At 43.0% G+C, this 576,716-nt stretch overlaps 7 protein-coding genes, 1 long non-coding RNA gene, 2 other non-coding genes and 1 pseudogene across 25 annotated transcripts in view; 5 read left to right on the top strand and 6 right to left on the bottom strand.

The window, feature by feature from the left end:
* Positions 1-320, bottom strand: part of RELT (RELT TNF receptor) — an 18,027-nt gene extending 17,707 nt beyond the window's left edge. The window contains exon 1 of one of the 2 annotated variants that reach the window (XM_055320800.1): positions 240-320. The gene's annotated coding sequence lies outside the window, so the exon portion shown is untranslated. Of the gene's footprint in view, positions 64-239 lie in introns of those variants that run through there. The other variant, XM_055320804.1, reaches the window with a different exon arrangement.
* A 6,701-nt stretch (positions 321-7,021) lies between these two features.
* ARHGEF17 (Rho guanine nucleotide exchange factor 17) lies at positions 7,022-67,541 on the bottom strand. 2 transcript variants are annotated; one of them, XM_055320392.1, is made up of 21 exons: positions 63,399-67,541; positions 26,634-26,711; positions 20,914-21,096; positions 18,438-18,554; positions 18,153-18,245; positions 17,743-17,919; positions 17,363-17,413; positions 17,008-17,117; positions 16,838-16,923; positions 15,174-15,292; positions 14,559-14,772; positions 13,974-14,047; positions 13,231-13,430; positions 12,798-13,096; positions 12,057-12,306; positions 11,728-11,814; positions 11,368-11,435; positions 10,971-11,119; positions 10,348-10,522; positions 9,963-10,232; positions 7,022-8,600 (listed from the first exon to the last, which is right to left on the bottom strand). In XM_055320392.1, the coding sequence occupies exons 1-21, from the start codon at positions 66,612-66,614 to the stop codon at positions 8,404-8,406; spliced, it is 6,213 nt and encodes a 2,070-aa protein (XP_055176367.1). In that variant the 5' UTR covers positions 66,615-67,541; the 3' UTR covers positions 7,022-8,403. The 2 variants fall into 2 exon arrangements, with proteins under 2 accessions (XP_055176367.1, XP_055176368.1); XM_055320393.1 differs by lacking the exon at positions 26,634-26,711.
* Positions 67,542-67,647: 106 nt separating this feature from the next.
* LOC129506627 (uncharacterized) lies at positions 67,648-70,371 on the top strand. The gene is made up of 2 exons (XR_008663842.1): positions 67,648-67,916; positions 67,985-70,371. It is a non-coding gene; the product is annotated as an uncharacterized LOC129506627 (long non-coding RNA).
* A 5,183-nt stretch (positions 70,372-75,554) lies between these two features.
* P2RY6 (pyrimidinergic receptor P2Y6) lies at positions 75,555-113,189 on the bottom strand. Of its 5 annotated transcripts, XM_055320394.1 has the most exons (5): positions 103,110-103,135; positions 94,883-94,926; positions 79,424-79,488; positions 78,626-78,687; positions 75,555-77,608 (listed from the first exon to the last, which is right to left on the bottom strand). In XM_055320394.1, exons 2-5 carry the CDS (start codon positions 94,917-94,919, stop codon positions 76,597-76,599), a joined length of 1,176 nt encoding a protein of 391 aa, XP_055176369.1. In that variant the 5' UTR covers positions 94,920-94,926; positions 103,110-103,135; the 3' UTR covers positions 75,555-76,596. The 5 variants fall into 5 exon arrangements, with proteins under 5 accessions (XP_055176369.1, XP_055176372.1, XP_055176373.1 ...); XM_055320397.1 differs by lacking the exons at positions 94,883-94,926; positions 103,110-103,135 and adding an exon at positions 112,931-113,189; XM_055320398.1 differs by lacking the exons at positions 94,883-94,926; positions 103,110-103,135 and adding an exon at positions 113,025-113,189.
* A 21,609-nt stretch (positions 113,190-134,798) lies between these two features.
* On the bottom strand, positions 134,799-156,976 carry P2RY2 (purinergic receptor P2Y2). 3 transcript variants are annotated; one of them, XM_055320752.1, is made up of 2 exons: positions 156,964-156,976; positions 134,799-142,321 (listed from the first exon to the last, which is right to left on the bottom strand). In XM_055320752.1, exon 2 carries the CDS (start codon positions 142,315-142,317, stop codon positions 141,184-141,186), a length of 1,134 nt encoding a protein of 377 aa, XP_055176727.1. In that variant the 5' UTR covers positions 142,318-142,321; positions 156,964-156,976; the 3' UTR covers positions 134,799-141,183. The 3 variants fall into 3 exon arrangements, with proteins under 3 accessions (XP_055176727.1, XP_055176725.1, XP_055176726.1); XM_055320750.1 differs by lacking the exon at positions 156,964-156,976 and adding an exon at positions 156,377-156,600; XM_055320751.1 differs by lacking the exon at positions 156,964-156,976 and adding an exon at positions 154,906-155,087.
* A 73,767-nt stretch (positions 156,977-230,743) lies between these two features.
* FCHSD2 (FCH and double SH3 domains 2) lies at positions 230,744-549,147 on the top strand. Its single transcript, XM_055320838.1, has 20 exons — positions 230,744-231,097; positions 232,850-232,947; positions 282,634-282,679; positions 370,757-370,833; positions 382,685-382,829; positions 400,013-400,146; positions 403,838-403,892; positions 404,721-404,849; positions 469,477-469,599; positions 479,313-479,408; positions 492,725-492,841; positions 508,376-508,480; positions 521,401-521,562; positions 536,571-536,705; positions 542,177-542,260; positions 542,381-542,558; positions 542,859-543,079; positions 544,060-544,189; positions 544,542-544,624; positions 547,055-549,147. Exons 1-20 carry the CDS (start codon positions 231,077-231,079, stop codon positions 547,136-547,138), a joined length of 2,223 nt encoding a protein of 740 aa, XP_055176813.1. The 5' UTR covers positions 230,744-231,076; the 3' UTR covers positions 547,139-549,147.
* LOC129506824 (NHP2-like protein 1) lies at positions 310,706-312,117 on the bottom strand. Its single transcript, XM_055320848.1, has one exon. It carries the CDS (start codon positions 312,048-312,050, stop codon positions 311,664-311,666), a length of 387 nt encoding a protein of 128 aa, XP_055176823.1. The 5' UTR covers positions 312,051-312,117; the 3' UTR covers positions 310,706-311,663.
* Positions 399,581-399,686, top strand: LOC129506845 (U6 spliceosomal RNA). Its single transcript, XR_008663877.1, has one exon. It is a non-coding gene; the product is annotated as a U6 spliceosomal RNA (small nuclear RNA).
* Positions 420,776-421,196, top strand: LOC129506561 (FAU ubiquitin-like and ribosomal protein S30; annotated as a pseudogene).
* On the top strand, positions 484,659-484,764 carry LOC129506843 (U6 spliceosomal RNA). The gene has a single exon (XR_008663876.1). It is a non-coding gene; the product is annotated as a U6 spliceosomal RNA (small nuclear RNA).
* Positions 549,148-550,787: 1,640 nt separating the features above from the next.
* On the bottom strand, positions 550,788-569,284 carry ATG16L2 (autophagy related 16 like 2). 8 transcript variants are annotated; one of them, XM_055320843.1, is made up of 18 exons: positions 568,860-569,284; positions 566,969-567,068; positions 566,266-566,368; positions 562,598-562,671; positions 562,107-562,358; positions 561,893-561,958; positions 561,487-561,600; positions 560,403-560,465; positions 559,729-559,837; positions 559,290-559,395; positions 558,554-558,624; positions 558,189-558,260; positions 557,947-558,067; positions 557,506-557,611; positions 556,728-556,877; positions 556,449-556,496; positions 556,228-556,329; positions 550,788-551,041 (listed from the first exon to the last, which is right to left on the bottom strand). In XM_055320843.1, the coding sequence occupies exons 1-18, from the start codon at positions 568,957-568,959 to the stop codon at positions 550,873-550,875; spliced, it is 1,926 nt and encodes a 641-aa protein (XP_055176818.1). In that variant the 5' UTR covers positions 568,960-569,284; the 3' UTR covers positions 550,788-550,872. The 8 variants fall into 8 exon arrangements, with proteins under 8 accessions (XP_055176818.1, XP_055176814.1, XP_055176816.1 ...); XM_055320847.1 differs by lacking the exon at positions 550,788-551,041 and adding an exon at positions 555,365-555,884 and having other exon boundaries at positions 568,860-569,283; XM_055320839.1 differs by lacking the exon at positions 568,860-569,284 and having other exon boundaries at positions 566,969-568,153.
* Between the last annotated feature and the right edge of the window lie 7,432 nt (positions 569,285-576,716).

The following is a 576,716-nucleotide window of genomic DNA, read 5'->3' as shown; positions in this document are numbered from 1 at the left end:
GGCCCGAGAACGCGCAGGTCCCGGGGCCGGGGGCTCCGAGGCTGCGGGGAGCGGGGCGCGGACGACGCCGGGCCAGGGCGCAGGGGCTGGGGGCTGGGGGCTCGGGAGCGGGGGAGGGCCGGGGGGAAGGGCTGGGGCCGCGGCACGCGCCGCGCCGCCAACTTCCTCAGAGACGCGGGGGGGCAGGGGCGCCCCTCGGGTCCGCACCCCTCCGCCGCGGCCCCGCGCGCCCCGCTTACCTGGCCGCCCCGCGGCAGCTCCAGCAGGGCCCCGGGTGGCAGCGCGGCCCGGCCCGGCTCGGCGAGGGCGCAGGCGGCCGCGCAGGCTGCGCGCCTTTTGAATGAATCGCGGCCGGGCCGGGAGGCGCGCGGCCCCGCCCCCGCGCGTCACGGCCGCCGGCCCCGCCCCCGACGTCAGGCCCCGCTCGCGACCCCAGGCCCCGGCCCCGCCGCGCTGCTCGGTGTCGCCGTCTCTCGCGCCCCGCGGGCACTGCAGGGGCTGCGCCGGGAGGAGGCCTCTCGGATCAGCCTCGTGGGGCAGCGAACCGAGAACGAGGGGGTTGCGCGGCGCAAGACAGCCCGCACCTCGGGTGCTACTCCGCGTCCCGTCACCGCTGCCGGCCCAGGCGGGGCCGCCGCTGCCCCTTCCTGGGTCCAGGTTTCCCCCCTGAACCGGCCTCGCGCAGAACCACCTCAGTTTGCCGACGAGGCCGAGGCCTGTCCCTGGAAGCCCCCGCCTGGTTGGTGAGGAAAGCCCAGGTGAAAGTGGATCTATAATGGACGTCCACTCGGTCATCTGCACATTCCTCCGCGCCCAGCCCAGATCCTTCTCCGGAGGCCTTTCCTATCTCCACTCCCCCCTCACCCCATCCTCTGACAGGATAGCAAGTCCCTCCTTCCGGCAGGACAGAGGACACACCGCTCTCCCTTCCCCACCGCCAGCTGTCCACTCCGCCAGTTCCCATCGCCAGCCATCAGGGGGCCCAGCGAGGCAGTGACCTGGACCCCAGGACGCTATTCACCTTGTATCCCCCGACCCTCTGTGAACTGGGCCCCCTGGGGTCGTGCAATATGGTGGCGGGGACCGGAGGTGGCCCTGCCTCGTACTGAGGAGATCCCAGGTGGCCCTCCCAGGCCAGCAGGGAGGGCCTCTTGCTGGGGGCAGAGGCCTGACTGGGCAAGGGATAATTACAGCCCAGCCCGTGACTGAGGTAAAGGAAGGTAAATAAGTCTGCTGGGGATAGGTTGTGGGGAGAGGTGGAGAATTCTAAACAAACCGAGTCATAGAACCTGAGCTGCGGGATGAGGGGGCGGGGTAGGTCAGATCCCCAGGGTCCAGGAGATTCCAGGAAGAGAACCGGACACCTGCAGAGAGAGGGGGGCAGGGGAAGAGTTTCTGTTTCCCTGGGCCATGCCCAGGTTGTAGGGAAAGAGCAGAAAGAGCTCCAGGTGACTGGTGTCCGGATCAGAGCCCCATCCCCTTCATATCCCAATGGAGACCCCCCCCCCCCAGAACTAGGGCAAGGATGGCCCCAGGGTCGAATATCTCAAATCCAAGTCCATGGGGGATGACAGGGGGAAAGCCCAGAGAGGGTCAGGTGGGGACCTGGTGATGGGGTGAGAGCAGCCCAAGAGACCCTCTGTTCCTGCAAATGTTTCCTTTGTAAGGGGACCTTCTATACCCCAGCTCCAAGTTCCAGAGTTCAAATGGTGGCATGTCATGTGCCCCTTAATAGATCAGATGGAGAAATGCTTTTTGGTCAAGGAGCCCTGGCTATTCATCAGGCATCCTACAGAAAAGGTCTATACCCACTGCCAGCTTTCTGTGAGGCTTTGGTCAAATCCATCCCCAGATTCAGTTTCCTCACCTGAGAATTAGGGTGCCAAACTTGTTACCCGAAGGTCGTTCTAGTTCTCTGTGGGCTGAGGTGATCTGCCTCACCTGCCTGAGAGATAAGGGTGGGCAGCAGCCACCTGAGCCAGGAGAAAAGATCAATGATGGTGGGGCTGATGTGTCCTGCGTGTGGCTCTGGGGACTTTGGGCTCTCAGGCTGCAGCTCCATAGAGTCGGGCCTCCCGGAGCCACAGACCACACACATCTCACCCTCGCACCCTCAGGTTATGAGGGAGCCTAATTGTTATTTACGGCCAGCTCTGACTCCTGAACCACAATGAGCTACAGATGGGACCTTGCCTAAGAATCTAGAATCTAGGAGCATCTAGTGAGGAGACAGGGAAGGAGTTGTGGAGGCCACGGAGATTTAGATTGGCTTTTTATGGAGCTTGGAGAGCCTCGGGCTCCAGAACAAAGGACACTCACAATCACAGGCTTTTAAAAATCCTGGCATCTCAGATAAACTCTTGAAATCCTAGCATTACAATCCCTGCCCTTAGGGACCTCAGAGACCATCTCATTTGAACTTCTCATAGTGCGGCTGAGGGCTGAAGTGAGCCCAGAGAAAGCCTGCACCTGATCCTAGGTGGCACAGCAATGCCCCAATAAGCAGGGATAAGCTGTGATGGTGCTCCAGAGTCAGGGACATGGGCTCCAGGTCCCACTGAGGCCCTGTCTGCTGTGGGGACCCTGTCCCACAGGATCAGAGGCATGGATGGGGTCCAGTTGTATGCAAGGGATCTGAACAAGATGTCAGTCTCTGGGGTTGTGGACCAGAAATCGTGGCGCCCTCTGCTGGCCGCACTGGATTTTAACAAAGAGGCACAAAGCTGGAGGAATGCACTAGGGGCGCCTGGCTCGCTCAGTCAGTGGAGCGTGGGACTCTTTAATCTGTGGGTTGTAAGTTTGAACCCCACATTGGATATAGAGAGTACTTTAAAAATCTTCAGAAAAGTTTTTCAGTTTTTTGAAATTGCACTGCACTTGGCCCACCCCTAACTGGCCAAGTCGTACCCCTCTAAATGTGGGCTGCCCCCCTGTGTGTGTGCCTTAGCTCCAAGGGGAGGGTGGACTTTGGTCTAAGAAGGAACTTGGGCTAGGAGGCCAGGGCAGGGCTCAGCCTTGGGGCAAGGCAGGAACTCAGCTGAGGCTGCTGAGCCTGAGAGCTAGCTTCAGTCCAAATTTAGGTCCAGACCCTGAGCTGGGTCTGGAATCCCACTGGGGTTGGGTTTTGGGGCCCCATAGATAGGGATCAAGTCCTAGTTCTGCGATTGCGGGGCTGTGTGGCCTGTGTGTGTGGCTTAAGCAAGTGGCTTTACTGCTGTGAGTGCAAGCTCACCAGCCCAGGGTGGTGTGAGGATCCACTGAGACCCCATGTCGGGGGGGCTTCTTCCAGGACACTGGCCTCAGAACCCCTATCTGCTCCCTCTCATCCTGCTTGCTCTGTGTCCTCCCCACAGCCTGGCATCGGGGCTCTGCCCCCTGTTTGTCCCTGCTACCTGCTCAGTGTCCCCCTCCTCGGTTCGGCCCCGCAATCTATCCCTGATCCAGCTTGCGATGCCTGTTCACTTGCCTTTGCAGGCGGGGCTCCTCATTGGCCATAATGGGCCCAAAATAGCACTTCCCCTTGCTGCTTCCTGCAACCTGGCCTGTGGCTTAAAGTCTGCGAGGACAGAAGGGAGAATTGGTGTTTGGCAAGCATGCCAAAGATGTGAAGGGCTCACAGAGGTCATTTGGTTCCAGAGAGGGGAGACACTTGCCTAGGGTCACACAGTGAGGGGAGGCTAGGGCTGAGGCTTGAGTTGAAACGTCTAGGTCCCCCCATCTCCTCCCCCGGCTCTGCCTAGAAGGTCTAAGCCAAGGCCTAAGCCAGACTTGGCCTCCCTTCACCAAGACTTCTGAACCTGCAGACTACTGCTGACCCCAGTTAGAGATGTACAGTGGGGCCGCTGGAGGCTAGCTAATCTAGTCCTGTGCTTCGTAGGCTCTAACGGTCATTCTCTGACTATTCTGACCACATGAAACCTTCCGGCCCGCCGGGGCTGTCCTCTACACCCACCTCACCCCGATCGCACGCCGCCCTCCCGCCCCGGCCTCAATGCCGCCTTGCTGTGTGACCTGAGGTTAAGTGTCTCTCCTCTGTGCCTCATCTTCTCCATGAAGCTGATGTCTAGTTAAATCCGTCCCTAGCCCAGGAGACCACCTGGAGAACCCCTTGGAGAAGAGATCGCTCTCTCCCGGCCTCTGAGAGCAGGACACCCTGCCCAGGGCTGGTCTACAGAACATGAGCCAGACACCTCATGAGCGGCTGGATGTGGCTCTGGCTGTTCAGACACTGTCTCTCCTGTGGCTGCCCCTCCTCTCTTCCCTGAGCTGCAAAGACCTGAGCAGACATCACATGTGAATCCAGGCCATACCACTTAGACTGGTGACCTTGAGGAAGGCAATTTACCTCCCTGAGTCTCAAGTTTCCTTATCTGAAAAAGAATAAGGATTAAGTGAGAGGGTCCACACTCCTGACTTGCAGCAAACAACTGGGAGCTGGGGTTATTATCCTGTAACATTTAAGACCTGGGGAGGATGGCGAGGGTGGTGCCTGGGTGGCTTAGTCCGTTGAGCGTCTGCCTTCAGCTCAGGTCAAGATCCCAGGGTCCTTGGATCGAGTCCCACATCAGAGTGGAGAGCCAGTTTCTCCCTCTCCCTGCCACTCTGCCTACTTGTGCTCTCTCTCTCTGTCATATAAATAAATTTTAAAAAAGATTTTATTTATTTATTCATGAGAGACACACAGAGAGAGAGGCAGAGACACAGGCAGAGGGAGAAGCAGGCTCCATGCAGGGAGCCCGATGTGGGACTCGACCCCAGGTCCCCAGGATCACGCCCCAGGCCAGGTGCTAAATTCCTGATCCACTCAGGGATCCCCGTAAATAAAATCTTAAAAAAAAAAAAAAAAGACCCAGAGGAGGACCCCAGCTGAAGTCTCTAGATTTAATTCCACATCTACTGTTAGTGTCAGGCACTACAGGCAACCTGGGGATGGAGCAAAGAACGAAATGAAGTTGCCTCTCCCAGAGCCCACATTCTGGCTTCCCTGCCTGCCTTTTCCTCTGCTCCAGCTGGGCCTACACCATGGACTCCTCAATCCTCTGACTGCCTTGGCTCAAGCTATCCTGCTTTCATCCCCAACCCAAGCCCCACTTCCTCTAACCCCAATGGCCAGCCATGGCCAGACCCTGGTTCTCCACCTCTGCTGGCAAAATGAAAACATGGTGCCATAAGGCAGGGTGGTGGTTACCCTTGAAGGGTAGACACGGAGGGGGCTCATGAGGAGCTTTCAGAGCAATGGAATATTTGGTTTTTTGATCTGGAGGTGTCCACCTCATGAAAATTCATCAAGCCCCACGCAAATAATTTGTGCATTTCTCCAAACATCATACTTCCACATAGTTCCTTTGAAAAATAGTGACACCTGGGTCCTACCCTCCAAATTCTGATTTAATTGGTCTGGGATGTGGACTGGGCCCCTCAGGTGATTATAATGTGCAGCCAAGGTTGACAACTACTGCTTTAGAGGAGCAAATTCTTCCAGGACTCTCCCCTGGGCCTCTGGCCTGATAGCTGTTCATCCCAGGACCTCCCTGCCCACAGCTGCCTGGCTCAGGGCTGAGCACCCACCCACAGGCCGGCCATTGCTCTGGGATGTGACCTCCTAAGTAACACTTGGCTGGGCCAGGCCCAATCCTGCTAGGCACTCGAGCTTGTACAATGCTGGGGACCCGGCCTTGAGCGTCAAGTGCTGAAACTGAAGTCTGGCCAGGTTCCTATGTTGAGGGCAAAGAGGCCCCGAGGCCACAGAAGCTGTGAAGCAGTGAGAACAGCAGCCATTTGGCAGCAAGCGAGGAAGCAGAGTCTCAAGGTGGAGAGGTCAAGTGTCCTGAGATGGAGCTCCAGTATCTGGGCCATGGTGCTGACAACTATTTAATAAGTGGTTCCACTAATTAGCCCCCCTTTTATTTCAGAGCTAATCTTTTTTTTTTTTTTTCAGAGCTAATCTTTGTGGAGGAAAGGACTGGCCCCATTTTACAGATGGGAAAATGAAGGCTTATAGGGGATGCAATTCATCCAAGGCCACGTAGCTAGTTAGTGGCAAAGTCAAGATTTCTGTTCAGCTTCAAAGCCTGTGTTCTTTCTGCTTTGTTTCACCACAAATTCCACACGAACATTGCCTTCTACTCTGGAATATACACGTTTAATATAATCCCCTCCTCCTCAGATCTTCCAAGTGAAGTGGTGCTGCAGGGAGATGCTCCATGCACGTCCTATGGCCCTGAGGGCCCAGCAGACCCGAGATGTGTGTACACCAGCTTGCCAAGCATGAACCTGCACTCCTCCTTCAGCAACCGATTTGTGTAAAGTGTTAATCACTTAGGCTGAAGAATGTTCCAGAGTGTTCAGAGCAGAGGCATGCTCTGTCCTCTACGGGTGGTTGCCGTCTTGAGCTCTGTGGGTATACTTGGTGGGAAGAGACCTGCCTGTGTGGACCGGCCGGTGCCCTGGGGTTGGCTTTTCCATTCTCATGTCTGATTTAATGACACATCACTTTGGACCAGAAATCAGACAGACTTGGATTCTCCCCTTGCTCCAAAACCTGACGTCACCTTGGCTTTTGTCAGATTCCCCAGCCTCATATGAGGCTTTGCTGCAGAACATCATTTCCTGGAAGAGCCGTACCGCTGGTCGCCTCGTTTTTCACTTGCTTCCTCATTTTGACTTGTGTCACCTTCGGATTCCCAAGCCCCATCCGAGGTCCAGTGACTGAGAAGCTGTGGGGAGCCTGGGAATGTCTACTTACACGGATGTATGATTATGTCTCATGCTTTCTATTCACACATGTCTGTAAGGGATTCTAACATGTAGCCTTGGTTACAAAGCAGTGAACTGGAGAGAACTACAGCCCAGACAGGGGCAGCAACCTGCCCAGAATAACACAGCAAGTGTCAGCCTTGCCATCCCAGCACCCTCCTGGGTCCCTAAGCCCTCCCATCTGGGCAGGTGAGTGGGTGCCAGGAGGCCCATCAGTTGGGGAGCCCTGAGACTACTGGCTGGAGGCCACTGTGCCACTGATGGGGAGCAGTCATTTGGTGTTTCTATTTATTGACTCTTTAAAATTCATCATCCAAGGAAAGTTAATACATGACTGGTAGCAACAGAAACATAATCTAAGACCGCAATGACCCACGCACCCCAAACAAAAACAGAGCCAAACAAACCCCATCTGAAACCAGACCTTTGGAGCTGTAGCTGAAGCGAGGGGGCTGGGAGTCAGACTGGCTCCTGCAGCCTCAGGAGCAGGGAAGAGGCTGCCCTCAAGTGGGTCCCAGGTGACCAGGCCATGTCCAGCCCCTCGGCGTTGGGCATTCTTCCTGGAGGGACTGCCCTGGCAGGAAGGGTGTGGAGAGAGGGTCTCCATGGTCAGAGTGAGGGGGCTCCCGGGCCCACCCTTCCAAGATGACCATACATGCCAGTGCATGAGACATAAGGGGCTGGGGGCCAACTCTGAGGAGGACATGGGCCCTTTCCTCTTTCCTGCTCAGGCCAGGAGAGACCCCTGGCCAGGTCCCTATCAGTGTTAGCAAATTTGGAAACGACTAAAGGCACTGCCAGCAAGTTAGGAAATGCCAAGGCCTGGGGAGGCCCCCAGATGGGAGTCGCTGCCCACTCCAGTCCTTGTCTTGTTCTGGATGACTGAGGGTGCTTGTTCCTGGTCTCCGGATACTGGAGGGCAGCCCTATCAGGACAAGGCTGTGGAAAGTATATGTTAAGAGGCAATCTTTTAGTGCCCTGAACATGCAGTGTGTGTGTGTGTGTGTGTGTGTGTGTGTGTGTGCGTGGGCACGCACATGCGAACCCATGTGTATGCGCACACATGTGCGCAAATACAATGAGGGGGACTGGTCCTTCCGGGAAGGCTTGCCTAGGGTCCCAGGTGGCCCCCAGAGCAGGATTAGGGTTTTTTTCCCTTCTGTTACTTCCTCAGATCACCCCCTGCCCAGGTCATTGCATAAATAAGTGCTTGGGAAGGTACACATCTAAAAAGGAACATAAATACTGTACATGGGAAAGGGTTCATCCTCAGCCCTCCCACTGCCCCCAGAAAACCCTCCAAATATTGCACATGGCCCTCCCCAGCCCTGTGGGGTCAAGGCCCGGCCGTGTCTTTGGTAGAAGCTCCAGGGACAGAGGTCCTGGGCAGCCCACACGCCCCCTACTGCACCCCCATCATGAATGGGAGCACCGAAGCATCCAGAAGGTTGGGAAAGGCCTTGGCCCACCGGCCAGCAGGTGTTCCATCAGGAATACTTCTGTGGGGATGGGAGGGAGCCCACGCAGGCATGGACGTGCCCCTGGTGGGACGCTCCTGGTCAGAGTCTGCTAGGAAGTGTGGGCTAGGAAGAGGCAAGCGGGCTGAGGGCAGGTGGGCGGGCAAGTCCTGCGCCATGGTGGACAGGGTCACACCCTCCATAGGAGGAGGTGGTTTGTGCTGTCGTCCCGGCCCACAGTCTCGCTGCTGCCACCACCCCCACTGCTGAGTCGGAAGTCCTCATAGCCGTCACCTCCACTGATAACCAGCATTTTTGGCCTGGCTGAGGCAGATCCTCGGTTCCGAGGGGAGTCCCGGTGCTCCAGGGATGGCAGCTTCTCAGGGCCTGGGGGGTGAAGGGAGAGGATCCATTAGCCTGGGGGTGGCTGTGCTGTCTCCTAAGGGCCACACCCCACAAGACAGGAAGAAAGACAGGCACAGTTTCTGTGGGGGATCCTACTTTCTGTTAGCGAAGAACTTATTTGGAAGGAAATACCCACTTCCTGGCAGTCACACAACTTCTTACCTCTTATCTGTACTTTCTTGCTCTTTTTTTTTTTTTTAAGATTTTATTTATTTATTCGTGAGAGACACAGAGAGGCAGAGACATAGTAAGAGAGAGAAGCAGGCTCCCCACAGTGAGCCTGATGCAGGACTCAATCCCACGACCTGGGGATCACGCCCTGAGTCAAAAGCCCAGCCCAAGGTCTCGCTACTGCCACCACCCCTACTGCTGAGTCGGAAGTCCTCATAGGACTGAGCCACCCAGGCGTCCCTCTGATTTGTATTTTCTAGTCAAGAGTGATGTAAGTTCCCAGGGCCGCCACATCACTTTCTCTCTCTCTCTCTCTCTCTCTCTCTCAGTTACTGGTTACTGCACATGTACTGTCCTCCTCAAACCGCTTCCTGCTTCCAACAGCCCCTTCCCAGCTAGGGAGCTTAGGTCTTTTCTGGGCACAGACCCCTCCTGCCCAAGGCTTCCTTGTTCCCTGATTCCCACAGCCACTTCCTCTTGGGAATCTGGTTTCCTGCCCAAAGCAAGACTTGGCTAACTTGATGGATGCCATCTCCTAACATGTTTCACTTTCTAATCCTCATAGTCCACTTCTGTCCTCCCTGCCATTCTGTGTTCTCCCTGCTGGTGCTACTTCTGTTTCCACCCTGCACATCACTTCCTGACTTCCGGACGTCTTGCCCTAGACATCATTTCTGGTTCTCTTTTAATTCTTTTTTTTTTTTTTTAAAGATTTTATTTATCCATTCATAGAGACACAGAGAGAGAGGAGCAGAGGCACAGGCATGAGGGAGAAGCAGGCTCCACATAGGGAGCCTGACGTGGGACTCGATCCGGGGTCCCCAGGATCAAACCCCAAGCTGCAGACGGCGCCAAACCGCTGCGCCACCGGGGCTGCCCTCTCTTTTAATTCTTGCTGTATACATCCCTTGCTGTGCCAGAGTCTAATTCCTGGGTGACAGTTCTTATACTTCACTCCTTGTCTACTGTGACACTTCTGGATAGAGTCTTACACACACACCCTATCCTAAAAGGTTTTGTTTTGGCATCTTTAGAGCCTATTTCCTGTCACACATGCCACGTCCAGCTCTGTATTATACTCCTCTTCCCTCTTAAAATCTCTCCTGGCAGGACAGGGAGGATTCTTAAATAGAGTCCAGGATCCCTGGGTGAGGGTAGGATGCACAAACCCACCGGTGTCTGGGGGAGGTGGTGGAGTTGGACAAAGCAGGTTGAAGCCATCTGGCAGTTGGACTGCAGCCAAGAAGCGGACGTGGCCAGTATGTCCCTGGCCTAGGCCAGCAGGGCTAAGGGGTGCTCGTGGGCAGCTAACGGTACTGGGTGAGGTGGGCATGGTGAGCACGACGCCAGCACTGGTGCCCACCCACAGCAGCTCTTCGCACACCAGCAGCGCTGTGATCCTCAGGCAGGCGGCCTTGTGCTGCCGGATGATGGCGTCCGAGCCTAGGGCGCGAGAGACAGACCAGAGCTGAGGCCAAATCCTCGCCTTGGCTCGACCTCCTCAACGAGGGCGCAGAAAGGCTGGAAGGAATGGGCAGTGATGGACTGAGGTCAGTACCTGCCAGCATCCTGTGCACAGGAGGTGTGACATCCACCTCAGCCAGCTGCTCAAAGGTGTCTGGATGGTAGAGACACACGTGGGCACTGCCTTTCAATGTCACCCATACACCCAGGCTGGAGTCTACCATACAAGCCACGCTGCGGCTGGAATCCTGGCCCACGTAGAACGTGTGCTGGTAGCGGGGGCAGGGAGAGACCAGATGGGTGACTGACAGGCCTGCCTTCCCTGGCTCTCCCTGCGCATGCTCCACCAGTGCCTACCTCCCCCACCTACAACTCACTCCAAACCTCTCTAGAAAGCCCACCTGGACTAATAGCACAGGCAGCCTTGTTCCTTGATCAAGGTGACCAACCTGTGGAAGCTTGAATTTCACGGAAGCCCCCCACCCCCACCCCACTTAATCCTCAGGAATTAAAATGAGGCTTCCTTTTCCCCGGAAACTCAATGATTCTGTGATCAGAGAATTTTAGAGCTTGAAGGGTTTTTGGATCAATCACTGACCTCTCCCTGGACAGAGAGATGCTTTTTTATGGCCCCCATGGTCTCATCTCCCTCTCTCATGGGCCAGGCTTACACCAAATCAATTCTGTCCCCTTCCCCCCACCCCCTGCCACTGCTACCTCCAGCTGCAGCGTGTCAGGGCTCAAGACAAGGACTCGGTTTTGGCAGCCACACCACAGCCGCCCACCAACAGACACCATCTTGGTGATCGGGCTCCCCTGAGAACCCAGGGTCACTGACTTGAAGTTCTGGGGGTCCCAGAAATGGCCTGGAGTGAGAGTGGGATAAAGAAAAACAGAGTAAATTCAGTCTATTATTGCACTGGAGCCTCACTCCCACACCCTGAAATGAAATGCTAAACACCCCATTTATACATGAGGACACCAAAGCCCAGAGAGGGCCTGAGAAGTGCCCAAAGCCACGTCTCCAGACTCATGGCCCCAGAGCCCCACCCTTGCTCAGAAGAGAGTGCCAACACTAGCAACATTAGCTGGGTGGGGTGGGGTAGGCACTCACCTGCTTCTCTTTGGTAGACCACAAGTTCTCCATTGGCCAGAGACACAAACACCTGGTTATTCAGATACCTAAGCAGGGAAAAGAAGGAGGAGTCAGGGGTTTCAGGAGGCCAGAGGAGGTCACCTGGGGCCAAGGCAATCATAGAATGGCTATGGCTCCTGAGAGACCACCACTGCAGGCAAGGGGTAGACACTTGCCCACAGTCACATAGCGTGTGGGAGGCACAGCTAGCCTAGGACGAGGCTTCTGGCCTCCAGCCTCCATAGAGAGAAGGGGCCAGCAAAGCAGGGAGACCTGAACAAAAGGAGGCCTGCGTGTGTACAAGGGTCTGGAGCCAGGAGGACTACCCAGGGGTCTTACAGGATGCAGGTCACAGAGGCTGCGTGCTGGAGCTTCATGCTGTTCCTGCGGTCGCGGATGCTGTCGGAGGACTGGTATACGTGGACACTGTGGATCGGAGGTGGGCACCTGTGACAAATGCTTGCGTATGCCAGTCCCTCAAGTTATCCCTCCGCCTCTGTCTCCACCACCATCTCCTCCCTGCCGGGTACTGCGCGAGGTACTGAAATCCCAGAGCCTCCCCGTGGGTTTCAGGCCCACTGGCAGCCCAGGCTGGCAGTGCTCCTGAGGTCTGACCCAAAGCCTTCCTACTTCTGGCACCGTGTCCCCAGCCCCTCTCCTGTCCCTACCAGCCATCCTCAGTGCCCAGCCACACAGAGCTCTGGTAGGCCTCGGGGTCAACGCTCAGCAGGTCCTCAAGGCTGCCCCGGGTGAAGGAGCCATGGCTGGAGCGGCGAAGGGCTCTCCCATCCATCGGGCTGGTGCTGCAGGGACCGCTAGGCCCGAAGGAGCCAGACAGTGGCAGGAAGCCGGGCTCCTGCTCCTCCTCTGAACTGGTCGTCTCTGCCGTGGCCTCCTTGGAGCTCGGGGTCTCCTCATCTGAGGGAGACAAAGGTCTCTCCCTCCATTCCCCTCTGCCAGGCCCAAGATAACTTTCAAGGTCCCTATCTCCCCTCCATGTATCCCTCCTGGCCACGTCCCTCCTGAGAGCCTCCCACTGCTGTTCTCCCTTCCCCGAGGCCTCTGTGGGGCTCAGGCCTAGTTATTCTGCTCGCTGACAGGTCAATGCTACGGGCTCCTACTCCTGACCTGGCCCACTCCAGACCACCACCACATCATGGATGGGGGGTCAACCACCCCACCCCCTACTCCATCTCACCTACTCAACTGGGCTTTCTGACATCTTCAGGATCTGGCCCGACTGGCCCACTACCCGCTGCCCGCCTTGCCCACTGCTCTGTGTGCTGACATCCTGAGACTTGATTCCACGCCTTTGCCTATGCTGGTCCCTCCTCACCCACCAGTACCTATTGGGCTGCCCCTCCTCTGTGTAGTCCATCCTGCCTGACAGCCCCAAGCTGGGCACTCACTGCCAAAGCTGGAGGAGATGGTGGACCGGCTGGCTTGGCTCTGCAGGGTTCCCGAGGGGCTGGGCGAAGACTCATCATCAGAGTCACTGTCAAAGGGCACCAATTCCGGGCGGGGATCCCCTCCGGCGGGGCCTGGTGTCATCTCCAGCCCCGAGCCAGCAATGGAGATGTGCAGGCAGGGCTGGGGCCCAGGCTCTGCCAGTGTCACTGCTTCTTCGTCTGTGGCTTCAACGTCCAGTTCTGGACCGGGGGTCTCCATTGCTGTCTCTGGGGGATTCCTCAGCGAGGCAGGCTGCTCCCTGTGAGACACAGGAGTCGGGAGGAAGGCCGCCAGGACCCAGGGCTCTTCCCACCTCGTCCGCAAGCCCACTAGGCCCCGCGTCACCCACCAGACAAGACTGCCACCACATCGGGGTTAGGGTCAGGGCCTCACCTGTGGCCGCGGCGCTGCAGACCTGGCACTGCGCCAATGCAGAGGATGCGGGCAGAGCAGACGGCAATGCAGGCCTCCACGTCCGGCTCAGCACGCAGGCTCAGCAGGCACACCTGGCCCACGTAGCCATCGCTGTTGCACACCCACACTTCAGGCATGGGCTCGGGGCAGCTACTCTGGGTCGGGGCCGCACAAGAGAACTGCAGAAGGCACCAGTGGACAGGGGAAGATAAATGAGGAACTGCTGGTGGCTCCCCACTGCTCTCCAGGCTGACTCGCAGAATGGACGGGTGTGCATGAATTCCCAATATACATGTACACACACACACACAGCACATGTGACACTCTACAGATCACATGCATATGTGTCCATGTGATGTAGGTATCATCCATTCACACACATATGTGCACCCACACCCACACATATAAACCCTAATGTGACCACATATATGTATGGGTAACAAATGTGAAAAGTGTCCAGATGTATGCAGACTCATAAAAGCACATAACTTAGACATCTCATGTTAATCAGACAACCTTTGTTCACATGCACACATGGGCGTGGCCATACCCACATGTGTGACACGTGTAGTATCCATGTGCATGTGCACAGTTTTACACTCAAAGGCAGAGGGGGTGACTGTAATGTTCAAGACATATACCTGATGTGCACAAAACAAAAAATGTGAACACATGCTGGCTGTGAATACACGTACTCGCGTGACCCAGGCACCCACACGCACCTGCATGCCACTGCGGGTTTTCATGATGGGGATGGCCTTCAGGAATTCAGGGTCTAGACAGTTTTTGCTGGATGCTGTAGCAGAGGAGGACAAGCAGACATACTTAGTTAGCATCCACCTCACCCGTGACCATCTCCTTTCCTCCCCTGCTCTTCAGGGTCTCTCAAGGAAAAAGGAGGTGCCTGTAGGTTATGCCCTGCATGTCCCTGGCCTCAATCCTCCCGGCTGTACAATGCAGGAGGCAGACTCAGAGGTCCCGAAGGATCTTCTAAGCCCTGGACCCTGATGAGTAGCTTTCCAGGGCCTGCTCACACTGTATGTGCTTGGCAGGGGCAGGAAGGGGGGGTCCTGGCATCCTCTCCCACAGTAGCACCCCTGCCCTGAGCTCACTCACCCTATCCACTGAGTCCCCTCCCTGCCAGTGAGGCCCTGGCAGAGTCCCCAGCTTCTCTGTCGGAGTCTCAGTCCACCCTCCCAGCAGCAGGGACCAAAGCACAGGACTCAGGATTTCTGACAGATCACTACATGGTACGGCGCACTGCCTGGAGGTGCTAGAAGGAGGACACCAGCATGGGCCTGGCTTACCCAGCTTCCTCTTGGCCTCATCAAAGGCCTGCTCGAAGCCGAGGCGGGCATCAGGGTGAGGGAACTCAAAGATGAAGGAGTCAGTGCCCTCAGGCCTCGTGGCGCACAGCTCCAGCTTGGTAGGGGGGAAGGACAGTGCATAGCACAGTGCCTGCTTCTCCGACAGGTCCCGGTGCATGGCGGCTGAGAGGTCCCGCAGCGCTTCATCCAGGCTCTGCCGGGAGGAGGACCCAGGCCTTAGGCCCTGACATCTCCCCATAGTCTGCTCCTGCCCTGAGAATGCAAGCGGGGCCCTGCCTCTCCCCTCAGACAGAAAATGGGACTCTGTCTCCCCACTGGAGGAGGTAGGCTGGCCTCCAGCCCACCCCTCACCCCCACCGACACCATGGGCCCTCTCTCCTCCCTCAGCTGGGGACAGAGCTGTGTCTCCACCCTCAGGCCTGGAACACGTCACTTCCCTCAGCTGCAGTGAGGCTGTATTTTCCCCTTGCAGTAAGTGACAGAGGTGAGTGACTTCTTCCTTGGGCAAATGAAAAGGCTATTCTCTCTCCCTCAGAGAGGGTCTGGTGGACCCCACCACCCACATTGCCCCAGCCTCAGGCAGAGGGCACTGACCTGGTGAGGGAAACCAAGGCTCTCGGAGAGCTTGCTCATTTGGCCTAGGGTGGTCAGGTCCTCATCTAGGCGGTTGATAGCTTTCTGGATGTTCTCCCGATTGGTGGCCTGGGATGCCCCTGGTGGGGACAGAGGAAGGCCATTGGTAGATACAGAGGCAGACAAGGTCAGGCTTGGACAGACATTCTTCCCCTCCCTCACAGTCTGCAGTTCAGTGTGGGGAGTGGCCTGACAAGCTGAGAGCTTGTAAACCCTGAGATCCAAGGAACAAAGTGACAGGCAACTTGCAAAGAAACACCAGGCCTGGGAACAGGGGACTGCCTGATGCAGAGCCACTTGGCACAGGGTGCTGGTCCCTTGGAGAACTCCCTGGAAGAGCATAAAGCATAAACAGCAGACAGCTCTACAACTTATGCAGGCTCCAGCTGACACTGGAAGCTGCAGTGGTGCGGCCTCCACAGGGGAGTCAGCCGGGCAGCCAGAGCCTCAGGCGGTCAAATCTGCTGACCAAGGGACTCAATTCCCCCACAAAGGAGGGAGAATGAGCTGATGCTCTGGATTTCTCTAGTCCCATCCCATACCTGACCATAGCCAAGTAGCTGGCCCCATAGGCCAGCTCAACATCCCCACACCCAGCACTGCCTGGCTGGGGGTGTACACCCTGGGCCAGTAACCCACAAATGGGCAGAGTAGACAGCAGTGGAATGTACTAGACAAGCTAAGGCTTGGGTTGTCTCCTACTCCTTCTGAAGGAAACTGTTCCCCCCACAACCCTCACTGCCTGGGCAGCCATGTGTTCTTCCGTATGACCCTGTCTCACTCTCACCATACTTGACTGGACAGGAGTAGACACCTGACCTAAAGGTAATCATTTTATCAACTGGCCTGTGCTCCAGTGAGAAAAGACAAATTAGACCAATAATCAACTTGTATTCCTACATACAGGCCCATGTGAGGCAGGCCTGGTTTTACCCTGGGGGCCACCAGGGAGCCTAGGGACAGAGTCTGGACCTAAACTGCCTGCTGGCCCAGAGGTGCCCACACCACCATTCCAGACCAATCGCCCCACTCAGAAAGGCAAACTTCAGACCCTGGAGTGGCTAGAGAGAAATACCACGATGCAGAACAGGCCATGACGGATCACAGGAGTTGGGGGGAAGGAAGAAGCAAAGAAAGCGGAGTAGTGAAAACAAGCAGACACACAGAAGGAGACACAGACACATGTACACAGCAGGAGGAGCAGCTCTTTGAAACCACCTTAGCTCCTAACAGCCTCAGCCCCAAACAACATGGATCTTTCCAACCAGCCTCGTGCTTGGACTGACTTGAGTGCATCTCTGCTCCCTATGAGCAAAACTGCTGGACCAGAGCAGCATGTTGTGGTCTAACAGGATGCTTATACAGTGGTCAGTGGCAAGCAGCGGGTGTCTGCACCCCTGCACCACCCCAGCCTAGGTTAGGGTCCTGCCGGGTCAGAAGGTGGTCCTGGTGTGGCTCTGTGGTAGGCAAACTGATCCTGCAAGCCACCTCCCCCTCCCTTGTCCTGGATGGGAAAATGAGGCCCCAAAGCGGAAAAGAGGATGGGTAGGCAGCCAGCCTGGTCACAGTTCTTAGAGGAGGGCCCGGATACCCAGAACCCTGGGGTGGGCCCGGGGCAGCCCCACCTTTGATGATGTCCGCATCTTCCAGAGGCAGCTTCCATAGCAGCTTGTACTTGCTGGCTGTGTCAATGACGCTGGCTGCCGTGTACCTGTGGGGAGCCAAGGGGGTGTTGTGGCCAAGGCAAGACAGCTGCTCACCCCTGCCCAAGGCCAGCCCCACCCCAGTCACTCACAGGCTCATGGAGCTGCGCCGCAGGGAGCCCGACTTCCGCTTCAGGGTGGTGCAGACAATGAGATCCGTGAATAGGAAGAGGGACCGGTCCTTCTTGCCACCGACTGCCTTCTGTGGAGCCCGAGGCAGGACTCATGTCCAGAGGCCCACCCTCCTGCCCACCGTGCCCAAGGGGAGAGCCAGGCCCAGAGAGGGGTGAGGGCTCTCCCCCAGATGCCCAGAGGCAGAGTTGGGACTCCACCTGGGACTCCTGTTGTGGGGAAGAGCAGGGAGGCCCAAGGGCAGCAGGTGTAAGCAGAAATGTGAACAAAGTGGGGTGATGGGAACAGGTGGGTAGACAATGGGACACTTCTTACCACTTCAATGACCATCTCCTGCCTTAGGAACCGCCGCAGAGGGGCTTGGAGCTGTGGGGCAGGACAGATAAAACATCTTGAAGCCCAATTATTAATCCCACCTCCTCCCCAGACCCTGGCGACCCCTCGGCCCCACCCCATGGGCGAGGCCAATAGAAGCAACACCCCATCTATCCTCCTAATAGTGTGCTTGTCAGGTGGTGGGACATGTGGCCAGACACAGACAGGGAAGAGGACATGGATATGGCCAGAGATGGGTGGGGATGCTGGCAGACATGGATGTGAACACACTGAAGACACGACTGTGGATGTGGTCGTGACTGTGATTCCAAGTGACCACAGATGCAAACACAGCCATGGGTGGAGTGGGGGGCACTCACATCCTCCATGCCCTCGATGTGAGCCTCAATTTCCTGCAGCACACGGGCATGTCGCTCTGCCTCCTCAGCACTCCGCACACCCTTGTTGATGCGTTCAGCCACCTGTTTGATGTTCCGCTGAGCATCCAGCAGGAGTGGGTGGTCTGGGTGGTCCTCAGGTGTGTGCTTCAGGAGGTCCTGGGTTAGGAATGGGGACAAGACCTCTGCTTTGCTGCCCCTTCCAGGCCCTGGGTGCCCACACTGACTGCTGGAACAGGAGTGACTATAGGTGGACTGCAGAGAGAATTTCTTTTCCAACCCAACCCCCGAAGACTCTGATATCAGGCCCAACCAGGTAGGGGCCTCCCAGCCCGCTGCATCCTCACATGCCTCCTGGCTTTGCCCCCTTGCCCACCCAACCCCATGCCCACCTTCACCAGAAGTTCATAGCGTGGGATCCGCTGCACAGGCTTGATCATGAGGTCAGACAGCGCCTGCTTCTCCTTGTTCTCACGCATGCTTTGCTGAAACCAGAAACAAGGTGGACAGGCACCCGTGTGAGGAATGTCATGGAAAGAAGGGAATGTCCAGGGGCAAACCCCAAGCTAGTCCCTCCAGCCCAGCCTGGGAGCTCTTGCCACCCCACTCCCCCCCGCCCAGCCAAAATTGGCCCACGGTGAGGGTCATGGTCATCCCCCTGAGCTAGCACACCATACCTCCAAGAACTTGAGAAAGGCGGGCCTTGCCTCCTTAGCCACACGCACGGCATCCTTTGCATTGAGAAAGTTATCAATGTAGGCAGAATAGATGTTGACCAGGACGTCCTTGGAGAACTGTGGATGAAGAGGCAGGTTGGGGATCTTCAAGGTGTCCCTTACTCCACCTCATCCTGTCCTGGTTTCCAGTGACTCACAAGCCAATAGCCTTTCCCTCCAACTGGACATGATATGGTCTCTAAGGGATCGAGCATGTGCTCCTGTCGTGTATACATGTGGTATGTGTGACCATGTGAGTAGGTGTGTGCATGGGTGCACACACATCCACATATATTACCTATGGTTTGTGTATACACAGACATATGCCTAGATGTGTCCTGTGGACAGGCTCTCCCATTTCCAGCTGGGTATTTCCATTCCTTGGTCTCCAACCCCGCTAAATCCAGCCAGGCAGGTCTCTCTCCTCACTGTCCTCTGAGAGATACTCATTCCAGTCACTTGGCCTTTGCTCATGTAATTCCACCAGAATGCCCTTAGACATCAAATCTCACCTACTCTCAGGGCTAAGCTCCACCTGTGCCTCCTCCAGAAAGCACTCCCTGCCCTGACTAGGGCTCTTCCTGGAACCACACCTGGCCTCTGGCCTCTGGCCTCCCTTGATCCCCCCAGGACAGATCTCCTCTCTGCAAGATAGGTACGAGATACAGACACCCACCCTGTCCAGTAAAATCTTGCTCTGTGGGGGCACACAGCTGGTGGCTAACCCCTGATGGCCAGCAGACAGCTGGGCTAAATGTGAAAGGCCCTGGCTAGGAGTTGGGACACCCTGGTTCCTGTCTTGGCTGTAACATGGACGGGTTAGGTGACCTGTGGTGGTTTTTGTTTCTGGCCCCTCTGGACCAACAAGCGTCTCTGTCTCAAAGGCACTAACTGTCCTCCTCCCCAGGCCTGGGGTGTGCTGCAGGGCAGAGGCTGCAGCAATTTGAAGAGGAAGACAGCCCTTACCCCCCAGCCCACCCTGCGGTAGAGCATTCTTTGTTGTGCCTTCCCTGGGGTCGGGGCTTCTGCTCCAGTCAGACCACGATCAGCATCAAAGTCCAGACAGGGGATAAGCCTGGTGACACTAAGGGTGGTGATGGCCTGGAGATGTCAGCACTCAACCGGGGTCCCATCAAGATTCTTGTCACATCAGTTCTAGGTCAGCAGGCACCTTCTAAAATCTTCTTAGGCCCAAGGCCCACCCCCATCATCACAAACACATGAAAAGACATCCACATCTCACAAAAATAGATAAGGTTTTTGTTTTTTGGTTTTTTTTTTTTTTTTGCTAGTACAATTTTTGGAAGGAGTTTTATAATTTTGCTTTTGAAATTATTTGGCTCTGAGTAACCATTTAGTTTGTATTCGCCTATGATTTATCAGTCATCACCATGCATTCTTGGGAATTCTGGCCAAATGACAAAATGTCACTTAAGTTTTTTCAAATGTAATTAAGTTCATATAAATGAATACTAAGTTTAACAATTAAAGAAAATGGTATGCTACGTTTTTTACAGCCATTTAGTTAAACGTTTAATAGTTTTGCTTTTACAGTTCTTTTTGAATTTTGAAGCCAATGCCTTTTCTAATTTCCCATTCACTACTGTAGGATCCTGAAGAGCTCACAGGCGGGGGTCTGCTTGTGGTGAAAGGGGGCAAAGAGTAGGGCAGAGTGTGGGCACTGGAGCCGCATTTCCTGGAGTTGAACCCTCTATCACTCACTAACCATGATTTTAATCTGGTTACTTTCTCTCTATGCTACAGACCCATCCACTTTAAATATAGAGATGTAACTTAACTGCACCTTTCTCCTAGACTTGTGGATATATATAATGTATTTAGAATGATGGCTAAGTACCAAATAGTCAGCTATCTTATTAAAATGCTGGATGGAGGGGTGCCTGGGAGGCTCAGTCAGTTAAGGGTCTGCCTTCTGCTCAGGTCATGATCCCGGGGTCCTGGGATTGAGCCTTGCATTGGGCTCCCTGCTCAGTGGGGAGTCTGATTCTTCCTCTCCCTGTGCCTTCTCCCCCCTGCTCATGCTCTCTCTCAAATAAATAAAATATTTAAAATGCCAGATGGAGATAAGGGCTAGTCAAGGTGAGGGCTGAGGTCAGTATCAGCACCAGCTCAAGGTCAGGACTAGTGTCAAGTGCCAGTGACCAGAGTTGGGTCCAGGATCGGGGTCAGTGTCTGGTTGGGATTGGGGTCCATGCCAGCTCCAGCCAACTCTGGGGTTTGGCAGTGTTCAGGTTCAGGTCAACCCAAGGGCTGGAGTTAGTGCCAGTGTTTGCTCAAGTTCTAGGGTTGGATTCGGGACTAGAGGCAGCGTCCAGGTGGAGTGGGTGTGGGTGAGGGGTCCTCAGTAGGAGCCATCCCCTTCCAGGAGGCACCCCAGTTTGTGGGGGCTGTGGCAGTAGGCAGCTGGGCCACTCACCGACTGGACAAGCAGGTCTCCCACCTTCTGCTGGGCATGCCAGGTCTGCACACAGTGCCGCACCTGCTCTAGGAATTGTTCATGATGCTCCAGGAGCTCAGGGATCTGGTCGAAGATTTCGTCCACCAGCGACGGGTCGCACAGCAAGGAGTTCTCTGGCTGCTTCAGTGGCTGCATGTAGCCCTGGGGGACCCACAGGGTCAGTGTGGGTACCCTCAGAGGGATGGACCCCAACCTACTGGCACAGGTGCACACAAAATCACCTGGGCCTGTAACTCAGTGGCTGTGCCTCCCGGATCTCCCGCATGAAACTCCAAGCTCTAGGAGGGAGATGGAAGACCTATCCCTACACCCCTCGCTGTGCAGCCCAGGGCCTAGCCCAAGATGGGGGTTCAGGAAAGGTTTGTTAGATGCATGAACAAGCAGAGCTTGGAGTGAGGAAAGCAAGAAGATTGGGCTCCTGGGAGACCCACACACACAAACTTAGCAAACATTTTATTGAGCACTCACTCTGTTCAGCAGTGAACAAGGAAGACCAAACTCCCTGCCCTAGTAGAGCTTACAGTCTGGTAGGAAGAAACACACAAATACAGAAAGAAACAAAAATAAGCCACATTTCATCAAATCTTTAAGAAAAAAACTGCTGCCAGGACACCCAGGTGGCTCAGCAGTTGAGCATCTGCCTTCGGCTCAGGGTGTGATCCTGGAGTCCCGGAATCGAGTCCCACACCAGGCTCCCTGCATGGAGCTTGCTTCTCCCTCTGCCTAATCTCTGCCTTTCTCTCTCTGTGTCTCTCATGAATAAATAAATAAAATCTTAAAAAGAAAAAGAAAAAGAAAAAAAATGCTGCCAATTCAGTTATTATTATATGCCATCAGTTATAGGATGAACCTGGATTTCAGAGCTGTTAAATTGCGAAGGAGGTATCTTAGAAGCAGTTACACATGGAGAGTTAAAAGATGAGAAATGCTGTAGGGAAAACAGAGCAAGGAGGGGCATGGGAGGCCTTCAGTGCCACTATCTGAGCACTGTTTTCAGTTTTCAGATCTACTGGTCAGTCTGATTAAAACTGTTCTTTTTCACCTCAAATCTGCATTCACCTCTGTTTCCTGAGAATGGAGAGAACCTGCTTAGCAGCAGGCGGGCTCACAGAGCGGTCGCCCACTACTGGCTTTAACTGTAACTACAAGCCCAAGAACTGGTATTTGAAAAAGTAATGCAACATTGGGGTAAAATTTAAATTAAACATATTTTAAAATTGGCGTATTTTATAAAGCAGCCTCAAGAAAGTGAAGCTCAACAGAATCCTCTTGCCCAGTTGGGGATTCTTAAAAGGCCACGAGGGTGACGGTGAGGAGACAGGCAGGGAGCCTCCTCTTTTACTGCATCTAGGCTAAGGCCTTCTCTGTGCGGGGTGAGGCGGGGCGGGGGGTGCTCTCCCACAGAGAGGAGCTAAACTGCACCACACACAGAAGCAGGCCCACAGTGGGAGGAAAGAATGAGCTGAGAACCCGATATGGAACTTCCTAGGAGCCAACACCTGCACCCACTCACCACATACTTGCTGAGCAACTACTGAGTGCCTCACCTTCTAAGCTCCTGGCAGACACAAGTCCCCTGTGCGTGTGGAGCTGACACTTCAGTGCAGGGAGGCAGAAAATAAGCACCGTAAATAATGACATTATCACACAAGTATTAGAAGGCAGTAAATACTGTGGGAAGAAAGACAAGGTCAGGAGTGCTAGAAGAAGGGTGCTGGGTCAGGGAAGAGGGAGGTTGTTAGCTGGGAATTCAGGGGTCGAAGAAAGACTCAAAGGGTGAGGGGGACACTGAGGAAAGGTGTAGCCTTAGGATGTGGGTTCAAATCCCATCACCTCTGGCTGTTAACCTTGTTATTTATTTATTTATTCTATTTCTTCATTTTAAACTCCTGGCCTACACCTGAAACTACTGTAACGTCGTGTGTCAACTATACCTCAATTTAAAAAAAGAGAAAGAAACTCCTGGCCAGCAGGAACAATATCAATTGATGCGGGGGGGCAGTGGTCACTGCGAGAGAACACTAGGGCTGTGGAGTCCAGTCTCAGCTTGAATACCACCTTTGCTCGGGCAGTGTAGACTAGCTGATGAGAGGGAGCACCAGAGAGTCACAATGACAGGGATTCAACCCAAAGTGTGGCATTTCCTGGCTCTGTGACCTTGAACAGAGGCTTTACGCCTCCATGTCTCAGGTTCATCATCTGTAAAATGAGGGTGACAATGAGACTTATATGATGTAACTTTATGTAAAGTGCACATAGTCAGCACTCAATAAATGTCAGCACTTAGTATTATCACTTGTATTCCCCCAGAATCCTTATGCTCAAACCTGATCCCCAACGTGTTGGCATTTGGAGACAGGGCCTTTGGGCCATGTGTGTAGGGCCCTCATGAATGGGATTTCTGCCTTTATAAAGTAGCCCTGCCTACTGTGAAAGTCGGGGTGAGATGGCAAGGTCTGGGTCAGATGTGGAAAAACCCTGGAGTCAGGATGCACATGCGGGCCTGGGGCCTGGGACAGAGAATGTGGATCCGAGCTGACGTGGGGCCTGGCAGGCACAGTGGAGGACGAATTTACTCAAGCCATCTAGGCTGAGTGAGAGCAAAGAATAGAAGGTAGAGCTCTGGAAACATCCAGAGTGTTCATTCGTTTACTTCACAAATCTGCCCCGAGCATCTTCTGGGAGCAGACTGCATTCTCTGTGAAGGTTCAGCAGTGAGCATGAGTGATGAGATCCTGTGTCCTGGACTACAATACCACTTAAAAGTTTGACCCTGGGCAGTTTCTTTAACCTCTCTGAGCCTTCATCTCCTCATCTGAAGAGGGAGTTAGAACATCTACCTCACAACCTTAATGCAAGGATTAGATGTGATTTTATACACATGCATGCAGATCTGCCAGGCAGGATGCTAAATGATACGTGCGTCTCTCTTGTAATCTGCACTCGAGGTAGGTACTCTTATTATTCCCAGTCTGCAGACAAGGAAGCTGAAGCAGAGACTGGTTATGTAACTCGCTCCAGGTGACATGGCCGCTCAAGACGTAGTGCCAAGTTTGAACACTGGTGGTCAGGCTTGGACCTTGGTCCTTCTGGCTGCCTTGTGTGACAGTCCTTGGGGTCAGCTGACACTCTCTTGCTCATCTCCACCCCTTGCCACCAACACTGTCAACCTGGCCTCCTGAGAACTGTTCTCCCTTAGCTCTTCCACATGCAGGTCCTGCAAGCCTCCGCACCTGCAGCCCTGAACTGGCCAGGAGATTTGAAGGTAGAGAGACACGCCCAGGTCCTGCCAGCCTCCTATACGTGAGCAAGTTGTGAGCAGCCTCATTACCTGTTCATCTTCACGATGGGACATGGGTACGATTCATCACATTTTACACACAGAAACAGAAACACCGAGACTCAGAGAAGAGGAGTAGGCTAGCATCACCCAGCAGGGAGGCAAGTGACTCAAACCTTGGACAGCCCCGACCCCAATGCCTTCCACTCCCACCTAGGGGATGACAAAGGACCCCACGCACTGGCAGACCCCCACATAACCACTGCCGCCTGGCAGCCAGGGGCATCTCTTAAAGATGGCATTCTAGTCATGTCCCTTCTATGCCTTCCTTGTGCTTTCAACAGAGGCCAGCACCTAAGGCAGCAGCCACCTTGGCCACCCCTCCAGGGCTAACTGCTTCATGTTTCCTCCCACCTCCCGGCCTTTGTTCCTACTGCACCCCCAGCCAGAACCATTCCCTGCTGGGCTCTCCCCCTGCCTAATTCCTACCCATCCTCCAGGTCAGCTAAACATCCCAACCTCAGAGAAACTCTCCCTGGCCTGTGACCCCAGGGCAGGCCCCCCATCCTGTGTTCTCATCTTTCTGTGCCCTTACTTTTAATACATAAAAGCAGTGTATTTCCTGTGTGGCAAAATATACATCATAAAATTTGCCATTTTAATCATTTTTAAGCATACTGTTCAGCAGACTTACATTAAATACATTCATGTTGTTGTGGAACCGACAACACCATCCATCTCCAGAACCTTCTCAGCTTCCCAAACCATTAAACACTAACTCCCCCTTCCCTTCCCCCAGCCCCTGGCAACCATGGTTCTACTTTTCTGCTTCTGTGAATTTGGCTACCCCAGGTACCTCGTGGGAGTGCAATCATACAGTATTTGTCCTTTTGTGACTAGCTTATTTCATTTAGCATAATGTCCTCGAGGTTCATCCATGTTGTGGCATGGGTCAGAATTTCTTCCCTTTGCTGGCTGAACGAGTCAGGTGTTACAGGTACACTCTCCATGCACTCTTGTACCCTATCTGTCCACACATATGGTCTGTCTGGCTGGTTACTGTCAGTGTCTGCCATAAACTATGGGCTCCAGGACACAGGATCTCATCACTCATGCTCACTGCTGAACCTTCACAGAGAATGCAGTCTGCTCCCAGAAGATGCTCGGGGCAGATTTGTGAAGTAAACGAATGAACACTCTGGATGTTTCCAGAGCTCTACCTTCTATTCTTTGCTCTCACTCAGCCTAGATGGCTTGAGTAAATCCGTCCTCCACTGTGCCTGCCAGGCCCCACATCAGCTTGGACCCACATTCTCTGTCCTAGGCCCCAGGCCCGCATGTGCATCCTGACTCCAGGGTTTTTCCACATCTGACCCAGACCTTGCCATCTCACCCCAACTTTCACAGTAGGCGGGGCTCCTACTGTGCTTCCGGTCACCCAGACCAGGAGTCCGGGACTCAACCCACAGCCGACCTGGCCTGACCAGTTCGCTTCCTAAATACCTGTCCCTACTCCCCTCCCCGGTGCTTCTGCCCTCACTGGCCTTTGACCATCTTGTCTGCTGCCCACTTTCCCCCCAGTCAGACAGACTTTGTAAAGCATGAATCACATGACATGCTGCCCCTGCTCAAAGCCCTTCACAGACTCTTCAGGGCCCCTGGCAGGGTCCAAACCTTCTTGCTGGTATTTGAGACCCCTACCACATGGCTCCTTACCACATGGCTCCTGCTGGCTCCCCCAGCATCCCCATAGGACCAACCCTTTGTGCTCTGTGCTGCCTCTCCTTACTGGACTTTGCACATGCTGTTCCTGCTGCTGAGAAGACAGATGGGGTGGGAGCCAGCACCTCCTCCAGGGAAAATCCCTGACCCCATTCCTCATAGGTGCCCCCTCAATGTTTTGAGAGTGACCACATACTCAACTATGTCCACCACAGGACTATGAGGTCCTGTGGCAGTGGCTCGTCTCTCTTCTCATTCTTGTGCTTCCTATACCCGGCACAGGGCCTGGCACACAGCAGGGGCTCAACATTTTATTTTATTCAACAAATATTTTCCCAGTCAATGAGTAAGATGGAAGGAGGGGGACAGCGGGCGGGGGCACAGATCTAAGCTCAGGCACAAGGCTGCTAGGGGAGGTGGCAGGACAGTAAAAGGAGGGAGTGCCTGCCCTGGGGTAGCCTATCTGGCCTTAAGTCCCCTCTATGTTCTCTCCTGCCCTGGAGGGGGCTTCCTCCTCTGGGGTAGTCATATGATGGGGCACTCTCCATGGGTGGTGATGTATCCCATCTCTCCTCTCTAGTCTCAATCCACAAAATGGGTTTGTTCCCACATGTCTGACAGCCTCCTAGACTCAGAATGGCTGCTCTCGGGGGCCTGGTCCAGCCTCGAACCTCACCTGCATCAAGGTACGCAGCGACTCCACATACGACTGCTCTGTGTCCAGCAGGGTCATGGTCACGTGTTTCCGCATGTCCTTGGGGGACAGAAGGCAGAGGGTGAGCAGTGCCTTGTTCCCCTCAGACCCCGCCACCTACAGTCATATGGACCCAGAGAGCCCATCCACACCCAATCCCTGGCCTTCGAGGCCTGTACTCCCACCCTCCAGGGCTGCTGGCTGTTACCTCAAAGCACCACAGACCTCCACTCTGCCAGATGCTTACTCACATGCTCCCTGTGCAGGGAGCACCCTCCCCCTACATCTGAAATGCCCTCCATTCCAGAGTGTGCCCCTTACTCCTCCACCACCGCCCCATGGCTGCTGGCAGACCTGAGGATCTCCTGTTTACTCCGTGGTTACCCACTGGGCTCCTGAAAAGGACTCAATCAATAACCTCTCACATTTGCAAAGGAAGATGCCTCCAGCCCAGCCCTCCCACCCCCCCCACCCCGCCCCACCCCAGCTGCCAACTGTGAAAACCCCTCCTTCAGGCTCAGAGCTATGGGGTCAGACCCTACCAGACTGGGCTGCACACCACCCCTGAGAGTGGAAACTGTGACCTCCCACCACAGATGACGATAGGGTGGCTCAGAAAGGTGAAGTTAGTGCCAAAGGTCACACAGCAGGTGGGGGCAGGTTTCACCCATTCTCAGACAAGGCTGGATCCCAGTTCCCCCAGTAAAGAAGGTTAATTGAGCCCTACTCCACACCAAGCACTGTTCTAAGCATATATTATTTCATCCTTCTGACCATGCTGTGAGGTAGACATTCTTCTTCTTCCCATTTTAAGGATGGGAAAAGGACACCCAGGAACTAATGCCTCCATTCTTTTTTTTTTTTTTAATTTTTAATTTTTTATTTATTTATGATAGTCACACACACAGAGAGAGAGAGAGAGAGAGGCAGAGACATAGGCAGAGGGAGAAGCAGGCTCCATGCACTGGGAGCCTGATGTGGGATTCGATCCCGGGTCTCCAGGATCGCGCCCTGGGCCAAAGGCAGGCGCCAAACCGCTGCGCCACCCAGGGATCCCTAATGCCTCCATTCTATGAATCTGACGGTCTGCAGTATAGAGTCCCTGAGGGGTCACCCAGACTCTGCACCCACACCTCCAGGGATAGGGTGTACACCCCTTACAGGGCAGCCCCATTCCATGGGAAGGCTTTGCTAGAAGCCAGCCACAGGATGCCTTCTCTGTGTTTGACTCCCTGAGACTCAGTTTACCTACTTCCCCTTGCCACTAGTTCCTATGCCTCTGGCCCACTCATCCAGGAAGCCTTCGCCAGATGGCACCAGCTGCAACAAGCTCCCTTCCGGGTGAGGGATTCCACTCTGGGTATCCTCTAAGTCCTTGTAGAGGTCCTGAACAAGGCCTCCTCAGAGTCCAGATCTCTGGGGCTTATTCTCCCCTCTCCACTCTTCTTCCCAGGCCTCAGCTTGGCCGGGGCACTTGTCTGGACCTTGTCTCAGGCTCCAGCCATCAAGGCCTGCTGATCGAGTGTCTGTTCTTTGCATGTGGCAATGGAAGTGTGGGTGTCCATGTCTGCGGCATCCTGCCTGTCCCTATCCCTGGAGGCCTTCAGGGGAGGGACTCAACCAGTGGAGCTGAGCTGCCTTGGTCACCTCGGTGCCCAGGGTCAATGTCTGCTGAGCAGATAGGAGTCCAAGGCCTGTTCAGCTTGCCTGATCCAACTCTTGCTCACCCCTCTGCTCACAGTATGCTCACCTCCCTGTGATCCCTTTCCTCTGATTCAGGGACTTGGGGCTAGGTCTGTCCCCAAACCTGTCAACAGTGAGACACACTCATGAAAGTAAGCTCCTGTGCTAGGAACTCAGGGGTGGAGGGGGTGCGAATGACTTTCCCTTGAGGGAGGGGAGGAGACTAGCTTTGCCCCACTCCCACCAGCTGTGTTTCCTGATAAGTGAGAAGACACTGGGCTCTGCCTCAGAGCCCCAGCTACAGTCAGATCAGCTATCCTCAGTGATTCAAAGGCCTTTAAAACAGCAGGGCAGCTTCCATTAGGAGGGAACACCAGTTGGGCCGACCCTAGGATGGAGAGTTTGGGAGAGTACCAAGGGCCAGAAGGGCCTCCCAAGGAAAGGCCCAGATGCCCAATCCTCCCCTTGTCCTCCAGGGTCCTCTAAGCACAGATATGGCCTCATTTCTGCCTCACAATCACAGCTCTATGATGATGGTATCATTATCTCCATTTTACAGATGAAGTGGTCAAGTCCAAGAGGTGACTTTGACTTGCCCAAGGTCACACAGCCAGAAACCGGCAGAGTGGGGACCAAGTATCTTTATTTTTTTTTAAAGATTTATTTGAGAGAGAGAAAGACAGAGGATGAGCAAGGATGGGAGCAGGGGGAGTGGCAGAGTGAGAGGGCGAGAGAGAATCTCAAGTAGACTTCCCACTGAGCACAGTCTGATGTGGGGATCAAGCTCACAACCCTGAGATCATGACCAGAGCTGAAACCAAGAGTCAGACGCAACAGATTGCGCCACCCAGGTGCCCCAACCCCAGTCTCTTTAGCCACCTCATGCTGAGTCTTAGGACCCAAGCATCCAGAGTTCTTGCCCAGACTAACCATCCAGCCATGGGCCACACGGTCCCCGGCTATGCCCCTTCCTAGCCGTGTGAGCTGGGGTAGTCACCTAACTGCCCTAGGGTTCTACATTCTCCTCTATGAAATGGAATGAATTATGCAGCCCTCCCAGTACTGTGAAAGCAGGGAGCTGGGAAGCAGGGTAACTCTCTACTCACGCTGGATCTTCAATGTCCATTCTTACTCTAACTCAGCAAAACGGTTCATCTATATCCATCTCCCTGCTTGGACAGGGAGCTCCCTGAGAGTAGAACCAGGCCGGGCTCAGCCCTGGGCGGCACAAACCCCCTCCCCACTCCACTGCCTGGACCTGGCCCTGCCAGGCCCAGTGGTGAGGGTCATGGGCAGGGAGGCCTTCTGAGGGAGGCAGGGCTGGGGCTGGGGCTGAGCCTGGCGGCCCAGCGGGCTGGGGTAACTCACACAGGGAGGCTGACGCTGCAACACCCGCCTTTCCCAGCCTCCTCTGGCTTGAAAGCACAGTGTGCTGTCACTCAGCTGTCAGGTAGAGGCATGGAAAATAAGGCCAGCTCCCTGTCACTGCATGGAGTGCCCTTCTGCACGTGCCCAGACACGGGTGTGAGTGCATGTGGGGGTGGGGGAGCGAGGGGGAGCAAGGGGAAGCAGGAGCCGGGCAATGCAGCTGTCAGGCAGATCAGCAGGCCCACCTGTTCTGGGCGGGACAGCCCTGTAGGCCTAGCCTCCCCCAGGGAGCCTGTCACCTCTCAACAGCCCCATCCCCAGACCTCTACTACAGGGGGCACTGAAGTGGGAGAGGGATGGGGCCTGAGGGCATACAGCAGGAAGACAGAGGGCGGCCTCTCCTACGAGTATGATTGGACATCATGACCCAAAGCTTAAGACCCTATGTACACAGCATGAAGACAGAGACACATGCACACAGAAGAAGCTGTGGAGGCCAGACACCCCGCAAAGAGACCAAAAAGAAATGCAGCCAAGTCACTTAGCTGAGAACCAGGGCCTTCAGCCCAGAGATGTAAGGTGGTGGGGAGAAGCACACATTCCACAGCACGGGGGGAAAAAGACAGAACCAGAGCCCCAGGAGCCCAGGAGAGCAGGACAATCAGAGTCCCGGCCCACAGAAACATACAAAGGCATGGATACAGCCCCTGGAAACCTCCCCCTCCTCTTCCCCCAGAAGGGAAGAGCACAGAGCCAGGAATGGGGACGCCACCATTGCCACCACAGCACGAGACCTCCAAGGCCCAGCGGGTCCAGTGGCGTGGAGAGAATGGCAAGGGGGGGAGCAAATAAGCCAGTGCCATGGTCCCATCCCCCCAGCACATACATACACCTGCGGACTGCCGCAGGCCTGCCAGAGAAAGGCTGATAAAACCTCCCCTTCCTGAGCCGGTGAACCCAGGATTCCTCAGGAGACAGCCTCTGCCTGCACGCTGACCCGTATCACGCACTACTACGTATCACCAGGCCTTGCCAAGGCTCAGTCTCAGGGTACCGGCCCCCCAGGGTACTTGCCAGCCCTTCTCCCTGCCCCCATCACCAGTCTCTGAGCCCCCAGGCCCATCGCTAGGCCGAGTTGCTGGTCCTGCATCCCAGCATCTACCCACGCCTCCCCAGGCCCGCGTCCGCTGGGTTCTGGGTCTTGGCCCCGGCTCCCTGGCTGTGTCTCCCCCTCCCGTACCTGGGCGTCCCCAGGTTCCTCAGCGTCAGCACCGCTGCTCCCGGCGGGCTCCCCGGAGGCGGTGGCCGGGCCCAGGTCGCGCATGTCTTCCAGCGCGATGGTGAACTGGGCCAGGGTCTTCACCATCTGAAGCATGCGGCCGGGCCGCCGCCAGGGCGGGGGTGCCGGGGCGGCGGGGCACGGCGGGCCCCTCTCTCCCACCGTCGCTCCCTCCCTGGGGCTCAGCGGGGCCGCGGCGGCGGGCGCGGGGTCCGTTCCAGCGTCGGTCCGACCGCGAGGGCCCGGGCGGCGGCGCTGTTGCCTCCTCCGCTCGGCGAGTGCGCGGGGCGAGCCGGGCGCGCAGGGCGCCGCCGGGCGGGGGAGGGGAGCAGAGACGAGTCCCCGCCCCGCCCCGCGCCTCGCCGCCGGGTCCCCCCTCCGCGCGGAGGGCGGCCAGACCTCGCCCCCGCCCCCGCCCCCGCCGCGCCCCACGCAGCGGCTTCCCCTGCGGACTCATCCCCCTCTGAGGACAGAAGTCGGCGCACACCCGTGGACAAAGGCAAGTACGCCGGGAGGCATGACCTTTTGTCCACACCTGCGCCCACGCAGGCACACACAGGGGCACGCACGGATCTACACAGGACAGGCCCAGATACAGGGAAACCTGCCCCCTGGCCTTGATTTGTATATATGTGTGCGTGAGGGCCAAGTGCACACACATGGATGTAGCCCAGACAGACCTGAACCCTGACACACAGGACGCCGATCCAGTGCTTCAAAGTGGCACAGGCTCCCGTGTTCACACGACTATAACCGGGCACAAACAGGCACACATATTTAGGGATGAGAATACGAGTTCTCCCGACCCGGGACAGAGCATTAGGGCCTGAGAGAGGAGAGGGCCCTCCCCGAGTCCTGCCTACTCCCAGCCCACCCAGTTGACCTGTGCCCTATACTTGAGACAGTCCTAGTGGATTCCAGTCCTATCCCTCTCCACCCCACCCCCCACCATGGGGAGGGGCTCAGGCATTTGCAACCCCACCACCATCACCAGATGATACTCCAGAATGTTTCCAAGCATGATCCCCAGGAGCTGGTCCTCAAATCGCAGGTGACGCCAGAACTCACTTAATCAGGAGTGGGGGCAGGGTAAGCTTTGTTTTTGTACCAGCTCCCCTCCCACCAGAGGGTCGTGATGCACCCTGCAGCTGACTGGGGAGCCCTCTGTGCTGGCTGGCTTTGTGCTTCTTTAGTGTACCGAGGGCGGAACTCCCGATGCTTTCCCGCAAACCTATTTTCCCCTGGTTTTCTTGCACAGTGGAAACCTTCTGACCCATTCCCCAAGCCAGTCCCTGCCATCCCCTGCCGGCCCCAACCACTTGTTTTAACTCTTTAGAAGCAGACCAGACTCTCTCCTAGCTCAGGGCCCTTGCCTTTTCCCTCTCCTTGCAGTGTTTTTGCTTTCCCTTTAAGACTAATTTTGGTGCAAATGTCACCTCCTCAGGGAAGCCCTCCCTGATCCTCAGATCAGGCCAGGTGCACCTGCTCTGTGCTCTCAAAGATCTTAGTTTTTCTTAACCAGATATCATAGTTTGTAATTACACATTTGAACAATTGCTAGATTGATGGCCATCTCCTCCCAGGAGACTGTAGGTTCCCTGAGGGCAAGGTCCATGGCCCTTTGTAAACCTCAGCACTCTGCACATAGGTGTTGGCTGATAAAACTTCAATAACTCTTCCCCTTCTCTTCTCCCCACACACTGAGCAGTCATCATGGGGAGGCAAATCTTGTAATTCCCTGCTCACGAACCTCCCCTGGCAGCCCCGTGGCACGGGATCAACCCCTCCTACTGGCCCTTGCAGCCTTCTGTGTTCTGCTCACCCTGCTACCTTCTCCTGTTCAGCCCTCAGCCAGGTGAATCGATACCCCACAGTCCCATCCAAGGGAATTAATTATTCCTTACCCTCTCCTGAGAAGGCAGGACAGGAGCCCAGTAGCACTAGAGGAGGCTAAACGTCCAACACTAAAATGTCCAACACTAAAATTTCAACTTCCCAACAGACAATCCCAGGGTGGTCAACAATGAAAACAGGCATTGAATTCCAAGAAAGTAGCAAGACAAAACAGCTGTGACCCCCACCTGGCAGCGGCTCCCAGAGCAGTGAGGCCCGCACTCACTGGGGAGTGGGGGGTGGGGAGGATGGGGGGAGTGGGCAGGGCCTGACGCCTGATAGGTGCTTGCTGAGTTTGTGCTGCCCTAAACAATTGGTGAGCCCATCTGTCTCTCCTGTGTCCCAACAGGGCCTGGCCTAGAGTAACTCCTGAGCCAGCTCGTTGAATAAAAATGAATGAAACCATGAGTATGTGCTGATCCCTCTGTGACAGTGGTTGTGACAGTGGTTCTCAAAGTGCAGGCCCTGTGTACCCGTAGGGAATGTGTTAGAAATGCACATTCTTACCTCCCCCCCCACACACACACTACCTTACAGACCTGAAACTCTGGGTGGGGCCTAGCAATCTGTCTACTGGCAGTCTTCAAGGCCTAGAGCCTGCCTGGCCACAGCATCCCATCCCTTCTGTCCCTGGGAGGCAGAATAAGGGCTCCCCAGGAAGGCCCCAAGCCCTCCTCTACCTTTAGTTTGAACCAAGAATCAGTGAGTCCATCTGCCTCTTATCCTCCCAGTGGGATAGATTATGGACTTCCCTAGGGGAATTGGTGTGGGGCCTCCACCTCCTCCTCCTCTCAGGGCTGGGCATGTTGGGGGAGGGTTTGGAAAAGCCAGAACAGTTTGCTGAGTGATGATTTAAGCATAGAGAATGGACACACCCGTGGACAAATCTAAATAGCCAGGTCCCAAAGATAATCCCACACTCGCACAAGGGCTGTGGTTTGAACGCCCCACCTCTGCCCCATTGCTTGATCACTGTCACTACTTAACTCACATTTGGTTTTTCTCTCAGCACCTCCTCCCCCATCTGACTCTCTCTCTCCTGCAGTATGACCTGGGGCCTCATTTCCTCTGAGCACTTGCGAGGCCATGCCTAGTGCTAGGGCTTGTTAGTAAGGTGGATCTATTCCCTCACTCATTTCAGCAGGACCAGGCCCTGCACAGATGAATCCACTCTGGCTGGCATCCAGGAACTCCCAAGCAATATACAGGGCCCTGCAGAAGGAGTCAACTCTGCCTGGGGGGTCAGGGGTATTCAGGGAGGGCTTCCTGGAGGAGGCAGAGTTTGAACAACATCCTGAGGTCAAGAAATCCAGAGGCACCTGGGTGCCCAGATGGCAGAGTTCACTGGAGTTGCCCTGGAGAAGGGGGCAGGGCTTGGTGCTAAGGCACTGCTTGCTGCTGCTGCTGCTGCTTCATTAAAGATGGCTAATTACATCCAAGCCCGTTGTCATGGCAACTGGGGAGCTGGTGGGGTGGGGAAATGAGAGGAAGCTGAGAGAAGGAGCAGGAGCACACAGCTGCTGAATCAGGGTGTCCAGGGATCACCCCCACAACAGCAAGGCATAGGAGCCCCTGAAGGGGAGGTCAGCTTGGATGGGGGGGTTGGGGACACCATGTATACCACGGAGCACCCCTATGTAGGTCTGTTTTTTTTGTTGCTTGGCTGAACTGAACTCCCTTTTTAAGCACTGATGTCTTCTTTCCTTTTGGGTATCTACAGTTGTCTGGAGTGGGTCTGGCTCAGAATAGTTTTTATAAGTGTATGAGGTGGCTGGTAAGGGCCCTCCTCTCCATATTCCACACCCCACCACAACACATATACCACCCTCATCCCACCAAGCAGCTCCCTCCTCCTTAGGGGAAGAGGAGAGGCAGGGAGGGGAACAGGGCTTTGCTCCACAAAGCCACCACCCCACTGTAGGAGAAGCAGAGTGGGTATGCCAGTTGGGTGGAACCATGCTTCTGCCGGTCTTGGGGAACACCTAACTCTCCCTGTCTAGCCCTGTCAGCTGACAGCTCCCCATTTCTCAAGCCTACTATCTTGTTTACCTGCCTCTGGAAAAGCCTCTCACTATGAGCCCCACCAAGATCTCCTACAAGACTTCTTGCCCACTTGGGGCCACTTGGTCCTGCAGCTAGTGCGGACCAACTGATGCCCAGTGATGAGAAAGGACAGACAGAAGGGTAACGAATAAGGGCTGACCAGGATGAGACAATGACAGGTGAGTAAATAAATGGATGAGTGAGCAGAACGATGTATCCGTAACAAATCAACACATGGATGGATGTGCATACACGTGGTTGGGGATGAGTAATTAATGGAGTTTTTATTTTCTTCATTTGTTGATTAGCTCAGCAAATATTTACTGAATACCTATCAGGTATCAAACACTGTGATGGGGATATAAAGGTAAGAAAAGAGGGCTGTGCCTTGCTGGGCACCACAGTCTAAATGGGAAGACAGGAATTAAAAAAGAAATGACAAAATGAAACAAACAAAGAAATGACAAACAACAAAAAAGAAATGACAAAGACAGTTCAGGTTCTGGGCAGTGGGTCTCACCGAGCTCCTGTGGGGAGGGGAGAGGTCTCCAGCCTTTCATATCTGCACAGCTCTGTGTAAGTATCCGCCACAGAGGGTCTGGCCCCCAGAGCTGCCCAAACCAGACCGGGACCACCATAATCTTAGAATCCTCACCATCACTAATGCTGTTTGAGTTCTTTCCAAGGTGTCAAGCCTCCCACCCATTGCTTTCCAAGCTCTGGCTCCTTTAATCCCCACAGTAACCCTACATCAAGGGCTCTGTTATTGTTTCTTTTTTTCTTTTTTTTTTTTAAGATTTATTTATTTATTTATTCATGAGAGACACACAGAGAGAGAGGCAGAGACACAGGCAGAGAGAGGCAGGCTCCATGCAGGGAGCCCGATGCAGGACTTGATCCCAGGTCCCCAGGATCACGCCCTGGGCTGAAGGTGGCACTAAGCCACTGGGACACCAGGGCTGCCCCTCTGTTATTGTTTCTCCTCCATTTTACAAACAAGGAAACTGAGGCTCAGGGCAGTCAACTAACTGATAAGGGGTGAAGCTGAGGCGGTTGCCTGCAGGGCCCACCTCCTCTGAGGGGAGAGCCCCGCTCCACCTCCTCTCTGTAGTCTCATGCACTCAGCTTGGCCTCCCCCTGCCTCCCTGGTGCACTGGTTGTCCGAATTGCCTTTTCCCAGCCTTTCTCATTGCTACCGAGATAATGACATAAAGAGGTTGTCCTGACCCAGGGTGGCTTTGGTGGAAAACAAAATGCCGTCCACAGGCAATGCTGGGATCAAGGAGAACCCTCTTCCCCCAGGGAACCAAGCCCTGGCCAGTGGCCCAGAAGGACTGTCTTCCTGACCTCACCGGCACCACCGGCATGGAGTTAGTCCCTAGCCTGATGGGCTGTGCACGTCATTGATGGTGCTGCCACCCCCCAGGGGCTTCAGGTTCATCAGTGAGACCAAAGTTCTAAAAGAGGGACTTCCCAGGATAGGAATGAAGAGGGCAGGCTCTGAAGCCAGACTGCTTGGGCTCACATCCTGGCTCTACCACTGGCTAGCGATGTGACCTTCAACGAGCCACTTCCCCTCCTGGGGCCTTAGTCTCTTCATCTCTTCTTGTCTGAGACCCCTTCCCTCTTCTTCCCATAGTCTGTCCCTTTGTTGTTGTTTTTTTTTTCCCTTTCTTTTTTTTTAGATTTTATTTATTTATGAGAATACACAGAGAGGAGAGAGAGAGAAGCAGAGACACAGGCAGAGGGAGAAGCAGGCTCCATGCAAAGAGCCCGAGGTGGGACTCGATCCCGGGGCCCCAGGATCACACCCTGGACTGAAGGTGGTGCTAAACCGCTGAGCCACCCAGGCTGCCCTAGTCTGTCCCTTTGTCCGGCCTTCCCAGGACATGGCCTGTCCCCTACAGACCCTCTCTTCCGGAAGGAGTAGTCTCTCAAGGCTCCACGGAGTTCCCAGGCACCATCCAGACCACAGGGCTCCCTTGGGACTGGCTGCTCAGGGTGGGCCCCAGAATTCTGGGGAATGTGCTGGGGAATGGGAAAGAGAGACTGAGGGCCAAAGGAGCCTCCGGTTCTTCCTGCCACAGGAAGGCTGCTGCCCTGCTTAGGTGGAACTGTGTGTAAGTGACACGATGTGTGTCCCATCTGTGTGGACCCACCCGCATTGTCTGTGTATACCTGTCAGTGGTCCGTGACCACACCATGGCACAGCCCATCGGTGGGTGATGGTCCGTGTAGTTCCTTGGCAGAAGTGAATGGTGAAGGCCACTTCAGTAATCATCAAAAGCAGCCATAGCTGTTATTTTCTGAGTGCTCACTGTGTGCCAGGCATGAGCCTCGCACTTTACACCGCTGTTTCATCCACAGAACCACCCAGCTAGATGTGGCGGCTTGTGCTTTTCAAAGAGAGCCACCACAACACCTTCCACACCACGTGCTCTTCTTATAGGGTGGCACTGACACTTTTCCACAGTATGATTAGGTTTATGTCCCCTTCCCCTCGAGACTGGGTGACCTCTGTGACTGCCTCGTTTCACGGAATACAGCAAAAAGGATACTATGTGACATCCAAAGCTAGGCTGTAAAAATGCCATGTACTTCCACCTTGCTCTCTTGGGTCACTCGTTCCTGAAGCCTAGCTGCCGCAGGTCACATGCAGAGGCCATGTGTCGGATCTTCCAGCTGACCACCCAGATAAGGTCCCACCCACGTGCTGGCACACACTGCCAGATCAATGAGGGAGGATGCCTTCAGGGTGACTCCAGCCCAGACGCTATCTGGCTGCAACTGCATGAAAGACTGCATGACAACTACCTAGCTGGGGAAACTCAGGCTTAGAGAGGGAATGAAGCCATAGTCATGGAGTCAGGAAGTAGCAGAACTGGGCTAAGAACCCAGGGTTCCTAATGTCCTAAAGAGAGAAGCGAAGCAAGGGGATGATTTCTGCACAGACCTAGAATTCATCTATTGGCCCAGAGAGGTCCAGCTGGGACCCCCACCTCAGCAGCACTAAAAAAAATCTCACCTTCTAGAAACTGACCCTCATGGCTGACAGGAGGTTCAAGGTGGCAGCTCTCACTCCCTGTGCTGGGAGCTCAGGCCCAATTTCTGGCCGAGGAGCCACACTGGCCACCTCTCAACCCAGAAGAAGCACCTCCACCCATGGCACTCCTGACCCCCTCCTAGACCTCCAGGAAGGCATGCGCCCCCCATACCTTCGGTGGAATCTGACTTTTACTACCAGCTCATGTCAAGTGAGGTGCTGTTTCTCATGTATTATTTCATTTAATCCTCTAAGTTATATATAACTCTTACCCCGATTTTACAGAGTCTCCAAAAACTGAAGCAATATGCCTGCGGTCAAGAAATTGTGGACATTGCAAAACTAGGATTGGCAAAGCTGGGCTTTAACCCCACATAATCATCATATCAGGGAGGCGAGTGACTTCCCCAGGGTCACAGAGCACATAAATGAATCAAGCCAAGTCCAGGACACCTTGACATAGATGGTAATGGGCTGTATTCTCTTCCTTGGATGACTGGCACTAATAGAGATGGAAACAGGAGGAAGGTCCATGTCCACAGCATTCCCCTTCCCCTGCCATAAGGTACACAAAGACAGAGACCAGGACTCTAGGAGGATGGTCAGGCTGGGTCCCTGACTTATACCAAGTGCACAATACATATGTGTCAAATGACTGACTTGCTTCATGACAGCAGAGTCACTCCCCACTCTGGGATTGTTTCTTCCTCTGTAGACAAATGGGGAAGGAAGGAGGGTTCAGGTGGACTCTAAATTCCTCACCATGCTCCCTAAAGGAGGCGTGTAAGTAAGGTCACGGCTGAGATGGCCAGTGGACAGCCTGATCATCCTCCTAGATTTCGGGGGCCAGGATCCAGCCTTCTGGCTAAAGCCAGAACTGCACTTCCACCAGACACCCACAGATGGCAGCAGAGGCCTGCATGGCAGGGCCTGCGGTGCATGTGGTTTGAATTTAACTGGTCTTTTTTCATGTGTTTTTTTTTTTTCCTTTCTTCTCTCTGCCCTCCCCCATCCCTGCTTAATTTCAAGAAGATACAGCTGGACCTTCCATCTTGGGAAGGAAGAGTTTCTTAACATCAAGGATAATGGCCGAAAGCAGGAGGTGGGGGGTAGGGGATGATAGGTGGATAGACCCCAACAGATGTGAAAAATACCTCCTGACCAGCTAATAAGCTCTGAATTTCCTCATCTCTAGGGCCCAAGAGGCTGGGACTGTCATCTCTACCTTTCAGGCAGAGAAACTGAAACCCAGATCTTCTGGGTCCCACTTCTGAGTCTGAGGGGCCAGGTTGGCCCACCCTTGGAGGCCAGGGGTGTGTGGGACAAGGACTCCGTTGGGAATCTGATGAAGCCTTAGAGTAGAATTTGTTCCATCTGGCAACTGTAGCTCCCAGGAAATGCACCCATCCAACCCTGTGCACATTTCTGCCCACAACAGTGGTCTGGCCTGCAGTCCCAGTCCTAGCTCAGAACCTGTGTATGGTCACTTCCCAGAGCCCTCCCGTCCCAACCCTAGAAACTGTCTCATTCAAAATGTCTTAACTGTGCTCGGCATAGAACACTGCCTAGAGATCTGGGCCTATATGGTCTGGGCCCAGCACGGCCACCTTCTAGCTGTTGCAAACATGCCTTCCCTTCAGCCTCGGTTTCCCTGCTTGGAAAATGAGGGTGAACACCTGCTGCACAGTAGATGCTCTGCAAAGGAGGGCTCCCTCCCCTCGCCTCCACCCAGTTCTCCAGCATGCAGGGAGGCTGGGGTGAGGGATCGTGGGAAAGGAAGTTATCCAGTGTCTGTTTCCAGACCCTCCTGCTCCCTCCCTCTCTCGGACCCAGGCACAAGCTGGGGGAGGGGGGGTGGGCTCCATTTGTGTGTGCCTTCGGGGTGGGATGGGGTGTCCTGCCTCTAGAGCGGAAGATGACTCACTGGGCTGTGGGCCAGGCACCCTGGGAAAGGCCAGGCCAGCCTCAGGCCAGAGCCCCAGGGAGCTGAGAGGCAGGGAGGAGGGGGCAGGGCCTGCCAGAGCTGTAGATATAATCCTGGGGGTTCTCAAAGCCTAGCAGACAAAAGAGGCAATCTTCCCCACTTACAATGGTGCCAGAAATTATACTCAAGCCACCAAAGGCCAAGGGAGGCTTGAGGCTTTATCAGCTCCTACCAACCTACTGATACGACCTCTGTTCTAGGTGTGGATGCTGCTGGAACAAGGCAGAGGTGATCCCTCCCCTTTGGAACTTGCAGACTTCAGTATCCATGCCTAGAACAGTCTGGCCCACATAGTAAGTGCTCAGTACATATCTTTGAATCAATGAATGAATGAAAGTAAGTTTCAGTGTTATGACTGTGCACAGCAAGCTTAGAATGCCCATGTTCAGCCTTCCTTATAAAGGAGGGAGCCAGAGAAAGGTGCATTGCTTCTCATTTTATGTATAGGCACCAAGGCTCAAGGCTCGGAGAGGGAAGTGTCTCGAGACTCCCAGGGCAGCAGGCAGTCAGCTGAGGCTAGAACTGGGCCCTTGGGGCTCTTCCACTAAATCTTGTCTAAAGGGGCCTAATCTGCTGGGAGGCATTGTGGCCCCTACCTCCCGTACCCCTACCCTATTCCAAGACCCAGGGGTCACCCCAGGAGAGAGCAAGTTCAATCCATAATTAAGTCATTCTGGACCTTTTTTTTTTATTTTTATTTTATTTTATTTATTTATGATAGGCACACAGTGAGAGAGAGAGAGAGAGGCAGAGACACAGGCAGAGGGAGAAGCAGGCTCCATGCACCGGGAGCCTGACGTGGGATTCGATCCCGGGTCTCCAGGATCGCGCCCTGGGCCAAAGGCAGGCGCTAAACCGCTGCGCCACCCAGGGATCCCAGTCATTCTGGACCTTAAGTGAGCTCTGAGTACCCTGGCCCAACCCATAGCTCCGGGAAGCCCCTCTCATCATGCCAGATAAGCCTAGGGTGGTAGAGAAGCCCAGTGACCGTGAATAAGCACTGCTCAACAATCCTTCCACCCCAGCCTCCAGGGGGCTGGCACTGGGTCTGGGTCATGCTGGTAGAAGTGGTCTCTTCCAATGGCTGACCAGAGGCAGCCTCGACTTCCAAGCCTCACTATTCTGCATCGACAACTAGTGACCAGAACTCATGCCTGGGCAGCCACAGTTGCCTGTGTGCCTGCGCACGCACACACACACGCACACACACACACACACACACACTCACACGCAACAGGATTCACAGCTGCAAGTCAGCCTGAGACAGGCCTAGGCTCCACTGTCCAAAAGCCCCAAGACAAGGACTATCACTTCCAGGAAGCTGTTCTAATATCCCAGATCTGATGACTCCCCTCCTGCTCTGAGCACCTTGGGTTTCTGGAGTTGCAGCCTTGCTCTCCTGATACTGACAGTAAGTGGCATCATCCAGCACTTCAGTTTACAAAATGCTTGTCGAGCCTAATCTCATCAGATTCTCATAGCCATGCGGCGGGGAAACCAAGGCTCAGTGAGGAGTCAAAACTTACTCAGGCTGTCAAGATGAAGGTGGTGAGGCTGGGGCTCGATACCCAACCCCCCACCCCACCTCCGCCTGGCAGTGCAGCAATGGCACAATGATCAGAGTTAATCTCTCAAGGGGTTCCTAAGTGCTGCTTACAGGTTTTTTGTTTGTTTTTTGTTTTTAAATATTTGACTTATTTATTCATGAGAGACACACACAGAGAGAGGCAGAGACACAGGCAAAGGGATAAGCAGGCTCCATGCAGGGAGCCCGATATAGGACTCTATCCCGGGACCCCAGGATCACGCCCTGGGCCAAAGGCAGGAGCTAAACTGCTGAGCCACCCAGGCGTCCCTAATAACAGGTTTTTATTTTAACCTGGAGATGGGCCTCCTTGTTGGGCCCTATTATTACCCTGCTTTACTCAAGAGGAGATGGGCACTGAAGAAGTTAAGGACTGTGCTCAAGGTCTCAGGGTGGCAGGATCTGTGCCCACAGGGTGCCCCAGGGTCAGCATATCGATCTACGTCTATTCCACTGTGCAGGAGAGGGGGGTGCCTTCCCATCCAGGGAACAGCAGCACAGGAGGACAAGGACACTCACACGGCCTTCTTCACAACAGTGGGAAGCGGCCACGAGGCTGTGTGAATCACACACTTACAGAGCTCTTGAAAATGCCATGGAGAAATGTTCAGTTCATATTTACTGAAAAGCAAGAAGCATACATGTGGCACCACCATTATGTCATGAAATATACATACATATATATGCAAGGAGAAAAGCCTGGAAACAAATACACTGCACACCTGAAAGTTAACAGTGGGTCGGGGCCCTGGAAAAAGGAGGGCAAAGCCAGAGAATACATTGCACTAACGGCTGCCCCAACCTCCAGGAGGCCCATATCTGTGCCAGTTTCCTCTATATAATATGGAATATGAAGGGCTTACTTAGCTTAGTGCTTGGAACAGAGCTCTCAATAAACACTGGCTGGTAATGAATAAGCAGAGAACCTCAGAAGGCAGGTGATCTCAGGTTGCCTGGGTGGCACAGTTACTTGGATGTCCGACTCTTGGTTTTGGCTCTGTCATGATCTCAGGGTTGTGGGATCCCTGCCCCGGGTTGGGTTCCCTGCTCTGCTCAGAGTCTGCTTAGGATTCTCTCTCCCTTGCTTTCTGCCCCCCCTCCACTCCCATGCGGGCGTGCGTGCACGCATGCACGCATGCACTCTCTCTAAATAAGTAAATAGGTAGGTCTTAAAAAAAAAAAAAGAAGGCAGGTCATCTCAGAGGCTGAGTGCACTACCCCTCTTCCAGGATAGGCATCCTCTGGCAGTCATTTTTTATAACCCCAGGAACAAGGAGCTCACCCCCTCCAAAGGTATCATGGTAACTCCTTCCACAATGGGGGATGTCTGCTTGGGAGAAAGCCCAAGATGGGCTGGGCCCCTCAGTCCCTAGGCAGCTTTAGCATTGCTCGGTGGTGACCTTAGGAAGGCTCTTCCAACTCCCATTCCAAATCCTCAGTCTTAGACCCTTTCATGGGACGATTCTCCAGGTGTAAGCCTAAATGAGGCTTTCTGGGTGGCTCTCTTGTCCCCAGCCCAGGTGACCACCTTGGTCCCTCCCACTGTGTCTGGGACAACAGAGTAGCAGTTTCTGGCAGCATTTTGTGCCTTTTCCATTTTCTCCTTTGGAAAACAAATGAGAAACCAGCTGGGTCTGATCTCCTCCCTACCCCACCCCCAGCCCCCCTAGTCCCTGAGGGGCGGGAGGCCCTCTCTGCCTCCTCCCTGGACAACAGCCCTGGTGGAGAACCCTGAGAGGAGGGGCCCTGCGAGCTGGCTGTTACCACGGCAATGGCAGCCCTGGAATTTGACCACTGGGGCCTAGGAGTGGGGGTGGGGAGTTGGTACAGGCTGCGTGGGGGCAGGGAGGAGGGTCTGGGCCCAGGAAAGCCAAGAGGAGCAAAAGCAGAGCAGGGGTAGAAGTCCCTCCATGGCCTCAGTTTCCCCATCTGTATAGAGGGAAGAAGCAAGGACCTCAAGCTCTTTCTTCCCATCTCCAATCCATACTCGAATCTGGGTGAGAGCCAGGGATAGCAGAAGCATGCAAGTCCAGTTGTCTCTTTTGATGGATAGTGACCCCAGTGGACAGAGACTGGCCCCAGGTCACACAGCAAGTCCAGGACAGCACCAGGACTAGACCCTGGGAGGGTGGTCTTTCCCTATTTTGCCACTGGAGAGGACAACAATGCCTGCTTCATGGTAGAGGGAAGAGGAGCTCCAGGAATGGCTATGGTTGGGCTGGGCCAGGTCCACTCCTCAGACAACTGACAGTGTGCCTGACCCAGCAACCCTCAGCATTCCTGGACCCAGAGGGCTGGCAAAGGGCCTGCCCCCCACCTCTGCCCACAGTTCCAGGCTGCAGTGGGTATTTTTATTTATTTACTTATTTTTAAATTTTTATTTATTCAATCATAAGAGACAGAGAGAGAGAGAAAGAGAGAGAGAGGCAGAGAGGCAGAGACACAGAGGGAAAAGCAGGCTCCATGCAGGGAGCCGGACGTGGGACTTGATCCCGGGTCCCAGAATCATACCCTGGGCCGAAGGCCGCACCAAACCGCTGAACCACCTGGGCCATCCATGCAGTGGGTATTTTTATTTTATTTTATTTTATTTTATTTTATTTTATTTTATTTTATTTTTTTATTTATTTATTTATTTATTTATTTATTTATTTATTTATCTATTCATGAGAGACAGAGAGAGAGAGAGAGAGAGAGAGAGGCAGAGACACAGGCATTGAGAGAAGTAGGCTCCATGCAGGGAGCCCGGTGTGGGACTTGATCCCGGTACCCCAGTATCATGCCCTGGGCTGAAGGTAGCGCTAAACTGCTGAGCCACCCAGGGATCCCCTGCAGTGGGTATTTTTAAATGGGTGCCTGTCAATTTCTGCCTTCCTGCCTGCCTACTCCAAGAACACAGTGAATTCTGCTGCCAGCCCCAAAACTCCCTCCACTTCAGCCCAGCCTGAATGGGTACTGGACCTATAGCCATCCTCTGTGTCCCCGCCTTCAGAATGGCCCCTGCTTGCCGGCCACCACCTCCCTCACAGTCAGCCCTGGGGTCAGGGTGATATCCAGGGCCCCTTCAGCTATACTCTAGGTATACTTTAGGCCCAGAGAAGGGATAGGACTTGTCCAATGTCACACAGCACAGATGAGTATTTGGGAATGCTATGCCACCAGCCCAGGTCCCCTCTCCGACTCCCCTCACATTTTTTTTTTAATTTTTATTTATTTATGATAGTTACACAGAGAGAGAGAGAGAGGCAGAGACACAGGCAGAGGGAGAAGCAGGCTCCATGCACCGGGAGCCCGACATGGGATTCGATCCCGGGTCTCCAGGATCGTGCCCTGGGCCAAAGGCAGGCGCCAAACCGCTATGCCACCCAGGGATCCCTCCCCTCACATTATACTGGTGTTGCCCCAAGCCCTTCTCACCACCATTGACCTTCAATAGTTATAGCCTCTGGCCTTCATACCCACCCCCAAGATACTCTAGTTCTGGGAAAAAATAGAGTGGGAGCCATAACTCACACTACACACCAGGATAAATTCCAAATGGGTCAAAGCTTTAAATGTAAAACAAAACAAGAAAACATAAAACACCAGAAGAAAACATGGGGAAACGGCTTTATAACCTTGGAGTGGGAAAGGCCTTTCTAACCGTGACTCCAAACATAGAAGTCATAAAATAATAGCTTGATAAATCAGACCACATAAAAACAAAATCTTCTGCATGGCAAAAGTATACCATAAACAAAGTCAAAAATCAAGTGACAAACCCGGAAAAAATATCTACAACTCATAACCCAGACAATAATAAACTCCTTAATATTTGGCATTGATAGGCATTGATAAAACAAAAGGCCAAGAATCCAACAGAAAAAATGGGCAAAGGATACGAACAGTTCATTGAAAAGAGAATCCAAACATCTCTCGGACATGTGGAAAGATGCTCAGTCTTACTCATTGTAAGATAATTACAAATAAAAATACACTGAGATACCATTTCACCTCTCAGATTGGGAAAATATCGCAGGTCCAACTTGGTGAGGCTACAGGGAAACAGGCTCCTTACTATGGTGGTAGACCCCTCGGTAGAGCATCCAAATCAGAATCACATATACTTTACATCTTAGCAATTCGACTCCTAAGAAATTGCTCTAAACATATACCAGCCTCCCATACAAAACAGCCTCGGAACAAGCTTGTTCACTGCAGCACTATTTGTAACAGCAAAAAGCTGAAAATAACCTAAACATCCTTTAATGTGTGGTTAAACACAGACTTGGTAATCAGTGTGATGGGACACCACACAGCACAAGAAAGAAGCTCTTAAAGCACTGATAAGCGAAGATCTTGGAAAAGATCTCACTGAGCAACCCCCTCCACAGTGGACAGCAGGGTGCCCTGGTCTGTGTGGAAAGGGGAGGAAAGATAGTGCATTTGTTGGTATTTGCACATAGAAGGATTCACAAGAATTCACAAGACCTAATAACGGGGTATCCTGGGTGGGCCAGGATAGGTGCTAGGCAGCTTAGTGGGAAGGAGACTTTTTACCCTTTTTGATTTTTCTTTTTCCCCTTTCTTATGCATTTGTTTTAGAGACAGTGTGCACAAAGAGAACAGGGGGAGGGAGAGAGGGAGGGAGAGAGAATCTCAAGCAGACTTCCCACTGAGCATGATCCCACAACCCTGAGATCATGGCCTGAGCTGAAGCCAAGAGTTGGCTGCTTAACCAGCCGAGCTGCCCAGGAGCCCCCGCTTTTTTTATTTTTCTTAACCCCATAAGTATATATTCAAAATACTAAATACATAGTTTGGATTTTTAAAAACTTCACCTCACAACCTGGTATCTGCTGCCTGCTTCAGGCTCCCGTCTCAGCCTTTGCAACCCTCTTCATCCTTCTTCTCATCCATCAAAGGCTTAGCTTGACTCTCTTCTTCAGGAACTGTCCCGTCTATACACTGACTTTCTGGGCTCCCTCAGCCTCTGGGGATCTCCACAGCAGCCCCTGATTAGTCCTGGGCACTGCCCTGTGTTTGCCAGCCAACACACAGAACCAAGTCCCAAGGGGGTTCCTGATGAATGAAAACCAGAAGAAAGGAGGAGGTTGCTCTGGGACCCTGAGTTGGGAGCTTTAGTCTGCTTTCTCCCTTCAGTTACCACTTGGCTTCTCTTGCACAATTCCAGTGCCATCTGTGGTCCCCTCCAGGATACTTTCCCTGAGCCAGAGAAGAAGCTCCTAGCCCTTTCTGCAGAGAACTATCAAATTCCTCCTTTATAGCCCCCATGCCTCCATGCCTCAGGTCAGGCAACCTTGGGGCTACGCTGGGGGTCAAAACTCAGCCAAAGCTTGGAAATGAGTCCCCAGCCTGGATGAGGGACCTGGGGCTGGAACTCACTGGGCTACCCTGGCAGTCCTGCCTCTCTCTGGGCCATAGATAGCGACTACAAAGGGAGGTCAGCCACAGGCAACTTATAGCAGGGTGGGAATTTCTGCCAGTGAGACTCCAACAGGCCCCCAAGCCCATAGAATGCCACCCCACCTCTGCAAAGCCCCTCAGCTCTTTTCCTATGGTAGCTGCCTGGCAGGGGGAGAGGGGATGTTTTGAGCCTCCCTCAGGGAACTCGGCATATCCCTCTCCCTCAAAGATGACTCTAGGGTATTCTTGGTGACCCTATTCACTTCTCTCCATCCTTGGGACCCCTCCTCAGCCAGGCCAGGTCACTACCCTCCCCTTCCAACTTTATGATTTCCCAGTGATCCCCTGTGGTCAGTGGTCCAGCCCAGCCACTGCAGGCATTATCACATTTAAGGTTGACAAAAACCCTATAATAAGTGTCATCATCATCATCATCATAGCCATTTTACAGGTGCATAAACTGAGGCACAGAGGGATTAAGTACTTGCTCATGGTCATACAGTTAAGAGGAAGAGCAGGATTTGAACCTAAGTCATTTGGCTCCAAACTACTCTAACCATTATACCAATGCAGCTGGATGTAGTAGGGTTGAGTGTGAGCACTCAGGCTGACCCCCAACACTCTGGGTGACCCATCTCTTGCTGACACATAAGCATCAAGTCAAATCTCCCCACCTGTATCACACTCTGGCTGCATGATGCTCTGGCCATAGCGATTCCTCCAAACCAACACATTCTTACATACTAGGCCTCAGCACATGCCGGTCCCTGCAAGGTACATCATCCTGTCTTTATGCTTGGAGACTTCTGACTCAACCAATGTTTCCGATGACCAAAGAAGTGGAAGTCTAAGCTGTGTGGCAGGCCAGGAAGGCTGGTGCCTGAGGTGGGCAAAGCTTAGGTCCTAAAGAGCCTTGGACTTGCCAGGTTCAGAGCTCAGGTTTTCTCCTGCCAATATGTGTTCATACTTCCCTTCACTCTGAGCTCTGGGAGAGTCTTCCCAATTCTAACCTAAACCACCTCTCCTCAGTCAGTGATGGAGCTGGGCCAGACATCATGCCCATGCTGGGACTATGGCTAGCTGCTAGCTCCTGCCTCCCTCTGAGCACCTACTGTACCTTCCTGGGCAGCAGCAGTCAGCATCAGGGTCTTCCCACCCTGAAAGGTCATCTTCCTAATTAAGTAGGGCTCAGCCCAGCTCTAAGGGCCCCTGGTAGGCGACATCATCTGCTCACTGGAACCCTAAGGTGGGGTGCTCCATCATCCTGACTCTTTCTGGAGACATAGTCCCAACAGGGTTTGTCCCTGCCCAGGGGTCCCACCTTGGCTGAACTTCTGAGCCTGTTAAGAAGCTGAAAGAGGCCTGTCCTGCTCTCACCCTCTCCACCAGGGCACTTCTGCCCCAAACAGGGATTCTCTCTCTGAGTCCTAGGGGGCTTCATGGAAGTACATGGGGGGAGACAGGATCAACAGGGCAGGTATGTCCCCACTTTCATTTAAGTCAACAAGGTTCCACGCTGACCTGTTTTACATCAGTGTCAAGATTTCTCTAGAAGAAAGGGTTCCACTATTTTTAAGAGTTTGGAAATTACTGCCCTGGGGCCTTCCAGACTTCCCAGAACCCACCTGACTTCTCCAGAACCAGGGAGCTTTCTTTTTTCTTTTCTTTTTTTTTTTTTTTTTAATATTTTATTTATTTATTTAAGAGAGAGACAGAGAGAGAGAGAGTGTGTGTGTGTGTGTGTGTGTGTGTGTGTGTGAAAGAGAGCATGAGCAGGGGGAAGAGGGAGAAGCAGGCTCCCCACTGAGCAGGAAGTGTCATGCGGGGCTCCATCCCAGGACCTTGGAATCAGGACCTGAGCTGAAGGCAGACGGGCTGAGCCACCCAGGTGAGCTGAACCAGGGAGCTTTCATGGCACCCCAGACACACTGGGGCTTTTCCATCACAGGTCTCTACTTTCCTGGTTCTCTCTGATTGAAAGGCCTGGCCCCATTTCTGCCAGTCAATCCCGCTTGTTCTTCAAGGCTCCAGCCATACGAGCGAGCCTCCTTCACCCTCACCCACTTTGGCCTCCTTCTGATCCCCAGTTCTCAGATGGGGCTCCCACCTCGTCCTGGGGCAGAAACCTCTGTTTGTCGTATAGCCCATGTACTAACCCTGCACAGAAGGTACCAGTGGGCGACAGCGGAGCTCAATTTTAAAGGTTACTCTTGAAAAAATAAATAAATAAATAAATAAAATAAAGGTTACTCTTGGCACTCCAAACCCATTACCCAGGCTGATTCCAGAGTTAATTACTCAGGGCTAATTAGAAAAGCTAGGAGCAGCTGTGTAGGCAGCTCAGCTACCCCACCAGTGATGGTGAGCATCTGGGTCCTCCCCCTGGGAACGAGGTCCTGCTCCAGGCAGAAAGTGACCTGAGGCCCTCTCCCCATTCACCTGGCTCTAGCATCCACTGCACAACCCAGGCCCACACGTTGGGCACTTGGAGGTTTCAGTGCAGGGATGAGCTGCTCTGTCTGCATATCCCCAGATGGATAATGACTATTTAGAGTGCTTGTTAAGGTGACATCTGGCTGTTCCTATCTTTTCCAACTTTGCCGTCATCAAAGCTTGCTCCAGGGAAGGTGTGAGAGGTTCTCAGGCTGGGTCCTCACTTCTGGTAACTGCACAGATGTCTCTGTGACTACAGAAGTCTGCTGGGGATTGAAAAGAAATGTGTGTGTGTGTGTGTGTGTGTGTACATGCCTGCATGTTATGTACCTCAGGCTTTGCCACGCTGGGTTTATACTATAGTCAACATACCCCATGACATGTGAATTGTTGGTGTGTGTAACTCCCTTCCAACCTGCCAGACTTCCAACCTTCTGGGTTTTGCCAAGACTCCTCTCTGCACTTCCACCCCCAGCTTGTGGCCCAATGCTGGGGGTTTCTTTGCCACCCATGGCCCAGGTGGGCCACATGCAAGGTGGCCTGATGACTGAGGGGAGGAGGCCACAGTGCTGCCTGAGTTCCAAGAGTTAAATTCGTGGGACAGGGCTCAGGGCTAGGGGCCCAGAGGGAGACTGGGGGTGGTGGGGAGGCGGCCTGGGCTGGCTGTGGGTCCGGGCCTCTCTGGGCTCTTTGTCCAAATATGGAAGGTTTTTTTGTCTCCATTTGAGTCACGCCGCCGGCCATGGCCCAAGAGATCTGCTTTCCAGATACTGCAGGCGGGACGCGCCAGCGCTGCCTGGCCTGCCCCTACCCACCCCTCCTTCCCTTGCCTGTGGTTCATCTCAGCACCCTTCCAACATAGAGCTTTCTCTCAAGCAAGGAGCCCAGCACCCACTTCAGCTGTACTCCAGCACCAAGAGAAACATCTCTGGGCAATGGTAGGGGGAAATACTCATTCCCTCTGCCTGCCCATCACCACCTCTTGCACCTCAACGGCCCCTCATATTCAAGTGAGCCATTCAACTAGGATTTACTGAGCAGCCACTGTGTGCTAGTTCCTGGGACTGGGACTGTGGACCACAAATCCAGTGGGTTTCCTATGTCCAAACAGGAATCTACTCTCTCCTCCCTCGTACCTCCTTGGTGATGGCACTACCACCCATCCAGGCAGTCTTGAAAGCCAGGAGCCTGAGTGATGTTTATAGATCCTGGGACTAGAGTGCCTGGATTTCAACTCCAATTCCCCACTTAGGTTCCCTAACCCAGGCGAACTACTTTATCATGCTTTTCCTCAGGCTCCTCATCCAGAAACAGGTATGACTATACCTCCCCACAACTGGTTGTGAGATTAAATGAGTGAATGCACGGAAAGTGCTTAGACCAGTGCCTGGCATACAGGGAGAGCTTGACAAGCTTTGCTATCACTACTTGTGAGGCCCCCACCCCTCACACCATATTCAGTTAAGCACTATGGGCCAGACCTCCTAAGACTTTCTGTCTACTTCCTCCTTGAAAGAGCTGGAACTGTGCTCTTCTCTTGACTTCTCTGCTACATTAGGACCAAATTCACCCCTACAGCCTTGGAGTGAGGCCAGCCTAGGTTCTAATACCACCCCCCCCCCCTTCTGAGCTCTGCGATCTAAGCTTGGAACCTCACCTTCACTGGGCCTCAGTGTCTAGTTCCCACCCCACCCCCAATTGGTACTGGCTTGGGACAGTATCCTTTGCCCATCTGCCAGCTCTCACCTGCCTGGGTACTCAGGCCTGTGATCTCCAGGACAGAGCCCACACAGGGCTGGACACGGGTGGTGGGAAGAGCTCCGAGTAGCCTGGGAACTCCCCAAGGACAGGGCCCAGCTCTCCTCCTCCTGCCTTCCCCACTCCCTCCACGTTATTTATTTAATAAATGTGTTTTGATGCCCTGTGTGCCAGGAACAGGAGGGCTTGGCAAGGGTGGAGCCACCTGACAAGAACCATGCACCAGGTCATGGGGTGAAACAGGGGCCCCATTCACATCTCCACACCTCAGGACCTTGAGGTCTCTCATACCCCTCCCCTGCTCCCACCCCCCTCCTACCCCAGAGAGGGGCTGGGATCAGCTGCCAGTGGTTGGGGGGGTGGTTCCTGACACTCAGGCTAGGATGCCAAGGAGACACCTCCCTATACAAGGCCCTTTTCTGAAGGCCTGGTCCTGGCCACGAGCCTCTGTCTGGCTCTGCCAGAGGCAGGGAGATACAGAGAAATGAGACGGCCAGAAGGAGCGAGGCTGGGGGAGGAGGGCAAGGAGGACAGAGGAGGGAGAAGAAAGCACAGAGCCCCAGTGAGGTAAAGGCCTGGTGTGAGTGAGGAGACCAGAAGTGGAGGAGGAGGGGGCTATCCTAAGCCCAGGCCCTGGGTCCAGGTGAAGAGGTGCGACGGTCAGGATAAGGGCTTGCCTCACCCCCCTCCTCCTCCAGCTCCTCCTCCCCTTCTAGCCTTGGGGCCGGGCCCAGGACTATTTTTAGCCAGAGCTGAATTTAGCTGTTCCCTCGGAAATTCCTCACCCGCCCCAGGCAACGCCCCCGCTGGCCTTGGGGAGAAGCCTGAAAGCTCTGGTCCAGGAGGAGGAGAGAAGAAGAGGACCGGGGTGCAGCAAGGAGCTGGAAGGGAACTTAGACAACTGATGAGGAAAGAGGTTCAGATCAGGCCCCAAATCTGAGTTACTCCTTCCCTACAGCCTGCCCTATTCTCCTCCAGGAAGGCCTCCAGGACTGCCACATAACAGCACTTGTCTTAGGGTCTATGGCACAAATATTACAAGGATATTTTGTCTCTGACTATAGGACCCACTGCAAGCACTGCTAGCAAGATGGCCTGCCTGTCCACCTACCAGTCACTCTACCCCCAGCTCCTAAGGGTCTGCACAAGTCCAGAGCTTTCCTGGACTCTGCATATCTGGGATTCCCACTTCACAGATGGGGAGACTGAGGCTGAGTAACTGGTCTCGGGTCACAGCTAGCAAGGCAGCACAGGCCTGCTCCTTCCATACTCCCCATGCTCCCTACCCAGGTGCCTCCCAGAAGGAGTGGAATTGGGGGTATAGCCTGGAGCTCTGCTCTTCTCTGATGACCCCACTGAGAAGCAGGCACTTCTGCTAGAGCAGGAGGCACTAAAGTTAGACAGGAAGCATATGAGGCACAAAGGTAGGGACCTGAGCTTCCTCAGAGGCCCCTTCCCCTTTTAGAAATGCAGTGGAAGGGACGCCTGTGTGGCTCAGTGGTTGGGCATCTGCCTTCAGCTCAGGGCATGATCCCAGAGTCCTGGCATGGAGTCCCACATCAGGCTCTGTGCAGGGAGCCTGCTTCTCCCTCTGCCTGTGTCTCTGCCTCTTTCTCTGTGTCTCTCATGAATAAATGAAAGGAAGAAAGGAAGGAAGGAAGGAAGAAAGGGAGAAAGAAAGAAAGAAAGAAAGAAAGAAAGAAAGAAAGAAAGAAAAGAAAAGAAAGAAGAAAGAAAGAAAGAAAGAAAGAAAGAAAGAAAGAAAGAAGAAAGAACAAAAGAAGAAAGAAAGAAAGAAAGAAAGAAAGAAAGAAAGAAAGAAAGAAAGAAAGGAAGGAAGGAACATTCTGCCCTGAGGCAGGGGAATGACTCAGATGACCCTGCATTCTGTCCTAATGCCATACTGTCCAAGTGAAATAAGGGAGGTGGGTCCCACTCCCCTTGTTCTAGCTTCTGATAGGGCCATGAGCCAAAATTTAAATTGTCAGACTTTACATCCAAATTATCTCCCTAGTAAGTCCTTTTTTCTCCATCCCTGCATCACCAGTACCCTTTAGCTCAGGCTTCTCCTTGCTTGCTTTCTCCAGTCAACAACCAGAGGATGTTTTCTAATGTGTCCATCTGGCACTGGCACTGTTCCTCCTCACCTTCTAACCTTCCATGGCTCCTCACTGCCCACAGGACAAAGCTCAGGCCATTTAATTTGGCAGTTTAGGCCTTCAACCTGGTTTCTGCACACAGCCTTGCCCTGTGTGCTCTGGTCAAACAGACACTTCTCTGCAGACATACATCAAAGCTTCATTTTCCTGCTTGGTTCAGTCCAATTCCCTCAAAGGCCAAGTGACCCATGCCATCTCCCCTCTCAGGAATTCCCCGTGGACCCTGATATGCAGCAGTCCACATGTGGGGCTGGAACAGCAGTGAGGAGCACAGGGCAGATTTCTGGGCCTAGGCCTTGGGCAAGACCCCTCCCCTTGCCGGTCCTCAGTTTCCCCTCTGAAAAATGCCAGGGTAAGGGATGGTTAGAAGACACAGCTGGTTTCTAAAGATCTTTCCAGGTGGACCTCCTGGATTGAGGGCACTATCCCTTTTCTTCCTCCTCCTGCCTCCTGGGCTGCCAAGAAGTTGGACATCTCACCTCATCTGCCCCATGCTGGGGAGACAGGGAGAGACAGAGGGGGGACAGTGAGGAACCAGGAGTGAGACTTCAGTGACACAGGCAGCCAAAAAAGATGGAGTCAGTAGGACTTTTTTGGGGGAAGGGTCCTTTCCTGTCTTTCCATCTGTTCCCTTCCACATCTGCTCCTTGACCTCCAGTGCCCTGTCCTGGGAAAGGACTGGATGTTTGTCTAAGGGGGCTCAGGGGGAGGGGTCTCAGCAGTCCCAGGAGGCCGCGCTGTGGGGCTGGCTGGCAGCCAGGACACCCCGCCTCCCTCCCTCCCTCCCTCCCTCCGGCGCCTCCCTCCCTCCTGCTCTGTGCTGCTCTGGGGCAGGGCCTGCTCACCCCCTGGGAACCAATAAACAGGAAACAGACACCAACCTGGCGCTAGCTCCCTCAGCCTGGCCCCCTCCAACGCAGTCCCCCTACTGGCCCAGGACCTGCCCCGCCTCTCCTTGGCCCCGGCGTCTCAGAACCAAGAAGTAACCATCTCAAATGCCCGAGCAGAATCAAGCTAAGAGGTATGGACTCCTGGAAAAAAACAGAATCCTTCTTCCTGAAACCACAAGATTCTACACTCTGAACTGGCAATCTCAAATGTACATGCTCTTAAAGTAGCCACCGTTCTGAGAGCTTCTAAACCTGGGGTCCTGGGCTGATGGGGCAGGACACTGAGGCTCAAAGCGAAGATGAAATGACTTGTTAGTTTTCACCCAGCGAGTGAGTCAGAGTCAGCTCTGAGATGAGAACCCTTATTGGTCTGACCCCAAAGCCCACAAGGCACACAGACCCTCAGACTCCCCAGCTTGGGGGGCCTGTGAACCCTGCTCCAGAGGCTGGTTCCAATGGGTCTGGGGCTTTGACCAGAGAGGGGTCTGGCTCTGCTCAGCCTCCCAGATTGGGGCTGATGGTAATAAAGCAAGAGGGAGAGCTGGAGAGAAGAGCAAGGACTTGACTCCACCCAAATGCCCAGCCCTCTCCTCTGCCCACCTCTCATCTCCAAAAACCCAGGCTACTGGGCCACCTACCTTACCCAGTCAGTACCCCAGCTGCCCTCCCATCCCAAGCTCTGTCCTCTGCCTTAAGCTGGAAAGAGATGCTGAGAATCTGAGCATCCTGGATTCAATGTTTATTAGAATCTTAGCATTCTAATGTCTCACCTCTCAATCATGATGGAAGGAACTAACACTTTTTTAGCATGTACCATGTGCCAAGCCCTCTTAGCATGATTCCATTTCATCTTTTTTTTTAAAATAGATTTTATTTATTTATTCATGAAAGACACAGAGAGAGGGGCAGAGACATAGGCAGAGGGAGAAGCAGGCTCCCTGAGGGCTCCTCAGGGACATAGGCAGAGGGAGGAGCAGGCTCCCTCAGGGAGCCTGATGTGGGCCTCAATCCCAGGACCCCAGGATCATGACCTGAGCCAAAGGCAGATGCTCAACCACTGAGCCACCCTGGTGCTCAGATTCCATTTAATCTTAACAAAAATCCTTGGTGGAGTGAGGGGGCAATGCAGAGGAGTCTGTAAATGCTTGCCCTGGATCCCCCACAGCCTCAGAGGAGAAAGGATCTGGGCCATGCTTGTTCCCTCCACATGCCACCTCCTGGGAAGTGTCTCGGCCTCTCAGGGCATGAAAGACCTGACAGGTCCTCTGATCCAACAGCATCAGAGGCACCGATCCCCAGCATGGTGCTCCTGGTGCATGCTGCTAGGGAGCTCTTCCCCATCTGCCCCTGAGCTCCCCCTAGGGCAGCCCAACAGAGATGTGATTCCCACTCCCTCCTAGACCCTCACCTTCCCTCTTAGTCCTGGCTCTGAAGTCCATAGCCAATGGCCCTTCCTAGAAGCTGCTTCATCCCAATTTTTAGTCTGCAAGCTCAGGGCCAGCCACCCTAAAAGCCAAGCCCATCCATAAGAGACCCATTGGCACTCTGGTCCCTCTGCTGCTAGGCCAGTGCTCAGCCACCTGCTGGACTCCACCCACCTCAGGGGACTGGGACCCTTGTTGAAAAGCACTGGCAGGCAGGGACAGTGTGCAGGCTTTCCCTCTGCATCCCCACTGCCCATTAGGGGGCTCAACAACTGAATGCTGAATGAATGAATGACAAATGACCATAGAAAGAAACAAATGCAGCAGGCCTATGTTAACTGGCCGTGCCTCGTGCCCAGCACCTCCCAGGGACGCTGGATCTTGAGAGCTGACAGCCTGTGAATACCTGTGGTGGGCAGAACAATGGCTCCCAAAGATGTCCACATCCTGATCCCTGAAACCTGTGAATGTCACCTTCCATGGCACAAGGGACTTTGCAGATGTGAGAAAGGATTTTCAGAGGAGGAAATGATCCTGGATGATCTTGGCCTGAAGTAATCACCCAGGTCCTTACAAAAGGGAGGCAGGATGTACAGGGTGAGAGAAATATTTGAAGGTGTGATGCTGCTGGCTTTGAAGATGGAGGAAGGGGGCACAAAGCAAGAAGTGCCAGCAGATGCCATAAGCTGTAAAAGGCAAGCAAACAGGTTTTCCTCCTAAAGTTTTCAGAAGAAACACAGCCCTATTAGCACCTTAATTTTTTTGCCCAGTGAAACCCTTTTCTTCTGACCTCTGGAACTGTAAGATAATATTTGCATTGTTTTAAGTCCTACACGTGCAGTAATTTGCCACAGCAGCAAAAGGAAATGAATAGGCCACCCAGCTGCTGGCCTAGACTAGAATCAACTCATGTCCCTCTGACCTCGCTCTGCCGGTTCAGACTGCCCCTCAGTCTCTCCCTGCCTTGGGAGAGTCTCAGAGCCCCGTGACGGCCCCATGCCCTGGACAAAGTTTAAAAATTCTGGCAGCAACAGCATCACCACTTCTGAGGCTAGGCCCCATACTGAGCCTCACAGCTGCCGCAAGTGCGGGGAGAGGCCTCATCTGTGTGTGCGTGGTAGAGGCTAGAAAAGCAGCTGGTTGGCAAGAAAGAGGCGGGGGGGGGGGGCAGACCGGGTGGGGTGCAGCCCACTCAGCCTCAGTCTCCTCAGCAGCCTAATGGGGCCATGAGTCTCCACCTGCCAGTTCTTCAGTCTACAAACTGGGGCCTACTCAGGAAAGCCATTGCCTCTCCCAGCAGCCCTGGGCGGAGTGTTTCTCCTGGTGTCCAAGAGCATCGAGGAATCTGTGGCTCTGAGGGAAAGGGGTTTACCGAAGACCACACACCAGGAAAATGGGAGGCTAAGGTTGGAACCCATCTCCTGACTCCTAGGGCAGATCTCCAGGTGCTACACCAAGTCATCCCTGGTGGCCCTGGCTACTAGAGTGGGTGGTTGTGGAGTTCACCCTACCCTGGCTGGGGCCCCAGGCCCCCGGATGTCATAGGATGGGGCTTGCTCATGGCCCAGGGCCGGGCAGCCTGGCAGTTTTTCTCTGCCTTGGTCCATGCCTGGAATGCCCCAGGGTTGGGGTGGCAGTGGGTGGAGGGGATCTACTGCCATGGTGGGGACATGGGCTCCAATAGACTCCTGCTTCCCAAGGGATCCAGAGCCCCCGTTTTAGGGCCTGCCAGCAAGGCGCCAGGCTGCCTGGGCACATTTCCCAATAAGTACGCCAGGGCTTCAAGCCTTTCTGGGAAACATGGGCTCCCCCTTCCCCCACCCTACCACCACCAATCCAGCCAACTCTGCTCAGTGAGAACTCTGTGGGGCCAGTGTATGGCCTGGGTGGCAGGACACCTGGGGCCAAATCCCATACTTGAGCCACAGGGCATTGGGCAAACCTCCATCTAATCTGGACCTGTGTCTTCATCCATATATTGGGACCATGGCAATGCCCACCTAGCTGGAGGACCAGATGGGAGGGACAGAGGTACCTTAGGGTGGCATGAGCTCCGTGTCCCAGGAGATAGGCAGGCTGGAGCTGACGGGTCTCATGGTGGGTGTAGAGGAGACACCAGTGGGCCATGGCTCCATCACTATCCTCACTAAGGCCCTATGATGGTTCCACCCTCCTTCTCTTAGAGCAAAGACAGTATAGGACCGCAGGGGGCAGTCAGTGTATCCTCCTGCCCCATTATACCCTGGGGACTTTATCAACTCCTCCCCAGCCCCCATCAACCCCTCACACACTGCCCAGCTCCGAGAGCCCAGCTATGAGAGCTGCAGTGCTGTGTTCACCTTGAATGCTGGGGTCCCAGTCCTCACAAAACCCTCTGGGTTGCAGCAGAAAGCCACTACTCCACCTCTGTACCAGCCTAAGCCACCATCAGCTCTCCCCCAGATTATTCCAGTGGCTTCCTTACTGGCATCCCTGCTTCCACCATGGTCCCCTGCAATCTCCCCTGCCAGAGCAGCTACAGCACACCTAGGAAAGTCTAAGTCAGATCAGGTCACTGCTCTACTCAGAACCTTCCGAAAGTGCCTACCCCATCTCACTTCAAGTAAATGCTGAAGTCCTCCTATGGGTCTCTGAGATCTGCCTCCACCCTGATCCACTCCCACCCTCCCTTACGTCTCTGTCCTCATTCCTACTCTGCTCCATCCACACAGTCCTCTGGATAATTTCTCAAACACACTCTACCTTGGGGCTTTTACTGTTGCTTTTCTTCTCTGCCCCGAGAATGTCCTTTCCCCGAGACCCAGACCGAGACCGAGACCCAGACCGCTACCTGGTTTCCTCCCTCACTTGCTCCAGGCCTATCCCCTCCCTGTCATTCTCTACTCCCTTAACCTGCTTTCTTTCGCTCCCTAGCGCCTACCTCTCCCTGACACATAATAGATCCATTTACACACAGGTCTCCTCACTAGTCTGAAAACTCCATGAGGCCAGATCTTTGTTTTGTTTGTTACCGTATCCCCAGGACCTGGGAGAGTGCCTGGAGTGTCTAGGAGCTCAGGAGGTATTTGTTAAATGGATGAATGCATTGCTCTATCAAGGGTCACCCAAGTCTCTGATAGAAACTCCTACCACACACAACCTGCCATGTCTTTCCTATTTCCTAGCCTTTGTTCATGTAATGCCTTCCTCCTAGAACCCCTCCCTCTCTTCTCTGGCTATACAAACTCTTCCTATTTTCAAGGCCAGGCTCCAGGCATAGCCTCCTCCACGAAGTCCCCCCTGCCAGCCCCCAGGCCAATTCCTCAACATCCTATAGTCCCTTCAGTCTGCTGCTAGATCCTGAACCCCCAGAGTATCTGGTTCCCCAGGCCTGGGGGTGCCTCTAACCTATGCAGGGCAGCATGTGTAGCCTCAGATCACAGATGAGGGGAAGGAAGCAGGAGAGGCAAATCTCTACACTGGGAGAGTGCTGGGGACAGGATTAGCAGCAGCCTAGAGCATTCCAAACCCAGTGGTCCCAGAAATGTACGGCTGAAAAATGTCAGCGTCAACTCTGGTCCATCCAGAGTTGCTTCCATGACTGGAGGGGTGGGGGGGGGCATTCCTGGACTGTACTCCTTCCAATAGTCCAGAGGAGCCCTTAGGAAGGAGTAGGGAGGCAGGGAATAAACAAAAGAAAGGGACAGCCCTCTGCCTGTCCTCCCCATCCCACCCTCCTACTGGGTGACAAGATGTTTAATTATAGATATTTGGTACCGCTCAGAACTCCAAATGTCCTAATTGCCTCCCCACCCAGAACCAGTTTCCATGGAAAAATCACAGCAAAGAGCCAAGTAAGGAAAGGAGAGAACCCCTGCCCCCATGAGTTCCCAGCCAAGGGGACACAGAGAGAAGAAAGGTGAGGAAGAGCTACAGTCCAGGCCTTCCTCAGCAAGGCAGGGAGATGGCTGGGCAAGCTGCCGGGCAGGGGGTGGGCATGTCTGCTGGGGCAGGGGCAGAGGCTGGTGCTTGGGCTTGGCTGTGCCTTGCCTTGCTGTGTGACCTTAGACCCAGCATTCTCCTTTCTGAGTCTCAAAGTCCTTTCCACCCTACCCTCAGGTCCCAGTGAACTAACTAACCACCAGGAAGGTGTTCAAGCTGTAAGGGGTATACAGGTGACACCTCCTCGGCTCCCCCTTGACCCTGTCCCCCTTACTTAGATGGCAGGCCAATCCCAAGAAACAAGGATCCCTTGGGCTCCTTCACCTCTAAGACACTGACATTCTAGGACTCAGTGGGAATCTACCAGCCTGCAATTCTAAGAATCCAGCCCTGGAAGATTCTCACAGCTTTCACATTTGAAGAATGAAACATTCAGGGTGTCTGGCAACAGTAGTTATTTAATAAATATTAGCCACTGTTACTGCTATGCCAGTATGCTAAAATTCTGAGTCGATCCATCTATGATTCTGAGACACAAGTCATTTCCTGTTTCTGGGCTATAGTTGTGACATCTGTTAAATGGGTATCAGCACCTGAGGGCAGAAGGTTGAGCTATAAGATTCTGTACTTTATGGGGATCCCTGGGTGGCTCAGCGATTTAGCGCCTGCCTTTGGCCCAGGGCGTGATCCTGGGGCCCCGGGATCGAGTCCCACATCGGGCTCCCTGCATGGAGCCTGCTTCTCCCTCTGCCTGTGTCTCTGCTCCTCTCTCTCTCTCTCTCTTTCTAGGTCTATCATGAATAAATAAATAAAAATCTTAACAAAAAAAAAAAAAAGATTCTGTACTTTAAGGCCGGGGTAGGGGAAGCCCTGGAAAGAAGAGTTTGATCATCCAGGCTATTGTGGGTCTAAGTGGAAATGACAAGGGGCATGGCAGGGGTAGGGCATGGAGGCTCTAACAGCTCTGCTGCTCCCAGAGGAAACACAAGCAGGTGTTCAGAGAATAAAATGACCACAAGTTACTCCTCATTCCCTGGGCTCCTAGGTTCTCACAGCTGTTGCACAAGCTGCCTTTCTCTTCCAGCAACACTCCAAAGCTTCCTGTTTCTCTTGACCACTCTGCAGGCTGTCCTCCCTCAGAGCTTCAAGGACCAGGATGTCTGACATCCCACTGTACAGATGGGGAAATTGAGGCCCAAGATGACTCTGTCCAGGTCTCAGAGCGAGTCAGAGGCTGAGCCAGGCCCAGTACCCAGGCCACCTGCTCACAATGGGGATACACCATGCAGAGGGCAAATACAGATTCTGGGCTGGGGGAGACCTGAGTTTGAGGGACTCCCCAAAGCCTGGGGTCAGGGGTCATTTCTGCCCCACCAGGGCCTCTCTTGTGAGTCCCTGGCTGGGTTCAGCCTGGTTTCTGCCTCATCAGCAAAGCGTGAAAGCCTCTTCTCTTCCCTTCTTATTCTGGAGCTCACACCATACCATCTCCACCCACAGCCCAGGGAGCGTGACTGGAGCCCCAGGCCCGAAACAAGGGAACATTGTCTCTTCCATGGAGGCCATAAGGAGGGGGTGAACAGCTGCTCCCCATCTTCCTGATTTTCCTGGAGGCGGAAGGAAGGGGGTAGCAGAAGGGACTTGGGCTAGCAGATGGGAGAACTTCCAGGCTTTCTGAGGGCATTGGGAAGTTAGGGGATAGGTGAGCCAATTCAAGTCCACCAAGTTACTGAGGCTCAGAGTGCCCAGCCCTGTGCTCAGGAACCAGTAGAGGACGGGGAGGAGGGGCCAAGGCTGGTCACTGAGAAGCAGCTGGGGCAGTGGAGCCTGTTTTTTTCCCCTCTCTCCTGCCCCCAGGGAGGGAGGGAGTGATTGCACCACCCACTCACAAGAGCCTGCCAGGCAGAAACCATTACCCCATTTTACAGAAGGGGAAAGTGAGGTATAGAGCAGGGATGTGATGGATCCTAGGCCACACAGGGATCTGGATGGATCCTGGGCTTAAATCCTGCTGTTCCAAATATAGACTTATTGGTTCTTTCCTCTATGAGGCAAGAAGGAACATCAAGTTGGGCCTAGAAAGGTGGGAGGACTAGAGTGGACTAAGCTTGAGACTGGAGAGAGGCTCCGTTGAGGACAGGGAGAAACCTGTATTATGGGTAGATATGCCCCCACCTCATAGCCCTCTGGGGGTAGCGGGGGCTAAAGAGCAGGAGACCAAAAGCCACTTCTGCAAAAACTCCCACCTCCTCTCTGGGTCTCAATGCTGCCTCTTAGGAGCACACACCCACCCCCCAACCCCTGCCCCCGGCCAGTTTCCCTGAGTCCCTTGATTCATTCCTGCCTTCTTCCCTAATTTAGCCTTCAAGGCTCCCCAGGAGATAATTATATGGGGAAGACAATTGGGGAGGGGGCCCCTGGCAGGAGCTCCCCTTGCTCTTGGCCTCCCCCCCCCCCCCCCCCGCCTCTCTGTGTTCCAAAGACAACTGGCACTGGAGTTAGGGGCATCAGAGCTGTCTTCTCAGGCTCTCAGAAGGAAGGACAGGTCCAACATTTCCCCTCTCCCCACTCCCTGCCTCCTGGCTGTCTCTGTGGCCTCTGTGAGAGACACCAGAGCCAGGACTAGGGGGAAACAGAGACAAGGAAAGAGAAACAAAGAAAGAGTTCAGAGGGGCCGTGAGAGTGCTGGGAACTGGGAGTGACCAAATTAGTCCAGGGTTTAGGGTTTCCAGACACTTCACACAGGCAGGGAACACAGTGGGAGTGCAGGCCTACGTTGAAATAAGCCTGAGCCATCTCCATACTAGGCCCGGAACCCAAAACCTAGAATCTAGCTTCCAATTCAGGTGCCAAGGCATCATGGCACCTAGAACCTACCCGAACCCACAGCCCAAACTCCAGGGACATCTGAAGGCAGAAGGGGGTGGTGCTCAGGAAGATTGAGTCCCCAGGGCTTGGGGTCTGGCAGAGGAAGGGGGGAGGCATTTCAGAGTCATCAGGAAGGGGGTAGGGTGAGAAAGATGAAAACTGGCAGGATGGGGGACCGGTGCCCCACCCTGCTCCACAGAAGCAGCCCCCCCAACCGCTGAGCTTTGGAGGCCTCTTCTCTGTCCCTGCTCTCCCCTACAAGTCCCTGCTCTCCCCTACAAGCCCCTGTTCTAATTAGAAGAGGTGCTGGCAGACCTCAAGAATCAAGAGTGCTTCAACTCCAACTGGGAACTCCCAAATCTGTGCAGCACCAGCTGGATGGAGTCATAGGTACCTTGTCCACAACCCCCTGCTTTTCCAGATTGGGAGGTTGAGGCACAGGGAAAGGCCAGGGCCACCAGAGTACTCCATGGGGTCTTTGCTGCTCCTCCATAAAGTAATGCCTGTAACCTCTCCAAGTCTCCCAGGCCCAGGGACAAACCCACATTTTGATCTGCCATAGGAAAGCCACATGAGGAAGTACAAACCTATGTCACCTGTGGGCTGCAGGCCCTAACTTCCTGTGAGGGTCTGGCCAATAGGGCAGCTCACCTTAAGGAAGACCTTCACGCCTCCTCGTGTATTTATACAAAAGAACCAGATAGAAATCTCTAAAACCAGTCCCTGAGAAACAGCTAAAGGACTAGATTAGAGCCTTTTGTAATTATCACCCAGAATACCTCGAAGCAGGCAAGAACCTTTGGCATCGGCACCATCAGCCTTTGGGCCCTGAGTCATTAACAGGAACCCTGTGTCATTAACACTCTTAAAACCACCTGGGCTTCCAGTACCAGAAAAGCACCCTCAGATCTGGGCAGCTACCCAATGAGCACACTCAAAAGGCTCCTCTGGAAGTCAGCGCTCGTGGCCCTTCTTTGCACCACCACCCCCAGAACCCCCCAAAAAGCACTCACCACCTGTGGCTTGCTGCAGCACTTGCTGGCCTGGGCAGGCTCATCTGGAGCCCGGGCTGTCTCGGGGGGCTTGGCCTCAGCAGAGGGCGGTGCAACAGGAGTCAAGCAGGGCATATCCACTGGTACTGGGGCAGGAACCTCGCCAGAGTGGAGGGTCAGCATATACTGCTTAGAGACATCCTCGAGTGATGGGGCCTGCAGTGTGGAGTGGGCTCTGGCAGGGAAGCCCACAGGCTCTGGCACAGCCACGGGGGGGCCAATGGAAGTTGGTGGCTCAGGCACCACAATAGGTGTGAAGGTGGCGGGCACACTCGCATGGCGAACGTGTTTGGAGGATGGTCGGGCACGAGACAGACGGCTAGTCTGGTCCTCATCGGCTTCCTCTCTCTGTAGTTCCTGATGACTGCTCCGGGCTGGGCGCTTCTTGGAACCCCGTCGGATGAGCCGTGGGGACAGGACATCAGCCAGTTTTGGGTCAAGGTGGAAGTCACGGTGGGCAGTGGAGGAGGTGGCTCGGGTCTTGGGTAGGGCCCTCTCAGACTGTGCCCGGCCCCTCGCAGCACTGGGCTCTTCTGGTTCTGCCCGCCGCTCTGCAAGAATGGGCTCACTGCTAGATGGAGGCAGCATGGGCTCGACTTCTCGGATGGGCTCCCCACCAGGGCCTTCAAATCCAGGCCCAGCCAGCTCCCCACGACGGCTGGGATCACTCAGAGATTTCTTCTTGGGGGCTTTGCCAGCAACCCTGTCGTCCACCACGCGCCCCAAAGCTCCAGGCCCCTGAACAATACTCTGAATAACCTCCTGGTAACCCTTGCTCTCTTCACTGCCCACTGACCAGTCACTGTGGCCACTGGTCAAGCCCTCATCCACAGCTGGGGCCACTGGAAGCCCTGCCTTGGGGCTCAGCGAGCCTAAAAGGTTGCTATCCACGGAGAACCCAGAGGGCTCCTCAGAGGTGGCGGCCCGGTGGCGCTGTGGAATTGGGTCACTCAGAGACCGGTAGGCCTCACCCGCCTCCCCATTGCTCAATTCAGTCCCACCAGGGCCTGAAGGAGGGACTTTGCGTCTCCGTCGGAGGGCACCTGGTGTGGGAGGGGTGTCAGGGGACACCAGGGCCCATCCTCCCAGACTATCTTCTGCCCCAGGGCCATGGTGGTTGGTCTGGGCTGAGGATGAGGAAAGGGGTCGCCACACCCCTGTGGTACCCAGGCTGCAAAAGGCTGAAACCAGAGGCTCAGGGTCTGCCCCAATGCCCTCATCTGTCAGGCTAGACTCAGGGCCAGAGAGCTCCTCCTGGGACCGCTGCCCTTGGGTCACGTCTCCTGCCCAGTCAGGGCTTCCAGGGGGCACATCACTGCCGTCATCCTGCTGGGCACCCATCCGCTGGATCTTCTCAAAAACCTGACGGGCCTCCTGTACATACTGATCCTGGACAACGAGGGGCAGTGGGTCCTCCTCGGCACTGGGGCCTGCCAGCAGGAGCTCAGAGGAGCTGGGCTTCAGGGTACTGGTGCGGCATAGGCGTCGGGCCATGGGCTTCTCAGAGCAAGTAAAAGACTTTGCCCTCCGCAGGGTGGCCGTCAAGTCTTTGAGTGTGGGGCGGGTGCCAGGTGATGCAGGAGCTGGAGCAGGCACAGGTCCAAGTTGTGCCCCAGGGCCACCTGCTGATGGTGAGTCTCTGCCATCTAAGGGGCTGCTCCCAAGGTCACTGGGGCGCCCACCGGGCTTTCGGACCCGCAGCTCTGAGAGATCTGAGCGAAGGAAACTGAGCAGTGTCAGGGTCTCCGACGCAATATCTGGATTCGACAGGGACTTGCGCTGCCGGCTCTGGTCCAACTCCAGTCCTCCATCTCTCAATGCCCTCGTAGTGCCCACAGCCCCCTTGGTGCGGATTCGAGGCTGGGGCCTTAGGAGAAGCCCTTCTCCAGCTCCAAAGCTAGGGGAGCGATACATGCCCCAGCCCCCAGAACCCCGACTCGCCCATGGGTCTTCGTCCTTGAGGGTCTCTGTGCTGGAATAACGGCTGCTGCCGCGGGAGCCTGCCGGACTGGCTAGGTATGCAGGAAAGCTCACCTTGGCCACACGGAAAGCTCCCCCCACAGTGTCAGACATGGGCCGGAGTCCCTCCTGAGGACCTGGTACACAGGGAGGTGAGCCAGTACCCCACTCCGGGGGTCCTTCCTCACTAGCGGCTCTTGGAGACTTGGGGGGCTCCGGACTCCTGGCTCCCCCTGCTGAGTCCATGCTGCCCAGATTTAACCCATAACTGTCTGGCCTACAGTTCTTATCCGAGAGGGAGCTTCCAGGCCTGGGTCCCGGCTTCCCTCCCCAGCGGTGGCCGCCCTCACCGTCTCGGTCCTCGTCACTGCCCGAGGAGTGGCCTCCGTGGTAGGCCGGACTCTGAGCCCCGGGCGGCGGCGGCGGCGGGCCCTCCTCTTCCTCCTCGCTGGAGCTGGCAGCCCGGCCGCGGCTGACAGGATAGGAGGAGGCGATGGAGGAGGAGCAGGAGCAGGAGGCCCGGGCCCCGGCCTGCGGTTGGGAGAAGCTATGCCAAGAATGTAAACCATCCGCCGGACGCTGCGCCCGCTCCTGTTGCTGCTGCTGCTGCTGCTGCTGCTGCCGCCGCCTCCTCCCCTCGGTCCCCGGGCCGGGCAGCGGCCGCGCGGAACGCAGCCCCGCCAGGGGGAAGCACGTCCGAGGAGGTGGCGTCGGTGGCTGCCGGGGTTCGCGAGCCGGGGGCTCCCACCCTGCGCCGTCGGGGCTGGGCGTCCCCGAGGCCTCGGAGTCGGCGCTGGCCCGCCTGGAGCCGGGGCCCCCAAAGAGCTTGCGCATCTCGGTGACGCTGGGCCAGGCCCCGCGCGCCGCGCCCTCCGCCGCTTCTTCCGCGGCCCCGGGGGAGACGCCCCCGTCTCGGGCCCCCGCGTGGTCGTCGTCCGGGCGCGGCGCGTCGAAGCGCCGGGAGAGCTGCCGCACCGACGGCGAGAGGCTGCGGAGCGGGCGCGGCTGCGCGGGGGCGGCCGGGGGCCCCGACGCCAGTTTGGACACGCGCCGGGAGGGCTGGCCCGGGACCGACGCGGCTGGCCGGCACGAGGCGCGGCGCCGCAGCCCGGGGGTGTCCGAGGCCTCCTCCTTCGGCCCGGGCCCGCCGCTCCAGCGTTCCAGCAGCTTGAAGGAGACGCTGCGGTAGAGCGGGGAGCGGGGCGCCCCGTCCGCCATGGTGCAGCGCCCACTCTGGGGGGGCCGGCCTCGGGGAGCCGCGGCCAACCCCCCCTGCGCGCCCTCGCCCCGGAGGAGCGCAGCAGCCGGGTTCCGACGGCCGGGCTCCCGCAGCCGCAGTGTGAAGGGGTTTGCGGGGAGAGAGAGGACGCAGAGACTCCGAGCAGAGGTTTATCGGCCGCGGCTCAAGTTTCCGAGGCCGCGGGCCGCATCCGCTGCATCCAGCGCCGGCCCTCCCGCCTCAGCGCCGACCCCCGGGACCGGCCCCCTCTTCGGCGGCTGCGACTCGGAGCATCGCGGCCCGGCCCGGGCCGGGCAGGATCCCAGGGCTCCGCTCGTCGGCTCGGTGCCCGCCAGCCGGCCCGCCTGCCTCCCCTCGCGCTCCCGCTCCCGCTCCCGCTCCCGCTCCGGCCCCCGCTCCCTCCCTCTCGGCTGCTCGCTCCGCGCTCCCTTTTGTTGCAAATAAACTTTGTGGCTGAGGAAAGGGGGCGGGAGGCGGGGCCTCGCGCCCAAAAGAGGGGGTGGGCTCCGGGCGCGCGCGAGGAAGGGAATCGGGATTTGGGGCGGGGGAGGGAATCGGGGTGGAGTCGAAGGAGAGAAACAAGACTGCGGGAGCACACGCGGACCGGAGCGACCCTCTGGAGGTCCCCTCTGGAGCCGAGCGGCGGAGCTGCCCCCCCGCGGGACTCGCTCCGACGCACGAAACCTCTGCGTGTGGTCAGCTCTGCCGACGTACAGCCGAGGCTGCGCCCCCACCGCGGGTCAGACGCTTTTGTGCGGCAACACCTTCTGTCCAAGGAACCCCAACATGGCAACCTCCGACCCGTAAACTGGTACACACCGACAGTCAGGTACGCCCAGAAGCACTCTTCCCGCGGGAAGGGGGCGGGACTCGCCGCCAGGGGGAGCCGTGGGGGCCACAGGCGGACCTGGGCTCCACCCCTCCGCCCCGCCCAGGCCCCGCCCCAGCCACGCCCCAGCCACGCCCCCACCCCGCCCTCCGCGGTGAAGCCCACAGCCCCCCGGACCGCGTCCAGCCTCTCGCGCCCCCAAGGCCCCGCCCCTCTTACCTCGGCGGCAGGTCCAGCTCTGACCCTCCCACGGCGCTCCAGGTGCTCCACCCTTCGTGGCCACGCCCCCGCCCGCCCGCAAGTTTCCAGCTGCCCACCCTAGGCTCGCCCCTCCACCTGCCCCCGCCACCTCCGAGGCCCCTCCTCGATGCCCCGCCTCCTGAGCTCCTTGATACGCGGCTCTTACGCCCTCTACCGGCCGGATTCGCCCATCCCATGGAGTCCAGGACAGGTAAAGCAATACCCCTCGCCAAAAAACGGGAGGGTTGGGAAGACTTCGTTTCCTTTACTTCCTTTCAGTCCTTTCCTAATCCCTTCAAGAGCCGTTTCTAGCCTACTCCCTTCGCAAAGTCCCTTCAGCCTCACACACAAAAGGAGCTCCAACTGAAACGACTTGCCGCTGCCAAACCGACACACCTACCTGTGGCCCTCCACCCTCCTAACAAAACGAATGGGTCGCCTCTCCTACTGCAAGCTGATCCTGCCGCTGAGCTGGCCTTCACCTCTGCCCCAGTCTGGCAAGTCTCCCATTGTACCGGGTACTGGGGCCTTCCCCACCTCCACCTGCCTCTGGGAGGTCCCATTCATCCTCAGTCCCAGCTTAAGTGCAAGGTGGCTCCTTGACATCTGAATGAGCCAATGGGAATTTATGGAGTGCGTTGGATATATGCGTAATATTATTTCATTCATTTTATTTAATCCTAGAACCACCCTGTAGGTAAATAATATTGCCTCTTCTCTATGGGTCATGAAGGAGATGTAACTTTGACCATTGCCAAAGTCAGGAAATGGCAGTGCCTTCTATGACTCAAATTCAGATTTGAGGACCTTCAAACACCATGCTCCTCCAGTCTTCACTGGCCCCAGATCCCTGATGAAGAAGGGGTTCTCTCTCCTTGAGCCCCCAGCAGCCTCTTCGTTCTCCTTGGGGCTAAGCTCGCCTTCCCCAGAAAGAGAATAGCGTGGTCTGACTCACACTCCCCTCGGCCCAAGAGGACTGTGGCTAGACCTGACTAGTCTGGCAGGCTCTGGGAGCAGGAGGCCCTGGTCCAGATCAGAGGGACAGGGATGGGCCTAGGGCAAGATGGTAGACACTATGGGATTGATTGACCATGGGCCTTGCCTTTTGCTTCCCCTGGGTTGTGGCAAATCACTGTAGGGAGAAAATTCTTTCTCTTTGAGTTGAGACCAGCCTCCTCTAAGTCCCTCACCTCAACTTTGTCTCAGCTCTGCCTCAAAAGTACATCTCTCCTTCACTGGGGAATTGATGGCAAGAAAGAGAACCCTCCTGGCCTATTGCTCTCTACCTTTGCCTTGCTGTGTGACCTTGTGTGTATCCTTACACTTCCCCGGGCCTCGGGTGCCTCATCTGAAAAGTGAGGAGTGGGTCTAGATTTACCCAAAGGTGCCTCTCTGACTCTATTTGAAGTCAGACTCTTGTTTCCTCTGAAGTGTTTTTCTACTCTTTTGGGGGAAGTTTTGGTATTGTGGGGGGACCCTCATTCTGTGAATCACTGCTTTCCTCCATTAACAATGGTCCCTACCACCTGAAATTTGTACTTGTTCAAACTCTTTCGTATCCTATTTTGTCTTCATATCACTTCTGGAATAGAGGTTTTTATACCCATGTCACAGATGGGTAAACTGATGGAGAGGAGCAGGGACTCAGGTCACCTCAGCATCCTGCAGCTTGGCCTTGAGTGGGGCTGACTGAGGACTTTGGATCAGGAATTCCCCTTGGTGGGGAGGGAGAGTGTCTAACGATCTAGGCTGGACCTCCACCCAATGCAACACTCACCCAATCAGAGAGTGGCTTGGCTGCTTCCAGCACCTCCTGAGTCCTCCCAGCCTCGGTTGCTTCTGATTCATGATGAGACAAAGTCATCTCCCAGGTACCGAGGGGGCCTGGTTGTGTTTAGCCCTTCAAAGACTTATCTAGGAGGTAGCTGGAAACATGGGGCATCAAGATGGAGAGGAGGACACTGTGCTGGGAGTCTAGAGCTGGGCCCAATGCAGGCACCCTCACAGACACGCCAGGTGACCCTCAGCAGGTCGCTCTCTTCCTTTGGGACTTAGGCTCCTCGCCTATGAAAGGGACATGAAAACAACCCCATCTACCCAGTGACTCACGGTGACCCAGCAAGATCAGGGCTGTAGGTCCCTTAGAGAAATCAAGATAGTAAGGTCGTGATGATCACAGTCATGGCCAATGATGGACCTTGGGTACTTAAGAGGGAGAAAGATGAGGAATAGAGGACTCCCAAGAAGTAGTAAGCCCCAGGAAGGAACTGTCTTAGGGGGGAATTGGGCTCTTGACTCCATTCCCAAGTCAATTAGAAATGACCTGAGAGTGTCCCCTTTCCTGTATAATTAGCCCTCAAACGCACAGAATTGAATTATTTATGACTTTTTGTTCATGGCATATTCTCACCACTTATTTAATTGGCTCCCACCACAAAACAAAACAATTAGGACTTTGACGATCTCCTACATCTCATTATCTAGCTTCCCTAACCCCTTCTCCTGCTGCCGTACCACCCAGGATAACTATTTTCTCCTGTGCTCAGCATGCCCTTGCTTCCTTTTTGTATAGTTTTGTTGCATCTGTGTATTCCTCCAAAGTATGTATTTTCATTTTTGTTGTCTTTTTAACTTTATAAAAAGGGCATCTTGCTGTGTACAGTTTACTTGAGATTTGTTTTGTTTTTAAAGATTTTATTTATTCATGAGAGACACACAGAGAGAGGCAGAGACATAGGCAGAGGGAGAAGCAGGCTGTCTGCTGGGGGCCAAATGCAGGACTTGATCCCAGGACCCCAGGATCACACCCTGAGCCGAAGGCAGACACTCAACCACTGAGCCACCCAGGTGCCCCTCTTGAGATTTCTTTGTACTTAATATTATACTGCTAGATTTATCCATATTGTCACATGTCGGTAAAGGGCATTCTGGCTGCGTGGGAGATAATATTCCAATGTGGGAATATAGCACAGTGTATTCATCCAGTCTGTCATGGACGGGCATTTGGGTGTTTCCAGGTGTTTGCTTTTGTGAATGGTGCTGCTCTGAGCACGGTGCCTGACTCCCACAGGCGCAGGAGTGCTCAAGGTAACGGGCCATGTGACTACTCAACATCCAGGAGGCATTATCAAGCTAGGATCAAATCTCTTTCTCTGTTTTTGTTTTTGTTGTTTTTTAATTATTTGTGCTTCCTTTTATGTAAAGTGCCTGTTTGTGCCTCTTCTATTGCATTATCATACTTTTTGTGCTTAATGATAATTCTGCCCTAATTTTTCCATGCTCGATACCGTTGGTGGCTTAGGGAGGGGGCTGGTTAGTATTATTGCTGTTTTGTAGGTAAGGAAGCAGAGGCTTAGAGAAGTAAACAGTCTTGTTCAAAGTCATGGAGTCAGTAACAGCCCTTCTGCACTGAGCTAATTAGCTTACCTTCAGTTAAGAAGGCTCCTCTGCCCCTCAAGCTGAGGCAAAGCCCCCCTGGTCCCGAGCATCTCTCAGCCCCTGACCATTACATGAGCTTATAGTCTCCCTAGTCAGGCCTTCCTTGCCCCCAGCCCTCTTTCCTTTTTAAAAGATTTATTTATTCATTTATTTTTTTGGAGAATAGGGGGTAGACAGAGGGTGAGGGAGAGAATCTCCAGGAGACTCCCCACTGAACATGGAGCCTGAAGTTGGACTCGATCCGATGACCCTGAGATCATGACTCTAGCTGAAACCAAGAGTCATATGCTCAACCCCAAGAGTCTGAAGCTCAATGGACTGAGCCACCCAGGTGCCCCATCCCCTACCCCTCTTTATAGTTCTTCTGAGCTCTCCTCCCCAATGGGCATGATCCAGGGTGTTTGTTTATTTCATTATTGCCATTCTCCTCCATCAGACTAGGAGCTCCCTGAGGACAGGAACCCACTTCTCAGCACAATGCCTGGCATGTAATAGGTGCTCAATTAATGTTGTTTACTGGATGAACTGTTTCCTTGTCTGTACCCCTACCCTCACCCCAGATTCTTTCTGAGAGTAGGGTCTGGGTCTGAGCTGCTACTGTGTTGCCATCGCCATCTTGGAGGAGCCTAGAGGATGTGTGTTGAACAAATGAATGAGGGAGGGAGGAGAAGGCTGCATCTCTTGTTAGGACAGATCCAGTGCCCCTGGGCTTTTCCAAATTGGAAAGGTCAAACCCTGGTTCCTGACTCTCTGGCTACTCCATCTTTGGCCCTGCCCCTGTCCTCAACCTACAACAGCCAACAATCACAGGTCTCCTGTCATAGAAACACCTTCCCTGTGCCTAGCCTCCCTGGGAATGTTCTTCTCTCTTCTACCCATCACCTCCACTTCCTCCCCTCCTGCTACGCCCTCACTCACCCACCTCCACTGCCACCATCATTCAGAAACTTCCAGGCTTTGACCTTCCACCTCTACAGCTCCTCCTCCTGCCCAGCCCCTTAATGGAGTTCCCAGGTTCTCTCCAGCCCTTCTTTCTCTCTCCGGAAACCCATCCACCCCCTCAGCCTCCAGCAAAAGCAGCATGACCACTCCCCAAGCTTTTCAACTTTTCTAAGCCTTTCCAGGTATTTCCAGCTCACACCAGGCTAGACCCTGGCCCCCACTCCAGTCCAGGACAGTGCCTGGCCTCCGCCTATGTCCATCATCTCAGGATAGTACCCAAGTAAAGGGATTCCTTTGGCTGTGGGTAACAAAGGCCTGAAAAACTAGTGACTTAAAAAAGATAGACATTTATTTCTCTCTTGTGCAGAAGTCCAGATTTAGGTGGTCCCAGACCAGAACAGTCAGAAACCTGAGCTGCTTCTCATGGTCCAAGATGGTGCTTCAGCTGTGATGTCCCCATTGTAAGCAGTAAGAAGGATGGGGAGGCAAAGGACAGACACTACCTATCTTTTTTTTTTTAATTTTTTAAAGGCATTTTTTATTTATTTATTTATGATAGTCACAGAGAGAGAGAGGCAGAGACATAGGCAGAGGGAGAAGCAGGCTCCATGCACCGGGAGCCCGACGTGGGATTCGATCCTGGGCCTCCAGGATCGCGCCCTGGGCCAAAGGCAGGTGCCAAACCGTTGCGCCACCCAGAGATCCTGACACTACCTATCTTTTAAAGACATTCACCCCCTCCCTGTATTAAACTGCCTTAGGGTACTTTGCTTATCTCCCATTGCCCAGGATTAAATTACCTGGTCATACTTAGCTGCCAGTAAGCCTGGGAAATGAAGTTTTCATCCTAGGAGACCTTGTGCCCAATTAAAAAAGAGTTGATATTGCGGTTGGCATTTAGCTGTCTCTGTCAGAACTTCCTAGGGGGTCTCCAGTTACTGGGACTGGCTGAGGCAGGTGGTCACTTGGAAGGCAAGTGAATAAAGGAAAGGGAAGAGAAGGGAGGGCGGGTGGAGGGGGATGTCTAGTATTTGTTAGAGAAAGGCTGTGTGACCTTGACATGTCAATTCCCACATCCAGGCCTCAGTTTCCCCATCTGTAATTGGGGGTGTTGTAAGGACTCCGTGAGAAATGGTGCCTAGAACCTGCAGAGCCCAGCAAATGGCCACTGCTGTCATTGTTGTGGCTCCCCAGTGCTTCCCTGGACTGGCACCAAGCCTTTGACCACCAGCTCTCCAGCCTGATCTCAGGCCACAATTCTTATCAGTCCTCCAACACCCTCCCCGCTTCGGGCTGTGCTGTTCCCTGCACCAGAACGACCTGGCCCTCTCTTCTTCCATCTGATTACAAATCCATCCTTCAAGCCCCAGCTGCACTGCTCCACTCCCCAAGAAGTCTTCCCCAAGCCATAGTGAATCACCTTGGACCCCTATGAACCCATATGCTTTCCCAACCCCTCACCACACGCTACCCCCATGCCTCAGTCTATGTCCCCTCTGCACCCCAGTAAGTAGACATCCCCAGTGTGATCCCCCATCACTGAGTTCGCTCTGAGTTAAAGTGAGGAGAGTGAGGGGTGGGGACAAAAGGAGGGAAAAGGAAGGGAGCATTCAGAGTCCCTCATACTGGCATGTAATAGATGATTTTTCCTCCTTATAGGAACAGATGGGGCTCATGGATTACTGCCCTTGTTCTGTAAAAAGTGTGCTTGAGGTTTTTTTTTGTTTTGTTTTGTTTTTCTTAAAAGATCAGCTGCCTACCAGGTGAAGGAAAAGGAGAAACCCCCTGCTCAAAGCCCCTTGTTTAGAAACCTCCTAGGCCAATTGCTAGAGAGAGATGCTGGAGGAACTTGTGTGCACAAAAGGCAAGATCATTGTAATAGTAACATGCCTTGCATGCTTACTATATTCCAGGCATTATTCTAAGTGTTTTGCACACATTAATCCTCACAACCACTTTACAAGATAGATATCATTACTATTACCATTTTACAGCTGGGGAAGTTAAAGTACAAAGAGGCTAAATAATGTGCCCAGAGTAACACAGCTACAAAGGGGGTAGAGCCAAGATAAACACCAAGATGACCTGACTGGAGTCTCTACCCTTTATCCTATTACGCCTCACAAAGAGAAGCTGGGAATGAAATTTACCTGTGGCCCACAGTTTTCACTCTTGGAAAAGTAACCAAAGGGTCACAGTTCTTGGCAGTCTGCTAGGACTCTGCAGGGCTCAGCAGGCACTGTGGGCAGAAACCCTCTGCCTTCTGCTCTCCTACTCCCCAGCACCTCCGGGACAGGCAACTGATGACGAGTCTGGTCTCAGACTCGGAACAAGACACAAGGTAGCTGATATTTGTACTACTTGGCAAGGCATTGCATCCCATAGGGAATAGACGTCTTCTGACATTTCCGTACATCTTTTCACTGCGACTTAAAGAATCAAAGCTCCTTCTGTCCAAATTATCAGCCTCTTCTGGAGAACACTTCTGATGGATTCCCAAGATGGGTTGGGTCTGGTTTTCCCACTTCCTCAGCCAGCTGTAAGCATGCCTCCAACATGACTATGGAGTTTAACTCTAGCAGAGTCTGTCTCTCAATGGCTTCATGGCCCAACAGCCTGGGGGATTAGAGAGAGCTAAAAGAAAAATACTAAGTTATGCAGTCCTTGCCTTTCCTGCTCTGTCTCTCTGCCCTGCCCTCTCTCCCCTCTACCTTCTAGGTTGGTTCCCATACAGGGTCGGCATGGTACACCAGCAGCCAAGGGCAACCTAGATTGTTCTACAGGAGAAAGCTAAGAGGGGAGGGAACGAGGACCAGAGAAGAAGTGAGGGGGAATGGGGTGGGTGGGGTGATGGAGATATGAAGGAAAGGAGCCAAGAGGACAAGGAGCTGTATGGGTGGGGCTGGAAGGAGGGGTGGGCGGGAAGAGCAGATAGAGAGGCCTTGTGTAGTAGAATCTCCTTCATTGCCTCCTCAGAGATCTTCAGTGAAGATGTCTTTCCAGAGCTTTTGAAGGCTCAGCTCTGTGTTTGCCTCCATGAGATGGCCTCCAGCAGCTTCCAGGCACCAATGGGCCAGAATGATGGAGCTGAGAGGGCAGGAGCAGAACCCATGAAACAGTCTGTCTTGAGACTGATTGGCAGGCTCCCGGCTACAGAACCTCTGCACCTCCATGTTGCAGCCTTCTGGTGGCCCTGAGTCTCTTCAAGCTTTTGACTTCTTCTAAAATGAAGCAATGTTGAAGGGCTATTTCCCCTCACTTGGGGGGCCTAGTGGAGGGGTCCTCAGGCACCCAGGATACCCTGAGGCTGAAAGAGGCATATTTGAAGAGGTGGGTGGAGGAAAAGTGGGATCTGGAGCTCTTACTGGCATTTAGTGCTCTGGTTACACCCCCCCACTCCCCCCCTCCCCCGCCCCACCCCTGGCTTAATTGAAACTCACTATTGATTTATAGCCAGATTCAGTACATCTCTACCTCTGGGTTTTGTATACATACAGGGCTTTCCACCAGGAGCAGCCTTCCCTCTGCCTTTTGGATTCCTCCCCAGCTCAACCTCCACTTCTTTGAAGAAGCTCTCCCTAATTCCTCCCTCTGCTGAGCCCCCCCCAGCCTGGAGCATCTGGACCACTCTTGTCACTGTCTAGAGGAAGGTGGCCATGGGACAGTTCTTGTTTTCTCAGTTTTCACACATAGGAGGTCATATTGCCTGCCCCTCACTCCAGCTCTCTCTACTCATCTGCCTCAGGGCAGAGTCTTGCATATAGCTGGCCCAGGCTGTAGGAACATGCTCCCCAATGCTATTTGCTGACCATCCACTCAGCCTTCAATATCTGGTTCAGATGCCCCCTATCCCCACCCCAAGAGATCGTTCCTGACTCCCTGGACTGCATCATGGGCATTCTCCATCCTCTGTTTACCCTGTCCCTCAGCCATACTTCCCTCTGTCACAGCCTTGGCATCACTGTGTCAAGGGTCTGTATGTCCAGTAGTTGGGAACCTATATGGGACAGGGCTGGGTTTAGTTCTCCTGGGACCACAAAATCAACCCAGACCCAAGGACAAGGTATAGGTAAAGGTTTGCTGAATGAAAGGAACATCACACACTTCCAGGGAATTCAATATTCATCCCCTCAAAATCCAGCTCAAATGCTCCTTCCCAGAAACTTCACTCCCCTTCCCATCTTCCCTCACTCCCCGTATTGGTGACTCCAAAGCATACGGCATACTCCTCAGTTATAGTACACGCCACACTATATTTTTGTGAGCAGCTTAACATGGCTTTCCTGATTCTCGGGGCCTTGCTGGGACATTCTGGAGAGCTTGTCTCTATGTCCACAGGGCCTGGCCCAGAGCAAGGGCTCAATAAATAGTCATTGGTGAGATTTTGGAGCCTGTAGGGGACCGCACTCTATGCCCAGCTGAGTTAAGCTTTAATTCTGTGCACGGTTTGGGGTTGGTAGGGCTTTCAGTGCCCCGGCCCCAGGTGTCCTGCCCCAGTGGACTCAGTGACCCTATCGCTGCCACTTGGCTGTGAGTTTCTGGAGCAGCTCATGTGGCCGCCGGCGGAACTTCTTCTGAGTGAAGTAGAAGAGAATGGGATCCAGCACACTGTTGGCACTGGCAAAGGGCCGCGTGCCTTTGTAGGCAGCTGCAAAGGCCTCCAGCACGGGGCAGGGGACACCGGGTGTAGAGCGCACTGCCAGGTAGGCTGTCTTGGTAACATGGAAGGGCAGGAAGCTGATGGCAAAGGCGGCTGCCACCACCATAGCCATGCGGGCTGCCTTGCCACGTCGTTCCTGGGCCACGGGCCCTGCTGGGCCGTCCTGGCGGCACAGACGATGGGCCAGGCGGCAGTAGCAAGCCAGTAGGGCGATAAAGGGCAGCAGAAAGCCGATGACGGTGAGGGCCATGCCATAGGGCATATAGCGAGTGGCCAGGGCAGGTGCGCTCAGGTCGTAGCAGACGGTGCGATTACGCTGGATGCCTGTGGAGGCAAAGAGCGCTGTGGGCAGGCACTGGGTCGTCACAGCCAGCCACACGGCCCCACATACTAGCCAGGCAGCGCGGCGGCCCCCACGCTTGTGCCAGGGGGCCAGTGGGTAGCAGATGCCCAGGTAACGCTGGAAACTGATGCAGGTGAGGAAGAGAATGCTGCCATGTAGGTTGGCGTAAAAGAGGAAGCGGACCAGGCGGCAGGCGAGGTCGCCAAAGGGCCAGTGGTCACCTTGGGCATAGTTGTAGATGAGCAGGGGCAGGGAGCAGGCATAGAGCAGGTCAGCCAGGGCCAGGTTCAGGGTGTACACGGCTGTGCGGGTCAGGGCCCGGCGGGATGTGCAAATCTGGGCAATGACGCAGGCATTCAGTGGCAGGCCAGCTGCCAGCACCACTGAGTACACAGGTGGCAGTAGTAGTCTCTTGAAGTTTTCTCGGTAGACGCAGGTAGTGGGCGGGGAGCCCAAGGCCTGGCCTGTACCATTGTCCCACTCCATGGCTGCCCGATTATGCTTCCTACATCCAGAGAGGCTGGGGAAGCAACACACAGCTTGTCAGTAACCACACCCACTATCATCCAGTAGGCCCCTGTCCCTCTCTGGGCCCTGATCTCCACCTGAACCATCTCTGATACTCACCACCCCATGGAGGCCCCACACAACCCTCACTTTAAGGAAACCTGGGATACAATAAAGCTCAAGCTTGGGAAAAATCCAATTCACTTTCTATAATATTCATTTCCCACCAAGCTTCCTGGTAAACTTCTGTTATCCTTCAAAACCCTAGTCAAATGTCTACTCTTAAGTGGAGATTGACAGACTTTAGATTTTTTGTTTTTTTTTTAATATATATATTTTAAGATTTTATTTATTTTTTCATGAGGGACAGAGAGAGAGGGAGAGGCAGAGACACAGGCAGAGGGAGAAGCTGCATGCAGGGAGCCTGACGAGGGACTCCATCCCGGGTCTCCGGGATCCCACCCTGGGCAGAAGGTGGTGCTAAACCGCTGAGCCACCTGGGCTGCCCTTAAATATTTTTTTTAAAGAAGTTTTATATTTCAAGTAATCTTCATACCCAGCATGGGTGTAGATACACTTGACTCTAAGATCAAGAGTCACATACTCTTCTGACTAAGCCAGCCAGGTATCTAGACAGACTTTAGTTTGAGTCTCACCTATGCTACTTACGAGCTATGTGACCTTGGGCTAGTGATATACCTTATCTGAGTCTCAGTTTTCCTATCTAAAAAAATGGGGGAATGATACACCCATGTCTTAGGATGATATGAGATTAGAGGTACTAAATCAAGCTATGCAGGGCTTCCCCCTGAACTTTTTAGGGTTTGGAGATTATGGTCATGATGAGCCTGCCTGTCTGTCTCTCCTACACTGACAGGGAACCTCCTGAAAGGAAGTGCCAGGTCTGATGCCCCTCTGTGTCTAAGAGCCCAGGCTGGGGCCTAGGGAAGAAAAGGCCCTGGTAATTCTGAATTAAGCAACATGAGCAGAATGTCCACACACCGTGAACTGACAAAAAGACAGCGCCCACCTCCTCAGCCTGAACTCCACCTTCCAAAGCCATGGTCCTTCTTTTGGCTGCGATCTTCTTATCTGTAAAATGGGGTAAGAAAGTGATTCAGGAGTTTCCTAAGCCTCCCTCCACTTGACTTGAGGCTACAAATGCCTGTCTGGTGGAGCCAATGGGCCACAGCACCCCCTGGTGGCTAGAGTGAAAACCGCTTCCCTGAAGGCAAATGGCTGAGGACTAGCCAAATCTACTGCTTTTTTTTTTTTTTTTTTTAAGATTTTCTTTTTAAATAATCTCCACACCCAACCTAGGGCTCAAACTCACAACCTTGAGACCAAGAGTCCTGCGCTCCACCGACTCAGCTGGGAAGGCACCCCAACTGCTTGCTTTTTATAGAGAGGAAAATACACCACAGTGAGTGGCAGTGATGGTTCAATCTTACTGAGTTAGAAGCAGAACCAGGACCAGAACCCAGCCATCTGACTGTGTGGGTGCAACTTAGTGTACCTCATGGACATAGAATGTAGAGGTTATAAACCCAACTTCAGAGCTAGGCAAGCCTCATTCAAATCCTGGATCCCCTACTTCTATGCTGTTCAATCCAAGGGCTGTCACTTGCCGTTTCTGGGTCTGTGTTTTTATCAGTAAAACATGTGATAGGCCTGATATACAATAGGTGCTTAATAAATGCCATGCTATGCTGTTGTATTCAATGCCTCATCCTGCCATGCATCCCTCAGGCTAGGTTTTGAGGGAGTCATTAGCACAAGTGCCTTAAGGGGTTCCCTGGTGAGGTAAGTCTGACCTCTTGATACTTACCTCCCAACTGGCATGTCCATATTTACTGGTGTCCAGAGAGAATTCACAACTTAAATCCAGTGGACCTGTAAGACAAAGCCTTTGAAATAGTTGGATCATCCCCCTCTGTATTCTTTTTTTTTAGAAGATTTTATTTATTTATTCATGAGAGACACAGAGAGAGAGGCAGAGACACAGGCAGAGGGAGAAGCAGGCTCCCTGTGGGGAGCCTGATGTGGGACTCAATCCCAGGGCCCTGGGATCACACCCTGAGCTGAAGGCAAGTGCCCAACTACTGAGCCACCGAGGCATTCCCCCCACCACCCCGGCCTATTTTTAGATGGGAAAAACTGAAGCTAAGGAAAAAATATGAAGTCCTGCAAATGCACACAGAGGGTGATAGAGGGTTGAGGCCAAGACATGGGCTCTGGTCCAGATGCCCAGGTTCAAATCCCAGCTCCATTACATGTAAACTGGGGGCCTTATGCTCATTACTGAATGACCGTGCTTTGGTTTCCCCATCTATAAAATGGGATCATATAACACCTGCTTCATAGGGTTGTTTTGAAGATCAGTGCCTGGCACAGGGCAAGTGTTAGCAAGAGGGTCACATTCTTAATGTGAATACACCCTGCTAAGTCAAGTTATGAGAGTTTTAAAAGTTATGTTAGAACAAAACATAACTATTCAAACCAATTTCTTCCAACTTAAAATTTGATTTTGATATATTTTTCCCAGATTCGGGGCAACTGCAAAATGAGGTTTGGAGTCTGTATCCCACATGGCATATTACCTTTAATTATGAAAAATCCTCTGTGGGGCTTCAGCCCATGTGCTAGGAGTGCTGGGTGCCCAGCTAGTCAGTTAGGCCTGGGAAGAAGCCAGAGGCAGAAGCATTGCAGGCCCCCCATTGTAGCCAAGAAGCTAAGATTACCACAGGCAGAGAAAGTTCATTTACTCATCTCCTCATTGGATTCAGTCTCCTGTTTTCACCTGGTAGGCTTTTATTTATTTATTTTTATTTTATTTATTTATTTGACAGAGAGAGAGCACAAGCAGGGGGAACAGGAGAGGGAAAGAGAGAAGCAGACTCCCCACCAAGCAGGGAGCCCAGTGTAGGATTCGATCCCAGGATCCAGGGATCATGACCCAAGCTGAAGGCAGAGGCCCAACCAACTGAGCCACCCAGGCGCCCCTACCTGCCAGGCATTTATTATTTTATTTTTATTTTTTTAAAGATTTTATTTATTTATTTATAAGAGAGAGAGAGAGAGAGAGAGGCAGAGACACAGGCAGAGGGAGAAGCAGGCTCCATGCAGGGAGCCCGATGTGGGACTTGATCCTGGGACTCCAGAATCATGCCCTGGGCCGGAGGCAGGCGCTAAACTGCTGAGACACCCAGGGATCCCCTTGCCAGGCATTTAAATGCATACTTACTGCCTGCTGGACACGTGAAGGCACAGTATATAAACACAGATGTAGGTAAATAGATGGAAATATAGAAATTATACATATACTAATCTGAATAGAGACCAGTGTGAACCACAGGATAGAAGAGATTTTCAGAGGAGGATGAAGGATGGAGCATGACCCAACTGGTTGAGGAGGAAATCCCTGGGTGGAGAGGGGTGTTCTCAAATAGGCAGGGCTTGAGAGGAGAGCAGCCTGCTAGGGCAGAGGGTCATGGTGAGGAGGAAGAAGCAGGTAGAAGGAGCAGTGCTGTGCCTCTGAACTCTCTCTTGGGAGGCCTGCTGTCCACACATACCACCCCAGGAGAGAGCCCTCTGCCTCAGGTGATTGGTGGCTCCAGATACTTTTTGGTCTCTACTCCCTCATAAGACTAGTCCACTTGGAAGGAAACAGAGGCTGCATGAGGAGAAAAGGAGGCCCGGCTGTCATCCTGGCTCCCTCCTGCATTCTTGCCTTCTGAGGACCTAGGAGAGGCAGGGGCCGGTCCTGAGGGAGGGTTTTTCCTTTGGTCCCTGCCTCTCAGCAGCAGCTGGGTCCTCTAGTTTCTCTAGCTGTCGCTCATTTTTGGGCCTTGAGTCCTGGGCTTTGGCTACTCTACGGTGGGGGGCTTTCTAGCAAGTGGCACTAACCATCCTTCCCTGCATCCCTCTGCCATCTTTTAAAAATTAATTAGTTAATTTGACAGTGAGCGAGAGCGTGAGCACAAGCAGGGGGAAGGGCAGAGGGACAGGGAGAAGCAGGCTCCTCACTGAGCAAGGAGCAATGCAGGACTCAATTCCAGGACCCCGAGATCATGACCCAAGCCTAAGGCAGACACCTAACCAACTGAGCCATCCAGGCACCCCTCTTTGCCCTTTGAAGAAAAATTAAAACTCCTACATTCCATCTCCCTGCCAAGCCCCCCAGCCTCATCCAAAGCACCCCTGTTGTGCCCCTCTGCCCCTTCCTATCCTGCCACACTGTTCCTGAGACACCACCACTGTCACACAATCATTCAAAGCCAGAGATCTAGACTTCCTCTCCAGCCTCCCCATCTTTGCTGTTCCCTCCACACAAAGCACCATTCACCCCATGTTTTTTTTGTCAAGACACTAAGTGGCCATTCAGCTCCAGATCCAATCTTGCTTCTTCCCTTCTGGTCCTCCAGCTGGGTGGAGTCCCTTCTTCTGCCTCCCTTCCCCCAACCCTGTGGACCTCCTTTAGGTCAGCGCTGGGCCCAGCCTGCCTGCCCAAAGTCACAGTTCCTTGTGTCTAGCCCCTATGCCCACCTTGTGCTGGCCCATGGCGTCAAGATGCACCAACATTCACAAGCAGCCTCCTGTCCCCGAAGAACTTTGGTGGCCTCAAATGCGTTGGCCCTAGAGGAGGCCCGACGTGAGGCTCTCCACTCTCCTGACCTCAGCTCAAGCTGCAACACCTCTTATGGGGCGGGTGGCTTCCTCTGTTTCCTGGCAGAGCTGTCTCTGACTGAAATAGCCCCTGCGGGGGCCACCCCCTCCCTGCCACCCCCAACACTAAGGCCTGGCGGAAACTAGGAGCAAGAAGGCGGAGAAAAGGTCTCCTTCCTGGAACCCTCCCCATCCCAGCAGAGGAAAGAGGGTGGTGAGGGGGTAGAAAGAGAGGTGAGGGAGAACCAGAGGCTGCTGCTCAAAGGCCACCCCCACGGACCCAGCACCTTCCTCGCTCCTCAGCCATCTCAGTCTTCTCATCTGCCAAATGGGCACATTGGTGATTAAAGAGCTTTGTGCTCCGCCTTTAGCTGTAATACCCAGAGCCACCTTCCAGTCACTCACTCCCCCATCCATACCTCCTTTCTCTATTCATTCAATAGTTCATTCACTGACATGTTCATCCCTCCACCTGGCAATGCACTTACACACTCATTTATTTGGTCACCTTCTCTGTCTCTCCTTCCCTTTCTTCCTTTTCTCCAAAACCATTTATTGAACACCTACTGTATGCCCTCAGATCCTCCCACATACCTTCATTTAGCACTCAGTGTCTCCTTCCACCTGGCAGGTTCAGAGCCACTGGGAGTGATTGTGAGGATAGAGGTGATGCCTCTGAAAACTCACCTGAGTGACATTCTCCCTGCTGGTGCCAAATTCTCTTCCAACCCCTCCTCACTCCCAAACCAAGACTCAACAGCTGTTAGGATCGCCAGAGAAAGTAAGGTGGCTTCTCCTTGTCCCAGAGAGGCCAGCTCCAGTAGAGAGGCAGTAATGGGGGGGAGGGGTGACCCGGAGGAGGTAGGCTTCAATTGGGAGCAGCTAAGGTAACTGAGGGAGGGAGAACTGGCTCGAGCTGGGGAAGAACACTGCCCTGGGCATGTGAGACCCAGGTTCTGGTTCTTCCTTGCCCCTGCTCACTGTGTGGCCCCTACTCACAAACCCCTTTTCCTCTCTGAGCCTGCTCAGTAGAACGTGGTCATACTTGCCACCAGCTTGTGAGGACAAATGGCCAGAGTGAGGAAGGACCCTTTGCACCCTGGAAGGTGTGAGCACTGACCTCCCACCCAAACCCATTATACAGGTGAGGGGAGTGGCAAACTGAGTTGGGGCCAAAAGTCTGTGTCAGACTGAGAAAATTTAGGTTTGAACCGCTGGTTAACACAGGGTCAGCGGTGCAAAGATTGAGCACCAACTGCTTATTCAGGTCTGTGCTAGGGGGTTGCTCGTGCCAGTTGCAGAGGGGGACGTTCTGATCTGATTTTAGTGGTGCTGGAGCCCAGGATGGCAAAGAGACCTGGCCTTCAACCCAGCAGCCAGTCTTTTGCCGGGTTCCTAGGACAACCCCCAATGGTCACCCCTATCCCGGTGTCTGTCCCAAGCATGGGAGCAGCCCTGAGGGCTTCCTGGGGGTTTCAGTCTCAGGGCAGGGCTGAAGTCTGAGTTCCTGCTATCTGGATGGGGCCCAGATGGGAGAGCTCAGATCTTGGGGGTTTTGGGGACACCTAGGAAGGAGTGACCTGGAGTGGCTCCTGGAGAAGGCACGTCTGTTGCTGGGCCTTAAAGGGCCAGGGGGACTTGGACATATCAAGAGTGAAGGGCGTGTCCGTGTCCTAGGCAAGAAGCACACCGCCCGGGTATGAGCCGACCCCATGTGAGAGAGGAAGAACAGTGCAACATGGGATGCATCTTGTGAAGAGGGGCCCAGGTAGAGGCTCGAGGGTGCTGGCTCATTTAAAATTTCCAACATAGGGACACCTGGATGGCTCAGTGGTTGAGCATCTATCTTTGGCTCAGGTCCTGATCCTGGGGTCCTGGGATCAAGTCCCCCACTGGGCTCCCCACGGGGAGCCTGATTCTCCCTCTGCCTATGTCTCGGTCCCTCTTTCTGTGTCTCTCATGAATAAATAATTAAAATCTTTAAAAAAAAAAAAAAGGCCTCCAACACAAAGCCCAAATACCCCTGCCCTGCCCCCAAGCCTGTCAGGGCTCCTAAGTCCAGCTTCAGACTTTCCCCACCAGCCTTTCCAGCCCCCAGGCCTACATGTGTGCTGTTCCCTCTGCTTGGGATGCTTTCTTCCCACTTTCTCCAGATAATCCCTACATATCCTTCCTGTAGTTCTCACATCTCATTCTCAAGTGAGAGTGAGTAGTGGTACCTGCCATCTTGGCTGCTGTAAGGTATAAATGAAACTGTGCAGGTGACGTGTCCTGGCACACAGTACAGACTCAATACACTCTTGTTAATTGAATGAATCCATTCCAGACCCAGACTAAATGCCCCTACTTTGGACTCCCTCAGCCCATAGCAGTCCACACTAATTTCTGGGTCCTCTGCAACCCAGTGTCATTTCTTAACAGCCCAGCCCCTGCCAGATAATATTTCATCTGCAGTTCCAGGCGGGTGGTGAGGGAGAGTGTTTTCTTCATTCTACAGATGAAGGAAGTAAGACTCAGGAAGGGTCGGTGAGTTTCCCAAGGTGTCCCAGCCAGGTGACATTTCACTACTGTTTTTCTGGCTTTACAAGCCCCTTATCCATGGTTCCCCTGAAATCCAGGCTTAGATGTTGGAGCTGGGAAATTCCCAGAGGATTGTCTTCCCTGCACTGAGGGCCTCTGGCCATGAGATGGTGCCAGCAGACTGCCTGGGATGGCTAGTCTCAAGCCTTTTGACTGCCGCCCTGGGGTGGGGGCAGGTCTGCACACAGCCAGGGCCTCCCCTTTCGGGCTGGCACTGAACAACCTCAGGACTGGGCTCCCAGCTTCAGTTCCTCTTAATCCATTCCCCAGCCTTTCTGCTATTTATTATTCCCAAATCAGCTCAAGCCCTGTTCTCAGAGCCTCCCCTGGTCAGTGGGGCTCACAGGAGCCACTGGCAGGGGGACAGGGCCAGTGTTGAGCACCATTCATCTGAGGCAGAGTCCCTGGGAGTGTTGCTCGAACACCAGGCATCCACTACCCATCTCTGTTCTACCCTTGGCAGAAACATTGAAGGCCCTCACTCCATAGAAGGGCCAGTTCCCTTTTTTCAATTCAGGCAACACCTGGGATTGGTTTGTGCCTGTAGCAGAAGCAATTCAGAATAGATGCAAAGAAGAGCTGGCAAGGGTTGAAGCTCCTTGGGCTGCTTGGATCCCCTTTAGATGACTCTGCAGCTCCCTCCCCATCCCTGCTCCTATCTGGAAGGGATGAGGAGGCCAGAGGCAGGAGCTGGAAGCCTGAGTCACTGTCTGCCAGCCAGCCAGGAACCAGCTCAGACCAGGCTGGATATGGGAAGAGGCCTCCCAACCTTGGCCTGCCTGCCTGCTGGGAAACAAGGCCTGGAAACCCCCTTGCTTGGCCTCTGGCTTGTGAGCTTAGCAGCAAGGGCACAGGATGACGGGGGTCAAGACCCAGCTTCCTTCCCCTGAGGAGTCAGCCAGGCTGGGATCCATCACCAACCTTCTGAGCGACCCAGGGCAAGCCACCTACTCTCTCTGAGCCTAAGTATCCACATGATAAACAGGGCTAATGTATGCCTTACAGGGTCACTATGCCCTTGGGTACAGTCACCAACCCAACCCTGACCCAGCAGCAGGCAGCCTGGGGCAGGAGTGTCCATGGAGCCCGCCTCAAGCCCCAGGCCAGGTCCCTGATGTCAGTGCCTAGAGGGCAGTGGGCAGTGCCCACCACTCGTGGAGGAGTTCTGATCCCACCCGTGGTATGAGGCTGGCGACAAAAGCAGGCAAATCTGGCAGGAGAAGAGCACAGAGAAGACTGAAAACTTTGATTTCTCTTCTCTTTTTCTACTTCCCCTTTTTACCTCCTACTCAACAGGAATTCAAGCTGGAACTGAAACAGCCATTTTGAGTGCAAGGAAGGGGAAGCTGTAGCTCTGGGGAATTTGGGAGTCGAGGCTGCTTCCTTTCTCTCTAGTACCTACAGGCTGAGCACAGAGGGAACTTGCATCCCCTGCACCACAGCTGTGCGCCAGGCGCATCGGCGAGCTCATGTAAGCCCCACCACAACCTGGACAGATGTTTTTATTGGGCGCCAACTCTACATCACCACTGTGCAAATTGCCGCATCTCATTTACTCTTCACAATTTCCACCTCTGCTTTACAGATGAGGAAGCTGAGGCTTGGCAAAGTTAGAAAGAGGTTCTTTCTTGAATGAAAAAGTCAGTGACCACGGTGGCCCAGGTGGGGCCTCCCTCAAGTCTGACAGGGCCTGGGGCAGCCTCGGGGCTGGGGAACTGTGGGAGAGAGAGAGAACAGGGGCCCAGAGTGTCCCAGGGAGGGGGCAGCCCCTGATGTAGAAGGAGAGGCCATGGTGCTAGCTCTCCGAGTCTATGACCATGGGCCACAGCACCTGCCACCCAGGGACCTGGAGGATCCAAGCCCCTTCCAATACCCCCTCTTCACTGGAGCTAGTGTGAGAGGGTCTCTGTTCCTTGCCTGGACCCCTCATTTTCGTCTTTTTTGCTTTGTTTTGTTTTGAATCTCTTTTCAATCTCTTTGAAGCTCTCTGTAGAGCTATGCCTGTTTGATTCCCCTTCAAGCAAGAACCTGCTGTTTACCTGAAAGTAGTGCAGTTGGCTGACAGCCTCTATTGGTGACCTAAGGACCCACCCATCCTCCCAGAGAACCAGGCTCCAGTCCTCTGGGGGAAGAGGTGGCCCAGGTCCAGCTATCCGGCCTGTCCTGCAAGCAGTCATTGTTCTCCTCCACAATTCCTCCCACCCAATTCCCAGACCCTCTCTCATGATGATGGGCTGCCTCCTGTTCTTCCGTTGGGAGATCCCCTCCTTCCCCTCCTCAAGTCTTGACAATCTGGGAGTGATGGACCTGTGACCTAGGCCGGCCAGTGAGAGAAAAGTGGGCTCAGGCCCTGCAACTGGCTCAGGGTTAGGTGACCTTCGCCAGGTGCCTCAATTTTGGAGATTTTGCTGGAATACTGAGAAGGAGGCAGGTTTTCCATTAGGTTTGCGAAGCTGGTAGGAAGTGAGCCTGGAGCTTCTAGAGCCAGGTGAACTCTATGCCAGAAGCTGTCCTATTCACTGATGATACTATCACCAGGAAGGAAACTGGGCAAAATAAAGCCAAGGGAAGGGACACCAGGGTGGCTCAGCAGTTGAGCATCAGCCTTTGGCTCAGGGCGTGATCCCATTGTCCTAGGATCGAGTCCCATATCGGGCTGTTTGCGTGGAGCCTGCTTCTCCCTCTGCCTTTCTCTCTCTCTCTGTCATAAATAAATAAATAAATAAATAAATAAATAAAATATTAAAAAAATAAAGCCAAGGGATGGCTGAGTTGAGAAATGAGAATATACGGGTCCCCAAGAACGCCACTGAGTACCTGGTTCCACTTACGCTTGAAGCTTTATCTTCCACTGGACGTTTTGATGGCATGAGCTGATAAATTCCCTTTTTGCCACAGTCCATTTGACCTAGGATTCTGTCAAAGTCAAGAGTTCTGCCTATAGACCTACACGCACCCCCCTCCCACATACCATGTGCCTCCTCTCCCCTTTCCATATCACATGTTCACAGGGTCAGTCCTGGAACCCTAACATCTCAGGGGAGACTGGAACTGTCCACATACCTGACAGCCACCATCAGAGTGGCAGGTGGGGACTGAGGGATGTTCAGGTCAAGCCTGATCCCCACAGGGGCTGCTAGGATGCCCCCCAATTCCTTTCCCATAAGGGGGGCCCCTCCTCCAGCAGCACCCAGAGTAACCACTGTATCATCTCCATAGCTCCTGGGCAGGAGCCTGGAATGCTGGAAATCCAGCTTCCGGTCTTGGATCCATCATCCACCTGCTGTGTGACCCTGAGAAGGTCCCTGCACCTCCCCAAGCCTCACTTTCTGAGCTCCTTAACTATAGCCATATAGTTTCTTGGCCACGAAGCTAAGTGTTTTTGCTGCAAGATCTCATTTGCTTTTACAATGGCCCTGCATGGTGGAGTGTGTACCCCCATTTGCAGATGAAGAAATAGGCTTAAAGAATGCTGGCAGCCTTCCTGAGGTGACACAGTGAGTCGTGGCAAGCCAGGACTAGGGCATAGATCTGAATGTTGATAAACATCTGTGCTCAGGAAGAGAAGCAATATTCCCCTGTGTGAACACTGAGACCAGAGAGATTAAGAACTTGCCCAAGGTGCACAGTAAATCTACCGTGTCAGGAACACAGTGGCCTGAGATAGGACACAGAGACAGGGGCCAAGGGTCAGGACAGAAAAGACCAGGCTGAGAGTCAAAGCCAGCCAGACTCCCTTCCTTCTCTAACTTTGTTAGGAATTGGGGAAAACGTGTGCTTTGCCTCTGGGGTCCCAAAGACCAACACAGGCTCCAGCTCCCAAGAGGCACGGGAAATGTTGAGTGAGTGAGCCTAGTCTGTGAAGAGGAGCCACTGGGCTCTGTCCTTGGTGCTGCCTGGCTCAATTAAAAAAAAAAAAATCTTTGTCTTGGTTGATGACCAGGAAGGCTTGTCATAGGGAATGAAGATAATAGCTGCAGGAGTAGCACCCCTGCACCCACCTGGGTCCCCCAGCCTCCAACTCTCAGGAAGGACAGACCACCACCACTTCCTGAGTGTTTATTGTGGGTTATGATCCTGCCCATTTCAGACACAGACACTGAAGTCCCAAAGGCAGGCAGCTTTGTCCACAGCTCTCACAGGTAAGGTCTGGGTGTAAAGGAAGTCTCAGAGAACCTCTCACTTGCCGTGAAAGGCAGCAACCTTGCCTTGGTCCTGCTCTGACCATCTCCAGCACCTAAGTGCACCTGGCAGAGACACAACTGGGTCCCAGAGCCTAGGGGTCAATGACAGGGCTCTGAGTTCTGGACTCTCAGGGCCAGAGGGGCCTTAAGAGAATCTGATTCATCACTCTCCCCAGCCCCTCAGATAAGGAGGCTCCCTGAGGCCTCTTTGATGGACTTGTCTGTCCTCTATTTGTATGTTTTCCATGACAGCGAACTCACCACCCCATCTCTATCAGGTTGCTACATTCCACCATGAGAAAGCTCTCTGGGAGATGTGCTTCATCACACAAAGCCCTGAGGTCTGCCCCTACTCATGGCTTCTCTTCCCCAGTCTGGCCTCCTTCTGGGGTTACAGAGCTCGGCTGCCTCCAAGTCCAAGGATACCCTGCAGAGATTGTCCCATGACTATTCATCAGCTGGTCTTCATTCCAAATTCCAAATTCAGTGCTCTTGTCCAGGCCCAGGAACCTTGATGGTGGAGCTCATAAGCCAGACAGAAAGCCAGGGAGCCATGACCATTTCCAAATCTGTAGACAAAATCCTTTGCTTGGTACTTGTAAGGGGGGCATGGTCTCTTCTTACCATTTTGGGAGAACAAAACTGAACAACCCCCTGCCAGAGCTTAGTATCTTGCCAAGGTCACCGGTCAGTGGTGGTCTTCCAATCGGCTGGAGTGTCTTCCACCAAATCCCAAATTGTCACCCTCAAACGTCAAGCATGTAGGACAGAGGTCCCATTTGTGGCCAACCCAGTGTGGGAGGAGCCATGCTTTGTAGGCAACTGAGGAGTGACCTGGGAGGAGGAAAGAAGGGCAACCGCCTGGCTCAGAACGTAATGTGAGAGGTCAGCAATGACACAGGCAGTTCCTGCCACAGAGCGCACTGTTGTACGTGGTGTGTGTGAGGAACACTGGACAGACATCACCCCCTTCAGGTGGCCACTCAAACAATATGTTCTCCCCGAGTTCTTCCCCTACCACACTAGCTAAAATTGCAACTTCCCACCTTAAATGTGCACACTTCCTACCCCCTTCTCTACTGTATTTTTTCCATAGCATTTATCATTTTTTAACATACGATTTTGTTTGTTTGCTTATTGTCTGTCTCCTCCCATCAGAACATAAACTCCACCAGGGCAGGGGGTGTTTATCTTTTGTTTATGTTTTATTCACTACTGCATCTCCAGTGCTTAGGATGGTACATGACACATAGAAGGTACTCAATAAATACTTTTTGGAAGGATGGATGGATGGGTAGATGGGTGGATGATTTTCTAGGGTTGACTCAAGAATGTCTCCGCAGGGGATCCCTGGGTGGCTCAGTGGTTTAGCGCCTGCCTTTGGTCCAGGGCGTGATCCTGGAGTCCCGGGATCGAGTCCCACATCAGCTCCCTGCGTGGAGCCTGCTTCTCCCTCTGCCTGTGTCTCTGCCTCTCTCTCTCTCTCTCTCTCTGTGTGTCTCATGAATAAATAAATAAAATATTTAAAAAAAAAGTGTCTCCGCAGAGAAGACTTAGGGGCAGAAATCTGACTGGGGCCATAGAGGACTAAGCTTGATGTTATGCTTGTATCACAAACTATAGTTTATACTTACAGTATGTTTAGTGGAGATAAGGGGCTGATAGAGACTTCAAAGCCATCTGTGGGGCCGCCTCTATTCGGCTGTGTATGTGAGATTCTGGCTGTGAATGGTCCCAGCTGAGGAGGGTGAGCAGGACATGGCCTGGTGGCTCTGAGCTGCCTGCTTCTCCCTCCTGCCCTGCCAGAGGTCTTCCAGGCACTTTCACCCCTCCCCCCACACTGGCTCTGTTCCATCCTGCTGTCCTCCTGGAGCCTCCCAGCCTCGGCACCAACTCTCCCTCTGCACCAGGGCCTCTGATTTGGAGACCTCCAGCACCCTGGGCCAGCATCTTCCTGGCCCCTCTCCCTTCCCTTGCCAGCCTGGAGCTCTACCTCAGGAACTGGGGTTCCTGAGAACACAGGCAGTCCATTTGCACCCCTTATTCCCAGCACTGACAGACTGCTTGGCCCTGCACTGTGGAGGTGAGTGTGGCTGGAGGATGCGACTCAGCAGAGAGCCCTGAGTCTCCACTTGACTGAGTCCCCAAGTTTCTGCCTGTCCTGGAGTGGTCCCTCTCTCATCTCTTCCAAGCCTTTGCCCTATCTTTCTTGTCAGCCCTACCCTCAACCCCAGCAGCCCTCAACTCCTCCTTCAGAGCAAAGAGTGCCCTTTTGGAGGGGCTCCTTCAATGTCCTGGCCACCTAAATAAACTCGAATCTGTTCGTGGTCTCTCATTCCTCCTGGGCCCCAGGCAGTCTCCTGCAGTGCTGATCCCTCCCTCTGCCCAGTCCTTCTCCTCAGCCCACAACTCCCCATCCTCCAGTGCCTCCAGCTGTGCTTCTTCCCTCACAGTCTGGCTTGTCCAGGAGTCCTCTGCCTCCTATCCTCCCTCTCTGCCCTCATTTCTCACACTCCTACAGTCTTCCCAGGGCCGAGCACATTAGGGAACCTTTGGGCCAGCTCTGGGAAGAGGGATGGGCACCCTATGTTTCTAGGCGAGGCTGGCTTCAGTGACCATCTGAGCTCTATCCCAAGGAAATCTCAGAAGTGATCTTGACATAACAGGGCTTGGGAAAAAACAGGCCACTGTGAGGTCACTTGGGTTTGACATCCCCCACACCCGAGGATGGTGCAGGGCTAGGGGAGGGGAACTGTCTCTGAGGCTTCCAGGAATGGGCCCAGGCTCTTCTGGGAATTTGGAGTGGGGCCCAGGCTGGGCAGTAGCACCTCCAGAACATGTGTTTAGGTGGCAGCTAGGGATTCTAGAGGGGGTAGATGAGGGGACTGACACTCTGACATCCCTCATGACATGTGTTTGAGAAAGCATCACAAAATAGTAAGGGCTGTTGATCACAGAGCAGGGGGGGGGCAAAAACTTCCCCAAGCTACCCCCAGCCTCATCCCAATCATAGGGAATATGAGGATTCATTCTAGGACAGGTCTCTGCTCAGAGCTCCCTGGAAAACCCAGAGTTCTTCAAACCCTGTTAATGGGGTTTCTCCCATGTGGTCCCATACACTCCCCCCAACCAATCCCCCACCCAAGGTCTGTTAGATCCAACCACCTGCTCCTGGCATCTGTACCCCTCTGCCACACATCGCTATTCCATCTGCAGAACTTGGCACCTCTCAGGCCTGGTTTCTGTGCTGGCTCCAGAGCTCATAAGCAGTGATTTTATCTCTGAGCCTCAGGGTCCTTAATTATGAAATAGAGATAATTATACCCACCTCAGAGTACTATTGGGGTTCAAATGAAGTAATGGATCTGAAACAACTAGCCCAGTATCTAAAGCAAGTAGGTATTCACTCCATGGGGTTTCTATTACCACTCACAATTTTATCATAGTCCAGCTGAGAAATGGCCTCACTTATAGCCTTTGCTTATTTACTCATTCATTCATTCATTCTTGATATTTATTTGCAGGAAGCCTTACAAAAGATAGGAACTTCAATGGGCTCTGGCCCCTGTCTTTGAGGAGCTCCAGTTGGTGGAAAAGACGGATGAAGGGGTCTTCATCTGATATAGGAAGACAGGCCCCTATCCCTGCCTGGGGTATCAAGGAAGGATTCCTGGAGAAGGTGATTCTTTGGTGGAATGTGGACGGGAAAGGGGAGAGTGTTCTTAGCAGAGAGGCCTTCTGGAGATATGAGGGCATAGGGTAACTGCAAGTGTTTGAGTTTGCTTGAGGGGAGGCTGAGAGATCACCAGAGCCAGGTCCCAACAGGCCTCAAATGCCAGGCTACAAATTTGGCCTCTGTATTGTAGGTGCCAACCAAGGAGCCCTCGATGGTGTGTAACGCAGGGTAGAGGTGTGACCAAATTTGAGATTAGGAGGTCCCTTGTGCTGTTGGATGGAGGATAGGATTGGATATGGTGAGAGTCCAGGTCAGAGACAGTAGGGTCCTGGCTCCGGGGCTGGCATAGTAGGCCAAATCAGAGTCCTTGAATGCCAGGCTCACAGCAGCCTTTCAACTCTCTTCCACACACCTCTTCACAAGCCCTGACAACCAGAGTGCTAAAAAGACAGATTGGGGTGGGGGGAAGGTTCTCAGAGATGCCCTGGTCTGGTCTTATCCTAGGGTCACAGCCAGGAATCTGAGGCCCAGAGCACGCAAGAGGATGGCCTATAGCCCTGAAGTGAGTCCATTAGGAGCCTTCTACCCCTGTACCCTGTTCCCAAAGCTGCTGTTTCAGTCTGACTCTCCTCTCCTGGGTAAGTGAAGAGTCCAGAGGATAACTTGCTCCAACTGTCAGGCCCATGTAGACCCTCTTCTTTCCATATGGGGAGAGAAAACTTAGAGCTTCCTGGGTTCTCTCTTCCACTTTACACCCATTTTGCAGCTGATGAAACTGAGGCCCAGAGAAGAGAGGCATATGGTTCCTGCAATAAACATGGCTTGAGTGTGTGTCAGGCGTGGGAGATGGAATACCTGGGTCCTAGTCCTGGCCCTGTCAGTGGGCACCTGGATTCATGATTCTTGAGGAGACTCAGCTGGTGAGGGCTGGAGCTCCTACAGCACAAGAGTCTGGCCCTGCCCTGGTCCTTGTGCCCAGCACTGTTCCCTAGGGGCACTCCCCCTTCCATACCAGCCTGTGTTTCTGCAAGGCACAGCTGAGGAGGACAAAACAGGAAGAAATCATATGCCATCTGCTCCAGGGAACTGTGGCCTGGGCTGGTCCCACCCTGCCCAAGGGAGTCAGATGATCTCATCAGCACTGCTCAGCCAGGCCCCACTCCTGTCCCCAGCCCCACCAGTTTTTCCAGGGTGGGCTGGGTGAAGAGACCCAGTTCTGGTCCCTGGAGCTTATAGATATGATGAAGCCTCCTCAGTGTCTGGGCTTGTGCTTGACTTGGACCCCACCCAGGGAAGGTCATGGGCTTGGGGGAGTATATGGGACTACATGGGAGATACGGTTACTATTTAAAGTAGTCAGTGCCAGGTGCCTGCCATCCTTCAGTCTCATCCACAGAGACCAGTGGGGCAGGGCATGCCCATTGCCACTTCCCTAGTGGGAAGTCTGAGGTCTTACTTGAAATCAACCACCAAGCCCTGTTTGTGTTCCTTACATCTGTCAAACTGTCCCTTTGTCTCATCCTGTGGTCCCCACCTCAACCTAGACCACATCTACCCGCTGCTGTCTTCCATATCCTCAGCCAGAGGGATCTTGGCTCAGCAAAAATCTGACCTCACCACTCCCCTGCCTAAGAATTTTATGGTTCCTCAGGGCCTGACGATTAAGGCAAACCAGGGCCTCGCTGACATCTCTGTTCTTAGCACTTGCCCTTGGCCCTTACATGCAACCTCCGGGGCCCAGAGCTACTTTCAGTTTGAGACCTTTGTTCCTCACTCAGTACTCTTTCTGCCACCCCTGGATTGCCTTCTCTTCACATCAGCTGCTGGCAGACGTATTCTGTGAGCTCACAGACAGAGAAGATCCAGTTCTTACCCTCAGGAGCTCAGTGGAGATGAGGCACCTGAAGCCCCATAATCTGAGGCAGCCATCGGTGCTCTGGAGTCCTGCGGGAGTCCCGGCAGGGAGGGATGGTTCTGCAGACAAGGAAGGCTCAGTGGAGGAGGCAGCAATGAAATGGCCAAGTGTACATGGAGGCAAAGGCATTTCAGGCAGAAATGGGCTGAGACTAGGTGAGGCATGTTGAGGGATGCTGAACATAGTTGAAGCTGCTGGTGTATCAGCAAATGCAGTTGGAAAAGAGGCAAACTAATACTACTATTGATACAATTATTGAACACTTACTGTGTGCCAGATGTACCATACTCCATTCAATCCTCATAATGGCCCTGTGAGATAAGATTGGTATTACCTCCATTTAGTACCTCGAGTGGGGAAACCAAGCCACAGAGACGTTAGCTGACTTACCCAATGTAGCATAAGTAGAAAGAACAGCTACTGGAGTAGGAGCCAGGAAGTCTGGCTCCAGAGGCACATATTCTAAGCTCCTACATTAGGGCTCTATTAGGGAGGTTCTCAGCTGCCAGGGAAATCCAGCCCCTCCATTCTCCACCCAACCTGCCTGGGACCCAGCTTGCTGGGGTTCACCCTCCCACCAGTCACAGGGATTCCTCCAGGGAATGAAGTCTGCAGGGAGCAACTAAAAGGATTTCTTCTACTTCTCTCGGTGCTCCCCATGGGAAGCCTGAGGTGAGGGATGTCCTTTCCGAGACCTCTTCTAGGGAAGAATGATTGCCTGTCAAGCATCTCTTGCTATGGGGAGCTCCTTCTCCCATTGCATGGAAATTTTGTCCACTCCAAGTGGGCACCTGACCCAGAGCTGATTGTTAAAGCATCCACACAGACCCCTGTTTAGGGGAAACCAATCAAAGTTTGTTCCATGAGGGATCCCTGGGTGGCCCAGCGGTTTAGCACTTGCCTTTGGCCCAGGGCGCGATCCTGGAGACCTGGGATCAGATCCCACATCGGGCTCCTGGTGCATGGAGCCTGCTTCTCCCTCTGCCTATGTCTCTGCCCCTCTCTCTCTCTGTGTGTGTGACTATCATAAATAAATTTTAAAAAAAAAGTTTGCTCCATGAATTTTGATGGAACCAGTATGAAAGTTTCTCTCCCCTTTTCTGTAGGAATATTAGTTGTGAGGGCCATGGAAGCCTAGTGCTTCTAGGAAGAACTTGCAGGAGAATGTAGGAAGCAAGTAGAAAGGATACAAAAAGAATGCTGATGGCATCATTGTAACTGCTAGCTTTCACCAGACCAGATCTAGGTCTACCTTCAATTTTTTCTTTACAATAACTAAAATCTTTCTTGCCTACATCAGTTACATTTGTCACTTGCAATCAAAGCAGCCCTGACCAATGTGATATCAAAAGTACAGGCAACAACAACAACAAAAAAACCCCAGATAAATTGGATTTCATCAAAATTTAAAACTTTAGTGCACCAAAGGGTACTATCAACAGAGTGAAAAGGCAACCCTGGAGATTGGGAGAGATTTCCAAATTATATATCTGATAAAAGATTAATATCCATATTACACAAAGAACTCCCACAACTCAACAACATAAAACCAAACAACCTAATTCAAAAAATGTCAAAAGACTTGAATAGAAATTTCTCCTAGGAAGACATACAGATGGCCAATAGGCTCAAGAAAAAATGTTGAACATGACTCATCATTAAGGAGATTCAAGTCAAAACCTAATGAGATGCCACCTCACACTCATTATTAGGATGGCTATTTAAAAAAAAAAAAAAAAACAGGAAATAGCAAGTACTGGTGAGGACGTGGAGATGCTAGAACCCTCCTGCATTGCTGATGGGAATGTAAAATGGTACAGATGCTTTGAGAAACAGTTTGGCAGTTTCTCAACAACAAACGAACAAACTCATAGAACTCAAACTCCTAGAACGGCCATAAGATCCAGCAATTTCACATCAAGCTAAAAATAATTGAAACTTATTTTTAAATAGACTCAAATAGATAGGTAAACACCAATGTTCACAGTAGCATTATTCAAAATAGCCAAAAGGTAGAAACAACCGAAATGTCCATCAACAGAAGAATGAATGAACAGTGGTCTATACATACAATAGAACACTATTCAGCCTTAAAAAAGAAGGAAATTCTGACATGTTATAACATGGGTGAACCTTGAAAACATTATGCTAAGTGAACTGAACCAGATACAAAGGACAAATCCTATATAATTCCATCTATGTGAGGAACCTAAAATGGTCAAATTTATAGAGACAGAAAGAAAGACTGGGTACTTGGGGCTGGAGAGAGAGAAATAGGGAGTTATTATTTAGTGGGTACAGTGTTTCAGATTGGGATGACAAAAAAGTTCTGGAGATGGATGGTAGTTATGGTTACACAACAATGTACTTAATGCCACTAAATTGTGCATTCAAAAAGGTTAAAATGGTAATTTTTATATGTAGTATAAGAAATATATTTTTGAGGGGCAGCCGGTTAAGCAGCTGACTCTTGGTTTTGGCTCAGGTATGATCTCAGGGCTGTGGGATCCAGCCTCAGGTCTGGCTCTGCCCTCAGTGGGGAGTTTACTTAAGAGACTCTCTCTCCCTCCGCACTTCCCCCGACTCATACTCTCTCTAAAATAAATAAATCTTTAAAAATATATGTATATATTGTCTTTGTCCCTGATTCTTGACACAGAGCTCCTAAATTCTTTGGAATTTCCTGCATGATAGGAGCATCTTTTGTTCTAATAAGTTGACTCTTGGCAGGCCCCTGAATGATTTCAGGATGGGGGCTGGTTGCCAGAAAGAACAAATCTTGATTAGAAACTTAGAACTTTCAGCCCTGCTCTCTAATCTCCAGGGAAAGGAAAGGGGCCGGGGATTGGGTCAGTTGCCAATGGCCAGTGATTTAAGCAATCATGCCTATACAATGATGTCTCCATAAAAAACCCAAAATGGCAGGGTTTGGAGAGCTGCCAGGTTGGTGAACACATCAGAGTGCTGAGAAGATGGTGCCCCTTCCCTTATACCTTGGCCTATGCATCTCTTCCATTTGGTTGTTCCTGTATCCTTTATAATAAACTATAGGGGGCTCCTGGGTGGCTCAGTGGGTTAAGCATCTGCCTTTGGCTCAGGTCATGACCCCAGAGTCCTGGGATTGAGCCTCGTGTTAGGTTTCTTGCTCAGCAGGGAGTCTGCTTCTCCCTCTGTCCCTCCTCTCATCATGTTTTCTCTCTCTCTCTCAAATAAATAAATAAATAAATAAATAAATAAATAAATAAATAAATAAAATTATAAAAATTAATAATAATAATAATAATAATAATAATAATAATCTGGTATTAGTTTAATGAAGTGCTTTCTTGAGTTCTGTGAGCCATGCAAGCAAATTATCAAACCTGAGACAGGGGTTGAAGGAAGCCAGTCAGTCAGAAGCAGAAATCTAGGACTTGTGACTGGCATCTGAATGGGGGTCGGGGCAGTCTTGTCCTGTGGGACGGAGCCCTTGACCTATGAGGTCTGTGCTACACTTCAGAGTTGGTGTCAGAGCTGGCTGACGTCAGGAGGGAAAAACCCTACACATTTGGTGATGCCTTCCTCTGGGTCAAAGGTCAGGCAGGCTGACTGCCTATTGTAAAAGATTCTAGTTGCTTCAGGTCCAGGCTCCTCTCTTGGAATGCAACCCACCACGTGTGCAGGTGTTATATGGCCTCATGTCCTATTGCCTTGTGGGAACTGGGGCTTGATGAACCAGTCCTAATACTCACATTCTCCCTGCTTCTGTTGCTTCATTTCCCACCAGAAGAACCAAAGTTCTTCATCCAGGTGTCTTCTACCAGCATCCATGAAAATGCAGTAGGCTAACCTGTCAGCTTGGATGTATGGTAAAATCACAGGCCATTCACAGTTCTGGATACTACTTGCATCAGAACCTCAGGTGGGAGATGTAGGAAATTTGTGCTTTCGATAATTTATTATAATAGTCAGCCAACTCAGGCTTGTTAGGAATCTCGCCCAAGAGTGAAGCCCTGGAAGAGTTGGCTTTCTTCAGGAGCTGGCACTTTCTTTCTCTGGGAGGTTGCTTCCGCCTCTTTGTTCCAGCTGCCAGGAAGCTCATGGTCGAATTTCCTTGTGTTTCCACCTTAGCATCCACATTAGTCTCAACCTTCAGTGGATCCTGTATGTTTCTGCTTCTGTTTTCTAAATAATTAATAGGTAATTCACCTACCATAAAATTCACACTTTCAAAGTGTATAATTCAGGGGCTTTTAGCATATTCACAAGATTGTGCAAAAGAAATCTTGTACCCATTAGCACTTCTCATTCCTCTCTCCTTCCATCTTGTGGAAATTACTTACTAACTTCCAGTATTTATGGGTTTGCCCATTCTGGATACTTCATGTAAATGGAATCATATAATATGTGCTGTTTTGTTTCTGGCTTATTTCACTTAGCAAAATGTCTAAGATTCATACATGTTGTAGCATGGATCAGAATTTCATTTTTACAGGTGAATAATATTCCATTGGAGGGTACCGTGTTTTGTTTCTCCATTCATCAGTTGACGAACATTTTGGGTTGTTTCCCCTTTTTGGCTATTAGGGATGACACAGCTATGACACGCTATGAACATTTGTATATAAGTTTTTGTGTGGATATATGTTTTCAATTTTCTTGGGTATATACCTAGGAGAGGAATTGTTGGGTCCTATAGTAATGCTACATTGAAATTTTTGAGAAGTCACCGAACTGTTTTCCAAAGTGGCTGTACCATTTCACATTCCCAGCAGCAATGTATGAGAGTTCCAATTTCCCCACTCTCCCCCCAACATTTGCTATTGTCTGCCCCATTATAGCCACCCTATTGGGTATAAAGTGGTATTATATTATGATTTTGATTTATATTTTCCTAATTACTCCTTTTTCATGTTGTCATTCACATTTTACCATCTTATTTTATGTATTTCTGATCTGAAGCCTGACAACTTTTATGGAACAAGTACCCCACGGAGTAGGAGAGTCATGGGTTTCAGGGCTAGACTTTCCTGGGTCGGAGTCCTCCCTTTGCTTCTATTAGCTGTATGACCTGAATGAGTTATGCGACTCTCCCAGTCTCAGGTTCCTCACGTATTAAACATAAGTTACAGTATTCGCCTTTCATGGTTGTAGTTACTGTACTGTAAAGATACTTCTATAATAAAGCTGTGGTGTAGGCCTGGCACAAAGTAAGTCCTCAGTGAATCTCACTAAGGCTGGGAGACGACAGGGAGGTTTCCGGCTTTGTCAGGAGACCCAGGTTGGGGGCTATTGGATTTATTCCAGCAACTTTTTATAACAGAGGCATTTCCGGCTGCCTCACACATCAGCTTTTCCAAATCTCTGTTTCCCCTTTGTGATATGAGAAATGAGACTGTGCCCCATAATGTCAAATGTTGGCAAATCTGAAGTGTTCATCCTTACATCTTATAAATTTTGTCTCTTACATCAACCATCAGAATAGCTGCTGCCTAAAGAAGTATCTCCTCCTTCAGATGAAGGGCTCTCTAGGGTGAGGAGGGGAGTGATTTAAAACTTCCTAAGAACTTACAGTAATGCTATGTGCATTATCTTGTTTACCACTCCATGAGTTGGTCAGGTATGCTCTATCACCCCAGTTTACAAGTAGGGAAACTGAAATTCCAAGAAGTTAGATAGCTTGTCTGAGATCACACAGCCAGCAAATGCTGGTGCCTAGATTCAAACCCAGCTGGGGGAATGCCTGGGGGGCTCAGCAGTTGAGCCTCTGCCTTCAGCTTAGGACATGATCCTGGATTTCTGGGATTGAGTCCCACATCGGGCTCCCTGCATGGAGCCTGCTTCTTCCTCTGCCTGTGTCTCTGCCTCTCTCTCTCTCTCTCTTTCTCTCTCTCTCTCTCTGTATCTCTCATAAATAAATAAATAAAATCTTAAAAAAAAAACCCAGCTGGGATTTCAACATCTGATTTTTTCCTGTACAGAGTGTTCCCCCAACCTCTGCTCCTTAATAGGAGATGCTCAGGAAACTTTGCTGACCTGAATGGCTGGTTCTCAACCCACCAGCTTGACAGAGACTATGTCATCCCTTTAAGCTGAGATCTGACTCCTAGACACCACAGGTCAGCTCACTCCCGAGGCCACAGAATAGTCCTCACTCTGTCCCAGGTTCCCCAAACAAGTACTGCCCTGGGAGTCAGGATGCCAGGCTCTGCCCCCAACTATAGATTTAACCCACCCGGGCCTCAGCACCTGTCCCAAGTTGGCTAAGTGGAAAGTTGTATCTACTCACTCCTGGGTCCCTGGCATCCAGCACAGGTGCCACAGACCTAGCCTAGGCCATCTCCATAGACCTACAGCTGCATCTTGCACGGGCCTGCCCTTTCATGGGAGTTGTTAATGACATGGCCAGCCCTAGTGCTGGGGGAACAGAAGGATATCTCCATTTGCCCAAGCTGTGGCTCTGGCCCTTTACCAGACATGCCAACAGTCAGAGAGGAAGAGTCAGAGCTGGGCCAGCAGTACCACCTCAGACTGAAATAGAAACCCATTTCAGAGAAAAATGCGGAAATGGCCCCAGGACCAGAGGGGTGGGGTGGAGTGTCATTGGGGAGAACCTTGTAGACACAGTTTCCTGAGAGTCTTGTCTGGCCTCTGCTACAGTGAGCACCAGTCGCCAGACCCTGCCAACTCATCCCTCCTCTGGGGAGGACAAATTCCAATCCCAGGTCCCACACTTTAACCTCTCTAAACCTCAGCCTCCTCAACTACAAAATGCAGTAACAATAATCTTGGCTGTATTCGTTGGCTCAATCTAAGTGCTTTGGGGCACTCAGCACACAGTAGGTGCTCAATAATGGCAGCCATTGTTATTATCACTTCACCTGCTCTTTCAGCTCAATACTGACCAAGCAATTCATTCATTCTTTCATTCATTTATTCGTCCAGACAACCAGCCAGCACATGCCCGCTAGGTGAGTCACAAGAGTTAAGAATAACGTCTCTAGAGTTAGGCAGGGGTTGAGACTCCAGAAATGCCACTAGTTGACTGGGTAACTCTGGTAAAGCCACTTCCCCTCACTAATGCTTCATTTCCTACTGGTAAAACTGGAATAGTAAGAGTACCTCTGGAGGGTGTCGCATGGTGTTTAGAGTCAATGGGATAATGATATGACAGCAGCCAGCATGGAGTCATGGAAGGAAAAGTGGGTGGCTGGTCAGCCACCACAGAGGAGCCAGGCAAGGTCCCACCTCTGCAGACCAGGCCATGCTGGGAGCGCCAGGCAGCCAGGCCTCCAGAGACAGCCACAGGATGAGGTGAGGGAGGGCAGGAGGGAAGAAGAGTCACCAGGCTCAGAGATAATTGCTAGGTTTCTGGACCATGGCCTGCCCCCTTTCGGGTAAACTCAGAAACAGTGAGGAAACACACACAAAACAAGATTTTAAGAAATTTAGAGGAGACAAATACCTAGCCAAGCAGGGAGCCTTGGGCAGCGTGGAGTTACCCCACCCAGCCAGGCCAGGGGAACATGTACATGCACACACATTGCACACATGTGCACACACACTCACAAGCTGCACATTCTCACTTGTGCATACATACCCAGGGGCTTGCACATACATCACATCTACCCTCAGAGGCACAGCACTTTAGAGTTTGCAAAGAGCCTTCTCATTTATCATATCATTTGAGGTGGATGGGTGGAGAGATTGTCCCTGAATTGCAAACCTTTCCGGAGCAGGCAAGATAGATGAATCCCAGGCATCTTCAGGACACATCCAGGGCCCATCCCAGGGCTGTGCTGCCTCAGTTCCTATCTCCACCCACCCACCCTAACCCCACCCCTGAGGTATCAGCAGGAGTTGAACAACAGCAGAAACCTCAGGAAAGTTTTAACCCAGCTTCCTTCCCCAGATTTACTCATTCACTCCACTTCACTCTCCTTCAGCAGTTCACTTGGACTCAAGAACTCACTTTCCCCACCAGTCACAAGGGGTCAGCTCTAAGCTGTCTTGCGATTTAGCTGGGATAGGAGAGGCAAGAGTTTCCCAAGGGCCTTCTCTGTGTACTCCCATCTGGCCACCTAATCCTTCTTAGCCTCTCCCACCATAAGCTCCCAGAGCCCAGCTCCTCCCTGGAGGATCCTCACTAGCATAGAACATCTAACAGTTTTCAAATACTCAGGGGGAGATTGTGTTATCCCCATTTTATAGAGTGAACATTGAGGCCCAGAGAGGGAACTTGTCCTGTGCTACTTAAGACTCCAAACCAGACCTATGATGCAGCTCCCAATTTTGTCTCTACTATTCCACCCCTCCACTGACGCCCTGCTCAGTCCCTATGTCCCCATCTCCTCTGCCCTGTGCAGCTGCAGGCTCTAGGTGCAACCAAGACAAGGAAGGGAGGAGGACCCCCAAGTCTTCTCCCACCCCACTCCAGACTGTGATGAGCCACAGTGGACTGTGCACAAGGCCTTGAGAGGAGGTAGGGGCTCAGGTACTGACACAGAACACTCACCCAGGGGTTAGTGAGCTCCACGTTGATCCATGAAGTGCTGGAGCAAATTCTGACTCCCAGACCAATCCCTCTAGCTAGTCAGTTCCTATGCCACGAATTGTCACGTGCGTGTTTCACAGAAGTCGCAGGAGGTAGCAAGAAACCAAGAAATCAAGGAGGGGAAGTAACTTGCTACAGCACAAAGCTGGCAAGAGGCAGGGCTGGGGCTCAAATCCCAAGAACATTTGAGCTCATTCAACTACTACCCAGTTGTGAGCAGTCACTTCATCCTCTAGGTGTGCTGACCTGCGGAGTGGGTACTTAGTCTGAGGGCTGTTGGGATGAACACCTGAGACAGAGCATTTAAGGACCGGGCTTGGCACAGGGGGGCACCCGTCAGTAACCATTTTCTCCCCCTCCTTTCCACCCCACCTCTCAGCCCTGTCCTGGCCTTTCTCAGAAAGATCTGGAGAGAGTCCTGGCCCTGCTTCTTGATGCCACCAGGAACAATGGACCTGATTTTCTTAACAGTGCTTGGAAGATCCATTAAAAGAAGCTGAGACCCTGAAGTTAATAGCTCTGGTGTCTACAGCTCTGATTCCAGCTCTGACCTGCTCCCCCTAAGGGCCAAGGATGGCTCCTCAGATTGAGGGTGATTTGGGGGAAAAACTGAGCCTAGGCCACCATTCTCTTCAACAGCTCTAATCCATCTTCGAGCTTGGGCAGATAGGGTGGCTGTGATAGCTCCTCCCCCTCCCTAAGATTGGTTCTTTCTTCTTTCTTTCTTTCTTCTTCTTTCTTTCTTTCTTTCTTTCTTTCTTTCTTTCTTTCTTTCTTCCTTCCTTCCTTCCTTCCTTTCTTTCTTCTTTCTTTCTTTTCTTTCTTCTTTCTTTCTTTTTAAAGATTTTATTTATTTATTCATGAGAGACACACAGAGAGAGAGGCAGAGGAAGAAGCAGGCTCCATGCGGGGAGCCCGATGTGGGACTCGACCCCGGGTCTCCAGGATCACGCCCTGGGCCGAAGGCAGGCGCCCAACCGCTGAGCCACCCAGGCATCCCTCTTTCTTTCTTTCTCTCTTTCTTTCTTTCTTTCTTTCTTTCTTTCTTTCTTTCTTTCTTCTTTCTTTCTTTCTTTCTTTCTTTCTTTCTTTCTTTCTTTCTTTTTCTTTCTTTCTTTGTTTTTTACAAGTACTTATTGGGCACCTATTCTGTGCAGGTAATGTCCAAGGCACTTGAGAACACAAAACAAAGCCCTTGCCCTTGTATTACTTATATTCTAGCAGAGAGACTAGTATATTTTAGTTAACGAGTTTAGTATTTACTAAATACATAGCAGGTCAGGTAGTATGCTATAGAGGGACATAAGGAAGGGTAAAGGGCAAAGAACCATGTGGTTGCAATCTCAGCCAAGCTGGACAGGCACCATCTGGAGTTGCCGGGTCCTCTTCTCACATCACCACCCCCTGCCCAGTCCAGAGGAGACCCCAAGCCCCAAGTCCCCATTCTGTGCCAGGCCCTGCCTCGGGGGATCTTAAAAGCAGCCCAGGGCTCTGGGGCACAGGCCTTAGCTCAGGGCCACCAGGTCTCTGGCATGGAGCATCTACTCACAACCATGGGGAAGCCTTCTGAAGGCTCCAAATTTTCCACTCAAGTCTAGTATCTCATTGTTGAGAGGGCATGAGGCCCAGAGATATGAAGGCACTAGCCTGGATCACATAACAAGGTAAAGGTATCCTTGTTCTCTCTCCTGCCTTCTCCTCTGGCATGTCCACAAGGGTGGACTCAGGGCTGAGCCTCACAGCACAGCGCCGACTTATGAGGGGTTGTCTATGCCCTCAGCCAACTCCCGGTAAAGGAGTATGAGGTGCTCCTCCACTGGGCCCACCTGGTAGTCGCAGCCTGCCCCATCCTCCCAGCTTGAACAGGCCACAATCTTGTTCTCCAAGCCCCGTGAGGCTGAAACCACTTCTCCCCAGTGCAAGCTCAGGAGACTAGGGTTTTGGTTAACTCTCCCTCATCCTGCTGTGGGACTTCAGGCAGGTCCCAGCTTTTTGTGGGCCTCGGTTGCTTAAGCTGTCAAATGGAGGAAACGAAGGCACCTATATCTCGGGGCTGTCATAATGAACAAGCAAGACCCTGTCAAGAAGGCAGTTGGGCAGCCTGGGTGGCTCAGTGGTTTAGCGCCGCCTTCAGCCCAGGGTGTGATCCTGGAGACCTGGGTTCAAGCCCCACATTGGGCTCCCTGCATGGAGCCTGCTTCTCCCTCTGCCTATGTCTCTGCCTCTCTCTCTCTCCCTGTGTCTTTCATGAATAAATAAATAAAATCTTAAAAAAAAAAGAGGGCAGTTTGCAAACTTTTAGGTGCTACCCATGTGACAGGGGATGTTATATCCTTACCATCCTTGCTTGTTTGAAAAATAGCCCCCTCATGCTTGTGGGACCCTGAGGCAGCCCCCAGAGCAGGCCCTTGGTGCTTGATGGGAACTAAGTGGAAATTCAGAAAAGATAAAACCACCTCTGTTCCCAACCAGCAGGCCAACAGCTGACAGGAAAAGCCTCTCCTGTGTCTTTGTGGTAAGAAGATGAGGAGGGAGACATGGAAAGGGACAAGGCTAGGAGGTCCGGGAAAACGAATTCTGGGAGGAGAAGTGAAGGCTTGAGGTAGTTAGAAGGGTCACCCATCCCCTACCTCAGGTCCCCCGGGGGCTGGAAGAGGATGTAACTAGATGAACGTCAGGTACACGCATGTCTGCAAGGGAGGGGTGTCAGCCATGTGTGGGTCTGACCTGAAAGATGTACATGTACTCACAGGGGTGCACGTGCACCTGTGTGTATGTGGCACATGTGTGTGTCCACATGAGCAGCCCTGGAGTGTGTACGTTTGTTCACATGCATGTTTGCCTATGCCTGTGTCTCTGCATGTGATGCACACATGTGCCCACTCCTGTGAACTTCCAGTTCACAGGCTTCATTTTCCCAGGCTTGACAATCTTTGCCACAATCCCAGGCAGGCCCAGATACCACAGGAGATTTGTGGGGTTCCTGGTCACTGCAGGCTCTCGATTTTCCCCCAGGAACAAAAGCAGTTACACAAGAGGAGGAGGAAGGCTTAGAGGATTAACTCAGGCTCAGGCCCTCCCAGCTTAGCTCTGGGTGTAGGCTCTTCATGTTGGGTGTGTGCCCAAGGCCAAAGCCCCGGCTCTTGGGTCCTCGGACCCTCTGCTGCATGTGGGCACTGACCTCTCCACAGTCACCCTCTTGCCCTCAACCACTAACAGGAACCCCTCAGTCTCTGTACAATAGCCAAGCTCTTTACATTTTACATCCCCCTCCCCACCATGTCCTCATTGTAAGGTGTTGGCCACAAACTGGCCAAGCTGACCTTAGAACCCTGCCTCCAGGGTCCCCTCCCCAGGCAGCCACTGCCAGCCAGGTCTCAAGGTCCCCCTTCCTCAGCCTGGGCTGGGCTCACAGTACAGCTGTGGCTACTCCACTGGGTAAGTCTCCCGTCTTCCTGAATCTGGGTTTCTCCAGCTGTCAGATAAAGCCATTTCTGCCCACGTGAGTCAACCACAGAGAAGGCCTGTGATGAACCACTGGCCAGCAGGAGCAGGGTCCTGCACATCCCAGGCCCCCAAGGTTACTGTTCACTGGCTCCTTGCTGCTCCCCGGAGCCAAGAGGAATCCTCAGTTCTCTGAAACAGGAGACCACCTGGCCCCAGGCTAAGAGGGTAGACCTGGTCCCTCTGGGGTCACCAAGGGACCTGACCCCTACTTGAGGCTTGTAGGCAGCATGCCTGGTGGTCTCCTCAGACAGGGAAAAGCTAGACCCTCTTGCTGCACCTCAGCTTTCCTTCTCTGCAACCTGGGCGCCTCATTCTATCCAGAGCCTGGGGTCTGCTGTTTCCCATGATAGGGAAGTACAGAGGAGTCACAGAGAACTGGCAGAGGAGGAAGGAGCATGTGCCAGTGAGTGCAACCCCTCATTGTTACACACCCGCACACCCAGGCCCTACACATCCCCATACAACCCACACAGGTCCACACATATGCATATGCCCAGGCACCTGCCACGCTCTGAGGCACACCATCCCCATCATGCACATATGGTGACATAAATGCGTCTTACACTTACATACAGCCTTGCATAGGGCTACTGATCAGCTCCACAGCCAGTTTCATACAAAGATCTTTCAGAACCAGGAAAGAGGCAGAGGGGGAAGAGCTGAGTCCTTGGATGCCCAGGCCCTTCTTTGGCTTCCTCCCAGAGAGGCCAAGGGGTCCCCAAGGAGACACACGATGGTTTGTCTGGCCCATCCCCTTCAGCCATCCCACACAAGCCCTGCCTAGAATGCTCAGAGGAGCAAGCAAAGGTCCTCTCAGGAGTGTGGTCTTCAACCTGCCCAGCCCTGTTTGTCACCAGCCTGTGTGTTACCAGCTCAAGAAGCCTTAGACAGACTAATCACTCTGAATATGGGAGCTTAAAGGGAAAATGTGGGAAAGAGGAGTTCTAACGGGGACAGGACCATTCCTAGGTAGAGAGAGCCCAGTCACCTCCCTGGAGCCCCCACTTCACTAGATTTTTGAGTCATTCATCATTCAATCTATATTTATTGAGTTCTTCTGAGTGTCAGTGACCTAGTGCTGAAGAGGAGCATCTCAGTCCTTGTCTCAGACTTGGAGTCTAGCTTCCTCAGAACTTCAGGATGGTGTGCGTTGGTACCAGTCCCAGGCTCCTCCACTGCGCTCTGGGTCTCCTCCATGGTTTCCAGCCATAGCCTGACCCAAGTCCTCACGGCACAGACTGAAGTGTGAACTTTACTCAGGAGCATTGGCATCATCTGAGAGTGTGTTAGAAATGCACCCTAAGGCCCGACCTTAACCTACTGAATCAGATCCTAAGAGATCCAGGCATACATTGACATTTGAGAAACGCTGATATAGAACATTCTATACAGATCCAGTCCCTCTTCCTGATGGCCTTTCCAAGATGGCAAAGGCCAATTCGGGTAACAACTGTATAGGCAAACACACAATGCTTATAACATCTCGTTCGATCCTCATACAGCCCTATAAGGTACACACCATTACCATCCCTGTATTACAGATGGGGAATTGAGGGACTGAGTGGTTGGGTAACTTGCTCAAAATTCATATAGCTAGTAGTAGTAGAGCCAGGATTTGAACACAATGCTTTGGATTGTGAATCCACTACACCAGCGTCTCCATGTCTGGGTAAGAGTCAGTGTGGTAAGATAGGCAATAAACAAAAAAGTGAAAACCTCAAAGAGCCAGTGGACCTCTTCCTAAGAATCTAGGAAATATCAGATTTTACTTATGATTTGTTTTAGAATTTACAACTCTGTCCTTACAGGGCTAGAGACAGCACAGACAATAGCCACTTGGGCCAAATGATCCTATTAGAGGCAGGGCAGAAAAAATGGTAGAGAAATCTAGACGAAGATGGTGGCTGAGCTTCCTGGAAGCCAAAATAAAAAGGGAGGGAAGAATGGGGCTGGCAGTGGGAGGCTGTGAGGATTCCTGAGCTGAGCCAAAGTCACAGGGTTGGAGACAAGGGGACCATTGGAGAGATATTTGGGAGACAGGTGCAGTGGGGCTTGATCACCAAATGGAGGAAGAAGCCCAGAATGTATCTGACACCTTTGTTCCTGCTAGGGTGGCTGGAGGACAGAGAGCACACAGATAAGGACTGGGCACAGTACCTCACACAGTAGGCGCTGGTGTAAGTATGCTATCTGTCCCCTCTTCATTCATGCTAATACTGCCCAGATGTGGGCCACTCCCGTCCTCGCCCTGCTTCACACAGCCTGGCCTCTGCTCTTCCCCAGCCTCTGGGAGGCTCCTGCTCCCCACCCAGCCTCCAGAACTGCTGCACCGGAAACTACAGTTCCTTCCTTCAATCATCAGCTTGGGGGTGGAGGGGTGGTCATGGGGAAATAATCACAGAGAGCATTGTGAATCAGCAGGCTCAGGGCTGGGCTGGAAGTGGAAATGCTCTAGAAGGGGTGACACGAGGGGAGTCCCCCCACCCCACCCAGTCTCATAACTCTCAGCCAATCCCGGGTTCTTCCAAAGGACCAGCCCCCCAGTTCTTTGAGTTCTGAGACCAGTTTCTCACACGTGTGCTGAGGCTGAGCAAGGAGGAGGGAAGAGAGATCACAGTCATGGTGCCTTGTGCTGTATTTTCACAACTCTTCATCTGATCATTCATTTATTCATTCTCTCCCCACCCATTCGGCTACCGTTTATAGTCTGGCCCAGGGATTCCCAGGAGGCCACAATGGTGCTGCTGTCGTCAGTGGTAGCAGAGAGGTCAGGGAGTTTTAGTCCTGTGGGCCAGTTTGCCAAGTCTGCCAGAGGAGCAAAGTGAGTTCTGGGGAGGGAAAGTGACTTGTGCAAAGTCATACCACTGACACTAGCACTGGCCTTCAGCCCTCCAATCCCCAGCCCATGCTGAGTTCGAACACAGCTGTGCATTAATGGTGCTGATGATGGGAACACCAAAAGAGTCTTCTCTAAAACCTAAGCTACTTAGAGAGTCTCAGACATAGTGAGGTTTGCCTTTGGGATTTCCTCAGTCCCATTTCTTTTCCTCTTCCTTCATACTCTTTGTGGCTCCTCTAGGAACCCAGCGATCCCACAATTCCCTCCTACCAAGGGGAATGATGACAACCTCTGATCCAAAGCACTCTCTCTCCTGGGCCACCCCCTTCCCTGAAAGCTGTGAGTTCCAAGTACCTCCATTGTTCTGTTGAGGAAGGGCCTTGAGGTTCACTGTCACTCATCCCAGGGAGCATGTGGCCATTTTACCAGGGACCTTCCCTTACCCCAGAGGAGCAGCTCCAATGTTTGTGGTTGGCTATAGAGGGAGATTTCCTGGGGCTTCTCAAACAATTCTGCAGAAGTGACCACTGGTACATTTTCTCTGGTAGTTTATAAGCTTTCAAATGTCAGGCTGCCAGAGCCAGGGTCAGAATTCTTGAACATTTAAGTTCGAATCAGGGAGTGTTACAGCTGGGGCACAGGAAGTTAGAATGTAGATTATAAACTTTAAGAATATGTGAGTTGAGGGACTCCTGGGTGGCTGAGTGGTTGAGCGTCTGCCTTCAGCTCAGGACATAGTCCTGAGGTCCTGGGATCGAGTCCCACATTGGGCTTCCTGCAGGGAGCATGCTTCTCCCTCTGCCTATGTCTCTGTCTCTCTCTCTCTCTCTGCTTCTCGTGAATAAATAAATAAAATCTTAAAAAAAAAAAAAGGAATGTGTGATTTGGGATTATAGATTCTTGGGGCAAGGGCTATAGAATCACGAATGATTATAGCTGGAATTGTGGATTAAAAGAATTCTGACAGCTGAGAAGAGACAGCTGACCTTGCCCCCCAGCCAGTCAGGGCCCGGCCAGGTCTCCTGCTACCCAGCAAGGTTCTGTCCTCCAGGCCTCCTGGAGTAGCAACAGGGTCATTGCGGCCCGAGCACTCTCTGCTTGGGGACAGTGAGGACACTGGTCTGTGTCTGCTCTGTCCTGAGCCTCACTGCCAGCCCATCACAGCACCCTGCCACCACAGTGGATATATTTAGGTGCCCTCCCAAATATGTTTCCACAGCTCCCAACACTGCCTTCTATGTCCCTTCCTCCTCTGAGGCCTCCAGGCACCTTCTCTAAACTGCCCCAATGAAGTCATCAGGAACAAGGGCTCTTGCTCCACCAATGCAAAGATTCCCCTCCCCAAAACAGAGCCCCGCTTCAGGGGTCTCCTGGGTCAGCTCACCATGGAGCTCAGGCCCATCTGTTCTAACGCTGACCTCACTGCCTCCCCCCAGCCCCCAGGGCCTGCCTGGGGCCAGGAACCAAACATCTCTGATCTTGCCCTTCTTGACTTTCCTCATTCCAGGCAAAGGGTACCCTTGCCCCTGCCAGTCCCCAAACACACACACACACACACACACACACACACACACACACAAGGCCAGCATTTTACTATTTTACTGTTCCTCTAGTGTCTGTCAGGAGAGAGGCGCCACCATTCAAGACCCGTGGCCACCCCTGCACTTTACCCCAGCCTCCCTCCCACACTCCATCCCAGGCCTTGCCAGAAACTTGGCATCCTCCTCTTTCAGACTGTATCTTCCCAGGAAAACAGAGTCACTGAGAATAAACCGTGATGGAGATTGGGGACAGGAATGGATCTCCTAGACACACTTAAATGGAAGGCTCTCAGATTCCCACCTGCCCAGCTCATGAGAAATCGTTGTTCCTGTGGGAATCAAGGTTCCTGAGGCAGGCAGGGACCACTTTTATGTAGGGGCTCCATCACAGCCATCATAGTTTTATCAGCAGCACTTAGTTTTATCGCCAACAACTAAGGGATTTTATGTACTGGAGATTGTGCCAGCATTTATATCCTTATATCCCCTGACCCTATGAGGCAAATATATTAATGTCTCCATTCCATAAAGGAAGAAACTAAGGTCCAGAGAGGTTTTGACCTAAGTCCTACATGTAGAGAGTGCCAGAGCTGGGATTTAACCAAGCCTGAATAACACAACCACCTCAATAGTCCCAGCTGGTAGCCTGCTATGGGAACCCCCTTCCCTGTGGTCCCTAGGGGGCCTGCAGACTCTTCCAGCCCAGCCAGTGGAGAAAACATCAGAATCTCACTAATGGTCAGGGCTCTTCCCCAGGAGCTCATCTCTCCTGCTGCTGGACTCGAAATAACCAACAGACCCCACTATAGTCCCCTCCGAGGGGACTATACCCCCACATCACTGTGACCCCTTCCTTCACATTCAGTACCCACAGTGACACATGACTCCAGTTGCCCACAACGTGACAGTGCTGCACACATTGCCACACTCCCCCAGGATGTGTTAAGTCCTGCCATCGCAGTTTGGAGGACAAGGGATTCCTACTCTACAGGTGCCAGAGGACTCCCACCATAGGATAAACCCTGCTGAGCCTTGAGTCAATTCACTTATCAGTACAATATTTTTACATTAAAACAAATGCAGAGGGCAGCCGGGGTGGCTCAGTGGTTTAGCGGCGCCTTCAACCCAGGGCCTGATCCTGCAGACCCGAGATTGAGTCCCACATCGGGCTCCCTGCGTGGAGCCTGCTTCTCCCTCTGCCTGTGTCTCTGCCTCTCTCTGTGTGTCTCTCATGAATAAATAAATAAAATCTTTTAAAAAAGGAAATAAAATAAATGCAGAAATATTACAGAGAGGAATGCAAAATCCACATGAATTCTAAAGATTAAAAAAATTAGACTTCAAAAAAGCTCTGTGTGTGTGTGTGTGTGTGTGTGTGTGCGAGCGTGAGACTGTTTATACTTCCTCCATCCAGATCCGGGATGAACTTTCATTCTTCCAAGCCTATAGGGGTGCTGGGTAGAAAAGCAAGAACCACCCTAGGGTCATGGAAAATAGTCTGTGGGTAGAAACGGCAACACAGACGCTTCTCACCTTCCATCACCCGGCTCAGCACACCACACAGGGCCACGGATGTGGCACGCGCAGATTATACATCTCAAAACAGGCACAACACACACTTACGCACCCTTGTGCTGTGGCTCCTGCCACACAGTGTGCACACACTACGGGCAACACGGAACCCCTGGGTTACTCTGGCACAGTCACCCAGAGCTGTAGGTAGGTACCGCACACACCTCTTGCGTGCGGCCACACCCCACAATCCATTGGTTACACTATACACACCCCCCTCAGACTAATGCATACAGCTTAGCACACACACATTGCCCATATTTCATACTAATGTCTTACACACCGTCAACATCACACACACACACTCAGCCCTGGGAACCCACCTGGGCCGCGCTGCGAACCCGGAGCGGGCGGGCCCCCTTCACGGCGCCCCGGCCTCCTCCTGCGCCTGGATCCCGCGCCCCGCACAGCCCTTACCTGGGCCACGCAGCCCCCGGCAGCCCCAGGCGGGGAACGTCGCTCGCTCCGGCGCTGAGAGGAGAACCCGCAACCCTCTCGCTCTGGCGTTAGGAGGCGAACCCGCAAACCGCGGGGCAGCGTTGGCGGCCCGGGCTCCTGCCCGAGCGCCCCCCGCCTCCCGCATGCCTCCAGCCGGAGCGCGAGCGGGGGCGGGGCGGGGGCGGGGCGGGCCGGAGCGCACCCCCTGGAGTCCCGCCCAGCCTGGACCGGCGGGTCGCCGCCCCTTGGGGGACCGGGGAGTGCTGATAAGAGTCTGGAAGAGGCCGCAGGCGGCCGGGGCGGCGCTCTGGCTGAAGGATCGGGACTCCTGGCCTCCAGTCTAGGTCCCGGCACCCCTACCCTTCCCTGGCCTCAGTTTCCCTCTTTGTACTGGAGACAGTGGGAAGTGGTGATTCCTGAGGTCTTCTGGCCTCTGACATTCTACAGTTCTGAGCTGGTGGCAGAGAGGGAGGAATAAGAAGTGTTACTTCTTGAGTACCTATTATGTGACAGGCACCGTGCTAGGTATTTTAATACATTACCTCATTTAATCACCTTAGCAATTCCAGAGACGTTCTTTTTTTTTTTTAATGGAATTTATTTATTTTTTTATTTATTATTATTTTTTATTCATGAGAGAGAGAGAGGGACACAGGCAGAGGGAGAAGCAGGCTCCATGCCGGGAGCCCTATGCGGGACTCGATCCCGGGACTCCAGGATCACCCCAGGGCCAAAGGCAGGCGCTAAACCACTGAGCCACCCAGGGATCCCCTCCAGAGACGTTCTTAATCCCATTTTCCAGGCAGAGAAACTGAAGCACAGACAGATGAAGTGACTTGCCCAAGGTCACCCAGCTGGTAAATGGCAGATCTGAGATTTGAACCCAGGCAGTCTGGCTCTAGAGCTCAAATACCTCCAGAGCCTGGGGTAGTGGCACTTTCCACACCATAGACTGCTTCCTGATCCTCCTAACAATCCTAGGAGACCCATTTTACAGATGTGGGTCAGCTGGTGGGACATCACGCTAAAGATGGGAGTCGGAGTGGTGGTGGGGACGGTGAGTGTAGGATAGTGTAATGGGACAGCACGTGGCACATAGGTGGTGCTTATCAATGTCAACACTCCTATCACTCCTCTTCCCTCTCTTCCTTTATCTCCTGAGATCTAGGGGACTGCAGCCTCCACTTCCTGCATCCCTGAAACCTTCCCAACCTATAGCCATCAGACAAGCCAGCCCCTCCTCTTGGTGACCACTGCAGCTTTTGTTCAACAATTATTGAGTTCCTACTGATGTGTCAGGTTCTGTAGTAGGCACTGGAAAGGCACATGAGCTAGACAGTCCAGATAGGGTTGGCCTCATGGAGTTTATAATCTGGTGGGGAACACAGACATTAAATAGTCACACAAGTTAATACATAATTACACATTTGATAAAAAAAATAATTACACATTTGATGAGTGCTAACAAGGAAAAGTGAAGGGCTGTATGAAATATTATAATGAGGGGCAGGAGAGGCATCTAGTTTAAGTCAGGAGATTTGGGAAGACTTCCCAGAGGAAGTACTATTTAAGCTGAGACCAAAGTGAGAAGTCGGTCTTAGCCAGTTGACGGTGAGGGGAAGAGAATCCCTGGCAGAGGAAACTGCACAGAGAGCTTAAGGAAGGAAAGGGCTTCTCTGTTTCAGGGAAATGAAGCACAGCCAGAGTTGGAGGCGCCCCCACAAGCGGGGAGGCCTGGTGGGAGGTGGGTTGCAAGAGCCATCCCAGCCGGGCCTTGTGGCAATGGTCAGGAATTTGGCCTTTGTCTGAAGGGCTGTGGGAGTCACCCAAGTGTTTAGAGCAGCAGAGTGACATAATCCAATTTCTTTTTTTTTTTTTATTTTTATTGGTGTTCAATTTATTTTTTTTTTATAAATTAATTTTTATTGGTGTTCAATTTACCAACATACAGCATAACACCCAGTGCTCATCCCGTCAAGTGTCCAATTTCACTTGAATAGATTTCTCCAGCTGTGGGATGGAGAATGAGGAACGGGTGGGAGGGGCAAGGTGGCAGCAGGAGCCCAGCTAGGAGGCCCGGCCATAGTCTGAAAAGAGATGATGGTGGCTGGGCCACTAGGGAGTGGGGGATAGAGCTCTGAGGACAGACCCAGGGGTGTTTAGTGTCAGGGGCTCTCTCAGACCTTGAGGCAAGGCCTTGTCTGGTTTATCCTTTTGTAGGGAGATGGTGTTTGCCTGTGACTCAAGGGACTTGCACCCCTAGAAACCCTTACCTAGGAAAGCTCTCCTCTGCCTTCACAATGGCCCTTCCCAACTCCCCCTCTCCATAAACCCTAACTCACTGATCTCCCCATCTTAGCTGCTGACTCCACCCTCTACATGACTCACCAAGAAAATTCACTCACAAATGTTCACTGGCTTTTTCTTGTGTCAGACAGACCTTAGGACTGACCCCAGGCTTTCTGGAGGGGGCTCACTTAAATTTTTGCCCCCAACTTCTCACATTCCCCTACCCAAGAAGTGGTTCTTCCTTCATCTGTGGTGAAGGCCCCAGCCAGTGCCCAGAGCTGTTCTTGTGTTTCTGCAGCCAGTTCCCCACACCCTCATGCACCCTACTCTCTCCTGGGCTCCTCCCCCCCTACCTCTGAACACGCTCCAGCATCTCCCCCGGTCCTGCCTTGGGGCAGCACCCTCTGGGTACCACCCCCTCTCTTCCCTTCATTGCCAGGAAGTTGCCACCTCTGCAGTCCTTTCCCATTTACTTAGTCTCTGCCCCTACAACACCCCTAGAACAGCCCCTTGAAAAACTCAGGAACCTCTGTGTCTCTAAAGAAGTGTGACTCCATGGATACTGTCAAGAACTCTAGGTGTGGCCCCCACAAGACCCCTCCTGGTTCTCCTTCTGCTTCCTAGATCCCCCCAGGGCTCTGTCTCACCCTCTTCTCTGTTCATTCTGCCCATTCTTCCTGGGGGAGGGCTCCTTAAATTACCCCTGAGTGCTGGATACTCAGTCACCTCCCACCCAGCCTATCTTCTGCATCCCAGACCCATTGCTCACTGGACAATAATACTTTCTCTATAATACTTTCCTTTGGGACACCTGGGTGGCTAAATGATTGAGCATCTGCCTTTGGCTCAGGTTGTGATCCCGGGGTCCTAGGATCAAGTCCTGCATCAGGCTCCCTGCAGGGAACCTGCTTCTCCCTCTACCTATGTCTCTGTCTCTCTCTGTGTGTCTCTCATGAATAAGTAAATAAGTAAATAAGTAAATAAATAAATAAATAAAATACTTTCTCTCATATCCTCATCTCTATGACATCATCAGCCCCTGTCACCTCATCCCAATGCCCACAGCATTCAGAAGCCAGCCCCTCCTTTTAGCTCCCTTTGTAGCTTGTGTTCAACAAACATTTACTGCATTCTTGCTGAGGGCCAGGATTAAGGAAGGATTTCTTAAAGAAAAACAATGAAAAAGAAAAAAATCATGTGGGAAAAAAATGGGTGAACTCAAGTCTAATGAAAATTTTAAAGTTTAGTTAATCTGAACACACACACATACATGCCCACACACCAGTGAAAAGACAGACCACAGGCTGAGAGAAGATAATTGCAACACGTATAACAGATGAAGGGTTATTATTTGGCAAATATAAATAACTCCTACATATCAATAAGAAAAAGCTAAACAGGGCAGCCCTGGTGGCGCAGCAGTTTAGCACTGCCTGCAGCCTGGGGTGTGATCCTGGAGACCCGGGATCGAGTCCCACGTCGGGCTCCCTGCATGGAGCCTGCTTCTCCCTCTGCCTGTGTCTCTGCCTCTCTCTCGTTCTCTCTGAATGAATAAATAAATAAATCTTTTTTAAAAAAAGCAGCTAAATAACCTAGTAGAAAAATGAGCACAACACACAAACAGGCATTTTTTTAAAGAGTGAAATAAGTCAACTGGAGAAGGACAAACATTATATGGTCTCATTCATTTGGGAAATATAAATAATAGTGAAAGGGAATAGAAGGGAAGGGAGAAGAAATGGGTAGGAAATATCAGAAAGGGAGACAGAACATGAAGACTCCTAACTCTGGGAAACAAACTAGGGGTGGTGGAAGGGGAGGAGGGTGGGGGGTGGGGGTGAATGGGTGACAGGCAATGAAGGGGGCACTTGACTGGATGAGCACTGGGTGTTATTCTGTATGTTGGCAAATTGAACACCAATAAAAATAAATTTATTATAAAAAATAAAAATAAAATTAAAAAAGATTTATTTATGATAGACAGAAAGAGAGAGAGAGAGAGAGAGAGAGAGGCAGAGACACAGGCAGAGGGAGAAGCAGGCTCCATGCCGGCAGCCCTACGTGGGACTCGATCCCGGGACTCCAGGATCGCACCCTGGGCCAAAGGCAGGAGCCAAACCGCTGAGCCACCCAGGGATCCCATAAACAGGCATTTTAAAGAGAAAGCAGGTATGGCTAATACACACAGGAGAATAGGTTCAACCTATCACCCAGGGAAATTTCAATTAAAACCACTATTGAAATGTCATTTCACACACACCGGATTAGCAAAAATGGAAGAGTTTGAGAATACCTACTTTGCTAGGAGCATGGAGACAGGAACTTCTCTGTGTTGCTAGTAAGACTAGAATGAACACAACTAAGACCAAGGAAATTTGTCAATCTCTATTAGTTGAAGAGGCACATGGTCTCAGACTGAGCCATGCCACTCAACGCACATAACCAGGAGAAACCTGCAGATGTATAAGAACGTGCATCACAGCAGTGCGTCTAAAGCAGAACATCGGAAGCAATCTAAATACCCATTAATAGGAGAATGGAAGGATACCGTTCTATTCAGGTATCCCTCGCTATGGGAACTCTCACCCTTTCAGTGTTTGTTATAATGGCTCACAAAAAATTTTACTTGTAGGAAACCCGACATAATGAAGCCAGAGGTGCTCACCAGCGTGAATCTGGGTGGGTGAGCAGATGTGGAGGGGGCTGTGGTCCCAAAGCTGTTCTCTCCAGAGGATAGGATCGTGCCCCATGCTCAAGTCGCTTAAACATATTTGGTACATTATTGTCATCTTCTTCCTCTCATTAAGTGAAAATGTCTTCTAAGGAAGCGGGAAAGCCTGAGAAGAAAGTAGGTAAGCCCCAGAGGCTTAGAGAAGCCCATACATTGGAAGCAAATGTGGAAGTAATAAAGCTCATTGAGAGGCCTGGCCAGGCTCACGTCCTCCTTCATCACACACAGGAACTGTTATATGTGTGAGAAAACAGGAAAAAAAGCTCATTTGGCATTAGATAATGGAGCAATCAGTGTTGTAAATACTTTAGAGCTTTCCTCAATGATGGAAATATCCTATATCTGTCATCCACGATGGTTGCCTCTAGTCCCATGTGGCTATTGAGCACTTGAAATGCGTCTAGTGCAACTGAGGACTTGAATTTAAATGTAAATAGTCTCGTGTGGAGTAGACACCATACTGGACAGCATAGCTTTATACTGAGCCGAGATCTTTGGTGATTATTAATACCCTTAAAAAATTTTAGCAGGGATCCCTGGGTGGCACAGCGGTATAGCGCCTGCCTTTGGCCTAGGGCGCGATCCTAGAGACCCGGGATCGAATCCCACGTTGGGCTCCCGGTGCATGGAGCCTGCTTCTCGCTCTGCCTATGTCTCTGCCTCTCTCTCTCTCTCTCTGTGACTATCATAAATTAAAAAAAAGAATTTTAGCAATATTTGGGGGAAATTAGTTGAAGTTTTTGGATGAGCTGGGAACATATTATTTTTTCCCAGCTAAATTTCTGTAAGATGAGCTTTCAGTATTCATGAATTTGCTATTAGGAATGGGCCATGTCCTGATAAGAAGGGATGACTGTATAGTCATACAATGGAGTACTATATAGCAGAGAAAAATGACTGAACCAGAGCAACACATAGCCACAGAGCTAACTCTCACAAGCATCATGTGACTGACAAAAGTATACAGAATGAGGGACACCTGGGTGGCTCGGTGGTTGAGCGTCTGCCTTTGGCTCAGGGCATGATCTTGGAGCTCCAGGATTGAGTCCCACATCGGACTCCCTGTGAGAAGCCTGCTTTTTCCTCTGCCTATGTCTCTGCCTCTCTCTCTCTCTCTCTCTCTCTCTCTCCTTCTGTATCTCTTATGAATAAATAAATCTTTTAAAAAGTATACAGAAGAATGCACACAGAATGACACTATGAACATAATGTTTTAAAACATACAAAATAATGTAAAACTCGTGTAGAAAGTGCATGAAGATATGAATGGGGATGACCTCCGAGGGGAAGGAGGAGGTGAAATTGTAAGGGATGCACTGCTAGCCTCAGTTTATTTCCTGACTCACCAAGTCCCCTGTATGCTCTGCCAAGACAGAGGGTGAGCAGGGCCAGTGCAGAAAGGAGGCACCTCCTGCCAGAGCCCTCTCTGTCCTGCTCCCTGCCAGACGGGGCTGCCAAGGTCTCAGAGTTGGCCTCTGATCCACCTGATGATCCTCGCCCAATGCTCTCTCCACATCTCTCCCCTCCCAGCAGGTAAGTCTTTCGGGCCAGGACTATGTCTGTTGTTTCCCAGTCCTATGTTCCCCCACACTGGGAATGGTGTTCTGTCAATATCTAAATGAAGGAGTGAATATAGATTTCTTTGAGGATTCAGAGTCATCATTATCATATTTGTATCCTCTTGCTATGTGCCCAGTTATGTGCAGGACACTGGGGATACAAAGGTGAATTGTCGGGCAGCCCAGGTGGCTCAGTGGTTTAGAGCCACCTTCAGCTCAGAGCATGATCCTGGAGACCCGGGATGGAGTCTCACGTCAGGCTTCTGCATGGACCCTGCTTCTCCCTCTGCCTGTGTCTCTGCCTCTCTCTCTGTGTGTGTCTCTCATGAATAAATAAATAAATCTATAAAAAAAAAGATGAATTGTCTGTGGCTGGTGCCTTCGAGAAGTGTCTGGTGTGGAGGGAGGAGCAACCAGGACGTGGTGGGCATCGGGGCATAGCAGCTCAGAGGGGCCACTGACCCAGCCTGTGGGCAGGTGAGCTCAGAGTGCAAGCGTGTCATAAGCTGAGTGCCTTTTTTTTTTTTTTAGGAGAGATGTGTTTCTTTTTTTAAAAGATTTTATTTATTCATGAGAGACACAGAGAGATGTAGAGACACAGGCAGTGGGACAAGTAGGCTCCCTGCAAGGAGCCCAGTGTAGGACTCAATCCCAGGACCTTGGGATCACAACCAGAGCTGAAGGCAGAGGCTCAACTGTGAGCTATCCAGGCATCCGTGTGTGTGTGTATGTGTGTGTGTGTGTATGTGTGTGTGTGTGTGTGTGTGTGTTTTAAGATCTTATTTATCTATTTGAGAGAAAGAGTGAGAGAGAGCACGAGAGGGTGCAGAGTCAGAGGGAGACAGGCTCCCCACTGAGCGGGGAGCCCAACGTGGGGCCTGATCCTAGGACTCCTGGATCATGACCCAAGCCGAAGGCAGACGCTTAACCGACTGAGCACCCAGATGCCCCTTAGCTGAGTGTTCAAGAACAACTCAAGTTATCTGGGTAACGTCAGGAGACGGTGTGCCTGGGAGGTGGGCCAGCATGCAAAGCCCTGGAGACCACAGAATATTGTGAATTTTGGCAACCTTGTGAAGCTCAGTCCTCAGTGGCAAGGAGGACTGGATAAGACAAGGCTGAAGAGGGGGCAGGGGCCAGGTCTTATAGGGCCTCGAATGCCAGAGTAGGAAGCTTGGTTTATCCTGAGGGCAATGGGAGCCATGGAAGGGTTAAGGAAGGCAGGAATATAATCAGAGCTCTCTGTCTTAGAAACATTGTTTGTCCTCACAGCTGTACCAAGAGGCAGAAGAGGAGGCAGGGGACCAGTGGGAAGGCTGGCCAGTAGTCCAGGGAGTGGGGATGGGTGGGGTGATAATAAGTAAGGAGCTGATTAGAAGATGGGTTGTGGGGCTTTCAGGATGTAGAATCAGTAGGACTTAGGCAGGATATGAATATGAGGGGGAAAGAAGGATTGTCTTGGTTTGGGTTCCCCTGGAACTGACCCTGAGTCAAGGATTGAAGCGCAAATCCTTAATTTCAGAGGTAATCCCGGGAAGCATGAGCAGGGGCTGGGGATGGGTGACAGGAAAGAGGAGGAAGCCAATTCAAAGTGGTCAGTGAGCAGATTATCACGTGTGTGTGTGTGAATCTCATTTGGAACCACTAGGAGGCAGCACAGAACAGGGTTCAGAGATGTCCCCCTTGAGGGAGGGAATCTTGAGCATTTACCTAGAACTCTGTCACTGGTTAAAGGCTGGTCCTCAAACTGTTGTTTGACTTCTAGCCAAGTGCCCTCCAAACAGCCAGAGAAAGCCCCCTGGGCAGAGTCCCAAGCACCTTCAAGAGAAGCTGCATGAGTGTGAGCAATGTGGGTACTGAGGGTCATGGGCAGGGTGAGAGGAGTCCCATTTACTCCCAATAGGATGAACCCTGGTTTTCCAAGATGGGCAGAGGAGGGGAGTCTGTGTCGGAGTTGGGGGAGTGGGAGCTTGGCTTGATGGCCCTGACTGTTCCTCAGTGCCCTCAGTTCTCAGCCTCCCTTGCCTGGTCCATCCACTGTCCCTAGGCTCTCCTGAGTATGCAGAGCCTCACCTGATTTCAGTGGAGACTGCTCCAGCTGCTGGAAATGCCTATTATGATTAACTTAGCCATGTGGTTTGATCCCTGGCACCCATATCAAGGCAGAGAAATTTAGTGGCTCTTTAATAAAACCAAGTCCCATTACCCAGGGTTGGCAGTGGACTGGAGACACAGATTTGGGACTAACCAGCTTAATGTTTGGTTCTCTAGGCCACAGGGTGGGTGCCTAAGGGAAAAGAGAAGAACATTTAGGATGGAGCCATCAGTTAAAGGAGGCAAGAGGAGATGCCTAGGGATGAGATGGAGGAGGAGCAGCCATGGCAGTAAGATGAGCAGCAGACCAATGTGGTGTCACTGAGGCCAAGGGAAGACAGGCTTGGGAGAAGGTGGGAGAGGGCTGCAGGCTCAGAGCTGGCCCAGGAACCAAGCCCCATCCCCTGCTGGCCCCAGGAGAGGTCAAGAACCCTCCATTTACACTGTGTCTGGCAGCACACTTGCCTCCTCAGTCTGCCTCTCTCTTCTCTCTCTCTCAGCCTGGGCCCATGGCCTCAAAAGCCTTAGTAGCTGGCGGGTGTCCAGTGAGACCTGGAGCTGGACAAGCTATGCCTGGCATTTCCAATGACTCCTGAGACTCCCCTTGCCCCTGTTGGCCCACAGACTTGATGTGCTTGCAGCCTCCTCTTGAGGCCAGTGGTGCTTTTTTAGCTCCGGCCATGGCCCCAGGACTACCCAACCCCTCCCCTAAAGGCCAGGATCCACATGTTGTTCCTGTTTGCTTTGACAGTCCAGAAGCCAAGGCCAGCCCACAGAGGTTATCCCCTTTCACATCCCTACAACATTCCAGCTGCCCATCCAAGTGTTGGGTCACAGATTCATGATTCGGGAATTTCTGTCATGGTGGCTCTTCCTCGGGACTCCTAATTCCTCTCCTGCTTCCCCATGTATGATGATGGTAGATGTCAGTGAATTGTTGCCCTTTCCTGAGTCTCAGTTTCCTCAGTGATACAAAATTGGGTTAGCAGTCCCTGCCCTGCCTCCCTCCCACAGCTAGCTCTGGCTTCATACTTTGTAAAATTCTATTTATAAATGCTGCTCCCCCTCTTGGAATGTTATTCCTTTCCTTATCTTCTCAGTGAGTCCTGTTTATCCTGCCAAGCTCTACTAATAAAACATGCTACTATTTATTTCGTGTGTGCTACGAGCCAGTGCTGTGCTAAGTGTTTTACATATGTTATCATGCTTCATTTGTACATGGAGTCTGAGGAGATACTCTATTTCCATTTTACCATTGAGGAAACTGAGGCTCAGAGGGACCACGTGGCTCGCTTCAGGCTGCACACCTTGGAAGTGTTGCTCAGAACTAGAACCCAAGATTTCTGAGGCGAGATTTAGGCGTTTCTCATTTCAGCTCAGCCAATTCCTACCAGCTTCATGCCCATCAGATCTATTCCTGATTCAGAAGTTAATGTGCTTTGAAAGAGACAGAGGTACCTGGCTGGCTCCATCGATAGAGCTGGGGACTCTTGGTCTCAGGGTTGTAAGTTCAAGCCCCATGTTGAGTATGGAGGTTTCTTAAAAAAAAAAAAAAAATTTTTTTTTTTTTTAAATAAAAGGAACATAGTACCTTTGACGAAAGAGGTGATGATCCACAGAGGTCTGCTGTTCAAGCTGCCTCCAGAGCCTCACTGGCCTCTGCCACACTGCTGCTGCAAAGGGACTGAGGGATGACAAAATCAACACATGGAGAGAAAAGCCAAATGAGGTGAAAGCGGAACCTTAAGATCAGGAGGCAGATCTTTCACTTGGTACCAAAAGATCCCTGTCCCTCTAAAGTCAGACTTGTTGAATCTGAGGTCCAGCTGGACATTATTGTTTGGTTCCATAATTTAAACTTCACAATGAAAAAAGAGTTGATATTTTCATTCACTTCAGGTCTTTAAGAAATCATGAAATCAATATCCAAAGGTTCAAAATGACCTAAATGTCTATTCACAGGGAACTGGTTATATAAATTATGGCTGTAAGCCAACAAGTCAGCTATTTGTGTTATAGTGTGGAAAGACCTTCAAGGAATCTGCAGAAGAAAGCTAGAAATATGTGTACAAGTATGTAGCCTTTTGTGGTTAGTAGAAGAAAAGCAAGCACAGTTGCACAGTTTTTAGGGCTTATAGATGCATACAATTATCTGGAAAGATTTAAAACAGCCATGATTTGTGGTTGGTTAATAGAATCAGTGAGAGAGAGGCTTTTCACTATTTATCTTTTTTGTTTGTTTGTTTGTACCTAGTGAGTGTATTTAGTTAAAAATTAAATCACTGACCTCTGCCTCTGAAAGTTATAATACATTATATGTTAATTAATCGGATTTAAATAAAAATTCTGATTATCTTTGCAAAAATAAAAAATAAAGAAGAGATGTATAACTCAAAAAAAAAAGGTTTGTTTATTTTGCGAGAGAGAGAATGTGTGTGCAAGCTGGGGGAGGGGCAGAGGCAGAGGAAGGGAGAGAATCCCAAGCAGACTCCTCACCCAGTGTGGAACCCTATGTGGAACTCAATATCCTGATCCTGAGATCACGGTGTGAATGGAAACCAAAAGTTGGATGTTCAACCAACTGAGCCACCCAGACACCCTTACAATTATTTTTGAGTGTTATTTATTTAAGTAATCTCTACACCCAGCATGGGGTTCAAACTCACAATCCTGATCAAGAGGCACATGGTCTTGGGGATCCCTGGGTGGCTCAGCAGTTTGGCGCCTGCCGTTGGCCCAGGGCTTGATCCTGGAGTCCCGGGATCAAGTCCCACATTGGGCTCCAGGCATGGAGCCTGCTTCTCCCTTCTCCTGTGTCTCTGCCTCTCTCTCTATGTCTATCATAAAATAAATAAATAAATCTTAAAAAAAAAAAAAAAAGGAGGCACATGCTCTTCCAGCTGAGCCAGTCAGGCGCCCCCTGTTTATCCAATTTTATGTGCAATGGTTTTAAATGATAAATGACAAAATTTGCAGCAAGAACTGTTTTTTTCATAACACTTGCTGCCATTTTAGATAATATCGTGCAATTTTTATACCACCAGCCAATCTTCCCCCTGAGTTCTTGGACACATCTAGTGCTCTAATCACCCTGGCATTAACGGTGTCAAAATGGTGTTGTCATGTGTTCTCTTCATCATGTAATGTTTTATTGTATTGACATTTATATGATGCTCACTTTGGCTTCTGGCAATTTGCAGATCAGAAAAATACTAACAGAGTAATGGTGTCCTGCATTGAAAATTATCAAATAAGAAATCGGCGTATGTGGGCGGCTCAGTAGGTGAACTTCCAATGCTTGGTTTCTGCTCAGGTCATGACCTCAGAGATCATGAGCCTGAGCCCCTCATTGGGCTCCATGCTCAGGGGGGAGTCTGCTTGAAGATTCTCTCCCACTGCCCCTTTCCCATGAGTATGCACTCTCTCTCTCTCTCTCAAACAAATAAATCTTTAAAAAAAGAAAATTATCAGATAAGAAACAACAGAATTGTTCTTTACAGTTTATTTATTTATTTTTTGTCTCCAAAGTTTGAGAATAAGGGGATGTGATTCACATTCAAAGGAAAAAGCCCTGACTTCCTCCTCTTTTGTGGAGGGGGCTATGAATGTACTTACTCACCAGGAGCTTGGTTTTGTGTAGAAATATCTCTACCTGCCACCACTTGAAGATATGGCTGGCATAAGATCTTCGATGTCACTCTTAGAAGCAGACAAGAAGGCCAGAATAACAAAGCAAAAGGTGACTTGGAATAATAAACCAAGATCAAGACGGTTTGGATCCACTTTGAGCTGTTTACATAGGTTGAAAGAGGCATATATATATATATATATATTTTTTTTTTTTGGAATCCTGCTGCCTCTTCCGGTAATAGAACTGACAAGAAAGAAGGCCCTTCCAAAATATTTGGCACTTCTGGATTTAGGTAGGGAAGTTGCAGTGTTTAACTTTTCTCCAGGTCACTGTGGACTCATATGTGAAGAATTGGGAAATGACCAGGAGACAAAAGGAGTGCCAAAGAGAATTAAAGATTGTCTAGTGTATAAACAACTACATCTAGTCAAACCTGTCTACATGGTGTGTAGGAGATAAGAATGCAAAGAATGAGCCAAGATTACTTATGAGGGAAGTGATGAAAAGAGTCCATTTTAAGAAAAGACTAAACATTCCTCCATATGTAGAATGAACATAGGAACAAAATCCCACCATGAAAATACCAATAAAATAAAAATTTAGATCTCCTTACATTATCACTGTTTTCCTGGATTTTCACGAGGATTTTCCTTTTTCCTTGGGCTCTACATAGGGGGTTCAGCATGGGCCCACAATGGAATAGAAAATACGCCAGTTCATAGGTCCTGATTCATAGACCCTGGAGAAGACTGTTTAAGACACATACATGCTGCTCACCCAAAGAAAAGAGAAATGGCATTGATGTGAGAGCAGCAGGTGCCGAAGGGTTTTGATTTGCCTTGAGCAGATTAATGAAAATGAAAGAAATGAAGACTGGGTCCTGCATATTAGTGCCCACCACAGTGAAAACAACCTCCTCATTGACAGAGGTGCTGGTGCAAGGTGTTTAGAGGACTAGGAAATTATCATATAGATAATGGCTGGTGACATTGCCATTGCAGAAGGTTGGCCTAAGCACGTCCCTCTATAGGCAGTGGTTCCAGCAAATCCCATACCTCTGTCTCTCTCTCTATCTCTGTCTCTGTCTCTCTCTCTTTCTCTCACACACACACATACACACACCTCAAATTGCAACACCAAATGCATCTAATAAGGTGTAGTGGCCTTATAACGATAATGGATTACAGATAGCTATGAAGTAATTATAGGCCATTAATGTCAACACATGGTATTTAGAGATGACAATAAAGAGTAAGAAAATCAGCTGAGTGATGCAACTGATACAAGAGACAATTTTCTTTGATATAAAGATCATCAACATTGTGGTGGTAAAAACAGCATTGTGGTGGTTGAAGAGGAAATACAGTATGGGGGCTGAAGATGAGAATTTAGGCTGATTAGAGTGCGTAGGGCCAGGTCCCCCACCGTGACAAATTATCAACCCAGAAAGAGTTATATGAGGTCCTCACTTTATACAAACAGTTCTGATACCAAACATTAGTACATTTGACCACTAGTCAGAGCCCTTAAAGATGTTTTTTGGGGATGTCCATCTTTCTTGTCTTTTTTGTTGTGACCTTGTCAAAAGTCACCAATCGTAGAACTTTCAGAATTGTCCCACCAAGGCCTGTAAAGATGAAATTTTCCTAGTATCCATCTTTTGAACTTTCTAGAAGATTTTGGGTTAAAACCATTTCAGATTATACTCCTCTATCTTGCCTCCTGTATCCTCAAAACTAGAAAGACTGCCTGCTTCTGTGGTTGTATTGCCCTCTAAATCTAAAACTAACTTTTCTCAGATGGATTAAAAAACTTTAGGCAATAATCTCCATTAAAATCTTCGAAGGAAAAAAAAAAAAGAAGGAATTTCCACCCGGTGTTCCTATCTGAGGAAATAAGGGCAAAGAAAACCCAGCTCCCTTTCCCCCATAACAGATGGAATGATTCTCATGAGCGCCTGCCCCACTGACAGTTGGATGAATTAGTCTGCTAGGGCTGCCATAAACAAGGACCACAGATTGGGGGGTTAAGCAACAGAAATTTATTTTCTCACAGTTTTGGAGGCTAGAAGTCCAAAGTCCAATGGCAGGATTGGTTCCTTCTTGGGGCTGTGAAAGGTGGATCTTGGCTCTCCTCAGCTTTGTGGATGGCTGTCTTCTCCATGTCTTCACGTCACCTTACCTCTGGATATGTCTGTGTCCAAATCTCCTCTTCTTACAAGTACACTGGATTAGGGCCCACCCAAGTGACTTAATTTTAACTCAGTTACTTCTTTAAAGACCATTTCCCGAAATAACATTACATTCTGAGGTACTGGGTGTTAGAACCTTAACATATAAATTTGAGGGGGGAGCATAGTGCAGCTTATAACAGTGGAGAAAACCCACATGTTCTCCAGCCTTTTTTCTGTTTCGGATTTCCTTCCCTTGTTAACCTTTCAGGATAAATGGCTTCTGAACATTTAGGAAGTTGGGGCAGGCCTTATTATACTTTTGTAACAGTGAGGAGAGACAGGACCTTTGCTTTGACTTCTATTCCTATGTCTATTCCTTTACCATTTCCCCCCATTTATTTATGGAAAAAAACTAGGTCATTTATCCTGTAAAAGTTATCAGATTCTGAATCTAGCCAATTTTTCATGTTGTCATGTAATATGTTCCTATGTACCCTGCATTTCCTGAAAACTGGTAGTTAAATCCGAGATTTGATCAGACTCAGGTTCAACTTTTTTGGCAAGAATTCATATGTGGTGGTGTGTATTTCCTTTTACATCACATCAGCAAGACATCATATCTCTTTTTCTTTTTTTTGTGATGTTATATTGGTCAGTGTTGTCCAGGTCATAGGAGACTGCTATATCCACTAGCAGCCATTGGCAATCACTGCCTAGATTGATTTGATAGAATACAATGCAAGCTACAGGTATAATTTAAAATAGTCAAGGAACCACATTAGAAAAGTAATCAGAAATCAATGAAATTAATTTTAGTAATTTATTTAACTCGTTATATCCAAAGTATTACTATATCAATATACAACCAATATAAAAATTAATATTTTACCACCTTTTTTTTTGCACCCAAGTCTTTGAAACCCAGTGGTTTTTTTTTTTTTTAGATTTTATTTATTTATTCATGAGAGACACACACACACAGAGAGAGAGAGAGAGAGGCAGAGACATAGGCAGAGGGAGAAGCAGGCTCCATGCAGGGAGCCTGATGTGGGACTCAATACCAGAATCCCAGGATCACTCCCCGAGCCAAAGGCAGACACCCAACCGCTGAGCCACCCAGGCGTCCCCCCGGTGTGTATTTTATACCTGCAACACAACTCAATTCAGAGGAGTCATATTTCAAGGGCTCAATAGCCACTCATGATATGATTACAAAAACTAAGATTTCCTTGTAATTTTCTTTGTCCTTAGCATATGTCCCTCTTAAGGGTGTACAGTGAGACAATTATTAATTCTAGGGAAAACAAAAAGTTATGCAAGAAAGAAAAAGTACTCATAGAATACTATAAGATGTTATTGCAAACAATACTTTCAAGGTCATAAAAATGTAAGCACTTAATATTGTTTTAACCAGAAATTACAGTAGGAGAATGAGGAAAGAAACCTAAATTCTCATCTTTCACAGAGCAAATCAATGGATAATGATTACATGGAAATAACCAGTGGTTTTTTTTGTTTTTTTGGTTTTTGTTTTCCTTAACAGTCTGAATTTGTTACTGCCAGGAAATGGTTTTCTTTTTCTCCAGGTGAGTTTACATTTCCATGATATGAATTTTTCTAAACAGAGAATAGTGCACCTTATTTTTCTTAAGTTTTTACTTAAATTCCAGTTACAATGTACTATTAGTTTCAGGTGTACAATATAGTGATTCAACACTTCCATACAACACATGGTACTCATCACAAGTGCACTTCTTAATCCCCATCACCTGTTTCACCTATCCCTCCACCCACCTGCCCTCTGATAACCATTGGTTTGTTCTCTAGGTTAAGAGTCTCTTTCTTGACTGATGTCTCTCTTTTTTATCCCCTTTGCTCATTTGTTTTGTTCCTCAAACTCCACATGTAAGTGAAATCATATGGTATTTGTCTTTCTCTGACATTTCATTTAGCATAATACTCTCTAGCTCTCTCCACGTCATTGCAAATGGCAAGATTTCATTCTTTTTTATGGCTGAGTAATATTCTATTGCGTGTGTGTGTGTGTGTGTGTGTGTGTGTGTGTGTACATACCACATCTTCTTTATCCACTCAGTCAATGGACATTTGGGCTGTTTCCATAATTTGGCTATTGTTGATAATGTTGCTATAAACATCGGGGTGCATGTATGCCTTTGAATTAGTGTTGTTGTATTCTTTGATAAATACCCAGCAAGTATGATTGCTGGATCATAGGGTAGTTCTATTTCTAACTTTTTGAGGAACCTCCATACGCTTTTCCAGAGTGACTTGCACCAGCAGTAAAAGAGGGTCCTCCTTTCTCCACACATGATATGAATTTGACACTTCTCTCTGCCCCTTCCTGCCTATACTACCCTCCACCCTTTTTCTGAGTCCAGCTCCTCTGTGGGGAGGAACTGGGGGAACTGGAAAAGTGTTTTCTACTTAAGTGGGGTTGTGATTTAAATGCTCTTTGGGTGTCCTCCTAAAAGCCCCCAATTTGGACTGTGGCTTTTGTTGGAGGCAGGCCCTCCATTGGGGTGTCCTTCACCCTACCTGTGAGAGTTCTGCCCAGAGAGATGAGGCCAAGAGCAGGAATGGTGATCAGCAAGGCTTCCTGAGGAGGGGATTTTGAAGTGAATCCTAGAGGAAGAGGAGATACTTAGCAGGCGAGCCAGGCAGGGGCAAAGACAGTGCAGATGGACGGGCAGCACAGATGAAGACAAGATGCCTGGCATGGGCTCTGCAGTGAACCTGGGGCCTGCAGTTACTACTCAGAGAAGCCACGCAGCTGCTCTGACTTTCTGGCAGCCCCAAACATAGGGCCATTTTCTAATCTATTTAATAATAAGCAAATACTCTGGTGTCTGCTCAGCTCAAGATCTTGGAACAAATGGACCCAATTAAAAGGCCATCATAGGGGAATTCAGGGGAAGAGGAAAAAGCCATTGATCAAATCAATGCCCAGCTGCCCTGGGGCTGGTTTGTGACCTGCTGCAGCAGAATCCTTCCTCTCATCCTGCCTTCTCCTCCCCCAGACACTGCCCCAGACCTGGGCACCTTCCTGCTTTTCCTAGCTCCATTCCCCACCCAACTCAGGGACCCGAAAGTCTGTGCCAACCCTCTAGGCCTCCTCTGGACTGCAGTTTCACTGCCTGCCAAACCTTGTAGGAAAAAAACTATCAGGAATCCTATTGGCTCTTCCTTCAAAATACATCTGGCATTGGTCCATTTCTCACCACCTCCACTACCACCTGGTCCCAATCCCCACGATCTCTCTCCTGGCTTCCTGCATTAGCTCCTTACTGCTCTTGCTCCTGTTCTTGCCCTGCTCTTGTTTATTTGCAAGACAGCAGTCAGATCCTTTTTTATTTTTTTATTTTTTTTTATTTTAGAGAGAGAAAAAGAGAGCATGCATGAGTGGGGGAGGGGCAGAGAGAATCACAAGCAGACTCCATACTGAGTGTGGAGCCAACATGGGGTTCCATCCCATGACCCTGAGATCATGACCTGAGTCATGAGTCAGATTAAGAGTCAGCTGCTTAACCGACTGAGCCACCCAGGCACCCCTAGCTAGATCCTTCTAAAATATAAGCCTGATTGTAACTCTCTCATTACTTTCTGCCTCATTCCATGTCCTACCAGATTCTCCTCATCTCTGGCCTCCAGTCCTCCTTCCTCCACCCCAGCCACTGCCTCCTTACGCAGGTAGTGGGACCATTTACACTCCCCTCTGTCTGGAAAACTCTTCCCTGAGAGACCCCCTCTGTTAACTCCCACTCCTCCTTCAAGTCTGCTCAAATTCTCTCTTTTGGGTCCCTCCTGAGCTTTACCTGACTGTTCTCTTTAAAATCATATCCACCCCACCCCTTACTCCCAACTTTCCCACTCTTCCAATCCCTCTTTCTGCTCTGCTGTTCCCTTTCTAGCATACCATGGAATTTACATTTAAGTCTGGTTCTTTTGTCTCTCTCATCCCCCCCTTGAATGTAAACTCCACGAGGGAAAGTTCTTTGTTTTTTATTCATTGATGATTTCCAATTATCTACAATGACAGTTGACCTGGGATATAGTAGTCTCTTGGTAAAGATTTGTTGAATAAATGGAGGAATGAATCAATGGTAATGTTTTTGCCTCAAAGAGCTATTGGGAACCTTACATGAAATGATTAATTTGACTTGTTTTGCAAAGGAAAGGAGTTAACATCTAACGAGTACCCACTGGTACTAGATATTCTGCAAAACAGTTTATAGAGTTTATCCCATTCCTCACTTTGAGCTGCTATTCATTCATTCATTCATTCATTCAACAATTGTGTACCATGTGCCAGGCACTGTTCTGGGCACTGAAGATAAATCAGTGACAAAAGTACAAGGCCCCCTGTTCCCTGGGAGACCTCACCCTAGTAGGAAAAGACAGAGTTCAAATAAAATATGAATCTTATATGAGGAAACCAAAGTGCCCAAAATCATCTAATTTATGAGTGGCAGAGCCAAGATTCAAATGTAAACAGCCTAAGGTTTATGTGCTAAGTATCGTGAAAAGAAGGCACTTGGATATAGGTGGAGGAAAAGCTTGTGGGTGAGGGCTGCAGATGCAGTGAAGACGTGAGGGTGGGACTTGGAAGACTGGCTCACCTTTGTACAGCCCACTCCCTGCACTTGGGCCTCCCCTTCCACATGATGAGAGTCAGATGCATTTTACCTACTAATGTGCTAGTGGAATCCAAATTATAGACATCTCATGGGCAGCGGGTGAACCCTGACTTCTGCCCAGAGGTAGTCACAAGGGGTGCTAGGAGGACCAGCTGAGCTTGGTCACACCTTCCAGGAGGAGGAGTCCAGTCTTAGAGGCTACCCCCTGAGGAGGCAAGGACTTCTAGGGGCACCCAGGGGTCCGGGGCTCTGAGGGTGTGTAGAGGCACTGGAATGGGGCAGGACTGGGGGCAAGGGCCCGAGAAAGACGAACTCAGGGTCATGGTCATACCCTCCCTCCCATGGCTGAGCTAGGCTGAGGGCAAATATTCTGTGTGCCCCTCAGGCCAAGCTGGGAAGACAGGGAGGAGGGCTCTCCCTCAGGGGGAAGCGATGCCAGGAGGAAGTGATCTCTCCTTCCCTGGAGCTGGGGGAGATGGGGCAAATGATGTTAGGGTGCAGAGAGGACTCTTGCGGGGCATATACAGATCTTTTCGGAGTCCTCACCCTTAGAGAGGGAGAAGATTCTGGCTTCCCTTCAGCAGAGCTCCCGGACTGGAGCTGGTCCTTGGGGCCTAGGTCCACCCTCAAATCTGTAAGCCCATTAGGAGGGCCTCTAGCCCCTCTCTCAAACACCCAGCTGTGTCCTCAAACCCAGAGCTTGGGTGTCTTCCTGACAGCCAGTGAAGGTGGGGAACTCCATCCAGGGCCTGGAAGGTAGACAGGAGGCCAAAGGGACACACAAGGCCAGGGGACATCATGACACCGTCTTTGGGGACAACCCTCCTGCCCCGCAAAGAACCAGAGAGGGCCCAGTCTGTGTCTTTGAAACCTCAAGCTGGGGAGGCTGGTAGAGGCAACACTGAACATGGCGCAGCTCTGTCCGCCCCTCAATCCTGCCTTTACAGAGCCAAATGCTGGACATGGTGTGCTTCCCCTGAGGGAAAAAAATACAGTGTGGCACTTTGTCCTGGTGCCAGAGTGCACCATGATGGGTCAGTTCGGGACTGCGGGGCTCTAGATGGGGCAGTCCCTGAGAGCACATGGGGGTGGGCAGGCTGGAGTGGAGAGCTGACATGCCCCCTTCTCACCCAGGAATCTCTTGTCGGTGAGGGCAGCCTGCTCCACCAGGAACACACCTGAAGCCAACAAGCCTGGGCTTATCATCTGCTGCAGCAAAGACCTCACGCTGGAGGACCCCTGGGGGTGTCTCTAAAGCAAGGAGTTAGAGAAGGGTGCTTATGGGATTGTGGGGGGGGGGTGTTGCTGGAGGTAGTCAAGGGAGGGTCTTTGGCAGAGATTGGTCAGAATTTGCAGAACAGGGAGTTGTTGGAGCAGTCAGCAATCCCATGTTGAGAGCACAGGAGTCCTCGAGGAGTGTTACTATTAGATCAGTTTGTATTCTTCTGGAACCTGTGAGTCTAAGTACACAGGTGCTTGTAAGGGTGAGCTTAGATCATCTGAGGTGGGCATCATGGCTTGATGAAGCTCTATTACCTGTTTTGCAAGTCACAATATGTTTTGCAAACTGTGTTTTCTCCGTTTCAATTCTCCGTCCTACCCCCACCTGGCACTCTCCAGCACCCTGGCTGCCAGCAGGACCATTTTTCTTTCATCGCCCTGCAGGCAGAGGTGTGGACCTCAGTCCCCGTTCCTGCAGCTGCAGCCACTCTGGCCACCAGGGGGCAGCAGGCAGCGTCCGTGAACCGGGGACCTAGTGCTGTAGACGCACAGCCCGGGAAGGGAGGTGGGGAAGGGAGGTGAGCCGCTGCTCCAGCTGAAGGCCTGGGTCTGATGCTCTGAACTGTCCCCGTTTGCTTCCCTTTGTTCCCAGGAATTCTGGGACCGAGGAGCAAAAAGAGGAGGAAAATGAGGAGTATGGAGGGAGAGGAGCTGGGGAAAAGGAAGGAGAATGAGGCATGAGGGGAGTAGAAAGGAGTCCACAGAGCTGGCAGGCGGGGACTTAGTAGGAAATTAAGAATAGAGAGCTTAATTGAATTGGGCCATGAAGCACGCCCACACCAGGCCCTCGCCCCACTCCCCGTCTCTTCCTGCCATCCGTAAGCCCATCTCCTTCCATTAGCTGGACCTCCTGGCAGCCTCTCTTCCCTTTGCTTCCTCCAGGCTGGCCACCCACCCAAAGCCCTTCTGTCTCCAGGTATCTGCTCGGTGTCTGTGGGGACTGCCCTTCCCCCTCAGCAGTCTCCTTGGAACACAGATGTGACAACTCAACACAGACATAAACACACACATACACGCACGCACGCATGCACACGCACGCACACATTAGCCCAGGCCACATGGTGACCCATGCAGTAGGCTTTGAATTTCCTCCCCCACATTTTGCAATTGCTCTGGTCACAAAGGCTGGCCTAACAGTTTAATCCCACAACGAGGTGGGACTTTTCATGTGGCTGCTGATTTGGAATTTGGCTCCAGGACATCGATCTAAGGATACGCAGGGGTAAAATACGCCACTTTCGAAAGACCTGAAAACCATTGAGGTCAGACACCTTCTCAGAGTTTATTACCCCAACCTTCTACCACCCCCGCACCCCCCCACCCCACCCCACCCCAGTGCTGATCCTACAAGCTGCACACTGGGTTCAATGACCTTGAAAACATCCCTGCTGTTGTGAATTCCCAACCAAGTCAGGGTAAGGGTGCTCTAGGCAAGTCACTCAGGAGACAGGGGTGGAGGAGTTAGAGTCTCAGCAAGAAAGATGGGGCACTCACAGGCTGGGTGAATGAAGAGGATCTTGTACAAAGATGTGGGCTGGTATTGGGAGGGCTCCATGTGCAGGGGGCGATGAGGGTCACACCGTCCCGGCTAGAGAAGCAAGGACAGCAAAAAAAGGGCTGTGGCCAGTCCTGGGGAAGATACACAGGTCCCTTCCCTCCTCCCCACCTTGTCCAACACTGGGAGGAGATAGGGCCCCAAAGAAGGGGTGAGGAGGGTCCTCCCAGACCCAGGAAAGAGGAAGGGGTGGGCATTCATGTCATTGGCATCAGAACCGTAAGCCGGAGTCAACTTTGTTACTCACAAGTGACTCAAAGATTTGGAGTTTGCCAAATAAACAATTTATGGATGGGAAAGGGAAATTAGACATGCAGCAGGCAGTACTGGTAGGAAGAAGATAAAACAGTGAGGTTTGTGCCTTGCCGCATTCTTACTGTTCAGTAAACTGGAAAAAGAAGTATTAGTCGTTCCATTTTACAGACAAAGAAACTGAACTTGTGGTCACAGAGCAGGTGATGGTTGAGAGGGGCCACAACACTGCTCTTCCTGCCTCAGCCTCCTTGTGCACCCCAACCTCCTTCTTTCCCCAGAGTGGTTTTGTGACCACTAAAGCCACATTTGGTTAAAAAAAAAACAAAAAACAAAAAAACAGGGCTGAATAGGGTGCTCCAGGTTTCCAAGCTATCCCCCTGCCACTTCGTGGCCCTTGGGCCTCTCTCTGGCATGCCCACAGGGGCCCCCCAAGGGCGAGCTCTCAGAAGGCACAGCTGATGAGGGCAGCAGAGGCAGCCGGAGGAGACAGGAAGCCCTGGCCTCACATCTAGTGTCCACACTGACTGCTGTGTGACCTTGGGCAAGGCGCAGCTCTCTCTGGGCCTCTCATCCCTCTAAATAGTCAAAGGATTCCTGGGGGTCCCTGCCAGGAGAGAAAACTGATTCCAGCTGGTCATGTCTTCCAGGGGGCTTACATGAACCCACAACAGCCTTCAGGAGTTAACAGCCCCAAGAAGCCATAAGGGCAGGTGGGGAGATGAGGAACAGGAGAGGGAGGCCCACACAGTAGGGGCAGGGAAGATATTTTGGGGTAGGCGGATCTCCTGTCACAGCTAGACAATGGTCTAGGGCAGCCATTGTGCTGGGAGTGGAAAATCCTTTTCTGACTCCATCTCCCAGGGCTGAAAATAGTTCAGGGTGAGCCCCTGGGGACTGAGTCTGGGGCCAGGAGTGACTGGCCCAGCCCAGCCCATTGTTCCTGGCTGGGACAGGACTAAGACTGGACACCTGGCTGAGCTGGAGCCAAGAAAGAGGCAAGCTCAGGAAGCCATACCAGAGGAAGAGTGGCTGGGCAGAGCCACGCCCCACAGCAGATAGGGAAACTGAGGCTCAGAGAGGCAAAGGCATTCAGCAAGTCACATGGTGCACAGGGCAGAAGAGGATGAGAGCTAGGCTTCTGGGGTTCATCTCCACCCCCCACCAGTGCATGCCACTTGGAAAGGCAAACACATTTGCTGCAGTTCGGGCACTCCGAGCTAGACTCCACCCTCTGCCCTGCAAGAGGCAGGGGCATCAGACGTTGGATCAGCTGCACTTCAACCCACCGTGGGATGCCAATGGAGTTGCTTTACCTCTCTGTCACTTGATGCCAGGGGAGAGCTGCTGCCAACTCTAGTCCTCAGAACTGAGAGCCCAGGGAGTTTGGGCAGTGCCTGGGGGAGCAACTGTTAGTTGTGCCTTTGCTGAAGATCTAGGTAGCTGAGGCCCTAACTGAGGCAAGAAGTGGGAAGTGGGAGGCAAGGGCTCCAAGATCCAGAGAGTGGCCCAGAGAGGGCAGGCAGCTGGCCTCAGGTCACACAGCAAAAGTTGCCCATTCATTGGCTGCTCTGGCCCAGCTCCCAGACAGTCCTGCCACCCTGGGTCTCCAGGCTCTTGGTTGAATGAAGAAGTAGTTGCAGCACCCTATGATGGAGACCATCAGGGAGAAATGGTTAAGCCTTTTGCCATGGGTGAGTGGGAGCCTGCTGGTCCATAGGGGCTGGCTATAGAAGCTTGTTATCAAGGGCATCCTTCCTTTCCCCTCATCCTCCCCCTCTTGCTTCTCCCTGCTGCCCTCTCACAGCCTGGCACAGGGACAAGGTTCTGTAGGCACACACAGGTCCATGGGCCTGAAGGCCACCCAGTGCCACGCAGGGCAGAGGGTAGCCCCACACCTTATCCCAGGGTAGACCTCCTTACCTCCTCCTATATCCTGGGGAAGCCTTCTCTCAGGAGGCCCACTGTTGCTCACTGGCTGGACATTCCTTTCCTTCAAATAATGTATCCTAGTGTGGTTATATACTACATTATGTCGACTCCATAAGGGCAGGGTGCAGCCAGTTTGCCTCTGTGTCACCTTGGCACAGAGCCTGCCATGTAAATGCCTACCATGTGCCAGGTACTGTTCTAAGTGTTTTGTGTGTACTGACCTAATGCCCCACATGGGTGGTAGTGTGTCCTTTTGGAAATGAGAAAACCGAGGCCCTGCAAGACTCAGTAATCTGCCCAAGGTGCCATGGCTGGAGGAAATGGAGACAACACTCAAACAGAGGGGTATGGGTATCAAATCTGTGCTCTTAACCCCATCCCCACTACACCATGCTTTTCATTTTGAGTCACCCGAAGTTACAGACCCTCCTGCCCAGCAAGTGGCATGGGTTACTGGAAAGGGAACTAATGTGGGCATCTGATGGGCCTGGATTCAATCCTGACTCACCCTCTTACTGCCCGTATAACTTGGAGTAAGTCTTCACTTCTCAGAGCCTGTGCCCTCATCTGCTAAATGAGGATAATGTGTCTATTTCACACAGTTGTGGGAAGAATAAATAATAGAGATGAGAGGGTCTGGCATGCTGCCTGGGACATGGGGTAATGCATGTGTATCCTTCCTCATGAGCTTGACTCTAAACAGAAGAGCCCAAATCTGCCATAACAATGGTGGTGGCAGAGGGGTAGCTTTGGGAGCCTGACCTCCCTCCTGGGACCTGGGACGCATGCCATCCACAGCAGAGATACCCTCCCGCCCTGCCCCATGTGCCAGGGCCCCTGTCCTGGATACACAGAGCTCACCGAGAATAGTTGCTGCAAGCTGGACAGCAGGCCTTTCCTCCCCACCTCACTCCACTGCCCCCCACTCTTCTCCTCTGCCCCTGACCTCAGTGCCACAGGTCTATCCAATAGCTCCAACCCCCAGGATGGGAAGAGCTGGGGCAGTGGGGGGTGAAGGCAGGAATCCCACAATGGCACCAACCTGAACTAAAGGGAGCAGAGCAGCAGGGCCAGCCTGAGCCCCTGGCACACATCCAGGCACCATGCTGACCTGCAGAGTGACCTTGGGCAAGGCCCTCTTGAGTCTACAGCTGGGCCTGGATAATCCCTGGGGTCCCTGTCAGGTGGCTATGCCCTTTCAAGCCACCTTCAAGAGTCAACAGCCCCAGGAAGTGATGTCAGGGCGGGGAGGAGGGGTGGCTGGGAGGGACCAGGGAGGCCTAATGAGTAAGAGGAGATATTTTGAGAGCCGGCAGGTCCCCTCACGTCACTACTGGACAATGGTCTAGGTTTGAGAGTGGAAAATCCTGCTCTTACTTGGGCTGAAAATAGCCCAAGGCAGGAGGATCAGGAACCTCACCTGCTAGGTGGATGGCCTGGGCATTGAACAGCAAGGCCAGGTGGCCACTTCAAGGGGTCAGGCGGTCTGACTGGGGTCCAGGGGTGGGACCCTCTTCCCTACCCCCGCCAGTGTCTAACCCTGGATTAGATGGTGGTTAAGGCCCTCCTTTCCTCTAGATCCTTTGTCCTTAGAAAAGTGCAGGTGGCTGGTTCAAGGAAGGCTTCCTGGGGCCAGGCCATAGTGTTGGCTCCATGTGCTGTAGGGCCCTGGGTTCTCAGGGTCTCCAGGGCAGCTGCTGGGGGGTGGCAGGCAGGCAGGACATGAAAGGGATGGGAACTAAGGGATCTTGGGCCTGTGATGGCCATAGCCCTACCCCTAACCACAGATGCACACTCCCGAGCCCCCCAAATCAAGATGTATAACCTCCTGCCTCTGGGCCTAACCAGTGCTAAGGGAATCTGAGCCCAGCATTTAGACTCTAGGGTGTAATCTGACCTGGGTTCCTATAAACTAGGATGGGATCCAGCCTGAGCAGCAACTGGTAAGAAAGAGATAAGCTTGGGCCTTGCAGGAAAGGCTCAAGGACAGTCTGTAAAAGATAGTCACAAAAAAAGCTCATAGGGACTGTGGTTACATTAACAGAAGTATAGAACCTAGAATGTGGGAGGTAAGCCTTTCACACTACTTTGAACAGGTCGCCCACATTGCACAATGCGGGGTAATTTTTCTGGGTCATGGCTTGTGATGGGTCCCTGTTGTAAGAAGGAACTGTGAAGCTAGACTCTAAATAGAGCAACCCTTGGCGGGGGCGGGGGGTACTCCATTCTGACAAAGTAGAGTGGGAAGGGTAAAGAAGTTATAAGAGGCAGGCAGCATTTGGGGGGAGAAAAGAATATTCTTTCATAGGGCAAGGAATCTCCCAGAGGGAGAGGGAGTGTCTTTACATTTGAGATTAAGAGTGAAGCCCGTCAGGTTTGCCCAACTCCTGCCCTAAGGCTGAGCTGGGCCCTGTCCAGCCAAGTTCTACAAATCTCCACAGTGGTCCTGGCTGGACCCAGAATCTGTCACAGGTGAGAAAGATCTCCCTCACCCTGAGCTTGACCCGGCCTGAGCACCAACTATTATGCCGTAACAGAGGATGGGGCAGAAAGAGAAGTGAATCTCTCCTATACTAAGGCCCAGTGCAAAGGAAACCTCAGGTAAAGGCAAGGAGGGAGCCCTGACTTGGTACCCTCTTGACCCACCGCAGCCCCATTCCTGCCTTGAGCCTGGGCACCAGCTGCCCAGCCTGCTTCCAGATCCTGCATACCCTGCTTTCCTGCCCCCATATCTTTGCCCAGGACACACCCTGCACCTGGATGTTCTTCTCTGATGAACTGCTTTGCTCAGAAGCTACAGCTCAGGAGTGTCCCCTGCTCCAGGAAGCCTCCCTGACCCCCTGGTCCCCAGCCCCAACCACTCAGCATTATCTAGTGGTGTGCTGGAGCATCTCAGACCTGCTTGCAAGAGCCAACTATTAAATTTTCAGTAATTTCGCAAGGAGGCTGACATCACATTAGTAGTGTGAAATCGGCCAAGGCAGGAGTATTTGCACCATGGCAATTGGCAATGCTACATATAAGGGGTCCCCCTCATGCCCTGGAGAGCCAGTTAGATGGTTTAACATTTACCAGCACATGACTGGCCATAGCCATTAAGTCCCAAACTGGGGGATCCCAAGGACAGGACCCCATCTGCCTCCTGTCTGCACCCAGTAAAGCCAGGCACAAAAGTCAGTTAGCTTTAAAGTGAGGGATGACCTGGGGTCTGGAGAGGGGATCCTTGACGTGAGACTAGCACTGAGGCAACTAGTGGGAAGGCAGGTGGCAGAAAAGCACAGGTTGGAGAAAGGACCCTAGTGTGGACAGCAAGAGCTCCTTAGTCTGCATCCTCATGCTCAAACCACACAATAGGGCACAACGCAGCAGGCAACAACAACTTCAGTAGAAGTTATAGCCTGAAACTGGCTCCTAGCCCAGGGGAGCCTCCAGATGGGTCTATGACAGTGGTTCCCTGACATTACCTTCCTCTCTCAGAGGTGTGTCCATTGTGGCATCCACACCTGCCCCAGAGCCCTCTGTAGGAAGCTCTGGCTCTGCCCTGGCTCCTTACCAGGGTCCTTTGGTCAACCCATAACCCTGCCCCTCCTAGGTAGCTCAGGCCCAGACTATGTGACCTTGGTAAGTCACTTTCCTCTCTGGGCCTGTTTCTCCATTTGACTTGATCAGGCTAGATACCTGGCAGGCACAGCCTGTGGGAGTCAGGCCAGGGGCAGCACTGGCCCCTTACCCTTGCCTTTCTTGAAACCTTGTTCCCCAGCTCACACACATACACATTGTGACTGGCGTCATAGGGACTGTTGAAATCTCTGGGCCACAGAGAACATCTGCCAAATGACAGAGCATCGAGGTCAGGGCTCCCTTGACCATCAGGCATGAGTCACTAATGGGCCGTATCCAGGGAGGCTAGCCCATCTGAAGAAGTCCTAGTCCCTACAGCCCCACTCCCACCAGATAAACCTGCACAGGCCTGAGGGGTTCGGGTTCTACAGCTGGATGTCCTTAGTGCTCTCCCCACCAGCTGGGGTGGACTCTGTCCGCTTAGAATCCTCACTGCTGGTGGACGCATCTTTTATCCTCTTGACATCAGTTCTGTCCAACCTGTGCAGGCCCCGCCTGCGGCGAGCCGGGGCAGTAGGAGTGGGGTCTGTGGGCGGCTTGGCATCGCGGGCGAAGCGCACGAGCCTCTGGCCAGCCAGGAAGTAGAGCACCGGGTCCAGGCAACTGTTGGCGCTGGCCAGTGGCCGGGTGATCTTGTAAGCCATGTTGACGGCGTTGAGGGTGTGGCAGCTGAGGTCCAGCGAGCGGAAGGAGTAGTAGAGGGTGCGGGTGACGTGGAAGGGCAGGAAGCAGAGGGCGAAGACGGCCAGCACCACGGCAATGGTGCGCACCGACTTGCGCTTGGCCCGCGGCAGGCCCCCCGAGGCCCCGTAGGCCGGCCTCAGCAGCCGCCGAGCCATCAGCACGTAGCACACCAGGATGATGGCGAAGGGCACCGCGAAGAGCAGGCCCAGCATGACGGAGCTGTAGGCCACAAACTGGCTGAAGAGCTCGGGTGCAGAGGTGTCGTGGCAGGTGATGCGGCTGCCCCGCACGCTGGTGGTGACAAAGTAGAGCACGGGGGACTGGCAAGCCAGCACCAGCACCCACACGGCGGCCGCCACCCGGCGGGCGTAGCGGGCCCGGCCCCAGCGCAGAGAGCGCAGCGGGCGCAGGACGCCCAGGCACCGGTGCACGCTGATACACGTGAGGAAGAGGATGCTGCAGTAAAGGTTGGTGTAGAAGAGGAAGCGCACCAGCTTGCACAGCACCATGCTGAAGGGCCAGTGGTCGCCGCGGGAGTAGTAGTAGACCAGCAGCGGCAGGGAGGCCGCGTACAGCGCATCGGACACGGCCAGGTGGAACATGTAGGTGGTGGACGCGTTCCAGGTCTTGAGGCGGCACAGGAAGATGTAGAGCGCCACGGCGTTCAGACACAGCCCCAGCACACACACCACGCCGTAGGACACGGGCAGCAGCACGTACTTGAAGTCCTCATTGAAATGGCACTTGTAGCCTAGCTCATCCCCTTCCCAGGTGTCATTGATGGTGCTGTTCCAGTGGTCCAGGCCTGTGGCCATCGCCCTGGAGGGAAGGGCGGGGTGGGGAGAAGAGCCATCAGGGTCATGACCAGCGCTCGGCGCGGGGGGAGGCCTAACACACTCACCTGACCTGGGAGGGTGCCATGAGGTACCCCATGCACACACAGATTCCCTGGTTAAGATCCACCCGACCACATTCAACACTTTTGTAGCCATCTGACCTGGCTCTCTCTCTGGACCCAGAGGGCCTGGAACCTTGGAACCCTGGGAATTCGAGAATGCATGAGATCCATGCAACTTCAGAACAAGGTGTGGGCAAACCACATCCTGACGGCCAGATGCAGCCCACCCATCTGTTTCTGTAAAAAAAGCTTGACTAGAACACAATCATACCCATCTATTTATGAAGCATTGAATAGTTGTGACAAAAACCATATGTTCCCCAAAGCCTAGAACAGCTACCATCTGGCCTTTAAGAAACAAAAACATTTGGTGATCCTGCTCTAGAACCTTCAGGAGCACAGTGTTCTAGATCAAGGATCCTGAGCTCTCGAATCTGAGGATCTGGGGGCCCAGAGTGGTGTCATCTCAGATTCACAGAAAGGAGCCTTTAAGGATGGCTGGCTCTACCTCACATCCAGTGCCCACTGCCTGCTGAAGCATTGCTGGTCAGTAGGCAGCCCCTATCTTCCTGGAGGCATTAGAAAGTTCTTTCCTCTAGGGGCACCTGGGTGGCTCAGCTGGTTAAGCATCAGACTTTTGATTTCTGGTCATGATCTCAGGGTTGTAAGATTGAGCTCCCAAGTCAGGCTCTGTGTCGGGCATGGAGCCTGCTTAAGATTCTCTCTCTCCCTCTCCCTCTGCCCCTGAGCCCTCTCTCTTACTCTAAAAAAAAAAAAAGAAAGAAAGAAAGAAAGAAAGAAAGAAAGAAAGAAAGAAAGAAAAGAAAAGTTCTTTCCTTTAGCTCATCTTTCCACTCTCTGGAGAGGCTCTGGCCCCATGCCTGGTATTTTGGTATTTGAGGGAGTATTTCCAAGGGTCTTCCCCTTTTGTCATTCATTCACCTCTCAGCAAATAGTTTGTAGGTACTCCTATATTCTGGTACTTTCTGCATTTGTAAACAGCAGTCTGCTCCCTGGGAGGCTACCAGATGGGAGAGTGACCCTCCTGAAGAGTCCAGGGAAGTCTGGAGTGGAGGTGGAAATGGGAGCAGAAGGGCACTTCTTTTTCTGGGGCAAATTCAGCTTCCCCTAGGCCTATGCAGGTTTTCTTCACACGCCACCACTATCCTGATGGTGTTTTACCTTGTCCCTAGTGGGTATAACACACCCACGGGCCTGATTTCCCAGAGAGTGAGCACCTGGACCACTGGTTGTTCACCTTCCTCTTCTCCTTACCCCCATCAATGTGACCAGTGAGAGCTCTCTCTCAGCTGGAAGGCAGGGGACAGACATCCCAGTGTGGAGGGCAAAGGTGTGCCCACAGGTCCCAGGGGCCAGTTAGAAATCACAGCAGGTAGGCAGGTTTGAGACAAACACAAAGAGTAACTTTCTAACAGCAGGAAGGGGCAAAGGGAGCTGGTATTTTTCAAACCCTACTACTATGTATGCTTTATAAAATGTTATTTTCTTTTTTTTAAAGATTTATTTATTTATTTATTCATGAGAGACACAGAGAGAGAGAGAGGGGCAGAGACATAGGCAGAGGGAGAAGCAGACTCCTTGCGGCGAGCCCGATGTGGGACTCAATCCCAGGACCCTGGGATCATCACCTGAGCCAACCACTGAGCCACTCAGGTGTCCCTACAGAATGTCATTTCCCTCCAGTCTTACAACATGCTTCTGGAAACCAGGTTCTCATGCCTGGTTTTCCACTGAAAAGTCTAAGACACAGATCATTCAAATAATTTGGCCAAAGTCACATAGCTAGCGATGGCTGCGACTCCTATTCAAGTCCACCCCCACAAGGGGTGGAAGGGGCTATAGGAAGGATGTAATGAACTCCCTGTTTGGGGGGTATGCAAGTGGCTCTTCTGTTAGAGTCTGCAGAAAGGCTTGTGTCCTGTGTGTGGGTGTATCTGGGAGGACAGAGAGGGCAGATGACGTGTGAGTCCTCCCCATCCTAGGAATCTGGGGCTGTACAATTCTCTTCATCTTGGAACCTGAGGTCCTGAGAGGCTGGGACTCAGGTATTCTGCAGGGCCAGTAACAACCACTCTCTTAGACCATGAGTTTCCTGCCAAGCCTGGCCTCCCAGCAATACTTCAGGGCCCCCAAAGTTGAGATTAGGGGACTCAGAGACACATAGATCCCTCAGTTTCCCTTCTCTCCCCATCCCCCAATCCCAGAACCTTCTCTCTTTCCCCTTGTCAGCCAAGGTGCAACTGGGAGGAAGGGAGCATGCACCTCCCTCCCGAAGAGTTAAGTTCGTCTCCAAGGAGCCGGGGCTGATCCAAGGTGAGAAGGCAGAGCCGAGCTGTTGGGACCCCTCTTGCCCAGAGCCAGGACTCAGGATCCGGCATTAAAGCATTTCCTGTATCCCACCACCGCTCCACGGAGCCCAGTGTTGCCTCTACCTTGCTGCTGGAGCCATTGCATCAGCCTCCCTGCCTCTAGCCTCAGTGTGCCCCAATCCAGAGGGGCCTTTGTAAAGACAAAATCATTCCTTTGCTTGAAACCCTCTGTGGCTCCTGCCTCTTCTCAGGAGAAAACCCTGCTCCTCCTCAGTCTGGTACTGGAGGTTTTCACAACCCAGCCTCTGTCAGCCTCACAGGCCCCATCCTCAGTGACCTGTGGCTTCTGGAATGCACCTAACACCCCTCAACCTGGAATCCATTCACAGCCCTTGTCTCCACCTGTTGGAACTACAACTTTCTATCCTTCAGCACAACAAACTCCAGCGATTAAGAACCAGGCTTCTGGAGCCAGACCACCTTTGTTTCCTCACCTGTAAAATGAGACGATTAGTAGAACCTACAGCATACAACTGCTGTGAGGGTTGAGTCATTTGTGCAGAGTGTTTGGTGCAGTGCCTGGCACACAGTAGGTACACTGTGCTGGTATGAGTTATAAGGCTCAGCCTAGATGTGGCCTTTTCCTGAAATCTTCGGAAAGCTCTCTCAGGCCACCAGTTGGGGTGGGGGGGAACAGCGACAGAAGGTCTCCCCTGGAGGCTGTACAGCAGGTGAGTGCGGTGGACCAGGGGAGTGACGCTGAGGTCCAAGCTGGCGCCAGGCCTGGGGATGTCGAGGGGGGGAGAGATCTGGAAGGGTTAGGGACAGAGTTCAGAGCAACTGGCACAGAGGGAGTTTGGGTGGGGGAGGGGCCGGAGAGGGAGGCTGGCAGGATGCCTGGCCCAGGCCATCTCCTGGCTCAGGGATGGGGGGGAGGACAGGTAAGGGAGAGGGCCACTCACTGTCAGACACGGTAAGAATGGGGTGCCCTGAAGGCATGTCATGGGATGTGGGGAAGGACAAAGGCTGAGACCATCAGATCCAGCACTTTGGAAGGTGGGTTAGGAGTTGCTGGCTCCCAACAGCTATAGGAGGAACGTGGAGGCCTGAGTGTGGGACTGAGGAGCTGTGGAGGGGGCATATTCCCTCCACCTTGGGGATACTGGCTTGGGGTGTCCAGCTCTATCACAGAACTGTAGGTGACATCAGACATTTCCTGCCCTCCTGAGGCTCAGATCTCTCATGAGCTGAATCCCCCACCCTTGGAGAGATGGCACCCTAAAACTTCCCCATGAGGTGCTCTGCCCTGCGAGGGAAGCACACACACACAGTTCCCCTCCACACTGCTGCCCTGGCGCTTGGTGCCCAGGCCTGTCAGGTCTCTCGTCTAGGTCAGCATCCTCCCCCCACCTCTTCCCCTGCCCACCCCAAGCCAGAGTTAACATCTTTACACAAAGATTTTCTAGCTAATTACTAAGGGTGGAACCTCTGATGCTGGTTAGAGGAGTGGAGACTTCCCTAGGTCTCTCATGAACTGAGGAAGCTGCCCTTTCCACCTGTTTTAAGACATCCTGGCCTCCACCCTCCCAGGCCAGCTGGGGACTCCATTGCCGTGGCCCCTGTCCAGACTGACCCTGCCTGCCCTCTCCCGCCACTGGCTGGCCCACCAACGTGTGAGTACACCTTTCCTCCCCCCAGGCCCTGCTTATGAAGACAGCCAAATCCCCAGCCTTCTCCCCTGGCTCTCACCTCTGCCTCTCCTTACCCCTAATGCCCTTGGGGTCTCACCCCCACCTCCCTAGAGACCATCTCCCACCTAACTTTGTCCAACATCACTTGCCAGCCCCTCTGTGCCCAGTTCTGGCTGGCCCTGCCTCATAAGGGCCCTGATAGGCTTACCTGTCTGCACATGTTGTTCTTTCTACCTTTCCCTTCCAGAACACATTCACACTACCTCATCTTGCCCACTCCCAAGGCTCTTCTCATATGTCACCTCGTTTCTGAAGCTCTCCCCTCTCCACCACCCCAGACATTCCTCACACCCTATTGGGAATCTGTCCTTCCACCCTCTACCCCAACATATTCCAGGTGTTCCTAGAGGGTTGGGTCCTTTTGATTCTTTTCTCTATCCCAATCATCCAGCAAGAGGCCTGATCCAAAGCAGGTATGACAACGAGAGAATGAGTGAATGAATGAACGAAGGAACAAATGAATGAATGCATGAATGAATGAAGCAAGCAAGCACAAGAGGATATAGGAGACCAGAGGAGGCTAAGCTTTATGACAGTGGCTCTCCTTTCCATTATTCCTCTGAGGATCTACCAGAGTTGTTGTGACGCTTACAGATTTCTCAGCTACTGACCCTAAGTGGCCTCCTGAGGACCAGCTCACCTGAGGCTTGCCCTAGACAGGCACCTGGACTGCCTCTCTTTCAAGAGTTCTGTCCTTCTCTGGAAAGCCCAGGGGAATGCCAGGGGGAGGGGAACTGGACCTAGGCATTCTGGAGGTGGGTCAGCTGTCTGAGCCAAGCACTTTCTTTTATCTCGCTCATCCCTGGCTCAGGTCATGGGTCAGTCTGGATCAGGAGTTCCTGGTCCTGGTGCCCCCTACACCCAACCACTCACTTTGTAAGGGCCAAGCCTGGGCTGAACAGCTTCCATGCAGCATCTTCGCCTCATCTCCCACCCTCACTCCGCAGTAGATACTGCCATGTAGTTTTGTTCAAGGTCACACTGCTAGGAATTGAAGAGGAGCTTGACACCAGGGCTCTCTGGCTCTGAAGCCTGAAATCATCACAGCCTGGGATGAGGGAGCAGGGTGGAGATCCCCTCCATTGAACCCTGGTTCAGCATATACATGTGCACCGGCGAGGCCGCACGAACCTCCTGGCCACGGACCCCGTCCTCACACGCCCATAACTGACCAGCCCCTGCTCTCAGGATGCTCTGCGCCTGCTTGGGTACCGTACTCATGAATGTGCAGGCCTGGATCAGGGTTCAGGGAGTTTCTTCAGGAAACAGGAAAAACAGCTCCCCTGGCCTGGGGCTGTACCCAGCTTCTAGCACCTCTCAGGACAGGCCATGCTGTGGGCTCTGTGGGAAGTGGAAAGAGCATGGGCACTTCGGTTCCTGGTCGCAGGAAGTCAGCCAGGAAGAGCCCTCCCAATCCTGCCTCCGATGTTCTAACCTTGGTCCAAAAGAGGCAAGCACGTGTGTGTGAGCCCCAGGAGGAGGGCCCTCTACCCACCCACACCTCCTGCTGTCTACCCTCAACTCCCATGTCCCAGGGATGGCTGTTCCCAGCCGCCTTCCCCAGGCAGCCCCTTTCACGGGAGTGTGGCTCTATGGGGGAAGGTGTTCCCCACATCCTGCAGAGCAGAGCTGAATGTCCAATGGCCCCTCCCTCCATCCTGGTCTGTGCTCCAGTCCCTACAGTAGCAAATAGTCAACACCTTCCTCGCCTGGTATACACTCAACGGTACTTAAGCCAACATAGTTTTGTTCAAGCTATGCCTCTATCTGGAATACTCCTCTCTCTCCCCTGTCCCACCTCTGACCATTCCTCCAAGGTGTTGTAAACCCACATGAGCACACACAGGCATGGACATACCCACATACCCAGAGACATACCCAGTCACATATAGCCGTACACACAGCATGAGCACACGTACGCATGCATGCACACACACACAGACACACACACACATACCATCCTAGAGAGGGCCTAGAAAAGCCTTTAGAAATCATGGAAACCAAACTCCCATTTGACAGAGGAAGAAACTGAGGCCCTGTCACAAGACCTCACCATAAGCCAAGGACAGAGCCGAGACTGGAGCGGGGGCCTTTTGGATTCTGGCCCTGGTTTCTGTCTTGTCTGCAAGGCCCTCATAGGCACTAGGCACAAGGTTTCATTGAGGGGATGGTTACGTGGTACAGGGACCCCTCTGGATGTGCAAGTCCCAGCATCCACCAGAACCTCAGACTTATCAGAGGGGAAGAAGGACATCCCCTTCCTTTTCCATCTGCTTCATTTCCCTACAGTGGGGGAGTGAGTCTGGTGCCCCAGCTGGAAGCAACATGCAAGCCTCTGGCTTATGTTTCCTTTCCAGACCATTGCACCAGCCCACTCACTTGTCTCCTTGCCTTCACCCCACCCCTATGGGCCATCTTTCATGCTGCAGTCACGGGGCTTCCTAAAACACAAATCTGACCATATACTGTTGAGCTCAAAACCCTTCCATGGCTCTGTAATGCCCTCAGGCTAACATCCAAGTTCCTGAGCCTGGCATTCAAGGCCCTGGCTGACTGAACCCCCACCACCCCGCTAGACAACTCTCCCTCTCTGTCTCCAGCCTCATCTTCCCATGTAAAGCACAGTAAAGCCAGTTCCCATGGTCATATCTTTGCTCAGGGACACCCTCCCTTATCTTCTAACATGTGTATCATACATAACAAGAGCGGAGTGCTTCTCTTTACCAGGTCCTTATTAGGTGGTTTTATAGACCTCTTCTCATTTGATCCTGAGAAGTTCAGAGAAGCTAATATCTCCAGGGTCACAGAGCTAGCAAATTCCAGAATAACCTTGATCTGTCTGACTTTGGGAATTGTGCTGATCTCTTACCCTCCACAGCACAGACCCTCGGCTCCAGGAAGCTCTCTGACCAGCCTCTCTAAGCCCCATGACTCTGCCTGTCTGGTCAGTTATCTGCCAGAGGGAACACCCTAGTGTTCTACAACCCTAGGTACTAGAATCTGCTCTTCCAGCTATTTTCTCAGTGTGAAGCAACCCTGATGGTTACTGTACCCATTTCACAATTCAAAACAACAACAAACTAAGGCCAGAAAGGGTAACCCAAGATCTCATCCAAGGTCGCCAATGAGTTTGGGGCAGACCACCTGCCCCCTCTACCTGGCTCTACCTCTATCCCACCTGCGTCTTTCTCCTTGTAGCTAGTTAACTCAAAGCCTGGAGGAGGGGCAGAGGCAGTTTCCAGGCCTGCTGCAGAATTTCCAGGGTGGCCAGACAACATTCCAGCTTTTCTACTAGGGCAGCTCCAGAACGAATGTATTACCTACTCACCCGCCTACCTGGCTGGCCTGTCCAGCCTGGCAGGGGAGTGTGACCCATCACCACTCTGGAAACCCTTGCAGCCTGCCACTGCTGGGGGTGAAATACTATGATGGGAAACAGAGGACCTGGACCCAGGACACCACTGAGGGGCTGGGGAGGACAAGGAGCAGGTGGGAAATCCCATTCTGCCATTCCCAGCAGTGGTACCTGGACAAGTCAGTTCCACAACCAGAGTTCCAATTTCCTTCCAATCTAAGAAGAGTACGCACTGCCTAAGGTTGTCGAGAGAGTTAAAGGAGATGATTTAAACTCATTTTATGAAATAATTTTAAAAGATATGACTTCAGGAAGTGGGGAAGGCAGGGAGGATGGGAACATGCCAGGAAGACGAGACGGGCAGGAAACTGACTATAGATTAAGTTTCCCACCCTGAAGGCCATCCTCAGAAGGGAGGGCAGTCCAGGGACCCCCAGGAGGAATGAGACCCCCTTATACTCCTTAATTCACTCACCCTTTACAAAGGTTGCCATATCTATGCCTGTCCCCATGCAGGACACTTGGGGACTCCAAGGTGGGTTGGACACTTCTATGATCTCAAGGAGCTCACTGTCAAGGTAGAGAGTGTAGGGGAGGATGGGGGAAGACCCAGGAACAGGCAATGACAAGTCAGGGTGATTAAGGCTGAAGGGAGCAGAGGCACCAGGGTTGAAGCAGCCAAGAGGGTCCCTAATGGGAATTGGGAGTGGGGTGGTCAGGGAAGGCTTCCTGGAAGAGGGGACACCTGACCTGGATTTTGGAAGATGGATAGGAGTCAGGTGAGTAGAAAGAGAAGAGGACCAGAGTGAGCAAAAACCAGAGCAAGAGACACACTGTCTTGGGAACTGACAGTTATCCCTGTGGCTTGAGGGAAGTAGAGAAGGCAAGGCTGGCTAGGAAACCGGGAGGATCTTGGAAGCTATCCTCTGCCCCCACCCAAATGTCCTCCACAGGGCTGAAGGCCAAAAGGCTCCAGCTTTGCTCGGTGTGCTTTCTGCACCACAAGCACCATGGCTAGTCTGGGGAAATAGCCGAGGGGTGACCTCAGATGTTATCAGCAAGTGTAGCAATGTGAATGTGAAGCCTCTGCAGCCTCTCCCAGGAGGCCCTTGGCTTCAGTAGCCTCTTTCAGAGGCTCTCTCCTTCTTGGGAGACCCTCGGACCCTGGCTCTGGGGGCCATGCACTGGAAAACATCTGAATATAGGACGGCCTCCCATGTTACAGATCAGGAGAGAAAGGCCCTACTCAAAGTCTGCTGTTCTAATTATATTCAGTATATTCTAATTATATTCACCCCAGCCCAGAGCAGGACTCCAAACTACCTGTCCCTCCTCTGACCCAGCATGGCCCAGCCCGCACGGTGCTCTAGAGACACACTGCTCAACTGAACCAGTTCAGAACCACAGTGCCCTGAACTCCACCCTGAACTGACCTATCACAGCCAAATGCCTCCAGCCAGGCTCAGGAATAAAGAACCCTGGGTTCAGGCTTCTGCTTAGAACCCCCCATACTGTGCAATCTTGGTCAGGTCAGTTCCCCTCTCTGAGCTTCAAGTTCTTCACTGAGCAGATAGGGAGAATCACCACTATTCCAGAAAGCTCCTGAGAAATGAGTAAGACAAGGGGGCAGGTGGTTCTCCATGCAGCTAGCAGATCAGGCTCCATCCTGGTGTGGGGACTGTGTCCTCCTATCTTAGCAAAGAGACACAGAAGCCCTTCTCAGCAGGGGGCCCTCCTGGGTCACCAGGCACAGGGGCAGAAGTCACAGTCAGAGTAGGCAGGGAAGGCTCCTGGAAAGGGCTGTGGGCAGGGCTAGAGAGAAGTAGGAAGGGTCCAGCTTGGGAGGACAAAGGGAGAATAGAAAAGCCAATCACTCAGTTCTGAGTTCATTAGTTCTAAGTGTTTCTTCAAGTCTGTTACTCACTGTTTCTGATAGCCTTTGGTTTTGAGATTCTCAGAACCACAGGAGTCTGGGCTTTCAGAACAACATAACCATAGACCTAGACCACTGTCCCAGGAGTCATAAAGTCTCAGCAAACACTTGCCAGTGTCCCCATGCACCTAACCTCAGAGAGACCCTGCAAACCCAGTCTCAGATCAGACTTGGTCAGAAGCTCCAGTCTGGAGGGGGAGAAAGACACAGACATGGACTAATTCCACTCAGGTGATTAAGCCACAACCAAGAGAAGCCCAGGAGCCATGGAGCTCAGAGGAACTCCTTCCTAACCAGCCTGTGGAGGCTGTCCAGAGGAGGGGTCATTTGAGCTGGAACTTGATGGAAGATTAGGAGTTTGTCAGGTGGACAATGTAGGGAGGAGGGCATAGAAGGCAGACGGAAGGGCAAAAGCAAAGACTCCGTGTTGTGATAATGTGACCAGAGGGTCATGTGAGGCTGGAATGGAGCGGTGGGTGGCACAGAATGTGTGTGGGCCTGAGGGACTCACAAGAAAAGGCTTGAATGCCAGGTTGAAGAGCTTGGCCTCTATCCTGAGGACAATGGGGAGCCATGGCAGGGCTTAAGCAGCAAAGGACATAGTGACCTTGATAATGATGATGCCACATGGAAAGTGGATAGAACAGGGGAGTCTAAAAGGAGGGAGATCAAGGAAGAGACTACACATCCAATGGTCCAGAGAGAGGCACTGGTCTCTTGGACCTGGATTCTCTGAGAGATGGGGAGCATCCTTGCTGGCCCACAGCACAGCTTTAGCAAGACTCCTCGACCCACAGCTGGGACTGGGCAAACTGGGCACTCTCCAGGAAGCCAGACCAATGCCAGGAGCCTCTCCTGAGGAAGGGGGAAAAGAGAGGGTCATATGGACCCCAAGAAGCTTGAAGGAGGCCATCCTCCCATGTTCCAGGGCCCAAGTATTACTGTCACTATAAACACAGTGACAGGGTACCAGGGTAGAGGGCCAAGGAGGAAGCAGCTGCCCAGGAGGGCCCAGGCTGCCCGCTCTCTTGTCAGGGACTATAGCTACTCACCTTGGACTAGAAATACTAGGCCTAGGAGATGCTGTGACAGGGGAGCAGTGGAACTCCCCTGCTCAAGAACCAACTGTAGCTGTCCACAGAGCAAGGCCCTCATCTTCCACTATACATTCACCCCCACACGTTCATTCATCTCCCAAACACTCCCTGGCATCTGTGCTCAACCTGTGCTGGGTTATATGCATAGAGAGAAAGCAGGCTGGCCTAGGCTTACAATTGACCTCTAGGGTGAACATAGAGGTCAGGGAAGGCTCCACAGACAGTCTCCCCCCATCAGGATCTGAGGGCTGGGAGAGGCCAGCATTGAGAACCCAAAGGACCCCAACTGTGCACCAGCCAGGCCCACAGAAGACAGTGCAGGGAGAGAGAGATGATTTCACCAGGAGAGCCTCCACCTTTCTTCACCAGATCAGCTGGGCTTCCCTGGTCCTGTGAGTAGAATGGTTAATCATGCCAAAAGCAAGACCTAAAGTCATGTTTTCAGGGCAAGATTCAAATTTCCTTCTGTCTGAAAGCCAGAGGACCAGGCCTTACTCAGATGGAGTTTCTGTCTTGAATGGGGAGAGGTATGTCGGGTCAGGTAGGCAGAAGCCCTAGCTTTCATCTCGGCTCTGTGATCTCAGGAAGGAAACTCTCTGAGCCTCTATTTCCTCATCTGCAAAATGGGGGTAATAATTCTTCCCTCATAGGGTTGGTAGAGGATAAAATGAGAAACTCTTATAAATTGTTACTAGTAATCTGTCTCTGCAGAGGATACACAGGGGGAGGAAGGCAGTCAGTAGTTAAAATTCCAATAGCACAATCCCTTGTTACTGCACCCATGTTCTGGTATCTTCAAAATGCATTTAAGTCTCTGACTATCACACTTCTCCTTGTGCACTGCACTCCACAGCTTATAACACCCTTTCCTGACTACTGGCTTAAGAATTGTCATAGCAACCCTGCATTTGAAGAGGTAAGGATCATCGTGTCCAATGTACAGATGGCAAAACTGCCACCTAGAGGGTCACAGTGGCCTCTCTAAGGGCTGCAGCCAGGAAAGAAGCCAAATCACAGCACTCACCCATGAGGCCTTGGTGATTTCTCATACTCATTTAGCTGGTCCTTATAGGCTCCAGAAGCCTGGGAACCCTGTGCATCCTGGGCAGGAAAAGGATAGGAATGGAGAATGGAGGGGTCGTAGCCTCACTCTACAGCCCAAGTCTACCAACCATTTATAAAGGTCACCCACTGTGATCCTCCAACTCCTCTGGCTAGACCCCTCAGGACAGCCCAAGGCAGGAAGAAGAGACTGACAATTCTTCCCTGCCAGGGCCCCCCAAAGCACATACTCTCCATATAGGACCTTACTGGTGCTAGCCTCCTTTTAGAGGCTGGCAGAGCAGGAACTTCCCCAAGATCACCCAGTAAGTTTGGGGAAGAGCTGGGATGGGATCAATTGCAGGTCTCCCAGGTTCCCCTGGGGGAGGAAGAGTCCTAAGTGTCCCCAAATTCCTTGGCAGGAGCATCTGAGGAATGGGCTGGAAGTGTCTGGTCAAGGGATCAAGGGCTCAGATGTAAGTGATGCCTGGATGGTTCTCAATCCATTCTCCACCCTGCAGCCAGAAAGATCTTTCTGAAATGCTGCTTTGACCATGAATCTTCCCTGTCCCACAAACCTTTTATGGCTCCCTATTGCCTTCAGGAAAATTCGAAGTTTTCTGCCTGTCCTGTAGTGTCCCAGAATACACTATTCCAGCAACCTATGCCACTTATCTTTTTTTTTAATCGTCTATTAAACTTTCTTTTTTTTTGTATATTTTTTATTGGAGTTCAGTTTGCCAACATATAACACCCAGTGCTCATCCCGTCAAGTGCCTCCCTCAGTGCCTGTCACCCAGTCACCCCAACCCTCTGCCCACCTCCCCTTCCACTACCCCTTGTTCGTTTCCCAGAGTTAGGAGTCTCTCATGTTCTGTCACCCTCTCTGATATTTCCCACTCATTTTCTCTCCTTTCCCCTTTATTCCCTTTCACTATTTTTTATATCCCTCATATGAGTGAAACCATATAATGTTTGTCCTTCTCTGACTGACTCACTTCACTCAGCATAATACCCCCCAGTTCCATCCACGTTGAAGCAAACGGTGGGTATTCGTCGTTTCTAATGCCATGCCACTTATCTTGACAACTGGATTCTAGTTTCTTCTTCTTTGTGATGACATGGAGCTCCACTGTAGACATGCCTTCACTGGGAAAGCCAGGGGCAGGAGGGCAGGGGGGCTGGGGGCGGGCAGGAGATGGGGGCTGCTACTGCTCTCTCAGTTCAGCTCAGCCCTGTGCAGGCTGCTGGCAAAAGAGAAATGAGTGAGAGCCAGTTTCTGCCCTCCAGGGGGCCCCAGGCCTCTGAGGAGTGAAGGAGGAGACTGAGACCATAAGAGTCCAAGGTGGAACCAGGACTGTCAGCACTGGGACTTGCAAGAGCCAGAAGAGGCTCCAACCCAACTGTGGGATCAACCCATGAGGGGAGATCTGAGCTGGGCCCCAAGGCCAGGTAATTCTACAACTGAGGAAGATGAGTCGAGGAGGGCATTTCAGGCAGTGAGTATAGAATACACAATGGCCTAAAGGCAAGAAACTGCCTAGTCTGTGTAGCAGAACTACATGCCATCACTAGAGGGTGAAGGGTCAGGCAGGAGAAGGGGCTGGGGAGGTTGGCAAGGAGCAGTTCTTGGAAGCCTTGACTCCCAGGCTAAGGGGTTCAGGCTGGGTCTTAGCCCAGGGAAGAGAATGGTTGAGATATGGGTTTCAGGAAGTTCCGTCTAGGGACTGACCCCACCCAGATCCCCAAGCAGTGAGCCTACCCAGGAGGACACTGGTACCGAATATGACCTGCACATCAGCAACGCCAGACCCTCAAGTTCCATATTGTTATTATTAACCCCCTTTTACAGATGAGGCCACTGAGACTCCGCTAAGGTCACACAGTGGCCAAGGCAGCATTGGAATACAGGTCTGAGTCTCCAGGGAGCTTTTGTGGGTTCTGCTTAAAGAATCTCCTTCCCAACTATTCCCACACACACGGATAACTGAGACTTTACCAAGGCCCCACCCTAGTCCTCAAAAGCTCCCCATTATTCCAGCCTAGAGCCCTAAACAAAGCAGGCACCTCAGGCTGCAGGCGCAGGGAAGCTGAGGATGCCATGCCGAAAGGAACAGCTTGCCATCAGCCCCAAGGACCCTGGGCCTGGCCCTTGGGTCCGGCTCCTGCGGGGAGGGGGCCTACCTGCCACTGACAGTTGGGGAGGGGAGGTTTATTCAAACTAACCCTTCCTACAGCACCGCCTTCCAGATTAAAAGTCCCCTGAGAGAGGCTTAACTGTCCTTCCAGGCCACCGGCCCCGCCCCCAGTTTTCCGAGGCCCCGGCGGGGTGGGCGCCCAGAACGCCCCGGGTTGACGGGCTGGCGGGTCTCCGGCCGCCGTCCCACGCCTCGGGGCTCACCCGGAGCACGCACACAAACAAGTCCCGCAGGTTCGGCTACTCGACCCGCTCGGGGCGCACGCACTCACCCACTGACACCCAGACTTCAGCAAGGACGCGGCTCACACTCCCCGGGATCCGATCGCACTCCCGGGGCCCCGGCGCCCGGCGCGCGCGTGGAGGCGGACCTGCGCGGGGACCCGGGGCGCCCTCGCGGCGCTCAGAGCCGGGGCCCCTCGGACCCGGCGCCCTCGGACCCGGCGCGCACCGCTCCGCCTGCCCGGCGCCGACGGGGCAGCCGCCTCGGGCCGGGGCGCGCCCGCGGACCTCCCCGCCTCCGATCCCCGCAGGCCGCCCGCCCGCCCCGCCGCGGCCGCCGCTCGGCCGCCCGGGCCCGCGTCCCGCCGCCGCCACGGGCACCCACGTGCCTGGAGCCCCGCCCGCCGCGCTCAGCTCCCTGCCAGGCCGGCTCCGGCCCGGGTGGGGCGGGCTCTGGAAGGACCCTGGCGCCGCCCCCTCCCGCCCGCGCGGGGACCCCGGGGCGCCGCGCTTGCAGCGGGCCGGGGCCTGCGGAGACCCACCGGCGCGTGGCGGGACCGAGGCCACCCCCCTGCCTCACGCGAGGTGCGCCCGGGTTGTCAGAGACGCTGAATTTGCAAAGTTTGTCGGTGGGTACCTGAGTGGCTCCTGTGCTGCCCACTTGGAGACCTGTCGTGGCGAACCTGAGCCCTCTGCTGCCAGGAGCCTGCTGCCCTGCTCCGAGCACCGCGCGGAGAACTCTCCTCCCTGCCCGTGACCGGGAGGTGCGGAAGGGTGTCCCCATTGCCTGGAGGAGAAATACATTCGGGGTCCTGCGTCTCTCCAGCCTCGGAGAAAAAGGAGCTGGGGGAGAGCCCCACCTATGCTCCCGTTACTGGGTCTGATAGTCACTAGAAATTTCCCCCACAGCTGGCTTTTTTTCCCATCCTTCCTCTTGAGCTCCTTCCTTTGAGCTGCCTTCTCAGACTACACACAGCGCTCCCTTCTCTGCTTTCAGCCACACTCTGATGGCCTTCTCTGGTCAGGGACCCTATGTCTGTGCCTTTTCTAGACTGTAAGAGCCAGGAGGACAAGACCTACAGCCCTTGCCAGAGTTCCCAGGAGTTGCTTTATACTTATTGAATACTGAATGAATGAATGAATGAATGAATGGTCTAGGTGTCAGCTAGATACACAGCTTCAGCACTGACTTGGGGAGAATTTGACCCCTAGATCCAGTCCCACTTGAGGCCTCCTTTTTTTTTTTTAAAAAAAAAAAAAAGATTTTATTTATTTATTCATGAGAGACACACAGAGAAAGAGGCAGAGGGAGAAGCAAGGAGCCTGATGTAGAACTCGATCCCGGGACTCCAGGATCACCCCCTTAGCTGAAGGCAGGCGCTTAACCACTGAGCTACCCAGGCTTCCCTAGGCCTCTGTTTTTTTTTTTTTAATTTATTTATTTATGATAGTCACAGAGGGGGGTGGGGCAGAGACACAGGCAGAGGGAGAAGCAGGCTCCATGCACTTGGGAGTCCGATGTGGGATTCGATCCCGGGTCTCCAGGATCGCGCCCTGGGCCAAAGGCAGGCGCCAAACCGCTGCGCCACCCAGGGATCCCTAGGCCTCTGTTTTTGTGACATAGAGACAGTCACACATGCTCTCCCACCAACCATGTTCATCCATCTGGGGCTTTAGATAGTTGGTGTCTGAAAAGCACAGAGGAGGCCTCTTCCTGTGACCAAGGAGCTTGCCCAGGGCCCTGAAGCCTTGAGTCCTGCTGGGCTTCACATCAACTGACTGGGCCTGGCTGCTGGCCCCAGGAGGGGCCCAGAAAGGGCCCAAGAAGGATACTGGCTGCGGCCTTGCCAGGAGCAGGAGCAGGAGCAGACACATACACACAGGGCTGTGTGGCCTCTGCAGTCCCCCGGGGACCTCTGCCTGGAAGACACAAAGGCCTCTTGTCCAGCTTCCCTCATCTATTGTCCAAGTTGGTCCATGCAGCTCCTGGGGGGCCAGGAATCCTATGGCTCCCACTTATGGAGCCCAGGTCTTAGGATCCCAGTGTGGGGAAGTCCCTCTGGTCACTGGAGGCTCTAGCCAACACCTCTCCCCTCTCTCCCAGGCCTTCAGACCTCTACTGTAACTACTACTAAGCTTAAGAGAAAAAATTCCTTTGATACCAAGATGAGGACCCGGGGCTCTGCCTCAGTCTCCAGCCACCTGCAGAGTCCTGCTCCCGCTCTAGCCCAGCTCTCCGAGAGGTGATGTTGCAAGAATGACATTGAGAAAGAGTGCAGCGCACTGGGTTTAGGAACATGGAGTTTGAGGTGTCTTTGAGTTACCAAGGTAGAAATGTCCTTGGAAGTATAGGAAGTGTGGAGGGGTGCCTGGGGGGCTCAGTGGTTGAGCGTCTGCCTTTGGCTTGGGTCATGGTCCAGGGTCCTGGGATCGAGTCCCGCATCAGGCAACCTACAGGGAGCCTGCTCCTCCCTCTGCCTGTGTCTCTGCCTCTCTCTGTGACTCTCATGAATAAATAAAATCTTTTTAAAAACTAAAAAAAAAAAAAAGTCGAAGAAAACTGCATTCCTGAGATACCCAGAGTCTGAGCACCCACAAGTGACTCAGTGAGCCCTGAGAAGCAGAGGAAAGGGACATGTCCTTGAACCCTATAGCCTTGGGGTCTTGTCTCACCTCTCCTATGGCTCTAAGCCTCAATGTCCTCTTCTGCAAAATGGTAATCATCGTTTTCTTACCGGCCTGACTGAAATTCTTTGCCCATCATCCCGAGCTCCCCAGGTTTGAGGTATTAGCATCTCCTCTAATGAGGGGCTGGAAATCTAAGTCACTTGACATGTTCTGCTGACACTCTCATCACTGAGCTTGAGAGATCAGGTCCAGCAGGTTCCAAATCCCCCAGCTGAGTCCCCCTTACTTGGGGTGGCCTCAGGAGCTCCCATGCATGGCAACCTAAGTGACTTTATTTTTGTCTTCGTACTTATTTACATTTCCTGGCAATAGTTTGTTGAGAAAATATAAAAGTTTCTGTGGCTAAAAGATTTTAGACCCATTGACCCAGCCTGGAAACAGGCTCAGTGAGTCCATCACAAGCCCCACACAAGGCCTTATCTGGAAGTTTGGAGGGGTATCAAAGGAGCCTCTCTGGAACCAAGCAGCCCCAGCAGGCTGGTCGTGAAGACCCAGGCATATAATGGGCCCCAAGAGGAGGGTTAATGGAGCCATGGGAGGGAGCTGCTTGCGGGGTTCCATTAGCAGCAGCAGGTCAGGACAGGGAAGGGCAAGCCCAAGAGCCGTTTCTCCCCATGCATTAGGAGGCTTCCTGTCTCCCCGACCCTGAGGAGGCACTTGGCTCTCTTAAGCCTTCTCATCTTCCATCTCTCTACTTCTCTCATCTCCCCGGAGAAAACTTCCTGCTCTGAGAATCGGTGCTGGGAGTGAAAGCCCCTGCTCCAGTTCAGGCCTCCTGGCTCATGGGCTAGGCTGGGGTATCTGTCACCCCCTCCCAGCCATGGCCTGCCTCACACATTCTGTGGCTCCACCACCCTCTAGAGAAAGCCCACCTCTGTGGCCTGCCACACCAACCCCTGCCTCCTCTCCACCTTGTTTCCTGCCTCTGCCTCGACGCCTGCCTGGCACTTGCTGCTTCCCTTGCCTGCAATGTCCCTCCACGCTTCTCTGCCTTTGGCCCTTTCTCTTGGCACCCCCACCCCCCACGTTGTTTCTCTAAGGCCCAGCCCAGCAGCCCCATCAGGTACCTCCCTTTGTCACACCATTGACCGCACTGTCAGCTCTCCCTCTAATGGACATTTCTTTGAAGGCAGAGCCAAGGTCTATCCTGTTCACAGCTACATGCCCAACACCTAGCACTGCCCCTGTCAACCTATCAGCCTTCATGAATATTCGTTAGGCGAGTGAGCAGGAACTTGATTTAGTGATCACCTTTGTGCTAGCCATTGTGTGCAAGTATTTCCCTTAGTCTTACCCCAGAACCCTGTGAGGTAGGTTTTAGCATGCGTATTTTACAAATAGGGACACTGAGGCTCAGAAAGGAGAGGAGAAGTGAACATCGGAAGTCACAGTGAGTCTATGTTGGGTCCCCTGGCCCCAGAACTCCCAGCCTGCCTGGGAAAGAAGGCCTTGCTGAATTATCAGAGTAATGGCTGAGCCATAGCATTGAGACCCCCACACTGGTGGCTCTGGTTACATAGGGTTGGGGTGGCTCCAGCAGCCTTGTCTTCCTTGCTTTTGCAATGCTGCATCAACCAGGACCATCCTCTCTCCCTCCCACTCTCCTTCTCTCCCTCTCTCCCTCTCTCCCTCTCTCCCCATCCACAATGCTCCTCAGGTTTCCCAGGCAGGGGCCAGGTCCTGATGCCAAATGCAAACTAGAAGCTTTGGCTCTTGGTGTGCCAGGATGCAGGCACCCAGGGGAGGCAGCCCAGGAGGCAGGAAGCCTGGTCCCTACTCGGGCAAGCCTCCACTCCATCTCCCCACAAACAGGACCAGCTACATAATTTGTGGGACCCAGGGCAAAATAAAAATGCCCTTGTCCAAAAATGAATAAGAATTTTGAGATGGGACAGCAAAGCAGTATATCAAGTCCAAACTGTGGGGCCCTGTGTTAGCTATACAGGTCACACACTCATGAAGTCAGCCCTGTTCTCATTTGTCCTCATTAGTTTCCTTGTTTGTCAAATGGGAGAATGCAGCTGCCTGACCGGGGAGTAGACGGGATGAGGTTGGAGATGTAAGTAGGAGGTTCAGAGAAGAGCACGGAGGTTGGGCAGGGGTCCCCAAGGACATGCCCATGGACATTTTTTGCTTAGGTCTCAGCGCTGGGTAGCAGATTAGGTCTTGCCAGGAGTTCGATTCCTCATGCAGCGACTTTTCGTGGATCCAGAAGTAAGGCTCAGAGAAACTAAACAACTTGCTGAGGGTGATATTCAGTGGCAGAAGCCAAGATTAGAGCCCTGGCTATCTTTCTGCAAAACTGGTACTTTTTGTGACACAGGAGAGAGAGAGAAAGAGAGAGAGAGAGGGAAAGAGAGAAGGGCAGGAGGGAGGCGGTGGGGGCTGCTCAGGACAAAGAAGGCCACTGTGCAGACACAAAGGCTTGACCACAGAGGCCCCTGCACAGGCTGGGCCAAATGGGTGGGTCGAAAAGCCCCATGGTGACTGAGGAAGGTGCCAGGAGCTGCCTCCCAGACCCCCCTCCCTGGTTGTGATGGGGGTGGGGGGGCACACAGGAGCCAGGAAATGGATCAAGAAGGAGAAACAAACAGGGCTGAGATTTTACCCCAGGCCTCCAGAGCCAGAACTGCGCACCCTACCTTTTCCTGCTCCTCCTGGACAGCCTACCAGCTTAAGGAATCCTCCCTCCTACCACCTACCACCCCATTTCCCCTTCCTCAGTGAGAGTGGGCTCAGGCAGCTGACCATCTGATGGTCCCAACTTCATAATCCTGCTCAGAAACTTCTGGCTAATCTCCACCACCCATAGGAAGTTGAAGCATAAGCTCCTCAGTATATCATTCAAGACCCTTTGTGACCTGTCTCAGTGACCTTTTCACACTCCCCAGTCCTTACTCCCCATTGGCTGTGCACACCCCACTCATGTGGGAAGTCCCTGATTTCTTCAAAGCACTTGGTGCTTACACACACACACACACACACACACACACACACACACACACACACACACAGAGTCTTGTTTGTTCATGCTTTCCCTTTTTCCTGGAGTGTTTTTCCCCTTGGCCTTTGCTGGCTGAGCCCTTTCTCCCTCATGAACCAGCTCAGCTCAGATGCCCCCTCTCCCACGAAGCTTTCCTCCCCTCCTGCCTCCCCCCCCCACCGCAGTGGGACTTAACATTCCCACAAATGTTGGATTTACCCATTCTCTTGCAATGCTTATCCGTCTCTGGCTTGAGCCTTAGTTTAGAAAGCCTACCTGGAGGAGAGGGTATTTGAGCTGGGCCGTCAAGGGCAGGTGGGTGTCACTAGTCAATGGTGGTGATGGGCAAGGAAGAAGAGCTCAGGAAACCAGGGATACCAGCCCTCTCTCAAACATTTTATTTGCATCGATCTATTTGGTTTCTGAGCTCAGATAGCAAGGGGTTCATAGTTCAGAATCACAGGAGTTGAGTGTCCAGGAGTGAGGGAGGAGGGGTTGTCAAGGGGTTAATAGACTGCAAGTGCCAAGTCAGTGCGGGTTTTATATGTCCTACGGCAGAATTTTTTTTAAATGCACCTGAATTTATGTCTCAGTTTATAGTAGTTTACTATGTAATTAGTTTCTGCATTTATTATTTTCTTTTTCTTAATTACCTTGAGGTAGCTTTTCTGTTCTTTTTCTATAATTTTATTAAAGCGAATGCTTATTTTGGGTATTGTCATCCTTTTTAAATAACAAGCATTTAAGGCTATGATTTCCCACAGACCACTGCTTTGGCTACATGACATGTGTTTTTATATGTAAAGTGTTCTAAAGTGTTCTTTATCACTATTTTTTAAATGGTTGATAATTGCATTTTTAATTTTTCTTTGACCCATTTTAAAGTCTTTTTAGGGGAATATTTTGGTTTTGTTGTTGTTTCTTGTAATTTTTTAAACTTGTGTTATGAATTTCTCGTTTTATTTGCAGGTATATAGGGGACATTGGTTTAAGTGTGAAGCTTGTGTATATTTTATTTTTTGGTATTTTATGTGTTTTATGTATTTTTAAAAAGGAGATATGTGTTTTCTTTTTATGGGATCCAGCTTTTGGTATTTTATTAGTCTAGTTGTACTATATACACATGCATATATTTTCAAAAAAAGTATATCCATGCTTATTTTTAGCCTATATAACCTACTACGCTGATAATGATGTATCTCTTACACCTCTTTTTGTTTATATCAACCTGTCCTTCTATTTGTATTTAATCTGTTCTGATGCTCTATTAGTCAATACACTATAGAAAGTCTTTCCGGGGCATCCGGCTGGCTCAGTTGATGGAGCATGCAACTCTTGATCTTAGGATTGTGGGTTCAAGCCCCACATTGGGTGTGGAGATTACTTAAAAAATGAAAAACCTGGGCAGCCCAGGTGGCTCAGTGGTTTAGAAATGCCTTCAGCCCAGGGTGTGATCCTGGAGACCTGGGATCGAGTCTGACATCAGGCTCCCTGCATGGAGTCTGCTTCTCCCTCTGCCTGTGTCTCTGCCTCTCTCTCTCTCTCTCTGTATCTCTCATGAATAAATAAATAAAATCTTAAAAAGAGAAATGAAAAACCTTTGGGCACCTGCATGTCTCAGTCAGTTAAGCATCCAACTCTTGATCTCAGCTCAGGAATTGATCTCAGGGTTGCGATGTCAAGCCACACGTTGGGTGTAGACATTACTTACAAATAAATTTTAAAACTTAAAAAAATAAAAAATCTTTAAAAAAGCCTTCTTCATTATGGATTATATATCTGCTTTGTAAATAAAAGCATCCCTCTTTTGTCCCATTTAATGCTTTTAGTCACAATTTTTTATTTCTTGTATCATTATTACCACCCCCTACTTTGCATTACCTACTTTTGTGTGTGTGTGTGTGTGTGTGTGTGTGTGTTTATTTATTCATGAGAGACACAGAGAGAGAGAGGCAGAAACACAGGCAGAGAGAGAAGCAGGCTCCATGCAGGGAGCCTGATGTGGGACTTGATCCCAGGACTCCAGGACCACGCCCTGGGCTGAAGACAGGCACTAAACTGCTGAGCCATCCAGAGATCCCCACTTTTGTGGTTTTTTTAAAGATTTTATTTATTCATAGAGACACACACACACAGAGAGAGAGAGAGAGAGAGAGAGAGAGAGAGAGAGGCAGAGACACAGGCAGAGGGAGAAGCAGGCTCCAGGCAGAGAGCCTGACGCGGGACTCGATCCAGGGTCTCCAGGATCACACCCTGAGCTGCAGGCGGCGCTAAACCGCTGTGCCACCAGGGCTGCCCATGTGTTTTTTTTTAATGTAAAATTTCTTTGTCACTTATATTCTTAATTTAAAATTTTGACTACCATTCGGGGTGTCTGGGTGGCTCAGTGGTTGAGTATCTGCCTTTGGCTCAGGGCATGATCCTGGTCCTGGGATTGAATCCCAGATCAGATTCCCTGCATGGAGCCTGCTTCTCCCTCTGCCAGGGTCTCTGCCTCTCTCTCTCATGAGTAAATAAATAAGATCTTTAAAAAATACAATAATTAAAATTTTGAATGAGTAATACATTTACATGTTTCAAAAATTAAAAATACAGGAAAAAAATATATGCGAAGTCTCCTTCTACCTCCCCACCATTCGTCTACCTAGTTCCTACTCTTCCCTTTACCTCTAAGCTGGGAAGCAGTTTAATTAGTTTCTTGTCTATCCTTGACATTCTTTATGCAAATACAAATATTTCTACTGATTTTCCTTTAAAAAATGTAGTATACAATACACATGACCTTACATTTTATAACTTACTTGTATCTTAGGAATTTTTCCAAATTAGCACATTGGAAGTTTCCTCATTCTTTAGAGACTGCAGAGTATCCCATTGTTTAGAAGATAAATTTAACCAATCCTCTACTGGTGGACATTTGGGTTGTTTCCAACTTTTTGCTAGTACAAACAATGCTGCAATGAATATCTGTGCCCTGTACATACTTTTTGTTTGTGTAGGAAGTTTCACAGAAATATTATTACTAGATCAAAAGGACTGTGCATTTGTAAATTTGATTATTACCGTCAAATTGCCCGCCATTGAGCTGTTACCAATGTAGCTTCCCATCAGCCCTGTACCAGAGAACCCGTTTCCCTACAGTCTCACCAACATTGTGATATCAGACTTTTGGAATTTTGCCAATCTGATAGGTGAAAGACCATCTCAATGTGGTTTGAATTTGCATTTCTCTTATTTTGAGCACCTCTTTTCATGGCAAAAGATACATTTCAGATCTACTTGCATTGCTTTTCTATCATATCCCTTAGCTATTTTTTTGTTAAGTTGTTGAACATACTGATTCTTATCAGCTTTTTATATTTTATCCCTTTGTCTGTTATCTGAATTAAAAATTATTTTCCCCAGCTTACCATTTGTCTTTTGACTTTACAAAAAGTCTCTTTTTTAAAATTGTAGAAGCTTCTATTTTTCTGTGGTTGAATTTATCAATTTCTTCTCTAATAGCTTCTGGATTTTGAGCCATAATTAGAAAGCCCATTCCTACTCCAAGATCTTTTCCTGATGTTTTCTTTTAATGGTATAATTTTAAAATTATTTAAATTGTTAAATAAATTATAATTAAATCATTGATTACATATATTAAATAACTGAATTTTTAATTATTTATTATTTTAAATCTCATTTTTACATGTATATCTTTAGTTCATTTGGACATTCTGTGTTATTGTATTTCTCATAAGTGGCATAGAGTTTAGTTGAATTTTGTTTTAAACATGAGAATGTGAGAAAATTGCCTTCAATAGCATAGCTTAATTTATTCATATCGATTTCATAAATGATGTAGTCTCATTTTATTTCTTTATTTTTGTGCTTCCTTATTGCTTTGCTATATACATTCTAGGCTTTTCTTGCTTTTATCTTCTCTAATGCTTTAGAAAATAGAACTCTAATTTCTAATTGTATAAACCTTTAGATTAGTCAAGCATATATGTTTAAATTCACATGTATCCAATTACCAAGTCAATAAATGTCTCTTATTGAGTATGTGCCATCCACTGTCCTGTTTTCTACAAGTCTGTGCTATTGTCTGCATTTTACAGATGAAGAAGCAAAGCTCATAGTGCGTAAGTAGCCTGCCCAAGGTCGCCCAATAACTTTTTTTTTCACCCAATAACTTTTGATGATCTCTTCTGGATGATGAAAAATTAAGCAGCTTCAGCTAGTCAGGGCCATCCCTGGTGCTGGAGAGGAGGAAATCTCAGTTAAATAACATTGCTGAAAGTGAGAGAAGGATGACTTCTTTGAAGTCAAATCCCCACAAAGATTTAAAATCCCCACAATGGATTTCACAAGGGCCTCAGAATCCTGTGATATTAAAGTCTTGGAGGGAGACCTAGGTGGCTCAGTGGTTGAGCATCTGCCTTTGGCTCAGGGCATGATCCTGGAGTCTCCAGATGAGTCCCACATTGGGCTCCCTGCGTGGAGCCTGCTTCTCCCTCTGCCTGTGTCTCTGCCTCTCTCCCTCTCTGTGTCTCTCATGAATAAATAAAATCTTAAAAAAATAAAGTCTTGGACTTAAGGGTGCCTGGGTGGCACAATCTGCTGGGCGTCTGACTCTTGGTACTGGCTCAGGTCATGCTCTCAGGGTAGTGGGATCCAGTCCCAAGTTGGGTTCCACTCAGCACCAGAGTCCACTTGTCCCTCTCCCCTCCCCTTTCTCTCCCCCTCCCCTTGCTCCCACACTCATTAATACTCTCTCTTTCAAGTAAATAAATAAATAAATAAATAAATAAATAAATAAATAAATTTTAAAAAACATACAGTCTTGGATTTCCCTCAATTTGATAGGTGAAAACTCATGTCTTGTTATAGTTGGCTTACATTTTTCTTAGGAGTGAGAGAAGCATCTTTTCCTCCCTGAAATCCATTTGCATTGCCACTTCTATGAACTGGCTATTCATATCCTTTGCCCACTTGGGAGGCACTCAGCAAATAACCACTATATCAAGGCCGCCTGAGGTATAAGTTTGATTTGAGAATACCAAACGATGACTTTTAGAATTCTGTTTTTTTGTAGAAAATCATTTCAGAGATAATAAGCTCTTCATGTGAGTCTTCAGAACAATTTTCTTCCTCCCTGTATGTAGAATCTTTTCATAGGTTCCTTATTGATTGTTTTTGTTCACTCTCTTGACCAGGCAGAGATAAAGCAAGACCAGGCATCACTTCCTCACCCTCTCAACATTATGTGGCTTTGCTTCATAATGATGGAAGTCTCAGTTCCACCATTAGGCAGACAGTGTAGACACAGAAAAAGAAAAGCTGATGTGATGGGTTAGGGCTATGTCATCATCATCATCATTAATATTCACTGGCACTTAAATAGCATTGCCAAATATATATATAGTACTACATAGATATTTATATGAGAAAATATACAATATTATAATATATATACTACATATAGAATAGTATATAGGCTACATGTAAATTTACATACATGTATGTATGTATGCATGTATAGGCTGAATATAAATTTACACACAGATGTAAATTTAGTTGCCACAACAACCCTCTAAGATTGGTATCATTACTATACTCATTTTACAGATGATAAAGGTGATGCACAGAGAGGTTATATTACTTGCCTAAGCTCACACAGCTAATAACTGGTGGAGTGAGACTCTAGGTTTTCTGACCCCAGAATCTGGGTCCTCAACACTCTGAGTGGCTTAGAGCATATCCTGTGTTGTCAGAGTATGACCAAAGTCCTTCTAATCAGTGGTCCCTGACAGAAGAGTAGACAGTGGGCTGGGGCATCTGGGTGACTCAGTTAAGCATCCAACTCTTAATTTTGGCTCAGGTCGTGATCTCAGGGTTGTGAGATCGAGCCCTGCATTGGGCTCCGTACTGGGCTTAGAGCATGCTTAAGTTTCTTTCTCTCCTTCTCCCTCTGTCCTTCTTTCCCATCCAAAAATAAAATAAATAAAAAAATAGGCAGTAGGGATTAGTTTGTTTAATCAATTTTGGAAGCCATTGGTTCTTCATTCACTAATTCATTTAATCTTTTGGTTTATTCATTTAACAAATATTTACTGAGTGCCTACTATGTGCCAACTTCTGAACTGGGTGCCACAGACACCAACACAAATTAGATATGGTCCTTGTCATTATGGAGCTTGCAGTAAAGAAAGAAGAGGGACATGGTCAGTTAATGACACTGTAACACACACTGTTCTGTTTCAGAGGGAGGAGCAGGTAGTGTGTCATCCAAGAATGTTTCTCAATCTGTCCCCATTCACCATCTAGTTAATATAATTTCTCTCTTGTACTTTGCCTTGTGACCTTCTCTTATCTTTAATGTGTATAGAAATCACAGCGAGTTTTGTATTTTTGTTTATCTTCCTGATTATTTTTGTAGGGAATGAAGAGTGGACTGATCAGTCATATCTGCTACCATTTTTTCATCCCAGAAATGTGGGCTTGTTAAAATGTGAGTGATGGGGAGCCAGGAAGGGTTCTGAGTAGGGCAGATGGGCAATTTAGAATGGACTCTGGCTGTTGTGTGGAAAATAAATTGAATGGAGGAGATGATGAGGTACAGAGTGCAATGAGTACACTGCTCAGTGGTTTGGTGGAGGATGAGATCTGAGCAAAGACTGTGGCTGGGGGAGAGGAGGAAAGTATGGATCCCAGGAATATTAAGGAAATGGGAACTAATTCATTCAACACTCTTTTAATGAGCATCTATTAAGTGTCAGGCACTGTGCCAGATTCCAGGAATATGGCAGGAAACAAGATTAACACAGTCCCGGCCTTCACTGAGTCTAGAAGGAAAAGATGGACAATTGGAACTTTTTCAATAAAAGATGATAAATGATGTGAAAGGAGTAGTACAGGAAAACAAAAGGGGGACATGGAGGGGTGTGAGGCAGGAGTCCAGGTTGATACCCAGATTGCCTCTGCCTCAACTGTAGGGATAGATGCCATCACCTGAGCCAGGGAATCCAGAAGGGCAGAAGAACCCTCTTGGATATCTTTTTCAGTCTCCCAAGTCTGAGGCAGGTGGGAGCAGGGGAGGTGGTAAGCAACTGCTGCTGAATGAAATAATAATGAATGTGGGCGTGTGGATACTCCCCAGCCCCCAGCTAGACTCTGAAAGAGGAAGATGGAGAGTGACAGAAACTTGAAGTTTCAGGAAGCCTAGCACTTACTCAATTCCCACAAACCACTAGCCTCTCCTCAGTTACCCAACAGGCCACATGAGACAGCCATGACTATTTTCTAATGTCCAGTGACCAGAGCTGGGCTGCCATGATGCAGTGTATTTGTGGCTTGGGCAGCACACCTACTCAGCATAAACCTGGTCATTCTGAAGTCACCAGCATGGGCCCCACAGGTTGTTGGATGCTTTCCTGGAACTAGAGGGAGGAAATCACCAGCCCTGCAAAGTCCTTTGGTGCATGTCCCTAGAGTTAGTGGCCCCTTCTCTGACTCCTGCATCCCCAGTGTGCCTTTCCACTGTAACATCGAGCCCCCATCTACCTCCATCCAAGAGCAGGAGCTGGATGATCCCCCTCTACGTCCCCAATACTCAGCCCAGATCACCCTTCTCCCCAGCACATGATACAAAATGTTTGTCAGGTTAGTTCAGAGACAGCTGTACCTTGACCCCCAGGGGCTAGTTTCTCTCACCCTCAGGAAAAGTCCTACCAACAGCCATACAAACACCAGTGCCATTCTTGGCATGTGGCAGCAGTGCCTATGGTCCTAACCCTGGTTAGAAAGCACCAACCACTGCTTGGCCACTGCTCCCTCAATATCTGAGAGTCTTGGAATTGTAGAATCTTAGAATCTGAAGAGATAGAAAGTCCCTCTGCAGTAATGTCCTCCAGTACCCCTTTTAAGGAGTCTCAACTGTCCAGTGAAGGTTCTGATCACAATGCCCTTAGCTATGGGAACTCATCCCAACCTGGAACCTGAGACCTGCCTTATGTGACTTCAACAGAGATCCCACCTGCCCCCAGGGCCCAGAACAGCTCACCAGAGCAAAGGCTGGGTAGGGGTGGGGGTGAGGGTCTCTGTAACTGTCACTCTGCCATCCTTGAGAGAGAAGGATGTGAGCAGAAGTTCTTTCCTCCCAGGCCACAGTTAAAGTGTCTTCACATGCAATAACCAAACCATCAGTGGAGCCATATCAAGGCCAAGAAGGACAAGACACAAACCACTGAACAGAAAGTTGAAGTATTGTAGCCTATCTTGAGGCAGTGTGCAATAATGTTTAAGAGCACCTGTTATATACTAGCTGTGTGACCTGGTGCTTAGTTTTCTGAGTCTCAGTTTTCTTGCAGGTAGGATGGGGGGTAACCACACTGACCTGGTGGGCTCACCGTGTGGATTAAATGAATGTATGTAAAGGATCAGCCCAGTGCAGCACTTGGGAGGTGCTCAGTGAATCTGGATTCTTGTATGGTGATGTCTGGAGACTACAGGAGCCATACACACTGACCCTGGCTCCTCAGGAACTTGCAACCTGCGTTCCCTGCCAGGCAGAGGGTGACTGCAGCACCAGTGGGAAAGGAGAAACCTGCTCCACCCTGGCAAGTGCCCAACACCTCTGGTTGCATCCATCTTGTGGTCTCCCCACCCCTCAGGTCTTTTCTACCTAAGAGTGAGTGAGGGTTCTCGTCCTCTTCTATGGTCACTTATCTGTATGGCTCTTCAAGCTAACTGCCATGTGTTTACTAAGGTTTTCCAAGTGCCTGCTAGGAATAGGGGTCTGTATGGGCAGTCCCAGGGGATGAGAGGAACCACCAAGTGGGGACAGGGAGGTGAGGTGTCACACAACCAGTGCAGGGCAGAGCAGGAAGTGGCCAGGTGGCCAGCAGGCCAGGCCAATTGTAGGCATTGCTTCCATGGCATCCCACATCTCTCCCAGTTAAATTCATTCTCATGCATTAAAGTCTGTTGTTTTTTGGCTTTTGGTTTTTTTCCTGGCTGTAGAAATCATTGCAGAAGATTTGAAAAGTATAGAAAAATATAAAACACAAGATAAAATATTCTGACAGTCCTGATCCACACAGAAAACTGATGTTAAGATTTTGGTGTATTTTAGGGATGAGAAAGTACAATTTGTGGAATATGGTAAATAATATTTTAATAACGTTATATGGTGACAGATGGTCACCATGACTACAATTATGGTAAGCATTGCATAATGTATAGGATTATCAAATCACTATCTTGTATGCCTGAAACTAATATAACATTGTAGGTCAACTATGCTTCAATAATAAAGAAAAAGATTTTGGTGTGCTTTATACTATAATTTTTATGCATTTTAACCTGGTCATAATAAATATATAATTGTATACACTGCTTTTTTCCAGTACCATAATGACACAGCATTTTCCTGGGTTTTTACAATGTAGTCAGTTAAATCCTGCCCTGTTGATTTCAGACAATCATTTTAACAAATACCTTAATTTATGTTGGGATTTAGCTGCCTCTCCCCAGGATAGACTGACTTGGGGTGCTAGTCTGGAAGAAAAGGGGGAGGGAGGAGGAGGAGAGGAAGAGAGGCAGAGGGGAAGGAGAGAAAAGAGAAGGAGAGAGAACCCAATACCTCAAGATTCATTTTCTTTGTTCTTCTCTCAAGCTAAGTCTGTTTCTTAGTACTGAAAAACACCAGGGCAATCACCTGACCCCCAGAGTCACCTGAGCTCACCTGATGTCCTTCTGAATCTGTCCCTGCTCATTCAACACACCCAGCCCTAAAAGGAAGGGAACTCACTACTTGGTAAGAAAAAAAGTCTTCCTCCCTGACAGCCAGCCCTGCAGACTCCAGGCAACGAAGACCCTGTTTCAGCCATCCTGCCTACACTTGAGTCTCCCCACTGGTTGCGTGACTTGGTTCCCAGGCCTCTGTAGTCATTTTTTTTTTCTGATCCAGAGCATACCCCAGCATGTCAAAGAGGCCCCAGAGCTCCAGGTGGGTTTGACTGACTGTGGAATGGAACAAGGCAACCATCTTCTGTGTTCCCGACCCTATGGCTCTGTTACTCTTCACCTTGGCTCATGTAGAGCTTATGGTCAACTCAAACTGAGTTCTTTTTTTTTTTAGGGGGTTGGGGGGGGAGAGAGAGAGAGAGAGAGAGAGAGAGAGAGAGATGGGGAGGGGCAGAGGGACAGGGAGAGAAAGAATCTGAAGCAAGCTCCACACCCAGTGCCGAGCCCGATGCAGGACTCAATCTCACAACCCTGAGAGTATGACCTGAGCCAAAATCTAGAGTCGGACGCTTAACTGACTGAGCCACCCAGGCACCCTCCGAGATCCTTTTTGCATCATTATTCTCCCACATTCTGTGCTTGGACAATCATTGGAAGAAACCTAATGTAAAACTTAATACTTTGCCTTCTTTATATATTTGCATTGTGAATTAAGCTCTCCCTCTTGGCTTCTTTTTGTGGGTGAGTTTGATACATGTGTGCTGTTTATGCAATTTATTGATAAGATGATAACCTGAACCAGGCCCAGGACACATGGTCCATAACCAGAGCCTCCATGTGAGTTTGATTAGCATCCTAAAAGCCTGTGAAGAAATATTACCTTCTTTACAAATCCAGTCAAGCATAGGTATACACCCAAATGAATTGAAAACAGGTACTAAAAACAAATATTTACACATGAATGCTCATAGCAGCACTATTCACAATAGCTAAAAGGTGGAAACAACTCAAATATCCGTCAATGGATGAATGAATAAACAGAATATGGTATATACTACAAAGGAATATTATTCAGCCATAAAAAGGAATGAAGTTCTGACACATGCTACAATGCAGATGAACCTTGAAAACATTATTCTAGGAGCCCACAAAAAAGCCACATATTATATGATTCCATTTAGATGAAATAACCAGAATAGATACAGAGGTTGAGGGGAGAGGGGAATGGGGGTGATAACATTCTAGAACTAGATAGAGGGGGTGGTTGTACAACACTATGAATGTATAAAAACCATTGAATTGTGTACTTTAAAATGGTTAATTTTAGGGCACCTGGGTGGCTCAGTCAGTTAAGCATCTGCCTTCAGTTCAGGTCATGATCTCAGGGTCTTGGGAGGGAGCCCAGCATTGGGTTTCCTGCTCAACAGGGAGTCTGCTTCTCCCTCTCCCTCTGCCTGCCACTCCCTCTGCTTGTGCTCTCTGTCAAATAAATTAAATCATTAGAAAAATAAATAAATAAAATGGTTAATTTTATGTTAAGTGAAGTTCACCTCAATTAAAGAAAAGTGCATCCGCAGAAGAAAAGGATACCCAATGTATTCAACAGACAGCCTTGTGCCAGGTGTCGGAACATAGAGATGAATAAGGCCTGCTCCCTGTTACAGCAGGTAGAGCTCAAAGCCTTTGAAGCTGAGAAGGGGCTACCCTCTGAAATTCACCTTCCACACCGCAGATTCTCTCACTGGTTACTATGATCATCACTGTGCAGACTTCCAGGCCTACTGCCCCTCCCATCTTAGTGATCTGGGTTGGCATGACACAGAATGGATCCTCTGAGAAACTTTGCAGCAGAGAAACCCGACATAACTTTAGCCATGTCATCAAGGTTAACAACCACAGTGCTAAGTCATGTTGATAACATATACCCTTGATCTGATGTAATGAGACTGGCACTTCACCTGTGTGATCTTACTCCCAAGAACTTGTAACTCCAGTTTAACCATGAGAAGATCATCAGAAAAACTCAAATTGAGCAGAGCCCAGCTGACTCAGTTGGAAGGGCATGTGACTCTTGATCTCAGGGTTGTAAGTTTGAGCCCCACGTTGGGTGTAGAGATTACTAAAATAAATAAATAAACTGTACCCCTCCCCCCAAAAAAGAAAGAAAAACTCAAATTGAAAGTCTATTAGAGGGATCCCTGGGTGGCGCAGCGGTTTGGCGCCTGCCTTTGGCCCAGGGCGCGATCCTGGAGACCCGGGATCGAATCCCACATCGGGCTCCCGGTGCATGGAGCCTGCTTCTCCCTCTGCCTGTGTCTCTGCCTCTCTCTCTCTCTGTGTGTGACTATCATAAATAAATAAATATTTAAAAAAAAAAGTCTATTAGAGGGGATCCCTGGGTGGCTCAGCAGTTGAGTGCCTGCCTTCGGCCCAGGGTGTGATTCTGGAGTCCCGGGATTGAGTCCCACGTCGGGCTCCCTGCATGGAGCCTGCTTCTCCCTCTGCCTATGTCTCTGCCTCTCTCTCTCTCTCTCTCTTTCTCTTTCTCTGTGTGTCTCCCATGAATAAATAAATAAAATCTTTTAAAAAAAAGTCTATAAGATATCTGGCTAATACTCCTCAATACTGTCAAGGTCATCAAAAATAAGGTAAGCCCAAGCAACCATCCCAGACCAGAGACAGTCCAGAGAGGCATGATGATGTGATATCCTGGACATAAAGAAGACATTAGGTAAAAGCCAAAGAAATCCAAATAAAATACAGACTTTAATTAGTTAATAGTAATGTATCAATACCGGTTCTTTAGTTGTAACAGATACAGATGGTTCCCTACTTACGATGATGGTTCAATTTAGGATTTTTCAACTAGAGGATGGTGAAACAGCGATACACATTCAGTAGTACCTGTACTTCAGATTTTGAGGTTTGCTCTCTTCCTGGCTCTCTTGTGATGCGGAGTGATGGCAGGCAGTTGAAGCCCTCAGTCAGCTGGGAAATCTTGGGGGATAAATAACCAATATGCTTATAATCATTCTGTACTTATACAAGCATTCTGTTCATCACTTTCAGTACAGTATTCAATATATTCCATGAGATATTCAATAATTTATTATAAAATAGAATAGGTTTTGGTTAGACAATTTTGCCTAACAAGTATTCTGAGCATATTTAAGGTAGACTAGGCTACGCTACATGTTCAGTAGGTTAGGTATATTAAATGCATTTTTAACTTAATGTGATTTTCAACTTATGATAAATTTTTTGGGGCATAACCCCATTGTAAGCCAAGGAAGATCTGTATGTTAAAATAAAGGAAACCGGGTAAGGGTTAAAATCCTTACAAGAACTGGAACAAGGCTGTTCAGAGATGACAATGGGGAAATGAATGGAGTGTGACCTACTCAATAGTCTACAGGTGTCACTACTCAACAGCTGTAGCAGTGTCTCTTGTTCTCCAGGTGCTCACTGACCGCAGAGAGAAAAATAAGTTCTTACCTGATTGTGACCCTGCTTTCCAAGTCCCTGACCACCTCTTCCTGTCTTGGGAGCACGCTCATAGACACCAGTAACTTTAAATATCCAGACTAAGAAAGCCATGTTGTAGGGCCCTACAAAAGTTCTGCTTTCTAGGTCCTGGACACACCTTCTCCAGAGGACTTATATCAGGAAGAACTTTAGATGAGACATCTCACTGTCTTCTCACAGGGTGTAGTCTTGGGGCTGATGGTTATGCTATAAGTCATCAGTAGACCGATATCTTAATCCAACATAATATTCATGGGTACTCCTGCCCATTAACCAGGTGTTATTTTCTTCTCTATTGAATGAACATTCCTCCATTTGGTACATGAAGATATCATGGATGCCTTAGACCAAGGCCTTTCTTAATTGAAGTGCAGGGCAGGGAAGTTTAGAGATTAAGAGGAATAGTTTGGAATACATAGCCCTAGATTCAAATCCTCATTCCATCACTTATTAATTTACTTAGACCCCTATGACCCCAGTTTCTACAACTGTAAAGTAAGGATAATAATAATGTCTGTTTGACAGGATTGTTATAGAATGAGATGAGATAATTCATGTAACAGGCTTAACACAGTATCTGGTATATAAGGGCTCACACTCCTATCAAGGTTTTCTGATAAAGCTTATGAGAAGTCCACAGGTTCCAAGGAATTCACACCTGCCACCACGGCCACGAGTCCATTAGTGACACAGAAGCCGGAGTAGAAAAAGAGGGCTGGCTGGATCCTGGAGCCAGTGGGTAAAAAAGAAGAAATAGCAAAGGATCTATCCATAGCCAAACTTGACTATGGGTCACTGGAGAAGAGACCATTGCAGGGTGGCTTTTAAAGTCTCGTGCATGCCTGTACCCAAGAGTACTGTATATTCTCCAGAGTCATCATCAGATGAATCACCATTCAAACCACCTCATTTCCATCCCACTGAAGGCTTGCCTTGCACCAGGCACATATCCGGAGAGGCTAGAGAAGTCTAGAAGATCCAAGACGTGAGTTGATAGGACCTGAGCTCCTGAAGCACACCTAGTATACCGGACACTAGCCCTTTAGCCGAAGGACTACAAGGGGGCCCAGGTGGTACACCCAGGGACAGCCACGGAGGTGAACAGCTGGAAGTCTCAGAGCATATCAGCCCCTAATTTTACCCTGGTGCCCGGCACTGTGCCTGGCATATAAAAGGTGCTTATTGACCACACAGATGAGAGAATGAAAGGCGTCTGTCCTCAAGGCCTTCATGGTCTAGCAGGGGAGACTTGGCACACTTCAAATCCACCCAGAATCTTGCTCAGCATAAGCCTGGATTGTGGCCACTGAATATCTTGGTGGAGGGAAACACTTCTAAGGTGGTGAGTGAGAGGATGTGGGAGCCTGGCAGTAGAGGAGGAATGCTCTGTGTGTGCACAAGGCCCAGCTGTCCCAAGAGTGTGGGGGAGCCACATGACTCAGGGTAGGGCAGGGCTGCAGGCTAGAGGAAGGGTGGGGTACCAGGGGAAAGGGCAAATGAACCTCAGGAGGAGCTCATCCCATTCTTCCTGCTTTCCTCCGTCCCTTCATCGTTTACTGCTCCTGGGCAAAGGCCACTGCAGAAGTTCACAGACAAGCAACAGCTTTGCCGGCTTCTGCAACCTAAGTAGCAAAGATCAAAATGGGACAAAGTGCCAAAATAAAGTACCATCTCAGAAATTACTTAAAAAATAAGAACAGTTCAGTGTCACAGGAGTGTGAGCCTCGGTGGTGGACAAGTCGGGTTCAAATCCCAGTTTAGCCTAAACTCCTTAACTCCTAGCACCTCAGCTACATGACCCTCAGCGTCTACTTTAATCTGGGTGCAGGTCATGGTGTTTGGAATGGGCCTGGCTCATTCACCTACTTGTGGGTTTGGTGACATGTGGGTAGACATCACCTGTCGCCATTCCAGTCCCTAGCGGCCAAGGGGCCTGGGCAGACATTAAAAGCCACAGGGATCTCCATGTAGGGCCAGAAAGCCAGTCACCTTTCCTGATGCTGTTGAGTGGCTGTGATCACCTATTAACATAGTCCCAGGGATCCCTGGGTGGCACAGCGGTTTGGCGCCTGCCTTTGGCCCAGGGCGCGATCCTGGAGACCCGGGATCGAATCCCATGTTGGGCTCCCTGCATGGAGCCTGCTTCTCCCGCTACCTGTGTCTCTGCCTCTCTCTTTCTCTCTTTCTGTGTGTGTGTGACTATCATGAATAAATACATAAAATCTTAAAAAAATAAAAAATAAAATAAATAAAATAGTCCCAGCAACATTCATTACCCAAGGGGAGATAACAGTGCAGTGTGACTGGTCCTCTCAGCCGGCCCTCAGCTTTCTAGCAACCTATCTCCTGTGCTGGCCTCTCGGCTCAGGCCCAGTCCTGGAGGACCTGGGAGAAGAGGAAGTCTCCGCCCCTGGGAAATGCAGAATGTGGGAGGACTAGCCACTCTGAGCAATGGCACGCAGTGTCAGGGCCTCCCAGGTCACAGGCCCACAGCACTAAAGGGAGCCTCCTGGTTCAGACTATTCTCATGGTGACCTCTCGGCCTCGCTAGCACTTGTCCTCCTCCACACCGGCCGCACCCTTCGCTCTGCTCCTTCACTACTCACATCAGGCCTTTCCTCCATCTAGAAGGGACAGGGAAGTTTCCAGGAGGCCCTCCCTCCTCTCTTCTCCCTCTGAACTTTCATTTCTTCCACTAATACTGGTGGAAGCCTGCTCCGGGGTAGGGCCTCAAATGAAACGGAACATGGGCCCCACATGCACAAAGCCTCAGCGGTTCCCAGGAAAGGGCAATGACCTCTCCATTCTGTGAGTGTTGGTGTCTGTGCCTCCCCACTGGGACTGGGAGCCCTGTGGGGGCAGGGGCTGTGTCTGTCCTGCAGAACTCAGAGGAATCAGTCCTGTTGCTAAAGACCGGGCAAGGGAGGGTTCCTGTGGTGGGTCGAATTTATATAGGAGGGAAGGGGACGGGAATAGAGTCTGGCTGTGCAGGAGCCAGTGGGGAGACCTGCCTGCCTCACTGACCAAGGGGTGGGGGGTGAGGTGAGCCAGTGCACAGGGTAAGAGGAGCTCAGGTGCCGCTTCCTGGGGCCTTGAGCTTCTCTCCACAGCTCTCAGTTTCCTCAACAACTGGTTCTCCCTCCCTCCCCCACTACCCTCCAACAAGGCATCTAGAAGTCCATGAGTGAGGGACTCAGGGAGCAACAACGCGGGCGGCCAGGACTCTGGTCATCTGAGAGTCTAGAACCTTCCCATGTTTAAGTCCTGGCTCCAATTGCCTTTTCTACCTGGAGTAGCCAGCTAAAATGCAAGACACCTGCTTAAATGTGAATATCAGAAAAAGAACAAATGATTCTTTAGCATAAATTAATATTTGAGACAAGCTTATATTAAAAAACTTATTCATTGCTCTTCTGAAATTCAAATCTTTATTTGCTAACCCGAGCAAATCTTTGCCCAGTCTCTATTTCAGAATCTGCCACTCACCCCTACAATGAGGCTCCGGGAAACCATCAGAGAAGTCTGGGCCTCTTGCAACATATTCAACAAAACAGGAATTTAGAGCTGGAAGGAACATGGAAGATTATTTAGCTCCATCCCTCCTCCTATATGTGGCTCAGGAGACTGAGGCCCAGAGAGGACAGGCGCTGGCAAGCCCTTCACACCCCCTTGGCTGCACCTTGGGCCTCCTAGGGAGCAGGACCCCAGATGCCAGGACCTTTCCAGGTAAGGCAAGGCAGGAGTCTCCTGGTTCCCACTCTGCCCCCTACCCCCACTGCCCAGGCAGTTTCCTGGATCCTGACACCCCCAGGTGAGTCACCTCCACCTGTTTGGACAGATCTGGAGCAGTGCCAAGCCTCTGGGCTCCTCGCCTCTTGCTGGGCTCCCTGCCCAGAGGAATGAAGTTGGTGGGGAGAGGGGGGTCTCACGAGGAGTGGGTGCAGGAGTAGGTGGGTGGGGTTTGACTTTGTGGGAGAGGCTAGTCTTCCGGAAAGCTCTTGGCCTGGCCATTCCCCTCAGGCCCTTCTACTTGCCAGGCCCGCAGCAGCCCTCTGAGATGACTCAGCTCAACTCCCAGTGAGGCAGGATGTGGGGGCAGGGTCTTGACCAAAATCATCCAGCCAGGTGGGTCCACCATCAGGTTCTTTCTCTCAAATGAGTACTCTGTGCTCCCTGCTGAAACTGCCCACGCCCACCCTGTTCTGTATTTCTTCATCTCACTTTGCCCTTCTTGACATTATACTATGTATTCGTTTGGTTTTTGTCAGCCTCTAGTTAAGACATAAATCCCTCTCCATGTCTCGAGAGCCTAGAACAGTGCCTGACACTGAGTAGGGGCTGAATAAACATTTGTTGCCCCTGTTACATCTCATGTGGTGTGGGACACGTTACATGACACCACAGCCCCCCTTCCCCAAACATGCATTGCAGGTTCTCCAGCAATGGCTGTGCGTGCGGCTGGGAGCCTCCAGGTCTGGGGGTGTGGCTCCCTCCTCCCCTTGCAGCCCAGCCTCCTTCCGGAATGAGAAGCAACAGCACAGGGCTGAGATGGGCTGACAGTGGCTTTGGGAGCGCTGCGCGGTAAGGAGGTGGGCGTCCCCGTCTGCCCCAGTGCACCCTGCTGGACCAGACAAGCTACCACGCTGGGGCTGGGCTGTGGCGGGGAAGCTCCGTCCCAGAGTCCCGCCCCGCTGACCACTCCCTGACTGTGTGGCCCCGGGACAGCACTGAGCCAGGAGCTGCTGACCTGTCCTCCTCACGGTGTCACCTGGCCCATCCCCACCCCTCTCTAGGCCTCCTTCTGCCTGCCTCTATAATGATGGTTTCAGGCTGGCTACAAGGCCTGCCATTCAGCCTGCCTTTGGCTTCTTCCTACTTCCTCTCCACCCCAGACGTGTGCATCAGTCACTCCTACCCAACCTCCTGGGGTATCCCCAGAACCTCCCCTCTATCCTGTCAGACCCTTTACTGACCCTTCCCGGCAGCCCAAGTCCAAGTCCAGTCATAGACTGCAGGTGGTTGGGGCTCCTAGGACTATCCTGGGGCTCCTTAGGACACTTCCAAGTCATTCAGAGGCTGTTACCTGGAGTTGCCTGGCCCAAGCCCTCTGACCTGTCTAGATAGTCCCATTTCTAGTCAGACAATCTCTCTGGTATGTCCAGCTGATCTCTGCATCTTTCTACCGAACTGCTCCTCTCTCAACCTCAGCAAGGGTACCTCCAGCCAGTTGGTCACCTAGGCCCCAAACTCTGAGAATCATGGAGCTTGCCTTCCCTCCCTGCTTGCCCTCATCCAATCTGTCACTCAGTCCTGGCCATCCCTCTGTAATATCCTGGGGATGGCCCACTTCCCAGCTTCTTCAGCCTCATATGTACATACTTTCTCTTCTCTCACCTGACCTTGAAAGCAGAGGGCTCCTCGACTCCACTCTCTCTGCCTTCAGTCCACATTCCATGCAGAAGCCAGGGAGGAAATACCATCGGCAGCAAATCCAGCCTCATCAGTTCCCTGCTCAAAACCCTCCCATGGCTCCTCACTGCCCTCAGGATAAAGTTGGCTCCTTGGGCTGGCATTCAAGGCTCTTCATGATCTGCCAGTCTCACCAGCTCACACTGCTGCCTCACTGGCTGCTGAGCATTTAGCTCCCAGCTTTGGCTCAAGACATTCCTTCCACCTGGAAGGACTCTTTCCTTCCTTTTTTTTTTTTTAATTTTTATTTATTTTATGATAGTCACAGAGAGGGAGAGAGAGAGAGAGAGAGAGAGAGAGAGAGGCAGAGACATAGGCAGAGGGAGAAGCAGGCTCCATGCACCGGGAGCCCGACGTGGGATTCGATCCGGGGTCTCCAGAATCGCGCCCTGGGCCAAAGGCAGGCGCCAAACCGCTGTGCCACCCAGGGATCCCTCTTTCCTTCCTAATCGTAAAATCCCTCTACTTTCAATCACCTGGAGAGTCCACAGTGGGAATAAACTTGTTATCCAGGGAGGAGACATAAACAAGGCTTTTTTTTAAAAAGATTTTATTATTAATTAACTCATGAGAGACACACACAAACACACACACACACACACACACACACACACACACAGAAGCAGAGACACAGGCAGAGGGAGACACAGGCTCCATGCAGGGAGCCTGATGTGGGACTCCATCCCAGGTCTCCAAGATCACACCCTGGGCTGAAGGCGGCGCTAAACCGCTGAGCCACCTGGGCTGCCCCAAACAAGACTTTTCTCAGGGTGCATGTGTGTGTGTTTTAGAGTCAATGTTGATCTGTTTATTCACGTACACAGCCTTGTTTCAGAAAGGATTTGAGGTGGGCCATTAAATATTTACTAAGTGCCAGCCCTGTGCAGCAGAGTCCCACATGCACACGCAATCATCCATACTCCCACTCGCAGATCCAACCAGGAAACCATGAGGGCCAGGGCAGAGGGCTGCATGGCGAGAGAGCTCGGGAAGAAATCAGGAGTCAAGGAGGTGGGAAGTTGAGTTGGAATGAGTCAACAGGAGAAGGGCATGAGAACAGACAGGAACAGAGGGAACAGAAGGAGCAAAGGTTGCAGGTAGGGGAAGAGAGGAGAACCACAGCTTCCCTCTGTGACCTCTGCTTGCATTTCCTTTCCCTCTTGCCCAGGTCAGCTTCAAGACTTATTTCCTCTTGCAACATCATGGGGCGAGGGACAGCGAGGATAGAGGCAATGGGGGTGAAGACTATGGGAGCCACTCGGGCTCCAGTTCCCCATGGGAAGGAGCCCGTGTCCCCAGCCAGCTGGCAGCTCCATGGGCACAGCACACTCCTGAGTTCTCAGGGCTCTTCTCGTCCTCTATTTATCCCCTCTGTCCCAACCAGTCTGTGAACATGTATAACCACATCCATGTCATCAGGGAGCAAACAAAGGACCAGAATGTTGGTGTTAGAGCAAGGACTCCAACCCTGTGTTATCAGAGGCTAAAATGCCTCCTGTTCCAGGTGCTGTCTGCTACTGAATCCTAGACATGAGATGGCAAGGGGGCTTAGGAAGTAGGTGTTATGTTAGCATCCCTCTCTGCACTTTTCAGGAAGGGAGGTTCCAAGGCCCAGGATTGACCATGGTGGGCTACTTTAGATGCTGGGCCCCTCTTCATCTCCACCCTGCCCTGGGCTGCAGGGCATAGAACCCAGCTGGGCACCAGGAGGCCTGGGCTCCACCCTGGCTGGGCTATCACCTGCTGTGTGACTCAGGTCCAGGCCCTGGCCCCTTGCCCTTTCTCTTCTGCAGTCAAGGTGCAAAGCCAGAGGGTCTTCAGGTCCTGAGTTCCCTGACCTCTGTGGCTTCTGGTTTCCATAAGATTTGGTTTGTCTGTCTGGAGATGGTTGTCAGATTGAGAGTAGGACCAGATTCCATCCCCTCCTGCTGGGCTGTACCAAGGGGGACTTTCCAGGCCATGAGGATGGTGGCCAGGGGGTAAGGAGTCTAATTTTATCTGTTGTAGTCAAAGCTGGGGCTGGGCTGGTCTGCTCCCCAACTGACCCCAACTGACCCCAAGGCTGGGCAGGGAACTGACTCAGGTTGAGCCGAGGCAGCTGTCAAGACAGCCCTAAAATTAGCCCCAACAGGGATAGGGAGGGGCAGCGGCCCAGGCCTCAGGCTCCAACAGCCCCAAGGGACCCAGCCCTCACCTTACTCAAGGAGGGAGAGGTCAACCAGAGTCCTGGCAGCGACCCCACCATGATGCTGGGCGTGGAGAGTCACAAGCAAGTATGGACACATTGCAGGAGAGGGATTGAAGAACAGGCAGCATCTGCCAGTTGCCTGGGCCCTGGTGCGGTTCCAGCCCCCAGCCTGTCAGAGCCCTGGGAGGGACCAGGGAGGGACCTTGCTATTTACATTCTTTTAGAACCAGGACCAGGGATCCAACCTGTCCTCCCAAGGCTGAGTTGGATCACCTCACACATCAGCACCCACTCCCAAGCACAGGGGAGGAGCCAGGGGGTAACCAGCCTGCTGATAGGGCACAGATTGGAGACACCAGGGACAGGACCCAAGCCAGCCCCCTCTTGCTCAGAGGTAATCACCCAGTTCCCTCCTCTCTACCCTGGTGTTTTGAGGACCTTATTAAAATGCAGATTCTGATTCAGAAGCTCTGGAGTGGGGTATGAGATTCTTCAAGACTCTAACAAGATCCCAGCTTAGTCTGCAGACCACACTTTGATCACAAGTTTTACTTCCCAGCCAGACTGGTTAGGCCCCAAGGCCAGGTTTCCTGTCTCTGTCCCACAGAAATCCCCTACCTCTAGCCCAGGAGTCTGGCACAGGCATACAGGTACATGATACACATAGCAGGTGGCTGAGTTTTTTCATTATGGGTTCTTGCATGGGTGTGTAGGTGTGCATGGTGATCCTTGTGCCTCAGTGTATAATGCACATGGCTAGTGACATGTGTAGAGAATATACAAAGATGTGTGTTTATCATAACAATGAAAAGCAGCTAAAATTTTAAAAATATCTAATCTTTATTGAGTACCATGTCCTGGTAAGGTTTTAACAATGTTACGTACAATAGCTTATTTAACTCTCATAACAATTCTGAAGAGATGAGAAAATGGAGACTCGCAGAGGTTAAGTGGCTTGCTCAGGATCACATAGCTGATTAGCAGTCAGGGCGGCCAGTCAGGACTGGGCTCTACATGGGCACCTGCTTTGGTGTATGTGGATCTGGGAGCATGTGTGTGATTGGTGGGCAGGGGTATGCACAGAAAAGTAAAGCAGCAGCAAGGACGAGTAGGTGAGGTAGGAGTCGTTCACAATAATTCAGAGCATGTGCAGAAAGCAGGTGGGGAGAAGGAAGGAGACACAGATGTGAGTCAGACCAGCCTGGGCTTGAATCCTCACACTGGCTAAGCTTTGACTTCCTCCTCTGTGAAATGAGTCTATAATAGTTGCCTTATGAGGCTGCTGCTGCGAGAAGGAAATACAATAACAAATACAAAGTGACAGGCCCAGGGAAAGGCTAACACACAATAGGTGTGGGGGATACATGAGCTGTCCCCCAACTCCAGGGCTGGTATGCTTGGCTATTTCGGGCGTGGCTTCTGACATGGTTGGTTGCAGCCAGCTCACTGGATTAAGAGGAGGAATGCAGGGAAGGCCAAGGACAAGGAGAGACAAGGCCAGTAGTGCTGTGTTGGGGTCCCAGCAGAGAGAGCATCCCAAGGAGATGCAGGCATCCAGTCAGAGTTCAGAATCTGGCCCACTTCCCTTTGTTGGCCGAGAACAGGAGGGGCTACAAGGCTGGAAACACTCCAACTCTGGAGAAGCCCTCTCAGGAAAACAAACACCTTGTCCCTTGACTCAGCCCTCAGCTATGCCAAATACATCAGCCATCATGGTCCTCCACAGACCATGCCCTCCTCTGAGGGCCAAATATCCTCTGGGCTGGGCTGGAGGGACTTTAGTGATTCATTTTCTCTTCCTCCACCCACGAACCTAATGTTGCTCCTGGAGCTGGGGTATCTCAAAGTTTGCGGCCTTCTGTAGGCCTCTAAAAAGTGGGAAGTTGCATTGGTAGGCATCAGTCTTTCTTGGGACTCATATGAATCCCCTGGACCACCTAGAAGCAGGTGCTGGGGAATGGGCCCTAAGGAAACATTGCTTATGAGAGCTGGCCAAAGGTGGGTCCAGATGGCTCACTGAATTCATCTCATTTGTTTTCCATGCGAGGATCCTAAAGCCAAGAGATGGCCATCACCGGGTCACCAGGAGAAGGAATACAAAGCTCACCCCAGCTACCCACCCACGGTGCTGATGGGAGAATCCAGAGAGGCTATGAAAGACTCTATCGCCCCCGTGTGGCAAAATGGGAGAAAGACAGAGCTGAGCGGAGGTTTGGGAAATCGGCTCTTAGGTGGAGCGACTGCAGTGCCCCTCCTGGGTAATAGGCTGAGGGCTCTCTCCAGTTACACAGTCCCTGCCCCTACTGGTCACTCCAATCCAATATCTACCTCCTCCATCAGACTAGGAGCCCCCCAAGAGTGGAGCGGTGTCTGATTCATCAAATCCCTTGGGAATGCTGAGAGGGCATAGTGAGGGAGTGGTTTGGACTGAATTGAATTCCTTGTAAATTTGTAAATGGAAGGAAGCAGTGTGCAGTAAGAACAAAGATTTATGCACAAAAATGTTCATCTAGTCCACGTCAGTAGGGGCGCCTGGGTGCCTCGGTTGGTTGAGTGTCTGCCTTCCGTTCAAGTCATGATTTAGGGTCCTGGGATCAAGTCCCCAGTTGGGCTCTTTGCTCAGCAGGGAGTCTGGTTCTCCCTCTGTGCTCTCTCTCTCTCTCTCAAATAAATAAATAAATCTTAAAAAAAAAATCCATGTCTGTAAATGCAACACTTGGGTTGACAATTGTTTAAGTGCGTGATGGGTACAGGGGTTCGTTATACTATTCAATTCATTTTTGTGTGTTTGAAATGCTGTGAAACAAAGGAATTAATAGGAAACATAAAGGTCCAACAATAAGAATCTAAATAAATTATGATGCAGCTGTACAAAGGAATAACATCTAAAAACATTAAAAATGCTGCCATGGAGTTCTTTTGATTTTAATTATAACAGATTTATCAAGGGGTGCCTGGCTGCCTCAGTCAGAAGAGCATGCAACCCTCACTCTCAGGGTCGTGAGTTCCAGCCCCATATTGGGTCTGGAGATTACTTTAAAATAAATTTTACAATGAAATAAAATAAAAATAACAGATTATTAATATATAGGTCACATAAAATATATTACCCACTTAAAGTGTACAATTCAATGATTTTTAGTATATTCACAAAATTTTACAACCATCACCATAATCAATTTCAGAACCTTTTCATTACTCCACAGCAAATGCCCATACCCATTAGCAGTCACTGCGCATTTGCTCACAAACCTCCCCTCTTCTAACCCAGCCCACAGATACTTTCTGTCTCTATAGGTTTGTCTTTCTGGACATTTAATGAAAATGGAATCAATCATATAATATGTGGTCTTCTGTGTCTGACTTTTCACACATCCTATACTGTTTTCAAGGTGTATGCAGGTATCAGCACTTCATTCCTTTTAAAACTTTTTAAAAGTTTTATTAATTTAAGTAATCTCTACACACAACCTGGGGCTCAAACTCATGACCCCAAGGTCAAGAGTGGCAAGCTCCTCCAACTGAGCCAGTCAGATGCCCCATTACTTCATTCTTTTTTATGGCTGAATAATATTCCATTGTATGGATATGCCACATTGTATTTATTTATTCATTAGTTGGTGGACATTTAGGTTGTTTCCATTTTTCAGCTATTATGAATAATTCTATTAACATTCATGTACAAGTTTTTGTTTTTAAAGAGGAGCTTATTTATTTATTTGGGAGGGGCAAAGGGAATGGGACAGAGAGTCTTAAGCAGATTCCTCACTGAGTGTGGAGCCCCATGTGGGGCTCAATTTCACCACCCTGAGATCATGACCTGAGCCAAAACCAGGAGTTGGACACTTAATCTACTGTGCCACCCAGGTGCCCCTCATGTACAAATTTTTGTATAGGTATATACTTTCATTTCTCTTGAATATATAATTATGAGTGAAGTTGCTGGATCATCTGATAAATCTATGCTTAACTATTTGAGAAACTGTCAGGTTATTTTCCAAAGGGACTACACCATTTTACATTCCCACTGGCAGTGTATGTATGAGGGTTCAAATTGTTCCTCATCCTTGCCACATTTGTTACTGTCTTTTTTATATTCTAGACACCCTAATGGGTATTACCATGTAATTTTTAATGACATGGAAAATGTCCTTGGTATAATGTTAGATTTTTTTTTTAAGCAGGCTTTGGAACTGTTTATACAGTGTGACCTCAACTCCTAAAATATATGTGTCCACAGAAATCAGACCAAAAATTAACCTATGAAAATGTTACTATGGTTATCTGTGGAATCTGTGGATAATTTGGGGTGAATTTTCTTCTTTCTTAAATTTTTGATAATGTGAACGTGTATTTTTTTAAGGTTTTATTTATTTATTTGAGAGAGAGAGCGTGCGTGTGAGTTGGTGGGGGAAGGGCAGAGGGAGAGAGAGAGACAGACTCTCCACTGAGCAGGGAGACTGCCAGGGGCTCCTGAGATCATGTCCTGAGCCAAAGGTGCCCTGTGAACATGTATTGATAAGAAAAAATATAATATCATACAAGAAGGTAAAAAATAAATCAACAAATATTAGAGAGAGAATGCAAATGAATTAAAATAAAACATTCAAAATGTATTGAATGAAACTGATTACATGCCCAGTAATATATAGAATCTTGGGCAGTTGGCAGGAGGGTCAAAGTGGAGATGGGAGAGTCAGGCCACTGATTCCTGAGTGTGAGGGTGTCTAGAAAAGGAACATCACTCTCAGTGGGAATCAGGGAGAGGACAAGACAACCCTGAAACTGGCTAGAGTCTGAAGCAAGAGGCAAGTTTAGATTCACAAAGACGGGGGAAGGGGTATAGTGTACAGATCACAGATATGTCAGCACAGGCCTGATCTCTCCACACATAGGGCACTGAGGTTACAGACAAGGGCTCCAACATCACTATAGGCAGAGACAGTCACCTGCCACAAGCCTGACTTTGCCTTAACTTGGGATGACTCACCTTGCTCAGTGTGCTAAGGATGAGTTTACTAATCTGAAATGGCTGTGATAACCTTCCTTACGGGTTATTGTGAGCATCCAGTGAGATAAGAGTATAGAATAGCCTCTAGCACAGACCTGACCCACAACAGATGAATAATTTGTTACAAGAGGGAGAGGCAAGGTTGATTCTAAGGATAGGATGATGATGGTCAACACAGGGAGGAGGGGTACATTCCAGGCAAATGCAGCTGGGATTCTGAGTCAGGTTGAGGGTGAGGTGTTGGAGGGAGGGGTACCAAGCCCTTTCACAATAGAGGACTTACCCCAATAAAGACACGAATAGCCTCCTGGGAGGGAAGCCAAGCAGCTATGATGTCTACATTTACCAGCTGAACCCAAAGAGGGCAGAGCTGGCTTAAGGTCACAAAGGGAAATCCTGGCCTCCCAGCTGAGGGCTGTATTGCAGGAAGTGGCTGCAGGAGTGGGGGCTGCGGTGGGAATCAGGGATTTGCATCTGAGCCCTGTGCAATCCTCCCCACCCACATCTCAGGCAAACGGCCCCTGGTGACTTAGGAGTTGAAATAAAGCCAGAGGGCAGTTTTTTTTTTTTTCTTTTACTCCTCTGTTTCTTCCAAGCCCTCCTCACTGGGTATGTGCTACTTTGTCACTGTAGTGTGGTACATGTTACTGTTGCTGCTTTTTAAAGAACATTTCCAGGACAGCTTGCTTAGATTTTGAAAATAGTCAGTGTTACAAAATTCTGCAACTTATTGTCAAATGTTTCTGGAGGGAAGAAAGTATCCAGGGAAATAAAGAAAATGTGGCATATTATTAACAGTTGATGCACTGTCAGCAAAGAGTATGTGGGTGTTCAAGGCACCACTCTTTTAACTTTTCCATAGACTTGAAATTTTTAAGAAAAGGCTTTGGGGAAAAGGCAAAATATAAAATCATACATACAATGTGAACCAAAACTTGGAAGAAAGGAACACCAAGCAAAGAAACAAAGTCTTTGCAACCTTGGTTTAGTTTGCAGATACAATACCAGAAACATGATTCAGAAATGAAAAATATCGATAGGCTGGACTTCATCAAAATTAAGAACATCTGCTATTGGAAAGACATTGTTAGGAAAATGAAAAGACAAGCCATTGACTGCTAGCAATTATTGCAGATCACACATCCAAGAAAGTAGCTTTATCCAGCATAGCTATAAAACACACACACACACACACACACACACACACACAAACCTATAAAAATATAAAGAACTCTCAAAACTCAATAATAAGAGAACTAACCATCTAATTAAAATATGCAAAAGATTTGAGCAGATACCTCACCAAAGTATATGGATGACAAAGAAGCACACAGAAAGGTGCTTACAAGGTAAAAACTAGCAGAATAGAAGTATGGAGACAAATAGATGAATCCACTATCATAGTTGGAGATTTCCACACCCTCTGTCAGAAATGAAGAGTCAGAGGGCAGAAAATCAGTAAGGACACAGTAGAACTCAATAACACCATCAATCAACTGGATGTAATTGACATCTATGCGACAGCAGAATACACATTCTTCTCAAGCTCACGTGGAATATTCACCAAGATGTTCTACAACACTATGGGTCATAAAACACACCTTCAGAAATTTAGAAGAATAGAAATCCTACAGTGTCTGCTCTCAGACCACAATGGAATGAAACTAGAAATCAGAAATAGAAAAATAATTGGAAAATTCCAAAATATGTGAGGATTAAATAACACACTTCTAAGTAACACATGGGTCAAAGAGGAAATCTCAAGAGAAATTTTAAAATATTTTGGATCAAAAAAATGAAAATACAACTTATCAAAATCTGTGGGATGTAGTGAAAGCAGTGCTGAGAGGGAAATTTATAGCATTGAATGCATATATTAGAAAGGAAATGAGATCTGAAATCCGTATTTCAGTTTAGGAAACTAGAACAAGAAGAGCAAATTAAATCCAAAGGAAGAAGAAGAAAAGAAATTAGAAGAATTAGATCAAAGGGGCACATGGCTGGTTCCGTCAGAACAGGCAACCCTTGCTCTCAGGGTTGTGACTTCAAGCCCCATGTTGGGTGTAGAGATTAGTTAAAAATAAAAATCTTTTAAAAAACAGAATTAGAGCAAAAATCAATTAAAAGGAAAACAGAAGGGCAGCCCGGGTAGCTCAGAGGTTTAGCGCCACCTTCAGCCCAGGGCCTGATCCTGGAGACCCGGGATTGAGTTCCACGTCAGGCTCCCTGCATGGAGCCTGTTTCTCCCTCTGCCTGTATCTCTGCCTCTCTCTCTCTCCGTGTCTCTCATGAATAAATAAGTAAAATACTTTTTTTAAAAGGAAAAATCAATAGAGAAAAATTAATGAAATCAAAACCTGGTTGTTGAAAAGATAATAAAACGATACATCTGTAGCTAGGCTAACCAAGAAGAGAGGCTATAGATTACTAATATCAGAAATGAAAGGGAGAAATTCATTATAGATTCCAAGGACATAAAAAGAATAATAAGGTAATATGGTGAACAATTATGCCCACAATTTTGATAACCTAGATGAAATGGACCAATTCCTTGAAACACACAATCTGCAGAAACTCACACAAAGAAGTAGACTATTTAAATAGGCCTATCTCTATTCAAGAAATTGAATCCATGACTAAGAACCTTTGCAAACAGAAAACACCAGGCCCAGATGGGTTCACTGGTGAATTCTACCAAACATTTAACAAAAAAATTATACCAATTCCTTACAATATCTTTCAGAGGCTATAAGCAGAGAGAATACTTCCTAACCCATTCTGTGAGGCCAGAATCACCCTAATACCAAAACCAGACAAAGACAAGAAAAGAAAACTATAGACCAATCTTTCATGAACATAGATGCAAGATACTCAAACATATTGTTCATTAGTCATTAGGGAAATGCAAATTAAGACCACAATGGGATGCCACTATGCATCTATTACAATGGCTAAAGTTTTTTAAAGCGATTATATTGAGTGTTGGTGAAGACATGAAGCAACTAGAACTCTCAGACACTGTTAGCAGGAATGTAATATTATACAGCCACTTTGGAAAATAGTTTAACAATTTCTTAAAAAGTAAACTTAAACCTACCATATAATCCGGCAATTCCACTTCTAGGGATGTACTCAAGACAAATGAAAGTATATGTCCAAACAAAGAAAGACTGGTACACAAATATTATTCAAAGTGGCTTTATTTGTAATATCTCAAACTAGAAACAATCCAACGTCCATCAGTGAGTAAATGTATAAACAAAGTGTGGTAGATGCAAACTATGGAATACTACTTGGCAATAAAAAGGAATAAGCTGGTGGACAACTTCTGGATTGGTGGTGTGAGGGACCCTGCAGACCCTTTTCCCGGTTGGAATAACCATAACTATTGGAGATGTTTTTTTATATAAGATATATATTGTCCAGAAATGGTCATTAAGGCATACAGCAAATGAAGGAATGTTCACTCAGGAAAATCTACTAAATCTTGGTAAGAATAGTAAGAGTTTGTAGCATTTGAACCATGATTCACTCTCTCCCTGCCCCCACCACCTCAACATGATGGAAGCTCCACGGTAGGCAGGTGAAGCTAAGAACACAGGGTTCCTTCTTCTAGCTTCCAGCAAAAGACTCTGTTATCTTCGCTGGATAGGAAGGCCGCCAGCATTTCTCATCCTCTCAGCATTCTGCTGCTGGGACAATTGGTGCCACATGCAAAAGAACACAGCTGAATGCTTCCTTTATATCACATACAAAAGTTAATTCAAAATAGATTAAATACTGAAATGGAAGAACTAAAAGCACAAACCTTTTAGAAGAAAATGTAAGAGTACATCTTCAGGACCTTGGATTTGGCAATAGATTCTTAGATAGGACATCAACGCTTTTGATCAACAACAACAACAACAAGAATATACAAATTGAACTTCATCAAAATGAAAAATCAAAGAATACCCTCAAGGAAATGAAAAGACAACCCACAGAATAAGGGGAAATATTTACAAATCACATATGAGATTAGGGACTTGGATCTAGAATATATATATTTTTTAAAAAGATTGCAATTCAATAATTAAACACACACACACACACACATACACAAACCAGGAGATGCTGGTCAGAGAGGCCAGGCTCTGCTGTGCCCTTTACATGAGGAGCTGCAGTGGTGGTGCCAGTGGGTAGAGCCTATTGCTATACTTTTTCAGCTGCTGCACAAACATAGTCATTGTGCCCCAGAGAAAGCCTCCAGAGAATACAGAAGACAAGGATAGATCCAAAGCAACTAAATAGGAGACCACCAGACTGTCTGCCAGATTGTTAGCAAAACCCACTCCACCAAAACCTGAACCTAAAACATCTGCTAACAAAGAACCTGGAACAAAGACTAACAAAGGTACCAAAGGAAAGAGGGAGAGCAAGAAGCTGGAAAGCAAGGGACTGCACCATCTGAAAATGGTGAAACTCTAGCTGAAGGCACCCAGAAAACAACAGAACGAATTGTCAGAAATTGGAGTTGGTTTTATGTACCCCTTGGGACAACTTTTAAAAGATATTTTTACCAAGTATTTTGTAAATGCTAATTTTTAGGGCATTACTAGTTAGCATGCAAAGACATAAAAGGATGGACATTTTACCTTTTCATGATCATGCTTTTTGGAAATTTCCATCAATCTCAAGTAAAATAAATATCAATTTGATATTGGAAGCTGTGTGTAAAGTTGATGCAGTATTTTGTGCACTTGCTTTAGAAATTGAGTCCTGTGCATGCTGTGGTATTTTTACTGTGCGTATTTGAATTTTTCACACAGTTTTTCTAGAGTAGTAATCAGTGGTGCTTTTTAATCTAGATTTTATGTGATCTTAATGAAACATGAATAGTTGTGGCCATCTGCTGACTATTTGTGGTTTAAAATAAAAGGTTTTCTTGCCTGCAAAAACAAATAAATAAGTAACCCAATTTAAAAAATGGGCAAAGGATCTAACTAAACATTTCCTCCAAAGAAGATGGAAAATAAATGCGTAGATAAATAAACAATAAAACAAGAAAAGATTCTTGACATCCTTAGTCATCAAGGAGATGCAAATCAAAACCACAGTGAGATACATCTTAACCACAAGGATGGCTATATAAAAAAGTCAGATATCCAGATGGTTAACAGACACATGAAAAGATGCTCAGCATCAATCAGCAAAGCATCTGGGAAATACAAATCAAAACCATGATGAGATATCACCTTGCACCTGTCAGAATGGCTCCAATTAACAAGACAGGAAACAACAGATGTTGGTGAGGAAGCAGAGAAAGGGGAACCCTCTTACACTGTTGGTGGGAATACAAACTGGTGAAGCCACTCTGGGAAACAGTATGGAGGTTCCTAAAAAGGTTAGAAATAGAACTGCCCTATGATCCAGCCATCACACTTGCTGGGTATTTATCAAAGAATACAACAACACTAATTCAAAGGCATACATGCACCCCGATGTTTACAGCAGCATTATCAACAATAGCCAAACTATGGAAAGAGCCCAAGTGTCCACTGATGGATGAATGGATAAAGAAGATGTGGTATGTATATATACCAGCCAGCCAGGCACTCCATATATTTCATTTATATATCATATATATATCATTTATATCCTATCTATCTATCTATCATCTATCAACATTACTCAGCCATCAAAAGAATTAAATCTTACTATTTGCAATGACATGAATGGAGCTGGAGTATATTATGCTAAGCAAAATAAGTCAGAGAAAGACAAATACCATATGATTTCACTCATATGTGGAATTTAAGAAACAAAACAGATGAACATATGGAAACAGGGATCAAAAAAAGGGAGGGAGAGAGGGAAACAAACCATAAGAGACTCTTAATGATAGAGAACAAATTGAGGGTTGATGAAGGGAGGAGGGTGGGAGAATGGGCTAGATGAGTGATGGGTATTAAGGAGGTACTTGTGATGAGTACTGGATATTGTATGTAAGTGACGAAACATTGAATTCTACTCCTGAAACCAATAATACACTATATGTAAACTAACTAGAATTTAAATTACAATTTGGAAGAAAAAAAAGTCAGAAACTAACAAATGCTGGCAAGGCTATATAGAAATCAGAATTCTAACGGATTGCTGGTTGGAATGTGAAATGGTACAATTGCTTGAGAAACATCTTATCAGTCCCTCACAGTTAAACATAGAGTCATCATATGACTTAGCAATTCCTCTCCAAGGTGTCTACCCAGGAGAAACTGAAATATATGTTCATGCAAGAACTTGAACACAAATGTTTATGGCAGCATTATTCATAATAGTTAAAAGGTAGAAACAGCTCAAATGTCCATCAACTGTTGGATGGGTAAACAAAATATGGTATATCCATACAATGCAGTATTATTCGGCCATAAAAAGGAATGGAGTACTGATATATGCTACAACATGGATGAACCTTGAAAACATTATGCTACATGGAAAAAGTCACGAAAGACCACGTACTATATAATTCCATTCATCTTTTTTTAGTTTTTAAGAAATTTATTTAAGTCATCTCTACACTCACCACGGGACTGGAACTCACAACCCCAAGATCAAGAGTCACATGCTCTTCTGATTGAGCCAGCCAGGCACCCCATATATTCCATTTATATAAAATGTTCACAGTAGGTAGGTCTATAGAGATAGAAAGTAGATTTGTGGTTGCTTAGGGCTGTGGGGTGATAGCTAAAACGTATAGGATTTTTTTTTGGGGGGGGTGACAGAAATGTTCTAAAATGGATTGTAGTTTTGGGTTGTGCATATCTGTGAATATTCTAAAAACCATTGAATTATATATTCTAAATAAGTGAGTTACCTAATATGTGAATTATACCTCAGTGGAGATGTTATTTTTAAAATGCCATATGTATTGAGAATGTTTTAATTGAAAGGAAAGACTGAAATGCCAACCTTGGGTAGCTCAAAGTGGTCAGGTTACAGATTATTTTCTTTTGTAATTTTTCCGATTTGGGGAAGAAAAAAGTGATTTCCAGAGAATGAAGAGACCAACAATCAAATGCAATGAGTGAACATTGATCAAATCCTGGATCTCTCCCCACAAAAGCAGATGTAAAATACATTCGGGGAAAATTGGGAGAAATACGAATATGGAATTAGATGATAGTATGGAATTATTCATCCTTTTCTTAGGTTTGTGATGATGACTGTGTAGGAAACTGTTTCAGAAGCTACATGCTCAGATGTTAAGTATCATCTAGTGTCATGATAGCTGCAATGTACTTTCAAATGGTTCAGCTTTTTAAAAAAGATTTTTAAAAAGCAGAAGAATGAAACTAGACCACTCTCTTGCAACATACACAAAGATAAACTCAAAATGGATGAAAGATTTAAATGTGAGACAAGACTCCATCAAAATCCTAGAGGAGAACACAGGCAACACCCTTTTTGAACTTGGCCACAGTAACTTCTTGCAAGATACATCCACGAAAGCAAAAGAAACAAAAGCAAAAATGAACTATTGGGACTTCATCAAGATAAGAAGCTTTTGCACAGCAAAGGATACAGTCAACAAAACTCAAAGACAACCTACAGAATGGGAGAAGATATTTGCAAATAACATATCAGATAAAGGGCTAGTTTCCAAAATCTATAAAGAACTTCTTAAACTCAACACCAAAGAAACAAACAATCCAATCATGAAATGGGCAAAAGACATGAAGAGAAATCTCACAGAGGAAGACATAGACATGGCCAACATGCACATGAGAAAATGCTCTGCATCACTGGCCATCAGGGAAATACAAATCAAAACCACAATGAGATACCACCTCACACCAGTGAGAATGGGGAAAATTAATAAGGCAGGAAACAACAAATGTTGGAGAGGATGCGGAGAAAAGGGAACCCTCTTACACTGTTGGTGGGAATGTGAACTGGTGCAGCCACTCTGGAAAACTGTGTGGAGGTTCCTCAAAGAATTAAAAATAGACCTGCCCTACGACCCAGCAATTGCACTGTTAGGGATTTACCCCAAAGATTCAGATGCAATGAAACGCCGGGGCACCTGCACCCCGATGTTTCTAGCAGCCATGTCCACAATAGCCAAACTGTGGAAGGAGCCTCGGTGCCCATCGAAAGATGAATGGATAAAGAAGATGTGGTTTATGTATACAATGGAATATTACTCAGCCATTAGAAACGACAAATACCCACCATTTGCTTCAATGTGGATGGAACTGGAGGGTATTATGCTGAGTGAAGTAAGTCAATCGGAGAAGGACAAACAGTGTATGTTCTCATTCATTTGGGGAATATGAATAATAGTGAAGGGGAATATAAGGGAAGGGAGAAGAAATGTGTGGGAGATATCAGAAAGGGACACAGAACATAAAGACTTCTAACTCTGGGAAATGAACTAGGGGTGGTGGAAGGGGAGGAGGGCGGGGGGTGGGGGTGAATGGGTGACGGGCACGGAGGGGGACACTTGACGGGATGAGCACTGGGTGTTATTCTGTATGTTGGTAAATTGAACACCAATAAAAATTAATTTATAAAAAAAAATAAATAAAAAATATTTTATTTCTTTATTCATGAGAGACACACAGAGAGAGGCAGAGACATAGGCAGAGGGAGAACAGGCTTCCTGCCGGGGAGCTAGATGCAAGACTTGATCTCCGGACTCCAGGATCGCGACCTGAGCCAAAGGCAGACAACTACTGAGCCAACCAGGTGCCCCCAGATTTTTCTTTTTAAGTAGGCTCCATGCCCAACATGGGGCTTGAACTCATGACTCTGAGATTAAGAGCTACATGCTCTACCAACTGAGCCAGCCAGGCACCTTCAAATGGTTGAGATTTTTAAAAATTTCTTTTTAAAGATTTATTTACTTGTTTTACAGAGGGGGGAGGGGCAACAGAAGGGGAACGGAGATAATCCCAAGCAAGCTCCCCACTGAGCATGGAGCCTGATGCAGGGCTTGATCTCACAATGCTGAGATCACAACCTGAGCCCAAACCAAGAGTCAGATGCTTCACCAACTGTGCCAATCAGGTGCCCCAGTTCAGATTATTTTTAAAAACCAGAAAGCAATGAGGTAAATAAGGCAAACCATTAATTGTTGAACACAGGGGAGCATATGGATGCTCATCGTGTACCTCTTTTTTTCTTTGTAGTTTACATTTTCTTAAAAAAAAAAAACTGAGAGAAATATAACAAACAAATCACTCTGTGGGACACACAGTAGAGCCTCTCTGGACTCAGGAAAGTAGAAAAAGACCTGAGGCCTTGGGGAAGGCAGCAGGAGAGGCAAGATCTGAAGTCCTGGAGCTTACCCTTCTGGAAGGGATGTGCTCAGAGGATTGGGCAATGGGAAGATGCCTCTTTAGCTGGCACCAACTCATGTTAGCAAGGTGGCTTTATATGCATTTTTCTCATTTGATCTTCACCACATCTCCATGGGGTAGGCACTGTTATTATGCCCATGTAACAGCTGAAGAACATAAAATTAGAGTTTACTAACTTCTTGGAGATTCTTCCACTGGCCCAAGAACTATGCCCAGGCTCCCTGGAGGCCAGAGAGACCTCAGGATTGTGTCCCTAGGATCAGCCTGTGGACAGGCCCTGGCTTTGGGGAAGAAATGTGGCGTCAGAAATGAGGACCTCAGAAGGGTAGCTTGACTCAGAGGAAGTGGGGTTAGAGTTTGACATAGGGGCTCTAGTCCTGCCAGCACTGGGGGGTCAAAGCAGGAGGTGGGGCTGGGGGAATTGTGGGGTGGCTGTGTTCGCCACAGGTATCTGGGGCTGTGACCCTTCTGATCTCATACTCTGGTATGTCTACTTTCCTCCGCTGTCACCCTCAAGCTTACACACATAAACTCACTCCTCCATGCCTTGGCACAGGCTCTTCCTTGAGTTGAGAATGCCCTCAGTAATTTGCTTCTATAGGCAATTGTCTGAGAACCAGCTCCCCGTGTCTAGTCCTGGGCTTCTACCTCCACGTCCCCGGTCTCCATTAGATCATGATCGACTTCTTGAGGTTCCCCAGGGTCTGGCCCCAGACTGGCCCAGAAGCTAGCCAGTGAGAATTGCCATGATGGTAATTCCTCTCCTCCATGGCCCTGTGGTGTTCAGACCCCCTCCTCTGCCCCAGACTTGCTGCTGTCACTTCACTGAGTGAAGGCTCATACTGGGAGCCCCAGTGGGACTCCACCGATTGGGCCCCAGGTGGCGCTATCAGCCCAGGCAAGAGCTGGGAGCCTCTGGGGTCCCCAGAGCCTCAGCTCTGGTGCAAGCTGCCAAACCCTACATTCCAGAGCTTCTTTTCCTCATCCCATCCAGTGTGTCCATACTTGATTTGAAAACTCAGAATGTCAGGGCTAGACTGACAGTTGAAATCCTCCTAACCTCCAGACATAGAGGAACAGCCATCCTCTCAAGGGCACACAGCTGAACTGAGAAAGCCCAGATCTCCCAAGAGGTCTAGGGTAGGCAAGCAACCCCCTAGGAACCAGTCATTTCTCTCAGACTCTGCCACAATTGGCAGCTATACAATGGGACAGCCCCTTTCGTTCTCTGGGTCCAAGTCTACTAGCAGTGTCCTGTGGATAGTAAACTGGAAAAATGGCCAGAGTGCTGGGGTTTTAGTTTTCCTCTTCTTCTCCTTTTCTTTTTTTTAAAGTAATCTCTACACCCCATGTGGGACTCAAATGCATGACCCTAAAGTCAAGATTCACATGCTCTTCCAATTGAGCCTGCCAGGCACCCCAGAGTGCTGAGTTCTGATCACGATTCTGGTTGATTCTGGTCCTGGCAAGCTGCTTCGGCCTGTGTCCACCTGCCCTGAGCCTCAGGGACTCTGGCTATGAAGTGGGGGCTGGACCTGAAGCTGCAAGAGTCCAGGATCCCCCCTGGGTTAGAGAGGCCTGGGTGTGGGGCAGGCGCCTTGGCCAAGGACAGGCTGCTCCAGAAGCTGCCAGACGGGAAGCATTTATTTTCCAGGAGCCGGAAGGGGTGGTGGAGCCCAAGGCCAGCCCATGCAACCACAATGGACCCTTGTGTGGAAGTTTAGCTTGGACCCACCCATGAGCCCAGCCTCTAGACCAGGGTGGGTCCTCTCTGATCTGTAGTCAGACCCAGTTCCCAAAAACCTTACTGTAGGTAGGCCCAAAATCAGGAGTGTGAGATGGGATCCAGGTCTGGCTCCGGAATTATGCCTACAGGCTTGTCACCAGTGCCCAATTTCCACCATCAGCCTTCCTGGAATCTGTTTGCCTAAATGACCTCACACAAAATGAGAAAGCCTGTCTTCCCCACCAGGCGGGAGCCCAAGAGGAGAAGAGCAAGTTTTCTCCTCCTCAAGCCAACTAATGGAGCACAGGATGACTGGTGGGCCAGCCTGCTTCAGCGTGGATAAAGATTCCTGGCTAGGGAGCCCTCGAGGACACCCTGGCTCTAGTCCTGGCTAAGCTTTTGTTTCCTCCTCAGCCAATGACATGGAAGGAAGTTTGGTAATACTTATTTGAAGGGACCCACACACTGGTCAAGGAACCTTCAAAAGCATTTGGCCCATCTTCTGCATTGAGAAGACTCCACCCAAAACCAGCGGGCTCCCCTCATTCTCCCCTGATCCTGCAGGCTCCCAATCACACTTGTTCCTGGAGCCCTGCCTCAAGCTCTGAGCTGCCTCTGAGGCATCCCTCAAGGAAGCCTTTTTGGATATGTTTGCAGGCTGCACACAGTTTTCCTTTATTTGGCCTCCTATGGTTTGGTATCTATCAGTCCTCAGAGCGTAGGATCCTGACCACCTAATGCTCACTGTCATCTCAGCAGCTGTTGCTGGGACTCCTGCTGGGACCAGCCTCCCCAGGGGGACACTTCACATCAGCCATCTCTGTGGGGTCCAGCAAACTGTCTTAAGCATGAAAGGAAATGATGCATGTGAAGGTGCTGTATATAAACCGTAAAGCACCGTATCACAATGAATGGCTAGTATTAACTCATTGGAAATTTAAAAAAGAAATGCAAGATCCTATTCTTGGATCAATTTTAAAAGGCTTGGGACCTGAGATGACAAGAACACAGTGGGATGTGGTCAGCACAAAGGTGGATTTGATGTCTGGCTGTATTAGTAGAGGCATAAAGCCTAGAAAATAGGAGGAGAATAACCAGCTCTTCTTGGTAGCTTTGTGCCCATTTCTCAGGAATGGCTTAGGCACTGATGCCCCTGGTCAGGTAGTTTCAGACCCAAAGCAGAGAATATGCAGAGTCACAGTCCTAGGGCAGCTAACTTTGGGCCACAAAGGAGATCCTGGGGATGTCCCAGGACCCTGGTCTCAGGTCAGAGTGAGGAGGGCAGTCCCACAGCAAAAGGGGCAGCTTCTAGAGATAGGCAGTGAGGGTATGAGAGCAGGGTTGGATGAACCTCATTGGGAAGTCTGTTGAGAGGATTCCTCTCCTGGGGTAGATTGGCAGCTTGGGAGACCTCTCCGTGTTAGAGCTGTGAGAGCATCTAAATTCCTAAATCAATCTAGGAATCTGAGTTTCTGAGGCCAGGGGTGCTTGGCCCCAAGCCAGTTAGTAAGGAGTATCTCAGCAACACCAGAAACTATGCCGTCAGCTATTTGTTTTGTGTGGTTTTGTTGCAGGGTGTGGATCAATACACCTTTTAAAAAAAAAAAAACAAAAAAACCACCCTGTCAGTGGGAGGCAGGATCCTGCTGTCCCAAGGTCATATCTGTTTATCTTTATCACTGGTACAACCCAGCTGCTGGGAGCCTGGGCAGTGCCTGAAGTTTGCCCCTGGCTTCCCCAGCCACTTCCTTGCATTGTCAGCCCTGGGTCCCAAACCCCACCTAGCCTGGTTAAGAACGAGAACACAGGCTTTGGAAATAGTGGACATGGGCTTGAGTTTCTGTGCTGCCATCTCTCAGCTGTGTGGCTTTGGGCAAGTTGCTTTGCCTTTCCGAACCTCTGTTCTCTGGTTTGTTAAACATGGACAAGAACATGGATCTCCAGAGTTTTGGGGATTGGAAAGAATATGTGTCAAGGACCTGGTACATAACAGATGTTCAGTAAATGTGAGTTCCTTTCTCCTCTCCTTGGGAGACATTGCTTGGGCTAGGGGTCGGGACACCTGAGTCTAATGAGTGGGTTTTGTTGCTCCCTGGCTGCCTGACCTTGGGTAAGTCCCTGCCCCTCTCTGACACTTTGTTACCTGAGAAATAAGGCAGAGACAGTCTCTCCACAGGCTCTTTCCCCAGTTCCAGATAGAACATTGCCTGCTGGGTTTCACTTGCCTGAGTGGGAAAAGGAAATGCTCTGATCAGGGAGGTAAGACCCTGGTTTGAGGCTGGACCCTGCCCTGACACACTGGATGGTCTAGGACATGCCATCTTTCCTTCTAGACTTTAGTCTTCCTTTCAATGTAATGGGTTGGGTGCCATGGGTCTATAGCTCCTTTGTCTCTGATGATCCAGGATCCTGTAATCTTGACAGGGTCAGGGAAAGTTCCAGGCAAGCTCCCTGTCCACAGGTGCCCTTCTCTTTCTCCCTACCTATACCAATCATCTCAGGTCCCATGCTGATTGTGGCAGGATCCACCTTGTATCCAGCCCCCATGGTCCTTCTTTCCACATCTCATCTAAGACCCCGAGACTCTCTGTTCCCTTCCTAATATCCCATGTACCTCCAAGTCTCTCCAGGCTGTTCTTCCTTGAAATCGTGACTCCGATAGGGAGTCATCTTGGCTCCTTTCCACTCATCTAACAAGAATAGAAAGAAAGCTTGTGTGAAGAAACCTCCCCAAGTAATGGACAACACTTACAAGTACACAAGCACACTGCCTGCATTCTCACCATCATAGAGACAAGGCTTTCCCTAAGGCTCTGCAGAAAAATGCAAGTTTTGAATTGGACCTATAGCACTGTGCATGTCCTTGGAGAAGTAGCCAGAGCACTTCAGAGGGTCCTGGACTTTGGTGTCACACACCTCAGCATGTGAGATGAGCTACTGGGTTGGTCTGGCTCCAGATGGCTGGCAAATGGCAAGGTCAGAGCATTACATGCATTGGATGAGCTATAGAGGTCAATATAGAACAGTGAGAGGCCATCACATCTGCTGGAAGCCAAGCCTCCTGCTCAATAGGCCCTGCTTGTGGGGCCATGCCCAGATACCACCCTCCTGTGGGAAGATGGTTGCCCACATGGGGAGGCCTGGTTTACCCTGCTGGTTTACCCTCTGGCGGGGCCCCACTGCTTCCTGGATCTGATTCTCCTCCTGGAGAGGCAGCCAAAGAACTCAGGGCTCTCCTTCTCAATAGGATGCTGATTCTGTTGGCTACCTGGCTCCCAGGTCTGGCCAGGGAGACCCTCCACCCCCAGAGGCTGGGGGCTCTCTCTGAGCACCCATAGTACTCAGCCTTATTTCTCATGGACTAGCTCACCACATTGTGCATGGCAGTCAGTATACTCCCCAGCCCAAGTGCTCCTAGGGCAAGGGGATTGAGTCATCTTGATCCCCACAGTCCATTTTAGGGCCTGGCACAAAACAGATACCGACTTGTTTCTCCCATCTATGCCCTATTTTGAGTCTTCCCGGTACTGACCCATAAAGGCCCTAGCAGGGATCTCCTTCCAACAGAAACAAAGAGGTCCTACAGTAGGCAGTCCTTAGCTACAGATGATGGAATGTGAATGTTGGCCTCAGGGCAGGATTCATTTCAGGGAGTGGGATGTCAAGAGCCCTGTGGGGTCCCACCAATCCCTCTGATTATGGCCCCAACCCACTCTCTGCGTGGATCCTGGGCTCTAGCCCACCCGGACAGACTGCCTGAGAACCGCTGGACTTCTAGGAATTCTATCTCAGTGCCAAGCCTGTTGCTATTTCCACTTCTTGGATGCTCTCTTTGTCCCCTGCTCCCTGGAAACCTTCCTAGTTCCAAAGGCCACGGACTATGGGACACAGAGGTGAACTTTCCTCTCTGAGTTCTCCAGCACTCCCCATTTTTTCTGTTTCCTGGCTCACCTGGCCTCTGAGTTATTGGTGCTGTTTGTCTTATCTGTCTCAGGAGGCTGCTCTGAGAGAAAGCAAATACCATCCTCTGCAGCCTCAGCGCCCCTGTCTGTAAAATGGGGACAGTGATCCCTACCCTCCCAGGCTGATGTAAGGATTGAATGACATTAATCAGGTCAGAGCCCAGTAGAGTCATCTCAGCTGTCCACGCACATAGTAGGAGGTGAGGCATAGCCAATTTGCACCAGAGACACAAAGGCTTCAGGGCTGGGGTTCTTAGCCCTGTGGAAAGACTTGATTAAGCAGCTGAACAACTCACCCCACCTCCGAGATAAGCGATGTGGGAGGCCAAGGGGAGAGGGCAGGCACATTATAACATCTCCAGGTGTGGGCAGAGTGAGGACTGCTAACCCCCTTTGGGCACTAGTTATGTGCCTGGCCCCATGCTAAGTGCACGACAGGCTCCATCTCATCCACACATGCCAGTTGACAGGATCCTGGAGGAGTTATAGCTGGCACTCAGCTCTTTCCGCTGACCCCGCCCTACACTGGTGATGCCATGATACCTAAAGGCAGATGAGTATTAATTTAAATGTATAATCCTAGGGGTGCCTGGGTGGCTTAGTCGGTTGAGCCTCTGCCTTTGGAATGGTCATGATCCCAGAGTTCTGAGATTCAGCCCCATATCCGTCTTCCTGCTTGGCGGGAAGCCTGCTTCTCCCTCTCCCTCTCCCTCTGCCTGCTGCTCCCCCTGCCTGTGCTCTCCTCTCTCTGCCAAGTAAATAAATAAAGTATTCAAAAAAATGTATAATCCCAGATGTGAGGCTTTGCCACACAGTAAAAATGAATCTACAGCATAAAAAATGAACCTGTGGGGCAGCCCCGGTGGCGCAGCGGTTTAGCGCCACCTGCAGCCCGAGGCGTGATCCTGGAGACCCAGGATCGAGTCCCACGTCAGGCTCCCTGCATGGAGCCTGCTTCTCCCTCTGCCTGTGTCTCTGCCTCTCTCTCTCTCTCTCTGTGACTATCATAAATAAATAAAAAAATAAAAAAAAACGAACCTGTTAAGAAATAAACTTTATTTTGGAATCGTTTTAGATTTATAGAAAAGTCACAAAGATAGTGTAGAGGGATCCGTATACCCTTTCCCCAGCTTCCCCCCTTCCCCAGCTGTTTTTAATATCTGATGTTCTTCCTGTGCCTTTAACACAACTCAGAAACTGACATCGGTAATTACTGTTAACTACACTGTGGACTTTCATTGGATTTCACCATTTTTCTGAGTAATGTCCTCTTTTGTGCCAGAAACCAATCCAAGGTACCACATTTAGTCACCTTGCTTCCCCACTTTGGCCCATAACAGGAAAATTGACTTTTTAGCTGGTTTCTTATGGGAAACAGAGAAAATGACTTTTTTTTTTCTTTCTTCCTTTCTTTCTATCTTGTGTGTGTGTGTGTGGCTTCTTTCACTTTCTCTCTCACCATTTTACTTCAGAAAAATACACACACACACACACACACACACACACACACACACACACACACACACACGACTTTTCTCCCTGTAGCAGCCCATTCCTACTCCCCCTCCATCCTGGTGCCCATCCAGCATCAGGTCCCTGGACTCCCTGTAGGAGTGCTGGCGCTCCCTACATCTTCCTGCAGGGATATTTAATTCTGCTCTGCCACTCTTATGGACCCATTAACATTGTCTTCAACCATGCCACAGGCTCTTATTCTGGGAATTATAAAACACCTGGAATTTTAGTTTTAGTTCCACTTGCTTCCGGGGGCAGAAATTCTATGCTCTCAGAGGAGCAAATGGGGAAAATCCGTAATGCAATACTTCCCCAAATTCATCTTCCCTTCCTTCTTCCCTGTAATACCTACATCCCTTTTGGGAACTCTGTGGTTTCAGGGAAGCCAACTTCAGGGGTGCAAATATGACCCAAACTTGACTAATCAGACATTTGGTCTCTTGACCACAGTGATTGGTTCAGGAGTGGCCTCATCACCCAAGACGGCCTACTCAGAGGGAATCTCAGGACTTTCTTGGGCATTCTGAGGTGAATGCAAAGGTGTTGCCTCTGCTCAGGTCGGTGGAATGGCCAGTGGCCATTTTGTTACTGCAACTTGTTGTTGAGGAGTTTTAACCTGTTAAGGTAGACAGCTGAAACAATCCTGAGTCCCCTGGTCATTCCCTTGACTCTTTTTCATTTTTATTTATTTATTTATATTTATTTATTTATTTATTATATTTTTGATTTTATTTGTGTGTGTGTGTGTGTGTGTGTGTGTGTGTGTGTGTGTGTCTCACCTCCAGCTTTATAAAGCAAGGTCAACTTGGTTTCAGTAAGTTTCAAGTTACTTGCTATATAAGGGTTTGAAACAGTGTCTCGTGTTATACAGTGGGTATGGATTTAAATGGAAGAAATTATCCCATTCACAATCATAGTAAGATAAGATCCTAAATATTTCCTATAAATAGATACACAATTTTTTTATTGGAGTTCAATTTGCCAGCATATAGCATAACACCCAGTGCTCATCCCATCAAGTTTCCCCCTCAGTGCCTGTCACCCTCTTGACTCTTTTTTAATATCACAGGTGGGGTTTTTATAACTTTCTGGTCTCATTCAGTTATTAAAACTCAGACCAGTCCAATTTAAAGCTTTTATAAGCTATCTGAATCACAACTGTCCCCCATCCCTATCCAGGTTAGAACTGTGACTACAGCAGGGTTGGTGAGAGGATGGACCACTCCTGGAGTGAGGAGGAAGCTTCATGAGACGTCCTGCCACCCTGATCTCCCTCTGCAGTGGAAAGGATTTCCTGACCTTATTCTGGGTATTTCTGCCTGTGGTGGCCTCTATGGTGTGGTGGTCTCCAAAGAGGAGGAATGTGTGATTTCTTCAGTGCTGTTCAGCTCTAATCCCCGCCCCCTGATTGCCAAGGACTTCTATAGATGCAGCGACCTGGCTTCCTGACCATCTGTCTATCCCTGCCCCTCCTCTAACCCTTATGCTCTGTCACATGGAGCCGTGGAAGTAGGAGGAACTGGGCAGGGTAGACTCATTTTTTTTTTCCTCCCAGGCCCACCACATCCTGGTCCTGACAAGCTTGCTCACATCGGCCCTTTCATGAACCTCCAACCTTCAGAACTCTCTGGTTTACTATCTATGTTCACAGACACCCCCAGTCTCACGGGGAACGTGGCCCAGGTTCTCTGTGCTTTCTCACCACATCAGCAGCAGCATCAGGATGAACCTGTGTGGTTCTAGCTCAGTAAGCATCCAGTGAAAGAAGCCCCACCCCCACCCCCCCTGCAGGCACCCTCAGTCTCTTCAAGGGAGCCTTTCGAATGCTTCCATCTTCCCTCCCCCATACCTCATACATACACTGAGCTTTGATGGGGAAGAGAAACAAGGAAGATTTGGAGCCTCTGTTGGTTGAAATGTGGAAGCAATAGCATTAAAAGGGGCCTGGAGAGCTGGTGGAACTTTCAGCCTGGAATCTCTCTCTCACTTCTGCCCTCGGAGACAAGCCCCATCCCCACATCTTTAGCTCTCCTTCCCCTGCCCGGTGCACAAGGAAGTCCCCTGCTTGCCTCAACTCCCAACACCTCAACTCTTGGAAAGGGGAAAATTGACACATTCAGTATGCTCCCTCAGAGGTAGCACAGCCACAAGATGGCCTTCTTGGTCACGGGGAGTGTTTCAAATCCGCGAGACCTTGGAATTCCTTAATCTGCCTTTCAATCTGACCAGCAAGTACAAGGACCAGTAACGTGCCAGCAAGTGGCCATCTTCCTGCTCCCAGACTCTCCCTAGTGGAAATAAAGGATGCGCAGGACTTTAGCCTGAGTTCAGAAGCAGGAGGTGAGTGTATCTATATCCCTTCTGCCTCCCCAGTGGTCCCTCAGCCAAAACTGCTGCTCTTTCTTATTCTCTGAGGGCTGTCCCCTCACCTCCCCCACCTCCTCCTCCCACTTCATTAAAAGGGAGAATTGCGGAGATGGTATCATTCAGGGTCCCACCAACAAATAGATGGCCCACTTGACAGAAAATGGAAGGAGGTTTTATTTATAGAGGGACTATTTACAAAGTGCAGGGGAGCCTCCAGTACAAGAACCTCGTGCTATCGTCACCTCGAGGCCTGAATGGCCAGAGTGGAGGAAGGGAAGCAGTGACCAGAAGGTGGGATGACAGTAATGTGGAGTAGGCTTCTTTGAGAAGATGAGTGACCTGTCCTTGAGGGCAGAACCACCCCAAGCCTCTGCCACAAGAAAGGAGACAAGGGAAGAAATACCTTGACCTCACTCTCCTTCCTTCTTCACGTCTCCAGCTGAGACTCTCCATTGGCCAAACCCAACCTGAAGCTGGAAACACAGGACTCTTGTTAATTAAGTCTATACAGGTCAGTTTCCTGGGCTAGAGAGCAGGGAAAGGGTAGAGAATGGATGATATCCCCCTTAGGAAATCCAGGGAATTCTATCTTTTTCAATAAGGTCTCCCTCTCAGTTGCAGCTGTTCTAGCAGAGCTAGATTCGCCAAGTTACTGTCAAGTACATCTTGTCCCTGGCTCATGGCTAATAGTTCCTGGTACAGGTCTCTTCAGTCTTAAGACATGTGAGGAGCACTTGTCTCCTTCCTGCTGTCTCTAAGCCATCTGAATCCTGGCACTTCCCCCTTCCACTGCACATCCCTGTAAGTGGCACTGGTCATTCCTGCACAGAGATGGAGGCATTGATCTATGGCTTGGAATTGGATTCCTACTAGCAGAGCCTAAAGACACTTAATTTTTGCCACTTCTCTCTCTGTCTTCCACCACCACCCCATAACATTTCAGAGGGAAGCTCTACTCACAATCAGCATCCTCCTCTCTTGTCCCCCAGATGACACTCTCTGCAAACATCTCTTCTTTCTGGTAGCATGTGGCCTTGACCAGAGGTTTCAGCTTGTCTGATAGCCAGCTCCACAGCAGCAGCTCCCACTCCAGGAAATCCTGTCTCTGAAGCTAAGGCTAAAAAGGGGAGGGAATGGGGGCTCAAATCAGCCAAGGGTATCTGCCCCAGTCTACCTCGCCCCTTCCTGGAGACACTCTAGTTTCCAAATAAATCATGTGTCCTTCATAGCTGGATTAAACATCAATTTCCAGCTTGGGGTCACACAAGGAAATCTGTGGGGGTTTTGTTTTGTTGTTTTGTTTTTCACATCAGTCTCCTGAGCTTACTTCATAGAGTGTATATCTCAATTTTTCACTGACTGCTGTTTTGCCATTCCCATTTCGGGTATCAGCACCTTCATTTCCTTTGGGAGACTTTCCTGCTTGCACTCTCATTTCAAGGAGTTCCTGTGTGTCTGACCTCACCCTCCCAACTCCAGGGTTGGGGAAATAACCCAATCAATCCCATGAGACTCAGTCCTGATTATTTCCTCAGAATGAATGGCAAGTGAGCTCTTTTCAGTAGAAGATGGTCAGGATGGAGCTCTTGGGGGGTCATCTTGCCATTAGATAAAGAGTATATCCTGAGAGAGAAGCCAACACAGAGAAAGGCAAAGTGCTGAGTTGGAGACAAATTCCCGATGACTTGACTCGTGTGCCTGGATCTAGTTATTCCTGAAACTACATTATTCTTGGATTTCCCATTCTTGTGAGCCAATAATTCCACCTTCCCTTTTATGTTTTTGGGTTTTGTTTGTTTGACTTGCTTAACACATTAGAAATGAATTTCCAGGATTTACAAACAAAGGATCCCAATTAATATAATTTCTGAAAAATTCATTCTTGGTCATATCAGAGTGCTGACTTCACAACCACAGATTCCCTCTGGTGCTGAGGTAGTATTTTAAGGCCATCTCTGCTCAGGCTGGATCAGCCTGCGTTGGTACTTTGGGGAGGGAGGGGCATGTTCAGCTTTTTGTTTTTTATGGTGGAATTTAACATGAGATTTATCCTCTTGGCAACTTTTTAAGTGCACAATACAGTATTGTTAACTCTAGATACCATGTAATACATTTGGCTCTTTATTTAGGGTAAAAATTGAAACCCAAATTCAGCAGGGAATTGAATTTACCATCACAAACCCCGGACAGGGTCTCAAAATGCCCTCTAGCTGTGACTGTCCTTCCTCACAGCCTCCACTCACATTCTTCCCCAAGGAGCAATCCTCAGTGCTAAATTCTTCACAGGCGTTAGTGGACATTGTATTGAAGATTTCGATCTAGTGGTAGAGAAGGGTTCTACATCAAATAGCCCATGGCAGTTCTTGGTCCCTTTAAGTTATCCCAGGCCTCTCTTCTCTCCAGGTTCTTCCCTACACCCAGCTCCCTTACCTCCCTCTTCTTTTGTGGCACAGTCAGCTTTGGGCTTCTCTTCCTTACCCAGGATGTAAGGCTATGATCTAGTACAGGAAAGGCCAACATCACCCTGAAGAAGACTTTGTTCTCAGCAAACTCAACACCCTTCAGCTACCTGGATGCATCTTCTTGGGAGGCATGGAGGAAGGGAAGTTTTAAATTTTCTGAAACAAATACGTTTTTTTCCTGCCATGTGCTTTAATTCTTTAGAATCAAATATGTACTGCACCACTAAATCACCCTGTAACTAGAAACCAGTTCCTGCAAGTTACTTACAGTCCCTTTTAAGAAATTATTTTTCTATTTAAATTGATCATTTTATCGGGGTGCCTGGGTGGCTTAGTGGTTGAGCATCTGCCTTTGGCTCAGGTCATGATCCCAGAGTCCTGGGATCGCGTCTTGCATTAGGCTTCTTGCAGGGAGTCTGCTTCTCCCTCTGTCTATGTCTGCCTCTCCCTGTGTCTCTCATGAATAAATAAATAAAATCTTTAAAAAAAATTTGGTTAGTTTGTTTCTGCCACTTGCTCCCACAACCTGACTGGTGCAGTGGATCTTTTCATTCCCTCATCCTCTGCTTTCTAGTGACATGCACGGACTCAAGTATCTACCTGCCTCCTTCTTTCTGTTTTCCTGCCTCATCTCTTGCTCCCAATGGCTTAACTCTTTCCTTAGACCTCAAAGGACCTCAAAGAAGGACTGGCCTAATCCCTGTTGCCTGCATTTGGGCAGAGCTTTAGATCAGACCACCTCTGAGGACTTCAGCAACTCCAGCTCAGCTGTCCTTAGGTGCTCAGCTGTAGGGAAGGTGGGGGCAGGGTGTGGAACAGGGTGAAGGGAGATTGTTTTAGCAAAATAGCAGACATGAGAAACAATCCGGGGCTTAGTCCATTCAGACTGGAGGTGACTGTCCCCTTACTCCAGAGCTGGTCACATCACACCTGGAATGTGACCGCCAATTCCAATCCCCAAATGAGGAGAGAACCCTGGACTAAGTGAGCCCTGTCTGACCACAAGAGAGAGACTGGAACAAAGAGGGAACATTCCCCACAAGGGTCAGGTGAGGGAAGGAGGGAGCCCAGAGGACATAATCTTCATTTGTACCTATTGATGCACTGTTTTAGCACAGGAGCTGAGTTGTTCTGGGTGGCCTGAAAAGCAGCACAGAAACAGATCTATGACAAGGGAGCTTGAGAAATATTTTCTTCCAGCCAAAGCTATCCCACAACAATCCAGGCAGCCTTTAAAGATAGTGAGCTCCCCGTTATTAGAAGTATTCAATAGAGCCTGGGTGACTACCTGGCAAGGTTGCAATGGAAAAAATTCCTATGAGATTGAGTTGGCTGAATTAGATGGCCTTTGAAGTCTCTTCCAGTCCTGAGCTTTGATATTTGGAATACATAGTTGAGTGAATGAAGAGTGGCTACTTAATACTTTGTTGGTTGGATGAAGGTTAATTTGTTAAAGAAAGCGATTAAACGAATAAGTGAATGAATGAAATGGGTTGCTCCAATACATAAAAGATATTTGATTGAAAGAACACTTGTTTATTCTTTGATTGACTGAATGAAGATTGATTGCTTTGTTGAAATAATGAATTAGCAAATATAAAGTGTGGTTGAGCAGACTCGTTGAATGAAGGTTTGGTGGCCAGTCGGATTCTGTTCCTTGGTTCCTACTCTGTTCTCTCATCTTGCCCTTTATCCTGCTTGTCTTTCTTTTTCTTCTAAGTGTAGTTAAGAAGAAATGTTTTCATTTGTGTGCTGCGTGTGGAAAATAATGTAGGCTAAAGAGCCCTTCTGCCTAATCAGGATTTCATCTTAGGCAAATTTGATTGCCCAAGCACATGCCCATGGTGACTGGTATAACCTGCTTCAGGACTCAGAGGAGGTGTGAATTTAGCATCTCAGCCAGAGAAGTGCAACTGAAGGTCACAGCTGGGGCTTGGCCCCTTTGGCCCCTCGCCTGTAGGTGAAAATACTGTCTTCTCTGTGGGTTAGCAGAAGATGACTATTTGGCAAGAAAATACCTCCCAAACATCCTTTAAGGTGCCTAGAATGCCACCAATAGAACACACCTTCTTTGCACAACTGTGAAATGAGGTGGTACCTTCTAACAACCTACTATTCAGATTGTTGTGGTTTGGAGTAAGATCCCCGGTAAAATACAAATGGAATCTGGGAAGGGATATACATGAAGCTCTGTTGGCTAGATTAACCAACTATTATTGCCATCAACTTCTCAGGTCAATTTGGTCTGTCAGCTGAGTTCAGTGTCCCTGTCAGATTCAGAGGGAGTGGAGCACAGGCTGGATACATTCTGATAGAGGGTATAAACAGAAAATCACCCGAGCATGTGAGTGCTATGCTGGGAAACAGACCCAGGCGGGGGGGGGCATGATGGAATCCCAAGGATGAGGAAGAGCTGGGAGGGTATCTAATAAGGACTTGCAGGGAACCAAAGCATGGAAAGAGGCTTAGAGGCTTTCCCTCCTATTCCTCAGGGTTGTCTTGAGCTGGTCTGAGTTCAGAAAGGAATAATACACTTGCCTGGTGCCTGTCACCCCACCCCACTTCTGGGAGCTAGAGAAGCTAAGAACTTAAGAACTACATGTAACTGCTATGGTCACTCTCCCAACTTAGGGCACAAATTACGCTCACCTTTTTTTTCCTCCATTAATTTCTTGAGCTCCCTAAAGATCTTATCAAGAGGAAGTCCAATCTGCCTCTCTGGGGGGCCTTTTCTCCTGCTTCATAGCACTGCTCAAAACCCTCAGGGCTAGCTGATTTCAACCAGGGTTATTGCTGAGCACCAACCTCGCTCCACTTCGTTGCTCAGGGCCCCAGAAGCCATGGACGCATGATTCCAAAGCTCTCATTCATATTTCTGAGCTCAGGCAATTTTCTCCAGGGGGAAAGTTCAAAGGGGCTTCTAGGTCCTCAGCAGAAGAGTTGAGTCTTGTCACTAGTGTAAGACTCTTTTCCCACACCACTGAACTCCCTTTGGGGGCCCAACAATCCTTTGTCACTGGCCAGTGATGCTTATTGGGGATGATTATCTTGGGAGAGAGTTGAACAATTTTGAAACTTTCAAGGGCAGGAGCTGGGCCTTCTTCTATTTGTACCCTGGAAGCTCCTTTGTTCCCTGCAACTTTCTCCTGGGCTCTAGATCTCACTGGATCTTGGGAGAGGCAGCCTTTGTTAGGCCACAAAGGGTCTTGTTTTGTTCCACCAGGGCCTATTTACATCTGATAACCTCAAGTGACTGCCAAAATGGAGAGGGCCTCCTTCTTGGCAAAGTCCTGCCCCAAGGACAAAAAGTGAGACACTTCCTGCCACTGTTACACTTGGCCTCCTCCAGTTAGTACCCCAGAAGGGAAGTGACTTCAATGACCATTAGTCGGGGACATTTTACACTGCACCACCAGGTTCCTCATAAAACCCTAAAGACTTTTGGGTGGGGCAGGGCAGGGAAGGAAGGACCAAGAGAAATTACCCTCACACATGAGCACCCTCCATGCCCGTATACCTCACTAGCTGCATTACCTCCAGTAACTTCTCCTCTGACAAAAGAGCTCTATAAGGTAAAATTGTTAAGAAAAAAAAAACAAAACAAAACAAATATCCAGGCCAACCACAGTGAGATACCACCATACTCATTAGGATGGTTGTTATTATAAAATATTAAGAAGGAAAATAACAGGTATCTCTAGCCAGTGTCCCCAGGAGAAATCAGAACCTTAGAGCATTGCTGGCAGGAACATAAAATGGTGAAGCCACTATTGAAAAACAGTTTAGTGGTTCCTCAAAGACTTAAACTTAGAATTGCCCTATGATCCAGCAATTTCACCTCTTTGTATACCCAAAAGAATTGAAAGCTGAGACTCAAAAGATATTTGTATACCCATGTTCATAGAAGCAGTGTTCATAAGAGCCAAAAGATGAAAACAACGTAAGTGTCCACCGACAGATGGATGGATCAACAAAATGTGATTTAGCCATACAATGGAATACTACTCAGTCTTAAAAAGGAATGAAGTTCTGACACCTGCTACAAGGTGGATGAACTTTAAAGACATTATAATCAGTAAAATAAGCCAGACAAATATAGGATGATTCCACTGACACGAGGTACTAGAACAGGCAAATTCATAGAGATGGAAAGTAGAATAACAGGGTACCAGGGGCTGGTTATTAGTTTGATAGGTACAGAGTTCCTGTTTGGGATGATGGAAAATCTCTGGAAATACATAGTTGTGATGGTTGCACGACATCATGAATGTACTTATTGCCATCACATCAAATTGTACACCCGAAATGGTTAGGGCAAATTTGTTTGTCCTATATTTTACCACAAAACACAATATACCCAAGCTACTCTTCTTTGCCCAAAGCAAACATTTGGTAGCTTTACTTCAGTTCAAAGGCCCTCCCTGCTCAAAGGTGTGATTTTTGAAGGGGTCAAAGCAGGCTGTGCCCTCAGTTCCATTAGCTGTACTGGGGCAGAGAGATGTTTTTCTTACTCTGTGGCTATGAGATGAGAGAGGATGAGAGATATGGGAGCGCCAAGTGAGCACCCAGTGCACAGAGAAAATTTCTTCCACTTCGTCCTGCCTATATACTGTCTTGACTAGAGGGCTTCTAAGGGTTAGAGCCTACTTTTTTATTGTGCAGATGGGAAAACTGAGTCTCACAGAGGAGGCATAACCTGTCCAAATGTATATACTTTTCCTGACTCACCGCCCAGTGCTCTTTCCCCTGGGCTGAGTTGCTGAGAACGGACCACTTTGGGGCAGGGCCTTGTTTCTCTGGGAAGTGATGACCTATGACCTCTGGGCTCTGAAGACTCTTCAGCTGGGCCTGGATGGGGATCAAGCTACTGAAAGTTAGGATGCTCTCACACCCAGGTGAAAAGGCTGCCACTTTCACCCAGATCTGGCGGGGATCTTCCACCTATCCCCAAGCATTTCCCTACCTATTCACCCTCCTTTGGCCTCCCCTGTCCTATTGTGCTCCCACTCACTTCTCTAACCTGTGTCCCCAGGAGACCCCTTTAGGTAAAGGATGATAAGACAGAACAAATTGAAGGGTCAGGACAGCAGGGTGCCCAGATTCATTCATCCAGTCCCAAAACTGTCAAGAGTCTGCCAAGTTTCTGGTGAACACTGACTAGAGGGCAAGCATGCCTAGAGTCCAGGGTCCGGGGGCCTACAGACACTTCCTCCCACTCCAGCTGCTTCACCAGGCCTAAAATTCCGCAGCCGAGGGATAGAGCTTCAAACCTTTTCCCATAAAGGCAGAGAGGTTTAATAGAACCCTACTCCTAGCCCTGGTGGTAAACAGCAAGTTTACACCAGAATTACCCTAATGAAAAAGGCCTGAGGGCCAGATTTAACCTGGAGCACAGCCCCTCACAGAGCAGTGCCCAGCATGGAGCTGATTTCCCAAAAGTTCTGTTGAATTAAACAGCTCTTAGCTACAAGAGAATGTCATCTCCACCATGTCTGAGTTAACACAGGCATCAGGGAGTCTGGAGGGAAGATGGACAGAAAATATTTACAGTGGATCAACAGTAGAGACAGAGGTTGATACAGACCATGGGGTGAGGGATGAAGGCCCTGACCCTGTCTAGGGTGGAGGATCTGGTAGGGTTTCCTGACAGAGGGGATTCCTAACTTGAAAATCTAGGCAATCTGTGGAAATTAGGCAGGTCCAAAGGGTAGGAGAAAGAGAAAGGTGGTCAGGTCAGAGAAAGTAACTTCAGAACTGCCTGGGGCCCCCTGTGTCTTAAGACCCCAGTGTGAGCTGGGAAGGGAGTGGGTAGAGGAGAGGGTGGCTCAGGTCCGTTGATGGAGGGATGAGTGGGGTGGGATATGATATGACCTGTTGGGGAGCCTCAGAAGAGAACCCCCAGGTGAGGGCTGAGCTTTCTTACCTTGTAAGAGCTCAGGATGTGGAATCCCAGCACTCTGGGAGGAGTCTCCAGGCTTTTGAGTTGTGTCTTAGCTGACAAGTTTGACTGGTTCAAAGAGCTCTCTTTGGCCTGGTGGCCTTCTTCCTGATGACCTCCAAACACCCCTGGGTGTCATCCTTTATCTTTGCCTGATATCTGCCTTCTTGGAGGCTCCACTTCTTGGCTTGTGTCTCTTCTCGGCAGCCCAGTGCAGCACTCCAATGGGTATGGTATGTGGTGGGTGGGGAGTCAGGGCTGGGGGGATGGGTGGGGATAAGATGGTAGCTTATCACAATTTGGAATCCTGTTTCCTGAGAGCCAGATGAGGTCATGGGGATTGTCTAACCCAAACTAACTATTTTACAAATGAAGAAATCTAGACCCACGCCGGGTAAGGAGTTGTCCAAGGCTATTAGTGAGCTGGGAACAGAGACAAAATTAGAACCCAGGCCTTCTGACCCTTTCTTTCTCTGCCCAGGATCTTGCAGGAAAGAAATATGTGCTCTATTTATTTATTTAAGATTTTGTTTATTCATTTGAGACAGAGAGAGACAGAGAAAGAGAGAGCATGAACGAGGGGGAGAGGCAGAGTGAGAGGGAGAAGCAGACTCCCCATTGTGCAGGGAGCCTGACTTGGGGCTTTATCCCAGGACCCTGAGACCATGACCTGAGCCAAAGGCAGATGCTTAACTGACTGAGCCACCAAGGCACCCCCAATAAACATTTTAGTAGAGTAGTGAGTCTCTGACTTGATAGGTTAACTTGAGACACTGCACTGAAATTAAATATGATCACTTTAGGAGATTCTTTGGCACTAATTTGCTGATAAACCCAGACATGGGCACTGAGACTTATAGAGCTGCTTCTTTTATTAGATGCTCTGAAATCCAACTAAGCCAGGATATTCTCATATTAATTTGTTTAGATTATCATTGAAGTGAAGGTCCTACATTTAAAAACTCAGGTAGAATATTTGTAGACATGCATGACTAAAGCTAGAAACCCTCAAGAAATCAAGGAGCCTGGTTTGAGAAATGCTGGGCTAGAAGGACAGACAATCCTGAGGAGGGGGTGGGAACAGGCCAGGTCTAAGCTGCAGAGTCAGTTGTGATGGGGTGCCTTGTGGGGCTGGACTCCTGCCCTCTGCTTACCCCACACCTTGGTCCTTGCCCTGTGACGGGACTTGGGAGTGTCTTTCCTGTGGTTTTGACGACGTGGAAATCTGCAGGTTCCAGACAGAGGTCTGAGTCCTTTCTGAGGGATCCTGAGTTGGACGTGCCCCTTTCTGGGCCTTGGGTCTTCATCTATAATACAATGGAGTGGATTTGCCAGGAGGAACCGATGGGGAAGGGGTTGGCCGAGGGGCAGAGGCATCCATTTGTTAGAGCTGCCACTGTAAACTGCACAGATTTTCTGGTAGTGTTAGGTCCAGAGCTGAAAAGGAGTAAAGTAAGTACCCTTTACTCCAAATCTGAGACATCATCTTTAAGAGATAATGCAAGAGGCATTATCTCTAGAAAAGACTGATAATCACCCTTTAGTTATAACCCAGAGCTTTCCTCCTAGCATTTTGTCCACAGAGAATCATCTGGTCCTCCTGGCAGTGCTGGGAGACCAACAGTCCTCCTCCAAGCTCCCCCAGGCCCATTTGTCTTCCTCTGCCTAAGTGATCTCAGGATGTTATTACTGTCTGTGCTCCTGTCCATCTGCCACTCCTACCCCTCCAAGGAACCTGAGCCCAGAGCCTCAGGGATTGCTTGCTTTCTTTCTATATCCTTAGGGTCCAGCAGCTCACTTGTACCAGAGAAAGCACTCAAAGGACTAGCTGAAGGAATTAAAGTACTGAGTGCTGCAGACAAACATCCTTACCCTGAGGCCCTGTAACAGCTTTGCACCTGACTACCCAGAAGGAAGCAGATCAGTGATCAACGGCAAGTCAGGGACACCAAAGCTCAAACACAGTAGGCCTGGGCACTGGCCTCCAGGGACAGGGAGGGCCATCAGACCTTGATGAAGTAAGAACCAGCACTGGGGCCACCTTTTCTGGTTCATCCTCTGTTGGCCTCCCAGCTTCTTTGGCTCAGCAACGCCCAGGATTCCGGGCATGTCTGCCTCTGGCCTTCTAAAAATACTCCGGCTGCCCAACGCCTCCCAGATGTCTGAGAGCTGAGTCTGTGATTTCTGTGCTGGTAATGGGTCAAGCAGCTCAAGCCACTTCCTCTGCTCCCACCACCCACTGCCTCCCAACCCCTGTGAGGCAGGCGCAGGTAGAGGCCTGACTGCCTGAACCCAGAGATCTCAGACATTGTTGACTACAGTCTCTTATTGGAACAGATGGGAGAACTGAGGTCCATGGACTTGCCCAGGACATGTGGACACTAATGTTCTCTCCACCTCACTCCCCAGACTCTATTTATGCCTGCTGCCACTGCACTTCTCCAATGCTGCCTGCAGTTTATAAACTGGATCTGTCTTCCCCATTCCAGTTAAACTCCCAGAAGCCCCTGACAGCAATGGTGGGGAGGATCCCTGTGGTCCTTATGGTCCCTGGAAGAGTGTCTAATCCAGAGCACACAGAAGTAGATGTAGATTGGATTAACGAAGTAGTGGTAGCCAGGGCTGTGCATGGTGACTTAGGTGGGGGTTGGGGTGGGGTGGGCGACAGAGCTGGGGTACTCATCCAGGGCCAGCCACTGTGATACTGTATGTCCTCATCAATTGCTCTAATTGGATCCTCAGTTTCATGGAGGCTGAATGAGATGGTGTCGAAGGACTGAGCCAGACCTTCTGAAGCCATGACCTGATGGCCTGTTGAGAATTCCTATTCCCTCCTCTGCTCCATTGTGTGTAGGGAAGATGGCATGTCTACCCAGCTCTGGGATTTCAGCTTCTGCTCCTCCCTCCATGCCTCTGAATATCCCATCTCTGGTCCTATTTCCCTAGGTCCAGCCTTTCCAGTGGAGCCACCCTCTGACTCCACTGCCAGGTGCCTGGGGGTGAACACACCCCACAATGCCCCCCACTCCTTACTAACCATATGATCTTGGGTAAGGCATCGAAATTTTCAGGGCCTCAATTTCATCACCTTTGCAATGGAGAGAATAAGACCTACCTCAGAGAAACATTAGTAGGGTCAAAGGAGATTCCATTTCTCAGATTTTAGGTCATAAATCTCCTTCCTCAGAAAGTCTTCCCTGACCTCTCTGAATAGTTCAGGTGACTTTGCCAGCTCTCTGGATCAGCCCTCCCCCCAAGACCCCCTGTCCACATTGTGTAGTCATTGTCTCTCTATGCTGGCAGCAGCTCGAGGCCAGGAGTACCAGAGCCCAGTATAGCATATTCACAGATGAAGTGCATGGTAAGTTGATTGAGCAACAAAGTGAGTAAATTTAATGCCTGGGGAAAAAGCAAAGGGTTGTGCAGAAGTCAGAGAGCCTGATCTAGGTGGGGGGGTCTGCTTTTTTTTTTAATTAAAATTAAAATTTTATTATTTTTTTAAATATTTCAACTCAATTTGCCAACATATAGTAGTATAACAGTGCTCATCTCATCATGTGTAGAAGGACCTGCTTGAGGATAGGCTCTGGTGGTAGGAATACAGAGAGCTCCTTGGAGGTCCTTGGAACCCTTCCCTTCCTTCCCTGATGAATTCATCCTTCAAGATCCTGGGAAATCTCCTTCCTGGAGAAACCTGGTCACTGTCTCGCCTGGGCACATGACACATCCACTGTAGGATTTCTTTACATGTCCGTGTCCAGCCTCTGATGGTGAGTTCCCTGAAGACAAATCCTATTGGATCTTCATTCATCAAGCACTGGATCTGGCATGAACCCAATAAAGGTTGCAGAGGGAAAAAATAGATGAAGAAATGATTTCTGAATTGGATTCCAGGTTCAAGTGCTTGATAATTTATGCCCCTCCTAGTCTTTGGGATGATGTACGTTACCAAAATGAGAGGCAGAGGGGCAAGCTATTGTCTTCCACCTGAAAACATCCTCCAAGCACATGTGGATTAAGCGTGAGCTGAGAAGAAAGATAAAGAGCAGTGAAAATATATTCCCAAGCCCTGTCTTTCTCCCTGGACTTTTCTCTCTGTTGAGGAAAGGCCACAGAAACCAGACTTTAAGTATAAAAGGCCCCTGGGTATCCCAAAGATGTTCCTCAGGCACTTGGTCTGAGCTAATTTATTCATATTTTACACATTACTATTACACTTCGGTGATCTCATTGTAGGCAGCTTTACGGTTAATTGGCAGCCTTGTTGGGGGTGAGAAGTTGCAGACAGGTTCTGGGAGAGAAGCACCCGATGGGTCAAGTAGAAGGGAGAGAGAAAAACAAAGTAGTATTACACCCGCAAAAGCACTTAAGGGCAACACAGATTGGAATCACTTAGTTCAGGGTCAAATAAATGCTCCTGGCTATATCACTGGATGTCTGCTCTGGGAAAATCCCTTTTTGGGCCTCAATCTCCCTATCTGCAAAAAAAGAACAGTTTCCATCAAAGTTTCTGAGAATTTATGATTCAGCAGAAGTTTCTTCACGTGAGGCCTTTCACTCCTCAACTATATAGGTCACAGGAGGTTTCAGCAAGGTCCAGGCTCCTATTTTCTGGAGTTTTGGGTAATGAGGCTTTTCTGCCACAAACTCCCAAGGGTAGAGACTATCTTTAGGAGGAAGTCCACCACAAAGCTGTCTGGACTGCACCCCGAAGGAGACACAGAGTTCCCCAGGAGCTCGCACAGAGGCAGTGGCCCTTGGTGTGCTTGCTGCCTACGGAAGGAGTGAAAAGGAAGCTGGGTTTGAGTACAGCGGAAGTGCCTGAGGTCTGACAGTTGCTCTCAGTGCTCTGCAGCCAAGAGAGAAGTGAAACTGAGCATCTGGCAGCTTCTACCTTGAAAGCCCATGGGACAGCAACAGGTGAGGCCTAGTGCAGGCCTGCTCTCTGGTCCAGAGGTTGGCCACAGGCTAGGGGAGGTCCCTGGAGAGTAGGCTGGCCCAAGGACTTGGGGGGAGGGCAGAGGCAAAAAGCCCTGAAGCTGGTTTGCATCCTTGGGCAAATCTCTGTGCCTCTTTGGGCCCAGTTTTCCTACTTGCAAAAATGGAATTGGGATTATATTTGCCTGTGCCATAGGTATTTCTGGAAGGGTGGGCATTGGGAATACAGAGACAGTTTGGTTAGAAGGAAATCTGGCCTGTTTCCTTTCAGCAAGGGACTCATAGTCTGGTGGGGGATGGTTATAAAATCATTGGATAAATCATGATTATGAATGTACACACAGGTGCTGGAAAACTCAGTAGAGGGCACTTAACCCAGACTGGGTGCTCAGGGAGAGCTCCAGAGAAGGTTAAGTGACTTGCCCAAGGTCACATAGCAAAAAAGCAGTCCTGCTGGGCCAGACTTCAAAGGAAGGGAAGTTCAGAAAGACATAACTAAATAGAAATCTAGTTAGCCAGAGCTTAGTGCTGTCATCAAGATCTGAACCAGGCCTTCTAGAACAGGAGAATTAATTTTGACCCGATGGCAGGAGGAAACAGGGTTTTTGAGTGGGGCTTTGAAGAGTAAACTTGAGTTTATCAGGCAGGGGAAAGGGGAGAAGGCTGAAAGCAGAGGGAACAGCATATTCAGAAGTGTGAAGTTGCTGAAAGAATTTGATGAGTTCTGGAAAAATGCATGTATATGTTGCATTGGGAATGGGCATGTCTAAAATGGTGAACCTGATGACATCAGATAGGATGACAGGAGTCATGCGGTGGGGGGCCTGGAGCATCATGTAAGGAATGTGGGGCTTAATTTGTAGGGCAGGGGGAGCCATGGAAGCAGAGGGATGCATGGTCAAAATGGCCTATGAGAAGGCTTGCTCTTCTCTGGGAGGGCAGAGGAGCCTGGTAGGGGGAGAGGCAGGAATGATGGTAAGAAGGCAGTGACAGACGATAGTGGGTACCTACGTCAGTGTCAGGTCCAACTCCTGTTGAGAAATGGAAACCTTTTAGGAGCCTATAGCGGTATGGAGGAAATGAGAAACGAAACCTGGGCCCTACTATGGCTGTGGTCTGGGTAGATGTGGTTAGCAACAGAAGTGAAATGGTTGGGGTGACAGGCTGTGTGTCACCCCAACCCAGAGGAATGTGGGATACCTAGTGAGGGAAAGTGGGAGCCCTGATTCAGGCTAGGGCAGGGTGAATGGCTATGTCCTGAGGGAGGCCAAGGGGCAGTCTGCCACCGACCACTGTGTGCCCCACCTAGCCCTACCCCTCACTCTTGCCACTTCTCCCTGCCAAGCCTTGTTCAACTGTCTCCCGAGCTCAACTTTTCCTCCCTTTTCTTTCGGCCTTCCCAGAACCCTGCAGTTCCTGCCCAGTCCTCCTGGGAGCCTGCCCTGAGTGCTGCAGGCTCCTGGCTCCCCACAGCCCTGTCACCCACCCTGCCTAAGTGGGGGTGCACTCATGCTCGGTCTTGAGGCATGTTTTGTCCCGTGATCTTGGTTCACCAAGCTAGTCAACGTTACTTTGCTGCAGGTGCCTCTGGCTCATCAGACTCTGCCCACAGAAGTTCTTTAGGAGCAACAAGAAGTCAGAATCAGACTCTGGGGTCCCCGAAGAAGCCACGCTGCACATGCCTTCCCTCAAGCAGGCACACAGGAAGGCTGTTCATGGGCTTGGCTGGTTGGTTCTTTGTTCTGGGGGACGTGTTGAACTAATTGAGCCAAGTAGGCAGATCCAGGTGGAGGGTCCTCTATTAGTCAGGAGGACAGCAGGAAGCAATCTGCCTCTCAGGTTCAAGTGAAGAGACTTACCAAAGGATCTGCTGTGCTGATTGGGATGTAGGCAGGTGAAGGGAACAAACAGAAGGATGGTGAGGCACCCACCCAGAGACTAGGGCTGAGGGAGGGACAGGAATCATGTCACTGGAGCCCACTGGGAAGTAGAGCTGCCTGGCAGGAATGGGATCAAGGAGGGAGTGAGGAAGGCGGAGGGAGCAGAGGGAGAAATAGTCCCAGCTTCCCTCATCTTTCATCCTCTGGTATCCTGCTGTTTCTCATTATCCAAACCCAAGTGGAACCCAGTGGGCAAAGGGGCCTGGTGTTGCAGACCAAAGTTCCCAGACTCCTAGGGCACAATGTAGGGCCAAGGGTCTGGGGGCAGGGGGCGGTTGGTAAAAATATAGATGAACTATCTGCAGATATGCCTGAAAAATTGTCATTCAGATGGAATATCTGGATGATGCCTATGGCATTTATGATCAGTGCTGGGTTAGAGAAGGTTTATCCAGCTGCCTCAGAGAGAAAAGACCAGCCTTCACCTTTATGTTAATTTTGTTACCATTTAGAAAGCACTGTCTAGTCTTGATCATTACAGGACTAGAGCATGATGGAGCCAAGGGGACCTCGAGGATAGCTATCCCAATTTCCACAGTGACTGAAACCCAGAGAGGGTGAGAGCTGGGCCCAGGGCCACAGGACCCATGTGAGATGACTTTTGAGAGGTGTGCAGTAACCAATTATGCAGTTAAGGACACATAGCTAGGAAGTAGCAGTCAAAATTCAAACTGATTAGTCTGACTTAAAACTTGACCAAGCCCTTAACCAGGCCCCCAAGCTGAGTGCCCAAGAGGAGGGGCTGGGAAGAAAGGCACTGGAGTTAGTGTGACCCAGTCCAAAGTGCCATCTTTCAGACCTGCCCACCCTCTCCTTTATCATCGGTATACTTACCTCACAAACCTCCACCTGGGAGGAGTAGCAATGAGGTCACAGGACCAGTACAGTGTGAGGACAGAGGGGCTGAATATGAACAGGAAGGCCTGTCTGGGCCTTTGGGCACACCCTTCCTTAGAGTGCTGTCTTAGGCCTTCTATTTTGTGACCTGGCTGCCCACACTTAATGTTGAATGGCTGGTAAACCTTTAGGACTTCAGGCCTTCAAATCCATCTATCCAGTGTGCCTTGGGGCTGGGGATACAGTGACAAACAAGATCTCCTCCAGAGGTCTGTGGGGATGGAAGCACTGGTAGGATGGGTGAGATGAGCAATATACATGCCTATTACAGAGTGTGATAAATATCATAAAGAAACATCACTTTTCAAAATTTAGAGCACATATCCAAGCGGGTCACCCAAGACTGCAGTCCACCTTTATAGGCTCATTTCTTGGAATGCTCAGACTGTTCTCAAACATGGCTCAGCCCACCCAGCCTGTGGTGTTTGCTCTCCTGAGAGTGTCTAACTCCCTGCATCAAGACCCACTTCCAGGGCAGCTTCCTGGGGCCCCTGTTTTAGACTGAGGCAGCCTTCCCCACGTGGAACTACTATAGCACTTTGGTTCTGTGCTTTGAAATTTCTTATTCAGGCTCAAACAATAGCAAGGGGATTCTAAGTCTTGTCTGTTACTTTAGTTTTCCATTCTCCCCTTCCTGAGCATTATGGGTGCAGTAACCATTTGATCAACTATGACAGCCGAGTTCCCAAGAGGAGGGGCTGTGTGAGTCCAGAAACTATGATAGAGTAGTTAATCTTTGATCTGGAGTAGGAACATCTGGGTTCAAATACAACTTCTTACTAATGTGATCATGGGCAAGTTACTTAACCTGAGCCTCAGTTTCTCTATCCTCAAAGTCAAGATAATTGGATACTATAAGAATAATGGATTAACACAGTCAAGTCCTTAGAGCTGTGTTTGGTACTCCATAAGCATGCAAGAAATGTTAGCTATTGTTATTATAGCTATTATTAGGAGCTAGTGGGTGTGCTTGTAAACAACTCCTCACACCCAAGCAAAGCTGGTACAGACACAGAGGCTCAACACATAGCAGCACTTAGAGATGGGGCAGGGTGGGGAACTGAAACTCCATTTTAGAGATGAATGGCAACTCAGAAGGCAGGGCATTTATTTGTCTAACAAATACTTTTTTGGGCAATTTCCACATGTCTGGCACTGCCTCTCTTCCCACATCAAACTTACTGAATCCTTAGAGGAGGGCCCTGTGTTTTAAACAAGTACCCCTAAGTGATTCTCAAGCTTCAGGCAAGTCTGGGTAAATGCTTAAATTGTAGGATTGCACTGCAAACATTTTGCCACATCCCAAGTTTGGATTGGGTTTTATGGGGGATACCATCTTCTGCTGGCAGATTGGCATAGCAGTTAACAGCAGACCCTGGGCCTACCCTATTTAGGTAGAAATCTCAGGTTGCCACTTATTGGCTATATGACCTTAGGGTAAAATGGGTCTAATAATAGTACCTACTTCAAAGTTGTTGTGAGAATTAAATTAAGTGAATGCTGACACATAGTAACTATTATAAAGTATAAGCTATTATTATTACTGTGCCCAGTGTAGACAAGCATCAGAGAGAAGGCGGGGGTGGTGGATTTGATGCTTCTTATCCAAGGATTGGCTCTGCCTAGAGCGTTGGCGGTGTCTGTCTCTTCGGGGAGACTCACCACCTGCTCCCTTCCTCTGGAAGATCTTTCCTGAGCCAGGGAATTCCCTCCCGTAGCGCCGACAACAGCTCCCAGCTTTTGATGCCACGTGCTCTGCCCACAGCAGCATGATGAGAAATTAGATCACTTCTCTGAGCCAAGACCGGGCTGGAAAGACAGGCAGGTTGGAATGTCCATTGAGGAGCCCCTGAAAATGAGAGGGGGAATACAGGTCCTGGGGAAGCTCCTCTCCACAGCCTGGGCCAGTTTTGGCCAAGGGTGGTGCTCAGCTTATCCAGGCCACAGGCCAAAGGCCATAGGTGTGTGGATGTGCTGTAGACAGGGGCAGGGCGGGTGCCCAGGGCGGGAAGGCAGGATGCCAGCCCTCCAGGACACTCATTTTGGCCCACTGCCCTCCAGCAGGGAGCAGACAAGTGTGTTTTATTTTGGCATTAACTGGGCAGGCTGTGGGAAAAGAGGCAGTGGGCTTCCCAGGTTGAGTGGGGCTGTCTCCTTTCACAGGCCAGGGCACAGTGATTGCAGAGCTGCCACCTCCCCATCCTGCTGTCCCTCCCCTACAACTCCATCTCCTTCTGCTGGTCACTGCCTGACCCCCATTGCCCAGTTCAACCTGGGGGGGGGTCCCCTACATGGAAGGGACTCTCAAGGAATAGCATCTCAAGCCTTCAGGCTGGGCTTTAAAGAAACCCCCTGGTGGAAGTCCCTGTGTTACAGATGAGGAAACGAAGGTTGAGGGAGGGCTGGGACTTCCCGGGTCTTCACAGTGAGTCAGGGGCAAAACTGGGACTGTTGTTGGGCTCCACACCCTCCCGTGGGAATTCCTCTTTTTTGTGTTTTGTTTTTTAAATTTACAAACAAAACCAGAGGAAAATGAAGGGAAACTGAAGGAAAACACATGCACACACAAAAGAAACTCACATTGGTGGGCCAGCAGGGTTGCAGGCATTTTATATAAACATTCCCATTTCACTCCCACCACAACCCAGGAAAAAGTCATTATTCCCCTTTTAAGGACAAGGGAACTCAGCTGAAAAGAGATCCTGGTCAAGAACCCAAAGCTAGGCAGAAGAGGAACTAAACATCTAGCCCAGGTTTGCCTGACCCTAAATCTCTGGGATGTCAGTGCTCCTCCCAAACCTGACTGTTTTATCCATTGGCCCAAGTTTCGCAGAGTTGTAATCACAGTGCAGCTCCTGGTGGGAAGGCCCTGGTTTATGCCCCACCTAGGCAGTCATTCAACCTTCCCTGATGCATCCCAAGACGGGCAGTCACTAGCTTACGTAGCTCCTCAGTTCTTTGCAGATCACTTAGCTGTTATTTCACTTCACGTACCACCTCCCTAGGAGGAAGGACCAAATTTGTGATGTGCCAAAAAGGTCACCTTCATCAAGTGCCTGGCAAAGACAAGACTAGAACCTTGGTTTCCTGCTTCCTGATATCAAAACCATGTGACTATCAGCTCCTACTATAGCCCTGGGACTGTCTGTCCCTCACTGCCACACAAGCTGTAACACTCCCTGGCACCAGCTGACAGATAATTCCCTGTCCCAGTGCCTGCCTTAGATTCCTGCTACTACCTGGTGGAATCTGGGTCTCTAGGACTCTCCTGACCTGCATATTCTGGACTCACTGCTATGGCCTTTGGTCCGTGGGTTGAGATTGAGAGTTCCTGGAGTACAGGGCCTGGGTCTTATTCCAGAGACCTACTTAGGCCTGAGCTCAGAATAAGGGACTTGTTGGGTGATGCTGGATGGAATCCAAGGTCTAGTACTGCCACAGACTCACTTTGTGTCCTAGGGAGAGCCCCTGCCTTCTTCTGCTGATCTCTAATCTTGAAGTTTCATTTGAGTGGGCTGTGATTCTGTCTTGAGAGCTAATGGAGGCATGCTCCCATATATACCAGGCTTATCAGAGGGCTGTGTTGAGGGGATTAGCCCAGGCAGGAGCAAAAGCTTATACGTGAGGTGAGGTAGGGGTGAGGTGGGTGTGGGGTGTGGAAAGGTTGGGAGCGGAAATACAGGGAGAAAGGTGACAAGGGTAGAAGGGAGGTAAATGGGGCTAGACTGTGTTATTTGTAGCAGCATTGCCAAGTGGCCTCAGTGGGGCTCAAACAGGGAATAGCTAGCATCTGGATAGGCTAAAGGTATTCCTAAGCAGCCTATGCCAATGTGAGTGTGGGATAATGATACAGCAGGAAAGGGAGTAGAGAGTACTGTCAACCCTAGCTACAGGGAGGGTGGGAGGTGACTTGGTGCAGCATGGGCATATGGGATGGTGGCCTTGGATGCAGAGCCTTGGATGGAGTGTAAGTCTGTCCTAGATGGCCAATCTGAACCATGGTAGGGTGCTGTTAACATTCTAGTCCTGCTCAAGGGCTGCTGTACACTTCTCATTCCTGGAGTTTCTCCTGGGAGCCCTGTGGAATACTGGTATAGCTCATCTTCCAATGCCTACTCATATGCCTGCTCTAAACCAGCTTTTAACTCTGGCTCTCACTTAAATTTGGAATCACATTCCTTCTGGGAGATTGTACAGCAGCATGTACCCTGGAGAAAGAGCATAGTTTCAGAGCCAGAGGGAGCCAGGGACCAAGCCTTGCTCTCCTGTGCTAGCTGTATGACCTTAGGCTACTCATTTCACTTCTGATCCTCAGTCTGTGAAATCTGTGAAATGGGGTCATATGTACCACGAGAAGTTGCACAGGTTAAAAATAATGTAAACAACGTGCCTACTTCAATGCCTGAAACACAGAAGAGGCAAAATGAGTGGTAGCTGTTATTAACTCCTTCCCTGAGTAAGAATCCCATCTGTAGCCTCGATGGAAAGGAGCCAACAGCTACTTTCAGTGCCCTAGGGATGGGGGAGTTCAGCTCCTCTAGGGGTAGCTCTGCCTGGAAAACCTTCTTCCTTAGACGCAGCTAAGACCTGTCCTAGTTGTGTCTCTGGAGCTATAATGCATGTTCCTCTGGGGCCACAGGACAGCTCTGTGGCATTACCCCAAACAATCTCAAGAGATCTTACATTTGGTAACACAGTGCTTGCCTGCACTGCAGGGAGCAAGGCTCTGGAAGTTCCCAGCCTAGTTCAAAGGGGTATCTTTTAAGTCAGTCTTACATAAATCATAGAAATCCCTTTCCCCATCCATGTGGAGTTTGGAATATATGGATCGTATCCTCCTGAGTCTACTTTTTTCTTGGGTGAACTCTCTCAATTCCTTTGAACAAGAGGCAAATGGGAGAATTAGATTCTGGTCCCAAATCCATCACTTCAGGGTAAATTATTTATCGTCACTGAGCCTCCAGTTCCTCATTTGTAAAATGAAGAAAATAACACTCTCATGGGATTATAGTGAAGATAAGCTCAGAAAAGTAAGGCAAAAGTTTGGGTTCTGGGAAAGGCACTTAGTAAATGTTCAACATATTTAAAACAAACAAACAAACAAACAAACAAACACATTTTTGAAAAAGCAGTTAGCAGGTCATCTGGTACTGCCCCTTAGCTTTTTAAAAAAATTTAAATTCAATTAATTAACATATAATGTATTATGAGTTTCAGAGGTAGAGATCAGTGATTCACCAGGCCCTTTTTATCATACCTCCAAAGGAAATCATCCTAGAAAGTCTATGCCTTCCTGGCTCAAAATAATAGTAAATTAGGTGGAGGATGTCCTCCTAAACCCACAAAATAGAACCCCAGGGTGTACTTCATCTGTGAAGAGCCTACTAAGTTCCTGGCTCATTCACTTACTTTATTCCACAGCTGGGGACCAGAATCTGGAGAAGGCCCAGCATATCAGTGGTAGAGGCTGGATCCCAAATCTCCCAACATCTAGCAGTTTTACCTAGTCCTCACTTCCAGGAAAAGGAGGCGAAGGGTGGATGATCTCTGGGCCAGACTAGTTCTGCCCAGGACAAAGATCCAGCAAATCTTTGTTAAGCACCTTCTGCATGATGCTGCATCTGGACAAGCATTTTTACCCCTCCTCGACTAGCATAGTGTCATTCATGGAATGGCTGGTCTGGAACTCAGCCTTGCTGAAGTCTGAGGAGGATTATCTTGCTAACCTCTTTATCCTCAGTGTCTGACACAAGGCTTGGCACAAAGCAGGATCTTAGCAAATATCTTTTGAATGAATGATGAATCTGTAAGCACTTATTGAGTGCTATGTACCAGGCCCTGTGGCAGAAGAAATTTTATTTAATGCAACAAGCCTGCAGGGTTGGTATTATATCCCCATTTTACAAATGAGAAAATAAAGGCTGAAAGCAGTGAAACTGACTAGCTCAAGGCCTCTCAATTAATCGGTACTGGAGCTGAGATTGGAGCCCAGCCTGGCTACCTCTGGCTTGGGCTCTCGCTGCTGCCCCACAGGGCAGCTGAGCATCCACCCACCTGTTCCATTGCCGCAGGCCTTCCCTGATAGTGATTGAGGACTCTGGTGAAGGGCCCACTTTTGAATTGCCTCAAGGAAACCAGAAAAAGCGAGCCTGATCTCTTAGTTCCCTCACAATCTGACTCATGCATAATTGCGATTCTATCACCTTCCTGTGTGAACGACCTGGATTCAAGTTCCTCTTCCCAATTTCTGACTACTTGTGGGGCCTTGGCATATTTGCCTGGGTCTCTCCAGGCCTCACTCACTTTCCTCTTTTGCCTAATGACACTTCTGAGAACAGGTGTCTGGGACCCCAAATTCTGATAAAAGCGTGGGGCGATCTAGTTCACCTCCACACATCCATGTGGCTCCAGAGGAGGTTATTTTCATTCTTCTAAGGACCCCAAGGGAAGCTGATACCCCTATCCCCAGATGGTCTGGACAGGACAGAAACATGGGTGGTGGCGGCTGCCTGGATGAACAGCCTCATTGGCAGATGAGGAAGGCAGAGCTCCCCCAGCCAGTCAGAGGCAGAGTGGACTGACACCCAGGGGTCCTGGCTCCCAGACAAGAGCTTCCCCCATTGCTCTGCTGCCTCCTCTAGTTTTTTTCCTCATGGTTATCATCTGCACCCAAAGAACCCTTCGTGACCCAGAGATTCCAGTCTTGCTCTGTGACCTACAGAAAGTCTCCCATCTTCTCTGGGCACTTAGCCTCCCCATCTGTGAACTGGGGATCCCGGTCTTAACGAGTCCGTCCTCTTTGACTTGAGTGCCTTGTAGCAGGGAGCCGTTTTCTTCTTGGCAGGGCAACCAGACGTCCCTCGGCCGCCTCCGCGCCAGTCAGGCACCTGTGGCCGGCTGAGAACTCGTCGATGCTCGCCCCCTCAAGGCTTGCCTGTCCGGCCGGCGCATTCGCTCGCCGGAGAGGGGTGTCTGAAGACCGCAAATAAGTAAAAAACGGAACTCTCCTACCGCCACAGGCATGCTACCCTCCGCGCCGGAGGGAAGGCTTCACTCCGAGCGTCGTCTCCCTACACACGCATCCAGAGAAATCCTGCAGCCCAAACACACGCACACGCACACACAGCGACACACCGCAGCCCAAACGCCGGCGGGAGGTGGGGGCGGCTGGTGCGCGTGCGTCGGCGCAGCGCCCTCTCCCGCCCACGTGCGCGGCCCCGATCAGAGGCGCGCGCTCGGCCGGCTGGCGGGAAAGCGCGCGTGAAGCCCCCGGCTGCCTCTCAGTGTGGGGGAGGGAGGACAGGAGGCGTTTGGAACGTGCCACTATCGGAGACGCGCGGGGGGATTTCCGTGCTCCGCTAGCGTTTCTACCCCTCCTATTCGCCGAGCGATCCGTTAGTTCCCCCCCACCGCTGCCCCGCCGAGATCCGAAGCCCCGCGCCGCGGCCACGCTCCCTCCCGGCAGCGTGGCCCGGCCCCTCGAACCCCTGCTCTGGACTGAGTCGTCCCCTCCGCCGCCGGAGCGGGGCGCTGCGCCACACGGTGGGGCCGGAAATTCCCGCGGCCGGAGTGGAGGAGCCGAAGCTGAGAGCGCGGCACCGCCTTCCACCTCCCCGGGCCGGGCGGGGGCGTTGGGCCCAGCGAGGGCTGGGCTGCCTGAGTGGGGGCGGGGGGCCGCGTCTGCTGGGAGCTGCTGCGCCGGCGGGCGGGGAGCGGGACGACGCTGCTGCGGGAGAGCCGCTCGGCGAGCAGAGAGACCCTGCGCCCCGGCTCCCGGGCCCCCGCCCCCTCGCGGTCTCCGCCTCCTTCCCTCACACACCCCCCGGGCCGCCCGAGCCTCAGGCCTTCCCGGCGCTCCTCCTCCTTCTCTTCACACTCGCCCTCCGACCCGGGTCCTCCAGCGCCCGCCGGCCTGGCCTTGCTCCCTGCCGGGAGAGTCCTTATTCTCAGGCTCTCCACACACACACACACGGGCGCGCGCGCGCTTGCCGGGCCGCCCCTCCTTAGGCCCCCCATCTCCTCGTCCTAGCTGACGCCGCCGTCGGGGGAGGATTGATGTCCCTTCAGCATCATGCAGCCGCCGCCGAGGAAGGTGAGGGTGCAGCTGGGGGGCTTTGGGGGTGTGGGAGGGTTGCGTGCAAGGGGCGCGGCTGGGGCGCCCCCTCCCCCTTTTCGCAAGGGGCCGTGACCGCCGTCGCCTCGGGCTTGTCAACGAGTTGCCGCCGGCTTTAGCAGGGGGCCACGCGAATGAGGTTTCTTTCCGACGAAGGGGCGGCCCAGGCTCGTCCCCTCCACCGCTTGGGAGACCCCCAACATTTCACAAGAGTTTCGGGCGTGCATTTGTGTGTGCGCGCGCGCATGGCTGTGCTGCTCTCGCTGCAAAGTGCATTCTCGGGGCTGCACCGAGGGGAGGCGGGGAGCCCCTGCAGCTTTGCAGTGCCTGTGCCTGTGTGATTGTTTAGTCTGCGCCAGGTTTGAACCCTCCAGCTGCTTGTCGCCACCCTCGGCCATTTGATAATTTTCAGGGAATTTGTTTCTAGCCCAGCCGTAAGGTTCGGCCTGCTTTTCCCACGGGGCGGCCGAAAAGAAGTTGGATAAGTCACCGCCCCCCACCCCAGGGGAAAACAAGAAATTAAGCCTTTCTCCACCCGCACCCCCCCCATCCTGCCCCGCCCCTCCAGCTAGGGGGTCGGGAGGCGGTGGTGCGGGCCCGGGAGAGCGAGAACCGGGCAGTGCGTGGCGTGTGCACCGCGATCTGGGCTTGGGGTGGGAGTGACGGGTGCTCTCGGCGTGTCAGCAGCTTCCCCCTCGCCCTTCAGGAACTGTTTCACTGCCCTCTTCTCCGGCGTTCCCAAGGACTGAGGCTGTGTCCTTGTCGTTTTAATCCTGCAGATGGTTACTGAGTGTCTACTCTGGGCACTGGGTGGAGAAGGCTGTTCTGCCCTCCCCTCGTGGGCAAACATTTGCTGAATGCCTAACTCGCTCGTGTCTGCTTCTTCTTTCTCTCTTTCTTAATCCGGGTTTCTCCAGTTAAGTGACTCTTTTTTTCTTTCACACATGTACCCCCACCCCTCCGGGTTAGCCCGGCCCCGCGGGCGGCGGGGATTCCAGGCCCCACTGTACCCTGGAACCCTGGGGTCCGGGCCTGGCTACCGAGGCACTGGACAGCTTGCATTTGCTGTTCTGTTTGAAGTGGAGTCGCCACGGGGACCGGCTTGCTGGGTGGTTTAAAAGCACTGCATATGCTGGAAGGTCACTTTTGCTTTCTCCTTTGTGAGAAAGAGATTGTGATTTGATGCGCTGTCAGCGAGTTGGCATCATCCTGAGACAGTGTGCTTTCTCGCAGCCATTATGGAATAATTTCTGTAGTCAATTTATGCATATAATTTCGTGATTGTGTAAATTTTGATCATTAGGTATTAAGCATTCTTCTACATTCTTCTACTCACTTCTGCCATCTATACTCAGCTCACCTCTCTTGGTTAAAATCTTTGAATCTTTTTTGGAAGAAATAGAAAACAGACTCTTAAAACTCTTAAGACCTACTACATATGTACTGAGCTTGTGCTTGAGAGGGAATGACTGGCAGTTTATTTTGCATTGCTTTAATCTGTAATTTTTATGCTCTTTTACTTTCATTTAACCTCTTTCAGCATATTTGGCTAGATTTCTCAGTAAGTGTCCTCAGTAAACATATTAGGTGGGTAATAATGGATTTATGGCCTTTAGGGGAGAAGGGAGCAAGAGGTATTATATATTTTAACAAGTATTAAGTATTTTGCTTGAGTAATTACTTTGTTGTTAAAGTTGCAGTAAGGCCTTCATAATATATGGTATATTTTAGGTGAAAGTTACACAAGAACTGAAAAACACTCAAGTTGAGCAGATGACAAAACTTCAAGCCAAACATCAAGCAGAATGTGATTTGCTTGAAGATATGAGGTAAGGTTATAGTGAGAACTTTTATATCTTTGTTTCAAAGAACCATTGAGTTACCAAGCCCCAGGAACTGATGATGGAATTTCCTTTTGGATTTCCTGCTTTAAGGCTGTTAGAGCTTTGACTCAGCTAGAAATTATAACTGGAACTAACGCAATACAAACTTTTTTTTTCCTTTAGTGGTGGAACCTATAGCCTACATATACTATCATGAAAACACAAGGGTCTTAAAAGTTTATTAGTTAAAGTAAAATCATTGAAGTAGAATTCTGATTTAAATAATCTTTCCACTGAGTTGTAACACTTACTGACCTTAATGATTTCACATAGATTTTTAAACTGACGCCTCTGGTTAATGGTTAATATCTGAGGGGGGGGGGAGGTGGGGTGGTGAGCCCGTCAACCTCAGATGATTGCACACTAGCACTATTTGTTACAACATGACAAATACAGTTTTGTCTTTGAACATTAAACTTAGTGCAAAATTTGTTTATCATATTTTATCATTAAAGTTACCTGTATTCATAATCAAGATAACTTTGAATAGGTAAGCCATCTTGCCAGCATTGTGAAAATCGGTATCTTTATAGAGGGAAGCATGACTCATTTTACTGAAAGAGATACCACTGTTTTAATGATGCTGTAATACAAATTGACAGGTCAACAAACATATTTTTGTAAAGGATAGAAGATAATTTGCATGTTGAAACAGAGCGGTTACAATTCTTAATTTCTCTTTAGTAACGCATTTATCAAATTGGAATTGGGTCTGTAAGCTTTATTAGTTGCTTATTTTTCCTGGTGCATAACATCATGTGGATTTCATGAAAAATATGAACGGTGTGTTGTTATAATAATATTATGTGTTTGGATAGCTGAATTGTTTGGAGCCCAAAGATTTTAAAGAGTTCCTTTTTTCCTGTCCCATATTTAATTTAGGTATTATTTGTGACTATTTCTACTGTCTAGGGTTTCTAACTAGGGCATATAAATTAGTCTTAATCCAAACTTGGATAAACCAAGATCATTGTGTTCTCACTGGGAAGTATTCTGTTTTAATTCTGCATTTGTTTCTTTTTTTCATGTGGTCACGGGAATTTTTAGACTTCAGTAATTCCTGTGTAAAATACCTGAAACTCTTCATGTGGTTAAAAATTCAAAGTTTTAAACATCTATTAAGTGAAGTAGGGTATTTTAGTAGCGATCTCTAAATGAAGAAAGTAATAAATTTTCAGAAGCAGTTTAGAAAGGCCAAATTAATGTTTAAATGAAGATTCTCTGTGGGGATGGAAGGCTAGTGGTCATTAAGTCCTGTGATTACATCTTCTGAAGACTTCCTGTTTGCATTCTTTTCTTTTTTTCCCCTATTGCCTATACCTCTGTACAGGAGCCTATGGTCAAGTAGAGGGACACAGAATCACTGCCAAGTTGATATAGGTTGTTCTGCTGTTGTTTAGTTGTTTGTATTATCGCTGACCCCATCACATTGCTCTTGCGTTACTGCAATAATATCCCAACTATTGCAGCGGTGTTCTCCTATCTTCTGTCCCCCAGTATCTTCTTGTAAGTCTGCCTTCCACATTGTCACCAGTTAACTTTCTAAAAACATTGTTTATTATATACTGAGTTCTCTGTGGCCTTCTAGATAAAGACTACACACCTTATGACCCTCTGCAACCTTGCCACAAGCTTCCTTTCCTGACATAATTACTGCCATTTCATGCTTATTCATCCTTCCTTCTTATTCCCCTTGCCCTGACCACTCAGGACTTCTGGTTATCTAAATGTGCTTTGTACATTCATGCCTTTATACGCGCTCTTCTCTTTGCTCGTTGGTACCTTTATTCCCACTTTTTCACCTGGCAATTCTGGTTGCCACTAAGTTTGCAAGTTTGTTGTTCTTTGTGATCTCAGAGGATTTTGATTTTACACATGATTCTTGTTTCCCCCCTCGTGAATTCCTTAAAGTCAGGGGCTAAGTCTTAATTCATTTCTTTGTACCCTTTGTTTTGGCTGGCAGAATTGTTAAATGAATGTAACTGGTTATATTTAAATGCACTTTACTTGTTTTTAGGTGAAATGTGTTATTCCTCTGTTTGTAGGGGGCTAGAGTGGTGTCTGTTAGGCTTGTGTGATACTTTGATTCATGTGGGCACTTTATTTTATTTTTTTTAAGCTTTTATTTATTTATTCATAGAGACACACAGAGAGAGAGAGAGAGAGAGAGAGAGGCAGAGACACAGGCAGAACGAGAAGCAGGCACCAAGCAGAGAGCCTGACGTGGGACTTGATCCAGGGTCTCCAGGATCACACCCTGGGCTGCAGGCGGCGCTAAACCGCTGTGCCACCGGGGCTGCCCCATGTGGGCGCTTTAAAACATACTGTGCTATTTGAATTTGAGTATATCTACGTTTACATATGATATGTAAATACAGAGATTGTTGGTGTTCTGAGAATTAATTATTTTTTTCAAAGATATGTGTTCTTTTATGTTAAATTATTGGACTGAATCCCTTTACTCCTATGTAATTGTGAGCAGAATACAATATTACCTCCTAAAAAGTGAGTTTAGGTTTCTTATTTGCTTTCTTTTTTTTTTTCCCCCAATGATAGTTGAAAATTGCATACTCCTGGTATTCATAATAACTTTAGTTGCTTGAGGACGCAGGTGGTCTGGCTTTTCTGGTTTGTCCTAGCAAGTAGAATGACATTTTAAAAATTCATTGGAAGTCTCTGAACTTGAGTTTTTAACATAACATAGTTATGTTTTAAAAGATTTTGCTTGCTGCTTTTCCTTTGGGGTGTCTGTGTGTGTGTGTGTGTGTGTGTGTGTGTGTTTTAAGCAATCTTTATCCCCATCTGGTACTTGAACTTACAGCCTAGCAATCAAGATTTTTTTTTTTAAAGATTTTATTTATTCATGAGAGACACAGACACAGAGAGAGGCAGAGACACAGGGAGAGGGAAAAGCAGGCCCCACACAGGGAGCCCGATGTGGGATTCGATCCCGGGACTCCAAGATCGCGCCCTGGGCCAAAGGCAGGTGCCAAAATGCTGAGCCACCCAGGGATCCCGAGATCAAGATTTTCATGCTATGCCTTCTGAGCCAGCCAGGCGCCTCTCTGCTTTTGTTTTTGAGGCTCCCATCACTCTCCTCCCCCAAAACCTACAAATTGTAGTCCTTTTCACCGATGCCCTGACCAGTATTATGCTCATTTTAAGTTAGTATGAATTCACTCCAAAAAAAAAAAAATGCAAGTGGCTTTTTGTAATATAAAGAAATTACTAGTAGAGAAAAAATTTTATGACTTTAGAAAGAGTGAAAAAGTAAAAGACCACAATGATTATTAAGCTGTAAGTAAGAGATGTAATAGGAGATGTAGTGTATCAAGCTGTAAATAGGAGAATTTCATGCTGGCTTATGGCTAGTTTCCACTCCCTTCCCCCACTTTTCATCTCCTGGAATTTTGAAGGGAGGAAACCAGTTATGATACAGTATTTTTCCTTTGCTCTCCTCCCCTTCTTCAGTTCATTTGTTCCAGGGATGTATTTGGAAGCTGTTGTGTTGGGAGTAAAATATGAGAAGGAAAGATAACTCATTTGTTGTTAATCAGGGACATTCCATGCTTTGGGGATATTTTATACTGAAGTGTTTCCTGTTGACTTTTGCTGTCTGCAGTAGACAGGCAAACTTTACTTTCTTTTTAGTTTATTATTATTATTTTTTCCCTTTGCTTTCTAAGGCCACTTATAAGTAAATTTCTAAATACTACAGCCTATGTATTATTTATTAATATTACATAGATAGTGTTGTTTGTTTTTAAGATGTACTAAGTAGAGTCAATAAAGAAAGTTTGCAAGGACCTTGAATATAAAGAACTACTTTCTTAGCAGACATGTTTAGGTAATTATATAATATGGAAAAATCATAGAATTTCAGAGTCAGTTGAACACTGTCATATTTGTCAATGAAAATGGAAACTGAGGCACAGTGAGATGAAGTGAATCATATTGAGAAAAAATGCTAAGCTATTTCTGTAATTTCTAGACAAGTGCACTATCCTCTCTGTCTATATTTCCCAAGCTTTTAATCAAGGAAACCATCATAAGTCCCATTTCTTGAAACATTTTGCCTATCAAAAAGTACATATTAACTAATAATTTGTTTTCTTATATTTTATTTTTCATACATCAAGCTGTTAATCAGCTTTGAGTCAGTATTTTAAAACTACTAACATGAGTCTAGACAAAGGCAAAGATACTTGAAACTACCTCAGAGAAGGCTGAGTGGATGGTTTCTCACAGATGCTCTGAAAAATGGGAACTGGCTCAAGAAGCACCTGTCCTTTCTTTGTAGACACCTGGAGGTCTAGTGACCTCAAGTGAGGAATTACTGTACTAAATGTTACCTTTCCTAAACTGTAGGTTTGTGGGACTTGCTGGGGATTGGATTCTTGTCTGTTTATGGATGCTCTGAGAATTTTTTCATTGTCTCAGAGACTGTTAGGTGTAGAAGGGAACCTTTGAAGTAATCTGGTCTAGACTGTTTTAAAAAAGTTTTACTGAGATATAATTCACATACCATACAATTAACCTACTTAAAGTTTTTTAGTATATTCATGGGGTTTTATAATCATCACCACTTTAACTTAAGAACATTTTTGCTCCTCCAAAAAGAAACTGTACTTATTAGCAGTCACTTTCCATAATTTTCTCCAGCCTTAAGCAATTACTTTCTTTCTCTATAGAAATGAAATTTGTAAGAATGGAATCATAAAATGTGTGGTTTTCTGTGACTGGCTTTTACTTAGCTTAATGTTTTCAAGGTTTATCCATGTTATAGCATCAGTACTTCATTCCTTTTCATTGGTACATAATACTCTGTCGGATGGATATCCTATCACATTTTATTAATCCACTTATCAGTTGATGGACTTTTTGGCTATTGTGAATAATATTCCTTTGAACATTCATGTATGAATTTTTGTGTGGACTTATGTTTTCATTTATCTTGAGTATAAACCTGGTAGTGAAATTGCTGGGTTATATGGTTACTCTGTTTAATTTTTGAGGAACTTTCAAGTTAATATCCAAAGTGGCTGCACCATTTTATATTTCCACTAGCAGTCATGTTATGAAGGTTTCAGTTTCTCTACTTTGTTGCTAATGCTTGTTACTGTCTGTCTTTGATTATAGCCATCACAGTGGGTGTGAAGTGGTATCGTTGTTGTGGCTTTTATTTGCATTTTTATAATAGTCTGTGCTATTGAGTATTTTTTCATGTGCTTATTAGGCATTTGGAGACCTGTCTATTCAGATCCTGTGACCATTTTTTAATTGGGTTATTTGTCTTATTGCATTATGAGAAGTCTTTATATGTATGTGTATATATATGTTATTTTATTTGCAAATATATGTAACATTTGCAATATTTTTCTCACTCTTGAAGAGTCATCTGAAGTGATTCAGACATGCATTAAATTTTGAGAGTTACTGAAGTGTGGTAGAAAGAATAAGAATAAGGACTTCGAAGGTAGACCAGAGATTGAAACCCAACTCTGCCACTTATTAGTTGGGTAATCTTGGACAAGTTACTAAGGTTCTGTGAGCCTCATATTTCATTTATGTAAAACAAGGTTAATGCTTGCCTTTTTGCTTTTCTGTAAAAGTTAAATGAGATAAGTGAAATGCTGAGCATGGTAGATCTTCAGTATTGGTAGGTGCTATTGTTAATAGAAATTGGAGCCTGGGAAGCATGTTGTCTAATTCAAGGTAACAGTGGAGATTATTGTGTTTCATTAATTCTAAGAAGCACATTTTTTTTTTTTTTTACATTCTTCCGAAATTCACATACATCTTATAGTTGCTTTTGGCTTTGATGTGTAGTTGTCAGTGTCTCTTTATGTGTAGAACTTGAAGAAACGATTTGGCAGGCTTGAAAGAAAATCCCAGAGATAATGGTTGGAATACAAATGTTGGGTCATCTGGGCTTTTGATGGCACAGAGGATGATATAATGTGGAAAGATAAAGGTATCAGTGATTGATTTAAAAATTGATTCAGAAGAGCTTGACTCCTGAGTGTGACCAGTTTATGCATCAATTTATCTTTTTAAAAATTATGAATGAGTAATATATCCTAAAGATCTGACTAAAAAAGTTTAAAAGCATGTTTTTAATAAGTATGAATAAAAACTGTAAGTGATAGGGTATTGTATCAATTTAGTTGGCAGCATTTTTTCTTAGTGGAACATGATGTGTCTTGGAATCAGTGTTGTTTTTTTTTTTTAAGATTTTATTTATTTATTCCTGAGAGACACAGAGAGAAAGAGAAAGAGAGAGAGAGAGGCAGAGACACAGGCAGAGGGAGAAGCAGGCATCATGCAGGAAGCCCAATGCAGGATTGGATCCTGGGACTCCAGGACCACACGCTGGGAGGAAGGCAGGTGCCAAACTGCTGAGCCACCCAGGGATCCCCAGTGTTGTTTTTGATATGATAAAAACTGGAAGTAGCTGATCAGATACTGGACTGAGGTCTTTTTTTATTCATTCGAAAATTGTATTACTTCTCAATTCACTTTTTTAATTTTCTTTTTTTTTTAATTTTCAAATTTTTTTGTTTGTTTGTTTAGAGGAGGAGGGAATGGGGGGTAGAGGTAGAGGGAGAGAGAAAATTAGTTTAGTTTCAGAGGTAGAATTCAGTGATTCATCAGTCTTATACCCACTGCTCGTTATATCATGTGCCCTCTTTAATGTCCATTACCCGGTTACCTTGTCCCATCACCTTCCTCCCCTCCAGCCACCCTCAGTTTGTTTCCAATTATTAAGAGTCTCTTGTGGTTTGAGGAGAGAGAGAATCATAAGCATGCTCCATGCCCAGTGTGGATCCTGACTTGGGGCTTGATCTCCCTGAGATCATTACCTGAACTGAAATCAAGAGTCAGATGCTTAAATTGACTGAGCCACCCAGGTGCCCTTCTCAATTCAGTGTTCTTTAAAATGAGAACTTAAGGGATCCCTTGGTGGCTCAGCAGTATAGAATGATGTCCTCATCTTAAACCCTGCCTTCGGCCCAGGGCGTGATCCTGGAGTCCTGGGATTGAATCCTACATCAGGCTCCCTGTATGGAGCCTGCTTCTCCCTCTGCCTGTGTCTCTGCCTCTCTCTCTGTCTCTCTCTCTGTGTCTCTCATGAATAAATAAAATCTTAAAAAAAAATGAGAACTTAAAAATGATGTAAACATGAGGGGGAGAATTTTTAAAAATAGGTCTGCATGGAAAAAAATCAAGTAGGACCATACTTAACATTTCTTTGAATGAGAGGGGAAAAAAAAAAAGATTACCTGATTTTAAAATGAAAAGATAGGGGATCCCTGGGTGGCTCCGCCGTTTGGTGCCTGCCTTTGGCTCAGGGCGTGATCCTGGAGTCCCGGATCGAGTCCCGGATCGAGTCCCACATCGGGTTCCCTGCATGGAGCCTGCTTCTCCCTCTGCCTGTGTCTCTGCCTCTCCTCTCTCTCTCTCTCTCCTCTCATGAATAAATAAATAAAATCTTAAAAAAAATAAAATGAAAAGATAAAATGGAACTTTAACTGACTAAATGAATTTACATTTTAAATATAGACGTCCACAGTTCTGGAGGGGAGATTAAGAGTAGGAGGTACAAACTAGGCAGAAGAGGAAATAGGGAAATACTGTTTGAGAGAATCTGTTTACTAAAACTTTTTGTCACAGATCACTGCTTACTTGAAAGAGTCACTTTTAACAATACCTTTTCCTATTGCTATTTAATGGTTTATGAGCTCATAAGGCATTGTTCATAGATTCTTATCTGCTCCTAAAATACGAAGATTTCAGTCTGGATGGGATGGCTTTTGCAACCCAATGTAGGAGAAGTTGTTTTATGATTTATAGATTTGAAAACAGAGGATACTTTCGTGAGCCAGATGAAGTTGAACTAAGGCTTGCTTAGTAACCCAAGTTACCCACCACTTGGGTTAAGAATAGAAATGTTGAAAGAATTTTTGTGTGCATTTTTAAAATTTGGTCTTTTAAAGCATACCCAATATATAAATAAGAGAAATGGTGAAGGTGATCTGTGTGGTAGGATAGCTGTGATATGTTAGAATGAGCACTAGCTTAGAGGCATACTACCTGGGTATGAATCGTAGTCTTAATCTCTTATTAACTGTGTGACTTTTTAAAAAAGATTTTATTTATTTATTCATGAGACACACACAGAGAGAGATAGAGAAAGAGAGAGAGAGAGAGAGAGAGAGAGAGAGAGAGGCAGAGACACAGGCAGAGGGAGAGGCAGGCTCCATGCATGCAGGTAGCCCCATGCAGGACTTGACCTGGGTCTCCAGGATCAGGCCCTGGGCTGAAGGTGGCGCTAAACCGCTGAGCCACCAGGGCTGCCCTAACTGTGTGACTTTGGCCCTAAATCACCACAGGTCACTTAAACTTCTCTGAGCCTCATGTATCTTATCTGTAAAATGGTAATAATTATGATATCTAATGGGATTATTTTGATAATTGAAACAAAGTAATGCATATGAAAGCTCTCTTGCATAGTGTGTGGAACATAATAGATGCTCAGTAAACACATGTGGATTGTAATTTTGTTAAGTAATTGAGAACATCAATTCAAAATTATGGTCTGTGGTTTATCCCCTTAAGAGTGAACTTGTGAGTTAAAAATGCAGTGATCTTCAAAGATAAATCACTTAAGTAGTACTAAAGAATTTCCTTCACCAAGTTCAGTAGTCCTGGGTACTTTCTATTTTTCTGCATGTTGGTTATGATTCTTCTCATCATTGCTGGATGGCTTCTGCAACTCCAAGCATGATAATTTTATACAAAAATGTTGGTGGAGGGATCCCTGGGGGGCTCAGCGGTTTGGCGCCTGCCTTTGGCCCAGGGTGCGATCCTGGAGTCCCGGGATCGAGTTCCACATCGGGCTCCCTGCATGGAGCCTGCTTCTCCCTCTGCCTGTGTCTCTGCCTCTCTCTCTGTATGTCTATCATAAATAAATAAATCTTTAAAAAAAATGTTGGTGGAGGAAGAAGAGGGAAGGACAGTTTATCTTTTTTTTTTTTTTAAAGATTTATTTATTTATTTATTCATAGAGACAGAGAGAGAGAGAGAGGCAGAGACACAGGCAGAGGGAGAAGCAGGCATCATACAGAGAGCCTGACGTGGGACTGGATCCAGGGTCTCCAGGATCGCGCCCTGGGCTGCAGGCGGCGCCAAACCCCTGGGGCTGCCCGACGGTTTATCTTTTTTTTTTTAATTTTTTATTTATTTATGATAGTCACATGAGAGAGAGAGAGAGAGAGAGGCAGAGACATAGGCAGAGGGAGAAGCAGGCTCCATGCACCGGGAGCCCGACGTGGGATTCGATCCTGGGTCTCCAGGATCGCACCCTGGGCCAAAGGCAGGCGCTAAACCACTGCGCCACCCAGGGATCCCATCCGACGGTTTATCTTTAATGCAAATTTTCCCTCCCCTCTTTCCTCTGAAAAGACAATTTCTACCAGAAATTATTGCAATAGACTTTGTCTTATTTTATTGGCTAAGTTTGCTTCATCTGCCTGTACATGCGTAGTTGCAAAGGAGGCTGGGAATATGATTATATTGTTAGGTAGTCTGCTAGCAAGAAATAAACTATTGGTGTCAGTAATATGGCTTTTGCCACATTACTGGTTTGCCCTGTTTCCACAGGGACCAATTTCTAAGTTACTTCTAGTGTTTCTCATGAAAGTGTAAAAAATGTGTTGGTGTTTAATTGTGAAAGATATACCTGAAATAAGGAATTCTGTAGAAAACACTTGTATCCCCTCCTACCAACTTCTTTTGAATTCAGGGTCTTAGGTCAAGAGTAGATTTTATTATTTGCCATAGTTATGGGCCCAACAGGCCAGCGGGCTCATAGTATTCTCTTAGCAGTACAGGAGCAGTTAAATATCTCACCACTTTTGGTCTTCTGATAATTTAGAGAAATGGTGGCCTAAGGGCCCTCCAGGCAGTTGTGGTTTTGCTGAACTTCTTTTACTTCTCAGGTGAAATCATTAATAAGTAGTGAAGTGGCTAAACTGAAAGCAGAGAAGGACAAATAAGAGCTAGAATTACTCCTAGCTGAATAATTTGCCCCTTAATAATTGAGGGTTGGCAATTCAGTCTTGGAAATATAAAGTACTTGAGGAGGCCTATGGTAAGTTGATGTTTTTCTTTGTAAATTTTTTGAATGTTCATTTGAATCTCACAGATGCCGTTTGGTTTTTTTTGGTGTCAGTCTTCAGGAATAATCTGATGTATATGCAGGAGTTAGTTTCTAAGTCCGGTTTGTGCTGTCCACTCTTCAGTGACTAATTTGGGAACTAGGCACAGAAACTTGTAACCCCGTCTTTTGTTCCATTGCTGCAGATTTCCTGTCATGTGTTGGTCAGGACTGACTTAACAGAACCTTAGCTGATAGTTTTATTTTGTCTTCACAGTATTCCTTGGTCTAGCTTTATTTTGACATTCCATTTGATCTTTTTTTTGGCATTCACGTGTCATCCAGATGTTTTCTTGTTTTGTGAACTTTGACATAATCCTAATTCAAAAAGAAAATGTTATTTCTGGTGTTAGGAAAAGTGTTACCATGTCAGTGATTCCACAGGAAACAATTGGGAACATATATCCCTTGATTATATTTTAGCAGTATTTATTTTTCCCTCTTTGGTAGTTGGAGAATGGGGGCAAGAGGCAGAGACGTATTATTATGTTCCTTTTTTTTATGTTTTGAATTTTGAGTTATGTGAATTTTACCTACTCCGAAGACTAAAATTAAGTGATGCAGTATTGGTTAATGTTCAGCTTTTAATAAATTTTTAATGACTTTTTTATATTAGTAGACTTTGAAGTTTATTTCTAATATGTACAAATATTAAGAGTACTTGATTTATAAACTTCTTTTCTTAAAATGACTGATCTTCAGCTAGTTATAGTTCAGAGTTGGGTAAACAGGCTCTGTGTACTACTGTGTTTTTTTTCTTTCTGCATCATGGAATTGTTTTATTCTGAAACAAGTGCACATATTAGGTGGTTAGATTCTTGTCCAGTCTCAAATTTTATTTTAGCTAACTTTATCCAAAGATTTTACATTATAGTCATATTTTAAGATATTATTTCTCTGATAAAATGTGTTTTACAGGGATCCCTGGATGGCGCAGCGGTTTGGCGCCTGCCTTTGGCCCAGGGCGCGATCCCGGAGACCCGGGATCGAATCCCACGTCGGGCTCCCGTTGCGTGGAGCCTGCTTCTCCCTCTGCCTGTGTCTCTGCCTCTCTCTCTCTGTGACTATCATAAATAAATAAAAATTAAAAAATAGTTCTTTAAAAATGTGTTTTACATTATAAGCCAATTTCTTCCGTGGGGGAATTGTTTTTTGTTTTACTGTAGAGGTATTTTATGTAATAGTTTCCTTAGCTATATTGAACAGATTGAATATTTTTTAGTAAGTACTATCTTTTCTTCTCTTGCATTTTTAGTTGTACCTCTTTCTGTTTTTCAAATGGGTGTTCCGTGGTGTTACACCATGCATCTTTAATTTATCACTGTATAGAGTTAATAATATTATACCATTCCACCTAAGACTCTTATAACAAGTCCAATCCTAATTACTTCATCCCAGACTTTGTGCTGCATACTTTATGAACTTCATAATACAACGTTAGTTTTGCTTCAAACACAGTTCTCTTTTGAAGAGATTAAGACATAGAAAAAAGTCTTTTATAGTTACCAACTTTGACTTTTCTTTCCTTCCTCAGACCGGTGCATAGGTTTGAGTTTCCATCTGGTATCATTTCCTTTTGGGCTGAAGAATTTCCCTCAGCATTTCTAGTGCAGTTTTACTGGTGATAATTCTTTTAGCTTTCACTTGTCTGAAAATGTCTTTATTTCACCCTCATTTTTGGAAGATAATTTTTGCAGGGTAGTGAGATTGGGTTGACAGTTGGGTCACTCCATTGTCTTTGACTTTTATTGTTTCTGATGAGAAGTTACCTATAATTTATATGCTTGTTCTCTTCTGTGTAATGTGCCTTTTTTCCTCACTAGTAGCATCTTTCCCCTTTATCTTAGTTTTTTTTTGCAGTTTGAATGTGATGTGATTAATGTGGTATCTTTGTAATCATCCTGCTGGCAGTTCACTGAGCTTTTGGGATCCATAGGTGATGTTTTTCAACAAATGTGGAAACTTTGGGGCCATTATTTATTTCTTCAAATATTTTTTTCTGCTCCATTTTCTCTTCTTTCCTTTTTGGATTCCAAGGATTTGCATATGTTAAACTGTTTGGTAATAATCTGTATTCAAGTAGATAGTTTCTGTTGATCTGTTTTCTGGCTCATTGGTCCTTCTGTAATTAAAAATTTTTTTTGAAAAGGTTATTTTATTAGAGCATGAGCAGGGGGAGGGGCAGAGGGAAAGAGAGAGAGTCCTCAAGCAGAGTCCCTACTGAGTACAAAACTGACTCTGGGCTCAGTCCTAGGACCCTGAGACCATGACCAGAGCTGAAATCAAGAGTCGGATGCTTAACTGACTGAGTCACCCACGTGCCCTTGTAATTCTTTTTTAATATTTTATTTTTAAGTAATCTCTACATCCAGTGTGGGTCTCCAACTCATAAGCCCAAGATCAAGAGTTTCTTGATGCTCTACTGACTGAGCCAGCCAGGCATCCCTCTTCTGTAATTTTCAATCTACTTTTAAGCCTATCCAGTGAAATTTTCATTTTTGATACTGTACTTTTAAGTGCTTTGAACATATTCATTGCCATTTTAAAGTTCTTGCCTGTTATTTCCATCCCTGGAGTCTTCTTGTGGTCTATTTCTTTTGGCTACTTCCTGCCCCCTGCCATTATGAATCACACTTTCCTGCTTATTTGCGTATCTAGTAATTTTTTATTATTTGGATGGCACATTATAGGAAGTCTCATTTATGTTGTCTTTAAAGAGTGTTGAATTTTCACATTTCCATTGAAAGCCTGTGTGCCAAGGGTATGCAAAAATGTCTCCATTCTGGCTCCACTCTGGCTCAACTGGAATTCTGATATCTCTCAGCAGTTCTGTAGCCATCTATTCAGCTCTCAGGCTTGTAGCAGTGATTCTTCTAGGCCTTATGGAGTCTTACCCTGGCTTACATGTAGCCTGGTACTCCCAGTCAAAGGTGCCCAAGGAACCCCTAAACCCCCATGCAAATTTCTGGAGCCACCCCTTCTGCATTGTTGTTTACTTTCCAGTATCCTGTCCTATAAAGTCTAGGCACTCCGTTAGCCCAAAACTCTGATTTCTCAATTCAGTGAGACCATCATGCTTGGCTTAGGCTTTACTTCCCTGTGATGCAGTTGGGAAAGTGTCCCAGGCAGAAAGCTGGAGCAGATGTGGTATACCTAGACTGCCAGTTATTTCAGTCCTGAAAATAGTAGAGTCATATATTTTGTCTAGTTTGAGATGTTACTCAAGGAGGACTAATCTGATATCAGTTACTTCATCATGGCTAGAAAAAAGTCCATTTCTTAAAGGTATGGGAGGAAGATATTTAACTGTCCTTAAATACATAAGTAAGATAATATGTTTATACATATATAATATCTATATATTCCTAATTTATCCTCTGCTTTTAGATGTATGAGTTTGGATATTCAATATATAAATGTATTCTGTGGCACAGGAATTTTTTAACAGCTTTATTAAGATCTAATGACAATGTAATTCACTAATGTAAAGTGTATAACCCAGTGGCTTTTTTAGTATATTCAAGGTTGTATATCCATTACCACAAGAATTTTAGGACATTTTCATTACCACAAGAAGAAAGCTCACATGTCTTAGCTGTTACCTTTCCTCTTCCCCCCATTTGCCCAGCCTTAGGCAACCACTAATTTACTTTCCATAGATTTACTTGTTTTGGCCTTTTTGTATAAATGGAATCATACAATATGTGGTCTGTTGCAACTGGCTTCTTTTACTTAGCATAATGTTTTTGAGGCTCATCGATGTTATAACTATCAATACTTCGTTACTTTTTATTGCTAAATAATATTCCATTGTTTGGATATACCACATTTTATTAATACATTCATTAGTTGATGGACATTTGAGTTGTTTCACTGTGGCTATGATGAATAACACTTTTATGAACATTCACGTGCAGGTTTTTTTCATGTACGTGTGTTTTCATTTCTCTTGAGTATATGCCTAGGAGTGGAATTGCTCAGTAATGTGTTAGCTGTGTTTTTTTTTTTCATTTTTTAAAAGATTTTATTCATTCATGAGAGACAGAGAGAGAGAGAGAGAGGCAGAGACACAGGCAGAGAGAGAAGCAGAGGGAGAAACAGGCTCCATGCAAGAAGCCCGATGTGGGACTCCATCCCGGGACTCCAGGACCAAGTCGTGGACCGAAGGCAGGCACTAAACCTCTGAGCCATCCAGGGATCCCCCTGTTAGCTGTGTTTGTTCAAGGAACTGCCAGACTGTTTTCCAAAGAGACTATACTGTTACATTCTCATCAGCAATCTATGAGGCTTCTGATTCACATCCTTGTCAACACTTGTTGCTGAACACTAATTATATCTAAAAGCCTCCCAGCAGCTATGCTTCTATAATTTTTAATATTACTCCCATTTTATAGATGAATCCGAGGCTCAGAGTGGTTAAGTGACTTGCTGAGGATCAGAACTAAGAAATGGAAGATGTGGGTTTGAATCTGGATGTATGTCTGACTTGAACATTTTAAGTTCTTTCTCTCATTGAAAACTGTCTCTAAAGGTATTTGATAATAGCAGTCTAAATCAACTGAAATTTTCATAGTCTTTCCAAGCATATTTTCTCATCCTTTATTAGATTTTGTTAGGAATCCATGGAACATAGGACCATCATTTCCCTGGTTTTAAGCTGGACTCAGTTTTCTTGAAAGTAGAAAACAGATATGTTTCACCTGGGATTATTTTAAATAATTGGGTTACACACTATTTTCAGTGCCCACTGTGTCCAGAGTGTAGTATCTTGTTTCAAGAACTACTACTTAGAATAGATAACAAAGAAGAGGTCTAAGATTCAGTGCCTTGCACATCTTTTAGTCTGGCTGATTAGTATAGGGGTGGAAGAAGATACGTGGTCTGGAGTTTCATGTTTTTTTCAGATCCAGGCTTGTTGAAGGATTGTGTAAAACACTGAACTTCTAGGGAATCTCTTGGCTCTTCTGATAATTATATTTGGGATTTAGGTTATATTTCAAGATACTTGCATAGTCAAAAATACCGTCTATCTTTTTTTGATGTAAGTTAAGATATAAGGCAGTTTTGTGGAAATTGAATGAGGGATACAAAGTTTCTGAATAGCTAAAGTCTTGCTATCCAGCAAGGGCTTTTTTTCTGGCCACCTAATTATGTTTATTTTCAAGTTTTTTGTAGTATACCTAAAGCAAAATATACTCCACAAATAGCTTAGAATCAGCTTATTTTGGGTGAATGAAAATACTTCACATTAGTTAATAAACTCCTTTAATTAAAAAGAATCTTCTTTAGATGTTTGAAACCAGTAAGTGATAAAAGTTATTGAAATGCTCCTTTCCTAGAAAGTAAATTGCTGTTAGTCAGTGACATTGGCTAATATTTTGTATAGCTATACAATATCTGTACTCTGATGAGGACAGATTCTCTTCTCAAGAGACATAATGATCCTAAATGTACTTGTAGGAAGATACCAGACTTTCAGAGTTCCATTAGTTTATAAAAAATATAAAAGAATAATAGTAAAAAATTACAATAATTTGTTAAAATTTTAAAAATGGCTTTGACAATGCATGTTTTGTTAATGTGCTTTTTTGTCATTGATCTCGATCTAGTCTTGATATATTAGTACACATGCATTAAAATTAAGTCTTCAAACCTCCTGTTTGCGGGATTCCTGGGTGGCGCAGCGGTTTGGCGCCTGCCTTTGGCTCAGGGCGCGATCCTGGAGACCCGGGATCGAATCCCACGTCGGGCTCCTGGTGCGTGGAGCCTGCTTCTCCCTCTGCCTATGTCTCTGCCTCTCTCTCTCTCTCTCTGTGTGTGTGACTATCATAAATTAAAAAAAAATTAAAAAAAAAACCCTCCTGTTTGCTATGCATCAGTAACATTTTAAGGAAGGAAAAAGCAAGAAAAAAAAGACCTCGGTGTTTATTTTTATGTAATTTTGCCAGGCAGAAGGCAAAGTTTTATGATATATCTTTTAAATGTATAATATAATTCAAGGATATAAGGAATATGATGTCTCATAGTAAAATGTTTAAAGATAAATAATGTAGTAAAAATTAATAACTTTTATGTATATTTATAGAAACAGCAAAAATTTTCATTTGATTAAAATGTTTGATATGTTTTCTGCCAGGTTCTCAAAGGAAAGCGTGTGCTCCATTTTAATAAAAGATTATCTTACTAATAAATGTCTCCAACTCTTTTCCTGGCAAAGAAAACTTGGCATATTAAATTGAGTCTTAAACGTGAAATATCATACATGAAAACATTTAAAGCCATGGTGTTCATTAATGAACTTGGTTATAGATCTGACAAGTCAATTTTGGCAACTTGGTGAATATTGACTGATCTTAATGGAAGGTAATTTTTTTACTTAAAAATAGAATTTTGGCTGGGGGTTTTAACCTCTTCTTCCCCAGGTCTTCTTGTGTGTGCGCGCGTATGCGCGTGCGTGCGCGTGCGCGCGTGTGTGTATGCGCCATGATATCAATACTTTTGAAAAATGAGAGGACATAGTAATCTATCATCATGCAATTTTTACTAACTTGACCTAAATACTATTTAAAGGATGTTATGATAAAAAAGCTTTGGAAGATGTCTTGTGACTCTCTTCATTTTAGGGCTTATTCATGACAAACCTGACTTCAGTTTGTGATAAAAATTATCTCTTTTCAGGTAATATAGTTTGAGGATGTTATTTCTCTTTATTTATAGTGAATGTATCAAGAGCTGAAAGGCCAAGTAGTTCAGAGGTGCCCAATTAAAATAACTTAGTTGGTCAGCACAAATAACTAGAGAAAAAAACAGCTTTATTTAGAATGCATTTGATCAGTCTCAGAAGTGATGCTCCTCAATCTCTGTGATGTTGGGGAAGTGGGGTGTGAGGGAGAAGGATGGTTATGTGATGAGAAGGATCATAAAGCTTTTTCAGATTCCTGAATATTGCCCTCACAAAGTGGTGACATTAGCTTCTTTGAAATATTTTGAATTCTCAGAATTAAACATAGCTTTAAAGTAGGTTCCAACAATGCATTGTATAAGTAAGAGTCTCCTGTGCACTTTACAAAATTAGATTCTTAGGTCTTACTCTTGAGATTCAGAGTTGGTAGATTTGGGTAGAGGCCTGCGCATATGCATTTTTAAAAGCATAGTTGATGATTCTTATTAGTAAGTAAGGATGAGAACTACTGTTCTAGGAGTTATCACTGTTGTTTAATATGCATTTCAGATTTTTTTCCTGAACTGAGGCATTCCATATCCTTGTCTAACAGATACTGCGGGAGAGACGGATTTCCAAGACGTATAAAATTCTCAATTGGATAATCAACCTTGAATAAATGAGAGTAGATTCTTTGTTGGTTGAAAATGTCAGTGAAATAATTTTTAAGTTTATTTTACTTTGGTTTGACTTGTTATTAGGTGTTTTTCTCCCTTTTATGTGTATATAATTTTTAGGAACTATATATAAATATATAAATTGATTTAATTATTATGTTTCTGTTTTTGGTGGGGTAAGGATGAGTAATTTTATAATTCTCTGATTCTCAAACTGTTCTCTGGACTAGTAGTGTCAATAGCAACTGGGAATTTGTTGGACGTGTAATTTCTTAGGCTTTATCTTGAATCTACTGAATCACAAATTCTGGGAGTGGGATCTAGTAATCTGTGATTCAGCAAGTCCTTTTAGGTGATTCTCATGTATATTAAAGTTTGAGAACTACTGTTATAAATTATAATAACTATTATTTACAGTAGTGTTTTATTTTTTACTAACCTAGTACTTAACCAGGTAATCCATTGTTCCATATTTTTTCCAATATTTTACTTTAGATAATGCTGCAATGCTTATTTTTGTACACCCCCCTCAATACCCACACATCCACACAAAGTATCAAGAGATACAGATATGTCCTGGTCTTTAAAAAATATTTATACTGGGATCCCTGGGTGGCTCAGCGGTTTAGCGCCTGCCTTCGGCCCAGGGCATGATCCTGGAGTCCTGGGATGGAGACCCTTGTCGGGCTCCATGCATGGAGCCTGCTTCTCCCTCTGCCTGTGTCCCTGCCTTTGCCTCTCTTTCTCTGTCTTATGAATAAATAAATAAATTTTTTAAAAAAATTAATACTTTGTTAAGACTTTATTGTCTTAACCTTTACAAGTTGCTTTTCTTTTTATAAAATGCTTTAACATCTATTATTTTATTTAAATCTCCGCAACTTAGAGGTGTATTATTACTTACTTCATATAAGTGAGGCAACCTAAGCCCAAAGAAATCAACTAATTTGTCCAAGATCACAATTTTTAATTTTTAAATATTTTATTAAAATTGTATGCTTAGAATATCTGGGAAGCCTTTTCTGTACCCTCTCTTTTCGTATTCCTTTGTTAGGTGTCCTTCCTCCCTGCAGAGTTATAATAATAAACTACCTAGCTTAAGTGGGGCATAACAGAACAGTACTTGAAGCATGAGATGGCGGAGAAAATTGCATTTACCAGAACACCCTTCTGGGAAACATATGAGGGAAATAAGCAGAATTGGAGAATCTTCTTGGTGTGTTTATGTGTGTGTGCATGTGTGCGTTGAGCTCTGCAACTTAGGGCTTTTATTCATTGCCCTTCTTCCTTTCAGCAGCATTCTGCCTCTTTTCTAAAAGACCTTGAATAACAACAAAACTGGCTTGAGAATGTGCCAGTTGAGCTTTCATGGGGAGCCTGTGTTTTTGTTTTGTTTTTTTAAATTTTTATTTAGTCATTCATGAGAGACGGGGGGGGGGGGGAGAGAGAGAGAGAGAGAGAGAGAGGCAGAGACACAGGCAGAAGGAGAAGCAGGCTTCATGCAGGGAGCCCGACGTGGGACTCGATCCCCCGTCTCCAGAATCAGGCCCTGGGCCAAAGGCGGTGCTAAGCCGCTGAGTCAGGCAGGCTGCCCGAGCCTATGTTTTTTATTCTGCATATGTGCTTTGTAATGTCCTGTGCTTGTCATTATACAGTATGTTAATCGTGTGTGCGTGTGTGTGTGTGTGTGTGTGTGTGTGTGTATACACCTACATCTTCCTTCCCAGACTGCACTTTTTGAGAGCAAGACTTATCTTTGTATATTTCGTACCTTGGTACACGGATGCCGAAGGAATATTTGTTACTGAGTGAGACGTTTTTTTTTTTTATAATACATTTATTTTTTATTGGTGTTCAATTTACCAACATACAGAATAACAACCAGTGCTCATCCCGTCAAGTGTCCCCCTCAGTGCCCGTCACCCATTCACCCCCACCCCCCGCCCTCCTCCCCTTCCACCACCCCTAGTTTGTTTCCCAGAGTTAGGAGTCTTTATGTTCTGTCTCCCTTTCTGATATTTCCCACACATTTCTTCTCCCTTCCCTTATTGAGTGAGACATTGTTAACCAAATTAGTTTTTAATAAATTATATTTTATTTTTTTTTAAAGATTTATTTATTTATTTATGATAGACATAGAAAGAGAGAGAGAGAGAGGCAGAGACACAGGAGGAGGGAGAAGCAGGCTCCATGCCGGGAGCCTGATGTGGGACTCGATCCCGGGATTCTGGGATTGCGCCCTGGGCCAAAGGCAGGCGCCAAACCGCTGAGCCACCCAGGGATCCCCAGTTTTTAATAAATTTTAAAATATAGACTCCATTGTTGTTAAACTCAAGTTTTATTCCTTTGTTTACCTAAAGAACTTATACTAACTGTAGTACCTAATTTTTAGGGTAGCATAGTGGTTGATGTTCTTATTCACAACTTTGTGTGTTGATGTAGTTATCTTTTTTGGATAAATTTCTAGCAGAGTTAATGGGTCAAACATTATATATATATATATTTTAAAGATTTTAGTTATTTATTCATGACAGACACACACACACACACAGAGAGAGAGAGAGAGAGAGAGAGAGAGGCAGAGACACAGGCAGAGGAAGAAGCAGGCACCACGCAGAGAGCCAGATGTGGGACTCCATCCTGGGTCTCCAGGATCAAACCCTGGGCCGAAGGCGGTGCTAAACTGCTGGGCCACTGGGCTGCCCTATATAAGGTTTAAATGGTTGTTTACAAGCACCTGGGTGGTTTAGTTAAGTGTCTGCTTCTCCCTCTGCCTCTCTGCTTTTGCGCTCTCTTTCTCTTAAATAAATAAAAATCTTTATTTTTTAAAAAAGATTTTTATTTATTTATTCATGAAAGACACACCAAGAGAGAAGCAGAGACACAGGCAGAGGGAGAAGCGGGCTCCCTCGGAGAGCCTAGTGGAAGACTTGATCCCAGGACCCCAAGATCATGACCTGAGCCAAAGGCAGATCCTCAATCACTGAGTCACCCAGGTGCCCTTAATAAATAAAATCTTAAAAAAAATGTTTAGTAACTTTGTAGGATGTGATTCTTCTATCTCTGTCAAAATGTTAAATTCTTAGGCAGTGTTATGATTGGAATTATATTCTAGCCACCAATTTTTTAATTATGCAGAAATTCTGTAACTTCCTATAGCTGTTTCAGTCATTGTACTTAAGAATTCTTTAATATGGGAAATGGGGGCTTAAGAGCCTAACTGGAGGAAATTATTGCTTCATTTTGTTTTTTTCTGTCCTTACTGCCACCTGCCTCCCAACTCCCAGGTCTGGTAGGGAAATTTCAAAATTCTGTAAAATTCTTTCTTTTTGGCCTCCGTTACTTTTTCTGTGAATCAGTAGTGTTCTCCACATGATTTCTAATTTTTATCTCAGTTTTTTGATTTTATGGTTTCTAAGTAACTACAGAAATCTTTGGATGCAAATAAAAATACTTTTATAGAGTCCTGTGAAGATCCAGGCTTTACTTTGGCCAAGGTGACTTTACAGATACTTGTTTTATAAGATACTTTGTCAGATTTATTAGAGTTCCGTAATACTGTGCATTTGCTTCATTCAGACTTAACAGATTTAAAAATTATTATTAATTCTGCAATAGGCTATTCATTCAACAGATATTTTTAAAATAATTGTATGATTGTGTAAAACTTGTAAATAAATTAGAATAATTTGGATTTATTAACACAATTATGTGAAATACCTATTATGAATTTTCCACCACATATTTATAGCCTAATAGTAAACATTTGTTGAGTTCTTTACATTTTCCAAAGTACATTTATATCTGTTTATTTCACTGAATCTTCAGAACAACCTAGTAAGATATATGTGATTTTATAGATACAAGAATTGTTGCTCAAAGAGATGAAGGTACTTATCCAAAGCCAGGATTAGAAAAATTCAGAACTTCTGACTTATAACCTGTTTTCTTTCCACTTCCTTACTGTATATTTGTTTCTTAGGTCTTCCCTAGGAAAGTTAGGTTAGTGAGGCATGGTGATGTATTATAAGGAGGGTGTACTGCAGATAGTGGAAGGGAAGGCAATACAGTATGGAGATAATGGAAAATTATTACTTTGTTTCATTGTCCTTATTCTCTTTTATCTTTGGCTTCTAATTTTTATCACCAATTTCTGCAACATACTATTTACTGTGGAAAAAGTCTTAGGTAAAATTGGTTGTAGGTTCTTTTCCCAGCTCCTCCTCCCACCTAATCAGAGCTACTTACTAGCAATTTTGTGTTTTTTAATTGCCCCGATATTTAACTTTTCTCATTTATGGAATGGAAATAACCTTTTCTGTTTTCCTCACAGGGTTGTTGTGAAGGACACATGGAATAAGATGGGAAAGAACTTTGAATATTTTGAAAATTTTACTAATGGGGATTATTGTTGTTGCATGTCAGTCTTTGTGGTTCAGTCCATTGCTGGCCTGCTTTTAAATAAATGTATTCTATTGAAAGTAATGAAACCATATTCTGTAATTTATAATTTCACCATTTAGTACTCTACCTCTCTTGCTTTAATATTAGTAATTTGTACTATCTTTTCTCTTTTTTTAAAATTTTTTTAAATTTTTATTTATGATAGTCACACAGAGAGAGAGAGAGGCAGAGACACAGGCAGAGGGAGAAGCAGGCTCTATGCACCGGGAGCCCGACGTGGGATTCGATCCCGGGTCTCCAGGATCGTGCCCTGGGCCAAAGGCAGGCGCTAAACCGCTGCACCACCCAGGGATCCCTGTACTATCTTCTCTGATTAGGAGAAGTAGAGTGAAGTGGAGTGAGGCTGGATTAGAATTGCAGTGCAGCTATTAATGCCTATATTATAGCCTGCATTTAATTAATTATTAATTAATTAATTAATTAATTTATTCATGAGGCGCAGAGAGAGCGAGTGAGAGAGAGAGAGAGAGAGGCGCAGAGATGCAGGTAGAGAGAAAGCAGGCTCCATGCAGGGAGCCTGCTGTGGTACTTGATCCTGGGTCTTCAGGATCATGCCCTGGGCCAAAGGTGGCGCTAAACTGCTAAGCCACCCAGGCTGCCCTTATTTTTATTTTTTATATTTTTTTTATTTTAAAGGAATCTCTACACCCAACATGGGGTTCAGACTCACAACCCTGAGATCAATAGTCACATGCTCCATTAGCTGAGCCAACTTATTTAAGATAAGCTTTTTGCATAGTGGGCAAGTGACTGTTGTCCTCTGGAGCTGTGTGAAGAGTTTAATAACAGAAAACATTTCTTGATATATTTGCCTTATCATTTGCATTGGTAGTAGTTACTGGGGCATTAGGCACCTTATTTCAGATATTGCAAAAATAAAGGATGCAGGAATGCTTTTTAAAAATTCAAAGGCTTTTACAAACCTCTAGTGGAGGATTTGCTTGATTCTTGGGATTCTTAGAGGAATAGCATATTAAGTTAATGTGACTTGTTATAATTAGATTTATGAATATCTAAGATAAATTTACATATACTTTAAAATGTTAATACGCCCCTTTTCCTTTTTGGCATTTCTTTTTTTTTTTTTTCATAGGCATTTGAAAAAGGATTTTATTTATTTATTTATTTTTCATTATAAATTAATTTTTATTGGTGTTCAATTTACCAACATACAGAATAACACCCAGTGCTCATCCCGTCAAGTGTCCCCCTCCCTTTTTGGCATTTCTTAACTTTTTTTCTTGTAAAGTGTATGTATCTGTATTTTATATGTAGGTTTTATATAGATTCATTTCAATTTAATTGAGCATCTGTGTGCCAGCATCAAACTTAATGCTTGGGAATACAAAGATGTGTAAGAGAGATAGAAATGCAGGTATTCTCTTTTTTTCTTTCTGTACATATGTTTTCTATTTTGTTTTAATTCCAGCAAAGTTAACATAGTGTTATACTAGCTTCAGGTGTACAATATAGTGTAATAATAGATAGCATAGAATAATATATATCATGTTAGTATATATATATATAGCATATACTACATAGTATAGTGTAATATTGATTCAACAGTTCCGTACGTTAGTCAGTGCTCCTCTTGATAAATGCACTCCTTAATCTTTATCACCTGTTTCACAACATCCCCCCCGCTCCCCCAAAACCATTCCATTGTTTTCTATAGTTAAGAGTATGTTTCTTGGTTTGTCTCTCTTTTTTCTGTGCTTAAATTCCACATGTGAGGAAATCATATGGTATTTGTTTTTCTCTGACTTAATTTTATTTAGCATTATACACAGGTATTTTCACAAAAATGTAGTTAGCAATAAGACAGGTATGTGCTTTGGGAGTGTGGCAGACAACTTGGTCTAGCATAGAGATTTAGGCAATGATTTCTGGAAGAGATGATACCTAATCAAATCTTATAAAGATGGAAGCACATTAAGTTTTTGGAAATGATAAACCATTTTTTTATGTCTTTTGCAGATTCTGAAGTAGTGTTACTTAAAAGGATGATAGTTATTTATTTGCCACCTTGATCATATTTTGTTTTCAACTTTATTGAAGTATAATTAACGCAGTAAATATCATCCATTTTAATGTAGGTATAGTTTGATACATTTTAGTAGTTGTTTGTAGTTGAATTATCACCACCACACTCAAGATATAGAACATTTCCATCATCCTAAAATATTTCCTTGTGCCATTTGATGCCCTAGCTTCAGATGGCTACTGATCTACTTTCTGTCATTATAGTTGTCTTGTTTCCTAGAATTTCATATAAATGGAATTGTACAGTAGATACTTTTGTTTTTGACATCTTTTGTTAAGCGTAATTTGTTTTTAGTGCAGTGTTATGAGATTCATACATGTTGCATATATTAATATTTCATTCTTTTTTGTTGCTAAGGAGTTTTCCATAGTAAGGGTATACTGAAGTTTATTTATTCATTCACCAGTGGATGGGCATTTCATTGTTTCCAGTTTTCGGCTGTTACAAACTGTTTAACATTTTTGACTGCTTGTGACATTTGCATACAAGTCTTTGCATGGACATGTTTTCATTTCTCTTGGGTAAGTACCTAAGAGTGTGATTACTGGGTCCTTTAATAAATGTATATTAACTTTATAAAAAACAGCCAAAATGTTTTCACTGCAGCTGTGGCATTTGATATTCCTATCAGCAGTGTATGAGAATTCCAGTTGTGCCATATCCTCATAAGCATTTGATATTGTTGACTTTCTTTCTTTTCTTTTTTCTTTTTTTTTAAAGATTTATTTATTCATGAGAGAATATTTATTATTCAGAATGAATAAATAAATAGAGACATAGACACAGGCAGAAGCAGGCTCCCTGCAGGGAGCCCGACATGGGACTTGATCCCAAACCTTAGGATCATGCCCTGAGCCTAATGGGTCTTCGGTGGTACCTCATTTTAATTTACATTTCGTTAATGACTAGTGATGTTAAACATCTTTTCATGCTTGCTGACCCTTTAGGTGATTTCTTTTTTTTTTTTTAAAGATTTTATTTATTTATTCATGAGAGACACACAGAGAGAGGCAGAGACACAGGTAGAAGGAGAAGCAGGCTCCATGCAGGAGCCCGATGTGGGACTCGATCCCGAGTCCTTGGGATCACGCTCTGGGCCGAAGGCAGGTGCCAAACCGCTGAGCCACCCAGGGATCCCCTTTTAGGTGATATCTTTTGTGAAATGTTGATTCAGATCTTTTGCCCATATTTAAACATTAGATTGTTTGGCTTAATTTTGAGCTATAAGAGTTCTTTATAGATTTTTGATATAAGCCCTTTTTAAGATAAATTTTTCTCATAGTCTGGGGTTTGTTTTATCATTTTCTTAATTGTATCTTTCAAAGAATAAAAGATTCAAATTTGGATGAAATCTATTATCAAATTTTTCTTTTATGGCTTGTGCTTTTTAGTGTCCTGCTAGTTAACATTTAGCGCTACAATCCATTGCAAGTTTGTTCCATCACCACTTGTTGAAAAACTATCTTTTCCCCCATTGAATTATCTTTTGCCTCTTTTTTTTTTTAATTTTTATTTATTTATTTATTTATGATAGTCACAGAGAGAGAGAGAGAGGCAGAGACACAGGCAGAGGGAGAAGCAGGCTCCATGCACCGGAAGCCCGATGTGGGATTCGATCCCGGGTCTCCAGGATCGCGCCCTGGGCCAAAGGCAGGCGCCAAACCGCTGCGCCACCCAGGGATCCCCTATCTTTTGCATCTTTGATGAAAATCACTTGGGGTGTGTGTGTGGTTTGATTCACTGAGCTATTTGTTTATTCTCATTCCACTACCACACTGTCTTGATAACTATAACCTTATTGTAAATCTTGAAATTAAGTAGCATAAATCTTCCTATCTTGTTCTTCTTTTTCAGAGTTGTTTTAACTATTTTAGATTTTTTTGTATTTAAAATAAATCTTATTATTAACTTGTCAGTTTCTCCAAAAAGCCTGCTAGGATTTTAAGTTGGATTGCATTGAATCTGCTTTACAATTCTAGGAAAATTGTGATTTTAATAACATTAAGACTTCCAATCCATGAACATAGGATATCCTTATATTTATTTATTATTTAACTTATTTAATATTTATTCATAATGTTTTGCAGTTCTCAATATCAGGTATTCCTTATCTTTTGTTAAATTTATCCATAAGTATTTTATTTTTTGATGCTATTGTAAATGGAGCATTGAAGAAATTCATTTTCTTATTGTTCATTGCTGATATGGAAATGAAATTAATATTGAATATTAGTTTATATCCTGTGACCTACCTAAATTTACTAGTTTTGTAGCTTTTTTGAGATTCCTTGATGTGTTCCCTCTAGATGGTCATGTCATCTGAAAATAAAGGTAGTTTTACTTTTCCAATTTTTATGCCGTATTACTTTTTCTTACCCTTTTGTACTATCTCCAACCTTCAATACAATAGTGAATGGAGGTGGTGAGAGTGGATGTCCTTACTTTCTATCTCCTTTCTTTCTTCCTAATCTTAGGTAAAAACCATTGAGACTTTGACCATTGTACATGTTTTAGCTAAATATTTTTCATAGATACCCTTAATCAGGTCTAGGAAGTTTCTTTTTATTCCTAGTTAGGGCTTTTTTTTTTTTTTTTTTTTTTTTTTTTTAGGGCTTAGGGCTTTTTTTTAAGTCAGAGTGTTGGATTTCATTTTTTTCCCTAGCTATATTGAATTATATTGAAATATAATTGATATAACATTGTATAAGGTATACAATGAGATGATTCAATACATGCATTTATTGCAAAATGATTACCACTAAGGTTAGTTAACACACCCGTCACATCATGTAATTAACTTTTTTTGTGTTGAGAACATTTAAGGTCTACTCTTTTAGCAACTTTCAATGTATAATATAGAATTGTTAACTGTAGTTATCTTGGTATACATTTAGAACTGTATGGTATATATCCCAGAACTTACTGATTTTGTAGCTGGTTTGTACCCTTTGGCCAACATATCCCCATTTCCTCCACTCCCTAGCTATCATTATTCTCTCTGTTTCTATAATTTCAGCTTCTGGATTCTACCTATAAGTTGATCATACAGGATTCGTTTTCTCTGTGACATTTATTTCACTTAGTATAATGCCCTCAAGTTCCATATTTGTTGTTTCAAATGGTAAGATTTCCTTTTTATATGGCTGAATAGTATTTCATTGTGTATAGGTATTTGTGTATGTGTGGCTCTTTCCATATTTTGGTTATTGTGGGCATTGCTGCTATGAACATTGGGGGTGCATATGCCCCTTTGAATTACTATGTTTGTGTTTTTTGGATAGATATCTAGTAGTGCAATTGCTGGATTGTAAGGTAGTTCCATTTTTAACTTCTTGAGAAACTTCTGTACTGTTTTCCAGAGTGGCTGCACCAGTTTGCATTTCCAACGGTATAAGAGTGTTCCCCTTTCTCTGCATCACCAACATCTGTTGTTTTCTGAGTTAATTTTAGCCACTTTGACCAGTGTGAGGTGGTATCTCATATGTGGTTTTTTAAAAAATATTTTTTTATTTGACAAAGAGAGCACAAGCAGGGGGAGTGGCAGGCAGAGGGGGAGGGAGAAGCAGGCTCCCTGTTGGGTAGGAAGCGCGATGTGGGGCTTGATCCTAGGACCCTGGGATCATGACCTGAGCTGATGCAGACCCTTAACCCACTGAGCCACCCAGGTGCCCCTCATTGTAGTTTTGATTTGTATTTCCCTGATACTGAGTGACATTGAGCATTTTTTCATGTGTCTGTTGGCCATTTGTATGTCTTTTTGGAGAAGTGTCTGTTCCCATGTTTTGCCCATTTCTGGAATGGATTTTTTTTTTGGTTTTTGGGTGTTGAGTTTGATAGTTTTTAAATACTATCCCTTTATCTGATAAATCATTTGCAAATATCTTCTCCCATTCTGTAGGGCTGCCTTTTAGTTTTGTTGACTGTTTCCTTTGCTGTGCAAAGGCTTTTATCTTGATGAAATCCCAGTAGTTCATTTTTGCTTTTGTTTCCCTTGCCTCTGGGAACTTATCTAACAAGAAGTTACTGCAGCTGAGGTCAAAGAGGTTGCTGCCTGTATTCTTCTCTAGGATTTTGATGGATTCCTATCTCACATTTAGGTCTTTCATCCATTTTGAGTTTATATTTGTGTGTGGTGTGAAGAAAAGTCCAGTTTCATTCTTCTGCATGTGGCTGTCCAATTTCTCCAACACCATTTGTTGAAGAGAGTTATCTTTTTTCCATTGGATATTTTTCCTGCTTTGTTGAAGATTTTTTGACCATAGAGCTGTGGGTCCATTTCTGGGGTTCTCTATTCTGTTCTGTTGATCTGTGTGTCTGTTTTTGTGCCAGTACCATATTGTCTTGATAATTACAGCTTTGTAATATAACTTAAAGTCCAGAATTGTTTTGCTTCCAACTTTGGTTTTCTTTTCAACATTACTTTGGCTATTTGGGGTCTTTTCTGATTCCATACAAATTTAGGATTGCTTGTTCTAGCTCTGTGAAAAATGCTGATGGTATTTTGATAGGGATTGTATTAAATGTGTAGATTGCTTTGGATAGCATAGACATTTAACTTTTAATTACAAATTCCATTTTTTAAATTGTAAGTCCTCTTAAGTGTTCTATTTTTGGTCATTTGTGTTCTTTAAGGAATTTGTCCATTTCATCTAGATGGCCACATTTTTGGAGTGCTTCTATAGGTTCTTAGCACTTCCTATAGATCTTCCATGGTTCACCTTGCACTTCCTGGATCTGTGTATTTTTCTTTTTTCTGCCTATTTGCAAACTGCTTTTGTAGCCCCTAGGAATTCAGTGGTTTACTTCTACTATCTGTTTTTAAGCCCATTCATCTACCAAGTGTTCCTTTTCAATGGTACATGACAGTTTGTGTACTGACGCTCACTCTCACTTTTGGGCCCACATCTTATTCACAGGAAGCATCAAGAAGTTATTTTTTAAAATTAAAACGAAAGTAAAATTAACATAACAGAAAGTTATGCTTATTTTAACCATTTTAAAGTTTACATTCAGTGGTTTCTAGTATATTCACAGTGTTGTAGAAGTATCACTACTAATTCCAGAACATTTTTATTACCCCAAAAAGAAACCCCATGCAAGTAAGCAGTTACTCACTACCTCACCTGTTTAGGGAAGGGTGACATGACAATTACTAATCTGCTTTTTATTTCTATGGATTTGCCTTCTCTGGACATTTCATATAAATGGAAACATACAGTATGTGGCTTTAATGTTTAATTTACATGTCATCTTGGCTGGGCCACAGTGCCCAGATATGGGTCAAACATTATTCTGAATGTTTTTCTGAAGATGTTTTTGTATGAGACTAACATTTAAGTCAGTAGACTTTGAGTCAAGCAGATTGTTCACCATATTATGGTGGGCCTCATATAAGTAGCTGAAGGCCTGAATAGAACAAAGGACTGGCCTCCTTCCCAGGTAGGAGAAACTTCTACAACAAATGGCCTTTGGATTTGAACTGCATCATCAGCTTTGACTTAAATTGCAACATTGGCTTCTCTCTGGGTCTCTATATTATGCCACCCTGCAGATTTTAGATTTGCCAACTTCCATGATCACGTGAGCTAGTTCCTTAAAGTAAATCTCATATATATATATATATATATATATATATATATATATATATATATAATATTGGTTTCATTTTTCTGGAGAACCTTACAAATACAGTGGCCTTTTATGATTGGCTTATTTCACATAGCATGGTGTTTTTGAGGTTCATCCATGTTGTAGTATATATCAGTATTTATTGCTTTCTGTGGCTAAATATTTCATTATATGAATATACTACATTTTAAAAAATTCATTGGTCTATTGCTGGACATTTGGGTTGTTTCCACTTTTTGGCTATTATGAATAGCTTTTGTTATGAATATAAACTTTTGTTTTAATATCTATTTTCATTTTTTTTTTAGTATTTTCTGAGGAGTGGAACTGTTGCAGCATATAGTAATTCTGTGTTTAACTTTTTGACGATGTGCCAAGCTGTTTTCAATAGCAGGTGCACCATTTTACATTCTCATTAGCAATATATGAGGGTTCTTATTTCTCTAGATCTTGGCTAGTATTTGTTCTTTTCCATTTTGCTTTTGTTTTATAACCATTCCAGTGGGTACAAAGTGATATCTCATGGTAGTTTTGATTTGAATTTTCCTAGTTACTAATGGATGTTGGATGTATTTTTTATGTGTTTTCATGTGTTTATTAGCCATTTGTATATTTTCTGTGGAGAAGTGTATATTTAATACCTTTGCCCTTTTAAAAATTGACCTTTTTGTTTCTTTGCTGTAAATTGTAAGAGTTCTCTATGTATTCTAGATATTAAACCATTATCAGATGCATGATTTGCAAATACTTTTCCCATTCTTTTGTCTTTTCATAACACTGCCCTTTTACTACTTTTTAAAGTAATATACACCCAGTGTGGGGCTTGAACTTATAACCCCAAGATTAAGAGAGCCATATGCTCCACCTGCTGAGCCATCCAGGCATCCCTTCTTATCACATTCTTGATAATGTCCTTTGATGCACAAATACTTTTAATTTTGATAAAGTTTGTTTTACTTATTGTTTCTTTAGGTGATATGGTGGTGGTATTCCATTTAAGAATCTGTTGTCAAGAGGTGCCTGGGTGTTTCAATGGGTTGAGGGTCTGGCTCTTGGTTTCAGCTTGGGTCATGATCTTAGGGTTCTGGGTTAGAGCCCCACTTCGGACTCCATGCCCATTGGGGAGTCTGGTTGAGGATTTTCTCTCTTTCTCTATCTGCCCCTCCCCCTGCTCTCTCTTGAATAAATAAATAAATTTTAGAAAGAAAGAAGAATCTGCTACCAAATTGGAGATCTTAAAGACTCCTGTGATTTCTTTTAAGAATTTTATAGTTTTAGCTATTACATCTAGTCTTTGATCCATTTTGAATAAATTTTATATTTGGAATGAGATGGGGTCCAACTCATTGTTTTTTTTTTTTTTGTGGAAATTCACTTGTCCTAGCACCATTTGTTGAAAAGACTATTTTTTCTCCTTTGAATGGTCTTGGCATCTTGTTGAAAATCAGTTGGCTGTGGATGTTTCGGTTTGTTTCTGGATCATCAATTCTATTTCATTGAAAAATAATATAAAATAACTAGGCCTCATAGACATATACAGAACACTACCCAACAAAGTAGGATATACATTCAAGTGCAAATGGAATATTCTCCAGGATAGACCATAAGTTGGGCCACGAACAATTATCAGTAAAATTTAAAAGATCACAATCATACAAAATATTTCCTCTGACCACATTGGAATGAAGCTACAGAAATTAACAGAAGGAAAACCAAAAAATTTGCAAATATATGGAAATTTAATATATTTTTTAATTGAAGTTTGATTTGCAAACATATAGTTTAACACCCACTGCTCATCTCATTAAGTCCTTTCCTCAGTGCCTGTCACCAAGTTACCCCATCCCTCCGCCCACCTACCCCTTCCACTACCCTTTGTTCATTTCCTAGAGTTAGGAATCTCTCATGTTTTGTCACCCTCTCTGATTTTTCCCACTCATTTTCCCTCCTTTGCCTTATAATCCCTTTCACTATTTCTTATATTTCCCATTTGAGTGAAATCATATGATGATTGTTCTTCTCCGATTGACTTACTTCAGTGAGCATGATACCCTCTTAACTAACTACTTAACTAGTAGGTCAAAGAAAATCCCTGGGGAAATTAGAAAATACTTTGAAAGGAATGAAAACAAAAACATCATGTACCAAAACTTATGGTATAGAGTGACACTACTCTGGGAAATTGATAGTTCGAAACACCTATATTAAAAATAAAGATCTCAAGTCAACCTAACTTTACATCCAAGAAACTAGAAAAAAGAGCAAACCAAATCCAAAGCCAGCAAAAGAAGAAGAAAAAAAAAAGATTCAGAAATAAGTGAAATAGAAAATACACAGTAGACAGAATTAATGAAACCAAAGTCAGTTCTTTGAAAAAGTCAACAAGAGACAAACCTTTAACTAGTCTAAGGAAAAAGGAGAGAGATGCAAATAACTAAAATCAGAAATGAAAGTAGGGACAGTACTCTCTATTGTACAGTTGAAGTAAAAAGTATTGTAAACTAGATAGATAGGACAAATTCCTAAAAACATATAAATTACTGAAACTGATAAAAGAAAAAAATAGAAATTCTCAACAGACCTTTCACAAGTAAGGAGATTGAATCGAAAGGTAATAAAAAACCTTCGAACAGAGTGTCCAGGACAACACAGTTCATAGGAGGATTTTATCACGGTTAAAACTCAAACACTTGCAAAAAATGATAGAGGATGGAACACTCACATTCTGTAAGGTCCTCCTTTTCCTATCACAAAAGCCAGACAAAGACAGCACAAGAAAACTACAGATCAATATCCCTTATGAACATTGATGCAGAGATTCTTGACAAAATACTGGCAAACCGAATCTGACAACACATTTACAGAATTATATGCTAGGATGAAGTGAGATTCATCTCAGGAATGCAAAAGTTTAATATAAGAAAATCAGTGAATGAAATACACAATATGAAAAAAATAAAAAATAAAAAAATAAAAAAAATAAATACACAATATGAACAGAACAAAGGACAGAAACCACATAACCCTATGAATAGAGGCAAGAAAAATAAAAGCATTTTACAAAATTCAATACCTTTTCATGATACAAATGCTCAGTAAACTAAAGACATAGTATAGAAAATATAGTCAGTGACATTGTAATAGCATCCTGTGGTGACAGATGGTAGCTGCACTTGTAATGATCATAACTTATAGAGAAGTTAAATCACTATGTTGTATACAACATAGTGTATACATATGTTGAAACACTGTAACACATATAAACATGTGACATTATGTGTCAACTACTCAAATAAAAATTTTAAATAAATACATTAAAAAACACTCCATAGGGGGATCCCTGGGTGGCTCAGTGGTTTGGCGCCTGCCTTTGGTCCAGGGTGCGATCCTGGAGTCCCGGGATCGAGTCCCATGTCGGGCTCCCTGCATGGAGCCTGCTTCTCCTTCTGCCCCCCCCCTTATGTCTATCATGAATAAATAAATAAAATCTTAAAAAGACCACTCCGTAAACTAAGAATAAAAGGAAACTTTCGTAATATAATAAGGGGCATGTACAAAAACCCACAGTAACATTATACAGTTGACTCTTGGACAGCATGAATTTGAACCGTGTGGGTGCAATTTTTTGATAAATATAGTACAGTACTGCAAATTTATTTCCCTTATGGTTTTCTTAACATTTTCTTTTTATCCAGCTTAGTTTATTGTAAGAGTATGGACTATAATACATATTCAAAATATGTATATAATGCACATACAAAATATGACTGTTATTGGTAAGGCTGCCTGTCACCAGATGTCTGTGAATAGTTAAGGTTTTGGGAAGTAAGAAGTCATGGATGGATTTTTTTTACTGCCTGTGTTGTTCAAGGGTCAGCTGTACTAAGTGGCGCAAGACAAAGCTTTCCTCCTCAGATCAGGAACAAGATTGCATTACTCTTGGCACTTAAACATTCTAATTCAATCTGGAAGTGGTATTTGCTTCATTAGTTTTTAAAATTGTTGCTTAAATTTTAAAAATTCATTTGAAGTATATGGTTACATTTTTTTATCTGCTCCATGGCAGCATTTTTCTCATGACCATCCTTTGGCTACTGTTTTTCCTTTTTTTAAAATTTTGCATTTATATATTCTCTTCCTGCTTCTGTTTGGGTTATTTTTGAAAGAAGAGAGTTCTTCCTGTACTGCTTTTTAGGATATCAGAAATAGGTATCTCAGGGTAGCTACTGTCTTCCAAATTTACAGTAATTTTCTTTATAACTGGGGTTGTGTGTACCAATTTATTTTATTTCTCCTCTACCAGAGAGGATTTACTGCTGTAGGGCTGTTCATAGTGTAGGCTGTCTCACTATCTTTTTGCCACACCAGCAGCCTAATTTCTGCTAGTGTAGCTTGTTTGTGTGATTCCGAATTTAGTACTGTCTCCTCTACTTCTACAAACTGTGAACAGCAAAGCTCCTTCCCCCAGCCCATGTCCCCTGTTTTTGTTGTTGCAAATGTGGTTTCAACTTTATATCTCAGGAAGTATAGTTGAAGAAATGTATGTATCTCCACCCTTGAGTTTTGGAGCCTCATGCCTTATATTTACCCTCTTTTTCCAGTTTGTCTCTCTTTCGGCCTTTGACTTATATTTCATTTGTTTTCTAGTTTTATTGGAGATCATGTTTGCATTGTATTTTTTCTTTGTTTTTGCTTTTGGGTAATTTCTGAGAGGAGTAGGGAGATTCTCGCTTTGCTCTGTCATCAAGACCAGTTACTTAAAATGTATTTTTTTGTTGGTGCTTTGCATATTCATTTAGTCAAAATATTTAAACCGGATTAAATTTCATAATTATAAAATGTGGATTGTATTTGCACTTATTTAAAAAGACTTGTAGCATTTAGTGTGTGCCAAGTCTGTTCTAAGTGCTTTACAAATATGTACATTTAATCCTCATAATAATCCCATGAGGTAGATGAGTTCTTTTTATAGGAAACTGAAGCACGGGCAGGAAAATTAACTTGCCCAAGGTTGCCTAATTAATAAGAAATAAGAACACTTATACATTTCATTTTATGATGATAGCATTTGTGAATCTTGGCATCATCTATTTATACTTTGTGCTAACGAATCCCTTGAAAGGAGAGTCCATGTCTCCATCTTTATATTTCCTGTGCCTGATTAGCAGAATACCTGAAATTCAGAAGACAGGTGTCAGTGAATATTTTTATTAGGAGCCATATAATTTCCTCTCTGCCAGACTTGCATAGTTTTAGTTCTTTATTATACTTGCATTGATTTAAAAATATTTGAGGGTGGGGGTGCCTGGTTGGCTTGCTTGGTAGAGCATGTCACTTTTAATCTCAGAGTAGTAAGTTTGAGCCCCATGTTGGTATAGAGATTACTTTAAAAAATGAAATCTTAAAAAAAAATAAAAAAAATTTTCATGTCATCATTTTAATGTTACTGCCATATTGGCTGCAAAATAGCCACTGGATTCCAGAACAAGTTATAAAGATTAAAAAAAATTACTTATTTGAGAGAGCCCTAGAGCATGAGAGTATACACAAGTAGTGGGGAGGGGCAGAGGAAGAGGGAGTAGCAGGCTCCCTGCTAATCCCAGGAGCCTGAGATCATGACCTGAGCCAAAGGCAGATGCTTCACTGACTGAACCACCCAAGCACCCATAAATATATTTTTATGGAAGAGTTGTCAATGGGCTAATAATACAAGTATTAGTTCCCTTACCCCAGTTTGTTGTCCATGGTAAAAAATTATTTTTATATTTGATATTAGTTGTATTTACACAGTGTTATTTGTAAAATAACATAGGTAAATTAACTCAGGATAATAAAAGATGTGGTAGTCATCTTATAGTCCATTTATTTTTATTGCTGTTTTACTCTATTTTAAGAATATATCATTGCTTTTTTAATCTTTTAAAATTTTTAAATTTAAATCCCAGTTAACATACAGTGTAATATTAGTTTCAGGTGTACAATACAGTGATTCAACACTTTCATACAATACCTGATGCTCATCACAAGTACACTCCTTAATCTCTCTCACCTATTTAACCCATCCTCCTATCCACCTCCTTTCTGGTAACCATTAGTTTGTTTTCTATAGTTAAGTATCTGTTTCTTGGTTTACCTCTCTCTCTCTCTCTCTTTCTCTCTTTTTCCCTTGCTCATTTGTTTTTGTTTCTTAAATTCCACATATGAGTGAAATGGTATGGTATTTGTTTTTCTCTAACTTATTTCACTTGGCATAATACTCCTCACTCCATCCACATTGTTGCAGATAGCAAGATATATTCTTTTTTTTGGCTGAGTAATATTCCATTATCTATATCTACATACACATACTACATCTTCTTTACACATCATCAGTAGACACTTGGGCTACTTCCATAGTTTGGTTATTGTGAGTAATGCTCTGCAAACATTGGGGTATGTGTATCCCTTTGAATTCGCTTTTTTGTATTCTTTGGGTAAAATACTTAGTAGTTCAGTGGCTAGATCATTAGGGTAGCTCTATTTTTAACTTTTGAGGAACCTCCATACTGTTGTCTAGAGTGGCTGTACCAGTTTGATTCCTACCAGCAGTGCAGGAGAGTCTTCCTTTTTCCTTGTGTTGTTGATTTTAGCTCTTTTAACCGGTGTAAGGTAATCTCTCATTGTAGTTTTGATTTCTATTTTCTTGATGATGAGTGGGTTGAGCATCTTTTTGCATATCTGTTGGCCATCTGTATGTCTTTTTTGGAAAGTTGTCCAATCATGTCATGTACCCATTTTTAATTGGATTATTTGTTTTTTGGGTGTTGAGTTTTAGAAGTTCTTTATATATTTTGGATATGTATCACTGTTTGTTGATCTGTTATCCCACTGATGGACACCTAGACTGCTTCTTGTTTCTGTCTGTTTATGAATAAAGGTGCTATAAGTATTTTTGTGAAGTCTAAATTTAGGGACATCTGTTTTCATTCCTCTTGGTAAATGCCTACTTTTAAAATTGTTATGTCAAGATAGATGTATGCTTAAGTATATAAGAAATATATTTTTTTCCCAAAGTGGTTGTATTATTTTACAGTCCCACCCTTGACAGTCTCATTGCTCTGTATTCTTACTGATATTTATAGTTAATTCGTCTTTTTAAATTTTAGCCATTTAGTGCATGTGTTTATTTTTAACATTCATCATTATGGTTATTGATATCCTATTTCCAACCACCATTCATAATTTGAACATTTTTAGGTGTTCTGCTTATTCTGGTGATGAATTCTAGAGTTAGGGAGTCCCCAAGACAACTCTGACTGCAAGTTTGGAGGTCTCTAAGATCACCCTCACTTCAGAAATGATTTGCAAGATCAAAGGTTCCTAGGACCATTCTTAGATTTGATAATTCATAGAAGGACTCACTGAACTCACTGAAAGTTTACTGAAGGTTGTGGGGTTTTTTTTTTAATAGTGAAAATATGTAATTTAAAATCAGTTAAGGGAAGAGGTATATTCGGTCACTTGGATATGATTGACTGCCCACGTGGCTGACCTTAGTTTCCAGCTCCTTCAGAGGTTGAGTTGATATCATTTGTCCCAATCCCCCTCTCCTCCACACTAGTCTCAGTAAATCACATTGTTAGCATTGACTATCTGGCCTGGCCTAAGGTCCCCAGGTAAATGTAAACACTATTATCAGTCATGACTTTCTGAAGGTTTAGAGAATACTCCCCAGAAGCCACGGGCAAAGGCCAGACCTCTCTTTGGGCAAGGTTAATCCTTTATTGCACCCTCATTTATCCTCCTTGGTATTTAAAGCTCATGTATACAAAATGGTGTGTTTACTGATATAATCTGTGACCAAGATCAAGAAACTTAATTGGTCCATATAGCTATAGATTATGATCTTGGTTCTACCTGTTTCAGGAACTAACCTACTGAGCTATTTAACTCCTGAAGAGCCTAAAATCTAATTATTTAGTTTCTGTTCATTCATTCCGCAAAGACTTATTAAATGAACTTCTACAGCTTTTAGGTACTGTACTACACTTATAAATACAAAGCACACTTATTGCTCTCAGGGAACTCTATAGTCAATTCACTATTTAAAATACTTGAAGTAGGTGCTATGTTACAAAATGCTGGAGGACCTCAGAAGTAGGGTATTCAGATCACAAGAGGAATTCAGGAAGACTTCTTAGAGGAGGTCATGCTTAAGCTAAGTTTTGACGGAAGGGGAAAAGTTAAGCCAAATAATGAGGGAAGTTGTTCCAAGTAGAAACGATTATATTTGCTAGAGTATGAGATGAGCCCACTGGTCCTTTTAAGAGCTTTAGCTGGGATCTGGGATGTGAATGGGGGAGTTTACAGAGATGAAACCACTAACAGCCTTTTCTGTTATGTTGAGGGAATTTAGATTTTTAGTCTGGGAATGATGAGGAGCCATTTTAGAAATATTAGTAGAAGAGTAGCTTAATCAGTTTTATTTAAGGAAAATTATTTAGAATATTGGATTTTATGAAAGAAGTGATTATTGCAGGGATTTATTCTTACTCCTTTCTATGATACAGGATTTATACTTTTTTCATATAAGTGTAGGAGTAGATTGAAAATTAGTGCTTTTATAACTTTAATTTTTTCTTGTTATAGAAATAACAGATTATTGGAACAAACATAGGATCAGAGTAGAAAATAAAAGTCTCTTGCTCCCTTCCCTTAACAATAAAAATTGGGCATATATTCTTTGAATGTCCTTCCCCTTATATGTATTTTTCAGGTATTTTTTGGTGTAAATAGGCATCTGTATTATATAGAGGTATATATATTTAATATATTTTAAAGATGAGATCTTCCTTTACACACTCTTCTGAAGCTTTTAAAAAATAATGGATAACATATTGTAGCTTTCTTCATAGTACTTCTCATTTTTCAATTTATTATTAAATTATTCTTTATATAATTTTTTTTACTCTTATTTATACTGGCCTGTCTTATTCCTTTTGTATCATCATTACCTATACAGTGTCTGACCAGTGATAGCCAATCAGTATTTATTGCATGAGCTAATTGAGGATATCTCTCCATACCAGTATATATAGAGCTACCACATTCTTTTTAGTGGCCATATAGGATTCTAATGAATGAATGTAATATAAGTTTTTAAAGTATAGTTTGTTTTATTTAACTATTAAATTTAAAAAATATGCAGTGGGAATGTAAAATGATATAGCCATTATGGAAAATAGTTTGAAAATTCTGTAGCAAGTTAAACATAGAATTACCATATGACCCAGTAGTTTTAATCCCAGGTATATACCTAAGAGAACTTAAAACCTATTTCTACATAGAAATCCATAAACAAGTGTTTGTAGCATCATTACTCATAATAGTGAAGATGTGAAACAACCCAAATGTCTATCAGTGGATGAATGGATCAACAAATTGTAGTATATCCATACAATGGAGTATTATTCAGTCACAAAAAGTAATCAAGTATTGATACATTCTACAACTTGGACGTTGAAAACTCTAAATCAAAGAAGCCAGACACAAAGGGTCACATTGCATGATTCTTTTTATATGAAATATACAGAATAGGTAAATCTGTAGAGCCAGAAAATTAGTTCGTTGGTATGGGGTGGGGGGAATGGAAGTGATTACTTAGTGGATATGCAGTGTTCTTCTGGAGTAATTAAAAGGTTTTAAAAGTAGAGAGAGGTGGTAGTTGTATACACTGAACACATAAAAATACTATTGAGGGATCCCTGGGTGGCTCAGTGGTTTGGCGCCTGCCTTTTTTTTTTTTAATAAATTAATTTTTATTGGTGTTCAATTTACTAACATACAGAATAACACCCAGTGCTCATCCCGTCAAGTGTCCCTCTCAGTGCCCGTCACCCATTCACCCCCACCCACCGCCCTCCTCCCCCTCCACCACCCCTAGTTCATTTCCCAGAGTTAGAAGTCTTTGTGTTCTGTCTCCCTTTCTGATATTTCCCACACATTTCTTCTCCCTTCCCTTATATTCCCTTTCACTATTATTCATATTCCCCAAATGAATGAGAACATACACTGTTTGTCCTTCTCCGATTGACTTACTTCACTCAGCATAATACCCTCCAGGGTTCCATCCACGTTGAAGCAAATGGTGGGTATTTGTCGTTTCTATTGGCTGAGTAATATTCCATTGTATACATAAACCACATCTTCTTTATCCATTCATCTTTCGATGGGCACCGAGGCTCCTTCCACAGTTTGGCTATTGTGGACATGGCTGCTAGAAACATCGGGGTGCAGGTGTCCCGGCGTTTCATTGCATCTGAATCTTTGGGGTAAATCCCTAACAATGCAATTGCTGGGTCGTAGGGCAGGTCTATTTTTAACTCTTTGAGGAACCTCCACACAGTTTTCCAGAGTGGCTGCTCCAGTTCACATTCCCACCAACAGTGTAAGAGGGTTCCCTTTTCTCTGCATCCTCTCCAACATTTGTGGTTTCCTGCCTTATTAATTTTCCCCATTCTCACTGGTGTGAGGTGGTATCTCATTGTGGTTTTGATTTGTATTTCCCAGATGGCAAGTGATGCAGAGCATTTTCTCATGTGCATGTTGGCCATGTCTATGTCTTCCTCTGTGAGATTTCTCTTCATGTCTTTTGCCCATTTCATGATTGGATTGTTTCTTTGCTGTTGAGTTTAATAAGTTCTTTATAGATTTTGGAAAATAGCCCTTTATCTGATACGTCATTTGCGAATATCTTCTCCCATTCTGTAGGTTGTCTTTGAGTTTTGTTGACTGTATCCTTTGCTGTGCAAAAGCTTCTTATCTTGATGAAGTCCCAATAGTTCATTTTTGCTTTTGTTTCTTTTGCTTTCGTGGATGTATCTTGCAAGAAGTTACTGTGGCCAAGTTCAAAAAGGGTGTTGCCTGTGTTCTCCTCTAGGATTTTGATGGAACCTTGTCTCACATTTAGATCTTTCATCCATTTTGAGTTTATCTTTGTGTATGGTGAAAGTGAGTGGTCTAGTTTCATTCTTCTGCATGTGGATGTCCAATTTTCCCAGCACCATTTATTGAAGAGACTGTCTTTCTTCCAGTGGATCGTCTTTCCTCCTTTATCGAATATTAGTTGACCATAAAGTTCAGGGTCCACTTCTGGGTTCTCTATTCTGTTCCATTGATCTATGTGTCTGTTTTTGTGCCAGTACCACACTGTCTTGATGACCACAGCTTTGTAGTACAACCTGAAATCTGGCATTGTGATGCCCCCAGATCTGGTTTTCTTTTTTAAAATTCCCCTGGCTATTCGGGGTCTTTTCTGATTCCACACAAATCTTAAAATAATTTGTTCTAACTCTCTGAAGAAAGTCCATGGTATTTTGATAGGGAGTGCATTAAACGTGTAAATTGCCCTGGGTAACATTGACATTTTCACAATATTAATTCTGCCAATCCATGAGCATGGAATATTTTTCCATCTCTTTGTGCCTTCCTCAATTTCTTTCAGAAGTGTTCTATAGTTTTTAGGGTATAGATCCTTTACCTCTTTGGTTAGGTTTATTCCTAGGTATCTTATGCTTTTGGGTGCAATTGTAAATGGGATTGACTCCTTAATTTCTCTTTCTTCAGTCTCATTGTTAGTGTATAGGAATGCCATTGATTTCTGGGCATTGATTTTTGTATCCTGCCACACTGCCAAATTGCTGTATGAGTTCTAGCAATCTTGGGGTGGAGGCTTTTGGGTTTTCTATGTAGAGTATCATGTCATCGGCGAAGAGGGAGAGTTTGACTTCTTCTTTGCCAATTTGAATGCCTTTAATGTCTTTTTGTTGTCTGATTGCTGAGGCTAGGACTTCCAATACTATGTGGTGAGAGTGGACATCTCTGTCTTGTTCCTGATCTTAGGGGAAAGGCTCCCAGTGCTTCCCCATTGAGAATGATATTTGCTGTGGGCTTTTCGTAGATGGCTTTTAAGATGTCGAGGAAAGTTCCCTCTATCCCTACACTCTGAAGAGTTTTGATCAGGAATGGATGCTGTATTTTGTCAAATGCTTTCTCTGCATCTAATGAGAGGATCATATGGTTCTTGGTTTTTCTCTTGCTGATATGATGAATCACATTGATTGTTTTACGAGTGTTGAACCAGCCTTGTGTCCCGGGGATAAAGCCTACTTGGTCATGGTGAATAATTTTCTTAATGTGTTGTTGGATCCTATTGGCTAGTATCTTGTTGAGAATTTTTGCATCCATGTTCATCAGGGATATTGGTCTGTAATTCTCCTTTTTGGTGGGGTCTTTGTCTGGTTTTGGAATTAAGGTGATGCTGGCCTCATAGAATGAATTTGGAAGTACTCCATCTCTTTCTATCTTTCCAAACAGCTTTAGTAGAATAGGTATGATTTCTTCTTTAAACGTTTGATAGAATTCCCCTGGGAAGCCATCTGGCCCTGGACTCTTGTGTCTTGGGAGGTTTTTGATGACTTCTTCAATTTCCTCCCTGGTTATTGGCCTGTTCAGGTTTTCTATTTCTTCCTGCTCCAGTTTTGGTAGTTTGTGGCTTTCCAGGAATGCGTCCATTTCTTCTAGATTGCCTAATTTATTGGCGTAGAGCTGTTCATAATATGTTTTTAAAATCGTTTGTATTTCCTTGGTGTTGGTAGTGATCTCTCCTTTCTCATTCATGATTTTATTAATTTGAGTCTTCTCTCTCTTCTTTTTAATAAGGTTGGCTAATGGTTTATCTATCTTATTAATTCTTTCAAAGAACCAACTCCTGGTTCTATTGATCTGTTCCACAGTTCTCCTGGTCTCAATTTCGTTGAGTTCTGCTCGAATTTTAATTAACTCTCTTCTTCTGCTGGGCGTCGGGTCGATTTGCTGCTTCTTCTCTAGCTCCTTTATGTGTAAGGTTAGCTTTTGTATTTGAGTTCTTTCCAGTTTTTGAATGGATGCTTGTATTGCGATGTATTTCCCCCTCAGGACTGCTTTTGCTGCATCCCAAAGATTTTGAACGGTTGTATCTTCATTCTCCTTAGTTTCCATGAATCTTTTTAATTCTTCCTTAATTTCCTGGTTGACCCTTTTATCTTTTAGCAGGATGGTCCTTAACCTCCACGTGTTTGAGGTCCTTCCAAACTTCTTCTTGTGATTGAGTTCTAATTTCAAAGCGTTATGGCCTGAGAATATGCAGGGGACAATCCCAGTCTTTTGGTATCGGTTCAGACCCGATTTGTGACCCAGTATGTCGTCTATTCTGGAGAAAGTTACATGTGCACTTGAGAAGAATGTGTATTCAGTTGAGTTTGGATGTAAAGTTCTATAGATATCTGTGAAATCTATCTGGTCCAGTGTATCATTAAAGCTCTCGTTTCTTTGGAGATGTTGTGCTTTGAAGACCTATCGAGGGTAGAAAGAGCTAGATTGAAGTCACCAAGTATAAGTGTATTATTATCTAAGTATTTCTTCACTTTGGTTAATAATTCGTTTAAGTATTTGGCAGCTCCCACATTCGGGGCATATATATTGAGGATTGTTAAGTCCTCTTGCTGGATAGATCCTTTAAGTATGATATAGTGTCCCTCTTCGTCTCTCACTACTGTCTTCGGGGTAAATTTTAGTTTATCTGATATAAGGATGGCTACCCCTGCTTTCTTTTGAGAACCATTTGAATGGTAAATGGTTCTCCAACCTTTTATTTTCAGGTTGTAGGTGTCCCTCTGTCTAAAATGAGTCTCTTGTAGACAGCAAATAGATGGGTCCTGCTTTTTTATCCAGTCTGAAACCCTGTTGGCGCCTGCCTTTGGCCCAGGGCGCGATCCTGGAGTCCCGGGATCGAGTCCCGTGTTGGGCTCCCGGGATGGAGCCTGTTTCTCCCTCTGCCTGTATCTCTGCCTCCCTCCCTCCCTCCCTCTCTCTCTCTCTCTCTCTCTCTCTCACACACAAATAAATAAATAAATAAAACAATAAATAAATAAATAAATAAATAAATAAAATCTTAAAAAAAGAAAATGCTATTGAACTGAATACTTTAAAGTGGTTAATTGTAGTCATATAAATTTCACCTCAAAAATACATACATGTACACATGGTATAAATTCAATTAATACAAACAATACAGTAAAAGGTCTTTCTTATATATTTTTTTAAGATTTTTATTTTTTATTTATTCATGAGAGACACACACACACAGAGAGGCAGAGACACAGGCAGAGGGAGAAGCAGGCTCCATGCAGGGAGCCTGACATCGGACTAGATCCCGGGTGCTCAGGATCACGCCCTGGGGTGAAGGTGGTGCTAAACCGCTGAGCTACCTGGGATGCCTCTTCTACTTTTTTTTAAAAAGATTTTATTTAGGCGCCCCTGGGTGGCTCAGCAATTGAGTGTCTGCTGTTGGCTCAGGGCCTGAACCCAGAGTCCCAGGATTGAGTCCCACATCGGGACCGTTGTATGGAGCCTGCTTCTCCCTCTGCCTGTGTCTCTGCCTCTCTCTCTCTCTCTCCGTCTCTCATAAATAAACTAAAGATTTTATTTATTCATGAGAGACATACAGAGAGAGGCAGAGACCTAAAGGGAGAAGCGAGCTCCCTGTATGGAGCCTGATGTGGGACTTGATTCCAGGACCCTGGGATCGTGCCTTGAGCCGAAGGTAGATGCTCAACTACTGAGCCACCAGCCACCGAGGCATCCCCTTTCTTCTGCTGTTGACATCAGTTCCTTTCTTCATATGGAGCCATTGTCAAGTCAGTTTCGTGTTAATATTTCAGAGAATATTATCACAGTAATTCCTAAGGGGATCACAGTAGGCATTTTCCCACAGAACAGTTTTTCATTTGAGGGACTATAGATTTTTCTTGGCTTACAGTGGGGTTATGTTCTGATAAACCCATTGAAGATTGAAAATACCATTAAATCAAAAATGCATTTTATATACCTAACCTACAGAACATCATAACTTAGCCTAGCCTACTGTAAGCATGCTGAGAACACTTAGATTAACTTACAGTTGGGCAAAATCATCTAACATAAAGCCTGTTTTATAATAAAGTGTTGAGTATTTCATGTAATTTATTGAATGCTCTACTGAAAGTGAAAAGCAATGGTTGTATGGCTTTAGAATGGTTGTAAGTATATCAGATGTTTCCCATTGGGATTGTGTGGCTGACTGAGAGCTAGGGCTAGCTGATATTGCCTTGCATCACAATGGAGAATTTTGTGCTGCATATTGCTAGCTCAGTGAAAGATCAAAATTTAAAATTTGAAGTATGGTTTCTACCGAATGGATGTTACTTTTACACTATTGTGAAGTCAAAAAATTATAAGTTGAACCATTGTACGTTGGGGACTGTTTGTATTGCAATTGAGTAGTGTTATAATACAGTGTATATGTGTAAACATTTTTATATGAAAAGATAGTATATTATCTCTACATTATTCTGTTAACTTTTCTATTTTTTTAACATTGCATCTTCGTATAAAGCTGCCTCAGTACAATTTACTAAGTAATCCATATTTTCCCCTTTGAATCAAAGTGTTCTCTTTTCCAGTTACTAAATTTTTGTGTATTTGGGTGTATTTCTTTCTTTCCCTTTTTTTTTTCAATGCAAAAAACAAATTCTTTACTTTGGACATTCCAGTTAAAAGTGATTTCATGCAAGGAATTATGTATTTACAAAATTATGGGGAGATAAAGAGAAGCAAAAGGCAGGGATCCACAGCTGGGCCTAACTGATCACCAGCATAGCTGGGACCCAGAGATCAGGGAGCATTGACTAATCTCACTGCTGTGACTGATGTGTAACACCCTGAAAGCCACTGTCTTTTAAAAAATCAATTTAATTAATATGCAGTGTATTATTAGTTTCAGAGGTAGAATTTGGTGATTCATCAGTTGCATACAATATTCAGTGCTCACTACACACGTGCCCTCCTTAATATCCATCACCCAGTTACCCCATCACCCCACCCAGCTCCCCTCCAGCAACTCTCAGTTTATTTTCTAGAGTTAAGAATCTCTTATGGTTTGTCTCCCTCCCTGATTCATTTTATTTTATTTTTCCTTCCCTTCCTCTGTGTTCATCTGTTTTGTTTCTTAAATTCCACATATGAATGAAATTATAGGATATTTGTCTTTCTCTGACTTACTTCACATAGCACCTAATACCCTCTAGTTCCGTCCATGTTGTTGCAAATGGCAAGATTTTATTCTTATTGATGGCTGAGTAATATTCCTCTGTGTGTGTGTGTGCGCACGCCTACACATATACCAAATTTTGTGTGTGTGTGTGTGCGCACGCGCGTACACATATACCAAATTTTTATCCATTCATCTGTTGATGGACATCTGGGCTTTTTTCATGCTTTGGCTGTTGGTGGACCTTGCCTCTATAAACATTGGGGTGCAGGTGTCCCTTTCAATCACTATGTTTGTATCCTTTTGATAAATACCTAATAGTGTCATTGTTGGGTATAGCATAGCTCTATTTTGGATATATTTTTGACCTTATGTTCCGTTATCTTACTTGTGTTCCATTACCAAGCTGTCTTAAGTATTGTCACTTTTTAAATTAATTTTTATTATCTAGTGAAGGTAGGTCTTTTAAAAATATTATTTTTCACAATGTTTGTAACTATTGAATGTTCATTTTTCCATATGAACTTTATGATCAACTTATCTAATTAAAAATACTTTTGAAATAATGACAGACTTATCTAAACTCTCCATCCCTTAGCAACCACTGATCTACTTTCTATAGGCTTGCTTATTCTGGGACATTCTGTATAAATGGAATCATATAATATGTGGCCTTTTATGTGACTTCTTAGCATAGTGCTTTCCAGGTTCATCCATACTGTATCATGTATTAGTATTTCGTTCCTTTTTTTAAAAAAAGATTTATTTTTATTTGAGAGAGAGAATGAGAGATGGGGAAGGGAAGAGAGAGAGAGAGAGGAGAGAGAGAGAGAAAAGCAGACTACTGCTGAGCAGGAAGCCTGATGTGGGACTCAGTCCCAGGACCCGGAGATCATGACCTGAGCTGAAGACAGATGCTTCCCTGGCTGAGCCATCCAGGCACCCCTTCATTCCTTTTTTGAATAATATTTGAATAATATCATATGAATATACCACATCTTGTTTATCTGACCATCAGATGATGTTCAAGTGAAGTCTCCAAGAAAACAAGAACTCTTTTACTCTGAACATGCATATCAACTACCCAAATGTCCACCAACTTACCTGATCACTTTTGGTGATCATGAATAGTGCTGCTATGAATGTTCTTTAACAGATTTTTGTATAGACATATGTTTTAAGTTTTCTTGGGTATATACCTAGGAATAGAACTTCTGGGTCATATGGTAATACTATGTTTAACCTTTTGAGGAACTCCCAGACTGTGATTTTCTAAAGCAGCTGTACCATTTTACATTCCTCCTAGTGTTGCATGAGAGTTCTAATTTCTCCACGTTCTTACCATCACTTGTTCTTGTCCATCTGTTTAATTATAGCACCCATTAATATTTCTAAAGATGTTTATGAGAAACTGATGTTGAATTTTAACAAATGCCTTTTCATTTTATATGGAGATTATGAGATTTTTTGTTCTCTCTTGACTGAATTATAATAAATAGATTTCTAATATTAATGATGTTGATTTTGAATAGTTGTCAACTTGGATATGTTTTCTTTAGTTAGAACAGAAAATTACTTAGTAGACATGTAATTATTTCATAACTAAAAATCCCACTGAGAACTTTAAAATTAGTTGATATGCATGTTCAGGGTAAAAGAGTACTTGTTATCTTGGACTCTTCACTTGAACATTCTTAAGGAAAAGGTCTTGCTTTACTTTTTTTTCCCTTTTATTTTTTGCTATAGTAAAATATATATGATATAAATCTTAGCCATTTTTAAGTGTATAGTTAATGGTATTAAGTACTTCATATTCTGCAACTATCACCATCGTCTGTCTCCAGAACTCCTCATCTTGTAAAACTGAAACTGTACTGATTAAATAATGACTCCTTTGATCCTCTCTTCCCAGCCCCTGGTAACCTCCATTCTTTCTGTCTATATGATTTCACTACTCTAAGTACCTCATATAAATGGAACCCTAAAGTATTTGTCTTTTTGTGACTGACTGACTTCATTCAGCATAATGTACTCAAGGTTCATCCTTCTTATGTAGCATATGTCAGTGTTTCCATCCTTTTTTAAGGCTAAATAAGTTATCCACTCAAAATAAATGTAGTAACATCTAAAATAGTTATTTTTTTTTAAAGATTTTATTTATTTATTCATGAAAGAGAGGGCAGACATAGGCAGAGGGAGAAGCAGCTTCCTTGCAAGGAGCCCGATGCAGGACGTGATCCTGGACCCAGGGATCACTCCCTGATCTAAAGGCAGACGCTCAACCACTGAGCCACCCAGGCATCCCAAATAGTTATATTTCTTATCTAAGAAATGAATAGTCATGTTGGTAAATTAAAAAAAATTTTTTAAAGTGGAAGTTTTGGATTAAATTATCCCTTATTTCAAATCCAGCACTTTTCTTTGTATTTTACACTTTTTACTCTGATATCTTCACCTTGTTAAGTGCTTATTTTTTTTTTAAGGATTTTATTTATTTATTCATGAGAGACACACAGAGAGAGAAACAGAGACACAGGCAGAGGGAGAAGCAGGCTCCATGCAGGGAGCCCGATGTGGGACTTGATCCTGGGACTCCAGAATTACACCATGGGCCGAAGGCAGGCGCTAAACCGCTGAGCCACCCAGGGATCCTTTAAGTGCTCCTTTTAAGTGCTTTTAAGAGCACAGATATCTGGCCCCCAACAGAGAAGTCTTTAAGCTCAGACTAAGAAAAATTGTCAATATTATTATATCTCATTGACTACTTTGCCTATGGTTTGTAAGGTGTACTGTTATTTCACATACTGTTAAGATAGAAGAAAATACTGCTAATCATTATTAAAAGATGAATCCCAATATCATAAATATTAAAATGTAAAAAATGTTACCATAGAATCTATAAAATATAATACATGTATGGACAGGGTGTACCCATCATACTACATTTAATGGCCTTGTACTTTGTTTTGTAACTCTGTTACAAAGGATTGGAATGAAGGAATTAATTTGACTATTTTTCATGTTGATCAAAAATTGATTTTCTTCTTTTTAAAAACGTTTTATTTATTTGAGAGAGAGAATGCGTGTGCATGCACACATAGTGGGAAGGGGCAAGTGGGAGAGTCTTAAGCAGACTGTGCACCAAGCACGGAGCCCATTGCAGAGCTTGATCTTGTGACCCTGAGATCAATGACCTGAGCCAAAACCAATAATTGGATGTGTAACTGATTGTGCCACTCATGTGCCCTTGATTTTCTCTTTTTAAAGATTTTATTTTAAAGTAATCTCTACATCTAGCATGCGACTCAAACTTACAACCCCAAAATTAAGAGTTACATGCTTTACTAACTGAGCCAGCCAGGTGCCCCCCAAATTTAATTTTTACTTTGTTTTCTATAGTTCCCTCTATGTTGGTTAAGTTCAGTAAATATTTTTAGTACCTACTGTGCATTAGCCATTGTCCTAAAAGTAGCTAGCATATATAGCTTTTACTGTGTGTTAGATACAGTTTTGAGCACTTTATATATTTTACTTAAGTAAATTTTATACTGTCTCTATCAGGTGGGTACTGTTACTATCCCCATTTTGAGGCACAGAAGAGAAGTCAAGTGATTTGACCAAGGTCATACAGCTAGTACATGGTGGAGGCTGGATTTGAATGTAGATTTTCTGTTTCCAGAGTCTTTTGTCAGCAGTACTCCGAAGAACATAAGTGAATAAAATATTGTCCTTTTCCTGAACACAGCTTACCAGGTAGTATCTGAGGATGTGTTTGTAAATTTACATAAAATTATTGTTATACTTCTGCTAATGAATTTTTATTTGTGCTTTTAGGACATTCAGTCAGAAGAAGGCTGCCATTGAAAGAGAGTATGCACAGGTAAGCTTGGAAATTGAGGTGGCCATTCTAGGTATACCTCTTCTTTGACTTTAAGGCAGATTTGGTCATTGGAGAAAAACTTTGTTATTTGTGCATCCTGTTTTCCTTCTTATTTCTGGCTATCTCAGTTTGATCCTCCCTTTACTTCATTTGGATCTCTAGATGAGGAGGTAAGTTGCTCCTTACTACAGTGAAGGTTATGTACCTTTGGAAAGAAGATAATATTTATAGTATTTGTAAAGTATTTACAAGTGTAAATAATAATACATACATTTTATAAAGTATAGATACTTGACCCTTGAACATCATGGGTTTGAATTGCATGGGTCTGCTTAAATGTGTGTTTTTTTTTAAATGAATTTATGTACAGTACTGTAAATGTATTTTCTCATCCTCATAATTCTCTTACTAATATTATCTTTTCTCTAGATTACTTTATTGTAAAGATACAATATATAATACATACAACATATGTGTTAATTGACTATGTTATTAGTAAATCTTCTGGTCAACGGTAGGTTATTAATAGTTAAATTTTTAGGAAGTCAAAAGTTGTATGTGTATTTTTTATTATATTGGGGGTTGGCACCCCATAATCTCCACATTGTTCAAGGGTCAGCTGTATATTCATTCTCTTATATATCCTATTCTCTCTAATCTTATGGAAGGTTAATTTCATTTTGTCCAGTCAGGCATTTATTTCTCTTTAGGTCTCTGTTGATAAAGAATGGTGTACTTTCAGGGGATGGCATAGTGCTATTTCTAGGGAAATTTAAGCATTTCCTTCTTTAATTTTAGTTAGAATCTTATTTGCACCCAGATAACTAAATGTGCCAAGAATAAAATTATGTTGATATATCATTTTGTAGATACGTTAAGAATTAATAACTACCTTTCCTTGTACAAAAACAATGTGACATAATCTGGAAATTTTGGCCCTTGTAAGCAATTACTTCCTTTGTGGGATAGAATTCTAAAACTGATCTCTTCCCACTCCCAAAATTATAAATGTAGTATTTGAAACAAAATTTAAAAATACAGGAAAGCATTAGAAGGAAATGCTGTACATGGTAACTACTGTTGCTGCTGCTGCTGCTTCTATTCTTAATATAAATAGTGAAATTAGGACATGATTTTTTTGTGCTTTGTCAGGTCTTGATTTTAGTTTTATTCTGATTTCACTGTAGGTAACAAGGTGACTGTATTTTATTTGGTATTCTTAGAAGATAATTATTTCTTGAAAGCTAGACAGACTCATTAATTCACTCATTAGTTATTGAGTGCTTATTAATCAGGTACTTTACATAATGAATTAGCGTCAGTTCTAATAATCAGTGTTGAACCTTATTCTATGCAAATATACTAAATACTAGTAATGATAGCTAAAATTGAATTGAATTCTTGTACCAGGCACCTTGCTGATTATTTTACATACATTATCTGTTTTAACCCTCTCAGTAAACCTGTGAAATGGGGACAGATATTATGCCTTTTACAGATGTGTTTCCACAGGGATCAAAGTATATAGGATCTGCTCTTAAAATTTATGAAGTGAAAATTTTTGTATGGTATATTTGGAACATGATTTAAAGTTTTAATAATCAAAGCTAGATAGACTCATTGCCCTATTTAGGGCAAGTTCATGATTAAAAATATAAGACAGTACCTTAAATTGCATGAAAATTAGCAGTCCTTTGTCCCAATTGCAATCACAATCCTCAGAGAAAATATTAAAAGTAGATGACTCTCTTGGTTCTCCTGATGATCATTTCCAATGTGCTTGTAACTGATTCATGATTTGTCAACTCTAGACATTATTGCTCGATTACTTCTTACAGTAAATGAGAAATTAGCTTCCTAAGCCATTCCTTTTTGGCCTGCTCTTTCCAGTATAATTTGACGCTATTTTAGTGCCTTTGTTACTTTTCTAACTCTGAATGATATATTTAGACTTCTATCTCTTGTTCTATTAAGTGCATATCTATCTATCTATCTATATATGTGTATATACATATATATATGTGTGTGTGTGTGTTTAAAGATTTTATTTATTTATTTATGAGAATACACAGAGAGGAGAGAGAGAGAGAGGGTCAGAGACACAGGCAGAGGGAGAAGCAGGCTCCATACAGGGAGCCTGACGTGGGACTCGATCCTGGGTCTCCAGGATCACGCCCTGAGCTGTAGGCGGCGCTAAACCACTGAGCCACCGGGGCTGCCCCGTGTGTGTGTGTGTGTGTGTGTGTGTGTGTGTGTGTGTGTGTTTTAGGTGTGTTTGTGTTTTTTTAACATTTATATTGTTTTTGTGTAAATATATGTATTTTTGTGTTCATATAGGTATATAGTGCAGTGGAATTGCATTTTACAGAGCAGTCTATTCTTGAAAAATTTCTTTAAATGTGTTTTAAGTAAGTTATACTTGGTTTTGTTTATACAATTCTATAGAATGTATAAACTGTATAAGGTACTAATGTATATTTTAAGATTTCATAGAATAATAATATTCGGAAATTACAGCATTCCAGTATCTCTCTGCTTGAGTCAATTGAGCACAATTATGGAGAGTCAGTGTGCTGATTCTTCTTGTTATTTGTCATATTTGCTTTTTAGGTGATTTTTCTCAGTTCTTCTTGCTCTTCAATATTTTTCCAATTACTTTTTCAATTTATTTCTGATGATATAAACAGACAAAGCTATCTCTGTACTCTTCTTTAGCTGCCTCAACAATGTTTTTGCTTCCTCCAGTAGTGGAGAAACCCTTCAGATGACTGATACTTTATCTGTGGATTTTGCCAGTATGCACTAATGTCAGGCTTATTATTTGCATTTGCTGTCTGAGGACATACCCTCATTGGTGATGAGGTGTGGTCAGAGAGGAGAGCTGAACTATTTAAATTATTTCTTTTTCTTTCCTTCTTTTGGTCAGTATAGGGTTGAAATTTTGGGGGTAGATTTTAAAAAATGAAATGGGGTGTCTGGCTGGCATAGTAGGTAGAGCATGTGACTTGATCTTGGGTTTGTGAGTTCAAGCCCCATGTTGCGTGTAGAGGTTAAAAGAAAAAGATTGAGAAATTGAGATACTATGTGTGTGTATATATATATATAGTAAGATGGACAATTCTTGAGTATATTGTGATAAATTTTTATGAAGTGAACACAGTCACATAGGTACTTTTCAGATTAAGATGCAGAACATTACCAGGGTCTGAGAAGCAGTTATTACTCCTACCTTCCTGTGGTAACCAGTATACTGATTCTTATCATAATAGTTACCTTTGGATTGTTTAGTGTTTTTGAATTTTAATTAAATGGTATTATATACTGTCTACTCTTCTGTGTCTGATTTCTTTTGTTCACCATTAAATTTTGAGCTTCATATATGTTCCATGTAGGAATAGCTTGTTCTTTTTCATTACTGTATAGTATTCACTGAATGAAAACATATCCACAATTTGTTTTCCACTTCACTGATGATTAAAATTTCAGTTGCATCCAGTTTTTGGGTGATTTTGATTGTTGCTTCTAAGGAAAACTGTTGTACATGTTTTTTTGATGGGCATAGGGATGCATTTCTGTTAGGTATACACCTAGGAATAGTGCTGCTGGGTCACTGGGTATATATGTATGTTAGTACTTTAATAGTTATACCTGGTTTTCTAAAGTGATTATGGCAGTTTACATGCTTAACAGCAATTAACAGAGTTCTAGTTGCTTCACATCTTTGCCAATACTTGGTATTGTCTAACATGAAAAAGTGACATTCTGATGAATGTATAGTAATATTCTATTTTCTTTTTAATAAGCTGTTTAAAAATTGATGTAGAACATATGTAGAGAAAAGTGTATATAGATCCTAAATACAGCTCCATGAATTTTCAAAGGGAACATACCATATAACTAGTGTCTAGGTCAAGAAACAGAACATTAGGGCAGCTCTGGTGGCTCAGCGGTTTAGCGCCGCCTTCATCCCAGGTGGGATCCTGGAGACCTGGGATCGAGTCCCATGTCGGGCTCCCTGGCTGGAGCCTGCTTCTTCCTCTGCCTGTGTCTCTGCCTCTCTCTCTCTCTCTATGTCTCTCATGCATAAATAAATTAAATCTTAAAACAAAACAGAACATTAACACCACCCCAAAAATCCCTCTTGCACTCCCCCACCCTTTACTGCTCTCACTCTTACACAAGTTTCACTCTACTGACTTTTTTCTTAAACAACCTTAGGAGTACCTGGCTGGCTCAGATGGTAAGATGTATGACTCCAGATCTTGGGGTTGTGGGTTCAAGCTCCATGCTGGCTATAAAGATTACTGAAAAATAAAATCTTAAAAAAAAAAAAGCCTTATTGAGTTATATACCTGTGAAACTATCCTCACAATCAGGATAAGAACATATGTATAGACACCCAAAGTTTTTTCATGTCTCATTATAATCCCTCCCTTTCACTCACTCCTCCATTATCACTCAGGCAATCACTAATCTACTTATCACTATAGATTAGTTTGCATTGTTTAGAATTTTAGTTCTGTATAAATAGAATTATTTGGTGTGTACTCTTTTTTGTATGACTTCTTTCATCAGAATTATTTTACATTTTATGTTGTGTGTATTGATAGTTCATTTCTTTTTCTTTTGCTGAGTAGTATTCTATTGTATGGGTATACCACAATTTGTTTATCCATTCACCACTTGATGGACATTTAAGTTGTTTCTATTTTTAGATATTCTAAATAAAGCTGCTTTGAACATTTTTGTGTGGACAGATGGTTTTATTTCTCTTGGATAAATACATAGGAGTGTAATGGCTGGATCTTCTTAAGTAACTGCCAAATTATTTTGTAAAGAAGTTGTACATTTTACATTCTACCAACAGATATGAGAGTATCTGTTTTATATTCTCCCCAAGACTGAATATTGTCTTTTCAGTTTCAGATATTGTTTTTTTTAAAGATTTTATTTATTTATGATAGAGAAAGAGAGAGAGAGAGGCAGAGACATAGGCAGAGGGAGAAGCACGCTCCATGCAGGGAGCCTGACGCGGGACTCGATCCCGGGACTCCAGGATCGTGCCCTGGGCCAAAGGCAGGCGCCAAACCCCTGAGCCACCCAGGGATCCCCCAGTTTCAGATATAGTAATAGGTTCACAATGGTATTCACTGTGGTTTTAATTTACATTTACCAAATAGTTAATGATGTTAAACATTATTTTCATGTGTTTATTTGCTGTTGGTACATAGTCTTTGGTGATGTGTTCAAATGTTTTGCCAATTAAAAAAAGTTATTTATTTTCTTATTTTATTGTTTTAAAGATTTTATTTATTTATTTGAGAGAAAGAGTAAGTGAGAGGGAAAGCATCGAATGGGGAAGGGTCAGAGGGAGAAACAGACTCCCCGTTGAACATGAAGCCTGATGTGGGGCCCCATCCTGGGACTCTGGGATCACCTCAGCCGAAGGCAGGTACTTGACCTACTGAGGCACTGGCACCCGTGTTTTCTTATTTAAAAAAAATTTATTTTGAAAAATTTTCAAGCATATATGAAAGTAGGAATTAGAACAGTGAATTCTTTTTTAAAAAAATATTTATTGATTCATGAGAGACATACAGAGAGAGGCACAGACATAGGCAGAGGAAGAAGTAGGCTCCCTGTAGCAAGCCTGATGTGTGACTCAGTCCCAGGACCCCAGGACTACAACCTGAGCCAAAGGTAGCCGCTCAACCATTGAGCCACCCAGGTGCCTCAGAACAGTGAATTCTTACTAGCTGTCACCTCTTATTAGCCTCAACTTATACCAGTACATTACTAAATTTCATTTATAGCTTCCTGCTTCCTTTTCCTTACTAATTCCTTTTTAAAAATACTTTTGAGAGGTATAACTTATGTATCCTTAAATATCCATTTATGGGATGCCTAGGTGGCTCTGTGGTTGAGCATCTGCCTTTGGCTCAGGGCGTGATCCCTGGGTCCTGGAATCGAGTTCCACATTGGGCTCCCTGCAGGAGCCTGCTTTTCCCTCTGCCTGTCTCTGCCTCGCTCTCTCTCTGTCCCTTATGAATAAATAAATAAAACCTTTAAAAAATATATATCATCCATTTATAATGGATAATTAAATGTTTTTTTTGCAAACTTAGAGATTTATGCAACCCTTTAGTATAGTTTAGCTTTAGAATATTTATATTAATACAGTGAGTTTTCTGTACTTGTTTGCAGTTAATCTTTGTTGCCTAAGGAACCATAGGTTTATGTCTCTAAATTTGCCTTTTCTGGACATGTCATAAAAATTTAGTCTTACAATATATAGTCTTGTTTGGCTTTCACTTAGCAAATGTATTTGAAGTACATGCATATTCTGTGATGTATCAGTAACCCATTCTTTTTATTGGTGAGTAATATTCCATGGTATGGATACACAACACACACACACACACTACATTTTGTTTAGCCATTCACTAATTGATGGATACTTGGATTGTTTCCAGTTTTGGCTATTATGTATAGTGCTGCTGTAGATATTCACATAGTAGTCATTGTTTGGACCTATATTTTCATATTCTTGAGTATATACCTAGGACTGGAATTCAAGGTCATTTGGTAAGTTTATTTTTAGCTTTTAAAGAAATGGTTAAACTGTTTTCCATATTGGCTGTACAATTTTGCTTTCTCATCAGCAGTATATGAGGGTTCTCGTTCTCCATGTCCTTGCCAATACTTGTCATTGTCTTTCTGATTATAGTCATTATCATGGCTGTAATCATTATACCATTGTGAACATTCTTGTATGTGTGTTTTGGTGAATATGAGTGTTGTCTGTTGGGTATATACATACCTAAGGAGTGGATTTGCTGTGTCATAGGGTATGTGTTCTTTAGCTTTGGGAGATTTTTGAAATGGTTTTCTTAAGTGATTATGGTAATTTACACTACTAATAGTTATGAATGAGAGTTGTAGTTGATTTAAAACCTTGGTTTTGGGACGCCTGCGTGGCTCAGTGGTTGTGTCTGCCTTTGGCTCAGGGCGTGATCCCGGAGTACCATGATCAAGTCCCACATCAGGCTTCCGCCATGGAGCCTGCTTCTCCCTCTGCTAAGGTCTCTGCCTCTCTTGCTATGTCTTTCATGAATGAATAAATAAAATCTTTTTAAAAAAGCAAAACAAAACAAAAAACCTTGGTTTTGTCTGTTTCTTTTTAGCCTTTCTGGTGAGTGTATAGTGGTAAAGAATTGTGGTTTTGATTAGCATTTTCCTAATGACTAATGAAGTTGAGGAACTTTTCATATGTTGATTGGGTATGTGGATATCTTGTTTGTGAAGTACCTGTTGAAGTTTCTGGTTGGCCTTTTTCGTATTGATTTATAGTGTTTCTTTGTATATTCTGGATTGGAATCCTTTATCAGATGTATTACAGATACCTCTTCAGTCTAATGCAGAAATGTCATGTTTTGTGGCTTGCCTTTCTGTTAATAATTTGTTCTGATGAAAAGAAGTTCCTAATTTTAATGAAATCTAATTTGTTTTCTTGTATAATCAGTGTATTTAATGTCCTGTTTAAGAATTCATTGCTACCTTAAGGTCTACCTAAGATGTGATGTAATGTTCTAGAATTTTTATTGTTTAGCCCTACACATTTAGTTCGACAGCCTATATGAAGTAAGCTTTTGTGTATGGTGTGAGATTAGGGTCAACATTTAATTTTCTATGTAGATGACAGTTGAGGCAGAACCATATGTTGAAAAGTCTGTCCCCCCTACTCCCACACTGTATAGAAGTGATATTTTGTTGTAACGTAGGTAGCTGTGTATGTATAAGTCTATTTCTGGACTTCTGTTCCACTAATGTATTTTTTGAAATCTTTTTGCCCATATTGCAGTTTTAATTACTATAATTTTACAGTAAACCTTGATAGCTGGTAGTATCAGAGTCTTCACTATTCTTGGCCCTTTATATTTCCATATACATCTTAGAATCAGTTTGTCCATTTCTCCAACATGCTGGCTGGGGTTTTCATTGTGAATGCTTTGAATCTTAGGTCAGTTTGAGCAGAATTGACTTCTTTGAGCAATATTAACTCTTCTAAACTATTTCTATTTACTTTTTCTTCATTTTTCTCAGTTTCCCCAGTATTTTAAATATGCTATCTAGTTGATCAAAATCTCTATTTTCTTGGCAACCTCTTTTTTTTTTTTTAAAGACTTTATTTATTCATAGAGACAGAGAGAGAGAGGCAGAGACACAGGCAGAGGGAGAAGCAGGCATCATACAGAGAGCCTGATGTGGGACTTGATCCAGGGTCTCCAGGATCATGCCCCGGGCTACAGGCGGCGCTAAACCGCTGCGCCACCGGGGCTGCCCTTCTTGGCGACCTCTTGCCTGGAGTCTGTACCCTCTTGTTTCAGCCCACATTTCTCTGTGTTGCTGTATAGCTTTTATTTGAGTATGTTTTTATTTCTTTCTTGTTTTGGATTCATTGATTTTTGGTCCTGTTTTTCTTCTTAAATTAATAAAGAAATTAGTTTACTCTGCCATTTATTTTGAAACATTTCATACAATGATTTCCTAAAAAGGTATTATATTTATTATTTCACTGTAATTTAACAAAATTTTGTAAAGAACAGCTTGAGCACACAGAAACTGTAATACAATCCCTGATACGATTTTTTTAAAGAAGATTTTATATATTCATGAGAGACACAGATAGAGAGAGAGAGGCAGAGACATAGGCAGAGAGAGAAGCAGACTCCCTATAGGGAAACCAATGTAGGACTCGATCCTGGGACTCCAGGATCATGCCCAGGCAGATGCTCAGCTGCTGAGCCACCCAGGTGTATCCCCCCCCCCCCGGTATGATTTTAAAGACCTGCACAATTTCCTTCATATGGATATATCATAAATTAAATATATTTTTATAGAAGATTCTGGAAATCAAGTAGAAAAAATTTGTCTCCCCCCATGTAGTGATTGTAGTGATTGCTTTAATTAATTAATGTTCTATCATATAACTTTATAGTTTTTTTTAATGAACATGTATACAATTACATATATTGAATGAGTTTATTTAAAATATATAAATGTACTGTTTTGTTCAGGGTATTCTCTCTTTAGTAACCAATAACAGTGAACATCTTTCTTTCTATATCATTGTTGAAATAAGTGCATTTTATAATTTGGAAGTCATATTTCATTTATTTGGCATAACATTTATTTAACATTTTATTATTTAACATTCATTTTTTTCTAGTTTTATTTTTTTTATATGAACAATGTTATATTGAACACATTCAGCTCTGATTATTTTCTTGCAACAGTTCCTCTAAATGAAATTTCTGGGTCAGAAGTTATGTGCATTTTTAAGGCATTAGTGATCTACATGTGCTGCAAAACATAGTTATTTATATTCCTAGCAGCAGTATATAAGAGTGTCTGTTTTCTATGTTACTGCTACTATTAGATGACATAATGATAAATATTTTGGGGTACATTTTTTTGGGAGAAATTTGGTATTTTTATTCAAACAACAACAAAAATACTAATTAAACTGTGTGACACTGTGCTTTATCATTTGCGTATAGTTTTTGAAAGAATTCTTCAGTATTAATTAGAAGTGATACTTTAAAATACCTATTCTTTGGCCATATTTTAAAAGGGATATAAGTATAATAGATTGAGAAAGGTATTTCTAAAATGTTTTCTTGCTCAAAGTCTGACTGTTCTGAATAACTTTTAGAACCAGAGCCATTAATTTACCCATTTTCCCATACTATATTACCTGTATACCACTTAGTATATTAAGTTATGTAGCATTTCTTAACAATATCCTAGTGATGTCTCCAGTAATTTCCTCCGTTACCTCCAAATTTTCATGCAGGAAGTGTCTTGATCTTAGTAGACAGTGTCAGTGAAGGTTTATTCATGAGAGACATAGAGATAGGCAGAGGAAGAAGCAGAGGAAGAAGCAGGCTCCACAGAGGGAGCCCGATGTGGGACTTGATCCTGGACTCCAGGGTCATGCCCTGGACGGAAGGCAGGCGCTAAACTGCTGAGCCACCCAAGCGTCCCGCAGTTGTCTCTTCAAGCCAACAGACCACCAGCTTCTTATGTATGCTGACAACAGTTGTGAGATGTTGCCAATGGTTAGATATACCCAGATTCAGAGGTCTTAAAATGTTTTAAAAATATATATCTTAACAGAATTGATTAGCTTTCTTCTTTTTTTTTCAGGCTATATAGATTTCATTGTTTGAAGAAAAGTTGAGATGTGGAAGGGGACATTAAGAAAGGATACTTCTAATGGCTTTTTTTCTTTCATAGACTGAGGAATATGTTGCAAAATAAAATATTGCTAACGTTACATATATTACATATAATGTATTAATTTTGGGCTGTTGTCTTTTGGTATTTTTGCAGGGGTATGAGAATGAATATCTAATTGCTTTATTTGTATTTATTACTATAGTCACTGACTACATATTTTTCATATTTTGATGATGCTAGAAAAATCACTTCTTTTTTTTTTTCCCCTTCATTTTTGAAAGAATGATGATCATTTTCCCCTCCCTTCTTTTCAGGTTAGTCAGATACATTAATAAATAGGAAATTGCTTTCCAATCTATGTGTACCTGTATAAGATGGTCTTTATTATTTTTACTGTCTTAGTTTTACTTATCTCTAAATTGTTGTAACCTAGCTTTGTTAGATAATGGATTTCCCAAGTAGAGAGTGATTAATTAAATTTGTGGACTTTTGCATGTATTATCAGATATTCCAAGTCCTGTGTGTCTGGAAAATAGTATGAGAAGGTAAAGTAGTGGGAGGATCTTCTTGCCTATGGGGAGCATTGTAAAAATTCTCCCACTATGAGAACATTTACTGTTTCATTAGGTTAACTACTTTTTTTTATGCCAGAATTTTAAAAAAATATATCTCTTAAAGTCTTTAAAATCCTTTTTAAGTCTTTAAAAATGGAACAGTAGCTCAGATTTTCATAGAAATTCATGTAGTAGGATCAGCTTGATTGAAATTTGCATTATAATACACATTATCTAAAATGTATCTACAACAATCAATTAAGTTACTATGTTAAGCTGTAAAAGATTTACAAAATGAAATTTTCATTGTATTAACCAGCTTTTGATTTTGGAATTTTTTACTGAATTGAACTGACATATGAAGAAGGGCTTCTGGGTGGCTCATTTGGTTAAGTCTCCGACTTTGGCTTGGGTCCTGATCCTCAGGGTCCTGGGATTGAGCCTCGAATAGGGCTCCTGGCTTGGTGGGGTGTCTGCTTGTCCCTCTCCCTCTGCTGTCCCTTCACTTGGGCACATGCTCTCTCTTTCTTTCTCAAATAAATAAATAAAATCTTAAAAAGAAATATAAAGAAATATATTGACCTAATGACTTTTTTTCCTCATCTTTTATTTGGAAAAACTGCAAATCTGCAGAAATGTTGAAAGAATAATACACTGAAGAATGAATAGTATTTAAAAAAAGAAATAGTATTAATTGCCTCTATATTAACTAGTTAATAACATTTAGCTATATTAATACTGTGTCGATACACATTTTTTTCTAAGCTGTATTGTTTGAAAGTAAGCTGCAGTCATACTTCTACATACTTTGCATCTTTTTAAACTTTTTTAAATTTAATTTTTTTTACTTTGCATCTTTTAAGAACATTTCCCAAAATAATTATAATGTTATTATCATACCCAAGATAATGAATAATACTTCTGTAATATCTAATATGTAGTTTATATTCAGATTTCTTCATTTATTCTTGAAATGTCTGTAAGCTGTTTTCCCAAGATCCAATTAAGGTTTGCACATTGTATTTGGTGGATAATGTCTCTTGATTTTATTTAGAATATTTCCTCCACCTTTTTTGTTTTTCATGACAATTGACTTTTTTGATAGGTCTCGTCATTCGTATTGTAGAATGCTTTGGAATTTTTCATTTTTTTCCTTCATAATTAGATTTCTGTCAAATATGATTTGACAGGTTTATAAGACAGGCCTAATAAGAGTTTATGGTTTGTTTTGGTGACCTGGATAGATTAGAACACAACATCACTGATATTGCTGATTTTTTTTTTTTTTTATGATAGTCACACACACACACAGAGAGAGAGAGGGGCAGAGACATGGGCAGAGGGAGAAGCAGGCTCCATGCACTGGAAGCCCGACGTGGGATTCGATCCCGGGTCTCCAGGATCGTGCCCTGGGCCAAAGGCAGGCGCCAAACCTCTGCGCCACCCAGGGATCCCAATATTGCTGATTTTTAAGCCTGATTGAATCTCTAATGATAGTAGATTTTTATCATATATGTAATTGTCTCACACCATGTCTGTATTTTTTTTTCTATGTGACATACTGCTCTAAAAAAAATGAAGTTTGGTAAATTCAAGTTTTGGCAAGGCATAATTGGAGAAAGATCAAACATCTGAGGATTTAATTTTAACTTACACATTTCAGATTAAGCACTATTATAAAAGCTAATATATGTTCGTAACCGTTACATTTAGGCACATTTAACAATCAACTGAGGGGATCCCTGGATGGCTCAGCGGTTTAGTGCCTGCCTTTGGCCCAGTGTGTGGTCCTGGAGTCCCAGGATCGAGTCCCACATCAGGCTCCCTGCATGGAGCCTGCTTCTCTCTCTGCCTGTGTCTCTGCCTCTCTCTCTCTCTCTCTGTGTCTCTCATGAATAAATAAATAAAATCTTTAAAAATAAATAAAAATCAACTGAAAATTAGAGCATTTGGCCTTATTGTAGGAATTTCCTTTAGAGAATATGCTGGATGTTAAATTGAAAGTATGTGTAACATCTTAATTACCAACTGTCTAATGGTAGCGTTTCGTAATGACACTGGTGTAGGCTCCCATAGCTTTTGCTATTATTTGTCATTGGTACATCATCTAAATCATCAAGAGTATCTAAATACCTCAAAAAGAAATGGAATTGCAACTTATATGAGCACTTAATCTCCTCTATCAGTTTTACCAGTGTTAAAACAGCCTTTAAAAATATGGAGTTGGGGGATCCCTGGGTGGCGCAGCGGTTTGGCGCCTGCCTTTGGCCCGGGGCGCGATCCTGGAGACCCAGGATCGAATCCCACGTCGGGCTCCCGGTGCATGGAGCCTGCTTCTCCCTCTGCCTGTCTCTCTCTCTCTCTCTCTCTCTCTCTCTCTCTCTCTGTGACTATCATAAATAAAAAAAAAAATTAAAAAAAAATATGGAGTTGGTTTTAATATTTTAGTCTGGTGGTTCACCTCTGTCAGAAGCTCATTCTTGTGAATATTGATGTTTCCTTAGTTAAACCATAAGATGAATGAGAATCTGTGCTTTAGAAGGATTTATTACTAAATTTAATTTTTTAATAAAGTACTCTTTCTAAATTAAAAGTTCATTTTGAGATGTATCAGTTTCTATGTGTTGAGAAATATCTATGGAGCCCTCCTCTAGACTTCACGCCCAGCGTGGAGTACTAGATAGATACTATGGCATTGCCCAAAAAAGAAGGAAAAGGCCTAGCACTTAGAGGGCTTAGATTCTATGGTTGTGTGTTATCTTCCAATTAAATATATTAACTTCTTTTCCTTCAGAGAAACTGATGTGGTATTATAGTCAATTGGAAAAGAATGACCTTTATAGAATTATTACTAGTAGTGTACTGTTGTCAGTCTCTATGCAAAGGATTGATTGACCAAAAAGGTTGAGTATTATTTGTGAGATTTAGATAGCACACAGATGAGCCATCCCAATAGAGAAATATTATAAAGGAAAATAATTCAAGTGGATTGATCATATGACAGCCATTTGTAAAACAGTACCTGAAGCACATACAAAGTAAACTTGTAATATATAGTTTTAGGGGAATGTTAGAAGAAAGAAAGAAAATAATATTGCATAGCCTTATTTACGCTTGAAGGGATTTGAGCCCTGAACTTTTTCAAGTTCCTTGGTATTTTCAATTTCCTACAAGAGTATTAATGTTTTATTTTTAAGCATGGTTTGTGAAATTCACTTTTTAATTCTCCAGAAATAACAGATGTGTTGCATATCTATACAAACAGAATAAATGAATCTCTGAAAACACAGAAGCCCATGTAGGAGTCACTAAACAACCTTAAATATTAGGGTAAAATAAAGTCTGGCTTTTGACTGCAGTTAGCTAACCACTTGAGGTGTTGGTAAAATCATTTGCAATACTCAAACTGAAATTGCTAACAGCAAGTTCTGTGTTTTAATTTACTTCCTGTAGTCTTTGGCAGAAGGCTGCTAGTAAGAGAAGGATACAAAAGGTTACTGTGGCTAGAGAGAAAAAGCAGGAAAAGATTGTGGACTTTAAGGGCGGCTCCTTGCTTGAGGACAAACACGGAGCAAATATGGACGCCCTGTTTGCCCCTAAAGTTTTTGCTATTTTCATTTTTTTGAAGAAATAAACTTATGAAGAGGAGTTGGGTATACTACTCAAAAAGTTAGTGTATCTGGTGGAGTTCTTTTTTGGTAAATTTCATCAGCACAGAAGTTTAAAATGTAACTTAATTTAGCTGTGTGCTTTCTAGCCATTGCTATTAACAGAAGCATTGGCAAAATTATTTGAAATGGTGGATTACGTTTTCATTCTGCCAGCCTCTTCCTGTAGAACAAAGAGGAAAACTATCTTGAAAGAAGATTGTTATTTTCTGTGTTTATGTTGATTCTTATTTTTAAATTTAAATTTTATTTATTTTAGTTTTTGAATTTCATAGCTTGCTACTCTTGGTAAGAAACATTGGGAGAAGAGCAGATGAATTTTTTTCTCAAAATACTTGATAGAGTTTGATTTTCAATGTTTTATTTTAATTAATTAAAATATTTTTCAGACGGAGAGAGAGGAAGGTGTGGAGGGACAGAGAGAGAAGGGAGAGAGAATCCTAGGCAGACTTCACGCCCATCGTGGAACCACCTGGCTTGATTTCATGGCTCTGAGATCATGACGTGAGCCAAAATCAAGAGTCAGATGCTTAACTGATTGAGTCACCCAACCTCCTTTGATTTTTAAAGTTTCAAGAACAAATTTTGTTTGCTAGTATTTTGTTCAGGATTTTGCATTCATGTTCATAAAGGATATTGGTCTTTAGTTTTCTTTCTTGTAGTGTCTTTGTCTGGCTTTGGTATCAGGATATTGGGCATCATAGAATGGGTTAGGAAGTGTTTCCTCCCCTTCAAGTATTTGGAGAAGTTTGAGAAGGATTGGTATTATTAGTTCTTTGTTAAATGTTTGATAAAATTCACCAGGGAGGCTATCAAATTCTAGGGCTTTTCTTTATTGGGAGATTTTTTCTTTTTTTTTTCTTTTTTTAAAAATTACTGATTCAATCTCCTTATTAGTTATAGTTCTATTCAGATTTTCTATTTCTTCGCGATTTAGTCTCGGTAGGTTTTATATGTCTAGGAGTTTGTCCATTTCATTTAGATTATCTAATGACATACAGTTGTTCATAGCACTTTCTTATAATCCTTTTTATTTCTGTGGAATTCCCACTTCCATTTATGATTTTGGTAATTAGAGTCTTCACTCTTTTTTTCTAAGTCCATCTAGTTTAAGGTTTGTTAATTTTGTTGATCTTTTTGAAGAATGAACTTTTGCTTTCATTGATTTCCTCTATTTTTCTATTCACTATTTCACATATCTCCCTGCTCTAATCTTTATTATTTCCTTCCTTCTGCTAGCTTTGGGTTTGGTTTGCTCTTCTTTTTCTAGTTCCTTATGTTCTAAAGTTAGGTTGTTGATTTGAGATCTTTCTTGCTCTTTATAGCTGTAAATTTTCTATTTGGCACTGCTTTTGCCATGTCCCATGATTTTTGGTGTGTTGTGTTTTCATTTTCATTAATCTCTAGGTAGTTTGCAGTTTTCTTTGTGATTTCTTCTTTCAGCTAGCGGTTGTTTAATAGTGTATTGTTTCATATACACAATTTTGTGAATTTTTCACTTTTCCCTTTTTTTTAAGATTTTATTTATTTATTCATGACAGAGAGAGAGAGACACATACACAGACACAAGCAGAGGGAGAAGCAGGCTCCATTCCATGCAGGGGGCCTGATGTGGGACTCGATCCCAGGTCTCCAGGACCACAACCTAGGCTGAAGGCGGCGCTAAACCGCTGAGCCAACCGGGCTGCCCATCTTTTCCTTTTTTATTGAATTCTAACTTTATCCCATTGTTCACAGAGAAGATACTTTATATATCTATTTTTAAAAATCTCTTGAGTCTTAAATTATGCTCTAATGTATGATTTATCTTAGAAAATGTCCCATGTGCCCTTGAGAATAATGTATATTCTGTTGTTGAGTAGAGTGTTCTGTTTATGTCAGATCTAATTTTGTTGTGTAAGCCTTCTCTATATCCTCATAATCTGTCTGGTTCTGTTTATTATTGTGAATGGAATATTGAAGTCTTTATTATTGTAGAAGTGTCTGATTCGCCCTTCAGTTCTGTCAGTTACTGCTTCATATATTTTGATGGTCTGTCATTAGGTACATAAACATTTATAATTGCTCCATATTCTCACTGTATTGGAACTTTTATTAATGTGTGATATCTTCTTTGTCTCATGACCTTTCTTGATTTTATTTATTTATTTTTAAAAATATTTTATTTATTTACTCATTACAGATACAGAGAGAGAGAGGGGGCGGGGCACAGACACAGGCAGAGGGAGAAGCAGGCTCCATGCAGGGAGCCCGATGCAGAAATCAATCCCAGGTCTTCAGGATCACACCCCGGGCTGAAGGCAGTGCTAAACTGCTGGGCCACTGGGGCTGCCCCCTTTCTTGATTTAAAATCTATTTTGTGTGATATTAATGTAGCCACCTCTACTTTCTTTTGGTTGCTGTATGGAGTATCATGGTTTCATCCTTTTACACCTCTTTATGTCTTTGGATTTTAAGGGAGTCTTAGGTAGATATATGGTTAGAGCATGTGTTTTTACCCATTCTGCCAATCTCTTTTTTAAATTGGTGTTTAATCCATTTACTAAAGTAATTACTGATAAGGAGGGACTTCTTTCTGTCGTTGTGCTCTTTGTTTTCTGTGTGCTATGTAGCTTTCTCATCCCTCATTTCTTGCATTGCTATCTTCTTTTGTGTTCAGCTCACTTTTTAAAAAAATTCCTTTCTCATTTCCTTTTATGTATATTCTGTAGTGATTTTGGTTATGGTTACTTAGGGGGATTACAGTTGGCATCCTAAAGTTATGACACTCTTATTTGAATTTATACCAATTTAACTTCAGTAACAGAAAAACTACTCTTTTAAGGCTCCATTCTCCCCCTTTTCACTTGTTGATATCCCAGAATGACATCTTTGTACATGGTGTGCCCCAAAATTTAAACTGGTAACTTAAAAAAAATGTACTAGTTTCTTAAATTATGTGGAAAACAAGATTTGGAGTTACAAAGCAAGTTACACTAACACTTGCTTATACACTGATCATTTTTTTCTGTTCTCTCTTCTTCTGGGACTCCCATGATGCAAATGTTACTCTGCTTGGTATCCGATAGGTACCTTAGGCTTTATTCGCTTTTTTCAGTCTTTTTCTTTCTTTTCATCAGACTTACTGATTTCTCTTGTTCTATATTCAAGTTCATTGATTCTTATGCCTGACTAAATTTGCCATTGAATCCTTCCAGTGAAATTTTCATTTTAGTTATTGCACATTTCAGCTCCAGAATTTGTTTTTGGTTTCTTTTTAGATTTTCTCTCTTTATTGATACTTACATTTTGTTTCCACATTGTTTTCTTAACTTTCTCCACATCTTCCTTTAGTACCTTGAGCTTCTTCAAGATGTTTGTTTTAAAGTCTTTGTGTGCTTTTTTATGGATAGCTTCTGTTGATTTAGTTTTTCCTTTGAAAAAGCCATACTTTCTTTGTATGCCCTGTGATTTTTTTGATGAACATGAGACATTTTAGTTTAATACTGTGATAACTCAGGACTTCAGAATCTCTCCCTTGCCCAGGGTTTGCTGGTTTTTGGTATTGTTTTTGTTTTTTTGATTGTTGTAGGCTCTCTGTGCTGAGGACCAACCTGAGGGATAAACTTAAGGTCTTAACCAAGGTCTTTTTTTGTTTGCTTTTGTTTTTCCTGAGCCTTTCCCTGTGTATGCATGGTCACTTTCTAATTTTTCCTATATATGTATGTTCTAGTCATGGTAGAGTTATTAATTTGAATGTCTTTAATGTCTTTAATTGTCTAGCTTCTAAAAAGGAAAACAAAAAAATGAAGGTGAGGAAAAGGGTGTAGTTCTTCAAATTTCTTCAAAGTCATTTCAGCTAGAGGTGGAGGGGCTTACAACAGTTGGAGGAGGTACAATAAAATTGTTGCCTGTCTCTTTGTCTCCACCTCTGTAGTCAGAAGTAGCAATAGCAATTATAACAAAGATTTCCAATATTTAGAGGCTAGGGTCCTTTTTGTCCACTTTGATTTCTACAAGGCCTGTGCAAGCTGCTCCAGGAACATGTATACAGCTGCCTGCCATGTGTCTGGAGGATGAATAGCTGCTAATCTGCTAAGAGCTGAAATTGACTGAAATTAACCACAATTTACTCTTCCAAGTCTTCCCCTGAAAGTTGCAAGCCTTCAATGGTCTCCAGAATTCCAAAATAGTTACAGCAGAGTTTCTGGCATAACAGTTATCCTCTAGGTGGGGAGACATATTCCTGGGGCTTCCTATTCCACCATCTATCTTCCCACAATCTTCCTCCTGTTGTCTCCTTTTTAACGTAGAATCTAGTATGTTTCTGACTTTTAACTCTGATTGCAAGTTTGCTTTTTCTGGTCTAGGGAGATCGTTACTTCATTTAATACCCATTTTTGTCTTATTTGTTTTCTCTTTTTATTCTTTTTTAAAAATCTTATATGTGTTTGGAGTGGGATGGGTAGACAATACATGAAAGCATGAATTTTTTATATGATCTTCATTCAGAGTCTTTGTTAGGTAGTATTATGACTTTGGCTCTGTCCTTGTATGGAATATTGTTAATCATTTCTCTGGGAACTGACTAGAATGTATGTATTCCTTCATTGCCTTTGAGTGGGAGCACAAAAAACAAAACTCTTCTATCCTGTGGAAGTTAAGGCTAGGCTTTTAGTGGTCATCTTTGAAGGGGGTATATTCTTCCTCGTTTATAAAATGAACCTTTTAATCAGGATTGTGAGTATAATAAGATAAAGCATAATAGGATAACATATAATTTGCTGTGTTAAAATAGAAATACCTAAACATGCACTAGTAACTGTGTATTAATTTTAGGGTAGGATTTCTGTGGATATAAACAAAGTTTTGGTACAAATGGCTAGTTTATTAAAAGATTTCTTATGTTAATCAAGAATTACTTGAGGGTATGGTAAACCTGATGTCATTTCTTTGTAGATTTTCATTGTCTTGGAAAAAGAATCAATGCTATCAGAGTTCTAGAATTTTGAAAGTGTTGGTAGTTAAAAAAACAGGACATTTTTAATAAAATTCATAATTAGTTTCTCAGGACTCCATTTTGTACTAGGATGCATAATACTTGAATTTTCATAGATTATAAGCTACTTTTGCTTCTCTTGTTACATTGAAAGAAGAGGAGAAATATTGATTGACCTTCAGCAAGTTAAAGTAGAAGACAAAACTGGAGTGGGTAGGGTGGGGATGCCTCATTTTTAGAGATGGTAGTATCTAGCAATTGTTTATAGTTTATGTACCCATTGAAGTGCAGTGTTGATAGCTTGCTCTTTTCTGACATAATGTTTTCTATAACCTCCCCTATAACTTTTAGTCTTAGAAGAGGACCCTTAGGAATTAATTTTAAGAAAGAAGGAAATAACTTTATAGTGTAAAATATCCTTTTGTTATGAGGTTTATTATTTAAAAAATGAAATTGTGTATATTAAGTTGTGAAACATGATGCTTTGATATACATATACATAGTGATGATTATTCTAGTGAAACCAACATATCCATCTCCTCAAATAGTTTCCCTCACTCTCTACTCTTTCCTTCCTTTCTCCTTTTTTCTTTCTTTCTCTCTCTCTCCCTCTCAGTGAGAGCTCCTGAAATCTATTTTTTTTTAGCAACCATCCAATATACAGTACAGTGTTATTAACTAGAGGCATCATGCTCTATAGTAGATCTCTAGACTTAATTCATCCTATGTAACAGCAACTTTGTATTGTTATACCAACGTCTCTCCATTTCTTGCACCTCTTTACTCCTATAACCACCATTCTCTTCTCTCCTCCATATATTACAGGTTTTAGATTTTGCATATAAGTCAGATCACGAAGTATTTTTCTTTCTGCATCTGGCTTGTTTTCCTTAGCATGATGTATGCCCTTTAGGTTTATCCATTTTGTTGCAAATAGCAGGATCCCCCTTCTTTTTAAAGAATGACTATATATTGTAGACAGTTGACCCTGGAACAGCACATGGTTTAGGAGCTCTCACCCTAGGACAGTCAAAAATCTTCATGTAACTTTTGACTTCCCAAACGTAACTACTGATTGTTTGCTGTTGACTGGAAGCTTTGCTGATAATATAAATAGTTGAGGGCAGCCCCGGTGGCGCAGCGGTTTAGCGCCGCCTGCAGCCCGGGGTGTGATCCTGGAGACCCAGGATCGAGTCCCGCGTCGGGCTTCCTGCATGGAGCCTGCTTCTCCCTCTGCCTGTGTCTCTGCCTCTCTCTTCACTCTCTCTGAATGAATAAATAAATAAATCTTTAAAAAATATATATATAAATAGTTGATTAACACATATTGTATGTAATGTTATTAAGAAAACCATAAGTAAAATATGTTTGCAGTCTTGTACCTATCATATTTATAGAAAAAAAATCCACAAAGAAGTTCAAACTCATGTTGTAGGAGGGTCAACTGTATACACATACCACAGTTTATGTATCCATTCACCCATCAGCACATCCTTAGGTTGTTTCCATATTTTGGTTCTTGTCAGTAATACTGCAGTGAACTTGAGACTACAGATAGCTCTTCAATTTCATTTTCTTGGATTGCTGGATTATATGGGCATTTAGTTTTATATTTTGGGGGAACTTGCATACCGGATTCCATAATGACTGGACCAATTTACACTCCTACTAATATTTATGAATGTTTCTTTCTCTTTGCATCCTCACCAGCACTGTTTTCTTGTATATTTTAGATAATAGCAATCTTAAGAGACATGAGGTGATACCTCATTGTGGTTTAGATTTGCATTTCCATGATGATTTGTGATGTTGAACACTTTTTCATGTGCCTCTTGGCCATCTCTATGGAAAAAATATCCATTAAGAGCCTTCACTCATTTTTAAAATCAGGTTGTTTTATTATTGAGTTGAGTTCCTTGTATATTTTGGATATTAATCCCTTGTCAGATATATATAATATAATACATATATATAATATATAATATATTTCCTCCTAGTGTATATAGGTTACCTTTTCATTTTATTGATTTTCTTTACTGTGAAGAAGTTTTTTAGTTTGATGTGGTTCCACTTGTTTATTTTTGCTTTTGTTGCCTGAGCTTTTGTGTCATATGCAAAAAATCATTGCCAAGGTCAGTGTTGAGGAGCTTCTCCCCTTTTCTTTCTTCTGGGAGTTTTATGGTTTCAGCTCTGACATTTATGTCTTTAGTTTCAGTTGATTTTTGTGTATGGTGTAAGATAAGGATCCAATTTCATTCTTCTGCATGTGGATATTAAGTTTTCCTAATACCATTTATTGAAGAGACTGTCATTTACCCATTGTGTGGGTACCCTTGGTACCCTTCTCAAAAATTACTTGACTGTATGTTTATGAGTTTATTTCTGGGTTCTCTATACTCTTCCATTGGTCTGTGTATCTTTTTCTTATACTAGTACTATCTTGTTTTGATTACTATAGCTTTGTAATGTAGTATGAAGTCAAGGAGCATGATGCCTCCAGCTCTGTTTCTTTCTCAAGATTGCTTTGGCTGTTTGGGATTTTTGTGTTTCATTATAAATTTTAGATTTTTTCCCCTATTTTTGTGAAAAAAGCCATTGGAACTTTGTTAGGAATTGCATTGAATCTGTAGATCCCTTTGGGTAGTATGGACATTTTAACAGTATTCTTCTAATCTATGAATGTGGAATATCTGTCCATTAGTTTGTATCTTCAGTGTCTTTCATCAGTGTTTTACAGTTTTCATTGTACAGATCTTTCATCATCTTGGTTTAATTTATTCCTAAGTATATATATTATTGATGCTATCATAAATGCGATTATTTTCTTGATTTCCTTGAATATAGATCATTGTTGGTATAAAGAAACAACTTTTCTTTTGTATGTTGATTTTTTTGCATCCTGCAACTTTATTGAATTTGTTTATTCTGACAGGATTTTTATGGGAGTTTTTAGGGTTTTCTGCATTTAAGATCACATCATCTCTAAACTGAGATAATTTTACTTCTTCCTTTTTGATTTGGATACTGCTGAGTGGGCATCCTCCTGTATATAGTTATGTATATAGCTTTATCATGTATTGTAGTATTACTATTAAAATCAGAAACTAGTCAGTTTAATTTTTAGGTGATTGATAGGCAAATGATGATGACATCCAGTCATATTAATGTTATACTGAGTATGTTACATCTGAGACTGTCCTTTTTTTTTTTTAAGATTTTATTTATTTATTCATGAGAGACACAGAGAGAGAGGCAGAGACATAGACAGAGGGAGAAGTAGGTTCCTCACAGGGAGCCCAATATGGAACTCGATCTCCAGACCTGACATCACGACCTGAGCCCAAAGCAGATGCTCAACTGCTGAGCCATGAGTCATCCCTGAGACTATTTTACTGAATATTGTTATATGTAGTATGCTATATAGTACCTGATGATCAAAGATATTAATGCCAAATTGTTATGGGATAAGCCTGACTGATTTTATGGCATTAGAAAAAAGTTGGCAGACTTTTAATGCAGCATTGGCAATCCTGAGTGCTCCAGTGCCTAAGGCCCCTCTTAGCTTTCTCAAGGGCTGAGGGGTACCTATTCCTGGTATAGCAGTGGGTGTGCAATACATTATTTGGGAAACTCATTTAAAGGGTCAAAGGCTGAGTTTGATTTAGATTAGGAAATATACAGAAAATAAGTTTTGTTGATGATAGATAAACTGGGTGTCTTGAATATCTTGTAGTGACTGATATAAAAGTGAAATCAGGTAAAATGGAATAGTCATGGTGGCCATGTAGAAGAGGTGAATACTCTGTTATATAAGTGGTTTTTCCTTCCTCCCTGCCTATCCGCCTATGCATATTCTCTATAATATAGTTTTCTATGTCTTCTATAGTACAGAGTGCTCACCTCTGTTGGCTGTGAAGGTAGAACCAGGGAGGTAACTTGGAACCTCCACAATTCCCACAGTAAAGAAATGCTGATGAAATGTTTTAGGTTTCTCTTCTGAAATAAATCACTTGATCTTGATTCTCCTTGTGGCCTCAGTGTGTATGGCTGGAACCCATATATTGTGCCCTAGGTAGTGTGCCAGTCACAAACACAGTGTTTTATTCAATTCTTCATTAAAAAAAAAAATAAGGCTTCTTCTGCCTGTCTCTAGATAGCTTCAGTATGTCCTTCAAGATGCATATCAAGTGTCAGCCTGTTTTAGGATTTTATTACCTCATCTATTGCTGCTCATTCCGGATTTGATAGTCCTTAAATGTGCTCCAGTAGTACCCTTTTGCTTCCGTCATTTATTGTTCTGTTATACCCCTCCTTTTCACCCATTTTGCATAGTCTCTGGTGTGTGTTAAATACTTGGTGAATATTTAAGGAATAAATGAATGAAGAACTATGATTTCAAGTTTTGAAAATGATAGTAAACTTTAGTTGAAATTTGCCCCATTCAAAGTCAAGATTGACTCCTTTTTGCAAAATTCAAGAGAAATATGTACCAAAGAAGTATTTTTTTGCTAAAATATGGATGACTTTTAGGATCCGGGGAAACAAAAAATGGACTCAACCAGGTACATGTAAATGGCAGTATATTCAAATACTTGAAAGTGAATGCATAGATCAGGATGTTACTATAACCTTTTGTGTTGTATAACACCCTTTCTTCTTCAGAATACCTTGTGTACTGTCATGGCATGTGATCATCTAATAGTCTGTCCAAGTGAGGAATAGGGGTGGGATGCTTTAAAAGCATACTTATGCTTAAATGTTAGTACAGTTTAACTTATTTTTTGATAAAATTAAATACAGATAGTATAAATGTTTTCTTTATATATCCATGTGAATTTATTTGTATACTTGGACAGAGTACATTCACCTCAGTTTTACTGCTCTAAAGCTCTGGTCTGACCATCTAATACTTTTTCCCTGGAGTGACTTGGTTAATCATTGTTAATTATTTTATAGTTTTATCATAAGCATAGAAACATTATGATATCAGGCCAGATAATAATACTGTTGTGTATATTCCACTTTTTTTCCTCACTATATCATGTCAGATTTGGTAAGCACCATTCTTGTCAATAATAAATTCACAGACTGTACACTGAGTTAAGTAAAATAAGACCTTTGCTCAAAGAGCTTGTAACAATTTTTAAAGACTTTAGTTTAAGTCGGTGATTTTGTATTCACATTCTTTTAAAATAGGATTTTGTAACTGTACTGAGTTGAATAGTATCTCCTCTACCCCCACATTTATGTCAACTAGAACCTGTGAATGTGACCTTATTTTGAAATAGGTATTTGCAAATGTAATCAAGTTAGTATGTGATCATACTCAATTAGAGTAGGCCCTGATTCAGTGATTGGTGTCCGTATAAGAAGAGAGCAATTTGTACAAAGAGAGAGGAGAATGCCATGTGAAGGTGGATGAAGAGATTGGAGTAAAGACTCTACAAACCAAGAAATGGCCAGGGATTGCTGGCAACCCTCAGAAGCTAGTGGAGAGGCATAGGAGGAATTCTTCAGAGCCTCTGAAATTCTCCTTCAGTTTCTCTAAAAAGGAAACAGCTCTGCTGGCATCCTAATTTTGGACTTCCAGTCACCAGAACTATGAAATAATAAATTTTTGTTGTTTTAAACCACTCAGTTTGTGGTACTTTGTTACAGCAGCCCTGGGAAACTAGTAACCAAGCATAATTTTCCTATTCAAATATAAATTTAGGCCCCTTGATGTGGCTATGTATAAATGTGATTGAAAGGATCCTAAATTATAATAGCAATGAGTGGAGCACTAAATATATGCCAGACATTATTTCATTTAAATTCTTATACAGTAAGATATTGGCTATTATTTCTACAATTAAAGATACCAAGGCTCAGAAAGGGCAACCCACACACATGAATGTTGGTATCTGACTATAAAGAAAGCCTGTGTTTTTTTTTCCTCTATCACTGTCTCTCTGTACACTTACAGAGGTCAGTTTCTCTTGGTGGCAGAGCTGATATTTATAGATTTTCTTCTTTAACTTATAATTTATTTTTGTATAATCTAGAAAAATTAAAAAATGGCGGCTTCTTAAATGTGCCAACCTTTCCTAAAAGCTCTGAGTTTTAAATGACTTTAGTGTTTGTTTGGATTTCTCATGTTCAGCCAGAGGCCAGAATCTAAAACCAAATTGTGTCATTCTGTTCCTCTGGGATTGTTGAATAGCTGAAACCACGAAGTACTAGAAATTTCTCAGGGAAGTTCCAGGAACTTTAGAATTATGTCTAGAGAATCAGTGATTAGAATATTTGTTTTTGTTTATTAGTAGCTTTAAATAGACCATTCAGAACAAATGGTAAGAGTCCAGAAGATGGAGTGATTGCTGATAAAGACTAGTGTAATTGGTAAGGTATCATCTGTCCTTTTTGTGATGACTGTTTATAGATAAAATCAGACCTGTTAATCTGTCATTAGTGAAAGGAGATGACAATCCTGAATGTGATTATTTTCTGATATGTTTGATTATAAGTGTTTTAGGGAATTTACAGCGTTTCAGAATGAATATTGAAATATTGTGGAGCTCAAAAGCATAAGTGTGAAGCTTCTCTATCCCACCCTCTATCTAGTGTTTATTAGCAGTGGAGTTCAGCTGACATGTGGCATGCTCTGTAATGAAAAGTAACATTTTTACTGGGCTGGGGAAAGATAAAATAAAAATTCTTGCAAATATGTAAAAAAAAGTTTTTTAAAATGTGGAAAGAAACTGTATGTGGGCAATTTGATAATACACATAGTTTAAGCTTTAGAACTAGTAAAGAAGGATGTGAATTCTAGGATATTAGAGAAGCAGTCTCTGCAAAATGAAGTATTTTTATTCATTTGTATTCATTGAAAGGAAAAAATAGAGCTTTGGATACTTTGTTATGGAATTTAATTGCTCTGTTAAATTGCATTCTTCTTAAAAATGAAAAGGACATGGTTACTGTCTTTGAGTAAGTCTTAGTTTTCATGGAGAAACAGAAATAAAGCTAGCTCACCTGGGTTTGCCTAGGAGAATCATTATCCTAGGTGAGTATTTAATTTTCCTTATTAGAGTACTGTTTCATAGTGTTACTTACATGAGAGAGGCTTCTGGATTTTAAAATATCATTTCAGGTGAGTTTGAATTTGCGATATGTATCTGAAGACACTTTTGCTCTTTCCCCTTAATATATATGTTATGTTGTTTACAGTCAATAATCACATAGGTCTCTTGTTTTTTGATGCTGAGAATCATTTGTTCTATAGTGGACTGCTTATCTCTTGCTAGAATGAATTTTGGATAAGCAATATAGCTTGTATTTTAAATCTTATGGTCCTAAACATCCCAAGTGGCTGAAACTCCATTCATTCATTCATTCATTCATTCATTCATTCATGTTTTATTTATTTGTTTGAGAGAGAGTACAATCAGGGAAAAGGGACAAAGAGAGAGGGAGAAGATGACTCCCTTCTGAGCAGGGGAGCCTGATTCAGTTCCAGGACCCCAGGATCATGACCTGAACCCAAGGCAGATGAATGAGCCACCCAGGTACCCCATTCATCTAACCATTTAATGTGATATGTGGGGGTAAATTATGACCAGAAACTTAATTTTGTAAGCCAACATTACTGTAGCTTAAGCTCTTGCCCTTTCTAATTCTCTAAGTTGACTAGTTCCATGGGTTTTTTGAGAAAGGAGGAGGTGATCTAATGCTTTTATTTTATTTTATTTTATTTTATTTTATTTTATTTTATTTTTTGAGAGTGAAAGCACAAGCAGGAAGAGGGGTAGAGGGAGAGAGAGAGAATCTCAAGCAGGCTTCATGCTCAGCACCAGATGCCAGTTGTGGGGCCTGTTCCCATGACCTTGAGATATAGATCATGACCTGAGCCAAAATCAAGAATTGGGTGCTTAACCAACTGAGCCATCCAGGTGTCCCCAAATGCTTTTATTTTAAAAGAGGGAACTATAATACTATCCAGTAAACATTCCTTGATAGCACCCACTCCTCACTTCTTCACCTATAAAGTCCTTGAATACAAGATTATATTTCCTTCATGATTTATTTCTAGCACTTAATACAATATCTGGGACATCATAAGTGTTTAAATAACATTTGATGCAAACAAAGAATGCTCTTTTCATGCCTATTGTGTTGGAAATTATAATTCAGGGGAGGAATCAAATGATACTCTTAAGCCAAGAAGGTGGTATTACTATATGGAAATCAAATAATGATTTTTGACCAATAGTTGAAAGCCACAAGTAGCTTATGTAGTCATGTAGTATAAATTACGCCTTTATATTCTCAGAAATTATTTAATGAAATTTACACTTGAATTGTTTGCAAAAAGTTTATATACTTTTTGTTGTTGGATTAAACCCTTATGTCCATTTCATGACATTTACCTTTCTCTAGCCTTTAAAACATATATACTTATCTGCTAACAGAATTAAACTCATAGTTTCTAGACATTAATAAATGTAAACCAAACATCATTGATTCAAAGGAATATTTATATTTCACAAATTGTTATTAATGTTATTAACTTGTTTTAATGAACGGTTGGTTTTTCTTTTTTTTTTTTAAATTGGAATATGAATATATTTCTTTATTAGGATGCTCACAAGAATGACACACTAGCACTGTCCTTCTGATGTGATAAAGAATACATACATCTGACCCACATTCTGGCAGGAAACAGGCATTAAGGGCTCTCAGAGCTGGTACCAAGTGTCCATTGAAGACAACTCCATTCACCAGAGAGGATGTTTCCTTGATTCCAATGTCTCTGCTGTAGCTTCCAGTCAGGGCTCTGTGACTTGCTCAGACTTCATTCCAGCGTCAGTGGACCCTCTTTTTTTCCTAGCCACTTCTCAACTCCTTACATCAGCTGCCCCATGTCTAACTCACCCAGGTAGCCTCTGGAATTTTGCAGCACATCTCTTTGGTATGCTGCTGCCCTGCCACCCTCAGGGGCATGGTTGGAATTTGGGGGAAAGGGGAACATCACATTACCAAAGCAAACAGCAGGAGCATATTGGCAAATGACACTTGGACACACATCTAACAACCTCAAAGAATACATGCTTTCTCCCCTAATGACCCATAATCCCCTAGAGAACAAACACATATGGAATGATTCTGCACTCCAGGCACAAAGGATACAAAGTGAATGGTGTTTACATCCACCATGTCCTACACGCAACAGGAAGTGAGCTCAAACCAGGTCTCTAAGGAGGCTCTTCCCTGCATCTGAATGGTGTCACCACTCTGTTTCTGCCTGTTCTCGGCATTAGTTCATTTTTCAAAAGGGAGGAAAGGATGGTAGAGAGTAGAATGGGAGACAGAGGTGGGGTGGGGGATTAATATACAGAGAACAACCTGTAAAACAAAAATAATACAAAAATGCAAAACCCGGATTTAGTACTAGAATATAACAAGAGAAGGTAGCCGGGGAAACTACATGCGAACAGACGATATGATACACAACCCCAGGGGGAGGACTGGACTCAGTGAGGAGTGGGACAGAGGCCAGTGGTTTACACTAAGAGCCTTTCGATGGACTGCTGAATGGACTGGATCTGCTGCTTCAGCTGCGAGCCTTCTTTGATGGTGACAGAACAGGCAATGACAGGCCTGGACACCCCACAGGCCCGCCCGAGGGCCTGCTTGGAGCGCACAAACACGTAGGGCACGTTCTTACCTTCACACAGCAGCGGAAGGTGCAGGATGATTTCCAGGGGCTCAGCGTCTGCAGCCATCACGATGAACTCAGAGATGCCTCTGTTGAGGGTTTTGGTGGCTTCGTTGGCTCCTTTCCGAAGCTGCTTGTAGTTACATGACTGCTGAACAAGGTCCAGTAGTTTCTTGGTGAGGTGGGCATCTGCAAGGGGGTAGGCCTTCGGATTTACATCAGCCTCAGTCATCTCTGCGATTCCGCGGTCCCGCCACCCCTCAGGGAGCGCCGGCGACGTCAGAACCGGAGCGCGCGCGCCACGGTTGGTTTTTCAAATAGTTTATTTAGTGACTTAAATGTTGGAACTCAAATTATTGAATAATACAAGCCAAATGGTTTCTTAAATCAGTTTTTCAGAGTAGATGCAAAGACTTCATTCTTATCTTCAAAGGGTTTTTTTTTTTTTAAAGATTTTATTTATTTATTCATGATAGACATAGAGAGAGAGGCAGAGACACTGGCAGAGGGAGAAGCAGGCTCCATGGAGGAGCCCGACGTGGGACTTGATCCCGGGACTCCAGGACTGCGCCTTGGGCCAAAGGCAGGCGCCAAACCGCTGAACCACCCAGGGATCCCTTTCAAGGGGTTTTCAAGTGGGATAAAAATATGTGAATGAATTAGTATAGCATAAGGCAAAATGAAGTATTTTCCAAATCACAATTATGTACAGCAAGATTATAAGTAGAGAAACAATCCATACAAGTAATGATCAGGAAAGACTTCTGTGGACAAGGCATTCAATATCGATTACTGTTGGAATGCAATGTGCCAGTTTTTAAACACCGAGGCTTCCATTGCCCTTTGGCTCAGTTCTTATTTTCAAAATTTTTAGATTTTTGTGACTTAGAAATCTTGAGTATTTGCCGAAAATGGGTCTGTGTAGGATAGGAATTTAATAAATGGAGAGTATAGCCAGATGGTTAAGAATACGATTTGAATCTCAGCTCTGCCACTTACTCACTGTGTAACTTTGGACAGTTTACTTAGTCACTCTGTGCTTCAGTTTACCAATCTGTAAAATAGGATAATGATAATGTAGGGTTGCTATTTGTCTTCGTTTTTTTATTAGAGTATACTTTCTCATGGGTAAACACTTCATAGCAGAATAAATGGCTGGATAACTAAGATGAACAAAATTCTGTGTGTGTATGTGTGCGTAGACTAAAAATTTGGTAGAACAGTGACATTAGAACTATCCTGATAACAAGAGCAGGAGAAATGAGTGTTTTAGTACATATTTTTAATCTATGTCCCTGGATTCAGAGTGAGAGAAAGAGAGAGCATGAGCAGCTGCTGCTTTGCTACCAAAAATGTTTTAGATATTGTTGATTTTTAGGTTTGGAACAGTTTTGGAATTGTGAGGATTCTAAAAGTCTGCATGCCAGTTTAGTTATCTAAGTACCTTCTCTACTTTTTAAAATATTTTCTCCTACTCCTTAAAAATGATTAGTGAATGGTTCATGAGACCCCTCCCCATTCTTCTTTTAATTTTCCATTATTTTTTGTGTGCTGTTAACTAGTTCTTTGTGTCTCTGTGTTGGTAATTCAAATCAGATAATTTGTTCTTATGAATAAAATTGAGCTCATTCCAAATTCTTTTTTTTTGGAGCCAAGTATATTGTGCTAACTAAATTCTTTAACTGATGTCATGCTGAAAGGATGTTGTAATGTTAGTATGTTTTATTTCATTCCATTTTATTATAAATATTTTCAAACAGAGCAAAGTTGAAAGGATATGACAGTTAACATTCATACCACTTACATTCTACCATTAACATTTTAATATATTTGCTTTATCACATATCTGTCCATTTATTGATCATTCTACCATTCATGAATTCATTTTATTTTTGGTACATTTCAAATATAATTGTAGACATCAGGACATTTCCATCTAAATAGCTCAGATAGGCTTTGTTTTTGAAAAGTCCATTTTCTCCCCTTTTTATTTCATTCAGAGTTGATTTTTTAATGCTTTCTCTATTTATGTTTTATTTACATTTTGGACTGAATCCATTGTGGTTAATTAACTTTGTTACTAAGCCTTCTGATTGTTAATGCTCAAAATTAGATTTACTTTTTTTGGGAGTTTGAATGTTTAAAGATACTAACAAAGTCATCTTAGCCAAGTTTTAAAATATTTAATGGCTTATATAATTGTAGTATTTTCTTACAGTTTGCAATACTGCTGATAGGAGTTTTGGAAACAGACAAATTCTTCCATATTATTAGACACTAGAAGCATTTCTTGCTTTTTTTTTTTTTTTTTTTTGCATTTCTTGCTTTTAACTATCTAGAGGACCTCAGTAAGGTTATGAACTGTTTAAAAGCAAGAATGGTATATCATTCGTTGTGGCTCTTGATCTTCTTGAAAGAAATAACCCAGTATTTGTTGATGTATTGACTCTTTGATATTATACTCAAAACATTCTTGGCTCTATTGTTCTAAAGTTGAATTTTAAAACTAATCCCAACGTATCATTTTCAGCAACTTTTAAGAATTTGTATTTATTATATATATGATGTATATTGTAATAGAATTCAAAAAATCATGATAGGAAGCTGTTTGAGGTGCGCAATGCGGCACTGTTCTTAGAATAACAGGATATCCTTCTATTTTATAGACTTCACATTTCCAGCCCATAAAAAAATATAATGACCTACTGTGGGCATAGGTTTTTATAAAAATAATTTTATTATTTTAAAATAATTGAACCATGGACATTGAATTAGATAACTATTACAGATGTCATTTTAAGATTAGATTCCAGATAAAATCTAAAGCATATCAAACTAAAATGACTTTTCTACTGTTTTCATTGTTACTTTTTGAAATCTGTATAGAATATTGTTTTTTGATAGTGTTGACGGTGCAGTTAGATAAAAATTACAGTAGGAGAAGGGCCTTTTTCTCGTTTCTCATGTATGTCCACATATATGCATATGCACACATGCCTCAATAGTTGGAACCCTCATTATGTGGCTGGCATGAAGATTCTTCTTGGGTCTTCCAGATTTAGTGTTGCTTCTCCTATCTGGATCAGACTGTGATTCTTTTGAATCAAAATTAGACACATAAATTAAATTTTAGGATACCAGGAGACAGAGACCATGTAGATGGGTTTATATGTCCTTCATTCCCTCTCAGTGATAGTACCTAAATAGTGTCTAAACTTCAATCCTTCTAGCCCTCTGCAATTAGGAATGTTTAACCATCTGAAGAGTCCTGAACTCTAACGCTCTCTTTGCTTATTGAATGACTGGGAGAAGAAAATAAAGAGATCTTTTCAGTGTTTTGCTCAGCCATCTAGAACCAGAGGTTGGCAAATGCTTTTTGCAAACAGCCAGATGTAAATATTTTAGGCTTTGAGAGTCATAATTACTCTCAAAATTACTGCCAAAATTACTGAGCTTTGCTGTTGTAGAGTGAAAGTAGCCATAGACAATTAGTAAATAAGTAGATATGGGTGTGTTACAGTCAGACTTTAGAGAAATAGACTGCAGGCTGTAATTTGCTGACCTGTGCACTAGAGTTTACTTCTTAAACTATCTGTTTTGAGGACTTTTTGCCCCCTAATAATTCATAGGTGGATAATGCTGTAAAATACAATAAAAATTACTAGAAAATGAAATTGAGAAGGATGTAAGATACAAGCTTAATTTTTTATTTAAATAAATAGCAAATTACTTTTTGATAATTAGAGCAGTCATACATAAGGAAAAAAATTAGAAAAACTGTAAATGTTACTGGAAAGTATATTCTAGCCTATTAATATAGAGAGCTGCTATTATAGTCAGAACTTTTTTGTTATTCTACAATACTATAAACAAGTTGAGTGAAATTGGAGCTTTCCATTTATTAAATGCCTATATGCACACTCTAGCACTGTATACATCAGTAAAAATTTTAATGTGACAAATAAATTAGCTGCTTGCTGTTAATTTATCTAAACTAGGTTGGGTTGACAGCAGTGTTACGAAAGATAATGTATGTCTCAACTGTTATGTTTTGTTTTTAACAGTATTCAGTGTAGAGAAACCAGACTCACAGAAGAATGTTGATGAGAACTGAATTAGAGAAGAAGCTTAAGAGAAATTTCAGTTAACTCAAGATAATACATTTCTAACTTTTCCTTAAGATGAAGCAAGTGATTTTTTTACTCTCAGAATTCATTTTCCAATCTTTTCATCGATAATCTTTTCCAACAGTTTATCCTGTTGAGTTATAGGTTATATTTAAGTTATCTCTCAAAGAAATGGATTCCAGATTTTCTTTGGATGGAAAGAAGATAGGAAATTTCTATGTATGTAATGTATGAACTTATAGTCTTTAAACAAATGTACAATATCTGATCATACGTATTTCACTGAAAAGTATTGTTAAATAATACTTACGAAACTCTGATCTCTCATGGTACTTTTTGCTTTAATCTTATTTCCATTGAGAAACATTCATATGCCCTCCTTACACGGAACTATGAGGATAATTTTAAAAATACCAAATATATGAGACAAGTCTCGCTATACACATCTTTAAAACATTGGGACTGGGCAGCCTGGGTGACTCAGCGGTTTAGCGCTGCCTTTGGACCAGGCCATGATCCTGGAGACCCAGTATCGAGTCCCGCGTCGGGCTCCCTGTATGGAGCCTGCTTCTCCCTCTGCCTGTGTCTCTGCCTCTCTCTTTCTCTCTCTCATAAATAAATAAAATATTAAAAAAAATAAAACATTGGGACCAAAGAAACACTGAAAATATTTTATCTCGCAGAAACACTGAAAATTCATTTCATTTTTTGACAAAACATTTTCTCTTTAATAACTGTGAAAGCTTAGCTTGTAGTAACAGTAGTATATGATCAGTTTCCATATTATCACTCAATGAGGAGAATATTAATATTAGCCTTAAAATAATCCTTTATTGATTTATACAGTTTATGTCAATTTGACAGTGAAACTGAAAACAATCTTTCATAACACCATCGTATTCAAATCACATAATGTACTAAATAAAGGAATTGCCATGTTAATTTGCATTTATTAAAAAACAGCTAGGGATCCCTGGGTGGCGCAGTGGTTTGGCGCCTGCCTTTGGCCCAGGGCGCGATCCTGGAGACCCTGGATCGAATCCCACGTCAGGCTCCCGGTGCATGGAGCCTGCTTCTCCCTCTGCCTGTGTCTTTGCCTCTCTCTCTCTCTCTGTGTGCCTATCATTAAAAAAAAAAAAAAAAAAAAACAGCTATGTTTGTGTGTTCTGTGAATTATTTTTCAGTATCGTTAGTTCTTCTATACATAGAACATGAAAGGTATCATTAGAAATTGATTCTTTGTTGCAGAGTCACTGAATATTTCCAAGCAAACATCTTTCATGGCGTTTTACCCTAATCTCACGGTCTCTGTCTCTCTCTATATATGCATATGTGTGTGTGTATGTGTGTGTTAGTTTCCTGAAGAGCTCCTATATAAGAAACCTAGAAAGTACTAAGTTCATATGTGAAAGAAGGAGTATTTGGTTCTCTTGGCTTTGTAATGCAATACACATTTTCAAATTTTTTTTTGTTTTGAACTTACTTTATATTTTCTATATAAAGGTCACTTAGGCTTTGATGGTTTTATTATTTCATAGCCAGCACATCTCTACAAATAACATGTTGTGGTTTTAGCACTTCACTTTCAATTATAAGTAAAACTAGTATGAACCCTTGGGTCTTCCTTGTTTTTGGAGTTCTGTTATTTCATTTATGGTGCATGCCTCATTCAGAGATGTATCTTCTCTTTATAACAAATTCCTTTTTGCATATGATTTATTAATATACACGTGTGCATGTGATATCAAAATATAAAAAATGATCTTTTTCCCTATTTCTGTATATCATTGAATTGCTTTAGTGATTTAATACGTTTTGAATTGCTTTAATACGTTTTATGGAGCATCAGAGCTGGAAGTGGTGTAAAGGTTGTATATTCCACCCTTTACATTCTTTTTCTCTGTTTGATATAGAGAAGGGGTTGGCAAACTGTAGCCATCTGACTTGATACCTGTTTTTAAAAGTGAAGTTTTATTGGACAATAGTCATGTGTTGTCTATGGCTGTTTTCTTGCTACATTGACAGTTAAGTAGTTGACACAGGGATTATATAGCTGCAAAGCCAACAATATTTACTCTCTGGCACTTTATAATAAAAAAATTTGCCAACCTCTGGTACAGACACCTTGCAGCCTCTTTCTGAATTTAATGATAGTAATTTCCCTAAGTCTTAGGACATTCATCTTCTAGTAAAAAAGTTCCTATTTATATATATTGGGCAAAAACATTCCCTTCTAAGTAACTTTCTTGGGTATATGATAGTTTTTTAGAACCTGAAGACAACTTTTATGCTTTTTCATTCTCTTTCTATAGATCCACATTGTTCTCTTTCTGCAGATCCACATCCCACTTCCAGCATTTCCAGCCCTAAAATTCTGTAGTTTACTCAGTTCATATTTGAATGACCTATGCAACTTAGTTTTAAAACTTTTACCTATCTTGCTTTTTTGTCATTATTCCCCAGACATTGATACTCAGATCAGAACTGAATTTAATAAGACTGTGGATGTAATTATCTCAGAGCAGATTGTTTTTTCCTATGTTGTTATTTTCACTTTTTAAAGTTTTACTGTGTACTTTATATGTACCAGCCACTCAACAATGTATATTGATTACTGTTAATATGGACTAAGTTGAACTATCATTTTAGTGGATCTTACTGAGCTTACACTCAAAACTAGTAAGTCTACATATATTGCCATTAAATCAGATCTCCATCCTATATTGAGCCATAGGAGTTTTACTTCTATGAGATTCCATTGTATTGAGTTTAGTCCATTGTGCCAGTATATTGAGAAGTTTTTGCATCTTAATGTCATTCACATATTTACTGTTCATCTTAGTTCTTTGTCACGTGAGGATTTGATAGTAGTGAATTAACTTGGTGAGTAGTGATTTCTTGCATGTTTATTATTAAACACAAGTGAAATTTTTCTGGGACGTTCTCTTAGAGTTTATAGTACATCGTATTATTACTCAGAAATAATCCTGTGCCCTTTCCTTTGGTGTGAAACATATATATCTCTGACTTTGGACTTGGTTGTATGGCTTATTTGGGCCAACGGAATGGAGATGGAAGTAACAGTAGGCCATTTTGGTGATGACATTTTAAGAGAGCTTGTGCATTTCTTCCAGCTCTCCTGTGCTTCTGCCATTTACTACAGGAAGTGTTTTCCCTTGGTAACTACTGCCTCTGCAGACTGAGTCTCAGAATGAAAGATAAGAAGAATTGAACTTGATCCACAACCTGAAGCTGGAGTTGCTCTAGCAAACATGAATTCATGAATAAGGAATTAGCATTTAATGTTGTAAGCCACTGGCATTTTTGGAGATATTTGTTATGCAGCATTAATTTAGCACTGGCTGAGCCATACAGAGTTAACCAAGCCATTCTGTTTGTGTGGGGAGTCTGCCTGTTTCCCTTAAATTAAGCCAACACTAGACCATCATGAACCCTGGGTAAAGGGAGATCAGATATAAATTTTGGGTGTCATATGTGCTGAGTTGCATGGCATGGTATGAAGGAAAAGATCTTCTCTGAGGAAAGGAACTGTACTAACTAAACAGGATATACAGATATATCCTGCTGCTCTAGTTGTGCCTCATATGGGGTCAGTTCTTTATTTTTTTGCAGTTTGATTTGTTACCATTGTCATGCTCTTGTACTTCTTATTGTTTTCCCTTTCTTCCTCATCTTCTGTGGTTTTCTCTTCCTATTGTTTTGAAAATAGCTCATATTTTCATAGGCTATATATACTATGTAAAGATTAAATAAGATAGTTGGGAGTTCTGATTGTGGCTCTACTGTTTGTTAACACTGTCACTGTTGGCTTATCATCATTTGTATATACAGTCTTTTAGCAAATACTGATTGAGTGAATTCAGAGGGATACGGTACTTTGTACATTATAGAAAAATTCAGTACATTTCATGGCATTTTGGTAATCACAGATCTAGGAAGTTCTTGGTATCACATTGATGTCTGATGAAAAGAAAAGGTTCCATTTCTATTTATGGAGAAAGGAACATAAATATTTGCCATTAGAAATTGTGGGACAGCTTTATTCATATGTTTTATGTTACATTATGACTTAATATTTTATTTAAGGACTTCTTTTTGCATCATCTTTGGAAGTGAATAGATACTGTCAGTGGCTGGTATTTTTAAATATTTTTTTTCTTCTATATAAAGATATGAATCCTGCTTGTGTTCTGTTTTGTCTTCAAATTATTTATTCTGAATATAAATTCCAGTGTATATCATGCCACTTAGTATTACAGATAATTGCATTCTTTTTAAAATTTTTTTAAATTTTTATTTATTTATGATAGAGAGAGAGAGAGAGGCAGAGACATAGGCAGAGGGAGAAGCAGGCTCCATGCACCAGGAGCCTGATGTGGGATTCGATCCTGGGTCTCCAGGATCGCGCCCTGGGCCAAAGGCAGGCGCTAAACTGCTGCGCCACCCAGGGATCCCAGATAATTGTATTCTTATAACCTTGGGTAAGATACAGTAAAAATAATGAAGCTGACAATTTTTTTATTGTTTGGGCAATATGAGACATCTTAACTGTTCATAAGAATCTTTTTTAAATTCATTTTTTATTAATTTTTTTAAAGTTAAAAAATATTTTTTATTAGAACGTGAGCAGGGCGGGGGAAAGCAGAGGAAGAGGAATAAACAGATTCCCCTCTGAGCAGGGAGTCTGATGCAGGGCTCAATAGTAGGAGCTTGGGATTACAACCTGAGCCAAAGTCAAGATGCTTAACTGAGCCACCCAGACACCCTAATCTTTTTTTTTTTTAATTTATTTAAAAGGTAATTGTAGTTTTAACAATTTAAATAATAAAGAGGTACATTAAGTAAAATTGTCTTATTTCTCTTCAAATTTGTTCTTTTATGTTTGGCATGAATCTTTTCCTATTATGTATGCTCATTTAATATGTAGTTTTTGGAGTACCTGGGTGGCCCAGTCAGTTAAGCCCCTGCCTTTCAGCTCAGGTAATGATCTCAGAGTCCTGGGTTCGAGCCCTGCATCGGGCTCCTTGCTCAGTGGAGAGTCTGCTTCTCTCTCTCTCCTTCTGACCCTCCTCCCCACTAGTGCTCTCTCTGTCTCAAATAAATAAAATCTTCAAAATATATATATATATAGTTTTCTAGGAGTACCTAGGTAGCGCAGTCAGTCAACTTTTGGTTTCCACTCAGGTAGTGATCTCAAGGTCCTGGGATTCAGCCCCACATTGAACTCTGGTCTGCACAGAGTCTGCTTCAAATTTTCTCCCTCTCCATCTACCCTTCACCACACTTGTGCTCTCTCTCTCAAATTTTTTAAAATGTAGTTTTTAATTTTCTGTTAGAAAGTAAGATCACACTTAAATTTATTCTACATCTTGTCTTTCATACTTAATAGTATTTTTATTATTGATATTTTCTTCAGGTGAATACCTAAAGATCTCAAATTTTTTGGCAACATCATAGTTCATGTTGTAGATATAAATTATTTAACATCCACATTGATTCACCTCCCAATGATTTAAGTTGAACAAAGCAATACTGCAGCAAACATCCATGTTATACTTGTGCTTTTATTTTAATAATTCTGAAAAGTGACATCCTTCTAACAAAGCATATTTGCATTAAAAAATTTAATACATAGGGGCTCCTGGGTGGCTCAATTAGTTGAGTGTCTAGCTCTTGATTTTTGGCTTAGGTCATAATCCCAGGATGGTGAGATGAGCCCCATGTTGGGCTCCTCGCTGGATGTGGGGCCTTGCTTAAGATTTTCCCTCTTACTCTCCCTTTGCCCCTTCCTCCTCAACTTGTATGCACAATCTCTCACTCTAAAAGAAATAAAATTAATAGATAGTAATAGGAAGAAAATTTTAATTAAAGACTTTTTTTAATCTAATAGGTGAAAAATTTTAAATGCTACAACAACTTGTATTTCTACTAATGATTTTTTTTTTTAAATTTATGATAGGCACACAGTGTGAGAGAGAGAGAGAGGCAGAGACACAGGCAGAGGGAGAAGCAGGCTCCATGCACCGGGAGCCCGATGTGGGATTCGATCCCGGGTCTCCAGGATCGCGCCCTGGGCCAAAGGCAGGCGCCAAACCGCTGCGCCACCCAGGGATCCCTCTACTAATGATTTTTAAGAGGATCTGGTGTATCTTACTTTTACAGGGATTAATGTTGCTGGTTTCTAATTTTTTTGACACGCTAGAGCAAAAATAGGATTTAATTCATAAGTTTTATTTCTTTCAATACTGATGTTTATGTATGTTCCTATTTTTATAGATATATACAGTGCCTTTTTGCTTTATTGGCTATTTACATACTTTTTTATTGGTTGTTTTTCTTTTTAAAATCAATTCATAGAGGCTTTTTGAATGTTCTTACAGGAATTCAGGAAAGAGGTCTTTTTTACTTCCCACTTTTTGTGTCAGAATATCAGAATATTCTTACTTAACATACTAGTAAACTAATGAATTATTTTTGTGTATAATATGTGTACTATTTTAGATACAGTATCCACTATTTGCCTAATTTTAATAAGTATTCTAAACATTTTTTTAAAAGATTTTATTTATTTATTCATAGACACAGAGAGAGAGGGGCAGAGACACAGACAGAGGGAGAAAACAGGCTCCATGCAGGGAGCCCGAGGTGGGACTCTATCCCAGGTCTCCAGGATCACACCCCAGGCTGCAGGCGGCGCCAAACCGCTGTGCCACCGGGGTTGCCCAAGTATTCTAATATATGTGCTTAATCTCTAAAAGACAGAGTTTGAATTTTGTCATTGTAGGTTGGTAGAATCTTGGAATTAAGATTTGGAAGTACTTTTGTAAATACTTTTTTTAAGGTTTCTTCCTTTCCTTTTTCCTTTCCTTTTTCCTTTCCTTTCCTCTAATGAATTCAACAGTGAGAATAGAGGCAATAGGGCAGCCCCGGTGGCGCAGCGGTTTAGCGCCTCCTGCAGCCCAGGGCGTGATCCTGGAGACACTGGATCGAGTCCCGCATCAGGCTATGATGCCTGCTTCTCTCTCTGCCTCTCTCTCTGTCTCTACGAATTTAAAAAAAAAAAAAAAAAAGGAGGCAATAGTCATAGAATTTGACAATTGAGCTTAAGAATGAAGTGATATTTATTCAGTATCTGCTATATCCTATTCACTGTGCTAGGCATTTCATAGGCTCATTTTATTTTTTATTTATTTTTAAAAGATTTTATTTATTTATTCATAAGAGATGAGAGAGAGGCAGAGACACAGGCAGAGGGAGAAGCAGGCTCCATGCAGGGAGCCCCATGTGGGACTTGATCCTGGGACTCCAGGATCATGCCCGAGCCAAAAGCAGATGTTTAACTGCTGAGCCACTCAGGCATCCTGATCATAGGCTCATTTTAATTCATGCACCAATTGTATCCCTTTGGTTGAATCTCCATGGTTCAGACTTTGAGGACAATTTTTTTTAACATGGTGTACATTGGAAATAACTTGCAACACTTTTACTATTCAGATGAGCAACCTGAGTTCCTAAGGAGTTAATTGATTTTCTTTAGCAAATAGTACTGTAGCTCAAATATCTTGGCCCAGCTAGGATTCTTTCCACTGTCTTCCATAGTAGTGACCCTAGGCTTAATTTTAGAAAGTGTCAGAAAAACTGGAACTTAATAACAGTGAAAATTATGTGTATACTTTGCTTGCAACGGATTTAATGTAATAGGATAAGAAACTCAATATTTACTTTTTAGTTTTGAAAACAATCTTCTTTTTTGAAATTTTTTGGAATGGAAGAATAATTTGACCACATAAATTTATATAGGAGTTTTATCTTAAATCTTTTCAGAACTCTATTTTATGGTTCTTTATGTAAAAAATTACCTTGCCTATATACAGAAATTAATATGCTCCTGTTTTACCAAATTATAGTTTATATGTGAAATATAGATAGAAACTTTAGGAGCAGCATGTTCCTGTGGTAGAATGGTAGAATGGTAGAAGAATGGTAGAGGGCCTAGGGCCTTTGAGAATGGTTGTACAGTTTGTACCTTTGCTAAGGTAAGGTTAAAATGGAAACTTGAAATCCAGTCCTGGTTTTCCTTGCCAAGCAAATGCCTTGTCATAAACCCTTCTAGAAAGAGCCCCCTTTCTTTCACACAGGTACAATTAACCTTGCCTAACTATTTCCTGTGGAGTTGTGTCCTCCTAGAGGGGGCGCCTTTTCCTAATTTATCTGCTAAAATGATTCCTTTGTCTAAATCACACAAAGTTGACCTAACAGGATAGTGGCAGGCCCTGAATATATCAGTAGTAACATTTGGAAACAGAATGAATTACAAATACAGAGAGTCTCACCGGTTAATGTTCTGTGTTCATGAGAATGGCTAATTGCTTTAATTGACAATCTGAAAAATCTCTGAGGTTTTAGCCAAAAAAATAAAAAATAAATAATAAAATAACTTCTCATTGATGTAACACTATTGCAGGAATTAGGTAAATGGCCTTGATGTGATGATTTAGTTAGTGATTGAGAGTCCATTAATCTTTTTTAAAAAAGTTTTTATTTATTTGAGAGCGAGAGATAGCAAGAGAGAGCATGAACAATGGGGAGAGGGAGAAACAGGCTCCCCACTGAATGGGGATCCCAGGACCCTGGGATCATGACCTGAGCTGAAGGCAGATGCTTAACCACTGAGCCACCCAGACATCCCTGGAGTCCATTAATCCTTAGGCTCTGAAATCTTTCAGGGTCTCAAGTCCTCTGCTGGATCCTTTGCATCTAGCTAGTAGAAAGGGGGAGGAGGAATAGGATTGCACATAGGAAGTCTTTATGGGGCAAACCTGAATGTGGCACACATTACCTTTCCTTATATCCCATTGATTAAGACTCAATCAAATGATCACATCTGATTTAAGAGGAGGCTGGGAGACTCTCCTCAATGTGTATGCCTTGAAGAAAAGGAGAATGTAGGTAACAGTAAAGCTAGCAGTCTGATTTACAAATAAAGAAATCATTTTTTTTAATTTGAAAATATACTGTGTATATTGGGTCAGTGTTAGAGAACAATAAAAGTAGTATGTAATTTAACTGATTAGTTCCTTCAATTATACAAATAGTTATGGTGGATCTGGTAACCAAGATAGGAAGGAAAATTAAACAAATAGAAAACTTAAATTATGTATTACTTGGCAGGTTGCCCAGAAAAGTGGCTAGAGTGATGAATACTTGCTTATGAAAACCAGCAGTATTTGCATTCACTACTGAATAGTTCTTGTTGGTGATTTAATATATGATGCCGAGAAATAAAATATTATATAAATGTTAAATATTAATCTATTGTACATTTTTAAAAAAAATTTTATCTATCTATCTATCTATCTATCTATCTATCTATCTATCTATCTATCTATCTATCTATTTATGATAGTCACAGAGAGAGAGAGAGAGAAGCAGGCTCCATGCACCGAGAGCCCGATGTGGGATTCGATCCCAGGTCTCCAGGATTGTGCCCTGGGCCAAAGGCAAGCGCTAAACCGCTGCGCCACCCAGGGATCCTTCTATTGTACCTTTTTAAAGGTTTATAGTACTAGCCTACATTTTAAAATTTCTCTAGTGTTATTTGATATTTTTTTAAAACATTTTTTTTCTTTCTTTATTTATGATAGTCACAGAGGGGGGGGGGGAGACACAGGCAGAGGGAGAAGCAGGCTCCATGCACCGGGAGCCCGACGTGGGATTCGATCCCGGGTCTCCAGGATCGCGCCCTGGGCCAAAGGCAGGTGCCAAACCGCTGCGCCACCCAGGGATATCCCTTATTTGATATTTTTAAATGATTCATGTGATCCCGTGATTTGGTACTGTTGTGTTATCTTCTGAGCTCTCCTCTCTCCTAGTTAATTAAGATTTTAACTGAGTACCTGTTACGTGTAAACCAACAGAATAAAGAAATTGGACAAGTGGCATAATTAGGAAATAGGCTTCTTTTCATTTAGCATACTAGCATAAATTTATATAATGATTTGTTTTAATGATTTGATGGTCTAGTCATTTAGAATTAGATATTTTTAAATTGTGAAAAACAGTAGAAGTAAATAAAAATGTATACTAAATGTATAATTATGAAGCAAATCCCCATATAATTGGCATCTAAGTAGAGAAATAGAAATTTTCGGGGAGGATCCCTGGGTGGCGCAGCGGTTTGGCGCCTGCCTTTGGCCCGGGGCGCGATCCTGGAGACCCGGGATCGAATCCCACGTCGGGCTCCCGGTGCATGGAGCCTGCTTCTCCCTCTGCCTGTGTCTCTGCCTCTCTCTCTCTCACTGTGTGCCTATCATAAATAAATAAAAATTAAAAAAAAATAAAAAAAAAAAAGAAATTTTCGGGGATCTCTGGGTGGCTCAACGGTTTGGCGCTTGCCTTCAGCCTGAGGTGTGATCCTGGAGTCCCGGGATCAAGTCCCATGTCGGGCTCCCTGCATGGAGCCTGCTTCTCCCTCTGCGTGTGTCTCTGTGTCTCTCATGAATAAATAAATAAAATCTTAAAAAAATTTTTTTCTAGCACTCTGGAAACCGTCCTTTTTAAAAAAGTTTTTATTTAAATTCCAGGCAGTTAACATACTATGTGATACGAGTTTCAGGTGTACAATATAGTGATTCATCACTTCCATGTAACCCCCAGTGCTCATTACAGCAAGTGCTCTCCTTAATCCCCAAACACCTATTTAACCTCTCCCTCCCACCCACCTCCCCTCTGGTAACCATCAGTTCTCTATAGTTAGGAATCTGTTTCTTGGTTTACCTCCCTCTCTTTTTTTCCTTCTTTGCTTATTTGTTTTGTTTCTTAAATTCCACACATGAGTGGAATCATATGGTATTTGTCTTTCTCTGACTTATTTCACTTAGTATAATACTCTCTAGAACTATTAAGTATTTACCCAAAGAATACAAAAATATTAATTCAAAGGGATACCTGCATCCAGATGTTTATAGCAGCATTATCTAAAATAGCCAATTGCCAATCTGTTGGGTATAAAATTGTATCATATTTGCTTTATTTGTATTTCCCTTACTATTAATGAAATTGAAAACCCTTAAGATTTTTTGACCATTTGGATATACACTTTTTTTGTGAAATATTTAGCCTCTTCCCATCAATTTGTATTTCTTTTTCTTACTGATTTATAGGAGTCTGTATATATTTGGGATAAAAGACTTAATAACCCATGTTACTATGTGGATTATGTTTTTTTTTCTTTTTAATTTACTTTTGGAAAAGCCATCAAGAAATATGAAGGGTCCAAAATTTTACCGTACTTGAAAGCTAAGAATTTTCCTGGATATTGGAAGAAACTAATTGGAAGACTCCTAGGTACAACACAAAGGACTTTATTAATTTATTACTTAATGGCAGTAGCCATAGCCAGAGTTGTCAGTATTTGGGTGCTCATTTCCTAGGTCCAGTTTCCACAGGACAATGCAAATAAGGCCATATGCTGCAGTGGGTTGCATTATATGAGGGGAACCCCTAATTTAGGGAACCTCAATCTTTTATAATGGACAATAAGCAAATCTGAATTTTGTCCTGAAAGAGCCAATATCTTTATCATACTGGACAGTAACCAAACCTGCCTTTTGCTCCATAGGGAGGTATCTATTTCTATCCTGTAATGCTGTTTGATATACATATGTTCTTGAAGAAATAGTTTGGAATAAAGATAGTCATTGCAGAGTCCACTTTGATTATATATTATCCACATAGCTTAATTCATATAGCTGTCTAGTAAATTTTGATAGCTGGTATATCAGGACCTTTCATATTGCTTACTATTGTTGACCCTTTGTACTTTCATACAAATTTTTAGAATCGTGTCAAGTTTTGCCAAAAGACCAGTTGGAATTTACAAAAAGACCAAATGAGATTACATTTATTTATAAGTCAGTTAGGAAGGAATAGATCACACTACAAAATGAGACGTCCAGTCAATTAACTTGGCATGTCTCTCCATTTTAAAGGTATTCTTTAATGTCTTTTTTTTAAGATTTTATTTATTTATGAGAGAGAGAGAAAGAGAAAGAGAGAGAGAGGCAGAGACACAGGCAGAGGGAGAAGCAGGCTCCATACACTGGGAGCCCGATGTGGGATTCGATCCTGGGTCTCCAGGATCGCGCCCCGGGCCAAAGACAGGCGCCAAACCGCTGCGCCACCCAGGGATCCCTTAATAGAGGATTTAAACACTTTTGTTAAACTTAATCCTAGGTACTTAATCTGTATACCATATATTCATCCTTCACATTTGTCTGGAACATAGAAAGCATAAATAGCTTCATCTCAGTTCAGTACTTGTTTTGCCACCAAATGAGTTATAGATAAACTTTGTTTTCAGATCATTTTCTATTATGGAATTGTGAACTTTTATTAAAATTGATGTATCTCAAGAAATACATTTTATTACCTTTTGATCATGTAAATAGAGTTTGAATTTCGATTTTTGTATTTAGCATTTTGCTGAACACTTTAAATTCTAATTATTTATCTTTAAATTTTTCTTTGATCATATGATTTGAGAATGATAGCAGTTTTGTTTCTTTCTCCAGGCCTTATACAAACAGTCTTCACTTTCCTTCCATGCAAGTGCAGGATTGTGCAAAAATGACTGTGCAAGCTTAAACTGCAAAAGGACCTTACTGGAAAAATTACAGTTCTGTGACTTTAAAAATTTTATTGTCATCTATAAAGGTATAAGGAAATAAGAAATAGTAAAACTAATATACTTAATAAAAGTAAAACTAGTATACTTTGAAACATTGGAAATTATGAGAATTAAATGTTTAATTTCTTTCTAAAATATTGAGAATAGTTTGAGCTGTGCTTTATTTTTTTAGAGACAGTATCTTTGAGAGTGGTTTTAGGTTCACAGCAAAATTAGGATGAAGATACAGTGATTTTCCATACACTACCTACTCCCATACATGTACAGCTTCCCCAATTGTCAGTATACCCCACCAGAGTGGTGTGTTTGTTATAATTGATGAACCTACATTGACATATCAGAATCACCCAAAGTCCATGTTTACATTAGGGTTCACTCTTGGTGTTGTACATTCAGTGAGTTTGGACAAATGTACGGTTACATATATCCCTCATTGTAATATACAGAATAGTTCCATTGTACTAAAAATCCTCTGCTCTCTGTCTACATTCCATTTCCTCTGACCCTGGCAGTCACTTATTTTTTTATTGTCTCCTTAGTTTTGCGTTTTTCCAAATGTCAAAATATCAAATCAGTGTATGTAGCCTTTTCATATTGACTCTTTTCACTTAGTAATACACATTCAAGGTTTATCTATGTCTTTTCATGGCTTGACAGCTCATTTCTTTTTAGCACTGAATAATCCTCTATTGCAGGATGTACAACCATTTATCCCATTTGCCTACTATAGGACATCTAGGTTACTTTTACGTTTTAGCGATTATGAATAAAGCTCATATAAAATATCCAGGTACAGATTTTTATGTGGACATAAGTTTTCAACTCCCTTGGGTAAAAATCAAGGAGTGTGACTGCTGAATCATATGATAAGAACATATTTAGTGTTGTAAGAGACCCCCCTCCCCAAACTGTCTTCCAAGGTAGCTATACCATTTTGCCTTTCTATCAGCGATGTATGAGAATTCTTATTGCTCCACATCCTTGTCAGCACTTGGTATTGTCAGTGATCCATATTTTGACCATTTTTATAGGTATGTAGTGGTATGTCATTGTTTTACTTTATATTTCTAACAGACATATCCCATGGAGCGTCTTTTCATATGATTCTTTGCCATATGTATATCTTCTTTGGTGACATGTCTGTTAAGGTGTCTGACTTATTGTTAATTGGGTTGTTTTCTTACTGTTGAGTTTAAGAGTTGTTGGTATATTTTAGGTAACAGTTCTTTATCAGATGTGTCTTTTTCAGATATTTTTTTCCAGCCTGTGGCTTGTCTTCTCATTCTCTTGACATTGTCTTTCACAGAGCTAAGTTTTAAATTTTAATGAAGTCCAGCTTATCAATTATTTCTTTCATGGATTTCATGTTATATCTAAAAAAATCATCACCATATCAAGGTCATCTAGGTTTTCTCCTATGTTATCTTCTTGGAATTTTATAGTTTTATATTTTACATGTAGGTATCTGATCCATTTTGAGTTAATGTTTTTGAACAGTGTTAAAGTCTGTGTTGAGATTCTTTTTTTTGTCATGTGGATATCTAGTTCAGTACCATTTGTTGAAGAGACTTCCTTTGCTCCATTGTACTGCCTTTGCTGTTTATCAGAGATCAGGTGACTATTTATGTAATTCTATTTCTGAGCTCTCTTTTGTTGATCTATTTGTTCTTTCACCAGTACTGCACTGTCTTGGTTAATATAGCTTAATATTAAGTCTTGAAGTCAAATGGTGTCAGTTTCTCGACTTTGTTGTTCTCTTTCAATACTGTGTTGACTATTTGGTCTTTTGCCTTCTATATAAATTTTAGAATCAGTTTGTTGATATCCACAGAATAACTTGCTGGGATTTTGATCAGGGTTGTATTGAATCTACAGACCAAGTTGGTGAGAATGGACATCCTAACAATATTGAGTTCTCCTATCTATGAACATGGAATATCTCTTCATTTATTTAGTGCTTTGATTTTGTTTATCAAGGGTTTTATAGTTTTTATCCCATACAGACCTTGTATATATTTTGTTAGATTTATACCTAAGTGTTTCATTTTTCTGAGTGTTAATGTAAATGACATTGAACTTAATCTCAAATCCTACTTGTTCATTGATGCTTAGGAAAGCAAGTGCCTTTTTTTTAAAGATTTTATTTTTGAGTGATGTCTACACCCAACATGGGGCACAACCCTGAGATCAAAATGGCATGTCACAACCACTGAGCCAGTGAAGCACCCCTAGAAAATAGCTTTTTTTAAAAAAGATTTTATTTATTTATTCATGAGAGACACAGAAAAAGAGAGGCAGAGACATAGGCAGAAGGAGAAGCAGGCTCCCTGTTGGGACCCTGATGTGGGACTCGATCCCAGGATCCTGGGATCACATTCTGAGCCAAAGGCAGATGCTCCACCACTGAGCCACCGAGGGGTCTCGAAAATGGCTTTTTTAATATTAACTTTAATCATTTTTTATTTTTTAAAGGATTTTATTTGTTTATTCATGATATATATATATATATATACATATATATATGTATATATATATATATATATAGAGAGAGAGAGAGAGAGAGAGGCAGGCAGAGACATAGGTAGAGGAAGAAGCCACCGAGGGTCTCTCTCTCTCTATATATATATATATATAGAGAGAGAGAGAGAGAGAGAGAGGGGCAGAGAGAGGCAGAGACATAGGTAGAGGAAGAAGCAGGCTCCATGCAGGGAACCTGATGTGGGACTTGATCCCGGAACCCCAGGATCATGTCCTCAGACGAAGGCAGGTGCTAAACCACTGAGCCACCCAGGGATCCCAAACATTTTTTATATGCAACCTTAATATAATAATTAGTTCCACGAGGTTTTTTTGTTATTTCTTTTGTATTTTCTATAGAGACAATCAGGTCATCTGCAAACGAGTGTTTTATTTTTTCCCCCAATCTGTATGTCTTATTTCCTTTTCTTGTTATACTGCATTAGTTAGTACTTCCAGTATACTGGTTGAAAGGTTGAAAAGGAGTGGTGAGAGGGGGACATCCTTGCCTTGTTACTGATCCTAGCAGGAAATCTTTGAGTCTCTTACCATTGAATATGATGTTAGTTGTAGGGTTTTTTGTATATATTCTTTATGATGTTGAGGAAGTACCCCACTATTCCTAGTTTACTGAGACTTTTTATCATAAATAAGTGTTTGGATTTTGTCATGTTCCTCTTTTGCACCTCTTGATATGATTGTGTCATTTTTCTTTTTTGGCCTGCTGATATAATGGATTACATTAATTGATTTTCAAATTTTGATTTTCAAATTTCAGCCTTGCATACCTGAGATAAATCCTACTAGATTATGATGTATTTTATACATTGTTGGGTTCAATTTGCTAATATTTCGTTGAGGATTTTTGCATCTATGCTCATGATATATATTGGTCTGTAGTTTTCTCTAATAGTATCTTTGTCTAGTTTTGGTATTAAGGTAATGCTAGCTTCACAGATTGAGTTAGGAAGTATTCCTTCTGCTTCTATCTTCTGAAAGAGATTGTAGAGAATTGGTATAATTTTTTCCTTAAGCGTTTGGTAAAACTTACAGTGATATGTGGATCTGGTGCTTTCTGTTTTGGAATGCTATTAATTATTGATTCAGTATCTTTAATCACTTGAACATCAACAGTTCAAATGCATCAATTAAAAGAGACTGTCCCCTGGGATGCCTGGGTGGCTCAGCGGTTGAGGGCCTGCCTCCGGCCCAGCGTGATCCTGGAGTACTGGGATCGAGTCCCATATTGGGCTTCCTGCATGGAGCCTGCTTCTCCCTCTGCCTGTGTCTCTGCCCCCCTCTCTCTGTGTCTCTCATGAATAAATAAATAAAATCTTTAAAAAATAATAAAAGAAGACTGTCCACATCCTCACTTTGGCAAGCACATATACTAAAAGAGACTGTCAGAGTAGATCAGTTAACAAAACATAACAATATATTACAGCACACATATTGTAGATATAGCTATATTTAGATATAAGTCTATTCAGGTTATGTTTTTGTGTGTGTGAGTTAATGCAGATTGTGTCTTTCAGAGAATTACTCCATTCCGCCTAGGTTATCAAATGTATGGTCATAGAGTTGTTCATAGTATTCCTTTATTATCCTTTTTATGTCCATATGATCTCTAGTGATATCTCCTCTTTGATTTCTGATGCTAGTAGCTTCTTTTTTTTTTCTTAGTTAGCCTGACTAGAGCTTACCAATTTAATCTTTTCAAAGAGCCACCTTTTTGTTTCGTTGATTCTCTAGTGGTTTCCTGTTTTCAATTTCATTGATTTTCCCCCCTCTATTTATTCTTTTCCTTCTTTTGATTCTTCGCTTCTTTTGATTGAATTTGTTCTTCTTTTTCTAGTTTCCTCAGGTTAATACTTTAATTTAAGTAAATCTTATAGTATATACATTTAGTGCTACAAATTTCCCTGTAGGCATTGCTTTTGCAATTTTGAAAAATTGTGTTTTCATTTTCATTTAGTTTAACATTCAAATATTTGAGGTTTCTTTGACTCACGAATTATTTAGAAATGTGTCATTTAATCTCCACAATTTTGGGATTTGCCAGTTATCTTGCTGTTATTGATACTTAGTTTAATTTCATTTTGGTCTGAGAGCAGAAATTATCTATTTATCTGTTTCTTTTTGTTTAAATTTGTTGTGTTTTGGGAGCCTGGGTGGCTTAGTCAGTTAAGTGTCTGCCTTCAGCTCCGGACATGATCCCAGGATCTTGGGATCAAGGGATCAGGCCATGCGTTGGGGCCCCTGCTTCTATCTCTGCCCCTTTCCCTGCTCGTGCTCACTTTGTCCTCTTTCTCGCTCCTCAATAAATAAACAAAATCTTTAAAAAAAATCTGTTGTGTTTTATGACCCACAATGTGGTCTCTGTGCGTGTTCCATGTGAACATGAAAAGAATGTAGTCTACTGTTCTTGAAGTAGTTTATAGATGTTTGTTATATCCCACTGATTGTTAGTGTTCTTAAGTTCCACTGTGTCCTTACTGCTTTTCTGCCTGCTGAATCTGTCCATTTCTGATAGAGGGTGTTGAAGTCTCCCAAGTAAGAAATGGAGTCATCTAGTGCTCCATGAAGTGCTGTTAGTTTTTACTTCATGTAGCTTGATGCAGTGTTGTTAAGTGCATACACATTAAGAATTGTTATGTCTGGGGATCCCTGGGTGGCGCAGCGGTTTAGCGCCTGCCTTTGGCCCAGGGCGCGATCCTGGAGACCCGGGATCGAATCCCACGTCGGGCTCTCGGTGCATGGAGCCTGCTTCTCCCTCTGCCTGTGTCTCTGCCTCTCTCTCTCTCTCACTGTGTGCCTATCATAAATAAATAAAAAAAATTTTAAAAAAAGAATTGTTATGTCTAATTGAAGAATTGACTCTCTTATTATATAATACCCTTCTTATTCATAGCAACTTTCCTTGCTTTGAAGTCTTCTCTGAAATTACTGTAGCCATTCCTGCTTTTTTTTGATTAGTGTTAGCATAGTATGTTATTCTCCATCCATTACTGTTAACCTTTGAGTGTCTTTATATCAAATATGGGTTTCTTCAAACAATCCAGTCATGAAATGGGCAGAAGATATGAGCAGACATTTCTCTGAAGAAGACCTACATATGGCCAACAATCACATGAAAAAAATGCTCCTTGTCACATGCCATCAGGGAAATACAAATCAAACCACAATGAGATGCTACTTTACACCAGTGAGAATGGTTAAAATTAAGACAGGAAACAACAGATGTTGGCGAGGATTGTACTGTTGATGGGAATGCAAGCTGGTGCAGCCACTCTGGAAAACAGTGTGGAGGTTCCTCAAGATGTTAAAAATAGAGCTACCCTCCAGTTCCATCCACGTGGAACTGGAGGATATTATGCTGAGTGAAATAAGTCAATCGGAGAAGGACAAACATTATATGGTCTCCTTCATTTGGGGAATATAAAACACAGTGACAGGGAATAAAGGGGAAAGGAGAAAAAATGAGTGGGAAATATCAGAAAGGGAGACAGAACATGAGAGACTCCTAACTCTGGGAAACGAACAAGGGGTGGTGGAAAGGGAGGTGGGCGGGGGGTGGGGATGACTGAGTGACAGGCACTGAGGGGGGCACCTAATGGGATGAGCACTGGGTGTTATTCTATATGTTGGCAAATTGAACAACAATAAAAAATAAATTTATAAAAAAATAAAAATGAAATATTGCTATTTGCAACAACATGGATGGAGCTACAGAGTATTACACTAAGCAAAATAAGTAACTCAAAGAAAGATAAATACCATATAATTTCACTCATATAGAAAACCTAAGAAACAAAACAAATGACCAAAGAGAAAAATAAAGAAAGAGGCAAACCAAGAAATAGATTCTTAACTATATGAACTGATGGTTACCAAAAGGGAGGTGACTTGGGGGATAGGTTAAATAATGATGGGGATTAAGGAATGTACTTGTTATGATGAGCACTGGGTAATATTTGGAAGTGTTTAATCACTATATTGTACATTTGAAAATAATACTATACTGTATATTAACTAACTGGAATTTAAATAAATACCTAGAAAAAAATAGAGCTACCCTATCACCCAGGGATTGCACTACTGGCTATTTACCCCAAAGATTCAGATGTAGTGAAATGACGGGACCCTTGCACCCCAATGTTCATAACAGCAATGTCCACAATAGCCAAACTGTGGAAGGAGCTACAATGTCCTTCGACCGATGAATGGATAAAAATGATGTGGTCTGTATACACAATGGAATATTACTCAGACATCAGAAGGGATGAATACCTACCATTTACATCTACATGGATGGAACTAGAGGGTATTATGCTAAGTGAAATAAGAGTAATTGGAGAAAGACAATTATCATATGGTTTCACTCATATGTGGAATATAAGAAATAATGAAAGGCACCATAAGGGAAAGGAGGGAAACAGAGTGAGGAAAAATTAGAGAGGAAGACAAACCATGAGAGACTCCTAACTCTGGGAAACAAACAAAGGGTTGCAGAAGGGGAGGTGGGTGGAAGGATGGGGTAACTGGGTGACTGGCATTAAGGAGAGCAAATGGTAAGACGAGCATTGGATGTTACACTGTATGTTGGCAAATTGAATTTAAAGAAAGAAAAATCGGGGATCCCTGGGTGGCGCAGCGGTTTGGCGCCTGCCTTTGGCCCAGGACGCGATCCTGGGGACCCGGGATCGAATCCCACGTCGGGCTCCCGGTGTATGGAGCCTGCTTCTCCCTCTGCCTATGTCTCTGCCTCTCTCTCTGTGTGTGTGTGACTATCATTTAAAAAAAAATGTTACCTGTTAGATCAATTAAGAATATGAAAAATAAAGAGTTTTATTTTACTTTCACTTATTCCTGCTTAGTGGTCTTTCTTTCTTTATGTAGATTCAAGTTTTCCCTCTCTCTAAAGAACTACTTATGACATTTTTTGCAAGTCAGGTTTTCTGGTAACAAATTCCCTCCACTTTTGTCTGATAAAGTCTTCGTTTCTCCTTCACTTTGAAGGATAATTTTACAGATTATAAAATTAAATAACAAAATATAAAAAAAATAAATATTTCACTCCACTTCTTGCTTGTGTGGTTTCTGAAGAAAAGTTGGCTATGACTCTTATCTTTATTCCTCTATAGATTAGGTGGGTTTTTCCCTCTAACCTCTTTTGAGGATTTTTTTTAATCTTTGATTTCCTGTAGTTTGAAAATAATATGCCTGTATGTAGGTTTTCAGTCGTTTATCTGGTGTTCTCTGAGCTTCTTGGATCTGTGATTTGGTTCTGATATTCATTTGGGGGAAATTCTCAGTTATTATTGTTTCAAATATTTCTTCTTTTCTTAATTCTCTTTCTGGTATTCCATTATGCATACGTCATACCTTTTGTAGTTGTCCCACGGTCCTTGGATAGTCTTTTTTTTTTTTCTTCTCTTTGTCTTTGCCTTTCAGTATTCAGAGTTACTAATGGTACATTCTTTTTTTTTTTTTTTAAAGATTGTATTTATTTATTCATGAGAGACAAACAGAGAGAGAGAGAGGCAGAGACACAGGCAGAGGGAGAAGCAGGCTCCATGCAGGGAGCCCGATGTGGGACTCGATCCCGGGTCTCCAGGATCACACCCTGAGCCGAAGGCAGGCACTAAACCGCTGAGCCACCCAGGGATCCCCCTAATGGTACATTCTTAAGCTCAGAGATTGTTTTCTTAGCCATGTCCTGTCTACTAGTAAACCCATCAAAACAAAACAAAACAAAAAAACCCATCAATGCATTCATTGCTGGTACAGTTTTTTAATCTCTAGCATCTCTTTTTGTTTCTCAGGATTTCCATCTCTCAGCTTGCAGGCCCATCAATTCTTGTATGTTGTCTATCCATTAGAGCCCATGGCATATTAATAATAGGTTTTAAAACCTGCTTGATAATTCTGACATCCCTATCATTTCTGATTCTGATGCTGGATCTCTTATAATGTATTTTTCCCTCTTATTATGCCTCGTAATTTTTTCTTGGAAAACTGAGTAAAAGGCACTGCTGTAAATAGGTCTTTAGCAATGTGATGTTAAGGTTGGGCGGAGGAGAGGGGAGAGGTGTCCTATAGTTCTTCGATTAGGTCTCTGTCTTTTAATGAGCCTGTGTTCCTGGACTGTGAACTTCACAAGTTTTTGTCAGTTTTTTTCTCCTTCCTTAGGTGGGACGGGATGGCTTGAGTGAACTGAAGTTGGATATTTCCCTTCCTACCAGGTCACTTAGGCACTGAATATACATCAGCAAGTTAAGGTTTGGTTTACTTGTTTCTCCTCAGGGTGGACCCTGTTAAGAACCCAGTGCCCTGGACATACTCAAGATGGTTTCTTTCTCCCTCCCCCTGCTGGGAGTTTGAGGGAATTTTTCTCTGATATTTATTATTGAAACCTGTTTGAGCTCCTGGAGGTAAATTGTACAAAATTGTGGGGTTATAGAGGGACTGTGACTGTGTCCCCCTGATTTTTAATCCTGCGTTGTTCCACAAAGAGCCTAGAATTTGTTAGTTCATGTTTTCCTGGTAAGGCACTATTTTCAAGGGAGGTTTCTACTTGTGAGTCTTGGCACTGCTAAGCTGGGACTCCATGTATTCACCTGGTTGTCTCCAATCTTGGAGGCAGCAATTTGCCCTGGGTCCTCCTTTTCTCTCTAGGTCCAGGAAGAGTTGTTGATTTTTTTTTTTTTTGTCTCTTCATCTTTTTCCTTATTATTAGGACAGAGTGACTTAAAAGCTCCTTACATTTGGAACCAGAAACTGGAAGCCCTGCCCAAGGATCAGTGATTACCTTCTTTTTGTCATATGCCTTAGTGAATTATGTTCTTTATTTAGGTTAGCTTCTAACATTTATCTTTTGCACTTTCAATGTCATGAAAAAAATCTGAGAGTTCCTGCAATGTGAATTTTTTTTTGCCCTCGGTATTCATCTGGGAGAACTGCATCCTTTAACTCACACTCATTTTCTTCATTTATGTCAATATGTTCACCTCACCCTCTGGCTGAAGAGTCTCTAAAATGGCAACAGTGTCAATATTCCTATAATTAGTTATTTGTTCTAGAACTTCATTTACATTTGGTTAGAATTTCACTTCCAGCATTATCGCTTTTTGTTTCTTTGCTGCCCTTTCATTATTGGCTAATTCCCTCTTTTGATTATATATTTTTGTAAACTGTCACATGAGTTTATCACGTAAGACAAAGAGGTAAGTAACATAGTTACATTTTTACTGTCTGTGTGTGAACTGAATAACATACACAGTGATCAATACTGACAGACTCTGAAAGAAATGACGTGATTAGTTACCGAGCATGATATGCATATATTATTGGCAGTGATTTGTAGAGAGCTAGCCGTGAAGTCTGTACTTTATACAGTTACTGTATAAAGTTCAATATGTCATGATAACTAAAATTAAAACTGTTGTTGGGAAAGTTGTAATTTAAGTGAAGTGTTGTAATTGAAATTTACTTGGAACCATGCAGAATGAGGCCTGACTGAAACTTTTTATTTCTTTTTCTAGCTTTAGTCTCATTGGCAAGGGCCTGTAGTGCATTGTTGAATGAAGATGGTGGTTACAGCATCCTTGTATTATTCCTGGTCTCAAAGGAAGACCTTTTATTTATTTGTTTATATTATTATTATTATTATTATTATTATTATTATTATTATTATTTTAGAGAGAATATGCACATGCACGTGAGCTGAGGGTGGGGGCAGAGGGAGTGGGAGAGAGAGTCTCAAGCAGACTCCACACTCATTATGCAGCCCCACTCAGGACTGGATCTCATGATCCTGAGATCATGACCTGAGCCGAAATCAATAGTCAGATATTTAACCAGCTGAGCTACCCAAGTACCCCTCATAGGAAGACTTTTTAATATTTTATCAAGTGTGACGCTTGCTGTAGATTTTTTTATATATCAGGTTATGGTGCTCCCTTCTTAGTTTGTTAAGAATTTTTATCATGAATGGATGTTGGATTTTATCAATTAGTTTGTCAAAATTATGTGATCTTTAACTTTTAAATTTTGAGGTAATGCAAGTAATATTAATTGATCTGTCTAATGCTAAGCCAAGTTTGCATTCTTGGGATGAAACCTATTTGGGCTTCATATTTTAGCTTTTCTATATATTGTTGGATTTGATTTGTTAATATTTTTTCATCAGTGAAATTGAACTGTAATATTCTTTCTCATACTATTTCTTTTCAAATTTTGCTCTTAGGGCTTCATAAAATGAGTTGAAAAATGTTCCCCTCTTTTGCCTTCTCGAAGAATTTTTCTAAGGTTGAAAGTATTTTTTTCTCCATTGTTAGGAAGTTCTTTTTGGTGAAGCCCACTGGGATCTGACTTTTCTTTGTGGAAAGATGTAAAATTACTTTTTATTTTCTCTAATGGCGGTACGGCTGATGAGTGTCTCTATTTCTCATATAAATTTTGATAAAGTAACCTGTTTTCCTAGGAATTTGTTTTGTTTGATATTCAAATTTATTGGCATAGGTACTCATAACTTTGTATTTTTCTTTTATATTATGCAGCTTATTTCTTTTTTATTCCTAATATTACTTATGCTTCATTTTTCTTAAATAGTCTCATCAGAGGTTTGTCAATTTTCTTAGTCTCTTCAGGGAATTAACTTTTGACTTTGTTGATCTTTTCCATTATATGTTAGATTTTTATTGATTCATTTATGATTTTATCTTTTATTTCCTTCCTTCTGTTTTCTTAGAGTTTAGTCAGCTGTTCTTTTTCTGACTTCTTGGAGGAAAGAGGAATGCTTAAATTGATTTTTATATTTTCCTTTTTACAAATACAAGTATTTAAGGATGTATTTTTCTCTAAATATTATACTGACAACATTCCATAAGTCTTATTATGTAGTGTTTACTTGTTCAGTTGAAGGTATTTTTTGACTTCCATTGTGATTTCTCCTTGGACCAATGGTTTATTTAGTAGTGTGTTTATCTTTTTTAACATTATTCTTTATTGAATTATATGTAATAGAGACATGTACATGATTATTAGTATGAAGCTGACAACTCTACCCAGATGAAGAACTAGAACAATTTAACATTCAGAAGCCTCCCTTTGCCCATTCCTCTCGTTAACCAGCCCCCCAAAAAAGTAATGATTAACTTGACTTCTAACAGTTATGTTTGTTTTGCTTGATTTTGAACTAATCTAAATGGAATCATACAGCAAATACTCTTCGGTCTGACTTCTTTTGGTCAACATCGAATTTGTGAGATTCTTAACATATTGTTCAGTATAAGTAAATTTTATTCTAATTGCTGAGAGATATTCTGTTATATGAATTACCATAATTTATTTATCTGTTCTGTTGATGGACACTTGATTTGTTTCCAGGTTTTGACAGTTATGAGAAGTAATTGCTTTGACCATTTCCCATAGATGAAAGTTTATATACATTTCTACTGGGTATATACGTAAGAGAGGAGTCACTGGGTCATTGGGTACGCATTTCTGTCTCATTAGATATGGCCAAATGGTTTCTCAAAGTTGTCCATTCGCACTCTCACCGGCAGCATGTGGGAGTTCCAGTTGTTCCATACCTTTGCAAAGTCTTTGTCTTTTTAGTCTTTTTTAATAATAAATAAATAAATAAATAAATAAATAAATAAATAAATAAATAATCTTAAAACAAATTTTTTTCCAAAAGAAAGAAGCCCTGTACTCACTAGCAGTTATCCCTTATTTTCCTATCAATTTCTCCATCCCTGGGCAGCCCCAATTGACTTTCTGTCTTTCCGGATTTGCCTAGTCCAGATATTTCATATGAGTGAAACCATGTAATATGTGGTCTTCTGGCTTCTTTCACATAGTATACTGTTTTCAAGGTTCATCCATATCATATCATTTATAAATAATTCAATCCTTTTTATCACTAAATAATATTTCATTGGATAGATATACCTATAGATGTATCATGTCTTATTTATCCATTCATCAGTGGAGGATATTTGGTTTGTTTTCACTTTGGTGCTATTATGAATAAAGTTGCTATGAACATTCATGTACAAGTTTTAAAGTGGATATATATTTTCTCAAGTATACAATTAAAAGTAGAATTGCTGGATCATTAGATAACTATATGTTTAACATTTTCAGGAACTGTCAAACTGTTTCCAGAGTGGCCACACCATTTTATGTATTCATTAGCAGTGTGTGAGGGTTGTAGTTTCACCATTTTCTCCATATTCTCATAACATTTAGTATTGTCTTTTTTTCTTTCTTCAATTTGGCCATCCTGGTGGGGTGGTAGGGAATGTTTTAAAAAACAGTTAATATAGTCTACCATACTCGTGTGTTTGTCTACTCTGTACTTATATCAGAATAATTGAAAACACTTTTTAAGAAATTCAGATAAAAAAGATAAAAAAAATAAGAAATTCAGATATTTCTCAGTAGCCTGTGTTAGTTCCTTGAGACTGTGACTTACTCATCTGTTTAAATTAGGATGAAGGAATGAATACTTGAGTGATTGAATGTGTTAAAGTAAGAATATGATAAATGCTTCAAGTAAAGTGCTTTGTGAGGGTTTACTAGAAGAAACAATCATTTCAAAGGTGGAGCTAAATCATTTTTAAAAAGAGTTTTGAGGGGCACCTGGGTGGCTCAGTTGGATAAGCATCTGCCTTCTGCTTAGGCCCTGATCCAGGGGTCCTGGGATCGAGTCCCACATCAGGCTCCCTACTCTGTATTGAGTCTGCTTTTTCCCTCTGCCTCTCTCTCCCTTTCTCATGAATATTTAAAATCTTTTAAAAGAACAAGTTTTGAGAGGTGCCTGGCTGGCTCAGTAGATAGAGCGAGTATGTGACTCTTAATCTCAGGGCCATGAATTCTAGCTCCACATTGGGTGTGGAGCCTACTCAAAAAAAATAAATAAATAAAAATTAAAGAGTTTTGAATGTTAATTTGTTTTATGAACACTGGAGTTGATGTTAAGTCAGTCTTAGGTCAGTTACATTATTGAGGTTAAAGAGATTATCTACTTATGGTTGGTTTAATTTAATTTTATTTAATTTTATTTTTTAAAAAATTTTTATTTATTTATGATAGTCACACACAGAGAGAGAGAGAGGCAGAGACAGAAGCTGGCTCCATGCACCGGGAGCCCGACGTGGGACTCGATCCCCGGTCTCCAGGATCGCGCCCTGGGCCAAAGGCAGGCGCTAAACTGCTGCGCCACCCAGGGACCCCCTAATTTTAATAATATATGTATTCTTAACTAATCATTAAAAAATTTATAATGTCTAATTTTAAGATAACATATTTGATATTTGTGAAGAATATTAAAATCTCTGTTTCTAAGCATTTGAGGAAAATCCTCTCATAAATGAATTTAGGGCAGAAGGACTTGATCACCTTTTCTGCTATAACATGAGTTCTGGAAACTGTTGAGTTCCATCTAAGTTGAGGAAGTAGTAACATTTTATGCTTTTTACTAAATAAAGCAGATAATGCCCCTCTTATCTTACAAAGGAGGGAATTTGAGGGGTGAATAGGGCAAGATAAGTGAGGAAAAGGGAAAAATACTATTTTTAAATTGTGTAGAATCAAAAACCCAACAGCAGAGATATTGAAATAACTTTAAGGAGATTTTGTAAAATCAAGTGTTAGAGCAGGTAACTTGAAAACTTTCATTTAGAAACTAAGGAATGTAGATGGTGATATAGAATCGAAAACAAAACCTTAAAAAGTCTGATAACAGCATTAATTAATAAGGATTAGAGAACAGGGGATCCCTGGGTGGCGCAGCGGTTTGGCGCCTGCCTTTGGCCCAGGGTGCGATCCTGGAGACCCGGGATCGAATCCCACGTCGGGCTCCCAGTGCATGGAGCCTGCTTCTCCCTCTGCCTATGTCTCTGCCTCTCTCTCTTTCTCTGTGTGACTATCATAAATAAATAAAAATTTAAAAAAATCCATATTTATAAAAAAAAGAAAAGGATTAGAGAACAGTGTTCCCTTGTCAGTGTTATACCTCAAATCTGATGGGTTTCCATGTTCAGCCTGTTTCATTTTGCCCCGGGATAAAAAATGCTTTACGTATATGGAGTAAGAATGGTTCTTACCACAGCTTTGCCAAAGAATATTTACTTCCTGTTTATGACATGCAGTGGTCAAAAGTTAATACATTTCTGTAAATGTAAATATATTTCATATTGACAAGGGAAGGTGTAACCAACAGAAGAGACTTGGTATTGATAACCAAGACAGAGCTGCTTAGCCAGAGGAATTTGGAGGAGAGATGGAATAAGCTCTATATGGTGTTTGAGCAATATGTGTACCTAAAACACACAGACACACACATTCACACACACATCCCCAACAGCCCTCTCATATCACATATACAGCATGTAGCCTTTTCAGATCAGCTTCTTTCACTTAATAATATGCATTTAGGGTCTTTTCATGGCATGTGTTTGTGTGTGTGTGTGTGTGTGTTTGTATATCTCACACATATTGTAGTAGTGCCCTTAATGAAAACACTCTGCCTCCAGCAAGAAAAAACTGCTTGTTTTTCCACATGACTGCGGAACAATTATAGCTTCTACTAGGACCCCTTCTCCGGTTCCTGGGAAAATAGCTGGGTTGGCTGGTATTTGCATAATCGTCTTTAAGGCTATTGTGGGCGGGTTTGGGCTGCTGACACAGAGCTGCAGACTGGCCACCTGTCCAGAACAAATGAACTTGGCCTTTGTGCAGCATTATGATCCGTTTCTCCAGTGTTATTTCTGAGTAACGAATAATTTGATTAAAATATTATGAGACTATTATTTAGGAAATGTTTGGGGTGAACTTAAATCTTCCATTTTAGAGAGAAATTTCTTACAACTATATATTTCTGTGCTCTCTCTGGCATAGTTTTTTAACTGCTTTTGTGAAATTATCCTCATGAATATTAATTAGAGATGTGAGAATTTAAAAAGAAACTTCAAAATGGTTTGTATTCATCCTTCTATAAATTATAAATTAAGTGTTGTCTAATGTTTTCTAGGAGTCCATTGCATTTATGTGGAATAATTTAAACATTTTGATCTGCAAAGGAAGAAGAAATACCTAAGGTCTTGAAATACTAACTGGTTCTACTTCATTCATTTTCCTTGATAATTAATCCTATATAGGATGTTTTTGTCCTAACAATGAACACATTGCTATGTTGACTAATTTTATATAATACACGTCTATATTCAGCTTGTGATGGAAATATCTGATTTTTGAAAATTACATGTGACATAGTGTTGATATTTCTTGTACATGATGACTACTGAATTGAGTTTTCATGTTAGAATTAAGTTGTAATTGATAAACCCAGTAATCATACTAAACAAGAAAAGTCTATCAAGTAAGTGGTCAGTGAATTAGTAAGTATTAAAAAAATTATTTGCCAGGGTTATTTTTGGGCAAAATCTGCATAGTTGTGACAGTAATCACTTCTCTGAGTTCTAATTAAAAACTTATTGAATGGAAGATTAAATACTATTAAGAGACATTATTGAATACCTAAAATATACACATCAGGTACTTTATATATGTTTCGTTTGATTAATTCAACAACCTTTCTTTTAAGATAAATGACTATTTTTTCATGGGCTTTCACTTTTAGCAGTTCATAGTAATTTTAAGCAATAAGTACAGAGTTCCCATATACCCTCTGCACCCCCCCTCCCACATGTACACAGCCTCCCCTGATAACATTCCCCACCAGTATGGTACATTTGTTACAGCTCATGAACCTGCAATAACACATCATTGTCACTCAAAGTCCATAGCTTACATTAGGGGTTAACTTTTGGTGTTTTGATAAAGTATAATGGCATGTCTCCAGCATTATGGTATCCTACAGAATAGTTTCACTGCCCTAAAAATGTTGTGTGCTCCACTTTTCTCCCCAGTTCCAGAAACCACTGATCTTTTTACTGTCTCCATAATTTTTCCTTTTCTAGAATGTCATAGAGTTGAAATCAGTATGTACCCTTTCAGATTGACTTCTTTCATATAGTAAGATGCATTCAAATTTTCTCTGTCTTTTCATAACTCGGTAATTCATCTCTTTTAGTGCTGAACAATACTCCATTGTCTGGATGTGCTGCAGTTATCCATTCACCTAGTCAAGTATTACCTTTATTTTGCAGATGATGAGACTGAAGCTGAGATCAAGTAATTTGCCTAAATCTACATATATGTATAATACATGTCACGCCCAAGAACAAAGCCCATAATCTAAATCAGTGATACCTACAGCAGGTTATCGATGCCATTGGGGGTATACAAGATAATTATATATACATTGAAGGGTTTTTATAGCATCCTCACTGTTGCCTTTGTATGCTATAACAGTTTTCATCTGATTAAATGGATTTACAGATGATATTTTCTAATTTAAGTTAAGCTACCTCACAAACCGGACAAATAACTTTAAAATATCACTGGGAAAAACATGAGAACTCATTGAAGATAATTTTAATAATGCTAGCATAAGCAAATGTCAAAAAAAGAGCAGAGATGATATTCCCCTTGAAGCTGTTCATCAGCTAAATAATAAGATGAAAACTATGATAGTTCAAACAAACCTTAAGAAAGTAAGCCAAAAATAATTTGTGATTACATAGAAGACTATTTAATAATGCATATATTACTACTTTCATAATGAGGAACTTTATCTTAAACTTGTAACTGTCTTGAAATAGTAGTCATTGAAGTCATTGATATATCTATGAACTGATCAAATTGGAAAAACATTAGAAAAGTTAATTATTGCACATTTATCTCATTCCTTTAAAGTTGTATTTTTGTTATGTTTTATAATCTACATACTACACAAAGTATTTCAGTATGATTTATAACCAAATATACATATTTTAGGGGCATGTTCTCAATTTTTTTTTACTGTTGGATTGTACATTTTAAAAAGTTTGGGAATCCCTATTCTAAATTGTATTAGTACGTTTTCAAAGGTCTCACGCTAATTAAAGAAGCAAATTATTTCAGGTTTTTTTTTAAGATTTTATTTATTTGAGACACATACAGAGAGAGAGAGAGGCACAGAGACACAGGCAGAAGGAGAAGCAGGCTCCCGTCGTGGGACTCAATCTCAGGTCTCCAGGATAACGCCCTGGGCCTAAGGCAGGCACTAAACTGCTGAGCCACCAGGGCTGCCCCAAATTATTTCAGTTTTGTACTCTTCCTTCTTTTCAATTTATATGGATACTCATTATCTTCTCTTCCTTGTTTGAAAGGAAGGCTTTCTAACCAGCCTTTCATCTATATAATCCTAACCCTAACTCTTTCCAGTTAAATTAACTCTTAGATATTTTCTCCTGATTTTCAATCCCTCTTTTCTCCATTGGCTACTTCTTTCAGTTTTTCTTACATTTTTAAGTTAACAAAGAAAACCTTCTCTTTAACATACCTCTTATCAAACTTCCGCACTCCTTTAATTTTATTTTTTTAAAGACTTATTTATTTATTTATGATAGAGAGAGAGAGGCAGAGACACAGAGGGAGAAGCAGGCTCCATACTGGGAGCCCGATGCGGGACTCGATCCCGGGACACCAGGATTGCACCCTGGGCCAAAGACAGGTGCCAAACCGCTGAGCCACCCAGGGATCCCCTGCATTCCTTTTATGTATTTTTTTTTTTCTGTTTGAACACTCATACCCAATGAGCTTTTTTGAGAACTGAGAACCATACAAGAATCATCTCTGTTCTTTCCAGTGCCCAGAATAGTATGGCATGGAGTGAATCTTTTCTATATAGTATTTAGTGAATGATGAACATTTATCTCATGGGTATAGCACAGTATTTGGCACAAAGACATAGCCTTTACTTTGTAGAAAGTTAGGCTCTGTTAGGGAGGTAAGACCTGTCCATGAGGAGTCTGAAGATCAAGTCCAACTTAAATAAATTGCTTCCTCCCAGAGGTGGTTTTCTTTTTTTGAAATCTTACCTCAAAATGACATTTTATCATGAAAAGAGTGAAATTGTACAATTTTAAAATTTTGGTTTTTTTAAATTTTACCTTTTTTTAATTTAAATTCAGTTTGCCAACATATAGTATAACACTCAGTGCTCATCCCATCAAGTGCCCACCTCAGTGCCTGTCTCCCAGTTACCCCATCCCCTCACCCACCTCCCCTTCCACAACCCTTTTTTTCCCAGAGTTAGGAGTCTCTCATGGTTTGTCTCCCTCTCTAATTTTTCCCACTCAGTTTCCCTCCTTTCCCTTATGGCTCCTTTCACTATTTCTTATATTCCCTGTATGAGTGAAACCATACAATGATTGTTCTTCTTCGATTGACTTATTTCACTCAGCATAATGCCCTCCAGTTCCATCCATATTGAAGCAAATGGTGGGTATTTTTTAAAAAGATTTTATTTATTTGAGGGAGGGAGAGAGAGAGAGAGAATGAGCAGGGGGAAGGGCAGAGGGAGAAGGAGAAACAGACTCCCTACTGAGCAGGGAGACTGACTTGGGGTTCTATCCAAGGTTCCTGGGATCATGACCTGAGCCAAAGGTAGACACTTAACTGAATGAGTCACCCAGTGCCCCCAAATTGTGCATTTATAAAAAGCAAAATACTAATTTATCTACTATGAATCTCAGTTTCTAAAGCAGAAAAAATAGTTTCACTTCAAAATAAGGTAGAGTAGGGGCACCTGGCTGCCTTAGTTGGAGGAGCAGATAACTCTTGATCTTGAGCCCCATTTTGGGTGTAGAGATAACGTACATATATACATACATAAACTTAAAAAAAATAAGGTAGACCAATAATTGAATATTTGGTCTTATTTAGTGAACTGAGTTGAATCAAATGAGCGAATCTTTGAGGAAAAGATAAGATTTGTAGTAGAAGGTTATTACAACTTGAAAGTGGTTGTAGATAAAAATAAGCAGGGTTTCTGGAATTACTATGGAGTCTTACATGATGCTGGAAAGAAGTAAGAAGATACGTAAAGTTGATACCATTGATAGAAGGTTGTAAACACTAACTAGGCTACGGTCCTTAGAGAAGACAACCCCTCACCCCCAAATGTTCTGGAAAAAGAGCACTGAAGTTAGAGTCATATCATTACTTATATTAGATTATTGGCCTTGGTACTTACTGAGAAATCTTGAATAAGTTTCCAGTATTCTTCATCTGAATTCAGCTAGATAAATCTAAGTTCCCTTTTAGAATCGGTCATCAAAATTTCTTCGTGAAAGATGGTATTGTATTTAATATTTCAGCTGGAAAACTATTTTTACATCTACCAGAAGACTTGTATGTGGAAAAAGCTCAACTTGGTGAATCTTTTTGTTAGAATAATCCCTATTTTTGGCATGGCTGTTTCATGTAAAAATAACATATTTTCCTAGTCTTCAATGTAGAATTGGTCAGGGATTTGGATACAAAAGGATGTACTTTGAATATCCTAAAGAACCGCTGTCTTGGGGATCCCTGGGTGGCGCAGCGGTTTAGCACCTGCCTTTGGCCCAGGGCGCGATCCTGGAGATCCGGGATCGAATCCCACGTCGGGCTCCCGGTGCATGGAGCCTGCTTCTCCCTCTGCCTATGTCTCTGCCTCTCTCTCTCTCTCTCTCTGTGACTATCATAAATAATAATAATAAATAAAAATAATAAATAATTATTTATAATATAATATTAATTTATAATAATATAATATAATAAATAAAAATTTTTAAAAAATTAAAAAAATAAAATCTAACTGACAAATTTCTAATTTACAAAACCCTACTAGTAGGGTTCTATGTGATTTGTATGATTAACTGCCCCATACATGACATAATCAATAAGGGCCCCAAGTTTGTAGAAAGATTGAGAAGTGGTATTGGCGTATCTAGAGAAAGTAGGAAGATTGAGTGTATATAGAGGAGGGTACATTCATTATCAATGGAAGCCTGGGATCCAAAATGTAGAGGTAAAAAATAATTGTGAATGAACACAATATGCCTGGAGGACGACTTCTTTTGTGGTAGAAATCATGATTACCATTTATCAGGTACTTACTATATGTCAGGCATTGATCTGATCATTAAGTTTGTGGCCCGTTATGTCCATTTTACAGTTGAGAAAACTAAGGCTCATATAGTTAATGAAATTGTCATAATCTGTAAATGGTAGATTGGGGCTTGGAATCCAGATTTATTTGACTCCAAAGACCATGTATAACATTGTATAATATTATAGTAGAATAACGTCTATGAAGCTTGCTTGCTTGTTTTTGGCTTTTTATGTTTCCTATTTCTTTGTTGTTTCCTTCCTTGAAGACATTTCAAAATTATTATCTTGGCTCTAATACTGTAGTGCTTTGGATTGTGTTATTTTCTACCTTTTTAAACCTGCCCAATATTTAGCTCTATTAAGATGCCAATTGGTGTAATGAACACTGGGTGTTCTATGCAACTGATAAATCACTAAACTCTTTCCTTGAAACTAATAATACAGTATGTTAACTAAATCGAATTTAAATAAAGAATTTTTAAAAGGATACATTAAAAAAAAAAAAAGGAAAAAGAAGCCTGGAAATAAGTTTCCTGATTTGATCCCATTTCTACTACTGGCTCCCTTTAAGTACTGGCCAACCTGATCTACTTAGTCTCTTTAGTTTCTTCACCTAAAACTAAAAAGCTTGGTTAAATATTCTGTGGTTCTGATTTTAACAACAGCATGACTAAGATCAGTGGGCATTTCAACAGTGTTCAGTATGCAGAATAGCATCTGGCATGTACGTAATAAATGCTCAGTAAATATTTACTGCATGAATGAAGCCATTGAGCACCTAATGTATGCCAGGCATTGGGCCCAGTGCTTTATAAGCACTGATTTATTTAATTATGTCAACATCACTTTGAAGTAGGTACTATTACTACCTTTATTTTTGAGATAAGGAAGTGCAAAATAAAGACAAGTAACTTGCCAAGATCCACAAGTTAAACCCGAGCTTGTATGTATGTACTCTTAACCGTGTCCTGATTCTTAATACTAGCTGCACATTGGAATCAACTGTGACATTTGTTATGTTAAACTATCAGTATCTCAGCCCCACTACTAGAGTCTGGAAGTTTACAGGTCACATTTATTCTACAGTACCTTCTCTGTGGAGTGACTGGCTGTCACTTTTTTTTTTTTTTTTTTTGCAGCATGTTCCGTTTTATGGTTTTTTTTTTTGTTTTTACCAGGGAGAAACTTCTGTGTTTTTTTTAAAAGATTTTTATTTATTTTATTTGAGAGAGTGTGAGAGGGCACAAGCAGTGGGGGAGTGGTAGAGGGAGAGGGAGAAGCAGGCTCCCCGGGAGCCCAATGCGGGGTTCGATCCCAGGACTCTGAGATCATGAGATGAGCAGAAGACAGATGCTTAACTGAATGAGCCACCCAAGAGCCCCAGGGGTAGAGAAACTTCTATATGAAAAATCTATTTATGTAGCTCTAAGCTATGTAATACACTCAATTACTAATTTTCAATTTCTTAAATTTTTTTTTTTTATTTTTTTTATTTATTTATGATAGTCACACACAGAGAGAGAGAGAGAGGCAGAGACACAGGCAGAGGGAGAAGCAGGCTCCATGCGCCGGGAGCCCGACGTGGGACTCGATCCGGGGTCTCCAGGACCGCGCCCTGGGCCAAAGGCAGGCGCCAAACCGCTGCGCCACCCAGGGATCCCCTAATTTTCAATTTCTTTAGTGAAATGATTATGAACCAATATTAGGTATCAAAAGTAAATATTAGTTACACAGTAGGTGAATTTTTAATTTTGGTCAGTAGGATCTGAAAAAAAAAAACAGAGAAATCCATATACCAAATACCAATAATGTCAGTTTAGTGTTTTGAAATATGTATTGGTTTTTTTTTTTTAGTATAGTCGACACACAATGTTACATTAGTTCCAGGTGTACAACCTAGTGATTCAGCAATTGTGTGCATTATGCTATGCTCACCATAAGTGTAGTTACCATCTCTTACCATACAGTGCTTTTACATATACTGTTGACTGTTCCCTATGCTGTATGTTTTATTTCTGTGTCTTACTCATCTTGTAACTGGAAGTCTGTATCTCCCAATCACCCATTTTGCCCATTCCCCAACTCATGTCCTCTCTGAGAACCATTGGTTTGTTTTCTGTATTTATAGATCTAATTCTTTTTGTTTATTCATTGGTTTTTTAGATTCCACATATAAGTGAAATCACATGGTGTTTGTCTTTCTCAGTCTGACTTATTTCACTTAATATAATACCCTCTAGGTCCATTCATGTTGCCACAAATGGTAAAACAACAACAATATAACTTCATCCTTTCTTATGGCTGTATTAATATTCCATATATATGTATGTATATATACCACATCTTTATTCATTCATCTATTAGTGGACACTTAGGCTGCTTCTGTATCCTGGGTATTATAAATAATGCTGCAGTAAAAATAGGGGTGCATATATCTTTTCAAGTTAGTGTTTTTGTTTTCTTTGGATAAATACCCAGTGGTAGAATTACTGGATCATATGGTATTTCTATTTTTAATTTTTTGAGGAACTTCCACATTTTTCTGCAGTGGCTGCACCACTTTACATTGGACAAGAAATGTACAAGGATTACTGTTTCACTACATCCTCCCAACACTTGTTATTTCTTTTCTTTTTGATTTAGCTATTCTGATAGATAAAAAGGTGATAATAACTCATTGTGCTTTTGATTTGCATTTTCAAGATGATTAGGGATGTTGAGCATCTTTTCATGTGTCCATTGGCTACATGTCTTCTTTAGAAAAATGTCTATTTAGGTGGAGCAACCTATTTAATTTGCTTTAACAATGCTGGTGGTACTTTGTACCCAGAGAATTTTCAGTTAAGTTATTGATTTACAGATGGACTGTTTTGTTGTTTTGATTTTTAGTTCTTCTATAATTTATTCTCTTTTGCTATTTAGAAGTTCTATGTCACAATTTACCTGATACTCAATAGATGAAATAATCTATATAAAGTTTTTGAGTATTGCCTTTGCCATGTATTAGGTGTTTGTATCGTTAGTATCACAAAACTAACAAGCTTTCGCAGGTTTCCCTCTTCCAGTTAAAAACTAGCATGTTTACCTATCTAATGGTATGACTTTGAGGTTAAATATGATGAATAATAATGCTTATGATACAGAATCATTCAATAATGTTAATTGTTTCAAGAAATTGTATTTATCATGTAACCATTGCACATAGAAATATTGGAAATTTAAGAGACAATTTAAATATTAGCAAATACATGGCCTCTTTTTAGAGTTGCTTTTTTGGGTGCAGTGGGCTGGCTCAGTCAGTGGAGCATGTAGCTCTTGATCTTGAGGTTATGAGTTCAAGCCCCACGTAGGGTGTAGAAATTACTGAAAAATAAAATCTTAAAAAAAAAAAGAATTGCTTTTTTTTTCCTTCTGAAGTTTTCTTTAATTTGAGCACAATGTAGGGTATGTAATATGAAAAGGGTTGACACCAAGTGACTTTTCTTTTAACTGAGTGGTTAAATTTGCTGAGGAGTGGAATATTATCTTTTATTGATGTGGCTCTTCACTTGAGATATTTTCAAGAGAGTGAGAACTTTGATCTTTATTTTATTTTGACAAGCTCCACCTCTGGTACCTGATTATAACATTAGTAACAGTTTCTGGTTAGTAATCACATATGGTGTACTTTTAGACAGCTGGAAATTGCTTCTGTGGGAAAGAATAATGTTTGCGTGCTACCAGAGTTGAATTAGACAGCCAACTTGAGAATTTTCTAGCTTTATGTTTTAAAACAGTTATAAGCACTTTTCTTAAAAGGCTTTTTTAAAAATTCAGCTTTAACCTATCTCTAAATGTAGTTAAAACGTTAGAAAGAGGGACGCCTGGTTGGCTTAGTGGTTGAGTGTCTGCCTTTGGCTCAGGGCGTGATCCTGGAGTCCCGAGATCAAGTCCCACTTCGAGCTTCCTGCATGGAGTCTGCTTCTCCCTCTGCCTATGTCTCTGCCTCTCTCTCTCTGTGTCTCTCATGAATGAATAAATTAAATCGTTAAAAAAAAAAAAGAAAACTTTAGAAGGAAAACAACTTTTTTTTAAAAAGGCCACATATTTACTAATACTAAAACTATCTCTTAAATTTCCATTATTTCTAAGTGTAATCGTCACATGATAAATTTCTTTAACATTCTTTAGTCCATAGTTTTAGAATTGTTTCCACTAAAACCTGCTTATATACATCTCTCAAGACTTTTTACCTCCTGTGTCTATCATCTTTGAACACAGTGTTTTAAATCTGATCATATCACCTCTGCTTAAAATGGTGGCTTCTTATATTGCTTTGCTATAGTACAAACTTACAACGCCTTGTGTGATTTGGCCCTTGCTTACTACTTGCCCACTTAACCTTAAAGCCATTCTCTCTTTTGCAATCTCTGTACTATCCATACTTCCATACTGAAGTTCTTTTACTTCCTTGATGGTGCCATGTTCCGCTTGACCCCCACTTCTCTTTACAAGCTCTTTTTTAGACTTCAGTTTCCTTTGGGAAGCCTCTCCTGACTCTTAAGTATGATCCTTTATGTTCCAAGTTTCCTTTTGAAAAACCTATACCAAATGGTGATTTCTTGAGTTTTTCTTCTTTTTTTTCCAGTTATAAAAGTAATGAACATTGCTCTAGATATATTGAACAATTCAGTTGTACAGAGAATAGAAACTAAAAGCTGATACCTTTCAATTCCATTTCCAATTTTTTAAAAAGATTTTATTTATTTATTCATGAGAGACACGTAGAGAGAGGCAGAGACCTAGGCAGAGAGAGAAGCAGGCTCTATGCAGGGAGCCCGATGGTGGATTCGATCCCAGGACTCCAAGATTACACCCTGGGCTGAAGGCAGGCGCTCAACTGCTGAGCCACCCAGGCATCCTCCATTTCCAATTTCATATGTATTCTAGACTGTATGTGCTTATATATATTTATTTTTCAACAAAATAAGATGACAGTATTCATATTTCTCTTCAATTTGCATTTTCAGTAAACTTTCCATTAAGTACCTGAGATCATCCATATAGAACATTTTTTAAATAATTGCATAACATTGCAGAGTATTGATCACCATAATTTAATCAACAAATATCCTCTTAATGGATATTAACTCAATCTATCCCTGGTAGATTTTTTTTAAAAAGATTTTATTAATTTATTCATGAGAGATAGAAAGAGAGAGAGAGGCAGAGACCTAGGCAGAAGGAGAAGCAGGCTCCATGCAGGGAGCCCAATGTGGGACTTGATCCTGGGACTCTGGGATCATGCCCTGAACCAAAGGCAGACGCTCAACCACTGAGCCACCCAGGCGTCCCAATCCCTGGCAGATTATAAGCAGCACAAGGGCTTTGATGTTATCTGTAATGTTTGCTGTTATTTCCCCAGCATCTGACACAGTGCCTGCTAAGTAATGGATGTGCTTTTTTTGTTGTTGTTTTTTGTTTTTTTTTAATAAATTAATTTTTTATTGGTGTTCAATTTACCAACATACAGAATAACACCCAGTGCTCATCCCGTCAAGTGCCCCCCTCAGTGCCCGTCACCCCCACCCCCCGCTCTCATCCCGTCAAGTGCCCCCCTCGGTGCCATTCACCCCCACCCCCCGCTCTCCTCCCCTTCCACCACCCCTAGTTCATTTCCCAGAGTTAGGAGTCTTTATGTTCTGTCTCCCTTTCTGATATTTCCTATCCATTTATTCTCCCTTCCCTTATATTCCCTTTCACTATTATTTATATTCCCCAAATGAATGAGAACATACACTGTTTGTCCTTCTCCTATTGACTTCACTCAGCATAATACCCTCCAGTTCCATCCACGTTAAAGCAAATGGTGGGTATTTGTTGTTTCTAATGGCTGAGTAATATTCCATTGTATACATAGACCACATCTTCTTTATCCATTCATCTTTCGATGGACACCGAGGCTCCTTCCACAGTTTGGCTATTGTGTTTTTTTTTTTTTTTGGATGTGCTTTCTATGGCAGAATAAGCTGTTGTGCCAGTTCTTGCGTGATATGTATTGGTTACATATGCTACATTGGTTCCTAAAATGGTACTAAATAGAATAAAGTGAGGGCTAGTCTTAGAAAACATGAGTAGGAATTCTAAGTATAGGCAGTGTTGCTTTCTAGAGGTCTAAGTCATTTAACTATTTTGTACAGTTCCTTACTGGTCAGGTTCTAATAAAAAATATATATATACCACATTCAGTTTTAGTAAAGATCAAACAATATAATACATATAAAAATACTTCGTAAAGTAACACCTCATATGAATTGCTAATACCATTTCTTTTTCTTTTTCATATGTGGATTGATCTGTATCTCTGGTAAGACTTCTGAATAGATTAAAGATTTACCACTGACTTTAAGAAGTTAAAAGTTATCAGGATGATGCTTAGGGAATGGAACACATTGAAAGACATAAATAAAATGAGGTTATAATTATATTTCAGAAATTTTTTTCTCCCACAGAGCAGAACCAAGTAGACTAGTCCCTTAACAGTTAATAACATCTTATAGTTGTCCTGTTTCAGGTTATTTCTATTTGAGAGATGTGTAAGAGATTTTATAATGCCAGGAAAATGTGAAATTCTTGAATGTTACTTTGTGTTTAAGGCTATACAATATAATCAATCCTTCCTTATGCTTTTCCTGTTTGGTGTAAAAACCATACACTCAGTTGTTTGGATATATTTGTGTATGCTAAATTGAGTTTAGTAAATTATATTTACAAGTCTTACTTTTTTCATTGACTGTAATCTCTATTGAGTCAGCTCTTAGAGGACAGGACAGGACTTTTTCTTATACCTACTCTTAGAATCTGTTCTAGTACTTAGCAAAAGTGGAAATTTTCCAACAAGTATCTTGTCTTTTGCCAAGGTATTCACTGTGATCATACACACACTCCTATGACATTATATATCCTAAAACTAAGCTACCAAAATGACAGCTGAGTTTGTGTGTTGCTATTCTTGATCGTAGAAGGGAACTATGTTGTGAGAGATTTTATTTTATTTTAAGATTTTATTTATTTATTCATGAGAGACACACAGAGGCAGAGACACAGGCAGAGGGAGAAGCAGGCTCCATGCAGTGAGCCCAATGTGGGACTCGATCCCAGGACCAGGGGATCATGCCTGAGCCAAAGGCAGGCGCTCAACCCCTGAGCCACCCAGGCGTCCCTGTTGTGAGAGATTTTAGTGAATGCCATACATAAAATTGTGTGAAAAACTAAACAGATCCTTTATAGAAAAAAAAAACTCAGACTCTCTCAGTTTGTGTGCATGTTACTAGATTTTAAAAAATGTTTACAATTATTTTTGTGTTAAAATATGTGTAACAAAACTTCAATCTCAGCTATTTTTTAAATGTACAGGTTAGTAGTGTTAAGTATATTCCCCTTGTTGTACAATCAACCTCCAGAACTTTTTATTTTGCAAATAAGTACCATGAAACTAGTACCCAACCCATTCCCCTCTCCTACCAGCTCCTGGAAGCCACCATTATACTCTGTTTCTATATGAATTTAGTCTTGTACAAGTGGAATCTTACAGCATTTGTCATTTGGTAACTGGCTTATTTCACTTATCATAATGTCCTCAAGGTTCATTGATGTAGTAGCATGTGGCAGCATTCCCTTCCTTTTTAAGGCTGAAGCATATTCCATTGTATCTTTGTACCACATTTTGTTTATCCATTGATGGACATTCGGGTTGCTTGTACCTTTTAGCTATTGTAAATAATGCTACTATGAGTATGAGCCATATAAATATGTATTTGAGCACCTGCCTTCATTTCTTTTGAGTATATACCCAGAATTGGAATTGCTGGGTAGTATGGTAATTCTGTACATTTTTTAAATTTCTTTTTTAAAAAGGTTGATTTATTTATTTTGAGAGAGAGAGAGAGAGAGACCATATGAGAGGAGGGGCAGAGGGAGAGGGAGACATCTTAAGCAGACTCCCCACTAAGCAGGGAGCCTGGCTCAAGTCTTGATCTCGTAACCTTGAGATCATGACCTGAGCCGAAATTTCAAGTCAGATGTTTAACTGACCGAGCCACCCAGGTGCCCCATCTATGTTTAATTTCTTAAGGAACCTCTATACTATCTTTATAGTGGCTATGCCATTTTACATTCGCACCAACCGTTCACAAAGGGTTCTAATTTCTCTATGTCATTGTGATACTTGTTTTCTGTTTTGTTTTGTTGATAGTAGCCATCTTACCTGGGTAACTTTCAGATTTTTTTATTTTTTATTTTTTATTTATTCATGATAGACATAGAGAGAGAGAGGGAGAGGCAGAGACACAGGCAGAGGGAGAAGCAGGCTCCATGCTGGGAGCCCGGTGCGGGACTCGATCCCGGGACTCCAGGATTGCGCCCTGGGCCAAAGGGAGGCGCTAAACTGCTGAGCCACCCAGGGATCCCCAACTTTCAGATTTTTAATGTAGTATCAACATTAAACAAGAAATTCATAAGTATACTCTGTCAATCTTAATTACAGTTTCTTCCCTCTTCCCATATCTGATTAGTTCCAGGTTGTCACTTTTGTTTTGGAGCACGTCATGCTAGTTAGTTCCTTTCTCTTTCTACTACTGAAACCAAATGCAGTAGCTTCCTAATTGGGTCACCCTGCTTCCTCTTTCTCTTTATAATGAATCTTCCACATCAGCACCATGGTCATCATTCTGAAGTAAAGATCTGATTATGGCTCTCTCCTTTAAATGGCAGTGGGTAATTTAATATTTATTGAATGCTTATGAAAAGTAACCTTACTTAAATTTACATGTCCTATATGGTATGAATTTACTTCTGTTTTAAAGTCAAGGAAAATAGCTGTTTAGAGTATAGAGACAACTTGTTTAGCATTTGTTTTTCTTTGTTGTTGTTGTTTAGCATTTGACTACTAGAAAGTAATAGAACCAGGCTGGGTGGCTTGCTTGCTTGCTTGCTTGCTTGATTGATCGACTTTATTTATTTATTTATTTATTTATTTATTTATTTATTTATTTATTTATTTATTTATTATTGGCGTTCAATTTGCCAACATATAGAATAACACCCAGTGCTCATCCCATCAAGTGCCCCCCTCAGTGCCCGTCACCCAGTCACCCCCACCCCCTGCCCACCTCCCTTTCTACCACCCCTAGTTTGTTTCCCAGAGTTAAGAGTCTCTCATGTTCTGTATCCCTTTCTGATATTTCCACTCATTTTTTCTCCTTTCCCCTTTATTCCCTTTCACTATTTTTTATATTCCCCAAATGAATGAGACCATATAATGTTTGTCCTTCTCCGATTGACTTATTTCACTCAGCATAATACCCTCCAGTTCCATCCACTTCGAAGCAAATGGTGGGTATTTATCGTTTCTAATGGCTGAGTAATATTCCATCATATACATAGACCACATCTTCTTTATCCATTCATCTTTGGATGTACACCGAGGCTCCTTCCACAGTTTGGCTATTGTGGACATTGCTGCTATAAACATCGGGGTGCAGGTGTCCTGGCGTTTCACTGCATCTGTATCTTTGGGGTAAATCCCCAGCAGTGCAATTACTGGGTCCTAAGAACCAGGCTTTAAACCCAGTATAATATGACTCCCTGTTCCTTCCTTCTTTTATGCTTGACATAATTGTTTATGCATATCCTTTTCTCTCTCTGTGGTCATTGGGAAATCCTTTATATTTCTTCATTCAAGGCCCAGTTCAAATGATCACTTTTACTGTGAAACTTACCCTAGTTCTCATTGTTTACTCTCAGATCTATTCAGTGGTTTTTGCTGTAACTCCATAGCACTTTGTATATAACTGTAATGTACCCTTTAGTTAATAAGGGACCATTCAAAAACAAGATAACATGTTACTTTGTAACAGAGATTTATTGAATTTGTGAAATTGTTTTCTTTGCTGGTATTGTTAGAAGCATTAAGAATGAGAAATTATTTATGTAGAATGGAATGTCATACATTATCCATATTTTAGAGGAACACTGTAGTGACTGGAACTTTCAAAACAGCTAAATTACAAAACAATGATTTACATAAAAGTTATTTTTTGAAGAGTTTGGTTCAGAGTTCTTTGTTTATTGACAAAATTAGATTTTATGTTATTTTCACCATCAGTTCAGTGCATTAGAGCGAAACACATCTAGACATAATTTCATACTCAATCTGTTATCAGAACTGACCTTCAAGGCTTAGATTTTTTTCACTAATCTGATTCCTAAAGCCTAAAGATCTGAACCTTAGTTAATGAGAACTCAATTTTAAAAATAATAGATGTTAAATTAAGAACTTCTCTATGAAAGACACTGTTAAGAAAATGAAAAGACAAGCTGGGGATTGGGAGAAAATATTTACACAACATGTAAAGGACTGATAAAGGACTTGAATTTAGATTAAACAAAGAAATCTTAAAACTCAATATTAAACAAATGACCCAATTAAAAAGTAGGCCAAAGACCTTCATAGACACCTCAGCAAAGAAGATAGGTAGATAGCAAATAACCATATGAAAGATGCTTAGTATCATATGTTATTAAGGAATTGCAAGTGATATTTACACACTTGTTTGGTGAAAATCCAAACACAACCACCCAATGTTGGCTAGGATGTGGAGCAACAGGAACGTTCATAATTCATGCTAGTGGAAATGCAAAATGGTACAGCCACTTTGGAAGTTCAGCACAGTTTATCATACAATTAAGCAGTTGGACACTTTGGTATTTGATCAAATGTGCTCAAAACTTAAGTTCACATAAAAACTTGTACATGAATGTCTGTAGCAGCTTTATTCATAATTGATCATACTTGGTAGCAGTCAAGATGTCCTTCAGTAGTTGAATGGATTAATAAACACTGATGTATCTAGAAAATGGAATATTATTCAATGATAAAAGGAACTGAACCATTAAGCCACTAAAAGATGTGGAGGAACTTTAAACGTATATTGTCAGGTGAACAAAGCCAATCTAAAAGGGCTACAATACAGGATGTATGATTCCAAAAATGTGACATTTTGGAAAAGGTAAAACTATAGAGACAATAAAATGATTAGTGTGTTTGCCAAGTGTTGGGTGGGAGGGGGTTAAAGGGAGGATGAATAGGTAGAGCACAGGGGAGTTGAAGGGTTTATTATGAGAATGCTGTGGTGGATACATGACATTGTACATTTGGCAAAACCCATAGAATATCTGTACAATACAAATAGTGAATCTTAATGTAAACTATGGGTTTTAATGTGTCAGTGTTGCTTCATCACTTGTAACAAATATATTAATACAAGATGTTAATAATAGAGCAGTCTCTATAGTCGAGGTATATGGGAACCCTGTACTTTGTTTAATTTCTCTGTAACCTAAAACTGCTCTAAAAAATAAACTCTTACTGATTTAAAAATGTATAAATGTTCCCCAAAGTGAGTAATGATTCAGTTTAGCAGTTATTTACTGAGCAGAGATTGAACTGTGTTAGATTTTTATAGTCCTGTTCTTTAAAAAACTTTTAGAAGACTCTTAGCTAAAATATATAGTCTATGTTTATAGTAAAATGAATTGACTGATCAGAAAGTGTTTTAAACTTTGAAAGACCTGCATTTGAACTCAGGCTTACCTATTTGGATGATCTTATAAAAATTACTTAAGGCTTTTAAAACTTCTGTTGTGAGGGTCCCTGGGTGGCGCAGCGGTTTGGGCCTGCCTTTGGCCCAGGGCGCGATCCTGGAGACCCGGGATCGAATCCCACATCGGGCTCCCGGTGCATGGAGCCTGCTTCTCCTTCTGCCTGTGTCTCTGCCTCTCTCTCTCTCACTGTGTGCCTATCATAAATTAAAAAAAAAAAAAAAAACTTTTGTTGTGTCTATTGCATAAGGCGGTAGTTTTAAATAAATGTGAAATAAATAGTTAATAAATGTGAAGCATCTAGCACATGTAAGCCCTCAAATATTAGTTTTAATGATTAGTTAGGTTTTTCATCTAACAAGGCAGATGAAGAATTCTTCTTGCTGGCCTTTATGTTCACTCACGGTTTGGCCATTTCTTTTCGATTTTCCGCCCTCTAATTTGAGATCATTAAGAGTCAAGTACATGAAATTATTTACTTGCTGATTTGATACATTCCAGTTTCTGCTCTGAAGGAGGAACTGCTTTGCTTTCATAGCTGTCTTTGAGAATCAAGTAGGCAGCTCAATCATGCTAATAGAACACTTTTCTTATTGTGTAAAAGCAACAGTAACCAGTTTGTCTTCCCCCCAGTAAAAACCTTCAGATCAGAGGTATCTGTAAGTAGGTATCTGCTAATTCAAGCCTTGAAATAAAACCTTAATAAAAAATTGAAAAAAAATTATAATTTAAACAATGCTTAGTGATTCTAATGATGTCAATAAATTATATATATATATATTGCTCCAAAAATCTTTTTTTAATAATAAATTTATTTTTTATTGGTGTTCAGTTTACCAACATACAGAATAACACCCAGTGCTCATCCCGTCAAGTGCCCCCCTCAGTGCCCATCACCCATTCACCCCCACCCCCCGCCCTCCTCCCCTTCCACCACCCCTAGTTCATTTCCCAGAGTTAGGAGTCTTTATCTTCTGTCTCCCTTTCTGATATTTCCCACACATTTCTTCTCCCTTCCCTTATATTCCCTTTCACTATTATTTATATTCCCCAAATGAATGAGAACTTACAGTGTTTGTCCTTCTCCGATTGACTTACTTCACTCAGCATAATACCCTCCAGTTCCATCCACGTCGAAGCAAATGGTGGGTATTTGTTGTTTCTAATGGCTGAGTAATATTCCATTGTATACATAGACCACATCTTCTTTATCCATTCATCTTTCGATGGACACCGAGGCTCCTTCCACAGTTTGGCTATTGTGGACATTGCTGCTATAAACATCGGGGTGCAGGTGTCTCGGCGTTTCATTGCATCTGAATCTTTGGGGTAAATCCCCAACAGTGCAATTGCTGGGTCGTAGGTCAGGTCTATTTTTAACTCTTTGAGGAACCTCCACACAGTTTTCCAGAGTGGCTGCACCAGTTCACATTCCCACCAACAGTGTAAGAGGGTTCCCTTTTCTCTGCATCCTCTCCAACATTTGTGGTTTCCTGCCTTGTTAATTTTCCCCATTCTCACTGGTGTGAGGTGGTATCTCATTGTGGTTTTGATTTGTATTTCCCTGATGGCAAGTGATGCAGAGCATTTTCTCATGTGCCTGTTGGCCATGTCTATGTCTTCCTCTGTGAGATTTCTCTTCATGTCTTTTGCCCATTTCATGATTGGATTGTTTGTTTCTTTGGTGTTGAGTTTAATAAGTTCTTTATAGATCTTGGAAACTAGCCCTTTATCTGATACGTCATTTGCAAATATCTTCTCCCATTCTGTAGGTTGTCTTTTAGTTTTGTTGACTGTATCCTTTGCTGTGCAAAAGCTTATCTTGATGAAGTCCCAATAGTTCATTTTTGCTTTTGTTTCTTTTGCCTTCATGGATGTATCTTGCAAGAAGTTACTGTGGCCGAGTTCAAAAAGGGTGTTGCCTGTGTTCTCCTCTAGGATTTTGATGGAATCTTGTCTCACATTTAGATCTTTCATCCATTTTGAGTTTATCTTTGTGTATGGTGCAAGAGAGTGGTCTAGTTTCATTCTTCTGCATGTGGATGTTCAATTTCCCCAGCACCATTTATTGAAGAGACTGTCTTTCTTCCAGTGGATCGTCTTTCCTCCTTTGTTGAATATTAGTTGACCATAAAGTTGAGGGTCCACTCCTGGATTCTCTATTCTGTTCCATTGATCTGTGTGTCTTTTTTTGTGCCAGTACCACACTGTCTTGATTACCACAGCTTTGTAGTACAACCTGAAATCTGGCATTGTGATGACCCCAGATATGGTTTTCTAAAAATCTATAAGCCATAATTTGTTTTCCATTTGATAATGTCTTAAATATTATCAAATAAGCTCCTTTAAATTTGTTTTTTTGCCAACAAATATTAATCTTTATTGGAAGATGACTGTAATACACAGTGAAAAATGTTTTTCTTACTAATAGCTTCTAGAAATTTAGAAAGAAATGCAAAATGTGAGGGAAAGAAAAAATTCATAAAAGTATAGCCATCATTTCTTACTTAAGCAGTCTATTGAACCTACAAAGTGAAGTAAAAACTTGAAATATTAGAGGTAAGCTAAGTTAGTGTCTTTTAGTCCATTGGATTTTCTCTTTATTAAAACTTGCATATAAATTGCTTTGGAAATAAAGGGGAAACTCTATAGGAGAAAACATGACTGGAGGGAAGAAAATGGTTGAAGTGAACATGAAAAGGATTAAATAACTGACATTTAATATTTAACACCTGGTAGCTTTGGGCTTGTGCCTCTTAAATGGAAGATACCTTTTATTAAGCAAACTTCCATGTTATCTGCTTATATTGACAACAGTATTAAATGAACTGGACATTTAATATGTCCTCTCTGTTTAAGTCCGACAGGATTTATGCATATAGTTCCTCTAATGAAATTGTCATAATAGCAACACTAAGTGGAGAACTAAGCTAATTTCAGGCAGATGACTTTTATGTCTCTTATGTATACTAAAGGCAACGTTAGAGTTTTGTGTAAACACAGTAAATTAACTTAAGATGATAAATCTGTTATTATAACTAACTTTTCAAGGAAACATCTTTTTAAATGTGTTTTTATGATTCTGTTTTAAGTGCTATAATGGTAATAATGCCTGTAGTCTGAATGGAGTGACACAAAGACATTGGAGGACCTTCTTATTTTTTTTTTGAGAGAGAGAGAGAGAGACAGAGAGAGAGAGAAAAAGAGAGAGTGAGTGTGTGTGTGTTTGCTGTGAACAGAGAAGGGGCAGAGGGAGGAGAGAGAGAATCTCAAGCAGGCTCCACACCTAGTATGGAGCCCCATTCAGGGCTCTATCTCATGACCCTGAGATCATGATTATTGTAACATTATGCTATAGTAGCCTTGAATGCAGGTGATTGGAGTCCTCTGACTTTGTTCTTACTTCTCAGAATTGTTTTGGTTAGTCTGATACCTTTATCTTCCCATATATATTTTAAAGTCAGGCTGTTTATATCTACAAAAAAACTTTGTGGAATTTTCATTTGGATTTCATTTGTATAGATCATATTGGAAACAATTGACATCTTTAAAAATATGAAGTCTTCCAATTGATTAACATCAGATATCTGTACATTAATTTAGATCTTCTTTGATTTCTTCCATCAATATTTTGGAATTTTCTGTATACACTCCTGCACATATTTTGTTAGATTTATACCTAAGTACTTCATATTTTATCCAATGCTATCATGCAATGTTTTTAAATTTCAAACATTAATTTTTCATTACAAATATGTAGGAAAACAGCCTTTTTTCTATGTTGTTCTCGTATCTTGCAGCCTTGATAAACTCAAGTATTAATTCCAGGAGGGGTTTTTTGTTTGCTTGTTTGTTTTGGTAGATTCTTTGTAGTTTTCTATGTAGACAGTCACATCATCTGTAAGTAAAAATAGTCTTATTTCTTCCTTTCCAATCTGTATGCCTTTTCTTTTTTTATTGTGCTAGGTGGAACTATGAGTACAGTGTTGAAAAGGACTGGTGACAGAGGACATTCTTTGTCCCAGTCTCAGGGGGAAAACATTTACTCTCCATTAGAAGTATGTTAGCTGTAGGTTTTTCACGTACACCCTTTTTAAAAAAAATTATTTATTTATTTATCTATTTATTTATTTATTTATTTATTTATTTATTTATTTATTTATTTATGATAGAGAGAGTGAGAGAGAGAGGCAGAGACACAGGAGGAGGGAGAAGCAGGCTACACACAGGGAGCCCTACACGGGACTCGATCCCGGGACTCCAGGATCGCTACCTGGGCCAAAGGCAGGTGCTAAACCACCGAGCCACCCAGGGATTCCCTCATGTACACCCTTAATAGGTTAAAGAAAGGTCCTTCTGTTTCTAGTTTCTTGAGAGTTTTTAATCATGAATAAGTGTTGAATGTCATCTTTTTTTCATTGTTTCGTCCTCAAATCAGATAGGACAAGTCATTAGATCTTGTTTTTTTATGTAATTATTTTTTTAAAAATTAATCTTTTTTGATTAAAGGGAAAAGGCTAAAATATGTACTTAATGTTTAATATATGAGATTAATATTAATATTTATTATGTACTTTAAAATAATACAAAGATTAATTTAATGCTTACTGTAATTATGTATCACAGAAAATAATGAAAAATATTTCAAAACTTTCCTTAAGGGTAGAAGGGAAGTTCTCCATTACTATTAAAGTAATTTAAGAATAATAAAGACAGGGATCCCTGGGTGGCACAGCGGTTTCGCGCCTGCCTTTGGCCCAGGGCGCGATCCTGGAGACCCGGGATCGAATCCCACGTCAGGCTCCCGGTGCATGGAGCCTGCTTCTCCCTCTGCCTGTGTCTCTGCCTCTCTCTCTCTCTCTCTCTCTCTCTCTCTCTCTCTCTCTCTCTCTCTCTCTGTATGACTATCATAAATAAATAAAAAAAAGATTAACAAAATATTAAAAAAAAGAATAATAAAGACAATTGTTGTATAATTTATATCAGTTTGAAAACTGTCCAGCTTATGCAACGGATTTGCTAATTTTTATTTATTTATTTATTTATTTATTTATTTATTTATTTATTTATAAAAATATTTTATTTATTTATTCATAAAGACAGAGAGAGAGAGAGAGAGAGAGAGAGAGAGAAGCAGAGATACAGGCAGAGACAGGCAGAGGGAGAAGCAGGCTCCATGCAGGGTGTCTGACGTGGGACTCCATCCTAGGTCTCCGGGATCACGCCCTGGACTGAAGGCAGTGCTAAACCGCTGAGCCACCCGGGCTGCCCAGATTTGTTGATTTTTATAAGTCATTTGCATAATCTTGGGAATTTCACAACCAAAAGGTGTGTAGTATATAAATAACATGGTGCATGGGGCACCTGATGGCTCAATTGGTGAAGCGTCTGACTTTGGCTCAAGTCATGATTTTCAGGGTCCAGGGATCGAGCCCCACTTTGGGCTCTCTCCTTGGGTAGGGGGGAGTCTGCTTATCCTTCTCCTTCTGCCTCTCCCCCTGCTCAGCAGGTACTCTCTCTCTCAAATGAATAAATAAAATCTTCAAAAAGATAACATTGTGTCCTATAATTATGAAGAGCAATCTACCCTTAGGAAAATTTAAATATTAGTTTCTCTCTATGTTAAGGGGATGGAATGGGTACAGAATAACCTGTGTGAGAGCACTGGAGCACACTCTTGCTCAGCTTGCTGTGGTAGGTGGGCAAAAGGTTAAGGCATCAGTTCATTTCCCAGTATCTACTGAACAGTGGCTTTCTTTGTGTTGTTTCACTTGTTAGAGCAATATAGCAAGTGTTATTGAGAGGTAAAACAAAGCAAGTCTTACATCAGACACTGATAGCTTTTTAAAAAGTTGGAATGGGATGTTATTGGATGTTCCAAAGAGTATATTGATAGTACATTTTTATGGAAACCACTGCTGCAGAGTAAACTATATTGGAAATCAAATGAACGTTATCCATCAGTGATGCTCAAATAAATATAAATAAATATTATATGTCTAGTGCACCAGTTTTAGAGAATAATGTTGTGGCATGAGGGAATGATTAAAAAAATTTTTTTGTAGGAAATTTCTAGCCATAGATTTGTTTTTCTTAGCTACTTTATTAGTATAGATTTTATTTTCTATATATACAAACTTTTTATTCATTGGACATAACTTTAAGTATAACATTAAAGGGAAACCAGCTAAGTACAGAATGCTTTCAGACACATGAAATGTTATTTAAGTCCTTTCCTATAATGGCCATGGAGTATTTTTTTTTGGAGTATTTCTTGAGCATCCATACAGAATAGATCTTGAACAGCTGCATGGAGCACACAGAAGTCATGATTCCTGCCTCTGTGAAGTAGCTTGAATAAAGTCTTTCATCTAAAGATCTCACTGTTTATCTATTTCATGAATCCCTCATCACATCTCTAAAGGGCTCATTCAGTTTAATACAGTTCAACTTTGTGGTTCAGAGCTCTAGAAATTGCTATTGTAACTTACAATGCACAAAAAAAGATTAGTTTAAGTAATTTCAGAAATTTTATAAAGAATTAGATAAAATCCACTCTAAAATGATTTTTTGGGGCAAAGATTTAGAATGTTAAGTAGGGATTCTAATTCAAGCCTAACTAGCTATATTGATTTTAAGTAAATTATGTATCCTCTTAGATGCCCAATTTCTCAACAAGACCTAACAGAGTTAAGATAATTCTGTTGAAATGCTTGTCAAGTTCATTTGTTTTATATAAATTTTGAGTGCTGTCATTCTACCTTCTTAGTCCTACTCATAATCTGAGGCTCATATTATGTATCCCATGATCTGTATGAAATGTTCTGCAACCACTTAAGCAGTAATTAAACTGAATAAGTCAGCTAATTACATCATTTAGATGTAATTTGTTAAGAAAATATCAGATGATCTTTTCCTCACCTAGGAATTAAATCACATATTGACATTTATTTGGTAGTAACCATGTGTTACCTCCTATTTATGTTACCTACTTCTTATTCGTATCCACATATTATGAGTTTTTATTTATTTGAATCTGCACAAAAATTAATGTGTGCCTTATGTGTATGGAATAAATTTCTGGTACTTTTGTTTTTCATGACTTTGGAGTGTCCACACATATGTTTTCTTCCAATAGTGGAAATGGTCAAATTTGACTGTAATTTTACAAAGGAACTTACTTATTATATTAAAACCACCTGGTCATAATCTTAAAAATCTGGTTCTTTTTTTTTTCCTCCCCTGAGGAAAAGTGAAGAACCAGAGAAATTTTTATTTAGACATTTCTAACTCAGAATGGCAAAAACACAAAAGGAATTTGGATATTATACATTTGAAATAGAATAGTGTAGGTGGCATTTATTTGTGCAGTCAGTGAACATTATTTTTTTAAGGTTTATTTATTTATTCATGAGAGACACACACACAGAGAGGCAGAAACATGGGCAGAGGGAGAAGCAGGCTCTATGCAGAAAGCCCAATGTGGGACTCTATCCCATACTCTGGGATCATGCCCTGAGCCAAAGGCAGATGCGTAACCACTGAGCCACCCAGGCGTCCCTGTCAGTGAACATTATTAACAGCAACTAAGTGCTAGCTTCTTTGCAATAGTCTGGAGGCACTGTGATTGGAAAAAAAGGATAAGATCCCTACTTGATGGAGTTTATACTCAGTAAACAGATAAAATATATTTAAACCAGACAATAACAACATAATGAGGATTATGAATAAATGGGGGTAATGTGAGAGAGTAACTGGATGAAGGGTGAGCTGCTTTGTATACAATGATTAAATAAAACCTTAGAGGGATACAAAGACCTGAAGGATAAGAAGTGCATAGGTTGTGGTCTCTAAATCTCATTTCTCTCTGAAAGGAATCAGAGTTTCTTAGAAAACTAGTTTACTGAATATCTGGAATAGAAACTGTAAAAGGCAACAAATAAACTATCAAAGTTTATTGGGGTCATGATGTGGAACCAACTGGGAGGGACTCCTTACTGACCACAGGTGTAACAATTAGAGAATTAAAAGAGTTGTGAGTGCAATAAATTGAAACATATTCCTTATTTAAAATATATGAGTTCATAATGTTACTTTAAAATTCATCGTTCATGTTTGGGCAAAACTGAACAATCAAATACTTATCTTACCTTTCTTGTAGTAACTGTACCTTAGGATAACCAAATAGCTCAGGAGAGGAAGTTCTTTAAAAAATAATTCCAGCTAGGATGCCTGGGTAGCTCCATGATTAAGCATATGCCTTTGGCTCAGGGCGTGACCCTGGGCCCAGGGATCCAGTCTCACATCAGGTTCCCTGCGAGGAGCCTGCTTCTCCCTCTGTCTATGTCTGTGCCTCTCTCTGTGTGTCTCTTATGAATAAATTTAAAAATATTAAAAAAAAAGAATTCCAGCTAATGCAGAAAGAATGATGAGCTATTCTATTTTGAGGAAATTAAAATACCTAGGCAATAGAATTTTTGATATTTTCCTGTATATAATTTTGAATATTTTGGGTTAGGAAATTTAAAAATCAGCTTAAAGCGGTGGTGAGAGTTCAGAAGGTAGAAATGGGGGTGATAGGACGATACTTCATGCAAATAGCAGTATGAAGAAGGTACAGAGGTGAAAAAATACTGTACAAATTCAGGTAAGACTTAGTAATTGGGCTTCTCAAAGTACAAGGTATATAAATGGAAGTATTGTGAATATGCAGTTTTATGTGAGTTCTTAGAATACACAGTACTTTGAAATAGTAAAATCCAACTATTGCCAAGCTTAGGAGGAACTTGAGATTTATAGGAGCTTCTTTACAGTTCCTGCTACCCTTTAGGTTCATTGAAATAATGATAAATAAAAGCATTCAACAATGCATTTAATTCAACAATGGATTTAATGCCATTTTGATTTGGCAGAGACCTTAATAGGAGGGTGCCGTATAATAGAATACAGCATTGATTTTACTTGGGCAGTCTCTGCTTAAAGTAGGCAATCTGTTAATTAATGTGATTGTTCATCATCTCAGCATTTGATTTATTCTGTTTGAAGTTGCATGTAGAGATGAGTATCCTAAAGTATATGATTTCTAATCCAGTACACTGAATGGGGGACCACATATATTCCCATCTGAAAGTAATACATTCTGTGTTCAGAGTGAGTAGTTTAACCTCACTTGCCAATAAAATAGTCTTCTCTTTTCAAATCCTGATACCCACTGTACCTATTGAAGATAAATATTGGTTTTTTTCCACATTCATGTTGTATGGATAACAATAAGTGGGTATATTTCTTTGTAAAATTAATTTCTTTATTGAAATGATTTGTGCCATGGTATTATTTAAAAAGAAAAAAAAAGCCCTTAAAATCTGTCTTGAATCAAAATGACTAATATGGAATAGTTAGCACCAGGTTTGTTCATTAATTTTATAAGTGAATGTGTATCTGTCTGCTCCAAACAGAATTTGTTGGTTGTTGCCTTTCATAAGATGAGAGTTTGGATTTAGAAATGCAGTACATGCCACAGCAGAAGAATGGTGGGAAATTGAGTTGTCAAGCTGTGTATCAGAGCTCTGTGGAGTGGACAGATGTGTTCCCTATGATATTCCAGAGGTAGTTTGTTTTTATGGCTGGTCAGGTAGTGTGAAGTGAAAAGCATATCAACTAAGTTCCAATTTTTTTCATTCTTAGACTCCCCCTTCCCTAAAAATGGAAATGAGAGAGGATTGTGACAATAATGAAACAAGTTACAATGTTCTACCATTTATCATTGGTCCTTCTAAATTAAATTTACATTTGGAAAGAGAAGATTTGGAGCAATGTATTTTAAGGAAAAGAGCTTCTTTCGTGGCACAGTACTTATTTTTATAAAATATATGTATATACATATTTTTTTAACAGGGTATCCAGAAGTTGGCTAGTCAATATCTGAAGAGAGATTGGCCTGGAATAAAAGCTGATGATCGGATTGATTACAGGTAACTTAGTTAATAGATCTTGCTTATTTTCTCTAAAACTGTTTTCGTTTAGAGCCATGTCACATGTAGATAATGTAGACTTCAGTATTTTAAAAAATTACTTTTCATTGCTATGTTTTTAGACATAATTTCAAAATTATCAGATGTTAATGTTCCACAACATATGTAAGTCATACTTATAAAACAGTTTCCTTATGTATTAAGCCAAGATTGTGTTTTGCTTAATTGATCAATTTACTCACATATAGAATTTAAAGAGGGTAGATGACAACGGAACGTGAATTGTTTCCTTGGTGATCTACAGATGAAACACATTATTGCAACAATAATGAAACAAGATGATAGTGTTCTGTCATGTTCTTTAATTCTGAAATTCTAAATTTGGAAAGATGGAATTTTGTGAGCCTACAGAAAAGAGTTTCTAAGTTTTACACACACACACACACACACACACACACACACACACACACACAGAACAGGGTATCCAGAAATTGGCTAGTCAGTATCCCACATACAGATTTTAAAGAAGATAGATGACAGTGGAATATAAATTGTGTCTTCAGTGACCTACAGATATGTTTAAAGTATTTGTAATTATTTGTGATTTTGTGTAGGATTTGATGTCCTTTTTTTTTTTTGAAGTTAATATGGCAGTGTTTATTGGCTTTTATGATCAAAACTGTCCTTAGTATAAGGGAACCAGAACTCAAAGACAAGATTTCAGAGTTTGCAGTTAAAACTAATGCCCATGACACAATAGCAGAGAATCCAAGATAATTAAGAATTCAGTATTCGGGTGTATGGCTTGGAATCTGAATATGAAATCATGTTTGCTGTATTGTCAGTGAAGAGTGATATCATCAGATAAATTCTTAACAACATTAGAAAACTGAAAGATAGGGATGCCTGGGTGGCTCAGTGGCTGAACATCTGCCTTTGACTCAGGGCCTGATCCCGTGGTCCTGGGATCGAGTCCCATATTGGGCTCCCTGCATGGAGCCTGCTTCTCCCTCTCTCTCTGTCTCTGCCTCTCTCTCTCTCTCTGTCTCTCATGAATAAATAAATAAAATCTTTAAAAAATAAATAAATAAAAAGAAGACTGAAAGATAAATAAACTATAATAATTCTTCACAGTTGCAGGACTGACTGATAACATGGAAAGTGGCTTCATCAACTATAAGTAATAGATGTGTATAATTGCAATATAGACTACTAAAGCAAAACAGGAAACTAAAAAAGCTAGAGATTTTCTTGTGGACTTTCCAGTATCTTTAAAATTCCACTAAGAGGGGAAGAGATGAAATTGTAAGCAAAAGAGAAAGTGGAGCAAAAACCTTGAGTGAGAGAATGTTAAATAGTTTAGATTACTAGCATGAAGAAATCCTGACTAAGGAAGAGATTACTGGCTGGAGAATAAAGAAGTACTCCAGCTTATAGATAGGCTATTTTCTAAACTTGTTTGAAATTCAGGATTAAGGTTACCAAAGAAGTAAGGAGAGCTCTGCTCTCTGGCTAGCTTATACAATCTTATTTCTAAAAGTATGTTAAGCCAGCTTTTACTAAATATTTACTAAATACCAGACACCATGCTAGGAACTTCAGCTTAATCTCATGATAATGAAAACAACCCTGCAAGGTACATATAATCATCCTTTTTTTATACATTAGGAAACTAACTCTTGGGTTATATACTTTATTACTCAAGGTCACACAGCTATTTAAACAATCATTGATTCATTCATTATTCATGAGGTAGATGTAAAATATCTACTATATACTAGCTGTTAAAGTATATTTTAGGATCAAAATGTGAAGTGTGGTGCCTGTGCTTACTGAAGTTACAGGAGATAGCTACTATAAATAGCTGTGGTATTGTGTTAGGAGTGGAGAGGCAAATTAGGACTGAAGAGGAAACCAAGGCTTCTAGATCTGAGTCGTAAAGAATATACAGGAGTTTGCCAAGGCTGGGCATAAGGAATTCTAAGCAAAAGTATCACCTTAAAGGCATGGATGCATGAGAAAATATGGATGTTAGGTAACTGAACAGTCCACCTGGCTGGTGTGAAGTGTGTGGGTTGGAGGGTGAGAGGAGAAGTGGACCCAGAGAATACATAGACAGGCATCAGGAAATACTTTGCATATCAGACAGAGTTTATTTTCTTATTCAGAAGATAATGGAAGCATTGAAAAATTTCCACGAGAGGAAATACATGTTAGCTTGACTTTTAATAGTATGAAGGTGGATTAAAGATATGTGAAGAAGAATTTGGAAAGGATAAAATTGCAGGAATTTAATTACTCTTTGTCTCTTATTTGAACAATGAAAATTAGCAGTAGAAATTAGTTTGTAGGGACGATTTCAGTAGATCTTTAGGAGATGGAAACTAGAGGACTTAAAATTGATTTGGCAGAGTTTTGTTTTTTGTGTCTATCATATTTGTTCTGAGATGAACTATAAACAGTTTCTATAACTGTCAAACTAGAAATTAGTTTTCTCAGTATCTAAAATAGCTCTTGTAACATAGAAAGCACTTGGTAAATATTTAGTGAATGAAGAATGAAGTTAGAGAGAGGGAGAGGAAGGACTATAGAAAGACCCCAAGGTTTGGTTTTTGTTGTTTTTAATTTTATTTAAATATAATTAATTAACATATAGTGTATTATTAGTTTCAGATATAGAGTTGAGTTATTCATCAGTTGCATGTAACACCCAGTGCTCATTACATCCTTGCCCTCCTTAATGCCTATCACTCTGTTACCTCATCCCCCCCAACCCTGCTCCCCCCAGCAACCTTCAGTTTGTTTCCCATAGTTAAGAGTTTCTTATGTTTTGTCTCCTTCTCTGATTTCATCTTAATTTTTCCCTCCCTTCCCCTGTGATCCTCTATTTTGTTTCTGAAATTCCACATATGAGTGTAATCATATAATTCTCTTTCTCTAATTGACTTATTTTGTTTAGCATAATACTCTGTAGTTCTACTCACATCATTGCAAATGGTAAAATTTCATTTTTTTTGATTGCTGAGTCCCTTGTCCCCTCAACCCCTAGGTTTATAAATTTAGGTAGCTAAGAGGGTAATAGTGGCCTTGTGAAAAAGATAATCAAAAGATCAAGATCGAGGGTGAGAATGGCAATTGCCAATTTTTTGTTTGTTTATTAGGAGTTTATTTTGGTTCTAGTTGTTTTAAATTTCTCTTTTAACTTTTTTTGTATTTATATTTGTATTTGTACTTTAAAAATTCTTATCAAAGTAATGCATGTGCAACAGAGTATAAAGTGCTGCCTCATCTTCTTTCCCAAGCCTCTCTTATTCACATTGCTGTTCCCTTAGAGTAAGTACTGTTAAAAGCACATGACCCTTCCATTTCTTTCCTGTGGGACACAAACATAAGCACAAACAGTTTTGTTCTTCTTAACAGAACTGGAATTACTCTATACATATACTTCTGTAACTCCTTCCACCACTCCACTCTACCCTACCCACACTTAAAAGTCTGTTTTAGACCTTTCATGCCAGTACATTCAGGTACTCCATTCTTTTAAATGTTTGTGTTAGTATTATAGTATGGGTGGACTATAGTTTTGTTACCCATTTTTTGTTGGTAATTATTGAGTTTCTTACTATTGCAAATAATGCTTTAGTGGATAACTCATGTTTGCATATAGTTACATCTTTGTGGACTAGGAAAGTATATCTACAGGGTAAATTTTTTTTTTAGTGTAAATTCTTAAAGGGGGAAATGCGAGGTCAAGGGTTTATACATTTAAATTCTGACATTGAAAAAAATAAATTCTGACATTGTAAATTATACTTCATAAACTGTGTATCAGTGTATTTTACATTTGTTCTAGTTGATTAGAATTTTCATTTTTTACTGAAAGAACATGTGATTAGTCTTCTAAAATATTTGTTAGTCTGATGAAACATACACTATTTAATGGCATCAAACCACCCCCATTTGCCTTAAAACTAAACAACGGTGACACTACTTTCTCTTGGATCTTTTTCTTTAGTCTTTTAGGACAAGTTTTCAGCTCTTAGTCTCTTCTGGCTGTTAAAACAAAATACCACAGACTGGATGGCTTTTAAGTAAAAATTTATTTCTCATCTTTCTGGTGGTCAGGGGGGCTGAGACCAGCCTGGTTTCTGGGGAAGTCTCTCTTCTGAGTTGTAGGATTTTCAACTTATATTGTGTCATTACATGGTGGAAGAGGTTTGGGAGCTCTGTGGGGTCTCTTTCAAAAGGGCACTAATCTACCTTATGGCCTAATCACCTCCCAAAAGCCTCACCTCCTAATATCATCATCTTTGGGGGTTAGGATTTCCACATGCAAATTTTGGGGGGACAGACATTCAAACTATAGCAAGTCCTTTCTATAAAAGCATTTCTCAAAGTTCCCTTAGCTCTCTAGTGACTTTTTAAAGTAATCTTGTATGTCTTTTTTCTGTCTTTATATATTGTCTATAAACTAGTAATGATTGTATGTTTTTTATTAACTCGTCAGCTTAGGAATCAAAAAGTCAACTACCTCCAAATTTGACTTCTTCCTAGATCTCGTCCTGTCTTAGGAATCTTAAGCAGCTGCTTCTCTGCCTGTGATCTCTTCCTTTCATTATTTCAGTTGGGTACAGTACCACCAACTCCCTTTGTAAAATAGGCCTAGTGTAACTCCCCTGCTTGAATATTATCTGTATTTCTTCTTGCCAGTGGGATGAAAATTTTAAATTAATTAATATTTATTTATTTATTTGAGAGAGAACATGAGTAGGGAGGGAGGGGCAGAGGGCAAAGGAGAGAGAGAATCTTAAGCAGGCTCCACACTATGCTTGATCTCAGTCTCACGACCCTGAGATCATGACCTGAGCTGAAATTAAGAGTTGGACACTTAACTAACTGTGCCATCCAGGTGCCCCCCCAAGGTATTTTTTAAAAGCCATGAAGAAACCTGGCACCAGATTACCTTTCTCTCCTCATCTTTGGCCATTTCTCCTTTCCTTAATCCTTAGTTCCCTCACCTATGGGTACCTCAAGCTGCAGTTGTATTGCAGTTCTTACCATACCGTGACTGGACTGAAATCAGTCATCTTCCCTGTCTTTACCTCTGTTACCTGCAGTTAGGATATTGTCCCTTCTTATTAGCGAGAGCAGCACTATATGGAACACTTACTTCTTAAAAACTATATTTTCTCCTTGTTATTACTTACTGTATAAATTAATCTTAAATTATGAGCTTATGTATCACGTTTCTAGAGTTTTCTTGATGTACAGTGTTATATTTTTAGGTCTAGGGAAGAGGTATGGTTTTGTTAAATTTTTTTTTTTTTTACTTTTTATTTTGAAATAGTTGTGGATTCACATGCAGTTGTAAAAAGTAATACCAAGAGCTATCTTATACTCTTCACCTAGTTCTCCCAGTGGTAATATCTTACATAACTATAATACAATATTATAACCAGGAAACTTATATTAATAAAATCCACCAATCTAATTCAGAATACACCAGTTTTACATACACTCATTTGTGTGTGTACATATTAAATTCTGTGTAGTTTATCACATATGTAGATAGACCAAGAGCAATCTTCTATCAGCAGCAGAGCAGAGGTTTGAGAGCCTGACAAATCTGGGTTCACATCTAGGCCATGTAATTCCCTCCTCTTTCCTCCACTAAATACGTATGGAATGCCTGCCGTACCAGGTGCTGCGGATACAAGAGTGAACAAAACAAAGCTTCTGCTGCATGGAGCCTACATTCTAATGAGAGAAGACAAGACAAACATATAAATTCTTAAACATTATATACTGGTGATAAGGACAGTAAGCATAGTAAGGAGAATATAGCATAGTGGGAAGTGGTGGCACTGAAGTGGCTGTATTGTGTAGAGAATAGACTTTAGGGAAACGAGCAAAAGCAAGAGATGCTGCTTCCATAATCCAAGCACAAGATAATATTGCCCAAATCAGGATAGTAGCAGTGGAGGAGACAGACAGTAATCAGATTCCATTATATTTTAAAGTCTACTGAACAGGATTTTGGGGTAGATCAAATGAAGGATGTGAAAGAAAAAGGAAAATCAATGATGACTCTAGGGTTTCTGGTTTGAGCAACTAGAGGGTTTGAGTGGGCTATCAGTGAGATGGAAAGAATTAACAAATTTTAGGGGAAATCAAGAATTTGGTTTTGGACACTATAGTTTTAAGATGCCTACTAAATGTCCAAGTTGGATATGTTAATAGGCAGTTGTAGGTTAGGAAAGATGTCTAGGCTGGAAATAGAAATTCAGGAATAGTATATTGGCAGTATTTAAAGCCATGCGCCTCAATGAGTATATCTAAAGAGTGAGTGTAGTTAGAAAAGAGAAGCCTGGGGACTAACTTTGGGGGCACTCCAGCATTTACAGGGCAGTGAGATGAAGAGGAATCAACAAAGGACATTATTAAAGAGTGGCTAGTGAGAAAGGAGTAGACTAAGAGAGAGTGATGTCTTGGAAGCTGAGGGAGGAAAGCATTTCAAGAAGGATAAACTAGATCAGTTCTGCTGATAAATTGAATGACAGGACCAAAGCTTGAATTGACTACTGAGTTATCCATAAGGAGATATTTGATGACCTTGACAAGCAATTTCTGAAGAATGGTGGGGGCTTCAGGGCTTATTTAAATTAATCAAAAGAGACCAGGAATGGAGCATCTGGGTGGCTCAGTTGGTTAAATGTCCAACTCTTGATTTCAGGTCCTGATCTCAGGGTCCTGAGATCAAGCTCTGCATGGGCTTGGTACTGGGCATGGAACCTGCTTAAGTTTCTCTCTCTCTCTCTCTCTCTCTCTCTCTCTCTCCCCCCTTCTCTCCCTCTCTCCCCTCCCCCTCCCCTCTCCCTCTGTCTCCTTATCCTCTTATTCTCTCCATCTTCTGACCCTCCCCCAATCCCAGCTTCCTCACCCTCACTAATGCATGTTCTCTCCCCCCCTCTCAAAAATAATAACAATAATTTTTTAAAAGACCAGGAGCATGGGACGCCTGGGTGGCTCAGAGGCTTAGCGCCTGCCTTCAGCCCAGGGCATGATCCTGGAGTCCTGGGATCAAGTCCCACATCAGGCTCCCTGCACGGAGCATGCTTATCTCTCTGCCTGTGTCTCTGCCTCTCTGTGTCTCTCATGAATACATAAAAAATAAAATCTTAAAAAAAAAAGACCAAGAACAGAAGAATTTTACAATAATTTCAGACAGTTCTTTCAAGGAGTTTTGCTGTTAAAGGAACAGGCACTAGTGTGGTAGCTGGGGAGAATTGGAGGAGTTTTTTGTTTTTTGTTTTCGCAGGTGGGAGATGTTATAGCATATTTAGAGATCCATCCAGTAGAGAGGGAAAAGTTGATGTTGAGAAAGCACAATTACTGGATTGCTATTCTTTTTTAAAAAAAGATTTTATTTATTCATGAGAGACACAGAGAGAGAGAGGCAGAGACACAGGCAGAGGGAAAAGCAGGCTCCATGCAGTGCACTCAATATGGGACTCGATCCTGGGTCTCCAGGATTACACCCTGGGCTGAAGGTGGCGCTAAACCGCTGAGCCACCCGGGCTACCCTGGATTGCTATTCTTGAGTGAATTATAGAGTGTAGTATAAATGTGAAAGGTTGGCCTTCAGAGCACAGGTAGTTCATCCAAGTAAAGAGATGATAGAATGCATGGGTGGAGAAGCGGGGAGATTGGTAGATGTGTGGGACCATATGGGCATTGTCTTCTGGTAGCTTCATTATCAGCTGAAAGTGTAGTCATATTAGAAGTTTGAAATGAGAGGAAAAGGTGGGAAATAATTATGTAGAAGATGGAGAGAATAAGAGGATTTAGGGGAGTATAAGTAGAATTGCTGGGTAGCACTTAGGGGTTACTAGAGTTTTTTTAGACATCAATTTAAACTGAGACCAAGGCAGCATGATTATGGTTTTCTCCAGTAATGTAATATCTGCTGCACAGAGATAGGTATGGTATAAACAGAATTTTGGATTTAACCAAAATTGAAATGTGTAGATTAGAACGATGAAAAGAGAGAGGGGCCAGGATCATAAGGGTATATAAAGGGAGTGATTATAGTGGTAGACCATGAAATTTAGGTTGGATAAGGAGCTGAGAAGGGAAATTATGAGAGATGCTAAGAGACAGTGGGAAGGAGAGTAGGATAAAAATTAGTGAAAGGGAATAAAGGGGAAAGGAGGAAAAATTAATGGGAATTATCAGAAAGGGTGACAGAACATGAGAGACTCCTAACTCTGAGAAGCGAACAAGGGGTGGTGGAAAGGGAGGTGGGCGGGGGCTAGGGGTGACTGGGTGACGGGCATTGAGGAGGGCACTTGATGGGATGAGCACTGGGTGTTATGCTATATGTTGGCAAATTGAATTCCAATAAAAAAATAAAAAAAAATAAAAAAAATAAGAGATTAAAAAAAAAAGAATGGATTGTAGGTTCTAGTAGAGTTTGAATACTTATTGGAGTCAGAATCCTAAAAGGAATAAGTAGAAACAGAAGGTCAGGGCTTAGATGATTAATTTGGGATTACAGCAGAGGGGTAGTTATTGGTAATGGCAAAGTCTAAATTATGACCATAGAAGTACTATTTCCTGGTGAATAGCCTTGGAAAAATTCTACAACCTCTCCAAGCCTTACTCTTCTCCTTTGAAAAATGGAGATAATGCCTATTTTACAAAGTTGACATGAGGATTAAATGATAACGTAAATTTAAAAATATATGGCATAGTGTTTAGTATGTGACAGATTTTTAAAAGCATTTACTTCCTTTCTTTCATAATTTTGAGCCTCATTTCCTGACCTGAGCAAAATAGCAGAATACTATATGCATCAAAATTGTGTATATGAAGCCTAGTGAAAATTTTTTTTAAATTAAAAATCATTCTATACCCATTATTATTTTTCCTCAGAATGAAAAATACTACCATTGCAGCTATCACTATTATGTTAAACACTTACATTTCTATTATAATTCTGCTTCAGTTACTATTTATTCATTTAAACAATCTGTGCCAAAGGCTTTCATATCATTTGCATTTACTGCCAAAATAGCCATGTGAGGTATGTAGTGCTGGTATTTTCGTTATTTTCTCCATTTGCCAGTTGAGGAAATGAAAGTAGAGTGAAGTATCCTACATATGATTATATTGGCTGAACTAGAACTTGAACCTGAGTTTTCTGATTAACTGGTAACTGAATTCTGTTTTTTTCGTGGTGTGTCATTATTAGAGATATGCTTGCCTACTGTAGATCTGCCAATCTCTAAAGATCTCTTTTTAAACTGTACAAGGAAAGAATTTTTCTTTTTATTGTACAATCCTCATAATGTATGTATCCATTCATTTTTTTCATGTAACAAATACTGTAACTTTTCTGAATGCTAGGCCATGTGTTTAGGCCCTAGAAATATGGTAGTGAGAAAAACATGTACCCTTACCTTCAGGAAATTTTCACAATAGTGAGAGGGATACACATTAACTAACCATTACATAAAAATATTTATAATTGAAGGAAAAATGCTGGAGCCATGTGAACGAGTAACAGAGAGGGACTTAATTGAGTCTGTGAGGGGTTGGTGGTGATCATGAAAGACTTTTCTAAGGAGGTTACAATTAAGCTGAGATTTGAAGGATGAACAGCAGTCAGCGAGGCAAAGAGGTAAAAGTGGGTGCTAGTTAAGGGGAGAGCCTAGATGAAGGGATCCTTCCTTCTTTCTTTCCATCCACATTAACCCTCCTTCCTTCCTATCACAATTCATAGTGGTTCTTTCTCATTTTTATTATGATTTTAAAATGTATTTTAAATGTAAATTAATAGTTATGAAGCATCGTACTGAAGTTTTTTCTCTGCATTTTCTGAGAAAATCAATTATTTGAACTGTTTAGGAGGCCTGTGGTGAGTTTACATCCTAGATTCCATCAGTTGTCATGCAAAAAGGCCATGGAAGATACTAATTTTGCTGTTCTTTTTTTTCCAGCTTTACTGAAAAATAATGGACATGCATCATTCTATAACTTTAAAGTGTACAGTGTGATGGTTTGATTTACATATATTATGAAATGTTTACCATTATAGGTTTAGTTAACATCCATTATCTCATTTTCTTTTTTTCATTATCTCATATTCATTTTGCTTTTATGCTGACAGTTTTTGCTGGCACAACACACTGAATCTTTTTCCAAAGGGAATGTGATACTCTTCTTCTAAAAATGAATATTTCCATCTAAAGTGATTCATTCATTCATTACAAAAACTAATTGATTATATAAGTTAATCGTTTCCTTGGTTGAAAAATACAGTCACAAGTTTTTTTTAGTTCTAAGTAGGATGGGGACCCAGGCAATTTTTCTTTTTCTTGTTTTTACTTTATCATCCATTTCATCCACTGACCCACTGCTTGCATTTATGTAACCCAAGGTACCTACTATAGTAGCAGTCTATAATAGAAAATCCACGTAACATAAGAAGAAAATCTCGAGAGATGAATGTTATAATCTATCAGTGCAAGTATTTCATTTTTAAAAATAAAATACCAGGGACACCTGGGTGGCTCAGCGGTTGAGCATCTGCCTTTGGCTCAGGGCATGATCCTGGAGTACTGGGATTAAGTCCTGCATCAGGCTTCCTGCATGGAGCCTGCTTCTCCCTCTGCCTGTGTTTCTGCCTCTCTCTCTGTGTGTCTCTCATGAATAAATAAATAAATAATCTTAAAAAAAAAAAGCCAGAAACACACACACAAAATACCATCCATTGTTATGATAAGTTATAAAATATGTTTAATCTGTATAGGTGCATACTAGAACTGACTAAGGTGTTTAGCAAAATAGAAAAGAAGCTTTGAAAGGAACATTGACTACAAAAAGCAAAGGATGAATAATTCTTTGACTCTAAGAAGACATTGCTGAGCACATTTATCAAGCAAAGGTGTTGGAACTTGCTTGGAATGATTCCAAGTGACAATGTGATGCTGGCTAAGCATTATTACAACATAGAAAACAGATGTAGAACAATGATACCATAGACTTCTTTTGTTAGAGAAATAGACTTCTCAAGCACATAAGCAGTTGTTCATTATTTTTTTTCCAGCCATATCAGTTTATGTAAGAAAGTAATATGATGTAGTTGAAAGAGAATGTACTTTAGAGGTACCCAGCCTTCATCTTAGTTCTGCTACACTCGTGTGATCTAGAGGGATTCTCTAAATCTCTCTGAGCCTCAGTTACCCATCTCTAAAATTAGGAAAATATCTTTTAGAAAAGTTTTTAAAAGATAGATTTATTTACCTTGGGAAGAGAGAATGGGAGAGTAGCAGGGGGAAAAAGAATTTGAAGCAGACACCATGCTGAGTGCAGAGCCTGACACAGGGCTTGATCTCACAACCCTGAGATTACCACCTGAGCCCAAACCAAGAGTTGGACACTTAACTGATTGTGCCACCCAGGTACCCCAGGAAAATACTTAATGAAATAATGAAACTTGATACACACAGTGATGACCCTGAGACAGTGAAAAGTCTGGATAGTCTGAATTATTCACTAATTTTTATAGTATTAGCTTTGCCTGGAATTATAACCTTGTATCACTTTATTTCAGTATCAAAAATAGTTGATGAATCAAGACAGCCCATTGCAGAGCTACAGAGGAATAAAGTATATGTTCTACCTATATATGTTAAAAATATTAATACCTATAAAGCAGTATAAATACACTTTCAACTATAAAGAAAATATTCATTCTGCTTCACAGTGCTAGCCAGTGAGCATAAGGTTAGCCAACTTTTTTTTTCTTTTCCCTGCCTAATACTTTTCTGTCCCTCTTTGAATTTAGGAGCATGTATCCTGTTTGGAAATCTTTTCTTGAGGGAACAATGCAGGTAGCCCAGTCTCGGATCAATATATGTGAAAACTATAAAAACTTCATTTCTGAGCCTGCAAGGACAGTGAGAAGCTTAAAAGAACAGCAACTAAAAAGGGTATTGTTTATATTCTTTTCTTATATGCATATTAATATCTCGGTGCTCCATTTGTAATCTGCAAGATTATGTTAAATTGCATTTTAACGTGAGCTTTTCTATATGGTCACAAATATTTCTGATTTCAACTTGGATTTTCTGATTTCAACATGTTATTAGGATTATTTTTATTTCATCATATTCTTTCTAACTACTATATTTTATTAACTGACAAGTGTAATTTGAATTTAGACATTTTGGAAGCTCAGTGCACACTTACGAATATCACCTTTCACATTAACTCAAGTAAATAGATTGACTTAGTTTCACAATATTGGTATAGTTTGGTGTATGTTAAAGTAGTTACAATGTTATTAATCCCACTAAGTCTTGAAAAAATTCATCTTAGTTTTAATTTGAGCCATTTTGCATAATAATTTAAAAGAAGTTGACACATTTTGACCAAATATAAAAAACTTATTACCAGAAATAGTGTTAAGTTTAATTATATAGGTTATAAGGAAGTAAAGTGTTTAAATAGATCTATTTCTTTGATTATACAGAATTTAAAAATTCATAGGAAAAAAATCACTATTTATTAAATGCAATTTTTATGAAAAGCTTGCTATTGAAAATATTGATTGAATTGTGTCCTTTTTTGGAAATAGAGTGACAAAAACAGATTATCATGATGCCTACTAAATAATTAAGTTTTTCTTGTGGAAGCATTAATATTTTAGAAAATATCGAAGTAACCATTTATGGAAATAGTAATACAGGATCCAGTGTTTTGATTCTGATTGCCATTTGGATTTTCAGAATTGTTTTACAAACAAAATATAAAATCTAAACAAATTTGTTTATTTGTCAAAGATTATTTTAGTAGCATAAAATCAGTATGTTAAATGTATATGTGTGTATATAAAATTCTCATCCCTTTCAAGCACTCATGTAATATCACTTGGTTTTAACATATTTGTATAAGAATGCCTTTGTTTTATCTTTGCTAAAAATTATTTCTTTAAAAACAAACATGGTGGATAAACTATATGACCATGAACCAAACAATGCTTTTGAATTGGAGAAAAATATGTTGTATCCCTAGGTATGTAAATATCCATGTGTGCAGAGACAGGGTAGGAGACAGAGGCAGAGAATTAATACTAGCATAACTTCCTACTGGGAGGAAATACTACGTTTCAGATAGCCAGTGCATTCACTAAATCTAACTGAATTATTGGAAAATTCTACTTTTCTTAATATAAGAATATTTTTGAAAAATTTTATCACTGTGCTTTTCTCTTCCATTGGTAGAATAGAGTCTGCCCTGAATTTAACCAACATTCCTGGGCAAAGGATATTTGGTGAGATTTGACAGTCCTCATATCTGTGAATTAATTTGTTTTATATGATAGCTGTTAAAAATGGTGCTTATGTACCATCTAAGCAGTTGTTAGACATTAAGTACGTATATTAGCTTGTATAACTGAAAATTCCAGGTGCTCACATAATGGTATTAGAATTCAGCCTTTCTTCCCATCTATTAGGTCTGCTTCATTCTTTAGCAAATGCTCCGTTCTTCAGCAGCTCTCTATATGGTGGCCCCCTAAATGCAAGATTTACAAATCTTACAGCAAGCAATCCTACGTTTTCCATTTTCCTAAAAGCTCTAACAAAATTACCCAAATTGATACTGATCGGCCTGTTTTGGGTCACAGGCCTTCCCCCAAGTCAGGGGTTACAATCCTCATGCAAACTATATGTACTAAAATGGGTAAGAAAATTGAGATGGGTTTCCAAAAGAAAAAAAGGGAAATAGAGACAGAGCAAGCAAAAATAACAAGTAACAACTACAGTTGGTTTCTCCGACTGTACCTCCCAAGCTTTACAACAGATTGACTCCATATAGAATAAATAGACTATCTATCTATTCTTTTTCCTTTGCTTCTTTAACCTTTCCCTCATTTTTTTGCCTGCTTTTGAATTAATCTTGTATTTCTCATTTCTTCTTTTTTTTTTTAAGCCATAGTGTGATAAAAGCAGTACAATACAGTACTGTTGTCTATAGGCACAATGTCATACAGCTAGTCTTGAACTTACTCATTCTGTATAACTGAAATTTTGGTTGGCTAGCAGTTCTCTCTTTGCTCTTCCTCCAGCCCCTGCTGACCACAGTTCTATTTGCTTCCATGAGTTTGATACTTCATGTAAGTGGAATTATGCAGTATTTATCCCTTTGTGACTGGCTTATTTCACTTAGCATAATGTCCTGCAGGTTCATCTATGTTGTTGTATATGGTAGGATTTCATTCTTTTTTAAGGTCAAATAATATTCCATTATGTTATATGCTACATTTTTTATAGGTGCATGCATTGATCAACACTTTGGTTGTTTCTTCTCTTCTTTCTGTACTTCAGTCTGAATATTTTCTACCAAAATCTTGCAGTTCATTAATACCCTGTTTTGCTATTTCTAATCTGCTTTTAAAACAACTTTTGGAATCTTAATGTATTTTTCAGTTCTAAAATTTTTTTGTTGTTATTTTATTTTTTATTTTTTTATAATAAACTTATTTTTTATTGGTGTTCAATTTACCAACATACAGAATAACACCCAGTGCTCATCCCGTCAAGTGCCCCCCTCAGTGCCTGTAACCCATTCACCCCCACCCCCCACCTTCCTCCCCTTCCACCACTCCTAGTTTGTTTCCCAGAGTTAGGAGTCTTTATGTTCTGTCTCCCTTTCTGATATTTCCCACACATTTCTTCTCCCTTCCCTTATATTCCCTTTCACTATTATTTATATTCCCCAAATGAATGAGAACATACAGTGTTTGGCCTTCTCCGATTGACTTACTTCACTCAGCATAATACCCTCCAGTTCCATCCACGTCGAAGCAAATGGTGGGTATTTGTCGTTTCTAATGGCTGAGTAATATTCCATTGTATACATAAACCACATCTTCTTTATCCATTCATCTTTCGATGGACACCGAGGCTCCTTCCACAGTTGGCTATTGTGGACATTGCTGCTATAAACATCGGGGTGCAGGTGTCCTGGCGTTTCATTGCATCTGAATCTTTGGGGGAGGTTTGGAAGGGCCTCAAACACGTGGAGGTTAAGGACCATCCTGCTAAAAAATGAAAGGGTCAACCAGGAAATTAAGGAAGAATTAAAAAGATTCATGGAAACTAATGAGAATGAAGATACAACCGTTCAAAATCTTTGGGATGCAGCAAAAGCAGTCCTAAGGGGGAAATACATCGCAATACAAGCATCCATTCAAAAACTGGAAAGAACTCAAATACAAAAGCTAACCTTCTACCTAAAGGAGCTAGAGAAAAAACAGCAAATAGATCCTACACCCAGCAGAAGAAGAGAGTTAATAAAGATTCGAGCAGAACTCAACGAAATCGAGACCAGAAGAACTGTGGAACAGATCAACAAAACCAGGAGTTGGTTCTTTGAAAGAATTAATAAGATAGATAAACCATTAGCCAACCTTATTAAAAAGAAGAGAGAGAAGACTCAAATTAATAAAATCATGAATGAGAAAGGAGAGATCACTACCAACACCAAGGAAATACAAACGATTTTAAAAACATATTATGAACAGCTCTACGCCAATAAATTAGGCAATCTAGAAGAAATGGACGCATTCCTGGAAAGCCACAAACTACCAAAACTGGAGCAGGAAGAAATAGAAAACCTGAACAGGCCAATAACCAGGGAGGAAATTGAAGAAGTCATCAAAAACCTCCCAAGACACAAGAGTCCAGGGCCAGATGGCTTCCCAGGGGAATTCTATCAAACGTTTAAAGAAGAAATCATACCTATTCTACTAAAGCTGTTTGGAAAGATAGAAAGAGATGGAGTACTTCCAAATTCATTCTATGAGGCCAGCATCACCTTAATTCCAAAACCAGACAAAGACCCCACCAAAAAGGAGAATTACAGACCAATATCCCTGATGAACATGGATGCAAAAATTCTCAACAAGATACTAGCCAATAGGATCCAACAACACATTAAGAAAATTATTCACCATGACCAAGTAGGATTTATCCCCGGGACACAAGGCTGGTTCAACACTCGTAAAACAATCAATGTGATTCATCATATCAGCAAGAGAAAAACCAAGAACCATATGATCCTCTCATTAGATGCAGAGAAAGCATTTGACAAAATACAGCATCCATTCCTGGTCAAAACTCTTCAGAGTGTAGGGATAGAGGGAATATTCCTCAACATCTTAAAAGCCATCTACGAAAAGCCCACAGCAAATATCATTCTCAATGGGGAAGCACTGGGAGCCTTTCCCCTAAGATCAGGAACAAGACAGGGATGTCCACTCTCACCACTGCTATTCAACATAGTACTGGAAGTCCTAGCCTCAGCAATCAGACAACAAAAAGACATTAAAGGCATTCAAATTGGCAAAGAAGTCAAACTCTCCCCCTTCACCGATGACATGATACTGTACATAGAAAACCCAAAAGCCTCCACCCCAAGATTGGTAGAACTCATACAGCAATTTGGTAGCATGGCAGGATACAAAATCAATGCCCAAAAATCAATGGCATTTCTATACACTAACAATGAAACTGAAGAAAGAGAAATTAAGGAGTTCTAAAATTTTTAATTGATTTTTTAAAAATAGATTCAGTGTTTCTGGTGTAGATCTCCATGTTTTTCTTTTACCTTCTTAAATATATTGCTCCTAATCTCTGTTTCATGATTCCACTGTCTAAATCGCTAAAGCCTTCTATCGTTGACTGTTTCTCTTGGTTTTTGGTTATTAGCGTCAACTGTTTTAGTATGCCTCACAATGTTGGACATTCCAAAAAGTTAAAGTTTTCTGGCAGGCAAATAGAATACTGTCAAATCCCCTTGATCCTGTTAGGGTCTGGTTTTAGCCTTTCTTAAGGCTGGCGTATTTCACCTTTGTCCTTATTTCTAGGATTTTAACTGAACATGGTGGGGGCCTACCAAAATTCTTCTACTTTGATAAGACTTGACTCCAGTTTTTCTTTCAACATCGTGTAGCTGCTATGATCCTCTGGTAACTGCTCAGCTCATTAGCCTTTCAGCTACTGTTTTTTACTAGATTTCTTTGAGTTTCACCCATACATGCCATTTAGTAGTCAACTGATGACTCAGAGGGAAATTGCATAGAGATCTTTGGTCTTGCTTCTCTGTAGCGCCCTTCTTTCCAGATCTTAGCCTCTCAGGTTTCTACTCTTTCAGCATTCTTAAACTTCAACCACTGTTTGCCCAGTCTAGTAAGAATGCCTGTTTCTAGGGACGCCTGGATGACTCAGTGGTTGAGTGTCTGCCTTTGGCTCAGGGCGTGATCCTGGAGTCCCAGGATTGAGTCCCACATCGGGCTCCCTGCATGGAGCCTGCTTCTGTCTCTCCGTATGTCTCTGCTTCTCTTTCACTATGTCTCTCATGAATAAATAAGTAAAATCTTAAAAAATAAAAAATAATGCCTGTTTCTTTGTACCCTGATTCAACAAATGACCTAAGGAAGAAAGTCACCTTAAATATAGAGCTTACCTAGCTGTGCTTCCCTTCTTCCAGATATCACAGTCCCGTAAGTCCAGTGTGTATTAACTCTTCTTTACTGCAGGCAGCTTTTATTTATTTTTATTTTTTTAAGATTTTATCCATTTATTTGAGAGAGAGAGAACAACAGAATCCCAGGATCCCAGAACCCCAGGATGACACCCCAATCCAAAGGTGTAGACGCCTAACCAACTGAGCCACCCAGGCACCTCTAGTGCTGGCAGCTTTTAAAAATCTATTTTGTCTAAGTTTCAGTTTCCAGCCTAGAGGAAGGTAGTCTGAAACAATTTGTTCCATCATTATCACAACCAAGTTTGACTTAAAATTTTCCCTCTGTTAACATTTTAATGCTCATGTTCTTTTAAAAACTTTTTCTATTTTGACACTTTTCTAATACTTGGGGATAAATCTAAGCATATTACAATTATAAAGCATCTCACCATTGTGTAGATTAGAATGAGAGTTATATCATCATAGCTTTTTCTAAATCATTTTCTGTATGTTGTCGTTTGCTTATAAAGCAGAATGAGCTACAATAATCTCAGGCATTTGTTATTTTTAAAAAGTTGAGGTAAATTGACATAATATTAATTTCAGGTATATAATGTGATGATTTGATTTTTGCACATATTGCAAAAATGATCACAGTAAGTCCAACTAACATCCATCATTCTTACAATTATTTAGAAACACTTTAGTCCATATTTTTCTCATGTGTATACAATTCCTTTGAAATAGTTGGGATTTACATTGGATAGCACTTCAGAGTTTATAAACTGCTACTGTATCGATTATAGTCTCATTTGATTTTCATATTTACTTATCAGGTACGTAAGTTATATTATTGTAATACAGTTTATATTATAATATAGCTATTATTATTTTACATATGATAAAACCAGGGCTAAAAAATGTTACACAGACTTAGTAGTAAATAACAGAGCATGAACTTGAACATACTACTTCCTTTTCTTTTTTTTTAAGATTTTATTTATTTATTCATGAGAGACGCACACAGAGAGAGGCAGAGACACAGGCAGAGGAGAAGCAGGCTCCATGCAGGGAGCCCAACATGGGACTCGATCCTGGGTCTCCAGGATCACACTCTGGGCTGAAAGCGGCGCCAAACTGCTGAGCCCCCCGGGCTGCCCTGAACACACTACTTCCTAATTCCAAACCCTATGTAATCTTTTAAAAACACTTGAAGTTTAATATTTGAAAAGTTTCACAGAAAAATACATACACCCTTTGCCTTGATAGACTACCTAATTCCTTTACTCCTTTTATCTTCTTAGTTTTTGTAATAGTTGTTATTAATACATTGATCACTTTTTGTGATATCCTATATTCCTCACTCTTCCCCATTTCCTAATTAATTTTTCATGTTTCTTTATGTTTATTTTTATTTTCTAAGTAGGCTTCATGTCCAGCATGGAGCCCAATGTGGGGCTTAAACTCACAACCCTGAGATCAAGACCTGAGCTGAGATCAAGAGTTGGACATTTAACTGACTGAGTCACCCAGGTGCCCCTATTATTTTTTATTTCTGAATGAATTTTTAATTTATTCCACTTTTAAAATTCATACCTCTGGGGGCACGTGGGTGGCTCAGATGGTCTGCATTGGGCTCAGGTCGTGATCTCTGGGGTCCTGGGATCAAGCCCCACATCAGACTCCTGGCTCAGCAGGCAGTCTGCTTCTCGCTCTCCCTCTGCCTGTCCCCCTCACTCGTGCTCTCTCTCTCTCTCTCTCTCAAATGAATAAAAATCTTCAAAGAAATCATAACTCTGTTTTTGGACATTATCACTAAGTCTACAATAAAAATTTAACTTTTTTTCTTTGAAGTTATTTTCTTAGGATGAATTTACAGGGTATGACTACTGGTCAGAGAACCTACTAATCTGTCAGGCTTTAATGTATTGGCTCAACTTACGTTTACTTTTTTTTTTTAAATCTGGTTAGCATGTAGTACATCATTAGTTCCATATTTAGTGTTTAGTAATTTATCAGTTTCATGTAATACCCAGTGCTCATCACATCACGTGCCCTCCTTAATGCCCATCACCCAATTACCCCATCCACCCACCCACCTTTCCACCAGCAACCCTCAGTTTGTTTCCTATAGTTGAGTCTCTCATGGTTTTTCTCCCTCTCTAATGAATTCCCAGTCAGCTTTCCCTCCCTTACCCTGTGATCCTCTGAGCTGTTTCTTATATTCCACATATGAGTGAAACATATGGTAATTGTCTTTCTCTGATTGACTTATTTTGATTAGCATAATACCCTCAAGTTCCATCCACATTGATGTAAATGGTAAGTATTCATTCTGATGGCTGAATAATATTCCATTGTGTGTGTATATATATCTTCTTTATCCATTTATCTGTTGATGGACACCTGGGCTCTACAGTTTGGCTATTGTGGACATTGCTGCTCTGAACATTGGGGTGCAGTAACCTTTGAGATCACTACCTTTGTGAGACCAAGACTTTGTGTCTTTGGGTAATGACCTAGTAGTGCAATTGCTGGGTTGTAGAGTAGCTCTATTTCTAACTTCTTGAGGAACCTCCATACTGTTTTCCAGAGTGGCTGCACGAGCTTGTGTTCCTACCAACAATGTATCCTCTGCATCCTTGCCAACATTTATTGTTTCCTGTCTTGTTAATTTTAGCCATTCTGACTGGTGCAAGGTAGTATCTCATTGTGATTTTGATTTGTATTTCCCTAATACTGAGTGCAGTTGAGCATTTATTCATGTGTCTCTTTGCCATTTGTATGTCTTCTTTGGAGAAATGTCTATTCATGTCTTTTGCCTATTTCTGGACTGGATTATTTGTTTTTTGGGTGTTGAGTTTGATAAGTTATTTATAGGTCCTGGATACTAGCCCTTTATCTCATATGTCACTTGTAAATGTCTTCTCCCATTTGTAGGTTGCCTTTTAGTTTTGTTGATTGTTTCCTTTGCTGTGCAGAAGCTTTTTATCTTGATAAAGTTCCTATAGTTCAAAACTAGACAAAAACCCCATCAAAAAGGAGAATTACAGACCAATATCCCTGATGAACATAGATGCCAAATTTCTCACCAAAATACTAGCCAGTAGGATCCAGCAGTACATTAAAAGGATTAATCACCATGACCATGTGGGATTTTTTTCCTGGGCTGCAAGAGTGATTCAGCATTTGCAAATCAATCAAAATGATAGATCACATTAATAAAAGAAAGGACAAGATCCTCTCAATTGATGTAGAAAAAGCATTTGACAAAGCACAGCATCCTATCTTGATTACAACTTTCCACAGGGTAGGGGATAAAGGGAACATACCTCAAGATCATAAAAGCCATCTATGAAAAGCCCACAGTGAATATCATTCTCAATGGGGAAACATTGAAAGCTTTTCCCCCTACATTCAGGAATACAACAGGGATGTCCACTATCACCACTGTTTTTCAACAAAGTACTAGAAGTCCAAGCTTTGACAGTCAGACAACAAAAAGAAATGAAAGGCATTCAGATCGGCAAAGAAGAAGCCAAATGCTCACTCTTCAAAGATGACATAATACTTTACATGGAAAACCTAAAAGACTCTACCCCAAAATTGCTAGAACTGGTACAGGAATTCAGCAATGTGGCAGGATATAAAATCAATACACAGAAATCAGTTGCATTTGTATACACTAACAAAGACTGAAGAAAGAGAAATTAAGGAGTCGACCCTATTTACAATTGCACCTAAAACCATAAGATACCTAGGAATAAACCTAACCAAAGCGGTAAAGGATCTGTCCTCCAAAAACTACAGAACAGGGACCCCTGGACGCTCTGCCTCTCTCTCCCTCTCTCTGTGTACCTCATGAATAAATAAATAAAATCTTTAAAAATAAATAAATCTAATTTGTTTAAAAAAATAAAAATAAAAACTACAGAACACTCATGAAGGAAACTGAGGAAGACACAAAGAAATAGAGAAACATTCCATGCTCGTGGATTAGAAGATTAAATATTATTAAAATATCTATGCTACCCAGAGCAATCTACACATTCAGTGTAATCCCTATCAAAATACCATCAACATTTTTCACAGAGCTGGAACAAATAATCCTAAAATGTGTATGGAACCAGAAAAGACCCTAAGTAGCCAGAGGAATGTTGAAAAGAAAACCATGGGATACCTGGGTGGCTCAGTGGCTGAGCATCTGCCTTTGGCTCAGGGTGTGATCCTGCAGTCTCGGGATTGAGTCTCTCATTGGGCTCTGCATGGGGAGCCTGCTTCTCCCTCTGCCTATGTCTCTCCCTCTCTCTGTATGTCTCTCATGAATAAATAAATTTAAAAATCTTTAAAAAAAAAGAAAAAGAAAACCAAAGCTGGGGCATCACAGTGCCAGACTTCAAGCTCTATTACAAAGCTGTGATCAAGACAGTGTGATACTGGCACAAAAACAGACACATAGATCAAGTTAGTTTTACTTTTATTCCTATCTTTAAGTTATTGGCAAATATATCTGTCCTAGGATCTGTGTCATACTCAGGGATCATACTTTCAGTTTCTTCACTAGAATTCTAATATCCAAGTTTGTTACCATTTCGTATGATCCCTTAGCCTTAATGTAAATGAGTACATTTATTTCTGTGTTTATCAGTGCTCAGTGCTTATAACTCTTGGGAAAGAGCTGGGCTTATACCACACCAAGTCCTTTCTTAACATATAGGCATTATTAAGCTTCTTTTTAAGTACATAACTTAGTCCACCCCAGAAAACTGGATTCCTACAGAAGAAATTTATTTTAAAAGTTGGAAAATAAATCCTAGGTAATCTTTTTCTTTGCAAATTAAGTTTGATGACTTTTATTTAATAAATATTTTTGGTGCAGGCATACCTCAAAAATATTGTGGGTTTGGTTCCAGACCACCACAATAAAGGAAATATTGCAGTAAAATGAGTCAAATGAATTTTTTGGTTTCTCAGGGTAAATAAAAGTTACATTTACACTGTACTGTAGTCTAAAAAAAATGATATACATACCTCAATTTAGAAATACTTCATTGCTAAAAAATGCTATTATCTGATCTTTCAGTAGTAGGTCATAATCTTGTTGATGATAGAGGGTCTTGCCTTTATGTTGATGGCTGCTGACTGATCAGGTTTCTAAAGGTTGGGTGGTTGTGGCAATTTCTTAAAATAAGACAACAATGAAGTGTGTTGCATCCATTGACTCTTCCTTTCACACATGACTTCTCTGTCGCATTTGATGCTGTTTGATAGCATTTTACCCACAGTAAAACTTCTTTCACAGTTGGAGTTGGTCCTCTCAAACCCTGCCTCTTTTATTAATTAAGTTTACATATTCTAAATCCTTTGTTGTCATTTCTACAGTCTTTACCAGGAATAGATTCCATCTCAGGAAACTACTTTCTTTGTTCATCTGTAAGAAGCAATTTTCCATCCATTCAGGTTTTATTATGAGATTGCAGCAATTCAGCCGTATCTTCAGCCCACTTCTAATTCTAGTTCTCATGCTCTTTCCACGACATCTGCAGTTACTTCTTCCACAAGTCTTGACCATCAATTTGTAAAAAATTCAGTATCTGCAAAGCACAATAAAACAAAGTGCAATAAAATGAGTTATGCCTGTATCTTGCCATGTATAGAGCACTTTCCTTTGACAAAAGCCCAAATTACGCTGACTTGAGATAGTTCATTTGGGTAATGGAAAACATTTGGTTATGAATTTGCTGAATGCTAGGGAAGAATGGAACACAAGAAATCTCTTCTTTGTACATACAGGCTGTGGATCTAATATTATTTGATGAATAGTATCTTAGAAGTGTGGTACTAGCACAAAAACAGACACATAGATCAATGGAACAGAATAGAGAATCCAGGAGTGGACCCTCAACTTTATGGTCAACTAATATTCAACAAAGGAGGAAAGACTATCCACTGGAAGAAAGACAGTCTCTTCAATAAATGGTGCTGGGGAAATTGGACATCCACATGCAGAAGAATGAAACTAGACCACTCACTTTCACCATACACAAAGATAAACTCAAAATGGATGAAAGATCTAAATGTGAGACAAGATTCCATCAAAATCCTAGAGGGGAACACAGGCAACACCCTTTTTGAACTCGGCCATAGTAACTTCTTGCAAGATACATCCACGAAGGCAAAAGAAACAAAAGCAAAAATGAACTATTGGGACTTCATCAAGATAAGAAACTTTTGCACAGCAAAGGATACAGTCAACAAAACTAAAAGACAACCTACAGAATGGGAGAAGATACTTGCAAATGACGTATCAGATAAAGGGCTAGTTTCCAAGATCTATAAAGAACTTGTTAAACTCAACAGCAAAGAAACAAACAATCCAATCATGAAATGGGCAAAAGACATGAAGAGAAATCTCACAGAGGAAGACATAGACATGGCCAACAGGCACATGAGAAAATGCTCTGCATCACTTGCCATCAGGGAAATACAAATCAAAACCACAATGAGATACCACCTCACACCAGTGAGAATGGGGAAAATTAAGGCAGGAAACCACAAATGTTGGAGAGGATGCAGAGAAAAGGGAACCCTCTTACACTGTTGGTGGGCATGTGAACTGGTGCAGCCACTCTGGAAAACTGTCTGGAGGTTCCTCAAAGAGTTAAAAATAGATCTGCCCTACGACCCAGCAATTGCACTGCTGGGGATTTACCCCAAAGATGCAGATCAATGAAATGCCGGGACACCTGTGCCCCGATGTTTCTAGCAGCAATGTCCACAATAGCCAAACTGTGGAAGGAGCCTCGGTGTCCATTGAAAGATGAATGGATAAAGAAGATGTGGTTTATGTATACAACAGAATATTACTCAGCCATTAGAAATGACAAATACCCACCATCTGCTTCAACGTGGATGGAACTGGAGGGTATTATGCTGAGTGAAGTAAGTCAATCGGGGAAGGACAAACATTATATGGTCTCATTCATTTGGGGAATATAAAAAATAGTGAAAGGGAATAGAAGGGAAGGGAGAAGAAATGGGTAGGAAATATCAGAAAGGGAGACAGAACATCAAGACTCCTAACTCTGGGAAACGAACTAGAGGTGGTGGAAGGGGAGGAGGGCGGGGGGTGGGGGTGAATGGGTGACGGGCACTGAGGGGGGCACTTGACGGGATGAGCACTGTGGGGTGTTATTCTGTATGTTGGCAAATTGAACACCAATAAAAAATAAATTTATTATTAAAAAAAGAAAAATAAATAAAAATAAAAATGAGACATTTTAATACAAATTATCATTTTAATAATTGCTGCCATATAATTTATTTCTCATTTTAATACAGAATAATTTTATTTTAAAGCGTTATCATTTTTTTTGCTTTATACACTAATTTAAAGTCTCCAACTGGAACCACATTCCATTAAATATCTGTTATACCAAAAAAAAAAAGAAAGAAACTTATAAAAAGGGAAAGAAAAAACAAGAAGAGTCACCCTGAGTTTTGAGTTTTTTGAGAAATCCTTTTAAAGCTATGAACTATCACAAGATCTCCCTTGACATTGTCACACATGCAAAAAGCAATTTAATTAATAGCCTTTTGTAAATGAAAATGAATTAAGTAATTTTAATAAGATGTTTAGTTACCCAGTGCTAAGAGAGACATCTTACTCTTCAAAGGGTAGGGAAATAAGGAGTGGCTTTGTGTGAGTCTGTGCATGCATGTGCCCATATATTCTCATGTACCCATGGTGTTCACCTTGCGTGAATATACTGAGATCCTAGCCACATGATTTGCAATCACCAGGAAAAGCCCTGACCTAGTCTTTTTAGTTTCCTCTCAAAACACTCAAATTATTAGAGGCTCTTGGGCATCCCCTTCATTGATCAGTTTTTCTGAGGGCAAAATCTATTGTTTTGGATGAACATTTTGGTTATAGATACTTTACACCTGACTCTTTTAAATAATCCATCTCTGAAGCTAGTAATACAGTATATATTAATTAATTGAATTTCAATAAAATTGATTTAAACAAAACAAATAATCCATCTCATTTTCCCATTAAACATAGTTGCATTTTTCAGACCATGCCACAGTTTTTGGTTCTTAATATCTAATTGAAGCCACGGAACACTTTCTTAGCTCTCCACACCTGCAAACGTGGCATTATTGAGATGTTTAGTAGTTTTCTGTAGGAGTGTAAAGTTGTCGTGTTATTATTATTTTATTAAAGATTTTATTTATTCATGAAAGACACAGAGAGAGAGGCAGAGACAGGCAGAGGGAGAAGCAGGCCCCATGCAGGGAGCCCGATGTGGGACTTGACCCTAGGACTCCAGGATCATGCCCTGGCCTAAGGCAGGCACTAAACTGCTGAGCCACCCAGGGATTCCCGCCCCCCTTTTTTTAAGTTATGTCTTTGCCCAGTGTGGGACCCAAACTCATGCCCCCGAGATCAAGAGCCACATGCTCTACTGACTGAGCCAACCAGGCACCCCTCATGATATTATTATTTAAATAAGAGGTTTGTTTATGATAAGGACTATTAAAAATTAAAGAGAAAGGAATATTTTTCTACAAGATAAAAGCTTCCTATTTTCATATATCTATACAATGAAATCTTATTCAGCCACAAAAAGGAATGAAGAGTTAATACATGATACAACATAGACGAACCCTGAATACATTATGTTAAGTGAAAGACTTGGGACATATAAAGCCACATGTTATATGATTCCATTGATATGAAATGCAGAAAATTCATAGAGGTAGGAAGTAGATTAGTGGTTTTCAGGGACTAGGAATGAAGGAAACAAGGAGTGACTGCTAACTGGTATGGTTTTCTTTTTCAAGTGATGAAAATGTTCTGGAACTAGATAGTGATAATGGTTGTACAACCTTATAAATATACTAAAACCACTGAATCTTACACTTTAAAAGGGTGAATTTTATGATACGTGAATTATGTGTCAATTTTTAAAATGTTTACTATTTTAAGATAAAGTATCTCTACATGAGATTTGAAAAACCTGATTGTCACAAAACTTGCATATGTACTATAGTGGGTTACATGGTAAGTGATACATCCCTTTCTCACTGCATGACTTTGGATAAATTATTTAGCCTCTGTAAGTATTTCCTCATCTTTTTTTTTTTAAGATGTTATTTATTTGAGAGAAAGAGAGCATGTGCGTGCACAAGCTGGGGGGAGGTACAGAGGGAGAGAAAGAATTCCAAGCAGACCCTGCACTGAGCGTGGATCCTGATGTAAGCCTCGATCTCATGACCCCAAGATCACAACTCAAGCCAAAATCAAGAGTCAGACATTCAACCAACTGAGCCATTCAGGCTCCTTGTATTTTCTCATCTTAAAATGGGACTAATATGAATACTTTTACTGGAGTCATTTGGAGGAGTAAATGTGATAATATTTATAAAGTACTAAACTTAGTGCATTCTGCCTGTGTGTACTCATAGGGAGTTTTCTTAAGTGTAACAAAACATTGAGACTGTCATGATTATCCCATGCCTGGCATGAGGTTTATGTAGAGGGACATTAGAACAGGGAACATAGTTAACAAGCAGGGCAGCATCCAGCACTAGTAGAATTAGTCCTCCCACCAGTGTATACCTCAGTCTACATGGCCAACCACAGTTATTCTGTTTGGTTCTTCAGGTGAAAGGTCTGGGGCAAAAGAATGAGACTCACATGTCCAGGGGTAGCCACAGGCCCTAAAGGAAACTAAAAGCTTTTATTAAACTTTATTTATTACAACAGAGCTTCCAAGGTCTCTGCAAAGGACATGTCCTGATACAGGAATTACCATACTGGTAAAAAAAAAAAAAAAGAAAGAAAGAAAGAAAAAAGGAATTACCATACTCTCAGAAGCCCAAAGTCATCAGGACATTTATAGTTCATTTGTACTTTCTTCCAGATTGATGCATTTTACCTATCAAGGTTCATAAGCAGTATTGCCAAATAACACAGTTGATGTTGTGTCTTCATCAGATTTCTGTTGAAATATACATGTAGAAAGTTAAGCAAGGGTCCATTTTTCACGCAGAAGAGAAAGAAGTGAAGGGTTTTTTTTTTTAACTCTTTATTTACAGCCTGTCACTTGTTAAGTGTTCATTAAATATGCTCATAAGGGGATCCCTGGGTGGCGCAGCGGTTTGGCGCCTGCCTTTGGCCCAGGGCGCGATCCTGGAGACCCGGGATCGAATCCCACGTCGGGCTCCCGGTACATGGAGCCTGCTTCTCCCTCTGCCTATGTCTCTGCCTCTCTCTCTCTCTCTCTCTCTGTTTGTGACTATCATAAATAAATAAAAAAAAATTAAAAAAAAAAGAACTGTTTAAAAAAAATAATAAATAAATAAATAAATAAATATGCTCATAGGGAGCCCTCTAGGTTTTTCACTTCCTATAGAGTAGTCCTTTTCTTAACATCCAACAATTTCTGGGAAACTCTAGCCTGTATGTCACACATATAAGTTTAATTTCACTTTAACCTTCCTATTCCAATGTCTTCGCTCTACTCCATGCTAATCAGCCTACCACAATAGTTCCTCACCAATATCTCCTCTTGCTTTGCTGATTTTGTCAGTCTCCTCCAAATACTGTTACAGGCTCAGAAGTTTTTCAGTGGAGACTTCCTGAATTGGCCTCAGGCTGGTGAAACTGCATTGGTTTATTTCAGACTGGGAAAAGTGTTTCCCCTTTGGATATCCAAAGCAATGTTATTTTGGTCCCAGTATGTTATAAGAATTTATCAATTAAACATTTCTTTTGGGGATCCCTGGGTGGCTTAGCAGTTTTGCGCCTGCCTTCAGCCCAGGACGTGATCCTGGAGTCCCGGAATTGAGTCCCACATCAGGCTGTTTGCATGGAGCCTGCTTCTCCCTCAGCCTGTGTCTCTGCCTCTCCCTCTCTCTCTGTGTGTGTCTGTCATGAATAAATAAATAAAATCTTAAAAAACAATTTCTTTGAATTAATTGTATCTGTCCCTTCTCCCAGAATGTGTATGTATATCCAAAGAATTGAGTTGGCAGTAATTTTGAGTAGTAATTATTACATGGTACCTGGGTTTCTTCTTTTCTTCATCTTGGACTTATGTCAGACTTGACAGATTACACTCTTTTCCCAAAGCAGAATTCTTTGGTACCCTTTGCACCATCATTTCCCAAACATATAGAGACTTTATTAAGATTTTGAAGAGTGCTCACTTTGGCAGCACATATACTAAAACTGGAATATTACAGAGAAGATTAGCGTGGCCTCTGCCCAAAGATTATGAAGAAATACAGAATTGCTTTATTCCTTTGCCTTTAGTGCCATGATATATCCAACAATAAAAGCATTTTCATTGTTGCTCTCCTTATGCTTTACCTCAATGTCATTCTTCAACAGCACTGAGGTTATTTCTCAAAGCAGAGTTGTTAAGCAAACTGGGACACTATTCAATACATTACTTGAGATGGGAGTACCAGCTGTTCACTGGATTTTAATTTGCAGTTTGAAGGAGACTAAAAGTGCTGATTTTTCTCCTGGGTTTCCATCCTGAGGGCATAGTGCATAGCCCTTAGGACAAATTCATTATCAGTAAGCCTGAAAACTAATATCATAATAATTCCACTTTGTATTTTACAGTGTGTGGACCAGTTGACAAAGATCCAAACTGAATTACAGGAGACAGTGAAAGATTTAGCTAAAGGCAAAAAGAAGTACTTTGAGACTGAACAGATGGCTCATGCAGTACGAGAGAAAGCTGACATCGAGGCAAAGTATGTGTTTTAGCATTTCTGAAAAAAGTAATTATGCAAATAAATGTTATTTTTGCCAATACTTTGTTTTCTGTTAATATAGGGCATGGACTCATTCTTAGGTTATGTTGGTTTCATCAGACCTATAAATTTTTCTTTTATATTGGCTGATCTCATTTAAATATAGCAAAATGAGAATGTTTGATCAGTTTTTACATTAAATTGAATTTTGAAAAGGAAAAAGGCCAAATGAACATTGTATTGAAAGCTTAGCAAAAGCTGGTTGAAGTTGCTCTGGTGTCTGAATATCAGGGTTTAAAAGCCTCATTTTTTTTCATGCTAGACTCTAAATCCATTGTTGTTGGAAATCCCTGATCCTCAGTATGCCATTGAAGGCACCTTGGACATCAAATAAATAAGAGCACTGACCTCAGTATAGAAATCCTGCCCCTGGCACAATTTATCTCTTATGTGAAATTCTAATATATATACTTTTTTAATGTATGCTTTAGCAACTGCGTGAATTTTACTTTTAATATACGTGAATCATAAGTCCTCTATTTCAAGAATAATTAGAAAAGGAAAGAACTGGCAATTGGTAATAAAAAGATATTTTAAGTGAGAAATACAGATTTTTAGCTATGACAAGGAAAGGAAACAAGGTTTTGAGAAAAAATAAACCTGTGTCATAGAATGGGACTTGAAAGAGGTCTGTTAGGAAAGCTGAGATTCCCATTTAATGCAATCTCGGACTCTGTAAAACTCCTAGTCATGAAATCAGAGAGGTTATGAACACTTGAACAGGCTAGCAGCCAGTTGGGGGCGAGGGGGTGTTCTTTTTAATATGTTTTTATCTACAGGAAGTTAAGCAATCTCATAAGCATCTTGTGAAAATTTAGGGTTTCCTCAAAAGTTTATTTAGTACCAAGGACTAGATGTACATCTAGTATATACATTTATATAGTATAGTAAATGAATACTTCTAAAGTACTTAACATTACTGGAAAACATATTTAATATTCCCCTAATTTAGTTTATTGTCTTTATTATTTTATTTTTGTGAGCATACAAATATTTCCCATACTTTCATAGAGTCAGTGAACCCATCTTTCCAGTAAGACCTGAAGATTTTAGATTAGATGATCTCCAATAGGAATTTCCTGTCATGGTGGTTTTTAGGAATTTGTTTTTTAAAACTCTCAGGGATTCTAGAACAGGGAGTTGACAGATCTGTAGAACATATATAAATACCTACTTTAGCCAAGGCCCACAGTGAGAATGAGGACAATTGCAGGCTGTTCCTAAGAAGTGTGGATTTGACAGGGTCTACTTCACAGATGCTGATTGCAAAACACTGCCTTCTAGTATGACCCAAATTCAAAGGGGTTACAGCAAATTAGACAGTTTATTTCAATGTGTAACTTTTCTGGAAAATTCATTCAATTACAGAGTAAAATGCTCTTTATCTTCATTCACTCTCTAAATATTTATTGAATAATTATATTGGGTACCATGGGTACAGAGATGAGTAAGATAATCTTTGCATCCTTAAGAAATTTAAAGCCTAGAATTAAGTACAAGTGTGTTTAAAAGTAACTTTATGATTTGTTTATTCACAGTAAACTCAAAGAAATTAAGTGCCTAAAGTCATTCAAGTAGTAATTAATATGTTTACTATAGTTGTAAGAAAACACTGCTTTCACTATTTCACAAACACTGTTTTGTAAGCATAGGAAAGATTAATTTTGCCTAATGAGAAAGGAAACCTTTATAGAAGAAGTGGTATTTGGACAGTCTTGAAGAAGAAGTGAGAAAAAAGATCAGGAAGGGGAAGTGAAGACTGGACCACGTGTAGTTTTAGATGATTTAATAGACGGTGAAATGTGCACATTGAAGAGAGAGTGTAAAAAGGAAGAGGGATACTTTTTAAAAGGAAGAATGGGTTCCATTTTGGATATTCAGGTTCTGAAGAGCCTGTGGGACATTGAGGTGAATAAATTTAGTAAGGAGTCCTTTCTTTTGTTTTGTTTTTTGTTTTAGTAAGGAACCTTATGTCTAACTCTCAGATGAGAATCTGGGCGTAAAGATCTTACTTTGGGGGTTGGTTACCTATCAGAGGATGGTTATAGAGATGAAATCATATATAAGATGAGAAATTAAGTTTGGGATCCAAGGAGCGTTAACATTTGGAAGTAGGTGAGGAGGAGGAGTGTGCAGTACAATTCACTATCTGTATATACCTCATTTGTTGTAGATTATGATCTACATAGGAACTGTATTTATTACTAAGAGCATAGGAACTGTATTATTTTTATCTGTTACTAATACCTTCTTAAATACTACACAAGAATTCTATGAGGATTAGCAAATGAAACAGAAACCAGGAACTTAAAACCTTATATCTGAAAATTCAGGTGCAATTCAGACTATTTGGATAATGACTACAAAAAAGAGAGAGAGAGAGAGAGAGAGAGAGAGAGAGAGAGAATTAAAAATACCCCAAGCAGTCTTTGTTAATCTTGAACAGGCTTTCTCAAATTTAAAAATTTGTAGCCTTTTCTAGATCAAAATGAATAGGAATCTGATTAATAAAAACAGACAAAACCCCCAGGAAATATGAATATGGCAAGGTAGAAAATAACAGGAGTATATTGAACCCATTTTTTTTTAACAGTGGGGAAGTAGTTAGGATGCATTAGTGTATGTCCCTGATTGTTTCTCTTTTGTTAGAAAGGTGATAGGCTGTTTTTGCTATCCTCCTTGAATTTGCTGTGCAGAGACTTGTTTGCTCCACCCTACATTCCCAGGTGGTCTGCAGCTTTACTTTGTATTATGGCATAACTTCCAGCACATGAACTGAATTCTCCCATGGTAATCACCATGACACTGCAGTCAAGACAAATATTGCAGCTTCAAAAATCACTGGTTGTGAGAGTGTTGTTATTCCTTACTGTTTGTCTGTTGACTTTCTCCTTCTGGTTATCTCTAGCTGTTTGGGTAAAACCAGCATATTTTAACTCTTGATTGTTAGATTATGGTTTCCTTCCCAAACTGAAAGGGATTGGAGGAAATAAGGGCACCAGAATGGGAAAAGATTAAACAGAACAAAATCATATAGGGCAGAGAGTCCAAGGACTTTCTTGCTATGTTTCAGGTAGTATGTTAAAATTGGAGGGAACACACAGGGACCCAAACAGGAAGAACTTTTAATGGGAGAAATAATGGAATTAAGGGCTTTCAAGAGCCTAATATCATACTGTAGGTTGAATTGCAGATGTTGTTATGTCCTATTGCAGATGGCCCTAAAAGCCTGCTAATTTTTGGCTCCATAGATTGGTTATCCCTAGGTTTCTTTAAGCTTTCTTGTAGGAACTAAAGTGTGTATAATTATATGATACTGAGAGTAACTTATAGTTTGGTGGCTCTTGTTTATTAGGAGATACCAATATATTTGTCAAATTGTATTTTTGTCATTCAGAATATTTTGTATTAAATATCCCAGTATTTCCTGTTGCACTGCAATATTCTTCCTATAGTAAAATAAAGGAAAAAAATCATTGCTCTTGGTTTTCCATTTTTTAGTTCTCTTTTGGAATAGCATTGTGGAACAGTGTCACTGTTCCAAATTCCAAAATTTGGAATTATACTTAATAAATTTAATATGATGTAATTTGATAACTTATTAAACATATTGTATTTTGTTTTATTATAGATCTAAACTTAGTCTTTTTCAATCAAGAATCAGTTTACAGAAGGCAAGTGTAAAGGTGAGTTTTTGAAAACTATATTTCACAATTGAGAAACCTTAGCTTATTAAGAAAGAATTGAGGTTTTTTTGAGGGTTGAAGGCAATTATTTCCACCTAATTTAGAGAAACATTTCAAAGTCATTAACTTAGAGAAGAAGTTTCCTTCCCAATTCATAGGAGTTTTTCACCTAGATGTCAACACTTTGGGCACTGCTTGCTTCTCAAGATTGCTTTAGAGATAGGTTTCTGTATCTTACAGAAGGTAAGTCTGTTGTCTATAACTCTTAGTCCAAAAGACTAGTCCATGGGCTTTAGAAATCTGCAGAATCTGTTTCATTCAGATATACACCACTGAGCAGATATTCCCAATCAGATGCAAGTGAGATTTTTCCTGTGGGACCCTCAAGCTGTAGAATACCTGTTAAATAAGTTTAGTGATCTGCCAGGATTCTAACTAGCACGCAGTTCTTTTAGCACATGAGGAGTGCTAATTTTTTAAAAAAAGATATTCTAACTCCAACAGATTTACCCATGTCTTTAAAGAAAAGGCACTTAATTTGGGAGCCTTTATTTTCCCATCTGAATAAAAGGAGCAAAATACTTTGAAGTTTTCTGAGGAGCTTTGGGAGTATGTTAAGTATAAATAACAAATATGTGAAAACATTCTCACCATGTAGTTGTTCAACTAAATAGTAATGAATATTTTTATATGTGAATAAATATTCACATGGTTATCTTTCCTCTTGTCAGGGAGCCATTAATTGCCAGCTAAAAATGGTATCCTCATATATTATACAGTACAATGTCAGTTTGCAATGATTTTTTTTCTCTTTTTACTATGTTTCAGTTAAAAGCCCGGCGATCTGAATGTAATTCTAAAGCTACCCATGCAAGGAATGATTACCTTCTTACATTAGCAGCCGCAAATGCACACCAGGATCGCTACTATCAAACAGATTTAGTTAACATTATGAAGGTAATACAGCCTTTATATCTGTGGTCATTTGTTTCATTAAAGACAAAAACAACTCATGAGTTGACTATTAGATAGGTAGACTCCGTAGAAGAGCAAACAGGCTTCCTTGTAGTTCATTGAAGTTGATATTGTTTGTGTAACTTCTCTTTCAGGTTATTCTGAATTAATTCTTAATGTAAGAAAGTATTTAAAGCCAGATCACAGTAACTATATTAGTCTCTAGCAGTGGCAGATATTTGCTGTATAATGGTTATTAATATATAAGATAGAAAATAGGATTATTTTTTTGAAGCTTAGACTTTTTTTAATTTCATAATTTTATCTTTAATTGATATATAAACTTGTACGTTAATGTTTTATTCTTTGGAGGTACCCATGAGAAGAGAAAATATTTAGTAGTTATATGAAAATGTCTCTACCGTAGTTAACACTAAAGTATAGATAGATCATATTACACTTTCTTGGGTACTCAAACTTATTCTTGGTTTTTGTCTGTTTATACATATATATGTATCTTTATTTTTCACTGAAGTAAAAGGAAAGTGGTGAAAAAGAAAACCTTTATAACCTACTGCCAGATTTCCGCCATTTCTGGTATACAATTTCTTTTTCTTTCTTCTTCTTTTTTTTTTTTTTTTAGATTTTATTTATTCATGAGAGATACACAGAGAGAGAGAGAGAGAGAGGTAGAAACACAGGCAGAGGGAGAAGCAGACTCCATGCAGGGAGCCTGATGTGGGACTCGATCCCGGGTCTCCAGGATCACGCCCTGGGCTGAAGGCAGCACTAAACTGCAGAGCCACCTGGGCTACCCCCATTTCTGGTATACAATTTCTACATAGAGTGTGTCTCATTTTCTCCTGGCTTCTCGAGGACCCAAACATTTGATTATTTTATCTTTCTCTTGTATTTTCAACTCATCCTTTTCAAGCAGATTGTTCTTACTATCAAGACACATTAATTGAGGGATCCCTGGGTGGCGCAGCGGTTTAGCGCCTGCCTTTGGCCCAGGGCACGATCCTGGAGACCTGGGATCGAATCCCACGTCGGGCTCCCAGTGCATGGAGTCTGCTCCTCTCTCTGCCTCTCTCTCTCTCTCTCTCTCTCTCTGTGTGTGTGTGTGACTATCATAAATAAATAAAAATTTAAAAAAAAGACACATTAATTGAATTGCTTGCTTTACAAACCGTAAGCATTGAGAATGGGGATGTAACAGGAGTAGGTGCTCTTTTTTTCTAGGCTTCTGGGAAAGAGATAAATTCTGTCCGCATTCTCTGTAAGCATTGAGAATGGGGATGTAACAGGAGTAGGTGCTCTTTTTTTCTAGGCTTCTGGGAAAGAGATAAATTCTGTCTAGAAAATATATAAGTTCTTTCCTCAAAAGTAGACAGGACATTTCCTGGTATCTTCAGGGAAAAACAAGAGTGATACAGAGCATCAAACTGGGCTAAGAAGTATCCAGTTGCAAAATTTTTTCTTTCATTTTTGGATATTTCCTGAACTCCTGTTTTCCTAGCTTCTATCCTGTTCAGAATTCTACTGGTTAGAGTATACGTGGTAAGAGAGACAGGAGATTGTTTTGACACCCCAGATGAGAATTCAGCATACATTTTCCCCTAATATGTTGGACCTAGAGGTTTAGGCATTTTAGTATCTTATTAAGTGTTACATAGTGCTTCAGATTTATAAGAACCAACTAGAGAATTGGCCTCCCATTATAATGTGGTTTCTCTAGGGAAATATATATGTATACTCAGTCTTAGACAACTCACACTTAAAGTTGTGATTCTCTGTATACTGTCTGTTAAAGCTGTTAACAATATATTTCCCCTTTGAATACATTAAATTGAACATATAGTTGAGGCAGCAACCAAAATAAAATCTGTTTTTTAAATTGAATCCAGAGCCAAAAAAAGAATTCTTTCTTAATAAAGCCCTGTAGTCTTTGATTAAACTGGGAAAGGTATTATTTTCGGTATTATTTTGTGCCCTCTGCCCGAAACAAAAAGGGAGTTAATGGGCCTGGCCAGCTCTCAGATTATATATTTTTGAACTTGCTTCAAAGTCTTAATGCAGATATTTGATCAGCATTGGGCGTGTTATGCTTTAGATTACTCATTTCATGAGACATTTCAAGGTACTGGTATGATAAAAATAGAGACAGGAGTCCTCTTTTGTCTCTTAAAGACAGACAAGTATATTCTCAGTTTTCATGTTGTGTGTATATTAATTCATTTTCTTCCTCATGTTAATTCTGTAGTCTGCAGTATTGGAAAACTGTCATCAATCATATTGTTAGCTACTTAGTAAGAAACTTAGTAAGTTTCTATCATTGAATGGACAGTGGCCCTTCAGGGCCTTTCTTAGAAATGTCTTATTTTCTGAATTGTTGCTAAAGTTATAATACCTTAGGTAGAATCTTTTTAAAAAGTTATATGTGGGGATCCCTGGGTGGCTCAGCGGTTTGGTGCCTGCCTTTGGCCCAGGGCATGATCCTGGAGTCCCGGGATTGAGTTCCGCATCGGGCTCCTGGCATGGACCCTGCTTATCCCTCTGCCTGTGTCTCTGCCTCTCTCTCTCTCTCTCTCTCTCTCTCTATGTCTATCGTTAAAAAAAAAGTCTTTAAAAAAAAGTTATATGAATAGCTTGGAAGCAGATTTTGATTCATTGATTTAATCATATGCATTTCATAGTCACTTACAGTGTGGTAAGTACTAGACTACACTTTGGGAAGAAGCAAGGATGAGTAAGACACTTTATCCTCAAAGAACTCTGGTGGAAGAGAGAAATACATAGAAATGATTACAAATTAGAATGATGAAATTACTGCTAGAGGACCCTAATTAGTAGTATTAATACGTATCCTTTTTTTTTTTTTCATTGCTTATACTCTGGCATTATCCTAATCACTTTAGGTTTATTATCCTTATCATTTTTTTTCCTGGTTAGAGGAAGGATGATGATGTCCTCCAGAGCTCTAAAGCTGTACTATACAGTATGGTAGTCCTTAGGTTAGTCCTTAGGTTCATGTGATTATTTAAGATAATTAAAAATAAATAAAATTTTAAATTCTGTTCCTCAGCCACAATACCCATATTTTAAGTGCTCCAAAGCCTCATGTAGCTAGTGGTCACCATATTGAATAGTACAGATATAGAATATTTCCATCATCACAGAAAGTTCTGTTGGACAGCAGTGCTCTAAAGGTTAGTTAGTTTTTACTTTCCTCCCATCCTTCTTTATCTGGCTATCATCATATGTGCTGATCATCTTTCCAATAACCATGATCATGATTATATTTGTGTTATTTCAGAATTAATTGCTCCTGCATTTGCACTCTATACCTGGAAATAGAACAGGGGTTGGCAAACATTTTCTATAAAGTGCCTAGTAGTAATTATTTTAGGCTTCACTGCCATAACCACTCAACCCTGACCTTATAGTACAGTCATTGACAACATGTAATCAAATGAATGGTTGTGTTCCAGTAAAACTTTATTTACAAAAATAGATGTTCAGCTGCATTTGACCCACAGGCCTTAGTTGCTAATCCTTGGTATAGAACTTTAAACTGAATGTGAAGTTTTCAAATAGAAGTACATTCAAAGGTTAATAAAATTAATACCCATTAACTTACCACTTGGCCTATCTTATGCAGATATTTGTTTTGATTAACTAAAGAGAAAGTAGTTATTGGTATCCAAGTCCCTTATTTTTATGGCTTTTCCAGCTAACCACTAATTATTCCACAAGTCTTCCTCATTCACATGTGGAATTGGATGTTCATTCCTGAACATATTCACATGTTCATTTTCAGAAATGAAACAGTACTAGTAAAATGGAAGCCTCCTATGTGACTCATCCTAAAATACATCTCTCTCATCCACCACATTGTAACCACTTTTCTGACCGTATATAGTGTTGTCTTAGCTGGTATTGTATTCTACACCTTGCTTTTTTCACACCGAATATTGTATTTGTGGATTAATACAGATTTTTAACTTTAGTTGTTATCATTTTGCTATATATACTATTTCATTGTGTATATTTTATAAATTACTTATTGATGTTCTCAACTGAAATTTTTGTTTTATAAACAAAACAGTGCTATCAAACTCTCTTGTACTTGTCTCCTGGTGCACTTTTGCAAGAAGTTTGTAAGTTCTTACCTAGGAGTGGTGTGTTTTAGCAGCTTTACCAAAGAGTGTCAGATTGTGTTACAGCACTTTTTATTATACCTTTTTTTTTATTATACCTTTTAACATTGTTTGCATGTCATGTTAAACTTAGCAAGTATTACAGTGTGTACTAGGTGATAGGCACTTAGGGATATAGAGATGATCCATATAGTCAGTGAGCCAGAAATAAAGTTATATAATTCTCTGGAGTAGCCCCTAAAGGGCTTAAGGAATATGAAGTGGTAAAGCCTTTCCCTTGCTTTATTGGTTATGTTATAATTGGCTTCCTGTGACACAAAAGGAGAAAACCATGATGCTTCTTGCCCACTTTTACCAAAATTAAAAAGCAGTAATTTTTTTAAAAAGATTTTTATTTATTTATTCATGAGAGACACACACACAGAGAGAGAGAGAGAGAGAGAGAGAGAGAACGGCAGAGACATAGGCAGAGGGAGAAGCAGGCTCCATGCACAGAACCTGACTTGGGACTCGATCCCAGGTCTCCAGGATCACACCCTGGGCTGAAGACAGCGCTAAACCACTGAGCCACCCGGATTACCCTACTAATTTAAAAATATTTTTAGCATTCGAACAATTGCTATGAACTCCTGCATGGGATCCTTTTATATAAAGCAGAAGAAAGGAAGCTATTTGGTTAAAATTTGTGAGGCTGTTCCCCTTTGTGTCTTTTCTCCATTCCCCATAACTCTGTGTATCGTCTTTTACTTAGTTTTGGTTCTTGAGGCAATTTACTGAATACTAGGCTCCTTTGAAATACAATTTGGGAACAACTATTCTAAGATAGGATTTTCCAGCTAGTAAATTTCTTATAGAATTCTCAGCTTTACCTAGGTGATCTCCATGCTAGACTTTTTCAAAGTAATGTTTTAAAAATGTAAATCAGAGCATGACTGCTTACATCCTCCAGTAACAATTGAATATTCTGGCTTGAGGGTTTATTTGGATATCTTGGGCTGGAGAATCAGCAATAAATGAGGTGTACTAAAGCAGAGAATATGCAAAACTACTTATGGGAATAATGTATAAGGTGACAGGAGGCGTAAGGAGAAAACTTAAACGAGGTCTTTTAAAATCAACTTTATTAAGGTGTAATTAATATAAAATGTATCTATTTTAAGTATATAGTTGGCTGAGTTTTGACAGATGTATACACCCTTATAATCACCATCATAATCAGAATTAATATATAGAATATTTTTATCCCCCAAAACTTTTCTCTTGTTCCTTTGCAGTTATATTTGGTTTCTATCACGATGTAACAGTCAGCCCAAACTGAGAGACTTTAAACTGTCTCCATTTAATATTTCACAGTTTTGTAATTTGAAAGGCCAGGTAGGCTCAGCTGAATCCTCTGCTTAGGATCTCATAAGGGCAAAACCTTGATTTTGACTTTGCCTGGATTGGATTCTTATCTGGTAACTCTGAGAGAATCCACTTCCAGGGTGATTCAGGTTGTTGACTTAAGTCCTTTTTTTCTTGCCGGCTGTAGGCTGAGTCACTCTCAAATCCTAGAAGTTCCTCTCAGGTCTATTCCACATAATTCCCTTTATCTCCCAACCAGCATGTGGACTCTTTTTCATGTTTTTTTTTTTTCTTTCTTTTTCATGTTTTCAATCTCTTTCTCTTTTGCTACTAACCAGAGAAAATTCTCTGCTTTTAAAGGGCCCTTGTGAGAAGTTGGGCCTACCAGAAAATCTCTCTTTCGCCATATAACATAACATAACATAATCATAGAATTAATATTGCATCATTCATAAATTCTCCCCACACTCAGATTACATAAGGGCAAGGATTGTTGGGATCATTTTATAATTCTGCCTCCCTCAGCAGTCCTATATATATTTTGTTAAATTTATTCCTAAGTATGTCAGTGTTACTGTAACCATTATGTTTTCATTTCAATTCTTTTTATTAATATATAGTAATACATTTGATTTTCATTAATTGACTTATGACAGTTACTGTGTTACTCTGCATAACAGTAAAGCTTAGTGGCTTAAACAACAAAAGTATTTCTTTTTCCTTGAATCTTTACTTTGGACAGGACTTAGTGAGAATTGTCTCTGTACCACTCCACATCAGCTAGATCAGCTCAAAGGCTAGCTCTGATTCTTCTGGGAGTATACTTTCTCCTGTGTTTAGTGATTGATTTTTCCTATTGGCTGAGATTCTGTTGGAGCTATCAGCTGGAGTTTCTGCGCTTGGCTTCTCTCTTTTGTCTGGGCTTCTTTACAGTGTTGGATTCCAAAGATAAACTATATGAGGAAGGGAGGGAGACTGGTCAGGCAATATTGCTTTTTATGAAATAGTCTCAAAGGTCATACAATCTCTTTTCTGCATTCCTTTCATCAAAGCAGTTACAAGTTTCAACCCAAGATTAAGAAGGGTTGATAGAATAGATTCGGCTTCTTAGTGCAGTGTGGCAAAGTTATGGAAGAATAGATGGTACCAGAAATATTGCTGTGGCTGTTTTTTGGCAAATGCTATCTGCTATGTGACCTTGTATCCTCTAGTCTTCCTAAATTCACTTATTAGCTCTAGTAGCTTTTTTGTGGATTCTTCACAAATTAAATAACCACGATCATGTCATAGTATATATTTTTTTAAAGATCTTATTTACTTATTTTAGAGAGCACATGCACATGCTGGGGGAGGGACAGAGGAAGAGGGAGAAGCAGACTCTCCCCACTGAGCAGAGAGCCCCCATGAGTGCACTATTCCAGGACCCTGGGATCATGACCTGAGCCAAAGACAGATGCTTAACCAACTGAGCCACCCAGGCACCTCTATTTCTGTCTTTCTAATTTAGAAGTCTTTTTATTTCTTGTCTTATTCCATTGGCTGGGATCCTTAGTATAATGTGAATAGAAGTAATAAAAATGGACATCCTTGCCTTATTCTGAGATCTTTTGGGGAAAGCAAACAAAACAAAACAAACAAACAAACAAACAGCTTTTTAAGAATTATTTTCGTGAAATACATATTTCCATTTTAACCATTTCCTTTTTTTGCTTTTTAATTCTAAGTATCATTAGCCTATAGTGTTAGTTTCAGATGTTCAGTATAATGATTTAACAATTCTTTACATTACTCAGTGCTCATCATGATAAATGCACTCTTAATCTGTTTTATCTCCCCTCTGGTAATCATCAGTTTATTCTCTATAGTTAGGGGTTTGTTTTTCTGTTTGTCTCTTTTTTTCTTTGTTTCTCAAATTCCACATATGAATGAAATTATGTGGTATTTGTCTTTCCCTGATCCATTCATGTTGTTGCAAATGGCACAATTTCATTCTTTTTATGGCTGAGTAATATTCCATTGTATGTATACCATATCTATCAGTGGACACTTGGTCTGTTTCCATAATTTGGCTATTTAAATAATGCTGCAATAAACATAGGGGTGCAATATATCTCTTCAAATTAGTGTTTTCATATTCTTTGGATAAATATCCAGTAGTGAAATTACTGGATCATATGGTGATTGTATTTTTAATTTTTTGAGGAACCTTCACACTGTTTTCTATAGTAGCTGCACCAGTTTGCATCCCCACCAACAGTAAATAAGGGTTCCTTTTCCTCTGCATCCTTGCCAACACTTACTGTATCTTGTTTTTGACATTAGCCATTCTATAGCAGGTGTGAAGTGATATCCCATTGTAGTTTTGATTTGCATTTCCCTGATAATTAGTGATACTGAGCATCTTTTCATGTGTCTGTTGGCCATCTGTATGTCGTCTTTGGAGAAATGTCTGTTCATTACTTTGCCCTTTTAAAAATTTAATTATTTGTTTTTTCTGTGTTAAGTTGTACAAGTTCTTTATATATTTTGGATACTGACCCTTTATCAGATATGTCATTTGTGAATATCTTCTCCCATTCAGTAGGTTGTCTTTTAGTTTAGTTGACAGTTTACTTTGCTGTGGAGGAGCTTTTTATTTTTATGTGATCCCAATAGTTTATTTTTTGCTTTTGATTCCTTGCCTCAGGAGACATATCTAGAAAAATGTTGCTGGGATCCCTGGGTGGCGCAGCGGTTTGGCGCCTGCCTTTGGCCCAGGGCGCGATCCTGGAGACCCCGGATCGAATCCCACGTCGGGCTCCCGGTGCATGGAGCCTGCTTCTCCCTCTGCCTGTGTCTCTGCCTCTCTCTCTCTCTGTGACTATCATAAAAAAAAAATGTTGCTATTGCTGATACAGAGAAGTTACTGCCTGTGCTCTTCTAGGATTTTTATGGTTTCTTGTCTCACATTTAGGTCTTTAATCCATCTTGAGATTATTTTTTTGTATGATGTAAGGAAATGGTCCAGTTTCATTCTTTTGCATGTAGCTGTTCAGTTTTCCCTGTGCCATTTGTTGAAGAGACTTTCCTATTGTATATTCTTGCCTCCTTTGTCAAAGACTTATTGATTGATTAATTAATCATGGGTTTATTTCTAGATTTTCTATTCTGTTCATTGATCTGTGTGTCTCCTTTTGTGCCAATACCATATTATTTTGATTACTACAGCTTTGTAGTATATCTTGAAATCTGGGATTGTAATACTTCTAGTTTTATTCTTTTTCAAGATTACTTTGGCTATTTGTGGACTTTTGTGGTTCCATACAAATTTTAAGATTGTTCTAGTTATGTGAAAAATGCTGATGGTATTTTGATAGGGATTTTAAAAAAGATTTTATTTATTAATTTGAGAGAGCACAAGCAGGAGGAGGGGTAGAGGGAGAAAGAGAAGCAGACTCCCTGCTGAGTGTGAGAGCATTATGTGGGGCTTGATCCCGGGACTCTGAGATCATAACCTGAGCCAAAGTCAGACATTTAACTGACTGAGCCACCCAGGCACCCACCCCTTGATAGGAATTTTAATAGGGATTGAATTAGATCTGTAGATTGCTTTGGGGTCATATGGACATTTTAACAATACTTGTTCTTCTAATCCATGAGCATAGAATATCTCTCCATTTGTTTATATCATCTTCAATTCCTTTTCTCATTGTTTTGTAGTTTTTGATGTATGGGTCTTTTCACCTCCATGGTTAAGTTTATTTTTAGGTATTTCATTATATTTGGTGCAGTTGTAAATGGGATTATTTTCTTAATTTCTATTTCTTCATTATTAGTGTATAGAAATGCAGTGGATTTCTGTATATTGATTTTCTATCTTGTGCACTTACTGAGTTCATTTATCAAGCTAGTAGACTTTTGGTAACCTTTAGGGTTTTTTATATATTAGTATTATGTTATCTGCAAATAGTGTAAGTTTTACCTTTTCCTTACCAATTTGGATTCCTTTTATTTCTTTTTCTTTTTTCTTTTTCTTTTTTTTTTTATTTCTTTTTCTTATTTGATTGCTATATGTAGGAATTCCAGTAGTCTGTTGAATAAAAGTGGTAAGAATGGACATCCTTGTCTTGTTTTTTTATCTTAGGGGGGAAGCTCTCAGTTTTTCATCATTGAGTATGATGTTAACTGTGAGTTTTCCATATAGGACCCTTATTATATTAGAGGTTTATTCCCTCTAAAACTACTTTGTTGGCAGTTTTTATCATAAATGGATGTTGTACTTTGTCAAATGCTTTTTCTGCATCTATTGAAATGATCATGTGGTTTTTATCCTTTCTCTTATTGATGTGATATATCATGGTGATTGATTTGTGAATGTTGAGCTACCCTCACACCTCAGGAATAAATCCCACCTGATCATGGCAAATGGTTTTTTTTAATGTATTATTAGATTCGGTTGGCTAATATTTTGTTGAGAATTTTTGCATCTGTGTTCATCACAGATATTGACAGATACTGAGTTTCTCTTTTTGTAGTGTCTATCTGGTTTTGGTATCATGGATTGTTGGGCTCATAGAATGAATTTGAAAGCTTTTATTCTTCTTTTTTTTGCAATAATAGTTTGAGAATAATAGATATTAACTCTTTCTAAATGTTTGATGAAATTCACCTGTGAAGCTATTTAGTCCTGGAGTTTTGAAGCTATTTAGTCCTGGAGTTTTGTTTGTTGGGAGTTTTTGATTACTGATTCAATTTCATTGATGGTAATCAGTCTTTTCAAATTTTCTATTTCTTCCTGATTCCATTTTGGGAGGTTATCTGGTTTTAGGAACTTATAACCATTTCTTCTAGGTTGTCCAATTTGTTGGTATATAATTTTTCACAATATTCTCATGTACTCCTTTGTATTTCTGTGGTGTTGATAGTTATTTCTCCAGTTTTATTTCTTATTTTGTTTATTTGAATCTGCTCTCTCTCTCTCTCTCTGCCTCTCTCTCTGTTTGATGAGTCTAGCTAAAGGTTTATCAGTTTTTTTGATCCTTTGAAAGAACCAGCTCCTGGTTTCATGATCTGTTTTATTGGTTTTTTTTTTTTTTTTACTTTCTATTTTGTTTATTTCTGTTCTAATCTGTATTATTTTCTTCCTTCTCCTGGTTTTGGGTTTTGTTCTTTATCAAGGTCTTTTATGTGTAAGATTGGTTGTTTATTTGAGAGTTTTCTTGCTTCTTGAGGTAGGCCTGCCTAGTTTTGCTATAAACTTGCCTCAGAACAACTTTTGCTGTATCTCAAAGGTTTTGGACCACTGTGTTTTCATTTTAATTTTTCTCTGTGTATTTTTTGATTTCCTCTTTGATTTCTTATTTAACCCATTCATTGTTTAGCATCATATTATTTAACCTCCTTGTATTTGAGTTCTTCCCAGATTCTTTTTCTTTTGGTTGACTTCTCATTTCATAAAGTTGTGGTCAAAAAAGGTGCATGGTATGACCTCAGTCTTTTTGAATTTCTTGAGACTTGTTTTGTGGACTAAAATGTGATCTCTTCTGGAGAATGTGCCATGTGCATGTGAAAAGAATGTATATTCTGCTGTTTTAGGGTGGAATGTTCTGTATATATCTGTTAGATCCATCTAGTCTGATGTGTCATTCAAAGCCACTATTTCCTTGATTTTCTGTTTGGATGATCTATCCATTGATGTAAGTGGGGTATAAAATCCCTTATTATTATTGTATTACTATCACTCACTTCCTTTGTATTTGTTATTAACTGCTTTATGTATTTGGGCACTCCCACATTAGATGCATAAATATTTACAATTGTTATATCTTCTTGTTGGATTGTTCTGTTTATGACTATATAGTGTCCTTCTTTGTCTCTTTTTACAGTCTTTGTTTTAAGATCTTATTTTGTCCAATATAAGTATTGCTATCCCAGCTTTCTTTTTACTTCCATTTGCATGATAAATGCTTTTTCATCCCCTCGTTTTCAGTTTATATGTGTCTTTAGGTCTGAAAGAAGTCTTTTATAGGCAGCATATAGATGGGTATTGTTTTTTTTGTCCATTTCATCACTCTGTGTCTTCTGATTGAAGCATTTAGCCCATTTACATTCATAGTTAATTATTGACAGGTGTGTTCTTATTGCCATTTTGCTACTTGTTTTATGGTTGTTTTCTTGTTCCTTTCTTCTCTTGCTCTCTTCTCTCGTGGTTTGCTGGCTTTTTGTAGTGATATACTTGGATTGCTTTCTCTTTATTTTTTGTGTATCTATTAGTGGTTTTTAATCTGTGCTTATCATTAAGTTTGTATATAACAACTTCTGCCAAGAGTAGTCTATATTAAGCTAATAGTCATTTAAGTGTGAACCCATTCTTTTTTCTTCAAGTTTTTATTTAAATTCCAGTTAGTTGACATACAGTGTAATACTTGTTTCAGGTGTAGAATTTAGTGATTCAACACTTCCATAGATTCAACACTTTCATAGAACATCCAGTGCTCATTACAACCAGTGCATTCCTTAATCCCCATCACCTATTTAACCTATCTCCTCACCTACCTCCACTCTGATAAACATCAATTTATTCTCTATAATCAGGAGTCTGTTTCTTGGTTTGCCTCTCTCTTTTCTCTCCACATGTTGTTTTGTTGTGTTTCTTATTTGTTTTGTTTCTTAAATTCCACATAGAGTGAAATCATGTGATATTTGTCTTTCTCTGACTGGATAGCAACATGCAAAAGAATGGAGTTGGACCACTTTCTTATGCCATACACAAAAATAAATTAGAAAAAAATTAAAGACCTAAATGTAAGACAAGAAACCATTAAAATCCTAGAGGAAAACATAAGCAGTAACCTCTTGGACATTGGCTGTAGCAGCTTCTTACTAGATATGTCTCCTGAGGCAAGGGAAACAAAAGCAAAAATAAACTATGAAACTTTATCAAAGTAATAAGCTTCTGCACAGCAAAGGAAACCATCAACAAAACTAAAAGGCAGCCTGTGGAATGGGAGAAGATATTTGCAAATGACATAACTGATAAAGGGTCAGTTTCCAAACTATATAGAGAATTCCACACCCAAAAAACAATCCAGTTAAAAAAAATCCAGGGCAGAGGCTATGAATATACATTTTTTCAGAGAAGACATACAGATAGCCAATGGACACATGAACTGTCCATTCTTCTGTCCCCTTCATATTTTAGGTATATGGTGTCATACTTTACATCTTTTTGTTTTATGAATCCCTTGACTGATTTTTATAGATATACTTAATTTTACTGCTTTCATGCTTCCTACTTTTCTTACTCTTATTTATGTTGTTTGCTTTCCACCCAAAGAGTCCCTTTTAATGTACCTCGTAGGGCAGGTATATATTGCTAATGAATTCCTTTTAACTTTTGCCTGGGAAACTCCTTATCTCTCCTTCTATGTTCTTAATGATAGTCTTGCTGAATAAAGTGTTCCTGGATGCAGAGTTTTTTTCTTTCAGCACTTTGAATATGTCATGCCACTCTCTTCTGGCCTATGAAGTTCCTGCTGAAAAATCAGCTCAGAGCTTATGGGATTTCCCTGGTATGTAACTGTTTCGTTTTCTCTTGCTGATTTTAAAATTCTCTCCTTATTAGTACTTTTTGCCAGGTTCATAACTATGTGTTTTGGTGTGGGCCTCCTTGGGTTGAATTTGTTAGGGGCTCTCTGTGCCTCCTGGGTGTGGATTTCTGTTTCCTTCCCCTGATTCAGGAAGGTGAATATTTATTTCGTCAAATAAATTTTCTGCTCTCTTTTCACTCTCTTCTCCTTCAGGGATCCTTATAATGTGAATGTTACTATGCTTGATGGTGTCCCTGAGTTCCCTAAACCTATTTTCTTTTTTTAAATTATTTTTTCTTCTCTCTCTCCTGTTCAGTTTGTTTTCCATCACTCACTCCTCTAGGTCCTTGATCCATTTTTCTGCTTCTGTGTATTTTTAATTTCGGTTATGAGTACTTGATCTCTGATTGGTTTTTTTTTTCCTTTATGTTTTCTGTCTCTTTGTTAAGGGTCTCACTGCGGTCCTCCACTCTTTTTCAAGTCCAGTGAGTATCCTTATGATCATTTGTAAATTATGTCATATTGTTTATCCCTGTTTCATTTAGGTCTCTTGGTATGATTCTGTCCTGTTCTCTCATTTTGGACATACTTCCCCATCTCCTCAATCTGTCTAATTATCTGTGTCTGTTTCTTTGTAAAAAGTTACGAAAAGTTAACTACATCTCCTGCTCTTGAAAATAGTGGCCTTATGAAGAAGTAGTCTTGTATTGCCCTGCATGCAGTGTCTCCTGTTCACCAGCACCTGAGCACCTGGCACTTCAGGGGTATCTCCTGTGTATACTGCATATGCTGTACTCTTGTGACTGAGCCACTTTTACCTTCAGTCTAGTCATCTGCACTGGCTCTGTTTTCCTGTTGTGAACACTATTTGGTCCCTGTGTTAGTGGGCCAGTCATGGGTCACTTTGGATTTTAGTTGAGTCAGACCAGTCATTTGCTAGAGGATACAATAGCTCTGAAGTGCAGAGTACTTTCCCTGTATTGTCCCCTGAGAAGCTTTGGTTGGTGGAGGGTGCCTGCAGTCAGACCAGATGTCTGCCCTAACCTGCTGTTGGGACCACAGTCCAACCAGTGTTTATGATTATCTTCTACCATCTCTGGGACAGGAGTCACTTTGGACTGGTGCTGGCCCTTGTCATCTCTTCTTGCTCTCTTCCAGGCTTGTGCCACCACTTTGAATAGGCATCAGCTAGGGTGTATTGGGGCAGGTCTGAAAGGAATATGGGGGGGGGGGAGCGGAATATGAGGTGTTAGTAAGGTTTGCATAGGTCTGCTGAGGGGACCTACAGCTGTCCAGAACTCTTGCTAAGGCTGACCTGATTTGAGGGGGCAGATTGATAGAAGTGTGGGGACAAGGTACTCTTTAGCAAGCTAGGTGGAGAGTGTTGGCACTGAAATGGTTCCACAAGTGTCCATGCATCTAGACTGGGAGAAGCACATGACATCCACCAGCAATTTTGTTCTTGGAGAAATATCCCCACAATCACTGCCTCTCCAGTGCATGCTCTGCGATTAGTAAATAAATGCTCTGTATACCCTAGGCATTTTTCAAACTGCTGTTTCTATGCTGTATCTCAGAGCTGTATGCTATTTCTTTAAGGGCAGTGATTCAGCATTTCTTCCCCTCAGGCTCTCCCTGAGCTGAGCCCATTGATTTTTTTTTTTTTTAAGTTCCAGGTGTTGGGGATCCCTGGGTGGCTCAGCGGTTTAGCGCCTGCCTTTGGCCCAGGGCGCAATCCTGGAGTCCCAGGATCAAGTCCTGTGTCAGGCTCCCGGCATAGAGCCAGCTTCTCCCTCTGCCTGTGTCTCTGCATCTCTTTCTGTGTGTCTATCATGAATAAATAAAAAATAAAAAATAAAATCTAAAAAAAAAATAAAGTTCCAGGTGTTAATTTAAGCCTTGCTGATTGTAAGAACTTAGAAATTAGGCCTCTCTTATTTTCAAAGCCAAATATTATGGTGATTGTCTTCCCCACTCGAGTTCCCCATGCCTGGGGTGTTTGGTCTAAGGGTCTTTCTTTCCCCTCTCCAGCCTCCAGTATCCCTCCCGTGGACAGCTCCATAGATCTGTTTAGCTCCTGACTGTGTCCCCATTCTTCCTACCCTCTTTGATGTGGCCTTTACATTTAGCTATAGAGAGTCTGTTCTGCCAGTCTTCAGGTGGTTTTCTGGGTTATGTACACTGATTTGGGTGTTACCTTGCATCAGTGGGAGCTCCTACTCAGCCATCTTCTCCAGATGTCTGATACAGACCTAACCATTTCTATATGTACAGTTGATTGGCATTTAGTACACATAAGGCATTGTGCAACTATCAACACCATCCATCTCCAGAACTTTTTCATCTTCCCAAACTGAAACTCCATGCCTACTAAATGATTACTCCCCATTCCTTTCTCCTTTAGCCCCCTGAAAACCACTATTCTACTTCTGGTATATGAATTTGACTGCCATTAAGTACCTCATATAAGTGACGTCATACAGTTCTGTCCTTTTCAGTCTGCTTTATTTTACTTAGTATAATGTCTTCAAGATTCATCTGTGTTATAGTACATGTCAGAATTCCATTCATTCTTAAGGCTGCACTTTTATTATCTATATGCTATATCTATATCACAAATAATTTTAAGTGCCTCTTTACCAACAAAGTGAGCTCTGAGCACTTTCTGAATCCTTGCTGTCAGGGACTTTACAAATTAGAAGGAGAACTAAGACATCTACAAAAAGGGTATCTAACTACAATTGATCAGTGAACATGGCACACAGCAGGCAGTGAGGACGTGCATGCCCTTGTTCCTTCTTCTTTCTTGACTCCATCTTCATGGTAGCAGCTGTGGTGCCTGTGGTCAGTCATGGACATGTAGCTCTTTGTTCACACCCAGGAGCTGCACACCCTCAAAGTGACCAGCCAGGAGATTATCATCCAGTTCAAGGCTCATGTTGTCTTGCTGGAGGGCATCACTCCAGAAGATCAAGTCATGCTCCTGGCAGGCATACCCCTAGAAGATGAGTCTACCCTAGGTCAGTGTGGAGTGAAAGCTCTTACCACCCTGGAAGTAGCCAGCTGTAGCTTGGACGTAAAAGTCCATGGTTCCCTGTTGTGTGCTGGGAACATAAGAGAGCAGACTCCCAAGGTAACCAAACAGAAAAGAAGACAAACCAAGCCACGGGGCAGATGCAGTACAACAGCACTTTATCAATGCCATGCCCACCTCTGACAAGAAGAAAAGCCCCAATGCCAACTCTGAAGTCTGTTGTAATCTTGGCTCTCCCCAATAAAACCACTTAGTTCAGTAAAAAGAAAAAAAAAGTAGGGGGGGTCCCTGGGTGACTCAGTGGTTTAGTGCCTGCCTTGGGCCCAGGGTGTGATCCTGGAGTCCCAGGATCGAGTCCTACGTCAGGCTCCCTGCATGGATCCTGCTTCTCCCTTTGCCTGTGTCTCTGCACCTCTCTCTCACTCTGTGTCTCATGAATAAATAAATAAAGTCTAAAAAAAAGAAAGTATGATTTAAGAGCATGTAATAGTAATAGCCATTATTTATTTAGCATTTATTTTATACAGCGTTTATATTCATATTACCTCATGTAATCCTCAAGACAACCCTATATACGCATGAATAGCTTCCAGTCTTGCGTTTCTATGAATGTAAGTGGTACAAATAGCTATAGGCCCTCAAATCTCACTAGAATATGATTCCTGACAATAGATACTTTGTTTTGTTCCCTGTTTTAAACCTAGCACTCAAAATTGGTGTTAAATAAATAAGAAGGAAGAGATTACAGTGGTCCTTCATGGAGGATCTTTCTCCATGGGAAAGGACCTTAACATTTTAGACCTTATATGGTGTGTAGGATGTCAGTAGGCTCTGATGGCTGAGGATGGGATTTCACAGGGATGGACTTACACGAGCACTTATGAAAGTGTTGTATAACAGAAGCTGCTGGTTCCATTGGTCCTGAGGAGAGGCATGAGAATATTTGCTAAGGGTACTAGCAGTAGAATTTTGGTTTTTTTTTAAGATTTTATTTATTTATTTAGGAGAAAGAGCACAACCGGGGGTGGGGGGGGGTAGAAGGAGAGGGCAAGCAGACTCTGTGTTTAGTATAGAGCCTGACTAGGGGCTCAATCCCATGACCCTAAGATCATGACCTAGCTGAAATCAAGAGTTGGCCAGTTAACAGACTGAGCCAGCTAGGTACCCCTAAGCAGTATAGTGTTTTTAATGAAGCTTTAAAATACTTAACATTGGGATCCCTGGGTGGCGCAGCGGTTTGGCGCCTGCCTTTGGCCCAGGGCGCGATCCTGGAGACGCGGGATCGAATCCCACATCGGGCTCCCAGTGCATGGAGCCTGCTTCTCCCTCTGCCTGTGTCTCTGCCTCTCTCTCTCTCTGTGACTATCATAAATAAATAAAAAAAAATTTAAAAAAAATTTCTGATAAAAAAATAAATAAATAAATAAATAAAATACTTAACATTAAAGAAAGAATTCTAAAATGCCATTAATGTAGCTCGCTCTTTTTAAAGTAGGTTAGAGGGACACTTGGGTGGCTCAGGGGTTGACTGTCTGCCTTTGGCTCAGGTCATGATCCTGGAGTCCTAGGATCAAGTCCCACATCAGGATCCTTGTAAGGAACCTGCTTCTCCCTCTGCCTATCTCTCTGCCTCTGTGTGTCTCTCATGAATAAATAAAATCTTTTTTTAAAAAAAGTTAGAATGTGAATACTTAACTATTTATTATCTTAGCTTTTTATGCAGTTTTCTTTGAAGTGTATTTTTCCATTAAATTTAATTATTTTTATTTTTTTGTATGTAAGTCCATTTTCATATATTAGAAATCCTGAATAGTTTTTACTCACTGAAATTGTAGACTATTAGATATCCAGTAATTTTCCTAGATTCTGTAATACACTGTTGGTTAAAAATTTGAAGTAGTAGACATTGATGGCATTAGTTTTGGGGTTAAGAAAGGAAGTGATATATGAACAAACAGAATCTTCAACATTCTTAGCCATTTCTGGACTTAGCAAGTTTTCTTTGTTTATAAATCATTTTTTTAAGATTTTATTCATTTATTCATGAGAGACATGGAGAGAGAGAGAGAGGCAGAGACACAGGCAGAAGGATAAGCAGGCTCCATGCAAGGAGCCTGATGTGGGACTTGATCCTGGGATTCCAGGGTCACGCCCTGGGCCAAAGGCAGGCGTCAAACCACTGAGCAACCCAGGGATCCCCTATAAATCATTTATTAAGAGCTCTCCCTCTCTCTTTTTCAAACCATTTTGAAAAGGCAAATAGTATTCATCTTACTGGTATCTGCTGGCTCTTGTTTATGATTCTCAGGCTGATGTAATGATGTCATAATATATAATAGAGGTTATAGTCTATCACTGAGGTGCTCAGCTATTGCTTAAATAGTCCCTGACCACAGATAGGTGTTTTTTTGAACATAGTGCCCTATTCCTATAATGAAGATCAGGTCTCACTTCTGTGCATTTGGTGATGTTTATCTGGTATGGCCAATGTGTAGGTTTTAAATTTCATTCAGCAGAGTATTTAAACCTAAGAATTGTATCTCTCTATCACAAATAACATGATACAGAGTTTGCCAAACTCCATTTTCAGACATGGCTTTATAATTTCTGACTTACATGCATGTCATGTTATTCTAATTTTTTTCATATTAAATTAGTCAGCACAACCATATTTCCTTGATTCTAAGATTCATATTTTAGGTCTTTTAAAGATTTTATTTATGGGACTCCTGGGTGGCTCAGCTGTTGAGCTTCTGTCTTTAGCTCAGGACATGATCCCAGAGTACCAGATCAAATCCCACATCAGGCTTCCTGCGAGGCGCCAGCTTCTCCCTCTCCCTATGTCTCTGCCTTCTCTCTATGTCTCTCATGAATAAATAAATAAATATATTTTTAAAAAAAGATTTATTAATTTGAGAGAGTGTGAGTGTGGATGGGGGCACGGGCTAATAACACAGAGGAAGAGAGAGAATCTTAAGCAGACTCCACACTGAATGGAGAAGCCCGGTGTGAAGCTCAGTTGGATGCTCAACTGACTCAGTTACCCAGGTGCCCCAAGGTTCAGAGTTTTTTTAAGAAAAAACCTTTTAATGTTTTTTAATCAGCAATGCTTAACAAGTGATTATGAGACTAAGTGATAATACCAGGTCTGCTATTTCAAAGAAAATCTATATAAAAGGTATTAGTGTACATATAGATATATATAGATATATATGTATGTGTATAATAAAAACCATGTTTTTCATGTAAGATGAATCCTTGCATGAGGTCTTAATGTTATTATCCAATAATTTTTGAAGGGAAGACTATCTGGCCTTGGTTTTTGTTTTGTTATGTTTGTCAACTTGTGGCATATCTTTTAATGCTATATTATAAAACCATTAAAGCACCAAGGAGAATTGTTGGTCAGAGAATGAAGCTCAAGTACATAGAAGCACAGGTGGGTCTCTAGAATAAAGATAATTGGTCAGAAGCCTCTTGACTTCTGTAAGCAGGCTCTATGCACATGGAGTAGTTCATAGGCTTTAATACTGCCAAGAATAGTAGCATGTTTGTAGGGCTTTCTAGAATTGCATCTCAGCACTGTCATTTTGTAAATGAGAATAAAATTTTATTTAGGAAACAGATTTATCTTTCATTAGTATAGTTAGAAATAAAATATGATTTGGCAAAAAGAGCTCCCATTCAAGGTTCCTATTGAGACACCTGTGCCACAATTGTCCTAATACTACTTGTAATCTGGGCCCTGGTTATCCTCATATATTATCTTTCAGTGACAGACACATCATGACTTAATAACTACAAATAAGATAGCACATCTAACAGATGGCTCTCTGGAAAGGAGTAACTCTGAATAAAAGTTGCAGGTCCATGGGCAGTCCAGGTGGCTTGGCTGTTTAGCGCTGCCTTCAGCCCAGGGTCTGATCCTGGAGACCTGGGATCGAGTCCCATGTCAGGCTCCCTGCATGGAGCCTGCGTCTCCCTCTGCCTGTGTCTCTATGCCCCCCGCCCTGCCCTCTCTGCCTCTCATGAATAAAGAAATAAATACAATCTTAAAAAAAAAAGTTGCAGGTCCCCCTACAGATATTTTCTAGAAAGCAGAATTATAAATTACAGTTTCAAAACAAATGACAGAGAGCTCTCACTATTGTAGACTATTGAGTTATGTATCAAAAAGTCTTTTTAATTCTTTCTAAAAGTAATTTTTGGAGCATCTGCACTGTACCCTTATTACTCTGAGGATAAAATTGGAAAACTTCAAGATAATTAAAAAGGTGTATGTTCTCTGCTAACTTTATCTTTTAAAATTCAGATATAATTCACATAACATAAAGTTCATCATTTTAAAGTATACATTTCAGTGGGTTTTCTTTTTTTAGCATATCACAAGGTTTTGCCATTACCACCATAATCTAATTCCAGAAAATTTTCATTACCCCCAAAAGAAACTGTATCTGTTAGGGCAGTCCCAGTGGCGCAGCGGTTTAATTTAGCACCTCCTGCAGCCTGGGGTGTGATCCTGGAGACCCGGGATCGAGTCCCATGTCAGGCTTCCTGTATGGAGCCTGCTTCTCCCTCCGCCTGTCTGTCTGTCTGTCTCTCTCTCTCTCTCTCTTTTTTTCTCTGTGTGTCTCTATGAATAAATCTTTAAAAATCTTAAAAAAAAAAGAAACTATCTGTTAGATTTTGTTTGTGGCTTCTTTCACTTAGCATGTTTTCAAGGATCATCTGTATAATAGCATGTATCAACATTTCGTTCTTTTTTTTAAGATTTATTTATTTATTTATGATAGACATATATATATAGAGAGAGAAAGGCAGAGACACAGGAGGAGGGAGAAGCAGGCTCCATGCCGGGAGCCCGACGTGGGACTCGATCCCAGGACTCCAGGATCGCGCCCTGGGCCAAAGGCAGGCGCTAAACCACTGAGCCACCCAGGGATCCCCCATTTCATTCTTTTTTATGGCTAAGTAATATTCCATTGTGTGAATATGCCACATTTTGTTTATCCATTCATCAGTTGATGGACATTTGGGTTATTTCTGCATTTTGCTTATCTGTCTGTTTCTTTATACCCTTTTCATATCTCTTCCCCCATCACTCTGTACTTTTTTTTTTATAAAGATTTTATTTATTCATGAGAGACACACAGAGAGACAGACAGAGAGGCAGAGACACAGACAGAGGAAGAAGCAGGTTCCATGCAGGGAGCCCAATGTGGGACTCGATCCCAGGTCTCCAGGATCCCACCCTGGGCCAAAGGCAGCGCTAAACCGCTGAGCCACCCAGGCTGCCCTCACTCTGCACTTAAGTGAATGACTTTCAGTTCCTCACCAGTATGAAGCTCCCTCCTCCAGAGTATTTGCACTTATCTCTTGGCCTAAAACCATCCCTTTTTTTATTATATCCATTTACTTTCTTTTAATCATGGTTCACGTCCTAATGCAAATCTTTTTTTAGGGATGCCTTCCCCAAACTATACCAGACTCAGTTCCCCTGTTATATGTTCTCGTAGTGTCAGCCTTCTTTCCCTCATAATGCTCCTCTTAATTTGTAATTGCATACTCTTTGCTTTCCTCTCCCAACTCTAGTATAATTTAAATTTCATGAAAGCAAAGTTGTGTTCATTTTTTACTTGTAATTGTATCCCTGGAGCATAGCACAGTGCCCAGCATATATGGTTGTTGAGTGTATACATTCATGAATCTATTTACAGTGCTAAGTACTAGGAACACAAAAATGAAAAACAGTCTCTATTTATATGGAACTTAGAATGCAGAGTTAAGAAGACAATTATTTTGCAGTAAAAGATACTATAATAATATATACAAATGTCATGAGACCAGGAGGAAAGAGGAGGAAGGTCAGGGAAGGCTTCACAGTAGTAGCTTTTGAACAAAGACTTACTCTGCTTCACGTGGTAGAATGTAAGGTCTTTAAAGGAGGAACTGTGTATGGCTTACTACTGTGTTTTACTTCATAGAAGAGTGCTCAGTAAATATTTATAGAATGGAATCAAATTCAGTTTTCCTGGCAGACAGGCTAATTGAGAACACTTCAAATATAGAGATAACAATAATGCTGGACTACAGAGATAAGTAGTTCATTATCTTTATAGTGTGCAGCAGGAGTGTAGCAAGAGATAGGGCTGAGTTATAGAAAGAGCATGTGACTGGATATAATTCATATTTCCATGGTTATGGATTTCTGTTTTACTCAGTGGCTTGAAATTTGTTGTTCTTATTATTTATTATTAGCCTCAAATTGCTGCATACTTACTCAGTAGAAATCCCTTTGATCTGGCTCCTGTCCTTCACATATGTCTCCATCATTCTCTGAGTGGTTCCTTTCTGGTGAAAAATGTTCCAGGCTTATCATTTACTTTCCTTGCCCGGGTTCTGGAATCAGCTGTTTCCTCAAGCTCCCCTATTTCATCTTAGTGGAAGATAATATTTAGAAACTAAGTTCTGGGCACTTGGTGTGCTTATTGCTCTTAACCCCTCTCAGCGAACAGAACTAGGAGATACATGTATATACACACACATGCAGCTATATTTATTTCTGTATCAGTCTGTGTGTGTGTGTTATGTTGGTGTAAGCAAAAGTTCACACACAGGTGTCCAATTCCAGTCTACCTCAGGATTCTTTCTAGCCTCCCCTTCTTCTATACTTGTATGTAATTGCCTTCTTGGACAATGAGAAACTTTGTTCACATTATCCTCATTATGTTTACTTATGTTCAGTCTCTTTGTATCTTAATCATCTCCTGACTACTCTGGTCACCTACTCAGCCTTTGATTTTCCCCTCCCAAATTTGATACTCTCCAATCACTCAATCTCAGTAGCAGTCAGCTATAACCTTGCAGTTGTTTATACCAGAAGCATCAGTGTCATTCTTGTTATCCCTCTCCAAATCCCAAATCCATCCCAATAGTAAATTCCTTCAACTCTACCTTTAAATAGAACCAATTTCCCTGGGATGCCTGGGTGGCTCAGCGGTTAAGCATCTGCCTTCGGCTAGGGTGTGATCCTGGAATCCTGGGGTCGAGTCCCACATCGGACTCCCTGCATGGAGCCTGCTTCTCCCTGTGACTCTGTTGCTGCCTCTCTCTGTGTCTCTCATGAATAAATAAATAAAATGTTTAAAAAAATTTCCCTTATCTCTACTGCTACCATTCTAAATCAAGCCACCATTATTACCTCTTGCATGTATTTTAGCAAGATTTGTCATTTGACTTTCTGCTTCCATCCTCCTTTCCTTCTGATGTCTGTTCTCTATCAGTAGCCAAAATGATCTTTCTAAAACCTAAATCAGATTATGTCACAGGTTGTGTCATTCCTTTACTCAGAACCTATTGGTAGTTTCTCTTCTCATTCAGTTTAAAAGTCAGAATTCTTACCACGGTTCTGTGTCATCTGCCACTTTTTCCCTCCCTGTAATTCAGCTGTATTGACCTTCTTGTATTCCATAAGTCACACTCCCACCTCAGGGCCTTTGCCCTTGCTGTTTCCTCAGCAAGCTGTTCCCTTAGACATCTACACAACTTACTACTCCCTCAGTTCATTGAGTTCTCTATTCAAATTTAACTTCATCAGTAAAGCTTTCTCTACCTACCCAATATAAGATAGCATCCTTTTCTTCATTCTCTATTTATGCTTATATGTTTATTATATTTGTTATGAACAGAGAAAATAAGAGCAGAGATTTTGGTCAGATTTTTCTTCTGCACAGTGTCCCTGCCATCTGGAATAATGTCTGACAGATAAGTGGACTCTTGATAAATATTTGTTGAATGCCTTTTTGTATGTTCATGTTTAACACATTCATTTGGGTAAAATTAATTTTCACGATATAGCAATAATATGTTTTTTATAGCTGTAAATTAGATGTTTAACTTGTTTTAGAAGGAGAATTAGTGTCAAATGAGATATGACCTGGCCTTAAGAGAAAGAGTTCATTTCCAAAATGTATGTAAGTGGTTCAGAAAGCAGAATTAGAGATTAGAGATATTTTGAAAAAGAACTTGCTAATGGATTTGATAAGAGGTCTGCTCATTACCAGCTGTACATTTCTGTGATTCAGAGTTTTCCTTGTTACCTTAGTTTCTGATGTTTGGCAGACCCTCTCAAGACGGTTTCTCAAAATGTCCTTCTTCCCTAACTGTAAGCTTTTTTTCTGTACCAAGACTGTTGGACATCTCGTTTTGGCATATCTTATTTTTCTTAATATCCAATATCATACTTCATTTTTATTGGAATACAGTAACTTCCTAAGTTCCTTTTATTCTTTCACTTCTAGTAACCCAATTTTTGAAAGTTGAAATACACTAGAAGTAGTGGAGTAGTTCTAGTTGCTTCAATGCGGTCTGGGGCTCTAGAGAGTGTCAACTATTCCCCTTAAGAAAAAGCAGATAATTCTATCAAGAAAGCCTTCCTGCAGGGCTAGCTTTCATTGCCTTATATTTCTTAACCTGTTAGATCTTGTTTCTTCACCTGTGGAATTATTTCTAACAATATTCTTGCAAGAGTTGTAAATACGTATAAGTGGTTAGCACATAGTAGGTCTTCTGTGAGTACTCATTTCTCTTTCCACCTTTCCTGACTTTCCACTAATCAACGTAACTTAATGTTTTATCTATATTAATAAATTCTTATATATCTTAACTAAACTTTCCTACCAAGATAAAGTTGGTGAATATAAGTAAACAAAAAACATATGGAATTATTTTCACTCCAAAAATACTAAAGACTAATTAATACTAGATTTAGTGTTTTCCCTTTATCTTTCTGGCATAAAAATAGAGAAGAGAGTTAGTGTGACTTGAGTGACCAAGCAAGACCAATGTAGATGAAAGTACGAAGGGAGTTTCCAAGCATTAAACTCATGGGTGCTCTTCTTTGTAACTTTATCTTCATTTGGTAAGACACATGCAGATATATCATGAAGACATAGGGTATTTTTGGTTCTTGCCAAAAATAAAAATGCTCTAAAGCATGCCTTTTGGGAGTGCCAGCAACATGTGAATTCAGAAAGTTATCTTTTAAGTAAGAGAAAGAGTGTATCTTTTTATAGTATTCTTGTCAACAAGAATGTACCCTATACTTTACGGGGTAAGAACTTCATCTGATATACTGAACTCTAGCCTCATTTCCTTGCAAGCACCATTGATTTTAGTTAGATATTAAGGATGTGTAAACAAACTGAAAAGGTAGACTTCGAATTGTTGGGAAAATCACAGATTATAAAGTAAATGATGTTGAAGTTCTCTAAAAAAAGAAAACTTTTGATCTCTACATGGCACAAGTCCTAAGTGTATAGATTCATTAAGGAAAAATGATATAGACAAAAACATGGGTGAATACTTATCTGATCTAAGTATGGAGAGGAGATTTTAAGTATTCTATAAAAAGAAGACTCTACATGGGAATATCATGATGACAATTCCAGATTTTTTAATGTGTAATACAGTATGTAGTAGGTGCTTTACTAGAGTCAAAGTGCTAAAATTGAGAAATACTGCCCTAGAACTATATGATCTATAATCCTCATCTGCTTTCCATGTTAACGCAGACAACGATAACACCTGCTATTTTGCCACAGTATAAGAAGTATTACTAGTTTCCCACTTTGCAACATTTGCTTCCTCGCTGCTTGCTGCCCTGCTGCAGATGACATCTATATTAGCTTTTTGTTACAGCCATATTCTACTACAAAGATACTAATTCTGTATTAATTAGGACAAAGACTAAACAACTAAAATAGACCCAAGATGTAAAAGCTAAAATAAAATAGATGTTAATTATTTCTCATACAGTAGTTCAGGGTAGATAGGTAGGTTCTACCTCATGAAATTATTTAATGACCTGAGTGATGAGGTGACTCAACTAATTTCTCTCATCACCAGCTTGGCTAAACCTGGGTCATTGACTCATTTGAATTCTATCTAGTGGAGAGAGGAAAGAGAGTATAAGAAGACATACTATTCTCTTAAAATCCATCCTGAAAGTGGCATATATTATTTCTGCTCACACTATATTAGAAAGAACTTAGCCACATAGCCAGTCCTAACAGGAGGGGAAACTAGGAAGTGCAGAGTCCCACCACGTGCCCAGGAAGAAAGGGAGAACAGATTTTGGTAGACAACAGTTTCCACCGCAACCCCTATTTGTGCTGCCTCTAAATATCTGATAAGGCAGATGACAATGTGGGAGTTAAAATGTTTTTATAACTCAATAAGAAAAATAGAAACATCCTAAAAGAAACAAGGAGAAGCTACATACTTCGCTTAAAGAAGGAAAATACATGCTTGTATGTATGTCAACTGATATTTGACAAGGGAGCCAAAAATACTCAGGAAAGGATAGCCTCTTCAATAAATGGCATTGGGAAAATTGGACAACCATATATAAAAGAAGGAAATTGGACCTGTTATACCACTCACAAAAATTATATCAAAATGGATTAAATGGGGCAGCCCCCGTGACTCAGCAGTTTAGCACCACCTGCAGTCCAGGTCGTGATCCTGGAGACCCGGGATAGAGTCCCATGTCGGGCTTCCTGCATGGAGCCTGCTTCTCCCTCTTCCTGTGTCTCTGCCTCTGTGTGTGTGTGTGTGTGTGTGTGTGTGTCATGAATAAATAAATAAAATCTTTTAAAAAATGGATTAAAGACTTAAGAAATGAAACCAGAAAACTCCTATAAGAAGACACAGGAGAAAAGTTCTTTCACCTTGGTCTTGGCACTGATTTTTTGGCTATGACACCAAAAGTACAAGCTACAAAAGCAAAGACAAGTGGGACTACATCAAACTGCATTTGTACACAGCAAAAGAAACACTCGGAATGAGAAGGCAACCTATGGGATGATAGAAAATATTTGCAAACCATATATCTGATAAGGGATTAGTAGCCAAAATATCTAAAGAACTCGTATAATTCAGTAGCAAGAAAACAAACAACCCAGTTTAAAAATGGGCAAACTAAATAGACTTTTTTCCAAAGAGGGTGTACAAAAGGCCAACAGATATATAAAAAGATGCTAGACATCACTAACTAGGGAAATGCAAATCAAAATCACAAAAAGATATTACCTCATACCCATTGAATGGTGTCATCAAAAAGGCAAGAGATAAGTGTTGGTGAAGATGTGGAGAAAAGGAAGCCCTTGTGAACTATCGGTAGGAATGTAAATTGATAAAGCCACTATGGAAAACAGTATGGAGTTTCTCAAACTAAAAATAGAGAAAATAGAAATACTGTGTGATCTGGCAATACCATTTCTGGGTACATTATCCAAAGGAAATAAAAACAGAGTCTCAAAGAACTATCTTTACCCCCCACACACATTCAGCACAGCGTTTTTCCCAATAACCAAGATATGGAAACAACCTAAGTATCTGTCAGTGGTTGAATGGAAAGATGTGGTATATATAAAATGGAATATTCAGCTATGAGAAAAAAGGAAATCCTACCATTTGCAACAACACAGATGAACTTTGAGAGCCCCACGCAGTGCTCCCTGCTCAGTGGGGAGTCTAATTCTCCCTCTCCCTTTGCCTCTCCCCCTGCTTATGCTCTCTCAGATGAATAGGTGAAAAATCTTTTTTTAAAAATGCAACTTTATTAAGATGCTTTTCATACCATAAGATTCACCCGTTATAAATACACAATTCATTTTCAGAGAATTTATAGTTATGTATTATATACTTGAAAGTTGCTAAAGGAATAGATCCTAAATGTTCTCACCACAAAAAGAAATGGTAATTATGTGATGGGATGGAAGTGTTAGTTGATGCGGTAGTGGTAATTATTCTGCAATAAAGAAATCTATCAGACCAACAAATTGTACACCTTAAACTTACACAATGTTAATTACATTTCAAAAGGGCTGGAAAAAAAATATGAAAGACTAGTGACAGTACGTCTGTAGTCATTTGAGTTTTGACAAGGGTGTCAAAACTATTCAGTGAAGGCAAGAATAGTCTTTCAACAAATGGTGCTGGGACAACTGAATATTCACATACAAAAGAGTAGAAGATGAATTCAAAGTGAATCAAAGACCTAAATGTAAGAGCTAAAGCTATAAAACTCTTAATATTTTCCTTCTTTAGCCTTAGCATTTATATCCTAGGAATTTATTGTAAGTATATAAATAGATATCTATGAAAATATTTGTCTACATGTGTGATGAATACAAAGAGATAAAAAAGTTAAAAGCAACTAAAATGTTTAAAAATAAAACATTCTGGGGCACGTGGGTAGCTTAGCCAGTTAAGCATCTGCCTTTGGCTCAGGTCATGATTCCAGGGTCCTGGGATTGGCCCCCAAGTCAGGCTCCGTGTTCAGCAGGAAGTCTGCTTCTTCCTCTGCCTTTGCCCATTCCCTCTGCTCTCATGCTCTTTCTTTTAATTAAATAAATAAAATCTTTAAAAAATAAATAAATAAAACATTCCATAATTTGAAATACTTTAAATATTTGATAAAGAACAGATAATGTGTGATATATCAAAAGATGTCATATATTCATTTTTAAATTATGTAGATTATTTAATGACATGGAAAATGTTAGCACTGTGTTAACATTAAAATGGATCATAAATAATATATTCAATATAGTCCTAAATTTGTTTTTTAAGTCTATTTTATAAATAAAATTTAAATATTTTGTAAGTACATTTTCACATATTTAGTCATCAAAGTACTTAGAAGTGATTATCTCTAGATGGTGAGATTACCTGTGTTTTTTTTAAAGATTTATTTATTTATTTATTCATTCATTTATTTATTTATTTATGAATGATAGAGAGAGAGAGAGAGAGAGAGAGAGAGAAAGAGAGAGAGGCAGAGACAGGAGGAGGGACAAGCAGGCTCCAAGCCGGGAGCAGGCGCTAAACTGCTGAGCCACCCAGGGATCCCCGAATACCTGTGATTTTTATACAAAAATTACTTCTGTGTATTCCTCCAACCATAAAATTCTGTACCATCTTTTTTAACTGCTCTCATTACAAGCATACATTTCAAAATACATGTTAGTTTCTGGTGCTATTTCTTGAAGCCTGACATTTGTGTCTTATATGAACAATTCACTATCCAGGAATGGCTAAGCTACAGTGCTTCACTTGGAAGCATTCCCTTAGATTACACTGTCAGTTATTTCTGCTCACTGGTTTGAACTTAACTATATGTTATATTTTTCTATTTTATTATGTGTAAATTATAATTTTTATATTATATACACTTTCCCAAAGTGGCTGCACCAGTTTGCATTCCCATCAACTGTGCAAAAGGGGTTTCTTTTCTCCACATCCTATCACGTTTTTGTTTATCGATTTACCAGCTGATAGACATTTGGATTTTTTCTGGGTTTTGGGTATTAAGAATAATTTTGTTGTGAATATTCGTGTACAAGCCTTTGTGTGGAAAAATGCTTTTATTTCTTGTGCATAGATACCAAAAAATGGAATTGCTGGGTCATTTGATAATTTTATGTTTAACTTTTTGAGAAACTGACAGACTATTTTCAAATTGGCTCTTTCATTTTACATTCCCACCAGCAACATTCAAGGGTTTCAGTTTCTCTACAAGCTTACCAACACTTGCTATTTGTCTTTTTAATAATGTCCATTCATGCAGTGGTATCTCATTGTAATTTTAATTTACATTCTCCTAATGACTAATGATGTTTAGGTTCCCTTCATGCACTTACTAGTCATTCATAAATCTTTTTTAGTGAAAAGTCTCTTTAGATCTTGTGTCTATTTGTTAAGTTGGGTTAATAATAGTTATTACTGAATTGTAAGCGTTTTTAAATTTTATTTATTTGAGAGGGGGAGACAGCGCACAAGTAGAGGGGAGGGGCAGACAGAGAAAGAGGGGGACAAACAGACTTGTGGCTGGATCCTAAGACCCCAGGATCATGATCTGAGCTGTGAAGGCAGATGCTTAACCGACTGAGCCACGCGGCCCTTTAATGGAATCTTTATTTATTTATTTTTTTAATAAATTAATTTTTATTGGTGTTCAATTTACCAACATACAGAATAACACCCAGTGCTCATCCCATCAAGTGCCCCCCTCAGTGCCCGCCACCCATTCACCCCCACCCCCCACCCTCCTCCCCTTCCACCACCCCTAGTTCGTTTCCCAGAGTTAGGAGTCTCTCATGTTCTGTCTCCCTCTCTGATATTTCCTACCCATTTCTTCTCCCTTCCCCTCTATTCCCTTTCACTATTATTTATATTCCCCAAATGAATGAGACCATATAATGTTTGTCCTTCTCCGATTGACTTACTTCACTCAGCATAATACCCTCCAGGTCCATCCACATTGAAGCAAATGGTGGGTATTTGTCGTTTCTAATGGCTGAGTAATATTCCATTGTATACATAAACCACATCTTCTTTATCCATTCATCTTTCGATGGGCACCGAGGCTCCTTCCACAGTTTGGCTATTGTGGACATGGCTGCTAGAAACATCGGGGTGCAGGTGCCCCGGTGTTTCATTGCATCTGAATCTTCGGGGTAAATCCCTAACAGTGCAATTGCTGGGTCATAGGGCAGGTCTATTTTTAATTCTTTGAGGAACCTCCACACCGTTTTCCAGAGTGGCTGCACCAGTTCACATTCCCACCAACAGTGTAAGAGGGTTCCCTTTTCTCCGCATCCTCTCCAACATTTGTTGTTTCCTGCCTTATTAATTTTCCCCATTCTCACTGGTGTGAGGTGGTATCTCATTGTGGTTTTGATTTGTATTTCTAATGGAATCTTTAAAGTGAAAACGTTTTATGGGGGCATCTCAGTGGCACATTTGGTTAAGCGTCCAATTCTTGGTTTCACTTCAAATCCTGATCTCAGGGTTGTGACATCAAGCCCTGAGTTGGGCTCTACACTGTTTAGAGTCTGCTCGAGACTCTGTCTCCTTCTGCCCCTCCCTTCCTCTCTCTCACTTTCTCTAAAATAAATATGCTGAGTGAAGTAAGTCAATCGGAGAAGGACAAACAGTGTATGTTCTCATTCATTTGGGGAATATGAATAATAGTGAAAGGGAATATAAGGGAAGGGAGAAGAAATGTGTGGGAAATATCAGAAAGGGAGACAAAAGATAAAGACTCCTAACTCTGGGAAATGGTGGTGGGGTGGTGGAAGGGGAGGAGGGCGGGGGGTGGGGGTGAATGGGTGACGGGCACTGAGGGGGACGCTTGACTGGATGAGCACTGGGTGTTATTCTGTTTGTTGGTAAATTGAACACCAATAAAAATTAATTTATTAAAAAAATAAAAAAATAAAATAAAATAAATAAAAATAAATCTTAAAAAAATTATAAAGTTAAAAGTTTTAAAATTTTACATAACTCCCCTGCCCTTTTTCCCCCCACCCTTTTTAAAAAAATATTGTATTTATAGACACAGAGAGGCAGAGACCTAGGCAGAGGGAGGAGCAGGTCCCTGGTGTGGGACTTGATCCCAGGACCCCAAGATTATGACCTGAGCCAAAGGCAGATGATCAACCACTAAGCTATCCAGGTGCCTCTAATCCCTCCCCCCTTTTTAAATTTGGGGGATTATGCTTTTTGTATCACAGCTAAGAAGACTTTACCTTTCACAACATCACAAAAAATTTCTTCTATGTATTCTAGAAGTTTTATAGTTTAGCCCTACGTTTCCCCCATTGATTTCCCTGGCTCCTTTGTCAAAAAATCAACATAAATGTAAGCGTTTATTTCTAAACTCTCAATTCTATTCCATTGACCAGTATGCCTCTTTACATCATGACTCTACCATCTCGGTTTTTATAGTTTTATTTTTTTATATTTTTTTTGGTTTTTATAGTTTTATAGTGAGTTTTGAAATTAGATGTTGTACATCCTCCAGTTTTATTCTTTTTCAAAAGTGTTTTGGCTATTTTAGGTCCCTTGCATTTCTATGAAGTTTAAAAATATCTTGTAAATTTCCATTAAAAATAAAAAAGGCCAAGTGAGATTTTGTTTGGAATTGCATTGAATCCCCAGCTCAATTTGGACAGAATTACCATCTTCACACTACCTTCCATTTCATGAACATGGACTATCTCTCCATTTATGTAGATCTTCTTTAATTTCTCCTGACATCATTTGTAGTTTTCAGTGTATAAATCTTGGTAATTCTTTTGTTAAATTTATTTCTTTGTAAATTTAAAAATTACATTGCGAATATAATATTTTTCTTGATTTCATTCTTAGTTGGTGCTTTGCCTAATATATAACAATACAACTGATTTTTGTATATTGATCATGTATTCTGCAATTCATTAGTAGGCTCTTTGGTGTGTGTGTGTGTGTGTGTATGTATGTGTGTGTTCCCTGAAATTTTCTTATATATGAGATCAGTCATCTGTAAATATAGATAGTTTTACTTCTTACCTTCCAGTTATATATCTTTAATTTCTTTTTCTTGCCTTATTGTAGTGATTCTTTCTTTATTGCTTCTATTTCTCTATCAAGTTTCTTGTTGAGTTGTTCTATTTTCCTTTTAATTCTTTGAACATAACTTTCTTCAAACATATTTATAAAACTTACTTTAGTGTCTATGTCTGTCTGCTAAATCCAACATCTTGGTCCACTTAAGGAGTTTTTATTGACTCTTTTTTTCCCTCAATGTGGATAACATTTTAATGTTTTTTTTTATATCTCATAATTTTTTGTTGAAAACTGGGCATTTGAGATAATATATTGTAGAGGCTCTGGATTCTTGTCTAGACTAAGTCTATAGTCTCCTCTCCCTGCTTGTCTAGATTAATTCTGTAGAATCTGTTTTGACAATATGCATCCATGGTATCTCTGTTCAGTTTCTTATTTTATTCTAATTTTTATTTTTAAGCTTAAATTCCTGGTCAGAAGTTACACAAAATACTTCAAACCAGTAAGAATTTTACCCTTTGCTGATGGAGCTGTTGATTGGTTGGGAGAATATTCAAAGTTCAATCTTACCTTTGTTTTATTTTTTACCTGTCCCATCTAAAGTTTTACCTTGCATGTCCGTAGAGGCTCCCTGTCATTTAGGAATATGTGGAGAATTTAGCTCGTTTATTTCCAGGATCTTTATTTTAAATACATATTCTGGCCCTCTGGCCCTTTCGGCGCCCTCAGGAACCCCAATTAAACATAGGTTTTTCTTCCTCAGGCTGTCGTTTATTTCCCTTAATATATCTTCATGGTCTTTTAATTGTTTGTCTCTTTTTTCCTCAGTTTCCCTCTTTGCCATCAACTTGTCTTCTATGTCACTCACTCGCTCTTCTACCTCGTTAACCCTCGTCGTTAGGACTTCTAGTTTGGATTGCATCTCATTCAATTGATTTTTAATTTCTGCCTGATTAGATCTAAATTCTGCAGTCATGAAGTCTTTTGAGTCCTTTATGCTTTTTTTCTAGAGCCACCAGTAGCTGTATAGTAGTGCTTCTGAATTGGCTTTCTGACATTGAATTGTAATCCAGATTTTGTAACTCTGTGGGAGAAAGGACTGTTTCTGATTCTTTGTTTTGAGGTGAGGTTTTCCTTCTAGTCATTTTGCTCAGTGGAGAGTGGTCAAAAACAAGTTGTATTGGGAAAAGGAGAAAAAGAGAGGAGAGAAAGAAGGAAAGAAAAGAGAAAAAGAAAAAAGAAAAAAGGAAGAAAAAAAGAAAAAAAGAAGAAAAAGAGAAATAAAAAGAAAGGAAAAAAGGGTGGGGGAAGCAAACAAAAAAAAACACAGGGGTGTATCTTCTGTTTCTGTATACTTTAAGTCCCTTGACTTCCCTTGGAACTTGTCCGTCTAGCTGGTCTTCTGGGGGAGGGGCCTGTTGTGCTGATTTTCAGGTGTTAGCACTTGGGGGAGCTGCTCTGCCCCCTGCCTGGTGCAGGGCTCAGTGGGGGTTGTTTACCCCCTGAGGCCCCAGGAGGAACAACCGCAGTGGAGGGGCCAGCTCTGGAGCCCTGGCTTCAGCCCCCGCAGTAACTACAGAGCTCTCCGTCCGCGGGTCTGGATGCTCCGGGGGCGGGGCCGCTGATCTGCTCTGCTCAGGGCAGGAGCGTCCTTGCTGTCCTGGGCCCTCCCGGCCTCTGCCTGTCCCGGGGGGAGGCCGGATCCTGGGCTGTGTCCCGGCGCCCTGTGCTCTGGGGCCTGCGCTGTTGGACTCGCGCTCGGACCGGGCAGCCCCCTCCGCGGAGCCGCCGTCCGAGCCGGTCCGAGCCCATCCGAGCTGCTCCAGGAGCCACGCAGCCCCCTCCGCACGGAGCCTTTTCCTCTGCCGGAGCGGCCTCCCAGCTGCTCCCGGGGCCGCGCACCCCCCTCCGCACAGAGCCGCCGCCCGAGCCCCTCCGAGCTGCTCCGGGTCCCACCGTGCGCGCTGCAGCCCTTTAGGGAGCTCCGCGCACTCTCCCGGGGCGCAGGTGTCTGTTAGTGTCCCAGGGAGCCTGAGGGCATCTCCGCCCTCCTGGGTCCTGCTCTAACTCCCTGCGGGTGCCTTTCCACCCGGGAAGATTGGTGAAGCTCCTGCTTCTACAGGACGGGGCTCTCCTGTCCTGGGGACACTCGCCCCGGCCTTAGCCCGGCTCCTCGCGGGGGCTCCTCCCCCTTGGATGCCTTTTGTTTTTTTATTTCCCCCCCTGCCCCCGTCTTCCTACTTTGATAGAAGCGCGAACTCTTCTCACTGTAGCGTTCCAGCTGTTCTCTCTTTAAATCTCAGGCCGAATTCGTAGATTTTCAGGATGATTTGAAGGTTATCTAGGTAATTTGGTGGGGACAGGTGATTTGGGGACCCTACTCTTCCACCATCTTCCAGGATCTTTATTTTAAATTTCCATCTATTCTCCTGGTCAGATGCTTATCTCTTCTGGGACCACAGGCCTCAAGCCAACAGCCTGATGGCTTTCCTGTCCAAGATCCTACTAAGATCACTACTTCTACTGGTATACCACTGGACAGGAATTTTTTCCTTCTGTTCCAAATCAAGATAACCTGTCGGGCATTGAACTGCTGGTTTTTACTGCCGGTCTTATCTTGGTAGAAATAGTAACTTAATTGAAAAAAGAGGTATAAGAACAGCTCCAGGCAAGAATGCCACAGATTGACACTATTCTTGCCCAAAGGTCAGCGTTTTTCAATTCATTGTAAGTTTTTGGTTGATTTCTAGAGCCTATAATGGCTGATTTTGACAATTAGTTTTATAGTGTTTTGGGAGATTTGTCAGCCTGTTTACTCTGCCATACCAGAAGTCCTACTCCAGTAGATTGATTTTCAAATCCAGCCTTTGTTGAGTTGGTCTAGTTCTGATAGTTTATCTAAAGATTCTTTTCAGTTTTTCTATGTTATATAATCCTCAGATAATAACTTATTAATTTTTATACCTCATTACTTTTTTCTTACATATTCAATCTCTAATATAAAAATGCTTGATTTAATGGAGAAACTGGAAATTTTGAAAGTATGATATTTACTTTTATCAGGGTTAGAAAGTTACCTTTTATTCCTAATTTCCACAAAACTTTTATAATCCTGAATTGAGGTTGAATGTTATTGTTGCTACTGGTTTTAGGTTGACATTTTGAGGAAAAGCATGTGTTTTTTTTTAATGTGGTGAAATACACCAGTATAAACACTAGAAATAATTTTGGTTCCTTTAATTCTTTGGATGAATCCTACTTAATTATGATGTACTTTATTTTTTTATAAATTTATTTTTTATTGGTGTTCAATTTGCCAACATACAGAATAACACCCAATGCTCATCCCATCAAGTGCCCCCCTCAGTGCCTGTCACTCAGTCACCCCAACCCCCCTCCCACCTCCCTTTCCACCACCCCTTGTTCGTTTCCCAGAGTTAGGAGTCTTTCATGTTCTGTCTCCCTTTCTGATATTTCCCACTCATTTTTTCTCCTTTCCCCTTTATTCCCTTTCACTAATTTTTATATTCCCCAAATGAATGAGACCATATGTTTGTCCTTCTCCGATTGACTTATTTCACTCAGCATAATATCCTCCAGTTCCATCCACGTCGAAGCAAATGATGGGTATTTGTCGTTTCTAATGGCTGAGTAATATTCCATTGTATATATAGACCACAGCTTCTTTATCCATTCATCTTTCGATGGACACCGAGGCTCCTTCCACAGTTTGGCTATTGTGGACATTGCTGCTAGAAACATCGGGGTGCAGGTGTCCCGGCGTTTCATTGCATCTGTATCTTTGGGGTAAATCCCCAGCAGTGCAATTGCTGGGTCGTAGGGCAGATCTGTTTTTAACTCTTTGAGGAACCTCCAGACAGTTTTCCAGAGTGGCTGCACCATTTCACATTCCCACCAACAGTGCAGGAGGGTTCCCCTTTCTCCACATCCTCTCCAACATTTGTGGTTTCCTGCCTTGTTAATTTTCCCCATTCTCACTGGTGTGAGGTGGTATCTCATTGTGGTTTTGATTTGTATTTCCCTGATGGCAAGTGATGCGGAGCATTTTCTCATGTGCTTGTTGGCCATGTCTATGTCTTCCTCTGTGAAATTTCTGTTCATGTCTTTTGCCCATTTCATTATTGGATTGTTTCTTTGCTGTTGAGTTTAATAAGTTCTTTATAGATCTTAGAAACTAGCCCTTTATCTGATACGTCATTTGCAAATATCTTCTCCCATTCTGTAGGTTTTTAGTTTTGTTGACTTTCTTTTGCTGTGCAAAAGCTTCTTATCTTGATGAAGTTCCAATAGTTCATTTTTGTTTTTGTTTTTCTTGCCTTCATGGATGTATCTTGCAAGAAGTTACTGTGGCCAAGTTCAAAAAGGGTGTTGCCTGTATTCTCCTCTAGGATTTTTTTTAAAGATTTTTTTTATTTATTTATTCATAGAGACAGAGAGAGAGAGGCAGAGACACAGGCAGAGGGAGAAGCAGGCATCATACAGAGAGCCTGATGTGGGACTCGATCCAGGGTCTCCAGGAGTCTCCAGGATCACGCCCTGGGCTGCAGGTGGTGCTAATCCGCTGCGCCACGGCGGCTGCCCTCCTCTAGGATTTTGATGGAATCTTGTCTCACATTTAGATCTTTCATCCATTTTGAGTTTATCTTTGTGTATGGTGGAAGAGAGTGGTCTAGTTTCATTCTTCTGCATGTGGATGTCCAATTTTCCCAGCACCATTTATTGAAGAGACTGTCTTTTTTCCAGTGGATAGTCTTTCCTCCTTTATCAAATATTAGATGACCATAACTTTGAGGGTCCACTTCTGGATTCTCTATTCTGTTCCATCGATCTATGTGTCTGTTTTTGTGCCAGTACCACACTGTCTTGACCACAGCTTTGTAGTACAACCTGAAATCTGTCATTGTGATGCCTCCAGCTATGGTTTTCTTTTTTAATATTCCTCTGGCTATTCGGGGTCTTTTCTGTTTCCACACAAATCTTAAGATGATTTGTTCCAACTCTCTGAAGAAAGTCCATGGTATTTTGATAGGGATTGCATTAAATGTGTAAATTGCCCTGGGTAACATTGACATTTTCACAATATTAATTTTTCCAATCCATGAGCATGGAATGATTTTCCATCTCTTTGTGTCTTCCTCAATTTCTTTCAGAAATGTTCTATAGTTTTTAGGGTATAGATCCTTTACCTCTTTGGCTAGGTTTATTCCTAGGTATCTTATGCGCTTGGGTGCAATTGTAAATAGGATTGACTCCTTAATTTCTCTTTCTTCAGTCTCATTGTTAGTGTATAGAAATGCCACTGACTTCTGGGCATTGATTTTGTATCCTGCCACACTGCCAAATTGCTGTATGAGTTCTAGCAATCTTGGGGTGGAGTCTTTTGGGTTTTCTATGTAGAGTATCATGTCATCAGCAAAGAGGGAGAGTTTGACTTCTCCTTTGCCAATTTGAATGCCTTTTATTTCTTTTTGTTGTTTGATTGCTGAGGCTAGGACTTCTAGTACTATGTTGAATAGCAGTGGTGAGAATGGACATCCCTGTCTTGTTCCTGATCTTAGGGGAAAGGCTCCCAGTGCTTCCCCATTGAGAATGATATTTGCTGTGGGCTTTTCGTAGATGGCTTTTAGGATGTCGAGGAAAGTTCCCTCTATCCCTACACTCTGAAGAGTTTTGATCAGGAATGGCTGCTGTATTTTGTCAAATGCTTTCTTTGCAAATTATGATGTACTTTAAAACTATCCATTGCCAAAAAAAAAAACTATCCATTGCCACATTATACACGTTTATAAGTAAAGTAGATCTTTAATTTTTAGTTTGGTACCAAGGTTATGTATCCCTACGATGAGATTGGAGACTGTCTCTGTTTTCTGAAATCCTTTTTCTATAAATGAAGGATGATCTGTTTCTTTAACTTCAGGTTACACACCCCTGTATCTGAGCTTAGTGTCTTTGGAGATTTGACTACGCACATGCACACACACAAACAGATTTTTTTGAAATTGTCTGTAATCTCACTTGCCACTCACTGCTCAGGCAGTTACAGTCTGGCTTCCACTGCCACTACGCCATTAAAACCATTCTTATAAAGGTCAGTGATAACTCCTTTGTTGCCTTAGTCTTTATTATCCTTTGTGTCCTAATAGTATTTGATATTTAACACTCCTTTTTTCTTGGGTTTGGTAGAACCATACTTCACTGGTTTCTTCCATTTCTGGCTGCCCTTTCTCAACTTTCATTGTCTCATATTCTTTCCTTGGCTCTTATTTTTATCTGAAAGCACTCTATAGTCATAATTATTCCTAGTTATTTCATTCCCATCTTTAAATAGGTGATTCTCAAATAATAGACTATAAGGGACAGTGTTAGTTTTATTCATTACCATATGACCCACATCTACTATGTACTCTATCTTGCACATAGTAGGCATTCAATTTTATTAGATAAATGTTTGCAATCTTTATTTGTAGCCTAAACTTTTCTTTTGAGTTCCAGATCTAGATACTCAAGTGCGTAAGTTATTGTTCATCTCAGTGAATAATATCACCATTTATCAATTTGTTTGACCAGAAACCAAGTGTCATCTTTTCTTTTCATTTTTTTTAAAGATTTTATTCATTTATTTGAGAGACAAAGTACAAGCAAGGGGAAGGGCAGATGGAAAGGAAGAAGTAGGCTCCCTGCTGAGTAGGGAGCCTGATGCGGAGCTCTATCCAGGACCCTGGGATCATGACCTGAGCTGATGGCAGCCACTTAACTGACTGAGCCACCTAGGTGCCCTTCATCTTTTCTTATTTTCCTCCTGTATCCTAGTCATCAAACCCTGAGATACCTGGAATTTATCTGTTTAGCTCCATCCCCTCTGCCACTCTTCTTTGGTTTAGAAGTAAGTATTGCCTTGTAGTATGCTGAAAAAAATACTGATTCAGGGAGATAATGGAGTGGACAAGATAGAGGCAGACAGACCAAAAAGACTGTGCAGTAATACTAGCGAGAAATGTTAGTAATAATCAAGAAGCCTGGTAAGGGAAGTGATATTTAAATAAACAGAAGAATTACAGGACTAAAGGAGATGCTATGGAAATCAAAAGAATATAAAGCTTTGTTGTATAACAGGAAAGTAAACACAGAGAATGGCACAATGAAAAACAGTTGTCACTGTTAGAAAATTATATCCATAAACTTATGGATTAGTAAGTTAGTAAGGCTAACTTACTAATAGCCTTACCTTGGTATTACTGTTTTTGTAAGTGAAGTATTTCTATTAACTTTCTAAATGTATTTCTACTGACTTTCTTTTTTGCTTCATTTGGTTTGTTTTTTTTTAATTGTACTGATTTTTTTAATTTTATTTAAATTTAGTTAATTAACATACATTATGGATTTCAGAGATAGAGATCAGTGATTTATCAGTCATATAACACCAGTGCTTATTATATCACAGGCTTTCCTTAATGTCCATCACCCAGTTACCTCATTTGACTCTCCCCTCCTTTGACTCTTCATTTGTTTCCTATGATTAAGAGTCTCTTGGGCAGCCCGGGTGGCTTAGTGGTTTTAGTGCTGCCTTCAGCCTGGAGCCTGATCGTGGAGACCCGGGATCGAGTCCCATGTCAGGCTCCCTGTATAGAGCCTGCTTCTCCCTCTGCCTGTGTCTGCCTCTCTCTCTCTGTGTCTCTCATGAATAAATAAATAAAATATTAAAAAAAAAGAGTCTCTTATGGTTTGTCTCTCTCTGACTTCCTCTTGTTTTATTTTTTTACTTTCTTCCCCTATGGTCCTGTTTTATGAGATCATATGATAATTATCTTCTCTAATTGACTTACTTTGCTTAGCATAATACCCTATGGTTCCATCCATGTCATTGCAAATGGCAAGATTTCTTTTTTGATGGCTGAGTAGTATTCCATTGTGTATATACCACATCTTCTTTATCCATTCATCTGTCGATGGACATGACTCTTCATAATTTGGCTACTGTGGACATTGCTACTATAAATATTGGGGTGCAGGTGCCCCCTTGGATCACTACATTTGTATCTTTGGAGTAAATACCTAGTAGTGCAATTGCTGGGTCATAGGGTAGTTCTGTCTTCAACTTTTTGAGGAACCTCCATACTGTTTTCCAGAGTGGCTGCACCAGCTTGCATTCCCACCAATAGTTAAGAGGTCTTGAGCCCTTTCTCTGCATCCTCACCAACATCCGTTGTTCCCTGACTTGTAAATTTTAGACATTCAGACTAGTGTGAGGTAATATCTCATTGTGGTTTTGATTTGTATTTCTCTGATGCCTAGTGATGTGGAACATTTTTTCATTTATCTGTCGGCCATTCGTATGTTTTTAGAGAAATTCTGTTCTGTGCATTTCTTGATTGGATTATTTGTTCTTTGGGAGTTGAGTTTGATAAGTTCTTTACAGATCTTGAATACTAGCCCTTTATCTGAGATTTCATTTGCAGATATCTTCTCCCATTCTGTCAGTTGTCTTTTGGTTTTGTTGACTATTTCCTTTACTATGCAAAAGCTTTTTATCCTGATGAGTCCCAGTAGTTCATTTTTGCCTTTGTTTCCTTTGCCTTTGGAGACATGTCTAGCAAGAAGTTGCTGTGGCCAAGGTTAAAAGATGTTGCTGCTTATGTTCTCCTCCAGGATTTGGATGGATTCCTTTCTCACATTTAGGTCTTTCATCCATTTTGAGTCTATTTTTGTGTATGTTGTGAGGAAATGGCCCAGTTTCATTCTTCTGCATGTGGCTGTCCAATTTCCCCAACACCATTTGGGGAGGAGATTATCTTTTTTCCATTGGATATTCTTTTCTGCTTTGTTGAAGATTAGTTGACCATATTGTTGAGAGTCTCATTTCTGGGTTCTCTATTCTGTTCTATTGATTTACGTGTCTGTTTTTATGCCAGTACCATATTGTCTTGATGATTACAGCTTTGTAATAGAGCTTAAAATCTGGAATTGTGTTGCCACCAGTTTTGGTTTTCTTTTTCAACATTCTTTTGGCTATTTGGGGTCTTTACTGGTTCCATCCACATTTTAGGATTATTTGTTCCAACTATGTAAAATAAGTTGGTAGTATTTTAATAGGAGTTGCATAGAATGTATATATTGCTCTAGGTAACATAGACATTTTAACAATATTTATTCTTCTAATCCATGAGCATGGAAGGTTTTTCCATTTCTTTGTGTCTTCTTCAGTTTCTTTCATTGGCGTTCTATAGTTTTCTGAGTACACATCCTTTGCCTCTTTGGTTAGGTTTATTGCTAGGTATCTTACGGTTTTCGGTGCAGTTGTAAATGGGATTAACTCCTTAATTTCTCTTTCTTCTGTCTTATTAGTGCATAGAAATGCAACTGATTTCTATGCATTGATTTTATATCCTGCCAACAATTCCTGTATGAGTTCTTACAATTTTGGGGTGGAGCCTTTTAGTTTTCCATATAGAATATAATGTTTTCTGCGGAGTGAGAGTTTGACTTCTTTGCCAATTTGAATGCCTCTCATTTCTTTTTGTTGTCTAATTGCTGAAGCTCGGACCTCTAGTACTATGTTGAAAAACAGTAGTAATAGTGGACATCCTTGCCTTGTTCTGACTTTGGGAGAAAAGCTCTCAATTTTTCTCCATTGAGAATGATATTCACTGTGGGATTTTTGTAGGTGGCTTTTATGATATCAAGGTACGTTCCCTCTATCCCTACACTGTGAAGAGTTTTAATCAAGAAAGGATCCTATATTTGATCAAATACTTTTTCTGCATCTGTTGAGAGGACCATATGATTTTTTTGTCCCTTTTATTAATGTAGTGTATCACATTGATTGATTTGTGGATGTTGAACTTAACACCCTTGCAGCCCAGGAATAAATCCCACTTGGTCGTGGTAAATAATACTTTTTTTTTTTGTACTGTTGAATCCTTTTGGCTAGTATTTTGGTGAAAATATTTGCATCCATTTTCATCAGGGATATTGGTCTGTATTTCTCCTTTTTTGTGGGGTCTTTGTCTGGTTTGGGGATCAAGCTAATACTGGCCTCATACAAACAGTTTGGAAGTTCTCCTTCCATTTCTTTTTTTTTTTTTTAAACAGCTTCAGAAGAATAGGTATTAATTTTTCTTTAAATGTTTGGTAGAATTTCCCTGGGAAGCATCCTATCCTGAACTCATGTTTATTGGGAGATTTTTGATGACTGCTTCAATTTCCCTGCTGGTTATGGGTCTGTTTAGGTTTTCTATTTCTTCCGATTTCAGTTTTGGTAGTTTATATGTCTCTAGGAATGCATCCTTTTCTTCCAGAATCACTAATTTGTTGATATATAGTTGCTTATAATATGTTCTTATAATTGCTTGTATTTCTTTGGTATTGGTTGTGATCTCTCCTCTTTCAATCATGATTTTATTTATTTTAGTCCTTTCTCTTTTCTTTCTTTCTTTCTTTCTTTCTTTCTTTTTTTTTTCTCTTTTCTTTTTGAGAAATCTGGCCAGGGACTTATCTGATTAATTCTTTCAAAGAACCAGCTCTTAGTTTCATTGATCTACTATTCTTTTCATTTCTATTTCATTGATTTCTGCTCTAATCTTACTAATTCTCTTCTTCTGCTGGATTTAGGCTTTATTTGCTGTTCTTTTTCCAGTTCCTTTTGGTGTAAAGTTGGGTTGTATATTTGACATTTTACCTCCTGAGAAAGGCTTGTATTGCTATATACTTACCTCTTAGGACCACTTTTGCTGCATCCCAAAGGTTTTAAACAGTTGTGTTTTTATTTTCATTTGTTTCTGTGATTTTTTTTAGTTCTTTAATTTCCTGATTAACCCATTCATTCTTTATGTGATGCTCTGTAGCCTCCATGCATTTGAGTTCTTTCCAAATTTCCTCTTTTGATTGAGTTCCAGTTTCAAAGCATTGTGGCCCAAGACTATGCAGAAAATGATTCCAGTCGTTTGGAACAAGTTGAGACTTGATTTGTGAGCCAATATGTTATCTATTCTGGAGAATGTTCTGTGTAGCCTCGAACAGAATGTATATTCTGTTGCCTTAGGATGGAATATTCTGAATATATCTGTACAGTCTATCCGGTTCAATGTATCATTCAAAGCCCTTGTTTCCTTGTTGATCTTCAGCTTGAATGACCTGTCCATTGCAGTGAGTGGGGTGTTAAAATTCCCTACTATGCTTGTATTATTATTGATGCTTTTTTAAATTTGTTATTAATTGGTTTATATAACTGGCTGCTCCCATGTTAAGGGGCATATATATTTACAATTGTAATAAATAAATATTTACAATTGTTAGATCTTTTTGTTGGATGGTCCCTTTTAATTATGATATAGTGTCCTTCCTCATCTCATATCACAGTCTCTGATTTAAAATCTAATATGTCTGGGTGCCTGGATGGCTCAGCTGGTTAAGTGTCTGCCTTAAGCTCAGTTCATAATCCCAGGGTCCTGGGATCGCATCCCACATCAAGCTTCCTGCTCAGTAGGAATCTGCTCCTCCCTCTCACTCTACCCCTGCGTCAGCTTGTGTTCTCTCCTCTTGCTCACTCTCTCAAATAAATAAATATTTAAAAATAAAAATAAAATCTAATTTATCAGATTTAAGGATTGCCACCCCAGCTTTCTTTTGATGTCCATTAGCATGATAAATGGTTTTCTGCCTCCTCATGTTAAATCTGGAGGTGTCTTTGGATCTAAAATGAGTCTGTTTACAGACAGCATATAGATGGGTCTTGCTTTTTTATCCAATCTGATACCCTGTGTCTTTTGATTGGAGCATTTAGCCCATTTGTATTCAGAGTAACTACTGAAATGTATGAATTTAGTGCAATTGTTATTACCTGCCAAGTCACTGTTTCTGTATATTGTCTCTGTTCTTTTCCGGTCTCCGCTACTTTTGGGCTCTCTCTTCGCTTAAAGAACCCCTTTTAATACTTCTTGTAGGCTGGTTTGGTGATCACAAATTCTTTTAGTTTATGTTTGTCCTGGAAACTTTTTATCTCTCCTTCTACTTTGAATGACATTCTAGCTGGATAAATTATTCTTGCCTGCAAATTTTTCTCATTTAGCACTCTGAATATATGATGCCAGCCCTTTCTGGCCTTCCAGGCCTCTGTGGATAGATCTCCCAGTCTAATGTTTCTGCCCTTATAGGTTACATACCTCTCATCCCAATCTGCTTTCAGGATTTTCTCTGTCTCTGAGATTTTCAAGTTTCACTATTATATGGCAAGGTGTTAACCTATTTTTATTGATTTTAAGAGGATTTCTCTGTGCTCCCTGGACTTGGATCCTGTTTCCCCAGATTAGGGAAGTTTTCTGCTCTAATTTGCTCCAGTATACCTTATGTCCCTCTCTCTGTTTCCTCTTCTTCTGTGATCCCAATTATTCTAATACTGTTTTTGCTTTATGTTATCACTTCTTTCAAATTCTCCTCTTGTGATCCCATAGTTATTTATCTATTTTTCTCAGCTTTTTTATTCTCCATCATTCTTCTTTTAGAGCACTAATTTTCTCTTCTGCCTCATTTATCCTAGCAGTTAGAGCCTCCATTTTTTTTAATTTTATAAATTAATTTTATTGGTGTTCAATTTACCAACATACAGAATAACACCCAGTGCTCATCCCGTCAAGTGTACCCCTCAGTGCCCGTCACCCATTCACCCCCACCCCCCGCCCTCCTCCCCCTCCACCACCCCTAGTTCATTTCCCAGAGTTAGAAGTCTTTATGTTCTGTCTCCCTTTCTGATATTTCTCACACATTTCTTCTCCCTTCCCTTATATTCCCTTTCACTATTATTCATATTCCCCAAATGAATGAGAACATACACTGTTTGTCCTTCTCCGGTTACTGTGGCCAAGTTCAAAAAGGGTGTTGCCTGAGTTCTCCTCTGGGATTTTGATGGAATCTTGTCTCACATTTAGATCTTTCATCTATTTTGAGTTTATCTTTGTGTATGTTGCAAGAGAGTGGTCCAGTTTCATTCTTCTGCATGTGGATGTCCAATTTTCCCAGCACCATTTATTGAAGAAACTGTCTTTCTTCCAGTGGATCGTCTTTCCTCCTTTATCGTATATTAGTTGACCATAAAGTTCAGGGTCCACTTCTGGGTTCTCTGTTCTGTTCCATTGATCTATATGTCTGTTTTTGTGCCAGTACCACACTGTCTTGATGAACACAGCTTTGTAGTACAACCTGAAATCTGGCATTGTGATGCCCCCAGATATGGTTTTCTTTTTTAAAATTCCCCTGGCTGTTCGGGGTCTTTTCTGATTCCACACAAATCTTAAAATAATTTGTTCTAAGTCTCTGAAGAAAGTCCATGGTATTTTGATAGGGATTGCATTATACGTGTAAATTGCCCTGGGTAACATTGACATTTTCACAATATTAATTCTGCCAATCCATGAGCATGGAATATTTTTCCATCTCTTTGTGTCTTCCTCAATTTCTTTCAGAAGTGTTCTATAGTTTTTAGGGTATATTTTGAGAACCATTTGAATGGTAAATGGTTCTCCAACCTTTTATTTTCAGGTTGTAGGTGTCCTTCTGTCTAAAATGAGTCTCTTGTAGACAGCAAATAGATGGGCCCTGCTTTTTTATCCAGTCTGAAACCCTGCGCCTTTTGATGGGGTCATTAAGCCCATTCACGTTCAGAGTTACTATTGACAGATATGAGTTTAGTGTCATCATGATATCTATTTAGTCCTTGTTTTTGTGGATTGTTCCACTGAACTTCTTCTTAAAGGGGAGTTTTAAGAGTCCCCCTTAAAATTTCTTGCAGAGCTGGTTTGGAGGTCACATATTCTTTCAGTTCCTGCCTGTCTTGGAAGCTCTTTATCTCTCCTTCCATTTTGAATGAGAGCCTTGCTGGATAAAGTATTCTTGGTTGCATGTTCTTCTCATTTAGGACCCTGAATATATCCTGCCAGCCCTTTCTGGCCTGCCACGTCTCTGTGGAGAGGTCTGCTGTTACCCTAATATTCCTCCCCATGAAAGTCAGGGACTTCTTGTCTCTTGCTGCTTTAAGGATCTTCTCTTTATCTTTGGAATTTGCAAGCTTCACTATTAGATGTCGAGGTGTTGAACGGTTTTTATTGATTTTAGGGGGGGATCTCTCTATTTCCTGGATCTGAATGCCTGTTTCCCTTCCCAGATTGGGAAAGTTTTCAGCTAGGATTTGTTCAAATACATATTCTGGCCCTCTGGCCCTTTCGGCGCCCTCGGGAACCCCAATTAAATGTAGGTTTTTCTTCCTTAGAGTGTCATTTATTTCCCTTAATCTGTCTTCATGGTTCTTTAATTGTTTATCTCTTTTTTCCTCAGTTTCCCTCTTTGCCATTAACTTGTCTTCTATGTCACTCACTCGTTCTTCCACCTCGTTAACCCTCGTCGTTAGGACTTCTAGTTTGGATTGCATCTCATTCAATTGATTTTTAATTTCTGCCTGATTGGATCTAAATTCTGCAGTCATGAAGTCTCGTGAGGCCTTAATGCTTTTTTCTAGAGCCACCAGTAGCTGTATAATGGTGCTTCTGAATTGGCTTTCTGACATTGAAGTGTAATCCAGATTTTGTAACTCTGTGGGAAAGAGGGCTGTTTCTGATTCTTTCTTTTGAAGTGAGGTTTTCCTTCTAGTCATTTTGCTCAGTGCAGAGTGGCCAAAAACAAGTTGTATTGGAACACGGGGGAGTATCACTGGTCCGTCTAGCTGGTCTTCTGGGGGAGGGGCCTGTTGCGCTGATTTTCAGGTGTTAGCACTTGGGGGAGCTGCTCTGCCCCTGCCTGCTGCAGGGCTCAGCGGGGGTTGTTTACCCCGTGGGGCCCCAGGAGGAACAGCAGCAGTTGCTATGGCAACTCTGGAAGCCTGGATTCAGCCTCCGCAGGAACTACGGGGCTTGGGGCTCTCGGTTCTCCGTCCGCAGGGCCTGGAGGCTCCGGGGCGGGGCCGCTGATCTGCTCAGCTCGGGGCAGGAGCGTCCTCGCTGTCCTGGGCCCTCCCGGCCTCTGCCTGTCCCGCGGGAGGCCGGATCCTGGGCTGTGTCCCGGCGCCCTGTGCTCCGGGGCCTGCGCTGGTGGATTCGCGCTCCCGCCCCGCAGCCCCCTTCGCGGAGCCGCCGCCCGAGCCCCTCCGAGCTGCTCCCGTCCCGCCCGAGCCCCTCCGAGCTGCTCCCGTCCCGCCGTGTGCGCTGCAGCCCTTAGGGAGCTCGGAGCACTCTCCTGCGCTCGCAGGTGTCTGTTAGTGTCCCCGGGAGCCCGAGGGTATCCCCGCCGTCCTGGGTCCTGCTCTAACTCCCTGCGAGCCCCTTTCCGCCCGCCCGGGAAGGTTGGTGCAGCTCCTGCTTCTCCGGGACGGGGCTCTCCTGTCCTGGGGACACTCGCCCCGGCCTCAGCCCGGCTCCTCGCGGGCCCCTCCCCCTCGGAGGCCTTTTGTTCCTTTATTTCTTTTTCCCCGTCTTCCTACCTGGATAGAAGCACGGACTCTTCTCACTGTAGCGTTCCAGCTGGTCTCTCTTTACATCTCAGGCCGAATTCGTAAATTTTCAGGATGGTTTGAAGGTTATCTAGGTAATTTGGTGGGGACAGGTGATTTGGGGACCCTGCTCTTCCGCCATCTTGCCCCTCCCCCTAGAGCCTCCATTTTTTATTGCATCTCATTAATAGCCTTGTTGATTTCGACTTGATTAGATTTTAATTTTTTTATTTCTCCAGAAAAGGATTATCTAGTGTCTTCTATGTTTTTTCAGGCCTAGCTAGTATCTTTATAATCATTATTCTGAACGCTAGTTCCAACATCTAACTTTTGTGCATAATGATTATGCCCCAGTCAGGACGATTAGGTAGTCAGTACTGCCTCTTGTTCTCTTTTTTTGAGGTGAGCTTTTCCATCTTGTCTTTCTCTCCAGAGAAAAATAGATGAACGACAGAACAAAATACTAAAATGGCAACAACAACCCCAGAGAAATATACAGTAAATAAATTAGACCAGAACCAAAAAAAACCAAAAATTTTTTAAGAAGGAATATAATCAGGCAGGTTAACAATATAGCAATACACTAGATCCAGTTTGTATTTTGGTCTGTTTGTTAGAAAACTAGTTCCCAAAATTGTAATGAAAGAAAAATTCGTATATGAACCAAAAAGAACTAAATATGTTTAAAGGATAGAATGTAACTGTAAAAATGAAAATTAAAAGACAAAAAAAAGGAATATGAACAGACAATTGAACAGAACAGAGCAATACACTGTATCCAGAGTGTACTTTGATCAGTTTGTTAGAAGAAACTACACCTCAAAATTGTAAAGAAAGAACATGTATGTACAAAAATAAAATTAAATACAATGGAAGTATAGGATATAACTGTAAAGATAAAAAAATTAAAACACTTTAACAAAACAGAAAAAAAACAAAATCAAAGAAGAAGAGATTAAAGAAAAAAGTGAATATGATCCAACAGGTGAAGAAAACAGAGCCATACACTAGATTCTGAGTGTATTTTGAGTGTATTTGAGTGTATTTTTGAGTGTATTCTGAGTGTATTTTGGTCTCTTAGAAGAAACTGCATCCCAAAATTATAAAGAAAGAAAAATTTTTACGTGTGTGTATAATGAAATACGATGAAAGGATAAGATGTAACTGTAAAAATGAAAATTTAAAAAGATTTTTCAGGGATCCCTGGGTGGCGCAGCGGTTTAGCGCCTGCCTTTGGCCCAGGGCGCGATCCTGGAGACCCGGGATCGAATCCCACGTCAGGCTCTGCCTATGTCTCTGCCTCTCTCTCTCTCTCTCTCTCTCTCTCTCTCTCTCTCTGTGTGTGTGTGTGTGTGTGTGTGTGACTATCATAAAAAAAAATAAAAGATAAAAAAAATAAAAATAAAAAGATTTTTCAAAAAGTTAATAAAGTAAGAAATTGGTTGAAAAGGAAAGAGAAAAAAGTTAAAATTGAAAGACTAGAGTCATGGGGGAAAAAAAACCCATGAATTCTATATACGATATTTCCATAGCGCGGGAGTTTTGAATTTTTCAGTGATGAGTAAACTTGGTTTTGACTACATGTTCTTGCTGATTTTCGGGGGGGGGGGGGAGAGGGCCCTGTTGCACTGATTCTCAAGTTTCTTTGCCCCAGGCAGAATTGCAGTACCCTTGCCAGGGGACTAGGCTAAATGACTGGGATTTCTCTTACGTGGCTTTTATTCCCCTGAAGCCTTTTGTGCAGCTGTAAAGGATGAGAGTGAAAAAGGTAGCCTCCTAATCTCTAGCCCTGAAGCTGAAAGTTTGGGGCCCCACTCCTCAGTGCGCCCCCAGGGAAAAGCAGTTAACCACTCCTGTCTCCCTGGTCTCTATTGGTACTCTACTCACCGAGCCTGTGACGGAGCATTTCTTTCTCAGGCATCAAAGAATCTCCAAACCCTGTAGACTACTGCATTGTGCTCCTGGGCCGCTCCTTCCCAGGGAGAAAGGAGGGTCTTGCCAAGATTTCTGCAGCTAGCTGGGCCTCTGCATGGAGAACAGTTGTACCAACTGTGCCTTAGTTCATGGTTTGTAGCAATATTGAGCCGAAAGCCCACTCCTGGGCTGACTGAATGCAGCCAGTTTCCCCACTCCGATGCCTGGGAACTCTTCTGGCTCAGGTACCCCCGTTCTTCCTGTGACCCCAAGGATTCTGAGACCACACTGTCCCACCAAGGGTTCTGCCCCTGCTTCACTACCTGAGCACCTTTCAGGCAGGAACGCCCCTCAGCAGAGCAGACTTCCAAAAGTTGATTTAGTGCTTTGCTGCTCTATCACTTTCTGTAGCCAGCTTAAGGAGAATCCCTCTCTCTACCGTTTAACTTCCCATATATCACCTTGGATTCACTTCTCTGCACCTCCTACCTTGCAGAAAGTGGTCACTTTTCTATTTGTAGAGTTGCAGCTATTCTTTTCTTAGGTGTCCGGTTGAGTTCACAGGGGTTCAGAACGATTTAATAGCTATCTAGCTGCATTCCTGGGAGCAGATCTCCTACTCCTCTGCCATCTTGGACTCCACCTTCTACTAACTTTCTAAAAGTAAAAATATTTCCAGTGATATCCAAGTAACAGATATTTTAGTGATGGATTTATAAAAAACATAACCAAGAATATGTCAAGAACTTTATTAGCTTTAACTACAACTTTTTATTTTTTAACCATGAGTTTTGAATGAATTCATAGTATTTTCTGGATTTCTGCTGACAGAATGTTCAAAGTTACATTAAAAGCTGGCAGGCATTCTATTTAATTTTTTATTAAGATTTTTATTCATTTGAGAGAGAGAGAGAGCACACGTGGGGGAAAAGCAGAGGGAGAGGGAGAAGCAGACTCCCTGCTGAGCAGGGAGTCCAGTGCAATGTGGGGTTTGATCCAGGATCCCTAAGATCATGACCTGAGCCAATGATAGATGCTTAACTGACGGAGCCACCCACGCAGCCCACTGGCAGGCATTTTAAATAATTTTTCAGATCTTAACATAGTATATATTGTTTATGAATGTCAATGTGCGTATAGTGTTCTATAGCATGTTTGTAGTAGAGCCCTTTTTTTTTAATTTTAAAAAAGATATATGTTCTGTTTGATTACCAAATTACCAAAAGAAAATTTGCAGAATACTAAGAAACCCAAGCACAAAATTAAAATATAAATAACTCTTTTATGCAGCAGTAAATTACTCTTAATGTCATTTTGGCATAATTTTCTAGTCTTTTCTATGCATATATTATATATACATGTTTCAGAGTTAGTATAAGTAGTTTTCTTTTTTTCATATAAAATACATTGTGAACTATTCCTGTCTTTAAATATTACTTGAAGGACACCTGGATAGCTCAGTTGGTTAAGCTTCGAACTCTTGGTTTCAGATGTTGGGGTCCAACATCGGAAAGGGGGTCCAGGATCGAGCCCCCTTCCCCATTGGCCTCGCTGCTTAAGGGACAGTCAGCTTCCCCTAACTTCTCTCCCTCTGCCTCTCCCCCTGCTCCTGCTCTCTCTCTCAAATAAATAAATAAATCTAAATAGATAAATAAATAATACTTGAAGATGTGATTTTAATGACCACCTAATATTTTATTAATATGTGATAAATTTCTTGACTTTTTTTGTATGCTTTCATAAATCTGTAGTAAAGGTTCTTTTATACAAATCTTTGTATACCTCTTTGATAACTTCCTTAAGATGCCTTTTTATAACTTCATTTTCTGATCAAAAACAAGGATTTGTTAATACTTTCCATATAGACTGATTACCTTCCAGAAAGATATCATTTTACATTCCTAAAAGCAGTGTATGAAAGTACTTATTTCCTTGCACCCTTATCAAAACTATATTTTATAACTAAGTAAATATATCTGTAAGAGCAACAATTTGGATGAATGTATAGTATTCTTAATTAAATATTTTAATTTTTTCTTGCTAGTAAGTTGAACATTTTCATTGTATATTATTTAAACTATTCTTCTGACCTTACAAACTGAAGAAAAGCATGGATCCTTCAGGGAACAAGATAGTAATGCTGAAGGTAGTAATGATACATTAACAGAGTTGGAACCAATATTTTATACCAAGCTAACTGACATCCAGTGTAATTTATTACATACTTAGATCCTATTAGATACTATTTTTATATGTGGTTGATATAGTACTGGTAGCAGACATTTTCATTTCAGACCATTCATTCATTTATAATTTAACAGATACTTACTAGGCGCTTCTATGTGCCATTTAGTGGACACACAATAGAGAACAAGATCCATATGGCCTCTATTCCCTTGGAGGAGAATAAAAATACAAAAGTAGCCTCATTCATTAACTATTTATAACTTGCCACGCATAATACTAACATTATTACAAATATTATTTCCTTTAATATTAAAATGATACTTGGAAACTACATTTTGGAGACATGTATGTGTTTGGTCAAATTGGTTCATATCAGCTGAAATACTAACATGCTTTATTAAAGTCCTTTCAGTATCAGAAATGTGGTACATTTGTGATAGCATAGAATGCACACACATCATCACAAAATTTCATTTCACTTAAATATTGTTGTGGGACCTTCAGTCCTTAGAATGTTGATAATGAGTTTAAAAGGGGAGGCATGATGAAAAAGCTAATTCCTACTTAAGGCTAAAATTTGTCATGCATCTGTAAAATTAGAGCCTAAAATCATTTGTGTTAGGCTATAAATGCCTTTTCAATTTGGCTTTTGTTTGCACTTTCTAAATAGAGGCTATAGCACTGTCACACAAAACACTAGGGGCTCTTGCCAGAGGAGACAGTCTAAGCAATCCACAGATGTCGAAGAAGCTCCCTGGGACTTTACTACTTGTTTACAGAAAGAGTCACCCACCATCATCATAAATTTTCTATAAGCTAGGGAGTTTTCTTTAAGAGATCAAAAGCTAACAGAGAGAAACTGGAATGTTTTCACCAAATAGGGAGCTTTTAAAATCTGAATAAACCTCCACAACTGTTTAAAGAAAATTAAGTTTGGGACCCCTGAGTGGCTCGGTTGGTTAGGTGACAGACTCTTGATTTGAGCCCAGGTCATGATCACAGGGTCATGAAATTGAGCCCCAAGTCATCAGGCTCTGTGCTCAGCAAGGAGTCTACTTAAGATTCTCTTACTCCATCTGCCCCTCCTCCCACTTGGATGTGCACAAGCGCTCTCTATTTCTCTCTCTCTAAAATAAATAAATATTTTTTAAAATTAAGTTATAATCGTAAGTACCATTAAACTTTGAAATAAGAAAGTAGAAACTTAATTGCTCTCTTATAATTTTGAATCCATTACATAGAGAGGAATTTAAGGCACAATCTGTTAAAACTAGTCTTACTAAATGGGGGGAAATATGTTTAGTTATAACTTTTTTAGAAGGGGAATTATTTTCATTGCTGCCAAGAAATGGATCCTGCCTTTCTTGACCTTCCTTCCTTCCTGAATGTCCTCAGCTAATGTTATTTTCTGTGATTCAAATAATGCTGAGCACAGCAGAGGGTTTTGCTGGAATTGAATGCAGTATGAACATGTGAGTGTTTATAATAAGAAAAGCCAAAATCTTTTTTCATAGACTCTACTTGAAAGCTATGATGTCCCAAATAACTATATGCCCCCCAAAAGTACAATTTAGCTACTATATTAAAATTTGAAAATATCCTACTTTACATGTTTAGCTCAAAAGCCACTTTTATTACATGTGAAGACTCAACTTTTGTGGCTCTTATTCTTACTGTATTTTTAGAAAATTTGGCATCTTAAATATGTTTTAAAGTGCAACTCCAAGACCTTTTTAAAACCCGAATTGCTGGGATCCCTGGGTGGCGCAGCGGTTTGGCGCCTGCCTTTGGCCCAGGGCGCGATCCTGGAGACCCAGGATCGAGTCCCATGTCGGGCTCCCGGTGCATGGAGCCTGCTTCTCCCTCTGCCTGTGTCTCTGCCTCTCTCTCTCTCTCTCTCTCTCATTCTATGTGACTATCATAAATAAATAAAAATTTAAAAAATAAAAAAAATAAAAAAATAAAACCCGAATTGCTTAGGAAAACAAATAAGATAATAAATTAGTCTTAGGCAAGCTTTGTAAATACTGATTTTAATAGTTAAAAACTGAACTGTTCTCTTAATAAAAATTGTGACTGATCCTTAAGGACTTTCAAATACATTCAGGCATCATTTCCTCCAGAAAATCTTCCTTAAAACTACATCTGTTGAATTGGCTTTCTTTTAGCATTTGGTATAATTAAAATTACCTGTTATTTGCTCACCCGACTGGCCAAATTCTTGATGGTTATGTGTTCAAATACACCACATATAAACAGTCAGCCCTTGGCATAGTTCTTGGCACAGAGTAGGTTTACAGTAAACATTTTGTTGAATTGAACTGTTGAATAATCACTTTATTATCATGCTTATCACAGGTTCCTTTCTGTCATAGCATTCTATATTGCATAGAAAATTCAGGTGGAAAGGAAGGAAAGGAAGGAAAGGAAGGAAAGGAAGGAAGGAAGGAAGGAAGGAGAAAGAAAGAAAAAGAAAGAAAGAAAGAAAGAAGAAAGAAAGAAAGAAAGAAAGAAAGAAAGAAAGAAAGAAAGAAAGAAAGAAAAGAAAGAAAGAAAAGAAAAGAAAGAAAAGAAAGAAAGAAAATTCAGGTGCAAAGAAATTTAGTTGTCACATGTGAGTGTACCACACATCTAAGGTTTTTCTGGTCAGAGGCTGTCTTGGGGCTCAAAAGATCAGACCATGTTTGCTACAGCCACAAATTGTAGTTTGGAGGACGGCAATGGAAACATTGAAGGCCATCACACTATTTCCTTTCTATTAATGGTCCCATATATCCAAAAAATGTATAACTCTTCCCCAAAATTTCAATATAAGGAACGTTCATATTGCCTGCATCAGGGTTATTGTCTCCTAAACTAAAACTAAAACTTTAAGTTCCTCATGCTAAATACTTTCTGGCATTTCAGTAGTTTCATGTCAAAAGTACATACAAAAGATGCCACTTAAATAACAGCCAAAAGATCAACATAGGAAAATTCTATATCTAAATTGGAATGCCAAAAATTCTTATAGTTGCAGCAGTCATATTTACTATATGATATCTATATTTTTCTAGTTTATATACCTAAAGAACCAAACTTCAAAACAGTTACCATTTAAATGCAAACAAATCTATAAATCAATAAAATCCTAACTGATAAAATAATTAAATATGATAGCTGATATAGATTAAAGATTAAAAAATTACTACTTGAAATATGGATTATGATAATGTCTCTAAGCTGTTTCAAATTCCCAGTACCTGTTCTACCATATACCTATAATGACTCTCATCACCCTTTTTGCTTTGCTAGTATTGCATTTACTGATGTCATTTGATCTCCACATGTGCAACTGTGTCATTGCATTTTAAATTCAAGGTAATTTTAAGTTCAAGATCTAGTCTCATTAACTTAAGACCATTGGAGTTGAACTGCTTGACATAACCATAAGCATAGGCATAGAAATCCCATGGCAATTTCCAGTAAACGTGATCATCCATATTATCCTGGAGTAAATTAAATCATTTAAAATTATTTATTTAAATGAAAACAAAAAATTTTAATTCCCACAAAGAATTTATGAATTTATTAACTGCAAAGATTATGTGGTTAAATCTTCGGCTTTCACTTTAAGGAAAAATACTCCAATTAATTTTGTCTATATACTATGTATATGTGAGGAACAAAAGAGATTTGGGGCTACTAGGATTGGGAAAGGAGCAAGAGATTTCCTAAAGCAGTATGCTCAAGCCAGTAAATCTTGGCTTGAATCTCTTGACATCCTGCTTTAAGTTTACCTGGGTATGTGACTCACCTTTATCACATTTTACTTGATTGTTGATTCTAGTGGGTTTATTACAAATGAAGACTAATGGTTAGGAGTAGAGTGAGATGGAAATAATGGATGGCTAAGGAATAAAATGAGTTCCTTGTATATTAAAAAGTGGTCAAAATAATACGTATTAAAATTTCCAAATCAAGTATTTGTGGAATCTCTGAAGCTTCTTGCAAAACTCTGGATTTCCTGAAACACTGAGATAGAAACATGGTCACTAAATAAACAGCAGAGGCACCTGGATGGCTCAGTCATTTAAGCGTCCGACTCTTGATTGCAGCTCCATTCATGATCTCAGGTCCTGGGATCAAGTGCCCCATCAGGCTCCCATCTCGTGGGGAGTCTGCTTGTCCCTCTGCCTATCCCCCCCACACTTGTGCATTCTCTCTCTCTCTCTCAAATAAATGAAATCTTTAAAAATAAGTAAACAGCAGCAGCAACAACAATAAGACCTGGGGAGAGAGAGGAATCTGATTTCCAGAATTACCACATTATACTACTTTAAATGTCTCATTCTTAAAAAAATTATCAGACATTCGAAGAAAGAGAAACGTATAGCCCTTACAGAGGACTAAAAGGAAGTCAATAGAAACTGACCCCCAAGAAGCACATACATTGGACTTTCTAGACAAAGAATTTTTATCACCTCTTTTTAATATGTACAAAGAGCTGAAGGAAACCATAAAGTCAAAGAACTAAAGGAAAGTCTGAGAACAATGTCCGACCAAAGAGAGAATATCATCAACAAAGAAAAATTACAAAAAAAAAACAAATAGAAATTCTGGTATTGAAAAATACAGTAGTTGAAATAAAAATACATTAGAAAGGTTCAGCAAAGTTGAACTGGCAGGAAAAAAAATCCATGAATTTAAAGTCAGACAATTGAAATTATTCAGTCTAAGAAAGGAATAGTATATTTAAAGTCTGATTTAAAAAATAACACATAGGGATGCCTGGGTGGCTCAGCAGTTGAGCATCTGCTTTCAGCTCAGGACGTGATTCCAGGGTCTGGGATCAAGTCCCACATCAGGCTCTTTGCAGAGAGCCTGCTTCTGTCTCTGCCTCTTTCTCTGTGTCTCTCATGAATAAATAAATAAAATCTTTAAAAAAAAATAAAATATAACACATAAAGCAATAATTTTAAAATATTGTTAATGGGCTTATAACATGTAAAGATACATTTATATGACAGAAATAGCACAGATGAGGGAGAGAGTAAAACTATGTAGGACCAGAGTTTGTATGCTTTTGGAATTAAGTTTACATTAATCCAAATGAGTTTGCCTTAAATTAAGATGTTAGTTGTAATCTCCAGGTAATAACTCTGAAAATAATTCCAAAAATATATATAAAAACATCAAGGGAATTAGAATGGTATACTTGAAAGTGCTGTTTTAGGGGCACCTGGGTGACTCAGTCCGTTAAGCATCTACCTTCCACTCAGATATGATCCCAGGGTCCTGGGATCAGGCCCCCACTTGGGCTCCTTTCTCAGCAGGGAGCCTGTTTTTCCCTGCTCCCTCTGACCCCCACTCCTGCTTTCTCTCTCTCTCTCTCTCTCTCTCTCTCTCTCTCTCTCTCTCTCTCTTTCTCTCTCTCTCTCTAGAGCTCTTCCTCTCAAATTTTTTTAAAAAAGAAAATGCCTATTTTGCGGGTCTCATGAGGAGATACTATTATCTCTTCATTTTTTAAATGAGGAAACATCTAGAGAGGTTACACTGTTTAAGTACGTAATAGAATTGAGACTCAAAACCAAGTCTGTCACAAAAATCTCTGTAATAGGTCCTATCAAGGACATCGATGAAAATCTTGGGTAGAACATAGAAATGGTTAAGCTTTATTATTTTAATAACCATGTTTTATAGTACTATACTCTTTTGACTCCAGATCAGGAGTTTAAAGCTCAGGAAGTTTCAGTATTTTCCTAGAGTAATATTTTTAGTAAGCAGTATAGCTGAATTTGACTACAAGTGTATATGGTTCAAAGCTTTCTGTCGGACCATGCTGCTTTTGCATTGCAACCTAAATATTGAGATGGTTTTAACACACTCACAAGCAGTTATGCATGCTAGTAAATAACTCAGGAGAACAACACAGACTTTATAGAAAAGCAATATTGAATTTTCCTTTTCTGGAGTTTTGTAATTCATGGAGTTTTGTAATTCACAGATGGGAACTTTCTTATTTGTTTTCTCTTTCAACCTAAAAGAACTCAGTGTTTTTAATAAAACAACCGTGATCTGTTTCTAATTTTACTTTATATCAATTGATATATTCATCTATGTGTTAAAATATTTACAAGGACACAGATGCAGCCCAGTACTTGCTTTGATCTCTTTTCTTTAATTTTTATTTTTAAATTTTTTTATTGAAGTATAGTTGACACACAATGTTACATTATTTTCAGGTGTACAGCATAGTGATTGGACATCTCTCTGTATGCCATGCTCACCACAAGTGTAGCTGCTACATGTAATCAGACAATATTATTACAATACCATTGACTATATTCCCTATGCTGCACCTTTCATTCCCATGACCTCTTCAATCTCTCTAAATTTGTAAAAAGTGATCTTGGTTATGTATAGCTGGGGTCTTCTCAGAAAGATAAATGCAGGCAGGCAATCATTGTTCTCTTCCATCAGCAAAGGAGGACTGTGGAATTTCATGATTTAATTTTAAGAGAGCTTATATTTGTCATCATCTTGATATTTATATCCTTGACTTTTACCAAAGACTATTTTAGAATATTCATTGCTCTTAGAAAAGAATTTGCCTTTCTAGGCTGCATTAAGGAAACTCAAGAGATTTCAACATAACTCTATGACTGTAGAATCTGTGCCCTTCCTGGATCTAAATGAGGAGGCCACTGTTTAAAGTCTCACTATACGGGGATATTGCATCAAATGCTTAGAAAAAGGACACATTTTCTTTCTCCTTACCCCTAATTCAGGATAACTTTCCTCTTCAAACAAGTTGCTGGGCATTTATACTTTCTTGTAAAAAAAAAAAAAAAAAAAAAAAAGTTCAGTGGAACATCCCAGTATTTTAAATTTCTGAATTTGTCTTAAAGATATCCCCCCCCTTTATTTTTTTACTAATTTGAATTGTATTTACTATTATGAGTTTGTGTTGTAAAACTCAACTGATTTTAGAAATCAAGTTGATCAGGGATCCCTGGGTGGAGCAGCGGTTTGGCGCCTGCCTTTGGCCCAGGGCGCGATCCTGGAGACCCAGGATCGAATCCCACATCGGGCTCCCGGTGCATGGAGCCTGCTTCTCCCTCTGCCTATGTCTCTGCGCCTCTCTCTCTCTCTCCCTCTGTGACTATCATAAATAAATAAAAATTTAAAAAAATAAAAAAATAAGAAATCAAGTTTATCAAATGAGTAAAGAGGGTATTGGTAATAATACATAAGGATCGTGTGGTCTTTTGGTAACAGAAGAGAACATGGCTGCTTAAAGGCATTCAAGTTCAATTTTTCAAATTGGAAAACTACCAGACCATTAAAACATGTGGCTCATCAAAGGCCTATGGCTTCTCAATTTAAACATTATAGACTTCTTCCCCTAGCAATTTATATCAGATGTTTTTTAAGCTTGACTATTCAAAATACATATTTGGTTGAATTACCTACTAAATTTTTGCATAGTGGAGACCACCCAGGAGCTCACTCTGCCAGATTAACTCATATTTGTATAAACCATGGAAGAATGCCTCTTCTGCCATTTCTGAGCAAATACATGAATTCTAGTTTACCATTGTAATTACCATTACAAAATTTGTGGCTCTTTACACAGCTTTCTATATTAATTGAATTTGTGCACATCTGCTCATTTGAAAATGAACAAACAAGTGTACTTAAAACATTCTTATGCCTTCCTCATTAAATGATAGGGTTCAGATGCATCTTCACCATGCATGCCCTTGTTATATTTATATTATAGCTATGACACATTTACCATTTATTGAAAGCTTTGAGTAGTTCTTACCTTACTTTCAATTTTCAGGAAATACAGGTAGCTGGGCACCTGGGTGTCTCAGTTGGTTAAGAGTCTTCCTTAGGCTCGGATCATGATCTCATGGTCCTGTAGTTAAGCCCTGTGCTGGCTCCTTGCTCAGCAGGGAGTCTGCTTCTCCCTTTTCCTCTGCCCACCACTCCCCCACCCCCACCCCCGCTTGTGCTTGCGCATGCTCTCTCTCAAATAAATAAAATCTTAAAAAATTCACAAAGCTTTTGAAATATATTTGTGGTTCAGTAATAACAGTTGTCTACTTCAAACTTTCACATCTGTTTAATTGAAGAGAATCAAGAATATAAAGCAAACTATCGAATTAGACTTGCAGTTAATTACCTAGATGAATCAAAGTTTTTCTTATAATACAGTTTTCAAAAGAAATAATTTAGATAGTTCAGCTGATAAAAGCTACAGTTATCATTCGTAACCTATTAGTGAGGAGTCTCTTAATTGCAAATAACAAAGACTCAACGCAAAGTAACTTGAGCAAAGTGGGAATTTGTTGGCTCCCGTAACCAATTACAGGGTGGACAGAGGGGTGCTTACTCAGAAACCACCCAATCCAAGGACATTCCCTGTCCCTCCCTTCTGCCCCGTGGTCCCAGCTTCACTCTGCCAAATTTCTCATCACTGCTTTTCCTTGTGAGTTGGTATAAATCTCTTCTACTAAAGATAGACTTCCTCTGTTTGGTAGGAAAAATAGCCATTTGGTGGTAAAGAATAGGCTTTTTGGACTCAATAGCCATTTGGTGGTAAAGAATAGGCTTTTTAGACTCAGCTTCCATCCCAGGAATCACTGGTTTAGGTTAAATGTCAGTAGTAAATGTTAGCTGCCTGTGTCAGCCATAATTATTACTATTTAAATAAAGATAAATAAGGGGAGAACAGTCCAAGCCAAGAGAATAACTTAATTGGAAAATGAAAGTGAATGTCATTTCCTAAAATGGCTCAAATGTGGTTGTAATAGAGAGCACAATGCAGATAACAGTGATGAGAGATGGTGCTAATGAGAAGTAATTTGGGACTAGATTATAAAGAGCCATAGATACCAGCTGAAGAATTTTGACTTTTCAAAAACAGTGGGATCCACTGAAAAAAAATTATAGCATCACTTTTTTTCCTGATCTGATACTCAGGCTTTCTTTTTATTGTTTTCTAGAAAATTCCCAACATATACTGCAATAAAAAGTTGTATGATGACTCCCATGTACTCATTATCCAGCTTTAACAGATACCAATAGATGGCCAATCCATTGAAGATTTTTAAGGAAGGCAAGCGAGTAATTGTGACACTTCCTTTATTTAATCTTCACAATGTGCCTGTGAAGTATATGGTATTCCCACTTTCCCTAATTACAAATGAGGAAACCATCAAAATGAAGAAGTAACAGTGCTGGCATTCTAACCCACATACAACTTACTTCAGAATTCGAATTCTTTCCTGTACTGCAGCATGCTGCCTCTAATTCTGATGTAGAACATGATTCTGTTGAAGACAGCTGTTGATCTGCCTCCCTATTGGGGCTGTTGACCCTATTCAGGATGGTAGATTTCTCTGCTCTAGCCACTGTGCCTCCTCCAGGGTCACCAGGATCTAACTCAACATAAATACTCAACCTAAATGCTAAACTAAATGTTCAGCTAAAATGACTGCTTATTAGTCCAGTAATTCTCAAAGTATGGTCCTTAGACCAGCAGCATATTGTTAGAAAATATAAATTCTCCCCCCTCCACCCCCATCCCAGTCTACTGAATCAGAAATTCAGGGGCTAGGAGCTCATGATCCCTATATTGCCATTTTCTATGTGGGTTTGTTTGTTTGTTCTGTTTACTGTGTTTAAATAAAATGCTCCAAATTGTTTCCTGCAAGCATGAGGTTAAGACCATCTACCAAGAGTATTCCTAAGACAAAAGCATATTAAAAGAATTTATAGGTTTCTTTTTTAACAGGTTCATGAAAACCATGTCCTAACTTAGGAATTCTTACTCATACAACACCAACAGTCTCTCTGGGGATATTACATAACTACACGGAAAGGAATTTTAAGGCACTTTTTACTGCCTATATTTAAAGTGCTTGATGGTGCCATCTGGTGGTGTAAGCACTATAGAACGTGCAGCTTTGTTAGTGCTTTGGGGATAGAACATGTGTATTTTTAAAAATCAGTTTTACAGTAAAAGTTTAATGGAATAGTCAAATATAAGATGTACAAAGAATTTATCTACTGTAAAAACTCCATTGAGAATTCTTAGACATGATACCAAAACACAAGCAACAAAAGAAAAATAGCTAAATTAAACTTGATCAAAGTAAGAACTTAAGCACATCAGAAAACACTACTGAGAAAGTGAAAAAACAGCCCACAAAGTAGAATGTATTTGAAAGTCATAGAGCTAAAAAAAAAAAAAAAAGAAAAAAGAAAGTCATAGAGCTCATGAAATAGAAGTATCCAAATACGTAAAGAACTCTTCCAAGTTCCACAACAACAACAACAAAAAAAAACAACCTAATCTAAAAATGAGTGAAGGACTTGAGTAGACATTTCTCCAAGGACAATATACAAATGGCTAATAAGCACATGAAAAGATACTCAACATTACTAGTCATTACGTAAATGCAAGTCAAAACTACAATGAGATACTGCTAAGATGGCTTGAATAATTTTTAAACACAAACAGAAAATAACAAATGTTGAAGAGAATGTAGAGAAACTGGAACTCTCATACATTGCTGATGAAGAAGTAAAATGGTGCAACCACCATGAAAAGGCTTGGCAATTCCTCAAATAGTTAGACATGGAATTACCATAGGATCCAGCAATTTCACTACTAGACATATACCCAAGAGAATTGGAAACAGATGTTCAAATGAAAACTTGTACATAAATAAATGTTCATAGAAGCATTGTCCATAATGGCCAAAAAGTGGAAACAACCCAAATGCCCTTCAACCAATGAACAGGTAAATAAAAAAATGGTATATCCATATAAAGGAATATTATTTGGCCACAAAAAATAATGAAGTATTAATACATTGATGAACCTTAAAAATATTATGCTATATGACAGAGACAGGCACAAAAGGACACATGTTATATTATTCCATTTATATGAAATGCCTAAAATAGGCACATCCATAGAGATAGAAAAATTAGTAGTTGCCAGAGGCGGGGGAAAAGGGGAGAGTAGGATTTCTTTGGGGGCAATGCAAATGAGATAGTAGTGGTGGTTGCACAGCACTGTGAATGCACTAAAAGCCACTGAATAGTACACTTTAAAATAGCTAAAGTAGGGATCCCTGGGTGGCACAGCGGTTTGGTGCCTGCCTTTGGCCCAGGGCGCGACCCTGGAGACCCGGGATCGAATCCCATGTCGGGCTCCCGGTGCATGGAGCCTGCTTCTCCCTCTGCCTGTGTCTCTGCCTCTCTCTCTCTGTGTGTGTGACTATCATAAATAAATAAAAATCAAAAAAATAAAATAGCTAAAGTGGTGGATTTATATTGTATGTATTTTACCTCAATTTTTAAGAAGACCTCCATTGATCGGCAAGAGTCCAGAACCTTTTTTGGTTATTATTATTATTATTATTATTATTGATATACTTTGCCCACAGTTGTTGGTAATATGTATGCTATTTGTTCTACTTTTTTTGACCTAAAATTATTTATACATGCTTTTGCAGCTATACTTACCACAGTTTTTGTTGGCATGTATACTTAGTTAGACATATATAGATATAGATATAGATATAGATATAGATATAGATATATAGATATGTTATATATTATATATAGTTATATATAACTTAGTTATATATATGTAGATATATGTTATATATAACTTAGTTATATATACATCATAGCTTAATTATTTTTCAAATGTTTAGTGGTTTTCTTTTTTTTTTTTTTCTTTCAATTTCATTGAGTCCTGCTCTAAATGCATAAACAAAGAGTATTTAAAACTCTTTATAGGGATGCCTGGGTGGCTCAGTGGTTGAGCATCTCCCTTTGGCTCAGGGGTAATCCCAGGGTCCTGGGATTGAGTCCTGCATCAGGCTCCCCGCAGGGAGCCTGCTTCTCCCTCTCCCTATGTCTCTGCCTCTCTCTTTCTATCCTTCATGAATAAATAAATAAAATCTTTTAAAAAATAAAACTTTTTATGGACCTTTCATTGGTATTTCTTCCCCAGATTGTACTGAGTCACTTTCTTTAAACAATTTCTATTGTGTTTTTTTCTCTAATCTTTTTTTCTCTAATCTATAGGAAGAATATACTAATTTATAATACTACCAACAATGGATGAGAAAAAATGGAGGATATTAATGTTCGCATGTCTACCCTGCACATGCACTGTGCCTGGATCCTTTCACATCCACTCTTTTATTCAACTCCCACTCCTACTCTGTTATAAAGTAACTAGAGGGGTTGATGCAGTTTTTAAACAAAGACAAAAACCCAACCACTTTATCTCTAAGTTTTGTATTACCACAGCTTTACCAGTATTGAATTTATCTTTTTTAATTCCTATTTATTAGAAAAGGCATTTTCCCAGGTGATTGTTTACTGTTGACATGTATGCTTACATAACTGTCTTAGCTTTTCTCCACTTATTATTAATGGATTTTAAACAATTTACCTTGTGAACAGTAAGCATTATATATTAGAGCTTTGTCATCATACTTTTGCTTTTACCCTTTTACAGGCTCTTGATGGAAATGTGTATGATCACCTGAAGGATTATTTAATAGCCTTCAGCAGGACTGAGCTAGAGACATGCCAAGCTGTGCAGAACACATTCCAGTTTTTATTAGAAACCTCCAGCAAGGTAAGTTACCTTTATTAAAATACATGATATGTTATCCATTTTAGAATCTAAAATGTCTTTGCATATAAACAAAATGAAATTACCGATACATTAGAAGAATTCTTTAAAGGGCAAATTTCCTGGAAACAGTATTCTTCTAACAAAGTTGGAAGGTGTTCTCTTCCCTTGGTGAGTTGGCACAAAGGGGAAAAAGGGAGGTGATGACACAAGCCAGCTGGGACATGAGTCTTTTGCCATGTATGTGCTTTTGAGAAGAAATGATTTAAAGAGTTTTACCTTCAACTTAAATAAATTTGGGGAACAACAAGGTCATGTGTCAATGCAAAGAATAATAAAAGAGCACAAAAGGGAAAGTAACATTTTATTATTGTTGAAGAAATGAATACTCGATCTTGTTTTTTTTAAATTAACCTTACCTTTTATGTGCTGTCATTCTTTGATAGTAATCTTTTTATTCAAAAGTGTTGAGATCCAGCAACTTTGCTGGCATATTCACACACTGCAGAGAAAGCAAATGAAATTATTTGAATTCTTCAAGATCTGACAAATTAAAATTTTTTGCAGCAGAGAAACTGTTCTTTTGAAGATAAATTGTTCTTGTGATTAGTAATGTTATTTTTATTCTGATAAATGCATAGCAAATATTCCCTGACTGGAAGCATGCAATTGTAAAAATACATTCATTTTTTAATATCTATTTTTAAAGATCCAGCTTGGTCCTCTTTTTTGGCAGGGGAAGAAGGAACTGGCTAATACTATTTGGAACTAGCCAGATATTATTTGGAAAAGAATCAGGGTTTCTTAAGAAAAGAGTCATAGACTCTTCTTCCTGAACACCTCATATGTATGTATTATTGTTTTCAATGTACCATAGCTCTTTTATTTTTAGAAAAGCATTTAAAATATTAAGTTGATATGGGACTATAAAGATCACTAGCCTGGTGCTTTGAAATCCTGTCATAACTTCTATTTTCCTTTATTTTTACTCTCCAGAATCCAATACAAGGTATAAAAAGATTGATATATGGAAAGAAAGATGGGCAGAAAGATGGATAGTTATATGAAAGCAAATGTAGAAAAATGTTACTTGGTTAAAGCATCTGCTTTCAGCTCAGGTCATGATCCCAGGCTCCTGGGATAGAGCCCAGCATTGGGCTCCCTGCTCAGCGAGGAACCTGCCTCTCCCTCTGTCCACCCCCGACTCATTCTTGCTGTCTCTTTCTCTCTCTCAAATAAATGAATAAAATCTTTAAAAGAGAAAGAGAGAGAAAAAAGAAAAGTGTTAATTAAAGAATCTAGGTAGTGGGTATATGGATGTTTCCCTACAGTTCTTATTTTAATGTATGTACATTTGTAATTTTCCATAAGAGAATGTTGGGAGAAAGTCTATAAAAACATCCTGGCTTTGTTCCATTTATGTGGAATGGTTGATTTTTGACTAGTGATCAAATAGTTTATTTTTTTTAAGATTTTTTTATATACCTATTTGACAGAGAGAGAGCACAAGCAGAGGGAATAGCAGTGGGAGAGGGAGAAGCAGACTTCCTGCTGGGCAGGAAGCAAACTTGGGGCTTAATTCTAGGACTTTGGGATCCTGACGTGAGCCAAAGGCAGATGCTTAATCGACTGAGGCACCCAGGGGCCCTGTGATCAAATTGTTTATTGATCCATTCAGGGTTTCTATTCCTGTTTTTGTACATTTTTGTAACTTATACTTTCCTAGGAAATTCTCATTTATCAAATTTGATGGTATATGTTTGTGTATAAACTTCTGTGCCTCCACAGTTGTCTCCTTTTTCATTTCTAATATAATTTGTGTTTTCTCTCACTGTGATCAGATTTACCAGTCTATTCTATTAATCTCTTCCAAGAGCCAACTTTTGTTCTACTCTTCCATGTTATTATTTCCTTAATTTCTGACTTTATATTTATTATTTCCTTCTACTTTATTGCAGCTTATGTGCTTATTATTTTTCAAGTAAATCCACTTAAGACAAAAATCTTTTTCTACTTTAACTGCATTATATATATGTAGGGCTATTTGTTGTTTCTACATTTTCCCCCTTGTTAACCGATGAATTATTTAGGAGTTTTCCCAGTCTTCATTCAGTGGGAGTATGGAGTGGAGTAACTTTTTTCATTTTTAATTTTATTAGAAATTCTATTTTGTTTTTATTTTATTACATTCTGATTTTATCAGAGGTTGTCCTCTGACAAAATTGTCTGAAATCTCTTTTTCTGAGAATAAGTTAGATTGGATACACTACCTTTAGTTTATAAAGCAGGTAAGTATACAGTCTTTAAAAATAACTAATATTTTACACAGCACTTAATTTTCTAGGAGTTTTTAGCATATCTTCTGAGGTTGGTATTATCATGCCCATTATATAGAGAGGAAAAACCGACTCAGGAGGTTTATGTGACTGCCCCAGGCTACATACTCATATAGTATTGTCCATACTCTACTACCATACTGTATTATCTCTTTAATTTATATTATTTCCATAGAAAATGAATTTAAAATGTATAAACTGATTTGGACATATAAAGAGATAAGCTTTCATTTTCCTCTGCAGTCACTCATAGGAATATCTTGCTCCCCAGAGATGAGTAATAAATGAGATGCTCTTCTGTTTAGATTGAAAGTAAGAATGATGTAACTAGGAGATGAGCCCTTTTGTTCCAAATACCACAAGAGTTCATAACTTCAAGTTTTATGCCATGTGTTTTTCTGTTACAAAGAGCTTGTTATGCTACCCTTATAATATAGTAAGAGTATTTTTAGTAAAAAGCAGCACAGTGATCTGATAACCCCGAGGAAAGTTTGAAACTCTAGGTTTTTATTCTACACCCTTATTAGCCTTCTTGGAGGAGGAGGTTATTCTTCCCACCATATCTAAATTATAACTGTGCATGTTCTCAAATATATTTTGGGGTAACTGTACTGACACTGTAGCTACACTACACTACTTTTTTTTTTTCTTTCGCTACCATTTATTTGCTATGTGGTATGTACCCAAGACATGAGTCATGTCGAGTATCCTACTCTCTGATCCCAGGAGACAGGGTAGGCGAGGAAAGCCCAAGGAGAAGCTACCATATCATGGGGAAATGGTAGGGGCTGGTGGAGGCAGGGGGAAACCAAGGCATCCTGCTCTGACTTCTAGCAACTTCTGCCCTCAGTCATGAGGGGTGCCCTATTCTCCCATCCAGTGATCCCAGGTGTAGCAATGGGAGAGGGGAGGACAAAAAAGGAAGATGACTCAGTGCTGGATGGAGGCGTCTCTGCTCTGCATGGCTATTTGGCTCTGGCCTTAACTATAGGTGAACTGTAGTTACAGTGCTCTCTATATCTTATATCCCCTAAAGGGAGAACCTGGCCCTAGGAGTTTTTGTTTGATTTTAGTTATTTATGAAGCTTGCTTTTCTCCTTAATATTTTATGAAGTGCTTTGTATATGTAACTGAAGCAGATGTTGTCATAAATATTTTCTCTAGGATAGTAACTCCAAAAGTAGTTCCACTGGCCTTTATAGTTTGTTCACATGTGCTTGCTCTCTGTCTGCAAAAGGAAACTCCTACCAATTAGTAACATAGCTCTTCTCTTTAAACAATTCAAAAAATAAAATTGTTATTCTCTATTTTTTTGGAAATTAAATTATTATTGCCATCCTTAATACTTTGAAGACTAAGCAAAAAAAGTAAACTTAATAAAATAAAGGAAAAAAATTACATGATCATCTCAAAAGACAGAGGGGGAAAAAAAGACAGGAAAAGCATTTGACAAAATTAAACATTTTTTTAAAAAATTTTATTTATTCATAGAGACAGAGAGAGAGGCAGAGACATAGACAGAGGGAGAAGGAGGCTTCCTGTGGGGAGCCTGATGCAGGACTCCATCCAGAACCCTGGGATTATGACCTGACCCAAAACAGACACTCAACCACTGAGCCACCCTAGTGCCCCAAATTAAACATTTTTTCATGACAAAAACACAAATTAGGAGTAGAAGGGAATTTCATTAACAGATAAAAGCATTTATTAACACTGCACTCAGTGGTAAAAATCTGAAAGCTTTCCTTCCTGAGATAAGAAACAAGACAAAGATGCCCATTTTCCCCCACTGTACTAGAAGTCCTAGTGCAATCAATTAGTCAAGGAAAAAAAATGGGATGGCTAGTTAGTTGATCATCTAACTTTGGCTCAGGTCATGATTGTGGGGTCCTGGGATTCAGCCCCATTTTGGGTTCCCCACTCAATGAGGACTCTTGTTTCTCCCTCTGCTTGTGCTAGCTCTCTCTCAAATAAATGAGTAAAATCTTAAAAAAAAACTAGAAGGAAACCAAAGTGAAAGGGAAGAAGTAAAATTATCTGTATTTGCAGATGACATAACTATACACAGAAAATACTATAGAGACCACAAAAAAAAGTACTGGAGCTAATAAATGAATTCAGCAAAAGTTACAGGTAGAAGATCAAAGCACAAAAATCAGTTGTGTTTCTATACTCCCATTACTGAATAAGCCAAAAGAAACTTAAGAATTCCAACTGTAATTGTCTCTGAAGAATAAAATACCAAGAATAAATCTAAATAAGGGTTTGAAAGACTTGTACATTGAGAAACTATAAAACATTGCTGAAAGAAATTAAAGAGGACCTAAATAAATGGAAATAATAAATATTTATGGATTAAAAGATTTCATATTACTAATATTGCAGTATTCCCCCAAAGCATTCTACAGATTTAGTCAATCCCTATCAAAAATCCAATAGCCTTTTTTTTTCAGAAGTGGAAAAGCTAATCCTCAGAGTCATATGGAACTACAAGGGGTCCTAAATAACCAAAAATAACACTGAAAAGAAAAAGTTGAAGAACTCACAGTTCCCAATTCCAAAACGTACTGCAAAATTAATCAAAATAATGTGGTACTAACATAAGACTAGACATATAGACCAATGAAATAGAATTGAGAGTCCAGAAATAAGCCCAAACATATGGCCAATTGATGTTCAACAAGGTTACCAAGGCCACTATTCTTAGTGAAGAAAGAATAGTGTTTTCAACAAAAGATGTTGAGACAACAGGATAGCCACATGCAAAAGAATGAAGTTGAACCCCTGCCTCATTCTATATACAAAAATTGACTCAAAATGAATCAGTGACTTAAAGCTATAGAAGAAATCTTTATGACCTTGGATTTGGCAGTATGTTTTTAGTTTTAATAGTAAAACAGCAGCAACCAAAGAAAAAAATAGGCAAGTGGACTTCTCCAAATAAAAGCCTTTGTGTATCAAAGAATTTTATCAAGAATATGGAAAAGATGGCCCATAGGAGAGGAAAATTATTTATAATAATTACTATTTATTATTTGAAATTATTTATAATCATTTGTCTAATAAGGATTTAATATTTAGAATATATAAAGAACTCAACAAAAACACAAATGACCCAATTAAAAAGTGACAAAGGATCTGAATAGACATTTCTTTAAACAAGATATACAGGGGCACCTGGGTCACTCAGTCAGTTGAGTGTCCAACTCTTGGTTTCAGTTCAGGTCATGATCTCATGGGTCATGAGATCAAGCTCCATCTTGGGCTCTGAGTTCAGCAGGGAGTCTGCTTGAGAGTCTTTCCTCCTCTCTCTGCCCCTCCCCCTGCTCACTCGCTTACTCTCTCTCTCTCCCTCTCTCTTTCTCTCTCAAATATAAATATTTTAAATATATATACAAAAAAATCAATGAATAAAAAATAATTTAGAAAAAGATCTACAAATGGCCAATAATCACATAAAAAGATGTTCAACATCATTAGTCATTAGGGAAATGGAAATCAAAACCACAATGACATCCATTTTTTACTCACTGGGATGGCTTTAATAATTTAAAACAACCAAACACACAGAAAATAACAAGTGTTAGCAAGGATGTGGAGAAATTAGAATGCTCAAACATTGTTAGGAATGTAAAATAGTGCAGCCACTATGGAAAATAATTTCTCAAAAATTGGAACATCGAGTTGCTGTATGACTCAGCACTTTCACTCAAGAGAATTGAAAACGTATTAAAACAAAAAAAGTCACATACAGATGTTCAAAGCAGCATTATTCATAATAGCCAATAAGTGGGAACCTAAATGTCTGTCAGCTGATGATTAGATAAATATGCTATATCCATGCAATGGAATGTTGTCTATAAAAAGGAGTGAACTGCTGATATATCATACAACACACATCCCAGAGAATAAAATATATTAATAGCTATGCCATTTAAAAGATGCTATTATGAGCTAAATTGTATACCCCTAAAATTCATATGTTGAAGTCCTGATCCCTAATACCTCAGATTGTTACTTAATTTGGAGATAAGATCTTTAAAGAGGTTATTAAGGTAAAATGATCTTAGTTCTCCAGAACTAAGAGGAAATAAATTTGTCATTTAAGCCAACCAGTTAGATCCTTTGTTCTGGCTGTCGTAGGAAACTAATATAGATACTTATCCTCATTATTTTTTTTAATTTTTATTTATTTTTGATAGTCACACAGAGAGAGAGAGGCAGAGTTGTTTCTAGGGAAACAACTTAATTGAACAACTAGATAATAAAGAGAAAGAACCATTTATCTTGCCTTCCTTATACAAACTATACCTCAAGGTAATTAAATAGTCGACTTGCAAAGTTTCTTTTACAGACTTATTCCAGCTAATAAATGACAAAGGAATGATAGAATTCCTTGTTAGATTAATAGGAAAACAAATAGAAAAATCTCTAGTTTTTGCATCCTCCAATAGATTTATTATCATAGGCCTGTTACATTAGTTTCCTATGGCTACTATACAAATTACCATAAACTAGGTAGCATAAAACAACAGAAACTTATTGCCTCTGAGTTCTGGAGCCCAAAAGTCCAAAATCAAAGGATCATCATAGCTGCATTCCTTCAAAGAGTTTTCGGGAGAATCAGTCCTTGCCTCTCCCAGCTTCTGGTGGCTACAGGCATTCTTTGACTTATGGCCATATCACTCTAATCTCTGCTTCCATGGTCACGCTGGCTCTCCCTCTGTGTTTTTTCTGTGTCTTTTATACAGATACTTATCATTGGATTTAGGGCCCATTGAGGGAATCTGGAATTATCTCAAAATCTTTAACCTGCAAAGGTCCTTTCCCAATTGAGGTAACATTCACAGGTTCCAGGGTTTAGGACATGGATATACCTTTTTATGGGCTACCCTTCAGCCTACTAAAGCTGTTAGTATCATAAAAATAGGTAAATCAGAGGCAAGCCTTCCCATGGAAGTAAATATCACCTTGCAAGAAATAAAAACAAAACAAAACCCAGAATGCAATCAAGCTTCAATTTATAGGACATACAGAGAACAGAACACAGCAAGGATGCAGTCAACAAAATTCAGGTTGTAGGAAACACCACAGGACAAAAACACAGTTTCTTCAGCAAATAAACTTCAAGAGAGAAAAAAAGTGTTGGAAGAAGGAACCTATGAACGAAAAGAAACCTAAGCAACATCATCCACGTGCACTATGGAGGCCTTATCTTGTTCCTGAGTTGAAAAGATTAAATATATGGAATAGTTAGGGAAATTTGATCTCTTGTTTTATAAGCATGTATTGTAAATTTTAACATGGACAGGTTTTTTTTTTTAAAAGAGCCCTTCGGGATCCCTGGGTGGCGCAGCGGTTTGGCGCCTGCCTTTGGCCCAGGGCGTGATCCTGGAGACCCGGGATCGAATCCCACGTCAAGCTCCCGGTGCATGGAGCCTGCTTCTCCCTCTGCCTGTGTCTCTGCCTCTCTCTCTCTCTCACTGTGTGCCTATCATAAATAAATTTAAAAAAAAAAAAGAATCTTTAAAAATAAATAAATAGATAAATAAATAAATAAAAGAGCCCTTGACTTTTAGGTATAAAACTGAAATATTTATGGATGAATTGATATGTCCAGGACTTGCTTCAGTATAGTTGAGGGTGGAAGAGGAAGATTGGTTTATTGATGAAATGAGACTGGGCACAAGGGGACATTTTTGGAAGTTGAGTGATGAGTGTATCGGGATATGTTATACTGTTGTCTCTATTCTTATATATGTTTTAATAAAGTTGAAATCTAAAAAGGTTGTAACTAGAAGAGTAATCCTCTTAGCTTTTTCTTCATGGTGATTAGTAAGGCTCTCAGGGCTGTGTCAAGAGCTTTCACAGCTTAAAACTGGAATCCAGGAAAAGAAAAAAACACATTTCCCTTTGAGAGTATGTTTATTCAGCCAGCTTTGCCTGACAAAATTCTCCTAAGTTCTCCTCACCCCATTTCACCCCCATCAGTCTGGATTAAATATCACCCTCTTTTATGTTCTCCTAGTACCTTCTACATACATCCACAGTGTATTTAATTGTGTACTGTCTCGTTCTCCCACTTTCTAGATTATAAGTTCCTTGAAGATGCTAGCCTTGTTTATTCATCTTTGTTCATCTATATGTTGCCCTCACCTCTACATTTAACATTGGTCTTGGTAAGCTCTCTCAATAAATGGTTGTTGAATGAGCAATAGGGAATTGGGTTTGTGCTGGTAAATAAAATGTGAAATATAACCCCTACTTTCTATATCTCTTTGGTAAACCATTTTCCCCAGACTACTAAGGTATTCCTACAGAACTTCTTTAAACTTTTTTCTTCTTCTGCCCATTCTCTGGCAGACGTGCTAATGAAACATAAATGAAGGGTAAATATTGTGACAAAATGGAAAATGGGTTTCTGCAAAACCAAATGTTGCTGATTCCCACTCTTTCCCAGGGTATATAGTGCAGTGAAGTCTTTTCAGTTGGCTATCTATCTGTACTGTTTGTTTTGCTACATTCCGTGTATCAGAGTTCCCTTTCTATATGAATTCCTTTTAATTTGTCTTCTTAGTATGCTTTAAGATGGTAATTAGAATGTAACCTCCTAAGAGCACCTGGCTGACTTAGTCCTAGAAGCATGTAACTACTTGATCTTGGTGTTGTTTGTTCCAGTCCCACATTGGCAGGAAGAGAGATTTACTTAAAATGAAGTAGAGATTACTTAAAATGAAAAAAAAAAAAACCACAAAAGACTGTAACCTCCTAGAAAAGGTGTCAAGAAGTACTATAAAAATACTATTTTGTAGGGTGTCTAGCAGGTTCAGGTAGAGCATGCAACTCTTAATCTTGAGGTCATGAATTCAAGCCCCACTTTAGGCTTCAAGCCTACTTTACAAAAAATTTAATACTATTTTGTGCTATCGGTGAGGTCTTCTGGCAGTTTCCTAGTGGATGACGATCTCAATATAGCAGACTTTAAGAAGTCTACAAAACTTTGTTGCTGGGAGAGACCTAAGAGACTAATGTGCTTCCCTATTTTCATCCCACTGACCCCATTAAAAAGAGCAACATTTTGTGTAATTGCTATATTTTTTTTGCTATCTTAAAATATTACATATTATCTAGTCCCAAAATCTGGGCTAGTTTCTAAACTAGTACTTTCCATATTTAGACTATTGAGAAAATAGGACACATAAGTAACAACTGTTACCTAAAATGAAAAAAAAATGCCTACTTACCATTTTCTTTTGATCATATAGTGTTGGATAATTTCTCATTTTTGGAAAGCAGAAGAATAAATATTAAACTTTAAAACATGGTTACTGGACATCATAACCTTATTAAAGTCTTAAAGATACTTTATTTTCTCTTTAGGTGGTACGGGACTATAATCTTCAGCTGTTTTTACAAGAGAATGCTGTATTTCACAAACCCCAGCCCTTCCAGTTCCAGCCCTGTGACAGTGATACTGTAAGGGAATTCCAGATTTTCATTCCATTTGTTTTTAAGCTATGTTTGTGCTCAAATAACTATTGTCCTTGGACTAGACAGAAAAAACTGAGTGTGTCTCCTTAATTTTGTAACAAAACTGTGAGTATACAGAGAAACGGACATTTCTCCTTTCCAAAATGCTACTAAAACCCAGTATCTTTGTGTTAGCGACTTAAATGAGGTTAAGTTGTAAGACATGTAACTAAAAACCTGCAAAATGAACAGAAGGAAGAAGAAATACTCAATAAAATTTTTTTCAATCCAAATATGAATTATACTTTCCATCCATGAAATTCTTCACATGTACACACTTCCAAAGAAACCAGTGGTTAAATTTTAACCGGAATAGAATCAATAAACAACAGTGAATATGTGCCTGCACGTATTTTGGTTGGCTTTATAAAAAATTACAGGCCCTTTATAATTCCTTTCAGATATTTTAGAATGTCAGAACATTAATATAAATGCCAAATTGGCAATTTTTAAAAAGCAGACATTAATCATGTATTTTATCCTTGAGTTTATGAAAAATGTTTGCCACTATTTGAATTAAAGAAGATAGAACCAGTATGCTAATTTGATACATTAAATAAAGGATAATCAACTTCTTCAAGTTGAAAAAGCACATGTTGGCATATCTAACACATTCTTTCAATATAGGCAAGCCAAAGAGAGAAGTCAAATTATATTCATAAGGTCTTTTAGTAAACCTAGAATCAGAACCAGGGTAATTTATGAAATCAGAGTTTCATGGTATCAGTTTAGTAGAAACCTTTGCTGGAGATATCTTCATTACTTTTCTTACATTTTAAGGAGCCCTGTTTGTGGCTATGTAGGAAATCAGCATTTACCTCTAGATTATAACCTTTATATTAATGCCGTTTTTTAAAAATCAGTCTGCTTTTGCTTAATGACTCAGCAGTGTTGTCCCATATAATTTGACTTCTTTATTGGAGAAGAATGAAGCAGGGCATTAGAATATACAGAATACAGACAGGTTTGCTAAGCTTGATTTAAAATTGTGACTAATTCGAAATTATTTTATCTCTCCCCATTTTCCTCAGAAAAATCAGAATTCTAAGAGTAGATAAACTCTCATCTCACTTGTCTAAGGCCCAACTACAATCCTAAATCCTCCTTTGTTTCTAGACACTGTGCTAAATGTTCTTAGCTGTGTGTCCCTGTTTGCCTTAAAATTCTAACTATGCTATTTTCTGTCCTTGTGCAATCTTTACTGGGCAGAGTTTAAAAGCTGCCCAACTGGTGGATATTGAGCTCTCCCCTGTCAGTGCTCTGAGAATGACCATAGCTGAGGTATATGGGCGTATGGGTCAAGGGTGGGGGAGATGGGATGTATGGGTTTGCATGTTAATGAAGGGTGGGACCTGGTATTGAGATTAAAAGTGTGTGTGTGTGTGTGTGTGTGTGTGTGTGTGTGTGTGTGTGTAAGGAGCCACTGGATGCTTAAACTGGGGCTTTCCATTTTCTCATATAAATCAAGGATTTCCTTTCCTACTCATACTGAAAAGATTGATACTTTTTTATTTTTCCTGCAAAAGTCAAAGATGTCCAAATGAAAACATTCAGTCACAATATTACAAGGTTTGAAGTGATTGTACCCTTTTTGGTTTTTTGGCTTATCTTTACTTGCAGATGGATCAAAATTTCTTGTCATTTTATTTTAATATATAATTATTTTGACTCATGCCTTAGGATGATATACCGAAAGAAACTGCCAAAATGGTTTTATAAAGACACAATTATTTCTATTTTTTACAGCCATAGAATTATTTTTTAAAAAAGGTTTTATTTATTTATTCATGAGAGACACATAGAGGCAGAGACGTAGAGGGAGAAGCAGGCTCCTCACAGGGAGCCCAGTGTGGGACACAATCCCCGGACCAGGGATCGCGCCCTGAGCCAAAGGCGGATGCTCAACCACTGAGCCACCCAGGGTGTCCCATAGCCATAGAATTAGATTGAGAATCTTAGTGTTTACCATAAGATCATTACAAATGACAATGATCAGTTGCAAGTTTTGTCTGATGGAAGTTAGTTGTTGTCTCATAGTTAACCCTGAAAGATTTCCTTGTCTTTACTTCCGTATAGAGCTGTTGATTTCTATGGTTGTCCTTACTTTATATCCTCAATTACCATTTTTCAGATGATACTAGAAAGTTAGGAATCCTTTCTAGAAAGAGTAATGTTCACCTTTCTTTGCTGAAATGAAAGTTTTAATGTAAGATTATTCTAAAGGATGAGATGTGCCCTAAAATTTCCCTTACTCCCCCCAAAAAAGTGGATGTTTGATTAGGAAAATTGACAAGTGCATATATTAGGATCTCAATTTTGGAGAGTCATTCAGCTATCAGGTGGGTCATGCTTGTGTTAGAAACTCATATAGGTGTCATATAATGAGAAATCATGAGCTCTGGAGCAAATCCTGGCTGTGCCATTTGCTAGCTGTGTTTATTTTATTTATATATTTATATATATTTAACCTCGCTGATTCAGCTTTCTCATATATAAATGTTGAAAACCTTAATCGGTTTGAAAATTAAATGAGATACTTAAGCATTTGATTCAATACCTGGCACATAGTAGATAAAGAGTAAATGTTGACTATCTTTTTTCCCCTATCTTTCCATAAGACAAGCATATTTCATTTTTTTAGCTTTTGCCCCTAATTGTTTTAGAAATAGCAAAATATCAAACTCCCTTGAAACTTCTGCTCTCCTTTTTTATTGCATAATATAGATCTCATCAACCTCTTTCTTAGCAGTTTATAAGCCTAAAAGGCAATCTGTGTAGAATAAACAGCAGCCAATACTAACAATTAGTGTCCCTTCTTATCCCTCTTGTACTTTTCTTCCTCAGCACCTCTGCCTTGCATACATCTCAGTGTTTGTTCCTTCCATTACCAAAACTAGTGATTTGTACCCTTAAGGACATTTCCTTCAGGTCCTATGAAAAGGACCTCCCATCCTATTTCAACCTGGGATGGGGAATAATATGGGAAACACACACATCCATATATTAAGACAGGAAAAACTGAAGGAAACTTTTTCCCCAAATTTTCTGGTAGGGATGAGAAGACCTTTTTCCTCTTTACTTTTCCTGAACTGCAAATAATAAGATCTTCACAGATATCATTAGCTGACATTTTTATCACAGTATTGCAGATATAAAAACTAGCTGACAGGGGTGCCTGGGTGGCTCAGTTGGTTAAGTGTCTGCCTGGCTCACGTCATGATCTCAGGGTCCTGAGATCGCCCAGAATTGGGCTCCATGCTCAGCAGGTAGGTTGCTTCTCCCTCTCCTCTACTGCCCCCACTCGTGCTCGCTCTCTCTCTCTCTTTCTCATAAATAAAATCTTTTAAAAAATAGCTTACAAATTTCTGATATATGATCTTTTTCCATTATTTTAGCCACTAGTTGTGGTATGTAATTCTTCCATGTAAAGATTAAAAGCTATATTAAGTGGACACTTGCTGTAATTTGGAACTTTTGCACATTAAATTTTCACTTAATTGGATCATTTTATACATCTGTTAAAAATATGTACAATATATGTAAATCAAACTAACATAATGTACACCTTAAACTTATATAATAATATATGTCAATTATTTCTCAGTAAAACTGAGAAAAAAGTATTTACCCAAAATTATCCTTGTCTATAAGTGACTACATGGAATCAGTATAAATACAGGGAAATTACTTGAAAATTATCATTTTTAGTGAGTAGATTTATCGAGACACAGGCAGAGGTAGAAGCAGGCTCCATGCAGGGAGCTGGACTTGGGACTTGATCCCAGGTCTCCAGGATCAGGCCCTGGGCTGAAGGCGGCACTAAACTGCTAAGCCACCCAGGGTTCCCTGATGGAAATCTTATATTGTGTATAGCATTGGCGTATGCTGTGATAGAGAATTTGTGGAAAATTCTCTTGTGAGTAAATAGGTCGCATCCTCCTACACATATACTGACCGCAGTATCCAAAAATTAAAGGCTCTGATTATAAATATGATTGTTGCTCTCCAGAAACAGCAGTACTGGCTGTCAAGTGTTCAGAGGGCATTGTCCTAAGTTTTTGTCTTTCAGAAAGGACTTACTTGTTTTTTTTTAGAAAATCTACCATCTGTATAATGAGTCTTTGTGCTTTTCTGGATTTAGTGCCTTCTCTAACTACCTACAGGTATCCAGAGCTTTCCATTGATGCCTTGGTAATATACTGACACAAAAGAGCCTGGAGGTTCACTTTTTTATCTAGCCTGTGATTATAGCTCTTTTTTTTTTAAGTTTTTATTTATTTATTCATGAGAGACACAGAGAGAGGGAAAGAGAGAGAGAGACAGAGACACAGGCAGAGGGAGAAGCAGGCTCCATGCAGGGAGCCCGGCATGGGACTCAATCCTGGGACTCCAGGATCAGGCCCTGAGCTGAAGGTGGTGCTAAACCACTGAGCCACCTGGGCTGGCCCTGATTATAGCTCTTTTTTTTTTTTTTTTTTTTTTTTGATTATAGCTCTTAAAGCAGAGTCTCTGAGAGCTACCAAAATAAAAGTATATTTATCATGTGGCTATTCCAACCAGTCATGCCCAGTCATGCCTCTAGATATGTCTAAAGAGTGTCAAGACACAAGGGTTGTTGGTGGTGTTTTTGTTTTGTTTTCATGGCATTACTGAAGGGCATGTTTTTCTCTTAGATTTACCTTTGGTATTCTAGTGTCTCCATTTTGCTTCCCTGAGAGACTATGCACACTCAACCCAATTATGAGTTCTTATATCTCTTCTAACCAAAAGTACTACTATCCAAGAATAGTCAGAATAAGTTATGATTAATAAAGAGCATTGCTTCACTCCATTCCAAGTTGTGTGAGATATTTAAAATATGTGACTTAGAGGTCCACAATCTCATATTAAAAACCTTTGGGTCAGGGATCCCTGGGTGGCGCAGCGGTTTGGCGCCTGCCTTTGGCCCAGGGCGCGATCCTGGAGACCCCGGATCGAATCCCGCGTCGGGCTCCCGGTGCATGGAGCCTGCTTCTCCCTCTGCCTGTGTCTCTGCCTCTCTCTCTCTCTCTCTCTCTCTCTCTCTCTCTCTCTCTCTGACTATCATTCATAAATAAATAAATAAATAAATAAATAAATAAATAAATAAATAAATAAATAAAATAAAATAAAAAAACCCTTTGGGTCAGATGTGTTTCAAAAATTAGAATTTTTTCAGTGCTCATTTCAGCAGCACATATACTAAACTTGGGAGAGTAAGAGAAGTTTAGTATGGCCCCTGTGTAAGGATATCATGCAGATTTGTGAAGTGTTCCATATTTTTTAAAAATAAAATCTTTAAAATAAATAAGATAACATAGATATCTTGGATTTTTAGGGGCACATGGCTGGCTCAACCAATAGAGCATGGGACTTTGGGTCTTGAGGTTGTGCATTTGAGCCCCACGTTGGTTGTAGAGATTACTTAAAAATAAAATGTCAAAATTTTTCAGATTTTAGAAGGGTGATCCATATACCATATATTGTATAACACCTTAAGCAGATATGGGAAAGGATCCCATGATCAAGCATAGTATTTTTGTAGTAAAACGTTTGAATAGTCACACTAAGTGAAATAAATAAAAATTATAAATAGCCTCTCTTTGGTTCAAGTCAGATTTTGCCACAAATGAGCTGTGGCTTAAACTTCCCTAAAATGCCAATGAATTTCAAAATTATAGGATCGTGAACCAGTATAAATATGAGTACTAGGAATTAATAACCTACAAAGATCCAGATGCTTTTTACTTGAAGAGGACTTTTTCATAACAAGTAAAAATTAGCTTTCTTGAAATAGTTAACAGTATATTAAGTTTCATAAAAATAGATTAAATATTTAACACAATAAATATATATCAATAAACTGAAAAATACAAGTAGTACAAATCCCTTGAATGAGGGTTAATAACTAGATTGTTCCTGGCATATGGCATTTACTTGACAACCCTAATATTATCTTTTTTTGAAATTGGGTTGAAATGCTAGTATTCTGCTGTTTTCATGCATAATATATGACCATCTATTTTTCTCTCAAGTGGTTATATTTTGTTAACAGACTTTAAAAATAATGACAGTGTTTCTTGTGTGAAATCAACTTTTCTATCTCTACTCACTTTGCCGTTCTGGGCATGCTCAAATACCTGTCTGAACCTTCTATGCCCTTATGTTAATTTTTTTTTGAGGGTGGGGGCCCTTATGTTAATCTTAAAGTGAACTGAAATCATATCTTGAGAGGATAACTAAGGATAAAATAGTTAAGATGACTTAAAGACTAGTATATCAAGAATAGTGGAATATTAATTTCTGTAGTGTAGTTCTTTAAAGTTATTTAGTAACCTTATGTTTGAAAAGACTATTTAATATTTAAATATATTCTGTAAAAAAATGAGAACTTCAAAAATTTAACATTGCTGGGCTCTGAAGGCCTTCTTAAACTCATATGAAACAGTTTGGCTTTTGTTTTTTAAAAACAAAATGAGGGGATCCCTGTGTGGCTCAGCGGTTTAGCGCCTGCCGTTGGCCCAGGATGTGATCCTGGAGTCCCAGGATTGAGTCCCACGTCGGGCTTCCGGCATGGAGCCTGCTTCTCCTTCCTCCTGTGTCTCTGCCTCTCTCTCTCTTTCTCTATGTCTATCATAAATAAGTAAATAAATAAATCTTAAAAATAAAATAAAATAAAAAATAAAAATAAAAACAAAATGGGGCAGCCCGGGTGGCTCAGCAGTTTACCTCCGTCTTCAGCCCAGGGTGTGATCCTGGAGACCAGGGATCGAGTCCCATGTCGGGCTCCCTGCATGGAGCCTGCTTCTCCCTCTACCTGTGTCTCTGCTCCATTCTCTCTCTCTCTCTCTCTCTCTCTCTGTGTGTGTGTGTGTGTGTGTGGCCCTCATGAATAAATAAATAAAATCTTAAAAAAAAAAGCATACATTCTCTTTAATAAATAAATAAATAAATAATAATAAATAAATAAATAAATACAAACAAAATAAAATCAAAAAATGTCTTGCCTCTAAGTAAATGCCTAGCCAAAGTTTCATTCAAAGGAAATTTATATTTTAAAATGTCTTTTTCAGTATTACTGCCTATATCAATTTTATCAATATTAGCATTAACTAAATAGAACAATTAATGAGATAGTATGGTCATAAGATAGCAAGGAATCTGAAGTCAAAGACACCTCAACGCCACCTCTAAATTCACCACTTACTGGCTTTAGGAAATACATACATCCTTTCTGTCTAGAAATCTATACCTATAAATTGAGAATCTATTAGAATTATTTTGAGAACTAAATAATGTATGTAAAGCAGTTAGTACAGAGCTGAAATATGCAACAAATGGTACCCTTTTTTTTAAATTTATTTATTTATGATAGTCACAGAGAGAGAGAGAGGCAGAGACATAGGCAGAGGGAGAAGCAGGCTCCATGCACCAGGAGCCAGACGTGGGATTCGATCCCGGGTCTCCAGGATCGCGCCCCGGGGCCAAGGGCAGGCGCCAAACCGCTGCGCCAACCAGGGATCCTAAATGGTATCCTTTAAAAAAATTAACATAGTTCTATAGTTTTCTTTTTTTTTTTTTTAAGATTTCTTTATTTATTCATTCAGAGAGAGAGAGAGGCAGAGACACAGGCAGAGGGAGAAGCAGGCCCCATGCAGGTAGCCTGACATGGGACTCGATCCGAGGTCTCCAGTATCACGCCCTGGGCTGCAGGCCGTGCTAAACTGCTGCACCACCGGGGCTGCCCTATAGTTTTCTAATTATAAAAAAGCATAAAGTAGAAAGTTTTCACCTTAACTATCACTGTTCAGATGTAACTATTGAGGGGTACTTGGGTAGCTCAGTCAGTTAAGATTCTTGGTTTCAGCTCAAATCATGATCTTATGGGTCGTGGGTTCCAGCAGTGTTGGACTCTGCATTCAGCCAGAAGTCTACTTGAAGATTCTCTCCCTCTTCCCCTCATATGTGCGTGCACACATGCTCTCTAAAATAAATAAATAAATCTTTAAAAAAAGAAACCTGCATGCACACACACAAAGGTAATCACTGATAATATTTTGATCAATAGCCTCCCAAACCTCTCTCTGCAGGAACATATTTATGTCAATGTGGATATACAACTTTATGTAAATGGATTTCTACAGACTTGAATTTAAACATTTTTTTCTCATTATGTCAAGGATATCTAACATTTGCAACATCTACAGTCCCTCACCATCTCGGAAGTTTGACACCCATCTACCCTACTTTACCCATCAAGTAGTTTTTTTTTTTTTTTTCCATCAAGTAGTTTTTATCAGCACTTCCTAGAATTGTCTTCTGTCATGAATTTAAAATTCCAAGCATATTAAAATTATGTTTTAAGAATTTATTTTATTTTTATAGAGGCTCTTCTACTCTTGGGTTAGGGTAGAATTTCAGATGATGCTAAGAAAAAATTGGAGCTCAGAGCAGTAGCAGTAGAAAAGCATAATTTCTGGATCTCTTTTTTTTTTTAAGATTTTATTTATTTATTCATGATAGATACAGAGAGAGAGGCAGAGACACAGACAGAGGGAGAAGCAGACTCCATGCAGGTAGCCTGACGTGGGACTCGATCCTGGGTTCTCCAGGATCATGCTCTGGGCTGAAGCTGGCACTAAACCGCTGGGCCACCCGGGCTGACCTTTTTTTTTTTTTTTTTTTTTTTTATTTATTCATGAGAGACACAGAGAGAGAGAGGCAGAGACATTTGCAGAGGGAGAAGTAGGCTCCATGCAGGAAAATCGATGTGGGACTTGATCCTGGGACTCTAGGATCACACCCTGAGCCAAAGGCAGATGCTCAACCACTGAGCCACCCAGGCATCCCAGTTTCTGGATCTCTTATGCAGAGAAACACAGTGTTCCTGTTGCTTATAGATAAGGCATTAGTCAGTCTGTTATCTTAAAATTAATTGCAGCAGTAGTAAGAATCATATTTCATCTCATCTTCAAATGTCCTAGTTTTCACGTGAAGAAGCTGAGGCCTAGAGGATATGAAGTAGGTGAAGTATGTTAGCCAGAATGACATTTAAAAAATAAACATACTTCAGATTTCAGTGACTACTTTTTAAGGAAAGAATAAATTTCATAAAATTATAAAAATCCCTTAATTTAGAGATTTTTTTAAAAAGTCCTTCCTCAGTCATCCATTTTGAATGGGTTTTGTGGGGGTATTTAAGCAAGAAAAAGGAAACCTTTTATTGTAGAAGTAGGAGAGGGATCTCAACCCTAAAGTCCACTTCAAGAACCTGTATTAAAATGCATGACACAATAAATTAATTCTCTTTCTCCTCTGTTCACACTGTTCTTCCCTACAAAAATAATCTTTCCTTTATCAGTTAGAAACTAATTCTAATGCATTCTAATGCAGTATATTTATTTCTGGTCACCTCTGCAAACGCCTTTACAATAATCTGGTGGCCTACTCCTCACTTTAGAATGATGAGGGTATTAGGTTTTATTTGACCAAACTTTATTGAGGGTTCACATCCTCAAATTGCCTAAAGATAAACAGGAACCATGCCAGCAGTCACAGTATAATGCAATATTAGCCTCTTAGTAGTCACTCAGTAAATGTCTAACAAATGAATAAATTAATACAATGTAAATATGTCAACGAAGAAGCCCCCTGAGTCTGCGAAATCAGGGAAGATTTCACATAGTGCTTGAACTGAGATTTGAAGAACAATAAAAAAAAAAAAATAAGGAAGTTGTTTTACCCAGAGGGAACAGCATAGGTTTGTGTTTAGATTTACATTATTTTCCAGGAAAAGACCCATCTGCTTCTGTAATGTTTTTTTACTAAAACTTGTATGATTTCTAAAATCTGATGTTTCCAAAGATCTCAAGAATAACATTTAGTTGACCTAAATTATCGAATACCCAAGCTGACAAATAAATTAGAAACTACCTATCCTATACTTAAAAGTTGATAGGAGAACAGCCCGGGTGGCTCAGCGGTTTAGCACCGCCTTCAGCCCAGCGTGTGATCCTGAAGACCCAAGATTGAGTCCCACATCAGGTTCCCTGCTTCTCCCTCTGCCTGTGTCCCTGCCTCTCCCTCTCTGTGTGTCTCTCATGAATAAATAAATAAAATCATAAAATAAATAAATAAATAAATAAATAAATAAATAAATAAATAAATAAATTTTGATAGGAAGGGGACACCTAGGTAGCTCAGCGGTTGAGCATCTGCCTTTGGCTCAGGGCATGATCCCGGCGATTCCATCAGGCTCCCTGCATCGAGCCTGCTTCTTCTCCCTCTGCCTAGGTCTCTGACTTTCTGTGTGTCTCTCATGAATAAATAAGTAAAATCTTAAAAAAAAAAAAAAAGTTGATAGAAAAGTTCTTTTATAGCATTTCTCTTCAGTTTGTAATTTATTTGAATTATTTTTGTGCGACTATTATTCTGAAAATTGCGATGTTATTATGTATGTCTCTTAAAAAGAAATACAATAAGAACTTTTTCAGAGTTAGGCCACAGTGCTTTTTGATACGTAATTTAAAAATTCTCATATTCTGCTTCAGGCAGATAACAATGTGCTTTAAATTTTTGTGCTTAATAGCTTAAATATGTAATTATTCTTTTTATGTTCCAAATACATTTTTAAGAGGTAAAGGAAAAATGTTTAAAGAGTGAACTAAAGATTAAATTAGCTAACATTTAAAAAAGAAGCAGTCACTAGCAGTTCCTTTGGTAGAATCAACCACTGCTAACATCACCATCTGATCTACACTAGATTCTGATTTATATCAATATTGGATGGTAGAGGCAGCATTAGAACATTTTTCTGTATATTGTTTTAACATCTGGGCTGTGTTTGCCTTGTATGAAATTCTCATTTGTTTAGACCTGAGTTATAGGTATCTTTCACATGCCTTTCCGTGGCTTGCGGAATTTAGAATTCATGAAAAAAAATTAACTTAAATTTGAATCACAAAATCGTATCTCCCAATCAGTGGCATTTGTTGTCCGTCCTGATCATTGGACACTCCTGTCTGAAAAATAGTAAAACCCCGAAGACAAAGGAAAAAATGCCCTATCTTTCCTTGCCCAGCTCTTAAGCAAGGAAATACTTAGTAAAAAGAGATTATGTGTGGGCAAGTAGGGCTGTGGCCTATCTGCAGCCTGGTACACATTTAAACCCATTTACCTATTCCTAAAATGTTGCTCAGTGATAAAAATCATATTTCTCCATCAATTGTCTCCTTTCTCATCTATTCTATTCCCTATAAGTGCATTCTGTTTGAGATCTGCCTTGATCTTTTAGCATATCTTCAATCTTGTTTCTGATTCATTCTTTGGGCTAGCAAGACCCTAGGAATTATTTGGAATTTTTATTAATAACAAGATTTTGTTTCAAGTAATTTTCAACTGTTTAGCATTAGCAATTACCAGTTACTGGATACTTAATTATATAGGAGAAGGTTTATAAAAGAATGTTTATTATATGAGCACATTTTATTTTAATAACCCCCTATGAGACAGGCATTTTCACTAGTTTTCAGATGTAACTAAGACTTCGATTAATAACATTCCCAAGATCATATAAAGCTAATAAAGAACATAGGATTAAAACTAAGTCTATCTGACTTAAAAACCTATGCCTGGGCTCCTCAGAATACATATTTCTGGCATTCCATTTATACATTAGATTTCTCTGGCTAATGTAGATTGCATTTGTAATCTGCATCCAGGGTTTAACGTTTTTAATCCTAACTTCTGAGAATGAATTAAAATTCAAATGCCTAGATCCTTTTACAAAGTAAAATGTAATAATAAAGATGGTTCCCAGATTCTTAATACCCCAAAGAATGAATCAGAATAATAAAATGTAATTGTGAAGTTGGTTAGATTAAAAAAAATTTTTTGTTCTATTTCAATACATTTATCATTGTACAGTCTAGCTTTAGCTGAAATGTCTGCATAGAGTAAAAGTTTTTGAAAGTTGCCTATAATCCCCTCAACAGAAATACTTATTAATCCAGCTAGTCAAATTCTACTTACTCCCCCAATTTGAGCTATGTCGCCTTGCAAAAGTCAGTTTTCTGAAATCTTTCCACTGTAAAATTTTGCTTCTTTTTTGTATTAAAATCTTCTTGGGATAATTCATAATTAAGAAATTGTTTGCTTTCCCAATTATTCATGGGTTTCTTCATTTTCATGGATTCTTAGGAGTTTAGAGAAAATTAAAATAGTTTAGTGGTTAAGAGCTCTGATTCTGGAATCAGACTTGTATAATCAAAGTTGAATGGGATCCCTGGGTGGCGCAGTGGTTTGGCGCCTGTCTTTGGCCCGGGGCACGATCCTGGAGACCCGGGATCGAATCCCATGTCAGGCTCCCGGTGCATGGAGCCTGCTTCTCCCTCTGCCTGTGTCTCTGCCTCTCTCTCTCTCTCTCTGTGACTGTCATAAATAAAAAAAAAAATCAAAGTTGAAGATTTAATAGCTGGTAGACACTAGAAATTTTATGTAACCTCTCTGAGCTTCAGTTTCCTTTTCTATAAGATGGATGTATGACTCATCTTGTAAGGTTGTAATAAAAGTTATATGAAGCACTTTTCATAATACTTTATACAGTAGGGACTATTACTATCATTAATTTAGATTTTGCAGTTTGGTCTTTGTGAAACATAATAATAGTATTTTGGACTAGATGAAACCCTTACTGATATAGCACTCCTCTCTTTCATACGACATTAAAGTCCAGAGGAAGGGCAAAAATTAGTTTGAGGGATTTGGGTTAATTGGTAATGGACCTGAAACTAAATTAAACCCAGTGTCTTTGGGGACAGAGGTTGTGTTGCTATTTCTATATTGTTTTGTTCTTTTCATTTCTATCCATTGATTGTTTTTTAAAATTCTATTGTAACTATTGAATTGTTTCCACTTTACCTATGCAACTATTTTAGTGTTGTAGTAGGTGGCATGAATACTTTTTTGTCTTTGCGTAGCTAGCTTTCTTCACACCCAAAATAGATCAGTCCACAGTATTAAAGATGAAGCTCTAATATTAAGGAGTGTAAGATGAAAAAACCTGTGGTCATTTATGGTTTCGTACTGTCCTGCTAATGTTCTGACATGAGATATTGCTTCCCACAGTAGTGGAGCATGGCTTGTTTTGAGTGCTGATTAAGTGAAGGCTCTCTGGTCCACCTACAAACAGTAGTGATTTCAGGAGGCACAATAATGTTTTGGCTCTGTTTTCTCTTATGTTGTAGAGCCGACAATTAGAATCAGAAACTGGAACCACAGAGGAGCACAGTCTAAACAAGGAGGCTCGAAAATGGGCCACACGTGTGGCACGTGAGCACAAAAACATCGTTCACCAACAACGGGTAAGTGTAATAGAGTCTTTGGTTACATTTAGCATAAGCCAAATGTCAAACCAATTTGAGTTGAGTTTTATTAATGTGAAAAATATCTTATATTTTTTTTTCTGTTGTTTCAACAACTCAGCAGTATGCTCTCAGCTATCTACTTAGCTTAGAAATTCCTTAAGCCCTTCAAGAAGCAATACAGTAATTTATCCATTTGTCATAGAATTTTCTAAGAAAGGTTAGTGATAGTGTGTTACTATCTTTCAGGTAGTAAAAGAGACATGTGATATTGAATTAGGCATTTAATGCCCTAGACAAATTTTTTGAAGATTTAATTGTAGATTCCATGAAAACGTATCTTCAAGGGGTACCTGGTTGGCACAGTCCATAGAGCATGCGACTCCTGATCTCAGGGTCGTGAGACAAGGCCCACGTTGAGCATAGAGTCTACTTAACTAACTAACTAAGTAAATAAATAAATAAATAATCAATTAAAATTACAAAATTAAAATTAAGCACCAAAAAAATGTATCTTTAAGACTCAACTTTAAGCACAAAGAAATTACTTTAGTTATAGTAAAATTTTTCTGATTTACATTTAGTTATAACTTTTTCTTGACCTGCACATCCAACTTATTAAAAGAATTCATATTTAATGTTTATATTTCCTAATCTCACACTTATTTTTTAGCCTATAATTGGACTTTTCCTACTTTCCCTTCCTTCGTACTTCATATAGACTGCACTTGGCAAAATCACTAGTGATCTCTATGCTGCTAAATCCAAAATGGACATTTTTATTTCTCAAAACCTGTTGGCAGTTTCATCATAATCGACAACTGCCTTTGTGTTGAAACACTGTCTTCTCTAGTTATCCATGACTTAACATTGTCCTGGTTTTCCTTCTGCCTCTCTGGCCATTCCTGTATTTTTTTTATAGATCTTCTTTCTCCACCTCCTAGGTAAAGATTTAAATTCCTCAGAGTTCTATATTAGGCTATCTTATTTATTCTCATTATAGGCAGTCGAAACCAGTACCATGATTCCACTTACCAACAAATCATAAATTAATATCTCCAACATCGAACCTTTCTTCTGTGTATACATGTATCCTCTTGCCTGCTTTGACTTCTTTTTACTGTTTCATGGCATCCTGAGTTCAGTGTTCCACTAATCTAATGCACAAAACAGAATACCTCAAACTTAATGTCACAAAAAAGAGCATTTTTTAAAAAAGATTTTATTTGACAGAGAGGAGAGAGCACAAGTAGGCAGAGGGAGAGAAAGAAGCAGGCTCCCAGCTGAGCAGAGAGACCAACATAGGACTCTATCCTAGGACCCTGAGATCATGAGCTAAGCCAAAAACAGACATTTAACCAGCTGAGCTACCCAAGTGCTCCAAAAAAGAGCATTTTAATTGTCTCTTAGCACTCTGGCGATTGTATAGACTTGGCTTGCCGCTTCTGTCTCTCTGTGGTCCCTATATGGTCTCTCCAACACAGTGGCTTCAGCTTAGCTATACTTCTTACCTGGTAGCAAAGGGCTCCAAAAGTGTGAGTCCCAAGAATGAGCCAAGTAGGAGCTATGTTACCTTTTCTGGCCTAGCCTCAGAAATAACATGATATTATTACCTGAGTCATATTTTTGTTAACTGAAGCAATCACAAAGTCCTATTGTCCTATTGTTCAAGGAGCGAGAACATAAACTCTACTTCTTGGTAGAGAAATAGGAAGGTTCTAGAAGAACATGTGGAATGGGAAATATTGTAGTAACTTTTTTAAAAACACAGTCTTCCACAGTCTACCTTCTAGTTGTTAACAGTTTACATCCCTCTTGTGTGCAAAATAAAACTCCCCTCTTTACTCCAAATCCCCCAAAGCCTGGTGTCAGACTCTAATATAAATTTCAGAATCTGATCTTCTAAATGAGATTCATGGACATATAAGGCTTCTTGAGTATAGTTCCTCTAATACAGTTTATCTCAAAGAATTAGTGAAGTAGGAGAGACAAGTTATCTACTATATATCCAATAAATAGTGATTAATTACTGCAGCTTTATACTTCAAAGTGTAAAACACATAGAGACTTTGTTCTATTAAAATGCTTTACTATACTTGAAAGTAAATGTTCAGATATTTAAATAAATCTGTTTCCTCTTACTGTTGTCTTTCTGCTGGGAGATAGATACAAGCAGATTGCAACAACTTTCCCATTTCTTAATAGTATGACCTGTGATAAGCTTTAATCTAGTGAGGTATAATTTAAGCAATAAAATTAAGGGTTTTTTTTTAATTTTTTAAACTTTTTTTTAAGATTTTATTTATTTATTCATGAGAGGCAGAGAGAGAGAGAGAGAGAGGCAGAGAGAGAAGCAGGCTCCATGCAGGGAGCCTGACGTGGGACTCGATCCCAGGTCTCCAGGATCACGTCCTGGACTGAAGGTGGCGCTAAACCACTGAGCCACCTGGGCTGCCCACGGGTTTTTTAATACTAAAACCAATTCTGCTTTTGGCCATGATAAATTACCAGGGATCACACTTATCCTCCTGCATCAACAACTCTAAAACTAGTCTAAGTGTATGAAACAAATGTTTTCAGATATTGTACAACAGACAATAACAGAAGTGTGAAACCTGAGAAGAAAGGAGGAAAAAATCCATAAAATTAGTAGCCATATGACCTCCCAGGTTTTCTACCTAAAGGTACTTTCTATATTGCAGTACAGGGAGTGAGAACTGAAGCAGGGAACCACAGACTCACTGAGTTGAGATGACAGAGATCGAAGTTCAGAGTAGCTGAAGTGGCATGAATTTCAGGGTACAGTACCAAACAGTATGGAGATATATAGAGAGAATTCCAAAAATCGACATAGCGCCCCCCCCTTCATTCTGTGCTGCATACTAAAGCACACATGCATATGATGAAATTCCACAATATGGGGTAGAGAATGACAGAGGATATAAGCTGAAGGATTCCCAGAGGCTACATAGGGCCAGGACAGGTTTAAGTTGTGATTAGCAAAGATTGAGACTATTCATGGATCACTTGGGGCATTCAGGAGACTGCAGAAGGATCATACAATGGTTCCAGGGCTGTATTAATCTTGGAATAAGGCTACATTAGAACTAACCTAACAGCGGTTTAAAACAAGCTTCAAGAAGATCAAGCTAGGGGCGCCTGGGTGGATCAGTTGTTTTAAGTGTCTGCCTTTGGCTCAGATCATGATCTCAGGGTCTTCAGATCAAGCTCTGTATCAGGCTCCCTGCTCTGCAGAGTCTACTTCTCCCTCTTCTTCTGCCCTTTTCCCTGCTCCTGCTCACACACATACTCTCTCTCTCTCTCTCTCAAAATAAATGAAATCTTTAAACAAAACAAAAGATCAGGCTAATCCACAGGTACCTTATTTGCCCTCCAAGGTAAAAAACAAAAAAATCTACTCTTCAAAGGAAGAAAACAAAATCCTGTAGTCAGTAACAGTATTCATGGGGCACCTGGGTGACTCAGCCAGTTCAGCATCCAACTCTTGATTTTGGCTCAGTCATGCTGTCAGGGTTGTGAGATCAAGCCCACATCAGGCTGCATTCTGGGCATGGGTCTGTTTAAGATTCTCTCTCCTTGTCCCTTTGCTCCTGCCCCTCAAAAAAAAATTACATTAAAAAAACATACTATTCACAATGTCAAGAATCAGATATACTAAATATTAAAAGAAGCAAGGAATATAACCCATGACCAGAGGAGAAAATCAAAGCAGACCCATAAATGTCAAATAAGGATTTTAGAACAGTAAATAAGTTAAGGATTTAAAAGAAAACGAACATGAACATATTGAAGAAAGGAAAGGAAAATATACCCCCCCCAAAAAACCACAAATGGAACTTTTAGAGCTGAAAATACAATATTTGAAATGAAAAATTCATTAGATTGGATGGCACCAAAAAAAGAACAATGAGCTTTAAAAGTATATATAGCAATAGTAACTGTCCAAACTGAAACACAGAGAAATAAAAGACTTTTTGAAAATGAATGGAGCATCATTAATCCTTGTGGGATAATATGTGATCTAACATTTTGGGAGTTAGAGATTTATTTGGAGACAGAGAGAATAAAGAGTAAGAAAAATATTTGAAAAAAAGTATAACTAAAACTGTCCCAAGTTTATTTTTTTAATATTTTATTTATTTATTCATGAGAGACAGAGAGAGAGAGAGAGAGAGAGGCAGAGACACAAGCAGAGGGAGAAGCAGGCTCCATGCAGGGAGCTTGATGTGGGACTCAATCCTGAGACTCCAGGATCACACCCTGGGCCGAAGGCAGGCACTAAACCACTGAGCCAGGGAACCCCTGTCCCAAGTTTAACAAAAAACTGTAAACCTAAAAATCCAAGGAGCCCAACAAATTCCAGGAAGGTAAAACACAAAGATCACACCAAAGCCTTTCTTTTTTTTTTTTTTAATTTTTATTTATTTATGATAGTCAGAGAGATAGAGAGAGAGAGAGGCAGAGACATAGGCAGAGGAAGAAGCAGGCTCCATGCACCGGGAGCCTGACGTGGGATTCCATCCCGGGTCTCCAGGACGCGCCCTGGGCCAAAAGGCAGGCGCCAAACCGCTGCGCCACCCAGGGATCCCACCAAAGCCTTTCATAATCAATTTGTTAAAAAGCAGGGATACTCAATGATACGAGAATCAAAATATTTCCTTTAGGATCAAAAACAAGGCAAGGATGCCCCCTTTTGCCATTTCTGTTCATTATAATACTAGAAGTCCTAGCCACAGCCATTAGGTGTAAGAAAAATTAAAAGGCATCCAGATTGAAAAGAAAGAAGTTAAAATTATCTCTGTTCACAAATGAAACGATCTTATACATACACACACACCTATTAGAGCTAGTAAGCAAATTCAGCAAAGTTGCAGAATACAAAATTAACACACAAAAATCAGTTGCATTTAATACACTAACAATGTACAATCAAAAAAGGAAATTAAGAAAACAGATCCAAAAAGAATCGAAAGAAAAAAAAAAGAATCAAAAAAATAATCAAAAAGAATAAAATACCTAGGAATGAACTTAACCAAAGAGGCAAGTGACTTGTACCCTAAAAACTATAAGATATTGATGAAAGGAATTAAATAAGATAAAAATAAATGGAAAGACACCCTGTGTTTATGAAATGGAAGATAATATTAAGATGACAATACCACCCAAAATGATAAACAGATTCAGTGCAATCCCTACCAAAATCCCAACAGTATTTTTTTGTAGAACTAGAAAACCGATCCTAAAATTCATATGGAATCTTATGGAAGCCAGGCTGGTCAAAACAGTCTTGAAAAAGTACAAAGTTGAAGGACTCATACTTCCTGACTTTAAAACTTATTACAAAGCTATAGTATTCAAAACATTGTAGTATTGTCATGACAAACAAACAGACCAATGGAATAGAAGTTTCAATATTTTTTTTATTTTTTAACATGAAGAACTGAAGGGTTTTTTTTTTTTATTTTAATTCCAGTATAGTTAACATACAATGTTAAATTAGTTTCAGGAGCACTGAGTAGTGCTCATCATGATAAGTGTACCCTTAATCCTCATCATTTATTTCACCCATCTTCCCCTCTGTCTTTCCTCTGGAAACCATATTTAAAAGTCTGTGTTTTGGTTTATCTCTTTTTCTCTTTGTTCATTTATAGCAGTAGCAATATTTTAAAAATACTGGTTATCTCAATTTATTGAGTGCAATGCAAGTCAAACACCCAGCAGGAGTTTTTATAGAAATTGACAAAATGCTTCTAAAACATACAGGAAATAAAAATGATCTAAAATAGCTAAAGCAGGGATCCCTGGGTGGCGCAGCGGTTTGGCGCCTGCCTTTGGCTCAGGGTGCGATCCTGGAGACTTGGGATCGAATCCCACATCGGGCTCCCGGTGCATGGAGCCTGCTTCTCCCTCTGCCTATGTCTCTGCCTCTCTCCCCCCGCCTCCTCTGTGTGTGTGTGTGTGTGACTATTGTAAATTAAAAAAAATTTTTTTAATTAAAAAAATAAAATAGCTAAAGCAGTTTTGAAAAATAATAAAATTGGAGGGCCAGGGTACCTGGATGTCTCAGTTAGTTAAGCATCAGGCTCTGCACTGAGCATGGAGCCTGCTTGGGATTCTCTCTCTCCCTCTCCCTTGGCCACCCCTGCCTGCATGCACATACTCAAAAGCACTCTCCTCCCCCTCACCCTGAAAATAATAAATAAGTAAATCTTTTTTTTTTTTAAAGGGCTGGAGGACTAGGGCACCTGGGTGACCCACTCAGTTAAGCATCTGCCTTCAGCTCAGCTCATAATCCCAGGGTCCTGGCTCCCTGCTCAGTGGAGAAGTCTGCTTATCCCTCTCCTTCTGCCCCTCCGATGTCCTGCTCGTGTTCACTCTCCTATTCTCTCTCAAATAAATAAAATCTTAAAAAATATCGGAGGGCTTACTCTATCTCAAAACAAAACTACAGAAATCAAGATGCTGTAGTATTGGTGTAAAAACAGACTTAGAGGGGAGGGGGCAAGATGGCGAAAGAGTAGGGTCCCCAAATCACCTGTCCCCACCAAATACCTAGATAACTTTGAAATCATCCTGAAAACCTAAAAATTCGGTCTGAGATTTAAAGAGAGAACAGCTGGAATGCTACAGTGAGAAGAGTTCACGCTTCACTCAAGTACAACTTGTTTTTGGCTACTCTGCACTGAGCAAAATGACTAGAAGGAAAAGTACACCTCAAAAGAAAGACTCAGAAACAGTCCTCTCTCCCACAGAGTTACAAAATTTGGATTACAATTCAATGTCAGAAAGCCAATTCAGAAGCACTATTATAAAGCTACTCGTGGCTCTAGAAAAAAGCATAAAGGACTCAAGAGACTTCATGACTGCAGAATTTAGATCTAATCAGGCAGAAATTAAAAATCAATTGAATGAGATGCAATCCAAACTAGAAGTCCTAACGACGAGGGTTAATGAGGTAGAAGAACGAGTGAGTGACATAGAAGACAAATTGATGGCAAGGAAGGAAACTGAGGAAAAAAGAGAAAATTAAAAGATCATGAGGATAGGTTAAGGGAAATAAATGACAGCCTCAGAAGGAAAAATCTATGTTTAATTGGGGTTCCTGAGGGCACCGAAAGGAACAGAGGTCCAGAATATGTATTTGAACAAATAATAGCTGAGAACTTTCCTAACTTGAGAAGGGAAACAGGCATTCAGATCCAGGAGATAGAGAGATCCCCCCCTAAAATCAATAAAAACCGCTGAACACCTCGACATTTAATAGTGAAACTTGCAAATTCCAAAGATAAAGAGAAGATCCTTAAAGCAGCAAAAGACAAAAAAATCTCTAACTTTTATCGGGAGAAATATTAGATTAATAGCAGACCTCTCATTAGAGACCTGGCAGGCCAGAAAGGGCTGGCAGGATATATTCAGGGTCCTAAATGAGAAGAACCTGCAGCCAAGAGTACTTTATCCAGCAAGGCTCTCATTCAGAATAGAAGGAGAGATAAAGAGCTTCCAAGATAGGCAGAAACTGAAAGAATATGTGACCATCAAGCCAGCTCTGCAAGAAATACTAAGAGGGGATTCTGTAATAGAAAGAGGAAGTCCAAGGGGACAATCCACAAAAACAGGGACTGAATAGGTATCATGATGACACTAAACTCATATCTGTCAATAGTAACTCTGAACGTGAATGGGCTTAACGACCCCATCAAAAGGCGCAGGGTTTCAGACTGGATAAAAAAGCAAGACCCATCTATTTGCTGTCTACAAGAGACTCATTTTAGACATAAGGACACCTCCAGCCTGAATATAAAAGGTTGGAGAACCATTTACCATTCAAGTGTCCTCAAAAGAAAACAGGGGTAGCCATCCTTATATCAGATAAATTAAAGTTTATCCCAAAGACTGTAGTAAGAGATGAAGAGGGACACTTATCTTACTTAGAGGATCTATCCAACAAGAGGACCTACAATCATGAATATTTATGCCCTGAATGTGGGAGCTGCCATGTATATCAATTAATAACCAAAGTTAAGACATACTTAGATAATAATACACTTATACTTGGTGACTTGAATGTAGCGCTTTCTACAATCAACAGATCTTCTAAGTACAACATCTCCAAAGAAACAAGAGCTTTAAATGATACACTGGACCAGATGGATTTCACAGATATTTACAGAACTTTACATCCAAACGCAGCTGAATATACATTCTTCTCAAGTGCACATGGAACTTTCTCCAGAATAGACCACATACTGGGTCACAAATCAGGTCCTCACCAATACCAAAAGATTGGGATCGTCCCCTGCATATTTCCAGACCATAATGCTTTGAAATTAGAACTAAATCACAAGAAGAAGTTTGGAAGGATTTCAAACACGTGTAGGTTAAGGACCATCCCGCTAAAAGATGAAAGGGTCAACCAGGAAATTAGAGAAGAATTAAAAAGATTCATGGAAACTAATGAGAATGAAGACACAACCATTCAAAATCTTTGGGATACAGCAAACGCAGTCCTGAGGGGGAAATACATTGCAGTACAAGCATCCATCCAAAAACTGGGAAGAACTCAAATACAAAAGCTAACCTTGCACCTAAAGGAGCTGGAGAAAAAAAAACAGCAAATAGATCCTACACCCAGCAGAAGAAGAGAGTTAATAAGGATTCAAGCAGAACTCAATGAAATAGAGACCAGAAGAACTGTGGAACAGATTAACAAAACCAGGAGTTGGTTTTTTGAAAGAATTAATAAGATAGATAAACCATTAGCCAGCCTTATTAAAAAGAGAGAAAAAACTCAAATTAATAAAATCATGAATGAAAAAGGAGAGATCACCACCAACACCAAGGAAATACAAACGATTTAAAAAACATATTATGAGCAGCTATACGCCAATAAATTAGGCAATCTAGAAGAAATGGTTGCATTTCTGGAAAACCACAAACTACCAAAACTGGAACAGGAAGAAATAGAAAACCTGGACAGGCCAATAACCAGGAAGGAAATTGAAGCAGTCATCAAAAACCTATCAAGAGACAAAAGTCCAGGCCCAGATGGCTTCCCATGGGGATTCTATCAAACGTTTGTTTAAAGAAGAAACCATACCTATTCTACTAAAGCTGTTCGTAAGATAGAAAGAGATGGAATGCTTCCAAACTCGTTCTATGAGGCCAGCATCACCTTAATTCCAAAACCAAAGACCCCACCAAAAAGGAGAATTATAGACCAATATCCCTGATGAACACAGATGCAAAAATTCTCAACAAGATACTAGCCAATAGGATCCAACAATACATTAAGAAGATGATTCACCATGACCAAGTGGGATTTATCCCCAGGATGCAAAGCGGGTTCAACACTCGTAAAGCAGTCAATGTATTGATCATATCAGCAAGAGAAAAAACAAGAACCATATGATCCTCTCAATAGATGCAGAGAAAGCATTTGACAAAATACAGCATCCATTCCTGATCAAAACCCTTCAGAGTGTAGGGATAGAGCGAACATTCCTTAGCATCTTAAAAGCCATCTACGAAAAGCCCACAGCAAATATCCTTCTCAATGGGGAAGCACTGGGAGCCTTTCCCCTAAGATCAGGAACAAAACAGGGATGTCCACACTCACCACTGCTATTCAACATAGTACTAGAAGTCCTAGCCTCAGCAATCAGACAACAAAAAGAAATAAAAGGCATTCAAATTGGCAAAGAAGTCAAACTCTCCCTCTTTGCTGATGACATGATACTCTACTTAGAAAACCCAAAAGACTCCACCCAAGATTGCTAGAACTCATACAGCAATTTGGTAGCGTGGCAGGATACAAAATCAATGCCCAGAAGTCAGTGGCATTTCTATACACTAACAATGAGACTGAAGAAAGAGAAATCACAGAGTCAATCCCATTTACAATTGAACCCAAAAGCATAAGATACCTAGGAATAAACCTAACCAAAGAGGTAAAGGATCTATAACCTAAAAACTACAGAACACTTCTGAAAGAAATTGAGGAAGACACAAAGAGATGGAAAAATATTCCATGCTTATGGATTGGAAAAATTAATATTGTGCCCAAAAGCATAAGATACCTAGGAATAAACCTAACCAAAGAGGTAAAGGATCTATACCTTAAAAACTACAGAACACTTCTGAAAGAAATTGAGGAAGACACAAAAAGATGGAAAAATATTCCATGCTCATGGATTGGAAAAATTAATATTGTGAAAATGTCAATGCCACCCAGGGCAATTTACACATTTAATGCAGTCCCTATCAAAATACCATGGACTTTCTTCAGAGAGTTGGAACAAATCATCTTAAGATTTGTGGGGAAACAGAAAAGACCCCGAATAGCCAGGGGAATTTTAAAAAAGAAAACCATAGCTGGGGGCATCACAATGCCAGATTTTAGATTGTACTAAAAAGCTGTGATCATCAAGACAGTGTGGTACTGGCACAAAAACAGACACATAGATCAATGGAACAGAATAGAGAATCCAGAAGCGGACCCTCAACTTTATGGTCAACTAATATTCAACAAAGGAGGAAAGACTATCCACTGGAAGACAGTCTCTTCAATAAATGGTGCTGGGGAAATTGGACATCCACATGCAGAAGAATGAAACTAGTCCACTCTCTTCCACCATACACAAAGATAAACTCAAAATGGATGAAAGATCTAAATGTGAGACAAGATTCCATCAAAATCCTAGAGGAGAACACAGGCAACACCCTTTTTGAACTCGGCCACAGTAACTTCTTGCAAGATACATCCACGAAGGCAAAAGAAACAAAAGCAAAAATGAACTATTGGGACTTCATCAAGATAAGAAGCTCTCGCACAGCAAAGGATACAGTCAACAAAACTCAAAGACAACCTACAGAATGGGAGAAGATACTTGCAAATGACGTATCAGATAAAGGGCTAGTTTCCAAGATCTATAAAGAACTTGTTAAACTCAACAGCAAAGAAACAAACAATCCAATCATGAAAGGGGCAAAAGACGTGAACAGAAATCTCACAGAGGAAGACATAGACATGGCCAACACGCACATGAGAAAATGCTCTGCATTACTTGCCATCAGGGATATACGAATCAAAACCACAATGAGATACCACCTCACACCAGTGAGAATGGGGAAAGTTAACAAGGCAGAAAACAACAAATGTTGGAGAGGATGTGGAGAAATGGGAACCCTCTTGCACTGAGTGAAGTAAGTCAATCAGAAAAGACAAACATTATATGGTCTTGTTCATTTTGGGGAATATAAATAATAGTGAAAGGGAATAGAAGGGAAGGGAGAAGAAATAGGTAGGAAATATCAGAAGGGGAGACAGAACATGAAGACTCCTAACTCTGGGAAACGAACTAGGGGTGGTGGAAGGGGAGGTGGGGGTGAATGGGTGACGGGCACTGAGGGGGGCACTTGACGGGATGAGCACTGGGTGTTATTCTGTATGTTGGCAAATTGAACACCAATAAGAAATAAATTTATTATTAAAAAAAAAAGAAACAGTCAACAAAACTAAAAGAAAACCTACAGAATGGGAGAAGATACTTGCAAATGGCGTATCAGATAAAGGGCAAGTAACCAAGATCTATAAAGAACTTATTAAACTCAACAGCAAAGAAACAAACAATCCAATGGCCAACATGCCCAATCCATGAAATGGGCAAAAGACATGAACAGAAATCTCACAGAGGGAGACATAGACATGGCCAACAAGCACATGAGAAAATGCTCTTCATCACTTGCCATCAGGGAAATACAAATCAAAACCACAATGAGATACCACCTCACACCAGTGAGAATGGGGAAAATTAACAAGGCAGGAAACCACAAATGTTGGAGAGGATGTGGAGAAAGGGGAACCCTCTTGCACTGTTGGTGGGAATGTGAACTGGTGCAGCCACTCTGGAAAACTGTGTGGAGGTTCCTCAAAGAGTTAAAAATAGATCTGCCCTACAACCCAGCAATTGCACTGCTGGGGATTTACCCCAAAGATACAGATGCAGTGAAATGCCGGGACACCTGCACCCCGATGTTTCTAGCAGCAATGTCCACAATAGCCAAACTGTGGAAGGAGCCTCGGTGTCCATCGAAAGATGAATGGATAAAGAAGATGTGGTCTATGTATACAATGGAATATTACTCACCCATTAGAAACGACAAATACCCACCATTTGCTTCAACGTGGATGGAACTGGAGGGTATTATGCTGAGTGAAATAAGTCAATCGGAGAAGGACAAATATGTGGTCTGATTCATTTGTGGAATATAAAAAATAGTGAAAGGGAATAAAGGGGAAAGGAGAGAAAATGAGTGGGAAATATCAGAGAGAGAGAACATGAGAGACTCCTAACCCTGGAAAATGAACTAGGGTTGATGGAAAGGGAGGTGGGCAGAGGTGGAAGTGACTGGGTTACGAGCACTGAGGGGGGCACTTGATGGGATGAGCAGTGGGTTGTTATTCTATATGTTGGCAAATAGAACTCCAATATAATTAATTAATTAATTAATTAATAATGAATTCAACTTGCCAACATGGAAAGAAAAAGAACAGACTTATAGATGAATGGAACAAAAAGAATAGTCTACAAATTGGTGCACATGTATATAGTCCATTGATTTTTAACAAAAATGTAACAAACTTCTAAAAATGCTGAGTAAATTTCAATAAAAATGAATTCAGTTATATTTTAAGCACATGACTCGTTAGGGTGCCAGACTGATTCAACACTAGAAAATTTATCCATATAATAAATTGCATTCACCAAATAAAGATGAAAAATTTCTGTGACTATTTTTATAGTTACCAAAAAATCATATGATAACATTGATTATCTCTTAGTGATTAAAAAATAAAAGTCACAGCCAGCAAGATAAAGAATTTTTCATCCTAACAAGGATATCTTCCTGAAACTTACAGTGAACATTATACTTGATGGTTGTGTTAGTTTTCGATTATCTGCCATAACAAATTACCATGAATTTAGTAGCTTAAAACACTATAAAATTCTTATCTCACAGTTCCGTGGATCAGAAATCTGGATGGATTTGGTTGATTTTACTGCTTAGGCTCTAAACAAAGCCAAAATCAAATTGTGCTGCTAGCCTTTAGGGTAGAACCCACTTCTAAGCTCATTCAGGTTGCTGTTAGAATCTAGTTCCTAATAACTTGAGGTTGAGATCCTTGCTTCTCTCCTATCAGCTGGAGGCTACTCTTACCTCCTAGAGGCTACTCTCTCTGGTCCTTGCACATGGACTTCTACATCTCAGAGCCATCAGTGATTCATTGAATCTTCCCATGGTTGGAATTTGACTTCCTTTTTGGCCTCTCATCTGATTCCAGTCAGAGAAAGTTCTCTGCTTATAAGGGACCATAATGATTAGATTTTGCCGCATCAGTAATCTAGGATAATCTCCCTATCTTAAGTTCCATAACTCTAATATATCTGTAAATTAATTTTACATATTAACAGTTCCAGGATTAAGATATAGAAATCTTTGGAGGGCATTATGCCTACCTAAACAGTACCAATCATCACCACTACTTTTCAGTGTCGTAAGATTTGGTACATTAATGAAAGAAAAAGAAAGTGTTCAAATATTAGGAAAAGGTATGCCTGTTATTATTTACAGGTGATGTGACTATGTACCCCCCCAAAATATGTGACCCAACTGTCAAATAGACATAACAATGGTTCAGTAAGAACAAATATAAGACTATATACAGTCTATAAAATAAAAGAACTTTAAAAAGTTAAGAGTAAGGGAATAAAATAAGAGGAAATATTTATAAAATAAATAACAGAAAAAGGACTAATATCAAGAACGTTTAATAAATAATAAAAGCGCAAAAACTAGAAAAATAGAGGCTATGAACTGCCAATTTATTAAAGTAGAAATACAGATGACCAGCAATATATGAAATGACACTATTAATCAGAGAAATGAAAATTGAAACAATATGATTAACTTTACATATAATCTTGGCAAAAATTTTAAAGAATGACAATATGTAATGTTAGTAAGATACAGAAAAATATGCTCACACACTACTAGTTGAATACTAGAACTTTTAGGGGACAATTTGGCAATGTCTACTTTTTTAAAGATTTATTTGTTTGTTTGTTTGTTTGTTTGTTTGTTTATTTTAGAGAATGAGAGGGCCTGTGCGGGGGCTAGGGTGAGGGAGGGGCAGACAGAGTTTCAAGCAGACTCTATGCTGAGTGTGGAGCCCAATCTGGGGCTCCATCTATGACCCTGAAATAAGGACCTGAGCTGAAACCCGAGGGTCAGACATTTAACAGGTGCCCCAGCAATGTCGGTTTAAATTAAAATGTACAATTTCCACTTCTGTATTGTTATCTTAAATAAATATTCCTATATGTGTTCAAAGAGTCATTTGTACAACCAGGTTGTACAGTACTATTTATAATAATGGGAAATTTGAAAAATAGCAATAGAATAAGAATAAATAAAAATGATACAACTGAACTATGAATCTGTGGATTAGAAAATGAAGTCACTCTATTTGTACAATTATAAAAAGATCTCTTAGACGCATTGAGGGGATGATAGGTCTCAGTGGCTTTTTAAGATTTATTTATTTTAGAGAGAGAGAGAGAGAGAGAGATAGCAAGGGGGCAGAGAGAGAGAGAAAGAATCTCAAGCCGACTCCATGCTGAGAGTGGAGTCTGAGGCAGAGCTCAGTCTCACAACCCTGAGATCACAACCTGAGCCAAAATCAAGAGTCGACTGCTTACTTAGCCAACTGTGCCACCGAGGTGCCCTGTCATTTTATTATTTTTTAAGCAGAACTGCAAGTATGCACAAATACATAAGAAATAGTTTGAAAAAATACATGTAAATTGATGGCAGTAATTATCTTGTGGATGGGGGGGCACATAGTGGAATGTGCAAATATGAGACTTTTTGCCATTTTTTAGTTCTTTTACAATACTTTATATTCATGTAATTTTTAAAAAGATTTTATTTATGTATTCATGAGAGCACATGAGAGCCCAAACAGGAGGAGGGACAGAAGGAGAGGGAGAAGAAGGCTCCCCCTGATCAGGGAGCCTACCCACAGGGCTCGATCCCAGGACCCAAGGATCATGACCTGAGCCAAAGGCAGATGCTCAAGCAACTGAGCCACCCAAGCACCCCTATATTCATGTAATTTTTAAAAATTGAAGGTGTATGTATATCAAAATATGCCATCCAAATAAGGTTTGTAGATTGTGCCAATATCGATTTCCTGGTTTTTATATTATAGAACAGTTATATAAGTTGTTGCTATGGGGGAAAGTGTGAGGGGACTTTCTGTAGTACTTTTGCAACTTTGAATGAGTATAATTATATCAAGGGGTCTTTTTTTTTTTAAATGAACAAATAAGTGAAAAAAATTAAAGGTTAAAAAAGGAATTGTGGCCACTCGTCACTGAAGTCTGTTAAATTACCTAAATACTGTAGTCACTGAAGCAAAAACCATCATTGTTTTCCTGTTTTCTTTAATAGGTTCTAGATGACCTGGAATGTCATGGAGTTGCAGTGTCAGAACAAAGCCGAGCAGAGTTGGAACAGAAAATAGATGAAGCTAGAGAAAATATTCGTAAAGCAGAGGTGAGGTGACAGCTAACTGGCATTTTGCCCAGCTCCAACAACATCACAGCTATGATATATATCTCTAGAATTCAGTTTCTATACGTGGATTAATTTGAAGATGAATCAGCATCTTCATCTGTGTCCGGAGTATTATTTTTTAGCACCTACTTTCTACAAGGTAGTATACATAACAAAAAGACACTGAACCTGCTATCTGAAGAGTTTACAATCATGAAAAATTAAATAAGAGAAGAATTAAGTCACAATAAGATATTAATTTTACAGTTTTCATAAAGTACATAATCAGTCAAATTAATGGCATAAAATTGATAGATACATATGTTCAGAGCCTTGAAAAATCCTCCCCCATAATGAAAGTCTCACTGGTACAGGGGCATAAGCTGATCTTTTATAAAGAGAGACTTGGTTAAGCAGACAGGCTAAAAAACATTACAACACTGGATTTTAATCTTTTGGTAAGGGTCATGGGACCCTTTGAGGATTGTGTACAAAAATGTGAAACCCTCTCTCTTACAAAAAAATACACATTTTTGTGTACAGTGTCCAAAAGTTCATTCACCCTAGAGTAATACTCCCTGATCTACAGGCAGAGAGGTTGAGATGGAAAGAAAAAAGTTACTTACAAAGGAGGAAGACAGGATACAATTTGGCAGTTGGATTTGTTCAAAGTGGAGGGTTTTTATGAGGAAATGTGGTAGGAAGTAAGCAAAATAATTGTGGTTAGGACCAATTCATGGATAACCTGTGCATGCTGTGTATAGTTATCTACCCAATGCAACATGTTGAAGGGATGTAGAAAATAGACATTTTAGAAAGACTGAGACTATCCAGACCTCAAAGAGAGTATGTTCCTGTTCGGAAGGCACAGAGAGTGCCAAAGGTAACTAAAACTATAAAATATAAATGCCAAGAAGTGGTCCATACAGGTATACTTAATACTCAAGAAACGCAGAGGACACAGAGACCACTGTGGGAGAAGTTGTTAGTGCAGGTAGCACAGAAGAGGTAGAATTTGAGCTGGGTGTTGACAGATGAATATTTTAGAATGAGAGAAGAAGGGATAGCATAAGATTTATGTCGTGCAATGTCAAGAGGCGTAACTTGAACTGAAAGAAGGTAGGAAAGAGGCAGATTTGAGCCTGGCTTTGGGAAACACTCTCTAACATTCATTTGTCCAATGAGAGAATAAGCTCCCCTGGGATAGAGTGCAGCACTGTAAGTGTACAAGATACTGTCAGGGACTCTGCACAAGGAGTTCTTGTATTGACTGAAGGTTAATCAGTGATTTTCATATATTCCCTCAGGACTCTAGAGGTTTTGAGGAAATATTTCAGTGGTTGATTCGGGGGGAAGCAGGTGGTCAGGGGAAGGGCAGTTTAGGCAAACAGGGAGTATGAGCATGTTTTGGCACAACCCCACAGAAGTGGGGATCCCTGGGTGGCGCAGTAGTTTAGCGCCTGCCTTTGGCCCAGGGCGTGATCTTGGAGACCCGGGATCGAATCCCACATCGGGCTCCCTGCATGGAGCCTGCTTCTCTCTCTGCCTCTGTCTCTGCCTCTCTCTCTCTGTGTGACTATCATAAATAAATAAAAATTAAAAAAAAAAAAAAAAACAACCCCACAGAAGTGATCTGAACCAGAAAGGCTTGCCATCTGCCTAGTCTAGAGAAGCCCCAGTAAACCCAGCTTGCCTTTGTTCCTGGCACATGATCCATAGCCTCCATAGTGAAGAGGGCAGGGTGTACAATAAATAGCCATTTTCCACTCTGAATTCAGGGTCATAGCTAAACCACTACCCTAGTATACTGGCCAAATACTGTTGGCAGGCCTTTGCCTGGTCTAAGAGACATTGGCTTGTGTATAAGAGTTTTTCCTGCTGTTTGTTTCTCCGTACACTGAGATGAAGCCAGTTTCAGAGCCTTAGTGGAACAGAACAAGTCTCAGAAAAGGGTGTGTTCTCTCTTGGATTTTCCATTTCCAGACTCCCTCCATGGTGTCACTGTCTGGTACCATCATTCTATCAACCCCCTCAGTTGTAGCAGTAGTAAGTATCAGTCACATAAAGTCTGCATTTAGACTGAATGATCTGTAATTTCCATGAGTATGCTAAACAGCCCTGTGTTTGTTAGCTTAAAGCTAAAAATAGGAAGTGAGATTCCCACAACAGAATGTCTCATTTCTCCTAATACCAGTATTTAAGTCTACATTCTCAAAGATAATTTTCTTAACAAAATATGGAATATGCTAAAAACCATGGGGCTGGATCCATTCATTATCTCAGCTTTAAATATCTATGAAATCTGGTTAATCCTACTGCTATCTTAAAATGATCTCTCACTTGATTTTCACCTATCAGATACAAAGTAAAACCAAGCTAAAATAAGAGGGCAAACATGTGAGTGTAGTATTGAAGTAGTACTTAACAGATTGTCATAATGACACTTTTGGATAGACCTAGGATTATGACCTGAGCCGAAGGCAGACACTTAACTGACTGAGCCACCCAGAAACCCCTAGATTCCTTTTTTCTTTTCCTTTGCTTGTGTATCATTTGCATTGGATTTTCTCTTTCCATTCAATAGTTATTTACATCATTTATTAATAAATACCTAATCAAAAGGGAGACAGTTGATTAAAATTCCATTATATCCTTCATGTTTGTTTGTTTTTTTAATATTTTATTTATTCATGAGAGACACACAGAGAGAGGCAGAGACACAGGCAGAGGGAGAAACAGGCTCCATGCAGGGAGCCCGACATGGGACTCAATCCTGGGTCTCCAGGATCACACCCTGGGCTGAAGGCGGCACTAAACTGCTGAGCCACCCGGGCTGCCCTCATGTTTGGTTTTTAACTCCTACCAACATGAATATTCCTTGTTGGTTAATCTACTTTATCCAGTCCTTTCTGTATTATGTTTCCATTCAGTATTGCTAGTTAGAATAAAAACCTTTGTAGTGCTCAGTAATAAATATTTTCCAAAAGTAAGAAATCAAAAATATAAATTACCTGTGCTTTTCCAAAGAATAGGGTTTATATAGTGATTAATTAATAATTGGCTGGTTAAAGTGCCACAAATTCACAATTGATTAGTTTAACAGATACTTAATGAATACCTGCCATGTGCCAGCTGCTGATGGATATACTAGACATACAGTAATGAACAAACTATTGTTAGATTGTTATGATCTCTGTAATTGTCACAAAAATCTTTATATTAGATGTGGTAATGTTTGCAGCCCCTAACAAATTCCAGAATTGAAACAAAATAATAGCTGCTCAAGTTAACTTTGATAACAATATTCTTAACCTGGTATTTAGGTATTTGAATTTTTTGAAATGCCTTTTGTCACAAAAGACACACATTCTTCATCTGACTTACCATTCCTGTTTTAAAAATGACTTGCCAAGAAACCAAGAATTTTAAATACCATCTTTTTGGAACTGTACCTGACTTAGGTTGTTCCAGAACACAATTACTTTTTGCATGTTTAAATTTTATTTGGGTTGAGGGCAGTTCTCTTTTTGTGACAATGAGGAGATACAAAGAGGAGAAAGTTAATTTAAGAAGTCAAATATATCCAGAAATTTTTAGTAACTCACGTTTGGTATAAGGTCTGCATAGACTATATGATTCTTTCTCTAAGATATTAACTATATATTTTAATCTGAATTGAATGAATATTTGAAAGCCAAAGCACACTAACAGTGAATTAACAAAACAAAAAAATCAATTTTTATTTATATAAGCACATTATCATAGATATCATTTTCTTTTAAATTATCATCCTATAATATTCTGTTGTACATCAGGAATCCAAAATTATGTCATGTACCTCAGTGACTCAAAAATGGTAATTAATACCCTTCCCAGCATGCTATAGGAGGAACCTAAAAATTTCAGTTGCGTAAAATATGAGGCCTCATCACCTCAATATTAAAGAAATGCTAAGGATGAACCTGCAATAAAAACAATTTCTTATCATTTTATATCCAAATTTATATTACATCTGGGCCTGTTACTGTGAGTTTTCACTGTACTCATGTAACAGTATGACAGGAGACCTTTTGACCTCTCACTTTCTTTCATTTTTATTGTGAAAATTTTCAACCATATATAGGGATGAAGAGTAAATACATATTTCTTGATATGCTAAATTCAAACAATTAATATTTTGCAATATTGGTTTCATATGTTCTATTCTGTAAAATGGAAGTTAAATCTAGATTCTTGATTAGAATAAGTATTTTAGGCAAGAATACTTTATAGATGATGCTATGTTTTTCATTACAGAATGTTTTTATCAAATTGTCTATTAATGATAGTAGTCACTTACTTAATTAGGTGGTGCTACCAGATCTTTCAACTATTAAAGTTCCTTTTTTTGTACTTGCAGCTAGCAAGTACTAGTCACCTCCAATAGTGGCAAATGGGTAGTTTTCTCTTAAGTGTCACAGAATTTTAAAATTTTAAAATTTTAAAAATCAGTTCTATCAAGGTATAATATACATACAATAAAATATAACTATTTCAAGTGAACAGTTTGGTGAGCTTGGACAAATGCATCTCCCTAAGTATTCACCACCACAATCAAGATATCAGATATTTCTGTCATATAGGTTAGTTGAGCTTCAACAATATGAACATTAGATTACTTGATACTGGGATACTTGGGTGGCTCAGTGGTTGAGTTATCTGCCTTTGGCTTAGGTCATGATCCTGGGGTCCTGGGATTGAGTCCCACATCAGGCTCCCCACACAGAGCCTGCTTCTCCCTCTGCCTATGTCTCTGCCTCTCTTTCTGTGTCTCTCATGAATAAATAAATAAAAATCTTTAAAAAGAAAAGATTACTTGATACTGTCCTATATATCACATAGAAAGATCACCCCTCACATATTTATCCAACCTTAATTTTTTTCTTTAGTTCAGTTCAATGAGCTACTATGTATTCAAGCTCACTGATCCTTTCTTCTGTTGTGTATAATCTACTGTAGGCCATCTTGTGACTGATTTCAGATATTACAGTTTCAGCTCTATAAGTTCTTTTCAGTTCTTTATATTCTCAATTCACACCTGTTTATCTTCATGTTTTCCTTGAAATCCTTAAGTGTATTTTTAATAATGACTTTGCTTGTCTGCTCATGCCATCATATCCATCATCTTTTTTTTAAAGATTTATTTATTTATCCATGAGACACATAGAGAGGCAGAAGCAAGCAGGCTCCCTGCAGGAGCCTGATGTAGGACTCAATCCCAGAACTCAGGATCACATCCTGAGCGGAAGACAGATGCTCAACCACTGAGCCATCCAGGCATCCCCATATCTGTGATTTCTGTTTCTCTTTCTTATTGACCAGTTTTTTCCTTTAGTTATGGCTCAGATTTTTCTGCTTTTCAAACACCTAGTAGAAATTGTGAGTGTTTGGTTACTGAATGCCTGGATTCTCCTTTCATCTTTTAAAAATTACTGAGTTTTATTTTGAACAAAACTGAGCTGAACAGCCAGTTCAGTTGCAGATCAGTTTGATCCTTGGGAGGGTTGTTTTTAAGCTTTGTTTGGGTTGGTTTAGAATAGCCTTTGCAAGAGGGCAAATTTAGCCCTATTACTTATACATTTCCTTTCTATAGTTTCTTGTTATGCCATGAGTATCCAACAAGGTTTCTCAACTCTGTCTGGATAGAACTGTAACATCTTTCAGCTCTGGGAATTTTTCAGTTCACAGCTCTGTGGTAGATGTATTTTCCCCAAGTCCCTACCCTTTGCTTCTCATCAAGGACTCCCACCTTATATATCCTGAATTTGTTGTGTATTTTTATTCATTTAATGTATTTTCAATTACAGTTGGCCTCTTTTAAGCCCCATATTGTGTAAATTTGGCCAATGAGAATCCATCTAGGCTTCCATGTCCTTTTGACATTATTCCCATTAGCCTTTGAACAGTTTCTTGCTTTCTCACACAAGCCTGCAGTCATAGACTCACTTTATATTTTCCCTGCCCAGATTTAGAATTAGCCATTTCTCCAAGGAACTTTGATTTCTTTTAATAGAGAATAGTATTTAGACACCAAGGTCTAGGATATGAAGGTGCTTATTGTAATGGATGTCATTTATGTCTTGGCCCTTTCTTTGTTTTTGAAGCTAGGAATTGCTTTTTTTAAAATTATGACTTCATGTTGATATTTCCAATTAAAATTTAAAATTAGGGATCCCTGGGTGGCGCAGCGGTTTAGCGCCTGCCTTTGGCCCAGGGCGCAATCCTGGAGACCCTGGATCGAATCCCATGTCGGGCTCCCGGTGCATGGAGCCTGCTTCTCCCTCTGCCTATGTCTCTGCCTCTCTCTCTCTCTCTCTCTCTCTCTCTCTCTCTGTGTGTGTGTGTGTGTGTGTGACTATCATAAATAAATAAAAATTAAAAAAAATAAAAATAAAATAAAATAAAAATTTAAAATTAGAAGGATTTTGTTCAACTTCTTTGATTCTATATTTATCTTTTTTTCTTATATGGAAAATGTTGGTTCCTACTAATACTATCATAGTATTTTATTTTGCTTTATCCTGCAGTATATTAAAGTTTCAGCATTACAGTGGAAATGTTATTAATGATAAACTATTGAGCAAAATCTAAGATTTATTTGCAGTTCATTTTGAATGTAGACTATTTCTACAAGGGTTTCTGCTTCTGGTAGTAAGGAACTAGTCATATTAGACTAATCCACCTTTATTTATTTTTTTAAAGATTTATTTTTATTTTATGATAGAGAGAGAGAGAGAGAGAGAGAGAGAGAGAGAGAGGAGAGAGAGAGGCAGAGGGAGAAGCAGGCTCCATGCCAGGTGCCCGACGCGGGACTCGATCCCGGGACTCCAGGATCGCACCCTGGGCCAAAGGCAGGCGCAAAACCGCCGAGCCACCCAGGGATCCCCACTAATCCACCTTTAGATAAGTTACTAACCTGGGGTAAAAATATTTAAAATAACTATTTAATAGAACTAGAAGATATCCAAGCCATGTAAAAACTAGAAAGGACTAGAGAAAAGAATGGGACTATACTTGGTGATATTTACATTAAACACCTTTTTGCAAGGAGCTGCATGACTATAATTTGAGCAAAGAATCTTGGTCTTATAGGCTTAAGGACAGATGTTAGGGAGCCCTCAAGTTCGCGTATATATAAATAACCGTTCAGATCCTCAGCCAAACCTGCATGCACTGGTGAGGCAGAAACTCCCAGGAGCTTGACAGGAAACAGGAGCCAGAAGGCAAAATAACTGAGCTGAAATTTTAGCTGTTGCTCACCACAGGGGAGTAACACTAACCATTAAAATATTGGAGTGGTTATAATAATATCAGACAAAATAGACTACAGGATGAGAAATACTAAAAGGGATAATTTATAATGATTAAAAATAAGGTCATCATCTTCTCCATCAAGAAGACACAACAATTCTGGATGTATAGTATAGGTAGCTAATAATAGAGCTACTAAATACATGAAGCAAAAACTGACAGAACTGAAAGAAGAAATAGACCAAGCTACAATGGTAGAGATTTCAACATTCCTTTCAGGAATTTGAACAAGAAGCTGTAAAATGAGCAAGGATACAGAAGACTTGAATAACACTGTCAACCAACTTTACCTAATTGGCATTTATAGAACACTCCACCCCATAAGAGTAGAGTACTTGTTCTTTTAAAGTATACACGGAATGTTCAGCAAGACCATATACTAGACCATAAACCAGTGTCAATTAGTTTAAAAGTATTGTTATCACTCAGAGTATATTCTCTGACCCATCAGAATTAAATTGAAAATCAGTAACAGATACCTGAAAATTCTCCAGGTATTTGGAAATTAAATTATTTAAACACAATAATCTGTTCCTAACTTAAAACACACACACCCAACTTTATGAGAAAAATGATTTATTATCTCTCACCATTCTGGGTGTTGACTGTGCGTTTCTTTTGCAGGTTTTTCCTGAGTTTACTCAAGGAGCTACATTCACCCAGAGGGTCTACTTGGAGAGCTGGGCCTTTTTTCCAAATGGTCTTTCATGCTCACATATGCTAAACTAGGCTTCCTTACATAGTGGAGAGACCTCAAGTTTAAATGCACTTATCAAATCTCTGCTGGCATCAAATTTGCCTATGGTCCCTCAAAACAGATCACATGGATAAGCCCAGAATCAGTGTGTGACAGGACTGCATGGATACCAGAAGGCATGATTCATTGGCAATAACAAATTACCAAAATTGATAAGACCTTGGTTAAATCATTTCTCTCATCTGTAAAATGGAGTTTATGTTATGATATCTATCCCCAGAATTGTTTATTTTTTTAAAAGATTTTATTTATTTATTCATGAGAGAGAGAGAGAGGCAGAATCTCACACACAGAGGGAGAAGCAGACTCCATGCAGGGAGCCCAATACAGGACTCGATCCTGGGACTCCAGGATCACTCCCTGAGCCAAAGGCAGACGCTCAACCACTGAGCCACCCAGGCATCCCTATCCCCAGAATTGTTGTGTGAATTAAATGAAATAGTATAATCATATAGTTCCTAGTACATCTGATAAAGTTGTTTGGAGTGGGTTTTTTTTAAGATACCAAAGGTAATTTAGGGTGGCAAATACTGTCATCTACTTTTATTCATTTCCTGCATATGCCAAGCACTGTCCTAAATAGTAGGGTTGCAACAGACACAGCCCTTATCCTAAGAGAAATGATATTTTGAAGATAAATTAACGCCCAGATTGGATTTACAGACTTTATAACTGTCAAAAAATTTCATAAACTCAACTGTGGTTTGATATTTAGATATGCTTATGTTTAAGTTTTATTTTTTAAGATCAATTAATTAACGCTGTTCATACACCAGGATTATGTATTCTAAAAGGTCTGGCCTTCAAAACATCATCTCTTTAAATTCTAAAATGATTTAATCAGATAGTATCTGGGATGTAGAGTTACAGAGACCTATGCTCTGCAAATTTTAATCAACTGGCAAATCATCAAAATTCATTTGAAAACCCTAGGAAATCCTTCTTTTAAATAGTTGATAAAATATAAACAGTTGGAACCCTGAAGGAAAGATAGCTATGATTATTCTGGAGCTGCAGTCTAAAAATCTAAGTTTGCAAATGCCATGTTCATCAGTTGTTTGATAAAGTACTGACAAAAATAAATCTTATGAAAACAAAATTACTTGGTATTTTAAAAATAGAATTGATATTTCTCCCCCTCCATCTCATGCTCTCCCTCTTTTCTCCCATTTTTGTTTGTTTCTCTGCTTCTGCAGTTAAGTGACTTACATTTATGATTTCCAAGAAAGAGTTTGTTGGTTCATTCTTCTTTTCTAAAACATTTTATTACTTATATCAGTTTAAAATGCATACTAGAATGGTGCAGAGACAACTGGATATTTCCATGTGAAAGAATGAAGTTGAATACCTACCTCATACCATATTTAACTTAAAATTATCAAATTCCTAAGTGTAACGAGCTAAAGCTATAAAGCACTCACAAAGAACCATAGGGATAAATCTTTGTGACCCTTGGATGAATTTCTTAGATATGAAACAAAAAGCCCAACCAACAAGAGAGGAAAAAAAGAGATAAATTGGATTTTGTCTAAATTAAAAACTCCTTGCTTCAAAAGATACTACGAAGAAAGTGAAAGACAACCCATAGGATGGGAAAAAATACCTGCAAATCATTTATCTGATGAGAGACTTTTATCTAGAATACAGAAAAACTCTTAAAATAAAGACAAAGACAAAATAAAAAGGACAAGTAAAAAAACAATCCATTTTAAAAATGAGCAAAGGATCTGAATAGGCAAACATTTCTTCTAGAAGATACACAGATAACCAATAAATACATGAAAAGATGCTTCACATCATTAGTCATCAAGGAAATACAAGTCAATACTATATAATGAGATACTACTTCACACCCACCAGGATGGCTAGAATCAAAAAGGCAGACATTAAGTATTTTTCAGGATGTGGAGAAATGTTAACCCTCATACCTTGCTGGTGCGATTGTCAAATGAGACAGCTGCTTTGGCAAACAGTCTGGCATTTTCCCAAATGGTTAAAAATAGCATTTTTATGACCAAGCAGTTTCAGTCATAGGTATATACCCAAGAAAATGAAAGCATGTTTACACAAAAACTTACACACTAATATTTAAAGGAATGTTATTCGTATTAGGCAAAAAACTGAAGTAACCCAAGTGTCTATCAGCTGAAGATGGATAAATAAGGTGTGGTAGATCCATATAATAGGATGTTACTTGGCCATAAAAAGGAGTAAAGTACTGATACATGTCACGCCATGGATGAACCTTGAAAACATGCTAAGTGAAAGAAGCCAGACACAGAAGACCACATATTATATGGTTCTATTTATATTAAATGTTCAGAATAGATAAATCTATATATAGAGAAAGTAAAATAGTAATTGGAATAAGGAGTAAGAGAGCAAGAGTTAAAGGATACGGGGTTTCTTTTGGAGGGGATTAAAATGTTCTAAAATTGATTGTAGGGATCCCTGGGTGGCTCAGTGATTTAGCACCTGCCTTTGGCCCAGGGCATGATCCTGGAGTCCTGGGATCAAATCCCACATCGGGCTCCCTGCATGGAGCCTGCTTCTCCCTTTGCCTGTGTCTCTGCTTCTCTCCCTCTCCCTGTGTCTCTCATGAATAAGTAAATAAAAATCTTTTTAAAAATTTAAATAAAATTGATTGTAGTTATAGTAGCACGTATCAGTGAATATATTGTAAATCATTGAACTGTCCACTTTAAATGGGTGAATTTCATGGTATATGTAAGTTTTATCTCAGTAAAGTTATTACCAAAATAATTATTAGAAGAATAAACAGAGTTTAGCAAGGCTGTTTACCAAATGGTGTACCTCCAAGCCAAAAACTCTTAACTACTTTATATAAAATCTGTAGATATCCAAAACCACTGAATTGTATACTTTAAAATGATTAAGGTGGTAAGGTTTATGTAACATGAATTTTATCTCATTTTTAAACATATTTAGTTAGAGATTGAGCAGGGGGAGGGACATAGGGAGAGGGAGAAAATTTCAAGCAGACTCCCCACTGAGCATAGAGCCCAACGTGGGGCTCAGTCTCACAACCCTGAGATCATGACCTGAATGGAAATCCAGAGTCAGATGCTTAACCAACTAAGCCACCCAGGGCACCCCAGTTTTATCTCAATTTTTAAAAATCTGTATGCTTAAAAAGCTTAGGAATACAAAATAAATTCAGCAATGTGAGCTCAAGTGAAACAAGTCAGAGCTCAGGTCACTCTTTTTTCTAAGTAAGCTCCATGCCCAACACAGGCTTGAACTCACAACCCTGAGATTAAGAGTCACATGCTCTGGGGATCCCTGGGTGGCTCCGCAGTTTAGCACCTGCCTTTGGCCCAGGGCACGATCCTGGAGTCCCGAGATCGAGTCCCACGTCGGGCTCCCAGCATGGAGCCTGCTTCTCCCTCTGCCTGTGTCTCTGACTCTCTCTCTATGTCTATCATGAATAAATAAATAAGATCTTTAAAAAAAAAAAAAAGAGTCACATGCTCTACCAATGGAGCCAACTAGGTGCCTGCAGAGCTTAGATCAATTTTAATACGAACTCCTGGGACACCTGGGTGGCTCAGCGGTTGGGCATCTGCCTGTGGCTCAGGGCGTGATCCCAGAGTCCCAAGATCGATTCCCACGTAGGGCTCCCTGCAGGGAGCCTGCTTCTCCCTCTGCCTGTGTCTCTCATGAATAAATAAATAAAATATTTTAAAAATAATAATAATACTAACTCCCGCAGTTGAGAATCCAGAGAGTGGTCAGAATTGCATACTAGAAGGGATCAGTGAGCATACTTGTTTGTCCAAAAGTCCCACAGAAGGCTTTGAAGTGAGGGCTGAAATTATCAAATCAAAATTTTCTCATTGGAACCTTCAAATGTTGAAGGAAGAGACCACCTCTCTATTACATGGAACAATGAAGCTGAATTTACTACTTGCTAAGCAAAAGAGGATGGTATTTATATAGTTTCTCTAAACAAATAGAACTGATATATAGGGTTTTGAGAAGTGTGGATTTCAGGGGTTGGCAGATATTCAAAACTAAAAACGTCTTAAGATTGGCTCAATTGTGGCTGTGTATATACAGATTGGTGGACTGTGGGAAGCAAGAGTGGAAGCTTGACTACTCTGATGATTGATTGCCGGAGCGAGGTTGTCACTGACTGGCTGCATTTGCAGAGGCTCCGCTGTTGGAGCAAAGCAGTCGCTGTTTGATTGAGACAGGTTTAGACTGGTTCTACGGTTACTTGCTTATGGCTTAGAACGAGAGCCAGAGGACAAGTAGTCTTTCCATTTCTTGAATTTGGAGACTAGGAACTTTTAATTTTCTGTCTCTTACTATTTCTGACAGCTACATCATAATTTTTTTTTTGCTACATCATAATTTAATTCAAACCTTTACCAACTAGTTCAGTCAGGAGTCATGGAAAAAAAAAAAAGTCCTCCTTTTACCAGAGGAGTGATATAATGAGATCATTTATGAACTTGTAAGTCCAAGAGATGGGTTAGAAGGCTGTAAAAAATGTTAGATTTTAGGATGTTCTGATGCATAGCCTTATTAAAGGGAAAAGAATTCAGACTTTAGTGTATCTTCCTGTCCATAAGTTATGTTTGATGTATCTTCTCCAAATCCAAGTGTGCCATTTGCCCTCATTTCCATTTTTGTGTTTCTTCTCCTCTATCCAAGTGAAAAATTAATATGTATGCCAAGGTAGCATTGCTAATGAATATCAAGACTATTCTAATTAATAAATCAGAAATAAACACATTGATCCAAAGGGGAAAATAGCCTTGATTTCTGACCATTTTCTTTTTGTTAGATAATTAAGTTGAAAGCTGAAGCCCGACTGGACCTGTTGAAGCAGATTGGTGTTTCTGTGGATACGTGGCTAAAGAGTGCAATGAATCAAGTAATGGAAGAACTGGAAAATGAACGATGGGCTCGCCTTCCTGCAGTGACCAATAATGACACTTTACACTCGGTAGGGTTTCTTTTCTTGGCTATGATAGGCAGACTTTCATTGAAGAATGCCATTCTTTGTGTAGCCAAACCTGAAAATAGCCAAAATTTAAAAGAAAAAATAATGGTTTTGCTAGCAGTTTGGTTTCTTCTCTTTAGACTATCACTAAGTTAAACTTGGTACAGCAAGAGGAAAAAAGTCGTGCCTTTTTTTTTTTTAATGTGCAGTAAAGAATGTACTATCACTAGTAGGTTTATTAGTGCCACTTTACCAAACTCCTTATCCCATTCATGAAGTAGATATGCTTCTTGCCTGGAAGTAGCAGAATAAAAATTTTAATCTAGTGTTTCTGAAGTGCTCAGAGGTCTTCCATTCCATAGTACAAATGAAAACTAATATCCAGAAAGTCATAAACAGTCTTAAAGGAGGGAAAGGAACACTTTTAGTCTGCGACCTAACCTGTTTGATTCACAAGGGCTTTCACACTCTGCTCACTATATCTTTTTTCTTTCCAAAAAAATTTTTAAATTTTATTTAAACTCAATTAACATAAAATGTACTATTGGTTTCAGAGGTAGACATAAGCAATTCATCAGTCTTATGTAATACCTAATGCTCATTACATCATGTGCCCTCCTTAATACCCATCACCTAGTTACCCCATCCCCCCTCCCCTCCAGCGACCCTCAGTTTGTTTCCTATGATTAAGAGTCTCTTACCATTTGTCTCCCTCTCTTATCTCCTCTTTTATTTTTTCCTCTCTTCCCCTATGATCCTGTTTTATTTCTTAAATTCCACATGAGTGAGATCATATGAAAATTGTCTTTCTCTGATTAACTTATTTCACTTAGCATGATATCCTCTAGTTCCATCAATGTCATTGCAAAAATGACAAGATTTCTTTCTTTTTTTTTTTTTGATGGCTGAGTAGTACTGCATTGTGTGTGTGTATATACACATACACATACATACATACACACACACACACCCTATCTTCTTATCCATTCATCTGATGGACATCGAGGCTCTTTCCATAGTTTGGCTACTGTGGACTTTGCTGCTATTAACATTGGGGTGCATGTGCCCCTTCAGATCACTACATTTGTATCTTTGGGGTAAATACTCATTATTGCAATTGCTGGGTCATAGGTTGGCTCCATTTTCAACTTTTTGAGGAACCTCCATACTGTTTTTCAGAGTGGCTGCACCAGCTTGCATTTCCACCAGCAGTGTGAAAGGGTACCTCTTTCTTTGCATCATTACCAACATTTGTTGTTTCCTGACTTGTTAATTAGCCATTCTGACTGGTGTGAGGTGGTATTTCATTGTGGATTTGATTTGTATTTCCCTGATGCTGAGTAATGTTGAGCATTGCACTGTGTCTTTCATCAAAGACATAGTGCATGTATGGTGTTACAAACAAGGCCAGAGCTCAAGCTGGTGTTTTTGGGGTTTTTTTAAAGATTTTATTTATTTATTTGAGAGAGAAAGAGAGAGAACATGAGCAGGGGGAAGACCAGACTCCCTACTGAGCATGAAGCCCAATGCAGGGCTGGATCCCAGAACCCTGGGATCGTGACCTGAACCTAAGGCAGATGCTTAAACAACTGAGCCACCCAGGTGCCCCAAGCTGGTATTTTCTTGCTTCAAGTCCAGGGCTCTTTCCACCCTGATGTCATCCAGTTCAACCTTATATTTTCATGTTGGAGATCTGAGAACCAGAAAAGTTCAGTGATTTGCTTATTACATAAGTGGATGTATGATTTCTAGCTGGTCAGACTAAAGTAGTTCCTGCTGCTGCCTCCCAACCCATTACTCTCTCTCATCCTGTTTATTTCCTTAGGGCATTTATTACAATCTGTACTTGTCTTCTTTATTTGTTTTCTTTGTCTGTCTTCCTCTCTGGAATGTAATTTCCAGGTCTGCCTGATTCACTACTCTGCACAACAAAGTGCCTGGCATATGGTAGGTACTCAATAAATGTCTGTTGAAGGAAAAAATGGAAGAATGGATGGACGAATAGATGGAATAGTGGCAAACTAAAAGCTAAAACTCTAATCTCTCAACTTCCTACTATATCCATAGTTTTGGCCTCTTCAGTGCTTATGTCCTTTAGATAAAAGGCATCCTTGCTAGAGAAATTGGCTAAAGTTTAAGAACATTCCTGAAAGTTTTGTCAATTTTTTCACATAGCATTCTGATTTTCTAATGGGAATACACTTGCACATTTAAAAAAGATTGTTTGGGGGTGTGCATTTTAAGGAAAAGCAGTATTGAAAGCTTATTTTTATTGCACTATTAATGGTAATCCAGCTAGAGAAAGTAGTACACCTCATCCATTTGACTTTGGGATTAGAAGAGCTTGGCCTTTCTTCTTCTTTTTTTTTTTAAGATTTTATTTATTTATTCATGAGAGACACAGGCAGAGGGAGAAGCAGGCTCCATGCAGGGAGCCCGATGTGGGATTCGATCCCAGGTCTCCAGGATCACGCCCTGGGCTGAAGGCAGGCACTTAACCACTGAGCCACCAGGGCTGCCCACTTGCCCCGTTTTCAGTACAACAGAGTTGCTCCATGTCATGGAATATCTCTTCCTAATGCATCTTTTGAATATCACAATTCCCATCTACTTCAGGTTGTACAGAACTTAGGATGACAGCAAATTGCAGACACAGCTTTTGTTTTGGCATCTTTTGGCAAGAGTGACACTCTTGGCAACTGATCAGACCCATGATTTCCCTTGGACTAGTACCTTTTCTAACTAAATCAACTGGGCAGGCATTTACCCCCTCACTATGTACCTGCTTCCTGGGTAAATTGGAAATGAACAAGACTTGGTCTCTCTCCTCAAAGAGCATAGCTCGTAGAGCAGATAGACCTTTACAGATCTTAGTGATACATGGGAGTGTATGACTGGGCTACTCTATGGCAAACTTGAAATTGCCTGCTCCTAACTCATCAACACCTTGGAAAAAAAGTCACTTCTCTCTGGATTCAGAGAGAAAGTTAAATGATCTTAAGATCCCCTCTAATTCCAAAATCTTATGATTTTATGAAATGCTACCAAAAAAGTTCAATACCAGATAGAAAAATAGGAAAGACATTTGCCCCATGAAGGAAATGTCAGTTGAGATAGTCCTTGAAGAATTTTAACAGGAGATAAAGAAGGGCTTCTAAGTGTGAAAAAAGGAAATGAAGGAGATATGCCTAGTACAGTGTGTCAATGAGTAGTACATTCTGGTAGTAAGTGTTGAGAACTGTCCAAAGATATCAGCTCATCTAAGAATATCATATCCTCTGTGAAGGGAGTGTTTTGTAATTCTTTCCCACTCTATTCCCTGTAGTCAGTATTATGGAGCCTGTGTCATCCCACTTTCAGCTGAAGGATATATTTTGTGAAAGCTCTACTAGCAATGTATTTAGTGCCTCCCTTATTCATGGTGTCACTTTTCCTGGTTTCAGTTACTATGGTCAACCATGGAAGCAACTATCTGGAAGCAGATGATCCTCCTTCTGACTTATTGTCAGAAGATCAGTAGTAGCTTAACACTCCATCACAGTGCCTACGTCATTCACCTCATTTCATTTCATCACATAGGCATTTTATTGTCTCACATCACCACAAAGAGAAGGGTGAATATAGATACTTTGAGAGAGAGAGACCACATTCCCATAACTTTTATTACAGTACACTGTTGTAATTGTTATATTTTATTATTATTGTTATTTATCTCTTACTGGGCCTAATTTATAAATTAAACTGTAGCATAGGTATATATGTGTAGGAAAAAAACATAGTCTATGTAGGGCTTGGAACATATCCCCCAGGGATAAGGAAGGGAGGTTACTGTATAAATAAAGGAGAGATATGGGCACAGAATAGCTTACTGAGTCCCAATATTTATTTAACCTGCTTTTAAATGACAGCACTGAAATAATTTAGAAGGATTTGTATCTCTCCACCCTGGCAGATAACTGGCAAGGTGCATGAAGGAGAAATACACATCTGGGGATCAAATTATTTCTTCCATTATAGGTGCCAACAAAAGCATTAGTCATCAGGTTTAGAGTTCCCTTCCATCTGGAAAACATGGTTAATTCTAGTGTTAGACAGTAACAGTGTAAAGTGCCTTATTAACAATCCAATCGTGAAATAGGCAAAAGATATGAACAGAAATCTCACAGAGGAAGACATAGACATGGCCAACAAGCACATGAGAAAATGCTCTGCATCACTGGCCATCAGGGAAATACAAATCAAAACCACAATGAGATACCACCTCACACCAGTGAGAATGGGGAAAATTAACAAGGCAGGAAACCACAAATGTTGGAAAGGATGCGGAGAAAAAGGAACCCTCTTACACTGTTGGTGGGAATGTGAAATGGTGCAGCCATTCTGGAAAACTGTGTGGAGGTTCCTCAAAGAGTTAAAAATAGATCTGCCCTACCACCCAGCAATTGCACTGCTGGGGATTTACCCCAAAGATACAGATGCAATGAAACGCCGGGACACCTGCACCCCGATGTTTCTAGCAGCAATGTCCACAATAGCCAAACTGTGGAAGGAGCCTCGGTGTCCATCAAAAGATGAATGGATAAAGAAGATGTGGTTTATGTATACAATGGAATATTACTCAGCCATTAGAAATGACAAATACCCACCATTTGCTTCAACGTGGATGGAACTGGAGGGTATTATGCTGAGTGAAGTAAGTCAATCGGAGAAGGACAAACATTATATGGTCTCATTCATTTGGGGAATATAAATAATAGTGAAAGGGAATAGAGGGGAAGGGAGAAGAAATGGGTAGGAAATATCAGAGAGGGAGACAGAACATGAGAGACTCCTAACTCTGGGAAATGAACTAGGGGTGGTGGAAGGGGAGGAGGGCGGGGGGTGGGGGTGAATGGGTGGCGGGCACTGAGGGGGGCACTTGATGGGATGAGCACTGGGTGTTATTCTGTATGTTAGCAAATTGAACACCAATAAAAATAAATTTATTATTTAAAAAAAAGACATGTTTTTAAAACATACAGTCTATTTACCTTATAGAATTGGGATGAAACTAAACTTACTTGACTATTAACTCTTTGCCTTATATATTATGCTGTGGTACAAAATATAGGATTGGGAAGAGAAAGAGAAAAAGAACCAGAGTATAGCAACATATTTTTCAAGGAGAGCAGTCTGCTAATATAGTTATTCAGTTGAAGGTTAACTAGAGCTCACACCTAACCTCCTGTGGTTAGATTGCTGCCAGTAGCCCCATCAGCCTTTCTTCATTCCTCTCTTCTCTTATTTTCCTTTCTTCTCTTACTCAAAAGCCCATATCCAGTTTACAACCTAATTTTGAAATTGTTATTAATTTTAGAATAGAAAAAGTTATATAACTAGATTACAAAAAAATTAGAAAGTTCAGTAGAGAAAAAAATGACCAAAAACTCCATCTTTTTAACACCACTGTTAGCAACTTGATATAATTCTATTCTCTTTCTACTGTCTTTTTTAAGATTTTTTTTTTCATTTATTTGAGAGAGAGAAGAGAGAGAGCACAGGAGGGCATGTTAGTGGAGGAAGGGGAGCTGAGGGAGAAGAAGCACGCTCCCAGCTGAGCAGGGATCCTGAAAAGGGCCAACCCTAGGGGTCAGGATCATGACCTGGGGTCAGGATCATTACCTGAGCCACCCAGGCACCCCTACTATTCTTTTTTTTAACATATTTATCTAAATAAATAAATAAAATATTTATCATAATAAAATTAATTTAGTATATCTTTCCATCTAACATGCCATTTTGCTGAATGATCTCCATAATCTTTCTTTTAATGTCTGCATAGTATTCAATCAGAAGGCATACTATAATTCACTTAACTATTCTCTTACAGGTTCAATATTTAGATTGCTTCCAGATATTCTAAATAAATAATACTTTAAAATATATTTGTGTACCTATTTATATTTCTCTTTTCCTTACAGAGGATTTTTTTCTGTAATATAGGTTCTTAGAAGTAGAATAGGTCAGGGGTGCCTGGCTGGCTCAGTTGGTGGAATGTGTGACTCTTGATCTCAGGGTTGTAAGTTCAAGCCTCATGTTGGATATAGGGATTACTTAAAAATAAAAAATGAATAGGTCAGAGATTTATAGTTCTTTAAGATTAGCTTTTGTTCTGTTACTTTGCCCTAGGTTCTCAAACTATAGCTGACAATGTTTACATGACTTCCTTGTCTCTAGCCATTTCCCCCAGCTGTTATGCACAGACATCCTGACATCCACTTTGTTGTGCAGCCTCCCTAAGTGTAAGCATTTTGCAGAGTTGCATAAAAATAAATTCTGACTTCCCTCATTGTGAAGATCATGCTGAATGTGTTTTGAAAGGCAAGGGAGGGATCCCTGGGTGGCGCAGCGGTTTGGCGCCTGCCTTTGGCCCAGGGCGCTATCCTGGAGACCCGGGATCAAATCCCACGTCGGGCTCCCAGTGCATGGAGCCTGCTTCTCCCTCTGCCTATGTCTCTGCCTCTCTCTCTCTCTCTCTCTCTGTGACTATCATAAATAAATAAATAAATTTAAAAAAAATGAAAGGCAAGGGAATTGAATATTTTTAACCATCAGGATGGTGGTTAATTTCCATCTGCCTCATTAATGCGTAATAGTCTTTGCAGTATAATGGACTTTGTTTTTGAATTATGAAATCAGTTTTTGGCTTGCACTAATCCCCAAGAAAGGAAACAATAGATTTTTGTAATAAAATAAATGTAAGCTGTAGAAAGTAATAGAATACACCTGCACAACCTTCAGGCATTTTCTGTATTTACAGTTTTTCCAAATGGGCAGTGGTTTTTTTATTGAATTAAACTCTGTACCCAAATAGCCCACACTATGAGTAAAATTTACATTTCAGATTTTCAATAGGATAAATTTAATTCAATTCAGTAACATTTATTGAACCTACACTGATCATGAGACCTTTTGCTAGGTGCTGGGAGTTGTCAAACGGAGTATAATGTCTGCTGAGTTTGTATCCACAGATGGAGAGAACCAGTCTCACTGATGACCAAGACCAAAAGGGGGGCATTGAAAAGATGTGCAGAATTTCACTCCTAAGAGAAGTGTCTCCACCTGTATTATGTTCTTCAACTTTCTGCATGGCCATAATAACTAGTCATGTGCCTGACATAAATCCTTATACATAGTATATGTTCAAAAACATTAATCTGAGCCTCAAGACAAATAGTTTAATTCTACTAACCTTAAAATACTACTATAAGGAGGGAGTTCATAGATAAAGCATCTATTCTGTACCAGGTACTGTGTCAGGCACATTCATACATTATGTCACTTAATGATACGGTTAATTACAACAGTTCTGAATGTATTTACAGATGAGGAGATAGACTTGTGAGAATTAGCTATCTTTCCCAACAGCACACAGCTAGTAAGTGGAGAGAGCTAGAATTTGAACCCAGATACATCTGCCTCTAAAGTCTTGCCCTTTGCCATACTTTCTTATTCTATGGATGGCCCTTTATTCCTGTGACCTTTCTCATGACTCAGTGTAATTGCTGTGCATTCCTTTTTTTTTTTTTAAGATTTTACTTATTCATTCATGAGGGACACAGAGAGAGAGAGAGGCAGAGACATAGCGAGAGGGAGAAGCAGGCCCCATGCAGGAAGCCCAATATAGGACTCGATCCCAGGATCACGCCCCGAGCCCAAGGCAGACGCTCAACTGCTGAGCCACCCAGGCGTCCCTTTTTTTTACTTTTTAAAACTAGTTTAGTTAACTTTCAGCTTCCTTCTTTCTTAAGGTTGTTTTGGATATTCTGGGTCTTTTGCATTTCCATATGAATTTAAAATCAATTTTCTACCAAAAAAACCTACCAGGATTTTTTTTAAATAGGATTGTGAGGAAGGAGAGGTGGGCGGGGGGTGGGGGTGACTGGGTGACGGGCACTGAGGTGGGCACTTGATGGGATGAGCACTGGGTGTTATTCTATATGTTGGCAAATTGAACACCAATAAAAAATAAATTTATAAAAAGAAAGATTTGGGGATCCCTGGGTGGCGCAGTGGTTTGGCGCCTGCCTTTGGCCCAGGGCGCAATCCTGGAGACCCGGGATCGAATCCCACGTCGGGCTCCCAGTGCATGGAGCCTGCTTCTCCCTCTGCCTGTGTCTCTGCCTCTCTCTCTCTCTCTCTCTCTCTCTCTCTCTCTCTCTCTCTTCTTTCTCTCTCTGTGTGACTATCATAAATAAATAAAAATTTTTAAAAAATTTGGTTTCTCAATGAAAGAAAAAAAAAGGATTGTGATGAATCTATAGATCAGTTTGAAGACAATTGATATTTTAACAATATTGAGACTTCCAGTCATTAACATAATACCTCTCCATTTATTTAAACCTTTAATTTAGCTCAGCAGTATTTTTTTGAAGATTTTATTTATTTCAGAGAGAATGAGAGAGAGATAATGAACAGTGGGGGAAGGGCAGAGAGAGAAGCAGACAATACAGGACTCTCCCAGGACCCTGAGATCATGACCTGAGCTGAAGGTAGATGCTTAACTGACTGAGACACCCAGGAGCCCGCTCAATAATTTTGTAGCTTTCAGTATATAAGTCTTAAACATCTTTTTTCAGACATAACTGTTTTATGGTTTGGGGTGCTATTGTAAATGGTTTTTTATTTTAATTTCCAGTTGTTCATTGTTAACACATAAATATATGATTTTTTGCATATTGATCTTGTATCCTGCAACTCTGCTAAACTCAGTTTGTTAGTTGTAATAGCCTTTGTGTAGATTTTCTCTGTAGATAGTCGTCACTTGCATATTAAGACATTTTTACTGGTTCCTTTTTTCCCCTTATTATAACAACGAGAATCTCCAGTACAATGCTGAATCAAAGTAGTGAGAACTGACAGATGTCCTAGCCTTGTTTCTACACTTAGGGAGAAAGCATTCAGTCTTTCACCATTAAGTATGATGTTAACAGTAGGATTTTTGTAGGTGCCCTTTACCATGCTGAGGAGTTTTCCCTATTCCTATTTAGATGGTGATAGTACTGGATGTTGGATCTTGTCAAATGATTTTTCTTTTTTAGTTTGTTTATATGATATATTGCATTGATGATTTTTCAGCTATTAAGCCAACTTTGCATTACTGATAAACACCACTTGAATCATGATATATTACCATTTTTATATATTGATTGAAATTGATGTTAAAGTTTTGATAAGCATTTTTATATCTCTGTTTACAGCAGATACTAGCCTGTAGTTTTCTTCTCATGTAATGTTTTATCTGGTTTGGTATAATGCTTGTCTTAAAGTGATTTGAAAAGTATCCCTCCCTCCTCTGTTTTCTGGAAGCATATGTAGAATTGTGTAGAATTGTTTATTCTAAATGTTTGATAGAATTCATCCTAGTAGTTATCTGAGCCTAGAGTTTTCTTTGTGGAAGTTCTTTTTTAATAACAAACTTAGGGCAGCCCTGGGGCGCAGTGGTTTAGCACCGCCTGCAGCCCAGGGTGTGACCCTGGAGACCCGGGATCGAGTCCCACATCAGGCTTCCTGCATGGAGCCTGCTTCTCCCTCTGCCTGTGTCTCTGCCTCTCTCTTGCTCTCTCTGAATGAATAAATAAATAAATCTTAAAAAAAAATAACAAACTCAATTTCTTTAGTAGATAGATGGTTACTCAGGTTATTCTTTTTTTTTAATTTTTTTTTTTATGATAGTCACAGAGAGAGAGAGAGAGGTGCAGAGACATAGGCAGAGGGAGAAGCAGGCTCCATGCACCGGGAGCCTGATGTGGGATTTGATCCTGGGTCTCCAGGATCGCGCCCTGGGCCAAAGGCAGGCGCCAAACCTCTGCGCCACCCAGGGATCCCTACTCAGGTTATTCTTGAGTGGACTTTGATCATTTGTGTCTTTCAAGGAATTTGTCCATTCTATCTAAGTTGCCAACTTTATTGAAACAAATTGTTTATAATATTCCTTTTTTTATTCTTTGATTATCCAGAGAATATGTAGTAGCTTCACTTCTCATTCTTGATATTGGTTATTTGTGTCTCCACTTTCTTCCTGATCATTCTGCTAGAAGTTTACCCATATCAAATGGCTTTTCACAAAGAAACAGCTTTTAATTTCATTGATTTTTTTCCCGTTTTCTGTTTTCTATTGTAATGATTTCTGCCCTGGTATTTATCTTCTTTATTCTGATTAGTTTGGATTTAAATAGTTGTTTCCTAAATTTAGGAAATTGTTTTCCATCCCCCAGGGATCACCCAGGGATCACTGTCTTTAAGTGCATGATGTCCAGTGTTCATGTATTTTGAGCAGTTTTTTAGTTGTTTCTGGAAGCAGTTTAAATCTGGTCCTTGATATTCCATCTTATCTAGAAGTAGAAATCCATTTTGCTGGTATTTTCAACATCATCCTTTATAATCTACTTGTGTTGTATTTGGAATGATGTTCAATGTGATCACTTCTCTGTCCAGAAGAAACTCAGAGGTTCTGCTAATAAGTTATGAGGAGCTGCCTTTCTCTATATTGAATATCACCAGATTCTTTAGGTAATTTCTTCTCTCCTCATAAAAAAAGAGTATTTATTAAATACCTTCTATAGGGGCAGCCCCGGTGGCGCAGCGGTTTAGCGCCTGGGTCTCCAGGATTGAGTCCCACATCGGGCTTCCTGCATGGAGCCTGCTTCTCCCTCTGCTTGTGTCTGCCTCTCTCTTCACTCTCTCTGAATGAATAAATAAGTAAATCTTTAAAAAAAAATACCTTCTATATATCCAGAATGTGTTATGGATTTCAATATGTTACCTTATTTAATCCTTATAATACCCTATGAAGAAGTAATTGTTTTCATTATAAGATAAGGTCATTGGAGTCAGAAGTTAAATAATTTGCCCGAGGTCACACAACAAACAGTAAATGATATAGTCAGCATTCAAACTCAAATCTGTCAGACTTAAGGACCCAGTATTGCTTTCTAGTTTGTTACAGTACCATAAAGTTGGTGAAACCCCTTAGAGGTTGTTTTGCTGCGTATAAGGAGATGGCTACTAATACCAACTCAGAATGCTTTTTCTTATCTGCCCTTGCAAAGTAAGCATTTTACAACAACTAAGAAAGGAAAAACATTAGTACAGCTAGAAGGAATAGTTTTAGTTGAAGCTGTCAGGTGACAGGAAGGAAAAGAGCTAAGAGAGCAATTGTTAAGAAACAGAGGAAGAATGTGATTTTAGAAATGCCGGGTCAAGAAAACATTGTAACAGTGAAGTTACAGAGGGTGAAAGAGGGAAATGGCAGTTTATTCAGCAGTGACATATTTTGGAAAGCTGCTGGAGCAAAGAAAAAGCACATGGCCCTGACCCTGTTGCTGTCGCTGCAACTTCACATTCCCTTCCATGAGAATCAAACAATGAACTCAGAATAAAGGGGAAAGAAAGGAATGTTTAGTATCAAATAGTGTTGCCAAGATAAAACATTTTGGATTGATTCCCAGTGCCACAGCACAGTGCATATTAACATTCCCTATATATTTTTAGAAACAAGTTCTACCCACATTGGCTTTAATTTCAGTTTTTTATAGACATATGGGTGTTTTGTGTTGTTTTGTTGCAATGCCCAGTTATGTTTTTTTTTAATGTCTATAACCTATGTCCTATAGAGTATGAAAGCAGTGTCTTCCAAGTATATGTAAATATTGAATGGGCAATTTCTAACATGCGATCCTCATCTTTTATATGACTCAGTGCCCTTTTGGAATATGATGGTATCATAGCCTGAGATGATTTGAAAGGTCAAGATTTGAGTCTTATTTTATCATTGACCTGACTGACCATAGATGAATTATTTGTAAGATGAGGCACATACATGATTATCTCACTCAGCTGTGAAGAATTTCCAGTAATAGTTATAAGTAAGAATATTACAAGGGCTTTGAAATGTAGGCAATATATTTGATAGAAAATATGTGCAATTTATTCTTTTAGAAGACTCTATAGAATTTTAATAGCAATTAAGAATAAAGTCAGTTTTGGGCGCTTGGGTGGCTCAGTGGTTGAGCGTCTGCCTTTGGCTCGGGTCATGATCTCGGGGTCCTGGGATCGAGTCTCACATCAGGCTCCCCACAAGGAGCCTGCTTCTCCCTCTGCCTGTGTCACTGCCTCTCTCTGTGTGTCCTTCATGAATAAATAAATAAATAAAATATAAAAAAAAGAATAAAGTCGGTTCTAAATGTTAATAATTACTCAAGAGAAATCACTTGAATTCATTAAAAAGTAGAATTGGACAATATAGGTAGCCTCTACTTTGCAACTTGCTGAATGCAAGGTCTTCCCTGACCTTCTCCAAAGACCTCTTCCTATTCACAGGCTGCCTTGCACATTCAGCATTTAGTGGTAGCATTTTCTCCAGTATAGAGTATGAGCTCTTGAAAAGCAAGCCGTATCCTTCGTTTCATGTCTGCGAGCCCAGCACAGTGCTCAGCATATCATAGGGATTTGATATTTCAGTTACTCATTCTATTGTGAGGCCTAATTCTGACTGTCCAGTCTTTATATCTTTAATGTATAAATAGGCATGCCTTTGCATGTTTGGACATTGGAAAAAGTAGCTAAATAAATGCTTATGTGTAACTAGAGACAAAGAAACTTTGGCTGTTTTGTTTCCTGTTTGTTGGATTTTTCGTTTAAAAAGACATGCTTGTTCTAATAGTCCAGATAGTACAGAGGTACATAAAACACAAGTCAGTCATCTCTAGTCTCCAGGCAGTTTTCTTACTCTGCCTCCCCCGTCAGATACTTATGTTCATATAAATACTATTTGTGAGCAGCCCGGGTGGCTCAGCGGTTTAGCGCCACCTTCAGCCCAGGGTGTGATCCTGGAGACCCGGTATCAAGTCCCATGTCTGGCTCCCTGCATGGAGCCTGCTTCTCCCTCTGCCTGTGTCTGTTCCTCTCTCTCTCTCTGTCTCTCATGAATAAATAAATAAAGTCTTTAAAAAATAATAATAAATACATAAATAATTGTACTTTAGTATCATGAACAGTACTCGAGGTAAATATATTTTTAATACCTAGTTATTGAATACTATACTGAGAGTGAACAACAGAATGATCCTATGGGTACAGGATGGTTGTGCAGGTACCTCTTTTACCCTCATGACCTTGTGGCTAGTTGGGATCCATGGCTTGCTGCCACTGCCCAGCATCACAAGAGAATATTGTACCACATATTGCTAGCCTGGAAAAAGATCAAAATTCAAAATTTAAAGTATGATCTCTACTGAATGTGTATTGCTTTCACACCATCACAAAATGAAAAAATTTTAAGTCAAACCTTTGTAAGTTGGGGACCATTTGTAAATTACATGAGCTATTCAGAACTTTATTTTTACAAAATAGTCTTTGTGCTAGATGGTTTTGCCCAACTATAGGCTAATGTAAATTCTGAGCATGTTTAAAGTAGGCTAGGCTAAGCTATGATATTCAGTAGGTTAGGGGTATTGAATGTATTTTCATCCTAGGATAATTTTCTACTTATGATGGGTTTATATAGACATATCCCCATTGTAAGTCAGGTAAGATCTATAGTCTTACCTTCTTTTGCTTTTATGTCTCCATAATGGATTCACAAAAGTGAAATTGCTAGATCAAGTGGTATGTTTAGTTTTTAATTTCAGTAGGCTAGTATTAAGGATGTATCAATTTACATTTCTACCAACAACAGAGGAAAGCCTCTTTCTCTATATCCTTGATAGCATTTAGAAACCTTTCCAATGTTTCCCTGTATGTTCAGTTTAAAATGTTAAGAGGCCTTTATTAGTATTTAACAGTGAAAAGGGAAAGGATGCTGATAAACAGCTCATATATTTGAAAGAGATTTTACTCTTGGTTTAAAAAAAAAAAAACAAACTTGGGACGCCTGGGTGGCTCGACAGTTAGGTGTCTGCCTTTGGCTTAGGTTGTGATCCTAGAGTTCCGGGATCAAGTCCCACATCAGGCTTCCTGCATGAAGCCTGCTTCTCCCTCTGCCTATGTCTCTGCCTCCCTCTCTCTCTATCTCTTCTCTGTCTCTCATGAATAAATAAATAAAATCTTAAAAAAAAAAACTAATACTTTCAGGGCACCTGGCTGGCTCAGTCAGTGGAGCATGTGACTGTTGATCTCAAGGTTATGAATTTGAGCCCCACATTGTGTGTAGAGATTACTTTAAAATCTTAGGGGCATTAGGGTGGCTTAGCCACATAAGCATCCAACTCTTGGTTTCAGCTTAGGTCATGATCTCTCAAGGTTGTGAGATCAAGCTCCCTGCGTGGAGCCTGCTTAAGATTCTCTCCCTCTGCCCCCCCTCCCATGTGTGCACTTGGGTGCATGTCCCTTTTTCTCTCCCTCTCTCTCAAAATAAAAATAATAAAAATAAAATAGAATCTTTTTTTTAAGATTTTATTTATCTATTCATGAGAGACACAGAGAGAGAGAGAGGCAGAGACACAGGCAGAGGGAGAAGCAGGCTCCATGCAGGGAGCCCGACATGGGACTCGGTCTTGGGTCTCCAGGATCAGGCCTGGGGCTGAAAGCGGCGCTAAACCGCTTGAGCCACTGGGGCTGCCCATAAAATAGAATATTAAGGGAAAAAAACGTTGTCCTTTCATAACTGGAAAAATGCAAGTGAGAATAGATACTTTTTTCCATAAAAAAAAGATACTTTTTTTTCCTGCTTGCAGTTGAATAAGTAAATTATACTTTGAGGGATGCCTGGATGGCTCAGCAGTGGAGCGTCTGCCTTCAACCCAGGGTGTGATCCTGGAGTCCCAGGATTGAATCGCGCTTCGGGCTCCCTGCATGGAGCCTGCTTCTCCCTCTGTCTATGTCTCTGCCTTTCTCTGTGTGTCTCTCATGAATAAATAAATAAAAATTTTTTAAATTATATTTTTAAACAGGTTTTAAGTGTTTTTTTTTTCCTGCTTTCAACCATTTTCTTGAAGTAAGCAAGCTAGCCAGTGGCTTCTAATTTTCCCTAGCTCAATGCAGATCCTGAAAGAGAAGAAGGAGAAGAGTTTGAAGACAATATGGATGTTTTTGATGACAGCAGTTCCAGCCCTTCTGGCACCTTAAGAAATTATCCACTCACCTGCAAAGTTGTTTATTCCTACAAGGTGCGTATTTCTCTAACCTATTGCTCATATTAAATTGTGGCAACTCTGAAGACCCGTGACGGTGTCTATCCAGCCCCTTATACTATGCTTACTATAAAATTGTTCAGTTAACATTAGAGATAATACAACATAATGGTGAACAGTCTAGGCACTGATGTCAGACTGCCTGGATTAAAATCCTGTCTCTGCCACCTGCATTCTGTGTGACCACACTAGTCCCTTGATCTCTGTGAGCCTCAGTTTTCTTATCTATATTATGGGGTAATATCATAGGGCTAGTTTGGAAAGTAAGTGAGATAATACTTTCATTTTATAGCAAAGGACTTGGTACAGTGCCTGACATCTAGTAAATTTTCAGTAAATAGGAACCTTACCTCATTATAAATAGCCTGCTTTCACCCAAGACCCTCCATTACAGTGACCCTCCAAACTGATACTAACCACCTCGTTACCATGGTAAGAAGGGACCTAGATAAATAGATGCCAGAATTTCAAAACCTAATTTGATATAATAGTTCTTAATCTCTCTCACCCCTGCTCTACTTTCACATAAATTTCCCTACCCTCATCCAGTCCTTCAACCAGCCCTATTGACTCTACCTCCAAAACATATCCTACATCCATTCACTTTTCACCATTTTGGTCTAGGCCATAGCTTCAGTTACTATAAAGGAAAAAAAAAAACCACCATAATTGATTATCCCTTCTGCATACTTGCCTCCCTCCCAAAAGTCCATTGTCCACTTTGCAGCCATACTTATATTTAACACATAAAGGAGATTATTTTATTCACTTGCCTAAAAACCTTTTATAAGCTTTCCATCACACATAGAAGAACAAACTCTTCCCTAGAATCTGTAATGTTCAGATTGATCTGGCCCCTGACAGTCTCCCTAGCTTCATGTCGGACCATTCCCCTACACAGCCTACTCACCCTCCATTAGCCACTGTGACACCATGCTCCTTCCTAACTTGACAACTTTGCACTTGCTGCCCCCTCTACCTAGAACTATCTTTCCCCAAATTTTGGTTGGCTGCATACTGGCCTTTATTGAGGCTTAGCTCAAATGGTGCCTCTTCAGGCCTCCCCTAACAACCTAAATATAAAACCAACTTGTCATTCACTACTCTCTATCCCATTGCCCTTTCCCTCTTATTTACTGTATACCATTTACCACCAGCCAAACTTAATCCTATTTGTTTTCACATTTCTTTGTCTTGACTCCCTACTAAAGGTCCATAAAAGCAGAAACCTTGTCTGTATCTGTGTATCTTGTCTGTGTGTCTTCAGCACCCAGGATGGTACTTGGCACACAGTAGGTCCTTCGTGAATAATTGTGGGATGAATAAATGAATGAGATAAGGAAGGCATAAACAACTGAGTCCTTCTCTGGCTCCCATACTGATGGACACCCAGTGCTTAAGGGACAATAGAGGAAAAGTCTAGAGAGAATCTTCAACAGCCATAACTGGGGGACAGTCTCACTCCCACCATTCTTGGAAGGCCAAAACTTGGCATTATATACTCTTCAATATCAGTGATTCCCAGACTTTTTAGTTTAACATATTTTCATTATATAGATATAGATATATATCTATATCTATATATATATATATATATATATAGTTGTAAAGGTGTTATAGAGTATTATAAAACTAGGGTTGGGAATGTTTTCCCATCTTACCTCTCAGTATTATATTTACTTTGAAGTTGCAGAATTAAAATTTAAGGTCCTTAAATGGAAAGAATCCCACATGTCTGAGTGATCAAACAGCTTACATCCATCCAACATTTCCTCTACTGGCATATGCCAGGCATGTCCCTAGGATTAACCACACTATAAAATCTATTTAATCAGTTAATCACTGAACAATTATTTAGTGCCCAATATATGTAAGTTTCAGGGAATGCAAGAATTAATGTGACATAATTCCTGCCCCTCTCCCCCTAGAATGGATAGTCTGGGGGAAGTAAATATTAAGCTGAAAAATAGATTATGTATAAAAACATTTATAGTAAAAGTTAAAACCACTAGGTGAGGTGGCACTTAAATTAGGTCATGAATAAGATCTTCCTAATACAGTGAAAAGGGAAAGAGCCTTCTAAGCAAAAAAGAAGAGCAAATAGAGACCCAGTTTGATGAGAGTATGGAGTGTTCAGGAAATGTTACATTCAGTAGTGGGTGAGCATCAAGTGTAGGAATTAGAGCAGCTGGAAATAAAGATATTTGCTGTCAGATAGTAAAGGGCCTTGTAGACCAGACTAAAGTATGGCTTTTAACCTGACTGGTAGGAACCTTTGGATGTCCTAAAATCAGATTAAGCTTTTAAGAAGGTCATCCTGGTCATTGTATAGATACTGTACAGATTAAAATAGAAATGAACTATAAGCCTAATGGTGATTCCTATAGTCCAGACCAGGAAATGAGGCCTGGATTAATCTTGTGAGAACAAAGAAAAGTACTGTTTAAGAATTAGATTCAGAAGCCTTAAAAATGCTCCTAACCTTTGACCCTATTAGCATATATCTCAAGGAAATGACCCACAATATAGAAAAAGGTTTGGAATACAAAATGTTCTTTCATCATAGTACTATTTTATAATAGTTCAAAGTTGGCTGTCCAATAAGAGAATAGTTAAATAAATTAACCATTCATATAATAATATACATAAAATGTTATGAAGATAATTGATAATTATATTAGAGTTTTATGTAAGAAGAAACATGCCAGAAGAGTAAGACACCAAATTGAATGTACCTTAAGATTTCAATTATTCAATTTCTCAGCTTTTCTACAATGAACATGTATTATTTTAATCAGGAAAAAGCACATTGTTTTCAAATAGGAAAGTTAGGTAGTGGTCAGAATGGGGAGGACATGGCTGCTTCTAGAGTTCTAGTTGCCACTGGGCATTAGGACTTAAGGAGGCAATGCTAGAGCATGTGTTTATTTAATAAACATTTCCTGACCACTTGCTCTCTTTAGTTGGGATAAATCAGAGTAATTACATTTCCTGTATTAAGTAAGTCATTCTACTAGGAACCCTACAAGGGCAAACAATTGAGTAGAGTGCCATGGTAGTTCATGGTAGAGAGTGTGCAAGCCTTACAACAAAGGAAGAAGGAGCAACCAGCTCATTGTGGATGGTCTGGAAAAATATATTAGCCAGGTCTCAAATCATGAGTAATAGTAATAGCTACCGTTTGTGAAGTATCATGTGCCCGGTACCATGTTTATGTTCTAATCTCTTTAATGACGCAATATGGAAGATATTATCAACCAACCTGTTAATTCAACAAATATTAATTGAGCACTTCCCTTGTAATATCCTGTGATCTTTTCTAGGCTTGGGGATATGGCATTGATGAATACAGACAAAAATCTCTTCCTTCATGGAGCTTACATTCTAATAGGAATAAAAAGAAAACTGAGGCTCTGAGAGATCTATGGTCACTTGCCTTTAGAAACAGACTGAAGGTGGACTCGAATCCACAGTAATCTAAATCTGTTCACCAGGTGGGAAAGAGTGAATAGGACCTGGAAAAAGAAGGAACAGCCTGGTAAAAGCACAGAGGCAAGGAATAACATGGTGTGTTCAGAGTATAGGGAATAATGTGTAGGGCTAAAGCATTGAGAGACCATGGTGACCAAACTCTCTAGGGTCTTGAGGTCTATGCAGAGGACTTGACCTTGTCAAGTGGAAGAATTTGTCACTGTTTGGGGATGGTATGATCAAACTAGTATCTGCTGATATTACATAATACCACTGAATAACTTGTATGGACCTCCATGACTCTTACAAGGGCAACAGTATATTTAAAGGTGTTCTTATCCTTCCTGCTTTGTTTTTACACAGACTGAAGTCAGGTTGTATTGATACTTTTTTAAGTCTTGCCTAGGAATTAGAGAAAGTCTTTGTTATATTGTTGCCTTTTGCTGGTATAGTCAAAGCATAGTGTGGTTTCGGATTAGCAAAGAAATTCCATTGGAAAAGCGATCATGAATCAATGAGCTTTTTTCGCTCAATTTTGAAGTGAGGTAATTTACTTAAAATACTGGTCACAGGGATCCCTGGGTGGCACAGCGGTTTGGCGCCTGCCTTTGGCCCAGGGCGCGATCCTGGAGACCAGGGATCGAATCCCACATTGGGCTCCCGGTGCATGGAGCCTGCTTCTCCCTCTGCCTGTGTCTCTGCCTCTCTCTCTCTCTCTCTCTCTCTCTCTCTCTCTCTCTCTCTGTGGCTATCATAAATAAATAAAAATTAAAAAAAAATAAAAAAAATACTGGTCACAGAGTATTTCTGTGACTTTTCAGCCATTTTCAATACCATTTGAACATTTCCGGCAGCTATGGCAACATCCAGAATCTGGGTTTGATGAAATATTTTAATGCACATGAAATGGGAAATGAGTCTTAATAAAATGACCCATTTTCTTACCTTATTTTTGCTGTTGTAGCTTAGAGATATTTTACACTGTTGGATTGTGAATTTTGAAAAACGATATGGTCTTATAGTTTGGTTATATAGTTGTAATTAACCTTGGGACTTGGGGAATGCTTTTAAGACTGTTCACCAGAGATCCAGGAGATACCAGCAGGCCTCTCCCTACTACATATGATAGGCAAGTCTCTAGGAAACAAAGCCACACAGTTTCTCTCCAGCCCCTCTTCAGAGCCTCTGAGAGTGTGCTCTCAGATTCTATAAGCTCAGGAGCAGCATGACCGGTGCTAGTAGATTCCTGCTATCAGAGATAATAGAACCATCAAAATTAGCAGCTTGTACAGAAGCACCTAAGTGGATCAGCCCAGTCTCCACAGTTAAGTTAGAGCACAATAATCCAAATTGTGACCAGTCTCAGTCATTTCCTTCCCAATGCTCTCTTGGCCATCGTTTATCATACAATGATTCCAGATCAGTTCTAGGCACTGCTCAAGCTGTCATCCAATCCATGTACATAGTTCTTTGCATTTTCACAGTATGCACTTCCATGGTAGCCCTATGGTGCAGTTCTAATTCAGTGCTTGTTTCTTTGCCTGTGCTTCCCAAATCATCATGGTTCTCAGCTTATTCATTTCACCCTGACTCCCCCATCCTCCCCAGAAGGGCAGGATTGTCATTTTGAAGAAATGGATTCAAAATGACAATTTTGAAGAATCTATCTAATCAATAGATATATAAGCTGGAGCTGGAACCTTGGTCCCCTCCTTCCAGCAGAGTGCTGTGTTCACTGTATCTGACTGCCTCTTGAGGATTCCGTTTCTCCAGTTTTTGTTATGGCCTTATTTTGTTTAGTTTTTTAAAGTAAAACTTCACCTCATTACGATAGTTTTACAACACTTAAATTTTTATGTTCAATATATTTTTCAGAATCATTTCAATATTTTAATCCCCAGTTTTTGTTATGATCAGCACACATCTGCTCTTTATCTAACCTTTTTAATTTTGTCCATGACCATCCTACATTGCAGGCTTCTCAACCAGATGAGTTGACCATTGAGGAACATGAGGTGTTAGAAGTGATTGAAGATGGAGATATGGAAGACTGGGTAAAGGTATATTCCTTTGCTCATATCGCCCCTTCTTGTGACATTTTTAGGAGTTTGTTTTGGTTCTTGTTTTACCTTGTCCAGATTGTGTGTACAAACCTGTTTTGTCCCGTGTCTTTTACTCAGGCTCGAAATAAAGTTGGCCAAGTGGGTTATGTGCCAGAAAAGTACCTACAGTTTCCCACCTCGAACAGCCTACTGAGCATGCTGCAGTCCTTGGCTGCTTTGGACAGTCGGTCACACACATCCAGCAATTCCACGGAGGCCGAGCTCGTTTCAGGCAGCCTCAACGGAGATGCCAGTGGTAAAGACTGAAACAAGGCACTCTTTATTTGGTCACACTTGGCCAAAACAGTATTGCCCTGGAGTCAGCCTTCAGTGGGTTGAAAAGCAAAACATTATTCCTATTCTATGTTTTCTTTTATTTGGTCACATTTATCCTGTACAGTAGAACCCTGAAGTAGATCTTCAGTGAGTAAAAAAATTACAGCTTTACTCTTACTCTGTATGATGCTCTTTTAATTGTCATGTGAGCATAGGGGTGGTTGCAGAAGTAACCTGGCTATCCATGTTCTTAGGCATTTTTCTCCGTTTTGCTACCTAGTCTGTTTCGTGAAAGCACTTTATGACTATGAGGGCCAGACAGATGATGAATTATCCTTTCCTGAGGGAGCAATCATCCGAATCTTGAACAAAGAGAACCAGGATGACGATGGCTTCTGGGAAGGGGAGTTCAGTGGGCGGATTGGAGTTTTCCCATCGGTGCTAGTGGAAGAACTTTCAGCGTCAGAAAACGGTGACACTCCGTGGATGAGAGAGATTCAGGTACATGAGAGGGAAGAAAGCTATATTAAAAGGTATTTAAAGAAAATAACTCCCAAGAGGTGGTTGGTCGGTGCAAATGTGGGGTATGACCTCAGCCCCACCTTCCCACTCCAATCCTCTGTTGCTGGGTTTCTACAAAACTGAGTTTGCAAAAGCAGAGACTCACCAACCTGGCTCTGGGGTAATGGTTGTATAACACCTCCATTTGCCCACTTTCTGTATTCTCAATTAGTTAACCAGAGAGATAAATTGTATATGACCTACAAAAGAATGGTTTGATAGAAAGAAAGAAACCAGAGAGGGAATATATTGTCTTCAATGGTTAGTTAGTTCATGTAGTAAAAATACTGCTTTCTCTCCTTCACGGTCAGAGCTTGCTTGCCAGTCCTTTTCAAGGAACTAATGAGCCTGCCGGAGTCCTGTTATATTAATGTGGTTCTAGGCTCAGCTCATCATAGCAAAACTTGACTTTACAGGAAACCCCTAATTCGGATCTGTCACAGCAGGCCTGACAGATCCAAGACCATAAGGAACAGGTCTCCCCACCTTGTTTGTGTGATATTTTGACCACCTAGTCTGGTGCTTACAAAACCCTGGGAAGTCAGAAACACCCAATTATTTTATCTTAACAAAAAAAAATAGAGCTTGTCCCCTTTTTTTGTTCTTCACTAGATTTATTGAATTGACTCATTTGGTATATTTTCAGTAGAACTCTAGAGAAGAATGGTTTGATTTAATGACTGTTTATGATAAACTATAATCAGTAGTGTAAGGAGATATCTGAAAGGAAACAGTTAAATGCATCACAAAATTGGGTTTGAGGTTGTTTTTCTCAGCTCACATGCTTCTAATGAGGCTGACAAAAATTGTGAATAGTTCCATCTGAGCTGCAGAGAAAGGTAATATGTCTGAATTAGAGAAGCCAGCTTGCCTCTTCCAGAGGTGAGCACTTTGTAACCTCTCTCTTTCCTTTGTGGCAGATCTCTCCTTCCTCCAAGCCGCCGGGTTCCCTGCCTCCACTGCCACTGTATGACCAGCCTCCCAGCAGCCCTTACCCCAGCCCAGATAAGAGGAGCTCTCAGTACTTCCCACGCTCTCCTTCAGCAAATGGTAAGTGTTCTCAGCATGGATCTAAATTCATTTTCATTCAGAAAAACACTTGTTGGGATCCCTGGGTGGCTCAGCAGTTGGGTGCCTGCCTTCAGCCCGGGACGTGATCCTGGAGACCCGGGATCAAATCCCACATCAGGCTCCCTGCATGGAGCCTGCTTCTCCCTCTGCCTGTGTCTCTGCCTCTCTCTCTCTCTCTCTCTCTCTCATAAATAAATAAAATCTTTAAAAAAAAAAAAAGAAAAAGAAAAAAAGAAATCCACTTGTTTACCTGAAGAGCAAACAGATCTGCATTAGCGTTTTTATTGCTCAACAACACAAATAAAATGAGCTGCTTGGTTCCCACCCTCAGAAAACAGCTTCCTTGCCGAATCGCCAGGATTCTCACAAGCACCAAGGCATACTCCTGAGACCTCATATGGCAAACTGCGACCCGTAAGTCTCTCATCTGGCAGGGTTACAGAATGTACAGTTCTTCTAAATTTAAAGTTAAAAATTAATGTCTCCCCACAGCCTCTGTGTTATGCTAATTCCCCCATGCAAGGGTCAGGTGGGTTTGGGAAGATGAAGGCTATAGATAGGGTGCCTGGGTAGCTCAGCCGGGTAAGCATCTACTCTTTGTTTCAGCTCAGGTCATGGTTTCTTGAGTACTTGGATCGAGCCCCATGTCCTTGGACTCCCCACTGAGGATGCTTGAAGATGCTCTCTCTCTGCCCCTCCCCCCACTTGTGCATACATGCACATGCAGGCTCTCTTTCTCAAAAAACTAAATCTTTTTTTAAAATGAAGTGTATACAGCAGCCCTGGTGGCTCAGCAGTTTAGCACCACCTGCAGCCCAGGGCGTGATCCTAGGGTCCTGGGATTGAGTCTTGCATCAGGCTCCCCTCAAGGAGCCTGCTTCCCCTCTGCCTATGTCTCTGCCTCTCTCTCTCTGTCTCTCATGAATAAATAAAATCTTTTTTAAAAAAATGAAGGCTATAAAAATCAACACATCTTAGAAGATCTAGTCTACTCTGGCAGTTTTCTCACTGAGCCTTGGTGAGATATCTATGAAAGTATATTTAAATAATAGCAAGCTCCATGAGCATTAAAGTTGCCTCATTGTGAAACAAAAGTACTTTTTTTTCAACAAGTATTTATTGAGAACCTATTTTCCAAGCTTATATTTAGCCTCTTTTGAGGAACAGAGATGAAATGAGATACACTTCATGCCCTTTTGAGGTTTAAGAGCTTCTTTCAAGGGGCAGCCTGGGTGGCACAGTGGTTTAGTGCTGCCTTTGGCCCAGGGCATGATCCTGGAGACCTGGGATCGAGTCCCATGTCAGGCTCCCTACATGGAGCCTGCTTCTCCCTCTGCCTGTGTCTCTGCCTCTTCCTCTCTCTCTCTCTCTCTCTCTCTGTGTCTCTCATGAATAAATAAATAAAATCTTAAAAAAAAAAAAAAAGCTTCTTTCAATTCTCAAGGAGAGTCTACTCTTATAAATAATAACCTCTACTCACCCCTCACTCCATGCCATTGACTCCTTCCCCCTTACCTCACTGTGAAACAGCTCTTCCAAAGTCATAACTTTCCCACACTCATCCAGTACATTCATTTTTCTTTAACTGCTTATCAGCATTTGACACTATTCTTTGAACTACTCACTTCCTTTGGCTTCCTTCGTTCAGCAGACATATATTGAGTGCCTTCCTTGTCTTTGTTTCTTTATCCTAAATGTAATAGGACACCATTGCAAAGTTGTAAGCAAGACAGTGATGTAACTGGTTTTGCATTTTTGAAACATTGCTATGGCAGCGAAGTGAGAGTGAATGGAAGGTGGCAGAATGGACATGGGGAGCCATTAGGAGGCTGGAGCAGTGGTCCAGGCAAGAGGGGATGGCAGCATAGACTGCTGCGTATGAGTGGACTAGTTTGTTCCACAGCCCTTTCCTGGTTTTGCTTTCTCCTCTCTGGTCCTTTCTTTTTCATTGATCTGTACAGGCTTCTCTGCTTCAACCCATCACTGCTGATGTTTCTCAGGGTCTTGTTCATGGGCTGCTTCTCCTAAAGTCATTAAACTCACTCTCCCTGTGCAATTTCATGTACTCCCACAGCTCTAATAGCCATTTATTCACTGACAACTCCCAGATTTCTAATTGCCAATCCAGTCTCTTCCTTGAGCTCCAGCCTTGCAGACATCTCAATGTATACATACCACAGCCTAAAAACTCAGCAACAGTGAGTTAATTATCTTCCCTCCCAGACGTGCTCCTTCTCCTGTATTCTTGGTAAGTGGACCCCCCATTCTACCAATGGTCTGGCATCATTCTTGATAATTCCCTGGCCCTGCCTCTCACAAAGAGTCATCACCAGATCCTGCCACATTTACCTTGGAGACGGCTATCAAATCCTTCTTCTCCTGCTTAGGTCAGACTACTATCAACTCACATTTGCTTGGCTACAACAGCCTCCTAAATTGTCTTCTTACCTATACTCTTGCCCAACTCCCATCTTTTCTCCAAACTATTATCAAAGTCATCCTTTCACACATCTAGTCTGATCTCTTGCAGTTCTCTTTCCAAGAAAGGCTGAAAGATTTTCAGTTCTCCAAGCATTGTTCTGGGTTCCACCTCCCAGGCCTTTGCTTTAGATGAGGCTTTAAGGGCTCCAGTACTCTTATGCCCAGGAAGCTTTCAGCCTATCATCAGAACTCCTTGGTGTGGGATATAGTGAGAATTACTTTGGAAGCACATACTCTCATGTTCAGAGCATTTGAGACCACTGAGGTGCCCATGCCTCTGCTAAATGACCTGTTGTGATTTGAGTGCTTCAAGCCTTGAGTCAGGAAGCTGACTGACAATCCGTGTTTTTGTTTGCTGCTCAGGTCCGGGCAGCTCCCCCTCCACCTACACAGAACCACCGAAGACCAGCAGAGAAGATTGAGGATGTAGAAATCACACTGGTGTGATGATGGGTTTACCCATTTATTACTGCTACAATCAAGGCCAGGCTTGGCGTTTAGCCAGTCTTGTTCTTTAGGCACCTTTGCATGATATGATGATGACTCTTGAACAGAGGAAAACCGAGGAGGATTACATGTGACTGGGTGGCCTGGTGGACTCCTCCCACGTTTTGAATATTTTGTGCCTTTTTTTGTTGTCATTTTCTATGTCATCTCTCCTACCATAGCACAAATCTTAATGGGCCCTAGAAGCACAGGGGGACAGCCCTCATGCCTATCAGTGGTCCATTTTTATATGAGACTCAAGACCAGGCCTCATTCAGGGCACAGTCACAGAGAAACTGATCATGTGCACTCGTACAGTATATTACTGTGGCCACAAGGATGTGGCAAAGATCCTCATCTTTCTTCAAGTGGCTTTTGCTCTTCTGATTGAGTTTAATCAGATCACGTTGGCTACATAAGGAACTAAAAGGAGGGATTTCAGGAGAGGCTGGCTCCTCCCCACAGTTAGTCCCCAGACTGAGAAACTGAAACCTTATCAGAAAAAAGTGGACTGCCCTGAGTTTATCGCCAATTACATTAATGCACATTTCTTCCTCAACTAACAGATTTAAAACAGTAACAGTGTCCTTTGTATTAATATTTACGCCATTCATTTAGTGTTAGTGGAGCTAATATGGAGGGGCTGAACTCTAATAGCCAAATCTTGTCCATCACATAGACTAATAGAAAGGAGGCTGTGGCTGAAGCAGAAATGGAGCTTCCAGAACTGAAACGAGCCAATTTAACGTTCTTTTTGTATTTGGGTATTTTTCATCTTAATTTTTGCAGCATATATTCTATTGCCTGGTATCTTTAGAATCTGAACATCTAGATAAATTGGGGACACGTACTTGCCTTGTTGAGCTTCTCCACTGGGGAAGCCCCTTTCATTATTTTATTCCCAAGCCGGTACATGAGCCCAGACAGCCAGCTTGTGGCTGCTCCAGACCGGCAACCACCCCCCACAGAAAGTATAGCTTCCCAGGTGCCACTGACTTGACATCTCCTTGGGAGGAAGAACCTGTGATTTATAGAGGAAACCAGCTTCCTATGAAAAAGGACTAAAAGACTGCACACCATGCACAAGTGCAAATTGAAAAGGCAAAGACAAGTTCTCTATGTCACAAGGAGAGCCAAGAATAGCTTTCTCCACAGGCTAGCATGGTAGGTGGCCCAGAGTAGGTCTCTGCCGGCTTCCACCTCCTGGAGAAGATAGGGAGTGCCGAACCTAGGGACAAAGGGATTTTTCCAGTTGCTTTTTTTTTTTTTTTAAAGAAATCAAATTTGCAGAATTTAAAAGTTGTATTATGCTCTGAAAACTCCAACCCTCCTAAGAATCTTTAAAAACTTGAAATGCTCGCCAAATGCCCCCATGGGATTTTTGATCAAAAGTCAGGTTATAGCTGAAGAAATCTTCAGTTAGTCATTTGATCACTTCAGTGACAGTACCCAGTGACGAGTGTTCTCTGTGATTTGGGGTTTTCGTTTTGTTTTTTGCATTTCTTAACCTGTTGATCTATTTGAGGTCTTTTTGTGTTTATCAAACTTATTCTTAAGTTTAAAAAAGTTAAAAGGGTGGCTTTGTAAGATTTTAAAGTTCTCTGACATGTTAAAAATCTTCAAAGTACTTTTAAAAAATATTTCAAGTGCTTAAATCAGGCAGTTCTTGCTACCCAGTCTTATATTCTCTCTTTAGCCAAATTGTCCTTGAATCTGGATTTTCCACATTCTCAGAGAGTTATTTGCAATCTTTTGTTATATTTTAAAATATTTTTTGGAAGAGCTGCTAATTTTATTTAAAAAACAAAAAACAAAAGTTGTAAAAATATGCCTCCTTTTTAAAAAGAACCCCTCCCTCCAAGACATGTAATCCAGCATCACAGTGCACAGGGCCAGGCTCGGAAGGAGTGCCTCTGTGCAGATGTGCTTTCTTTACAGTGGCTGTAAAAAGTTTGTATTTATTATGTATAAATTGTTGAATAATAAAAAAAATGGAATTAAATTTTCTAAGCTTCCTTATAAAAATATTTGGGTAAATAGACAATGCTTTTTATAAAGACATTCCTAGACCTTCCTTATTAAAACCATAAAACAGATACGGAGAGGGGGAAATAAATTCCCAGTTAAAGGCTCATTCCCTCTGGCTGTCAGCCAGCCACACTGAAGACCAGGGCTCAGTCTATTTGGAGAGGTACCCCACAATTCTCTTCTTCCCACAGCTGGGTACGTGCAATATGTATTCTTCCAGACATTTTCTGTGCCTAAATGTATACATGTACACATTGCCTTTTTATATATGTGGGATTATATATTTAGGTTTACCTCATTCTTTTTGAAGGCTGTCTTATATTCCATGGTTTGGATGTATCATAATTTAAGCTTGCTATAGTGTCTCCATCCATTTGCTATTAGAAAGTTGAAAATAATATCTTTGTACATCATTCTTTATATATTTTTTCCAGTAAAGATATTGGGTAAATTCTGAAATACGTAATTTGAGAGCCAGAAAGCTATATGAGTATTTAATTTTGTTAGATTTTGTCAAATTGGTCTCCAAAATGATTGTATCTGTTGACACTCCCACTAGCAGCACAGTAGACTTTGGGAGTCAGAAAGTCAGAGTTAAATCCTGGCTCCCACTTGACAGCTGTGGGAACCAAGCCTCCACATCCTCCTGGAAACCTGAGGATAACACTGTGGATCCAAGAAGGATGCAGCAAGGCTGCAGCACCAGGTGATCACCACCAACATTCCTCACCATCAGCTCTTGACCTTCCCTTCACAGCTGGGTCCTTGCCCTCTTCCAGCCTTATGGTTACATTAGGCTGTCACGGGAAGGAATGCTTCACAGAAATATGGGAAGGTGAACACTGAATACCACGTTCAATACCATTCTTATCTTCTGCCTTCCTCTCCTAATGAAAGCTGCTCATGCTTGAGGCATCAGAGGCTTAGTCTGTGACCAGGAGACACAGTTAAACTAACTGCCCCACCCCAGCATCACAGCTACGTTTTGGCATCCTTCATCAAAGGCACTAACTGTAAAACAATGAAGCCATAGATTCACAGCACGTTACCTGGATCCCTTTCCTCTCTGACCTTCGATCTTCCACCACCACCCACAGGCCAGACAAAGAGGCAAGTAGGATGTCATCTGGCTTTAGCCCAGTCACTTGATGGACAACCTTTCCCTCTGGGCTCCTGCATCCCCAGCTTTGAAAGGAGTGGAATGAGAGGACTTCCAAGGGTTTATCCAACTCTTATGTTCTAGATAGGCTCAGTTCCTAGACACAGTGAAAACACCACACAAAAAGGTCACGATATTTGAGAACAAATTAACACACAGACTTCTCAGTATAGCCAGAAATCGAAAATTCAAGCCTTTGGACTCCACCACCACCACCATGCCCCCCTGGAGAAAGCAAAGCCTCCTCTGGATTGTGATCACATCCCAGGCTGTTGTATTCACTCCCTGCCCAAGAAGGCCAGCCACAGCTTTCAGTAATGGAGCCAATTACTGCCTAACCTGAGTGGCTTTACAACAAAGTAGCTGCTCTGAATCTTTGCATTTATTTTGTTCATTACAAAGATGTTTTTCATGACAAAAAAATACAACCAGCATATAGAAAGTTTAGGAGAGAGAATTTTAATTTGTTCTGAAATCCTACAACTTGACACAATCAGTATGTTTCCTCCTAGACTCTGTTCTGTAACGGTTGATCTGCCAAGAATCCTGCAAATGCCAAAGAGCATCTTGTTCCTGGACCGTTTTCCCCTGGTCCCACAGGCAAAAAAACAAATGAAGGACTTTGGCCATGTGTTTCTGAGAGCTCCAGTCTGGGAATATTTTCCTGGAGTGTTAGCCTGAAACAACAGAAATGAACCCACAAATAGGGTTCACACCCCTCCCACACTGTGTGCTAAACACTTAAGCAGCCTTCCTATTCTCATCATCCTCTTGCTCCTATAGGGGGCAGGGGAAGCTCTGGCCACCTTGATTAGCTGTGGCCTTCAGCTCATCCCTTCACCTTTCTGGGCCTTGCTTTCCTCATCTGTAAAGTGGGAATGAGAAGGCACTACGAATGTCCTAAAATCCAGGAGGATCAACTGAAGTAATGTGCAAAGATGAAAATATTTTTGACCAATAGATGTGTGTCCAGAAGAAGAAAGCAGCTTGTACCCAGACATGGTATGCTGACTCTCCACAAATGGGTCCATAGCTGGTGCCGCCAAGATTCTCCGAGAACTTGTAAAGGGCCAGGACCACCTCTATTCGATCACTACTTGTCCAGTCAACAAACTGCCCTAGGTCTTGTTCTGGGCACTGGAGATAGAAATGACTCAGATCTCATCCCTGTCACCAAAGGGCTCACATCTGGTCGGGGAGATTCAGGAACAGAAGACTCCAGCTAAGGTGTGTCTCCCATGGAGATGACCAAGGGGCAGCAAGAGCCCAAAACAAGGGCTGGTCACTTCTCCCTGTCAAATCTCAGGCATACTAGGGTCTGAGATTCGGCAGGGAGAGAAGGCAGTACTCTTGCCTACAGAACAGCCTCAGGGATGAGCTGTGTCACCTTTGGTGAGGCCCAGAGCTGTGGGCCTGGAAGTGGTGAGGAAAATCGTTCCCCTGGAAGATACTGTGATTTGCCCAAGGTCCCTCAGGAAGACCACTGGGAGCAGAACCTAGAACTGGGTGGCCAGGCCAGCCCCTCTCTGCAGAACCTGAGGGCAGTTTTCAGAAAAGGAGTCCTGGGTTCTCAGTTCTGCTGTGAGACCCTATACAAGACCCTAGCCACCCTAGCCCCTCTCTGGGCCTCAGCCCACATGCACAGCAAGGGAAGGGCCATTCCAGTTTTGACATTAGAGGCCCCAACTCAGGCCTGCAGCCTGGGTACCTGAGTACTGAAAACCTAGAAGGTATACAGACCTGAAGGCAGAGAATACTGAGGCCTAAAGAGGTTCTTAGGCACAGGGCTCTATCTTCACCCTCTCTACCACCAGGGAACTTCAAAGACTAGATGGAGCAGCCTTCCCAGCTGGCTCTCCTCTGAGCTCTTCCCCTGCTCAGTCTTCATCAGTCCCTCTCCCTCCACACCCACCTCCTGCCCCAGAACCTTGGCCTGTGGCTAGCCCTTCCATACTTGCTGCTGCTCCTCCTGGACATTTCCATCCAACTAAGTTGAGGTGTGCATGTGCTCCCTGAGGTAAGGCCACTGTACCCCACGGGTGTACTGTCAGACTGGCCTCACGAAGAAGAGAAGGTTCCCTTTACAGGGAGCAGAGGGCTTCCTGTCCCTGGAATTGAGTCAGTCATTTTTGAACTGGATTACCTCTTCTGGATTATCTCAGGAGCCCGCACTGCTGTCCTGTGAGGCACCTACCCCAAGTAGTATAGCTGGTAACAGCTTCCCAGAATTCCGGTTCACCACATTCTTGTGACCCTACATGCCCCATATTCAAGGGACACTGACCCTCCACAGTCAAGCCAGGTGGGCAGGCCCAGAACCGAAGGAACAGAGAGGATGCAGAGAGAGAGAGACACAAAGCTAGAATCCCCACCAGTGGTGGAGGCAGGAGGGTGGCGGAAGATGCCCTGCAGCCTTGCATAATTGGGACCCCAGATTCTCAAAATCATTTTGTTAAAAAAAAAAAAAATACAATCCAGCTGTGCCAGCTGTGTGATCTCACAATACTTAATTTCTGAGTGTCAATTTTATCACCTATGAAGGAGATAACCTACCTCACAAGCAAGTTCAAAGAAATAAAATAACTGTGTGAAAAGCACAGAGCACTGTGTCTGACACATAAGCACTCAGTCATGGTGGCTACTGGAGAATGGTAGTTTTTCCAACCATGAATCCCAAGCGACCAGAGAATGGCTGGGGAGACACTAAGCAGATGGTGACTCCTGGTGGCCACTGGAAGCCAGGACAAGAGGGCTGGGCCTCTGGGACTCCGGCTGGAAAATACTGGACTCTAGTATCTTCAACTGTTAGTCTTGCTGAGTCCTCGAGTAAGAGAATTTACCCATTTAATAGACATTTCCTGAGGCTCTCTCTAGACCAGGCCTAATCCCAGGAATTATTCTGTTCCTCCCACCTTGGCCTCTTCCAAGAGCTCCCTGACTGAAAATGGAGGGAAGGAGAGACACACAAAAAAAACTCAAGCATAGAGGACCTAGGCCCCTAGCCAGCCTGGTGAGCGAGGACAGGCACTCAGTGAAAAGATCCTGACAGACACATTTGAACTGGAGGCTGGGAGGGAAGAACATGCTGGGCAGAGATAAAATCATTGTGTAAAACACATTCAGGGTAGCAAGGAAATGAAAATGCAGCTGAGGCCACGGGCCCCCTCCTAAAGGCTTTCAATTTAATGCCAAGAAGCTTCCCTGCAGGCAGCCTGGGAACTTCAAAAGGTTGTATCTGTGACCATGATACCTTAGAAAGTAACTCTGGGCATGGCAAGAAGGGACCTGGGTGGAGACACAGCAGGACACGGAGAAGGGGGCTTGTGTTGCAGCTAGGTTAGAGTTAAATCCCCCTGGTGAAACGAAGTAGGGGTGGTAGAAAGGGAGGTGGGCGGGGGGTGGGGTGACGGTGACGGGCACTGAGGGGGGCACTTGATGGGATGAGCACTGGGTGTTATTCTATATGTTGGCAAATTGAACACCAATAAAAAATAAATTTATTTAAAAAAAAAAATCCCCCGATCCCTGGGTGGCGCAGCGGTTTAGCGCCTGCCTTTGGCCCAGGGCGCGATCCTGGAGACCCGGGATCGAATCCCACATCGGGCTCCCGGTGCATGGAGCCTGCTTCTCCCTCTGCCTGTGTCTCTGCCTCTCTCTCTCTCTATCATAAATAAATAAATAAATAATTTTTTAAAATAAAAAATAAAAAAAATAAATAAAAAATCCCCCCGGTGCAGGAGGATGTAGGCATGAGGGGAAGAGATACTTATGTCAGGGGGAGATGATGTCCTGGAGGCAGCTAGGTATGTCACCTAGAGTTCAGGGGACAGCTGGGCCCAGAGCAGTGAGTGAGCTGAGAGTCAGCAGAGTGTAGCCTGGGTATTTAATCAACACACAGCCTTTGTCACGTGCCAGGAGCTTCCAGATACGAACACATTGAGTCTATACAATAAATTCTGAGGTGAGAGGGTTTTTTGTTTTGTTTTGTTTTTTTTGAGAGAAAAAGCATGAACGGGAAGGGGGCAAAAGAATGAATCTCTGGCAGATGCTGAGCACAGAGCCCGATATGGGATTCCATCTCATGACCCCAAAATCACAACCTGAGCAGAAACCAAGAGCCGGATGCCTAACGGACTGCACCACCCAGGTGCCCTCTGAGGTGAGTACTGTTATTTTCCCGTTTCACAGAGGAGGAAACCAAGGCACAAAGCCATTAAGGAACCCCTCAAAATCCCTCAACTATTAAATAGTGGGCTGTGACTCAAAAATAGACAGCCCAGCTACAGAGTTTAGGCTCTCAGCACCTTACTGCTCATCCTGGGAATGGCTTCCAAACCCTGGGAATGGCACGACCCCCAAGGGAGACTTTATAAGGTGATAAAGAAGGAAACTGAGAATTCTAGAGTAAAGCCTTTGAATCTCAGATGAGAACTCCAAAGTAAGGCCCCATCAGTTGGATAGAAGTCCCTTCTGCTGTCTTGTGACTGGCAATGGCTGTCCTGCTGACAGCTCCTCCATGCTCGAGGTTGACAAAGGAAGTGGGGTGCCCAGGCTCTCCCCTGCTGGGTCTGCCTTGTTTGTACTCCAGAGGCTTGTGGTGCTGACCCAAGTGAAGCACCCACCCAAGCCCAGCCCACAGCTGCCCTCCCCAACACACAGACATATGCGGGCTGCTCCCCACCCATTCTGGGCCCCACCTCTGGAGCAAGAACATGCTCTCATCTGAAGGCAGGCCTGGTGTACTAAGTACTTGACACCACTCTCTGGTTTGTTAGGACCCTTTCCACCAGAGCCCTCTAGGCTGCTCCCCGATCCCTTCCTTGCAATTCCCGTGGCCCCTCCACAGCCTCAGTCCAAGTCCACCCTGAGTGCCTGAAGCCCAAGGGCCCAAGGTGTTGGCTTGGCCTCTAAACCAGCTTAGACCAAAGGTAAAATTCCCATGGCTCCAAGAGCCACTGCCCTTGCTGTCTGTGAGCCTTTCTTCATGCTGTCTCCTCAGATATGAACAGCACTGAGGTCAGACTGGCTCTGCCCAGCTCTGCAGGTGGAGGAAAGGGGGCCAAGCCCAGGTGTCCTCGAGCCACCAGCCCAAAGGCCTCTGCTACCTGAATGCTGCAAAGAGGCAAGTAGACACCAGTTTAGATGCAACTTTTTTTCACTTTTGTCAAAGAAAGTGAGAAATCAGAGATTTAAAAAAATGAACCAAAAAGTACTGTAATACCTGCCACACACACACACACACACACATTTTGTTTTTCAAGATAGGCCAGGTCCTGCCAGGCCTTATTGCCCACTAAAGGCCCCAAGACCACCCCCACCTCCCATCCCACCCCCAGCCCCACTGGCTCTAGAGCCCTGTGAGCAATAGGAAGCTGTCCTCTGGCTTTGGACTTCAGACTAGAGTTCCAGCCCTGGCGGGAGGAATCATGGCACTAGTGCCAGAGCACCACCTTCCTGGCCTGGTCCACGCTCACCACATGGCTCCCCGAGTAGCACCAGGCCACGGCGTTGACAGCAGTGCTGAGGAGAGGGAGGGACAGGCTTCAGAGAGGCATCAGAAGCCAGGCCTACAGCCTGGGTTCTGTCCCTCATTACTGGAACTCAGCAGTTCGAGGCTGTCTCTGAGCCTGCCGCCTCACCTATAAAATGGGCTCACAGAGCTGCAAAGAAGGACTCAGGCGCACATGAGTAAGCACCAAGTGAACTAAGAAGGGCTCTGGGAGGTGAAGGTGTGGGGACAAGGGCTGGGGAGTCCAGGGGCCCAAGCATGTCAGAACTTGGAACTGGCTTAGCAGCACTTGGGGGATGGGGGGGGACGGCACTGGCCCTGTGGCTGGGGTGGCCAGGTGCTGGCCATGCTCACCAGTGGGGTCCCCGCAGACTACCCTCCAGCTTCCCAGTGTCTACATCCCAGATGTAAAGGGCTCCGTCCCAGGAACCTGCCAGGGCATAGCTTCTGTCCGGGCTGCAGTGGCCACAGCAGAGCAAGCAAGAGATGATCAGAGGTGACAACACACACATGCAGACACAGACCTAGTCAGATGGGGCATACTCAGGCACAGGCATGGGCTCTCACAAACACACCTGAACACGGCTTTGGTCCAGTCAGAACCGCACCTGAAGCCATCAGCCCTGCAGACAGATGGGACTGGGGTCAGAACGAACATGACTGCCAGTCCCTGACCTCTACCAGGAGCTTCAAGTGCTTCCTCTCTCCATCAAGAGCTTGGGGCACCTCAGCAGGCTCTGGTCTAGAAGGACCTCAGGATGAGCCCCCCCACTGACAGGTCCCGAAGGGCCCCTCTCAAGGGAAGAGAGACCCAGCTGCCAGAGCCACAGCAATGGTAGGCATAAGGCAGGTACCTAAACACCTGGCGGATATTGCTGACTCGAAGGTCAATGATCTTGAGTGTGTCATCTCGGGAACAGCTGAGCAGATGCAGCTGGTCATGGCTGAGGTTCAGGGAAGTGACCCGACCCTGCACAGGGATGACCTGGGTGCAACAGGGGACCCTGAAAAGAGAGACAGAGGTAGGGATGAAGAACAGCCCGCCTGGGCCACTCCTGACAGATTAACAAAGTCAAGAGGTGCCCCTGGGTCTCAGATCACTGGGGCCAGGGCTGATGCTGACTAATCCTCTCATGGCAGCCAGCCCCTCCAGGGGGAGCTTAGGCAGCCTCTGACTAGAAGCCAGGGGCCTTGAAACCCTTAGGTCACTAAAATAAGTGCTGGAGAGAAAACTATGAGAGTTGCTTTTTAACATATGAAAGGAAGCAAATGGTTTCCAACACCAGGAAGGAGGAGCTTGAGACAGGCCTGGCACTGGCTCCAGCACCAGCTTTCATAGGCCATCCAAGCCCAACTGCTGGGCTCTTAGATTGAAAAAACAATGAAAACTTTTGTTCCCTTTGATTAAAAAGTGGTAACTAAATGAAAAACGGGGCTGACAAGGCCCGAGCAGAGTCCAACAGTTGGACCAAGAGCCACTTCAAAGGGGCCATAGGTCCCCAAGGGCAGTGGAGCCTTCAAGGGGCCACACTTAGCCTCACTTCCCTGAAGTGCCTCCACATCAGAGAAAGGAAAAGAGTATACAGCAAACTTATCCCCATGCCTCCACCACTCATAGCCCATGCCTGTCACCTGCTGTCCCAGAACCGGATCTTCTGGTCATTGTGGCCACTAATGATTACATGGTCCCCACACACCACATCATTACAGTAGGAAAGGACACTGATGGTCCTGGAGCCTGGGGATCAAGGAGCAGAGTTCCAGCCTCAGAAAAAGGTTGTTGTAAGCCATCCCACTGGACATCCAGAGAAGCTGAGGTCCCGAAGCCCCAGAGGGCTAAGTATCCTCCCCAAACTAGAACCCAGATTCCCTGCTTCCCAGGCCAAAGCCTGAAGTCACCAAGAAACCAGGCAGAAAGCACTGCTGGGGGGCAGAGAGGGAGAGGCCCTGGGAACCTTTACCCCAAATGCCTGACCCTTGGAGCTATCCCAGAGAACAGGCTGAGGTATTTTTTCTTGCCCTGATTTGGGAGTACCAACAGGTAGGGAGGGGGAGGTAGGGGCTGGGCCTCACAGTAGGCGCGGCCGAGGTCCCACTCCTTCACTGTCCGATCTCGGCTCCCAGTCACCGCCTGGTGCCTTGTCAGCTTGAATTTGGCAGCTGTCACCTTGTCTGTGTGTCCAGATAGCGTCTCCTGCTCACCCCCCCCCCATCCCGGTATAGATCAAGGACATGGCCAAGACTCCATAACATCCCCTTTGGGGCCCAAGGCATGACCCTTGAACTCCAGGGCTGCCTCCTCAGTCAGGCCTTACCTTGGACTGTGCCTCCCCCACCTTCCAGAGCTGGGCAGCCTGATTGTAAGTAGCTGCTAATACCTGGGAGCCCTGGAGAGATGGAAGGGGGAATGAAGAGCCCTGAACCTGGACCCAGAGAGATGCAACAGCCCTCAGGCCAGAGCCGGGGCAGGGGCTGCCTTAAGAGCTTCCCACAGCCCCAGATCATCCGGCAGGCAGAGCAGCCTCCAGGACAGGGAAGGGTTTGGTAGCAGCCAGAAGGACTGCTTCTGGGACATCCATGATGTTCCCCAAATGTCCTAGAGCCACCAATTGTCCAGTGTGGAGATGGCAGGGGCACAGAACAGGCATTCCATGTTGTCACTGAGGCAAAATCCCCTCACCGAAGGGTCAAAGTCCACACTGGTGATGCTTCCACCAGCTCCTTCAAGAGTCTGGTTGGCCTCCAGACGACCTGGGGGAACCAGGAAAAGGACAGGTGAAGTGAGGTCACTCACTTCATGAAAAAGAGTTGCTGAGAAGATCAGTCTCTCCCAAGTTAGAGGAAAAAAATTCTGGGTGCCTGTGTTGGAGGCTGCACCTTCCCAAACCGCCAGCAGGAGGCTCCAGGGGGCAGCAGATCATCTCACAGGACTACAGAGGACAAGAAGGGACTGTCCCTAGGACACCGAGTAAGCCAGAGCCAGGCCTTTCTCTAGGAAGCCTCCAGGAAGTGACTGTGACTCCCCAGCATACCTGCCTCTACAAGCTCAGGGTAGATAGCTAACACTCATCCCCTAAGTTCTGAGAGCTCAAGTGACACCAGAAGAGGTCACCTGGTGGACCCCGGGGACCTGCCTCTCAAGGGCCTGTCTCTGCAGAATCTAATGATAAGGGACCTCCACTTCCCCTAACAGGGACCATCAGAGCTTAGCCCTCCCCATCCTGCAGACCTGGATTCCAACAGGTGGGAAGCTCAGCCCAGTACTCTTGCCAAAGCGTCATCTGGCCGCTGGCCACAAAAAAATGTTACATGTGAGGAAACACAAACAGATATAACACGTTGGCCTACCAAGGAGCAAGCTGAGGGTAGCGTCTGGAGAGAAAGCACTAGGTTGGCCCACAGAGAAGAACCCTCACCTCCCACAACGTTCCAGAGGTGGATGAGGCGGTCGGCCCCTCCGGTGGCTAGGAGGCTGCTATTGGGGCCAAAACAAACAGCATTGACCTCAGAGAGGTGGGCATCCTGTGGGAAAAAGGGAGATTGGTGCCCCCGGTCCTCGCCATATGTGCCTCCCTGCACAAGCTCACGGGCTCCCTCCTGCACGCACCTCTGCACAATGCTCCCTGCAGCAGCTTCCCACTATACCTCTCCCTGTTCCCCTCTGTGGCCTCCTGATCCCCCTCTGCAGTCCATCCTCCATTATTAAAGGCTGACCAGCTTCTACCACTGGCTGTGAAAAAAAACTGTTGCTCTAGCTAAGGAGCCCAGCCTTGCTTCCCTGGCCTCGGTGCACCACCCCTGAGGCCTACACTCCCCTTATCAACACCTCTGCATGTGGCCCAGCCCCTCCCTTACCAGCACATCCAGAACCTGGCTAGGAGGTTGAGCAGCCACGCACACAGGGATGCTCTGGTATCGCTGCTCAGAAGCTCCCCCAATGGAACGGCCTCTCCTCTTCTTGAAACTGGATGGAAGGCAGGTGTCAGGAAAGCATGTAGCAAGGCCTTCTGACATGGGAGTCCCATGCTCCCGAGGCAGCAACAATAGAAAGTAGACACCAAAGGTGGTAGAACAAGGCCCAGAGGTGCAGTGAGTTTGTTCCCAAGCCAGCCTCTGATCCCAGGGGTCAGTATGGAGAGGGGAGGGGCACAGGGGCAGGGTAGGGTTGGCGGATGCAGAGCCACCTGAGTAGCCTTGCTAGCACTTGGCTCTGGGACCCTGAACAAGTCCTGACACATCTGAGCCCATTTCCCAACTGAATGGTAGTTCCTACCCAGGCTCAGACTGGAGATCTTGATCTCCTGTGAGGACCATGGATGAGGGACAGAGAGAGGAGGATAGCCAGCCAGGGCCTGGAAATGAAGGAAATGAAGTCTGGGAGAGGCAGCAGAGATTCACAGACAGCTGCACAACACACGGACAGAGAGATCGAGACACACACAGACCAAGCCTAGACTCCAGAAGCCTGACACAGGCCTCCAAGGGGACCAGACCCTTCACACACCATGTGGCTGCACACACACACTTACTCCAGAAGCCCCTTCACCACATCCACACAGCGGGAGAGCGTCAAGGAGGTGGCAGAGGCAGACCTGGGGTAGAATTAAGAGAGACATGCTAAGGAACTGGCCACTGAGTGTGCAGAAAGCAGCCAGGCACCCTGAGGCTCACAGCCTCTTAAGCCTGGGACAAGAACTTGGCTTCTCCAAGAGCAGGAGAGCGGGATGACCCAAAGCAGTCCCAGGAAGGTGGAGACAGGGAGGGATTTGGCAATGAAGTCTCCCAAAGTTTCCACCATTATAGTAAGAACTGCCTCACCACCCAAGTGCCCCCCAACACTGGGGTAGGCTGAGCTGGGGCCTATGGGAGAAAGGGTGAAGGTGCACTCAGGCTGGAATAGCATAAGGCTAGGGGAAGAGGGGAAGTAAAACCTAGGCCTACTGAGTAACCTCAAAAATGTCCAGAAGAGAAAGTGTCCTAGGATGACTTAGCCCACCAGGGCTGCCAAGGACTTTGGGAACGAGCATCTCATGCCCCTCCCCAAAGTTCTTTCATTTCCCCCAGGCCTGGATACCAGTGACCTGCAAGGAAGCACTGAAAGAGAAGCCTTCAAGCTGATGAATGGCACAAGGAGGGGGAAGGGCACCTTCAGTGAGAGACAAATGGAGACAAATTGGGAAGACTGAAGGGGTGGACACTCAAGGACTGAAACTCCAATCCATAGGCTTCAGAAGCCCGTGCAAGCTCACATCTATACATAACCACATGCTCCCTCAGCTTGTGCATACATGTGCTCTCAGGTCCCTGTAGCACACATGCCTATGACATCTGAGTCCTGGGCCTTGCCCAGATTCCCTCCGGATGACACCCTTTCACCAGCCTGACACTTCACTTCCAGAGCTCTCGTCCTAAGAAGGAGAGAAAGAAGCACTGGGGGTCCCTAAGGTGGCAGTGACCCCAAGACGCTCCAGGCACTGGTGATCAGACCTGTCCTGGGAGGTCTAAGCTGTACTGCAGCCTCTGCCCAAACCCCTCAGCCCAAGAGATGGGCCCAAGGCCCTAGAGGAAGACTCCAAAGTGGGGCCCAGCTCAGTGCTCTGGGACAGTCCTCACCTGAAGGTCCTCAGCCACTTCTCACCAGCCTCACTCTTCGGGGATACGGGCTCAGCAATCAGGGCCAGAGTCTTACCCTCCTCTCTGATCCCATCGCCAATGGTGTTGGGGCTCCTGGGAGAGGGAGTGAAACTCAGGAAGGTCAAGGGACCAGTCCGTCCCTGCCTCCAGTACCCAACACAGTAAAGAGAATTTGTGTGGACGCACGCGCAGCAGGCAGGTGTGCGGGCTCCTACGACCACACGAGTCTGCACGTGTCCTGTGGGCTCAGTTTCCGGGGGGGGGGGGCTTGTGTGGACACGAGGGTAGAATTGTAGGCTAAGGGCGCCTTAGGGCACGCGGGGCGGAGCGGGCTAAGGAAGCTCCAGGCTCGGTCGGGCTCGGGGCGGGCCATGCCCACTCTTACTCGCTGATGCTCACAGTCCGCTGGGCAGCCTCCTTTAGCTCCAAGGACATCCGTGCCTGCTTGGCCCTGGGGGGAGAGAAGCATCCAGGGAGCCGGACCCGGGCCAGCCCCACCCGGGCCGTGGCGGCGCAGCACCGACCGCCCCCCTCCCCCCGTCCCCCGCCGCCGGGCCGCGGCGCTCGCGCGCCCGAGGGGCGGGGCCAAGCGCGCTCACTTCTCGTAGCGCTCGTTGCGCAGGTTGCGCTCGGCGGCGGCGCGGGCTTTGCGCTGCACGAGCCTCTCCAGCAGGTCACGCGCCTCCTCCTCGAGCCTGCGCAGGGCCGCCTCCTGGAGCCTGGCGTGCCCGCGCAGCGCCTCGTAGGCCGCCCGCTGCGCTACGTTCAGCGCCCGCTGCGCGTCCACTTGCCGCGTCTGCCGCGCCTGCTCCTCCCGCAGCTCCGCCACGCGGGCCTCCAGGGCCGCCAGCCTGAAGGGGGGGACCCTTCGTCACCGCCCGGTGGGAGCCGGTCGCACAGGTGGGACAGGCTTGCCCCTTCCGTGCGGTCAGGCAAGTGGCCGAGCCTGGTGTCCAACCAGGCCTTCCGCCCCGAGCCCTGCCGTTCCGGGCCGCTGAGCCCAGGCGCGTGGGGGAAGCCCTCGGGCCGCGCTGGAGACACGCAGGAGCACCGGGTCCCCCCTTCCCCGCAGAGATGGCCCGCGCCTCACGTGCTCTGCCGCTCCTCCAGCGTTGACTCCAGGGCGCCCAGGGCAGCGCTCTTCGCCACCACCTGGTAGGCCATCTGGGGGCGGGAGGTGGGAGGTGGGCGTGGGCGCCTGGGCAGGGCTCCCGCCGCGCCTCCCGCCCCTCTCCAGAGTCGGCTACGGCACCCACCCGCCCCCTTACTGAAAAGAAAGCAGAGGCTCAGACAAGTTAGGATCGTGCACAGGAACGCACTGCTGTTCTTGAGGAGCAGTGGAAGGGCCTTAGGCTCCAGAGTGTCAGTCCTGGCAGTGCCACTTACTTGCCCTGTGACCCCGGGGTCGTCATTTAACCTCTCTGAACCTGCTGTTTCCTCCCTTGTAAAGTGGGGATGATAGCACTTACCTCATAAGGTAATGTAAAATTATTAGGAATAATATTTCAGATAATAGCAAATGTCTATATAGCACGTGTGTGTCATGCCCTGTTCTGAGCACTACACGTGTTAACTCTTAATCACCATAACAACAGCATAAGGTAGGTACTGCCATTTTCCCGGTTTTACAGAAGAGGACATTGGCACAAACAGATTAAGTGTCTCAACAAAGTACACAGATAAATGGCAGGCCATCAAACATTATGTTTCAGGTACAGGACAGGTCTGCAGGAAAGGTTCAAGAGATGTGGGCTCTACTGCCCACTTCTCTAACCCTGGCCTTCCCAAGCACAGATTCCAGAGAGCAACAGGAGCCTAAGCAGAAGCACAAGGGCAAGAATGAAAATTGGCTGTGGGAGCACAGAGGCCAGACTGAATACTGGAGCTGCCCAGCCCAAGAGTGGGGGTGAGGGTCACCTTATCCATGCCCCTGCCTCATTCAACAATCCTTCAACCAATGGCTGGGAAAGCCACAGAGAGGAAGGTCAAGTCCCACTTTTTAGAGCTGAGGGGCCAGTGAAACACAGACCTCAGGCAGAGCAATTCCTACCAGTGTGACAAGAGGAACATGAGGAAGTAACCAAGGCTGGGGCTCTGGTTGCTGACCTGTTCCTGTGTTCTTTCTCACACGGGCCTGGTGAGAGATGGACTGAGGAGCAAGGCTCCTGCTACTTCACCTGCACTGACACATCTCTCCATGGTCCTGCGCGTATCTACTTTCCTGTCCCAGCTGGCCCAATTCATAACGTTTCTGATTCCTTTCACCATGCAGCAATCTGACCTCTACTTCTGCTCCCTTTGTCTTTTACTTTCATTGACATTTTGTTATTCAGTATTTTGGGGGGGGGCTTTTCAAAATCCAACTAGTAGAGATGGAAAACAGATTAGTGGTCGCAGGATTAGGGATGGTTGGGGGAGAGGGGTCAGTTGTGGCTAAAAAGGGTAGCAAGAGGGAGATCTTTGTGGTGATGAAGTCATGCTGTGTATTGCCAATCACACAAATCTATATATGGGACAACATGACAAGAAATATATGTAAATTTCATACCAATATCAGTTTCCTGATTGTGTGTACTCTAGTTACATAAGTAACCAATTTTGCAAATTCCTGACCTGTAATTATTTACCCCCAAAAGTTAAATAATAATGATATATGCTTGTTGTGATATATGAAACAGTACTAAGAATTAAAGAAAAAGCCATTCCCCATCCCCTAGCATATCCAATGGGGACTGGTGTGTGTCTGAGGAAGTACCAGGGAGTAAGTGCTAAGGCAGGGGGTTCGTGGAAGTGTCACACACAAAGGGAACTAGGAGTTCAGAGAATGGTAGGAAATACAGTAGGAGGCTGGAGAACTCCACTGGGAAGGCAGGCTAAAGGGCTCTGGAAGATGTATACCAAACCGACAATGGGAGAGAGTTGAGAAGGGGGTTTCACTTTACTCAGTGGGCTTCTGTTCCCTTGAAATGTTCACAAGCATGTATGTCTCTACTGTACTTTTTTTAAGGGAGATCTTTTTGTTGCTAGGGGATCCCTGGGTGGCGCAGCGGTTTAGCGCCTGCCTTTGGCCCAGGGCGCGATCCTGGAGACCCGGGATCGAATCCCACGTCGGGCTCCCGGTGCATGGGGCCTGCTTCTCCCTCTGCCTGTGTCTCTGCCTCTCTCTCTCTCTCTCTCTCTCTCTCTCTCTCTGTGACTATCATAAAAAAAAAGTATCACTGTGGGGTGCCTGGCTGGCTCAGCTGGCAGAGCATGAGACTTTCAATCTCAGGGTTGTGAGTTCAAACTGCATAGAAGCCATGAGGCCCACTTAAAATGTGTGTGTGTGTGTGTGTGTGTGTGTGTGTGTGTGTGTGCGTGTATCACTATGAGTGCTATATGGAGAATGGATGGGAGTGTGAGGGGAGGGATCATCCAGGAAGGGATGAGGGTAATTTGCACCAGGCCAACCGAGAGTTGATGGATTTGGAGGCAGGATCGATCCATGAGCTGATGACTACTAGCTCAGCATGAAGGGCTGGGAGGGACCAGAGGTGCCCCCTCAGTCTCCAACCCAGTGACTTCTAGTTGGGGTGGAGGGTTTACCTCATCCATCATTTAGTTTACAAATATTCATTAGCATGGACTGTGGAGACAGACCCCAGGGATCAGTGGAAGCAAACCAAAGGCATCCCAGGCCTTGGAGATCTCACAGCCCAGAAAGTGCCTCAAATGTCAAGTTGCAACTACAATGGGGGCTTTGAGCGCAAGGCTCTCACTGGGTTTATAGCCCCATTCCCACACTAGTTGGGCAAGTAATGTGGCATGCTGTAACTGGGCGTGTGTTTATTGGCCTATCAGTCTCCTCCCACGGACTGGAAGCTCCATGCGGCCAGATCTTGTTCTTATCCTGGGCCGTGGATATGACAATTGTCGCTAAACCTTTGTTGAAAGAATGAATGGAGATCACAGAAGCTGGATTCATGTGTGAAGGAGTTCAAATCCTGGCTCCATTTCTCAGTTTCTTGCTCTAACATTGTAGAGGATTAGCTTAAATAATGCTTAGCCGAGCACCTGCAAGAGTCACCTCTCTGTGTGGTGCTGGCCATATACTGTGGGGGAGATGGTGAATCTAATTTTGGATATGATGTCCAAGAACCCCAGCCGACCACAGAGTGTGGAGCTCAGGAAAGAACACTGGGCTAGAGACAGGTCTGGGAGTCAGCAAACAGTATTTGAGCCCACAGGAGTCAGTGAACCCACCCAAGCTTTAAGGAACACCCACATTTAAAGGGAGGAGGAAAGGAACCACAGAAGGAAGTTCAGAAGCAACCACTACAGAAAAAAGAAAACGAGGACAATGTGGTGAAACAGAAGCCAAGAGACACCATGAGGTGGGGGCAGCAGTGTCACTGCTACGGAGATGGACCACCCTACTTATTTAGTCTGCAAATGTGTACTGTGCATCAGTGGCTAGGCTCTGGGGTTGGTGAGGCAAGCTGTAAACAGAGCAGGCGGGACCATCTGAAAGGAGGAGCAGAGGTCACACCTCTGGCCTTGCACACCTCATACTCCTCTCTGAGCGCTCACCTCACATTCTCTAGCTGCTGTTGGAGACTACCTCATCCAGGGCTGCCAGAACCAAGCTAGAGAGCACTCTGGCACTGAACTTGGGGAATGTCCCTCACTTGCTGGATCCCACGGACCACTCCCCCTTGCCCCCAAACTCCTGGAGTCTGGCCCCATGCCATTCCCTCTCAGACCCCTGCCCAGCCTCACCTCACCGCAGACCAGTCGGAGCCCCTCCTCCTTCTCTTGCCACTTCACCCTCAGAGTGCTTGATGATGGGACTTGGTCTGAGTCAGGCCCCGATTCCTCCTCCCTGCCAACCAATAAGAAAGTGGTGTTCATTGTCCTTCCATTAAACCCACAGGATGAACACAAAAAGCCTGAAAGCCATGAACTTTCTCCCTAAGGAATGTGGAAGCCAGAAAGCCAGTAGAGTAAAGATCAAGTCTCCAGAAACTGGAACTGCCCTTAACTGCTCTGGGGTTTTCCCAGGCCCCGGTTCCCTAGCCAGGACCCTCCTTAAGAAGCACCTCCCAACTCTGAGGCCCAACCCATTCCTGGTTCTCGGCTCCATTCCTCCTTCGGAATATGTAGCAAGACACTTTTTTCTATAGGCATCAGGTAAGGATCAGAGCAACAAAAAAAAAAAAAAAAAAGGAGGGAGGAAGGCGAGAGTGTGGGAGCAAGGAGTGAAAAGATGAGACTAGTGCAGAGATGGACTGAGAAAGATGGTGGAGAAAGGACATTCTAAACAGCTGGCTTGGAGGAAGGTTCAAGAGCCCACCTCCTCCCTCCCCTGGGTAGCATTTAAGGACCAAGGAGATACCAGGGAAAAACTGAACCGGGCATAGGCAGTGGGGGCAGGGCCCAGGCATAGGCAGCCCATTGTAACCAGGAACACTCATACACTCACCAAGGGCCCTGAAGGGTAGCAGGGGTGACATCATTTGGCTTTGGCTGCAGCTTCTCTGAGATCCGGGCCAGCAACTCAGCCTTCTCTAGGAGACAGTTATCTAGGGGTGCAAGAGAGTGAGCTTGGGGCAGAGACAAACACTTTCTAGGAGACTCAGGCACACCTCTGTGGCTGGGAGGGCTCAGGAGCCCAGGGATGCAGAATGGCAGAGCTGCTGTCAGGCTGGGCTCTGCTCTTTGCCTGAGGGGTGTTTGTGTGGCTCTACCAAGACCCTCAGCTCTTGCACAACCTCCTCGCAGCACCTGCCTACAGGCCCTCCCAGGAAACCTCCTCTTCATGGAACAGAGAAAGACAGCCACCACAGGAAGTACACGGCCAGCCTCACTGACCCCTGCGGGTCCTGAGGGAACGAGATTGATTCAGCCTTGCCCCAGAGCGACTCTTTGCCCCGAAGAGTGATGACACAAACCCAGTTCCACCTGCCTATTGCCTCTGGCAAATTACTTCCCCTCCAGGGCTCTAACTTTCTATTCTAAAAAACCGTCCTCTCTTCCCCAGGGTTGAGGTAAGGTTTCCCCACGCCAGAAGAGAAAGTCCTTGAGCAACTAACTATCCAGTAGACTTCCCTGAGTTTGGTAGTTTTTGCTACAGACCCTGGAATATCTCCCTCCACCCCCACCACACTCACTTCCTCTTTTCTCACCAGAGTAGGGTGGGGGTGTTAAGCCCAGACCTAGCTCCTCAGCTCCTTTCCTTCACCCAGTCCCCTGCCTGTCACCTCGACTGAGGTCCCTGGTCAAGTTCTCACACACACTCCACCTCAGCCCCCAGGGCACTGCACTGCCCCCATCAAATCTAAAGATGTTATTTTGCCCAATTTGTGGGTGAGAAATCTGAAGCCTAGGGATACAACCCACCCAAGACCGCAGAGAAGACTGAAGCCAAATTATGTCTGATCTCAGCCCTCCAAGGTCTCTCCAATCCCACAGACTGCAGCTTTCCGGAGATGGGTGATTTCTCCCTCAAACTGTATGGTTTCACTGTCCATCAGAGCAGTGGAAAAGTGAGGTTGCCTGGAGGCAGGAAGCCGCCCTCACACCCTTAAGAGAGAGGGCCAGCAGCCTAGAATGCTGCAGGGAAATGGCCCAGAAAACAAGAGCTGTAAATTCAGTTTGGGGGATGGGCGGGGGGGGGGGGGGACAGTTAAACAGCAGCCAAGATTAGGATCAGTGATGGAGCTGGAGGGATAGTGGTTGTACTCCCCCCCACACACACACACACACACAGTCTCCAGTGACCAGAGGCACTTACACAGTTGCACACCTGTTCACCCTAGCTTGAACTGCCATACTCACTCCTGACCAGCCTCCCCCCCACCCCCGGAAACACCTGAGTATAACTTCTCGGGCTCAGCCAGCAGCCTGGAGCCCCCAGCTGCCCCTCAGGCTGGGGCTGCCCGGGCACAGAGGTGGTCCAAAAACCTGAGCCAGGATCACTTAGCAGTGGCAAAGCCTGAGACGCTGAACTTCCTCCCTAGAGACTGAGTTTACAAGTAGCTGCTCTAGAGTTTTTTCTCCAGGCCACAGGGACCAAATGGATTGACTAGGTTGTACCCTGGGGACTGCCCTGGGAGAGGGGAAAACCATAAGAGGCCCTAAAGGAACAACACTGGCTAACGAACCCCAGCCCAGCCGGGAGACACGGGCCCTGAGAGGCCAGGAGGCCAGGGGCCCCGGAGGGAGCCGCGTCCGGGAAGGGGCCCGACTAGCGAGAGGTGGGGCGTAAAGAGGGGCCAGCAGGCCCAGGGCTTCGGGGGCGAGAAGCCAGCCTCGCCTCTCCCGCCGGCGGGTCCCCTCCACTGCCGCCTTGCAAGGCCCCGGGGCGCACTCACAGGCCGGCACCAGCTCCAGGAAGAGCGCCTTCTGCGTGCGGTCCCGCTGCCGAAGCTGCCGCACGATGTGGCGTTTCCAGCGGGCGCCGGGCCCCGCCATAGCCGCTGTGCCGCCGGCCCCGCGCGCCGCTCGCACCGGAGGAGGCGCAACCGGGGCGGGGCCGCCGCGGGCGGGGGGATCCCCGGATTGTACTAAGAGCGTTCGTCGGGGGGTGCAGCGCAGAGGTGCGGGACGCCGCCCCCCACCCGGTCTCTACCACCCGACCGCGCCCAAGCCCGCCCGCGTCGGGGCCCTGCTGCTGTCCGCCGCGGGGAGTCGGGGTGGAGGTCGCTCCCCGGGGCGGCTTCCCCAGGCCTGTGCGCGCGCCCCGGGGCCGGCCTCCGGGTCCCGGGCCTTAACCCCTCGGCGCCCGGACCGAGTGCGGAGGTAACCGACGGCGCTCTGCGTGCGCTGGGGACCAGAGACCCCTCCTCTCACCCCCGGCCCCGCCCTGGTCCCTCAAGGGCCGCGAGAGCGGATGACCCAGAGGCACAAGCGTGACGGCGAGATGCGGCACAGACGAGGAAGGGGCTGCGGGCATTTGAGTCGGAATGGGGGGGCCGAAGTAGGTGTTGGCCAGGAGCAGAGAGACAAGGTCCCGGGCAGCGGGAAGAGCAAGTGCAGAGGCTTGAAGGCATAAACCTCCAGGGGACAGCAACTCGGGGAAGGACAGCAGGCCCAGGAGCCCTAGTGGACAGCAGGGTTTAGGGCTCGATTCTTCGCGCAAGACTGAGGTCCCTGAGAGTGACGGGATCCGCCGTTTTAATCTGGAGATCCCCGGCCTAGAAGGGAGAAGCGCCGGCCTGAGGCTGCGCAGGAGCGGCCGGCAGCCCCGGGCCGGCCTCAGGGCCCAACCGCGCACTTTCCCCGGCAGCCTCTGGAGGAGGAGCAACATCTCGTGCGCGGACCCTTGACAGTGAATCACGGGTTGCGGGGAACTGTGATAAAACGCTCCAAGACCCCTGTCCAGAGCCCTGCAGAATCCCCCCACGGAGGCATTCACTGCGCCCAGCTTCACCCTTGGGGGCACTCTAAGGCCCCAGCAGGCCCTGCTCTTGGTGAGCCCATGCAGACCTGTCTATCCCCAGGAGACAGAGAGAAATTGGGTAAGGTTAGGGAGCCACACAGCCTTGGAGGTTACAGGTCTTTTGAGATGCACATGGTGGGATGGATGGGTCACAGGGCTTGTAAGGCAGTAAGTGCCAGCGATACCCCCAGGATAACGTACACCTGCTGTGCTTTGAAACCACCGTGAACTGAGCTCAGCACCCCACATTTCTTTGCACAAGTTCCTTTGGAACACCTTCCCTTCTTGTCCTTCTGACTCCTACTCATGGGTCACCTCCTTCAGGAAAACTTTCCTGCCCCTTCACTGAGTGAAGGCCTTTCTGACCTGAGCTACAGCCCCAGCCTGTCTGTTGAAGGAGTGGGTGAAGGTAGTAACATTTTCCAGAAGGCACGCCCAGGAGACTCTATGTACCACAGAGACCCAGAGCCAGTTGGTGACAGTGAAGAATTCCTTTTAGGACTGTCAGACTCCCAGGTGCCTGGGGGACACCATCACGGGTCTGTGTGCATTAGAGGATATATTAACAGGGCTCTGCTTGACCGCAAGGTGCAGAGGTGATATTTCTCTCAAGTGAGGAGTCGTTTTGGGGTGAGAGGTCCCTCACCCTTTTTTGACTCAGAAAACACTCCTAGGATATTTGAATAATTTGTCATTTTTGAATAATACGATAAAGAAATGATTGATTTTGACTAAAAATATTCATCTTGTGGTACACCTGGGTGGCTCAGCTGGTTGAGCATCTGCATTTGGCTCAGGTCATGATCTCAGGGTCTTGGGATTGAGCTCTCTGTCAAATAAATGGGTAAAATCTTTTAAAAAAATATTCATCTTCGGGACACCTGGGTGGCTCAGAGGTTGAGCATCTGCCTTTGGCTCGGGGAGTGATCCCGAGGTCCCTGGATCAAGTCCCGCATTGGTCTCTCTGCATGGAGCCTGCTTCTTCTCCCTCTTCCTATGTCTCTGCCTCTCTGTGTGTCTCTCATGAATAAACAAATAAAATCTTTTTAAAAATATTCATCTTCTAACTTTGGAATATGAGAGATTATGTTATAAAGTTCACTTAAAATCTTAGATAACATTCATAGTATGTGACAACACATTCCTAAATTTCACATTTAACATGCTGTTTCATATATCTTTTTTTTTTAAGATTACTTATTTATTTGAGAGAGAGGGAGAGAGAGCGCACAAGCAGGGGTAAGGGGCAGAGGGAGAGGGAGAAGCAGACCCCCTACTGAGCAGGGAGCCAGATACAAGACTCCATTCCAGGACCCTGAAATCATGGCCTGAGCTAAAGGCAGATGCTTAATCAAAGAACCCTGGCACCCCCACAACACTGAAATAACTGCCTACTCATTCCTCTGTTGGCATCTTTGCCATAGATATTCTCTATTCCTAGTGCTCTTCCTTCAGATCTTTTAAGGGCTGGCACAACCCCTATTTTTTTCAGAAGATCTTTCCTGTTCATACAATCTGAAATAGCCTCTATTCTAATCAATGTCTACATCATCTAATCGTTCTTCCTTTCAGAGCACTTATCACTCTCAGAGAGGATCATTTTTCTGTACTTGTTATTTTTGATCTGTCTTTCCAACCTGACTGGTAGATTCAGGAGAGCCAGGACTAAGTCAGCTTTGATCCCTGCTCTGTCTTCAGCCCTAGAATAAGACCTGGCTCCAACTTAGGAGGTGATCAGTAAATATTTATTACTGTTGCTGTGGTATCAAAACTATTCAAAACCAGTTTTAATGGCCCAATGGTTAGAAGTTGTGAATTCAAACTTGTAGCTATATTGGGTGCCTGGGTAGCTCAGTCAGTTAAGTGTCGGACTCTTGATCTCAGATCTTTTTTTTTTTTTTTTTGATCTCAGATCTTGATCTCAGGGTTGTGAGTTCAAGCCCCAGTTTGGGCTCCACGCTGGGCATGGAGCCTACTTTATTTTTTTTTAAGATTTTATTTATTTATTCATGAGAGACACACAGAGAGAGAGAGGCAAGACATAGGCAGAGGGAGGAGCAGGCTCTGTATGGGGAGCCCAATGTGGGACTGGATCCCAGACCCCGGGATCATGACCTGAGCCAAAGGCAGACACTCACCCACTGAGCCACCCAGGCATCCCTGGAGCCTACTTTTTAAATTAATTAAAAATTGTATCTATATCCAAAAAAATTATTTTAAAGATTTTATTTATTTATTCATGAGTGACAGAGAGAGAGAAAGGCAGAGACACAGGCAGAGGGAGAAACAGACTCCATGCAAGGAGCCCGACGTGGGACTCGATCCTCGGTCTCCAGGATTACACCCTGGGCTGAAGGTGGCACTAAACCACTGAGCCACCCGGGCTGCCCTCAAAAATATTTTTAAATTAAATTTGTAGCTATATCTAATTGGAACAGAAATCACATGCACATAGCCAAAAATTTAAATACTACAAGAGTGAGACTTTTTGCCTCACACCATTATATTGGTTAAGATGAGACAGGCTGTTCTGTGGTCTTTTGTTTCTCTATGATACAATTATTTTTTAATAGCACTCATAATTCTGCTCTCATGATTCTCTGTGTTGGCTGATCTCAGCTGGGTGACTCTCACTTCAAGGCTCATGTGGTTGCAGTCCCGACTCGGAATGGAATCATCTGAAGATTTTATGGGATTAATTGCTAATTATGACTCACTTGTTTTGCTAGCAGGAGATGTTGGCTATTGGCTGGAAGACTGATTAGAACTGAAAACCAGAGTGCCTACAGATAGCCACTTCGTTTGGTTTCTCAGAACTTGGTTAGATTCTGAAAGGAAGCATCCCCAAACAAGCATTTCAATAGGCAGTAAGCTGCTAGTCTTATATGGCTTGAGCTCAGAAACTAGCACAGCATCACTTGGTCTGCATTCTGTTGTCCAAACCAATCATAGTCCAGCCCAGATTCAAGGACAGGGGACACAGATCCTAGCTTTCAATGAAAGAAATGTCAAAAAAATCATTACATGTGGTACCAAATAAGCCTTCAAATCTTAGTGGCTTAACACACAAAGGTTTATTTCTCACTCACATCCCAGTGTGGGGCAAGCCATATTGGTATGTTATTTTCATTCAGCAGTGACTCAGATCCAAGCTGCTTCTACCCAGCATCTCCATCATCTCAAAGCTCTTTGATCCCGGGGGTGGGGGTGGGGGGGGTGGGGGGGAGTGGAAAGCTTTCACATTGACACTTAATTACCTTGGACTCAAAGTGCCACATTCTTGGGCCTACATTTTCATTGATAAGATCACATCTACTAGAAAGGTTGGGAAATGTAGTCTCCCCATGTCCCCTGGAAGAGAAAAATAGTGTGAATACATCACTGTTGTTGACACACACCAATTTCCCAGTCTCTTTCTCTGGAAGTATCACCATTAACTAGTGTGTATCCTTTCAGAAATATTTATGCAGGGATGCCTGGCTGACTCAGCAGTTGAGCGTCTGCCTTTGGCTCAGGAACATGAGCCTGGTCCCAGGATCGAGTCCCGCATCAGGCTTCCTGTGAGGAGCCTGCTTCTCCCTCTGTGTCTCTGCCTCTCTGTCTCTCTCATGAGTAAATAAATAAAATCTTAAAAAAAATTAAGCATATACAAACATATAAAAACTCAAAAATACAAAACACATTGCTTCTTTATATAACAATATATTTTCAATATGTCTTAGAGAACTTTGTTTTTTGAGAGAGAGAGAGAGTTGGGGGAGGGGCACAGGGAGAGGGATAGAGAGAATCTTTTTTTTTTTTAAGATTTTATTTATTTATTCGTGAAAGACACACACACACACAGAGGCAGAGACACAGGCAGAGGGAGAAGCAGGCTCCATGCAGGGAGCCCAATGTGGGACTCGATCCCGAGACTCCAGGATCACACCCTGAGCCAAAGGAAGGTAGGTGCGCAACTGCTGAACCACCCAGGCGTCCCAGGATAGAGAGAATCTTAAGCAGTCTCCCCATCCAGCACAGAGCCCAACCCAGGGCTCAATCTCACAATCCTGAGATCATAACCTGAGTGGAAATCAAGAGTCAGACGCTTAATGACTGAGCCACCCAGGCACCTCTAGAGAACTTTCCATTCAGAATATTTAGATCTGGTTCATCCTTTTTAAGACTGCAAAGCATCTCATTATATGAATGTACTACAATTTAATTAGTCCCATATTGATAAACATTTAGGCTACTTTCCATTATTTGCCCTTACTATGTTAAACTATACAGCCTTGTACACAGATCTCTTTTTAACTGTGTTAATGGACCTGTAGGAGAGTTTCTATAAATAGTATTTAGAAGATATCTATTCAGGAATTATATAGCCCACTAATGTCCAATTAGAAAATGTAAGTAAAAATGAAGTCATTCACACAACAGCAGCAAAAACTAATATACGTAGGAATATAGGGATCCCTGGGTGGCGCAGCGGTTTGGCGCCTGCCTTTGGCCCAGGGCGCGATCCTGGAGACCCGGGATCGAATCCCACGTCGGGCTCCCGGTGCATGGAGCCCGCTTCTCCCTCTGCCTGTGTCTCTGCCTCTCTCTTTCTCTCTGTGTGACTATCATAAATAAAAATAAAATTAAAATAAAATAAAATAAAATAAAAAATTACAAGCTGCATATGAACAACAAAATTTAATTTGAATGTTTGTATCAATGATATACTTCATATAGCTTAATATGATCAATTAAATTAACTGAAGAACATAAAAGAGTAAGCTGAATGAAAGAAATTACATAAAATGTTTGGGGTTGGGAGGACTAAAAATAAAATTATAATTTATACAAACAATGATTCATTACTTTCCAATTGAAATCCCAATAGCATATCTTTTTTATAGAACTTGACAAGTTGTCTCTGACACATCTCAAAAAAGAACACCTGAGAAAAAAATATTTTAAGAATAGGAAAAGACTATTACAATGAAAATGGTGTGCTGTTGGTTCAGAAATAGGCAAGATTAATAACAGATTAGAGACCAGAAATAGATTCTCCCATGTAGGAGTTTAATATATGATGAAGGTAAAGTTTCAAATAAGTAGAAAGAGGGATCTATTCAATAATTTATGTAAGGACAATTACCCAGTTAGAGAAAAATATATAGTTAGACTCCTTACTTCATATCCCAAAAAAGTAAATTCTAAATGGATTATATTACAACTTATACACATAAAAATGATAAATGTATTAGAAACAATTAGGGTAATTTATCTATAACCTTGGGATAGGGAAGATTTTCTTAAACAATATGTAAAACATAAAAATTATAACAGAAAAGGTAGATAATTTAACCATATCCAAATGTAAAATTTCTGAATAAAAGATACCATGCTCTATCAAAATTCTGAGAGACTTTCTTGCCAATCCTCAAATTCATACAGAATTGCAAGATGTCCTGAATAGTCAAAACTATCTTGAGAAAGGACAAAGTTGGAAGGCTTCACACTTCAAAACATACTACAGGGACACCTGGGTGGCTCAGTGGTTTGGCGCCTGCCTTCGGCCCAGGGCGTAATCCTGGAGACACAGGATCGAGTCCCACCTCAGGCTCCCTCCATGGAGTGTGCTTCTTTCTCTCTGCCTGTGTCTCTGCCTCTCTTTCTGTATCTCTCATGAATAAATAAAATCTTTAAAAAAAAAAAACATACTACAAAGCTACAATAGAACAGTGTGGTACTGGCAAAGGGTAGGCATATAGACCACTAGAATAGATTTGAGATCCAGAAATAAACCCATATATCTATGTCCAATTGATTTATTTTTATTTATTTATTTATTTATTTGAAAGAGAGAAAGAGCACAAGCAGGGAGAAGGGGCAGAGGGAGAGGGAAAAGTAGGCTCCCCACTAAGCAGGGAGCCTGACATGGGGCTCGATTCCAGAACCCTAGAATCATGACCTGAGCTGAAAGCAGATGCTTAACTGACTGAGTACCCCAAGGCCAATTCATTTTTGAGAAGGAAGTTCATTCAATGGGGAAAGAATTGTTTATTGACAAATGGTGCTGGAACAACTGGATTTCCATATGCAAAAGAGTAAACTTGGACCCTTACCTCACACCATGTATAAAAAGCTAATTCAAAGTGGATCAAAGACCTAAACTTGAGAGCTAAAACTACAAAACTTTTTGAAGAAGCATTGGGAAAAATATTCCTGACTCTGATTTCATGGATATGATGCCAAAAGCACAAGCAAAAAAGGAAAAACATCGATTGAACTTCATCATAATTAAGAATTTTTGTGCATCAAAAGAGATTATCAAGAAAATGAGAAAACAGGGATCCCCGGGTGGCGCAGCGGTTTGGCGCCTGCCTTTGGCCCAGGGCGTGATCCTGGAGACCCGGGATCGAATCCCACGTCGGGCTCCCGGTGCATGGAGCCTGCTTCTCCCTCTGCCTGTGTCTCTGCCTCTCTCTCTCTCTGTGTGTGACTATCGTAAATAAATAAATTTAAAAAATTAAAAAAAAATATTTCTTTAAAAAAAGAAAATGAGAAAACAGGGATGCCTGGGTGGCTTAGTGGTTTAGCGCCTGCCTTTAGCCCAGGTCGTGATCCTGGAGTCCCTGGATCGAGTCCCATATCGGGCTCCCTGCATGAAGCCTGCTTCTCCCCCTGTCTGTGTCTCTGCCTCTCTCTGTGTGTCTCTCACGAATAAATAAAAAGAGGGATCCCTGGGTGGCGCAGCGGTTTAGCGCCTGCCTTTGGCCCAGGGCGCGATCCTGGAGACCCGGGATCGAATCCCACA

Source organism: Nyctereutes procyonoides, unplaced genomic scaffold, assembly GCF_905146905.1.
Source record: "Nyctereutes procyonoides isolate TBG_1078 unplaced genomic scaffold, NYPRO_anot_genome, whole genome shotgun sequence".
NCBI lineage: Eukaryota > Metazoa > Chordata > Mammalia > Carnivora > Canidae > Nyctereutes > Nyctereutes procyonoides.
This window is presented reverse-complemented; position numbering and strand designations above follow the sequence as displayed.

Bases quoted from the DNA above. Each gene is read 5' to 3' on its own strand.
- ARHGEF17 (XM_055320392.1), bottom strand. From the start codon at position 66,614: ATGGCGGACGGGGCGCCCCGCTCCCCGCTCTACCGCAGCGTCTCCTTC. The intron at 10,523-10,970 runs GTAGCAGTGGCA...CCCCGCTACCAG, and splicing joins CTGACACGCTGCAGCTGGAG to CACACGTTCTACGTGGGCCA. The intron at 10,233-10,347 runs GTACTGACCTCA...CTCGCGCCCTAG, and splicing joins TGTGCACAGGATGCTGGCAG to GCTCGGACGCCATCATCCGG.
- P2RY6 (XM_055320394.1), bottom strand. From the start codon at position 94,919: ATGAGGATTGAATGGAGTATGGTACATCTGGCACACA. The intron at 79,489-94,882 runs GTAAGTGTTCAA...TTTGTCTTACAG, and splicing joins TATGGTACATCTGGCACACA to GTCCACTGGATTTAAGTTGT. The intron at 77,609-78,625 runs GTGGGCGCTGTC...TTGCTTCCCCAG, and splicing joins GTGGAGTTCAGGCTGAGGAG to CCTCTCTGGATGTAGGAAGC.
- P2RY2 (XM_055320752.1), bottom strand. From the start codon at position 142,317: ATGGCCACAGGCCTGGACCACTGGAACAGCACCATCAATGACACCTGG.
- FCHSD2 (XM_055320838.1), top strand. From the start codon at position 231,077: ATGCAGCCGCCGCCGAGGAAG. The intron at 231,098-232,849 runs GTGAGGGTGCAG...GGTATATTTTAG, and splicing joins TGCAGCCGCCGCCGAGGAAG to GTGAAAGTTACACAAGAACT. The intron at 521,563-536,570 runs GTAGGGTTTCTT...AATTTTCCCTAG, and splicing joins ATAATGACACTTTACACTCG to CTCAATGCAGATCCTGAAAG.
- LOC129506824 (XM_055320848.1), bottom strand. From the start codon at position 312,050: ATGACTGAGGCTGATGTAAATCCGAAGGCCTACCCCCTTGCAGATGCC.
- ATG16L2 (XM_055320839.1), bottom strand. From the start codon at position 567,306: ATGAAGAGGAGGTTTCCTGGGAGGGCCTGTAGGCAGGTGCTGCGAGGA. The intron at 562,672-566,265 runs GTGAGGCTGGGC...TCCCGCCCCCAG, and splicing joins TCCGACTGGTCTGCGGTGAG to ATGGCCTACCAGGTGGTGGC. The intron at 559,838-560,402 runs GTAAGTGTGTGT...CCTTCCATCCAG, and splicing joins GTGGTGAAGGGGCTTCTGGA to TTTCAAGAAGAGGAGAGGCC.